Source organism: Pleurodeles waltl, chromosome 3_1 (genome assembly GCF_031143425.1).
Source record: "Pleurodeles waltl isolate 20211129_DDA chromosome 3_1, aPleWal1.hap1.20221129, whole genome shotgun sequence".
Lineage (NCBI taxonomy): Eukaryota > Metazoa > Chordata > Amphibia > Caudata > Salamandridae > Pleurodeles > Pleurodeles waltl.
Window position 1 is genome coordinate 377,266,968 of NC_090440.1, and position 576,716 is coordinate 377,843,683.

General features: G+C 46.9%; 1 protein-coding gene across 1 annotated transcript; it reads right to left on the reverse strand.

The window, feature by feature from the left end:
- Positions 1–5,804: 5,804 nt before the first annotated feature.
- On the reverse strand, positions 5,805–413,053 carry HDGFL3 (HDGF like 3). The gene is made up of 6 exons (XM_069222565.1): positions 412,593–413,053; positions 305,994–306,070; positions 165,291–165,429; positions 164,470–164,619; positions 72,063–72,206; positions 5,805–7,018 (listed from the first exon to the last, which is right to left on the reverse strand). The coding sequence occupies exons 1-6, from the start codon at positions 412,674–412,676 to the stop codon at positions 7,013–7,015; spliced, it is 600 nt and encodes a 199-aa protein (XP_069078666.1). The 5' UTR covers positions 412,677–413,053; the 3' UTR covers positions 5,805–7,012.
- Positions 413,054–576,716: the final 163,663 nt, after the last annotated feature.

Below are 576,716 nucleotides of genomic sequence, written 5' to 3' on the forward strand. Positions count from 1 at the left end.
CAGAGTGGAATAGTTGGAGTAGAGTTTTGCAGAGTGGAGTTGGGGGAGTAGAGTTTAATGGTAGAGAGTGAAGTACTGTAGATTGTATTGGTAGAGAGAGGAGTTTTATGAAGTGGTTTGGTGTGCAATAGGCTAGAGTGGACTGATGTAGTGGGGTGGATTGTATTGGATTAAATTGGGGTGATTTGTAGTGAGTGAGGTGGATTTGAGTGGGTGGACGGGATGGTGTGGATTATACTGGAGTGGGTGTATTGAAATGAGATGAGGTGGATTGGATTAGATGTGTTTGGAGTGGGTGGATTAGATTTGGTTGGCGTGAAGTGGATCGATTCAAGGTGTGTTGGAGTAGGGTAGGATGGGGTGGATGGTGGTTTAGTTTGGATTTGTTTGTATTGGAGTGTGGCAGATTGGTTTGTATTGGAGTGGCGTAATTTGGATTGGGGGATTGGAGTGATGTCATTTGTTTTGTACTAGAATGGAGTGGATTGGAGTGGTGCATACTGGAGTGTGGCATATTGCTTTTGATTTGGGGGGGGGGGGCAGATTGTAGTGGGATGTATTGAAGTGTGGCTGAGTCTTATTTTGGAGTGGGGTAGATTGTTGTGCTGCCTATTGGAGTTGGCTGATTTGGACTGTATTTGGGAAGACTGGAATTGGGCAAATTGTTTTGGATTGTTTTGGTGCTGATTGTAGTGTGGAAGATTGTTTTGGATTGGAGTGTTGCATATTCTTTTGGTTTGCAGTGGAGCAGATTGTTTTTTATTGGCGTGTGGTGATTGTTTTGGATTTTAATGGAGTAGATTGTTTTGAAATGTAGTAATTATTTTGGATTGGAGTGGGAATCACTGTTTTGAATTGGAGTGGGTTGAATTGGTGTGGGGCAGATTGGAATGAGGTGTTTTGGGAGGATTGGATTGTAGCGGACTGGATTGTGGTGAATGGGTTTGATTAGAGTGGGGTGCATTGGATTGTACTGTGTGGTGGATTGGATTGTGGTGAGTGGGTTTGATTAGAATGGGGTGTATTGGATTGTGCTGTTGTGGGGTGGACTGGATTGAGAGGGCTCGATTGGTGTGGGGTGTTGTTAAATGGAGTGGAGTGTGATATATTGTAGTAGTGTGGGTGAGATTTCAGTGGTCTATAATAGAATGGTGCTTGGTAGATTGTAGCGAAATTGGTAATTGTTTAAAGTGTGGAAGATAAGACTTGTTTTTGGTGGATTGTGATCTATTTGATGTTGGTAGTTTGGAGCGTGTTGGATTAGAGTGGGCTGAATTGGGATGTAGTGGTAGATTGGGATAAGGTGGTTTTGTTGTGATTGATTGTATGGCAGATGTAAGTGGTTTGTTTTGGAGTGGGGCTGATTGCTTTATATTGCAGTGGGGTAGATAGGGCTGGGGTATATTTGAATGGGGTATATTGGAGTTTGGCTGTTTTTTCCGTTTTGAGATAGGAACAAGACAGATTGATATAGATACTAAGCGTGTGTTCGTGGATTGGAAACCTATTTGTTTATTTTCCGAAAGCGCACACATGCTTCTTGAAACATTTTAAAAAGCATTTGTTTTCTTGTGATGATAAACAGTGTGTGTGCGTTTAGAATGTCTTTGTTTAATTATTGAGAAATGCATTCTGGTCGGGTTACTCACTTCCAAAAGACGGTACAGTAGTCACGGCATGGGAGAGATTTCCATCCAGCCAAGCATCTCTGATGAGCCGGCAGGGCCCGGGCAAGCAGTCACTTGTGAGGCTTTTTGATGGGAAGAATCTATCCAGTACTTGAAGCTGCGGAAAGTAGTGGTTAGTGGTGGCACCAGACACTGGAATTAAATGCATGTATTTGGGATGGCTGGGAGAATAAGGGGGTTGTGATATTGGGGGGGGGTTGATTACTGGGCATAGGTGGGGGTGATGCACACTTCCATAGGAAGGCACAGTAGTGTCACAGCACCAGAGGAATTTCTTGCTAGCCTAGCATATCTGACAAGTCAGTAGGGCTGGGGCGAGCAGCTGCTTGTGTGCGCTTGTTATTGAGGATAAGAGAAATACAGAAGAAAACATGCATTCTTGCCTCGCAATTCAGCAAGTTTCTAATGAAGTTAACAATGAGCAGCCTGATGTCATGAGGGCTAGCAGGGAGGGGGCCGAGAGAGAGAGACTCCAGATGAGAGGCTCTCCAAGTTTCACATCATTGCTTCTAGGTTTAGCTTCATTCTACCAGAAAGGGCATATTGTGTTTTTTGTGAGCAGTGACCTAAACGTTTCGGCACTGGGTGTTTCTTTCGTAAATAAGATTATTTTAGAAGCCAGAGGTAAACAAGGACAGCACAGGAAAAAAGCCAAAACAAATGTCACCGACATGGGAGAAGGTGGTAGGAACCCAATGCTGCAATAAAACACAGACAACTAGCTACCAGCCTAAAATACCCACACTGAAACAGGAGCAGCAAAGATGATAAAGTAGTCCGTCACAGCAACAGAAAAAGAAACCAAAGCAGAATAATACAATAGTTGGTCACTGCTCTGAAACAGAAAAAGAAGGGAGAAAGGCAGAACTGACCACTAGCGAGCAAGAGTTTGTAAAGGACACTGCAACCAACAAATGAAATAGTTTTGAGCCATAAGAGGTACACTAAAAATATACACAAGGTTGAACGCTAACGCTCGACCGAACAAAAGAGAGTGACAAGCAAGCCTAACAATGGTAAGTAATGGAAATTCTCCTAAACATCAGTTCAAGCCTTTCTGAAGGATGGCGCTGTTAGTTAACTACATCAATACAACAGAATAAGCAGCTGGAAATGGAAGATAAATACAGTCACTATCATAAAACAAAATGAAATAAATAAAATTAAACAACTGAAATGAACAACCTAAAATGTACTATTCTTTTAAGTGACACTGGCATCTTTCACTATATAAAATGCTCAGAAACAAATGCTGAGACTCATAAAGGTACTAACTTTTTAGTCTGCATAAAACTTGAAATAACGTGCTCCATATGTAGACATTTTTATTTATTTATTTTTATTGCAGCGCTATGAGTCACCCCTGTCGAAAGGCTACATCACATCATGGTCAGTGGCGGGCAATCTGGTCTTCAAGTAAACACTAAGCTGTATTATCAAAAAAAGAGTGTTAGCAGCAACAAGTGACATGAAAGTCTGACGCCAACATGCAGCACTTGAGCAAGCAACTCCAAGCAACTAAGGGCTCGATTTAGAGTTTGGCAGAGAAGTTAACCCTCTAGGGATGGCGCAAGACAAAACTCTGCCAATGGACATCCGCACACCAAATTGAGAGTCGTCCATCGGCCCTATGGACAACTCCCTACAGTGAAAGAAATTGCAATATTTGCGGTTCCTGTCAATATGGGAAAAGTTTGACGACTAGTACCGTAAACAATGACAGATGGCCAGTGATGATTTTAAAGATTTTTTATTTTTTCAAGAACGAACTCCCAAAGTGGGAATTTGGTTTTGAAAAATAATAAGCCTAATGGCCACCACCCTGGGAGTGCTCTCCCAGGGTGTGAAGGTCATTTTGTTTTTTTACCTTTGCAGGTGACGGACAGGGAGAAAGCCTTTACACCATCAACCCTAAATAGGGCAGAGGGTGTAAAGTCCTTCTTCCAATGGCTCCTACTCAGTCAGGCTGTTGGACAAGTATTTCATCAATGAAGTCAACGGGGGCTTCGTCACATTTGCCACTGAGTACTCCCAAACTCTAAATCAATCGCAAAATTCTATCAAAATTTTTAAGCTCCACGGTTGCAGAACCTTTAGAAAGGCAACTAAGGGTTGTGGAAAGGTAAGCCTAGACATGAATACTGTGCTGCTGGGTAGAGCTGGCTGCAGGGTCTTGCTCAGGACCAATGAGCCACAGGATGCCAGAAGCAGGCATTGTAGTAAGGCAGACAACATTTTACGGTCTGCAAATCGGAGGAGAGGGGCCCCAACACCCTCCTGCCACAGTCAAAAGTATTTCCTTTTGGGAGCAGTTCAGTAAATTGGTGGATACAGTCCCTACTGTTGTGACCCAAAGAAGATCTAGAGCTTTCCCACTTCAAAAGGGGTGTCCGAGGTTGCACCAGTCGTATCCATATTGTAATCATCTATTATTTTCAAGAGGCGGGCAGAACGATGACAAAATATGGTGGAGAGTTGCTATAAAAGATTCATAGCCCCTTGTGTCACTCTTGCTTAGGTCTGCAGGATTTTATAGAGGCAAGAGCTAAGCAATCTTTTTAACGAGCTCTAAAGGCCTTAAAACTAACAGCCACAAAGTTAAACATCGAGTGTGAGGTTGCAGGGTTTCAAAGATTAAAGGAGTTTGCATCTGACGCATCGTATTGAGCATTTTTACAGCTCTGTCATAAACCACACTATAGGTGGTGGTATCATCGACCGAGGAAATCAATAACATCTGGAGATGGGGTGGTTTTTGGACCCTTAGTAAAAGCTTTTTGTTGATGATCTCTGGTAGGAGCTGTACTCCCTCTTCTGCAGGATCTATTTCTGGGATAGTGGTCCTCTGCTTGATCAAGACGTCGTTCTAGGTTGGCTGGCCTTCAGCTTTCTGCTCTTTGCCACCTGTAGAACAGTGGCTCTCTGGTGTGAGAGAGGGTGCTTGATCGGACTGTTGTTAATGTTCCTTAGCATTTGACACCTGCCAGAAAGGACTATGCATCTTCCGAGGCACATCCGCAGGCTGCAATGTATCTTTGTCAAGTCTTGAAGCCAAAGAACTGCTTCCTCAGGCATGTGGCCTCAATACTGCCCAAGCCTTCCAATCAAAATTGCCATCTTTGAAAGCCCCTTAAGTGGACAGAGAAATCAATGAAGTAACATGTTCAGTAAGTCATTGATGAACCTCTTATGTCAAACAAACTAATGTAGAATATTAGTGCTGAAGACTGTGTGACTGGTGCCTATGTGCTCAGGCTGATCTGGAGGTATCAGTATGAGTCCCAACAAAATCAGAGCTGGAAGGATAGCCCCCATGGCCATATCCTTGCTTGAGACCAAAGATCAGTCAGCGTATTCAGCACTGTCTTCTGAATGGTTCCAAATAAACGCCAAGCTGTTCAGACAGGGAAGTCACCTTATGCCTTTAAGCCTCCTAAATGACATCTCCTTACTGTGTGACTGCCAGGAATGCAAATAAATATAAAGGATGTAATTGTTGTTCCATCATCTTTTCCCACCGCAGTAGGGACATTGGTCAAAGAGACAAAGAATGGCTTCAATGGACTATACAGGATTGGGAATGTCTCTGCTAACATAAAATAGAAAAAATGCACCTTATCTTTACAAAAATGGTTTCAACCCGTGAGATGAATACAGGCATTACGGCTGAAAGGGCTAGGCGATAGTCTAGGACTCTAATTACACACAGAGAAAAGATTAACTGAGCCTAACTGACACAATATAGCATTATGGATTTTGGTGCAGATTACTTGCCAAAGGACTGACCCACATTTCTGTTTAATGATCCTATTTCCCATCTAGCCTCATTTCCTATTTTCCCTCTTTAATTTTGAAAGGTTTCTGAAATGTCTGTGTGTTTATGTAAGTTAGATTTATATTCTACGTGCCACCATTAAAAATAAAGTGTTGTCTTTAGATGGGTGTCTGTTTACCAATGGCTTCTGGAAATGAAAATTAATGAAAATCTCAAAATGGAACACCATTACTAACAGTGAGTATGTTTCATTCTTTTCTATATTTGTAAATATGGAACTTGGACAGTATAGGTAGAATTGTAATCACGATTAAACCTCTACTTAAGTATTATGATTTAGCTTATTTGCTTTGCAATCTTAAACCTTTATTTTGTTGCAGATTCCAACATTATTCTTTGAAAACAATATTGCTCTTCATTGTAACTTTTTCAACAAGAAACCTTTACATTGCAAAATGTTTCAAAGACAAGCATACCAATATAACAAATGACGAACTACATATACAAATTCACCATAAAAGCTTGCATACATAAATAAAGTGCTCTAAGATCAACAACAATAACTAGGCCTCAAAAAATATTTGGAATGCTTACATAAAAGTCTACATTTATTCCTATAAGAAAACCATGAATAAAAGCAAAATTCTGAAAGTTATTAATGTTCAACATTATATTTTCAGAATCACGTTGAATGTTTTTTCTATAAAACCTACGATAAAGTCTGTTTAGATTTGAGTTACTCAACCGATATGGCCCATAATAAGGCAAAAATTAGAAAGACCTTCATATGCCAAAGCTAACATGCTTGTTGCATGTTTCAAACATGTTTTGTACAATTCTGAAATGCAAGTGTATTTTTTCTTATGCCTCTTACTCTTTGCCAGAACAATAGCCACTGGTTCAGGATAATAAACTTCTGGATAATGAAAAGCTACTTCATATTGAATGCAAAACCTGCACAACATATACTCAACTAAATTGAATACATTTTTGTAAAAGCGACATGACACCTGCTATTCTTATACAGTATACATTATGTAACTCTCAACATTATTCTCAATACCTTTAAACATGTGTTACTTCCATGTTATCATCCCAACAAATCATTGATGAGACTATTAATGGCGTACAATACACATGGGTAATAATGTACAATACATTAAGGATATGTCATAATTAGGTCCAGCTTACTGGAGTCCTTCATTCATAAGCATTAACATACTTAAACATGTAACTACATAAAGGAAGATAATTGTTTAAGGTGAACTGAATGTCAGAATAATCTTTTTGAAGTTTTAAAGGCCATTGTCTCGTTCACTGCAAATTAAGATGTACGCAACCAGACAATTTGAAATATAAGATGATCCAGCTGGCAGCGCCATTCGTCAGTTACATAAACACAACAGGCATTAATGTAAATAAAGTACACTGAGAGAGACTTTGTTGATGCCAACAATGAATATACATGGAGTTATTTCAAATCCAAATGTAACAGACATTGAAACGTAGAATCTTCATGTGGGATTCCATCATATGTTGTTGTGGCTGGTTAAGTCTAGGAAAAATCAAGAAAACCTGTTAGGATTGCCACTATTAATGCAAATGTTAATATTTATGGACATTTATATTTCAAAATAGTTTTTATTACTGTTTTGTGTCTTTCTTTAATATGTTGCTATATGCATATGTTGTACACGGAATTATTTAAATATAATAGATGTGTTACTTTATATGTTGCTCAAATAACAATGGCATATATAGTGTTAAATAAAAAAGGGTAAATAAAGAACAGTGCAAGTCTAGTGTGCTTACTATCCTATTATTCAAATTAATGAAAAATGAATGTTATGCATAGTAAAAGCCACAAATCTGTCTTGGCTATATTTAACTTGTACATTATTTAGCTCTACAAAATCTTATTTACATTTCTATGTCATTATTTCAGGCGTCTCAATAAGGGCATGAAGAAAAAAGGTATTAAGCAAAACTTTATAAATGTTTCCAGGCCAGTGGATGGCAATTGACTAGAATGATGAACCACTATTGACTGGAAAGACTGTATAAGGAATTCGCAATTGGAGTGGGAAATCTCACCCCTCCAAGAAACAACTCACCTGTAAGAACTACTGAACCTTTCACGTGCTTCATCTGTAGCACGTCCACCATCTCATAAATCGAGCTGGTCTAGTTTAGCTCACCTGCTACACCTTCCTATTATATCATGTCTCTAAACTCTCTACAGTGTCACTGCATTATAGTTATATTTACACATTATAACCTACATATAACTTGGCTGGGATCTCAAACTTTTGTAATGGATTGTCTGCCACTTGAATATTTTGGAAGGGAAAGGAAAGATTACTTACCTGTAAGAATACTAGTCCTCAAGTAAATTCTACATAGATTCATAATCCTGGCTACCAGGCTGAGCCCCAGAAACACTTCACATTTGTAAATATGCATATTTAATGCTTTTCTTGTGCCCTTCTCTAAAACAATTTGTAGAAATTACAAAATAGCTGTTCTAACATACAGTTCCAGGGAACAGAATGAACACCTCTTCAATGTTAGCTTTTAAAGTGATCAGAGCTTACTTCTACTCACAGAGCTCAGCCCTAGCAATACATATGCAGTCATCCTTCAAAAAGAGGAGGAAGGCAAGGATGAGTACTTATATGAGGAGAGTTCCTTGGCTTGAGAACTACTGTTACGTGTTCCTCATTTTAATTCTTCAATAAGGGATCTTCCAGATATCAATAATTTTAATGACAGTTTCTAAAACAGCACCTTGACATTAAATATAGTATGTCAGAATACGGACTACAAAAATGTCATTCTACAAGAATATTCTAGCAAAAATATTGACAATCAAAATATGACTGAGTTAAGCATGTACAGGACAGTATAGATTTAGTATTCTTAAGTCCACATCTATGTACCTTGACAATATGAATTCATTGTAAAAGTACATATGTATGGAGTTTCATAAAGTAAACCTATTTTTAACATCAAGCTAGAAAATTAATCTTGCATTTGTGTGTGGATTCATAAGTTAAACCATCAATTTTGATGGGAACAAGTTTTGTTCCAATCAGAGTGAAGAAGCTATAAAACATCATAGTTTCCTTTTTGATCCATTCATTATGAGCTATCTCATAAAACAAAGTTTTTGCTAAATTTAGCAGGTACAACCTTCTCCACTGGCAAACACACCAAACACAGAATTTAAATTTCCAAGACTAGCAGGATCAGGCAGAGGGGGCCCAGCTTCCTGTATAACATCCACACAACTGAATAGTCAGATGTCTGTACTGTAGGCCATCAAGAGCAAAGTGATTAAGTAGCAGAATCTCTCTCTGCTTTTGGAAAGCAGGTCTGGATTGTACTGAAGCTTGACTGGAGATGTTACAGACAGTTCTAATTGATCCATTAACTACTAGTTCAGTTGGGAGCTCAAAGACTCATTGTTGATCCCTAATTTCCTTTCCTACCACAATGTGAGTAGTTGCAGCAGCAGAACGGTAAAAAAGGAATATAAATATTTCACAACAGCTTATCAACAGCGCATTCATAAATGATGCTGGATCCAGATGCTTCGGTGCATAAAGGTTGTCTGTCGTGTTTCTTTTTGTGGTGAAACGGCCTCCTCAAGAATAGAACAGCTGATGCATGACTTCTGAATGCAGGTCACTATTTGTAATATAATTTTAAGAGTTCGATTGAGTCACCAACTTGTTCATTGGATAGCTCAGGAATGTAGGGCACGTTCAGGCACAGGTACATTCATACAACATAGAACAGCACAAGCAACCTCCTTCCACCTTTCTATTTTTTTAACATAGTTTGATATGATTGCACAGACATCTGAAACAATACAGATGTATAACCAAAGTTAACAGTACACCACCACACAGAGTCTAATATCATTAATTATGTATATTATAGGTTAGGTTAGTATCCTGGCCTCTAAACGGCATAATAAATGCTAAATAATTCTAGCTAGACTTACAAACATGAGGTATTCAATTTGTACAGGAAAAGTATTATATACATAACAAGAAAATATAATATATTGTAATAATACATTAAGAAAAACTAAAGGGATATAGACTAAACAAGATAAAACCAAGCGAGGTTTCAGAATGTTTCAGGATTTAGTGTTGTATTAAAAACAGAAGGCTCTCAATTTAGTTTAATTCTTATAAAAAATACACTGTGGAAAAAATGATCAAATCAGCAGGGTGATTAATGTGGAAGAGAAAAACTAATAGTCGTTATTAATGTTTATGCTCTACAACTATATTGTATCATGCTTAAGACCTCTACGCCAATTATTAAGGCAATGCAACCAACAAAGGGCAGCAAGTGGCTGACACAAGCGTCATTGGAACTCTTGATGAATGTGTGACTACAGGGCGACGCTCCTACTTCTACCCCAGTTTTGGAGAATATTGTGTAAAAACTCTGGACATACCGAGTTGGTACAGAAAAAGGGCAAATATGGCCAGAGTTAACAGGCCAACCTCAGAACAGGAGGTAAAAGGAGAGGATAGAAGCGGAGGGCAGGGCAATAATTTCCCAGAGTTCACCCCAAAAATACGAGCTTTTAGCCTGTCAAGGGAGTCCCAGAATAAAATTAGAGTGGATCAAGATAGGGTTGTTAGAAATGGGGTCTTTGGTTAGCAGTCAGGTTACCCTCTGTCCAAGTAAGGACCCTCACTCTAGTCAGGGTAAAAGAGAATCACCCTCAGCTAACCCCTGCTTACCCTCTTGGCACGAGCAGTAGGCTTAACTTCAGAATACTAGGTGTAAAGTATTTGTACCAACACACACAGTAACTTAATGAAGATACTACAAAATGACACAACACAGGTTTAGAAAAATAGAAACTAAACAAAACAAGACCAAAACGACAAACATCCACAACACACAAGTCAATTAAAAACCAACGAGAGTCTTCATGTAATTTTAAACACAACGCTAATGCTGTCAGAGTAAAAATGTACCTTGGGCACGTCAAAAATAGCCCTGCACAGGCGAGTGTGCGTCAAAAAGGGCTTGCATCGATTTCACTCATGAGCGAGACCTTTCGTCATTTCTCCTTCACTCGGGTCAGTGTGCGTCGTTTCTTCTCTCCGCAGGAGAGCGATGAGTTGATACGGTCAGCACTCTTGGGTCCGGGCAGGTCTTGCATCGTTTTTGCACGCCCAACAATGTTTGCGTCAGAACTCCTGCCGCACGATGATCCAAAAACCACGCAGCGCGGGTTGCCATCTCACCAGTCTCTGCCAGTGATGTTGCACATCGTTTCTCCAGCTGCGGGCATCTATCTTCCGGTCGCGTTGCAGGCTGTGAAGCCAGCAGTGCATTGATTTTTCAGCCGCAGATCGACGTGTTGTCGATCTTTCCCAGCACGGTGGTCGGTGCATGGATTTTTCACTCTTGGGCTGCCAGCTTCTCCCTTTAGGGTCCCAGGAACTGGATGGGCACCACTGGGCCGAGTAGGAGTCTCAGCAGAGGCTCCAGGTGCTGGCAGAGAGAAGTCTTTGCTGTCCCTGAGACTTCAAACAACAGAAGGCAAGCTCTAAATCAAGCCCTTGGAGAGTTCTTCACAAGAAAGAAGGCAACACAAAGTCCAGTTTTTGTCCTCTAGCGCAGGCAGAAGCAGCAACTGCAGGATAACTCCACAAAGCACAGTCACAGGCAGGGCAGCTCTTCTTCCTCAGCTCTTCTCCAGGCAGAGGTTCCTCTTGGTTTCCAGAAGTCTGTGGTTTTGGGTGCCCTTCTTATACCCATTTTGCCATTTGAAGTAGGCCTACTTCAAAGTAAAGTCTCTTTCGCTTGTGAAATCCTGCCTTCCCCAGGCCAGGCCCCAGAAAAACATCAGAGGGTGGAGACTACATTGTGTGAGGGCAGGCCCAGCCCTTTCAGGTGTGAGTGATCACTCCTCCCCTCCCTCCTAGCACAGATGGCTCATCAGGATATGCAGGCTATACCCCAGCTCCCTTTGTGTCACTGTCTAGAGAGAGATGCAAACAGCCAAACTGTCAAACTGACCCAGACAGGGAATCCTCAAACAGGCAGAGTCACAGAAATGGTTTAAACAAGAAAATGCCCACTTTCTAAAAATGGCATTTTCAAACACACAATCTTAAAAGCAACTTTAATAAAAGATGTATTTTTAAATTGTGAGCTCAGAGACCCCAAACTCCACATGTCTATCTGCTCCCAAAGGGAATCTACACTTTAATCATATTTAAATGTAGCCCCCATGTTAACCTATGAGAGGGAGAGGCCCTACAACAGTGAAAAATGAATTTAGCAATATTTCACTGTCAGGGCATATAAAACAGATTACTATATGTCCTACCTTAACCATACACTGCACCCTGCCCTTGAGACTACCTAGGGCCTACCTTAGGGGTGCCTTATATGTAAGAAAAGGGAAGGTTTAGGCCTGGCAAGTGGGTACACTTGCCAAGTCGAATTTACAGTTAAAAACTGCACACACAGACACTGGAGTGGCAGGTCAGACATGATTACAGAGCTACTTAGGTGGGTGGCACAACCAGTGCTGCAGCCCCACTAGTAGCATTTAGTTTATAGGCCCTGGGCACCTCTAGTGCAGTTTACTAGGAACTTACTAGTAAATCAAAAATGCCAATCATGAATACACCAATTACATACACATTTTGAATAGGAGCACTTGCACTTTAGCACTGGTTAGCAGTGGTAAAGTGCCCAGAGTAACAAAAACAGCAAAAACAGAGTCCAGCACATATTAACAACCTGGAAAACAGAGGCAAAAAGTTAAGGGAGACCACGCCAAGGATGAAATGTCTAACACAGGTAATAACCCTTACCAACATATCATTGCTCCACTCTGAGTGCTGGTCTGCACCAGAGTATTGAAGCACTCCCCATCATGAAGTATAGCATAATTTAGTGGGTGAGGGCAATTTTAACAAACCACTTGGGTCCCTGACAAAGGGATAGGAAGGATCACTTCTGACACTGCCTCTTTCCCTTTTTTTGCATGTGTGGTTTTGAAGTCGATAGGGAGGACAAGGGAAGTGGGATACCTCTCTGCCCTACTTTGGTGTGAGGGCAATGCAAGGGGAAAACCATGGGAAATGGTGTGGAATTTTTATTTGGAGTTAGGTGGTCACCTGGCTCTCTATAATGATCATCAGTACACATTTTACTCAGCTGTGCACAGAGCACCTTCATGGACCGACTATTTTTTTACATGCGGGACCAAATTTACTAAGGGTCTGTGTTGTCCTTAGCAGGCCCGTAGGTCAGATTTACTAAGTCACGCAAAGGCACTTTGCATGGCTCTATGTGGCTGAGAAAATCTAAAGTAACGCAAGGAAAGGTGAGTCACTGCCATGCATTACCCTGCATTGGAAAGGCAATCCATAGGTGAAGCGTAAACGTTCCCATGCATCCACTCATGGATTTTGGTACATTCACAGATTTAGTAATAGTAAACCTGGGAATGTGTTACAATGCTATGACTTCCTAACAGAGGCATACCTAGGAGAAATATATTTATTTCTCCTCTTTATAAGTGTGTGCAGCACACACAGAAAGATAAAAATGCCTCTGAGGAGTGTTTTTGTCCAGGAAGGTGTCCCTTCCTGCACAAAAACAATTCTGTCTCTAACACAGGCACCCTTGCACCATGGTGCAAAGGTGCCTGTCTTGTCACCAGACGGCGCATAGTGTGCCAGTGCAGGCAGAGAGCAGAAATGCATCATACCCTAGTAGATAAGGCGCATTCATGCTCTCTCCCTATCACGCAGCGCTGCAAGTTGCCCTACTGCGTTGCATGACTTTTAGTAAATCTGTGCCCTGATGTCTGCTTGGATGCTACCTTAAAAAGATATATTGTTGTGTTAGCGATCTCTGTCCACGAAAATGCTCTCTTAGTGCCTTTCAACACTACTCATATTAAACAGTTGGTCATTCTGTCTGTCTGGATCAGTAATGATTTACCAATCAGAATATGTTAGCTACAGGTAGGCATCTAATCCAAGGCATGTATGTGATACGAGTGTCTACTGATGCAATCCTTCAGTAGGGAGATCCTTCATGTGTGCTTCCTAACTCTCAAGTGAAGTGTCTGTTCTGCTGAGGATGAGGCAGCTCTGGAGGACATCCTTGTGCAAACCTCTCCATCTTTGTCCAACAAACCAGGAAAATGTATAGCTTGGTCAGATATACCTACCATGTTGTCCCAGCAATCTCAAGAACTGGGAACATTGAGGCTGGAGGCACTCCTGCAGTGGCAGCATAAGTAACTGAGTACGCATGATCAGGAATATGCATGATAGCTTCTAGCCTGAAGAGAAGTCACCAACCCAACAAAAAGCTTATATGTTGCAAGAAATTCTGGATCATTCAATGGGACGCCAAACACGTCAATGGTGACCAGTCACATTTGCAGACAGCTCTAGACCACTCTGATGTACACCAGACCCACAAGGTCAAACATAAACTAATCAGTTTATTTAACAATCTGTCAGTAATCCTGACTTTGTTTTACTTTTAAATTTCTGAATTTGGTTTGATATTGTTTGTCACATTTATTTGCAATAAATTGGATAAATCATGTCCTGATTAATTTTCTACATCCCTCCCCCTACACCCGAATGCAGTCTCTAAATATTCACATTTTACTGACTCTGTGAAGGAGGTGGTAACCCCCATTCGCAAAGGGAAACAGTCATTAGAAAGAAGGCTGAACCCTGCAGGTGTATATATATATATATATACATATATGGGATCTACCCGGAAACACGTGTCCAGAGATGACTTTATTATTAAAGGCCAGAAAAAATGAAAATGCTTCAAGGATTCACCGTGAGTTGCTGGCTTTGTTTGAAACCCCTTTATGTAACCAGTTGGGAGCGCGCTTTCATTGAGGACATTTTAGTTTTTGTTGTTAATAACCGGCTTGTCCAGCCGGGAAAGCGCCCAAAACAAACAAGGCAGAGTCACAGAATGGTTTAAGCAAGAAAATGCTCACTTTCTAAAAGTGGCATTTTCAAAGACACAATCTTAAAATCAACTTTACTAAAAGATGTATTTTTAAATTGTGAGTTCAGAGACCCCAAACTCCACATGTCCATCTACTCTCTAGGGGAATCTACACTTTAATCATATTTAAAGGTAGCCCCCATGTTATCCTATGAGAGAGACAGGCCTTGCAACAGTGAAAAACGAAGTTGGCAGTATTTCACTGTCAGGACATATAAACCACATTACTATATGTCCTACCTTATCCATACACTGCACCCTGCCCTTAGGGATACCTAGGGCCTACCTTAGGGGTGCCTTACATGTAAGAAAAGGGAAGGATTAGGCCTGGCAAGTGGGTACACTTGCCAAGTCGAATTTACAGTGGAAAAATACACACACAGACACTGCAGTGGCAGGTCTGAGACATGATTACAGGGTTACTTATGTGGGTGGCACAACCAGTGCAGCAGGCCCACTAGTAACATTTGATTTACAGGCCCTAGGCACCTCTAGTGCACTTTACTATGGACTTAACAGTAAAACAAATATGCCAATCATGGATAAACCAATTACATACAATTTACACAGAGAGCATATGCACTTTAGCACTGGTTAGCAGTGGTAAAGTGCTCAGAGTTCAAAAGCCAACAGCAACAGGTCAGACAAAATAGGAGGCAGGAGGCAAAAAGATTGAGGATGACCCTGCAAAAGCAAAAAAGTCCAACACCCACTTTCAGACCCACTCAGACACATACACACCCATTCACAGATCCACTGGCAAAGACAGGTCAACTTGCGCTGTGCACGGTCTAAGGCCATGAGTGGTGTGGGGTTACTTGGTTTTAAGGGCTTGACTGAAGCCAGGCCATGGCCCTGGAATAGCCTATAGTAATTAAAAGGACTTTACATGAAAAAAACATAGAAATTCACAGAAAAAACAAAGGTTATAGGGACGATGTAGCTAGGTTCTGAATTTACTCATACAAAACCATAGAAATTTAGCAGTTATAGTCCTTCAAGTAACTATAACTCGCTCCCTAAGGTAACTGTAACTTGCACCTTTGCCATGCACAGCTAATTACTCCACATATTATATCACTGATGAGATCATGTATGGCATCTTTGCTATTATCACTGCAACATTTGCAATAAAATTATTGATAAAAAACTGTGCATTGCAAGGGTGCGAGTTATAGTTACCTTAGAGTGCGTGTTATAGTTACTCGAAGGAAATCGAACTATAACTGCTGAATTTCTATGGTTTTGTATGAGTAAATTCAGAACCTGCTGGTGTATAGGAATTTATTAAACATACAAGTTGGTATTCAGAGTCCAAATCATAAAAAGTACGTTGTACAGTAAGTCCATGTATCCAGAACAGCCAGATGATAATGAATGGTCAGAATTACAATCTGTGTGGCAATCAATAATCGTTGGAGAGATCAATGAAGGCCATGATAAGCTCATGTGTTGTGAAGATAAACCTGTGCTGGTCGCGTCGGGATTGGGCAGTGTGTATTATTGATTGCACCTAGAGATCCAATACCACCATCAGTACATTTTATGCTTCAACCGTATTTTGGTATACACCACGAACATCCAAAGCCTTGACAAAGTCTTGAAGACTAAACATGTGTTGGCTGTTTTGCTGTACGGACTTTTTGTTACTTGTGGTCAACAGATTATAATTCTGACCATTCATAATCATCTAGCTGTTCTGGGTACATGGACTTACTGTACAAAGAACTTTTTATGATTTGGACTCTGACTACCAACTTGTATGTTTAATAAATTCCAATACACCATCTTTCCTGATCGGACATCTACTCAATTCCTGAACATTTTCTGGATCTACGATACGGGTGTGCCCTGGCCATTTTCCTCTCGATATATATATATATATATATATATATATATATATATTGCCTACTGGTGGTTGCCAGTAGGTATAGTTAGGACCTAGTTTCCATAGGAAAAGCGTTTATTGTTTTTCCAATAACTTGGGCGCCATTTGATAAATCCACAAATATTTTTAAAAACAGTTTGTCACTCTCTTTACCTGTGGTCTTGAAAGTTTCGGGTTGATCCATCAAGCTGGGGCCAAGAAAAAGGGAGGGTCCCAAAACGCATTTTCCCCATGCATTTTCTCATAGGGACTTTAGACATGACTACAGTCCGAACCGCTGAACTGAATGACACCACATTTGCCAGGAAATTAGATCATTGCGTGCAGATCGTGCTTTTTGTTATTTGGTGCAAATCCGTCCACACGTTTTTGAGCACGGTTGGTGTTCAGATATGCTCTAATTGGCCAATTCAAACTACATTAGTCAATCCTGATTGGTTGGTGACAACCTAAAAAATATGTTTTGGCAGCCACTACAAGACTCAGGGACTTGGTCCCAGTGTCCTGAAAAGGAATTAATTGAGCACACCCAGACCTCAAAGGGCATTTGTGGGGGTAGCAAGTGGACCGCCTTTGCTGTCAGGCCATAACATGGACAACATTCTGTGGCAGAACTTACAGGACTCTGAGGCCTGGTCCCCACTGAAACGCATTGTAGTGAGTGGCTGATTTTGAGGGGCAGAAAAAGGAAAACATATAAAGAGTGATCAAAGATTTTAGTTGAAATATAAATCATGTGTTGATGTACCATAGTAATTTTAGGATTTGTGGTGTGTTCTAAGGTGATTTTACCCTGTGAAAAACCCTTCTGCTGGGATTTTATAAATCATGTTTGAGAGAAAACTGTTTAACATGATTTTACCATAAAGGTTATGGAAGGTGCTCCAGAAGTTAAAATGAGAGCATATTTTAAGTTAATTCACACTATCTTTTTGTCAGCCATATGAGAATGAAATCCGACATTCTGAACGAAACATGTACTTCCAACAGGAGCAGCCTGTCTGTTGATTGCCTTGTTTTCTACTGCAGCCTTCCTGAGTGTTCTAAAGAACAACTAGAGCGCTAACAGTCTTACTTGTGACAAAAGTGTGGCACACATGAAGTCATCTGGAATCAAACTGGTAAAACTTAAAACGTTTAATTTAGAAAGCAACAAAATGAGGGGTTTCATTTTGTCATAGAAACTATGGTTAGTGCTGTAGAAAGAAAAATTAGCGCACGTTTTAAGTGTTACCAAATATCTTCCTCTTCTACTTCATTAAAACATTCTGACATGCAGACTGAAACGTGCGCTTTCAACACCAGCTGCAGACTGCCAGTTCACTCTTTGTTAATCAGCAGTTTTACTACAGTGTTCTAATGAGCACCTAGAGTGCTAACATTCTGAATTTATGCTAAAAGTGTGGCACATCTGAACGCTATTGTGATGGAATCGAAGTGGAAAACTGAAAGCATTTTCCACTGAGGGTACAATGGTAAATGAGGAAATTATGGAGCTTCATAACAAATAAATCTCCCAAGAAGGTGAGCATAGAAAATAGAGCCCAAATGTAGCGCACATATCACCCAAATGTAGCCCAAGTATAGCCCAATGACAGAGTTCTGCGAAACACTTAATAAAAAAAAAATTTTTTAACTGTTTTATATAGAGCAGACCTGACCCAGTGCTATTGGACTGCTTTACATGAGCACTCAGTTACATTGCACAAAGACACATTGATTTTGATTTTAGCATGGGGAGGTTAAGTGCTTTGTAACATATAATCAAGTGATCAACTGGAAAAAAAACAAAGATAGTAAATAATTAAGCGTTCTGTCGCTATTTGAGAATTCAGAAAATATGTCCTCATTTAGGTTTCCAGAACACTAACCATAATTTTATGAGAATATGACCCTCTCATTTTTATAATTTTGAAAGGAAATGCTTTAGGTATTACAGTTTTGAACAGATCAAGATGATGTCAGACGTGACACATTTTTGTAATAAATATAGAATGTTAGCAATCTAGTTGTCCATTTGAACACTGTGGGGAGGCAGATGTCTGAGGCATGGAATCGGATACTTTAGGGCAGGGAGGAGGGTGCAGAGGGGACAAGTTGACCACTCTGGACAGACAGGCGGGGCAATGGCAGCACAATGGACCAAAGAGGGGAGGGCAGGCGAAATAAAGCAATCATGCCGGACAGGCAAGAGAGGCTGTGGGAATATAACAGACCACTGAAGTCAGAAGGAAGAGGCCTTGGGCCCGGATATGGAATATTTTATATGGAAATATTCTATACCTAGGGGTGCCTAAAGCATTACTCAAACACCTTCAAATTGTACAAAATGCTGCTGCATGCCTGTTGCTTCATCCTCAAAAGTTGCACTTTGAGGTTTACACAGGACGTTCTGTGTAAACCATCTGTATATAATTCTTGAATCATCTGACCCCTTTACACCATAATAAATGTACATATCACTTCCAGGATGGAAAGGGGAAGGTCAAACTCACATTTGGTAGGGATGCGTTTCCTAAACCATGCTTATGTTGCAGATTCAAATAATAAACATAAATGTGCTTAAGCACAGCATGCTCCATTCCCACCAGGTAGGTTTTCACAGAGAGAACAGAAGCCCTGCTGGAGATGCCCCTTGACATCCCACTAGTATGCTTAGAAACTGATGTCTGCTGCAGCTTTTCATGTACTGGGAATATTTGCAAGTTGAAAAAAACAGAAGAATTCAGGTGCAGGTGTAAATTCTCCATCCATACTTTAAAGTCTACTTTTTGTCCCTGAATCGTACGCTGTGTCTCACCACCTCAGTGGCCAGAGCTGGGGGAATAAATGTGTTTAGACTACATAAATTCCAATGCAGTATTAATGTTAATTGGGTGAATATGTGTACTGATAAACACTGACTAGAGAGGATTCCCAGCATGACAAAGCAAAGTAATTTATGATTGTCAATCCATGAAATAACTAAAGGAAGATTGTGCAACTGGAGTCATTCTTTATAAGGTTGTTTTGGTGACTGTGACTCTAGCTCTACCCATATTTTTCCCCATTCCTCAGTCTCTTGTCAAAGTCAGCGGTGGAAAAAATGGACAGCCTTCAGTATGACCACAGAATTGAGGACTTCTTGCCAGAGCACCATGAAAATGTGTGGAAGGTAGGGGCTGTCAATGCCTACCGAGCACACCATGTCTGCATTATTTGTCATCCTCCGCATGTCTTCATCTGGATAAAATCCAAATAGAAAAGTTATGGAAAAGGGAAATTTATAATGCGTTGTAACAGCTATGGACAACTGTACAGTTATCCACTTTCAAAGTAGAGGGATCCTGTGGAAAAATGTTTACTACTGCTTCAAATATTTTACTTTCTAAGTTAGAAAAACAAAATGTCCTAGATCTGACAGCAAAACCATTTCTTTTAATAAGGAACACAATTACATGCTTATTGCGGACAACAACTAAAACATACAGTATCCAAATCCTGTGCTTAGAGACTGATACATTTACAATGATTTGGAAGGAAGGTCTTAAGTGAGGCAGTTGATAAGACCACCAACAATATCTGCTTGAAAATTTCCTCAACCTTAATCATAGCTGGAGACTAGAAGGTATCAAGTAGAAAGAAAAGTTCCTGGACATGCAGACTAACAAGGTATAATGAACCGAGTTGTAAACTGCATTCTGGGATCCAACAATAAATCTGGTGTTGAATACCACCCAGAGATAAGCAGAGCATTCTGAGGATGAATATGTCGTTTTTCTCCATTTGTGGTGACAAAAAAATATTTTGCATGAGGATCACTCACCTACACTTTCACAGCTCCAAAGGTTTCGCAAAAAAGGTTATTCTTTGAATAAGTATCTCCCATGGTGACAGCAGAAGTTGCTGGAGCCTTCCACCCAACCACACCTGTGCTAGAAAATCAGAGCAGCTCCGCATTTGAGAGAAATCATAATTCTGTGTCTCGACTTGTCCAAAGTTCAGATCATAATATACTACATGCAGTCCATGGCTGTTTCAATGCTGATTGCTTGTATATGTGCACTGGTATGTCAACACTGATTACGAAGGGTTTCAGTCTGCTATTAGGCTTTAATTCAAGAATGGGAATTTATGAAACATCCAATTCTGGAGATGAGTGATATCTGTAGGGGGGAAGATTATATTCAAAGCTGGTTTTACCATAACCACAATGGGCCATGTACAAACCATAAATTGTGACTCAGTAACAAGCTACCGAATAGCAATTTTGGTTTGCAACCCAATACTGATTCTGTATTTGGAAGGGGTTAGGGCGTCCCTTCCAAAAAACGAATCAGACTGATATGCAATAATTCCTTAGAAGGTATTTTTTATGAGGACTGTTTAGAGATTATCCTTCAATCAAGAAGTATCAGATTGTATGGCAGCTCAATACAGTACTGGCCCAGTTAATGAAAAGGCTTTTCAAACCAATTCATGAGTCAAATATGAATTTTCTCTCTTGGAAGATGGCCCTCTTTCTAGCACTGACGTCAGCGAAGAGAATTAAGGAAATAAGGGCCTTTACAATTCAGCAACTTTACATGCAATTTAAAAAGGACAAGGTTTTTTTATGAACTAACCCTTGATTTATTCCTAAGACTCCAACAGACTTGCGTCCAAACAATCTAGTTGAGATAAGGTTGCACTATAGGTCCCGGAGGAGGCCCGGGTTGTACTTTTCTAAACAGCTGCTGATGGGAGAGATGCAGCAAAGTTCACAATCCCATGTGGACTGGACACAACCGACTCACTGAGCAGAGCAGTTGCTTCAACAGTTGCTTTGAGGTGCCACGCCCAGTTGAGGACATCTGGCTTTTCGGGGGATGTCCAAGTTAATATTATAGACATGCCCTTTGATGGCACCCATCTCTTCGGAGAGAAAGCAGACTTCGCACTCAAGTGCTTCAAGGATTCTCGTGCTACGGCCAGGTCCTTGGGCTTTGCAGCGGCCCCTCAGCCCCCCTCAGTCTGATTCATGCCCCTTTGGTGGTTATGGAGGGGGCGCCTAGCCATGTCCATTTCCCTCCAGCCATTGTGCCGCACATGCTGCCCAGGGTCTGCGTGGCTGGGGACGTGGGATCTCCCGTCTTCATGGATGGAGCAGCCAGAGGTCTGGCCAGTCCGATGCCCCACAGCTTCCTCCAAACCTTCCTAGTCTGACAATTCCCCACCACAGACCAGTCAGAGGCAGGATTCACCATCACCTGCACCACTGGCAGACCATCACGTCAGACAGGTGAGTTTTGCAGATAGTCTGAAAGGACTTCTTCCTCCCCTTTGAGATTACCCCTCCATCCATGCCACCATCCTACGATCGGATGACAGAGGATCACTTGGCACTTCTCCAAGAGGAAGTTACGGCTCTCTTGGCCAAGGGAGCCATAGAGAGGGTCCCTGTGGCACAAGTAGGACATGGTTGTTATTCCCACTACTTTCTGGTGCCTTCGCGATATCCTGGACCTTCAGTCCCTCAATCTCGTTCTCAAGAAGAAGAAGTTCAAAATGCTCACTCTGGCTCAGGTTCTATTTGCCCCAGACCGAGGAGACTGGATGGTAGCGTTGGACTTGTAGGATGCATATTTCTATATCCTCGTCCTGCCTGTCCACAGACAGTACTGGCGTGTCAAGGTAGGCCACAAGCACTTTCAGTTCACTGTGCTTCCTTTTGGCCTTACCAAACCCCCTCGGGTGTTCACTAACATGATGGCAGTGGTTGCAGCTCATCTGCGCAGGTCAGGGGTTTCAGCCTTCCCCTATATCGAGTACTGGCTGTTGAAGGCAGGAACGTCCTAGGCTGTCATCTCCCACATCCAGACTAAGGTGGACCTCCTGCATTTGCTGGGGTTCATTATACACATGCTAAAGTCACACCTGACTCCCTCTCAGATGCTCCCTTTCATCTGAGCTTTTCTGGACACTGTGCAGTGTTTGGCTTATCCTCAGCAGAAGACGGCAAGCGGAGAGTCCAGGATATTCAGGCTATGATATTAATGTTTCAGCCTCTATTCTGGATTTTGGTGGGAATGACTCTGAGGCTGCTGGGCCTCATGGTTTCCTGCATCCTGCTGGTGACACATGCCAGATGGCATATGCAGGCTCTGCAATAGGACCGGACGTTCCAATGAGCACAGCATTAGGGAAATCATGGTTCAGATCTCTGAGGGAACAGCACAAGATCTGCAATATTGGCTAAGGAACCACAACTGAGTCAGAGGCAGATCACTCTCCTTTCCCCAACCAGATCTGACTGTAGTGACAGATGCATCACTCCTTAGATGGTGTGGCCACCAGGAAGAGGCAGAGATCAGAGGCATCTGGTCTCTGGTGGAGTCTCGAACCACATCAACCTATTGGAGCTCCGGGCGATCAGACTAGCATTGAAAGCACTTCTTCCCTCTCTCAAAGGGAAGGTAGTGCAGGTGTTCACCGACAACACCACCTCCATGTGGTAGAGCAACAAGGATGGCGGGGAGGGGTCATGGATCCTTTGTAAAGAAGCTCTGCACCTCTAGATGTGGCTGGAACAACAGGGTGGTTCAACATCTGGCAGGCTCTCTGAATGCCAGAATGAACAAACTCAGCTGACAATGCTTAATTGATCACGAATTGCGTCTCCAATCAGAGGTGGCACAACGTCTCTTTTAGCAGTGGGAAGAGCTTTGGTTAGATTGTTTTGCCTCCACAGAGAACGGCAATGTCAACAGTATTGCGTGTTGGAGTTTCCAAGGCAGCAATCACTTGCGATGCTTTTCATCTTGAGAAGAACTCAGGGGTCCTGTATTTCTTTCCACCCATATCACGTCTGCCTAGAGTTCTAAAAAAAGATCAAGAATGACCGAGCCCATGTAATCCTTATGGCTCCGGACTGGGCATCAGTCCTGAGCTATTGAGCATGGCCATTGATCCTCCAATCAGACTGACCCCTCAGGAGGAACTTTGTCGCTGTAGCAAGGAAGGGATCTCCACCCAAACCTGTCCAGTTTCCGCCTTCTTGCGTGGAGATTAAGCGGCAGCAGTTGACAGCTCTTGACCTTCCGCCCGAAGTCTGTACTATAATCTTGGTACTCAGGAGTCCCTCCAACAAAACACTATACACCTGTCATTGGAAGAAACTTGTGGCATGGTGCACACACAAGTCTGTTGCCCCTTCTTTGCCACTCTTTCTGAGGTTTTGTTTATCCTTTCTCTGGCCCAGCAGGTTTCTGTTCTGGGCACTCTCAAAGGTTATCTGTCTGCCATTTCTGCTTTTTTGCGGTTGCCTAATCAACATTCCTTGTCTGAGTCTCTAACTGTAAACAGGTTCCTTATGGGCCTTATTCATATGTATCCTCCATTTCCATTAATTATGCCCCAATGGGATTTGAATTTAGTCTTGACATTTCTGACGTGTGCTCCTTTTGAGCCTCTCAGCAACTGTCCTCTGGGGCTTCATATTTTTAGGTCAAGCATAGCAGTGCGTAAGTGCTGCTTTTCTGAGGTGTTGTTATGTATCGGGGCTTTTAACCATGTTTGTGGGCTTGCCCTTCAGAAATCCTTTCTTATCATTGGTAAATACTTTACGTTTGTCCCTCCTTGGGATGGTTTTGTTACCGCCTTGGCCATCGACTCTGTTACATGGCTAATTGCACTTTTGCCAATACGTTTGACTGCAAACAAACTTCTTTTTCCTTTTGTGTGTCTCCTTCACGCTTATGGCGAGGTGCTTTGAATCGGCTCACTTATGTGAAACTGTATTACTTTTCATTTTCAATTTATGTGGCAAGAAAAGTCTGGTTAGGAGTTTACAACACTAATAGCTCTAACTCGAGCAAATGAAAGAGCCATTGCATTGCATTACAAATGTTGTTAAATCAGCCTTCCTTGTGGCCCTTATATCTGCCCGCAGGGTAAGTGAGCTACAGGCATTGTCATGTAGGCCATTGTCATGTAGGCCATCCTACCTTTTTATCTATTCTGACAAAGTGGTGCTTTGTACTAGGGCCTCCTTTCCACCAAAAGTGGTTACACCCTTCCATGTAGGCCAATCCATCACCTTGCCTACTTTTTACACACCTCTGCATTCTTCTAAGGAAGGGGAGAGACTCCACCACCAGGACCCAAAAAGAGTGTTGGCTTTCAACCTTGGTCGCACCAAAGAGTTCCAGGTGGATTATCAACTCCTTGTTGGTTATGTGGGTGTGAAGAATGGTCAGGCAGTGCAGAAAAGAACCATTTCCAGATGGGTCGTACTCTGCATTAAAATGTGCTGTGCACTGGCTAACAAGCAATCCCCTAAGGCTTGCGTGCTCATTCTTTCAGAGCTAAAGCTGTGACCACTGTGTTAGTATGCAGAGTTCCAGTCAGGCGGCAACATGGGGCTATCTGCACACGTTTACCAAACACTGGTGCCTGGACAGGCAGATCCGTAGGGATAGGCACTATCCTGTTTGGTCCTGCAGGTCTTTCTAGTGTTACCTTACTTCGCAGACCCATCTCCTGGGATGGTGTTGCTTGGACAACTACTCTAACATAAGGAATCTGCAACTAGATGTCCCTATCAAATGGATAAGGTACTTAACTTCGGCAATCCCTTATCTGATAGAGACAATATCTAGTTGCAGATTCCTTACCGACCCACCCATCCTCTGCAAACTGATTTCTAGGGTCAGGGATTCCTTTAAGGGCCCTAGTTTTGATGCACCAGTGGTCAGCGTTCTTCACTGCTCTTAGCTTCTGACATGCAAAGTAGTGAAAAGCAACTGACATCAGAGTGCCGGGGAGGTGCCTATATAGGACCTGCAATCCAGCATGGACGTTGCCGACGACAGAGGCGGAGCCGATCAACGCCACCTAATGGCGTGCAGGGATTCTGCTTGAGAAAAATCTCTGGATCCAGTCTGATGCCTGTGGAATTTCTATGATAAGGAATATGCAACTAGATATTGTCTCTACCAGATAAGGTATTACAGAAGATAAGTAACTTGTCCTTCTCCCACCGCCACATTTTCTTTTATTTGTCAGGTTAATTACTGCTTACTATATGATTCAAGCATATCATATGAATCTATGAAAGATTCAATACTGGTGAAAAAAACAGTTACTTACCTGTACACAGTGGTTCTCCAGTATTGGTATCTTTCATAGATTAACATGCGATCCTTCTGTCTCCCCTTTGTGGAGCTCATCACATTGAATCCCTCATTCGCTCCTTTTGGACACTCATCCTTGAGAGGCAGAATGATTCAAGAAATGTTCTCTGATTGGCTGGAGTTTGGTTCCTCCTAAAACAATTTGAATTGTCTAACAATGTAATTCCCTTGGGCTTTACTGTGTACAGCCTGGCTTTCTACTGCTTGTTGTAATTACTGCAGGACTCCCACCCTGACGATGGGGAAGATGCAAGAATGTGAATCTATAAAATTAAAAAATTTAGAAACTGTTACCTTGTTTAGAATATCTAATCATGGAGAGCAGTGTTCAGCTCATGTCAAAGAGCTCAGTAACAGGGCAAGCAAAAAAAAACCCTTTCTTTTCTGTGTAAGCACAAAAAAATCATCTTTGTTCCCTCTGTTTAGAAATTACTGTTATTTGTCATTTGTCGCCGTGAGTTGTTTCTCTTTGTGCCTGTTAGACCTGCCAACCTTGTCCCATCCTGTTTTGCTGAATTAATTTTTTCTGGCTTTAGGGATTGCATTCTAATATTGTTAACTAGTTCTAAGGTGCTTGTGTTCATTCCCTAAACATGGCAAAATTGGCTTATAACTGACTGGCATATTTAATTTTCATAAGTCCTTAGTACAGTGGTATACAAGGGACGATAAATTAAATGATACTAATGGGCCTGCAGCACTTTTTGTGCCACCCACTTATATAGCCCCTTAAAACATGTCCCAGGCCTGCCACTGCAGCCTCTGAGCAGTTTAAACTGCCAATTCCACATGGCAAAATAAACCCCTTGCCAGGACTAAAGCTCCCTCTTTATTACAAATAAGTCACCCCTAAGGTAGTCCCTAAACAGTCCATAGGGCAGGGTGCATTTTATTTAAATCTTTGGACACGTACTTCTGAGTGTTACATGTACTGGTAGTGAAAAACTCACAAATTTATTTTCTTTTCACTATTGGGAAGCCTACCTCTCCCATAAGATAATATTGGGTTACCTTATTATATGATAACTTTTGTTTGGGAGCAGGTAGAAATTTCATATGTTGTGTCTAAAGAATTGTAATTTAAAATCACATTTAATAGTAAGGTCAGATTTTAAGTCACAGTTCTGAAAAAAGACACTTGTAGAAACTTGCCATTTTTTGGTCCTAACCATTCGGTACCTGAAACCTGTTTCCTGAATCACATGACTAGGTGTAGCTGGCAGTTAGCCTTTCTACATTCCTCCCAGACAGCCACATAATAGAGGGACTGGGCGCTGGCAGGATGGACTATCCAGGGAAAATGGGGAGGAGTGCGAAGCTGTGTACTGGCCCACTTGCACTTCAAAGACCCAGCCTTAGATCACACCCAAAAAACTTCACACTAGCCTAATATGACTGCAGACAGACTGGGACCAGGGCAGGGAGGCAGGAGATTGAAGATGAATCTGGAAGTTTCTTCCACTTCAAGGCTGGCACTAACTATAAAATCAGGACCTGCAGATCCACTTGAGTTCACTGCTGGACCTGTGGAAGGACTCTCAGAGGACTGCAAGGACCTACCTGCTTGCCAATCCACCCAAGGTCCATTTTTCACTCTAAACTTTAAAAATGTAAAACTATGGTTTAATTGGTTGGAGTTTTGCCATTTTGGTATCAAATTATTTATTAAAATGTATTTTATTTTTCTCAATTAGCATGGGATTTTCCTTGTGTTCTGTTTTCACTTTATTACTGTTTAAGTGCTGCATAAACATTCTTCACATTGCTTCTACGTTAAGCCTGACTGCCTTGTGCCAAGCTACCAGAGGTAAATCACAGGTTTATTCATTGACTTTGGTGGTTTACCCTGACAAGAATTGTGGTTATTGCTTGAGTAGGGTTTCATTCCCCTCAAACAATCATGTTACATTTGGCATCTGTACTGCAAGGTGAGTGGTGGACATCTCACATTCTACTGTCATGCTTATACCTTATTTTCTGCTTTTGAGTCCATAACAATCATTATTATAAATGCATGATTTTGTTTATGTTCATTATACAGTGTATTGTTTTATTATAGGTTGATAGAAACAGATGGCCAGGTTGAACGAGTGTCGTATAGCACAGGAGGAAGATTATCATAGTTTCTCCTGTAACGACACACAAGGCAGCTACTAAGGAAAGCATCCCTAATGTGCATGCCTTACACCTGTGCTGCGCGCAATGGCCCTCGAAGAAAAATACCAATGATAAAATAAGAGAATTATCCTACACTTAGAACACAGGAGTTCTACAATCTCAAATAACTATACCACAAATAACACATATATTATCTATATGTGAGTGTAAAAGTGTGTTCTATACAAATCGTTCTGCAAATTTTAGGGTTGTTACTAAACACAAATATTGTGGCGTGTGATAAACTACAGGGAGTTTTTTAAGATGGTGTTTTCAAAGTGCTACAAACTCACATTAAAACTTCAGGTGATTCAACTGTATAAACAGATGAGATTCATGGCATCCTCCTGGCCCTCCAGAAAACTGATCCATAAGTGTGCACACTAATAGTGTTCATTTCAGCATTGTGTACATAGTTACAATGTAGACCAGCCACAATCGTGCCTGAATGCATTCAGAGTGTCACAGCGAAAATTGGTAATGACTAAACAGCTTTGAAGAAATGCGGCTGTTGTACAGAATAAGCTGGCTTTGGTCCATAGACAGCACATAAAGGGGCTTAAAAGTGAAAGAATTCACACTAAAGGGACATGTGCAACTGACTCAGCTGTCAAAACAGTGGTGCAAACCTGTAAAGCTGCTACTGTGACTCGATCACAATTGAATATGGATCCATGTATAGTGGGGTGATAAGGCAACCTTAAAAGGGGCAAAGCTCCATTATGTATTCCCTTCTACAAAGTCATGTAGCCTAAACCCCCAATGTTTCCCTTTTAAATATTTATTTATTCTCACAAAAGACAAAGTTCCTATGGTTTGTATACCTGGAATTAGGGATAGGCAAATATGTAATGAGAAAATTAGGTTATAATTGATTAGGGCAGCTCATGAAGGATTAGTATTTTCTCATGCTGGCATCAGTGCAAAAGTACTAATGCTACACCAGTGGTATGGTGGTCATATATCCCAAAGAATGCTAAACAACATGTACCAGAGTGTAGAATTTGTCAATAAATGAAACATTCTACTGCCGTAAAACCAGCGCTTACTCCCCTTACATCTGATAAACCGTTTGGTGTTGTGAACCTCGATCATGTTGGCTTACTGTTAAGCAATATTGGTTGTGATTGAGTTTATGTCAAGATCCGGGGGCCAACATTAAACAGTAAATACTTTATTGCCACCACTCAGAAATCATTAAGAAGCCCTTAGAACTTTTAAACATACCAAAGCTTACAGAAACTTTTAGCAAGCAGTCCTCTTCCTTCTTGTATTGCTGCTGCTCAAAGAGATAAGTCTATGCACTTATTCTAGTGGCTGTTCTATGTGTTGATCTTAAAATTTGGAAATTCAACGTATAATTAGAGTTTGTATGGAGTCTGGTAAATGTGATTGTCTTTTTACTTTTCTAATGTTTACCTCATGAGTCTATAATGTCCCCTTAAGGATTTAATTTCACTTTTAATATGATGTTTAGTTTTCTTTTGCTAGAAATGTATTCTGTCACAAAAATTTGGTAAATGAATTATACTATTGATTTCTGCCGGGTGTGAGGAACTCTGCTGTCTGCTTTGTATTCGCAACCTGAAATTCAAAAGTGCTTATTCTAAATGTTGGGGATACACGCAATGTGGGGAGGATGAATTATTTTGAGTTTTTCAGTTGAAAGGTTTAAACAAGTATTACCTCATAGTACAGACAGTAGGAAGATTTACTACAAATTGTGATTTTTGCTTTCTGTTGAGGAATGCGTGTCAACGGCTTCGTCTCGAGCTGGCTTGGCTTGCAATAGGCTCTTTGCATAGAGCGCGTGCTAGCAGCTTCGATTGTGCCAGCAGCGCGTAAGTGTGACTATAATCGCATATTTTTTGAGTCACGCTCTCAAAGGTTGAATGCTCGTGTCACGCTGACGCGCATAAGCAATTTGGATGCCACTTACGCACTGGCAACAACTAGACTGTAAATTAGGTAGTCTAGTATCATCAGTGGAGTGTTTCGATCTATTAGGCTTATTGAGCACCTGTCCCCTGACTGGTGATGGTTATTTCACTTAGGAGAACTTTTGTACTATGCAAAGAGTTCACACTTGGGGCATTAGGATCTGAGAAGAATTCAGAGCTTTGATGTTTTAGTTATTTGACTAGTAAGGTATAGTTTTCTATAATGTTTTGGTGATCTTTATACTTGAATCTAAACAATGTGTCAAAATAAGAGCTCTCAGAATTTGAACCTGTAGTAAAAGCTTAGTAAGGCTATTGTGTGGATTATAGAGGACGTTTCAAACAGAATGGATAAGAAATTAGTTGTTGATTACCAAATCAAGGGCATTAGAGGAAGAGTGTTTTCGGTCAGCAAATGAAACCAAAGTAAAAGTAAATAAAGGGGGTAAAGCTGACAGGAAGAGAGAGCATTATAGATGTTGCCATGGAGGTGACAAGGAAAAAGAAGACATGCTGAGGCAGATCATGAAGTCTGTAATGACAGAGGGCATACATGAGGGGTGTGATAGAGACCTAGGGAAAGCATATGGGCCAGACATATAGTTCCATCTCTTGTGAAGAATCTTCATGAAGTGCGGATATTGAGATTAGTTGCTCTTCTGATTTTGACTCTGAGGATATGGACCTTTAAGGTGAAGGACACTGATGACCATTCTTAGGTAAAAGATGACAGTCATTCTAAGATGAAAGATTATGATACTTTGACTGATTCATTGGGCCAATATATGTTTGGCCCACTTTTGAATAAACACTAACTTTCCCCTGAGTGGGCGTCTACAGATCATGTGGCTGAGTTTGTGAAATTTTGGATTATATGGGAAATCCCGAAAGACGTACATGTCAGATAGAGGTCTGAACATCCAAGATCTTTTATTCCAGATAGAATCTTGGTTACTCCAGAATTGGATTAAAAAATGATTGCCTTTCTGGGGAAAGGTGGATGGTAATCAAAGAAAGGTTTGGACAAAAGTCTAAGATCCTGTCAGGACCGTCTTTTTGATGTAGTGGGTCCTTTAACACAATTTTTTTAAATGACAGAGGAAGCCTATGTATATAATAAAAGGACTGATGTGAAAGAATTGCTTCAACGGGCACAAAGGACAGTATGCCTTTTGGGAACACCAATGCAGCCCTTTTAATTGAAATGAGGAAAGACCTCCTACTCAAGATTGACCCAAAATTGGTAGAGCTAGCTAGTAAGAAGGAAGGTCTTTTAGCTAAAGAATTATATTTTTGAAATGCTTTTATTTAGGATCTGTCTACGTTTGTTGGGGGCTTCCTTTGTTTTGGAATGGCTGAGATAATGAGGGGTCAGTTCCCCGGCCAAGGACCAGGAATTATCAGAGCCTCCTTTGCTAGAGGTTTTCGAAAAACAAACTTCCAAAGTCAGGGTTCCTATCAATCGGGGTGGTCCTCCAAACAGACGCAAAGAGGACAGGGAAGAGGTGCATGAGGGGAGAAAAATATTGGAGGATCGAAACGGAAGTGTAGACCCTCTGTTATCCCCTTAAATGTGGGTGGCAGACTTGCTCAGTTTTATCAAAGATGGGTTCAAATAACAAAGAATCCTTGGGTTTTGGAAACAGTAAGAGGGTTTCGGATAGACTTTGTAGAAGAGCCAATTCAATCAAGATTGTCAAGGAGTATGGTTTTCACATCAGTTCAGGTGAAGTTAATAGATGTGGAGATACAGGAATTTATTTCAAAGGGTGCAGTGGTTCTGGAAGACAGCCATTCAGCAGGCTCTGTAAGCATCATTTTTCTTTTGGAAAAGGAGGACAAGGGAATGAGGCCGGTTATACACTTAAGAGTTAAACGTTTGAGTGGTCTACCATTGATCGAAAATGGAAGGGATCCATTTGTTGAACGATACAATACAGAAGGGACATGGAATGATCCAACTGGATCTAAAGGATGCATATCTGACGGTTCCAATTTTGAATGATCATCAGAGGTTTTTGAGATTTGTGTCGAAGGAGAACGTTTTGAATGTATGTGCCTACCTCTTGGCCTGTCATCGGCTCAATGGTGCTTTGCAAAAAATTTCCATCTCCAGTAGCAGCTTTTCTGAGAAAGAGGGGAAAACATATGATTACTTTTTAGACATTTTAATCCTGGATCAGGAAAAAGAGCTTTAAAAGTTTTGGAAGACTTGGGTTTTGTGGAAAATGGAAAGAAATCGGATTTAGTGCCAAAACAGCAAACTCATTTTCTGGGATTTGTGGTAGATATAGTAGAAGGTATGTTACGTTTACCAAAAGAGCAATTGAAGGGGATAAGCAAGGAGATAAGGAACTTTCTACGGTTAGCTATGGTTTAATTAAGGATGTTAGAATTGTCGGTCTTTTGTCTTCTGATATTCTTGCTAATTTCCCATATCCTTTACACTATCGAGCTTTACAGAAGTAGAAAGCGAAACACTTGAGAAGTGGGTTACACTACTCTCAGTTGCTCTAACTTTGGAGAGAGGTAAGAACTGTCATGGTTGTTAAGGAACACGGAGGCCTGGAACAGGAGTGCAAATTGTGCAGAGAATCTGGATTCAATTATGGAATCGGATGTAAGTTTGGAAGGATGGGGTGCAAGATGTGGATCAGCAAAGACTGGTGGGCGTTTAACAGGTCGGGAAAATAATTTGCATAAAAGTTGTTTAGAGCTATTAGCAGGTTCTTCTGCAATAAAGTGTTTAGCAGACAAAATGGTCATGTGTTCAGTATTACTTGCATTGACAATATGTTGGCAGTGAGATATGTCAACAAATTAGGAGGACCTCAGTGAAAGGGATTGGCATATTTAGCAAAAATGTTTTGGAAGTATTGTCGAAAGTTCAGGCGGAACACATTTCAGGTTTGAATAATTCAGTAGCAGATTGGTCCTCTTAGAATTTCCACGATTCAAGCGATTGGATGCTAGATCAGAATGTTTTCAAGGAAATAGTGAATTTATGGGGTCAATTTCGAGTGGATCTTTTTGAGAACAGATTGAATGCTCAGCAGAAAAGGTTCTTCAGTTGGCACAAGATCCAGTGGTGGAGGGAGTAGATGCTTTTGCGATGATCGACATAGAAACAGGAACAGGCATTGTATCCAATTATGTTGGGAAGGAGAGTAGACTTTGCTCTGTTGCTTCTGAGGTTTTGCTCTGTTGCTTCTGAGGTTTTTGGAAATCAGGGAGAGATTCAAAATCTGGTCCAAACAGATCACTTAACGTTAGTAGCTTAGAGACTTTCAGGAGAGCATGGAGAAAGCCAGGACTTTCATCAGAGGCTTCTAGACTTATCGAGGAATCTTGGGCACCAGGAACTAGGAAGGTGCATCAATTAGACTGGAATAAATGGGTTTGCTGGTGAATGGAGAGGGACATTGATCCTGTATTAGTTGATGTGGTTCAAGTGGTCAACATCTTTTATCTGAGTTATTTGCCAAAGATTTAGCTTACAGGACAGTGAACATGTATAGACTAGCATGGACAGCTGGTCGTGTTCTAGTTAATGACTTCTCTGTGGGAAAGAATATTATGTTGAAAAGATTTTTAAGGAGTATTGGGATAGCTAAACCTCTAAGGTCTAGGTATAATTTCCTTTGGGAAGGTATTGAGGTTTATTGAGAATTTGTACTGAAATAATAATCTCAGTTTGAGAGACTTATCTTTGAAATTGGCGATGTTGCTTTGTTTGGTCTCTTTTAGGACAGTGTCTGATGTGCGAGCTCTGGAAATATTGTGCAGGTCTTATACGCCTGAGGGTATATGTTTTAATTTAAGACAAATAACAAAGCCATATTCCACTTCAATTGTTTACCATTATTCAAAGAGAGAGAGAGTATTTGTGTGAGGTTACATGTGTGAGGGAGTATGAAAGGAGAACAAAGGTTTTAAGATCAGCTGGAGAGACTCTGCTCATAAGGGGATTTCATCTCCTACTCTCACCAGATAGGCGAAAGAGTTAATGAACAGATCTGGGGTGGATGTGAGCATTTTCAGTACTCATTCAGTGAGAGGAGAGGCAGCTTCAAAGGCTTAATTGATGGGTGGTAGTTTGCAAGATATGTATAGGCGCTTTTATTTCAAACCTGTAGAGTGCGCTACAAAGTATTTGATTGCAAAGCTTTGAACTAGCATAATGTTGGCCTCCCGGTCTTGACATAAAATGTAGATTTTCAACAATGATTAACAGAAAATCTGGATTTTATTGAAGACACAGAGGCTTATATTATCCCTCCCCAAATTTTTCCTTGCTAACATGTTAATTATTTTGCTTTTCAGCAGGTCAATCATAAAAATGCAAAATGATTAATCAGATTACGACAAAGGATGGGGAATCGTTAGAAACAAGTTGTGTTAAAGGATGATTCTATCACAGCAGCATTTTGCTACTTCAATAAAAGAAGGAAGAGGACTGGTTGCTAAGGGGCTTTATAAACTGGAATGTTTTAAGGTTATACATTCTAATCGCTTCATAATGGCTGCTGAGTGGTGGCAATAAAGGATTTACTGCATAATACTAGCTTCATTGTCTTTAATAAAATCCAGATATTCGGTTAACCAGGGCTGTTGAAAATCTACAATTCTGTTCTAGATTTCAGTGGATGTGGCCACAAAAGACTGCCTCTGTTCAATTGGTTGTTAAATATCTGCAGTAGCTATTAGCAATTGGAGCAGTTCAAACCTTTCAATCAGACAATGGTCCTGTTTTAACTTCTGTGACATTTATGGGTGGTGTCTCTGCTCTGGGGTATCAACTGTTAAATTTGTACCTCGTCCATTCAAAATCGAATGGAATTGTCATGCGAACCAACAGCCCTCTTGAACTGAAGCCTTGACGTCTATGGTACTGGGTTGTTGTGGTACCATCACCTATACTGATCTCGGGCAAGCACTCAATAACTGCCTGCATGAGCACTTAATCACTTGTACACCATACGAAATGCTCTCTGGGGTACTCATGTATGTGCCCAACTTTGATCTCCATGGGAAGGCGGAGTCAAAAACGGAGTCATCTTAGCAAGTCTCTCATATTAATCTCTTAAAGAATATCCAAGATGTAAGAGAAAAACATGCAAACAAGTGTTTGTGTGAATCTGCTGCTGAAGAGAGCCCCGCTGTTGATCAGTGACTCCCTAAAAGCACAGAACTAGCACAGGAACTGATTCATGGTAGACAACCTTTTAGAGCATCTTACAGACCACCTGGGTCAGTTATTAGGGTATAAGGCACTCTCACAGTAATCCTGCCACAACTGCCCAGTACAAAGGAAAACAGGAGGGTATTGATCGATCATATAAAAAGTATCATGAAGCCAATTCAACTCAGCGGCTTGCCAATGCCAAAGTGCCTCCAAATTAGACTAGACTGTCCTCATTCTATGCTGGAGATACCCAGAGAATAGATCACCAAATTAGACATCATTGGTTCCATTGCAGGGACATCCTAGTCTGCTGAGTCTCCAGCATTAAAACCAACCTCAAGTACTGATCCTAATGTGGTACAAGAAAATTCTTCTACAGTTGAGCCTGCAGCAACATTGATCCTGACTGCTAGAACTGCAGCCACCCCAGCACCACCACCAATAAATGAATCTATATCAACTACAGATGCTGTAGCTTTGCAAGTAATTGTGCTCTCAGGAGATGAATCCTGGAGAAATAGAGTTGTTTTAATTCCATCGGTCCCGTAAACACCAATGTCTGACATCACCTAGTGCTACAGATGGATCCTAACCGATTGCAGGGGCCCACCATGGTTCCACATTTAGATCTTCACTGCAACCTCAGCATTTCCTTTGTGGCTGATAATGTTGAATATTGTTTTAATGAAGTTTCATGTTCATTTTCTAATTATTGTCTTATACCATTGTTTGCAATACAGGAACTGCACACACATTTACTCTCACTCAGAGGTACAATATTCATTGCCTGATGATGTTATTTAAAAATGTTGGGTCCTATAGAAGTGATTCAAATACCATAGATATGCATTTTGTTGGGCGACACTGCTACACCAGGTCCTTTTGCACTTTGTGGTCATCAATGTAGTTAAACAACTTATGGAATTATTTTGCTTTCATCTTTTAGTTCATGAAGACATTACTCGCTCACCCAGCTAAGGTTCTCATCAAATTTATAATTGCACACAGCTGGAACACTGCCAGGTGCTGCCAACTGGAAGTACTAAAGCATCCCAAAAGTGTTTCACCTACTTTGATTTTGACAACTGACCTATCTGTATATTATTATCTACAGGAGTCTGAGAAACCGAAGAAAAGTTAAATCCCCTGATATATAAGCATTTATTCTCCAGAGGAAATTAAATAATTTCTAGAACTGGGCTATTCATATTGGTGAGATTCTATTCAATATGAAAGTGTTCGGGCCACAAAGTCCTGGCAAATCAGAGGGTCCAATACATTGTTAACTGCATGTTCATATCATAAAGTGCTCATATTTTTAATGCATCTGCTCAGCAGACAACATACGTAAGTTTGGCTTTCCATACATATTTGAAGACATCTTCTAAAGATAATACTACATGTTTTAAAATTGAACATGGAAAGTAAATTTGTCTGAGGATGTAAATGAAATGATTCAAAATGGCACCTGTACACCAACGTCCTCTTCCTTACTAAGACCTGGCTCAAACCCACTTTTGCGCCTGACATCACCACTGCAATACCCAGAGGATACAAAATCAACTACCACAACCGCAACAAGCCTGGTGGAGGGATTGCCATCATACACAACAAATCAATCCAATGCACCACCAAAAATCATAACATCACCCTAGCCATGAAATACCTCAACTTCCGATTCTAAACAGACAGCAAAACCACCATCAGTGGCACCCTCCCCTATCCCCCTCCAGGACCACGTCCAGCCTTCTACAACTTCATTGCCAACTTCATTGCCACCCTCGCCATAGACTCCAACAACTACATTTTCCTCAGTGACCTCAACTTCCATCTCGACGACCACATAGACATCAAGGATACCAACCTCCTCAACAGCATGAACAACATTGGACTGACTCAACTCATCCACGACCCACTTTTCAGATCACACGCTAGACCCCATTTTCACCTCCAGCAACTGCATCAGGTGCAGCCACACCATGGAACTTACCTGGACTGACCACTCCTTCGTCCACTTCAAAATCACCAGCTCACAGACCTCCGTCCCCAGTGTGCTCAATACACCCCAACTGCAGATGGAACAAAGTCTCAAAGGACACATGGTTCAACACCCTCAATACCACCAACAATGTAGATCCGAACGACAGAAACGTCAACTATTGGATCATCAACAATGTAACTCCCATCTGCAACAACACCCACAGAAGATCCATCAAGCAGGCTAACTGGTACACTGAAAACCTAAGAACCGCTAAATGACACTATAAACAACTGGAAATGAGATGGCGCACCAGCAAAGACACAACTGAGAAACCTGCCTCCAAAACAGCCCTCAATCTCTACCACAGACAGTTGAAAGAATCAAAAAGGCCTTAGCTTCACACACTGAATCAAGTTCCAATAACAGCAAAGACATCTTTCTCATCATCAAAGATATCTTCAACCCCCTCAGCTGCAACAAGTGACATTACGCCCTCACAGGAAATCTGTGACAACCTTGCAAACTTCTTTCATGACAAGATCACCAACATCTACAGAAACATCAAACCCCAGCCCAAGGCTACCGACATCTTCAAGCAACACAATGACCCCACTACCACTAAAGACACCTTACTAACTGAATAGAGCCAGCTTGCCCCACAGGACACTGCCTCTATCATGAACTTGGTCCACTCAGGGGCCCCAACGAACCCATGTGCTCATCATGTCTTCAACCAAGACAAAGCCAGAATAAGCCACGTACTCACCACCTTGTTTAACACTTAAATTGCCACGGTCACGTTCCACTAGGACCGGAAACATGCAGAAGTCAAAGCCCTACAAAAGAAACCATTGGCAGACCCCAGCGAAATCAACAACTACAGACTGATCTTCCAGCTCCAGTTCTCAGCCAAAGTATTAGAAAAAGCAAACAAACAACAACTCTCCTCACATTTGGAACAGAACCTCCTACTTCAATCTTCCCAATCTAGATTCTGCAGCAGCCACAGCATTGAGACAGCCCTGCTAATGATGACATTCGATCCCTACTTGATCAAGGAGAGACTGTGGCTTTGATCCTTCTAGACCTCTCAGCAGCCTTCGTAATGTCTCCCACCACATACTCATCACAAGGCTGCATCAAAATAGGCATCCATGGAGCCACTCTCGGATGGATTCCCTCTTTCCTAACTGGAAGAATGCAACACGTGTACGTTCCCCCATCACCTCTGAACCCAAGGAAATCATCTGTGGGGTACCCCAAGGATCCTCGCTTAGCCCCACCCTCTTCATCACTTATATGACACCACTGGCCAGCATCAAGACCCACATACTCAACATTCATATTCTATGCCGATGACACACAACTCAACCTCTCCCTCCCTGAAGACACCACCAACACCAAGATCAACTTCCAGAACTGCATGCCAGATGTCGCCAACTGGATGGAGGACAACTGCCTGAAGCTTAACATGGACAAGATAGAGATACTGATCTTCAGAACCAAAGGCTCCCATGGGAAGCTTCCTGGTAAACCTACTCCTACCCCCACTGATCACGCTAGGAACCTACGCCTCATTCTGGACAACAAGCTTACCATGACAACTCAGGTCAACTCCATCTCCTCCTCCTACTTGGTCATCCTACGCATGCTTTGTAAGATATACAAAATGGCTATTCCAAACCACAAAATGCACCCAACCCTCATCTCCAGCCAACTGGACTACTGCAATGCTCTCTACTCTGAGATTGTAGCTCACCTCCCCTGACAACTACAGACCATTCAGAATGTTGCAGCCAGGCTCATCCTGGATCACACCAGATGAACCCACATCACCCCCAACCTCAGGGAACTCCACTGGCTCCCTGTACATAAAAGATACCAGTAAAAGCTCTTGACCAATGCATACAAGGCTCTACACAATAGGGGACCCACCAGCACCTTGCCACCCTCACGGGTGACAAGAAGCACTCTACAAATCTACTGATTGTTTGAACTTGAATGGATAGATTAATGATCGATGGGAGATAATGTATGTATGCATGCAAAGGTTCATATCTGAAGCTAACTGGTGTTTAGAAAATAGACATGATCCTAGGTATTCTACTTATCTTCCTGACTACATACAAAGTAGGCAGATTATGTCAGCAGTGACTGTTACTGACAGGTCTCAGAGCTGTAGGGAGACATCGAAAAAAATAGTGAACATTTGGATTCAAACGATTTTCTGCTCCTTGAAGAAACAGTGCTTTATTTAAACATTAATATATGTGGCTACTGAAGAAAATAGTGGTTGTTTTTTTTAAAAAGAAGCCGCTGAAAGGATAAGGGAGGCTGACCAAGAAATAATTCAAATTACATTCAAAGTCAGTGACAATGTTTTCCAAGCTCTATCTAAATATGTCCACACCATCTCTATCTCTTCTATCAACTCTGCTGCTTTGAACATCCTTAAAGAATATCTTCAATCTTCACAACAGGAAGAAGCACAAATATGTGCTCTAAAACAACTAAATTGGGGCTCACAGATAACCATAGTTTATGAAGTCTGCTGGTCTTTGATTAACAGAAACGTTCAATTTCTGCCTTACAATCTCACTGCACAATATCTAATCGTCTCTAAGAAGGAAGTATCCTACAACCTTCTTTCAATTTAGCAGATTAGGAATATCCCTAGCTTCATTTCAGAGCAGACGATCTGTATCTAATATGGCTATTCCATCAAGTTATTTCCTTATCTTTGTCTGCCTTTCATTTCTATGGCTGTCAGAAACGGCACTGAAATAGTTGTTTTCCTTTAAAATTCCATGTTACTCTAGTGGACATCCTGGTGCAATTAGTACATCTAATGTACTAAGGTCCTTTAGGGAACTCACTTCTGCCTTTATCCATACATTCCAATCAGTGCTTAATTTGAGCCGGTGGTTTCCGGTGCTCAGCACTGGCACTTAATCATCGACACCAGGACTTATGACAGCCAGCCACATGGTGATGCCTGTCTAATTTTGCAATGAACAACAGTTGTTTAATAATACTATGTACATTAAAACTGAAATACTTGTCACCCAAAGCTGTAAGAATACCTTGGTTGGCTGGTATTAGTCATTTTTAATGTATAAAAATTCTGATTTGTCATTAGAAGCACTGACAGCGGATGTGGGTGGTCTCCTGACAAAGGCTTATTATTATTATTATTATTATTATTATTATTATTTGTTTTTACAAATTAAATACTGATTCCAATAATGACCCAGATATAGCACCTGATGAGACATCCAGTCTGGAACAAGTGCTCCCTCGTCATCTTCAGCACCCATGTTCAATATACCACATTTCCAAAACTATGTCAGAGATTTTCATGCTTGATAAAGTTTAGTATTTAGGGAACACCACTTGACCCCTTAGGTAGAGAGGTCCTTTGCCCCCGTATTATCGTGTAAGATATTGTCCAAAGACAATCTTGGTGACTGCAGGCACTCAGAGAAGATGATGCATCTTGCCTGACACTGATAAGAGCTGAGTGCCTGTGGGAGATTACTATTGCAGAGCATTTTTTAATTTCACAGGGAACGCTCCCTCCACTGCTCTCATGATAACAATAGCCTGCCTGTCAACAAGGTATGCAGTGTGGCGCTTCTCCTTGAGAAATTCAAGTGACTCTAATACACGCCCTCCTAAGGTAGCACACTGAAGATGTTTTAGGGTCTTAGGCTTTTGGATGACATCTTCACCATGTTAGAAATGCTTATTTTAGATGTTGGTTTTGGTACCTTTTAAGATTGTGGTACTGCGCTGAGCTGCAACCTACCCTCAAAATTGGGCCTCATGGAAAGGGTGTCAAAGACAAAACTCACTACATGTTTACTCCGAGGAGGCTGGTGAGTCACTAGGACTGCCTTTTTTTTTGGCCGCATCTACGTATTTCTTCAGCGGCCGACCCCGAGGTTCTACCACCTCATTGCTGGCGTTTTGGTCATGCTTTTTCACAAACTGACTTTCCCACAATGGGCTCAATTTAAATCTTTTTCCTCATTCATATTTCACCTTCCTGGACCCAGAGCTGACTCTGAGTAGACCTTGTTTTAAATAAGGCTCTGTAGAACACTTTGAAATAAATGAACTAATTCATAAAGCCGCCTCTATAAATTTTGATGTCGCTTGTCATATAGGACACATTTCCCTAAATACTGGTGACAAATTGTGACTTCTCTGAAATGATGTCTTTTTATACGGTTATGTTATTACAAACTAAACCTTTTCATACGTGCACTTTATTTTCTGTATGTGCATGTTCGTCAAAGGGTAAATGCCTTATTTTTCAATTCATTGTATCTTACTGGGGTCTAATTCTGTGGTTGTCGCTGCATAACAATTTTGGGTGATTTCTTAATGTGACTGTGTCTTATGGTATATGGGAAAAACAAGGAAACTTAAACTTATTGGTCTGCAAACAACCTACTTGCTCTGAGACTCAGATTGTATTCTACAACACACAGAGGAGAACATACGCAGAAATCAGACATTGTCCCTTAAGCAATTTCAAAGACCTTAACGTCCGGTAAAGCACTACGGGATCTAACAAATGACCTAAAAAGAATCAATTCCTATCTCAATGGAAGTGACACTTGATTAAATTTGTGCTTTAAAGTCCTTTGTGGAACAAACTAATAATACTCTACAACATTTAGATGATAAAAGGTTCTCCCTGGACACAGGAGTTTCCAAGGTACAGCAAAGGATTGATGATATAGCCCTTCACCTATTGTACATTTGGAGTCAGAATTCTCAACAGTCAAAAAAAATACTGACGACCTTGAAAATCTTAACTGAAGAACAATCTCTGCATTTATGGTCTTCCTGAGGGATCTGAAGGTTCTGATCCAATTGCTTATTTTTAATCCCTTCTCCCAAAGCTTCTAGAAATGCCTTTTTTTCCATTCATTTTTCAACATTCAAAGGGTACATAGACTTGGTCCGAGAATTTCAACAAAACTTGCAATATATTGACCTTCTTAAAATAATGACTGCAATTAAATCAAAAAGCAAATAATACAATCAGGTTGGAGGTTGGAGACTCTATTTCTCCCAGGATGTACCAAAGGTTACAGCAGATCACCAGAAGCAATTTTTGGATATGCGGCCCACTCTGAGAGCCATAAATGCCATATTTGATCTCCTTCACCCTAGCTTATTAAAAGTGAGTTACAAGGATACAACAACCATTTATGAAGATCTTGCTGTTCTTAGACAATTTCTTCAGCAACAGGAAGGAGAAACAATAGAGAACTCAAGTAATACACGAGTGCTCATTTGTTCTGTATATCTTGTCTCCTAATACCACCATATTTTATGATATATTTGTAGCATTTTATGAATTTTTAATCTTATCTGTTATATTCCTCTTGCATATTTCTTTTTTCCATAGACAGGTTTGTCTCTTTCGCTATGTTCCCCATGATCCTACTTCGCATGGTACTTGCTTCATACCCTTGCTGCTCTGCTTGTCTTTTGGAGTGAAGATGTTATCATCGTCATTTTCTGGTATTACCACCCAGTCTTCATTTTTTCTCATATTTGTAGGCATGTTTCACAGACATTTGTATGTTTTTTACTGTCTCTTTTTTGCGATCTTCCTCTTTAGGATCTATTCTTTCCTCATACCCTAGTTTCCTTCCTCTCCTCTATCGTCCTCATAATAGTTTAACTCTCTTTTACTCCCTTTTTCAACCCAATTTATATTTTTTCCAAAGCTCTAACCAGATATTAAGGGTTTAGGTAACCCTATTAAATGAGAAAGGGGTTTATATCACTTAGCTAAGGTTAAAACAGATATCGCATTACTTCAAGAATCACATGTGTGGATTGCAAGCTCATAAACTGAAAACATGCTGGGTTGGTAATGTATCGATTCACCTGCTATAGGGAGGAAAAATGGTGTGCTCCTGTGTCACAAAATCTACAAATCTTAGTCATAAGCCAGTAACATGATTAAGAAATCAGATGGATCATAGTTAAACTGTTGATTAATAATATTCTTGTTACAATTTTTTATGTTTACAGTCTAGTTTCTACTGACAACTTTTTTGGACTACTATTGCTAACAAAGTATACCAATATAGTGATGATTATATTATTATTGGAGGTGACTGTAATCAAGTTATGGATTCTATATTAGATAGAAGCTCTAAAGTTACATTTGTCTATACTAAAATGCAAACACAACTCAAATCTGCTATTGACAGTAAAGCCGTTGTAGAAGTTTAGAGATGATGGCCCTCATTAAGACCCTGGCGGTCGGTGATAAAGTGGCAGTAATACCACCAACAGGCTGTCTGTAACTACTGCCAAATTTTGACCATGGTGGTGATATCTCCGATAGACAGCCAATGTACCACACCAACCGCCAGGGCGGAAACAACAGGCACCACGGCGGTAGCGGCCTACATCCAGGTGGAAGACAAAGTACTGCCCACCATATCATGACCCTGCAAACCACCACCTTTTCTGGGGCGGTGCTAACGCCATCAAAAGCCTGGCAGAAACAGAGCCCAAAAGTCAAAGGACTCACCATTGGAGACACACGGAAGAACCACGCTGCCATGGAACCAGAACTGCAAGTGTTCCCGATGATCTTTTACGTTATGCTCCACCTGGAACACTAACGCCGGTGAAGACGACGACTGTGCGCACAGCCGCCAAGCACACAAGGAAGGGGGAGGAAAAAAGAGAGTGACACACACACACACACACACACCCATATGTATTACAAAAACTATTTTATCACGAAAATCTGCAGAATAATGCTAATGCAACAGGAATTTACGAAAATGATTTACTCAGTCCAGCAATAAATTCAACAATCCGACTTACACATTAAACAGATCTGTACATGTGTATAAAAAAGGGACACTGCCCAATTCATAGTTCACAGGGCTCACATGGCTACACAGCAAAGTCCAAGGCCCCACTCGAGTCCTGCCCCAATACGAAGAGAACACTGCAGGGGCATCATTTGGCAAACAGGCAGGCACCTCAGGAAGGGGGGTTTAGGGTGGGAAGCACCTCAGCCGGATGCGGAAACAAGCCCACTGGTTCTGGAGAGGGCAACATGCCCTGTGCTTGGTCCTGGGGAGTGCAAGGCCACAGTCTCTCGAGTGGGTGACTTGCCCACTGGTTCTGGAGAGGGCAGCATGCCCTGTGCTTGGTCCTGGGGAGTGCAAGGCCACAGTCTCTCGAGTGGGTGACTTGCCCGGTGGTTCTGGAGGGGGCAACATGCCCTGTGCTTGATCCTGGGGAGTGCAAGGCCACAGTCTCTCGAGCGGGTGACTTGCCCGCTGGTTCTGGAGGGGGCAACATGCCCTGTGCTTGGTCCTGGGGAGTACAAGGCCACAGTCTCTCGAGTGGGTGACTTGCCTGCTGGTTCTGGAGGGGGTAACATGCCCTGTGCTTGGTCCTGGGGAGTGCGAGGCCACAGTCTCTCAAGTGGGTAGCTTGCCCACTGGTTCTGGTGGGGGCAGGTCGCACAGCAGCTCTGGAGGCTGGACTACATGGTGTCCGCCGGCGGTGATGGCAGCACTGTGGTGGTGGTTGTGGGAGGCTCCTGCTCAGCCCCTGCACCCTCCGATGGCTGCACTGTGGTGGTGGTTGTGGGAGGCTCCTTCTCAGCCCCTGCACCCTCCAATGGATGCACTGTGGTGGTGGTTGGGGGAGGCTCCTGCTCAGCCCCTGTACACTCCGATGGCTGCACTGTGGTGGTGGGAGGGTCCTGCTCAGCCCCTGTACTGTCTGATGGCTGCACAACCACGGCTGGCGGTGGGGGCTCAGTGACAGCTGGGTGAAGTTGGAGGGGGGACGGTTGAAACAGGGACAATGGCTGCAATCAAAGAGGAGGCCAGAGCCTGGATCGATCTCTGTTGGGTCCCCAATCCACATGAATGCCCTCCAGGAATGCATTAGATTGCTGCATTTGGGCTGCCAGCCCCAGGATGGCATTCACAATGGTTGACTGCCCTACAGAGATGGATCTCAGGAGGTCAATAGCTTCCTCACTCACGGCAGCAGGGCTCACTGGGGCAGGGCCTGAGGTGCCTGGGGCGAAGGAGATGCCCACCCTCCTGGTTAAGCGGGCCGGGGCAACTTGCTGAGGGGTTACTGGGAGGGCGGTGCTGGTTCCCGGGTGGGGGCTGTACCTGTAGCTGGGGTGGTCATAGAGGTGTCTTCTACCACCAGGGAGCTCCCATCGGAAGAGGTATCAGAGTTTGTGTTGTCCCCTCCAGTCTCCACTGTGGTGCTCCCCTGGTGCCCTCAGCATCGGTGGACTCTGCCTCCAGGGTCCTGTGGGATGCAGCTCCCTCGGTCGCCAGTGCCTCTGCTCCTCCGCCAGATGATGCTAATGCACACAAGGACAGGATGACAAAACAAGAAAGGGGTAGAGAGAGACAAAGGATACACTGGGTCAATGTCTGCTCCAACACCACTGCTGGTGTACACAGCACCCTCACTCACAGGAGGGGTAGGGGTACACCTGGGACCCACACAGCCCTGACCAGTTGTGAATACTAACAAGCTAGGTAAGCTGTATTTCACATTCAAACCCTTAGCCACCAGAGGACCTACGCTGCTATGTCTGGCCTGGCCTAGGGGCACCCGAGGGCACACAACCACCACCCGGATACCACCCCACCAGCGGAAGGTTGTAATGATAGCCACTGTACTCACCCCCTTGTGGCTGCTGTGATGCACTCAAGTTCCCATCCAGGTCAGGATAGGCCACTGCCAGTATGCGGGACATCAGGGGGGTCAGGGTCCGATGGGCACCCCTTCCTCGTTCGGAGGCGATCCCCAGCTGGGCCTCTGAGGCCTTCAGTGCCCAGCGTCTCAGGTCCTCCCACTGTTTGCGATAGAGGGTGCTTGCCTGCCATAGACCGCCAGGGTCCGCACGTCCTTGGCGATGGCACGCCATATACCCTTCTTTTGATGGGTGCTGACCTGCAGAGGCAATACAGACAGGAGAACACCATTAGACAAACAGTCCAGACAGAAACACAAATGACCCACCATACCCGTTTCCATCACCAATGGCACACACATAGCCCAGCACACAACATGTACACCACCAAGAGGACATCCACCCACCCCAACTTACACAAGGCCTTCACACACACAACTCCATGCATTCATCCCACAGGCATCGTGCCCAGCATACTGACTTGTTGGGCCGTACTGGGTTAGGACCCTATCCACCAGTTGCTCCAACTCCTCACAAGTGAAGGCTGGGGCCCTTTCTCAGGTCACACAGGCCATGGTAGGTTCGACACAAGTCACAGCAGCACATGCAGTGTAGATCCTCTCCTATGGAAGATCAGAAACAAGTGAGGAATATGATAGTAAATGGCTGTCACGTCCGCAGCGGTGCATACCATCACTACTGGCGTAGATCACCATTGGCAACTGTACCCCATAGGGCCCAAATATAACCAATGAGGAATTGCACAGCGGTTCCCGACCACCTACAGCCATGACGCACAACGTCAGCGGCATTACCTCACTTCCACCTGTCCCTCCACACAGGACAGTTGAACACCATTTCGGGGAGAGGGGGGAGAACAGGCCTATTGATTAATGCTGTGTCACAGGATCAATAGGCACATACTTCACAAATTACACTGTCCCATAACATGTTTGCAGATTGCGGACTGCTGTGGTGGTCCCATTGTTCATTTGTCCCTTAGATATCTACCGCTGCGGATGAATAGGAGGTGGAGACATAGCCCCGTGTACAGACCCCTGGTGGACTTGGCTACACTGGAGGACAGGCACATTATCCTCGCCTGTAGACTGGACAGGGCCACAATCATAGAGCTGTGTGCCCAATTGGAGCCTGACCTGATATATGCTATCCGTCACCCCACTGGGATCCCCTCTCTTGTGCAAGTGCTATCAGTTCTCCATTTCCTGGCAACTGGTTCTTTCCAAGTGACAGTGGGCTTGACAGCAGAAATGTCACAGACAATGTGTTGTCTGCCCTGATAAAACACATGTGCAGCTACATTGCATTCCCCCAGGTTGAGGATCTGGCCACTGTGAAGGCGGAATTCTATGCAATGGGACATATCCCCCATATAATTGGTGCGATTGACGGAACACATATTGCATTTGCCCTCCCCCCGCCAGAATGAACAGGTGTTCAGGAATCATATCAATGCTAAGTATCCTGGGTCAGTGCATGATGCCTTTGTCCTAAGGAATAGCAACATCCCAAATGTGATGTCCCAACTACAGAGGCACAGGGTGTGGCTAATAGGTGAGCCCTGGTTCCCACCCAGTATATGTTGGTGTATACCTATGGTGTTGGCCATATAGGATAGTGTGTGGCTAAATGTTGCCCCTCAAAATTTTCAGGTGACTCTGGTTACCCAAACCTATCATGGCTGCTGATCCCTGTGAGGAATGCCAGGACAAGGGCAGAAGAATGTTATAATGAGGCACATGGGCAAACCAGAAGGATCATTGAAAGGACCTTTGGCCTTCTGAAGGCCAGCTTCTCACCCAAGAAGGTCTGCCAGATATTAGCGAAATGCTGCATGTTGCACAACCTGGCCTTCAGATGCCATGTACCATTTCTGCGGGAGGAGGAGAATGGAGATGCCCCTGTGGTAGCAGTGGTCCCTGTGGACAGTGAGGATGAGGAGGCAGAGGATGAGGGATGTGGACAACATCTATGATCCGTCAGTAATTCAAATGACACAGGTGAGACAGTGCAACTTTACATTTCTATGACTTTTGTTGTATTGTGTGTGGCATTGGCATGCTTGTATTTCCCACTTCTTTGCCCACTTACTGTTACCTCTGGATATTCATTTTGCAGATGTTGGTGATTTGACAAATACTCCTGGTGTGATCACAACAGCCAGCTACAGGTCATTCATTCTATGCTCATTCTATGTACAGTTCATTTGCAATGGTTGTAGATGTTTCAATCAATACATATTTGAAATACCCAACAAACTCGAAGTCGATTTTTATCCAAGGGTGTTTATTGTAGTACTAATATATAGAGGGGAAAGTGCAATGGGATGTGGTGATGATGGAGGAAAGTCCAGGGTATTGTTCCAGTCTTATTGTAGCACAGGTGCATTGTCCATGGGGACATAGGAAGGGGACAATGGCAGTTCAAGGTGGACAAGGTGACTGTGTGGGACACAAGAGGGACAATCAGGAGAGTCTCATTTCCTGGCAGTGGTCTTAGCAAGTGCCGCTAAATAGTGAATTTCGTAGCGAATGATAGGCCTAAGTGAGTGCTAATTTTGAAGCTGTTATTTTTTGAGGACTTACCATGGTCCTTTGTCTGATCCTTTGATGACTTTCTATTTCATGCACAGAAGATACATATTCACAGTTACCATTACCCTGAATTATCTGTGCACTTTACTCCTTCGCTCGCCTAAGTGGGAACAGTGTTTTCACACCATTATCTAGATGGACATGTTGTTATTTCGTCTACAATCTAGCCTTGAAAAAGCCAGTGAGACGAAACACTTGTTGGCTGTACATTAACACATATATATTCCAAGTATTTGGTGATCCAAATAAATTATTTTCTGGAATACCAAGAATACTACTGTACTATACGCCTCAGATTTCCTACATCAGATTTTACATTCATGTTTATAAATATTTGTGTTATGAGTGCTGTGGTCCTAGCTGTTTTTCTGTACATTGTGTATATTTCTATACATAAAAATTCCTTGCCTTTAGGCACTATGGCAATTGACTGCTGAGCACCATTCTGAGAAGAGTTACTCATAGACCAATTTTGAACATAACAAGGAGGTGCTTTTTTTCTGCCATTACTACCATTCACAATTATATACATAGGTCTTGGCAAGTGTCTCTGGCTTCTGTCTGGTTCGCAGGGAACGTTTGCGGGGTGGTTCACCTTCTGCAGGGGGAGGGGTGATGGTGGCCTGTTGGTCCTGTGGCGGGGCCTCCTGGCCACCAGCGGAAGTGGATGGCTGTTCAGATGATTGGCTAGGGGCAGGGGCCCGCTGGTGTGACACTGCCTCCCTCATAATGTTGGCCATGTCTGTCAGCACCCCTGCTATGGAGATCAAGGTGTTGTTGATGGCCTGCAAGTCCTCCCTGATCCCCTGATACTGTCCCTCCTGCAGCTGCCTGGTCTCCTGCACGTTGCCTAGGATCTGGCCCCACTGTGTCCTGGGAATGTTGATAGTCTCCCAGGATCTTGGAGAGTGCCTCCTGGAGAGTCGATTCTCTGGTCCTGGCCTCCCCTTGGCACACAGCAGTCCTCTCAGTGTCCCTGGTGGCCTGTGCCTCTGTCCCCTGAACCGAGTGCCCACTGCCACTGACCCCAGGTCCCTGATTGTCTTGTGTGTAAGGTAGTCAGTTAGGAAAGTATTCAGTGAGTACAAAGACTTTACAATACCTGATTCCAACTGGCTCAGAAGGTGCACTAGTCAGGGTGAATACTTCCAAAAGACCCCCTCTACCAGCAGTTCATACTGGTTATTCAAACATTTCCTAAATTTGCTAGGCACTCAACCCACCAGAGCAACAGTCAATTTACTTAAATTGAAAGTAAATATTGTTACAACAATAGTTCCACCTGTGTTAAAGTTATTTATTAGTCCATAAGCATGTTCAGATTGGCACCACCGTATCCACAATCAATTGGTATATAGTCCGATGAATCGTATTCCGTGATTCTATAAATAAATTTCCAAGATAGCGTCACATTGAATTTCCATCAATCGAAACTCCTGATATCTCTCAAGTTCAGCCCGGATGTTGTTCTGGTGGGTTGAGTGCCTAGCAAATTTAGGAATTGTGTGTAAGATGTAGCCTGGGGTCCCAGTACAGGTGAGCACACTGCTGACTGCCGTGTTCTGGGGACAGAGGTTTGGGGATGCTGGGTGGGTGCTGTGATGTTGGTTCCTGATGGGGGAGGCTCTGTGGTGGTCTGTGACTGGGCTTGGGGGACAGGCTGTCCAGTGGTCCCTGATGGGCCAGGTAGATCGTCCAGAACCTGAAGACCAGAGTTACTGTCATCACTGTGGGCCTCTTCTGTTGGGGGACTGGACAGTGATGGTACGTCCTCTCTAGTGACATTGGCAGGGGTACCTGTGGGGATGTAAATGATGTATTATGCTTCATGTGTATGACATATTGTACATCCTTGGCGTCCCCTCTATGGTTGGTGTTGCCCTGCCAGCTTTTACTTGTGTATGTTGGTGTATGGTGGGATTGTTGGTTTCCCTGTGCTGTGCATGCTTTAGTGATGAGTGTCCAGGTAGGGCTGTGAGGGGTGTCCATGCATTGGTATAGCATGCAGGGCTTGGCATTGGGATTAGTGCGATGTGATGGAGGAGTGTGTGGGATGGAGTGGAGTAGTGGGAGTAATGGTATGTGATGGCATGCAGGTATGGGGGGTAATAATTGTTGAAAGTTGACTTACCAGAGTCCAGTCCTCCTCCGACTCTGGCCAGGCACTCAGGATGCAGCATTGCCAAGACTTGCTCCTCCCATGCTGCGAGTTGTTGGGGAGGAGGAGGGGGTCCACCGCCAGTCCTCAGTATAGCGAGCTAGTGTCTTGCTGCTATGGAATGTACCTTCCCCCAATAGGTCGCTCCACCTCTTCCTTGTTGTCCCACGGCGTTGACCCTGTCCGCGATTCTCCGCCATAGCTCCATCTTCCTAGCTATTGATAGTTGCTGCACTTGTGTTCTAAATAGCTGTGGCTATACCCTGACAATTTCCTCCACCATGACACTAACTCCTCCTCAGTGAAACTGGGGTGCCTTTGTAGTGTCATGGGTGTTGTGTGATGTGTGTTGGTGAGGGTGTGTTGGGTTAATGTGAATGGGGAGTGTGATGTGAAGTACATGAGGGGTGTACGGGTGTGAATGGTGTGTGGCTCTAGTTGTCGGTGGTCTTGGTGTCAGTCTTGTGCCAATGATTTGTATTCGTAAGGGGTTGTGGGTAATGTAGGTGTGTGTTTTATAGTGGTGTGGATGTGGTGTGTGTATGGGTGTCAAGTGTGTGTTGTTTGAATTGTCCAATGTGGTATTGTTTTGTGTGAGGGTGTCTATTGTGAGTGCGGCGGTATGTACCGCCAATGGTTTACCGCAGCTGAATGTCTGCAATGGTGATTCTTGGGTCATAATGTGATGGGCGTTGTTCTGTTGGCGTAGCAGTGTGGGTTTTGGGACCGCCAGTTTATCACTGACCTTTGGTCTGGCAGATTTGTGTATGTGGCTGTATTCTGTCAGATTGGTGTGTGTGTGTCATAATCTGGTGAACGGATATCCGCCACCGCAGCGGTAAATTGGTGGCTGTCAGCATGGTGGTAAGTGGGATTGACCACCAGTGTCATAATGAGGGCCTATATCATCCAGACCTTAGGGAATGCACCTTTTTTTCTTGTACTCATCAATCTCAATCGACTATCTCTTCTTTAGTAAAAATTTGCTTCAACATACTTCCTAGTACAATGTGAGATCTATTTTGATTTCAGATCATGCCCCAAGTCACACAGATTTAGGGGGTCATTACGAGCTTGGCAGTCTAATGATCGTCAAATCTGTGGTGACGGTTAGACCGCTGCAATCCTGACAGTCCGACTGCCAGATTATGACCCTGGCAGTCAGACCGCGGCCACCACCAAGATTGTAGATCCTGATGGGTTGGCGGTGGGCAAAGTCATGGTCAGCCAAGGCAGCACTAAGTACACCACCACCACCACGCTGATCACAGCTTCCCTTTATGCAAGTGTTTTCACAGCGGGGACCCCGCCATGAATAGGCTGACGGAAAGCCAGTGCTGGGGTCCAGAGGAGGGGACTCTGCACTGTCCACGACCATGTTGTGGACATTCATGGCCCCCTACCTAGTACCCTCGTAATGCGCACTGTCTGCTACGGCAGACAGTACTCACTCCGAATGTGCTGGGGACACTCGGCTCCTGGGCTGCATAGCTAGTAATGAAGCCCTTAGATCTTTTACTATTTTAACCATATTCCAGTTGATGGTGCTTAATTAATTGCCTACTATTCAATACTTAGGGCTTGATTTAGACTTTGGTGGATGGGTTACTATGTCACAAACGTGACGGATATCCCGTCCCCCGTATTACGATTCCCATGGGATTGTAATCCAGTGGATGGGCGATACATCATGTTTGTGAAGGTGTAACCCCATCTGCCAAACTCTAAATCAGGCCCTACATATTTTTCCAATGATTTGGGACTCCTTTAAGGCAGCAGCCCTTGGTTTTATCATTACTTTTGTCTCACATAAAAAGAAAATTATGGACGCCAGGTCAAACTGCCTTCTTGACAAAATTAAAGCAATTGAGTACACATTTTATACCTCAAAGACTGATGTTTCTTTACAAGAATTAATAAATGCTAAATATACTTTCAGTCCACTAATTACCAATGCTGGGAAAATTAGTAGAAGATATTATGGCAACCAAAACAGGATGGGGAAATTGCTTGTCAACTATTTAAAAATTAAGAAAGACCATCCAAAATCTGAATCCTGATTAATAACAATAGTGGTATTCTTCTTAAAGGCAAAGACATCTTAGATGAATTTGTCAACTTTTATAGAAATGTGTATATATATATATATCTCAGAATCACAACTTTTCACTTTAAATATTTCCACCTTTTTTCAATCCATTGAACCTTTCCAGTCTCAACATATTGACTTTACTTTCTTGGAAAAAAGATATCTCGTTAGCTGAAATCAACAAAGCAGTCTACACCATAAAGAAAGGGAAAGCACTGGGCCCTGATGGTTTCACTATTGAATTTTACAGCCATTTGCAAACATTTTTCTTCCTAACCCGTTACTTTTATTTGATTTTTTTTTTTTAAATCAAAAATGAAGCATTAACGCACTTTTCAAGAGGCGATGATTTGTTTAATTCCAAAGGAAAAGAGAGATTTTAATTCCAAAGGAAAAGAGAAATCAATACTGTAAGAATTATCCCACATCTTTAGTTTAACGAATTACAACACTTTTGCGAAGATACCATCCCTTCGAATCAATCACATCCTCGCTCATCTCACTGGACCTGAAAAATCAGGCTTTGTCAAGGCTATGTTGATCTCGAATAACACCCATCTCCTTTCCAACATTTTAAGTAGTGCTTCCCCATTGGACCACCCTTTGGCTGCTATAGCTTTATACACTGTAAAAACATTTAACAGAATTAGCTGGGATTTCATGCAGCACTAAAATGGATTTATTTCCCTCCTAAAATATGTAATTTAATTTCTTTATTATATTCCGGTCCCTAATCTTCTGTTTTTGTTAATGCTATACTATCGAATTAATCTCCTTTGTTTAGGAGTGCGCCAAGGTTGCCCTCTATCTTCTCTCTTGTTTAGCACATTAGAACTCTTTTTATCCAAGATTCAATAAGACGCCGACATCTCTGGATTTGAAATTGCACGACTACATGTAAAAAAGTCTGTTTATGCTGATTACCTCCTTTTATTCTGCTCTCATCCTTGTAAAACCCTTCCAGCCTTCCTAGAAAATGTTTCTATATTTGCTCATATGTCAGGCTACCGATTAAACACGGACTAATCTGAACTATTACCCAACTTTTGTGTGCAGCTTTTACTTGGCAACCTGTTAAAATAAAATATCTTGGATTATGGTTCACAAAAACAATTAAAGACAAAATGTAATTACATTTTCATAATATTACCAAATTCTTAAATTATACCATTTCAAGATGGAACCCGTTATTTCCTTCCTGGTGGATTAGATTAGACTCCATTATCTATAGAAGTCTATATTATTTCTATGATCCCAACACAAGTACTAGATTCCTATTTTAAAAAAATAGATTCCCTACTCTTTAAATTTTTATGGAAGGGGAAACCCTCCTGCATAACCTTGTAAACCCTAAAGAAAAGTAAATCCAAGGGAGGCCTTAATTTTCCAAATTGAAAGCAGTACCATCATGCCTCTTCCTTAAAACAATCATTACACTAGCGTCATCTCAATCACTCCTCCCAATCTCCCTTAAGGACCCTGTAACAAAAATCTCTAGTTGCTTCTTTTGGTTTCTTGAAAATTATTGCTGTTTACAACAAAAATGTCCCAATTACGTATTCCTGTTATTGCATACTCTCATCCTATTTTGTCTCTTTGGTTTTCCTCTGCTCATATCTCTGCTATTAATTTTCAACAACAATCTGTCATAATCACATCATTCAAATTAATAATCAACTAATATATATCATACATCTCATCTCCTTCATAATGATCAGATTTTGTCCTTTTCTTAACTTCAAGATAAAGTCTCTTTACCTTCCTCATCTTGGAAGCAATATGAGCTTCTTTGTGGTTCTCTAACTACATTAATACCTGCGATATCTCAAACAACTAATTATACACCCATTTCCACTGGGTTACTTCTATTATTATTCACAAACCTAAGGCCTCTTCTGTTTATAAATTCCTTCTCTCCTCTAGCGACAGACCTAAATCTAAGACTGAGTTAGCATGGGAAACAGATTTAGCAAAATGTTGGCCTATTAGTTTGCGGAACAAAACTTGGTTCCCAGTTCATAAATCCACCAGGGATGGAAGTACTCTACAAACTATTTTATTTACTATTGTTTACTATCTGCTCCCATGAATGTGAAACATTTTTTTAAAAATGTAGATGTATCTTGTTGATCCTGTAATTGCTTTAACACAGATTTGAGAAACACATGCTATTTGAATGTCCTGCTATCTATTGATTTTGGACACAGGTATGGCATCAAATTACAATGATGAGCCGGGTGGAACGGGACAATTACCCCGGAAGGGAAAGCCTAAAAAAAAGTTGCTGGGCCAGGTGGGGCAACTGTGTCAGCCCACTGTGGGGAGCAGAAAGGTGCATGGCGTACGGTGGTGTGATCACTGTGCATGGGGAGGTTCGGGACGCGGTGCAGGCTGAGGTGCTGCATGGCCCATTGACCTGCAGACATAAAGGAGTAGGGAGAGATATTGCTGAAGCCAATCAGAGGATCTACAGGACCTGGGGCAAAAGGAGTCGGTGCAAGGAAGTTTGGTGGAGGTGGCGGTCGGCAGCTTCTTAGTGGAGCATCGGTTAATTTAAGCAGAGGTAAGTACCCTGGAGTGATTTTGGGATTAAGTTGCCCAAGGAAAGCTATTACTGGAAGCAACTGTGTAGACATAAGGGCACAGAGACCTCAGAGTAAGTGCCCAAGCTAGGTATCACGGGGAGATGGCGCCTGGGAGAGGAAAGCTACAGAAAAGGCCTATTAGCCGACAGCGCAAGGACTCTGTATTGTTATTAGAAGATAGGCCAATGGAGGACCAGGAAGCCTTGATAGAGAAGGTGAAGGAAAGCCTATAGGCAGGAACAGAAGGAGACAAACCCAATATGGCAGCCCTCCAAGGAACGACTCAGCGGTTCCGTCAGTGGATGGATCAATAAAAGATTTTGTGGGTAAACATTTCAAAAAGTAGATACCTCAATGTCTAGTTGAGTTGGGACTAATGGGAGAAGAACTACCAAGGGACTCTGGAAGCCGATACTTGGATCTAAGTTTACCAATATTAAGTATGGCAGTTGAGCCAGAACAAATTGAATATTAAACCAAGACTGTCCTTGTCACCAAGATTCGTTTTGCTTTTTTAAGAGGGGAGGAAGGCAATATGAAGAAAGGAATGGGCAGCAGGGTCCGGTCGGGATGATCATATTGGCTATGAGAGGGAGCGTGAGGAGGTAGAGGGGCAAAGCTCAGTCTCTGCAAAAGAAGCTTTGAATAATACAGGGCCAAATTCTACTCTGAATGTAAATTTTACAGTGTCATCCTCGGCATCAATGCTAGATATTATGTTGATGTTACAGAAGACTTTATAAGTGCTACTAGAGGTTTCAGTAGTGAGTCACGATGTTCTGAAAGCGCAGAAAGAGCAGTTCCAGGTAATTGTGGGGGAACTGAAGCAGACAAAGGCTTTCATGCTGACCATGGTTGGATCTGTGGAAGGGGGTAAGCAGGAAACCAAAGTACCGCACAAAGAGGAGGCAGGACTGCAGAGTGTGTATGTGTTAAGGCAACCTATGCTTGTGAACATGCTAGGGGAATTTACTTGTTATAGGCGGTACATACCAAGACCTAGAAGAATACAATCAGTGAAGGGATGGAGAATAAACACTAGCAGGGCTTGAAAAATCATAAAAATGTTGCTAGACCTGCAGATCAAGTAACTTAAATAATCTACTTGACCTAACTATAATGTACTTGACCTGCAAACGGGTCTCAAATTCTGTGATCCTAGGCAAATAGTTTACAGAGTCGCCTTTTTCTTAATTCTCACATATGATTGCACCTTTAAATAGGTGAGCTCAGCAATTCTGCAGTACAAAAAAATCCTCTTTTGTTTGATTGAGTAGACTAAAGTTTGCTGCATGCATCACAAGATTCTAGCCCACAATATCTAGGCCTTCTTTTAGTTTACTAACAACATTGCCATCAGGGCAGGAGTGTTTCTCAGTTTTTTTAAACACTCAATTTTAATAATTATATTACTGAACCATGATGTGGTAAAATATTGTCATCTACAAACAGTAACGTTACAAGAAATGTCCAAAAACCTCTTGACTAACTTGCAGCTTTACTGATAAAACTGTATAGAGTAGTAAAAGTCTGTGAATATTGGGTTTCATATCAACATGTAAAGTATTTTGATTTGTTTTCATCCTATTTTTTTCATCACACAGAAATATATAAAAAAAAGGGCTTTCACAACTAGTGAAATATATTTTGAAATGTTTGCACATTTGACAGTCATTTAAAGGTTGTGTGTTAGGACACACCCGACACCCTACATCCTTTTATTTTACATTCTAAGCAGCAGGTCACATAGTTCACCTTAGAAGGTGCTATAACTTGCAGTCACAAGGAAAATTAATTGTAAGAAAAACTGACTGTTAACCTTGGTCTGTGAACACAGAGCAAATGTGACATAAGAACAAGATTTAAAGGCATATTTTATTGCCACAAATGAAAATAGCTCTACCTGATCAAATAAGACTCGTCAATGCGAGTGGTCTAGTGGATTTTTCGAGCCCTGACGAGGAAATATAAGGTGCCTGTTCAAGGGGGCTGGAGAAACTCGTAACACAAGACCATGAAAGTAAACAATTCAAAGTGGCCATTAGAAAAAAGTGAATGATGAATGGTCAAAAAAGGGGATGGAAATAGAACTCAGGGAGATTGTGAAGGAAGGAACCCTAAGTAGAGAGAATACAGTGCATGGCAGCAAGATAAGTTTGAGGATATGCAAAGTCAGGGGGTACTGAAAGAGGGAAGAGTGGGAAAGTAAAGAAAGGGTAGTGTGAGTAGGGGCGGAGGTGGTTTGGTATCCACAGCTATAGGGAATGGAGTTGGTAATGACCTATGGCTATACCTTGAACCAGCCCAAAAGGAGAAAAAAGGGAAATGAACAAGCGATCAATCGATCTAAGTTATTGTTTGTCTTGTCCAAATGTCCTGGTCTAAAAGATATAGGAACCAAGGACCTTAGACAGGTAGGCTTTACAAAAAAAAGGGGAAGGAAGTGACTAAAGTCTTGGGTTAGTTAAGTTGCTAGTTGTAAATGCCAAAAATGAGGTATTGAAGGAAGGGATACGGTTTGTTCAGAGAACTGAAATGCTGGAGGACCACGGTCAGACCAAAGCATTCCTTAGACACCATGCAGGGCTTAGCTCTCGACAAGTTAGGTTAATTGGCAAAGGGTAGAGATAAGGATGTCTTGGAAATAACTGTGCATTCTCCCAGTTCGCCTTTGGCCTGGGAGGATATAAGTCACAAGAATGCAGCATTGTCATCCCCAGGTTATGAGGAAGAGGGTTGGTTGAGTGAGACTGGCTTGGACTCTCGGTCATTACACAGTCTTAGGTGTCTGACACGGAACATGAATGGTCTAGCAAGTATGTTAAAATCGGATAGATTTGAACATGTGATTAAGATGCATGCGATCGTATGTATGCAGGAAAACTGTCTGTGTGACGAAACCCAATTGTTTGATGGTTTTATTCAGTTAAGTAGGATTGCTAAGAGAAGCCATCACGGGCGACCCTCTGGGGGACTAAGACTTTTGGTCTCAACAAGAATTGCTAAGAATTAAACTGTAAATGGCTGATGGCATGTAGTGTGAGCCTGCAGGACCGGGTCGTGGGATATGACTCCATGATAATAGTTGATGTATATGTACAGGACACTCGTGGGGTAGAACATAGAGTTGAACTGGGAAGATTCAAGAATGAGATAGACTCATTGTGTGGTAAGTTCCATAAAGGTTTACTCATTATCGCAGGGGACTTTAACCATAAGTTAAAATCTGGTAGAATAGATCCAGAAAGAAATATGATCAACATATATCATCAATCCTGCCAGCTTACCAGTTACAAAATGTGAGGCACAGGAGGAAGAACTTAAATTCCTGTCCTCAAAGGCCCTATTCTGCCTTAAAGGCTGGATGGAGTTAGATCGGCCTGTAAATCGAACGTTTAAGTATTGGGCGCTGCCGTGCCCAATTCATTACAGTTTAATGTGCGTATGGAAGTTTGATAACATCAATTGGTTTTGTGTAGAGGAAGAAGGAGGAGGCGATCATTACCCCATAAAATTGGAACTAATCAGGGAGTAAGAAGATTGAGAGAAAGGGTTCTCCCACAACTATTGATTACCCAAAGCGCCTTACAACACGTATCTCGGAGGAGTCATTGGCAGCATTAGCCTCCTTCCAACAAGAGATTACGTTAAGGCCCGGGCTAACAATTTAAGGTGGTTTTAGAACATTCTCAAACAAGTAGTTGCTTAATTAAAGGTGGTCCTGAAATGTAAAAAGGGCCCAGAGGATCGGGTTCATGGGAAAAGAAGCACTTGGTTTATTGAGAAATGTAGGAAATTAAAAGCCCTAGTAAGAAAACCTGAGAAAAGCTTTAGAATCACGTTTGATTATGAGAGTTATAATAGCCTTCAGAAAGTGAAGAAAGTATATAAAAATATGGTCCATAATCAGAAGAGGTCATATAAGGAGAAGTGCTGGAAATATCTATTGGAGGCAATACATAGTAAAAACGTTAAAATGTTTTGGAAACTTGTGCAGGATGGCCGTGGAAAATCACAGGGGGATATAAACTGTGTGGTGGAAGAAGATGCCTGGGGCTAATTCTTAAAAGAAATTTATAGTGCCGGAGCAGATGGCAGAGCCAACCACCCCGTGGGTGGGGGTAGACGAGGTTACTAGATCCCTATTCTTGGGAGAAAATATTAAACGCACCATACGGAAATTGGTATTGACTCGAGCAGCCGGCCAGGATAATCTTCCAGCTCCTATAATAAAGACCAGATCCGATTGGTGGGTGGATTTTCTTCTGCCGAATGTTCAACAATATATTGGATTTAGGCCAGTTTCCTGTAAGCTGGAGAGGTGCAATTGTTAGGCTCATCCATAAAAGGGGGGATGTAAAGGACCCAAAAATTATAGGTTGATTAACCTGCTGGATGTTGGGGGGAAACTGTTTTTGAAAATTGAACTGGGAAGGCTTAAGGATTGGGCTGCTAAAACCAAATCATTCCTCCCGAGCAGGGCATATTCAAAGAGGGCAATTCAACTATTGATCATTGTTTTGCCTTATGGTCCATCGCTCAGAAGTCGAGCAAGGGGGTAGGTAATTTTGCTGCTTCGTGGACTTCCGTACGGCCTTTGATTTGGTGGATTTTAAGCACCTTTGGGAAACCTTGATTAAGAAGAATATACCAACGAGCCTGTTGTTAATTCAGGAATTGCATACGCTTAATTGGGCCCACGTAATTATAGAAGAGGAGGGGACCCTATTCCAGAAAACCCCAATTAAAAATGGGTTACTTCAGGGATGTGTGTTGGCCCCTCTATTGTTCTCCCTGTTCATCGCTGATCTGCCTGCTGCGTTGGTTGTGGAAAGGGGTGTAAGCCCCAAAATGGTTGGGCATCATGTGGCATGACCAGGCAGAGATAGGTCTGCAAAGAAAGCTGTATCCATTCTCAGATTATTGCCAAGGAAAAATTTTAGTGGTGAATCGGGAGAAGACAAAAATGCTGTGTATTGGAAGGAAAGTCACTGGATCTAGTTGGTACTTGGGGGCACAAAGCTGCATCAAATAAACAAATACAAGTATTTGGAAAATTGGTTCACGGCATCCTTGAGGTGGGATGTACATACTGAAGCAACAAAAGTAAAAGCTCCGACTTCAGTAAGCGGCCTGAAGAAATTTAACAAGGACTATGTTGAGATGTCCCATAGGCCGAAAATAAAAGCCTATGTGGCCATGATACCCTCGCAAAGTTTGTATGGAGCGGAGTTATCATGTGTGAGTGGGAAAAGTGATTGGGACAAGGAGGAGGAGAAATGTTTGAGAAACATTATGTCCCTACTAGCATCGGCAATGATTCAGGCTGTGAGCTAGGAAATGGGAATGGCGTCTTGGGGTGTATTAGCTCAAGTAGCTATAATCAGATTTTGGAGTCGGTAGAGGGCGGGAGAAGAACAAAAGGTTGCATTATGGAGCAAGTATGAGATTGTGAAAAGTGAAATGAAATGGGTTAAGAGCGCAAGAGAAAGGCTGGTGGACATTTTTAGTAGTATGAAGGTAAGGCCTGGCCTGGAGAATTTTTATTTGGATGTTTCAAAGAAGGATATCAAAACACATGGCAAGGAATTGTCTAGAGAATATGATCAGAAATATTTAGGGGGTAAAAGTACCATCTAGTTTATGCTAAATTCATGGGGAAATGAAGATTGGTTCCCTTATTTAGATTTCTTACCTAATAGCAGTATAAGACATGAATTATTAAGGGCAAGAATTGGAACCCCGGTTACTGTTCATCGGAGATAAAATCGACTTTGATGGATGCTGCTGGCAATAGCAATTGTCAACATAGAAAAGATTGTCAGGTTGAGACAAATTTCATCTTAAATTATAAGAACAGTCCTATATTCTGTTACTTCTGAGTTTATTTCTTTCTCGCATTTATTTCAACCAAATTATTCAAATAGCAAAAAAAAGGAATTATGGTAATATAACACTTATAACCATTATCACAATAACAATACATCAGATGACACTTGACAAAACATACATAATAGGCCACATCAAAGATTTACCACTATAAAAACATCTTAAAATAATGCCCTATATATTTGAATGGTGGTCACTGTTATCATTTCACATGTGATCCACTTTTATGTGCTAAGGTATTGGGCTTTTTTTACCATCATCAACATGTTATATATTTCTTTTCAACAAGCATGATATAATGCGTCTCAAATTTTTCCAATATAATCCATTATTTAATCAACCCAATACACTTGCAAAACAAAAAGGTCGACGCGTTTCGGCCTGCTGATTTAAGGCCTCATCAGGACTGAAAAAGGGCAATCGTAGTTCTTAATTAGAAACAGAGTAACAAGTACCCAAGATCTTGTATATCATCCTTAGTTAACATAAGCGCTGAGCCCAGCTGCTTATGTGCGTCCGTCTGGAATAAATACAATGCTGCTAATATCGGCACCCGTATGAAGCGCGTTAGTAAATGGAGCTGTCTTTCCGGCGTATAGCCTTGAAACTGCCGGTCTTCCGTGTTGTATTTGCTCCTAAGCAAATAGGCTCAGCGCTTATGTTAACTAAGGATGATATACAAGATCTTGGGTACTTGTTACTCGGTTTCTAATTAAGAACTACGATTGCCCTTTTTCAGTCCTGATGAGGCCTTAAATCAGCAGGCCGAAACGCGTCGACCTTTTTGTTTTGCAAGTGTATTGGGTTGATTAAATAATGGATTATATTGGAAAAATTTGAGACGCATTATATCATGCTTGTTGAAAAGAAATATATAACATGTTGATGATGGTAAAAAAAGCCCAATACCTTAGCACATAAAAGTGGATCACATGTGAAATGATAACAGTGACCACCATTCAAATATATAGGGCATTATTTTAAGATGTTTTTATAGTGGTAAATCTTTGATGTGGCCTATTATGTATGTTTTGTCAAGTGTCATCTGATGTATTGTTATTGTGATAATGGTTATAAGTGTTATATTACCATAATTCCTTTTTTTTGCTATTTGAATAATTTGGTTGAAATAAATGCGAGAAAGAAATAAACTCAGAAGTAACAGAATATAGGACTGTTCTTATAATTTAAGATGAAATTTGTCTCTACCTGCCACTCTTTTCTATGTTGATGTTATATTTACCCTAGGCAGAGTAGAGTTATAGGGTTCCCCCTGGTTTTTGCAGGCAATAGCACTTGTGGCCTGGGAACCTGCCAACTGTCTGTGGCCTGCACCCTCAGAGAACATTTTTCTGTCCAATATTTATATACTCTTGACGGAGATGCGCTTCTGGATGTTGCATGTGCCCCTGGCAGGTTTTTGATTGTTGTAAAATATTTTTAGGCGCGTACGAATAGTGATTATTACCATTCTGATGTGGTTATTTTAGGAGGATTTGTATTTTCTCTGTTGGGGGAAATTAGATGTAAGGGGTGTATGGATACGATTTGAAGATTTTACATGTGATTTTAAATGCTTTGGTTTTTTTGTAATTGTATTTTTGTGGAAGTTGTTTAGAAGTAGGGGGTTTTGTGTTCTTTAAAGACTTGTGGTCTGAATAAACATTTGTTGAATCTAACCTGAATCTAATACCTTTTTCATTCTCTAATATTTTCCAAGGTAGTACCTCCCCAGTTCGGTCTGTACTTGCTTAAGGTCACAAATTGGTTGACTTACTAATAGCTGATGCTCTCCACCTAACAACATCTAATTGGAAACATGCACATAATGTTACTTTCCAGTCTTGGTGAAATGCTATGTTTTAATCACAGACTAGACATTTATTTTCTTTCTCCAATACCCTTAGCTATAAACAGGGATCTATTATGACTTCTAGTTACTAATTGTATATCAAATTATTGTTTAATTGCTAGTAAGAAAGTCCTAACTCCTACTGAAGTGCCGAAACTGCCTTAAATTAATATGCTTAATGCTTCTCTGTCTTTATAGTTTATTATTACATTAAACATTGTTTTACTGTTTTATAACACCTACAAATCCCTCCCCCCTGATATAACGCAGTAAAAAAAAACTGTTGTTCAGAGATTTTTATTTTTGACTTGTGTTTTTGGATTATTAGAAAAGGTATGTAGCTTGGGTAGACATTGCTGATCTGGGCTGAATTTTTCCGGACAACATTTTTTAAAATTGTCAGATGTGTTACAGTGATGATGTAATATTTTAGGAACTATGAGACCCATAAACTTCATTTTGATGTCAAAACATAGCCTTTGAAGGTCAAGTAGTCTCACAGAGACAGAAAAAAACACTTTAGAGCAACCTTTCCAACATTTTCCGAAATGGCGGCTATAATAGAGGAAAAAGAGTTATATAGAAATGAAACAAAAAAATTATGTTTTTTAATCCTTTTACGTATACACCAAACAATGTTTATTATCTGAATATGAAAAAAAAATGTTTCTCACTCCTGTTTTAGACACATTTTCATAGCTCACTTCATTTATTTGTTTCGGCAATCACTGATGGTACATTTGCAAAATGTTGAACATTTGGGCAGAGCATATCGACAGGGACATCTTTTTGTAGCACTGGATTTGCAAGTACATGTAGGTGTAAGTTGTGTGGTTAGAGGCTTTAGAAATTTTGTAGGTTTTAGCACCCAGTCAATATCTTCCCACCTTCGCCACACATATATGATGCAAAACATTTACACATCTTCTGATCAAGTAGAACACTCTTTTAATGTGTCCACGCACAGAATATGACATCGGTGGAAGGTCACTTAGCAGGATTGATCTCAAACTCACTATACCAAAGATCATCAAATGTGTGACAATCAGAACTCGTTTACCACAACCGCACAAGGTATTTTTCTACATCTAAGTCTTTAAGGTCACATCTTCCTCTGTCTCAGCAAATCCTCTTAGAAACTGCACAGGTTCAACAGTTAAAGCTCCAAGCTTTGTTCCAGTTTTGCACATAGTGTCATCACCCATAAGAATATGTGCCTTGATAGGAACACTGGGCATCTCTGAATCAAGTTTCTTGTACAGAATATGAAATGGGATCAAGGGGGTCATTCTGACCCTGGCGGTAGACTACCGCAAGGGCCAACGACCGCGGATGCACCGCCAACAGGCTGGCGGTGCATCCCAGGGCATTCTGACCGCGGCGGTACAGCCGCGGTCAGAAACGGAAAACCGGCGGTGTCCCGCCGGTTTTCCGCTGCCCTGAGGAATCCTCCATGGCGGCGCTGCAGGCAGCGCCGCCATGGGGATTCCGACCCCCTTACCGCCAGCCTGGTTCTGGCGGTTTTGACCGCCAGAACCTGGCTGGCGGTAACGGGTGTCGTGGGGCCCCTGGGGGCCCCTGCAGTGCCCATGCCTATGGCATGGGCACTGCAGGGGCCCCCTAACAGGGCCCCACCAAGATTTTCAGTGTCTGCATAGCAGACACTGAAAATCGCGACGGGTGCAACTGCACCCGTCGCACCCTTCCCACTCCGCCGGCTCCATTCGGAGCCGGCATCCTCGTGGGAAGGGGTTTCCCGCTGGGCTGGCGGACGGCCTTCTGGCGGTCGCCCGCCAGCCCAGCGGGAAACTCAGAATTACCGCGGCGGTCTTCTGACCGCGTAGCGGTATTCTGCCGTCGGAACTTTGGCGGGCGGCCTCCGCCGCCCGCCAAAGTTAGAATCACCCTCTAAGTGTCTTTCCTCACCAGTTCCATAACGTATCCATAACTCTGACAATCCTTGACTTATGATCATTGCAACAAATGTAAGTAGAACAATAATAACGTCTCTGTCATTTGACAGTACAATGACTCAATTGGAACCATTTCGAACAGCCCACTCAAAATGTGGCACAACACAAAGGTCAGCTTCCTCCAATTTGCTGTTAGGTTCTTGAACAATATGGCCTGTACCTTTTGAATATATTTTCGCAGGCACCAACTCCTCAATGACAATCACTCCACTTGCAATAATTGGAAAGTGTTCACTGAAGCATAAGCAATGATTTGGTAAGTTAACATCTCCACGTTCATCTTGTTTGATGTTTATGACCAGAATTTATCAAGCTGCACAGGTATAGTTGTCAAATTTTTGATGCAGGCAAGGTCAATTGTTCCACTTGTAGACATTTGTCTGATTCTCTTGCATTCTTTGACAGATAGTTCAAGATAACTGTCAAAGGCAATGTACAATTCTTGTAAAGTGCACACTGACTTTGATATCTGTAGAACAGTCTAAACAACCTCTCCGAAGTTTTGCATGGAGGAAATCAGTGGACCCTACAGAGCTGAAAAACTAGACCTATCTCACTGCTATCTTTTTCAGTCAAGGTAACCGAAAAGCGATCAATGCATAGCTCATGACTTCATCGAAGGCAACCACATTCTCGACCCCTCCCAATCCAGATTCAGGAGCAACCACACCACCAAAACTGCACTCCTAGCAGCCACAGATGACATCTGCACCCTACTGGACCATGGTGAGACAGCTGCCCTCATCCTCCTTGACCTCTCTGCCACCTGCGACACTGTCTCCCACACCACCCTGTGCACCAGACTACACAACACCTGCATCCACGGCAAAGCCCTGGAATGGATCCGATCATTCATCACTGGCTGAAGCAAGAGATTCAGGCTCCCTCCTTTAATCTCAAAGCCAACAGAAACCAGAAGCCGAGTTCCCCAGGGCTCCTCCCTTAGCACCATCCTCCTCAACATCTACATGACCCTGATCGTCAGACACCTCGGGCTCAACATCGTCTCATAAGCGGACGACACACAGCTCATTCTCATCCTCACTGATGAACCATCTACAGACATTACGAGCTTTCATAACGGAATGAAGGTAGTCACCAACTGGATGAGGGACAGCTGCCTTATCTTAACATGGACAAGACAGAGATCTTCATCTTGGAGCCTGCCATTTCTGCTTGGGATGAGTCCCGGTGGCCCAGCAGCCTCGGAACTGCCCCAGCTTGGACCGACCATGACCCCAACCTCGGCATCATTCTTGACTCATCATTGTCCATGACCCACAAAGTCAACGCCGTCTCCTCATCATGCTTCCACACCGCTCGCCTTCTTCAGAAGATTTTCAAGTGGATTCCTTGCAACACAAGGAGAACAGTCACCCAGGCACTCATCAGCAGTAAACTTGACTACATCAACACACTCTAGGCCGGAATCAACAAAATACTCCAAGCTAGACTCCAGAGAATACAGAACCCTGCGGCCAGTACATCCCCGGGCACAGCCACGTCTCCACCCACCTGAGAGACCTACATTGGCTCCCCATCAACAAACGCATCACCTTCAAAGACTTGCCTACCTCAACCACTGCCTCTCCTTCTACAACCCCTCCAAGCAACTCTGCTCAGCACAAGTGGACCTCACTACCACCACCAGGATCCGAAAGAACACAGCTGAAGGAAGATCCTTCTCCTACCTCGCTGCAATGAGCTGGAACACAATGCTGCACCACCTCAGACAGTCCCCATAGCTGGCTTAGTTCAGGAAGGACCTCAAGAACTGGCACTTCAAATGACCTGGGTACCCCAGCTAGCGCCTTGAGACCCCATGGGTGATAAGCCGCTCTTTATAAATGTTGATTGATTGGGATGGTATTCTGGGAAAACAGAGCATGAAATCCAGCCCGCGGAGGAACTGGCTTTTCTTCATACTTCAGTTCACATCAAATAAGCATTATGATACATTCAGTTAAATCAGCTTTGCAGACCGTAGCATCAGGCAGAAAAATATCCTTGTCCTCAGCCACTTTGAAACTTTTTGGTAGACTGGGATGTGTTGATGGCTTTTAGTGATTTTGCACACGTTGGCAAGGCAGTTGGGTTATATGTTTCCAGCTTTTTCTATGCCACAGCTTGTTTTCCAGCAGCTGCTTCATTGGTACAGTCTTGAAAGAGCACCATTACAGTATCATGAGCGCTGGATGTTCCAGTCAAAGAAGAGCTGTCTTCAAAATCAAATTTATTAAGAGCAGCAATTGTAAATCCTTTCCTGGTAAAGCAACTTGGAAGTGGTGTGCTGTCAGATTCACAAGATTTTACAGCATGAGCTGCGAACAAGTTCCTGCTCTGTACTATGTCATTATTACTTGTGGATACACCAATCCTATTCATTAAAGTGATTAGCTCTCTCCTTTTGCACTTGATCATCAATGTTGTTGGCTTCTGTTCCGAACTCAAGAACTTTAGTTTGCAACAGTTTTGCTTTGCTGATATTAAACAATGATGTAATAAATGTTAAGACAACATCAGACATTCTTGTAGACTCCCATGATTTGTGGAGCTCTGGGGCATCACAAACATTGTCATTAAGTCTACAATCTAAACCTTTCAGGACATTTCTTAAAATGGTTCCTACTGATTTGACTGCATCCTGTAACTTTATTTTGGCAGCAATAACGTTAGGAGTCAAATCATCTGAGAACACAATTAGTGGCTCATTCTTTTTGTTAGGCTGACAAAAACAAATGATGCCAATTTTACATTCTGACCAGAAAAATCTTAATTTCATTATGATGGATCAATACAGTTTTATCAGTGTTGACCATCATTTCTCTGATCTCACGGAGTGTGAACTCGTAGCCCGCACTCAAGTTTGGCTTTAAAACTTAATTTGCTTTTTTAAAGAGTGAAAACTTAACTGAAGGCTGGCAGTTACGCTGCTGCTCGGGGCTCATTATGTTCATATCTTTGAATGTATGCACATGTTCAGTTCAGGTGGGCATACAAATCCGCTGTAAATACATTCACCTTGCTGTTTAGATAAGCTACTCGGCTGAAAACTTAATCTTGGAGGAAACTAGCTGCAAATAACTATGTTTGCCGTTTGAGAATCTCATACTCTTTACTTTGTTCTTTTATCAATCCCTTTGGCCCTTGTTCTGGCTAAACCACAGATAACACACTGAATATCCTCTGCTTTCTGATCAGTTGTTGGCGGTGGACGAGGTGAAGCCATTTATCTTCTAAGTAGATGGGCACTGGGTTTGGATGTTTTTGCTTTCTTAGAAGACTCAGAGTCTTGTTGTGATTCACTGATTTCTGCTTTTTTTGACAATTGTTTTCCAGAATTGTTTCCATTGTATACAGCTTGTAGCACTTATTGTTGAAATCATATTTGATCCTCTTCACTCATCAGTTGCAATCTTTTGTGAAATTCATCTTGCCGTATTTCTGGAGCATTTCAAACTCTCTTCTGTCCAGCCGCAATTGATATTAACTTTTCTTTCAGACTAGTTTGAGATATGACACGTTCTTTGTTGAAGGAGTCCTCAGATTTCGTAGTTAGCAACACTCCGTCAGGAGGTAAAGATCCTCTGCTTTCACCTGCTTCGCTCATGTTTACAAAACTGAATCAATGAAATACCTGAAACAAAAACAATATTAAAGTACATTATCAATATGATGACTAAAACACATCATGACAGAGCTGCCATTTTGGAAAACGGCTGAAGGGTTGCCCTTATGAGTTCTTTTGTCTCTATAAGACTACTTGACCCCCACAAAATATGTTTTGACACCAAAATGAAGTATATTGGTCTCAAGGTTCCTGAAATATTACATCATCACTGCAACAAATCCACCATTTTTAAAAATGTTACCCAGAAAAAAAAAAGGAAAAAAAAAAAAAAAATCGGCCTGTGTTGGCAATGTCTACTCAAGCTAAATCACTTCTCTAATGATACAAAAACACAAATCAAAAATGAAAATCTCTGGACACCAATATTTTTAAGGTGGTATGTTAAGGGACCAGGACTATACAGCTTATTATATATTTTTGTACAAATTTGCATGCTAGAATGTTTACATCATTTTCCTTCCCCTTTTTCCATTATCCCTTGCTGTTATATTTCATGATATTGTGCTCAACAGCAGGTTATATATGACTCTCAATATCATAACAATTTTAGGTTGTCTCTTTTTCATACAATGTACTGTATTTTCATATTGTCATACCTTATACTGTTCATTTTAACTCATTATTGTTACTTTTATCATTATGTAACTGCTATTAATTATTCCTAAAAAAAAAAAAAAGAAATGCTAGTTTTACAACGGTCCTGCTTGCTGTTTTTATGATATCCTTTGTAATTATTTCAGATGTACTTAAAAAACTTTTTCACCCCGTTGTAATAAATACTTTTAGGTAAAAGTGTCTGTTCTACTTAGTACTGTGTGTGTGTGATACTGTGATCACCTAAATAGTTAACTGTTACCACAGTGTGCTTGATCCCAAAAGCAATGGCTTCACTTATACTACGTACTGAAGGGGGTTCTGTGGGACTACAGTGACTTTCGTTTCACATTCAGCGCTGGTACACTGAACTAAGTTCACTTGGGTCGCCTGGGGGTGGGAAAACTATTCTTGTAGATCTACATCGGAACCATAGTTTAAGCAACACGTTTGCACTGTGCCCGCCTTTTGAGTTCACTGTTTTCAAATTTGTTTGATAGAATATCAATGGATTTTATTGTTATAACAATAGGTGGGCCAAACTCATCATTCTTCTAAGGTGATAACTATGAATAACAGTCTGCTATATCCTTTTGAAATGCACCATCGCCAAGCTACATCTTTCTATGTGAAAGCAGATCAGCTTCCCACCCTGAGGAAATACTGGCCCTGGGTTTTTGTGGGCCACAATCACCTTACAGGAGTGTTTTCTTTCAGTGCTGTATTGCTGTTATATTGTTGTTTTGGGTGTTCTCTTGCAGCAACAGACTGGCTTCCTATAGACTGTTAAGATCGGATTTGGCCAATAGTACTGAACAAACTTCAATGCTATGCAGCTTCTCATCCTTTAACACTGCCTGTTTCGAATCACAGTTGGTACTGAGGCATGTACCAGAGGCAACATATGTGGAACCACCACTGTCACCATCTCAGCTGCATCTCAAATGACCCATCAAAGCCACCACATCATTGGATTGGACATCAGTGCTGAATCTGATGCCTTATTCACCTGCACCATCTACACTTTCATTTTTCAGTTGTTTTGTTTGTATTGTTTTGTGGCAAACAGGTCTTTCTTTAAATGTTCTCATGACTGGCGTGGGACACATAACGAACGAATTCAGAAAAAGGAGTGTCGATCAAGTGACAGTGGTGCAACTAATGATTATTAGGATGCATAGCAGGACTTGGCTTGCCATTCAAGACTTGGCAGCAATACTCCAACCCTGCTTGAATTGACAACATCTCAGGTTAGGAAAGGCTGCTGGTCATTGCAGAATGGCGGTACTGTCTGGAGAGGGCTTCGCTTGCAGGATGAATGCACTGTGGAGCAGTGTCCCAATGACAAACTATCATTCCCAGCCGGCAAAGAACTCCCATGTAGTTTAAAGATGTGGTGGCCATTGTGGATTCCTGTGTATAACTTCCCCTGAGGCTAGACAATATTGATACTATGTTGATGCAGCCGGCCCCTGCTCCGCACATCTAGAACTTCTTTCGTAAGAACTGTGTTTTGAAGGACATTTGGAAAACAGAGAAATATTGTGAAAGCAGAACATTGTTGTGAAAATTAACTCTTTTAACAACATTTAACTTGAACTGTGCAAGACTGAATGTCATTTATACTTGTGCTTATCCTGTGATGGAACAGGAAAGATTCTGAAGTCAGAACTATTTTGGACTTGCTCTGCATTAATGATACTTGAGCTTATCATAGCTGTCTAGTTAGGAATAATAAGGAATTAATGTATGTTAATTATTTTGCAGTGGTCTTACACAGAAAGTTCATGTTGAAAAAGCTTGAGGTAGTTATAACTAAACAGACGTGTTGCAGAATACATTATTGAAGCTAGCCATCTCTTGCCTATTTAATTTTGTGAATAAGTTGGACATCAAAGAACATTAAGTTGGTTACACAGAGAAATCACTATGGTATTCCATTCACTGTTGCAAATGGCAGCAAATGAAAGCCAAGAGTGTCAAGCAGTGCAGTGAAGGAGGACTTACTATAAATGAAGAGAATGTAGACAAGGGAGAAGGAAGATGGGGAGGGTGCAAGGATGCTTGGAGACAAGGAAATATGAATGTGTCTTTGTGAAAGGGGACCATTTAAGAGACTAGTAATGGTGGGACATTGGTCTGCCTGACCCGAAATTGCCACCCAAAGACAGCTGTACTAGTAAGCGATACCTAAAAAGAATCCCCGGAGGTATGCAATGGAAGCATACAACACATCCAATCAAACTAGTGTGAGACTGGAATGCTCCTGGCTGGAAAAAGCAAAAGAACAGGGTGGATTAACATAGCAGTTAGGAAGGAGCAGGGAAATGAGGAAAAACAACAAAGTTCACTCAATGTATATTAGAAACAATAGGTCTGGCCAACAAACAGCTGAAGCTATCGACAGTCGAGAACTACAAAGAGACACCCTCTTTGCACTACCCTTTTTGCACTACTGGGTACCTCCAGTCACAAATCTGCAGTCGAGCAGAGGGAAAGCAGAATGCACTCACGAAAAAATGTTCACCTCACAAACATTGTGCACAATGCTTACCAACACTACCGTAGGCCATAAGCATTTAGTGAACATAAGTTCATTTGTGCTCCTAAATTAGTGGCAGGAATGAAATGGCAAATGTGTTCCTCCGAATAAGTGAGTGTGTTTCCAGGGGCCTGCTAAAGCCCGAAAGCTCCTATACCGGTTCCAATGCAGTTTGTGGGGGCCAATACACTGATCACGTAGGTAGGCCTAGCCGAGGCAGCATATGCCCTACCACCCTAACCCTTAACCCTTCCCAAAATACTTCCCAAATACTTCCCAAATGATTGAAATCCTTGTTTTTCAATCCAGACTTCTATTTAGAATGGAATCACTCATACATTACAATCAGCAATCTGTTCATAACAAATGTGTAAGCATATTTTAATGACTCTAAACTAAGGGCCTTATTTAAGAGTTTGAAAGGCGAGTTACTCCGTCACAAACAAGTCCCATAGAGTACAATGCACCTGTAGGACCGGATGCCAGTCACGTTTGTGACAGGATGACCTTTCGACAAACTCTAAATTAGACCCTCAGTGTCTTGGATAAACACTGCAATTGAGTGATCCAAATATATACATATATACGTATATACCGCTGCATTCGTTTTCTGTGACTCTTGCGTTTTTTTTGCATCACTGCTTGCATCACCAAAGTCTGAACCGCTCTTGTTTTCAACATCCTTGCTTTCTTTTTCACCCTCACCGCCTGCACTTTTCCGCAACTGTTTGGATGATTTCTAGAGAATAAAAACAGAAGAAATCAAATTATGAGCATAAAGACTCAACATTAATAACAGAGAATATTGTCACCATGAAAAGAGCATTTTAAGCTTGCCTCTCTGATAATGATACTTGCTGGTGCAGCATAAAGTAAAAGGTCACTGTCTCGTGTTTAAGACTTCCAGTTTTATGGATTTTTTTATATTTCCGTCAGCAAATATCAATATGTATGTACTGTAGAACTCCAGAAATATATTTCTACAAATGGTATCAGATAGCCTCGTAGGCATTTATAAATCTTTAAATAACAGAGCGCCACTAAAATGATTTGGAAACTACATCAAGAATGGAAACCTGACACGGAGAACGGCAGACACCAATATTATGCAATGTTTTAGTTCATAAGGACAGCAATATCTTTATATCAATGCAAAACATCTTTGTGCCACGGAAAAAGGACTGCCATATCAGACACTGAAAACCATCCAAGACATTATTTTGTTGCCTGGTTAAAAGATATGCCACCTTCAGATAACAACGAACAGGCCATGTATAAACTGTATTGAAATAACAAGAAATACCAGTGCTTTGAAACAACAAAACTCAAAAAGAAACAAACATTTCCTCTTTTAACTCCTTTAACACTTTTTCGATCTGACAGTTAAAGGTTCCGCAAACACACAAAAGGAAGAATGCTTTCAATGTGTCTAACTACTAGAAAACGCACAGGGTAGCAGCTATTTCAGTTTGGACCCGGCCCTATGTAAATCAGTCGTGACCCTGCTCCAATCTGGACAGTCCAGCCTGAACTGCCAGGTCAAGTCCTCTCTGAACAGGAACACAAGGAACCCAGGAACAGTTTCAACCTGATTGGGGATCTTCAGTTGGATGTAGCTTGGTTCTAGTGATACAGTGAGCACGGGGACCACGTCTGGGCATGCCCTTCCTGGTGGGGCAGAAAAAACCTCTGTATACTTATGGATGTGCACCCCTAACCTGAGTGCCCAACTGTACTGATCTCTGAATCCCTAGTGCTGATAAACATGGATCATGCATGTGCACCATGACTTAGGTTTGTTTCAAGTATTGCAATCTTGTTGGACCGGAAGAGGACCCAAAGAGCTACACTCACAATGGTGGAAGGCTACTGCCTTCAGCAGGAGTTGAGCAGCACAAGCACAGTATTGGCAACATAACATGTAGTGATCAGTAGGAGTGAACGGTTCCTTTTTAACCTGGAGAGAAGCCTCCTGTCTTGCTCATTTCTTTAGTTCTACTGCTGTGTGCTTAACTCATCCTTGGCCTACTCCAGTTGTTGCGCAGCTCAGAGGTGTATTGGTGCTGGGCATATGTGTGCCTGGGAAGGGCACACTAAAGGAAGAATGCAGTACTGGACAGCGCATGCATTTAAATACATACTCTGGATGTATGTGTGCCTATAAGTGGTACAATAACCGAAGGACTAGGAGCTGTGCAGTGAGTGCAGGAAAAATGCATGTGCTGGGCGTATGTGTACCTATGAGTGGTACAATACAGGAAGGGTGCAGTGCGTGCATGTTAAATGCATATGCTGGAGGTATGTGTACCTTTGAATGGTACAATACATGAAGGATACAGTGTTGAGCAAAGCTTGCATGTTGAATGCATATGATGGATGTATGTGTGCCTGAGTGGTGAGTGGCAGAATACATGACGGATACAGTACTGTTCAGTGTGATTGGCTGTATACAGGGAGTGCAGAATTATTAGGCAAATGAGTATTTTGACCACATCATCCTCTTTATGCATGTTGTCTTACTCCAAGCTGTATAGGCTCGAAAGCCTACTACCAATTAAGCATATTAGGTGATGTGCATCTCTGTAATGAGAAGGGGTGTGGTCTAATGACATCACCACCCTATATCAGGTGTGCATAATTATTAGGCAACTTCCTTTCCTTTGGCAAAATGGGTCAAAAGAAGGACTTGACAGGCTCAGAAAAGTCAAAAATAGTGAGATATCTTGCAGAGGGATGCAGCACTCTTAAAATTGCAAAGCTTCTGAAGCGTGATCATCGAACAATCAAGCGTTTCATTCAAAATAGTCAACAGGGTCGCAAGAAGCGTGTGGAAAAACCAAGGCGCAAAATAACTGGTGGCAAGTGGCATCGTGGCAGCTGCACGCTTGACTTTTCTCAGTTCATGGGCAGTTTGGCCATATTTCAGAGCTGCAACATCACTGGAGTGCCCAAAAGCACAAGGTGTGCAATACTCAGAGACATGGCCAAGGTAAGAAAGGCTGAAAGACGACCACCACTGAACAAGACACAAGCTGAAACGTCAAGACTGGGCCAAGAAATATCTCAAGACTGATTTTCTAAGGTTTTATGGACTGATGAAATGAGAGTGAGTCTTGATGGGCCAGATGGATGGGCCCGTGGCTGGATTGGTAAAGGGCAGAGAGCTCCAGTCCGACTCAGACGCCAGCAAGGTGGAGGTGGAGTACTGGTTTGGGCTGGTATCATCAAAGATGAGCTTGTGGGGCCTTTTCGGGTTGAGGATGGAGTCAAGCTCAACTCTCAGTCCTACTGCCAGTTCCTGGTAGACACCTTCTTCAAGCAGTGGTATAGGAAGAAGTCTGCATCCTTCAAGAAAAACATGATTTTCATGCAGGACAATGCTCCATCACACGCGTCCAAGTACTCCACAGCGTGGCTGGCAAGAAAGGGTATAAAAGAAGGAAATCTAATGACATGGCCTCCTTGTTCACCTGATCTGAACCCCATTGAGAACCTGTGGTCCATCATCAAATGTGAGATTTACAAGGAGGGAAAACAGTACACCTCTCTGAACAGTGTCTGGGAGGCTGTGGTTGCTGCTGCACGCAATGTTGATGGTGAACAGATCAAAACACTGACAGAATCCATGGATGGCAGGCTTTTGAGTGTCCTTGCAAAGAAAGGTGGCTATATTGGTCACTGATTTGTTTTTGTTTTGTTTTTGAATGTCAGACATGTATATTTGTGAATGTTGAGATGTTATATTGGTTTCACTGGTAATAATAAATAATTGAAATGGGTATATATTTGTTTTTTGTTAAGTTGCCTAATAATTATGCACAGTAATAGTCACCTGCACACACAGATATCCCCCTAACATAGCTAAAACTAAAAACAAACTAAAAACTACTTCCAAAAATATTCAGCTTTGATATTAATGAGTTTTTTGGGTTCATTGAGAACATGGTTGTTGTTCAATAATAAAATTAATCCTCAAAAATACAACTTGCCTAATAATTCTGCACTCCCTGTACATACACTGGGTGTATGTGTGCCTATGAATGTTACAATACATGGAGGACCCTTGGCTCCACTGTGGGAGTCCCACCTGCACAGTGAAACACTGAGAGGATCTAGAGAGATCCCCTCATCAGCTTTGAAGACACACTTGCTGTGACAGACCGCTACTCAAGAGGAAAAGAGAGCAGAGGATTGCACACTTCAAAAGAAGCAGAACCCCATTGTAAAACTTCAAAAGCTCAGACCAAAAATTGACATTTGGTGTATCAAAGTGGGCTATAAAAAGGGGAGTTTGAGATCCCAAAAAATGATCATCTGCCTTGCAGCCAGATGGGTTGTGTGAGCAAGAGAAGCTCTGCAAGACTTCTTTCTCTGACCAGGACTGGGGTCCAAGACCTGTGTTAGAAACTAGGGTACTGGTTGACTGGGATGTGAGCCCTGGTCAAGCAGCAACCACAATCCTATTCAGGATAAGGCACAAGAAAACCTCAAATTAACCTGTAAAAAAAAAAAACAGGTAGTTTGGTACAGAGCAGTTAGACTTACCTTGCAGGCAATGTGTAAACTTTTTGTGCACCAATTCAAATAGTAAAACAGTGAAAACACCACACAAAATGATCAAACACCAGGTCAGAAAAATAGAGAAGAATGTAATAAATAACCAGACCAAAATGACAAAAATCTAATCAGTAGAACCGCAGTTATGAGTCTTAAAAGAATAGGCTGCAACATAGGGCCAAAAAGCAGAAAGCGCTAAAAGAGGCTATCTGGTCACACTGGACTGAATCAAAGTCAAACGTTCAGGCCAAGCGTGATGCAGTGCAGTTGCATACAGTCCCAGATTAGTCCTGGGACAGTTTTGCCTTCACAAGTATTGCGCCAAAAGTCCCATTTGTGCTGCAGAGAGTCGTGAGGAGCAAGGAGAGCATCATGGGCAGCAGTCGGCGTGGAGCAAAAAGCAGACTGTGCATCGAGGACGGCCGGGCTGGAGCTTCATGTTGGCTGTGCTCTGTGGGCTGTGAATGCTGACATGAGATGAACTGGTGGCACCACGGATTTGTGGTGCTAGTGGCATGGTTCTGGTTCAAACTAGCCTGTTCACAGTCACTAAGAGCCCAAAAGCTTGATTTAAGAGCCCACTGAGCCATACCAAGGGTCCAAGAACTGAGAGGTCCCACTTGGGGTAAGGAACTCCCTGAAGACGGGCCCAGGAGCTGTTGGGGAGCCTTTTCTGCCCGAGGCGCAGATTAGGATGCCAGCAGACTACCCCTTTGAGTCACTCTGGGATCCTGGGTTCAAGATGAAGTTGCATGTTGCAAGATGGAGGTTCATCGAAGAGATAGGCCTTGCAGTAGTGAGAATTCAATTTAAGGCTCAGGCCTGAAATATGTTTAAAGAGTTACTCTAATGGGTGGTACAATCCGTGCTGCAGCCCCACTAGTAGCATTTAACTTACAGCCCCTTGGCACATGCAGTGCACGTAACTAGGGACTTAAATATACCAACTGAGTATAAGCCAGCACTACCATGTTTCAAGAAGAGCACACACACTTTAGCACCAAGTGCGCAGAGTCCTAAGGTCAACAAAATCTATTTCAGCAAAAAGGAGCGGAGTAAGGCAACAAATTTGAGGGTGACCCTGCAGAGAGGGTCACGTCTAACTGCTTACTAGTCATCCCACTGGGTGATGGAAGAACACCCAGGGAATCCTACACCACCTGCCCTAGAGCCTAAAGAACCACAGCTTGCCTGCTTAGCAAGACCAGTGTGCCATGTGAAGAAGAGGAGAGTTCTGAAGGGTGCACTGTCAAGAAGACTCCCTGTTTGAGGTGTGAGTAAACAGTTGCTGCACAGATCGGGTCACTGTCTATGTGCAGGACGGAGTCTGTGATCCCTGTATGCCAGGTAAGTTTCACAGTTGGATTAAGCTGTGTGCCATGCTGCAAGAAATGGGCCAGAGCACTGCATAGGGGCGAGTCAATGCCCCCGTATGCCAGGAGGGCCTGCTGTGAGGAAGTCTGCTGTGCAGTAAGGGCCAGAGTCTTGTGTGGTAGCAAGCAGTGACTTTGTATGTCAGGATAGTCTGCTGTGAAGGATTTCACTGTGCTTATCAGTCAGGAGTCAGTGTGCTGTGAGATACAGTGTCTACATATGCAAGTGGGCGTCACCGGAACATCGAGGATGTGAGAAGTGAGTGCACAGTGGGAGACCCTGCATGCCATTGCCCCAGGTGAGGGACCCGAGTCAGGATTGTCGCAACCAACCCCCCACTGGGAGAAGAACCAGACACTTACCCCACAGAAAGAGCAGCAGGCAGCCTCCGGTCGCTTGGGGAATGAGACCACGAGTGACAGACTCTGCACCTGATGAGTGTATTAGCCTGTTCTATGTGTGACTGACTCGTCTGAACTCCGCAGCAGCTGTTACAAGCACCCACAGATGCGAGTGCATTCAGGAACTCCAGACACTTTACTCCTGCCAGTGCAGGTACTGGTTCTGGGCCTGTAACCCCAGGGGAATTTGTTGCTAAGTCAGCACAGAACTGCTGGAACACTGTTGACTTTAAATTGGAGTCAAAGTGGACTTTTCAGACTCGGACTGCTAGTGGGGCATACCTGGATGTTACCAACAGTGAATGGGGAATAACCACTAGATTTAATGCAAGGAGGAAGTGGGACAGGGAATCACCCAAAAACCATTAGAGCTCTTGCCTCAAGGGAGGAGTGCATAACTGTTTATGAATGCTGTATTTTCCCTTTTGCTAGTAAGCAGTGAAAATTAAAAAGCTTTTCTTATTTTTCAAAGTGAGTATTTGGCTGGACACTAACGTATTGCTACTGCTGCACACATTTTGAGCTGTGAGCCTACGCTCACTATCCTGTAGCCACACCTCCCCTCCGAGGGAGCCTTGGGCTGCTCAACCACACATACTGTAAGAGTCAAGTGCAGAAGAGGTACTTGGTTCTTAGTAAGTCGTATCCTAGGACATCAGAAGTGAAAGGCCTCAATGCCTACAGTTGAGGCGGTAAACCCTTCTTGCCCCACAGCCCTCGAAAAGGGGTTCGGACACTTGCCACTTTGAGTGGGACATCAAACAATCAAATGGTGATGAGAGGAATTGTTGCAAATTGTCTAGGTATTGGCAAATTATCTAACCACGGGAAGCATTCCAACCCATTGTTCTTGTGCCTGCCATACCACCTCAGTTTGGACCCAGTCATATGCAAATCAATCTTCACCCTGCTTCAATAGGAACAGTCCAGCCCGAAATGTCAGAAAGTTAGCATTTTTCTGCCCTCAGACCTCTGCAACCCAGAACACAAGCAACCCAAGACAGTTTTGCACTGATTAAGCCTTATCAGTCAGGTACAGGTTGGTTCCAGTGACACAGGTCCTGGGTTGTTTGTTTTCTTATCAAGTTAACAATATACAAATTTTTGGTGTCTCCTTTCCAGCTAGACCATGACCCACATTGACCTCCCCACTGCTTTCTTTTCCAAGAATATCCACAGCTTCTCCAATTGTTTCACAGTGAACTCTGCTACCATTTCAGAAGTCTGGACAAACCATACTTGCCTTCCCTCTGGGCCCATAAGATTTTGCTGTTCACCCTCGGCCTGCCACCAGTCCAAATAGATTTGACCATTTTGCCCTGAAGGTTGAGTAGCTCATGCGTCGGAATGAGCAACAGACATGACTAGAAGAGGTACAGCAAGCGTGTACTCATCTTAAGCACATGTATTATATCCAACCATGAGATGTATAAAGCTGGCCAATGTCTCAGGGCTTCTTTATTTGACGGATCAAAGATGGCCAGTTTGTCAGATACCATCCCTCTACTATATTTGAGAAGTTAAGGCTGAGAGATTTACTTTTGGTTGGCACTATTTGTAATGGGAGTCAGTCTTCAAGACTTTGTACTGCTCCACTGGAAGGGTATAACAGTTTAAAGCCCACAAGGCAGTAGCACTGTAATTGAAGTTTCATACTTCACCATTATCAGTACATCCACAAAGAGACAGATCTTGTATTTCTCACCCTCTGTTAGACCTAGCGTCCTCGGCGAGGTTTCCCCTAACTTTTTGCCTTCTGACTCCCGCTTTTCTGACTTGATATTTGCTGGCTTCAGGATTCTGTGCACTCTACCACTGCTAGCCAGTGCTAAAGTGCAGTTGTTCTGTACCCTAAAGCATGGTGATACTGGCTTCTCCACAATTTCCATATTTAATTTACTCGTACGTCCCTAGTAAAGTGCACTACATGTGCCCAGGGCCTGTAAATTAAATGCTATTGGTGGGCCTGCAGCACTGCTTGTGCTACACACTTCATTAGCCCTTTGAACATGTCTCAGGCCTGTCCCTGCAGAGCCTGTATGTGCAGTTTTAAAATACTGTTTAGGCCTGGCAAGTGAATCCAAACCTTCCTTTTTATTATACGTCATCCTTAAGGTAGGCCCTAGTTAGCCCCAAGGGGAGGGTGCAGTGTATTTAAAATGGTGGGCATGTACTTTTACGTTTACAACTTATGGCTAAGTCAGATTGTAAATTGTATGTCTGAAAATGCCACTTTCAGATAGCCAACTTTTTCTTACTTTAACCATTCTGTGACTCTGCCTCTTCCTGAATACACATCTGGGGTGGGTGACAGCTGGGCTTTGTGCATTCCCTCTAGACAGTCACACACAAAGGGAGCTTGGACGTGACATTTGCACTCTGATGGCCCACCACCAGGCTGATGGGTCTTCCTAGGCTAGATTAGGTGAGGAGCTGACTTACACCTGAGTAGGGCTGAGCTGCACCCCACAGAAACGGCTGCATAAACCCCTGTAGAGTGTCTGGAGCAAGGGAAGGAAGGTCAGGGACCTTGTGCCCTTCAAAGGCCTCTTTTTGAGGCCTCCCCCACTTCAAAGGTTCAACTAGGTATAAGTATTGGACCCCAAACCCTACGAAATCAGTACACTTCTGGATCTGAAGGACATTCGCCAAGAAGAAGGACTGCTGTGCTACTAGAAGGGACTTCTACTCTGTTCAACTGCATTGCTGTGTAGGCCTGCAGCCTACTGCCACTTGCATGGGAGTAAGAAGGACTGAACTCTGCTCTCTACATTCTCTATGGAAGCAAGTTACTTCGAGGGCTTGCTGGCTTACCCCCTATTTCTGCAGTCTCAGGGACATCAAAGACTGCCTGCAACTCTGCTCCTGCTGATGGACTCTGTCATCTGTGAGTCCTACCCTTGCCTGAAGTGCCAATCCAGTCCTGGGCCTTAGAAGTGGGTTATGCAGTTAACAGTCTCCCACAGTGAGGAGAGAATTTTGCAGTTTTACTGCCCCTTCCTGCCATGGTTTTGCTGGTGGTGAAGGGTAGTGAAAACAGACCTCTAACTCTGCACATACAAATTAGGTGGTCTCAGATCTGTAAAGTAATGCTCCAGCAGTTTCGGGTCGGCAGTGAAACCTGTACTTCAGTATGCCAAAGGTCAGTTTGATGATAGACTGTGTTGTCTTACGTGCCCTGTTGTACTGCCTTTCACTTCTGGTTCTTTGAGTCAAGTATGATGTCAGTATCCAAGGATGCAAGGCATATGCAAAAGAGCATCAGAAGGATATACCATTAGGTCACATTACTAAAACAGTTCTGGCCATTCTATGCATTGAGTCAGGAATTCTCTTACCAAGTAATAAGTCATACCCTTAAACAGTTATGTATTCAACTGTGGCAGACATGAAGGAATCATACGTGCTGGCTGGGAATCTACATACAAGGTCAGTTATGATGAATGAAGCATCACACACTACCTATACCTTATGCGAAATGGTGCCTTTCATATTTCTTTATATAAATTCATTTGCACGGGGGGTATATGGCAACATGTGGGCCAATTACACTGGGAAACGGTGCTACTCTGTAAAACATTACTTTGGTCTGTTGCAAATATTGGGACATGTTTGGTAAACGTGTATTTGTTTACGTTGCTAACCATGATGTCCAGAAACCTGTGACAAGACCTAAAAAATGCACTTTGTGACACTCCTCCTGCCACTGCTATGAGTCCCTAGTGACTGCCTGACAACATTATACCTGCACATGTGGTGGGATTGCATTGCTTCTTATTGTAGGGGTCTGCAGCTGAGGTTGTGACTCAGCAATTAATTCCAAAATTACCTCACTACTGAGTCTGTACTTCCTATATATCTCCTCTGTCTGTTAAAAAAAAGGGTGACCCTCATGCTAAATATCTTTTCCTGTGTCCGCCTCCTCCTCTGCCTACTAGCCAAAATCCTGATCTCTTTGCCAAAACATACAGAGCCGCCATTCTGAATGTGCCAGAGGCATTTTGGGTATTTTTTGTTTTAGTTTGCACCTGGTTACCACCAGATCCACATTGATTGTAATTGCATTTCCTAACAGACCATTTTACAACTATTCGCGACTAGGAAATCCTTTGTACATAGCGTTAGCAATTTGCTATTTGGAAATTCCCATTTGGCATTTCCTATCTAGTTATTTTCAAAAAGCGATTTCTAGTTGATAAAAATCACATTTTGCACCACCGCAAATGCCTTTCGTACATACCCAAATGGCCTAACGGTCCAAAATAGTATTCATACCATTATAAAATGCAACATGCCTTCGTACATATGGCCCTTATGTCCTGAATAACAGTTTGGTGGGCGGCTTACTCCATCACAAATGTGGGGGATATCCCTGCCACCATAATACAAGTGCATGATATTCAATGGCATTTGTAATACTTCAAATGGGATATCCATTGCATTTGTGATGAAGTAAGCCATTAATCGAGTTCTATAACAGGCCCTTAGGCTTGGAGGGCATGTAGCTTAACTCCATCTTGAAAAAAAACATTATGCTTTCTATTCCCTTGGGCACACATGATGTTACGCAAAGGAGCCTGGATAATGCAGGAATACTGCAAGACAAGGACATTTTCAGAGAATTCATCCATACTTCATATATGAACAGTCCAGAAAATTTGGGGGAGAATAATGATTTTCTTTGAATGAGTACAGTGCAGGCTCTTTCGCAAGACATTTGTAAGGCACCATTATCATAGAAGAGATCAGGTTAGCAGTCAAGCAGATTTATCCACATTAACCTATGGGCCCAGGCTTCCTGTCAAGCTTTTACAAAATGTTCTTCCCACAACCGGGCAAAGAGATGACTTACCTATTGAACATATTTAACAGAGAGGACGGGGTTTCACCATCAATCGAGGAAACAAATACAATACTGATCTCAAAATTGGAAAAGCACCTTGCGAAAAGTACATTCTTTCGGCCTATAGCCCCACTTTCCACCAATGTCAAGGTAGTTACCAAAATATTGACTGACAGACCATCAACATAATTCTGTACTTCCCTGGAGGCAGATAGTATTTACCAAAATATTGACTGACAGACCGTCAACATAATTCTGTACTTCCCTGGAGGCAGATAAAGTGAGCTTCATTAAAAACAGACTAGGACAGGATAACCTCTGAAGGGCTGGACATCTAGTAGAGAAGGTGGAAGAAAGAAGATTCCAGTGATATTAATATATCTAGATGCTGGAAAACCTTTTGATTATGAGAGCCGGAACTTTTATTTAAAGTTTTATGAAAAGTATGTATAGGTCGAAATATTGAGGATGGGGTGGATTGTAGATATAAAGGTTTGAAAGCTTAGAAAGCTGGATCAATGGTAAATGGTTATAAGTCAGACAGCTTTATGCTCCAGCGGGAAAAAAAGTCAGTTTTGCCCACTATCACCCCTGCTCTTTGTGACCTCCGGCCATATCAGTACGTATGCATCCTAGTATAGCAGGGATTGCATTGGAGAGTGTTAGAAATTGGGTCTTTAGTTGACAGAGGTGTGCACCCTGTGCAAGTAGAGACCACAATCCTAGTCAGGGTAAGTCAGATACACAACCTCAATTAACCTGTGCTCACCCTCTGGTAGCTTGGCACAGAGCAGTTAGGCTTAACTTAAGAGACAATGTGTAAAGTATTTGTGCAATACTTAAATCAAAATATCACAGTGAAAAACACCAAAAAAAGACTCCACACCTGTTTCCAAAAATAGAGAATATTTATCTGAGTAAAAAAAAGACCAAAACAGCAAAAAATCCAATACGTAGAACTCAAGATTTGAATTTTTAGAGAATAGAGCGGTAAAAGGTTACTTAAGGTTGTGCTTAACTGGGGTAGGTATGACCGCAATGGAGGGCAGGATGGCTGCAGGACTCACACAGAGCACGCTAAAAAAGTACTTTAGATGGAGCAAGCGACGATGCAGAGGATCGGTGCGAAGGTGATGTGTTGGTGCCGATGCATGCAGTCGGGGAGATGCGTCTGTGTCGAGCCTTGCAGTTGGGTCCCACGTCGGCTTCGAACTCCGTTGAGGTATGTGCAGTGCGCAGTTGTCAAGCCATGCAGCAAGGTCCTCAGATTGGCACTGTGTTGCCATCGTACATCGCAACAAATTGTTGGTGAGCAGAGTAATCTCCGTTGAACTGGACGAGGGCTTAACGTCCCTCAGGTCTATACTATTCCACCCACCAAATTTGGAAATGACAACCAAGCCAGCAGTCATTTCTAAAACATTGTCAGAACTGCCATCACAGCGGTTCCTATCAGTACTGTTTACACTTTGGTGCACGGCTCCATCAACATGATGGGGCCCTGCACCAAACTGTTTTCTTTGTTATTTTCAAACAGAAAATCCAGAATCAGGATTGTCTGTGTGAAAATAAAAAATAAAATGCTCCCACCATCTCTAACTCCATCACCCCATCACAAGAACTCTGCAACCAACTATCTAACTTATTCCATGACAAGATATCTACATGAACTTCGACCCTCAACCTCTCACCTCTGACCTCGATCACTAAGGTCACGGAGTAGACCCCACTGACCAATGAAGACACAGCGGCCATAATGGCATCAATCTACTTGGGGACCCCCAAAGACCCATGTCCCCACTGCTTCTTCCACCTAAGGAGGCCCACAATATACACATCACTCAAAAACATCATCAACGCATCTATCGCTAAATACACCATCCAAGACACCTGGAAACATGCCAAAGTTATCCCGCTCCTCAAGAAAATATTCTCGGACCCCAAAATTCTCAGCAACTACTGACCCATCTCCCTGCTCCCCTTCCCAGCCAAAGTCACAGAAAAGGCAATCAACCGTTGGCTTTTCCACTACCTTGGACACTACAAATTCCTGGACAGCTCGCAATCAGGCTTCTGTAGCAACCACAGCACTGAAACAGCCCTCATCGCAGTGGGAGATGACATTCACACCATACTAGATCAAGGCCACAGAGCTGCACTCATCTTCCTGGACCTTTACACCCCCTTCGACACATTCTCCCACAACCCCCTGGTTAGAAATGGGATCTCTAGGTGGCATTCAGTTTACACCATGTCCAAGAAGTGACCCTCACTATAGTCAAGGTAAGGTAGATACACATGTAAGATAAACCCTTCTCACCTCCTTGGTATCTTGGCACAATCAGGCTTATCTAAGAGGCAATACGTAAATTAACAGTGAATACACCACAAAATGACTCCTCATCAGTGTAGAAAAATAGCCAATATTTATCTAAATCAAACAAGACCAAAACGATAAAAATCCAAAATACACAAATAAAGATACGAAATTTCAAAGTAAAAAGAGTCTTAATCCATAAGAATCAACGGATGCATTCTTTCAGCACAAACTATCTGGTATGCATCAAGAATAAAGCAGGAGGGGCAAGGATGCGTCAGAAAATCAAGCAATGCATCGATTCCTTACTCGCAAGTGAGGCTGTGAGTCGATTCTTTCTCTGCTGGGTAAGCAATGCGTCGATTCTTTCCTTGCAGGGAAAGGAAGAGAACCCAGGTGCTGTCAGATGAAGCCTTTGATGTCCCTGAGACTTCTTAACAGGAGGCAAGTTCAGTCCAAGCCCTTGGAGAAACTTCACAAGCAGGATAAACAGCAAAGTCCAGCCTTTGTCCTCTCTAAGGCAAAAGCAGCAACTGCAGGCCAACCCAGCAAAGCACATACAGCGAAGGGGCAGTACTCCTCCTCACAGCTCCTCTTCTTGGCAGAGGTTCCTCTTGATCCAGATGTATTCTAAAGTTGTGGGGTCAGCAGTGCAATACTTGTATTCATTTCTGTAATTGAAGTAGGAAAACATCAAAGGAAAGTATTTGTAGTGCACAAGACCCTACCTCTTCCTTGCCCTGCCCCAGCTACACTCTAGGGGGATGGAGACTGTAGTTTTTTTGTCCTCATTCACCACAAACTCCAGGTCTTCTCCGAGCCATGCCGTTTTGCTCACTCTCGCTTACACGGCAGACCTTGACCAGGGAGGCTGCGTCGCTCTCACCTTACCCCAATAGGGGATCCGCGGTACCATCACAGCGAAGAGAGCAGAAATAAGGTGTAATCATTCAACGGTATACAGACTCCTAGCCTTATTGCCTCAACTGCCGTATGTGCTATTTTGTCTCCCCATCCACTCCACCAAAGGCAACTAAAATGTTCTCCCATTATAAACACCACCAGCCATATCCATTTTCGAGGTGCAAAGAAGTGCGTCAAACCATTCTGCATGCAGAGGGGGTGTTTCTCCTACCCATTTTCTACATATTTCCCTTCTAGCCAAAAGTGTAGAATAGAAAAGCAGTTTCTTCATATCCCCGCTCAACTCTTCAGGCCCCTCCATTATCCCAAAAACAATTAAAGAGAGGCTTACTTTGACATCTACCCCCAACATACTCGAAACTGTCTTACCCACTTCTTCCCAAAATGGGTGCATTGCCAGACACTTCATAAACATGTGGATATCCATTGCATTCTCTAGACCACACTTTGTATATTTAGCCACTCCCCCTTTCCTCATTTTAGTGAGCTTGTATGGTGACAGGTAAGCTCTGTGAATGGAAAAAAGATGATTTCTTCTTAATGGAGAAGGTTTGACCGCAAATAAAGAGCGTATTGATTCTTGCCACAGATCTTGTATCTGCTCCCTCAGCAAGCATCCTCCCCAGAGACCTTCTGCGAACTTGAAGTCCCCCTCCAACATGTCTAAGATTTCCCAATACCAAATGGACACTTCCTTGGCACCTGGGGATCCCCTCAATAATTTCTCCTCCAGACAATTCATCGATCCCAGGTTCACTCAAATACTCTGTGACCAACCTTTCAACTGAATGTATTTTAGTCTAAGCAGTCCCCCTTCCACCGTTTCCTTGTTTAGCTCATCCCAGGGGAGTAGTCTACCGTCCCTGAAGAGATCTTCCCAGTGTTCCATACCTGCCCTCCTGATTGGCAAGCCAGCTTATCTTCAAGGCACTTCAGGGTACCTGGAGGGTCCCAAATGGGGGCCCAATGACTATAATATTCTGCCTTCATTGCTCGCCTTATGCTATACCACACCTTTGCCATATCTTGAAGTATTTTCAGTTTTACCTTTTTCAAACATTTTGGATCTCCAAATTTAAATAAGAAATATTTTCCAGTCCCTTGTACACCTCCTAACATGGCCTTAAACATACAACTGATCTCTGAGGAGTCTGGAGAGGAAAAGAACATCCTAACATTCTTAAGTTGAAAGGCCCAAACATAATACTGAAATTCCGGCAAGGCAAGGCCCCCTTTTCTCTCCTTCTGCGCAGCTTTTTCCATGAAATCCTAGGGCCCTTATATGCCCATATAGACGAGTTTATGGCTTGCTGGATCTTCTCTATATATGCTTTGTTCATTTGACAAGGGATTGTATTATAAATGAAATTGAACTTGGACCGGATCACCATTTTCACCAAGCTGATTCTTCTAAGTATCGACAAAAAGAGATGTCTCCACCCCTGCATCAACTTACTGCAGTCTTCCAGGACTTTCTGGAAATTCATCACCGGAATCTGCTCAATATCCTGCATGATCTCGAGACCCAAGCATCTAATTTCCCCTTTCGTTTGCACGTTATCCCTCCTCTGATTCCATCCCAAAATGTCAGTTTTCCCTGCATTAACAGGATATTCCAACACTTTGTCAAAGTTTGTTACTATACCCAACACTGCGGGAAACACTGTCAACAGATCGGATGAGTAAACTATGAGATTATCCGCATAGAGGGTGACTTTTTTCTCCCTCCCTCAACAACACAGAGGGGAGATTGAAGGATCATGTCTAATCCTCCTAGCAAGGGGTTCAATATAAAGATTAAACAATAAGGAGGACAAAGAATATCCTTGTCTAGTACCTCTAGCTATCTGAAAAGATAAAATAAGATTCCCATTCACCTATACCCTTACAGATGGGGCTTGATAGATCTGACCAACTGCTCTACAGAATTTTCCACCTAGGTTGTACTGCTTAAGGATTGAGCTCAAGTAAGCCCAATTAACTCTATCATAAGCCTTCATTGTGTCCAGCATAATAGCCGCAAGAGGGGCATCATAAGTAGTAGTCAAATCAATAGCCCCAATCAAATTAAAGGTTAATTCAAGAAGAAATCTACCTCTGGTAAACCCCTTCTGATCTGGATGTAGGAGTCCTGCCACCACCCCACTTAACCTCTCCGCTAACACCTTGGCAAATAATTTATAATCACTATTCAAAAGCGATATCGGTCTATATGAGTCACAACGTACCAAGCTCTTTCCTGGCTTCAAAATCAAAGTAATAATTGCATCATTCCAAGATGTTGGTAAGGGCACCATATCAGCTAAAATCTCCTCAAACAGATCTGTCATAACAGGTACTATGGGGTCTCCAAAACGTTAAACAGTTCCACCAGAATGCCATCCAGTCCTGCTGCTTTGCCTCCCTTACTTGCTTTTAATGCTGAGCTTATATCTCCCTGGGAGATATAATTGTTCAATTGGGCCTGTTCCTTGGGTGTAAAGCTAGGCAAGATATCCGTCCCCAGCCAGTCTCTCACCTCTTCCTCAGCAACTGACTTCTCTTCCGTGGAGAGCTCTGCAAAAAACATCTGGAAAGCCTTCTCTATATCTACACTACTCGTACACCTCACCTTAGTCTGCCCACACACAATCTCTCTGATGGTATTTCGAACTTGCTCCAACTTAGTTTTCCAAGATAACAATTTCCCTGCACTTTCTCCATACTCAAAATGTGCTAACCTACGTGCTTCCCATCTCTTTCTTATACTAGCTTGCAATACTTCATCAAGATGCATCCTCAGCTAGCTCAACCTTTTCCCAAAGCAAGCTTTCCTTCTAACTTTAACCTAGCCATTAGTTGTTTCTCACAGTTGACCATTTCTGCTTCTAAAAAACCTACTTTGTTCCTGTACTTATTTCTAAAACTTGTGAAACTCAAAATCTTTACCCTTATAACAGCTTTAAAGGTGTCCCAAACCACAGTCACGGGGGCTGATCTCAAGCTGACCTTAAAATTAAAAAATTCTTCTGTCTTAATACAGGGCTGGGATACAACATCACAATCCAACAGTAGTGTTTGATCCAAAGTCCAGCTTCTTACCTCATCTTTCGGAGGAGGGTTGAACATTAATATCAGTGCCGCGTGATCTGATAGATGGGCTGCTAAGTAAACTATATCATTGTCTGCCTCACCTAGCACCTGGTCAATCTAAAAATTAGTTGATCCGAGAGGCTTGGCCATAATTCTTGTATTAGTAAAAGAAAATCCCTATTGCACACCAACTCTGCCTCCACAAATCGCACAATCCAAATTCCTTCATCATCCTTTTAATATATGCCTATGTTTTGAAGTACCTACTAATCTGCATCTTGTTGATCTATCTAATTTATTATCCAAAATCACATTGAAATCCCCGCCCATTATAACTGGGTCAGAGAAATCAAGTAGATGAGAAAAGACCGTTTTAGGTGTCTCAATGTCATCACAATTCGGACCATAAAACCAGACTACCGTGAGTTTAGTTTCATATAGTTGGAGTTTAGTTATAATCCACCTCCCTGATTTATCAGATATCGCCTCCAACAACACTGCTTTAACCTGCTGTTTAACCAAGATAACAACTCCCTTAGTGTTAAAAATATGGTCTGTACAAACAAAAAATGTAGCACCTTTTTGGGACTTGAACAATTCCATATATTCAACTCTAGTCAAGCGAGTTTCCTGCAGTGTAAATATATGGGCTGGGGAGTCACTTAAATACTGCCGAATCTTCCCTCTCCTCCCTTTGGTGCGCAACCCGTTTACGTTCCATGACAATCTGAATCAATCTGCTGCTTCCCCCGGCCTATATCAGTTCTACCCACTTACTAAGGTGCTCCAAAAATTGCTGCAGCTCAGTGCAAAGTTAAGAATTGAATAAAAGAATGCAAGTGCTATACACAGAGCATATATACAAATGGCTGACTAGGATTCATTCGTTGTTACACACTATGTCAGTGGGTCATAGTCACAATCAAATTAAAAACAGTCCACTATTTTTTTTTTTTTTTGACGTTTTGACAGCATATAGATTATCTAAACTAGGGTTATCACCAGGACAGAAAAGATCTTTGGATGCTCCAAGAAACGTGGTATACTTTTGCACAAGCAAATGCAGCAATGTGGGGATAACTTCTACACAGCTTCACATCACTCAATTATTAAAAAGATTTTAAAAAGGGCATAATTTAATGCGCCAGCCCACTGAATGTCCAAAGGATCGAATGGGTGAGGATAAATAATATGAATCATCCTCAGTAAACACAGTATTTGTAAAGAAACTACCGTCCATAGATCAGTGCCATTTGTGCAGTGCAGCGGTCTGCTGTCTTAAATACTGGCAATCAAACTTTGGACGATTCATGGTATTTTGAGGATGTGTAGGAGTTAGCCCCACATTGCAGCATTTGACTGTGCAAAAGGTTAACACATTTCTTGGTGCTTCCAAGGATCTCGCTATACTGTGACATCTCATTAGGTTGCTGTACAAGCTGCAAACCATCCAAAATGCAACATCTAGACTTCTACTCAACCTTCCTTGCCACACGCACATCACACCTCACCTCTGCCAACTTCACTGGCTCTCCATTTAGAAACTCTGCCAGTTCAAGATACTCACTCATGACTACAAGGTACTACACAGCCGGGGCCCCACCTACCTCAACTAACGACTACACTTCTGCCAACCAACGAGGAAGCTCCGCTGGGCCTCATTCACACCCCCTGTATCCATAGAAGTAAGAGAGTGGGCAGAGAGGCCTCTTACTTGGCAATCAAATCCTGGAACAATCTCCCCCAGCAGATTAGGACAGCCACATCTCTTATGGAGTTCCACAGGAAATTGAAAACCTGGCTCTTCATCTGAACCCACTTTTATAGCCCGGACCTACTCAGCACCTGGATGCCCTCATGGGTGACAAGTTTGCACTCGACAAATCCATGTTACATTACATTACAATGAAACCAACCCCCAATATAATAATATGAGTTTCTAAGGTGTACCCCCTTCCTCATGTTATTATTAAGGCTAAAGTTCTAGTCCTTTTTTTCCCCACCCCTAACTCCTTCCCAGCCCTCTCACTGTGTGATCGTCCAAGCTCCAATCCTGTTACTGCGACTTTTGCTCAGTTTTCTCTTTCTTCATGAACTCCCCAGGGAGAAAGCACAATTGCATCAACAGTTCCTATAGAGGCCTACAGTTTTTACCTTGCTGTTTTGTCTCCGCTCCTCAATGGAGGCTCAATGAGGCTTTTCTCTTGCGTCAGTATCTGGTTTCTGCTGCCAGTCTCTAGCCATTCTCATTACTTGCAGCTTCAGAGCTTGTATTCAAGTCAGCAGATTGGCCCCTCTGGTCTTCCAAATGCATTATCACTCAGCATTCTTCCCACAACGTGAATGTAGTTTCTGTGCTATGTAATCCAAATAGTCATCTATAGGGCATCTTCATTTGGGCTACATCATGTGTCATTAGATTTTACATCTGTGCTGCATCATTGATGCTGACAGGTCACAATGCAGTGATTTGGCAGTTTTTTTGTAATGGTGCACCGAGTGCTGGAGCACTTCCTGAAGAAGTTTACTTTGATGCGAGGATCAGTCACTTTTGCCACTATATCACTATATCTATGGGTCCCATGACTGAATTGTGTTTCAACCCGATAGGCTCACATTTTCAGGAAGTCTTTAAACATCTTTGTTAAACAGAAATAAATGTATGTCCCATCGGCGTCCGTTTGAAAATCCCAGCTCTGACATTATCCCTTTGGAATCTATGCTCACTGTCAAGAATCAGCTTTTTTTGGTTCTTCAAATATGCCACCTTTTTATGCAGACCCTGGTCATTCACTGTGGCTCCTTCTATTTATTTTACGCTGACTCCATGTGCTGAATCATTGCTTGAATGTTAGTTTTCAGTTCAATGAGCTCCCTAATGATGTCTGCTCACAGGGTGTTTATTTTGTTGTGAAGGATTTTTCTAGTTCTTGCTTTATCTCTTACAGGCATGCTTTTAAATCACTCCTTGTCAGGGTCTCGTTTGGTGGCCATGCTGCTAGAGACTGGTGGCTGTTTACAGTGTAGAAAAATGTTTAACTTATGGGGTTGTGACATCAACTTAGCCTCCCTACGTGGAAGTCCTTAAAGTGCCTCTACACATGCCTCAGGATCACACAGTCTTACTACAATGCTTTTGTTGCCCATGTTATCTATGGTTCTCTACACTGCTTGTGTCCATTGGAACCTTATCTCTCCCTGAGGCTCCTTCAAAGCATCTTGACATTGCATGTGCACCATTTGCCTTACATGTTTGCTCATGGCCTTAGTGTATGGCACCAGTCTTATATCCCTCTTAATCTTCACTTACACCCATAACAGCCACCTACCACCTCATTTGTGCTCAAAGATTTTTAGTTTGCCCCACGGCATCCATCATAAATTATTCTTCCCATACCCCTTTCAAGGCTCTTCGTGTCTGGTATCTAGGTTGCTCACTACCTCACTCTGCAAAATCCTTCCAATGGGGTTGGCTCTGGCCAGTGAAGGGACCCAGCACCCCCTCCCTCTGTCTCTCTCGCTGTGCTTCAGTCCCTTTAGTGATCACCAGCAGTTGCACTCAAGCTCTGCCACTCTCTTGCCTTGCAGCCCAGCCAACAGTTTATCTCACAATCCAGCACTGTCGGGTCCTTTCTGAACTCTCTCAACCATACAAATGGAGTTATCAACGTCATCTGGTCCTGCACCAGCTCATCACTATGTGGATATCAGCTGATCTGTGCATGGGTGTCATTTTGTGCACACCTCACCTACTTCGGTAATCGGCCATCATTGGCAGTTTCCCAAAAAAACGATAACCCCTACACCATGGGAGAAAACTCCCAAGGTGCAAAGGCTACTATTTTTTCATTTTTCAAAAGCAAAATCCTACTTTGGGAAGTTAATTTTCAAAAAACAAATTCCCAAAGTAGGATCTGCTTAATGTTTTCTCCCATGGTGTAGGGGTTGTCATTTTTTTTATTTTACTGTCCCACCCCGCCAGATCAGACAAAAAAAGCCATTTGACTGCCCACTCTAAATTGAGCTTCCGGGAGATGACTAACCTCAGACACCTCGTACTTCACAGCACCTTCCAAGTATGTCAAGGATGGAGCTGGAGTTGGCTCCTTTATCAACATTCTTTCAGTCTACCCTCCCTAAATAAGGTTTGCAGGCCTTGAGCTTCGTGGAGAGGGCACTGTTGCGACAGACTCTATAGCATGAATTATTACAGCTACTATGTGCCAAAATCCTAGTCCACAAAGTAATTTCACGTAACGGTACAATTCACCCCAGAGGCCTATTGCCTGTAACATATGCATTTCATGCTAAATTAGACACACTGCCTATGTCAGAACTTCTCACAATAAACAATTTAACACATACGGCATCTGAAATAACTTTTCCCAATAAAGCAGTAAATAATGTAGTTTTCTTATTGACTTTTCATGATAACCCACTCACTCTTACTGGATTGAGCATACGTTTTCAACAAGGCAACTATCAGGAATACCATAATAAAATACCAAACTTGTACAAAATTATAGTTGCCAAAATAAACAAATCCTTTCTAAGAGGGTTTAACAATGACTATCACACAGCAACTCTTCTATCCAACAGTTTATTTGAGTGGGTCACCAAAAGCAAAACCTTGCCTTCTCTGCGAACCTGTTCGATCTCATGCAGTAAAATACCTCTGTACTGGCTTTTAAAAGGAAGAGATAACAATCCACCATTAAATGCATATTCACTTTGACATATATATTTTCACAATAAATGTGTAAGGCCTACTGCCTTTGTTGTAAAGTTTTACAATAGGCGGATCAGGCCTACAACCTTGATACGTGACTTGCCACCATGACCAACTCAGTTCAGTTTCATCGAGCATACACTTTTCCCAGAAGGCAAAAACGTCAGTACAAACACTGTTTCAGATGAAGCACATAACGTCTGCCCAATCAAATGCTTTACTCAAGGAAACCAACATTTGAGAAGCGTTCTCGACTCTCATACAAACCTGCCTGCGCCTCCCACTTCCTACAGTGAGACTGCTTCCTTGTCACACCTGCTTATTCAACAAAGCAAGCAAGCAAAACCCACCTCCAACTAGGGTCACAGACACAAGTCCTTTTAACTCCGAAGACAATCTGATATACATAAGTGAAAACATTATTTCACTTATATTTTTAATACTTTATTACAAAATCATAGAAAGATACATGATATAAATGATTCATATTGAAAAATACTTTCCCAAAGAACCCTTCCTCCCTAAAAGCAAAAAAAATATTTAAAAACATCCACATTCATACTCTCATTCAAACTTGTCCCGCACAGAAAGCATACCTCAAACAATCTTAAAACCTCATATTACAAACCCGCACCCAAAAAATATTCATAGTTTATAATTTTAACCACTGAATTACATTCGTAGTTTATCCAGAATATAGAACAATCAATTGGTTGAAATACTTTTTCATATTCAAAATCTGTTATTTCAAATCCAATGACGTGGGGCGTGGCCGGGCCACGAAACAAGATGGCCGCTTAGAACGAGAGCTCCGTGCCGAGGCGGTCCCGGAGGGGCGACGGAGGCAAGAAGACAGCCGGACAGCACACCGGGTTCGGTGCCCCTCCTCCCTTACAACAGCGGCGACACGGAATCATGTCCGGGGACCCCGTAGGAGCGGGACGCAAGGGAGGAAACTCGCGACTCGCCCCAGGCCGATAAGGCCTGACAAAAGGGGCGGAGTCGCGTCTTCGGAAGACCGGGGACGGCGTGCCCGCAGCGGCAAGGAGCAAGCTGAATAGGCCGCAGGGACTGCGGGAGCCGTGACGACCCGCATCCATCTCCCTACAACGCCAACAAACACCTGTGGACCTTCGACCCCTCACAGGGAGACGGGGAGATGCAGCAAAGGGGTGCGGCCCCTTCGACAGCCGGGAGAGAAACCCGGTCAGAGAGGTAGGATCGAATCTCTCCAAACTAAGAACGGCATCGCTGGAGGCAGAGGCGCGACTTCTCCCCTCTTTTCCATCATAGGGGGACAACAAAAACCCACCCGCTGGGATAATAAACTTTGGCCCCCCCTCCCTCCAGACAACTAATACTGAGGAGGGCAGAGGGGCACGACGGGAGGCACGTGGAGGCGAGGAGACGAGAGGGGTGTGCGATTGGAGGGGCATCGGAGATGAAGAGAGCCAGAGGGAGCCTAGAGAACAGAGATACAGGAGAAGGGAGAGGACTGGCACCAGCGTAAGTCACCGAACATCTATATCCTTATCAGAATCCACGGAGGGAATCTCGGGCCCCACGTGGCCAGACTCTGTGGACAATTGAGGCGATGCCCGGCAACAAACCGAACCATAAACCTGTCAGCAAGCCTGCACAACAACTATTATTCTCAGAAGCGCTACAACACAAACGCCTAACCCCCACGAAGATAAACTCTCAAACATCTCCACCTTTAAACGAGTCCACCACGATGTCTGATAAAGATCAATCCACAACTATGGACAGGATACTACAAGAGATCACCACCGTCAGCCGCCGCATAGAGGGGATGGACGCCTCTATAACTTCATTTACACTAGAAACCAAATCCATGCGATCTGACATTGCAGGCTTTCAATCTAGAGTGACAGGGCTAGAGCAATGCATGGGATCACTAGAGACGCAGATCAACACGTCTCAGGAGCGAGAACAAGACTTCATCTACCTCAGGAGCAAATTAACGGACATGGAGGACAGGAGCCGGAGAGACAATATCCGCGTACTTGGGATCCCGGAAAACGAAGAAGGCTCGGATATGCAGGCTTTTCTGACCTCCACTCTTCCAAAAATGATTTCATTGGACTTTGACCCGCCGTTAGAATTCCAACGTGCACACAGGATAGGCCCAAAACGCTCTGACAACTCCTCAAGACCCCGCCCAATCATCGCATGCTTGCTGCGGCATAATCAAACCCGACAAATACTCCAAATAGCACGCAACCACGGCCCTTTCCGAATAGACCAGCACGAGATCCGAATAACCGCCGATTACTCCAAGGAAACCAACGAATGTAGAAAGGCTTTCCTAGCCCTACGACCCCGGCTTCGCAAACTAGAGATGAAATACGGTCTCTTTGACCCTGCAAGAATGTGGGTTACCAAAAATGGAGTATCCAAGGACTTTTATAACCCCGACGAATTGAGACTCTTCCTTGACTCTTTCCAATCCCAGCCTATGGACTCTCTCAACACAGACAGTGAGCATGACATTGTAGGAGGCAGTGATAGGGCCGAAACCCCCCACTCGGGAATAGAAAAGGTGAAGACGGCTCTACACGACGCCGGAGCCAGTCATAGAGGTAGAGACATGGAGAGACTAACCAGATCATATGATGACAGGGGTCAGATTTTACACGCAGTAGTAACCCACACCCAACTATCGGAAAGAGACAAATCCCGCTCCCCTTTAAAGCCTACAACTGGGTCTTCTTGAGAAGGTAACGCGACAAGACGACTTGTGGGACTATCGCTAGAGAGTCGAAAATAACAACTATAGACTCTGCGGAAGGATGAGTACCTTTCCAGATCATATGTGTTTTACTATTGTAATTGTCTAAGACTGCTAGTATCATTGTTAAAACCAGATACATGAAAAACCTATGCTCTTTATGACTAGAGCCGAGGCCCTATAACGGAAAACTACCAGTAAATCATTATTTGCCCTCAGTACACAACAGATGATGATTATTAGAACAGGGATCAGACCCCACCAACTCCCTGTATGTTGAATAAGAGCCCGGTCCCGACCCTATAACAAGGTAACAGGGGCATTAAACAGATAACAAAAATAAACACTAATTAACTATCATGGAACTTCCCTTATATTCCACACACTACAAAATATCTCATGGTAGTAAATAACAAAGTATGTGAAACCTCCCTAGTACACACCACACTCGACCAGCGCTGACATTAGAACCGCTTAGCTCCCATTATCACCCCAAGGGATGGGACTAGACCACGTAAAGATAAATTAATTCCAATACAGGGACACACAATATGATATCACCTGAGACATATCAAAGCTCCCATTACTTGACTTTACTTTATTCTACAATAAGAACCTGGGAAAAAAAAAAATAAATAGAACACGAGGACATAATACAACATAATACCACATAACGAAGCGAAATAATGTGACATTCTACACTGCCACTCCACACCGCATTATAACATCACAATGTAAATTATAAACTATTAGCTATTCCTTTCCCCAGATGTTCTTACCTACCTCCATCCTAATCATTATTACTATCTTAACCTACCATCTACAATAGAACGACTATGATGGTGACACATACCAAGTAAGACCTTAGTAGGTCAGTATTATGATGTAATAATACACGGCAAGGAGTTAGTAATAGGACGAGATACGCATTATCCTCGCGTAATCCGGGGCTCAGCTACACTCATTACCTATCCTACGATTAATAGAGAGACGCTTGGCATAATGGCTCCTAACATGATAATGTGATAAGATACCAGGATATGCTATGTTGATCAACCTAATATGTCATTGAAAAGTTGTAAGGCGAGACGAGACGAGGCAGTGTTATAGTTGAATAGAAATGCTCAGGAAGTATTATATTATACTGTATATTGGTATCTTTATGTACCCCTGCATACGCGAGAACTGTAATACTCTGTTTGAGCTCTTTCCCCCCCTCCTTCGCCCTGCCCCCCCCCCCCCTCGCCAGCCGGTCTCGGTCTTTCTGTCTGCCCAGTCCCTACTTTAATTTACGACCCCATCTTATGAACTCTTAAACACCCTACGATACCATACAACATCAAGTACTAGGCACAACATCCTAAACACTATACCCCATCAACACCCGACACCCCCCCCCTCCTCTCCAGCGCCGCCCAGGTATTATAGTTATTAACCGACCATTACTTCTGCCAATGTCACTTTAGTTATATAACTAATACACTAGCCACTAACCACTGATGAACAGACCCACTTCCCGATACATAAACATAAGCACTGCTGTGTACAACCACCCCCATCCCTCATTATCACCGACATATCGATAACTGGCTGTCTGTTATTTCCCCCCTCGCCTCCCCCGATCGAGATCGCCCGACGGCACGAGAGCTCCGAGAGAAATCGGTCCCGCCGTTTACAGACCTAACGAACAAAGGAGGTTGGACTCCTAACCTCCCTCATCCCTATCCTTCTCCACTTCTTCCCCCAAATTGTACGCTCTCTTGCTATACTCTCAATCTCAACTTTAGCACACGCATCCATCCCTTCCCCCTCCTTCTCCCTCTTTTCTTCTCCCTCTCATTTCTCCTTGTCTTCTTTTCCCCTCATATTTCCCCTCCATCTGGCTCTCATCCTACTTATATTACCTCTCGTCCTTCACCCTCTCCTCTCTCTTCTCTTTCTTCTCCAGAGGACTCCCTTGGCCTCCACCAGCCGCTAACCCCCGTATAAAATAAAACACCGTATCATATCGAAACACAACTCCCACTCTACCAACTAAGTCAATATCTCCTACCCTCCCTCCCCCCCCCACCAACACCAACTCCGGAACGAGGGTGCTTACTCACAATTATCCAATATGTCGAAGTCCCACCCTCAAGCGACGCGACCATTACGTATACTCTCTTGGAATGTACACGGCATGACGAGCTATGTTAAGCGGAAAAAGATACTGTCCTATCTTCAATCCAAAAAAACAGATATAGCTCTGATTCAAGAGACTCACCTTGACACTCTGGAATCCAGTAAACTTAAACGGGATTGGGTAGGGAGGGTTGCCTTCAGCTGCCGTCCGACGAGTCAGGAATCTGGAAGTAACGGACCCCGCAAATGTGGAGTGGCGATACTAGTACGTAAGTCCCTCCCGGTCACTATCATTAAAACCTGGAATGATACGGAAGGAAGGTATATATTTGCTAAACTAAAACTAGGGGACACTGTTTTATGCGTGGGATCCATTTACGCACCAACCGGCCCAAAACGCCCATTCCTCCTACAGCTAAATCGCCTCCTGACAGAAATAAGACGGAACTACTCGATACATAATCGGGGGAGACTGGAATCTCGTCCAAGACGCCATAATGGATAGGACAGGCCCTGTTGATATATGTAACAATCACGACAGAGCGCTTCTGACAGACCTGACCACCGACGTCGGTCTGGTGGACTGCTGGAGAATACAACACCCGAAAGATAAGGAATATACTTTCCTATCCACCGTCCATGGCACCCAATCGCGTCTGGATTATTTCTTAGTATCACACACTGTAATCCCTTATATACAAGACACCTGCATCCTAGATAGCGGGCTCTCAGATCACTCCCCAATACTAATCCGGATCCAGGTGGGACTCTCCTTCTCTGGTCGTAAACCATGGCGATTGGCTGTACACAGATATCGCTCTCCCCAAGGGAAGGAACAATTAAAAGCTCATGTAGCTACATACATGGCCGAGAATACAGGCACTGTATCCTCAAAAAGGATCCTATGGGCGGCAGCAAAAGCAACCCTAAGAGGGAATATGATGCGAGATGCAGCACTGGCCAACAAAGACAGAATAGCTCGCCAAACCACCTTAGAGACCACGATACAGGACCTCACTAAACAATATACCGCCCAACCATCCCCTAGGCTGCGACACGCCTTAGAACAGGCCCGCATGGCACACAATGAACTCTATACATCTCAGGCGGAATATGCACTGCAAAAATTGCGAGGCCGCCATTACGAACAAGGGGAAAAAGCAGGTCGCCTCCTAGCGGCGCGGCTCCGACAAAGAGAGGCAGCCTCTGCCATTGCGGCCATAACATCTTCTTCAGGAGCAGTACTAACTCGCCCACAAGACATTGTAAACGAGTTCGCCAAGTACTACCGACATTTGTACACTCCTGAAACAACGACAGATCAAACACAAATGGAGACATTCCTTATCGCGGCCAATCTGCCCCGTCTGTTTGAGGCAGGCAGGGCCCTCTTGGACGGTAACATAAGCAAAGAAGAGATAACCCAAGTTATAACAAGCCTCCCCTACCATAAATCACCAGGAGAGGACGGATTCCCTGCGGAATTCTATAAATGGGCTGGGGAAGAGGCAATAACCGCAGTACATGAAGCACTGACGGAAGCATGTCAAGAAGGCTCCCTGGGCGCTCTATCCAATAAAGCCACGATTTTCATCTTGCCTAAGCCAGGGAGTGACCCCCTTCTTTGCGGCAGTTACCGTCCTATCTCCCTTTTGAATGGGGATGTCAAACTCCTAGCCAGTGTTCTAGCAGCGCGGCTACGCAAGGTGATACCATCATTGATTCACAATACCCAAGTAGGATTTGTACCAGGCCGTACCTCCAGAAATCATATGCGAACTCTTTGCCATACACTGTTAGAATCCATACAATTACCTGACAAAGCCCTAGCCCTGTCCCTAGACGCGGAGAAAGCATTCGACCGCATTGAGTGGTCCTACCTATTCACAACCATGAAGCATTTTGGCCTGGGGGAACAATTTATCTCTAAAGTGCGCTTATTATATGACCATCCCACAGCACAGGTTAACTGTGGGGGCATCATGTCAGACCCATTCCCTATCGGAAGGGGCACACGCCAGGGATGCCCCTTGTCGCCACTTCTATTTTTATTGGCCATGGAACCCCTAGCTGCCACCATACGAAATTCTCACCAAATAAAAGGGATCCATATCACCGGGGGCATATCCAAAATATATCTCTACGCAGACGACATTCTGTTAACAATGTCCGATCTAGAAACCTCGCTCCCAGCATTACTTTCCACTATAGAAGACTTCGCATCCCTATCCGGATATCGGGTAAACTGGGATAAAAGTGAGGCACTACCATTATCCCGCATAACGACGAGGGCAGCGATACATGGCCTCCAATTCAAATGGACCCCGACCCGCCTTAAATATTTAGGAACGTTCATTAACAGAGGTCTAGAACATATGGTCAGGGACAACATAGACCCCCTTATATCTAAAATTAAACAAGACTTTGCCAAATGGTCCCTACTAGGCCTGTCCATGTGGGGCAGGACACAGGCGGTCAGAATGGTCACCTTACCACGCTTCACATACGTGCTAGGCATGCTCCCCCTACAGATACCTCTTTCCTCACTCCGATTGATAGACGCATCCATAAGGACCTTCGTCTGGGGCTCCTCACGCCCAAGACTGAAACCTGCAATAATACTGGCACGACGGCCCTACGGAGGATTAGGACTACCCTCGGTAGAGCAATATTCTCTGGCCCTACAACTCTCACAGCTAATATATACACTTCCGGATATAGCCGATCCACCGCAATGGGTGATCACAGAGAAACTCCTATATGGACAGTATACGGAGATGGGAGGAACATACGCCGACCATGTTCCCTTAGCTAACCCCATCCTCAAGGCTACAAACACAGCGTGGTGCAGAGCCCATCGACTACTAGGAGTACACCCCTCTCTGCATACTCAGGCTCCCATAGCAGGGAATAAAAGCATTAAAATAGGAGGGAATATTCTCAGATGGCCCCAATGGTCCGAGGCAGGTATCCACAATATATCTCACATAATAGATGGAGATAGCTTCCGCACATTCGCCTCCCTCCAGGAAGAATTCGACATCCAAAGTAACCAGGAGTGGTGATATCTACAGCTCAAACACTGTATGCGGAGAACATTAGGAACCCACCCGTGGAAGCTCAAAACCTCACCCATCGTCACCTATCTTCAGAAATGGGGCCGACAAAAAGGCGTCTTGGCTGGCCTCTATGCCGAATTAACTAACCACCTTTACTCTCAGCCTTTACTTGAACGACTACGCTTAAAGTGGCAGGATATACTAGAGATAACCTACACGGACGAAGAATGGCCAGACATACTAGAAGCCCTAGACAGGGGCGTACGTGAAGCACGCCTGAAATTTTGCCTATTTAAAATCCTTCAGGGGTGGTACTGGACCCCCGTTAAACTCTTCAGGGCAGGGCTGATACCTCACGCGAACTGTTGGAGATGCACAGAGCCATATTGTGACCAACTTCATATTTTATGCCACTGTCCAACGGTACAGTCACTATGGGACGCGGTACGCCTCGCCTTATCGGACTTCATACAGATACCAAAACCGACCCCACCAGCATTTATCATTCTACATGACATTCGTCCGTATCCCTCCCTATCGTGGGCACATAAACGATTAATCCACACGGCGCTTGCCACGGCCAAAATATGCATACTCCGGCACTGGAGATCTAGCATTGCCCCCACACCCATAGAATGGATGACGGCCATGTATCAAACGGCTACCCATGGACGAGTGATTTATAACCTACAGGACCAAGCAGAACAATTTGAGGAGGTCTGGCGCCCATTCTTGAAGAGACCATGAAGCGGCTGGCGGATGACCAACGGATGACCAACGGATGATCAATGTTCAATGATCAATGATTAGGGAATATCAATTACCAATCACCCTCTGAGAATCCTAGACTCCGGAAACACATTTAATCTCCTACTGGCCCCTCTCTCTCTCCCTAGCTATGCTATCCTCTCCCCTTTCTCTCTTTTTTCTCTCTCTCTATCAATCCACAGGCCTCTAATTTTGTCATATGCAAGAGACCCTGAACTACCCAACATAGTAATACAAGTCACTTCCTAACACAAACAAGGACTGAGAAATCAACTCACATAAGACGTAGACACTCTCTAACCGACCTTACCATATCTAACATACATACTATCTACCCCTAGATAATAACTTGCTGCAGACGGAGAAGTACAGAACGATCTACTCTTAGGCATGAACAAGCTAGTCTCAGGATACAAAGACCCCCTGCCTACCTCGAGTCTCTTCATTCTACATTCCCCCGCGATTACCCTTCCTCTTTCTTCCCCTTCTCTCCCCCTCCCCATTTCATATGACTATTTCGTCTCTCCCCTATACCAAGATCAACCCCTCACACACAATCCTATCCTCGCTCCCCCTCCCTTTACCACTCCCCCCCCCACCTGTTCTCCACTTTTCTTCAAAATAAGGGTACAAAACTCAACTATGCAACTGGGAATTTTTACTTACCTGACAGTACATGCATATATGCTCACAATGGAAATAATTGTGGTAAAAGAACAAAAACAATGTTTTGAAAGCTAAACAGTTTGTTTATATGCTGTATGTATCGCCTTATATATTCTTAATAAAACTTTGGAAACTTAAAAAAAAAAAAAAAAAAAAAATCCAATGACGTCTTACTGTACAAACACTTAACAGAAAAAATAGTAACGGAATCAACAAATTGCAGTTTCCTTTCAGAGCGATAATGCTAGTCTGATCCAGAAGGGGCTAAGATGCAGGTGCCGATGCACATTTCAGTGCAAAACAGCACAGTAACCGCGGACCTTCGTCAGGGCACAAGCAAGATGAGCCAACTCAGAAATAAAATCCAACGCAAGAGAAGAAGGAGGACTCTCCATCTCGCCTATCCATACAGACATAACAAACACACTGGCCTTCTCTCCTTCATCACAGGAGTAGGCAAACTATCCTACAGCCTTCATTGTCTCCTCTATCCCCCTTCAGAAACCAGACCGCTACAAAGAACAGTCTAGCCATCCCAGCCCTCCAGAGAGGAGAAATATGTGTTAAATGAAAGAGAATATAAGAAAATCATGAAAGTCAGGTTAGAAAGCTGTCAACAATTGGCTGGATGTGAGAATGCTTTTATGGAAGAAAATATGGCAACAACAAGTGTTAGACGTTGCGGGTGCCTTTTCTTTAAAAATAAAGCAAGAGATGACAGAAACAAAACCAGAGTGAGAAAAAGAAAGATTCCAAGAAGAAAGAAGTGTTTCTGAGGGAGAGGATAAGTTGGCAGGCTCGAATGCTGACTGAAGCAAGTCCACTACCATATAATGAGGCTAAAGTAGAAGTGCATGTGCAAGAAACAGGAGCAAGCCAACAGAGAGATGAGACTTTATTTGGTTCATCTTCACAGAGTGAGACAATGGTGGTAGGGATTGATTCTTTCACACTAAAAGAAGATTTGAAATTATGACAGAAACAGGAACTTATAGTGTCAAAATTTCAACATATAATAAACTGTCATTTTTGGGTGCAGCACAACATGCTCATTGTGCATGCGAGAAACCTGTGGGATTGGTTTGAGAATTAAAGGTGGCTATGAAACAGAAGAAACACAGTGAGTGTTAGAAACAACCACCTTGTGCGCAGTATTTCCCCAGATTTTTGCCTTCTGTTGCTGAGCCCATTTTTGTTAGCCAGAGGACTCTATCACTGGTTAACAGGACTAAAGTGTGCAAAGTGCTTGTGCCCTCAAATTAAACATGGTGAAATTGGCATATTTCTAATTCAAACATTTATTTACATATACGTCCTTAGTATATGATAATACATGTACCCAGGGCCCGTAATTTAAACATCACTAGTGCAGTACAGCACATATAGTGCCACCACTGAAGTCACAATGCAAACAATGTCTTCAGGTCTGCACCTGCACACTTGGTGTGCAGTTTTAAAACTGCCAATTCGACCTGGCAAAATAAACCTTGCAAGATCTAAAAAGTAATTTTTAATGCCGATAGATCACCCTTAAAGTAGGCCTAAATGCTGGGAAAGCAGGATGCAATGTATGCAATTATAAAAGTAGGGCATGTATTTTTCATGTTTTACATTTCCTGGCAGTGAAAAGCCTTAAAAGTCCTTTTTCACTGTGGCAAGGCTGACTCTCCCATATGAAAACACTGGGTTGCACTTTATTAACCTTTAATGCTTAGCTTCAGTTGGGGAGCTGCTACAGAAATGATTCAAGTCCTCACTTTAATAGTAATTTAAAATCCAACTTAATGATCAAGTCGGATTTTGTATTCCTATTTTAGAAATGACGTTTTTAGAAATATGTCATTTTCTTGTCTAAGCCAAATGGTCTCAGTGGTCCAGTGTCACCTGACCGCTGATGGCTCCCCTGTGGTGAGATGAGGATTGCTCTCAGGCAGTAGACAAAGGGACTGGGGGTGGAGCAGTGCTTTTCTTTGTTGCGCTGGATGGACTGGTGAAGCTGTGGCCAGCCCCTTCTGGTGCTTCAAAGGATGCCAACCCTATCACTGGTAGATGCAGATAACACATTGGCCTGCCTCTCTTTTGTCTTCCTAGTCAGCTTGGCTTCAAACCTAGTGAGAAGTAAAGATTGGTCAGAACTAGTTTGGAGTGACCACAAGGAAGGGTTTGCCCATTTCCATAGCAACACCTCTGGGGGGTGGGGGGAGGGGGGGTACAGGGAGCTCTTACCAGAGGAACAAGGGGTTTGCCATGTTGATTTCAGGGAGAGTGGGATATTGTGGGACATCCTACAAGAAAATACACAAGAGGTGCTGCAAAATTAGGTAGGGTCACCTCTGGGAACTTTTACCCCATTGGTTAGAGAGTGAGTAGGAAATTCCCCCACTCACAGTTTGGCACTCAGCATAAATGTGGTTACCCCAGTACCCTTTTCAGAACATTGCTGGACCTGTGGATGGCTAGAAGACTGACTGTCGTGCTGTCTGAAGAACCTGAAGGACGACTGGACCTGCTTGCCTTGAACCCAGGACCCTAGAAGTCACTCCAGTGGTCAGTTGACTAACCTCCTGTTTGAGCTACGGGACACAACAAGCTTCCATAAGCATTTCCCTGCAAGTACCTAGCTGAGTAATTCCATCTGGACTTTCCCTAGACTCTGTGTTGGCCTCTGTTAGAGTGACCCTCCCAGGTCTTCGACCCTTGGCTGGTGTTAAGTGTACTCCTCCTGTTCCCAAACTGAGAGATCTGGAAACTTTTTGCCAACTTTCTGCCTGGAGGGCTAGTCAGAGACTAGGACCACTGGTCTTCCTCATCTTGTTGGTTTGCCCTGCTAAAAAAGATCTAACTTTAAGAAAAGTTCCTAAGTTCGGTCATAGAGCGGTCCATCAAGACAGGAGCTAAGCAGCTATCTGTCGATATAGAGGCATTCATGGGCACAGACTTCAGGCTTTGCCTGCTCTGAGCTTTCCCAGCTTCATCAGGTACCACAAGAGACTCTGCTCTTTAGCAAAATGCTGTTATCAAGCCCAGATGTTTATCCAGTTTGCAACTTGCACTGGCGACAGCTTGTTGATGCCATCTTCCCTCCATAAAAGTTTCTAAGTCAGAAGGTAAACTTTCCATTGGGACAAACCCGGTCGCTGTATCCAACTGGCAATTTATCGCAGTTGTCCTTAACTTTTAACATTGAACCAGTCTAGCACAACCAGATAACTGCGATTGACACTTTGTGCTTTTTGGTGCTTCTTTTATTTCAAACATTAAAAATTTATATTGATTGTTTGCGGTAATTTATTTTTTTTTTTTCTTGTGTTGTTTTCAATTTATTACTGTAAAAATAAATACTTTAAACATTGTCTCTAAGTTAAGCCTAACTGATTAGAGCCAAGCTACCAGAGAGGAGGAGGAGGAGTAGTAGTAGCAGTAGTAGAAATGACTTTATTTCAGTTAAACATTAAACAAAGACCATAAAGGTACACAAGAATAAGTTACAAATACATTAAAAAAGAGATCTAGGCATAAGTATGCATAGCACCATCAAAAATAAATAAATATATAATTTAGACAACAAATTGATTCTAAAGTGCATATGGGAAACCAATACAAACGTAAAAAGCAATAATACTCCGTTTGAGTCCACAAGCTGCCGGGGCGCAATCACCAACACAGGTCATGATTAAAAATAAGCAATAAAATCTTAAAGTGCACGTGCGGACGTATAAAAAAACAGGTATCAGCTTAAAAGGCAATAATGCTCAAAGACAAAAGAGTCCACAAGCTGGCCGGGCCGCATCACCAACCCAGGACAAATGCCTGGAGGTGGTTGGGTCAATTCCTACCCTTGTGACAAACTTAAGCAGCCCATAAACCTCCTGAGGGTATGAAACATCAGTTTATGATAAAAAAGCACGCATGCCCAGGACAATAAAATAAAATATTAAAAAGAGTACCCAGTATACTCCAATTAAAGTGGTAAAATACTATTTTTAAAATCAACATGCAAGGTGTCACATGGCCAATCCTAGCCCTGTCCATTCGAGCCACAAAGTCAAGGGAGCATTCATAAAGACGTGTTATACATAGCTAGGCTGCAACCTTGTAATCTGTAGGATTGCAACCTGAACAGCCAGCGTGATGTCTTAATTAAGCTTAACTTTGGGAAATACCCCTCTGTCTGATGCGCCATGCTTGCCTAAGGTATTTTGCTACTGCAAAAACTATCACTGCTTTCGAGTCAAATTTAAGGATTCTCAAAACCTCCCAGTAGTGTCTAACATCCAAAAGCTTACTAACAGCAATTATCCATTCCCTGCGTGGCTGTGAATACTGAGGACAAAAAAAGAAAATCCTCTTCAGTTTCTTTTGTTCGGGGCAAAAATAGCAAAAGGTTGAGAAGCCTAGCTTGTCCCATTTAGCCGTTAGGGATCTTAGTGAAAGGGACCCGTACCTAAATTGGAGGTACGTCCGCTTAGCAGTGGGCAGATAGATTTCATCCATAACATTTTCGTAGGATTTAGAACATTTAACACTGCACTCACAACATGTTCTTGCCCCCTCTCACTATACAAGACACTGAAATGTTCAACCCAACTACCAAGTTGCACAACCGTTTCCAGATGGTTATCTATTGTCTTTGAGCTAGTTGAAACCAATTTCCAGAAGGCCTTCGCGTTCTTACTCTCATATGTGTGAGAGAGCTCAGCCCATTGGTCCATCTCCCAGCCCTGTTTGGTCCTAGTTAGTACAGTCTTATAGTTTTTCCTAGCAGAAGTTATTTGCGATTTGACGCCAAGCTTCAGAGCGTTTAAAAAACTAATCTTGGCCATCAGACATTCCTTGGAAAACCATCCTGGGCAATTTTGGAATAGGACCCTCTTTTCCTAACCTTGGTAAACAAGGGTCCTAATTGCTCCATTAACTGGCAATGCACCAAGACTATGTCAGGCTTATATCCACTCAAATATATAACCTCAACTAGATTACCCACAAAAAGCTCCTAAATTTGGATTTGGACATCTATGTTATCAACAACTTCCGCCCATTTAACATTCCTCCTACTATTGATTGTTTTAGTGAACTCATGTTGTAAACTGGAGATAAGTTACAATTTGTGAACATGACAGGGACAAATGATGCAGCACTTAAGGCATCATGGTCATTATCTACTCTAGGGATTACAGCCATGTCAGCCAAGGAAGGCTAGATATCCTGATCCACACACAAAAGATAACCAATGTCAGTTTTCATAAGATCTCTTTTAAAGGTCAGCTTTGGGGGGTAGATCAGAGCTAGTGTTGCCATTAACAATACGTAAGCCGTTCTCTGTAATCAGATCTTCCAGTTGACCTGCAACTGGATTTATTTTTCCTATAGTTTGATCCGGCTCCCAGGGCCCAGCGAGGTACTAAAATTATGCATCCAGTGATCTAACACCTTCCAAGACTCGCATTACAGTTGCCTGCAATATGTTTTATGGTACCACCTTTTAAGCGCTGTAGAACATTAGCGAGTTGGGTCACTGTGGGGGAGTATACATTTAAGGGAGCAGATCTAATGTAACCATTAATTATGGCAATATATCTCACCCCTGTAGGTGTTTTACTTTTACTTCTGCCCCAATAAATCATTGCTCTCCATTGTGATTAATTTCACTAGGGGAAAGGGATCTAATTTCAGCCAAATGAGAAGTCCCCCAGGGCCTCTTCCTGAAGTGGAAGAAACCGCATTCGCACCACTTCTATACACTGGAGCCACTGCCCATGTCATCTCCAGAAGTATAATCTGATGATAATCTATAAACTCGCCCCACTCTGGATCGGAGAGCTTAGATCACACACCTGCCATGTTCCAGGATAGTACTCTAATGAGATTTTCACCATTTGGCCCTCTATCGGCACCTAACAGCACGATGATGCCACCGTAGTCTACCAAAATAGGATTTGTCTCAGTCTTTCAGGCAGAGCTCCTGATACCATCTCTAGCAGTGCTTACCACTAGGTCCTGACAGATAGCTACTTTACATCGCCCACTTGCTTCTAAAACCTGGGAGGCAGCTTCTCCAGGCCACCCAGTCAAGTTGCCCCATAGAAGAGTAATGGAGGCAAGGTGTGGCCTTGTACCTCCCTGCTGTCAATCGACCCCTGCTAGGTTTAGGCAACCACAGACGAGGTGTGGTGTGAGTAAGCTAAGGAGTTACAAACTGCTTTTGTCAGATGTTCCCCTGGGGGATTGAGGGCATTGAGTTTAAGCCTGATTTGTGAGCTTATCTTGGACCTAAATATAAGCTCAATGGCTACCAGCTCCACTGCCAATTTGCGGCTCTTAAGTTTTAACCCTAGATAATCCTGTTGAAATCCAGTTAGGCTACAGCGGGTGGCATGTATGATGTCGTCCCTGATTATAGATGTACATCCCTTAGTGTGGCGAAGCCAATGGATTGCTTTATTGGCACAGGAGTCTTGGGTTTCTCTAACGCCACATGGGAGTCTAGGAACATTTATCATGTAGATGTCACCAGTCAAGCGTGTAGCCTCACTTGATGTTGTTTGGGCCTTGATTCCTACAAGGATTCTGGCCTCTTTGACTAGAGGCTATCCGTTTGAGCTGTACACTGTGCTGCCTAAGAGTATATCTTCCCTCAACAAGTTCACCTCTTACAAAGCTAGTGGGGTTTGTGGGTACTTTAGTAGGGGAGTCTCGTTTACCAACTGCTAAACCTGTGCCCATTTCGCACTGGGGATTTATAAAAGAAGGTTGACCACTAAGCTGGGCCGTTGATTTAGCACCACCTACTTTGGTACATAAGTTCCTATCATTACAGAGAGTTTGGCCACCTTCCCGCCTAATTCGATTGCCAGCCTATTCATGCACTCGCAAACCCTGTATCTCTTCCCGTAGAAGCTGAAGCTGGGTCAAGGGTTCCCCAATACTAGGAGGGCTTGCATTTGTCAAAGCTACAGGCTTTGTCAGGTCGGTTGGAACTTGGCTAGCTACTGGCGTCGTCTCTTCAGAGGCAAGGGGACCAAAATGGTTGGAACATTCAATATTAATTACAGGTATGCTTCCCTCCTGTGTTTGCACCCCACAACGGTCCTGATTAACTACTGGTGCACTTTCTCTTGATTTCTCATCGCAAAAAGTGGGGCTAACATTGTGCCTACTGGACGTTGAAATCCTGGAAGTCAAGAAAGTGCAAGCAGTAGTGCGTCCGTGCCGTGGGGAAATCGGCACAGACCGCCTCCTGGGGCCCAGTACCTACTGATTATAAAGTCTTGGGAGTCAAGAAGGTGCAAGCAGTAGCCTATGCTTACAGAGAGTAAGCATAAGTTTATTTAGTGACTTCTGTGGTTCACATTGAGAAGGACTGTGATTATTTCCACCCCCTTTAACTAATACTTAAAATTCTTGAATTGGTGGCAGTGGTCGGATTCAGTAATTGTGTTTTTGTAGTGCGACTCAGTGATTTGTGAAAAAACAAAAATCTCTTGTGATAATTGGACGTCACAATTGATTTCTTGATTTTTAAATTCTTCTTTATTTTTTATTAATTGAGGAATGTTTCTTTTTTGCCTCTATCCTCATATTTTACACATGCGCTTTTAGCAAGACTGTAAGACAGGTGGATCTCAGGAACATTGGAAGGGTCACTGTGGCACATAAGTAGAGGGGGGTGAAGCTAGCAAAGGGCTCCAAGAAGTTGGAGTCAGTTTACTACAGCACAGAAGCAAGAGGAGGAGGGAAAAGAGGGTGAAGATGAGTGGCAGGAGGAGCGAGAGGATGACCCTGCAGTGGACCCAGAGCCAGCAGAAGAAAGAGAGCCCACAGGAGTGAGTTCCCATGCTTTGTCTACCCTACAGACAGAAGGGTGTTTTCTCACAATTTGACCACAGCAGAGGTAGAGGCAGGCAGACAGACAGATAGGGCCCTGTGACTAACTGGCCACTCTATCTTGAGGGCAGGAAAGCTGAAGCAGCTGCAAAAAGAGTCCTGGAAGAACAAAAGCTGGCTCTAGACAAGAGACAAATGCTGTTGGCTCATAAAGTGAGTCAGAAGGACTGGACCTGAAAGTCAGGAGAGTTGAAGTCCAGTGAAGATAGTGGCAGTGATACAGAGGTGCCTAGAGGAGGTAAAAGGGTCTACTTCCCAAGAGAAATAGGGAAGCACTAGCTTGTGATGGGGTGTGTCATTGGCAAGTGGTTTGAGGCCTAGGAGGTGGTCCTAGAGATGCAAGGAGTACCAGAGGAGGATTGGGAGGCTAGTCTGGAAGTAGATGCTCAGTTCAGGGAGGAATGCCCTATTGGTCCTGGACAGAGCCAACAGGATGAAGTACAGCCCCATAATGGAAGCCCTTGTTGAAAAGTATGCTCTAGCCCCAGATAAATACTCTTTGAGCTTTAGGAATAGTCAGAAGCTATCTAACCAGTCCTGGACAGATTTTTGGGGAATACTCCAGGAAGGCACTTGATTGAAGGGCAGCAAAATCAATGATGATGATGGGATGTACAGCCCATTTTTGAGAGAGTAGGTCTTCAGTAATTGCTCAACAGAATTGTGCCTAAACCTGATTGATTCAAAGTTCACTGTGCCCAGCGAGTTTGTGAAGGAAACTGACCTCTGGATTAGTACCACAGTGTAGGAAAATGGCTCCTTGTTGCAGTTACCCCCCCCACACACACACTTTTTGCCTGATAATTGATGCTGACGTGACTGAGAAGTGTGTTGGGATCCTGCTAACCAGGCCCCAGCACCAGTGTTCTTTCACTTAAAAATGTACCACTGGTTCCACAATTGGCACAGCCCTGGCACACAATTAAGTCCCTTGAAAATGGTACCCCTGATAGCAAGGACCCTGTGGCCTGGGAAGGTCTCTAAGGGCTGCAGCATGTATTATGCTACCCTGGGGACGCCTCACTCAGCACATGCACATTGTCTCACAGCTTGTGTGTGCTGGTGGGGAGAAAAAGACTAAGTTGACATGGCATTCCCCTCAGGGTGCCATGCCCACAAACCACTGCCGGTGGCATAGGTGAATTACCCCTCTAGCAGGCCTTACTGCCCTAAGGCAGGGTGCACTATACCACAGGTGAGGGCATAGCTGCATGAGCACTATGCCCCTACAGTGTCTAAGCCAATTCTTAGACACTGTAAGTGCAGGGTAGCCATAAAGATTATATGGTCTGGGAGTTTGTCAAACACAAACCCCACAGTTCCATAATAGCTACACTGAATACTGGGAAGTTTTGTATCAAACTTCTCAGCACAATAAATGCACACTGATGCCAGTGTGGGATTTATTGAGAAATGCACACAGTGGGCATCTTAGAGATGCCCCCTGTATACCAGTCCAACTACTAGTGCTAGGCTGCCCAGCTTCGCTAGCCTGCCACATCCAGATGGGTTTCTGGCCACATGGGGTGAGTGCCTTTGTGCACTCTGTGGTCAGGAACAAAGTCTGTAGGAACTGTAACGCCTGGCGGTGAGCCTCAAAGGCTCAAGCCTGGTGTTACCGTCCCCCAGGGCACTCCAGCTAGTGGAGATGCCCGCCCCCCGGACACAGTGAGAAATGAGAAAAACAAGGAGGAGTCACCCTCCAGCCAGGACAGCCCCTAAGGTGTCCTGAGATGAGGTGACCCTCTGCCTTAAGAAATACTCCTTCTTGCTTTGGAGGATTCCCCCCAATAGGATTAGGGATGTGCCCCCCTCCCTACGAGGAGGAGGCACAAAGAGGGTGTAGCCACCTTCAAGGACAGTAGCCATTGGCTACTGCCCCAGGGACCTAAACACAACCCTAAATTGAGTATTTAGGGGCAACCCTGAACCTAGGAAACTAGATTCCTGACGACCTACAACAAGAAGAAGGACTGCTGACCTGAAAGCCCCACAGAGAAGACGGAGACAACAACTAACTTGGCCCCAGCCCTACAAGCCTGTCTCCAGACTCAAAGAACCTGCACAGCGACGCATCCAGTGGGACCAGCCACCTCTGAGGACTCAGAGGACTGCCCTGCCTCAAAAGGACCAAGAAACTCCTGTGGACAGCGGCTCTGTCCAAACCGTAACAAAGAAACCATCTTTAAAGGGACTCCAGCCTCACTCTGGAAGCGTGAGTCCCCAACGCTCTGCACTTGACGCCCCGGCTCGTGTTGAGGAGAACCAACACTACAGAGAGGACCCCCAGTCGACTCCAACGACGTGGACACCCCCACAGTGTCGCGTGCAGAGAGAAACCAGAGGCTCCCCCTGACCGCGACTGCCCGGTAACTAAGAACCCGACACCTGGAAGAAACACTGCAACCGCAGCTCCCAGGCCCTAGAGAAACCAACTACCAGTGCAGGAGTGACCAGCAGACGGCCCTCATCCTTGCCCAGTCAATGGCTGGCCCGAGAAGCCCCCCTGTGCCCTGCCTGCATCGCCGGATTGATCCCCGGGTCTCTCCATTGATTTCAACATAAAACCCAACACCTACTTCACACACTGCACCCGGCCACCCCTGTGCCGCTGAGGGTGTATTTTGAGTGCCTGTTTGGGACCCCCTGGTCTGCCTAAAAGTGCTCTACAAAACCCCCTGGTCTGGTCTCCGAGGATGCAGGTACTTACCTTCTAGCAGAGTGGAACCGGTGCACCCCTAGTCTCCATAGGCGCATATGATATTTGGCCCTACTTTGACCTCTGCACCTGACCGGCCCTGTGTTGCTGGGTGTTTGGGGTTGACTTGAATCCCCAACTGTGGGCTGCCTATGCTTTACTTACCTGATAAACTAACTTCTACTTACCTCCCCCAGGAACTGTTGATTTTTGCAGTGTCCACTTTTAAAATAGCTTATTGCCATTTTTGCCAAAACTGTCTACATTACAGTTTTAATTCAAAGTTCCATACTTACCTATGTCAGGTACCTTACAATTTATTTATTTACTTGAATTCTGAATCTCGTGGTTCTAAAATAAATTAAGAAACTAATATTTTTCTATATAAAAACCTATTGGCCTGGAGTTAAGTCTTTGAGTGTGTGTTCTTATTTATTGCCTGTGTGTGGAGAACAAATGCTTAACACTTCACTCTGATAAGTCTACTGCTCGACCACACTACCACAAAATAGACCATTAGTATTATCTAATTTTGACTCTATCAGCCTCTAAGGGGAACCCTTGGACTGTGCACACTATCTCTCATTTTGAGATAGTATATACAGAGCAGCTTCCTACACACAGGCCCTCATTACAACCTTGGCGGTCTGATGGCCGCCAACATACCGTGACCGCAGTGGTATTCCGCTACGGGTATTAGCACCCACACTGAGAAATATGCCACTATACAGACACCGGAGAAGTGTGGCACAATGGTTAGAGTGGCAGACCCTGATGCAGAGATCTGGCCCAGGACCAGGGTTCAATTCCCACCTCGGCGGGTCTTGGGCTCAATTCCCTCGGACCAGATAATTCTCGCCTCAGTGCCTAATCTAATTAATGGGTCCCACTCTGCAACTCTGGGAAATAGCTTGCTTAATCTCCACAACGGCCCTCACAGCGCTTGGATGCCTGACTTCACCCTGGGGCTGTCCAGGAGTGGGTGCCTCACATGGAAAAGCCAGGAGGGGTTCCACAGCGGTATGCATACCGCACCTTGAGACCCTAACGGGTGAGTAGTGCACTATACAAGTGCGAAGTTTACAGTTTACGACCACCAGACCAAAGGTCAGTGATAAACTGGCAGTACCAAAACCCACACCATTACGCTAACAGGTATACGCCCACAGTATCAGGACCCACGAATCACCGCAACGGTCTTTCAACCGCGGTAAACCATTGGCAGTACACACCGCGCGCTCAAAATACACACATCCTAACAAAACTCCACCACATTGGACAATTCAAAATACACACACCTGTCACACACCACACCCAATCCAATATAAAACACACACCCACAACCCTTTACGACCCAAACAATTTGGCAAGTGAGAGAGAGACAAGCCAGGAGCACCCACACAATCAGAGCCACAAAACACCATCCACGCACTTCACATCACACACCCCAACACAGCACCCCACACACCCGCACACATCACTCACATCACATCCATGCACCCCCAAAGACACCCCAGGTATTCAGAGAGGGAGCGAAGGGTCATGGTGGAGGAAATCATTCGGGTAGAGCCACAGCTATTCGGATCACAGGTGCAGCAGACGTCCATTGCTAGGAAGATGGAGCTATGGCAGAGAATCGTGGACAGGGTCAACGCCGTGGGACAGCACCCCATAATAAAGGATGACATCAGGAAGAGGTGGAACGACCTACGGGGGAAGGTGTGTTCCGTAGTTGCAAGACACCAGGTAGCAGTATAGAGGACCGGCGGTGGACCCCCACCTCCTACCCCATAACTAACAACATGGGAGGAGCAAGTCTTGGCGATCATGCATCCTGAGGGCCTCGCAGGAGTACTAGGAGGACTGGACTCTGGTAAGTCAAAATCTTTTCTATTATATCTCCCACCCTACCCTCACCCCCATCACTCCACCACCTCACAAATACCCCACTATCACAACCCACCCATCCCAATACCAGGCGCTGCATGCAACAATGCATGAACACCCATCACAGACCTGCATGGGCACCCATCACCACAGCATGCACATTAGTGACAATCTCTTAGCCAAACCAAGCACAACTCACACAAGCCAAAGCTGCCTTGGGAATAACAACCATAGAGGAGAACATACCCATGCACAAGATGCACATGCAGAAAAAATAACACTGCATTTGCATCCCCACAGTACCCCTACTCAGCTCTGCATGCTGGATCAGGATGACCAACCTGGCCCATCAGGGACCTCTGGACAGTCGGTTACCCTGCCACAGTCCCAACCCACCACAGAGCCTCCCCCCTCAGGAAACAACAGCACAGCACCCACCCAGCGGGGCCATGCCACTGTCCCCAGGACACGTCAATCATCAGTGTGTCCACCACTACAGGGACCCCAGGCAACCCCACAAAAACAGGACGATCAGGGACCTGGGGGTCAGTGGCAGTGGGTACACAGTTCAGGGGACAAAGGCACAGGACAACAGGGAAGCTGGGAGGACTGATGTGCGACGGGGGAGGACAGGGCCAGGGAACCCACTCTCCAGGAGGCACTCACCAACATCCTTGGAACATACCACCATTCCCAGGAGACCATGGGCCAGATACTGTACAAGTTGCAGGAGACCCAGCAGCTGCAGGAGGGACAGTATCTGGGGATCAGCGATGACCTAAAAAACATCCACACCATCCTGGCCACCATTGTATGGGTGCTGGCTGACATGGGCAACACCATGAGGGAGGCAGTGGCACAATAACAGGCCCCTGACACTAGCCACACCGAAGAACAGCCTTCCACCTCTGCCGGCACTAGTGGACAGGAGGCCCCACCAAAGGACCACCACACCAGCACCCCACCCCCTGCAGATGGAGAACCACCCGCAACTGGTCCCTGCGATCCAGGCAGAAGCCAGATAACGTTGCCAAGACCCCCGCCAGGAAATAAGACTCTCCTGATTGTCACCCTTCTGTCCCACTCTGTCACCCTGTCCACCTTGAACTGACATTGCTCCATTTCCTATGCCCCCTTGGACAATACACATGTGATACCAAGAGACTGGACTCTACCCTGGACTTTCCTCCACCATCAACCCAGCCCATTGCATATCCCCCTCTACTTATGAGCACTTAAATAAACATCCTTGGAACAAATACAAATCTGAAGTCTGTCAAAAGATTGAAATATGTATTAGTACAACATTATCAAAGCATAGCAAATCATATGTACAGTTAAAGTTTCATTGGAATGACCTTTATTGGGCAGCAGTAAACACACCAGGAGCCAGAGTGGGCCACGGAGATCTGAAAATACAGATGCCAAAGGGTACAGTAAGTGGCCATAGACATAGGGAAATCAGGCTGTCATGTACAATGACCCACAGAAAACTGAAGTGTAAAGTTACAGTGTCTTTCCTGTGTGTCACTGGAAGTACTGCTGTATTATATTACTTCTGTTGTCCACATCTTCTTCCCCTGCCTCCTCTTCCTCACTGTCCAGAGGCTCCACCGCTGCCACAAAGCCATCTCCAGGCTCATCCCCCTGCAGAAAAGGCTGCTGGCTTCTCAAGGCTAGGTTGTGCAACATGGAGGCACCTGAACCTGGCCTTCAGGAGGCCAAAGGTTCTTTCAATTTTCTGCCTTGTTTGCCCATGTGCCTCATTGTAACGTTCCTCTGCCCTTGTCCTGGCATTCCTCACAGGGGTCAGTAGCCATGAGAGGTTGGGGTAAACAGAGTCACCTGCAAATATTGAGGGACAACTGTTAGACACACACTAACCCTTAGGGACAACCCCATTCCCAGACACCTACTTATACTGGGTGGGGCCCCTGGGCTCACCTATTAGCCACACCTGGTGCCTCTGGAGTTGGCCCATCACATATGGGATGCTGATATTCCTCAAGATAAAGGCATCATGCACAGAGCCAGGATACTTGGCATTCAAATGGGAGATGTACTGGTCCGCCAAACACACCATTTGTACATTCACAGAGTGATAGCTTTTTCTATTCCTGAAAACGTGTTCATTTCTCCGGGGGGGGGAGACAAATGCCACATGTGTACCATCAATGGCACCAATGATGTTGGGGATATGTCCCAGGACATAAAAGTAAGCTTTCACTGTGGCCAAATCCTCCACCTGGGGGAATACGATGTAGCTGCGCATGAGTTTCAGCAGGGCTGACAACACTCTGGTCAACACGGTGGAGAACATTGGCTGAGACATCCCTGATGCCATGGCCACTGTAGTTTGGAAGGTACCACTTGCCAGGAAATGGAGCACTGACAGGAACTGCACTAGAGGGGGGATACCTGTGGGCTGGCAGATAGCGGACATCAGGTCTGGCTCCAATTGGGCACATAGTTCTTGGATTGTTGCCCGATCAAGTCTGTATGTTATGATAATGTGTCTGTCCCTCCATTGTCGCAAGGTCCACCAGGGGTCTGTAAACCGGAGGATGTCACCATCTCATATTCAGCCTCAGCGGTTGAAACCTATGGAAGAAAACGATGATCAGTGGGTCATATTCACACATCTGTTGCACTAATGATGCATTTTTTCCTTTACAGAACCAGTATGTGAATCTGAAAATCAGTTGATGTGCCATGTCTGCTGTGACGCAGTTAGGTGCCATGCCTTGTGCCCCCCTGCAATGACGGCTGCCTGACCTGTGAGGAGGAACAAGTGGAAATGAGGTAATTCCGCTGGCGTTGTGCGCCGTTGTGGAAGGCGGTCAAAGACCGCTGCGCAACTTTGCACTGGGTTATCATTGGGCCCTATGGGTTCCAGAAGCCAATGGCGATGTACGCCGGCGGTGACGGTACGCACTGCCGCGACCGCCATTTTCTATTTGTTCACTCACTTGCTACCTGACCTTCAACAGGAGAGGACCTACACTGCAAGTGCTGCTGTGACCTGTGTCTGGAAGCGACAATGGCTCATGTGTCTGCGGAAAGGGCCCCTGCCTTCACTGCGGAGGAGTTGGAGAAACTGGTGGATGGGGTCCTACCCCCAGTACACGTTACTCTACGGTCCTCCAATCAAACAGGTGAGTACACTGTTTCATGATGCGTGGGCTATGAATGTATGGATTGCTGTGTGTGTAAGCCACATGTAGGGGGGGCAGAGGCGTCCTAGCCAGAGTGCTGCATGTATGGTGGTCAAAGTATGTGCATCAGGGGATGGGAGGGATCTGGTGGGCCATTAATGTGACGGTCCTGACGGCTGACTAATTCCCTTTTCTGCTGTCTTTTCCATGCAGGTCAGCGCCCACCAAAAAAAGGGTATTTGGTATGCCATCGCCTAGGAGGTGCGGACCCTGGGGGTCTGACAGGCGGAGAACCCACTGCCGCAAACGGTGGGAGGACCTGCACCGCTGGGCAAAGAAGACGGTGGAGGCCCAGCTGGGGCTGGCCTCCCAACGAGGAAGGGGTGCCCGTCGCACCATGAACCCCCTGATGTTCTGCATCCTGGCGGTGGCCTATCCGGAGTTGGATGGGCGGTTGAAGGTACAAGGGAGTTAGTACAGATTCAGAATCATGACTTTGCACGCGTTAAGGGTTACCTGGGTGGGGGATGTGGGCTGTGGGTGCCCCTAAGCCAGGGTGAAGAAGGCAGGGTAGGTCCCTTGATGGGCAGGCTCTGAAGCACTCCTACCCCAATGGTGTTACTGGGCATCTACTACTGGGCAGGGTCCTGTGGGTTTCAGGTGTGCAGCTGATTGGCGGTAGGCATTGTACCACATGGGCTGGTGACTATCTTAGTAACTGGTAGTGCATGGCCTAGAGCATAGGGATGCTCCCTGTGTGTTGTGTACATCAACAGTGGTGCTGTTGCTGGCATTGACCAAGTGTATCCTCTGTCTCCCCCCCCCCTTTTTTGTTTTGCCACCCTGTCCTTATGTGCATTAGAATCATCTGGCGGAGGAGCAGAGGCACCGGCGACGGAGGGAGCTGCATCCCACTTGGGCATGGAGGCCGAATCCACTGATGGTGAGGGCACTAGTGGGGCGGAGGGCGAGGGGAGCACCCCGACAGGGACAGGAGGGGACACCACAGACAGCGACTCCTCCTCCGATGGATGCTCCCTGGCGGTGGCAGACACCTCTGTACCCACCCCAACAACAGGTAGCCTCCCCCCCTCCAACTTCCTCTACCCAGTCCCAATCCCCTCAACCCCAGCCTATCTCAAGCACACCTTCAGACCAGCATTCACCCAAATCACCACACAAAAGTGGCTCAGGCAAACACAAGCACCACACTTCATCTCACAGGCACTCACACAAGCACCATCCCCATGCAGACACACCAACAGCCACTGCCTTCACTGTGTCCCCTCATCCTCGTCATCCACCTCCCTCCCAGTAGCGTCTCCACTCACACCTCCATGCACTACATCCTCATTCACTACCTCCATCATCAGCATGCCCATCACAACATCCCTCACTTGCAGTCACCACCCCCACATCCATGCACTCGTCCCCTGTGTCCTCTCCCAGTGTTTCTGTGACACCTCCTCCCTAAGTACACAAACGCAAGCACCCACCCACCCAACAGCCGTCCACCTCACAACAGCATCCAGCCCATGCACCTGCACCCAAACACAGCAGACAGACACCTCCTACAACCACTCCCTGTTCCTCCACTCCCAAATCCTCTTCTCGCCCTCGTGTCTCTAAGAAGCTCTTCCTGGCAAACACTGACCTCTTCCCTACCCCTCTCCCGGCCCCCGGCCTTCACCTCGGGCCAGGGTGTCCAGAACCCAGCCGAGCACCTCAGCCACCAAGTCGACATCCACTGTGGTTCCTGCAGCTAACAGAGGCGCAAAGGGGGCACCCGTCAGCCCAGCCAGTGTGGCACCAACACCTGGCACACCAACCACCCAGCAAGGCCACCTCAAAGACCCCAGCTGCCAGACCCAAGGTGACACCACCATCTGCCAAGGTGAAAAAGGGGCAGAAAACACTAGGCAAAGCACTTCAGCCGTCGGAGGCTGCAGGTGAAGGCCTGGTGGCTACCAGCACAACCGCCAGCACCGCCACCTGCACCTCGCCAGCACCGCCGCTAGGACTGCCGCAAGCACGCCACCTGCACCACCGCAAGCACCACTACTGTCAGCAGCAGCAGCCCCAGTGGTCAGCAGTCTGAGGCTGCAGGAGAAGGGCTGGGACCTCCACCCACCACTGGCAGCACCGGCACCTGCACCATGCCCAGCACTGCCACCTGCACAGCCGCTAGCACCGCCGCAGGCACCGCCACCTGCACCGCTGACAGTAGCACTGCTACCAGCAGCAGCCCCAGTGGGCAGCCATCTGAGGCTGCAGGAGAAGGGCTGGAGCCTCCCACCACCACTGGCAGCACCCCCACCAGCACCGGCACTACAACCAGTTTGCAGCCTTAGTCGCCGCAGTATGGAGTCTAGCTCTGCCTCCATGGACTATCATGCAACCTGTTCCCTGCAAATCTCATGCCTCAGACACCCAGGTGAGGGACTGTGAACTGCCACACCCCAAGTGTTCCATCACTGGGCACAGGTCCCCCTCCAGAACCAGTGGAGATATGCATCCACTCACCCAATCCTTGGCAGGATGAAGCGCACTGGGCACAAAGCCCCCTCTAGAACCAATGGAGAAAGGCATCCACTCACCCAGTCCCTGGCAGGATGAAGCACGCTGGGCACAAAGCCCCATCCAGAACCAGTGGAGAAAGGCATCCACTAGAGAGACTGTGGCCTTGCACTCCCCAGGATCAAGAAGTGGTTAAACCACCCACTTGAGAGACTGTGGCTTTGCACTCCCCAGGACCAAGCAGTGGGCATGGAGCCCCCTTGAGGAGCAGTGGCATTATTCCATCTTCTGACTGAGGTGCCCCCCTCCACCCCCGAGGTGCTTGTGTGTTTTCAACCTGATGCCCCTGCAGTATTCTCTCCATATTGAGGCAGGAGTCAAGTGTGGGCTTGGCCCATGATTTTTGGCCCAGTGGCCCACAGACATTTTGAATGGACAATGTACCGCCTTATGTACATATTGTATATTTCTGTAAATACTGTTTTTCTATTTATTATGTATATCTGAATATCACTGATTTGACTCCATTCCTTTTGTCCTTGCGTTCTTCTTCCAGGGGATTACAGGGTGTAAATTGTTGATGCATGTTTTTGTGTGTATGGTGTTGTCGGTGAGGGTGGGGGGTGTTTCGTGTGTGTGTCACTCTCTTACCCCCCCCTGTGTACTAGGTGCAGTACTCACCGTGGTCTCCGCCGCCGCCTTTCGTATTCCCGGTAGATGAGGAGGTAGCCCAGCATGGGCAGGACTTGCAGCTCGGGCTCCATGACGTCCTGGTTCTTCATTTGTGTCAAGCGGTGAGTGGTTTCCCTTCTGTGCACTGTTTCCGCTGTGCTTTTGATGGCGTTTGTCCCGCTCCGGAAAAGCTGGCAGACTGGCGGGTTGTGATGGGGTGGCCAGTACATTGTCTTTCGCCTGTCTGTTGGCGGTTGCCGCTGCAGTGTTTGTTGCTACCGCCGTGGCTGTCAGAGTGGCTGTCTGTGATGGCGGTTTCCGCCGTGGTCGTGATCCCATTTTTTTTTTTTTTTTTTTACCACCGCCTGTTGGCGGTATTACCGCCGCTTTAACACCGACCGCCAGGGTTGTAATGAGGGCCACAGTGTCAAAGAAGGTACATGGGGGTGACCACCAGAAAAGTCGAAGCGGTCTCCACCCCAAGAAGGATGGAGAGGGAGACACATAAAAAGCAAACAAGATCTCTGAAGGCCCCAAAAGTGTTTTCAGGGGAAGTACTCCCAGCCCAAACTCGAGTAGACATAGGGTGGTTTTAACCCTTTTGCTGCTAGCCCACTTCCCCCCAACCCTGCTAGTGTGAAGCATTTTTTGGCTATTTGGGGCAGTTAGGCTTCCATAACTGTTTGTCCACAGAAGCTATCCATGCTAAGTTTGCACCCATGTTTCCCAACATCCTGGGGATTCCAAAGATACCCAGGGTTTGTGGATTCCCCTGGAGAGGACTGAGAAATTAGCCACAATATAGCCACATTTTGTTTTCTGTGGGGAAAAACTGGAAAAAAAGTGCTGAAGAATAAAGTGTTTGTTCCTGCAAATGGCATAAACAAAAGGTTTGCGGTGCCAAAAATCACCTTCTTTCCAGGAACAGGCAGATTTGAGTCAGAAAACCAATTTTTTTTAACACAGTTTTGCCATTTTACTGGGAGGTAGTCCATTTTTCCTATTTTTGTGTGTTTTCAGCCTCCTTTCAATGGTGGATCCCAGAAAGCTATACATTTCTGAAATCTAAAAAACATTCTGAGTGTCGCAACAGGTAATTTGTGTAGATCCTTCAAGGTGTTTCCAAAGAAACTAAGGGCCTGAGTTAAAGGCTGGTGGAAGGGGTTAGTCAGTCACAAACATTACAGATATCCCAGTTACCGTATTACAATTCCATTATAGCCTATGGAACTTGTTATCTGGTGGACGGGATAGCCGTCACATTTGTGATAGAGTAACCACTACGCTAAACTCTAAATCAGGCCCTAAGTATTTAAAAGAAAGGAATTATTGAAGCACCATCTACAGGAATGTGGTTAAAATGGTATAATATCTAATTCTGTGTAAATTGGGGCATCAAAATAGATCCCTCATCGGAATAGGAAGTATGTTGAAGTACATTTTTACTACTAAAAGATAGTCGATATGTGATTGACAATGATGAGGGGAAGAAAAGAACAAGTTACTTACCTTTGGTACCGCTTTTTCTGGTAGATACAGTAGCTACCTGTGGATTCCTCACCTTATCAATTCACCCAATGCACCAGCATTCGACGGAAACTTTCTTCCCGGCTCTTCACATTGACGAGGACGTCACAATTGCACGGTTCCACACGTGAATCAATTTTTTACGTGCCTTTGAGGCAAACAGGTAAATACCGACTTCACAAGAACAAAATATATATACCAATCCAAATACAAATAATCACACCAAAAAACGTATATACATTTATAGCAAAAGAAGACTTGGTATGACCAGACAGGCAACAGGGAGGCGGGTGGGACTGTGAGGAATCCATAGGTAGCTATTGTATCCACCAGAAAAAGCGTTACCAAAGGTAAGTAGCTTGTTCTTCTGATAGATACAACTACCTGTGGATTCCTCACCTTATGAATAGAATCCCAAAGCAGTCCTGCACTCGGAGGTGGGTGCCTGACCGGTCACACCAAGAAATCCTGCAAAACAGAACGTGCAAAATGGCCATCCCTCCTAACTTCCGAGTCTAAGCAATAATGTTTCGTGAAAGTGTGGAGGGAAGCCCAAGTTGCTGCCTTACAAATATCAGCAACCGGCACACCTCTAGCCAAGGCCGAAGTGGCAGACTTAGCCCTGGTGGAATGGGCCCTAATATCTTCAGGAGGAACCTTCTTTGCCAGTAAATAACAAATATTTATGCAAAGAATGACCCCCCCTGAAAAGAGTTCTCTTCTGGAAGGCTTAGCCCTTCATCTTGCCCAGGTATCCAACGAAAAGTTGATGAAGTCTTTCCTCCTCCTTTGAAGGATGGGGAGGAGGGTAAAAGGATGATAGTGTTATCGATTGCCCATATGAAAGGGAGTATCAGCATGAAAGGATGTAAAAGGAGGTTTCAAACTAAGAGCCTGGAGCTCACTCACATGCCTAGCAGATGTGATACCTGTGAGGAAAACTGTTTTCAAAACTAAAAGTCTTAACGGACAAGAATGCATAGGCTCAAACGGTGAACACATTAAAAAAGTAAGAACCAAATTCAAATCCCACTGAGGCATGAGAAACAGAGTGGGGGGAAACTTGTTAGTCAGGTCTCTAAACAACCTAATAACTATAGGAGACTTAAATATGGAAGGCAGATCAGGAAGGCACAGAAAGGCCAACAGCGCCGATAAATAACCCTTCACAATTGCAACTGCACTTCCCTTCTGTGCCAAGGAAAGGGCAAAAAGCAAAACATCAGACAAATGGGCCTTTAAGGGATCAATTTGCTTCTCTCCACACCAAGCAACAAATTGTGCCCACCTGTTAGCATAGAGAGTCTTGGTGGAGTCTCACCTGGCCGATAAGATAACATCCACCACTTCTGGAGGAAGAGAAAAGGAAGTCAGATTGCCCACTTCAATCTCCAGGCATGTAGGTACAGGCTCTGGAAGTGGGGGTGTAGAACATGTCCCTGCGACTGCGAGAGGAGGTCTGCCCTGTGAGGGAGACGGAGCAGAGGACACGGTGAGAGTTGGAGAAGGTCTGTGTACCACACCCTTCTTGGCCAATCCGGGACTATTAAAATGAGTTATGCCCGATCCTGGCAAATCTTACTCAGAAGCCGAGGAATCAAGGGTATGGGGGGGAAATGCGTAAAGCAACTGGCTGCACTAAGACATCTGAAACACGTCCCCCAACCATCCCTGCACCGGATACTGGAGGCTGCAGAACGACAGGCAGTGTGTATTCTCCTGAGTGGCAAACAGGTCTATCTGTGGAAATCCCCACATCTGGAAGATGTGAAGAACCAGGTCTGGATGGAGACGCCACTTGTGATCGGAGACAGACTGTCTGCACGTATGTTGAGAACTTCAGCCAGATGGTTTGCAACTATGCAAAACCGATGGTCCTGCGCCCAGGACCAGAGCAGCAGAGCCTTTCTCCAGAGACGATACAACCCTACTCCCCCCTGCTTGTTGATGTACCACATTGCGGTAGTGTTGTCTGTCAGTACTGACTGACCGCTAATGGACGGGAGGAAGGCCTTGAGAGCCAGACGTATTGCCCGCAGTTCTAACAGATTGATGTGAACATCTGTTTTACTTGAGACCAAAGGCCTTTGATCTCCAGGTCCCCCAGATGAGCTCCCACCCTAGAGTGGAAGCATCCGTTATGACCGTGGCCACCGGAGATGGGAGGCAAAACGGACTTCCTTGGGAAAGGCTGCTGTCCACAGCCCACCATCGTAGATCTGCTGCAGCATCTCTGGAGATCGTTATCGACTCCTCCAGATCCCCTTTGTGTTAAAACCACTGATTTCGGAGGCACCACTGGAGAGCTCTCATGTGCAAACGTGCATGAGTGACCAACAGAATGCAAGAAGCGAACAGACCGAGCAGACGTAGGACCTTGAAGACTGGAACAGCCGCTCCCTTTTGAAACATTGGAATCAGCGTCTGAATGTCCTGAGTCCGCTGAGGCGGAGGAAAGGCCTGATTCAATGTTCTATCCAGATCTGCCCCTATGAACAGGAGGTGCTGAAAGAGCTCCAGGTGAGACTTGGGCACGTTTACCGTAAAAACCAGGTTGAAGGACAACCGTGTTGTCATTTGCAAGTGATGCAGCACAAGCTCTTGGGACTTGGCTTTTATCAGCCAATCGTCCAGGTAAGGGAATACAGATACTCCCTTCCTTCTGAGGTCCGCTGCTACCACCGCCATCACCTTCGTGAAGACTTGAGGTGCAGAAGTAAGACCAAAAGGAAGGACCACAAACTGGTAGTGTTGCGACCCTACCACGAACCGGAGATACTTTCAGTGCAACTTCAGAATGGGGATATGAAAATAAGCATCCTGCAAATCGACAGACACCATCCAGTCTTCCTTGTTCAATGCCAGAAGCACCTGTGCTAGAGTCAGCATTTTGAATATCTCCTGTTTGAGGAACCAATTCAAAATCCTCACGTCCAGGATAGGCCTCAATCTGCCATCCTTCTTGGGAATCAAAAAATATCTCAAATAGCATCCCTGACCCCTTTTCTGCTCTGGAACCAACTCTACTGCACCCTTTAACAAAAGGACTTGCACCTCCTGCTGAAGCAACAGGAGATGATCTTCCGAGCAACACGAATGACGGGAGGGGTAGGAGGGAGAAACTCCAGAAATGGAAGGGCATAACCTTTCCCCACAATATTTAGCACCCAAAAGTCCAATGTGATTAACTCCCACTCGTGGAGAAAATGAAATAGCCTGTCGCCTAAGGGAGAAGCATGATCCAAGATGGATAGAAAACTAGTGCTGCTTTCCTTGTTGGGTTACCCAAGAGGAAGAGGATGAGGCTTGAGGCTGCTGGGTGGCTCCTTGTGTTCCAACCCTCCCAACCCTCTAAAAGACCTAAAGAGAAGGTTGACAGGCGTATGCATGCTGGACTGTGGCCTTCCATGAAAAGAGGATCCACGGCCAAACCCCCTGAATCTCTGAAAGGATCAAAAGGGTGTGTATGCTAAAGCCTGTAGCCTCAAGGATCTTGCAGTAGCCCTGCTGTCTTTAAAACGTTCCAAAGCAGAGTCGGCCTTGGACCTAAACAACTTCTCATCATCAAACGGAAGGTCCAACAAAGTTGTTTGAGCGTCCGTGGAAAAGCCATAAGACTTGAGTCAGGCATGACTCCTGGTCGCTACCGAAGTGCCCAATGCCCTGGCCAGTGAATCAGCTGTATCCAGACCCGACTGGATAATCTGCTTGGCTGCCGGTTGAGTGTCCAAAAGTAGCTCATCAAACTGCCCCTGCACATCCTGAGGCAAGCTCGGCACCACAGCTCTTGCCGTGTCCATCAGGGCATGAACATACCTCCCCAGCACACAGGTAGCATTGACCGATTTCAAGGCCATGCCCTGCCCCTCAAAAAAAGGGTGGGGGGGCAAGAATGCCCACTGGACACCAGGGATTACTTTTTAAAAAATTTGTAGGTGTGGGGGCTGCTCAGCATGGACATGTCCATGTCCCCATCCCTTCAAAAATGTGGAAACAGGGCAGATGTGGTAATTTCCCCGATCTACCCTTCAGGGGGCAGAAAGCCTACTATATGGCAGCAATATACATTTTTTTTAAAATGGGGTAGGTCATATCCTCACCCCTGAGACTTCAACAGTCTTTCCACTCCCCTGTGGACTAAAGCTTCTCACGGCAGTGGCAAGCAAGAGGATTGGCCAGGAGAGTTTGGCTAAATCCCAGTATCACCCACTTGCAATGGTGAACAGATGCATTTTTTGGGCTACCACCTGAAAAGAACCTACCCAGATAGTTCTGAAAACTAGACATCTGGAGGAGTCTAGGGTGGTGTACTTCTCATGCATCCACTCCATTTTCTTGCCCCCCCACCTTTTTTTTTTTGAAGGGCCAGGCCGGGCATGGCCATGCCCATGTTGGGTAGTCCCACACATAACATTTTTAAAAAAAAGTAATTCCTGGTGTCTAGTGATTTTCTGCTTTCATTGGGAGCAGATCGGCCTAAAAAGTATGGCCGATATGCCACCAGAGGAGCAGAAACTGGCTATAATAATGCCCACATAATAGGCCACTCCCCAACATATAATGTAATAATCCCTGTTGTCTAGTGTTTTGGTAAAAAAATATGGCAGATCTTTCCCGGGGGCAGAGAATGGAAACCATGGGAGCGACCGATGCCCAAGGGGCTGCTCCCTGACATATATTTTTAAATATCGCTGATGTCTAGTAGTGTTCTAAAAATATGGAAGATCTGCCCAAAGCGAGAGGGGGGGTGGGGGTGAGGGAGGAAAAGGAGAGAAAATGGCCAAAATGTATCCCCAATAAAGGGGAGTGTTCCATGCCTAAGAGGCCACTCCCCACAACTAAAGGAAATCCCTGGTCTCTAGTGGAGTGGATCCCTGCTTGAGGATTGCCCTCCTTTGGCAATCCCCAAGAAGGGATCGACTTGGGAAAGGAGATACTCCTCTTTCACACAATGCCTCTCCAGTCTGCTATGGTGCTCGGGGCTGAGATATGCTCCTGAGCACTGAATCAGTGAAAGTGAAATGAGTATTTAGCTCATTTCACTTTCACTGTAATGAGGTCAGCATGCCATGCTCACTGACCAGCATTACACTGACAAAAAAAATGCATTGTTGCTGCTGGAGAAACTCTCCCCCAGCTCTTGAGGCTAAAAAAAAGAAAATCCCTCTGCTGTAAAGAGCACAAGGACTTCCTGCCTTGTGTGCCAGGATGGCTTGGAGCAGTCCTTGACACATTAGCAGCATGGGTAAGGACAGCTTCGAGACGTACTCAGCATGCAAGAGGTTAATGGGAAGAAATCCCCAGGCTACTTCAAGCCCAAGTGCCATGAATGTTACAAGTATAGGCACTTTAAGGGGGATACCACCTGCCCAGCAGGAAGAAGCCCCCCACTGGTGGGCCTACCCAAAGAATGGCCAGTGTAGTGCTGGGCATGAGGTTGCCCCAGTCAGTTTTGAGTGGAGTTCAGAGGTTACCCTAGTATCCCTGGTTGACAAGGAGATGTTGCCCAAACTTCTCATGTATGACAATACTAAAAGGAGTAGGTCTGTGGGTCACCATTAATGAGCAGAGGGTGGAGGCTCTGAGAGACACTGAAGCTAGTACGACTACTGGCAGGTGTTCCCTGATGTCCTCCCTTAGAGAACATATTCCCTGATGTAGTTCACAAGGCTGTGACAGCAGAACACCAGGTAACAGCTCTAGTTCCATTTAAATGGAGGGGGTGGGTCCCAGGTTCCTTAAGGGTAACTGTAAGTCTAGCTATGCCTGTTGACTGTATTTTAGGAATGACCTAGAGCACACCATCTGGAAAAAGGTAGGGCTTAGGTCTCCTTTGAAGCTGCTGGAATTGCCTAGGTGGGTGTACCTGATCACCCTGTCCATGGCAAACCATCGTGTGAGTCAGAAGGACCTGGAGCTGCAAAAAAGTGGCCCAGGGTCTGCCAATAAGTGGAACGCAAGAGACATTGGAAACAAATCCAGATTTTCCCATGGTCTGGGAGGACACTGATCCTGATGGTGGTGAAATAACAAACAGGGAAAGACCTACTTGAGTTAGCGAGTGGCAAGCTGAAGGGGGAGGTCCCAGGCAAGGTTCTGTATGGGGGGCAGGGGTATCCCAGGTATAGTTCTCCATAGCAGTGTGACTGCCCTACTCTTAAGAGCCTCTGGCACAGGCTGAGGCCCAGGCAGCTGGTGCCATCTCTGGTGACCACCTCATTTATTGAGGGAATGGTTTCTTTCACAGTGAGTCTAAGGGCCCTCAGCCTGGGTCATCTTGTATGTTCGTGGTCCTCGAGTGCAACCAGGCCTTGCTACTGGAGTTGGCTCTTGATATCCTTCTGGCAGGACATCAGGGGCAGGTAAAAATCTTTGACCGACTTGTGACCCACTTTTATAGTCCCCAGATGAGGATGCAGATGCATATCCTGTAAACTGCCAGGCCAGTGGGAAGTCAGGGTTAAAGCAGAAGGACCCCCATGCTTCCCTTCCCTGTAGTAGGAACATCCTTTGAGACGTTGAGCATCAACATTGGTTGGCCGCTGGAACCCAAGTCTGCCTTAGGCAACAGGTTCATCTGTGACTTGTGGACTACACCACCAGGTACCTTGAGGCCATCCCCCGGAGGTCGGTGACTGCAGCCACGGTGGGCAGGGAGTTGATATGGATATTCACCTTTAGTACCAACTTAGGGGGTCATTCCGACCCCGGGGACCGCGGATGCACCGCCAACAAGGTTGGCGGTGCATCCAGGCCAATTGGTCAGAAAAGGGAAACTGGCGGTTTCCCGCCGGTTTTCCCCTGGCCTGAAGAATCCTCCATGGCGGCGCTGCAGGCAGCGCCGCCATGGGGATTCCGACCCCCTTCCCGCCAGCCTGGTTCTGGCGGTTTTGACCGCCAGAACCTGGCTGGCGGGAACGGGTGTCGTCGGGCCCCTGCAGTGCCCATGCCAATGGCATGGGCACTGCAGGGGCCCCCCTAACAGGGCCCTACAAAGATTTTCAGTGTCTGCATAGCAGATACTGAAAATCGCGACGGGTGCATCTGCACCCGTCGCACCCTTTCCACTCCGCCGGCTCCATTTGGAGCCGGCATCCTCGTGGAAGGGGTTTTCCCGCTGGGCGGGCGGGCGGCCTTCTGGCGGTCGCCCGCCAGCCCAGCGGGAAACTCAGAATGACCGCCGCGGTCTTTTGACCGCGGTACGGTCTTCTGGCGGTTCCCGCTTGGCGAATGACCGCCTTAATGTCTACCTGCATTAAGCCCATGTGGGATGAGTGTGGGGTAACCTACAAGTTCTCCACACCATAGCACTTACAGACAAATGGGGTTGTTAAGAGATTCAAAGGGACCCTTAAAGGCATGATTATGGGCTTACCAGAGCCCTTGAGGTATAAGTGTGACATCATCTTGCCATGCCTGCTATCTGCACACAGGAAGTGCCTCAGAAAGGAGAATAGTTAAGTCCCTTTTGACCCCCCTATGGATTGACCTCTCGGGCTTGTGACGGAGAGGTGAAAACAGGCTCCCAAGAAACCCCCTCAAGATGTAGTGAGCTACATGTTGGCTCACCGGTCTCGGGTAAAGTGTTTTTGGGAAGAAGCCACTCGGAACGTGGATGCCAGCCAGGAAGTCACAAAACACTGTTATGACCAGAATGCCACTCTGATAGAGCAGCAGCCTAGCTACAATGTGTGAGTGATGTAGCCTGTGTAGCCCCGAGCCTTGAAACACTTGTGGACAGGGACCTATGAGATGAAGGAGCAGAGATGGGAGATCACCTAACTGCTGGGCCTCAAGACATCTAGAAACCCCTTAAGGGTTATACACAGGAACCACCTCAAGCCCAATTTTTAGATGGCTGAAGTCACTATGATCTTGGTGACAGGTGAGGAGGAGGGGGAGGAGGAGGAGGAGAGGGAACACCTCCCAGACCTCCACTCTTCCAAGGAGCAAGATGAGTTGGTGAAAGTTGTCCTCTTACCTACCCTGACCACATAGCAACAGAGGAACTTTCAACACTTGTTGGGACTATGCGCCTTTTTATTCTAGGTTACTCCAGGGCTCACAGATTGGTGTACTCACAACCTAGCTACAGTGGAAAGCATGCTTGTTAAACATAAAAACTACAGGCTGACTTGCAACGTAAGGGTCAGCATCAAGGATGAGTTATCTAAGATGTTGGACTTGGGGGTGACTTAGCCTGTCTGTAGTCCCTGATCCAGACCAGTGGTACTGGCACCCAAGGCACCACCCCAGAAGTTCAGTTCTATGTGGATTACACAGGCCTTAATTCAGCCATCAAGGCTGATGGTCACTGTATCCCCATATCAATGATCGGCTGGGTGCTGCCAAGTTCCTCCGTACCCTTGACTTGGGATCAGGGTATTGCTGAATTGCCCAGACTGAGGAAGGCAAGGAAAGGTCCTCATTCTCAACCCCAGATGATGACTTTCAGTTCAAAATGATGCCTTACTGACAAAAGAATGCCCCTGCCACCTTCCCGGTTGGTCAACTGGGTCTTGACTGGGCTAGAAAACATTGGTGCTGCCTACTTGGATGACACTGCTGTTTCCAATTCCTGCAGGGAGGAACACTTGCACCGCCTCATGGAAGAGCTTCAGGACATGCAACATGTAGGCTTATTAAGGCCATTAAGTGTCAGGAAGGACAGGGATCCATGGTGTACTTGGGCCACTAAGTCAGTGAAGGCAAGTTTCAGCCTCTTAAGCCCAAGACACAGACCATCATACCGTGGCAGCCTCCCAAGAGCTATACCGAGGTGAAACCCTTCTTAGGCCTCTTTAGATACTACAAGATAATTGTTAAGCACCATTATTGTCCCCTTTTCTGACCTGCTTTACAAGAAGCAGCTCAAGAAAGTGGTTTAGACGGAGGTGTGCCAGAAGACTTTTGCTACCTGAAGGAAGTCATGAGTGTAGCAGCAGTGCTCAAGGCACCCAACTTCACCAAGGAATTTCTAGTTCAGATGGATGCTTAACAGCAGGGTATTGGGACAGTCTTGTCATAGCTGAACAGTGAGGGTTTAAACTAACCTGTATCCTGGTGCAGAAGGCAAAGGATATTTTTCAGAGAAAAGGGTAGAAAGCAATTGAGAGGGAAGCATTTGCAGTGGTCTGGGTATTGAAGAAGTTGAGACCATTCCTGTGTGGGACTCACTGTCGGGTTCAGTCAGATCACAGACCCATCTGATGGCTGATGCAAATACAAGGTAAGAATCCAAAACTGCTCAGGTGGCCCATCTACCTACAGGGAATGGACTTTATGTGGGTCATCGCCTTGGGTCTAACCACGCCACTGGTAATGGTCTTTCTAGGTTTCTCCGCCTTAGCGAGGAGAACTTCAATGAGGGTGGATAGTTCTCCCTCTGTCTCACCACAAGGTTTAAACCCTCAGACGACAACTCTAGGCTGCTACATATCAAACCTACTGAACCTGATGAGTTCTCCCCTCTTATCGCGTCGGTCCTCCACTTGACCCAGTATCCCCCTCCATTTTGGAGGGGGGGGAGCTGTCTAGCCTGTGCTTCGTGAGCTACTTCATAGCTCATACTTCAAGCATCCAGTGATAATCGCACTGCGTAAAAAACCTCAGCTACACCCTACCAATCCCGAAAATGATCGGCCCATCTCATTGCTTACTTTCTCCTCTTGTCATGAGGCCTATTCAAGGACTCACTATAGTTATGCCTCATTTCGTAGCACTCTAGAAATCACAATGTTTTTGCTTTGCACTGTCATACACTGCACATTTTTTCTTTTGTGCTGTTGTTATGAAACACTATAATGTCACTTGTTGTGCTGCCACTTGCCTGGGATTCTGTTTGTACATTCGCTGACTGCTCAGTGGGCACAACAAGTGCCAGATGTTGTTTTCTGTCCATCCAGCAATCATCCAGCAATCATTCCCAGGCTCCTATAGAAATAACACAGTAGCTTTTTACTGTATCAAGCTAATAATATAAAATAGGTCCCGTAATGTTTATTTTTTAGAGAGGAGGATTCTATCAGACCTAACACATCTGTGGAACAAATGTCCTTCGGGACTTGCAGCATGTGTAAACTGGGTTAACACTTCCCTATGAGGACCACTTGACTACGCAAACGGAGGTATGAGGTTCTCCGCTCCCAGAGATCACAGATAATAAAAGTCTTCCTGCGCATACAATTATAGGGTAGCATCAGGCCACTTGATTTGTGTTATGGTGGCACTAATTGTTAAAAGGTTTTCTGACTGCTCTTATGATTTTTATAATTATTGCCAGTAATGTAATCATATCTAATTTGCTTCAAAATAGGCTATGTTAGTTGCAATAAATATATTGTGTACTTTCATTACTTTCATTGTGACTTTTTTTTTATTGTTGCTATGGATATGTATGACTGAGAATGTATGAAAAGGACTGACCTGTTTTTCCAATGTTCCCTAAGAGGAGGCTAGTGTCGTGCCTTTTGGGCTGCTACAATTACTTGTCACTCGGTAAGGTTAAAAGGGCAAGTAAGGTGAGAGCTAGTGAAGTATTTTGGTTTGACAGTACTGATTTGACAAAAGTGCGCAGCCCCTGCATTCTGATTTTCTGTTGTCCCAAGGAACAGTTCTGCAAAAGCAGACTCCCTGCAACATGGCTCAACCAACGATGTGTCTGGCAATTATATAATGGGCCACCTGAGTAGTACTCATCAGAATCCATACTACCCTCACACCTACAATGAGGACTTCCGTGGTGTGTGGGATTTATCCTCCCCAGTATTTTTTTTAAATAAAGGTGGTTGTTTGAGCTCAGACTTTTAATAGGATTTACCCATTCTTGGTGTTACTGCTTTGTTACCATTTCTTATTTAAATAATGGTGAATCTCCCACAATCGGTTCCAATTGCAGTAAACTACAGACTGGCTGCCCATGCACATTTAACATTTCACAGCCTCACTAATGCGGGCGGTGATTTAATTTTCGTGGTTGAGGCACAAAATGCGTACAGAAGGGAAGTTTTTATTTCTGGGTTAACTTCCCGGCTGTGGATGCAAATACAAATCATTTTTATGAATACACTGATATTGCACCATCTAATGCATACAGAGCATTTGCACTCTTGGAAAAAACACTTACACATTGGGAACTTACTAACTGGTTCTGAGGCACCCTAGAACATGTACTTGCCACAAACACATGGGACCCCTTAATAATGAAGAGGCCCCTTGGCCAGCCTTAGCTGGGTATACACCTTATCCTGATTTACGTCACTTGACTGTTGCTGAACTTCAATAATTATTCACTATCCTAGTTCGATTCTATCAAAGCCTAGCTCAGTTTGTTAAGAGCACTTTGATGGCTGCTCCTGCGCAAGTGGCAGCATTGGGTGTACCACAGTTGCCTGCTGCTCCAATAATTAGTCCTGTGATTATCAATGCAATTATGGGTACCAACAGCATGTGAGGAAATTCCCTTTTCCATTGCCACAAGATACACCAAATCAAGGTTGTGTTTTCCCTCACGGGACCGCAGGACAAGCATAGAATTTTAACTATGTGCTTATCACATGGGATGGCACCCCAGATAGAAGACTGCAACACATGGGGTACAGCTTTGCAGCTGTCTATACACCAACTCATGGCAAGCCGAATTTGGTGGTGTTACCGGGTGTCCTGAAGAAAGTGCAGGATGAGTATGGGGCCAGCCAGGCCATAGATTTGGGTATGAAATTAATGGGAAATGTTCCTATTTTTTCTGAGATGATTCTTTCCAACATGAAAGGCGAAGCTGCAACTCTCGCTATACATCAGAGACTCACTCTGGTTGCTGCTGCGGACCGGGAACATGAGATGCCGACCATTATATCTGAAGTTTATAATTCACTTGGTTGCAATAATTTGGGGACCAGACCACCTAAACCACAACTTGGCAAAACTGATGCAAGCAAGGAAACTGCCAAACAGAATCCTGCGTTTGTAAAAAAAAACAAAAAACAAAAAACAATGGGATAAATCTAAGTCTAAAGGAAAGGCTAAATCTCGAGGGGGTTCTCTTCCACCAGAGACCTCAGAGAAAAAATATGATTTGTGTGATCGCACACAACTTAAACCACCTGGGAGATATCAGCTGTCTGATACTTGTCCTCCTCGATCCTTCCAGAATTTGTCTGACAGACAGTATGAGACAGGAGTGCATTCTGACTGCAGACAAGAGGAGCATGTGTAACCGAGAAATGTCTCACAATGCTTGTCTGAGGTGAAGATCAAGGAGGAGGAAAGACCTCCTCAGTTCAAACCCCAATTTCAAAAGGAAAATGTTCCATCTATAACTGCAAAACATGCCACAAATCCTGGGAACCCTTCTGCTGAATGGGAACTGGGCAGTGACTCTCGACAGCGCGGCAGAGGACACCATTGTCCACCAGACTCTACAGGAGTTTCTGGCAACAACACTGACTGACAGTTGAGACAGTGGATAGGCATGTGGCCCCTCCAGATCAGCTCAATGATTTACATATCCAAATTCAGGGTGACATACCAAACACTATTCGTGTAATATTTTGGGACAATTTAACGTTGTCCGATGACATTCTCTTAGTGGGAGGTCATAGTCTCTCAGGTGGGTGTCACATCCACTGGCTTTGCAGGGGGCAGGCCGCACAGCAGCCCATTGAGGCAGGATTACATACCCTCCGCTGACAGTGGCAGCTGCTCAGTGGTGGTGCGGCTGCTGGTGGGGGGAGGCTCCTGCCCATTCCCTGAAATCTCAGACGGTTGCTCAGTGGTGGTGGTGCTTCTAGTGGGGGGAGGCTCCTGCCCATCCCCTGCAACCTCGAACGGCTGCTCAGTGGTGGTGCTGCTGCTGGTGGGGGGAGGCTCCTGCCCATCAACTGCAACCTCGGACGGCTGCTTAGTGGTGGTGCTGCTGCTGGGGGAGGAGGCTCCTGCCCATCCCCTGCAACCTCGGATGGCTGCTCAGTGGTGGTGCTGCTGCTGGTGGGGGGAGGCTCCTGCCCATCAACTGCAACCTCGGACGGCTGCTCAGTGGTGGTGCTGCTGCTGGGGGAGGAGGCTCCTGCCCATCCCCTGCAACCTCGGATGGCTGCAAAACCATGGTTGGTGGTGGGGGCTCTGTCATAGTTCCTGCGCCAGTCCCCTTGGTCTTCCTGTCTGTTGGTGCAGGCTCCTTGCTGTTCCTGGCAGCTGGTGCAGGCTCCTTTGCCGTCCTGGCAGGTGGGGCAGGCTGCGTTCCCTTCTTGCCTGCTGGTGCAGGCTCCTTGGTCTTTCTGGCAGCTGGGGCAGGCTCCTTTCCCTTGAGGCTGCCTGGTGCAGGCTCCTTCAACTTTAGGAAATGTGGTCTGGATCCTTTTCCATCACAAGTGGGTGTGGTGACGATTGGGCCCGTGGACTGTGTGGCTGAAGTGCTTGGCTGGGTTCTTCCTACCCTGCCTGTATGTGCAGGATGGTGGGGAGGGTAAGGGAAGAGGTTAATGGTGGATAGGAACAATTTTTTAGGGACATTGGGGCGGGAAGAGGGAGAAGGAATGGGAGTGGAGGAAGAGGGAGTGGTTGTTGGCGGTGTCTGTCTGCTGCTTTTGGGTGCACGTGCATGGCCTATATGCTGTTGTGAGGTGGATGGCTGTTGGGTGTCTGAGTGCTTGCGTTTGTGTACCTTGGGGGAAGGGGACAGACACAGTGGGAGAGGACACAGGGGACGTGTGCATGGCTGTTGTGGAGGTGTCTGCCCGTGAGGTGAGTGTTCTTCTTGGTGTGGTGATGCTGGTAGTGGATGATGTAGTGCATGCCGGTGTGAGTGTGGACGGAACTGGGTGGAAGGTGGTGGAGGAGGAGGAGGGGGAGACTTTGGAAATAGGCGATGTTGGTGTGTCTGCATCTGATGGTGTGTGTGTTTGAGTGCCTGTGGGATGAAGTATGGTGCTTGTGTTTGCCTGTACCACTCTTGTGTGTTGTCTTGTGTGCATGCTCGCCTGCCTGTGTGCTTGGGATGGGCTGGGGTTGAAGAGAATGGGACTGGGCAGTGGAAGTTGAAGGAGGGAGGGTAGAAACAGGGACAATGACTGCTATCAGAGAGGAGGCCAGAGCCTGGATCGATCTCTGTTGGGCCGCCAATCCAGTGTGACTGCCCTCCAGGAATGCATTAGTTTGTTGCATCTGGGCTGCAAAGCCCCTGGATGGCATTCAGAATGGTTGACTGCCCTACAGCGATGGATCCCAGGAGGTCAATAGCCTCCTCACTCAGGGCAGCAGGACTAACTGGGGCAGGGCCTGAGGTGCCTGGGACAAAGGAGATACCCACCCTCCTGAGTGAGCGGGTACTGGCAACTCGATGAGGGGCTGCTGGGAGGGCAGTGCTGGTACGGGGTGGCGGCTGTACCTGTAGCTAGGGTGGTCACGGAAGTGTCCGCCACCACCAGGGAGCTTCCATCGGAGGAGGTATCTGTGACAGAACTGTCCCCTCCAGTCTCCACCTTGGTACTCCCCTCGCCTTCTGTCCCACTTTTGCCCTCAGCGCCGGTGGACTCTGCCTCCTGGGTCCTGTGGGATACAGCGCCCTTGGTCGCCAGTGCCTCTGCTCCTCCCCCAGATGATGCTAATGCACATAAGGACAGGATGACAAAACAAAAATGGGGGGGTGGGGAGGGAGACAAAGGATAAACTTGTTCAATGGCTGCACCAACACCACAGCTGGTGTACACAGCAGACTCACAAAAAGGGAACAGGCCTACTCAATATGCCATAGCACTAGCAGAGAAATAGTTAGCAGCCACGGCATGGGGAGGAGCACACACTGCCAAATGCAGTACACCTGGGACACACGTAGCCCTGACCAGTTGTGGATGCCTACAAACTAGGTAGCAAGATTATCCCTTCTGAACCCTAGCCACCAGGGTACCTATGCTGCAAAGTCAGGCCCGGCTTAGGGGCACCCACTGACACACATCCCCCACCCTGATACCATCCTACCATGCGGAAGTTGTAATGATGGGCACTGTACTCACTCCCTTGTGGCTGCTGTGATGCCCTCAAGCGCCCATCCAGCTCAGGATAGGTCACTGCCAGTATGCGAGCCGTCAGGGGGGTCAGGGTTTGACAGGCACCCTTTCCTCGTTGGGAGGCCATCCCCAGCTAGGCATCCGCCGTCTTCCGTGCCCAGCGTCTCAGGTCCTCCCACTGTTTGCGACAGTTGGTGCTCCGCCTGCCATAGACTCCCAGGGTTCGCACCTCCTTGGCGATGGCACGCCACATACCCTTCCTTTGACCTGCAGAGGCAATAGACACAGGGAAATAGAGTTAGACAAACAGTCCAGCCTGTTACACATATGGCCCACATAACCAGTATCCATCACCATTTACACACGCATGGCACAGTACACAACCTATACGCCACCCAGAAGACATCTACCCACCCGCCTTACACAAGGAGTTCACACACACAACTCCATGCATTCATTCCACATGCATCATGCCCACAGTGTACTCACCTGTTGGTCTGGAGGCACATACAGCCATCCATGGTAGGTTCCAGACACATGTCACGGCAGCACGTGCAGTGTAGGTCCTCTCCTGTGGAAGAACAGGTAGCAAGTGAGGGATCTGTTATAAAATGGCGGTCACGTCCACGGCGGTGCATACCGTCACCCTCATCGTAGATACCCATTGGCCGCTGAAACCCATAGGGCCCAATGTTAACCGATGAGGAGTTGAACAGCAGTTCCCGACCACCTCCCGCAACGGCACCCAAAGTCAGTGGAATTACCTCACTTCCATTGACCCATTACAAGTTAACAACATGCAAAGTTCTGTTGTAGCTCCACTGTTCAGTTTGTGACTGGCTCCTCACTCTTTTGCCTCATAGATTCCTACCGCTGCTGATGAATAGGAGATGGAGACATACCCCCTTGTACAGACCCCCAGTGGACTTGGGAAAACTGGAGGACAGGCACATAATACTCACCTATAGACTTGACAGGGCCACAATCACTGAGCTGTGTGCCTAATTGGAGCCTGACCTGATATCTGCTATCAGTCACCACACTGGGATCCCCCCTCTTGTGCAAGTTCTATCAGTGCTCCATTTCCTGGCAACTGGTTCTTTCCAAGTGACGGCGGGCATGGCAGCAGGAATGTCACAGCCAATGTTCTCAATAGTGCAGACAAGAGTGTTGTCTGCCCTGATTAAACACATGTGCAGCTACATTGTTTTCCCCCAGGTCGAAGATTTAGCCACAGTGAAGGCCGAGTTCTATGCCATGGGACATATCCCCAACATAATTGGGGCGACTGATGGAAGACATATTGCATTTGTCCCCTCACGCCAGAATGAACAGGTGTTCAGAAATCGGAAGAGTTTCCACTCTATGAATGTACAGATGGTGTGCTTGGCGGACTAGTATATCTCCCACGTCAATGCTAAGTATCCTGGGTCGGTGCATGATGTCTTTGTCCTGAGGAGTAGCAGCATCCCAAATGTGATGGGCCACTACATAAGCACAGGGTGTGGCTAATAGGTGAGCCCTGGTTCCCACCCAGTACATGTTGGTGTATGGGTATGGTGTGGGCCATATGGGATAGTGTGTGGCTAAATGTTGTCCCTCAATATTTCAGGTGACTCTGGTTACCCCAACCTCTCTTGGCTGCTGACCCCTGTGAGGAATGCAAGTACAAGGGCTGAAGAACGTTATAATGAGGCTCATGGGCGAACCAGAAGGGTAATTGAAAGGACCCTTGGCCTCCTGAAGGCCAGGTTCCGGTGCCTTTATCTGACACATGGATCCCTGTGCTACTCACCTAAGAAGGTCTGCCAGATAGCGGTGGCATGCTGCATGTTGCATAACCTGACCCTCAGACGCCATGTCCCATTCCTGCAGGAGGAAGAGGCTGGAGATGCCCGTGTGCCAGCAGTGGACCCTGTGGACAGTGAGGATGAGGAGGACGAGGATGAGGACAACAGAACATCAGTAATCAGACAATACTTCCAATGACACACAGGTAGGACAGTGTTAATTCACATTTCAATGAAATTTGTTTGAATTTCTGTGGCACTGGCATGCTGTTATTTCTCACCCCTATGTCCACTTACTGTTCCCTCTGGCAATTCATTTTGCATATGTTGGGGACCGCACATTTACTTCTGGTGTGATCACTGCAGCCAGCTACAGGTCATTAATCTATGCTCATTTTCTTTACAGTTGAATTGCAATGTTTGTGCCTGTTTCAATGAATACATAATTGATATACATGACATACTCCAAAGTTCCCTTTTTTCCAAGGGTGTTTACTGAGGAGTCAAATTATAGAGGGGCAAGTGCAATGGGATGGGGTGATGATGGAGGAAAGTCCAGGGTATTGTTCCAGTCTGTTTGTAGCACAGGTGCATTGTCCAAGGCGACATAGGCAGGGGAGCAATGACAGTTCAAGGTGGACAGTGTGACTGAGCGGGACACAAGGGTGACAATCAGGAGAGTCTCATTTCCTGGTGGGGGTCTTGGCAAGTATCTCTTGCTTCTTTCTGGATCGCAGGGAATGTTTGCGGGGTGGTTCTCCTTCTGCAGGGGGAGGGGTGCTGGTGGCCTGTGAGTCCTGTGGTGGAGCCTCCTGTCCACAAGCGGTGGCGGAAGGCTGTTGAGATGTCTGGTTAGTGGCTGGGGCCCGCTGTTGTGTGATTGCCTCCCTCATAATATTGGCCATTGCTGCCAGCACCCCTGCTATGGAGATCAGGGTGTTGTTGATGCCCTGCAAGTCCTCCCTGATCCTCTGGTACTGTCCCTTCTGCAGCCACCTGTTCTCCTGAACACTGTCCAGGATCTGACCCATTGTGTCCTGGGAATGTTGATAAGCTCCCAGGATATCTGAGAGTGCCTCCTGGAGAGTCGGTTCCCTGGGCCTGTCCTCCTCTTGGCGCACAACAGTCCTCCCAGTTTCCCTGTTGGCCTGTTACTCTGTCCCCTGAACCGTGTGCCCACTGCCACTGACCCCAGATCCCTGATTGTCTTGGGTATGAGGTGTGGCCTGGGGTACCTGTAGAGGTGGACACACTGCTGATTAATGTGTCCTGGGGACAGGGGTGTGGGCCCGCTGGGTGGGTGCTGTGGTGGTGTTTCCTGATGGGGGATGCTCTGTGGTGGTCTGTGACTGGGTAACTGGCTGTCCAGAGGTCCCTGATGGGCCAGGTAGGTCATCCAGATCCTGAAGACCAGAGTTGCTGTCATCACTGTGGGCCTCTCCTGTTGGGGGACTGGATATTGCTGGCACCTGGGATGTAAATGATGTGTTATGGTTTCTGTGTCTGACATATTGTGCATCCGTGGCTTGCCATCTTTGGTTGTATTTGCCCTGGCAGCTTTCACTTGTGTACGTTGGTGTATGGTGGGATGATTAGTTCTCTATAGTGTGCATGCTTTAGTGATGAGTGTCCATGCAGGGCTGTGAGGGGGGTCCATGCATTGGTAGAGCATGCAGGGCTTGCATTGGGATGTGTGAGATGTGATAGTGGGGTGTGTGGGAAGTAGTGGAGTGATGGGAGTGAGGGTGAAGGTGAGGGTATGTGATGGCATGCAGGTAGGGGGTGACAGAAGCAGAGAGTTGACTTACCAGAGTCCAATCCTCCTCCTACTCCGGCCAGGCCCTCAGGATGCAGGATTGCCAAAACTTGCTCCTCCCATACTGTTAGTTGTGGGGGGAGGAGGCGGGGGTCCACTGCCAGTCCTCTGTACAGCGAGCTGGTGTCTTACTGCAATGGAACATACCTTCCCCCGTAGGTCGTTCCACCTCTTCCTGATGTCATCCCTAGTTCTTGGGTGCTGTCCCACAACATTGACCCTGTCCACGATTCTCCGCCATAGCTCCAACTTCCTAGCTATCGATATCTGCTGCACCTGTGCTCCAAACAGCTGTGGCTCTACCCTGATGATTTCCTCCACCATGACCCTTAGCTCCTCCTCTGTGAAACAGGGGCGTCTTTGTGGTGCCATGGGTGTTGTGTGAGGTGTGTAGTTGAGGGTGTGTTGGATAATGTGTTGGGCAATGTGATTGGGGGTGCGTGAGTGGTGTGTATAGTGTGTGGCTCTGGTTGTGTCTGTGGTCTTGATGTCTCTCTGCTGCCAATGGTTTGGAATGGTAAAGGGTTGTGGGTATTGTGGGTGGGGTGTTTTAAAGTGGTGTGGTGTGTGTATGGGTGTCAGGTGTGTGTTGTTTGAATTGTCCAATGTGGTGGTGTTTTGTTTGTGGGTGTTCATTTTGAGTGCGGTGGTATGTACCGCCAATGATTTACCGCCGTTGAATGTCCGCTGTGATGATTCGTGGGTCATTATGTGATGGGCGTAGTTCTTTTGGCGTAACGGTGTGGGTTTTGGGACCGCCAGTTTATCACTGACATTTGGTGTGGCGGATTTGTGTCTTTGGCTGAATACTGACAGATTGGTGCGTGTGTGTCAGAGTATGGTGAACGGATATCCACTGTGGCAGCGGCAAGTTGGCGGGAGTCAGCGTGGCGGTAAGTGGGATTTGTCTGTAAAAACAAATTCAAAACAACCCTGGATATTTCCAACATTTTTTTCAGTCAAAATCTAGCGTCCGAGAGTGGGGACTTAACTGCCTTCTCCACGCTTGCGTTCCAGGGTTGCTTTGCACGCCTCACCATGGGGAACAAGAACAGTCCAGGAATGTTTGTGGCCCGTGTAGTGTAAATTCTTCATGCTACTGACCCAGGCACACAGACTTATGTAGATGATATTTACCTAACGGATGATGAGTGGGATATACACTGCAGAGCATTGACTACAAATTTAATTTTAAGAAATCTCACATTGAATTTTTCAATATCATATTCTTAGGATATGAACTCACAAACAAAGGCAAAAGCCTTGCACCTCATTTCTCAGAGAAGTGTGCACTCCTACAACCACCTAATACTCTTCGGAAACTACAACTGGTCTTGTGTTTTCTTAATTTTGTCAGGGCTTAGAATTCCTGACTATGCTCAATGCACAAAACTATTGTATAAATACATCCTGATTTTTCCAGTTCACATTGGACATCTGAACACATTGACATACTCATATCACTACAATCTGACTTACTTGCTACGCATTGTTTACATACACGTATAAATACCACAAACCTTGTCATCGGTATAATTGCGAGGGCCATCATACTTACTTAAATTTCCTTCAACAAGGGTAAACAGTGCCGACTGCATATGAATTGCATTTATATTCCAATGCGGAAAAGCTTTTTGCTTCCACTGAGAATATTCTGACTGTGGCGCAGATGGCCATCCTTGCACAAGGAACACGCATAATTGTTGTTACACCAATTCCAGCCTTAGAGGCTACCACAAAAGCTACAGTTCCAAATGCTAACGCCTTGCATCTTAGAAGATTTAGTGGGCAACTTACTTAACGGACACAGATGTAGACTTTGTCTTTGACCAGTCTTTGCAGACAAAATAATTTTTGCAATATGAGCATGTTTACCCCATGCTCATCAACATTTTGCCTCTTGAACAGTATTAATTTATAGCTTACACTGATGGTTCAGCTCAATCTGCTATAGGGACTAAGCACAAGTATTCCGTGGCGTGCGCTTAAGTTCATGCTGTTATGTTGGCCTGTAAATTCCAACCCCAGAAAACTCACACACAGTCCCTAGGAGATTGTACTGCGCAGTTAGAGGATTTAAAAGCTTTGCTTTTGGCACTAGAACCTAAGGATCCTGAATTCTCCACACTTATCATGTGTGATTCATATTATTGGATCTGATTCTTTAATGGTAATCTGCGTTATTGGCATCAGAATGGTTTCAAAGACTCTAAAGGTAACACTATTAAGCATAAAACTCTTTGGGTAAAAGTGGTAGACCTGAAAGACAGGTTGCCAAAGGCTCATGTTGTACAGACATTGGGTCATCAAAGTGTGGGAACACACGCTGAAGTAAATTCATTGGCTGACGAAGCGGCCAAATCGGCAGTTGCGTCTGCTACTGTAGCTGTGATTACACATTCACAAACATATTGACAAAGAAATACTGGCAGCTGTATATTCTACAAGCAATGGCACTCCCTTGCCTAAGGGCTTTCCAGCTACATATACATACCATTTATGTGAACATAATACAGGGAGTGCAGAATTATTAGGCAAATGAGTATTTTGACCACATCATCCTCTTTATGCATGTTGTCTTACTCCAAGCTGTATAGGCTCGAAAGCCTACTACCAATTAAGCATATTAGGTGATGTGCATCTCTGTAATGAGAAGGGGTGTGGTCTAATGACATCAACACCCTATATCAGGTGTGCATAATTATTAGGCAACTTCCTTTCCTTTGGCAAAATGGGTCAAAAGAAGGACTTGACAGGCTCAGAAAAGTCAAAAATAGTGAGATATCTTGCAGAGGGATGCAGCACTCTTAAAATTGCAAAGCTTCTGAAGCGTGATCATCGAACAATCAAGCGTTTCATTCAAAATAGTCAACAGGGTCGCAAGAAGCTTGTGGAAAAACCAAGGCGCAAAATAACTGCCCATGAACTGAGAAAAGTCAAGCGTGCAGCTGCCACGATGCCACTTGCCACCAGTTTGGCCACATTTCAGAGCTGCAACATCACTGGAGTGCCCAAAAGCACAAGGTGTGCAATACTCAGAGACATGGCCAAGGTAAGAAAGGCTGAAAGACGACCACCACTGAACAAGACACACAAGCTGAAACGTCAAGACTGGGCCAATAAATATCTCAAGACTGATTTCTCTAAGGTTTTATGGACTGATGAAATGAGAGTGAGTCTTGATGGGCCAGATGGATGGGCCCGTGGCTGGATTGGTAAAGGGCAGAGAGCTCCAGTCCGACGCAGACGCCAGCGAGGTGGAGTACTGGTTTGGGCTGGTATCATCAAAGATGAGCTTGTGGGGCCTTTTCGGGTTGAGGATGGAGTCAAGCTCAACTCCCAGTCCTACTGCCAGTTCCTGGAAGACACCTTCTTCAAGCAGTGGTACAGGAAGAAGTCTGCATCCTTCAAGAAAAACATGATTTTCATGCAGGACAATGCTCCATCACACGCGTCCAAGTACTCCACAGCGTGGCTGGCAAGAAAGGGTATAAAAGAAGGAAATCTAATGACATGGCCTCCTTGTTCACCTGATCTGAACCCCATTGAGAACCTGTGGTCCATCATCAAATGTGAGATTTACAAGGAGGGAAAACAGTACACCTCTCTGAACAGTGTCTGGGAGGCTGTGGTTGCTGCTGCACGCAATGTTGATGGTGAACAGATCAAAACACTGACAGAATCCATGGATGGCAGGCTTTTGAGTGTCCTTGCAAAGAAAGGTGGCTATATTGGTCACTGATTTGTTTTTGTTTTGTTTTTGAATGTCAGAAATGTATATTTGTGAATGTTGAGATGTTATATTGGTTTCACTGGTAATAATAAATAATTGAAATGGGTATATATATTTTTTTTGTTAAGTTGCCTAATAATTATGCACAGTAATAGTCACCTGCACACACAGATATCCCCCTAACATAGCTAAAACTAAAAACAAACTAAAAACTACTTCCAAAAATATTCAGCTTTGATATTGATGAGTTTTTTGGGTTCATTGAGAACATGGTTGTTGTTCAATAATAAAATTAATCCTCAAAAATACAACTTGCCTAATAATTCTGCACTCCCTGTATACCCTATGCTACACTCCCTGGAGTTGGTGATCAGCTGATTCCCAACTTGGACAGCAGGCTAGGTTTAGTGAAAGCTGTGCATAAAGGTGTTGCTTCTGCTCCTGCGGGTGTGAAGCTACAATTTCACTGCTACAGCAGCATTATTGGTGGCATGGCTTATACATGCAGGCCAAGAAATATGTCCTTTGTTGTGACAGCTGTCAACAAATGAAGTGCTCCACAGTAGAACACCCACCGGAGACACGCCTGTTCATTTCAAACATACCTTTCGGCTGCATTTATTTGGACCATGCAGGTCCTCTTAATTCGGATGGTGCATTAAAATGTATCCTTCTTGCTGTTGATTCTTGCTCTAGATTCCTTTGTGTGTCCACAGCGTTCGGCTGATGCTCAAACTGTCATTAAAGATTTGCAAGCCTTTTTCAGGACTTATGCATGGTGTATTTTCCACTCTGACCAGGGCCCCGCTTTCGTTTCCAAAGCGTACAGGGACTGCATGGTTTTGTTAGTGGTGCATTATTCTTAACTGTAGGAGGCTGGATCATTATATGGTGTACATTTATAGGTGAGGCACCCTGCACTGAGTCCAGCAAACCCTTAGTGATAGTGTAAGTAGTTCCTAATAACCAAAATTCTCGAAGGGTAAGGCCTATCAGGGAGGGTGTAAAACAATACCACAAAGTCAGACAGTGATTAACAAACAAGAAAGAACCACATCAGTTTTGGAGAAAATAATGTATTATTAGTTCAAACACAGGCACTAAACTGACTTTGATATATCTCCTAACTGGAGATGTGAACATACAAAAATATACTTTGAAACAGGTAGGTAAACGCATGGGATGAGAAAGTCACAACCAAACAAGAATGACACCCAAAGATCCTAGGGGCTGGGGAAGTACTAAAACACCAGAGGTAAGTAGCAAGGATTCCCTAGGTACCCATGTGCAGAGATGTTACCCTAGGTCAGGTCTCCATAGGATTACATGGGGAAGACGCTGTTAGAGTTTTCATGTTATAGGACCCTTCCCAGAGGATCCTGAGGAAACTCGTTGGGACAAGGAAGGTTTGAGAATAACCTTACCCGTGAATACCCAGAGAAGTTGAGTACTAGGAGCATAGGTGCATAGGGGTGAAGTTGTGTCAGAACCTCTCGTTGGCTCTGACCTTGGCTGTCCAGCTGCTGTTGTGATCTTTGGACCAGGTCGATGGAACCCAGGTGTGGATTCCAGATAAAAGGGACCTGCGAAAAGAGGGAACAGAGTCCAGACCACCTGGCCATGCCCAGGGGGTGCAGGATGGCAATGCCCACCCCTCTTGGACATGTGTTCCTATTGGATAGTGGTCATGGAGATGCAGCAGTGGCATCCAGGTGATGCAGAAGGATCCCAGGAGCTATCCCACGCTGGTCGTTGAATTGCATAGTGGTCAGCAGGACCACCAACAAGCCTTGGCAAATGCAAACAAAGAGATGCAAGCAGAGCTGCAGAGGGAAGGACCAAGAGACATAACCTTCACAGGTTAAGTCAGGACCAGCCCTCAGCAAGAAGGAGAGCCAGAAGAAATCGATAGAGACCCCATGAGGACTTACTGGCAGCAGGTACAGGGAGTCACAGGGAGGCCTCAGCAGCACAACAAAGAGGGATGCACAAGTTGGAGGAGTTGCAGGGAGGTCGTCAATCTTGGAGCTGTGTGATGCTTGAGACTGGGGCTTCTTGGAGCTAGGAGGTCTTCGGACTGAAGATCCAACAAGCCTTGTCAGCGACAAACAGACACAGTGGTTCCGTTCAAGCACCTCCAACGAGGGACCACAATCTTCCCAGTTGCAAAGAAGATAGATCAAACCTCTGGAGAGCCACAGAACCACCACCTGTGTTGCAGAGCCTTGAAGAGTCTGTGGGACAGCAGGATCCACAAACCGGTTGTTGAGGTGCCTGCGGAACTGGGGATTGAACCTTCACTACAAGGGAGATTACTTCTGGATGTCCCTAGTGCAAGCAGAGTCCTTGCAATAGCTAGGGACAAAGTTGCAGTAGGAGCCTTCCTACCAGTTGAAGTTTCGGTCCCCCTTTGCAAATTAACTCCTATTATCATCTTACCAATCAATTTTAATAAACCAATTTTATTACACAAAACTAAACATTACACGTATGTAGTTTGCATCAAATTTTTTCACAAACTGACAGAAGATGAACTTTTAAGAGACAAACTGCTATGTGAAACTGATGTTATGGTTTATGTACATTTAGTTGTTAATTGGTATATTACATTAATACAGTATTTTTGTTTCTTTCAGTTGATTCATTTTTTTCTATCTTTTGGAAACAATTTCAGAAAGCTTGATTGTAATTTTCTTTCAAGATCAAATCAATATTATTTTGATCTGTTGTTGCAGGGTCCCTAAAAGGAGTGGGGCTGTCAGGAAAACTATTGCCAGTGTTGTTAAGTTCTTTCCTCAGCAAACACGATTTCCCTTTTCCTTGTACGTTGGCTGCAGCGGAGTCAACACTCCCGGTGGCTCTTGCGGAGGCTGTTTTTAGAACTAGCTTCTTCAGGTTTAACTGCCACTCAAGATGGTGGCCGCAAATCTTTGTGATGTCAGCGCTCTAGTGTTTCTACCTTAGTCTCATGCTGAAGCTTCTATCCAGCTGTTTCTCTCTGGGTGCCTTGCACTTCAACTGTCATCCTGAGGAGAATGAACAGTGTTCCTGAGGCACTTCGTTTCATAGAGAATTCTTCCAGTTTTTAATAATTAATTATTTTTCTTGTTACGGTGTGCACACCAGCTACTTTTTCCCTTCGGGAGAAGCTGAATTTCTTCCTTCTTCCAACAACTGGCTATCGGCTTTCTGAGGAGAATTTGTTTTGGAACTTCAAACAACTGCAGTAAGGAATCCTTTTGTATGATTTCAACTTGCCAATATATATATATGTACTTATATATTCAAAAGCTCTTCGCCTTGGAGATTTGCTGGTCAGAGACAAACCTCAGTGCTAATTCCTAGAGACTGTGATTGAGAAACCTGGACCTTGAAAAGGAGTTTTTTTTTTCCTGTTAAAGACATTTACAGATTGTATATTTGTGAACCTTTGAACGGTTCTCGAGAGACCCTTGGCTACCTCTGACTCCTAGAGAAAAGAAGATATTAAGTTAACATTGTTCTCTTAGAGAGAGGCTAGTCTCTCAAAAGATCCAGGTTAGGAGAATAATAGAATTGGGTAAATGTGAATGGCTAAACAGTTGAATGTGCAGTAGGAATGTACTTATCTATGCTCTTATTGCATGACTGCAGGTCCTTCCTTTAAAGAAATCCCAATAAGAAGAAAGGTGCAGGTTACAGAAGCACACACTGAATATCCTATCTTCAAGTGGGAAACACAGGCTGGAACTGGATCTGGAGACGGTCTCTCTTTTTCTATTCCCATTCCCCTTTCCCCCTAGTGGATGCAGGGTTCAGATAATCAGTAAAGTCTGAGCATGCATCTGTTGGAGGGAGTTGGGTAAAATGCATCTGCTCCTGTGGAAGTTTGATTTAATGGGTAATCTCCTGACAGGGGGCATAGTCCGGTGCCTACTTTATCCATTTGGTAATCCAGCACTGGAATCCAGTGTACGGGTCACAGAAGTGTCTTGAAGAACCTTGCAGACGAATCTTGCAATCAAATCTAGTAGACAAATCTGGCGTCCACCGTCAGGGGATCCCGTCAGAAAACCAGGAAGGGGGTTGGACGATTTCTGTAGTGACCCACATATCATGGGGGGGATCAGGAATGCTACTCTACTGGACTGACCAGTCAGATGCTCCCAGGGGCCTCTGCTCATCTTATTTACAAGATGGCAGAATCAAGTGGCCACCTGGCAGAGCTCTGGGAACCTCCCTAGGGGCAGAGCTGGACAGGGGGGGTGGTCACTCCCCTGTCCTTTGTGTGTATTCACGCAAGAGCTGGGGGATGCTGCACTGGTGAAAAACAGTTTTGCAAGGAGGGCACCAAATGTGCCCTTCAAAGCAGTTTGTTGGCGCTCATGAGCATCCCCAACCTAGCCCAGAGACACCTATTTCTAAAAGAGAGGTGGGAACTCATCTCCTCTACAGGAAATTCTTTGTTCTTCCTTCCCCTGCCCGAGTTAAGCTCAGCAGCAGGAAGGCAGAACAGAGCCTGGGCTATGCAGCAGCACTGGCTTGCACGCAGACCATCCAAGGCTGCACAGGCAGACATGGGGGATCCTCTGGAGGGGGGGGGAGGATAGGAGTGGTTGAGAACTCCATACCAGGCCCTCTTTGGCATAGACATGTATGTTCCAGACCTTGATGGTCCAGACACTGCGGTGACTGCCAGGCCTTTTGACGTCAATGATCATTGTACTGTCCTACAGGATTGGCAACACTTTCGTGACTCACATGCAAGCATCCAATTGAAGATGTCTGCCACTGCTGGAATCAAGGAGAAACCAGAGCCTTCCAGCTGGATCCCACAAATAGGGGAATTCGTCAGAGAGAAGGTCACAGTAAAGAAGGAGTTCGGCCCAGAATACTGTTCTCCTGTTCCAATCCTTGGCATACAAGGTACATGAACTGTAATTTTGCCACCGCTTGCTGGTTCCAAAGACAGTTCTTTTGTCTGCATTGGCCGCAAGAACTCCTCTCACCGCAGCTGATTCTCCATAGCTGGGGTAGGGGGTCCTGGAATCACATTGGTTGCTTCCAATTTCCTCTGCAAATACCAGCCACAATGCAGTCATGAGTACTGCACTTCCGCATTTATGTTGATAATTTGGTTTCTTCAGATCCACACCTCAGTGACTCTACCAGTTATCTAATACCACCTGGGGATCCCCATTTCTCATGAGACCGGTTCTGTTTATTTTGTGGGTACGGATGACTTTTCATAATACTCTTTTGACTCTGTATCTTTAACTCTACACTTGCAAGTCCAAACTAGTGGTTATTGTGGCCAAAGGACACAAATGGGTGTCATGCTCATTTTTTAAATTCCTCACAGGTGTTGAAGGCAAGCAGGCCAGACCCTCATTATTACCCATCTCAACACTCAGACATGGTCGACACATATTCAGTTGAGAAGGTATGTCAACAATGACTTGAACATTCCACACTGCCTGCAGTTAAACAACATCTTTCTCTTCTATCGGAAGACATGGACCTCTTTAATTTCTTGTTGGGTCCGAGGTGTGCACGTTCAAAGATATTTATTTATCCTAACTATAATGACATTTCGAAACTGTAGCAGATGGAAGCAGCTGCACGTTTAAGGCAACTTGATCAAGATAATTTGGATAAAGTACTTGCTGTTGTTGATAACTGCATTAACACATTGGCCCTCATTACGCCTTTGGCAGTCTTCCATGAAGACCGCGAAAGCCGTGGGCGCCAGCAGACCGCGAAAGCCATGGGCGTCAGAATACCACTAGTGGGATTCTAGTGCTTGTGGGGTGGGAGCGCCGTCTACCGGTGACAGGGAAGAAATTCCCTGTTACCGGTAGCCTTCCCGCCATGCTTTTCATGGCATTGCTACCACTGCGGAAACCGTGGTGGAAAGCCGGCTCCTAGTACCACCACCAGTCTTCTGTGGAACATCTCTGGCCTGGCAGTATGAGTGGAGATATGGCGGGTTGGCCACACTGATAATGTAGCGGTCTGCACCGCCAGCCTATTGGAGGTGGGACCGCCACCTTGACCGCTAGGATCAAAATGAGGGCCATTGTCTTCTCAAATATACAGTTTGAATAATGTTGTGTCATCAGTCATTGATATTATGCAAAATGATATGTCTGTATTGCACAATGGGCAAAGTCAGCTTTGCAATTAAGCTGGATACAACAGGTCCTTAAAAATGGCCACGTACCTTGGCGATGCCTTAATTCAAATCACCTATTTCTGTAATTTAATCTGACCTGTAAACAACAACTCATGGCTCAAAAAGATGCTACATATGCAATGTTACATATCTAGAAGTTAGACAAGATACCCTTTACCACTGCAGAAACACCATCCGCAGTTTGGCTAATACATGGAGTAATATTGCTTCTTATTTCAACATTCCAGTTCACTTCTTGCATTAAACATTTCCCCGTGGATAGATATGAGACCCGGGGATGGAGCTTTAGCCACAAGATACGGTAACTCTCCTTTGAATATTGTTGTGAACGGATGGGTCGGTAAGAGTTCCTTATTGTAAAAGAGTGCGACTCCTCTGTTGGACACTCATTTGCGTACAAACATGTTACCATTCACGGCTGCTGTAATGTGTTTGTTACAAATTTGGCCTGTTTTTTTTTTAAGTTATTCCAGTTCCTGCAATCCCACCCACTCTTCTTCTTTCTACAATGGCAGTTATATGGTTTTAAATGATCAGGACTGCTGTGGAATGAAAGCTGGGATCCCCTATATTCTTTCAGCTTCCCAACTTGTGAAATGTGGTAATAACATCCTTTTCCCTCCCAAACATGCATTTTTTGTTCGTTATGGCCTTCCATTCAAACTTTGAAGGCAGATTTCAATAAGTTATGCAGACTCAAAGCCTTATGGTTTCAAAATGAGGTAGTGTTACCTTCGGCTAGAGAAGCTTATGAAATTTAAGTCACTAGAACGTCTAGCGAAATACTGTCACTCTTATTTACAAACCTTCCGTTACATTGCGGCGAGTTAGTAAAACGCATTTTAATGCGGCCAATACTGCCAGCATAGCACTTTTTTTTTTTTTTTTTTTAAACCAGAGGCACTGGCTTGGTCAGTACCTTCCAGCACATTTTGGGAATTATACCGGCTTTTAGTCATTCATTATTTTCCAATATTTTTAGAGGCATTCCCTCAGTGTTAGTCCTCAGCTGCCACATTTTGGTCCTATTTTATTACTGCGCAATGGATGTGCCTCGTCAAAACCCTCTAATGCTGGACCTGCCAACAATCCAGCAGTGCCGTAAGCATATGATCCAGCGGCTTGGAGCACAGTTACCTTACGAACTAGACTTTGGCTGGTCACTGTCATTCTGACCGGTCTGGTTTACTTGCGTTCAGCCCCTGTTCCACTGCCTATGGTGGGCATCGGATATCTGCCCTGCTCTGCAACCTCCTGTTCCTATGGACATGAAGCAGTTGCTGAGCCCAATAAAGACCCATTTCCTGAGTCGTCCAATAAACTTGCGCTTGCTTGAAGATGCTTGGTATGAGTTTCATCCCACCGGGTAGATGGGTGCATCAGCACCAGGATTACTCTCCTCAGATGTACATAACACAGTTGCAGCACAATTGTGGCACATTCATTTTCACTAAGGTTACCAGCTTCCACTTCTAAGGGCCCAGGGTCTGGATTTGGCACCACTTAGCAAGTCAGTACTCTTAGCAGAAGAGCCCAGGCACTGACAGATGTAGGCCTTGATGTCCCTGGGACTTCACAACAGGAAGGAAGCACAGTTAAGGCCCTTGGAGAACCTTGGAAAGCAGGATGTAGAAAGCAAAGTCCAGTCCTTTCACTTGCAGGACAGAAGTAGCAGGCCAGCACAGTAAAGCAACAGGCAGTTCCTCCTGCAGCATCTGGTTTTCTTCCTGGCAGAATGTCCTCAGTCCAGAAGTGTTCTGAAGTTTGGGGTCAGCAGTCCTATACTTATATTAATTTCTGTCCTTGAAGTAGGCAAACTTCACAGAAAAGTCTTTGTAGTGCAAAAGACCCTGCCTCTCCCTGTCCTCGCCGCAGACACACTCTAGGGGGTTGGAGACTGCTTTGTGCAAGGACAAGTATAGCCCTATTCAGGTGCAAGTGTCAGCTCTACCCTCCACTCTAGCCCAGGAAGACTCATCAAGAAATTCAGGACACCCATCAGCTCATTTTGTGTTTCTGTCTAGAGTGAATTCACAAACAGCCCAACTGCCAGTCTGACCCAGATGTGTATTCCGCAGCCAGGCAGAGGCACAAAATGAATAAGAAAGAAAATGCCCATTTTCTGAAAGTGTCATTTCAAACTTACAATCTAAAAAACAAATTCACCAAAAGATGTACTTTTAAATTACGAGTTCAGAGACTCCAAACTGCACATCTCTATGTGCTCCCAAAGGGAAGCTGGACTTAAAAGATATTTTTAAAGCAATCCCCATGTCACCCTATGCGAGAGCTAGGCCTTGCAATAGAAAAAACGAATTTAGCAGTATTTCACTATCATGATATGTAAAGAGCACTAGTAAATGTCCTACCTTTTAAATACACTGCACCCTGACCATGGGGCTGCCTTGGGCCTACCTTATGGGTGACTTGCATGTAATGAAAGGGAAGGTTTGGGCCTGGCAAGTGGGTACACTTGTCAGGTCGAACTAGTAGTTCAAAACTGCACACAGACACTGCAGTGGCAGGTCTGAGACAAGTTTACATGGCTGCTCAGGTGGGTAGCACAATCACGCCCACTAGTAACATTTGATTTACAGGCCCTGGGCACATATTAGTACACTTTACTAGGGACTTACTGGTAAGTCAAATATGCCAATCATGGAGAAACCAATCCAATTTAGACAGAGAGCCCTTTCACTTTAGCTCTTTTCATCACAGGATCAAAACAGGAGGTCAGAAGCAAAAGGTATAGGGGAAACAACAGCAAGAGCTAACAGGTCTAATACATCTGTGTATATATTTCACAAGTCCAATAGCATTTATCATTTTATAAGATATACATTTCCTGATAAAGGAAAGCTCTGTAATGAGAGTAGCCGCATCAGATTCATAACCAGAAAACAATTGCCGTTTACCAACCTGTACCTCAGAAAAAACATCTTCAAATAAAAGAAAAACATTTTGGACCATCCACTTTTAAAAATGTACTTACAAAATTGGGAACTACAAAAAAAAAAAAAAAAAATTTAAACTGCAACATCCACCAAATAGGAAAATGCGCCTTTAAAATACTGATTCTCGGGTGAGTGGTGCTTGCTTTGGGACTGAGAAATTAACTCCCATCAGCCATTCCATTTCATTTAGTAATCAGATAAGTAATAAAATCTCTGATAAGAACAGGATGGATAAGTCAATTATGCAGTCGGAAATGGTATAATTGTTGGAGAAATATCGCTGGCTAATTCACTTTTCCTTCCCCAGCAAGGGATCTCCACGTTCTAAAGAGATGCCTGACCGACCTCTGCATCAACTCTCATGTGCAATTCAAACTACATTGTAATGGGGACAAAATGTATACACTGGCAACAAATAGCACCTTTTTAAATATCAGGTAAAAAGGTAGGGTGAAAGATAGACATATTAGTTGCCTCATCTCTCATAGAGCTTGTTCACTTTCAGATAACACAGCTTAATACATTCCGGTATCCACCTGCAGATCGAGTGCTTATTGACAGGTTTTTCAAAGATCTGAAAATAAGAAGAGACAAAAAGGTGTCTGGACTGCCTGAAATCAATAGTGTTTACCATATCCAGATTCATGAAAGCTGAATTAGAAAACCCACTGCTCACTGTACACCACTGGAAGATTCCGAGTCTAGGTTGTTCCTCAATCCATAAGGGAAACATTCATGCTCGCTGTCATCAGATGCTGAAAGTAATCTGACAACAACAAGGAAGCAATTAGTTTCAAACCCTTCTTCTGCCATGTGCACAGTTTCAAGATCAACTTCAGCGCCAGAAAAGTCTGAAAATGTACTTGTAAGATCTTGAAGCAACACCCTCTTAAGTGCACCACTTCTCTTTAGTGTCTTTGTCCCTGTCCACCTGTGCACGTTTGGATAAAGCAAGTACCCACTCAACCCCACCACTCCACCTCCCAATATCCACAAATTATGTACATACATGCGTACATACACATATTTGTGCTTATTGTATCATTCCACCAATTGAGGACTTGCAATGCACAGAGAAAGATCATAATCTTATAACTTCAAATTCCGTATGCCTGTGCCCGGATGTACACAGTGAGCATGTGTACAGGTAGCTATTTGCAAGTAGGTGTACACAAAAGGAAATAATGGCACTTAAAGGAACTACTTTGTGTGTGAATATGCTCCTTTTGAAAGGGCAGCATGCCATAATTCAAAGTGAAGTGAGCTGACACATTGCCCCTTGTGGCATGCTGGAGTGGGTGGAAGAAACGTAGGGGTGACACAATCACAGACTAGTGGATAAAGTCTACCTGAAAAACACAAATAAGGAACCATGTTATACATACTTTAAGTAAAATGAAAGGATTGTGGCGAACACAGACCTAAAAAAGCCAGTCAGTCTGGTATTGGCTGCCAACTTCCTGCCTTTGAGAAATAAGGCATGAAAGAAGGTTAAAAAAAAGAAGGAAAGGAAGGTTGGAAGAAAGTAAGGCAGGCAAAAAGGGAAGGATGAGGAGCAAAAAAAGGAAAGAAGGAATGAAGGAAAGCGAAAAAAGGAAAGAAGGCATACAAATAAGGAAGGAAGGCAAAAATGAAAGGAAGACAGGATGGAAGACAAGGATGAAGGTAAACAAGGAAGGAAGGGAAAAGGAGGAAAGAAGGAAAAAAGAAAAATAGAAAGTCAGAAAAAAGCCAAAGAAAGAAAGAAAGAAGAGAAAAGGAAAGGAAAGGAAAAAATGAAAGAAAAAAGGTAAAAAAAGGCAAAAAGAAAGAAGAAAAGAAAGAAGAAATGAAGGGAAGAAGGCAAAAAGAAAGGACAAAGGAACTAATAAAGAAATAAAGGAAAAAGGCAAAAAGAAAGAAAGAAGAAAAGAAAAGGAAAAAGGAAAGTAGGCATGAAAGAAAGAAAAGCAATTCAAAAAAGGAAAGAAAAAGGAAAGAAGGCAAAAAAGAAAAACAAGGAAATAAAAGAAAGAAAGCCGGCACAAAAGAATGAAGGGAAGAAAAAAAGAAAAGAAGGCAAAACAAAGGAAAGAAGAAAAGAAAGAAGGCATAAAAAGAAATGAAAGAAGGCAAATAAGGAAACAAGGAAAGAAGAAAAGTAGGAATGAAAGAAGGCAAAAAAGAAAGAAAAGAAAGGAGGACAGAAGAAAAGGAAAGGAAAAAGCAAAGAAGAAAATAGGAAGGGAAGAAGGGACTAAAGACAGAAAGAAGAAAGATAGAAAGAATGAAGGGAAAAATGGAAAGAAAGAAATGAAAGAAGATGGAAAGAACGAAGAAAAAAGGGTTCAAAATATCACATATTGAATACTAAAACACAGATTACACCCTACCTACGTTTACATAAAAACATTGCAAGAGTGTTACAAATTAAGCACAATGGAGTTTGTTTTTCTTCCTGGTCAAGGTCTATTGAAGAGTCATAAGTGAAACTGAGTCTAGGAACACACTACATGCCCCCACGATATTGCAAACTGGTTTGCCAAATTTTGTGGCCAAAAACTATACAATTGCGGCTAAAAATAGCCAAATTTGCAGTATTTTTGTGACAGGCACACAATGTGCCTGTCACAAAAATGCTGTAAGTAAATCAACACCACGCAGCAAACCCGAACTGAAAAAGGGGATGCGTGATGCCAGAGAGAGTGTAGAATACAATTTAAAACGTGCACTCTCACTGGCACCATCCTGACATCGCTTCCCAATGTAAAATACATTCTGCTGGAGGGAGCTGTTAAAATGGCTCCTCCACCCTCTGCCACTTTAATATTAGGTGGGAGGAGGCTGGAGAGAGATACTTAACACCTCTCTGAAGCTAATGCAGGAAGTAAACGGGGCAGGGGGGCAAGGAAAAAGTGACAAGAGACGGCAAGGAAGAGAAAACTGGGAAAACTGGAGGAGGCGTCTAAGGTGGGGGCCTGGAAAAAGATGACAGGGGAAGGGTGAGTGCAAGTTTGTTTTCTTTTCTCCTTCTTGGAGGCCGTCTCCTGCAGGAAGCTTGTAGTGCTGTTGCCTCGCACAGCAGCAGAGAGAATGAAAACACATCTCTTCTGCCCAGCTATCACAAAGGCAACACTAAAGTAATAAAAGTACAAATAAAAAAAACACTGGCACTGAAGGGCGGCTTTGCTCATTGTGAAATAGCAAAATACAGAGGGTCATTATGAACTTTGCGGGAAAACCCGCTGGGTTCAGTGCCGGCGGTCAACAAAAGACCGCCAGCGCGCAGAAGCCCCCGCCGGCCACATAATGTACATTCAGCTGGGCTGGTGGGCGGAAACAGTGTTCCCGCCAACCAGCCCAGCTGAATGCAGGGCCTGAACATTGACTTTGGCTACAAAAGGAGCGTCCAGCAGCACCAGTCGCGCCCGTGAATCGGGCAATGAAATGTGTGACGGGGCTGTGCAAGGGGGCCCCTGCACTGCCCATGCCAAGTGGGCAGTGCAGGGGTCTCCAAAGGGGCCCGGAGGCACCCATTCCGCCAGCCTTTACCTGGTAAACCGCCAAGGAAAGGCTGGTGGAAATTGCCTCATTATCCGGCGGCCAGCGCTGCTTGAATTGCTGCCCTGTCGGATATGTAACTCCGCAGACTTTCTGTGGTGGAGTTACAAAAGTGGCGGTCTGCCATGAACATTATATTGTGGTCTGGACCGCCATGCCAGTGGCAGTAATTACCGCCACCGCCCACATGGCGGCCCAGACCGCCATGTGCAAAATGACTGCCACAGTCACTCAAGTGGTTAACTATTGGCTTAAATAGGTGCACCAATTGCCCTAATCTGTATGCTGCATTGAGAGGAAACAAAATGTGAATGATACAACAACATACCAATGTAGAGAGCTTGCTGATCGCCGGTTTAAGTAGTAGATTATACATATTACTTTATTTAAATCAAAAAGGCTAATACCAGAACTAAAAAAAGAAAGATAGAAATATGTGCCATTGTTTGGAAAAAATGATGGTGTACAACCTTCATTCAGATAGCCAAGGAATAATGTAAGATCAGGAATTTGGCAGACTCTATTGCTAGAGAAAATACGGTTTATGACTAACTTGCTGTAGTTATGATAAGACGTTATTCAAATGCAGAAAAAAATAATAGAAAATAGGTATTAATTGATTATATTGAAATGCTGCTGCTTCCAGTTCTGTTGTTCATGCTTGTCATTACTAACTACAATTGCTCTATCTACAAGACATTTGGCAGAACTCAGTTAACATTTCAAAGCATACTCACGCTGACATCATATACCTGATTTCCCCTTCATGCATACCTAAGCTATTCAAGATATCACAACAGTTTCACATCTACTGATCATATATCACACCATATATTTTGCAGCTTTGTGGTGTAAGGAGCCACTCCCAAATAACAGGGTAAGGAGCACATTTTGAGTACCTCCTTTCAATGTACAGGTAATCAGGGTGCACTGATGCTGTCCCACATGTCCAATTAGCCCCAATAACAAGGGTCACAGTGTTTTTCTAACAATTTATGAGAACATGCTTCCCACATAGTGCCTAAAGAAATTTTTTCTCCAACTGGCACAACTGTCACTTTCCCTTATTTGATGGCTCAACCTGTGGAGTTGGCACAATGAAGATTACTAATTTGAGAACTGGAGAAAGAAGAATAACGCCATCATATTTAACGGATTAGAGCCAGTAATTTTAAGCGTGAGCAGAGAAACATGGTATGGGATTTTCAATTCCCTCAGGCTCTAACTTCCATATCTGTTACACTGACTGCCATTAAATAAATTGTGTACAGGAATCTAAATTTGGCCTTTGTGATGGATCTGCTGAAGCCTAAGGAAGAGAGACCATTGGACAATCTTAACGCAAAAAGAATACCATGCTGGCTTTAAGAAGATGAGTTATGGACATTTTTTAACTGCACACTTGGTATAACTTGAAACCAGTTACTAGCAATACAGAAAATAAAAGGAAAAGAGAACCAAAATAAAAAGAAACTTGGTATTTTGTCATTAAGAGTTGCATTACTGCTGAGCAGAGATGTCACAAAGTGAATACGGAAGAACACTTCAAAGCAAACAACCCACTGTCTAATATCCCATTACCAACATCATTATTACCACAAAACTCATGTGGTGGATTCTCAGCATATTTGCAGTGAAAAGGAGCATAAAAACATTCATGAGGAAGGAAAATGTGAAAGAATACACAAAGGGTCTACAACATGACCAGATAAGACACCAACTCAATGTGCAATTCAGGTTAAGACATCTTCAGAGCAGCACTCAAAAACTGTGGAACCTCACACTGAAAAGACTAATGCGTGTCATCAGGTCTGGGGCACACCATCTGAGGAATTAAGGCTGAACAGACCAGCCTACTGATGGCTAAATCGAGAAGGTAAATACAGGGACCAAGTACCCTGAAGCACTCTAAAGCTTACCGCATGCAACTAGAACTCCAGATCACTGGTAATAAGCACAGGCGGCACCAAGTTGGGCTAATGTGCTAGAAGTGAGAACCTCATCCTTAATGCATGAATTAATTCATTCACTTCTATAGCGCACAGCTACTGAAGAGTGTCACAGATCAGGTAGATAGAGGCCTTAATAGCTGGAAAAATTGGGTTTTTAATACTTTCATGAATGCAGTTCCATTAGTGGTATTTCTTAACTGCAGAGCGGCGCTGCTACGAAGAAAGAGCCCCCTTCACTCTTTTTCCTAAATCGGGGGACACCTCAAGAATGAGCTTTCATGGAGCACGGAGATCTCAGAGGATGATACTTGTGTATCGTTAAGTTCAAGTATTTCATGCCAGCATCATGTAGCAGGCGGTGGGCGATCATTATAGCTTTAAAGATGACACTTTTATTAACAGGGAGCCATTGAAGTTGGTTGCGAAAGGTTGTTACTGGCGACTGATTAGGGAGTTTAAATAGTAGTTTAATCGTGGTGTTCTGGACCACTTGAAGGCTATGTGTCAAGGAGTCAGGAAGGCCAAGATGAAGGGATTTGGTGTAGTCCCGCCAAGATAACATCAAGGCTTGAATTACAGTGTTTTGAGCATCCCAAAGTAGAAAAAAAAAAAAAAAAATCAGAGTTCTTAGCATCGAGAGGCAAGACCTGACTACAAAAGCAATCTCCCTCTTCATAGTCAGACCACTTTCAAATAAAACCCCCAAGGTTTTAGCTACATTCATCGGGGAGGAGGAGGTTGGCAATCTGTGGGCCAGCAGCCCAATCAACCAGACAGGGGGTTAGGGCCAAACAGCAACATTTCAGTTTTGTCTGGATTCTACAAATTGAGAGAGCAGAGTGTTGACCAGTTTCTCCAAGATTTATGCAGCTGCTGGGAGGAGATAGGGCGAAAAGTGGATACAAGTGCTGGACCTGCATTAGGTTTTTTCAACAGCGAAACCACGTCAGCTGTCTTCCAGGCGCTAGGCACACCTCCTGAGCGTAAGGCTAAAGTAAACAGTGTCAGATAAATAGGACAAATTATGTCAATAATCTGAAGCAAAATGGGGAGTCAGACTTGCAACTCAGGAAGTATTCTTTTAGGGTGTCCTCTGATGGAGGCAGAAAACACTTTTGTCTGTCCCCCAACACCAAGACTGAGGGGTTGTCAGAGAGTGTGAAAGACTCCCTATCACTTAGAGCATTAAGGTTCAATTAAATTATTATAATTTTGTTCCTCCTAAAAGGTATTCAGCCTGCTACGCAGGTTTCCATCTGCAGTACAAGGCGGAGCAAACATAGAAGAATATAAAAAGTGTGATACAATCTTAAAGATTTCCTTAGGCCTGTTCCTAGCCTCATTAACCAGTTTGGAATAATAATTGCCTCTGGCTAATTTAAGGTTGTTGCGAAGTACATTGAATGGTGCAGAGTAAAGAACATTATTTTCACTTTTGTACTGCTGTCCCCATCTGCATTCTAATCTCTTACAAGATTGCCTTTCAACCATTAGCTCTGTTGTAAACCAAGCGGCAGAGGTGAAACAAGACTGGGTTTTTTTGGGACCACGTTGCAGGGGCCACCTTGTCTGCTGTAGCGGAGAGCCAATTGTTTACTGGCGTCTTATCTACTACAATTTCACCCGAGAGGCAGGGAGCTGTGGAAGCAAGGTGATCCACTGGGATTGGGATTTTGTTCCACGCACAAGAAGGTAAACTTGTTAGCTTACTGGACACTGGCTTATGGATGAGGAGAGACCACGAAAAAGGTAAGATAAAGAGGTCGGACCATACCACTCATCTAGGAGCTTTCGGAGCAGTGGGTGTGATGGAAAATATTACATCAATTGTATGTCCAGCCTAATGTGTAGGGCCAGAAGGAGTCAAAGAGGGCTCAAATGACATTAATGTTTCTAGAAGACTCCTGGCTACTGCGTCTTCCCCCATGTCATGTTAATAATCTTGGGTGCCAATGCCTGCTCAAGAGATTTAATAAAATACCCTGCGCGCCCTGGGGTACGGTAAATTAACATCCCTAACAATGGGATCGGAACATAAATGGCATATCATTAGTCCAAACATGGTGGCAAGAAGGCATGGACACTTTGTTCTTGAGATTAAGGTAAAAGCCAGCAGGAGTGGATGTAAATCAATAAGTATTCTCAGATTTTTAAAAATCTATTCCCAACAAAAAGAGATTGTTAAGTTCATATGCGCAAGCTATACTTGAAAAGGACACAAATGTGTACCCAGACAAACAATTCATAAATGGCATCTCACTCACATCTGGCCTATTTTCAAACTGCTCTAACAGCCTAAAAGGCAGCAATTCAGTTCATTAAAGCAGACTCCCAGAAGACAGAAGTTTCAGTTTATGGTCTCTAAGTAGGTTCTGTGAACTACTATTCTACTTAAATTACACTGTGAGTTGCAAACTCTCTTGGAATGGCAGGTACATTCCAATCTGCATAGAATGTACCTGCATCATAGATTCAATTGAGTATGAAACATGGATAGCTGATTTTCGGTAACATCTTAACTAAACTGTAAATTCCATTTAAACAGGTTTTAAAAGCTAAGAGGACATGAGGCTTCTAGAATTAGTGTCTGGTTATATCTATACCAGATCATCAAGCTCCCCTTCCACCACATCTTGGACACAGAAACAATCCCAAGAGTGCAATACCATTACTTGTCTTTTCTCTAAACTCTCAACTTACACTGAGGGAGAAAATATATCAATGTTAAGAAATTAGCTTAGAAAACTTGACCAGCCACAACGTTTTGACTCTAGGTAAGCAATTTACAGATCTTGTAGAAATTATATTGAGCCTTACTTCACGTAAAGAGGACCTGTGGGTGAGACAGCTGTGAAGCAGGTAAAAAATACTGTCTTGTCATATTTGATCCATTTAACAAACTGGGTGCAGTTGCAGTTATTTATGTGCCAAGTCCAACCAACCATAATAATATATATGATGGTCAATGTACTTTGTCTATACCAGGGGAGGACAATGACATATTAGATTAATGAGCTGGTCACCTGTACTTGAACCTGTTGCTGGCTTTTTGACAACACTAACTCCCCTTCCACATCCAATTTAGAAAAATACAAAACTAAATGCAACTTTAATGCAAGACACATCACTATTCATGGTGTATCAAATAATATGTAGTTCTCTATCAATATGTTTTTGTTATGTATACATTTATGAAATCGTATTACTGGTCACTCTCTATTTGTAATCTGATTGCATTAAAAGGGGAGGCAGAGGAACAAGCAGTTTATGTGGGAGCGGGGCACTGGATGTGGGGTTGGAGAGACCTCGGCTGTTAAGAGTCTTCATCATGGTTGGCTCAGTGACCTTCTAACATGAGTGGGCTTTCATCACCTAGTCATTCAAGTACTGAAAAATAAAACTGTTGTAGCATTAGAAGAAAGCTGTATCCACCTAATTTTATTTGAAAAATGCATGTAGCACTGATTTTAGGCAAAAGCATAGGACTTTCAGCTATTAATGTTGTCTGAATACTTATAAGAACTGATGTTTGATATGTTTATTGATAAGCAGTATGTAAAAATGCTTGTCCTGTAAACTACAGCAAAAAGAACATTCATTGTTCTTTTGCCCCCCCCAAGCCACCCCACTTTGGACGCAGCCATATGGAAATCGGTCTTGACCCTGCTCCCCATGGGAACAGTACAGCCCGAACAACCAAGCGAGATAATCCTTGGACTGGAAACAAGCATTCTGGAACCGGTTTCAGGGTATAACCCCTCAACAGCAAGTCTAGCTTATATCCAGTGGTGCAGTGAGCATGGGACCCACGTCTAGGCATACCCTTCCCACTTAGGGTGACAAAAGCAAAAAAATTGATGATAGATGGAATGGTGAACAATGCAAACATTCAGCCCAGTCACAAAGATCTACTAAAGTTTCTCCTTCCATAGCGGATGAAGACACCCTCAGCTGCACTAGCTGGTAATTCTAGAAAGACAGACTTACAAACACTGCCTTTCTGCGCTGATGATGCTGTGAAAAGTACAGTTAAGTGCAGTTGATTTTAAGTTAAGTACAGCAATTATTTATTTTACAACATATTTGTTGCCTAAAAGAATCTGCAAAAAAGAACAACCTTTGAATTGTATGCTTTCTTTCTCTTAGTGCCTTTTTCATTTTTGTTCTTGCTTTCTCCATCTTCTACTTTGTTACCTTCTTCACTGCTTTCGTCTGCCACATGTCCTCCATCCCCTTCCATTTCAGAAGGGCTATGCTGGTGAATTGCCTACAAAATCATAAAAAATAAAATTTTCAAATGCCATTTAAAAAGAAGAAAATACAATTAGTCATGTAGGTTTTGAGCTAAATATGGTGATCGAATCTTTCGCTTGAATGTTCTTAAATATTGAAAGTGGACTCTAGATAACTGAAAGGAATATTTCTAAGGGTTTTGTATAAGATCAGTTGGAAACCTCTTCAGAACAAGTATTGGCAAAGCCAATAGGTCGTGGTTGCATTTAGTACAGACTAAAATATTTTTAAAAGCCTGCTGCAGTAAAGAAACACAAACCAGAAAATAGTTGTTTGTCTGTCTACGAGATAAAGAATTTAGCATGTAATGATTCAGTATACATTTGAAATGTAAAGTAGACTAACATGCATTACAGTGTTAGAACTAAACAGTGTATAGGCTGCAAAAGGATACGCCACACAGCCAATAGTATGAGGTGAGACGGTATTATGCCCATGGGTCAAGCTAAAGGCCACCTTACATAAACGATTTGTATTGCAGACAACTGTGCTGTGAAGCCAGACGTAAAAGAGTACTGCAGTGACAATCTCATTTGAGTACACATTACCATAACTTCTCAAAATACACACACTCCTTTATGTTTGGCTAAAACTTATCAACCGGACCACCCAGTTTGTCTCTGAACAAAGACATAAAGCGTTCACCTGATATCCAGTAAATTTGACTCCTGGGTTGTTCTCTATTTCCCATAAGCCTTCATTAAATCCTTTTCGCTTGTTTGACTTGGCAAATTTGTCCTTATATTCCTTATATGGGAACAAGTCTTTTGGGCCAAGAAATGCTCTGCATTGAAACAGATATGAAGCACATTAACAATTTAAAACAGGCATATATCCTTTTAAGTAAATACAAATATCTCCGCTTTCACTAAATCATTTTCCTTAATTGGTTCTGGCTTTGCAAACCTGAAATATAGGGACACATGTCTCTTTTGGTCTCACTCAAAAGCATTGTAGGGAAAGAGGATGTTTCTGACAAACAGGAGTCACTACAAAAATGTAGTATTTGTTTGAGGAGATGGGCAGGAAGGATGGGTTACTGTGTCTACCTATAATTTACTTTGGCGATTGAATCTGGTAGGCAATAATTCCAATGTGCAAAATGAGCAATTAGGCCACTAGTCCAGATGTTTGCAGAGAAATACAGATAAAAAGAAATAGTTAACTCCAGCACACAAGAATTCTAGCAGCTTTGTACAAAAGTCTTTCAACCATACTCCCCTTGCAAACTCTGTTAAAATAAGATAAATGTAAATACCTTTAAGAGCAACTTCAAATAAATAATTTAGGGTTACATCTGTAAAATATGGATCTAGAAAACAGGTGAACCCCGCATTCTATTTCCTTTGCAGGTACAAAACAATAGTCCAACAGTGAGCATAGACCCAACGTTTCATTCAACAAGTTATGAGTGAACAAAGGCAAGTAAGCTTAAAGTGACATAGTTGCACAATATAACAGCGTACATAGGGGGTCATTCAGACCTTGGCGGACGGCGGAGGCCGTCCGCCAAGGTACCGCCGACAAATGACCGCACCGCGGTCAAAAGACCGCGGCGGCCATTCAAACATTTCCGCTGGGCCGGCGGGCGCTCTCCAAAAGAGCGCCCGCCGGCCCAGCGGAAATGCCCCTGCAACGAGGACGCCGGCTCAGAATTGAGCCGGCGTAGTTGCAGGGGTGCAACGGGTGCAGTTGCACCCGTCGCGTATTTCAGTGTCTGCAAAGCAGACACTGAAATACTTTGTGGGGCCCTCTTACGGGGGCCCCTGCAGTGCCCATGCCATTGGCATGGGCACTGCAGGGGCCCCGCGGCACCCCCTACCGCCATCCTGTTCATGGCGGGTTTCCCGCCATGAACAGGATGGCGGTAGGGGGTGTCTGAATCCCCATGGCGGCGGAGCGCGCTCCGCCGCCATGGAGGATTCAATGGGGCAGCGGTAAACCGGCGGGAGACCGCTGGTTTACCCTTTCTGACCGCGGCTGAACCGCCGCGGTCAGAATGCCCTTGGGAGCACCGCCAGCCTGTTGGCGGTGCTCTCGTGGTCGGTGACCCTGGCGGTCACCGGCCACCAGGGTCAGAATGACCCCCTTAGTCTTCATTTGCAGATTACTAATATTTGCCCAGGTGCATGGATTTTCACCGCTAGAGCCAAAATGAGAACATTCTTTGGGACGCTTTTCCTAGCAGCAAGGCCATTTGCTGGATTCAATGTAGTGCTCTGTCTACAGTCTCTTGTTCCGGTGCTATAAGGCAGCTGCCTACAATAGCTTTAAATTGGTCCTGTTTCTCTTTATATTTCAGTATAATGCATATGATCTTCCTTGGTTAATGCTTTTACGATTTTGTCCGTCAAGGTGAAAAACCTAATCCCGTTCATAAGGTAAAATAGAAAGGTAACAATGTCATAAACCAACTCTGGTAGTTGGTACCAGTCTGCTGTAAATCCCTCCACCAATATACCTGCCAATTACAAATTTAAACACTAAGGGAAATCAAAGGACAGCACGCCAAAACATAAGTAGTCTATGAACCAAAAGAAGACATTAAACTTGAGATAAGGCATCACTATTCCCTTTATTAGAAAATAGTATGTCCTCACTTAAATTCACTGCTAGGCACCTTCCTTTCCCATATATATATGCAGCCTTTTGGGCCTTGATTAACCGGTAATATCTCCTGCACATTTGCATCCATGAGGCTGCTTTCGGGAACAGCAGCAGCCTTGTACTGAAAATTTTGTTTGGAAAATAAAAGTTTTGTACATGATGGAAAGTGTTTCCTGAGTCTAGCCCCCAGCTCTACCAGACTAAGGGGAGGATTACAAGTACAGAGGTCAATAGGCCAGCCGTAACTATGGTGGCGGTCTGATTGCCGCATCCTTGGGGGTCCGACCGCCAGATTAGGATGCTGGTGGGACGCAATAATACTGCAGCCACTGCTGCAGGAATGTGGATCCTGCTGTGCTAGTGGCGGTACAAGCCATGGTCAAGCACGGCAGTGCCTTTCCGCTGGACCTTCCATAGTGGGGACCCTGCCTAGAAAAGGCCAGCAGAAAGGCAAAGACGGGGCCACAGGGGATGAGGCCCTCGTCAGCACACTCGGAATGCTCAATGTCTGCCATGGTATACCCAGTGTGCTGGAGGCACCGACAGTGAAGTGGCATTGGCCTCAGCTCTCCCGGAGAGCTGAAGCCAATGCTGCTGCACTGATTTTGTCGGCCAGCCCAGCAGGAACTTCATAATACGGCGGTGGGGAGGCTGCAGGTTTGGCAGCATCCTCTTCACCTCCGTATTGGCAGTCCAGCAGTCAGACCGCCAAAATCAAAATCAGGCCCTAAAGCCCCTTGCTGTTGCTTTCTGGGAGTAGTGAATTTGAGCTCAGCATTCAGACTCTTTAGCCTTCCTCAACACACATCTTTTGAAGACCTTTTTCAAACACAAAGGTCTTTTATCCTGGAGGACTAGTGGGTTAAACAAAGTATCTTAAACTCTATCTGATCTGTGACTGGTAGCTGCTGATGTCTGACTGATGTCCAGCTAAGACCTTCACATTACCAGTATGGCTACTGTGGTTTGAATGTTCTGCAGTCTTTGGATGGAGTTGGCTGGTAAACCCTGATAAAGTTTACTTGAAAAATTCAAGACTAGGAAGAATTAGACCTCGCAAGAACGCTGCAACATAGCGGGCACTTTGAGCTGCACAGACTTTACACACAGCTACTTTCTTTACAAGGTAACGGTGGCATACGCATTTTTCCCCTTTTCTATTTACATTTGGTTTTGGACTGTTTTTGTTTGTAAATGTTATTGCCTTGTATTACAGATAGGGCGTATCACGGCCCGGAGTGTTCTCAGATATCTAGCCACTTATTTACAATTTGAGGTAACTTTCCTTATGTTTACTTTTAACTCGTGAGGCAGTAGGTCTCATGGGCGTTAGAATTACACTTTGGTGTTGCACATACTGTCTTTAGCTGCTCATATTCTTTTTCCTTGGTTTCTATTTTAGTAATTTTTGGGGCAACGCAGAATTTTGACATTTATTTAGTTAAACTCATATGCATGATGAAAAAAAGACCCCTTGAACAGCCAGATGCATGGCCGCTTTGGCCAGTTCCACTCCGCTTTTATGTTTCTGCCACAGTACCAATTGGTCACTAATTGTGCATGTATATTGTGGTTCAAAGTTTTTCACTGACCATGCATATTATAATCATGGACAGCCAGGCGTAATATGGCCTATGTTAATGTCATCTCCCTCTTGTTTCCTTCATTTTGCCTTCGCTTTCGCAGACTTTTTGCTACTTTCATTTTGCCCCCAGATACAGCGTGCTCAGGGATGTGCGTTCTTCTCTTCCTACTACTACCCATTTTTAGGGTTGAGCGCGCAAGCACTCTAGCCTGCTGTAATCGCTCTGTGGGCTTTCAACCAGGCTCACTGCACGCCCATCAATTCCGTTGGTTCGTGGACTTGCCTCTTAAAAATTGCTTGATTTTATTCATGAAGCCCTGCATATGTCATGCTTTTTCTGGTGTTTAGCTCCCCTCAAGCGCACTGGCCAACTACTGAAAACATACGAGGCTCCATGTTTTCAGCATGGTTTCTGGACTACTTTTTATTTGATATGCAGCGTGATCTCGCTGCACATTTGCCAATACGTTTGACTGCGAGAGAACTTCGGTTTCATTTTGTGTGCTCCTTCATGCTCATGGCTTGGTGCTTTAAATCGGGTCGCTTATGTAAAACTGTTTTACTTTTCATTTTATGTGGCAATAAAAGTCCGGTTAATACTTTAGAACGCTAATAGCTTTAAGTCGAGCAAATGCGAGACCCATTGCATAGCAAATGCTTGCTCTTACATAGCTGCTCTTAATGGCACCTAAGAAAGACAAGAGAACTGTTTCTTCATGTACATTTCTAACCAAACTATACAACTACATTTTTTGCTATGGGTGACAAAAGTGAGCCAAACTTAGACAATCAAAAGAAAGTGTAGAGGGGTACCCGCTCTTATTGCAAGAGTTGCATTTTTTTTAAGCAACTGAGTACCAATTTACTCTCCCACATCCAGGGCACAATATCTTCCTCCGGTCATGAATGTGAGTCATATATCTCCTACCTATTTAATCTATACCTTCATATACGTTCATAAATGTACATCTAGTAAACCAGCATGTCCCCTTTGCTCACCTCCACCAACTTATGCATATAGCAGAGGAGATGGAATTGAGACTTGTGGACCCAAATCTAACCGGATGTGTGTAGCCCATTTTTTACCTTCTTGCTTAAGCCAAAACCTTCATTTGATCTCATGCCTGCCAGCTTTTGGCTTATGCTTTTCATGGTTATGCTTTCGCTCCAATTCCATCAAATCTAAAGTGAGCAAAGAATTCAGTTGTCTGTTTAGGACACAAGCTTGTCCTGGTCTGGCTTCCTTGGCACTTGAACGTGAACTAGTTTGCTTTAAGAGCTTTATACACAACTGCTCTTTAAACTGCTAAGCAAAATTTTATGGTGCTCTGCTCTCATTTCCAAGTATGACTGTCCGCACAGCGTTTTTGCGAAGCATTATTCCTCGGCGATTATTGCACATTTATAATAAACTAATGAATTGAATGGTGATGGCTGCAACTACTGCAAGTGGATAAATTTAGAGGAATCTTAATGGCAAGACAGAGAACAGGCAAAAGCAACAAAAGCACATAGTGCGATCGGTGGGTGAGCGGAAGAGGAAGCGGTCTCTAAGATACAGAGCACTGTAGCAACCAGGACTTCAACTACTTCCAAATTTAAAAAGAAGCTAATTACCGACTTACACAGAATCAAGAAGTTAATCATGTTTATCAAGAAGGCCTTGTAGTCTCTTTGGATGATAACAGGAGCCTTGCTGAAAGCCCCCTGCCTGTCCTGCATACCAAAATTGATCTACTGGTGTGTAGCTGTTCCATTATGTTTCAGGTTTTTTACAAAGAAGAACTTACCATGCCTACACCTGAGCTCGTGCCTGTTCTGGTGGCAAGTGATGAGGAGGTAGCAGTTAGCAACCTTAACAAATGTGCATCTGAAGCCAATTCTATCAACTGGGGGTCTGGGACTACCCCTATGAAGCGGCTGAAGCATGCTGTTTGCCAACCAGCCTGCAACAGCTGTGAACTGCTGAATAAAGAGCAAAACTGCAGCAAACCAAATACTGATGTACTGCTGGAAGAGATCACACGTGAAAAGCCACGCCCTGAGAAAAAACAGATACTACCTGTTGCTGATACTTTGGAAGCAGGAATAATGTCTGTAACAGTGGTAATTTCAGATGCTATACCAAGTACCTCTCCTGTATCCAACAACGTGGCTCTCCTATTAGAATGGACTCTTTTCCACATAGGCTCACATCTACTACAGCTAATACTGCAAGCTCCGATCACTTACCAAACTCATCAGTGCTTGAATATACTTTAACAGATGAGCCCGTCCAACTATTGTGTGCTCTTCTGAATATGTATCACCATAAACCAGATGAATGTAAAATCATGGGTCAACCAAACTCCACTCAAGCTTATGAAAGTGACTTTCAATTAAAGCCTCTTATTTGTTCTCTGAAATAAGGGTTTTTCCTCTTGGTATTCTAGGTAATTTCCCCAATCTGACTAGGACACTGATCATGAGATTCTCGCATGCACTCAAAAGTATCCTGAGGTCTCTTTAGTGTTAATAGAAAATCTTATGTGGGATGGATCACAACTCTAATTTGCTCAGATAAGAGCTGATGTCTCAACTCAGGTAACTCTTGGTATTTACTGCTCCCCTTCTCTGGAAGTTGGCAAAACCCTGCAGAGGTTTCCCTGCCAAACCTCCAGCTTAACCACACCTTGAAAAATAGGCAAACAGTAGAGTCTAGGCAATCCTGGCAGAATGAATGATACAGGTGAAGACCTGGACCTTTGTCTTTAGTGGAAATTACAAGTCAAGTAACTGGTGGCTGTGGAAGCATGAACTTTACATCACACAACAATCTGAACGACAACAATGAAAATGTTGCTATAGGAGGACAGGAAAAAAACAATAATTCCAAAAGGTTTTGACCCTGAGGTGGAGAGCCAAATTGAGCAGCTCCATGGCAGAGTGAGGAATCAGAAAGCTCCACTAAAAGGGAGAAGAAGGGGTTAATCTCTAGTAGATGTCACAGTCAACAAGGAAGATCTACGTAAAGAACGAGTTACTTACCTTCGGTAACGACTTTTCTGGTGGATACATTAGCTACCTGTGGATTCCTCACCTAATGAATACTCCCATGGCGCCAGCATTCGACGGAAATCTTCTTACTAGTCTCTGCACGTCGACGAGGACGTCACTCTAGCCCACGCGACGCCGTCTGACGTCATACAGGCAATAAGAGGTCCTCGACGACGTGCGGACGTCAGTACCAATCATTTTTTACGTGCATGAGAACAACCAGGCAATGCAATGAAAGAGCAAGGCAACATCCCATTATATTGTAAAAATACACAACATTGCATGAATAACTGTAAATCTTTTATATATATATATATATATATAACTCTCTCTTTTTTAAAAATATATACACACATCAAGTATATACACAAAGATATATACATATATACATATATATAAATATATTATATACAACATCTATTGCACCCTCAAAGACCAAGAGGAGCGCACTCAAGGATTACTTGGAAAGACCAGAAAGGCAACAGGGAGGCGGGTGGGACCGTGAGGAATCCACAGGTAGCTAATGTATCCACCAGAAAAGTCGTTACCGAAGGTAAGTAACTCGTTCTTCTGATGGATACAACTACCTGTGGATTCCTCACCTAATGAATAGAGTCCCAAAGCAGTACCACGCCCGGCGGTGGGTGCCTAAATGGTCAAACCAAGAAATCCTGCAGCACTGACCGTGCAAAATGGCCGTCCCTTCTAACCTCAGAATCCAAACAGTAATGCTTTGCAAAAGTGTGAAGGGACGACTAAGTTGCGGCCTTGCAGATGTCAACCACAGGAACACCCCTGGCCAAGGCCGAAGTGGCCGACTTAGCTCTGGTGGAATGAGCTCTAATGCCCTCAGGAGGATCCTTCTTTGCCAAAGAGTAACAGATTTTAATGCAAAGAACAACCCACCTGGATAGTGTTCTCTTGTGGACTGCCTTTCCTCTCCTCTTGCCCACGTATCCAATAAACAGCTGATCCTCCAGCCTGAAATCCTTTGTTCTATCAATAAAGAAGCTCAACGCTCTCTTTGGGTCCAGACGGTGCAGTCTTTCTTCCTCTTTGGAAGGATGAGGCGGAGGATAGAACGTGGACAAAGTAATTGCCTGAGCCAAATGGAAGGGTGAAACAACCTTCGGGAGGAAAGCAGCCTTGGTCCTCAACACCACCTTATCCCCATAAAAAGTTGTATAAGGGGGCTTTACTGATAAGGCCTGCAACTCACTCACTCTCCTTGCTGATGTTATAGCTATCAGGAAAACCAAATACCTTAAGGGGCAAGAATGCATAGGTTCAAAAGGGGACCCCATAAGGAAAGTCAGGACCAAGGACAAATCCCATTGCGGCATAACGAATGGCTTTGGAGGATATTTATTTAGAAGACCTTTCAGGAATCCGATAACAATAGGGGACTTAAATAAAGATGGTTGGTCTGGAAGACATATGAAGGCTGACAAGGCCGATAAATAACCCTTAACCCCTTCTGTGCCGCGGACGTAGTGGTTACGTCCCGCGGCACAGTGCTGCTGTGCCGAGGACGTAACCACTACGTCCTCGGCACACAGCCCAGAGGGAGCGCTCTCGCTCCCTCTGTGTGCTTCCCCCCACCCCCCCAAAGTCAGGGATGGAAGGGGAAGCCCTTCCCCTTCCACCCCCGACCCCCCCACCCCCCCATAATGACGTCAGCGCGCGATCGCGCGCTGACTTCATTATGGGGATTTCGCCGCACAGGAAGCCATTTGCTTCCTGTGCGGCGAACGGAGAAGAGGTGAGTTCCTCTTCCCGGTGGGTGGGGGGTTTGGGCTAAAGAGGCACCGGGGGAAAGGAAAGGCTTTTCCTTTCCCCCGGTGTCTCTTTGAGCATTCCTGCTGCCCGATCGCATTGCGATCGGGCAGCAGGAATGCCCACTAGACACCAGGGATTTTTTTTTTTTGTTGTACTTTCTGTTTCTTGTTGGCGGGGAGCGGCCCCTTGGGCAAGGGTCGCTCCCCTTGTGGGGGCAATTTGTTACGGCCATTTCTGCCCCCCTTGGGGGCAGATTGGCCTACTTTTTAGGCGGATCTGCCCTCAAGGGGGGCAGAAACCACTGGATCACCAGGGAATTATATTTTCTGTGCAGGTATGTTGGGAGGGGGTGCCCCCTTGGGCAAGGGGCGCCCCCCCCAAGGGGGCAGAGAACTGTTGGCCATTTCTGCCCCCCTTGGGGGCAGATCGGCCTATTTTTTTTAGGTCCATCTGCCCCCAAGGGGGGCAGAAGCCACTTAGGCACCAGGGATTGTGGGTGTAGTGGATGGGGGGGCGCCCCCTTGGGCAAGGGTCGCTCCCCTTTGGGGGGCATGTCTTTTAGGGCCATTTCTGCCCCCCTTTAGGGCAGATCAGCCTATTATTTTTAGGTTGATCTGCCCCAAGGGGGCAGAAACCACTAGAACGCCAGGGATGTTTTTTTATGTGTTTATTTTTGTGGGGGGGCGTCCCCTTGGGCACGGGGCGCCCCCCCAAGGGGGGCATTGACCTGTTGGCCATTTCTGCCCCCCCTGGGGGCAGATGGGCCTATTTTTCTAGACCCACCTGCCCCCAAGGGGGGCAGAAGCCACGTAGACACCAGGGATAGTGTGTGTGTGTGTGTGTGTTAGTGGATGGGGGGGGGCTTGGGCAAGGGTCGCCCCCCACTTTGGGGGCACATGTACCCAGGCCATTTCTGCACCCCTTGGAGACAGATCAGCCTATTATTTTTAGGCTGATCTGCCCCCAAGGGGGGCAGAAACCACTAGAACGCCAGGGATTTTTTTTTATGTGTTTATTTTTGTGGGGGCGTGTCTCCTTGGGCACGGGGCGCCCCCCCAAGGGGGGCATTGACCTGTTGGCCATTTCTGCCCCCCCTGGGGGCAGATGGGCCTATTTTTCTAGACCCACCTGCCCCCAAGGGGCGCAGAAGCCACGTAGACACCAGGGATAGTGTGTGTGTGTGTGTGTGTTAGTGGATGGGGGGGGGCTTGGGCAAGGGTCGCCCCCCACTTTGGGGGCACATGTACCCAGGCCATTTCTGCACCCCTTGGAGACAGATCAGCCTATTATTTTTAGGCTGATCTGCCCCCAAGGGGGGCAGAAACCACTAGAACGCCAGGGTTTTTTTTTTATGTGTTTATTTTTGTGGGGGGGCGTCCCCTTGGGCACGGGGCGCCCCCCCAAGGGGGGCATTGACCTGTTGGCCATTTCTGCCCCCCCTGGGGGCAGATGGGCCTATTTTTCTAGACCCACCTGCCCCCAAGGGGGGCAGAAGCCACGTAGACACCAGGGATAGTGTGTGTGTGTGTGTGTGTTAGTGGATGGGGGGGGCTTGGGCAAGGGTCGCCCCCCACTTTGGGGGCACATGTACCCAGGCCATTTCTGCACCCCTTGGAGACAGATCAGCCTATTATTTTTAGGCTGATCTGCCCCCAAGGGGGGCAGAAACCACTAGAACGCCAGGGATTTTTTTTAATGTGTTTATTTTTGTGGGGGGGCGTCCCCTCGGGCACGGGGCGCCCCCCCAAGGGGGGCATTGACCTGTTGGCCATTTCTGCCCCCCCTGGGGGCAGATGGGCCTATTTTTCTAGACCCACCTGCCCCCAAGGGGGGCAGAAGCCACGTAGACACCAGGGATAGTGTGTGTGTGTGTGTGTGTTAGTGGATGGGGGGGGGGCTTGGGCAAGGGTCGCCCCCCACTTTGGGGGCACATGTACCCAGGCCATTTCTGCACCCCTTGGAGACAGATCAGCCTATTATTTTTAGGCTGATCTGCCCCCAAGGGGGGCAGAAACCACTAGAACGCCAGGGATTTTTTTTAATGTGTTTATTTTTGTGGGGGGGCGTCCCCTCGGGCACGGGGCGCCCCCCCAAGGGGGGCATTGACCTGTTGGCCATTTCTGCCCCCCCTGGGGGCAGATGGGCCTATTTTTCTAGACCCACCTGCCCCCAAGGGGGGCAGAAGCCACGTAGACACCAGGGATAGTGTGTGTGTGTGTGTGTGTTAGTGGATGGGGGGGGGCTTGGGCAAGGGTCGCCCCCCACTTTGGGGGCACATGTACCCAGGCCATTTCTGCACCCCTTGGAGACAGATCAGCCTATTATTTTTAGGCTGATCTGCCCCCAAGGGGGCAGAAACCACTAGAACGCCAGGGATTTTTTTTAATGTGTTTATTTTTGTGGGGGGGCGTCCCCTCGGGCACGGGGCGCCCCCCCAAGGGGGGCATTGACCTGTTGGCCATTTCTGCCCCCCCTGGGGGCAGATGGGCCTATTTTTCTAGACCCACCTGCCCCCAAGGGGGGCAGAAGCCACGTAGACACCAGGGATAGTGTGTGTGTGTGTGTGTGTTAGTGGATGGGGGGGGGCTTGGGCAAGGGTCGCCCCCCACTTTGGGGGCACATGTACCCAGGCCATTTCTGCACCCCTTGGAGACAGATCAGCCTATTATTTTTAGGCTGATCTGCCCCCAAGGGGGGCAGAAACCACTAGAACGCCAGGGATTTTTTTTTATTTGTTTATTTTTGTGGGGGGGCGTCCCCTTGGTCACGGGGCGCCCCCCCAAGGGGGGCATTGACCTGTTGGCCATTTCTACACCCCCTGGGGGCAGATGGGCCTATTTTCTTAGGCCCACCTGCCCCCAAGGGGGCAGAAGCCACTTAGGCACCAGGGATAGTGTTGTGTGTGTTTTTTTTGTTTTTTTTTGTTTGAGGGCTGTCCCCTTTGGCAAGGGTCGCTCTCCATGGGGACACAGTACTAAAGGTATTTTCTGGCTTCCTTGGGGCAGACAGGCCTATTTTTTTAGTAGGCCCATCTGCCCCTATGACAGAATCCACTTAGGCACCAATTTCTAAAATGTTTGATGGTGGGGTGTTTGTCAACTGAAGAAGTCTTTGCATTTGTGATAAAAAAACTTTTCCTCCTTTTTGTTCTAGTTCAAAGCTTTTGCTTTATTTGCTGTGGCTCCTTGCGGTTTTGGCGGTGGTTGACCTGCAGTTTGCACAGTTGCATGTTTTAGGTAAGTAAAAACAATTTACTCCAAAGGAGTATTGTTGCCATGCATGAATGACATGTTTGTAGGGGGTGTACTAAATGCAGGATTGTGTGTGAAATTGTCCTTAGGTTTGTGCACAATGATATTTGTTGTGTCTTATTTCTAATTTGCCTTTCTTTCTTTCTTTTTAGTGGGATATCATTGGTGATTGCTGTGTAGTTGCTGGTGAATCAAGCTTTTTCAGGCAAGTGAGCGGTATAGTTTTTGAGTTTGTAACTCTTACTAACAAAGCTACACTTTGTTACTTGTCTTACACAGTGCTGGTTGTTGGTGGTGAATTTGTCCAGTTAATTTTAGCAGGAGAGATCATGGCTAGCCGCAGGATGACCGCTCAGCAGGTGGTTGGTATGCTTTTTGAGTCACAGTCTGATCATGACTATGAGACGGACTCTGCATCTGAGGCAGAGGAGGAAGTCAGAGATTCTGGCAGTGATGTTTCTGTTGGAGGGGAATCTTCTGATGATGAAGCCACACTCAGTGCAGATGAAGGTTCTGTTTTAGAGGAGGACATTGATGTGCCAATAGTGCAGCAACCTGGGGCTGAAAGGTTTCCCGTTAGAAGACCTGATGTCTGGGTTGCCCCAAACATGGAGCAGCCAGAGTTGCCTGCCTTTACTGGTCTCCCGGGGTGTAACGCCAATACAGAGAACTTTATGCCTATCAATTTCTTTGAGTTATTCATGGATGATGTGTTTTTGGAAGAGATTGTTGAGCAGACTAATTTGTATGCGGAGCAGCATTTGAGGGACAACGCTGCTAGACTTAGGCCACACTCTAGAGCTGCCCAGTGGATTCACACAAATTTGGAGGAGCTAAAAAAGTTTTTGGGTTTGACTTTTTTGATGGGGTTGATAAGGAAGCCGTCACTGGCTTCTTATTGGTCTACTAGTCCCTTGATGGCAACAGCTATATTTCCAGCTACCATGAGTCGTAATCGGTATTTGCTTCTTCTTAGGATGCTGCATTTTGTTGACAATGCATTAGCCTTGCCACGAGATCACCCAGATTCTGACCGTCTTTTTAAGATTAGGCCTGTCCTTGATCATTTTGTAGATCGGTTTTCGGAGGTCTATGTTCCAGGCAAAGAGATAAGTGTGGACGAGTCTTTGGTCCTCTTCAAGGGTCGTTTGGTTTTTAGGCAGTACATTCCTAGCAAAAGGGCACGATATGGAATTAAATTGTATATGCTGTCTGAAAGTAGGACAGGATATGTGTATAGTTTCCGTGTGTACACTGGTAGGGATTCCAATATTGACCCCCCTGGTTGTCCTCCCACTTTTGGAGTTACTGAGAAAATAGTGTGGGATCTTGGTAGACGACTGTTCAACAAAGGTCACCATTTGTATGTAGATAACTTCTACACTGGTGTGCAGTTGTTCAAGGAATTGTTTAGAGTGGACACAGTTGCTTGTGGCACAATCCGTTCTAACCGGAAAGGCTATCCAAGGGAGCTTGTCTGTAAAAAACTTGAGAGGGGACAGTGCTGTGCCTTGCGGAACGAGGAGCTGCTAGCTTTGAAATTTTCAGACAAGAGGGATGTCTACATGCTAAGTACCATCCATGATGAGAGTACTTCCCCTGTGACTGTTTGGGGCCAGGTTGCTGAAGTGCGCAAACCTGTGTGCATTTTAGATTGTAATAAGCACATGGGAGGTGTAGATAGAGTTGACCAGAGGTTGGAACCTTATACTGCTATTCGTAAGTCTTATGTTTGGTATAAGAAGTTAGCACTTCACCTCTTCCACTTAGCAACCTTCAATGCTTTTATTGTGTTTAGGGATAGGTCTCCAGACTCAAAGATGACATTTGTGAAATTTCAGGAGTCAGTGATAGAGAGCCTTATTGTGGTGGAACAGGCCAGAGTTCCTAGAGAAGCAGTGGTGGAGGATGTGGCTAGATTGAAAGATCGCCACTTTGCTGAGCACATTCCTCCCACACCCAAAAAAGACTTTCCAGCTAAGAAATGTAGAGTGTGTTTTCGAAGAGGTATCCGGAGGGAGACTCGAATGTACTGCCCAGATTGTCCTTCAAAGCCTGGGCTGTGTGTCGGTGCTTGTTTTAAGAATTACCACACCCAGAAGAATTTCTGGGAACAACCATGAGTGTAAACTCATGTCTGTTTTGTATTTTCATGTGTTTAGTTTCATGGTTAGCATTTCTGTCATGTTGTTAGTTAGAGCTTTTGTGTTTGTTGTTTTGTAATTCTTTCTACTCAGTTAGGGGTTCCTCTGTTAAAAAAAAAATATATATGATGCCATTGTGTGTGGAGTGGGGCTTGGCTGAGACTGTACATATTGACTTGATGTTGGCTACTGCAACACACTGCAAGCCAAACACCAGTCCACACACTCCCATCAGCTGGTGTGATTGTTGTATCAGGCATGTAGGCGTATGTAAGTGATGGGCCCTTGAGTGGCGCTGTCTGTCGATGTGAGTGTTGTAATGTGCTGGGCCCGTGGCTGGCGGTGTGAATGGCCTTGTGTGTGTCATGTATGAAAGTTGTGTGAATGGACTGTAAAGCGGTTGGTGCCTTGTCGCGGCTTTACAGCTCACGAGCTGTGAGTCATTGGTTCAGTTTTTTGCCTTTCAGTTACTAACAGTGCTTTTCATTTTTGTGAAAGCTCTTGTTAGTAAAATTTGATCCACTGAACCATCACTCACCCTCGTGCCAAATCCAACCAGTATGTGTGGTACAAATGACCAAACCTGCTCCGCTGTAATCAGGCGTCGCAGCACACCTATGACACGCTAGGTGCCTCAGGTGGGACCCCGATGATGAAGCATGCCACCAACTTGGTTGGTGGGTGAGGGGTCTTTTTCACATAACCTAAGTGTGTTTCTTTTCAAAATTTTAGTGTTTGGCACATCACGGACGTATGTGGGCACATCAAAACGATATATTACAAAACTACCTGTGTTTGGGGGGGGAGAGGGCACCTATGTTTTTGGTCCTGTGTGCGGCCTTCATCTAGGGAAACCTACCAAACCCAGACATTTTTTAAAACTAGACACCCCAAGGAGTCTAGGGAGGAGTGGCTTGCGTGGATCCCCCAACATTTTATTACCCAGACTCCTCTGTAAACCTCAAAATGTGCTTAAAAAAAGCATATTTTCCTGACTTTTCTTCGTACGATCACCACTCCAGCACAAAATTCCTACTCCCCAGTGTTCCCCTCAGTCTCCCAAATAAAATGACACCTCACGTATGTGGGTCCCCAAAGCAGAGTCAGTCTAAAGATGTATAAAAGAATATGTCCTTATAAACTCGCAGTACTATCCCCTGTATCTCTACAAGTTTTGGGCCTTATTCTGTTGGAGGCACCTGGCCCACCCACACAACTGAGGTATCATTTTTATCGGGAGACTTGGGGGAACGCTGGGTGGAAGGAAATTTGTGGCTCCACTCAGATTCCAGAACTTTCTGTCACCGAAATGTGTGAAAAATGCGTTTTTTTAGCCACTATTTGAGGTTTGGAAAGGATTCTGGGTAACAGAACCTGGTCAGAGCCCCTCAAGTCACCCCATCTTGGATTCCCCTAGGTCTCTAGTTTTCAGAAATGCACAGGTTTGGTAGGTTTCCCTAGGTGCTGGCTGAGCTACAGGCCAAAAACTACAGGTAGGCACTGTTTTCAATGAAAAAATGTGATGTGTCCACGCTGCGCTTTGGGGCGTTTCCTGTCGCGGGCGCTAGGCCTACCCACACAAGTGAGGTATCATTTTTATCGGGAGACGTGGGGGAACGCTGGGTGGAAGGAAATTTGTGGCCCCTCTCAGATTCCAGAACTTTCTGCCACAGAAATGTGAGGAACATGTGTTTTTTTAGCCAAATTTTGAGCTTTGCAAAGGATTCTGGGTAACAGAACCTGGTCCGAGCCCCGCCAGTCACCCCTCCTTGGATTCCCCTAGGTCTCTAGTTTTCAGAAATGTACAGGTTTGGTAGGTTTCCCTAGGTGCCGGCTGAGCTAGAGGCCAAAATCTACAGGTAGTCACTTCGCAAAAAACACCTCTGTTTTCTTCCAAAATTTTGGTGGTGTCCACGTTGAGCTTTGGGGCGTTTCCTGTCGCGGGCGCTAGGCCTACTCACGCAAGTGAGGTATCATTTTTATCGGGAGACTTGGGGGAACGCTGGGTGGAAGGAAATTTGTGGCTCCTCCCAGATTCCAGAACTTTCTGCCACAGAAATGTGAGGAACATGTGTTTTTTTAGCCAATTTTTGAGCTTTGCAAAGGATTCTGGGTAACAGAACCTGGTCCGAGCCCCGCCAGTCACCCCTCCTTGGATTCCCCTAGGTCTCTAGTTTTCAGAAATGCACAGGTTTGGTAGGTTTCCCTAGGTGGCGGCTGAGCTACAGGCCAAAATCTACAGGTAGGCACTTTGCTATAAACAGGTCTGTTTTCTGTGATGTGTCCACGTTGCGCTTTGGGGCGTTTCCTGTCGCGGGCGCTAGGCCTACCCACACAAGTGAGGTATCATTTTTATCGGGAGACGTGGGGGAACGCTGGGTGGAAGGAAATTTGTGGCTCCTCTCAGATTCCAGAACTTTCTGCCACAGAAATGTGAGGAACATGTGTTTTTATAGCCAATTTTTGAGCTTTGCAAAGGATTCTGGGTAACAGAACCTGGTCCGAGCCCCGCCAGTCACCCCTCCTTGGATTCCCCTAGGTCTCTAGTTTTCAGAAATGCACAGGTTTGGTAGGTTTCCCTAGGTGGCGGCTGAGCTACAGGCCAAAATCTACAGGTAGGCACTTCGCTAAAAACAGGTCTGTTTTCTTCCAAAATTTTGGTGGTGTCCACGTTGCGCTTTGGGGCGTTTCCTGTCGCGGGCGCTAGGCCTACCCACGCAAGTGAGGTATCATTTTTATCGGGAGACTTGGGGGAACGCTGGGTGGAAGGAAATTTGTGGCTCCTCCCAGATTCCAGAACTTTCTGCCACAGAAATGTGAGGAACATGTGTTTTTTTAGCCAATTTTTGAGCTTTGCAAAGGATTCTGGGTAACAGAACCTGGTCCGAGCCCCGCCAGTCACCCCTCCTTGGATTCCCCTAGGTCTCTAGTTTTCAGAAATGCACAGGTTTGGTAGGTTTCCCTAGGTGGCGGCTGAGCTACAGGCCAAAATCTACAGGTAGGCACTTTGCTAAAAACAGGTCTGTTTTCTGTGATGTGTCCACGTTGCGCTTTGGGGCGTTTCCTGTCGCGGGCGCTAGGCCTACCCACACAAGTGAGGTATCATTTTTATCGGGAGACGTGGGGGAACGCTGGGTGGAAGGAAATTTGTGGCTCCTCTCAGATTCCAGAACTTTCGGCCACAGAAATGTGAGGAACATGTGTTTTTTTAGCCAATTTTTGAGCTTTGCAAAGGATTCTGGGTAACAGAACCTGGTCCGAGCCCCGCCAGTCACCCCTCCTTGGATTCCCCTAGGTCTCTAGTTTTCAGAAATGTACAGGTTTGGTAGGTTTCCCTAGGTGCTGGCTGAGCTAGAGGCCAAAATCTACAGGTAGTCACTTCGCAAAAAACACCTCTGTTTTCTTCCAAAATTTTGGTGGTGTCCACGTTGCGCTTTGGGGCGTTTCCTGTCGCGGGCGCTAGGCCTACCCACGCAAGTGAGGTATCATTTTTATCGGGAGACTTGGGGGAACGCTGGGTGGAAGGAAATTTGTGGCTCCTCCCAGATTCCAGAACTTTCTGCCACAGAAATGTGAGGAACATGTGTTTTTTTAGCCAATTTTTGAGCTTTGCAAAGGATTCTGGGTAACAGAACCTGGTCCGAGCCCCGCCAGTCACCCCTCCTTGGATTCCCCTAGGTCTCTAGTTTTCAGAAATGCACAGGTTTGGTAGGTTTCCCTAGGTGGCGGCTGAGCTACAGGCCAAAATCTACAGGTAGGCACTTTGCTAAAAACAGGTCTGTTTTCTGTGATGTGTCCACGTTGCGCTTTGGGGCGTTTCCTGTCGCGGGCGCTAGGCCTACCCACACAAGTGAGGTATCATTTTTATCGGGAGACGTGGGGGAACGCTGGGTGGAAGGAAATTTGTGGCTCCTCTCAGATTCCAGAACTTTCTGCCACAGAAATGTGAGGAACATGTGTTTTTTTAGCCAATTTTTGAGCTTTGCAAAGGATTCTGGGTAACAGAACCTGGTCCGAGCCCCGCCAGTCACCCCTCCTTGGATTCCCCTAGGTCTCTAGTTTTCAGAAATGCACAGGTTTGGTAGGTTTCCCTAGGTGGCGGCTGAGCTACAGGCCAAAATCTACAGGTAGGCACTTCGCTAAAAACAGGTCTGTTTTCTTCCAAAATTTTGGTGGTGTCCACGTTGCGCTTTGGGGCGTTTCCTGTCGCGGGCGCTAGGCCTACCCACGCAAGTGAGGTATCATTTTTATCGGGAGACTTGGGGGAACGCTGGGTGGAAGGAAATTTGTGGCTCCTCCCAGATTCCAGAACTTTCTGCCACAGAAATGTGAGGAACATGTGTTTTTTTAGCCAATTTTTGAGCTTTGCAAAGGATTCTGGGTAACAGAACCTGGTCCGAGCCCCGCCAGTCACCCCTCCTTGGATTCCCCTAGGTCTCTAGTTTTCAGAAATGCACAGGTTTGGTAGGTTTCCCTAGGTGGCGGCTGAGCTACAGGCCAAAATCTACAGGTAGGCACTTTGCTAAAAACAGGTCTGTTTTCTGTGATGTGTCCACGTTGCGCTTTGGGGCGTTTCCTGTCGCGGGCGCTAGGCCTACCCACACAAGTGAGGTATCATTTTTATCGGGAGACGTGGGGGAACGCTGGGTGGAAGGAAATTTGTGGCTCCTCTCAGATTCCAGAACTTTCTGCCACAGAAATGTGAGGAACATGTGTTTTTTTAGCCAATTTTTGAGCTTTGCAAAGGATTCTGGGTAACAGAACCTGGTCCGAGCCCCGCCAGTCACCCCTCCTTGGATTCCCCTAGGTCTCTAGTTTTCAGAAATGCACAGGTTTGGTAGGTTTCCCTAGGTGGCGGCTGAGCTACAGGCCAAAATCTACAGGTAGGCACTTCGCTAAAAACAGGTCTGTTTTCTTCCAAAATTTTGGTGGTGTCCACGTTGCGCTTTGGGGCGTTTCCTGTCGCGGGCGCTAGGCCTACCCACGCAAGTGAGGTATCATTTTTATCGGGAGACTTGGGGGAACGCTGGGTGGAAGGAAATTTGTGGCTCCTCCCAGATTCCAGAACTTTCTGCCACAGAAATGTGAGGAACATGTGTTTTTTTAGCCAATTTTTGAGCTTTGCAAAGGATTCTGGGTAACAGAACCTGGTCCGAGCCCCGCCAGTCACCCCTCCTTGGATTCCCCTAGGTCTCTAGTTTTCAGAAATGCACAGGTTTGGTAGGTTTCCCTAGGTGGCGGCTGAGCTACAGGCCAAAATCTACAGGTAGGCACTTTGCTAAAAACAGGTCTGTTTTCTGTGATGTGTCCACGTTGCGCTTTGGGGCGTTTCCTGTCGCGGGCGCTAGGCCTACCCACACAAGTGAGGTATCATTTTTATCGGGAGACGTGGGGGAACGCTGGGTGGAAGGAAATTTGTGGCTCCTCTCAGATTCCAGAACTTTCTGCCACAGAAATGTGAGGAACATGTGTTTTTTTTGCCAATTTTTGAGCTTTGCAAAGGATTCTGGGTAACAGAACCTGGTCCGAGCCCCGCCAGTCACCCCTCCTTGGATTCCCCTAGGTCTCTAGTTTTCAGAAATGCACAGGTTTGGTAGGTTTCCCTAGGTGGCGGCTGAGCTACAGGCCAAAATCTACAGGTAGGCACTTCGCTAAAAACAGGTCTGTTTTCTTCCAAAATTTTGGTGGTGTCCACGTTGCGCTTTGGGGCGTTTCCTGTCGCGGGCGCTAGGCCTACCCACGCAAGTGAGGTATCATTTTTATCGGGAGACTTGGGGGAACGCTGGGTGGAAGGAAATTTGTGGCTCCTCCCAGATTCCAGAACTTTCTGCCACAGAAATGTGAGGAACATGTGTTTTTTTAGCCAATTTTTGAGCTTTGCAAAGGATTCTGGGTAACAGAACCTGGTCCGAGCCCCGCCAGTCACCCCTCCTTGGATTCCCCTAGGTCTCTAGTTTTCAGAAATGCACAGGTTTGGTAGGTTTCCCTAAGTGGCGGCTGAGCTAGAGGCCAAAATCTACAGGTAGGCACTTTGCTAAAAACAGGTCTGTTTTCTGTGATGTGTCCACGTTGCGCTTTGGGGCGTTTCCTGTCGCGGGCGCTAGGCCTACCCACACAAGTGAGGTATCATTTTTATCGGGAGACGTGGGGGAACGCTGGGTGGAAGGAAATTTGTGGCTCCTCTCAGATTCCAGAACTTTCTGCCACAGAAATGTGAGGAACATGTGTTTTTTTAGCCAAATTTTGAGGTTTGCAAAGGATTCTGGGTAACAGAACCTGGTCCGAGCCACACAAATCACCCCATCTTGGATTCCCCTAGGTCTCTAGTTTTCAGAAATGCACAGGTTTGGTAGGTTTCCCTAGGTGGCGGCTGAGCTAGAGGCCAAAATCTACAGGTAGGCACTTTGCTAAAAACACGTCTGTTTTCTGTGATGTGTCCACGTTGCGCTTTGGTGCGTTTCCTGTCGCGGGCGCTAGGCCTACCCACACAAGTGAGGTATCATTTTTATCGGGAGACTTGGGGGAACATAGAATAGCAAAACAAGTGTTATTGCCCCTTGTCTTTCTCTACATTTTTCCCTTCCAAATGTAAGACAGTGTGTAAAAAAGACGTCTATTTGAGAAATGCCCTGTAATTCACATGCTAGTATGGGCACCCCGGAATTCAGAGATGTGCAAATAACCACTGCTTCTCAACACCTTATCTTGTGCCCATTTTGGAAATACAAAGGTTTTCTTGATAGCTATTTTTTACTCTTTATATTTCAGCAAATGAATTGCTGTATACCCGGCATAGAATGAAAACCTACTGCAGGGTGCAGGTCATTTATTGGCTCTGGGTACCTAGAGTTCTTGATGAACCTACAAGCCCTATATATCCCCGCAACCAGAAGAGTCCAGCAGACGTAACGGTATATTGCTTTCGAAAATCTGACATTGCAGGAAAAAGTTACAGAGTAAAACTTAGAGAAAAATGGATGTTTTTTTCACCTCAATTTCAATATTTTTCTTTTTCAGTTGCTATTTTCTGTAGGAAACCCTTGTAGGATCTACACAAATTACCCCTTGCTGAATTCAGAATTTTGTCTACTTTTCAGAAATGTTGCGGTTTATGGGATCCAGCGTTGGTTTCATGCCCATTTCTGTCACTGACTGGAAGGAGGCTGAAAGCACAAAAAATCGTAAAAATGGGGTATGTCCCAGTAAAATGCCAAAATTGGGTTGAAAAATTGGGTTTTCTGATTCAAGTCTGCCTGTTCCTGAAAGCTGGGAAGCTGGTGATTTTATCACCGCAAACCCTTTGTTGATGCCCTTTTCAGGGAAAAAACCACAAGCCTTCTTCTGCAGCCCATTTTTCCAATTTTTTTAAAAAAAATGAAATTTTCACTGTTTTTTGGCTAATTTCTTGGCCTCCTTCTGGGGAACCCACAAAGTCTGGGTACCTCTAGAATCCCTAGGATGTTGGAAAAAAAGGACGCAAATTTGGCATGGGTAGCTTATGTGAACAAAAAGTTATGAGGGCCTAAGCGCGAACTGCTCCAAATAGCCAAAAAAAGGCTCGGCACAGGAGGGGGAAAAGGCCTGGCAGCGAAGGGGTTAATGGTAGCCACTGCACAACCTTTCTGCGCTAGAGACAGAGCAAAAGACAAAACGTCCGATAGATGAGCATGCAAAGGATCAATCTGCCTCTCTCCACACCACGCAACAAATTTAGACCATCTATTAGCGTAGATAGATTTAGTGGAGTGTCGCCTGGCCGCTAATATAACATCCACTACCTCAGGCGGGAGAGAGAAGGAACTCAGGTTGCCCCGTTCAATCTCCAGGCATGTAGGTGCAGACTCTGGAGGTTGGGGTGTAGAACCTGCCCCTGCGACTGCGAGAGGAGGTCTGCCCTGAAAGGGAGATGGAGCGGAGGGCACATTGAGAGTTGGAGAAGGTCGGAGTACCATACCCTCCTTGGCCAATCCGGAGCTATTAGGATGACTAGAGCCCGGTCCTGGCGAATCTTCCTCAATACTCGAGGAATCAAGGGTATGGGAGGAAACGCGTAAAGCAACTGGCCGCACCAGGTTATTTGAAACGCGTCCCCCAACGTTCCCTGCATCGAATACTGGAGGCTGCAGAATAACGGACAATGCGCGTTCTCTCGAGTGGCAAACAGATCTACCCGAGGAAACCCCCACCTCTGGAAGATTAAACGGACTTGATCTGGATGGAGACGCCACTCGTGGTCTGCCGAGAATTGGCGACTGAGACTGTCCGCACGCACGTTCAAGACTCCGGCCAGATGGTTTGCTATAAAGCAAATCTGATGGTCCTTTGCCCAGGACCATAGTCGAAGAGCTTCTCTGCAGAGAAGGTACGACCCCACTCCTCCCTGCTTGTTTATGTACCACATCGTGGTAGTATTGTCCGTTAGGACCTGTACCGACTGACCACGAAGGGAAGGGAGGAAGGCCTTGAGAGCCAGACGTACAGCCCGTAACTCTAACAGATTGATGTGAAACATCTGTTCCTCTGGAGACCAAAGACCTTTGATCTCCAGATCCCCCAGATGAGCTCCCCACCCTAGAGTGGAAGCATCCGTTATGACTGTGGCCACAGGTGGCGACTGCTGGAACGGCTTTCCTTGTGAAAGATTGTTGCTTGCAATCCACCACTTCAAATCCACAGCAGCATCTCTGGAGATCTTGACAGTACTCTCTAGATCCCCTTTGTGTTGAGACCACTGCCTTCGGAGGCACCACTGAAGAGCCCTCATGTGCCAGCGAGCATGCGTGACCAACAGAATGCAGGAGGCAAACAGACCGAGCAGACGAAGGACCTTGAGGACTGGAACTACCGCTCCATTTCGAAACATTGGAACCAAATCCTGAATATCTTGAATCCGCTGAGGCGGAGGAAAGGCCCGACCCAATGTTGTATCCAGTACTGCCCCTATTAACAGGAGGCGCTGAGAGGGCTCTAGGTGAGATTTGGGCTCGTTCACCGAAAAACCCAGGTCGAACAACAACTGGGTTGTTGACTGCAGATGATGCGACACAAGCTCCGGGGACTTGGCTTTGATCAACCAGTCGTCCAAGTAAGGGAATACTGCTATCCCCTTCCTTCTGAGTTCTGCCGCAACCACCGACATCACCTTCGTGAAGACTCGAGGTGCTGAAGTAAGACCAAACGGAAGGACCGCAAACTGATAGTGTTGCGATCCCACCACAAACCGGAGATACTTCCTGTGTGACTTGAGTATCGGGATATGAAAGTAAGCATCCTGCAAGTCGACAGACACCATCCAGTCTTCCTTGTTCAACGCCAAAAGCACCTGTGCTAGGGTCAGCATCTTGAATTTTTCCTGCTTGAGGAACCAATTCAAGATCCTCAGGTCCAGAATTGGTCTCAAACGACCATCCTTCTTGGGAATCAGGAAATACCTTGAGTAACATCCTCGACCCCTTTCCAACTCCACCGCGCCCTTGGAAAGGAGGGCTTGTACCTCCTGTTCTAGCAACAGGAGGTGTTCTTCTGAACAATAAGAAGGGCGGGCGGGATGAGGGGCGGGAACTCCCGAAAGGGAAGGGTGTAGCCTTTTCCCACAATACTGAGAACCCAAGTGTCCGTTGTAACAGTCTTCCATTTGGTGAGAAAATGCTGTAATCTTCCCCCTACAGGAGAGGAGTGAGTGGGAAATGGTGGAAGCCTAAGGCTGCTTCCCCTGCTGCACCCCGCCAGAGGATGAGGAAGAGGCAGAGTGCTGCTGAGAGGCTCCTCTGGTGCGGACCCTACCTCTCCCCCTGAAAGATCTATAGGGATGGGAAGAGGCAGGTTGCTGATATCTTCCCCGAAAGGAAGAGAAGGAAGAGCCACGCCCAAATCCACGAAACCTCCTGAAAAATCTGGTAGAGGCCGTGGAAGAAGGAGCTTGGAGCCCTAACGACTTAGCCGTGGCCCTGCTTTCCTTAAAACGTTCCAAGGCCGAATCAGCCTTGGCTCCAAACAGTTTGTCCCCATCAAACGGGAGATCCAACAATGTGGACTGTACATCTGCAGAAAAGCCTGAGTTACGGAGCCAGGCCTGTCTCCTTGCCACCACAGTTGTGCCAATTGCTCTGGCTACCGAGTCGGTGGTATCCAGTCCCGTCTGGATAATCTGGGTCGCAGCAGCCTGGGCATTTGAGACAAGATCCAAAAGACCTGGGGAAGCTCTGTAAACGATGAGGAAATGTCATCCATCAGAGCATGAATATACCTCCCCAGGATACAGGTTGCATTGGTGGCTTTTAACGCCAGACTGCAGGACGAAAAAAATGTCTTAGACTGCGCCTCTAGCTTCTTTGAATCTCTGTCCCCAGGCACCGTCGGGAAAGAACCAGGCGCTGACTTGGCTGAACAGGAGGCCTGCACCACCAAGCTCTCCGGCGTAGGGTGCCTAGATAGAAACCCAGGGTCAGTCGGAGCCGCCCGATACCTCCTGGCCACGGCTCTGTGAACTGCTGGGGAAGATGCCGGCCTCTTCCACACCTCTATCACCGGATCCAGCAGAGCGTCATTAAATGGCAACAGAGGCTCCGCCGCAGCTGAGGCCGGATGTAGCACCTCTGTTAAAAGGTTTTGTTTAGCCTCCACCACCGGCAAAGGCAGGTCCAAAAAACTAGCTGCCTTCCGTACCACTGCATGAAAGGAAGCAGCCTCCTCAGTATACTCCCCCGGGGACGAAAGATCCCACTCAGGGGAAGTGTCCAGCCCACTGGCCGACTCCAGTCCACGCAGCCCATCACCCGAGTCCTCTAGCTCTCCTTCCTCCAGGGCTCGTTGGTACTCCTGCTCTTCTAATACACGGAGAGCATGTCTCCTGGAAAGAAGTCGCTGTTCAATACGCGGAGTCGACAATGCCTCCGCCGAAGTCGAAGATCGGCGCCGATCTTCAGAAGCCACCGACGCCGCGTCCGGCGCCACAGGTAACTTCGGCGCCGACAAAAGAGCAGCTGAAGCAGATGGACCCACCGGAGTCACAGGCCGAAATCCCGACTTCGACGTCGACGGGATGGAAATCCCCGGGGCCAATCCTTCTGAAGCCACCGGAGCGGCCACCGGCGCCGACACTGGCGCCGAGCCCACGTTCCCAAAAGGGAGAAAGGGCATAAAGGGTGCCGGCCGAAGAGGCGCAGGATCACCCAAAGAAAAGGCCAAAGGCCCAGCCGGAGCACCCCCTGGAGCCATCTGTTGGAAGATGGCATACATCGCATTCAAGAATGCGGAACTATCGGCTCCAGGTGTGGGAAAAGCCGGATACTGAGGTGCCTGTCTCGGAGGCGACCCCGACGCCGGCCTCGGCGTCTGCGCCGGAGAAAACACCTGAGGCTCCAATACCTCAATCACCGACGCCTGTCCAGGTGAAGTCGGAGACGCCGGAGAGGGCAACGGCGTCGAAGGATGCGGCGTAACCGTGGGACTGATCTCCCATGTCCTTCGGCGCCGATCCGAAGACCTGGAACGAGTCTCCTTCGAATGACGCCGAGATTCTCTACGGCACCGGGAGTCTCGATGACGCCGATGTCTTGGAGAAGAAGACTTCTTGTGATGCTTCTCCTTCGATTTAGCCATAAACAGCTTCGCCTCACGTTCCTTGAGGGCCTTTGGATTCATGTGCTGGCATGAATCACAAGTCGAGACGTCGTGGTCGGAGCTCAAACACCAAAGGCAATCGGAATGAGGATCCGTCACCGACATCTTGCCTCCACACTCACGACAAGGCTTAAATCCAGACTTTCTCTGCGACATTATTACCACAGCGAAAGACTACGCAGCAAAAATACACTGTAACCAAAAAAGTAACAGTTGCTCCCTCGAAGATAACCGTTTCGAATGCACGGAAAAAAGGGAACTGACGTCCGCACGTCGTCGAGGACCTCTTATTGCCTGTATGACGTCAGACGGCGTCGCGTGGGCTAGAGTGACGTCCTCGTCGACGTGCAGAGACTAGTAAGAAGATTTCCGTTGAATGCTGGCACCATGGGAGTATTCATTAGGTGAGGAATCCACAGGTAGTTGTATCCATCAGAAGCATATATTTTTAAGCGAAAGTGTAAAAAGGAAGTTGAGGCAAAGAGTGTGAAACAAACTATAATTCATCCTAAAGAAGGAGAGAACAACCAAGTATATTGCCTCAGAGACGTATTTAGTGACCCGCAAAGTACCCCAAGGGGTGTATCCTCTATTCCAATTAAGAGACAAAGCTGTGCTTTTGAATATTGAGTCTAGAGTAGATTGAAGTGAATTGAAACAGTGAATTGAAACAGTGAATTGAAGCCTAAGCTGTCAGCTAAAAAGAGAAGGAAAACAAAGTGGCCATTAAGAGGCGAAGGAGGTGCAAGACTATTGCTATGGAAATTAGAGGTACTCTCAATGAAGAAAATCAAATAACAGATTAACAAAATGTCCATTTACTGACAATCTCCAGAGAGCAAGAGACTGAAGGAGCTTGAACGGCCGGTGGGCAGTGTTTAGGCTTGAAACCAGTTGCTCCCATTGACACTACATCTAATAGCGAACATGTTACAATGCTCAATCCCTTGACAGAACCTTACAGTGCTAAGAATCGTGCTGCTCTGCAGGAAGGGTGTCCCTCTCATGTTGTGGCAATCAATCTTGCTCCCATCCAATCGGACATAACATTGTATTCCTTTAATGACATATTTTCTGATGTATCTCCCTTTGCATTCTTAAATAGGTATTGTCTATTAGATCATTTTTATGCAACTCACTCATTGAGACTAATCACCTCCTGTGATGTAAAGTATGTAAATCCTAAAACCTATCATAAAACCCGGAGCCAACATTGGGAGGCCAGGCGCGAGGCAGAAATTCATATTCCAGCAAATCCAAGGTTAATCATGGATAACATTGATAACTTGCATATTATTAAGGGTATAGATATGTTACCTATTGCTAATTCATGGAGTTATAAGCCCTGATAAATGGGCTGCAAAGGGTCTAGGTCTGCTGTTAGCGCAAGTCAGCATTCCAAGGACAGCACTGAGTGACCAAATGGTGGCTATACGCTGGCTAGACATATCATTTTGTAGGCCAAGCTAATGACTGTCACAAGAAGAGACAATGGCAGAGCAGGATAAATAAATTTACTGATCAGGATCATTCCAGGAATAATGTTGCAAAGAGAGAACACCAACTGGGCCTGGATCCCTATGGGCTTAAATAGTGCTCCTAATACCAAAAGTGTTCTTTGTTTTAGGAACACAGCTGCCCCATCCCCTCGGATCGCAAATCACTAAAACCTTGTATCAAACAGTCCAGACTATGCTGCTTGAATTACTATGACCTGGAACATTGCAGGCCTATAGGCAAAGCTGGAGGATGAGGATTGGTTAGCATTAATTAAATCTTGTGAAACTTGCTGCTTCCAGAAGATATGGGTAGTGGACAGCAATGTAACCAAGACAGCCCCAGTAGAATACCTCAAAATCTCATTACAAGCAACTAAAACTAACAAAGGTAGAGCAATGAGGAGCCTTAGTACTTGGATCTCCGTGAAGCTGGACTGTAAAATTACCCCGATGAATGTGACTGACAATGTTGAAAAATCTTCTCCATATAAGGCTAACAGAAACTAGAACAGTTGCAAATAACAGATATAATCAATGTTTAGCTTCTGCCTACTAGGTTTATAGATGCAGTTGGATGTCTTGAACTTCTTGACAAAATACCCCAAGAAATAAGGTCTAAAGTTAATGTCACTACAGAATATGCTATGGTCATATGTGGAGGCTTTATTGTTTCATAGCAGTGGGAACCTGGGATGATGTTCTCAGCAAAGAAGAGGCCTCTTGGGGCATTCCTGCACCTGATTCCCCCATCAGTATCAAGTTATGCAACTCGTGGTTGGGGGGTGGGGTGGTATTTCTCAACTTAATGTTTAACAGTGATCTCACTCTTAACGGTAGAACCACTTTGGACAGTCCCGAAGCCTCAACTTTCCGGAGCAGTAATAGATCGAGCCTGATAGACTAGATACTTCTCAATAATGAGGCCTGGTGCCAGATGGCAGACATGAAAATAGTTAGGCATTCAGAGAATGATCATGACCCATTATACTAAAGGACGGTAATCCAAGTATATATCCATTCCCTGGGATGTCAAATAGCCAGCATATGTGATGCTGGGATGCAGGATCCAAAAATGATATTGAAGCAATATAGAATCAATGCAGCAGAGTTGTCTGTGTTTTGGTCATCACCCGTCAGGCCCAAGGACATTGGCAAAAGGAAGTGTGTCATTGGCTGGTTTCATGGTGCCTGTAGATCCATGAAGGCTGACCTATCCAATGATCAATATGTGTGCCTTATGTCTCCAGCAAATAAAGAATCCTTTAGAAGGATGAGGAGGGATTATAAAACCCCATTTAGGAACAAGAAGACATCTTATGACCAAGCAATTTGGGAAGATTGGAAACTAGCATCTGCAGGAAAGAACGGCCATTTTGGAAAATGATTTCAAGAGCAACGGGCAGTGCGGCAAGTAATTGCAAACACTATATTGGTGCAAGCACTTGGGTGAGCACTATGAGATGATGTATTACAATAGTGGCTAGCAAGGACACACACATTAAGTCCAGTGTTAGACCTGACAGCCTTAGGGTGCTCTTCCCCCAAACTTTATTTCTGTTTTGCCTCATTTCTGCTGATCTGTTTTAGTTGGTCTAAGAATTCTGGGCACTTCACCACTGCTAACCAGTGAAAAAGTGCACGTGCTCACTCCCTTAAAACATGGTAACATTGGTATATACAAAACGGGCATAGTTAATTTACTTGTAAGTCCCTAATAAAGTGCACTATATAAGCCCAGGGCCTGTAACTTAAATGCTTCTAGTAGCCCTGCAGCACTGATTGTGCCACCCACTTAAGTAGCCCTTTAAATAGGTATCAAGCCTACCACTACAGAGCCTGTGTGTGCAGTTTCATTCCCATGGTGACCTAGCATTTAAAACCCCTGGCTCTGGCTTAAATTCCCCTTTTGTTACACATAATGCACTTGTAAGGTAAATCCTAGGTAGGCCATGGGGCAGGGTGCTGTGTAAGTAGAAGGAAGGACATGTGCCACTTAGGTTTACATGCCTGGTAGCGAAACACTTCCAAATTTGTTTTTCACTACTGTGAGGCCTACTCTCTCACAGGGCAGACTTGGGGAGTCTTTAATACATTAAGTGTAAATCCTGATTGAAAAGGGGTAAGACAGTCATGTCTGGTATCTACGGACTCGTAATAATAAATCCTCTTTAAAAGTAAAGTAGGATTTATGATTACAACTTTTAAAACATGTCACTTTTAGAAAGTTGGCATTTTTCGGCTCTTAAGCTCTGTGTGCCTGCTGTCTGCCTGTAATACACAACTGTGTTGGGTGACACAGGCTTGGTGCATTCCTTCTAGACAATCACACACAAAGGGAGCTGAGGTGTGCCATTTACACCCTGATGGCCCATCGCCAGGCTGATGGGCCTTCCTAAACTAAATGGGAAAGGGGAGCTGACACTTGCACTCGTGCCTGTCCCTACACAAAGAGCTGCATAACCCCCTGAAGTGTCGGGAACCAGGGCAGGCAAGGGAGGACCTGTGTGCACTTTAAACTCCTCTTTAAAGTCACCCCTACTTCAAAAGCAACCCTGGGTATAAAAACTGGACATCTGACCCTACCAAATCAGTACACTTCAGGACCTGAGGATACTCTGCCAGGAAGGACTGCTGTGCTGCTGAACGGACTGCCTCTCTGCTTAATTTTGCTGGACTCCTGCTTTGCTGTGCCTGCCCGATGCCTGCTACCCTCCTTTCCTGGGAGTAAGAAGGATTGGACCTACATCTCTTCATCCCCAAAACCAAGTGACTCCAAGGGCTTGCTGGCTTGCCTCCTGTTCTGGAGGTCTCAGGGCAATCAAAGACTTCCCTCAACTCCGTTTTAGCTGCTGGACTCTGCCAACTGTCATGCTCTGCTAAGAAGTGCCAATCAAGTCATGGTCCTTGAGAGTAGACTCGGCAGCTGCTTTTCTCAAAAAACATTTGATTCATTGAGGCCGTTGCACCACTCTGAACTGACGCAGTGCAATTTGATGCTGACACAGTGCCGAATAAGTACTACATGGTAGTTTATTCTTTAAAAATTCATATCTCGAGTTTTACTTATTGGATTTTTGTTGTTTTCATCCTGTTTTACGCAGATAAATATTCTCTATTTTTGCAAACTGGTGTGGGCCCTTTTTGTGGTGTCTTTTATTGTTTTTCAGTAATTTAAGTGTACTTTACACATTGCCTCTCAAGTTAAGCCTGACTGTTCTGTACCAAGCTACTAGAGGTTGAGCACAGGTTCATTTAGAGTACAACTGACTTAACCTGAATAGGACTGTGGTCCCTACTTGGACAGGGTGCGGATTTCTGCAACTAGAGACCTAATTTCTAACATACACCCCTGGAAAGAGGCAATAAAAGTGCTAAACTCCACAATAACTTGCCAGTAACTAGCCAACTTAACTTACTGTGATCTGAAATAAAAACAGCAACCATGGCACAGAAGCCTAACAAACAACCAGGCTGCATTTATGTTTCATGCCACCTCAAAACTGAGTTCTAATGTTCTGAAGGGAGCCTTCAATGCCGTCTTGAGCATACCTTCTATTTCATCTTATTTGAGTTCATAAGTAAAAATAACTTTGCACAAAATGGGATGCCAAATAACTATAGGCCAATCTCATTACTAGACAGTATGGGAAAAAGCATTTACTGTGCTCTGCTTAATAGACCACTGGCCTGGGTGGATCAGGATTTAATTCTTATTGATGAGTGGGCTTACGTAGAAGGATTAGTAATATCGATCAGACTGCATATGATTTGTGTAAAATACAGCAAGATTTTAAAGGCTCCACTTTATCTTTTATAGATCTCAAATATGTCTTTGACCTGGTGAACAGATCGAAGTTATGGCATTCACTCGATCTTATGGGAATGGGAAACTGCTGTTAGATGGCCTCAAAGCCTTGAATGCAAATACTAGTACCCATGTTTGTTATGGGGCTGCAGGGATAAAAGGAAAGTCTTTTTCCTTCCCTTCTGGTGTGTCAGGAATGTGCGCTTGCACCCATCTTGCTTTTGCTTTTTCTGAATGATGTCCAGGGTTATCTAGAGAATAATAATTCTGATGTACCAAAATTGTCCAACAACAAGATAGTCATTTTATCAAGAACACAAAATGAAATTCCCAAGTCATTATGAGGTTTTGAGAAATACTGTATGAAGAACGACCTCCAAATCTATCCATCAACATCAACCATGGCTATGCACCTGTCACTGTACATTACAAGATTCCCAATGGTCAGTGCTCAACGTGTAGAATCTGTCACATTTTATGATTGTTTGGGTATTCGCTTCAACCACAAACTGAATTTCAACTATCAATTAGATAAGGCTGCAGCTACTTTGAAACGTGATATCAACTGCCATTCTTTGGCTTAAACCACAAATTCAGAAGTAGCTCTTTGCGTATAATACTAGATGTTTACAAATAGAAAGCGGTGTTGTCTTCTATATATTGTGCTGAATGATGGAGATATAACTGTTGGAGATGACTTCAAGTAATAGAAATCAATGTCCTAAGATTCTTGCTGAAGCTTGGGCCTGGGACTCTGATAATCCCATGACATTTGGAGCTTGGAATTTGCCCCATATTGGACATTATCGCACTTGCTCCTGGGTTATATTGGCAGCACATGAACAGAAATCATCACGGAAAGCCTAATTTGCATGGGGTAAGTCGAAATGGCTGAGCACACAAAACTTTCTAGCAACGCATTGACACTTCATGTAAAGGGAACTTTGAGTAAATTGGTGGTTAGCTATGTTTGGACTAACCTGGCCACTGTAACCTCTGATGCTATTTTTAAGGTTAAGGACACCTTTTATGAGTATCAGATTAAAATACACATTTGCCCATGCTGATCATTCATTTAATAACGCCATCTATTTGTTGAATAAATACATAAGGGGCCTTGAGATAGAGCCTTACTCTAATAAGTTTTCGTCTGGGGGAGTCTTCCCTACTAGAGTATATGTAGCTAAATTCTCATGAAATGCACCTGTTGGTGAACTTTGTGACTGTGAGTTTGGGGGTGTGAATCTTTGCTGAGTTTTTTATTATTTTGTTCTAAAACTAGATGCCTGCGACTTAGGTGGCTGTTGACCCTTTTCAGACTATTCTCAATTTCAACACTTTGGGCCTGATTCTAACTTTGGAGGACGGTGTTAAACCGTCCCAAAAGTGGCGGATATACCACCTACCGTATTACGAGTCCATTATATCCTATGGAACTCGTAATACGGTAGGTGGTATATCCGCCACTTTTGGGACGGTTTAACACCGTCCTCCAAAGTTAGAATCAGGCCCTTTGTCTTAAAACAGATGTTCCATTAATCTATGAGACAATAGCCCACTATTTATGGGGTGCCTGGAGTCTGACAAGAATGTTAAAGTAGATCTCGGACTGTGATTAGCCCTGTCATATCAGGCATCTGTTAACAGTATTTTACTGTATCTTGCTGCTATGAACTATGATGTATGTAACTATATATGCATTATTACCTTTTATAGGCTCTCCTCCGCATTAAGTCCTCTTAACTTTGCACTTCTCATCTGTATTTTTACTATTGTAAATATTGTATTCTATTGTATGTGGGTATTTGTTATGGCTACTGCTGAAAACAGTACATTATTAACATGAAATAACTGGACTTTTATAATCTAGGTCTGCATTTGTGGCAAGGGAGTTACCACATCTGAAAATGATGTGCCTATCCTATTTGATTCTGCTGACCCTGACATCAGCACCAGGATCCTGACTACATTAGCCCAGGCTAAACTCTCCTTCACCCACAGCCTCCATTTTCTTGCAGGCTAGAGGCTTGTGGCATAGTCAGACTGATCTACATGCCCTCCCCTGTGGTTACTCAATGTAATATTCCACAAACACTTGGTCTAGCAATGAAAGTGGAGATCTTCTGAAACTTGAAGTAAAGCTGGAATCTATCATGTTTTCCCCTCTGGACATGCTGAATAAAATCAGCATCCTCAATGATTAAACATATTTGGTTAAACTTTATGGATCAATTCTGATTATTTATAGCCATAACAGAACATGCCTATGCACAGCTATCCGCCCAAAACCTAAAGTCTGGCAGCATTGTTTAAGGAACAATTAGAATCAAAACTTGACATTGCTGTTCACCCATAAACCTGGGGCCAGTAGCGTCATTAAGACATTTTCAAACTGGGCCAAAACAAACATCCCATGAAACAACCCGTCATCTCCCAAACTCCTTCAAAAGAAGTAGTTGCAGCGACCTATGACTTTAGTGTGGTGGTATGTGTATTGCATTGAATAAATGCGTGTCAGTCTGTGATGGTTAGGGCTGGGCCAGGCCTTCAGGTGACTCAGTCGATAGGAGCAGATGTAGTAATTTCAGATAACTCGAGCAGGTTAGAACATTGAATTTGGAAGACGGAATAGCAATGAATGGTGCCCAAAATGGCGAACAGCTAGGGAGAGTTTTTCCTTTCCCAGGATGAGCCAGTTTATGGAGCCACACTGTGTAGTCGGGAACCCTATTGGAAACTGATCCGCGCCCTCCTCAAGAAGCCCAAAGCAGACCCCAATGACCTCAAGAATTTCCGACCGATCTCCCTACTCCCTTTCCCAGCGAAGGTGATTGAAAAAATCGTCAACACACAACTAACCAGCCACCTTAAAGACAACGACATCCTGGACCCCTCCCAGTCCGGCTTCAGACTAAACCACAGCACTGAGACCGCCCTTCTCGCCGCCACAGACGACATCAGATGCCAAATGGACAACGGCGAAACATCAGCCCTCATTCTCCTGGACCTATCTGCCGCCTTCGACACAGCCTGCCACCGCACCCTGAAAACACGCCTCCACGAAACCGGAATTCAAGGGAAAGCCCTCGACTGAATCATCTCATTCCTCTCCGGCAGAACTCAGAGAGTCCGCCTCCCCCCCCTTCCGCTCCGAAGCCACCGACATCATCGCGGCATCCCCCAAGGCTCATCCCTCAGCCCGACACTGTTCAACATCTACATGGCCCCCCTCGCACAAGTGGCCCGACAACACAGCCTCAACATTCTCACCTACGCCGACGACACACAGCTCATCCTCTCACTCACCAAAGACCCACTCACCACCAAAACCAACCTCCACGAGGGAATGAAATCCATCGCCAAATGGATGAGAAGCAGCCGTCAAACTGAATTCAGACAAGACAGAGGTCCTCATCCTCGAACCCACCCCCTCCGCCTGGGACAACTCCTGGTGGCCTACCGCACTAGGAACCCCACCGACACCGACCGACCACGCTCGCAACCTGGGCTTCATCCTCGACTCCTCCCTCACTATGTCTAAACAGGTCAATGCAGTTTCCTCCTCCTGCTACAACACACTCCGCATGCTCCGTAGGATCTACAAGTGGATCCCGACAGAAACAAGAAGAATGGTGACACAGGCCCTCGTCAGCAGCAGGCTAGACTACGGCAACGCACTCTACACAGGCATCCCAGCAAAAGACCTACTACACCTCCAACGCATCCAAAATGCCTCAGCCCGGCTGATCCTCGACGTACCCCATCACAGCCACATCTCCCACCACCTGAGAAACCTTCACTGGCTCCCCGTGGACAAGAGGATCACTTTCAAGCTTCTTACCCACGGTCACAAAGCACTCCACGGCACCCGACCAGCCCACCTAAACAACAGACTCAGCTTCTACACCCCCACCCGTCAGCTCCGCTCCACAAACCTCGTCGTCGTTCCCCGCATCCAACGAAAGACCTCCGGCGGCAGATCCTTCTCATACCTCGCTGCCAAAACCTGGAACACCCTCCCTACCAACCTGCGACAGACCCAAGACCTACTCACCTTCAGAAGACTCCTCAAGGCCTGGCTCTTCGATCAGTAACAGCCCCCCCGCATCTTGAAACCCTCACGGGTACGTAGAGTGCTTTATAAATCCTATGATTGATTGATTGATTGATTGATTGATTGATATAGAAAGAATAGCTTGGTAGGCAGTCCCCAGGGCTAGGACCATTTGCCTCCCCTTCAAGAAACATAGTGGGTAGGTTAGAGGGTTAGGAAGCCCCAAGATAGTATAGGCAACGAACCACGGTATCTGTCCCATTGACCTCGGGATCATGCCTCGTTGACTTAGATGGGGAATAATTGAGTGCCCAAGTCTTAGCTGCAGATTGAGACAGCTTAATGGCGAGATAAAGCATAGGTTCTCCTGTCTAATCAAAAGGGAATAATGAGAGATGGTGGGTCTCCTGAGGAGGGGCTTTCGAGAGGTAAAAAATCTGGGATTTTTGCATAGTAACCTTAAACCCGGACATTTTGTTCTCTGTGGCGGAGCTGTGGAACATGGCGGCCGCATCTGAGTCAGCTTCCGGCGTTTACAATAATCCGACTTAACCCTTGGGTCACTGCCCCCTTACATGACCTAAAATACACCCATTGGAAAACCACTGGCCGGCCGGAGTGCAGAGGACAGTCTTAGTACTGAGGGGACTCCAGCATGCTGTAGCAAGCACGGACCAGAGACTGCAGTGGGGTGTTGCTGTGTGGCGTGGCAGGGCAGCCAAGAGAAACCGTGCCATATCCTACCTGGTTGCCTGTAGTGAACCTCTCGGAGCCGACTGGGGTCAGGAAGGCAGTGAAGACATTCTGAACTGTGGCACCCAGCAATAAGGTAAGTGCCACTTAAATGCGCCTCCCACCTGGGACTCGATCAGGCCGGAGGGCTGCTGAGCTGGTGTTGGGGAGGCGGGCCGGTGTGCCCATGAGGCTAAAGGGAGCGCAGGCTGGCCTGGGCCCTGAGGTTGTTGCTGGGCGTGCTGCCAGACTGGACTGCCGCAGTCACGACCAATGTGCTTCCTGGAAGCTTCCTTGCTGGAAGCTAAGATTGTTGTTTGTGCGCTAATAGACAAGATCTGGGCCGGGCCAGACACATTGGTGAGGCGACCCTGCGTCTCTGCTGGAGAGTCTCCCCCCCCCCACCCTAACTAACTGATGCACCCCAATGCTCCTGGCCCCTGCACCCACACTGGGCCCGCTGTGCCATAGAGGGGCTGAGCTCCATGCCCCAGAGCACTGCAGATGAATCCAACCACCTATGATATCTGCCCTTGCCGACAGGCTACCAAAAAGAAGTGACGGTGGTGTGCCAGTGGTGGGGCAGCAGACCAGGGAGTTGAGGCCGGACCTATGCCTTGTGCGAGTCACTGTATGGTGGAGCGGACTGTAGACTTGATTGCGGGCGTGTCTTAACATGGCAGTGCAGTGAGACACTTGGTGGCGGAACGTGTCCTACCCGGATGCTGAGCTCTGTTGCTGTGCTCCTGGAGAATTCATCAATGGCAGACTCTGGCCTGCGAGGTGAGTGCTGGCCCTGACTTGTGGCTTGAGGGTGACCATACTTACGACTTCAGTCACGTCCTGTGGGGCGGACAGCAGCTGGTAGGGGAAATGGGGGAGGGGGGTGGTGGCAGCTCGCATTCCCAACAGACTGATCATGGTTGCTGCCGATTCATTGGTTCTCCGGTTCACAGGCTGTGGCTCAGCCTGGAACTTTGGTGGGTTGCATCGAGCTGGACTTGCCTCTGGAGACAGCGCCACCACAGACAAAACCATGGTCAAGGACAAACCAAACTCTACCACCAAACAAAGCACCATGAATAAATTTGCGCAGCCTGGCAGCACCACTCGGAGGTCTAGGGTCAGCCGTCCTCCATCTGGGAAACCAGACAATGCAGGTCTACTGGAAGCCATAGTGCAGTCCCAGGAGGCCCTTAATGCAAAAATAGGAGCAGCCTAGACCTCAGACGTGAGGTGGAGAGGTTAACCGAGCCTGAGATGCGGGTCTCAGGAGTGGAGGACAAAGTAAATACCCTCCAGAAGAAAATAACCAATCTTGAGGTGGCCACTAGGGATCTGTCCCTGAGGGCTGAAGACAGGGCCTGCCAGAACAATCAGCAATTTGTGGGCTTCCCAGAGAGCTGCGAGGGCTAGTCCATGGACACCTTCTTGACCCAATGGCTCAGGTCAGTCATTCCTGCAGAATCCCTTTCATCATGCTTTGTTGCGGAGTGGGCACACAGGGCCTTAACACAGAAGCCTCCTCCGGGGGCCCGGCAGAGGCACGACATTGCTCAGATGCTGAACCATATGGATAGGACGCAATACTTCATCATGCATGCAAGCAAGATAAAATACTCTAACAATCTAGCCACATTATGATTTTCCCGGACTGCAGTAAACAATCCTTCACCGTTGCCAAGCAGCATCTCTGTGATTTGAAACTACAGTATATACTCCTGTATCCTGCGCACCCCAAGGTGATCTTTAATGGAAAAACGCTTTTTTTAACTCCAGAAAAAGTACTTCTCTGAATAGACCAAAAAATTACACCGAGACCTCATACGCCACCTCGCATAGACTGTCTCATTGCACAGCAAAACTGCTCACGATCCTCCTGGCGACCCACCAGTCAGAACGATGACCCTAAATGCCATACATACCGACAGTTCCAATACATAAAATGTTATGCTAGTCTATAGGGGGAGTGTAATCAAAGTAATATGCTATACTGATATTGCACTGAGGTCACCTATCTTGAACATTACCACCACCCTGAGATGTCTGTCGTAAGTCTTTCTAGGGTCAATAGACTATACAGGGATTGGGAATCCGTTGGAAGCGGAGCAGGGATGTAAGGAAATGCCTCCTTGACATGGTTGCCCCCTGACTTTTTGCCTTTGCTGATGCTATGTTTACAATTGAAAGTGTGCTGAGGCCTGCTAACCAGGCCCCAGCACCAGTGTTCTTTCCCTAACCTGTACTTTTGTATCCACAATTGGCAGACCCTGGCATCCAGATAAGTCCCTTGTAACTGGTACTTCTAGTACCAAGGGCCCTGATGCCAAGGAAGGTCTCTAAGGGCTGCAGCATGTCTTATGCCACCCTGGAGACCTCTCACTCAGCACAGACACACTGCTTGCCAGCTTGTGTGTGCTAGTGAAGACAAAACGAGTAAGTCGACATGGCACTCCCCTCAGGGTGCCATGCCAGCCTCTCACTGCCTATGCAGTATAGGTAAGACACCCCTCTAGCAGGCCTTACAGCCCTAAGGCAGGGTGCACTATACCATAGGTGAGGGTACCAGTGCATGAGCATGGTACCCCTACAGTGTCTAAGCAAAACCTTAGACATTGTAAGTGCAGGGTAGCCATAAGAGTATATGGTCTGGGAGTCTGTCAAACACGAACTCCACAGCACCATAATGGCTACACTGAAAACTGGGAAGTTTGGTATCAAACTTCTCAGCACAATAAATGCACACTGATGCCAGTGTACATTTTATTGCAAAATACACCCCAGAGGGCACCTTAGAGGTGCCCCCTGAAACTTAACCGACTGTCTGTGTAGGCTGACTAGTTCCAGCAGCCTGCCACACTAAAGACATGTTGCTGGCCCCATGGGGAGAGTGCCTTTGTCACTCTGAGGCCAGTAACAAAGCCTGCACTGGGTGGGGATGCTAACACCTCCCCCAGGCAGGAGCTGTAACACCTGGCGGTGAGCCTCAAAGGCTCACCCCTTTGTCACAGCCCAGCAGGACACTCCAGCTTAGTGGAGTTGCCCGCCCCCTCCGGCCACGGCCCCCACTTTTGGCGGCAAGGCTGGAGGGAACAAAGAAAGCAACAAGGAGGAGTCACTGGCCAGTCAGGACAGCCCCTAAGGTGTCCTGAGCTGAAGTGACTCTAACTTTTAGAAATCCTCCATCTTGCAGATGGAGGATTCCCCCAATAGGGTTAGGATTGTGACCCCCTCCCCTTGGGAGGAGGCACAAAGAGGGTGTACCCACCCTCAGGGCTAGTAGCCATTGGCTACTAACCCCCCAGACCTAAACACGCCCTTAAATTTAGTATTTAAGGGCTACCCTGAACCCTAGAAAATTAGATTCCTGCAACTACAAGAAGAAGGACTGCCTAGCTGAAAACCCCTGCAGAGGAAGACCAGAAGACAACAACTGCTTTGGCCCCAGAAACTCACCGGCCTGTCTCCTGCCTTCCAAAGATCCTGCTCCAGCGACGCCTTCCAAAGGGACCAGCGACCTCGACATCCTCTGAGGACTGCCCCTGCTTCGAAAAGACAAGAAACTCCCGAGGACAGCGGACCTGCTCCAAGAAAGGCTGCAACTTTGTTTCCAGCAGCCTTGAAAGAACCCTGCAAGCTCCCCGCAAGAAGCGTGAGACTTGCAACACTGCACCCGGCGACCCCGACTCGGCTGGTGGAGATCCAACACCTCAGGAGGGACCCCAGGACTACTCTAATACTGTGAGTACAAAAACCTGTCCCCCCTGAGCCCCCACAGCGCCGCCTGCAGAGGGAATCCCGAGGCTTCCCCTGACCGCGACTCCTTGAATCCAAAACCCGACGCCTGGGAGAGACCCTGCACCCGCAGTCCCCAGGACCTGAAGGACCGGACTTTCACTGGAGAAGTGACCCCCAGGAGTCCCTCTCCCTTGCCCAAGTGGAGGTTTCCCCGAGGAAGCCCCCCCTTGCCTGCCTGCAGCGCTGAAGAGATCCGTTGATCTCTCATAGACTAACATTGCAAACCCGACGCTTGTTTCTACACTGCACCCGGCCGCCCCCGCGCTGCTGAGGGTGAAATTTCTGTGTGGGCTTGTGTCCCCCTCGGTGCCCTACAAAACCCCCCTGGTCTGCCCTCCGAAGACGCGGGTACTTACCTGCAAGCAGACCGGAACCGGGGCACCCCCTTCTCTCCATTCTAGCCTATGCGTTTTGGGCACCACTTTGAACTCTGCACCTGACCGGCCCTGAGCTGCTGGTGTGGTGACTTTGGGGTTGCTCTGAACCCCCAACGGAGGGCTACCTTGGACCAAGAACTGAACCCTGTAAGTGTCTTACTTACCTGGTAAAACTAACAAAAACTTACCTCCCCCAGGAACTGTGAAAATTGCACTAAGTGTCCACTTTTAAAGTAGCTATTTGTCAATAACTTGAAAAGTATACATGCAATTGAAATGATTCAAAGTTCCTAATGTACTTACCTGCAATACCTTTCAAACAAGATATTACATGTTAAATTTGAACCTGTGGTTCTTAAAATAAACTAAGAAAATATATTTTTCTATAACAAAACCTATTGGCTGGATTTGTCTCTGAGTGTGTGTACCTCATTTATTGTCTATGTGTATGTACAACAAATGCTTAACACTACTCCTTGGATAAGCCTACTGCTCGACCACACTACCACAAAATAGAGCATTAGTATTATCTATTTTTACCACTATTTTACCTCTAAGGGGAACCCTTGGACTCTGTGCATGCTATTCCTTACTTTGAAATAGCACATACAGAGCCAACTTCCTACAAGGGACGTCACCGGTTGGGACCATCTACCACCACAGTCTTCAATAGGTACTTCAAATTTTATGTAGCATAGGGAGAGGGATAAAGTTTTAGGAATATTTACTGTTACTGGTTGTTTGTATAAACAGACCAATCACACACACACCTTTGCACAACCCCACTGCCAGAAACCAATCTTAACCCAAGGTATAAGAATGGCTGAACTGGCCGACCAAAGGGGTAATGTCTGTATCTTGTCGAGGAATGTCAGGGGATTACTGAACAAGATCAAGAGAGGCGTGATTCTGAAATATGCTAAGAGACAGGGAGCTAATGTGGTAATGCACAAAAAATACAAAGGAAGGGAGAGAGGCACACTCCTTTTCCGTCCTCCCTAAATACTTAATCCATCAGATACCAAATAGGACAAGGAATAAAGGCAGATGCTCTTAACATTATCAGAACTCTGTCTAAAAAGGCAGACCATGATAGGTTCTTAGAATTGCCCTCACCCAGTAGCCAAGGCATGCTTCATCATTGGGCTTTGCTTCAACATCCCTGCGATAACCAACGTCAGGGATGGAGCAAAAGGGGAGGGGTTATAGATAATACAACACAAAAACCTAGGGATCTACTCTGCAGAACACATATATCAGTTAAAACTATCCCATGGGTGTCCAAAACTAATTTTATTCATGGACCCGCTGTATAGGATTAAAAACTAGTGTCATGGTGGTGATACTAGGAAATTATCGCCCATTCACCCCTGTCATTTGCTAATCTGTCGACCTGTTTCAGCCTTTCAACATCGCCCTTTTGGGTCGGATGGCCTTCATCAGGAATTTAGATCCATTTATCAATATCCCATACTTGTATTAATTGATCATTTAAAAAAATGGGATATGCTGGATTCAATAATCTCTTGCCAGTGCACACACAAGGAATTACCTAAAAATAAAATTATACAAACAAAAAAAAGTAGAACAGCCAGTGTACTTCCACGCGTGTACATATTGTACACCCACTGGTAATCATGTATTCCCAATGGTCATGCAATTAGGAGAATCCCCTATCAGGAATCTCCTATCTACATCTATGTGTCACCTATATTGTGGTCAAACCACCATCACCCATGCATTCCACCCACACGCAAAATGCACAGTGGGAAATTTGTGCATCAAGCGGTCGCTTACTGAGTTTCTTTACCCCAGTTGCTTAAAATGGAGTCCCAGTGGGAGTGGCTCCCTGTAGTCACACACTAGCACAAAGATCATAAGACATATAATCACACAAGATATCAATGCAGTATAAGCTCTCTCATTAGTAAACTAATGTGGTATAATCTGGTGTACCCCACTGTTATCTTTCAGCTGCCATTGATAAAGTATCTGCCCCCATCAACCAAATTTCCGGTCTTATTTCTCAACCTATCAAAAGTACGTTTACAATCACCCAGTACCTTCCCCTTAAAATATTACCCCCATTGCCAAGGAACCATCAATTATAGCCAATTCCCCAGGTGGTTACTCGCCCCATAACTTACTTCATCAAGGGAATAGCGCCTCATGTCTCATTCTGTCAACAGTATGTTTACCGACACTGGTACCTTCCCCTTAAAATATTACCCCCATTTCCAAAGACTTTTCCCGGGGTTTACTCGCCCCGTAACTTACTTCGTCAGGCGACTGGCGCCTCCTCCCTCTGCCACTCGCGGCTCCGTGAAGACGCCGGAGCGAAGCCTGAGTCAATTCCTTAAGCTCATGTCTCCGCTCCTAAGTGACACTCACTTATAACACATGCTTCCTGGGCAGCTCGGGTCATGTGTCTCGTGACCCATTCAGGAACCGGGGCTGCCATCTTTTAATTGTTAACAACCTATTAATTAGATGGCAATTTTAGATGGCCAGAACACAATGTTGTGCCTTTATTGTGAACGATTGCTTAAGAACCTGATTCTGAGCACACACACCATTTTTTTTTTACTTTTCTTGAATATACACTATTTGAATGTTGATAATTGAGAAGATAATTTATAAGCCCCACAATACGAGTATCTCCAAATGAACATGGCAGATAATGGTTCTAAGTCGCGTACTATACACACATCTGTTATGGGCATAGAAATGAATAAAAGAAGGCATTGCCGGTTTCTCAATGGGTCACAAGACCCATTGAGAAACCAGCAAACTTCGCCTGACGACGTAAGTTACGGGGCGAGTAACCCCCAGGAGACGTCTTTGGCAATGGGGGTAATATTTTAAGGGGAAAGGTACCAGTGTCGGTAAACATACTTTTGACAGAATGAGACATGAGACCGAGAACTCATCGATGGGAGCAAATACACTATTAATGTCAGCTGAAAGATATCATTAGTGGGGTACACAAGATTATACCGAATTAGTTTACTAACAAGGGATCTTATACTGCATTGGTATGTTGTGTGATTATGGCCCTCATTATGACATTGGCGGTAAATCCCACTTAACGCCGCAGTGACGGCCGCCAACTTACAGCTGCGCTGGTGAATATCCGTTCACCATATTATGACACACACATCAATTCAACAGAATACAGCCACATACACAAATCTGCCAGACCAAAAAATCAGTGATAAAGTGGCCGTACCAAAACCTACACCGTTACGCCAACAGTACAATGGCCATCACATTACGACAAACGAATCACCACAGCGGACATTCAACGGCAGTACACCAGTGGCGGTACATACCGCCCCGCTCAGAATGGACACCCACATACAAAACAATACTACATTGGCCAATACCAAAAACACACACCTGACAACCATACACACACCACACCCACACCACTATAAAACACCCACCCACAATACCCACAACCCTTTAAGAACAACTATTGCCACCACGAGCCTAAGAAGAAGAGCACAGAGACAACTAGAGCCACACACCACTTACACCCATAGACCCACGCAATCCACATCACACCCCACCACATTACCCAACACACCCTCACCAACACACATCACACAACACCCATGGCACCATAAAGGCACCCCGTTTCACTGAGGAGGAGTTAAGGGTCATGGTGGAGGAAATCATCAGGGTAGAGCCACAGCTCTTTGGAGCACAGGTGCAGCAAATATCAATAGCAAGGAAGATGGATCTTTGGCGGAGAATCGTGGACAGGGTCAATGCTGTGGGACAGCACCCAAGAACAAGGGACATCAGGAAGAGGTAGAACGACCTACAGGGAAGGTACGTTCCACTGCAGCAAGACACCAACTCGCCATATAGAGGACTGGTGGTGGACCCCCACCTGCTCCCCCACAAGTCACAGCATGGGAGGAGCTGGTACTGGCAATACTGCATCATGAGGGACTCGCCGGAGTTGGCGGAGGACTGGACACTGGTAAGTCAACTTTTAACAATTATCACCCCCCATACCTGCATGCCATCACACACCCTCACCCTCACTCCCATCACTCCACCACATCCCACACACTCCACCAACAAATCTCACTCATCCCAATGCCAGGCCCTGCATGCTGTACCAATGCATGGACACCCCTCCCAGCCCTGCATGGACACTCATCACTAAAGCATGCACAGGAGAGGAATACTAACACTCCCACAATACACCAACATACACAAGCAAAATCTGGCAGAGGAACAACAACCATAGAGGGGAAGCTACAGAAGTACAAAAGTGAGACACATGAAGCATAATACATCATTTACATCCCCACAGGTACCCCAGCCAATGTCACTGAAGAGGAGGTGCCACCGCTATCCAGTCCCCCAACAGAAGAGGCCCCCATTGATGACAGTAACTCTGGACTTCAGGATCTGGACGACCTACCTAGCACTGGACAGTTGGTCACCCAAGCACAATCACAGACCACCACAGAGCCTCCCCCATCATGAACCAACACCACAGCACCCACCCAGTGTACCCTCATCTCTGTCCCCAGGACACGTCAAACAGCAGTGTGCCCACCTGTACAGGGACCCCAGGCCAAACCTCGCCCACAAGACAATCAGGGACCTGGGGTCAGTGGCACTTGGCACACTGTTCAGGGACAGAGGCACAGGCCAACAGGGACATTGGGAGGACTGCTGTGCGCCAGGGGGAGGACATGAGCAGGGAACCGACTCTCCAGGATGCACTGTCCGAGATCCTGGGAGTCTACCAACATTCCCAGGACACGATGGGCTAGATCCTAGACAACGTGCAGGAGAACAGGCGGCTGCAGGAGGGACAGTATTAGGGGATCAGGGAAGACTTGCAGTCCATTAACAACACCATAACAGGGGTGCTGGCAGACATGGCCAACATCATGAGGGAGGCAACAGCACACCAGCGGGCCCCTGCCACTAGCCAGAGATCTGAACAGCCCTCCACTTCTGCTGCCACTAGTAGCCAGGAGGCCCCGTCACAGGACCAACAGGTCACAAGCACCCCTCCCCCTGCAGAAGGAGAACCACCCACAAACATTCCCTGTGAACCAGACAGGAGCCAGAGACACTTGCCAAGACCACCGCCAGGAAATGAGACTCTCCTGATTGTCCCCCTTGTGCCCCACTGAGTCACCATGTCCACCTTGAACTGTCATTGCTCCCCTTCCTATGTCCCCATGGAAAATGTACCTGTGCTACAAACAGACTGGAACAATACCCTGGACTTTCCTCCATCATCACCCCACTCCATTGCACTTTTCCCTCTATATTTTAGCACAAAAATAAACCCCCTTGGATAAAACTCGGCTACTAGTATTTCATGTATTGCAAATTTGTATTGCTTGAAACAGCTACAACCATTGCAAATTAACTGTAAATACCATGAGCATAGAATTAATGAACTGTTGCTGGCTGTTGTGATCACATCAGGACAATGTTGTCATATCACCAACATCTGTAAAATGAATATCCATAGGTAAATGTAAGTAGGGGAAAGAAGTGGGTAATGCCGGCATGCCAATGCCACACAGAATGCACCAATAGTCATAGAAATGTGAAATAGCACTGTCTCACCTGTGTGTCATTGAAAGTACTGGTGTATCACCAATGTTCTGTTGTCCACATCCTCATCCTCTGCCACCTCATACTTACTGTCCTTAGGGTCCACTGCTGCCACAGGGGCATGTCCAGTCTTCTCCTCCTGCAGAAAAGGCACACATCGTCTGAGGGCCAGGCTGTGCAACATGCAGCATGCCACTACTATCTGGCAGATCTTCGTGGGTAAGTAGCACGGGGATCCACCTGTCAGATGGAGGCACCTGAACCTGGCCTTCAGGAGGCCAAAGGTCCTCTCAATGATCCTTCTGATTCACCCATGTGCCTTATTATAACGTTCTGGTGCCCTTGTCTTGGCATTCCTCACAGGGGTCAGCAGCCATGATAGGTTTGGGTAACCAGAGTCACCTGCAAATATTGAGGGGCAACATTTAGCCACACACTATCCTATATGGCCAACAGCATAGGCATACACCAACATATACTGGGTGGGAATCAAATCTCACCTATTAGCCACACCCTGTACCTCTGTAGTTGGGTCATTACATTTGGGATGCTGCTATTGCTTAGGACATAGGCATCATGCATCGGCCCAGGATACTTAGCATTGACGTGGAGGATGTACTGGTCTGCCAGGCACACCATCTGCACATTTATGGAGTGGAAACTCTTACGATTCTTGAACACCTGTTCATTTTTGCCAGGGGTGGGGGGGGGGGATTTATGGGACAAATGCAATATGTGTTCGGTCAATCGCCCCAATTATATTTGGGATATGCCCCATTGCATAACACTCGCCCTTCACAGTGACCAATTTGTTCCTGGGGGAATGCAATATAGCTGCACATGTGTTTAATCAGGGAAGACAAGACTCTTGTCAGCACGATTGAGAACATTGGCTGCGACATTCCTGCTGCCAAGCCCACTGTCACTTGAAAAGAACCAGTTGCCAGGAAATGGAGCACTGATAGAACTTGCACAAGAAGGGGGATCCCAGTGGGATGACGGATAGCTGAGATCAGGTCAGGTTCCAACTGAGCACACAGCTCTGTGATTGTGGCCCTGTCCAGTCTATAGGTGAGGATACTGTGCCTGTCCTCCAGGGGTCTGTACATGGGGGTGTGTCTCCACTTCCTATTCATCTGCAGCGGTAGGTATCTAAGGGACACAAGAGTGAGTAGGCTGTCACAATTTGAACAACTATACCACAACAGCAGTCCACATTGTGCAACCATGTTTTGGGATAGTGGAATTTAAGACTATGGGGGTTATTACAACTTTGGAGGAAGTGTTAATCCGTCCCAAAAGTGATGGTAAAGTGACGGATATACCACCAGCCGTATTACGAGTCCATTATATCCTATGGAACTCGTAATACGGCTGGTGGTATACCCGTCACATTTGGGACGGATTAACACCTCCTCCAAAGTTGTAATAACCCCCTATGTGCCTTATCCTGTGACGCAGCAATTATCAATAGGCCTGTTCACCCTCCCCCCCAAAATGGCAACCGCCTGTCCTGTGTGGAAGGAAAGGTGGAAGTGAGGTCATGCCGCTGATGTTGTGCGCCGTGGCAGTAGGCTGTCATGCACCGCTGTGCAATTCCTCATTGGTTGATATTGGGCCCTATGGGGTACAGTGGACAATGGGGATCTACGCCGGCGGTGACGGTATGCACCGCTGCAGACGTGACTGCCATTTCATTTCACATTCCTCACTTGTTTCCTCACCTTCCATAGCAGAGGACCTGCACAGCATGTGCTGCTGTGACCTGTGTCTGGAACCTACCATGGCTCGTGTGACCGGGGAAAGGGCCCCAGCCTTCACTTCTGAGGAGTTGGAGCGACTAGTGGATGGGGTCCTACCCCAGTACAGACTGCTGTATGGGTCTCCAGACCAACAGGTGGTACACTGTGTGCACGATGCATGTGGTATGAATGCATGGAGTTGTGTGTGAAGGTATCGTGTAAGGGGGGTGGGAGGATGTCCTCTTGGCAGTGTACATGTTGTGCGCTGGGCTATGTGTGTGCCAATGGTGATGCAAACGGGTATGGTGGCCATTTGTGTGACAGGCTGGAATGTTTGTGTAATGGTGTTCTCCTGTCTGTATTGCCTCTGCAGGCCAGTGCCCATCAAAAGAAGGGAATATGGTGTGCCATCGCCAAGGACGTACGGACCCTGGGGGTCTATGGCAGGTGGAGCACCCACTGTTGCAAACCGTGAGAGGACCTGAGACGCTGGGCACGAAAAACCGCAGAGGCCCAGCTGGGGATGGCCTCCCAAAGAGGAAGGGGTGCCCGTCGGACCTGACCCCACTGACGGCACGCATATCGGCGGTGGCCTACCCTGAGCTTCAGGGCATCACAGCAGCCACAAGGGGGTGAGTACAGTGGCTATCATTACAACTTATGGCTGGCGGGATGGTATCCGGGTGGTGGTTGTGTGTCAGTTTGGTGCCCCTAGGCAGGCCAGACAAAGCAGCGTAGGTCCTCTGGAGGCCAAGGGTTTGAATGGTAAATACTGCTTACATAGCTTGTTAGTATTCACTTCTGGGCAGGGCTGCGTGGGTCCCAGGTGTGCTGCGGTTGGTGGTGTGTGCCCCTCCTCATGTCTTGATGACTAGCCATTTCACTGGTAGTGCAATGCATAGTGCATAGGCCTGTTCCCTGTGTGTGAGGGTGCTGTGTACGCCAACGGTGGTGTTGGTGCAGTCACTGACCCAGTGTATCCTTTGTCTCTCTCCCCCCCTTTCTTGTTTTGTTACCCTGTCCTTATGTGCATTAGCATCACCTGGCGGAGGAGCAGAGGCACCAGCGACAGAGGGAGCTGCATTCCACAGTACCCTGGGGGCAAAGTCAACCGACTCTGAGGGAACCAGTGAGACGGATGGCAATAGCACCATGGCGGAGACTGGAGGGGGACAACACCGACTGTGATACCTCCTCCGATGGGAGCTTTGTGATCAACGCAGCTGCAGGTACAGCAGCCACCCCCGTACCAGCACCGCCCTCCCAGTAGCCCCTGAGTGAGTTGCCTGTGCCCGCTCACCCAGGAGGATGGGCATCTCCTTTACCCCAGGCACCTCAGGCCCTGCCCCAGTCAGCCCTGCTGCCCTGAGTGAGGAGGCTATTGACCACCTGAGATCCATCTCTGTAGGGCAATGAATCATTGTGAATGCCATTCTGGGACTGGCATCAGAGATGCAGCAATGCAATGTATTCCTGGAGGGCATTCACAGTGGATTGGTGGGCCAAAAGATTGATTCTGGATCTGGCCTCCTCTCTGATGGCAGCCATTGTCCCTGTTTTTACCGTCCCCCCGCCAACTTCCACTCCCCAGTTCCATTCTCCTCAACCCCAACCCATCCCAAGCACACAGCCAGACGAGCATGCACACAAGACAAAACACAAGAGTGGCACAGGCAAACACAAGCACCACACTTCATCCCACAGGCACTCACATAAACACCATTCAGTTGCACACACTACAACATCCACTGACTCCACTGTCTTCCCCCTCCTCCTCCACCTCCCACCCAGTTACGTCCACACTCACACCTGCATGCACTACATCAATATCCACTACCAGCATCATCACCAAACCAAGTAGAACACACGCTTCACAGGCAGACACCTACACAACATCCATGCATGCGTTCCCTGTGTCCTCTCCCACCATGTCTGTTCCCCCCTCCTAAAGGACACAAACGGAAGCACTCAGACACCAAACAGCCATCCAACTCACAACAGCATACAGCCCATGCACCTGTACCCAAATCCAGCAGACATACACCTCCGACGACCACTCCCTCATCCTCCACTCCCATAACTCCTCCCTCCTCCCTCCCCAACATCCCTAAAAAGCTTTTCCTTTCCCAGACTGACCGCTTCCCTACCTCTCTCCCCCCCCCGGGCCTGCACATATGGGCAGGGTAGCAAGGACACAGCTCAGCACCTCAGCCAAACAATCCCCGGGGACAGTATTAGCACCACCTACTTGTGGTGGTAGGGATACCAGAACAACAACACTGAAGGGGAAGGAGGCAGCACAACCTGGGATGAAAGGGAAGAGTCGGCCCAGGTGTGAGGAAGGGGAAGGTGCCTGCACCAGCTGTGAGGAGGGGGAAGGAGCCTGCACCAGCTGTGAGGAGAGGGTAGGAGCCTGCACTAGCTGTGAAGAAGGGGAAGGAGCCTGCACCAGCTGTGAGGAAGGGGAAAGGGCCTGCACAGGCTGTGAGGAAGGGGAAGGAGCCTGCACCACCAGGCAGAGAGGAGGAAGAGCCCATCCATCCCTGCCAGAGAGGGTAAGGGATCCCCAAACCATGACCAGGAGGAGAAGAGGCACTCTACGCCAGCGGAAGATGCCAGGCAAACACAGCCACCACCAGCAGCTGTCACAGGGCCTCCACCGCCAGCCGTGGATGTGCTGCCATCACAGAGTGCCGGGGCTGCCCAGGAGCCTCCCCCAACCACCACCAGCATACAGCCATCACTGAGTGCAGGGGCTGCCTAGAAGCCTTCCCCCAACCACCACCATCATGCAGCCATCACAGAGTTCAGGGGCTCCCAGGAGCCTCGCCCAACCGCCACCAGCATGCAGCCATCACAGAGTGCAGGAGGCTGCCCAGGAGCCTCCCCCAAACACAACCAGCTTGCAGCCATCACCGCCGGCGGACGTCATGTAGTGCACCCTCCAGGGGCTGTTGTGCGGGCTGCCCCCTCCAGAACCAGTGGGCAAGACGCCCACTTGAGAGACTGTGGCCTTGCACTCCCAGGACAAAGCAATGGGCATGTTGCCCCCTCCAGAACCAGTGGGCAAGACAACCACTCCAGAAACTGTGGCCTTGCACTCCCCGGGACAAAGCAATGGCATGTTGCCCCCTCCAGAACCAGTGGGCATGACAACCACTTGAGAGACTGTGGCCTTGCACTCCCCAGGACAAAGCAATGGGCATGCTGCCCCCTCCAGAACACGTGGGCAAGAAACCCACTCCAGAGACTATGGCCTTGCACTCCCCAGGACAAAGTAATGGGTATTTTGCCCCCTCCAGAACCAGTGGGCAAGACAGTGATTTGAGAGACTGTGGCCTTGCACTCCCCAGGACAAAACAATGGGCATGTTGCCCCCTCTAGAAACTGTGGGATTGTTCCCGCATCCAGTTGAGGTGCCCCCCTCCCCGAGGTGCCTGCCTATTTGCAAACTGATGCTCCTGTAGTGTTCTATCCGGATGTGCTCAAGATTCGAGTTGGGCACTGGACTGTGCCTGTGTCCAGGTGGGCCCTTTGAACTTTGGAATGGACATTGTCCTTTTTCTATAGAAGTGTACATATCTGTTTCATGGCCAAATCAGATTATTTATTTTAATGTTGAACTGATTACAATCACTTTCGTCAATTCCTGTTGTCCTTGCATTATTCTGCCGATGTTCGGGGTCAAATTGTTTTTCTTGTGCAGCTGGTTGTGTGTATGGTGTGTGTGTGTCAGGTGTGTGTTGTGAGTGTGTGTGTGTCACTCTCTTTTTGCTCCCACCCTCCCTTGTGTGCTAGGCGGCTGTACTCATCGTCGTTGTCGGCGTTGGTGTTCCAGGTGGAGCTTCACGTAGAAGATCATCGGAGGACTTGCAGTTCGGGTTCCATGGCGGCGTGGTTCTTCCCTGTGTCTCCAATGGTGAGTCCTTTCACTTCTGAGCTCTGTTTCCTTCAGGCTTTTGTTGGCGTTGGTACCGCCCCGGAAAAGGTGGCGGATTGCAGGGTCTTAATATGGTGGGCAGAACTTTGACTTCTGTCTGGCTGTTCACAGCTACCGCCATGGTGGCTATTTTTCCACCCTGGCAGTTGGTGTGGTACATTGGCTGTCTATCGGAGATATCACCACCATGGTCATAATTTGGAGGTACTTAACCGCCAGCCTGTTGGCGGCATTACCGCCACTTTATCACTCACCACCAGGGTCGTAATTAGGGCCAATATGTCTTATGATCTTCGTGCTAGTGAGTGACTACAGGGAGGCGCTCTTACCAGGACTCCATTTTAAGCAACTGGGAAAAAGAATGTCGGTAAGTGACCGCATGAAGCACAGATTCCTCCCTGGGTGTTTGCTTTTGGGTGGAGTCCATGGGGGATGGTGGTTTGACCACAAAAGAGGTGACACATAGATGTAAATAGTAGATTCCTGATTGGGGATTCTCCTAATTGCATGACCATTGGGAATAAGTGATTACCAAAGGGTGTACGATATGTAAACAATTAGAAATACGGTGGCTGTTCTACTTTTGTTGTTGTTTGTATACATTTATTTGTCTCTTGTTATTTTTAGGTAATTCTGTGTGCGTACTGGTAAAGGACCACTGAATCGAGCATATCCTGTATTTAAATCAAGAAATACAAGTACGGGTATTGATAAAGGGATCTAAAGTCCTCATGAAGGCCGTCCAACCCAAAAGGGCGATGTGAAAAGGCTGAAATATGTTGACAGAATAACAAATGACAGGGGTGAATGAGCAATAGTTTCCCAGTATCACCACCATGGCACTAATTTTTAATCCTATCTAGGGCGTCCAGGAATAAAATTAGTTTTGGAAACCCATGAGCTAGTTTTAACTGCTATATGTGTTCTGCAGAGTAGATCCCTGGGTTTTTGTGGTGTATGGTCTATAACCCCTCCTCTTTTGCTCCATCCATGATGCTGGTCATAGCGTGGATTGTGAAGCAAAGCCCAATCATGAAGCATGCCATGGCTAGTGGGTGAGGGTAATTTTAAGAACCCATCATTGTTTCCCTTTTTAGGGAGAGTTCTGATAATTTTAGGAGCATCCGCTTTCCTCCTTGTCCTATTTGGTGTGTGATGGTTTAAGTATTTAGTGAGGACGGATAAGGAGTGTACCTCTCTCCCCTCCGTTGTATTTTTTTATGCATTGCCACATTAGCCCTGTGTCTCTTAGCATATTTCATAATCTTCCCTCGCTTGATCTTGTCCAATAACCCCCTGACATTCCATGACAAGATTTTCATGGGATGTTGAAGCAAATCCAGATGAAGAATGCCACGACTAGTGAGTGAGGGCAATTTTAAGAACCCATAGTTGTTTCCCTTTTTAGGAGGAGTTCTGATAATTTCAGGAGCATTTACCTTTCACCCTTGTTCTATTTGGTGTCTGATGGTTAACATGGTAATGCACCAAGAAACTCATTTCCTTGGCAACAAAGCTCCCGCCTCACTAGATTTGACTATCGGCAGATAATTCATGCAGGCTTCACGAGGGGGTCTAGAGGTACCTGGATACCTATACATCAGGAAGCTTCCATTCCAGGTGACTAATACCTGGCTAGATCACCTGGGCAGATACGCAGCAGTCACTGGTACACTAGATAGTCAATTTATCACACTACGGGGGTCATTTTGACCTGGCGGATAGTGGTAATTTGGGGAAAGGTACTGCCAACAGGCTGGCGGTACCTTTTCCCAAATTATGACACTGGCAGTTTGGCTCAAGCCAAACCGCCAATTGTAGGAAAGTACCATCTTGCCTGGCATGTTACCCCCATATTTCACTGTATATATGTTGTTTTAGTTGTATGTGTCACTGGGACCCTGCCAGCCAGGGCACCAGTGCTCATAAGAGTGCCCTGTATGTGTTACCTGTGTTATGACTGTCTCACTGAGGCTCTGCTAATCAGAACCTCAGTGGTTATGCTCTCTCATTTCTTTCAAAATTGTCACTAACAGGCTAGTGACCAATATTACCAATTTACATTGGCATACTGGAACACCCTTATAATCCCCTAGTATATGGTACTGAGGTACCCAGGGTATTGGGGTTCCGGGAGATCCCTATGGGCTGCAGCATTTCTTTTGCCACCCATAGGGAGCTCTGACAATTCTTACACAGGCCTGCCACTGCAGCCTGAGTGAAATAACGTCCACGTTATTTCACAGCCATTTTACACTGCACTTAAGTAACTTATAAGTCACCTATATGTCTAACCTTTACCTGGTAAAGGTTGGGTGCTAAGTTACTTAGTGTGTGGGCACCCTGACACTAGCCAAGGTGCCCCCACATTGTTCAGGGCCAATTCCCCGGACTCTGTGAGTGCGGGGACACCATTACACGCGTGCACTACACATAGGTCACTACCTATGTGTAGCTTCACAATGGTAACTCCGAATATGGCCATGTAACATGTCTAAGATCATGGAATTGCCCCACCAATGCCATCCTGGTATTTGGGAGACAATCCCATGATTCCCCGGGTCTCTAGCACAGACCCGGGTACTGCCAAACTGCCATTTCAGGGGTTTCACTGCAGCTGCTGCCAACCCCTCAGACAGGTTTCTGCCCTCCTGGGGTCCAGCCAGGCTTGGCCCAGGAAGGCAGAACAAAGGACTTCCTCAGAGAGAGGGTGTTACACCCACTCTCTTTGGAAAAAGGTGTTAAGGCAGGGGAGGAGTAGCCTCCCCCAGCCTCTGGAAATGCTTTCATGGGCACAGATGGTGCCCATTTCTGCATAAGCCAGTCTACACCGGTTCAGGGACCCCTCAGCCCTGCTCTGGCACGAAACTGGACAAAGGAAAGGGGATTGACCACTCCCCTGACCTGCACCTCCCCTGAGTGGTGCCCAGAGCTCCTCCAGTGTGCTCCAGACCTCTGCCATCTTGGAAACATAGGTGCTGCTGGCACACTGGACTGCTCTGAGTGGCCAGGGCCAGCAGGTGACGTCAGAGACTCCTTCTGATAGGCTCCTTCAGGTGTTGCTAGCCTATCCTCTCTCCTAAGTAGCCAAACCCTCTTTTCTGGCTATTTAGGGTCTCTGCTTTGGGGAATTCCTTAGATAACGAATGCAAGAGTTCATCAGAGTTCCTCTGCATCTCTCTCTTCACCTTCTGCCAAGGAATTGACTGCTGACCGCGCTGGAAGCCTGCAAAACTGCAACAAAGTAGCAAAGACGACTACTGCGACATTGTAACGCTGATCCTGCCGCCTTCTCGACTGTTTTCCTGGTGGTGCATGCTGTGGGGGTAGTCTGCCTCCTCTCTGCACTAGAAGCTCCGAAGAAATCTCCCGTGGGTCAACGGAATCTTCCCCCTGCAACCGCAGGCACCAAAGAACTGCATCACCGGTCCTTTGGGTCTCCTCTCAGCACGACGAGCGAGGTCCCTTGAACTCAGCAACTCTGTCCAAGTGACTCCCACAGTCCAGTGACTCTTCAGTCCAAGTTTGGTGGAGGTAAGTCCTTGCCTCCCCACGCTAGACTCCATTGCTGGGAACCGCGTGTTTTGCAGCTACTCCGGCTCCTGTGCACTCACCGAGGATTTCCTTCGTGCACAGCCAAGCCTGGGTCCCCGGCACTCTAACCTGCATTGCACGACCTCCTGAGTTGTCCTCCGGCGGTGTGGGACTCTCTTGTGCAACTTCGGGTGAGCACCGATTCACTCCACTTCGTAGTGCCTGTTCCGGCACTTCTGCGGGTGCTGCTTGCTTCTGAGTGGGCTCTTTGTCTTGCTGGACGCCCCCTCGGTCCCCTCACGCAATTGGTGACATCCTGGTCCCTCCTGGGCCACAGCAGCACCCAAAAACCCTAACCGCGACCCTTGCAGCTAGCAAGGCTTGTTTGCGGTCTTTCTGCGGGAAAACACTTCTGCACGACTCTTCATGACGTGGGACATCCATCCTCCAAAGGGGACGTTTCTAGCCCTTGTCGTTCTTGCAGAATCCTCAGCTTCTACCATCCGGTGGCAGCTTCTTTGCACCCACAGCTGGCATTTCCTGGGCATCTGCCCACTCCCGACTTGATCGTGCCTTTTGGACTTGGTCCCCTTGTTCCACAGGTACTCTCGTCTGGAAATCCATTGTTGTTGCATTGCTGGTGTTGGTCTTTTATACAGAATTCCCCTATCACGACTTCTGTGCTCTTTGGGGAACTTAGGTGCACTTTGCACCCACTTTTCAGGGTCTTGGGGTGGGCTATTTTTCTAACCCTCACTGTTTTCTTACAGTCCCAGCGACCCTCTACAAGGTCACATAGGTTTGGGGTCCATTCGTGGTTCGCATTCCACTTCTAGAGTATATGGTTTGTGTTGCCCCTATCCCTATGTGCCCCCATTGCATCCTATTGTGACTATACATTGTTTGCACTGTTTTCTATTGCTATTACTGCATATTTTGGTATTGTCTACATATATCTTGTGTATATTTGCTATCCTCATACTGAGGGTACTCACTGAGATACTTTTGGCATATTGTCATAAAAATAAAGTACCTTTATTTTTGGTATATCTGTGTATTGTGTTTTCTTATGATATTGTGCATATGACACTTGTGGTACTGTAGGAGCTTCACTCGTCTCCTAGGTCAGCCTAAGCTGCTCTGCTAAGCTACCTTTTCTATCAGCCTAAGCTGCTAGAAACCCCTCTACACTAATAGGGGATACCTGGGCCTGGTGCAAGGTGTAAGTATGCCCCTTGGTACTCACTACAAGCCAGTCCAGCCTCCTACACCAATGTACAACTCCGTCTGCCAGGGTGGGAACAGCCACCGGGCTGGAAACTTCGGTCTCCAGCCATGTGGCCGTCACAGTCCTACCCTCGGGATTACAACCCAGCCTACCTCCATGGTTTTCGTGGCAAATCTACTGCCCCGAAAACCATGGCGGTAGGCACTATCAGTGCCAGAGAATTCCTTGCCTGGCACTGATAGGGGTCTCCCCGACCCCCTCCTACTCCCCAGAAGCCTCCCCTCCCCTCGCTGACCCTCCGAAATCCACACACCCACACATACATACCCACATCCATCTACGCACGCACACATACATAAATACCCACACCCGCAATACAAACTAACATACACTGTATCACACACGCATTCACAACACTCAACATATACGTACACTCACATTCATTCACGCACGCATTGCATGCGACTTGCACCTGTATGCACGCATACAAAAACAGACACATCCCCCACACGCACACAACACCCCCTCTCCTGTCTGAGAACCAGACTTACCTGCTTGCAGCGGGTCCTCTGGCAAGAGACGGGACACTGCGCTGCTGCCATCAGCAGCGTCCGCCAGCAAAACACCGCCAGGCCGCATCACAGCTCATGATATGGTAGGCGGTGTTTTGCTGACATGGCACTGCTGCTGGCAGTAGCATCACCTTACCGCCGTCCGTCGTCATGACCATCGACGGAATACCGCCAGCTTCCTGGCGGTATTCCGTCTACGGTCATAATGCGGTTGGCGGTTGGTAGCCACGACGATGGTATGTTGCTGGCCGTCACCGTGGCGGTAGGCGGCATTTACCGCCAATGTCATAATGAGGCCCTATGCCCCTCCACCCGGGACAATCATTTGTAGATCAATTTGTTTGGTTGTGGGGAGAATTCTCTAACAGCTTGACGGTGGTAGGGGGGACAAAAACGGTGTTATGAACCCCCGAGGTTGATAGATGGCACACACAAGGCACTGTCGCACATAGTGGTGTGACTAAGCTCGCTTCTCTGACGACTATATTGGGCTCTCAGATGCCTGGAGGGTGCACTGTGCATCAGATTTAGGATACATATATTTCTCAACAACACGTGGGTCCATCTCCCTGCTAGCTTACTTCCATGTGCCCACTTCTTATATACACAGAATCAGAACATCTGATACTAACATTCTGACACAGGCGCTGTCCGACCATTCCCCAGTAGCCGTCACCATACACCTCGGACCACAATGATCCACCTTTCACTGAAGGCTCTCGTCTTGGCATTTACAACTGCCCCATATAAAACTCAGATTATGAGATTCATAGAGGAATACTTCATCTGAAATGAGGGAACTGTGGAATTTGCAGCCACCCTGTGGGAGGTCTTTAAGCCAGCGCTCAAAGGGGAAGACGTGTTATTGCACTGGGGAAAGACATCATAGGAAACAGAGCCTGGCGGACGTTGCGTCCCAATTACGGGACCTGGAAGATGGCAGCTGGGACTAGCTCAGCAACAACTCCACCAACTGTTAATAGATGAAGCTAAATTGACATGGCGAGTGACACAGAGCTGCATATATCAATGGGGCAATAAGTCAAGTACCTCACTATATAGATTATGCCAGACAGCTTGCTGGCCCACTGTTCTCACCCTTCTATGGGGCCCCAAAGGGGTGACGATCTTGGACCCCCACACAATTGCGCACAGCTTTGCTGCATACTTCGCAGGGGCATATGCTCTATGGGAAACCTTGCCTCTGGAGCAGATACCTGAATTAGTACATGACATGCCACTCATGACTCTTATCTGACTCAGCTAGGGCCCAATTAGATGAGGTGATCTCGAAGGCTAAACTTTGAATGGCCCTCTCGGGGCTCCAACCCGGTAAAGCTCCGGGGCCTAATGGAGTACCATGTGAGTTTTTCAAATTGTACATGCCAAAACTTGGGAAACATCTACTGGTTATACATGCTGTCAGTATGGAGGAGTCACTCTCTTCTGACTGGTGTCATGCCGAAATTGTGATTTTTCCCAAGGGCAGCCATCCGCTGGACTCGCATTCCTTATATCTCCCTATATCCCTCCTCAATATGTAGGACAAACTCCCTGCAAAGACTCTAGCTAACAGACTGGCGCGTCATATCTCTGATTTAGTTCACCCAGACCAGGACGGTTTTATCAGAGCCACTTGCCACAAAATCCGCAATGTGTCAAATGCCCTTATCCTGGCAGATGGCCTTGGGTGACCGGTCGCGATATTGCTATCTGACATTGATAAGGCATTCAGTACTGTTAACTGGGACTACCTGTTCATAGTGCTAACTAGGGTGAACTTTGGCCACAAATTTTGCTGGTATGTACGCCTATTGTACACTGGTCTGACGGTTTCCAATCAACTTTTAAAGGCAGTATTGCTGCTGCTGACGTTACCTCCTACTATTTCGCCTCCCACCTGCTCATTATTAACAAATGGTTGGTGTGACCACCAAGGGGATCCGGCCTACACTTCGGACAAGTGGGCGATGGGCACCTCTTCCCTACTGGACTATCTCTACCGGGGAGGTCAGCTTGGTAGCCTCCTCCCATCAACACGTGTGGTGCTGACCATATGGAGAACTGCTCTGCAGCAAATGGGATGGTGGGGAAGCCTTACCGCACAGACATCGTTGTGGCATGGCACTACAGTAAAGCAGGAGGAAAATCTGTAAGGCTTTGTGAGGTGAGACATGATTGGTATATCTACACTGGGAGATGTGATGTCAAACAATCCTGAAACCCTTTAAGGAGCTTAAACAGGAATTCAGCCTCCACTGTAGTCAATTTCAGTTATTTGCAAATTTGCTATGTGCTTGCCCCATACATAAGCAGCCTTGACTCCTTCCAGGAATATAACCCACTAGAGGATAAGCATCTTGCAGAACATCTGGGAGACCGTAAGTCAGCAAAACTATATCGCAACCTAATATACAGCCCTCCAACAGTGTCAGCCCTCCGAGTAGCCTGGGAGACTGACCTTGACACCCTTGGCGATGACGACTGGGCTGATGCTCTGAGATCGCCCCTGGAGGCAGCCATTTCGGCACGCCTGTAGCTCAAACAGCTTTACTACATCCATCGGATCTACTACACCAGATTTCGTCTATGGTGCATGGGGGAAATAGACTATCCACTATGCCTACGCTGTCATACGGGGGAGGGTTCCTTCATTCATACGATATGGGGATGCTTCATTTTGCATAGATTTTGGGATGGAGTGATCTCCTGTCTAGGTAGGGTGCTCTCCTGGGTGATGCCCATGAATCCAAAGTTGGCCCTCCTGCACATTACAGATGATATTGAGGGCAATAAGTACAAAAGGGCACTTCTGTTCCTGGGGCTGACCTTGGCGAAAAGGGACATAGCCAGAGTCTGTGGTGGTGTGGAAGAGAGATCTAGACCACTGTATGGGCTTGGAAGTGGATGTTTATCAGGCCAGGGGTTGCCCTCAAAAGCATAATAAGGTTTGGCAGTGCTAGGCAGACTATCGGAGAATTACCCTGCAACGTGATCGCTCGGAGTGCTCTTTGTTGTATGATGAGATCAAAGAGTATGGACAGGTGGGTGGGAGGCAGGATGCACGTGTGCACAATGTTGTCTAACTTATATATCAACAATGACGTCTAACATATATGTACATGCATTATTGGGTGGTGGGTTGGGTGGGGACAATTTTCTATGCAGTTTTTGTGTTTATATGAATACAACTGAACTTTAATCCTTTCTGTACAACTGTCGGTCATCTAGGCCTATTTCTTACTATAAAACTCTATAAAATTTGTCATGAAAAAAAAACGAACATTTCTCGGAAGGCTGGAAGCTCTACTATGAGGACAGGGAGGGACGACACTGGGTTAATACTGGGCAAGAATCATGTCATCCGCTTATAACCTGGTAAGGTATTGGTCTCCACCAAAAGGGATTCGAGATAGCTGGATTGGCCCTACTTTTTTGTTCTAAAGTTCTCATGAATAAGGCAAATAGGAGGAGGAGAGGGCGCAACCCTGCGATGTACTACCCTGGATAAGGAAGGATTGGAACAATACGCCATTGATTGTCACTGAAGCCAGGGGGCACTTTAGACACCGTGGACCCATCTTCAGAATCTGTTTCTGAGGCTGAATTGCTTCACGGTCTGAAAGAGCTGGGGCCAGTATACTCCATTAAATGCTTTTTCGGTGGTGACGGTAAGAAGGAGGGCCTCTCTTCGGGATCTGCGAATCTGGTCCATTAGGTGGCGAACGCGTGTGATGTTGTCTTCACATTGGCAGTTAGGTATGAAGCCTGCTTGCTCGGGGGTCGATCAGGCCTGGCATGAGAGGGTTGAGGCAGTAGGCCAGAATGCTGGTAAAAAGTTTGGCATCAATATTCAGGAGTGAGATACACCTACAGAACCCTCAAAGGGCAGGGTCACTGTCGGGTTTTGGGATAGCTGAGATTGAGGCCTCTAGCCTTGTACCTGTGATGGACCTAGACTCGGTAATAGAGTCATAAAGGTGAGTTAGCAATGGGGCAAAAACCCTTATAGAAAAGCGTTCAGACCTGGGGGATATCATTGGCTTTATGCAGACAATGGCTGAGATGACCTCCTCAATCCAGATGGATCTTTCCAGACCCTCGGAGTCTTGGTGCGAGAGAGGGGTAATCAGAATCACCTCTAGGTATCCAGAGATATCACCACTGGGGCCGTCAGGTTCTTTGTATAGTGTACTACAAAATTCTTGGAAAGCTGCTGCAATCTGAGCATCTTTGTGGACTTCAGAGTCCGAGTTGGTATGTATAATTTGGATAGTCCCTTTATAGGTTTTGGCTTGGAGTCAGTGTGCAAGCATGCAGCCGCAGCAGTTGCTCCCTAGGTAAAATGTATGTTTTAGGCGTGCCATTGTGTATTCTGCCCTATTAAGGTCTAAGCGCTTAAGGAGATGGCACACCTTTTCCAGTTCTCTCCACACCCCTTGGGGTCCCAGTGTGCTTGTGTATAGCCTCAAGATCTAGGACCTTCTGATCCAGACTCAATAGTTTATCTTTCCAGTGGCAATTGTCAGCTTCTGCGATTGCATTCAATGCCCCCTGTGCCACTGGTTTCCAAGTCTCCCATACAGAGACCAGTGATTCCTCCCCAGTGTCGTTGTTCCGGAGAAAATCAGCAATCACCTTTCTCAATCTTTCTATTGTGAATTTGGGCTCGAGGAGACTATCTTGGACCACCATTAGGGAGCCTGGTTCTGACACTGGCCTACCCGCAATACTAGAGAGAGAGGAGTATGGCTGGATAAGGACCTGGGAGCAATGAAGACTTCTTGGATGAGAGCTAGTAACTCAGGGGTTGCTAGGAAGTGGTCAATACAGGTATAGGTACTGTGTGCAAAGGAGTACATGTAGTCACATGTGAGAGAATGGAAAAGATGCCAGCTGTCCCCCAGGGCACAGTCAGTTAGCCATCTGAGGCCTTGGGTCAAAAAAGCACCAGAATTGCTGAAGAGTTAGCTGCAGCGGTCCAGGTCGGTGTCCATAACTAGATTTAGATCTCTCCCCCACCAATATAGTGGCATCAGGAGTTTGTAACACTGATGTGAGTGCTTCCATGATAAATGGCTCTTGGGGTTCGTTCGGTTCATATATGGAGGTAAGTGTAAAGTGGAAGTGACCTAGCTGGAACTTGTAGGCAAGGAGTCGCCCCTTGAGTTTGGCTGCCGTAGTCAGGATCTCTCCTCTGAAGCCTCTAGAGAGAAGGACCGCCACTCCCCCTTCTTCGTAGGACCTGAGGACCAATACTGGCATGGAAACTATCAGGATTTCATCCTATGTACATTTTTGGAAAATAAGTGGGTCTTTTGTAGGAGGCATATACCACTACAGAGGATGCTTGTTTCTGTTCCAGGGAGGACCTGGCCTGGCAGTTCGGGTTGGACTGTTCCCATGTGGAACAGGGTCAAGACTGATTTGCATATGGCTGGGTCCAAACTGGGGTGGCATGGTGAGCAAAGGAACAATGGATTAAACCCAGATCTGTGACTGGGGTGAGTGTTTGCATTGTTCAGCACTCCGTCCATCATCCTTTTGTGTTGCTAAAGATGCCCTAGGTGGGAAGGGTATGCCCAGATGTGGGTCCCTTGCTCACTTTGCCACTGGATTCAAGCTAGCCTGGCTGATGAAGGGTGATACCCTGAAACCGGTCCCAGAATGCTTGTTTCCGGTCCAGGAGGGCCTGGCCTGGCAGTTCAAGCTGGACTGTTCCCATGTGGAACAGGGTCAAGACTGATTTGCATATGGCTGGGTCCAAACTGGGGTGGCATGGTGAGCAAAAGAACAATGGATTAAACCCAGATCTGTGACTGGGGGTGAGTGTTTGAATTGTTCAGCACTCCGTCCATCATCCTTTTGTGTTGCATTAGCAATAGTGGGCATGGTTCGGTCCGACAGGCATGGTGCGCTCCTCAGTAGGCGCACTTATTCAGCAAGCCCTCTGCCACCACAAGTGGTGGCGGGTGTGACCCTGGTATAGTATGGGCAGCATGGGCACAGGTTGTGGATAGGGCCAAGTGTCACGTAGTGGCCTTCAGGATCCTGATGCCAGACTGTCCAGAACCACTTGGCATTCCTGAGTATGTTCCTTTGGCCCGGGGCGTGGATGTTACTTGCATTTGCTGGGCTTTTGCCACTGTGGCGCTCGCACTTGGGAGCTGCGGGAGAGCCAGGTGTGGAGCGGGAAGAGGAACTGTCCAGCAGATAAAAAAATGCAGAAAGCCTCTCTGAGCATTTTAAGTTGTCTGAGTTGGCCTTCCCAGCAAAAGACCAGCCTGAGAGGTACCCCCAGCCATAGGACAGCTCCCTGGCATGCAGGAACTCGATGACCGGTTTGAATTCCCTGTGGACCCCAATTAGACATCCTCAGAAGTGGACAGGTTGCTTGGCTCTAGCTTTCTTCATGATGTCTTTCTTGGTTTGAAAGTCATGTTCACAAGCCAGGATGTCTGGTGCTTTAGTACTAGGGCTCCAAGGGCGGCCGACACAATGTACTCTATCCAGCTGCAGTCCTCCCCCCCCCATGATTGAGCGAAACAGTATCCCGTATGTAAGAGCCCGCAGAGCCCATGGGAACCCCTCATAGGTGGATATAATTGCAGCTGGAGTTATTCTTGAGGTCCTCTCCCTGGGCCCAGCTCATGAAGGTGGAAGATCACCTTTTGCAGCATTTCTACCTCTTCGTCTCTTGCAGTTTAGTTATCCTCCAGGGCAGAGACCTGCTCACCTACCAAGAACAGGTCCTGTCTCACCACCCACATGTCGTGAGAAGGAAGTAAGACAACAGTGGCCAATATAGTTAGTGCAAATCTCCTGCACCAACTGACAAGTCCATTCCCCCTTGTTACACCTAATTCTGATGCAGACTTTGCAACGCAGTGCTATTCTTTTTACGTTTAACTTATGGGGATAACTTTTGAAGTGTCTTCATAGTTTCACCTTGAGGATGTTCAAAGTTACACCTACCACAACTGGCAATCTATAATTGTCTAATTTTGTACTGCAATACACAAACAAAGTCTAGGGGCTATAGGGGATATAATGGCATTCTTCTTTCTGAGAGTCAACATTACAGCTTATCAAAGGAAGTTGAACTATTTCATCTCATTCAGTCTGCAACCACAGAGGTCCATCATTTATAGAAACTATGAAAACAGAAGTTTGATAGAAGAAACCTGGTGCTAAAGTAAGTTGGTGCCTTGATGTCAGTCCACCTAATAGGGTCCAAACGCCAACTGCTGGTCAAAAAACCCTAATTGACGCTTCTGAGGAAAAATCTTTATTCTATTTTCTCCCTCTATGCTCCCTATCCAGCGCTCACCATGTCTGTTCCCCTCACTCCCACCACCTGTAGAACCCTCCCATAAATCTTCGTGGCTAATAAGCCTTTTGAGTGCACACAGGGATTTCAAGGGATAATAACTAAGCAAAGAAAAGAAACAGAAAAAGTGAGATAACGAAGCAGAGAAAAAAGAAAAAACAAAAGTAGTCAGGATTAAGAGCACCAAGACAGAATCCAACCCAAAACCCCTTATCTTTCTATTTTAATTTAGATCTATATATTGAGAGGGGTGAACCAGATATGGGATGTATATGTCTGGCCAGACAGAGACCTTTTTAATAAAAAATGCAGTTAGATTTTCTGGTTTGCTCTGATCTGCCCTAACAGCGCATCCACCTCTTCGTGGTCCCTGAAACTGTGCATTTAATTCTCCAACATTACCCTAAGGATGCCTGGGAATCTCAAGTGGGCTGTGGCCCCTAATTTCCTGAGGTCTACAATTCTTTTCCCCAGCTCCTACTGCCTATTCAGGGAGTTCAGCATCAGTGCCTTATCCAAAATGGGTTCTTTGACAGCATACGTGATAAAGTTCACCAGGATTCTGCACAGTTTACTCTTGCTTGGAGATTATTTAAATGGGTCCTGATGTACTCTTTGAATGACCATAGACAGCTCTTCCCCCGTCTTGTCCCAAACTCCATCAGACTTTAACAAAGCCACTATGAAGGACTTGATGTCCTCTCACTCGCTCCCATCCGGCACATTTAGGATTCTTATACTGTTCCTTCTAGTGTCATTCTTCAATACATCCAATTTATCTTGGATTTCTTTGTATCTCTTTTTTAGCATAAATATTTCTTCCTTTTCTGAGGCTGCACAGGCTTTTAGTTCTAAAACTGTTTCCTCAAGAGCCTGAGTCCTTTGTGTCAGTGAGTCCAATTTGTTTTTGCTAGCCCTTCACATACACGCTGTATATCCCTGTGGTTTACTTGAGAAGTAGAGAAGCCATTTCTAACCTCTTTTGAGAGGGACTGTAGTGTGTGTTCCAAAGCATTTGTAGGGGATAAGAGGACATTTGAGGGCAACTGGGGAACGACTCACCATACATCTAGGGTAACTGGTGTCTTATCTGAGTATTCCATGTCCAGCGAGCTGAGCGTCAACCTTAACATTGAAATTTTGTTTATCTCAGCCTCCTCCTCCATTCGAAACAATGGTAAGTTATAAATGGGGAAGAGGTCAACAGGGTGTGGACTCTATCATGGAATGTAAATGGTCTTCGTGTAAAGAATAGACGAAAAAAATACTACAATATTTGAGGGATGCACCTGCTCAGATAACAGTATTACAGGAAACTCTCTTGTCTAAGGTAGAGTGTTTGGAGGTTTTTAGTACTCAGAAGTGGGTTCAGCAGGTAGTATGCTCAGATTAAACCTGCCATACTACAGGAGTGGCCATTCTGATAAAAAAAAGCAAGCAGAGATCTCAATTAAGGAGTGTAGGTCTGACAAACAGGGCAGATGGGTAAATGTATCCCTGCGGATTGGATTAAAAAGCATGGGGAGACCTCAATTAAGAAGTGTAAGTCTGACAAATAGGGCAGATGGGTAATTGTAACCCAGAGGATAGAAGTTACACCCTAGTGGGATACTATGGCCCAACTGTGGATGATATGGAACCCCTCAAAACCCTATCTTTGGAGCTCTCAGAGGCCTCTTATCCAATAATAATGACAGGAGGCCTTAATGCTGTTTTGGATAACACTCGACAAGTCTGGCCATAATAGGTTGAGTGTATCCTACAAAATGCAAACTTATATCAGATGTCTGGTGAGACAGATGGGTCTGTGCCATATTGTTGCATCAGTCTTGGACGTTAAGAGTAAGGCCCAGGTGGGAGGCGAGTAAGCTGGCCCACTTTGAGTACAGCAAAAATGCTGGGAAACTCCTAGTTTGGAAAACCAAGATGGACTTAGTTAGGAGTGAGGTAAGAGATACTAAATGTGGGGAGACTGGAAGATTCCTAGCAATAAGCCAGGAGGTTGAAAAGGCCTTTCTAAAGTTTTTTGGGGGCACTATATACCGAAGATTTGAACATCACAGAAGAGTGGGTTAACAAGTGGTTGGCGGGGCTCCCAAAAGTTAACCTCTCAGAAGATAAGAAAGAAAGTCTAGACCAACTGATAACACACAGAGATGTCTGGCAGGCAATAGATATGGTCAAGAGAGCGAAAGGGGCAGGCCCGAATGGTCTAGCCAATTAATGTTATAAGGTTTAAGGGATATAATTGAACCTTTTTTGACTCAACTTCTTGTGGGGGTCCTTGAAAAAGGGCCCCCTTCCAGAGTCATTGGATGAGGCTACAGTCACCCTGATCCTGAAATCCGATAAATATCTCACTTTTTGTGAGTTTTTTAGACCCATTTCTCTTATTAATTGTGATTATAAGATTTTTGCAAATATCTTAGCTAACAGACTGAGTAATGTGGCTGGGGGGCTAATACAAGATGACCAAAAAGGCTTTATCAAAGGGAGATAACTTGCATGAACTAACCCATAAACTGATTGGGAGCATCAACCTAGCCCTGGTGGGTAAAGTGCCACTTGCCATCATAATGCTGGACGCCACCAAAGCATTTGATTGAATTGGCGATACCTGAATTCAGTCCTAAAACATTACATCCGGGGGGATGAATTTCGAGGGCTATACATGACATTTATAAAACACCCTTAGCAAGAATCCTGCTAAATGCAAGTTAACCGTGGGTTTCACCATAACCAGTGGAACTAGACAGGGTTGCCCCCATCGCCTCTCCTATTTAATCTGTATATTGAACCCCTATGTCCCTGTAAATAAAAACGTGTTAGCGGACTGTATGTCTAGGTTGCCTGGTAGTGGAATTGTGGATGAAATTGAAGAAAATGATGGCGGCATGGTGGCCAGTGCAATGGTGGTCACTGAAGGAAAGATATCCCATGAAGAGTGGATTAGTGTAATGGAGAGTGATGTCAATTTCCAGATCTTCAGAAACCTTACCCTTGGCCAGCTAGCACCTCAACTAGATATTTAAGTACAAGAGGTAATGAAATATCTAGTTGAGGTGCTAGCTGGCCAAGAGTAAGGTTTTTGAAGATCTGGAAATTTTCTGCCATGTGTGTACTGAGTTGTCTGTGGTGGATAGTGTGTTATTGAGAGGAGAGTTATTGGTGGTGTCTTTAAAACTGAGAGAACGAATCATGAAACTCGCACATGAATGACATACTGCATGAGTGCCACCAACAGATGTATCTGAGCTGGGTATTAGCGGACAGGACTTGACTGGGTTGTTCCACATACCATTATCGAATGTGTACCTTGCGCTTGGAGCAATAAGTTGCAGACGTTGGTGAAATATTACCCGGCTGTCTCAGGTAGGTCTGATGGAGCGGGGAAGAAAATTTGATTTTAAAGGACAGTTTTCCGTTTTGTGAAAATGTTCCAAATTCGACGTTGTGGTGGTTAATTATTACACTCGTTGGCCTGAGGTTAATATACTGATTATAGTACCACAGATGTGCTGGTGGAGTTTCTGAGTGAGCTGTGTGACAGAGAGGAAGCATCAGAAGTCATTGTCAGGAACAATGAGTTTCAGTTTGAGACTTTTTGGGAAGGTATGGGGTTAAGTGTGTATGTTCTATAGTGTATTATCCCCAAAGTAATGGTTTGTTGGAGAGGTGGAGTAGAACACTAAATACATCTGGCTCTTGGTAGTGTTATGGATTAGAGAAAGGGGGTCGTAGGTTGTTGTAGTCATATTGCTCCATTCCTTATGGAGTGATGGGCAAATCTCTGTTTGAGATGATGAGAGGTCGCAAACCCAGGGCTTTGTTGTCTAAATGGGTGGAGAGGAAGGTCAATGTTCAAGAAGGTAGTGGTGTGGTGTGGACTACAAGGTGGGGGTTTGGATTCTGGTGTTGAACGGACGGAAAGTGAACAAGTGTGAGTCAAAGTGTTGTAAGCCTTTAGTTGTGAAAAAAGTCAACAAGTATACGATGTTGCTTAGTAATGGAAATATTTGTAATAGGAAGAAAATTGTAAGAGTTCCTGATTACCTTAAGGAAGGTGATGGATTGGAGAGAGAGTGTAGAATGATCATGTAGGTGTGGAGGAGCAACATAGAGTGGTTTGTGATCAAAGAGAGATGAAGTTGCCAGAAAACTTTGATGATTATAAGTGATAATAAACTACTGAAGGTATGTGCCGTATTGTTAATGACAAGTATATTTTGTTATGTGTTCACAAGCTTCTTTTCTTTGATATCACTGTGTGTGGCCATGTACCTTACACTTGAAATGGAAGTTAATTAAGTTATATTTTGTTTAAGGAAGTGAGGTGAGTTATGTCTTCAGGCTGCTTGGGATTCCATTCTAGAATTTCAAGTGAAGCATTGAGACAGTTCCTGGAGGTCTCCCCCCCGGGTGGGCTGTACACACCTGTTCTGGAAATAAAGCTCCCGTTTTCATCACTGCTATGAGCCTGATGTCTTTTCAGGCTGCCTGAAACATTTTTCTCATGTTGCTGGTAGACAATCAGAGCGCTCGCTCCCACTGGAGTAATTCTCACAGGAAAGAAATGGCCCAAGGGGAAAAAGATCCCTAGGCCAATCAGAATGCTCCATTTTTAAATTGCCGCCCTAGTGAGACTCTCAAAAGGCATATATACAAATATTTGTATACCTTAATTTCACATGAAATACTAGAAGGATTTACACCAAATAACAAAGCACAATCTGCGAGCGAGATGGACCAAAGGGAAAAAAGATCTCTAGGCCAATCAGAACGCTCTATTTTAAAATTGGCGTTCCTGTGACAAAAGCCAGATATAAAAATATTTGTGTATCTGAATTATTTTTTTTTAAATACTGAATGGATTTACACCAAATTATAAAAAAGCACAATATGTGGACCAAAATCTAGTTTCTGGTAGTTCCACTGTTTGATTTATATGAAATGGCGATACCATTTCTGATGATGTTGGATTTGTTCTTAGTACAATTTTATGTTTATGTACTTGGAAGAAAGGTTCCTCAATAGTAAAGGCCTGGATTTCACTTACTCTTCTTAAAGAAGTAATTGCCACTAGGAAGGCAACTTTCCATGTTAGAAATTTAATTTGACACGAGTGCATAGGCTCAAATGGTGGTCCCACAAGTCTTGTAAGCACTATATTTAGATTGCAAGAAGGAACTGGTGTTGTTCTGGGTGGAATGATGCGTTTTAAGCCTTCCATGAAAGCTTTAATGACAGGAACTCTAAATAAAGGGCTATGTTGTATATTTTGTAAATATGCTGAAATTGCAGTAAGATGTATTTTTATTGAAGAAAATGCTAAATTAGATTTTTGTAAATAAAGTAAATAACATACAATATGTTGTATTGACTCTGTAAGAGGGTCTATATTTTTAGATTGACAGTAATATATAGTAATGTTTTCATAGCACTGTCTAGCAGTGGGTTTTCTTGCTTGCTTAATAACTTCCATACATTCTGATGGGAGTTGTAAATATCCAAACTCTATGACCTCAGGAGCCAAATTGCTAGATTGAGTGTCTTGGGATTTGGATGCCTGATTTGACCTGTGTTTTGTGTCAACAGATCTGGTCTGCATGGGAGTTTGGAGTGTGGTACTACCGATAGATCTAATAATGTTGTGTACTACGGTTGACGTGCCCCTGTTGGTGCTATGAGTATCATGTTGAGTGAATTTTGATGCAACTTGTTGATTAGAAACGGAAGGAGTGGGAGAGGGGGAAAAGCATATGCAAATATCCCTAACCAATTGATCCATAGAGCATTGACCTTGGATAGGGGATGTGGGTGTCTGGAAGCGAAGTTTTGGCATTGTGAGTTTTCGCTTGTTGCGAACAGGTCTATGTTTGGTGTTCGCCACTTTTGAAAGTACTGTTGAAGTACTTGAGGATGAATCTCCCATTTGTGAGTTTGTTGGTGATTTCTGCTGAGAATATCTGCCAACTGATTGTCTATCCCTGGAATGTATTGTGCCAATAGATGAATTTGGTTGTGGATTGCTCATTTCCTAATTTTCTGGGCTAGACGGGACAGTTGGGATGAATGTGTTCCTCCCTGTTTGTTGAGATAATACATGGTTGTCATGTTGTCTGTTTTGATAAGAACAATCTTCTGTGTGAGAAGAGGTTGAAAAGCTTTGAGTGCTAGAAAGACAGCTTATAACTCCAAGTGGTTTATATGTAGCTGTTTGTGTTCGACATCCCATTGCCCTTGAGTGTTGTGATTGTTTAGGTGAGCTCCCCAACCCATCATTGATGCATCTGTTGTAATTTTGGTCTGAGGCACAGGGTCTTGAAATAATTGCCCCTTGTTTAGATTTGTGGAATTCCACCACTGAAGGGACATAAATGTTTGGCGGTCTATCAACACTAGATCTTGGAGTTGACTGTGTGCCTGTGACCATTGTTGTACAAAGCACTGTTGTAAGGGACGCGTGTTTAGTCTTGCGTGTGGAACAATTGCAATACAGGATGCCATCATTCCTAGAATTTTCATGACAAATCGGACAGTGTACTGTTGATTTGGATATATTTGTGGAATTAGATTTTGGAAAGCTTGTAGCCTTTGTGTATTTGGACATGCTAGAGCTTGTTGAGTATTTAGTATTGCACACAAATACGGTTGAATTTGTGCTGGCTGAAGGTGTGATTTTTGGTAGTTTATTTAGAAACCTAGTGAGTGTAAGGTTTACATTACATAATGCGTATGATTTTGGCATTGTGTATGACTGCTTGATTTTATTAGCCAATCGTCTAGATATGGAAAGACATGTATATGTTGTCTTCTTAGGTAGGCTGCCACTACTGCCAAGCACTTTGTGAATACCCTTGGCACTGTTGTTATTCCAAAGGGTAAAACTTTGAATTGGTAGTGTTTTCCCTGAATGACAAACCTAAGGTATTTGCTGTGTGCAGGATGGATGGGTATGTGAAAATACGCATCCTTGAGGTCTTAGGCTATCATGAAATCTTGTTTTTGTAGTAGTGGGATGACATCATGTAAAGTTACCATGTGAAAATGTTCTGACAGGATGTAAAGATTGAGGGGCTTGAGGTCTAATATTGGCTTGAGGGTGCCATCTTTTTTGGGAATTAGGAAGTATAGTGAATAAACTCCTGTTCCTATCTGGGACTGTGGAATCAATTCTATTGCTTGTTTGAGTAGTAGAGATTGGACCTCTTTTTGTAAAAGAATTGTGTGTTCTGTGGATAGCTTGTGTAACCTTGGTGGAATATTTGGTGGTTTATCAATTCTAAGCAATAGCCATTGCGGATAATTGATAGCACCCAGTTGTCTGTGGTAATATTCTGTCAATTTGTGTAGTGTTCCCCCCCAAAGGAGAGGTGTGGAGTGGAAGGGGAAGAGGGAAGTCACTGTTTTGGGTGTTGTGCAGGCTGCTTAGAGGCCTGGAATTTTCCTCTATTTCTGGAGTATTGTCTACAATATATGTGCCTCTAAAACTACCACGTTGGTATTGTGGTTGGTAGGCTGGCTTGGTCTGAGCGCTTGGTGCCTCTGAGGGCTGTGTTCTGAAACCACCTCGAAACTGAGGTTTACAAAATGACCCCCCCTATATGGTGCAGAGTAGAGTGCCCCCATTGCTTTTGCTGTGTCCTACGTATAGTGACTGCTGTGTTGACACTCCTAGCAGCGGTATCTGCTGCATCTAGGGCAGATCTTATCTGGTTGTTTGTAACAGCTTGCCCTTCCTCCACTACCTGTTGTGCCCTTTTCTGGTATTCTTTGGGGAGATGCTGTATTATATCCTGCATCTCGTCCCAATGGGCTCTGTCATATCGAAGAAAATCAACTTGTAACACTCCGAGCCCAACACTAGATGGTGGACTAATGCACAGCATGTGTATCTGCAGCTACACATGCCTTCGAACACACACACACATATATATAATTATATATATATATGGAAAATGTCACTTACCCAGTGTACATCTGTTTGTGGCATGTTCTGCTGCAGATTCACATGCTATGCATATTCTGCCATTTAGGGTTGGGCTTGGAGTGTTACAAGTTGTCTTTCTTCGAAGAAGTGTTTTCAAGTGACAGGATCAAGTGACTCCTCTTCGGCTCCATTGCGCATGGGCATCGACTCCATGTTAGATTGTTTTCCCGCAGAGGGTAAGGTAGGAGTGATAGAGTATAAGGAAAAGAGATGTCCATGCAAATGGAATATATATATATATATATATATATATATATATATATATATATATATATATACACACACACACACATATACATATGTACAAGTGAATGCTGAACTTAAACGGCTACAGGCTCCCGGGGAGGTAGAAGGGTGCATGTGAATCTGCAACGGAACATGCCACGAACAGATGTACACTGGGTAAGTGACATTTTCCATTCGGTGGCATGTGTACCTACAGATACACATGCTATGCATAGACTACAAAGCAGTTTTACCTCCCATAAAAGCGGTGGTCAGCCTGTAGGAGTTGAAGTTGTTTGAAATAGTGTTCTTAGTACGGCCTGTCCTACTGTAGCTTGCTGTGTTGCCAACACATCTACACAGTAATGCTTGGTAAATGTATGCGGTGTTGACCAAGTGGCTGATTTACAAATTTCAGCCATTGGTATGTTACCTAAGAAAGCCATTGTAGCCCCTTTTTTCTGTGTGTAATGTGCTTTAGGTGTAACTAATAGCTGCCTTTTAGCTTTCAGGTAACATGTTTGGATACATTTTACTATCCATCTAGCTAAGCCTTGTTTTGAAATAGGGTTACCAGTATATGTTTTTTGGAATGCTACAAATAACTGTTTGGTTTTCCTAAAGGGTTTTGTCCTGTCAATGTAATACATTAAGGCTCTTTTAATATCTAATGTATGCAGGGCTCTTTCTGCTACAGAGTCTGGCTGTGGGAAGAAGACCGGTAGCTCCACTGTTTGATTAATATGAAACGGTGATATAACTTTTGGGAGAAATTTTGGGTTTGTTCGAAGCACAATTTTATGTTTATGTACTTGTATGAACGATTCTTGAATTGTGAAAGCTTGGATTTCACTAACTCTTCTTAATGAAGTAATTGCACCTAGGAATGCAACTTTCCATGTTAGGTATTAAATCTGACATGAATGCATAGGTTCATATGGTGGACCCATGAGTCGTGTGAGTACAATATTTAGATTCCACGAAGGCAAATACACTGAAATAGTAGAGAGATGTATTTTGATGGACGAGAAGGCTAAATTTGCTTTTTGCAGATGAAGCAGGTAACCTACAATGTCTTGTATTGATGCTGAAAGCGGGGCAATCTGTTTAGATTGACAGTAAAACACAAACCTTTTCCATTTGTTCGCATAACACTGCCTGGTAGTGGGTTTTCTTGCTTGTTTAATTACTTCCATACACTCAGTTGGTAGTTGCAGATATCCAAACTCTATGACTTCAGGAGCCAAATTGCTAGATTGAGTATTTTGGGACTTGGATGCCTGATTAGTTGTTTGTTTCGTGTTAACAGATCTGGTCTGTTCGGGAGTTTGATATGTGGTACTACTGACAGGTCTAGTAGTGTTGTGTACCAGGGTTCACGTGCCCACGTTGGCGCTATAAGTATGAGTTTGTTTTGACACAGTTTGTTGACTATAAATGGAATGAGCGGGAGAGGGGGAAAAGCGTAAGCAAATATCCCTGACCAATTCATCCATAGAGCATTGCCTTTGGATAGGGGATGCGGGTACCTGGATGCGAAGCTTTGGCATTTTGCGTTTTCGCTGGTGGCAAATAGATCCATGTCTGGTGTTTCCCAGTAGTGAAAGAATGGCTGAAGCACTCTGGGATGAATCTCCCACTCGCATGTTTGTTGATGATCTCGGCTGAGAACATCTGCCAATTGGTTGTGTATCCCTGGAATGTATTGTGCTACCAGGTGAATGTTGTTGTGGATTGCCCATTGCCAAATATTTTGGGCTAGGAGGGAGAGTTGTGATGAATGAGTCCCTCCATGTTTGTGTAGGTAATACATTGTTGTCATGTTGTCCGTTTTGATAAGGATGTTCTTGTGAGTGAGAAGCGGCTGAAAAGCTTTGAGTGCTAGGAATACGGCTAGCAATTCTAGGTGATTTATATGAAACTGTGTTTGGCGTCCCATTGTCCTTGAATGTTGTGATTGTTGAGGGGTGCCCCCCAGCCAATCACTGATGTATCTGTTGTAAGTATGGTCTGAGGCACAGGGTCTTGAAAAGGCCGCCCTTTGTTTAGGTTTGTGGAATTCCACCACTGAAGTGATATGCGTGTTTGGCGGTCTATCAACACTAGATCGTGAAGTTGACCCTGTGCCTGTGACCATTGCTGTGCAAGGCACTGTTGTAAAGGCTGCATGTTTGGTCTTGCATGTGGGACAATGGCGATACAGGATGCCATCATGCCCAACAGTTTCATGAAGAATTTGACAGTGTGCAGTTGGGCTGGCTGTATTTGTGTCAATATATTGCGAAATGCTTGTATTCTTTGTGGACTTGGGCTTGCAAGTGCTGTTTGTGTATTTAGTGTGGCTCCTAAATACTGTTGAATTTGCACAGGTTGTAGGTACGATTTTAGGTAGTTTATGGGGAACCCTAGGATGTGTAGGGTTTGTATTACATAATGGGTATGTTTTTGACACTGTGTAGGACTGTTGGATTTTTTTAGCCAATCGTCGAGATATGGGAAGACATGAATGTGTTGCCTTCTTAGGTAGGCTGCTACTACTGCCAGGCATTTTGTGAATATTCTGGGAGCTGTTATTCCAAAGGGTAACACTTTGAACTGATAATGTTTTCCCTGAATTACAAACCTGAGGTATCTTCTGTGCGCTGGATGGATGGGTATGTGAAAATACGCATCCTTGAGGTCTAATATTGCCATGAAATCTTGCTGCTGTAGCAGTGGTACCACATCCTGTAGCGTTACCGTGTGAAAGTGTTCTGACAGAATGTAAAGACTGAGGGCTCTGAGATCTAATATTGGTCTTAAGGTTCCGTCTTTTTTGGGGATGAGGAAATACAGTGAGTAAATTCCTGTTCCTATTTGATCTTGTGGCACAAGCTCTATTGCTTGTTTGAGTAACAGAGATTTTACTTCCTCTTGCAACATGGTGATATGTTGTGTGGAGAGATTGTGTGGTTTTGGTGGAATTTGTGCCAATTCTATGCAATAGCCATTGCGGATAATAGATAATACCCAGTTGTCTGTTGTTATGGGTAGCCAATTGGTGTGGAACCTTGGCAGTCTTCCCCCCACAGGTGAGGTGTGAGTTGGGAATAGATGGAGTAAGTCACTGCTTTGGCTGCTGTGAGGCTTGTTTGGTTGATTGATATTTTCCCCTGCCTCCGGGGTATTGGCCTCTGTAAGTGCCTTTAAAACCACCTCTTTGATATTGAGGTTGGTAGGTTGACTTTGTTTGTGAGGTGGATGCTTCAGGTGTTTGGGTTCTAAATCCACCTCTCTATTGGGGTTTACGAAAGGACCCCCTGTATTGCATCGTATACAAAGCACCCATGGCTTTAGCGGTGTCCGAATCTTTTTTCATTTTCTCAATAGCCGTGTCTACCTCGGGGCCAAAAAGCTGTTTTTGGTTAAACGGCATATTAAGGACTGCCTGTTGAATTTCAGGCTTAAATCCTGAAGACCTAAGCCATGCATGTCTTTGTATAGTGACAGCAGTGTTGATTGTTCTAGCTGCTGTGTCTGCAGAATCTAGGGCTGACCTGATTTGGTTGGTTTTAATAGCCTGCCCTTCCTTGACTATTTGTTGCACCCTTTTTTGTTGGTCTTTTGGGAGGTGTTGTATTATATCCTTCATCTCATCCCAGTGGGCCCTATCATGTCTAGCCAACAGTGCTTCGGAGTTGGCTATCCTCCACTGATTGGCTGCCTGCGATGCCACTCTTTTGTCTGCAGCATCACATTTTCTGCTCTCCTTGTCTGGTGGGGGTGCATCCCCCGATGACTGCGAGTTTGCTCTTTTCCTGCACGCACTTACGACTAGAGTCAGGAGGCAATTGTTGTGTAATAAAGGCAGGATCTGAGGGAGGTGGCTTACAATTTTTCTCCACTCTAAGAGTAATTATCCTAGCCTTCACTGGCTCTTGGAATATTTGGTGTGCATGCTTTAACATGCCTGGAAGCATGGGAAGCGACTGATAGGTGGTGTGTGTAGAGGATAGTGTGTTAAAAAGGAAGTCATCCTTTAAGGGCTCAGTGTGCATGGCGACATTGTGGTAGGATGCCACCCTAGCTAAAACCTGAGTATATCCGGTACTATCTTCCGGTGGTGATGGCTTAGAGGGATAGCAGTCTGGGTTGTTATCTGGAATGGGATCTGGATCATACAGATCCCATGGATCCACATTGTCTTGCTGTGAATCAAATGAATGTACAGGAGATTGTACAGGTGTGGGATTAGTAGGAGGAGAGACAAGCAAGTGAGGAGGAGACTGAGGAGGAGATTTTTGTTTAGACTTTGGCACTTTAGCTGGTGGCTGAGCAGTGTCCAATTGTTCCTGAAAGGCCAATTTCCTCTTAGACTTCAGAGCAGGTGCAGTTACAGGGATGTGGAATTCCTATCGCCCGACGCCCAGGACATCTTGTTTGGGGTCAAGGGCAACAAGTTTTTATGTTTACTTTGTCCTTGGGACAAGTAGGCCCAACCCTCTGCAGCACAAACCCTTTGGCTGCCTGTTTACAGAGAGTGGAACTCTCTGCAGTTGAGGTAATGTGTTTCCAAAAGATAATGCTGTTCGAACTTGTATTTATGGTTCATTATTTGAAAGCCTTCATTATTAGGGTGCGTGCTGTAAATAAATGTTTTAAGGTCACACTTCACAACTGACGTTGGTTCCAGTACAAAAAAAAAAAAACGTGTATACACATGTTTGAAAAGTTTAGGCTATGAGGCTAAGTATAATGCTCCCAGAATGCTCTCTGATTAGATGCAAATGAAGTGTCATTTAGTAAAATGTGTTGATGCATGCTAGCATTTTCCAAAAATATTTCTAATGGAAAATCAGTGTAACCATTTTCTACATGAATATGGGAAGCATGAAAATAAACAAACACTGACAAAGCCAACTGGTCTGACATATTTTTATAAGTCTTTTAGTTTCATCAATGTGTGTCTTGTTTTGACATGGCTTTTGTAACACTTTATTGTTGTGGGAGCTACCAGGCCCTCAACATTGTAACAAACACTGGCAAAAAAAAACCAAAAAGTTTTTGAACTCTAAAAGCACACGTTGCCACCAGTGGCATAACAAAGGCCCCGCAGCAGCCCTCCAGGGGGCCCCTTCAGCACAGCACCTGCCCTGAGTGAGTCTCGAGAGGGGGCTCCTCCATGTTCTTTGCAAAGGGGCACCCTCCAGTTTCGTTACGTCACGGATTGCCACTGTAGTTCCTGACACTGAACAAAACTACTTTGTGTGCCAATATGCTCCTTGTGGAAGAGCAGAATGCGATCACTCACAGTAAAGCCAGCCGAAAGAGAGAGAAATAGAAGTTTAATAAAAACAAAATGTCTTTGTTAACACCAGACTTAATTAGGGACCAAGACCCACATGTAGGTAGCTTTTTTCATGTCGCAAACAGCGACTTTCGCCGCTTGCGACGTGCAAAAAGCACATTGTGATGCACAAACCCAGTTTTGCGATTCAGTAACCTTGTTACCGAATCGCAAAACGGGTTTGCGACTCGCAATTAGGAAGGGGTGTTCCATTCCTAATTGCGTCTCGCAGTGCAATGTATGATTGTTTTGTGACCGCGAAAGCAAACCAATCGCAGTTTGCACCCATTTCAAATGGGTGCTAACACTTTCGCGAAAGGGAAGGGGTCCCCATGGGACCCCTTCCCCATTGTGAATGTCACTTTAAACATTTTTTCAGAGCAGGCAGTGGTCCTGTGGACCACTGCCTGCTCTGAAAAAAATGAAACGAAAAACTTTCATTTTTGTAATGCATCTCGTTTTCCTTTAAGGAAGCAGTCACAGACATGGTGGTCTGCTGTCTCAAGCAGGCCACCATCCCTGTGAGGGCCGCTATTCGCAAGGGGGTTGCAAATTGCGACCCACCTCATGATTATTCACTAGTTGGGCATTTGCGAAGCCCTTGCGAATCACAGATGGTGTCAGGGACACCATCCTACATTCGGGTTTGTGACTCGCAAATCTCGCAAATCTGAACCTACCTACATGTGGCCCCAAATTCTTAAAGAAAGTCACAAAAGTGCACCCATGGTATATGTCGTACCCCTATAAAATATTTGTGAACTGTATTTTAGCATGGGTAAATACACATGTGTAGATTTGCTCATGTGAAAATCTATTGAGCTTTTGCAAGTTCATTTTCCCTCCGGCCACTTTCTTCCCAACCCTGGAAGAAGTTCTAATTCTGCCATTGTCAGGAGTAAATGTCCAACCTTTCTTATTATGGGAAAATATTAGAGAGAAGCTGGTGAAAATCTTTAAAACATGCAGGTTAGTAGGTTTGCAGACTCAAAGGCATTCCAGCCCTGGAACTATTGCTTACTGCTTCGTCCAGCCCCAGTATGCAGATCTGCAGAAAGGTGTCAAAATAAGGAAATTGCTACAGTAGGGATTGAAACTGCAAGTATTCAAGCCCTACTATGGTAGTAGCCCTGGCATAATCAGAGAGTCTATTATCAGAGCTCTTACATAATGAGATTGCTGCCATAATTTGTCGCCACACTACATGGCACCAAAGGAACAAGTAGATCTTTTTACAGGACAAGTAGATTTGAGAAGCAACCTGTCCCCTGGACAAGTAGATATTTTAATAAATTCCACACCCCTGAGTTATAATTTTGCCAGTGTCCTTGTGAATATGAATTCTGGCTTGCCTTTCATCTACATCCTCCATTTGTGAATGTTCCTCAGTGATTCTATGGCTTTCTTTGAGTACTTGCGAAAGTCCATGTTCCTCTGTATAAACTGCCCTTTTCGTCTCCGAAGCTGTTTTTTTCGGTATCGAAAGGCTGGAAGTGGATATTGGCCTCAGCTCCGAAAGTGATTTTCGAGGTTTCAACTCGAAGGATCGATGTCTGATAGTTCAGAGACAGAGCTTCGGCTCGAGTCCGAAGGCTTGGGTGGCGTGGCCTTTTTCGGTGCTTAAGTTATTGGATGGTCACCGAGGTCTTTTTACGGGTCGAGCCATGGCCTTCCGGCAGTGGCGTTCCCAAGGCCTTATGTTTGGGCTGGGCAGGGGCAGGCGTGCTCATGTGCTGTCCTGCCGTGACCGGTCTGTCCTCCTCAGACTCGTGTTCAGAGTCCAACCCTCGGACGGAGACTGCCGTGTGCATGATCTCCTCCTCCTCGACGACGAGACATTCGGTGCTCTTGGACGCCATCTCGAGTCTTCGTGCTCTCCTGTCTCGGAGAGTTTTCTTCGAACGGAAGGATCTGCAGGCCTCACAATTTTCTACCCGATGGTCTGGGGAGAGACAGAGATTACAGACGAGATGTTGGTCTGTGTAGGAAAATTTTGCATGGCACCGAGGACAAAAGCGGAATGGGATCCGGTCCATGAGGCTTCCACGCGGTCAGCCCGACTAGGCCCGAGTTGGGCACGGGAGGCCCGAAGGGCGAGTAAAGATGTTTGACCCGACGGTACCGAAGTATCGATAGAAGGTGGTACGCGAACGAAACAATACCAACAAGAATTAGTGAGTTTTAGAACTTTTTCGACTCAAACTATCAGATCGAAAAGAAACACGTCAGAACCCGATGGCAGAAAGAAAACAATCTAACATGGAGTCGATGCCCATGCGCAATGGAGCCGAAGAGGAGGAGTCACTCGATCCCGTGACTTGAAAACACTTCTTCGAAGAAAAACAACTTGTAACACTCCAAGCCCATCGAATATATATATATATATATATATATATATATATATATATATATATATATATATATATATATATGAAATCACTGGGGAAAAAAAAGGTTACAGGGACGTTAGAGTTAGGAAATAGAATTTTAAAAAACCATAGAAATTCACTGGAAGAAAACAAAGGTTCCAGGGACGTTATAGTTAGGCTCACATTTTAAAATCACAAAACCATAGAAATACACCTGTTAGAGTTATCTCAAGTAAATATAACTCGTGACCTAAGGTAGCTATAACTTGCACCCCCATCATGAACAGTTTTTTTGCAAAAACTTTTACTGCAAATATTACATTGATATTATCAGTGATGTTATCAAAGATGTCATGAGTGCTGTAATTTGTGGAGTAATTAGTAGTGCATGGCGAGGGTGCGAGTTATAGTTACCTTAGGGCACGAGTTATAGTTACACACAGACCAACCCCCTATTAGCACCCAACCTTGCACCGTGAACAGCCTTTGCCCGTTCACGACAGGGGTTGCCTGCAAGGCCTGTCCTGCTGCCAGACCCTGCGGCCAACTCCCCTAACCACCCAACCCTACACTGCGCATGGCCCTTTGGCTGAGCACAGTGGAAGTTGGCCGCAGCCTGTCTCTCTGGGTGTGAGAATAGGTGTGGTGCATCTGGGGATGAGTGGCTGTGAGAGTCTCTGTCTTGGTGTGAGAGTGTGTGCATCAGTGTCTTAGTGTGTGCGTCAGTGTCTATGCAGGTCTGTGAGTGGGTGCATGAGGGTGTCAGTGTATCTGTGAGCGGGTGTGTAAGAGTCTGAGTGGGTTTGTGAGTGGGTGCCTGAGGGTCTGAGTGGGTGCATGAGTGTCTGAGTGGGTCTGTGAGTGGGAGAAAGATTGAAAGAGAGAGAGAGCGAGAGAGGGAGAGAGATAGAAGGTTTTTTGGCTTTGATGGATGATGTACTTAGAGTGAGATATTTCTGGACAAATTGAAAAGAAAAATATATTTGTCAATATAAAAGAGTGATATCACCTTTCAGTGTGAAACTTAAACGTTTAAAGTTTAAAATAAATTAAAGAAGGGAAGTAGAAACCTCAACTGTCAGTGTGAGGGTCACCATTAAGCCACAGGTGATTCCTTGATGGACTGTTTCCAGACATACCTGGGCCATGCAACCCACACATAGGAGGAAATAAATGTGACTGTTCAGTTACAAGGAAGGTTTAACAGTCAAAACACTAGTAAATCAACAAACACTGCCAAGCGATACTCAGATCTGAACCTTCAGCCTACTGAATGACAGTACAAGAATTTGACTATTAGGCCAGCATTGACTCTGTCCTGCTCTGCATCCAAATATAACTATAACATTTGTACCAAACATCTTGCTAGTCTTACTATCTGAAGTCATTGCATGGTGAGAACATTAAAATGACAATCTCTCTCTTGTCGCGTAGGTTCTCATTAGGGTAATGAGGCTACTGGATGTGCGAGATAGGATTGCCTGGATTGTGGGTGCGGAGTACAATTCCACACCAGGTGACACCCTGTGGCAACCGGGCTCATGGTAAGATAGACTCCTCAGGAAATCGTGGTACATCAGATCGCATCCCTTGCTGTCAGTTACCAAGGTCTCACTCAGGCTAAGACAACGGAGGCAGAATATATTGAAATACGCATTTCATTAAAATATCTGCATTTTAGATAAAAGCAGGTGCATAGCAATAACGAGGACAATGAATAAACTAGGAGCAGGCATGTGACAAAGTGTAAAACACAAAAACAGTCCTGCCATGCTGTTGAAACAGGAGAGTTGATCTATAGCCCCTCACCTACGCTAAGTATGAGCACAGCATACTAAGCCTAATATGCCCTTAGGGTTTTCCCCTAGGAGATACCATCCCCATCTGGTTCAGGGCTCGGCCATCCAAGCAAGTAGCTCTACCGGAGCTTGCAGCAATCAGCATAAAGTCGTGGTCCTCTGGCTGGAATCGTCCTCTGACATGTCTGGGACTAAAGGGTGTTTTTATAATAAAACAGCTGACATTCTAAGAAACGGTCCCCACGTAGGAGAGTGTTTCTGTGAATGCTAGAGACACAGCATACCACGTTTGTCGGCAACCCTATCTGACTGTAGCCTTGGAGAAAGCACAAAGTGAACTACATATCTTACTAAGAACATGATGCTATCCTAGGCATAAAAACAATGAGCTAGAGAAAATAAAACAGCGCTGCAAATGTAGCTACTGCTAGACAAATAAAGCAATGCTGAATCGGGTTAAAGTGCACAGCTGCAGGCCTAATTAGCTAAAACAACGTGTTTAGAACATTGCTAAAAAAGCTACACAACACTCTCTCTCTCTTCCATTCCATTATGGGAAGAAAGAGAGAGTGACCCAGTGGTCCTAGCCGGCTCCCCACGTCCTGGGGGAGCCAACACTGTTCCCACAAGCAGGGACCTCCTTCTTATAGCAGCTCCCTGCTTGCGGAAACAATGTTTTCATCTGTCTTCCCTGCATGCATATTTGTGTGCATGGAAGACAGTTGAAAACTCCGCTTTCTGACAGCGGGGGCTGTTTGACAGCCCTCACAGTCAGAAACCGGACGACCAAGCAAAAGCAAACAGTTATATCCCGGGGATGGACACCCCGGGACATAGCAGGAGCTGCCCTTGAGGGGTGGCGGTCCCCAGGGCCATCATTGGCTCCTGGTGGTGGTGGTCTCCGAAGCTGTGGACAGTGGGGCTGCACAGTCTCCCGCACCATAGTTCTGAAAAGCCCCAGGGAGGTGGTGGTACCCAGGGCTGGAGGGGGGCACCTTGCAGCTCCCCGCATATTTCTGTAAAGCCCCGGGGAGGTGGTGGTCTTCTGGGCTGCAAGGGGCCGCATGTCCCCCTGTACTCAATATGATAAAAGCCCCAGGGAGGAGACGGTATCTGGAGCTGCAGGGGGGCCGGGCATCCCCCCTTCATTAAATTTGCAATGCTGCCAGGACTTGGCCAACGCGGGGATTCAGAAGCACAGGAGCGAGAAGTGCGTGAGCCGGCGCTTTGGTTTGTTAAAATTATTTTGACGGACCTGCCGCAATTTGCAGCGAAAATGAAAAAAAACTACTTTTTAGCTCTTGGGGGTGGGGACCCTCCAGGACCCCAGAACCAGAGCTAAGGGAAAAGTGTGACTCTTCCCTTTTTTTTTGTTCTTTTTTTTTTTCTGGGACTCAGCTGAAGCCGAGTCCCAAGACAGGTGGCAACACTTTCTAGTTTGAAGTGTTGGCAGCCAATCAGAGCTGTGCAAGTGCCGTGCACAAGCTCTTAATCTTCATAAAGTTCTGCGGCCAGAGATATACAAATGTGTTTTGCCCTTAATATCTCCTAAAATACTGGACAGATTTACACCAAATAAGCGAAAGCGTAATCTGCATACCGAAAGCTAGCTTTCTGCCATATTTGTTGTAATTTCGCCCAGTGGTTCAGGCTGTAACCTTGTTCAAAGGTCCTGTGGAAATTAACATGTGAAACACAACTTTTCTGGCTCTCCATTTTTCTCGGCCCCTGCTTGACGGATCAAGCCATAACATTACGTGTGCAACAAAAATCACGGGCACTTTTTTGGGAAAATGTTGTGACGATTCATCAAATGGTGCCAAAGATATAGGCAAGTCAAAAAACGCTTTTTCTATGGAATATTATTATATTCAATTTTCCTTCATTTATTTTGGCAATTTTGCCAAGAAAGCAAGAATAAAATACAACACATTAAGAGTAAAAGCAATACAAAATACAGTATAAATAGTACATATAAATAATTAAAATCCCATAGGCATTACTACATAAAAAACAAAGTTGCAGTAACAAAGCACAAGACCAACTTCAAGCATCTAAACAACTAGTGCTCTGCAGATGCGGTGCTCAAGGGACCTGGTGCAACAGAGGCATCCAATTAATCTGGGTGCAAACACACCTTTTGCCTGACTCTACACATGGATTTTAAATATCAGGATGCTGCATAGACTATACTTTGACTAACATCTTATTTTAAAATGCGCAGGATGTCAACATATCTCAACGTAACTCTTGGCTCATATATTCTGACAGACTGGTACTAGCCATTTGCCTCTACCCTTCTGGTAAGCTGGACAGAAAAACAGGACGTGATCTTCAGTTTCCTCTGGGGCCCCACACACAGAAAAGACACATCTAGCTAGATAGGTGCTTACCCGACTAGGTGGCCAATCCTCCTCTGAGGCCTATTTAGGGTCTCTCCTGTGGGCTTTTCCTCAGATAACGAATGCAAGAGCTCACCAGAGTTCCTCTGCATCTCCCTCTTCGACTTCTGCCAAGGATCAACCGCTGACTGCTCCAGGATGCCTGAAAAACTGCAACAAGGTAGCAAGAAGACTACCAGCGACATTGTAGCGCCTAATTTGCCGGCTTTCTCAACTGTTTCCTGGTGGTGCATGCTCTGGGGGCTGTCTGCCTTCACCCTGCACTGGAAGCCAAGAAGAATCTCACTTGGATCGACGGAATCTTCCCCCTGCTAACGCAGGCACCAAACTTCTGCTTCACCAGTCCCCTCTCATCGTGACGAGCGTGGTCCCTGGAAAACAGGTACTAGATCCAAGTGACCCCGACAGTCCAGTGGTCCATCTGTCCAAATTTGGCGGAGGTAAGTCCTTGCCTCCCCCCGCCAGACAGTAATCCTGTGTACTGCGTGAACTGCAGTTGCTAGGGCTTCTGTGCACTTTTGCAAGGAATCCTTCGTGCACAGCACAGCCCAGGTCCCCAGCACTCCGTCCTTCATTGCTCAACTCGCTGAGTTGACCACCGGCTTCGTGGGACCCTCTTTTGTAGTGTTGAGACGACGGCCGTGCTCAGTTTTCTTGAACCCGTGTTCAAGTACTTCTGCGGGTGCTGCCTTCTTCTGCGTGGGCTCTCTGTGTTGCTGGGGGCCCCCTCTGTCTCCTCTTCCAAGTGACGATCTCCTGGTCATTCCTGGGCCCAGGCAGCATTGATTTTCTTCAACCGCGACCTTTGACGCTAGCAAGGATTGTTTGCGGTCTTTCTCCAAAGAACCATTTCTGCATCCTCCAGCATTCCGTGGGACATCTTCAGTGCAAAGGAGAAGTTTCTGGCATCTTCCGTTGTTGCAGAATCTTTAGCTTCTTCCACCCAGAGGCAGCCATTTTGCACCTTCATCCAGGGTTTAGTGGGCTCCTGACCGCCCCCCCCCCTATGTCACCCCCCTTCCCAGGACACTTTCATGACTCTTGGACTTGGTCCCCTTCCTTTACAGGTCCTCAGGTCCAGGGATCCGTCTTCAGTGCTTTGCATTCAGTTGTGGTCTTTGCAGAATCTCCTATCACGACTTTAGTGTGTTTGTGGGGAAGTAGGGACACTTTACTCCTACTTTTCAGGGTCTTGGGGTGGGGCATCTTGGACACCCTCAGTGTTTTCTTACACTCCCAGTGACCCCCTACACACTACACTAGGCTAGGGGTCCCTAAGTGGTTCGCATTCCACTTTCTTAGTATATATTGCATCCTATTGTATTCTACAGTGTTTGCACTACTTTTCTAACTGTTTACTTACCTGATTTTGGTTTTTGTGTATATTTTGTGTATTTTACTTACCTCCTAAGGGAGTATATCCTCTGAGATATTTTTGGCAAATTGTCACTAAAATAAAGTACCTTTATTTTTAGTAACTCTGAGTATTGTGATTCTTATGATATAGCGCTATATGATATAAGTGGTATAATAGGAGCTTTGCATGTCTCCAAGTTCAGCCTAAGCTGCTCTGCTATAGCTACGTCTATCAGCCTAAGCTGCTAGAACACTACTAATCTACTAATAAGGGATAACTGGACCTGGCACAAAGTATAAGTACCATCAGGTACCCACTATAAGCCAGGCCAGCCTCCGACACGTATAGGTCTGATGGGGAGCCTTTCTTGTGGATAGGAATTATTTTAGCCCCCACCCATGCTGGTGGAATTGGTGCCCCTGACAAAGTACAATTAAATAACAATTCAAAATAAAGGCTTCACACCTCAATCTCTCCTGTAGAAAAGTGCCTCTTTTGACATGGTCACCCCCACACTTTTTACTTGGTTTCTGGTGTAATTTTGTCTGAAAGATCACAGGGTACCTGCCAATCAGGTATCCAGTGCCAGATCTGATCCCCCCAAACAGCACAGTTATTTTTCCCAATTGGCAAAACCTTTAGCACCCACTGTAAGTCCCCAGTAAATGGTACCCCTGGTACCTAGGGCCTGGGGTACTACGTTGGGTCCCTAAGGTCTGCAGCACAAATTGTGCCACGCTAAGGGCCCCCTCACCAAGTACATGACAGGCTGCTATTGCAGGCTGCATGTCTTGGTGCAGACAAAAGTGAAAAAACAACATGGCACAGAGCCTGGGTGCCACATCCCCTAAACACTGCATGCAATATATGTAGGTCACCCCTCTAGCAGGCCTTAGAACCCTAAGGAAGGATGCATTTTTATTACATGTAAGGGCATATCTGCACAAGCAGATATGCACCTACTAGGTCTTTGTCGATTCTCAGACATAGTAAGTGACCAGGGAAGGCCAGAGACAAAAGCCTGCACTGGGTGGGGCTGTAAGCACCTCACACAGGCAGGATTGCCATTCCAGGGCAAGGAGCTTCAAAGGCATAGCCACCTTTGTAATGCGACCCAGGTCTCTCCAGATAGCAGAGATAACCGACCCCCCCTGTCCTGACCCCCTTATGGTAGCAGAACAGGCAGGAAAATTATTCAGATTAGGAGGTGTGCCAACTTCATGCCAATCCCACCCCTGAAGTGGACAAGCTGAAGAGAACACTACTTTTTAAATTCCTACATCTTGTTTGGAAGGAATTAGGCCACTAGGGTTAAGGTCATGCCCACTTCCCAACGAAAGGTGGTCAGCCCATTGTCTATCACCTAGCACTTCCTGTAACTCCCCAAATTAAGTATTTAGGTGGCACCCTGTACCCTAGAACTCCAGACAACCTACGAAGAAAAGGACACAGAGGAGTTGCGCCTTCAAAAGAGGAAAAGAAGCAGCAGCTGACTTGGTATTAGCCCCACCGGCCTGCCTGCTGACCTAGAGAGACTCTGTCCAAAAAGATGACTCATCCTGCAGCTGAACCTCCAAGAAACCCAGGAGGACTGCCTGCTTTCCATAAACACTCAGACTCTTGAGCAGTGGATCTGCTCTGCAACAAAGTCTGAAGAAAGGACTCTGCAGCCTCCAGAACAACAAAGACCTGACACCCGATGTGACCACTGCACCCGACGTCCATGACCTGAGGTGAAGCAAACCAGTGGTGCCAGCAAGGTTCCCCAGTTGTCCAGAGTCCAAGTCCACTCGGGTTTCACCCCTCTTGGACTCACCCATGTTGCCTGCAGCCTCTGCATGCAGGCCCCCTCTCCCGCAGCCTGGTGGTGAGAGAAAACCTGACACCTCCAGCAGCCACTGCACCTGTCACCCACAATCCAATCTGAGGTGAGTCACAGGTGCCAGAACAACATTCCCCAGCTCCCCTGAGCTCGGGTCCACCTGGATGCAGCCCTGCTGGACTTCCCGATGACGTCTGCAGCCTCAACACACAGGACTTCTTGGCCACGAGTGCTCCCAGATGGAGAAACCAGACGTCTAAGGACACCTCTGCATCCGTCGCCTCTGGGCTATGGAGAAAAGGACCAAAGGTGCGCATAAATCCCCGAGCACCCCATGCCTACAACCTATCTGTTTGTTGTCCCTGACTGGCTTCCTAGCCAGAGCCTGCAGCCTGTATTTACGAGGACCAATTCAATGTTGAGGACTTGTTAAAGTCACTATTGTCCCTGGCTAATACTGCCATGTCGATTACAAAAGGCCAGGCCCTTATGTCCACCAATATATAGTCGATAAGACTAGGGCTCGGGATGTGGTTAAAAGTTTGCTTTCCTTCCTTATCGGACAAAGTCCTACCATTCCGAGCTCATAAGCCATAGTTCAATGTTAGTGCGTCAATTTGAAGTGCCAATGGGCACATTCGCTATTAGGAAACTGCAAACATTAAACTACATACATCTGGCCTATAGTCAGCATGAACGCCTCTAACAAGCATTCAGTGTGTCTACTGTCCAGCTCTAAAAAGGCAGTGGCTTTCTTCACCTGTCCCCCTCAATGCACCATCTGTATGAGTGCTTGCAGGATAGAGAGCAGTAGCCTGGGTACAGATGGGCTGTGATATCCTTCCCCAGGTGCTGCAGCGGTCTCCTCATAAAAACTGTAATCTGGCTGACATCGTGGGGAAAAAAGCAGTCTCTGTCCCCCATGTAACACTTTTGCTTGCAAAGCACCCCAGCTCAGAACCTGGTCTCATAAATTACACAAAATTTCCACTGTCTCTCGAAGATGAAGTTTCAATAGGTCGCCGTGCATCTACGTCCTTTCATTTCTCTCAACCCCAGAAGCCTTACATGTGTTGCTAACCTAGCATTTTCTAACCTATTCTCTACATTGCTAATCGAGGCATTAGAATAATAATTCAATTTGGGGACAGACCTGTAAATCTCTTGTTGTGCAACCAAACCAAACACACCAGTGTTTGTGCAGGATCTCAAAAACTGTTTCGGCCCCTGAAACTCTTGCAGGTGATGTTTCCAACCAAACTTCCACCACTGTGATTTTGGTTTGGCATTCATCCTCCTATTTGTGGATACTCTCCAATGGTACCACTTGTGTGTTCTCTTCATCAGGAAAATCACTGACAGGATCACCAGTTGGACATTCCTGACTAGGCAGCTCAGCTGGGAAATTGCTAGCACAGGTCCCCAGCCTCAAAATGAGCGCTTGGTTAGTATGCTCCCACCAATCCTGGAGCTGCTCTCATGCTGAAAAGTAAGTCTGGGGACCATCACAATCAGGTGGTGGTCTGTGAGTCAATACAAAAGAGAAAGTGGAAGAACAAAGCACCAGGGGAAGGGGTTGGTTTGGATGGGGGGGGGGGGGGGAAAGGGGGCAGGTAGGAAGAGAAATTGAGCAGGGGGAGCAGGTGTCAAGGACGCATATATATAAATATGAATCCCAACAATGATAACAAATGTGCAGGTCAAGTAGCCTAGAATAGTTCCTGTCTTGACCATCACAAAGACATAATATGGACAATAACATAATAAGCATAGCAGATAGCAGATAACAATCTGATTCCCCGCATTTACACGTCTCTCATCCATATCTGGTTACAATTACACTGATCGCCGCATATAGAGCCCCAGGCAGACCCACCCAGGACACACATCTACTCTCTCATTTATACCACTGTCCTTCATTTTAGTATAAAGGGAGTATAACCAACACCATCTTCATCCAGCACCAGGAATGGGTCCTAAACCCTGTCAAACATGTCGAACACATCATTCATTGTCTAAGTGGTCAGATCATGCGCGCACTCCAGGGCATTTAGAAACGTCACTTGTGTAACATGGGGGTTGCGGCTTGCCGCCAATGATGGAAAATACATGGCTTAGCTGCCGCTAGGGATGTGGCAAGCCATCTATGTGAGTGAATATCCAGATTGCTTACTTCCACAGTATCATGGAAAAGCACCAGAGTGGCTAACAGGGCTACAGAGGCATATGTAATCCCTAACCTCCTTCCAGTAGTGCTGTAGGGTCGGGCAGGACCATAGGGCACCAGTTATGTGGCAGTAGGTGGGCACATTTTAATTCCCATGGGATCCAGTACCAGTCGTGCGGGACCTTGAAGGAATACATATTTGGATAATGTACACTGACCAGGGTTATCTTTGGAACATATAAATTACCCATCTCCAAGAGGTAGTACACTGTGAAAGATAAAGGTTCACCAAATTAACTTCATGACCTCCGTGGAGGTATTAGTTATAAATATTTGAATTTGGTTTCTCAATGGTCTCTGTTTTGATAGTAAGGCAGGGCCGTGCAGTTTACTGGCATGTATTCCTTCCATATAAGCGCCTGCCACGTCAACCTAGTCACTGCTAGCAAAGGTTGGGAGTGTATGGCACAAATGAGGGTGCAGTAAAGTCACAAGACCATCCTTCCATATGGACTCTATGGGGGTCATTACAACCCTGGCGGTCGGTGTTAAACCGGCGGTAAGACCGCCAACAGGCTGGCGGTCTTACTTTGTGGAATCATGACCATGGCGGTTACCGCCATGGTCGTCCGCCGGTTCTCCGTTCCGCCCGCCCGCCAGGGTGGACACGAACGCTGGGCTGGAGACCTGGGTCTCCAGCCCGGCGGCCGTCATAATACCGCCGGCGGTATTTTGACACGGCTTACCGCCGTGGATTTCCAGCGGTAGGAACCGCAATGAAATCCATGGCGGTAAGCACTATCAGTGCCAGGGAATTCCTTCCCTGGCACTGATAGAGGTCTTCCCCACACCCCACCCTGACGGTCGGTGTTAAACCGGCAGTAACACGCCCAACAGGCTGGCGGTCTTACTTTATGGAATCATGACCATGGCGGTTACCGCCATGGTCGTCCGCCGGTTCTCCGTGCCGCCCGCCAGGGTGGACACGACCGCTGGGCTGGAGACCTGGGTCTCCAGCCCGGCGGCCGTCACAATACTGTCGGCGGTATTTTGACCCGGCTTACCGCTGTGGATTTCCAGCGGTAGGAACCGCAATGAAATCCATGGCGGTAAGCACTATCAGTGCCAGGGAATTCCTTCCCTGGCACTGATTGGGGTCTTCCCCACACCCCACCCTGACTCCCTCCCCTACACCCCCCACGACCCCGCCACCCCCCAAAGGTGGCAGGGCCCCCTCCCCACCCCGACACTACCTTATACATACACACCCGACACGCACGCACGCAGGCACCACCAACACACAAACACGCGCACCCACCGACATACATGCCAACATCCACACACACAGTCAGACACGTACACCCACATTCAAACATACACGCACACATCCATACAGACATACCCACAGACATACACGCACTCATTCCCAAAACACGCAACACCCCCGCAAGCATACACGCACTCACACACCCCCCTACATAAACAGACGCACACCCCCATACACTCACACAACACACAACACCCCCCCACCCCCTCCCCTAACGGACGATCGACTTACCTGTTCCGTCGATCCGCCGGGAGGGGACGGGAGCCATGGGGGCAGCTCCGCCGACACCACACCGCCAACAGAACACCGCCGCGCAGAATCACAGGACGTGATTAGCTGGGCAGTGTTCTGTTGGCGTGGCGGTGGAGCAACCTCCACTTCCCCGCCGCCCGCAAGTATGGCTGTTGGCAGCTCTCCGTCGGAAAAACGACGGATGGCAGCCAACGGTCATAATACGCCGAGCGGCAAACCGCCACTACTGGCGGTCTTCCGCACGGCGGTCCCTCAGCGGTCTTGTTAAAAGACCACAGATGTTGTAATGACCCCCTATGTCTGAATGTAATAGAGAATGAGGGAAGTAGGAAGGTCAATAGAGTAGGAGAAAAGTGTAGTTTTAAAGCAGTCAGTGAGCTATTGATATGTCTGACTGAAGGAGACCAACGTCTTCTCAGACAGGAAGGAAAGATTTTAGATAGCTACCCTGTAACATTTGATCAATTTACTTTATCCCGTTCCTAGACCACAACAAAATGGCTTATTCCCTATGCACAGGGCTGCATTACACCATAAAGGGGCTTTACAGTTGAGGAGTGATGCAACACCTAATAATTTGTGTGCTGTGCTCCATACAAGTGTTGTCACTGACAGAATCGGGTTCCTAGCAGAGGACCACCCTGAGTGCATGGGAGATAAACCTGAAGAGTGAGGACAGGACATCCAGGAAGTCGACGCTCTACGTCAATGGTGTATCAAAACTTGAGAAACCTGCGAAGTACTTGGAGGCGCCCCCTCCCCGACCCAGTTAGGAGCTTTCAGGCCTGAGGCCTTCCACCTGTGCACTGTGTATTGCGCTGAGGGGCCCCCTGAAGCTCGGAGGAGCCTCGCACAGCAGGGGCTGCAGGGTATTATTGTTACATCACTGCTCAGTCAGAACCCATAATGTGAGTCTCCTTCGGGTCTCGAAACTAGGCAGCAAAATGAAACAGGTGGAATGCTGGGCTATACAATGTCAAGTGAGGGACACAATGGCCCCCAGATGCTATCTCTGCCCAAAAACTGGAGGTTTGGAGCGTACAACCACACCGAACATAGGAACGTTATCAGCCTCCATCCCTAGCAACAATGTGAAGGGGATCCGCAAGGGTAAGATTGCCAGGAGATAGTTGAACCTGGGGGCCCCTGTCATTTTACCCATCTGCACCCTCCCCAAGAGAGAGAGATTCAAGTGCTGCCATTTAGGAAAGTCCTATCTAACGCAGTCTATCAGGGGGCAGACACTGTCTTTCACCATGTGGGTGAATCCTCCATTGATGTGAAAGCCCAAGCCCTTTGGGTACCCATTTCATATCATAGTTCCATATACGGGCAGGCATGAGAGATAACCCAGGATATCAGTAGTAGTTCACATTTGACCCAGTTGATCTTATAATCAGAGAAGGGGAAATGTTTCATTGATAGACATTACTGTTGCAAGAGGTGGAACAGCAGGCATAAAATATTGTCAGTATAGAGGAAGGAGTTTAGTACTAACCTTCCACTTGAATATTTTCAACCGCAGATGAGCCACGTATAGCCAGAACCAGGGTTCTAAAGAAGAGGAGAGGAGACATCAGGAATTCCAGCCTGGGTGCAGCAAATGATGTGGAACAAGACTGACAAAATGCATCTACAATTGATGTCAGGTGGGAGAACGCCATAGAGCAGGAGGACTCTTTCAATTAAGTCCCTCCGTTCCATCATCTGTAAAGTCATTCTACTCGATTAAGTTTCTTGGATCTTCCATTTTAAATGCCGTGTCCAATAATACAACGCCACAAAAGCACCAGGTGTGCCAATGAGGTGGCGAAAGGTAGCCTCTCAAGGCAAGCATACTTGGATAGTGATCTGACAATGTTCTGGGTAAAAAATTCTGCATCCTCCATCAAAGGTGCCAGCTACCAGTCAAAAATCTATGTGTAAACTGGAATTATGTACTGATGAATAGAAGTTTAAGTGTTTAGTCTTAGTGTTTCACTGTGTTTGCATAACTTGCTTGATGTTCCTAGTTGCCTGTGTCAGCAGTCTGTGTGGTTCTGTCATGGTTAGCATAAAAGGTTGTAATAAAGTCACTGCTCCAAACCATGTATGGTGTTCTGTGTGAGTATCATCTGATATGTGCGCCTGAAAAGAACACAAGGGAATACATACTCGATAATGTACATCGACCAGGGTTATTTTTAGAATGTATAAATTACCCACCTCTGCATAACTCTTGCCACATTTACAGTCTATTAAGGCACTACATGGCCAAGGTGAGGTAAGCTGAGGGCATCCAACAACACTGCAGCACCTACTGACCTAGGATACCTTGGGGTGCAGAGTGCACCAAGAAGCCCCCTCTGCCAAATCTGCACAGCCTCTCCTGACTTCAATGGGAAAACAGACAAGATACAGCCGCAGCTCAGATTTGAGGCACGAAGGACTAGGACGTGGACGCGCTAAGTCAAGGAGCTACCACGTTAGAGAATGCAAACTCTGCTGCATAGCAGTTAGTGCAATCAATTGATGGTAAAATTGACACCCTCAACCTGCGCATGATTATCTGGCCACTAATTTAGACAAGCAATCTGCTTAAATAACAGCAGCACAGGAGCGCATTTCCACAACAGAATATGATATGCAGACAATTAATACAAAACGTCTATAAAACAAAACATATATATACAAAATATACAAAACAGTCATACAGGCTGAAAATGGGGACTTAAAGGGACGCTCCTACAATAATAAGCTACGTATCATAGGTGTACCAGAGCCGACGAACACAAGCAAAATGGAATTATACGTAGAAACTATGCTCACTGACATTTTTGGCTCTGAAAATCTGCCACGCATGCTAATGGTATAAAGAGCACATATATCTCTGGCGGTGAGGCCACCCTGGGAGCCAAACTCCCGGGAATCGTAGCCAAACTACTAAACATGGGAAGGTAAATATGCCCCACACCTGATCTGGTGACAGTCTTCCCAACACATTTTGACTGACCTTATCCCAACCTTGCCCCCCGGCTGAAAGTCTTAAAACCTTCCCTAGTGCTACCCGATTTAATGCTCCACCTGCGATAGACCATAAGTGGCTGGTAACCAACATGGCTCTGGCCCACCCCCGTCCAACAGGAGGATCACTGGGACTCTGGCGCCCCCACGAGGGTATACCGCATATGACTTTCAAATGTAATACACCAGCAGACTGTGGCAACTTTTCCGATTTGTTTCAAGTTATGTGTTTTTTGTTTCTAGGTTATGGGGAGGTCTTTAGCATAACTGGGATGCTGAGGTGGCTGGGGGAGGGGTTCATATTTCTGGTTGTTATTGCCAATGAAATGCTATTATAGCTTATACCATGTACAATGCCTCATGTTATTTGACATGCCGTACAGACTACTCGCATTTACATTATGCTAATATGGCTCAGCGGACTGGAAGCATATCCCTCATAACCTGGAATGTACAGGGGCTCAATAATCCCCTTAAGACACGACAGATGCTCGCCTATTTAGATAGACACCACATACAAATCGCTCTACTTCAAGAGACGTACTTAAGACATCTTACAGAGGGCGCAGCGGGCGTCCGCTGGGTGGTGGCTCAACTGGCCTCATCTTATCCTTCATACTCTAGAAGAGTGTTGATAATAATTGAAAGAGGCGTAACCTTCACTGTAACTCACAGTGACTGATGATCAAGGCAGATATACCATAATGAAGGGCACTCTCTGTGTCACATTGGTCACCCTAGTGAACACTTACAGGCCCAATATTGACAACGCTGAATGCCATACCCAGCTTTGGAATAAACTACATTCCATGCCACCATCTGCTATCCTATGGGGCAGAGACCTAAATACATTTCTTGATCCGATAAGGGATTGGGTTGGCATGGGCGAAGTGGCATGGTCCTGTGAAAGGGCACGGAAGATTATAGTCTAATGGATCTATGGAGATTGCGAACCCCCCATGGGAGGGAGGATACCTTTGTCTTACCGTTGCATTGCTCATCGTCCCACCTCGACTACTGGCTGTTGAACTGGGAGGTGTGCACCTGGGCTACAGAGGTGCAGCATCTCGCTAGGATACTATCACACCACAAACCAGTCACATTGGTTGTGTCGATTCCCACACATATACCTACACAATTTACATGGAAATTTTGTGCAACTGCACTATTAGACCAGGCGTACTACGAGGGCCTGAGGTCAGCCATTATAGAGCACTTTGAGAAAAACGTGGGCTCTGTGAAAGGGAAAGACGTGCTTTGGGAAGAATTTAAAGTTACAATCAGAGGGATTTGCATAAGCACACAAGCTGGTGTCTTTGAGGGCCATACCCACACAATTGCACAAGATAGAGAACACATTGCAGTCACTAGAATGTGACTATGGAACTATGCCCCAGCATGACAAGCTTGCAAACATTAGAGAACAGATTACAAACTACAATGACACGACGGAGAAAGAGCTACACTATCTGTCTCAACGGCAGGTAGCAACGGCTTATGGGGAGGGAGGCCGACTGGCCGCAGCTTTTTATACATGTCTCTAAGGTACCTGTGGCTTGGCCAGCAAGGCAGAGATTGCTGAATACCTGGATGATGTGGTTGTCCCTGGGACAGCGTCGTCACGTAGATTTTCATTATCTTAATGAGGCTACTGGATTTGGGCGGCAGAATCACTTGCAATGTGGGGTACTAGGTACATGTCCACTCCATGTGACACCTGTCGGCCTAATCTGGGTTTTCTGGCTTACTAGCAGCGCCTCATCTCTGCCCAAGAGCAGGGATGATTGTGGTAACTGAGCGCATGACAAGGAAGACTCCTCAGTGGAAACGTGGTCGATCAATTCTCATCCCTTTCCCTCAGTTAAACTAGTCTCACACAGGCAAAGACAACAGAGGCAGAATATGGTTCAATAAGGATTTATTGAAGTAACTGCATCATAGATAAAATGGCATGTGTTGCAATAACTAGGATGATAAAAAAAAACTAAAAGCAAAAAGGTGACAAGGAGTGTGAAACACAAAATCAGTCCCGTCATATTGTCACTAAGGGCCAGATGTATCAAGTTTTCCAATAGTGATTACCAAATTGTGATTTTTTGGGAATCACAATTAAGTAATCGCTATTGGAATGTATGAAACACCAAGAGTTTCATATAGCGATTCGCAAGGGCTCCCAAATGGACCTACCTCATTAATATTCATGAGGTAGGTCGCAATTTGCGAGCCACTGCGAATGGCTACAATCACAGGGATGGTGGCCTGCTGGGCTCAGCAGACCACCATGTCTGTGATTGCTTTTCAAAAAAGCAATTTTTTTTTTTTTTTTTTAATGCAGCCCTTTTTCCTTAAAGAAAAAATGGGATTCATTTAAAAAAGAAAAATTAAAAGCTTTCTTTTCATTTTTTAAGAGTAGGCAGTGGTCCGTGGGACCACCGCCTGCTCTTAAAAAATGTTTTTGCATGCATTCACAAAAAGGGAGGGGTCCCTTGGGACCCCTTCCCCTTTGCGAATGGGTTACCACCAATTTGAAATTGGTGGTAACTGATTGTTTTGGGTCCGCATTCATGGTCACAAAACAATCATACATACCTCTACGATTCGGTATTAGGAAGGGTCGCCCTTGACAAGCCCCTTCCTAATACTGAATCGGTATGTAGTTGCAAATCCAATTTGCGATTCGGTAACAGAATTGGACTTGATACACACCAACATGCAGTTTTTGCGATTGCAAAACTGTTTGATACACCTGGCCTGAAGAGTGATATATATCCTTCCTACCGAAGCTATGTTAGAGCACAGCATAATAAGCCCTAATCTACCCTTCAGGTTTACCCCCTAGGTAGACATCATTCCCCATACCTGAGCAAGGAAGACTGTTGTCTAAGGAGACACCATCCCCATGTAGTTCAAAGATTCAGTAGTCTAAGCAAGCAGCTGTAGCAAAGGCAATCAGCAATCAGCATGCAGGCTGGAATCTCCCTCTAACATGTATGGGACAAAGAAGTGTTTTTATAATAAAACAGTTGCTATTCTAAGAAATGGTCCCCATCTAAGGATATAAATGTTTCTGTGAATGTTGGAGACACAGTGTACCAATTGTGCCAGCAACCCTATCTGACAGCAACCGTGAGGGAAGCACAAAGTGCAACGCTAAGAACATGATGCTTTCCCAGGCGAAGGGACAAAATATTTAGAGAAAATAAAACAACACCAGAAATGTTGCTAATGCTAGAAAATTAAAGCGATTCTGAATAAAATGTAACTGGGCTAAAGTGTAAAACGGCAGGCCACGTTTCTAAAACATGGCTAAAATAGCTATACAACACCCTCCCCTGGCCAGTTCAAAGGTGGTTCAAAGATTAAAATTAAATAAAAGCCTAATAAAAGCTATTTATAAAAGCATATAAACATAAATGTCAATAATGACAAGGTAAAAGACACTTGAGCATGAAGAAAAAGGAGGACAATTTAAACTTCAATAGTGGTGCCAATAAAGCAAAATTCAAAAGTCAGTGTCATTTTTAAATTCGCCAATTATTTCCAAGACAATTGAAGCCAGGAAATGTTCCACTTCGGCAGATGGGAAAATATCCAAATTGTTGCCAAGGAAAACCATAGAGCACTCATGTTCCAAAAGCCTGAGCCCCACCTGAGGCAGCAACATTCTGTGTTATGCCCAATGTTGAGTGAAAAGTCGCATTATCCACAAAGTGCAACTCATAGACAGTTTCCCATAGCAAACGTGCATGTCTGGTAATGAGTCCTCATCAAGAACATCAACAGATCAGCATCCAATGAAAGTAAGCGTTGCATACAAAGACAGACTTTCAGTGCATATTCGAAAAAGCACCAAAGGCATCCAAACATGGGCTGCACACAATCCAAAACTGGTTGGAATGATAGAGACCAGTCGCACTCCAGTTGTTCCAGGAGTGGTGCTCCGAAATACTGCATCATACGTTCACAACACAGTTGCGCTTGTGGGATCGCTTTCAGTCCTTGTTGTGAAGAGACAGCCTTTGCGCAGTAAAAGTAGCAACAGGAAGATGCCACCTATTATAGCCAAAGTAATCGGTAATCCCCCGAAAATACTCGACAATATTGAGTGTATGGCTGAAGGTATTAAGCCAAATATAGAGAAGGAGTGAATAAAACTAGAACCAACAGGCTTAAAGAAATACACGATTTCAGAAGTACTGGACATGTTAAATATTCATCCCATAAGTTCAACAAAGTGTCTTGGAACGTTTGTACTTAAAAAGGGACTGAATCTCTGCCGATGACCTCGCAACTTGAAGCGCATAGGTCTCAAGCGCAGATGTAAGCGCCATATGTTTTTGAAACAATAAAGCCTTGAGTCTGCTCAGCTTGCCAATATTCACATCTGAAATAGCAATGTGAGGTCAAATCTCTGCTACTTTTCGTTGTTATGTGGGAGGAAAAAGGACATTCCCACAGCATGTGACAATTTGGAAGATCGAAACGACCTAAGCTATTCCGGCTTGCATTACACAACTGCTCTCACTGATAAGAAGCACACAGCTGCCATTTGAGAGCATCTGTAATGCAGGTCTAATCAAGGGAACAGGAACTCCCTTCAGACAACAAGCCAAGTTCGCTGCAGAGGCATTACATGTCCTGTGCGAGGACAGCTGTTTACAAATCATCGAATGGCTCACAGAAGTCTCACATTCACTACCGTTAAGAAAGACCTCTTTCATGCCACTGAAACATCTCTCTTAGTTACATACATAAGTATCTTCTAGCCTTTCATATATGCCTACTGGAATGTGTTTCAAGCAGGATGTGAATCGAAGTGTTGCAACAGGCAGATTTATAACCCCGTGTATGGCACCCATTAGTGTCTACTGGCCACAATAACCACCCACCAGGACGTGAGAGTGATGTGTCAAATGTTCCATTCTGGACCCACTCATCAAGCTGATCTTCAGATGCACTTATATACTTTTGCCACTTATAAAATTTTGCAGGGGCAGGAATACTGGGTGCATTCAATTCCTTAATTTTTGTTAAGTATAAACAACTTGTTTGTTGGACTGTTTCATTTTAAAATATCATTTCAACAGGTATCCGGCATGCTCTAAATAAAGCTTCCTTTCCCCTTATTTGCCAATTTTTAGTTCCCCACACACTTTTCAAGTCTATTGACTTCAACCAATATTCATAGCCCTTAATAGCTAACCGGGAAACAAAGGAATCAGAATAAATTAATTTTGTATTGGTCAATAAAACATGTTGACTTTCCATTACTGGTAATTCAAAATATTATGACTCAGCATTTTTAACATTGTGCCCAGAGAAATATGCAAATGTTTCAGTATTCGTTTTGGAACTCCCCACTGATGGAGCCGGATAGTGTTCCCACTGTGTGATTAAAAATAGTCTTTTGGGTACTTGCTCTGTGAATGAAATGATGTCCATAATAAGTATAACAGAACATATCTCCATAATTTTCTTTGGATTGATAAACATCCTCATTTTCAAATACGGTATAATATTGCAAATCAGACATCACAGAATCAATTGTTTTCACATCCCAATGATCAGAAACTACTCTGGGTGTAATTACATCATTCATGGAAAGTCTAAATACATATGGAATTTGAATGACCTCCTTTGGGCCATAAATATCAAATAATAATACTTTACCCCAAACAGTCCCATCAGGAATTGGTATGGCATAAATGTTCACTAGGGACAAGTCTCTGCGGACTTTGTGTGAAGAATAATGTGGTTTTAAGACCTCACCAACCAGTTCAACTGTAGAGCATTCAGGAAGGTAATGACCATGTATCAATAAGAAGAAAATGCAATTCCCAAGACAAGGGCAAGTACAGTTAATATGAGCCATACATAACTCCATGGAAGCATGAAATAGTTAATTATGAGCCAAATTATCAGCTTACGTGCTCTTGACAGTTCTGTAGTAGTAGAGGCAGATGAATCAGTAAAAGTGTCTATGATATCGGCAAAGTATCCAGAAGCAGTTTGTGCAAAAACTGGAGCCGTGTTTGAAAGAGGAGAGCTTGCAGATGTCTTCCTCGGTGGTTAATAGTAGACTATGCCCTCTGTTTGTGTAGAATTTGAATAGAATCGATCAATATTATTGATGTTACTTGTAGCAGCAGAAGTTAGTGGAACCAATGGAAGATCATTTTCCACCCTCCCTAAGCTTGGAGAGGTGTAGCGTTGCTGCTTAAAACCTGTAGAGGAACATCCTGGTCTGTAGTGAGAAGGATTCGGGTACTACCCAGGAGTCCCCTAGGTCTCCTGTGCAGGATCGGTCATATGGCGTAGCTTGACATTGTTGATGGAGACAAAGCAATTTTCTTTAGAACCAGATAGTGTTAGTAGTATGACGGTTCTGGTATCGTGTATTCCCAGGACTGGAACCAGTGCACGATAAGGACCAAACTCCTTTTTCACAGCAATCTTTTCTCGTACTAGATCCCAAACTTTTGGAATCCAACCGGTAGATGTTATTGGTACATCCCTTATTCCCAAAGTTGTGGCACTAGCAGATGCGTTGTCGTCACAGAACTGTTGTAAGCCCTGTAAAACAGTGACATGTTCATTTATGTCAAAGGGTGTATCTGCCGCCTCCACACCAGGACGATCAAGATTTGGAACATACATTTGTGTTCCCAACAGACATTCATATGAAGTACACCCCCCCAGGGAACTTCTGGGCAGATTTTTAAGTGCTGTCTGGGCTCCATAGAGGTGTGCAAGCCAACTATGACCTGTGCCTAATACTCTGGCTGTTAAAGATTGCTTTAAATCTCAGTTTCGTCACTCTACTACCCTATTTGTCTCGGGATGAAATAGAGACGACTAATGTAGTTAGACCCCTAACAAAGCCATGGAGTTCCTGAAAGCACTTGAGGCAAAGCAGGGCCCTGGCCCAAGTGGAACACCACAACATATGTGCCAGTAAAGACTTAAAAATCTTTAAACTAATAACAGTTCGAACGTCAGCAGAGCCCCTGGTATTACTGCTAAGGCTGTATTGAGGCATGATATGCGGTAGGACTATTTAGCAGGATATTCTTTTGGTAAGGGCCTGCAGTCAGCCAAAGCTTTCACAGCTGCCAGTGTTTCATCATCCAATTTTGTTCGAAAACGAGTTACTGCAGCAACAGAAACCATAGCTACTTCTGATTTGGCTGCTTCATAAGCCAAGGTATTGCCTGCAACTAGTATTTCAACACTCGGATGTCCTAGTTTATGTACAACATGGACATTGGGTAGCATATGCTACTTTCCCCCACAGATCCGTTACTTTACCCCACAGAAGTCTGTGTTTAATGGTGTTCCTTTTGAATCTCTGAACCCATTCTGATGCCAGTAAAACAGATACTCATTGAAGGAATGGACACAATAATACAAATCAAAAGACAATCAGCGTCAGCTGTTCAGAATCTGAGTGTTCCAGTGCCACCACCAGAGCCTTGACCTCTGCTAATTGTGTGGTGCAGTCCCCTAAGGTCTGCATGTATGTGTGTTGTGGATGAAATTCACCATCCTTCATGTATCCACTCACGACAGCGCAAGCAGCGGAATATTGATGTTCAGTGCCTATTGCTGGTTGTGCTAAACCATCAGTATACATAATTGTTTGATATTGTTCAATAGGCAATGTGTTTGCTAGAACTGGGTATTCGAATTTGTAAAGCAAAAATTCTTCAGTTTGTAATTTTGAATCAAAAATATAGTCAACATCAGTGGCCGTCAGAGACGTTGCCCATTGGATCCAACGTGGATGTAATGCTTTAGCGTTAGGAACGCTAGCTTTGGTAACAGCCTCAACGGCTGGGATGGGGGATACGATAATGATGCGTGTCCCCCTGGGCCAGTGGTGTCTCTTTGATGACAGCCATCTGACCAGCAGTGAGAATTTTCTCAGTGGGAGCAAATTGTTGTTCTGCTGTAGAGTACAAATGTGATTTGTATGCTATTGGGATGGTCTCACACTCATTGAACGTTACATAGGTGGAACCAATGGCACCAGCAATAACTGATGACCAGGTGTTTTTTTTTTGTCCCTTGTATGTAGGTGTTCTACTGCTAGCATGTCTTGTTGTAATGCTCTGAGAAGGCATGTGTCTTCAACTGTCCAGTATTTGCTGGTAAAGTCAGGACGTATTAAGTCATATAAAGGTTTAATGCGTTGTGAATAGTCTGGAATATAAGTTCTGACAACATTTAAAAAGCCCAACAAGGACTGGAGCTTTTTGATGGTGTTTGGAGGTTCTAGTTGTGTGCATTTTCCCAACAATTAGGGTGCCAGGCACTTGCCCTCATCTGATAATTCGTATCCCAAGAACAGGACACTAAGGAAGGCTATTTTTGTTGTTTTTAATTGAATTTGTTAACAATGCGGGCTACCCATCTTATATGTTGCATGAGGTCATCGTCCGTAAGGTAGATATCATCCACATATTACACGGCCCCAGGGTCGATGTCATGTAAAATAGATGTAACACAAGCTGAAAACAGTCCTGGACTGTTCTTGTACCCCTGTGGGAGTCAACAGAATTTTTCGGAGAGCCTAAGGTGCTGAAACTTAAGTCCCTAATTTCAGGTGCTATATTCTTGAAAAAAAAAAACGTTTGCTATATCCAGGGCTGTTTTGTATTTTTTGCACACTATATTGTTCATAAGTGCTGTGTGCGTTTTGTATAGCAAATGTGCGTGCATGACTGTTTAAATATTTACAGTCTAAGGCTATTCTGTGTGAATGGTCTGGTTTAATTATGGGGAACAATGGGTTGTTCATTAGTGAGACACAGGTTTAAATTACGCCCTGGTATTCTAGCTGTGTGAGGATTTCCCTCACCGGTGCTTTTGCTTCATGCTTTATTGGATATTGGGGTTGAGGTCGGGATTTAATTGGTATTACATGATAAGGGAAATCTTTATCCCACCCTACGTGGTTGGGGTATAACGCAGGTGCTTGTGCCACTGCCCAATCAATGGCGTGAATTTCTATGAGCTTTCTGGGAACAAGGGGCGAGAAGGATTTTTCAATAATCTCTTCTCCATATGGGAGATCACGGACAGATTCTGGTGGCCAATCCTTTTTGGCCAGTAAAATATCATAAATGATGACGACGCAGTCCCAAAAGATAGAGTCTATTGTGCGTTCAATGTCTCCTTCCAACTGTATAGTTACCTTATACACCCTGTCGGGCGTGGAGACACACATATCCGCAGTCTCAACTTGTAAGAAGTCATCAGTTGCTTTTACCTCCTGATGCTCCTGAAGAACTCGGCGAATTAATGTGACCTCTGCTGCACTGTCTAGCAGTGCTAGTACCCACTTCCTGTTCTTCAGTAAAGCCCTCTTCTTGAGTGGCATGTCATATTTCAAATGCTACCACTTCTTTCTTTTTTAAGTTTTTTTTTTTTTTTTTTTGGAGAAGTTTCTCTTCTTTCTAAACAGAACCTTCAGACGCGCGCTGTGAGTCCTTTCTTGGTTTCACATACTCTGCTGGCTGCTCTGACTGCCCGCCTCTCTCGCTGCGTTCTTCCGGTAAGTCCTGAAAGGAACAAGATTGGCGTGTATCACTATATTGATATCTGTCAGGCGTTTTTAGAATTGTCTCTATTTCTAAGATTGTCTCTGTTTTGAGGGGTCTCCGAATGCGGAGTTTCTCCCCTTTCTTTTTTAGGTGTTTGTTGTTTTTTTTATCCCAGAGCTTTTTAGAACCCTCACGCGCCTGCTTGGCAGAGTCTTAATTGGATCTACCCTGTAATTGTGTTTTAATTGGTCTGGCCCCCAGACTATCTCGACCAATACTAGAGTAGGTCCCAGCGATAATCTGTGGCAGCTCACATTCTTGATTCTGTACCAGAACGTCCCAGAGCCGCGTGCGCACTGCTAGTGCAACTACTTTCCCTTTAAGGTTACTTAATATGATTGAAGACACAGTGGCAAAATTGCCCATTAATTGCATCCCCAAGTTTAGCGCCGGGGCAGCCCCATATTTGTCTTGAATTTGTTTTAACGCCGCCAGAAGATTGCCAAGTGTTGGTGTACTGTGTGTGGTAGTATAGAGCGTGGCAAATACTGTTCCCCATGTGTTGCAATTTTCTACTGTGGGAACTATCCTACATAGCAAGCACATAGAGAGGATTCTATTTTTGTCCTGAGGACCCTTATGGGGAAAGACTGCTTTCAGCACATTTATTTTTTGAGCTAACCAAAACGGAATTTCCTCCCGCTTGGTGGGTACTTTACCCATGATTGAATGTACAGTTGCAGGGTTAATGCCTGGCATCACTGCATGTGGTTGCACTGAGGCAGCACATGCTGGGTTACTATTTAATGTTTACATTACAAACTGTACTAACAGTCTGTATATTCCAGTGAGCTCTGTATATAAGCAGCGAACCTCAGCTACAGCTAAGGTTGCTTCTTCAGGATGCAGTGTATATGTGGCCAACAGGGGTCAGGTTGGGCCATCATTGCTCAGAGGACCTAACCTAACGTGCAATTTTGTATGTGGTAGGGTGCCATCAAGCCAATTATTATGGTCTTGATAAGATAAAGGTGTTTCTAAATATGCATATGCTCTGTGTTGTGCAGGTATGTTTGCAAGTGTGTAGTGATGAAATGTATTTGTGTTCCCATCAACTGCTGGAAAAGTGACCCAAGAATAAAATGTTTCTGTTCTGTAGGCTGGATGAGCCTCAACAACAAATTGACTGGACCCCCCGGCCTGTGAGGCCATTTGCCAATAAATGTGCAGTAAGAAGAGGTTGCATGTTTATTGCAATTACTACCCTTTGCGGGTTTGCCATGTTAATGATAAAGGTGTTGGTTCAGAGATAAGGACACCAAATGGGGATAAATCCTTTTAAGGTTCAAGCTTGAACAACCTACAGTGTTAGATAGGTACTATCTACTTCGCAAAATCTTGAATACCACGGACGTCTCCGTATTTAGTTTTGAGGTGTCTTTAGCCTTCAGTGGGACAGAGATACTTAGGAGGATCCGAGAATTAGTGCCTGACCAAACGTTGGCGGCGGACTAATGAGGCTACTGGATTTGGGCGGCAGAATCACCTGAAATGTGGGGTACTAGGTACATGTCCACACCATGTGATAACTGTTGGCCTAATCCGGGTTTCCTAGCTAACTAGCTGCGCCTCATCTCTGCCCAAGAGCAGGGATGATTGTGACAACGGGGGCATGACAAGGAAGACTCCTCAGGGGAACCGTGGTTGATCAATTCTCATCCCTTTCTCTCAGATACATTAGTCTCACACAGGCAAAGACAACAGAGGCAGAATATGGTTCAATAACGATTTATTGAAGAAACTGCATCAGATAAAATGGCATGTATTGCAATAACTAGGATGCTAGAACACACCAAAAGCAAAAAGGTGAAAAGGAGTGTGGAACATAAAAACAGTCCCACCATACTGTCACTAAGAGTGATATATATCCTTTCTACCTAAGCTACGTTAGAGCATAGCATAATAGGCCCTAATCCGCGCTTCAGGTTTCCCTCTGGGAAGACATTATCCCCCCTACCTGACCATGGAAGCCTGTTGTCTAAAGAGGCACTGTCCCCATTTATGCCAAGGATTCAGTAGTCTAAGCAAGCAGCTGTTGCAAAGGCAATCAGCAATCAGCATGCAACTGTGGTCATCTGGCTGAAATCTCCCTTTAACGTGTACGGGACAAAGAAGTGTTTTTATATTAAAAACAGTTGATATTCTAAGAAAGGGTCCCCACGTAAGGATATGTATGTTTCTGGGAATGTTGGAGACACAGTGTACCACTTTTGCAGACAACCCTATCTGACTGCAGCCTTGAGGAAAGCACAAAGTGCAATGCTAAGAATGTGATGCTTTCCTAGGCGAATGAACAAATAGATAGATAAAATAAAACACCGCAAATGTGGCTAATGCTAGAAAAGTAAAGGGATGCTGAATGTAGGAAAGTGCCGCTGTTAGCAAGGTTACCGCCCCACTTTTTGCCTAGTGTTGATGCCAACTTTGATTGATAGTGTGCTGGGACCCTGCTAACCAGGCCCCACCACCAGTGTTCTTTCCCAAAAACTGTACCTTTGTTTCCACAAGTGGCACAACCCTGGCACACAGTTAAGTCCCTTGTAAAGGTACCCATAGTACCAAGGGCCCTGTGGCCAGGGAAGGTCTCTAAGGACTGCAGCATGTATTATACCACTCTAGGGGACCCCTCACCCAGCACATGTGCACTGCCTTGCAGCCGCTCAGGGTACCATGCCCACAAACCACTGCCTGTGGCATTGGTAAGTCACCCCTCTAGCAGGCCTTCCAGCCCTAAGGAAGGGTGCACTATACCACAGGTGAGGGCATAGCTGCATAAGCAATATGCTTCTACCGTATCTAAGTCCATTCTCAGACATTGTAAATGCAGTGTAGCCATATTGAGTACAAGGTCTGGGAGTTTGTCATTAGGAACTCCACAGCTCCATAATGGCTTCACTGAATATTGGGAAGTTGGATATCAACCTTCTCAGCACAATAAACCCATACTGATGCCAGTGTGAGATTTATTGAAAAATGCACACAGAGGGTATCTTAGAGATGCCCCCTGTATGTTAGCCAAACTGCTAGTGTAGGACTGACTGGTCTGTGCCATCCAGCCACTTTCAGGCAAGTTTCTGACCACATGGGGTGAGTGCCTTTGTGTACACTGTGGTCAGAAACAATGCCTGTCCTGGGTGGAGGTGCTTCACACCTCCCCCCTACAGGAACTGTAACACCAGGCGGTGAGCCTCAAAGGCTCAAGCCTTGAATTAAAGTGCCCCAGGGCACTCCAGATAGTGGTATTGCCCTCCTCCCCAACAAAGTCCCACTTTTAGTGGCAATTCTGGTGGGAAAATAGGGAGGAGTGACCACCCTAGCAGTGTCCAGAGCTGAGGTGACCCCCTCCCGGCAGAATCCTCCATCTTGGTTTGGAGGACAGGGACCAATAGGATTAGGTTTGTGCCCCCCTCCCCAAAGGGATTGGGCACAAGGAGGGTGTAGCCACCCCCAGGGACAGTAGCCACTGGCTACTGCCATCTGACACCTAAAACGCCCCTAAATCTAGGATTTAAGGGCCTCCCTGAACCCAGCTCACTAGATTCCTGGTGACCTACAAGAAGAAGAAGGACTGCTTAACTGAAATCCCCAGCAGAGAAGAAGGAACACGACAACTACTTTGGCCCCAGCCCTACCGGCCTGTCTCCTGCTTCAAAGAACCTGCAAAAGAACAGTGACACGTCCAGCAGGACCAGTGACCTCTGCCAAGCTCCAGAGGACTGCCCTGCACCCAAAAGCACCATGAACTCCCACGGACAGTGCCCCTGTCTAAGAAAAACCAACAACTAAGGACTCCAACCTCACTTAGGATGCATGAGTCCTGATCACTCTGCACCCGACGGCCACGGCCTGTGTCCAGGTGGTCCACCCAGCTAGAGAGGGTCCCCAGGCGATTGGGAGCAAGTGTCCACCCTGGGTTGACCTCTCCACCCCTCCATGATGACAGAGGGAATTCCGAGGGCATGCCGAGGACCCCCCTGACCACAAAGCCCCGGACGAAGATATCTGATGCCTAAAGACACACTGCACTCGCAGCCCCCCGGCCTTGGAGAAACCAACACCCGGGGCAGCTACGTTCAGCAGGCGGCCCTCCTCCCTGTCCAACCGGTGGTGTTCCTGAGACACACCCCTGAAACCTTGCATGCAGCCTCTGAGTGATCCACGGGGTCCACTCATTGACCACCACTGGAAACCCGACATCAGGTTTGTACCGTGCACCCGGCCACCCCTGTGCCGCTGAGGGTGTGTGTTTGGTGCCTACATGTGGCCCCCCCTTGGTCTGCCCTCCAAGTCGTAGCTACTTACTTGCAGGCAGACCTGATTCCGAGTACCCCCTGTCTCCATAGGAGCCCATGTTAAATTTGCTCATCTTGGATCTCTGCACCCCGTTGGCCCCGTGTTACTGGTGATGGGTGTTTGCGGTTACCCTGAACCCCAACCGGTGGACATCCTAAAACCCAGAGACTGAAACTGTAAGTGTTGTACTCACCTGTAAAATGATCTAACATTTCTTCCCCTCAGGAACTGTTTCTGAAAGTTCCAGTGTCCATTTTTAAAACAGATTATTGCCAATATTTCAAAAATTGTATAACTTATAAATTTCAAATAAAGTACTGTTGATACATGTGTGAAATACACATCTATTGAAGCACTTACCTGCAACTTAAATCTTGTGGTTCTAAAAATAAATTAAGAAAATATATTTTTGCTACATAAAAAGCATTGGTCTGAAGTCATTGAGTGTGTGCTTCTTCTATTGTCTGTGTGTGTACAGCAAATGCTTTGCACTACCCTCTAATAAGCCTGACTACTCGACCACACTACCACAAAAGAGAGCATTAGTATTATTTACTTTAGCCTCTGTCAAGCCTCTGGGGAACCCCTGGACTCTGTGCACACTATATCTCATTTTGATATAGTAGATACAGAGCCAGCTTCCTACACTGAATAAAATGTAACTGGGCTGAAGTGCACAACGGCAGGCATAGTTCGCCAAAATAATGTGTCTAAAACAGGGCTAAAATAGCTATACAACAGCATGAATATTTGACACAGCCTATAATGGAGGGGGAGGTGAAGAAAGCTCTACACACACTCCACAGTGGTAAGGCCCCGGGCCACAGCAGCCTAACAAGCAAGTTTTATAAAGAGTTTGCAGATCTGATGACGCTGCACCTTCATGTGCTATATGCCCATCAGGAGTGGAGAATGCTGATTTTTCCTTTGCTCCAGGGGTCAGACCTATCTGCCAGTACCCTTATGTGAGTTCAAAAGAACTGAGATATTTGGCTGCCCCTAGCCTGTCAATCAGTTCATCAGACCTAGAAATTGGGAGAGCACCCGGTTTGGTCACAGCACTGAGGCCCCTATAGCCAACACAAAACTAAATTTCTTCCTTCCACTCTGGGAATGAGACATGGGTACTAAAACAATTGGGCTGGCCCAGGGGCTCTCAGAGTGCTTGATGGCTCCCAGTTCCAGCATATTGCTGAGCACGAATAGCGCCATCCTACGGGCCCCCACACCAAGCACGTAACAGGCTGCCATTGCAGGCTGCGTGTTTTGGTGCAAACAAGAGTGAAAACACGACATGGCACACAGCCTGTATGCCATGCCGCCTAGCACTGCATATAAAATATGCAAGTCACTGTTCTGGCAGGCCTTACAGCCCTAATGCAGGGTGTATTATATTGCATTTGAGGGAGTATCTGCACGAACAGATATGCCTCTGCTATGTCTTTGCCGATTCTCAGACATAGTAAGTGACAGGGGAAGCCATTTTAAACACATGTGCTGGACGTTGGTCAGTACGAGTTCCCCAGCTACATGATGGCTCCACCGAAGATAGGGATGTTTGGTATCAAACATCTCTTTTTGGTGAGCCCACACTGATGCCAGTGTTGGATTTACCCATACATACCTTAGAGGTGCCCTCTGAAAACCTACCTGCTACTAGTGTGTTAAATGACTGGTCCTGACCAGTTCAGTCACATTTCTGACCCACTAAGGTGAGAGCCTGTGCTCTCAGGGACCAGAGTCAAAAGACAGCACTGGAAGGGATGGGGGTGTTGCCACCGCCTCCAGGCATGGTGGACCATTCCAGGACCAGTGACCAGTTCAGCCACCTTAGCCTCGTTTCTGGCCCCCTGAGGTGAGAGCCAGCACCCTCTGGCCGTTTGCGACCAGAAATAACACATTTTCCAATGTACAAACCCAATTCTGTGATAAAGTAATCTGTTTACTGAATCCCAAAATGGGTTTCCAAGTCACTATTAGGAAGGGGCATCCCTTCCTAATAGCGAGTTGCAGTATTATGTATGATTGTTTTACGGCCATGAATGGGGTCGCAAAACAATCGCAGTTATCACCATTATCAAATTGGCGATAACCCATTTGAAATGGTAATGGGGCGCCATGAATGGGGTCGCAAAACAATCGCAGTTATCACCATTTTCAAACTGGCGATAACCCATTCAAAATGGTAATGGGGCGCCAACAGTTTTTCAGAGCAGACAGTAGTCCCACTGACACCAGCAGACCACCATCCCTGTGTGTAAGGCAATTCCAAATGGGTCGCAAATTGCGACCTGCCTCAAGAATATTGATGAGGCAGATCCTTTGCGATCCATTTGGGAATCGCTAACAGTTTTTGACACACTGCTGGACATCAAGTTTTGTGACTCACAAATTGTGACTCGCTAAATCTTGCATTTGGGAGTCTCAAAACCTGACCTTCATACATCTGGCCCCTGGATCCATAAAGACCCAGACCTGGTGGTTTGTCAGACTTATGGGAGAGAGATGTGTCGAAACTGGAGGAACAGCTAAGCCAGATGCTCCTGAATGCCACCGTCATCAGCAGACAGAATAGCAATTAGGAAGATTACAGTACTCTCTAGGTTTCTCTACCTCTTTACTAACATCCCCATAGTGTTACCACAACTTTTCTTTAAAACTGTGCACTCACATATGATAACACTAGCATGGGCGGGTAAGAAGCCTAGGATCAGCTGGGACAAATGACACCCCCATATGCACAGGAGGGATTTGGTGCGCTAAACCTACATTTATATTAATTGTGTGCCAAGGCACAATTTGCACTACTGGTACAACCCTCACGTACACACGCCACACTTATGGTTGAGGATGACAATGCGCACCCTATTCCACTTAACGTTATACATACTGATGTGGTTAGAATGGGAATCTACACCATCCACTGCACTACAACAGCCTGGAAGACACTAGAGGCACAAGTGCAAAAGCAACCTTTATATGCCCACGTGCTCCCACTGAGTTATCACCCAGCCATATTGGTCACATACAAGGTAGGCATGCTTTCTCTGTTCGAAAAAGCATGGTTAAATGATGGGGGATATATAACTCAAAGGACAGTTTCTTATATTAACGGACCTATCAAACACAATGCCAGACGTTGCTAATGATATTCACATACTATTGCCTCAAGGCTGCTATGTGGAAACTATATCCCTCTCTTCTAGTAGAACCCCCGCGCTGGGAGCACTCTAAGCTCGGCTCACTAATCCCATGTGCAGAAACCTAGTTACAAGGTTATACAATGCAGTTCAACAGGAAAAATGACTTGTCAAGAATCCAGCCCTAGATGGGTGGAACAAGTACCTTAACCCGTCGCGGACCTTGGAGAATTGAAGTTTCTGTTGCACGCTGATGAGGATGCTGACACCACACTGCGACCTACAAATAATTCACTTTAAATATCCACAACAAATGTATTATACTCCCGGCTAGGCTGTTTAGATATGTGTGTAAGGAGATGCACACTGCATGCCATGTGGGGTTATTGGACGCAGACTTTCTACACATTGGGCCTCATTACGAGTTTGGCGGTCTTTTGGCAAGACTGCCGCATTACGACTCACATTGTGAAGACCGCCAAGAAAACTGCCTAATTCCCCAAACCGCTAGGACACTGGAGGACGGAAAAGGGGCAGTCCCACTACCAGCCCAACAAAATCCACCCATCAGATTATGAGCAACAGATCACCATAACAGTGCTTCCATGGCGGAAAACCACTGGCGGTGCGAACCGCGGCGGTCCACAATCACTTCTGTCACAACACCACAGCAGATTGGATAGTCTGAATACCTCACATCTGACACACATCCACACACCTGACACACCTACTCACTGCACTATATAAAAACGCCCATACATAGCGCACAATCCTTTGCAAGCAGAACACCACTCACATTCACTGAGAAGCCAAATCTGCAACGAATTCTACTTGGACACAATAGGCACACATACCCATCTCACTCAGCACACACCCCACATCAGCACAACTATCAAAATACACACATCACTAGCACACACAATGTACAACTACCATCTCCAACTCATATTGCAGCACCCATACTTTACCATTTACCCAACACTGCACCCTTTCACTCACAACATCCCCACACACTGTCTACACAACCACTACCATGTCCCCACAAAACACCCATGTTTCACTGATGACGAGCTGAGGGTCATGGTAAAGGAAATTGTCAGGGTACAGCCGCAGCTGCTCAGAGCACAGGTCTAACAAACATCTTTTGCCAGGAAAATTGAGTTGTGGCAAAGGATAGTCGACAGGGTCAATTCTGTATGGAGTCATCCATGCACAAGGGAGGACATCAGGAAGAGGTGGAATGACCTGTGGGAAAGGTGGGTCTATGGCACCAGGCACCAAATAGCCATGCAGAAGACTGGGCCCCCACCTCCTCCTCCAATGTTCACATCTTGGGATGAGAAGGCCTTGAACATACTGCATCCTGCGGGCCTAACTGAAATACCTGGGGGACTGGAGTCTGGTAAGTATCCACAACATTCATGTCACACTATTGACTAGCCCTGCTGTAAAGATGAGTCTTCAAACGTAGTTCATTTCCATCCTTTCTTTATTTCACCAGTTGTATGTACAGCATCTCCAGCATAGCAAAGTACAGCACCACCAGACAACAGTTCCTTCTCCTCTCCTTCACCTTTCTCACTCCCAGCCTCCTCTCTTCATTCTAGAATTCCATCACACTCATGACATTCCAACATTGACCCATCAACACTGCATGACCATCTCTACACTTCTCCCCCCTATATGATATACAACGCATAACAAAACAAAGAGATAAATAAATAATAAGATACATATATAAAAATATAAGTCAAAACTACAAGCACTAGCTTATACTAAAGGTATTACCAATATTCAAAAACATTGCATTCTAACATATCAACGATGAATTTTGCACACACTTCCCATACTCCAGGAAGAACCATCCTCCAAGACTACCACATTTCGTTTGACTTCCTTCACCAGTTGAGGAGCAGAATACTTACTGTCCCCCTTCACCAGCACTCCACTTTTCCTTGTCACTACCCAATCACCTTTAACTATGTGAGTATATTTCACCTTCATCCTTTTGTTATATTGTTGGATATTTTTTCTTTACATCTCTTCTACATTTTTTCTTATTGCGCTCCTGTCCACTCTTACATTCCTTTCCATTTTCAACCACACCGGGCATTCTTTCACACCAGGCATTCTCCCCTTCAGTGACACAAACGGTGCCACTCCAGTGATTGAATGAGGAGTTGTGCGATAAGTGCACATCATTTTACATAACTCTTTTTTCCAAGAAAGATGATTAGCTAAGGACAACTGTATATTATCCATTATCACCCTGTTCACCCTTTCAACTAAACCATTGGCCTGTGGCCGAAAGAGAGCAACCCTCTCATGATTAATACCCATCCTCCGAAAATATTCCACCATATCATGTGACACAAACTGTACTCCATTATCAAACACTATAGTTTTTGGAATACCTTCTTCTAAGAAAACTTCCTCAAAGAATTCTATGACTTTTGCTGTGTGTACATGGTCAACTATTTTGACTACGAACCATTTTGAGTGATAATCAACTAGCACAATAATGAATTTACTCCTAGTACCCAACCTGGAGACGGGACCAATGAAATCCACAGCTAATTTTTCCCAAGGTCTTTCCGGAAAACTTATGGGGGCCAGAGGAGTTTGTCTTAAAATCTTTGTTTTGTCACTATTACCACAAGGTACACAATACTTCACTGTCTCTTCTACTTGTTTGTCTAATCCAGGTAACCAAAACAATTGTCTTATTTTTCTTTTCATCACTCCACGTCCTAAATGTCCCTGGTGTGTTATGTCAATAATGTGCTTTCTAACACCCTCTGGAGGAACAATTTGATTCTTCCTATATACCCTTCCCTCCAGTATACTCAGTTGGTCCTTAATCCTATAGTAAGAAGACACATCAATATCTTGTTCATCTTCATATGTCCACCCTTTGATTATTTTATTTTCCACCTTATTCATAACCAAATCATTCGCTTTAGCATTCGCCCACTCGTCCTTGCTTACAGCCAGTTCACCCAAGATGGTGCCCACAAAATCCCCAACTACTTCACTCTCAATTTCACCCACGTCCACAGGCATCCTAGATAAATAATCTGCCACCACATTTCTATTACCTTTTACGAATTCCACATCGAAATTATATTCCATTACAGACAATAACCATCTTGAAATTCGCGGTGTTATGTTTCCTTCCAAACCACGCCCCCCTTTAAAAATATAAATCAAGGGCTTATGGTCAGTCTTCAATTTAAAAGGCACTCCCCATAAGTAAAACTTGAAATGATTGATTCCCCAGCAACAAGCCAAGGCCTCCCTTTCAATTACCGAATATGATAATTCCGCACCCTGCAATCGTCTTGAAGCAAACCCAACAACATACTCATTACCATCCTTTCTTTGTGTCAAGACCGCTCCTACTCCAACATTACTCGCATCCGAAGTCACATACGTCTTTGCTGTTACATCAAAGACACCTAAGGTAGGAGCACTCAAAATATTTTTTTTTTACATTCTCAAAAGCATATTTGCAGTCCTCAGTCCACTCATATGCTACTCCTTTCTTCATCAATCTCCTTAAGGGTTCAACCATCTATGTAAAATTCCTTATGAATTTGGCACAGTATTCTGCAAGACCCAAAAAAGATCTCAATTCATCCTTGTTTTTTGGTTCTGGTGCTTTCTCAATAGCAGCCACAATGCTTTTCTTGGGTCTAATACCGTTTCCACTCACAGAATGTCCCAGATAAGTTACTTCAGATTTTGCAATTTGACACTTCTCCTCCTTAATAGTTAAACCCTTTACTTTTAATCTGGACATCACTTCTTCAAATAAGATGTTATGTTCCTTTTCGTTATTACCCACGATCAGAATGTCATCTTGAAAGCATAATACCTTTTCCAAATCCCCGAAAATCTCCTCCATTAATCTTTGGAAAACTGCTGAGGCAGAAGCTAATCCAAAAGGCATCCTCTTATAGCGGAATGCCCCCATAGGTGTTACAAAGGATGTCAAGTGCCTAGAATCTTCATGTAAATTAATTTGATGATATGCTGATGACATATCCAATACACTAAAGATGCATCCCTTCCCTTTTACAGACAACATCTGGGAAATATTAGGCAATGGTTGTCTGTCCACCCAAATGTTTTTGTTCAAATCCCTAAGATCGATGCATAGGCGAACTCTCCCTCCTTCCTTAGGTGCTACAACAATGGGAGGGAGCCATTCTGAAGACTCAATAGGTTCAATAATACCATCTCGCAACAATATATCCAATTCATTCCTCAACGGTTCTCTCATCAAGTTAGGTATGCCACGCACCTTGTGAACAACCGGTTTAGCATCTCTCTTCAAAACTATTTTATGAGAAAATCCTTTCAACACCCCTAGTCTTGCAGAAAAAACTAGTGGATGTTTACGAATTAAAGGATGGCGACAATTTTCATCAATTTCATTAACTTTTTCTTTCTCCATTACCATTACAGGTTCTTCAGCATTGGGATTTAGGACTATCCCTAAATCTTTCTGGTGGCGCCAACCCAATAGATTGGTACCAAAATCCGTGACATATATTCTTCCTTTAACTGCTCTTCCCTTGAAAGCAATTATCATCCAAATCATACCTATCATCACTATTCTTTTCCCTGCATACCCCACAGCTTTTATGTCAGGCTCCAACATTTTCTCTTCTCCAACCTTATTCCATACTTCCTCATAAGTATTTTTAGAAATGAGAGTAAATAGACTTCCAGAATCCACCAACAATGTAACTGGAATGCCATTCAACAACATCTGGGCATGAGGTTTGTCTAAAACATTTGTACTTTCCAGATCAATTTTGTGTATCAAATTGTGGACGTTTGTTTTAACATTAGATGTTGAATCAATGAAGTTTTCTTCCACAGTTAATATTATTTCTTCCAGGTTCCCACACACATCTTGGATTTCTTGGATTGCACGTCCGCTACCTTCGTTGTTTTTAAATTTGCAAACTTTGGCAAAATGCCCTCTCTTTCCGCGATTGCGACATATAGCACTTCTTGCAGCACACATTTTACTTGATGCTATGGGTCCAGGTGCACCACACCTATAAAACTTTATCTCCCTTGAATCAAATCTTCCCCGATCTGGATCTTCCCCGTTCTTTGTCGACTTTTTCTTCATTCCACCAGTTGTAAGTTTGCTATTATCCTTTATCACGTTGACAATATTTAGCTTTTCTTCTCTATTCGGACCTTCTATTTCTTGTAGCCATACAGCTGTGTGTTCCATTGCTTTAGCGATTTGTACAGCTTCATCCAGATTAGGATCTTTCATTAGTAATTTCTCTCTTATCTTTTTATTGTAAGCACACCTTACAATCTGGTCTCTTATCAGAGAATCAGATAACTGTTCGAAGCGGCAGGACAACGCAAGTCCACGTAAGGTTGCTACATATGATGCCATATCTTCCTCAGGATTCTGCATCCTCGAGAAGAATTTATGACACTCTAAAACCAAGTTAGTTTTTGGTGTAAATTGTAAATCCAGCATTTGTAAAGACATTTCAAACAGATTGGAGGGCTGGCCATCACCCATACCCAAGGAAACTTCCGGTAGATCCTCATAGATCCTTCTTCCCTCTATACCTAAATGATGAAGAAGAATCGCTTGTCTTCTAATTGGACTGTAACGATCTCCCCCAATTGCTAGCAAATAGGTAGAAAAATTTTTTTTCCACTGTTTCCATGGGATAGATGGTTCTCCAGGAGTTGGTAAAAAGGGTGGTGGTGAAGAGATACTTTGATCACCCATACTTTTTTTAAAAAAATTATTCAATATTATTAATTTAAATATTAATTAAATATACGTATAATGTCTCAATTTCAAAGTATTCAACTTCTATATACTCAATTTCTTAGAATTGTATTAGTCTTTCTTCACTTCCTATTATTTTATTTTTTTCCAGATTAAAAACGTCCAGACGAACGAGGTTGACGATTAGATTTCAATACACACGTAAGTCCTTCTGTTCAATTTATTTTTAGATCCTTCTTGTTATTTATTTATTCATGTAATTAAACGCTGCTCGCGGCACATTTGTTTTCTTTTAAAAGTGCTGGCCGCATGCTGGTCTACAAAACTGTGGGCGCACGCTGTTTGGTGCTTGCGGCATGTTTTCTTATGGACAGGGCTCGCCGCAAGTTTTACAGAGCTTCACTTGCGCGTTTATTTATTCATGTACTTAAACGCTGCTCGCAGCACGTTAGTTTCACACGTTTGTTTCCTTTTAAAAGTGCCGGTTACATAGCTGTGGGCGCACGCTGTTTGGTGCTCGCTGCAAGTTTTACAGAGATTCTCTCGCGCGTCGCGAGTACAACAGAGCTTCTTTCTCGTGACGCTGATAACGGTGGCAGCTCAGCTCGCGGCTGCCGCGCGTTGCACACGTCCGTTAGAGACGCGATAACACACCGTTAGCATTGAATTAATAGTTATTGTAAAATATAATTGTAAACTTCAGTTACACAGCGCCACTTTAACTTATAGTCGTCTAGTTTGGTTCATTAACTATTTCTCTCCCATAAAATATTTAAAGTTCATGAACAAGTTGGTAATGTTTTCTTTGCTCACCAGCTCCAACAGACGACGATGTTAGGAGGTTCTTTAGTAGTATTCACCTTGTTTTTTTGTTTTTTCTTCCTTCTTAATTGTTGAAATGTTGATTTTATCCAGGAGTGGAGATGCTCAAACCGTCTCCTGCACGGTATGGCTCCTCGTCGCCAATGTAAAGATGAGTCTTCAAACGTAGTTCATTTCCATCCTTTCTTTATTTCACCAGTTGTATGTACAGCATCTCCAGCATAGCAAAGTACAGCACCACAAGACAACAGTTCCTTCTCCTCTCCTTCACCTTTCTCACTCCCAGCCTCCTCTCTTCATTCTAGAATTCCATCACACTCATGACATTCCAACATTGACCCATCAACACTGCATGACCATCTCTACACCTGCATGCTTCCTCACCACCCAAATCCTCCCTAATTAACTAATTTAACCACTAAACCTCTCCCCTAATCACCTAATGCCCTTGTCTTGCATACCACCTCTCCACTCAGCCCACCTGCCCTCACAGCCCTTGTTTATGGCACGTTAACTACAGGCTGATCAGATCACTATGACTCCCAGAATGCACCAACCCATCACTTTGAAAACCTGAATAGTGAACATCACGTTATGCATGCATAACCAAAGTATTGGCTACACCATCTAGATTGTTCTAGTGAGGACCAGCACATGGCAATGACAACAATGCAAGGGCACAAAGATAACAGCAACCAAAGCAAAACACAGCTACAGCCCAGTGACTATTCCTAATGGCCACATCACAGATACCAATCCAGCAATAGCCAGATCTGACAATGTCATTGCAGGGATTCATGTCAAGCCACGGTCTGCATCTCACACAAAAGCAACCTAACACATTTTCTAACCTGAGCTCTGTGTCTCCCTCCCTTCACAGGTAACCTTGCCATTGCCGCCATGAGAGGATGCCCAGACAGTCAGTCCCCCTCAGGATGAAGGCCCCAGTGAGGACATAACCCTTGGATGTCTGGGCACTGAAGAACCTGGCCCATCTGCGACACCTGGTCAGTCAACGATTCTTAGCCTCACCCTGCCCACATCAACAGTGCTGCATCAACTTTACAGGCAACCATTCGCAGCCAAACCTGTGTTCCAAGGACTGTTCAATCTATTGTGTGCCCCCCAGTACAGGTACCCGAGTCTAACCTTGCCACCCCTGACAATGATGGATCTGCAACCACTGGTAGTGGGCACACTGTGCCGGGGCACAGGCACGTGGGGCTAGGGTGCGTGGGAGGGATGCTGTGAGCCAGAGGTTGGGGCCTCAAAAGGACACAACTGACCAGGAAACCATCTCCCAAGTCTTTTGAGCTTACCAAAGTTCTCAAAGCAGGATGGGTCAAATCATGACCATGTTGGGGAAAAAAATGAAAGGCTGCAGAGGGAACACCACCAGGAAGTCATGCAACGGTGGCAGACACAAAATGCACACATGGTTATCATTGCAGGGGTGCTGAAGGACATCAACACCACCCTGATTACCTTCTCCACACAATAACAGGCCCCTTCAACTAGCAACGTTGCATATGCCCCTTCAACATCTGCAGCAGCTAGTGGATTGGAGGCCCTGCCAGGGGAAGGCCTTGCCTCAGACACCCTTCCCTCTGTAGTTGAAGGACCCCCCGCAAATGTGGACGTCCATCCAGACATACAGCAAGAGCAATACTATTGATTAGTCAGTATTGCATTCAGGAAACAGAGCATGACAGAGAGTACCATCTGGATGTGAGCTATGGTGTAACAAAAAGCACATACACATGTTACAGAAGTCAGGCACATGGTAAACTATCTACAAAGCTGAAGCACACAGATATGTCCTTGTATCACCACGTATAGGCTCTTTGCATACCCATACAATAGCTACTAAATCACATATCCCATGGAACACATAAAGAGCATTACAGAGGAATCCAGTACTGAAAACATACACTAAAATTGGCCCCATAACTGTACGATTGTCACTCACCTATGTCAGTATACAGTTACATGCACCTTGGACTGCAAAGTTAGAACACAAACACAGCTAGGTCTCATGCCCATCACAGAGTACTTCACCCATTGTGAAGCGAGAGGCCATGAACCTACCTTCACCTGTGTGCCAGAAACTTCACCTAACACGTTATACACCATTTTACATCCTCCTCAATCCCACAGGTGAAAGAAAAGGACTAAGCATTTACCACCCCACCTTTATGAAGGATAAACTATGAAGGTACCACCCCACTGAAACTAATCTCATTTTACCAGGTATCTGTCAGGTATACCTCTCATGTCGGTCAGCACTTCACATCAGCTACTGACACAGAATACCTCAAGCTTAGGTTGCAGAGCCAAACAGGATCTAGCTAAATCAATAAGTAAAAGGAAAAGAGGATAGGAGATTTCACGAAACATACCTAACATCTGAGAACTCTTTACCAGAAGCGTATGTTAGCATCTGCTGTAACAATACATGTAAAAGCAGAACAATCTGTCCTGTACACATTACAATCTGTCAGTCTGCATCCACAACTCACACATAGGGATTGGAGCTCATTACACCCCCACAGATGAAACAAGAAAGGAGGTGTAATGGCAGCCATCAACTTCTGATTGTACACAGTCATCACAACAAAAGGTTCACTTCAAATACCTATATATCAGTTGAACTACTGATTGATGAGATCAGCCCTAGAGTCACCTGCTCCTTCTTCCTCTGGCTCTTCATCCCTTGCCATATCAACATTTCCAGCCACATGTCCAGCTGCCTCCCCCTCATCTGCTATCACTGGCATATGACGTCTCAGGGCTAGACTGAGGAGCATGCAGCAGGCAATGATTATTTGGCATACCTTGTGGGGTATTAGAGGAGGGCTCCTACAAATAGGCCCAAGCATCTGAATCTTGCCATCAGGAGCCCAAGTGTTTGCTCTATTACACAACTTGTCCTCCCATGGGCCTCACTGTAACAGCATTCCCCTAGCGTGGTTGAGTACCTCACTGGTGTTAACAGCCAAGGATGATTTGGATAGCCTGAGTCACCTGTGAACACAATGGTTGGACACCAAAAAACATTTATGTGGGACTTGCTACATTGTGATGACAGGAGACTTAAATCACAAATACACACTACAATGGAAACGTACCAACCAGCCAGGCCCTCTCTGTGTGGAGTTGTGTCATTAGCTGTGGGACACTGTTGTTCTGCATGATGTAGGAATCACGCACAGAACCTGGATACTTGGCTGTGACTTGTGCGATGTACTGGTGTGCCAGACACACCACCTGAACGTTGATTGAGTGGTAGTTTTTCCTGTTCCTATACACCTGTTCATTGGAACTGTGAGGGACCAAAGCGACATGGGTGCCCATCAATGACTCCTCACACATGAGGAATGTGTCCCATCTCATAAAAGTCTGCTTTCACAAAGGCCAAATCTGCTGTGGGGAAACCTGATATAGTTGTCGAGGTGTCTTAACAATGCACACTGTACATCCATCAAAACCAGACTGAACCATGGCCGAGACATCCTTGCTGTTAGCGCCAAAGCATTCTGAAAGGAGCCTGTGGCCAGGAAGTGTAGCACTGACAAGACTTGTACGATGGGAGGTATGCCATAAGGATTGCGAATGGCAGGTATCAGATCTGGCTCCAACTGAGTACAAAGATCCACAATGGTTTGACGGTTAAGATGATTTATTTCTGGATGACATGCCTTTTCTCCATGGTGTCCAGGTCTACCAGTGGAAGGTACACTGGTGGTTCTCTCACTCTCCTCGTGGCAGGATAACTATGTGAAGATAAGTGAAAATAGTATGAGTTATGCAGGATGCACACATCATGTACACTTTGTTTATTTCCTCACACCTAACATCAGCAGAGGACGCCTAGCACATGTGATATATACAGTACAGCCCATAGATATGCATCCAATTGCACCCCCCTTGGTGCACAGCTATGGCAAGGAGATTGTACATATGATACTACGGTAAGAGTATATGTACGTAAGACTTAGCTGTCCTGTCTTAATCAACATGTTTTTGGAATTTATCTATATTTTTCCTGTGGACTAAGAATCTCTGAGTAGCTGTACATAGTTATCACCATATGTTCTTATTCAACACAGCTTTTACTTCACATATGCACAATATGTGATCCAAACATGATGGCACTACATACAGACATACAGCACTTTAGGGGAGTAATGAATGACACAGATTAGTAAACACATTAAATGTGCCAAAAATGGCAAGCGCCTGACCTACTGTACTGGACAGGTGGAAGTGATTTAAGTCCGCCAGCGGTAATCGTTATGGCGCCGGCTGTCGCAACCACTGTGTAACTTGCCATTGGAAAATATTGCTGCCTTTGGTGGACATGGGCCAATGCTGATGTCCGCCAGCGGTGACGATCACGTACGTGGTAGCAGTGACCATCATCTTCTGCACTATTGCTCACCTGACTCCTGAAACTGTTGCCAGCAAGACCTCCACGACGTGAGCTGCTCTGTACTGCCTCTGGGAGCCATCATACCACATCCTGCAGGTGATGGGGCCCCTGCCTTCTCCCCAGAAGAGCTTGAAAGGCTAATGGAGGAGGTCCTACCCCTGTATGGACAGCTAAATGGGGCACCAGAGGAGAAGGTCAGTGTCCAAGCTATGTGTGATAGGTGTTCTGTGTGATGATGTACCGGGCATGTGAACTTGTGAAGCTGTACATGCATGCAGATGGCATTATGTAAAGGCGTGTGTGTAGAGACGATGGGTATGTGTGCCCTGATGTGTACTGACCACTTCTATTGGTATGGCACATTTGTACTTACATTCTCCTTTTGCCTGTGTCATCTATGCAGGTCAATGCCCAGAAGGGGATTTGACGTGCCATCACCAAGCAAGTGCGGACCCTGGGGGCCCACAGCCAGTGGAGCACCCATTGAAGAAAGCAGTAGGAAGACCTGAGATGTTGGGCCCGGAAGACCGCTGAGGCCCAGATGGGGATGTCCTCCAAACGAGGGAGGGATGCCCTTTGGAATCTGACCCCGACTAATGGCCCGCATTGTGGCAGTGACCTACCCTGAGGTGGATGGGCATTTGAGGGCAGCACAACAGCCACAAGGAGGTAAGTACTGACTGACTCCATGTTCTTTTCTCTGGTAGTTTGGTGTCACACTTTAGCAGCTGTGACAATGTTGTAGGTGCTACATATATGTTGACTACTGAGAATACATAGTACTCAAGTTGCCTGAATAAAAGATGGAGATCTGGCCTTAGGGTTGTGCATGTGGACCTGTGTCAAGGAATATCTATGACTGCAAGCGGAGATGCACATTTGGCAGTGCCCCATGTGTGACTCTAACCAGCCATATATATGTCTGTAAGCTGCTGTATCATCCTACCCATATAGTATTTCCAGGTCCATTAATCAGATTATATAATGAAGTAGCTCTAAGGTGTCAGACCACTCCCATTAGTAAAGATCAGCTATATGTGCTACATGGGGCCTGACATATTAGGTACAGGGCCTAGTTACCTTGTGTCCTGGTAGGGTATTGACTCCATGTGAGGCCCGCATCTCGTTCAGTCACTAGGTATGGCCAGTATTGGACTGTTCAAACCATTGTCCCTTCATATTTATACTATGAGGTATGTGAAGATTGTAACGGAAGGACATCCAACTATGAGGTTCTGATTTTATCTATTTGTCCTTACCATGCATTTCCATGCCATGGATATGTGGAAAAATCACTTATCCCAATGCCTTTGTTGTAGAAAAGGTAGGTGCTAGGCTGTCCTAACCTCTGACAATGTGCAATGCCCATGCTAGATGTGCTAATGCACCACCTATAAGAGTGCAGCATATGGCATTAGCTGCCTACATCATGTCTCAATGGTTACTTGGGGGCAGATCTTGTAGAGTGGGACAATCATGTCTACCCTTAGCCTAGCCGATGTGGGATGTTTGGACAGGAGTTGGTATTGGCTCACCTCATATTTCAAGATGTCATGGTTTAGCTTACTACTGTTTCTCATATAGGTGTTGTTGGGGGATATGTTGTCAGTACAATGGCAGTCGTGTAGGTGCATGTGTACATGTCTTTTCAGTGGGATACGTGTATTATCTGGACTTAGCTACTGCTAATCACTTCAGGAATGCTGTGAGTGATGTTGGTGTACTCATGTTGTAATGCCGTGGCTCTGAATCTGCATGTCTAGTGAAATGTATGTGCCCTCCTAGCAATTAGTAGGCTGTCCATTTTTTAGTAGTTGTAACTATGCTCTCTGTCATTGTCAGTGGATGTCTCATGTGTGCTAGGTAGGCCACAGTAGCAGTGCATGCATTTATGGTGTAATAGGGAATGTCTGTGAATAGTGACTGCAGCTAATCCACTCAGATTTGGTACATGTATTGACATAGCTGTTCTCCAGACAGGGCATGCAAAAATGTGATAGCCACTGTATGGGACTGCCACATGTTGTGTCTTCATCAGAGATTGCTGCCATTGTGTCATTTACGTACATAGGGATCAGCTACGCATGCGACTGGAAAGGCAGGTGCTGTGTAATTTATGAAGAGAGTTGACTTTACTTGCAGGAAACATGACATGTTCATGCACTGGGCAGGTGTGGATTCGGAATAGGCATATTATGGTGTAATCAGTCAACTGTGCTTCCTTAAAGTGATAAGAATATGGAAAGTTATGAACTGGATTAGGATGATAGATCAGCTTTAATCATGGCATGATGAGCATGCTGACTTTGAGTTACAGGTGATTTGATGGGATGCTCCATTTGTGCTCCCTTACATAGATTATGATGTTGGTGAGAGAGAGTAACATGTTTTGACATGCTGTAAGATCTGTGGGTTTTAATATGGGTTTTACTAGCCAGGAGATGTATACTTACAGTTGTGCATGTTGTAATGTGTGTATGTGAAGAATGTGATGACCCTCTCCCTCTCCATCTCTCCTTCCCTCTCTCTCAATTTGTGTGCATCAACATCTGCAAGCGAAAGAGATGGGGCACAGGTGAGTGGACATACTGCCGGCCACAGGGCCCGGAGTGCTGATGCCACCGACAGCAGGGGACCCAGTGCCCCGGAGGGCGAGGAGAGTGCCACGGAGAAGACTGGATCCAGCACATCATCTTTGGAATCTTCCTCCAGTGGACACTCCTTGGTGGTGGCGGACCCATCTGGGACCACTCCAGCACCATCTTTCTCCACTACCCCTCTTTCTACCACTGCCCTCCCTGTGGCTCCCCACCCAGTTGGCTGCGCTCGTCCACCCACTCACCCACCCAGAAGGATGGGCGTCTCCTTTGCCACAGGCACCTCTGCCCCTGTCAGCAATGCTGCCCTCAGTGAGGAGGCTATTGACCTCCTGAGGTCGATTTCTGTGGGTCAGTCGACCATCGTGAATGCCATCAAGGGACTGCCAACTCCGGTCAAACAGAGTAATGCGTTTCTGGAGCGCATTCACAGTGCACTGGCTGGCCTACAGAAATCCTTTTAGGCTCTGGCCTCCACCTGGTAGCAGCCAGTTACCCTTTGTCTTCTGTACCCCCTCCACCTTCCTCTTCCTGTTCCCAAACCCCTCTTCCCCAATCTAGCCACAGCACACAAACAGACAAGCATGCATCCACTTCAGCATCCAAGGGTAGCGCTGACAAACACAAGCACCTCAAGACCCACCACAGGCATGCACACAAGCAACATCCACCTGCAGACACATCAACAGTCACTACCTGCCCTGACACCCCCACCATCACAGACACAATACCCGACACACCTGCATTCATCACACCAACATTCACTGATCTAGACACAACACCTATCCTACCCACAATCAGCACAATAGCAGACTCTCATACATCCACAGACACCACAACCAGACTCGCCTACATGAAGCACATCCACCACGCCTGCAGCCACCACCCCAGTCAACCATCCACCACTGCATCTCCCAGCACCTCCATCCCCTCTCCTCCCAAGACACATAAATGACCACACTCACGAACCCAACAGACACCCAGCACCCACAAGCATACCTTGCACACACATGCACCCAAGAAATTCACTAAACACGTCAGACAACCACTCTCTCTCCCTCACCAAACCCTTTTGCCATGGCTGTCCCCATGTGTCAAAGAAAGCTTTCTTCTCAGAGTTATACCTTTTCCCTACTCCTCTCCCACCCAGTGAGACCCCAAAATGCTCTGTGTCCCTCCCCAAGTCCAACCCTTCCACCTCTACCACCTCCCCTGCCCCCCTGAAAGTACCCATGCCCCTTCCCCACCAAGACGTCTACCCCTCCCAAGAATTACCAACTCTTCCCCCAAGCCTCGACCTAAGCCCCCCCAGCCCTAAATCCAAGCCCCTCCTTCCACTCCCCCCCCCCCTTAATCCCTGAGGTGCCTGCTGCACCCTTGATGCCTCTACCTGTGGAGGTTACATGGCAGTCAGGAGTCAAGTGCATTATGTGTATGTTGCACTTGTTGATTTTTGGACTGGCCTATGGCCTTGATCTTTGTGTGTATATGTATATATATATATATATATATATATATATATATATATATATATATATATATATATATATATTAGATATATATATATATATATATATATATTAGATATATATATTTTTTTTTTAACATTTAATATACGTCAGAGCCAAACTGTTGTTGGTTCAAAGGTTACATCTTTGGCATGCGTTTATTTTCTTGGGGCAGTTTTGGTCTTGGCTGATTTTGTTTGTGTGCACGTTTTGTGTGAGTGGTGGTTGTGCTACCAGTTGTGTCTGGGCAGCATGTGTGGTTGTGTACATAGCATTTGTCCCCCAGTGATGGGTGTGTATTGTGTGATATGCATGTGTATTTTGGGGACATGTTGTTGAGTTGGTACTGTGTGGTGTTTGTGTTGACATGTGTTATTTGCATTGTTGTGTGCCTATGTGTGGTTGTACTGTGTGCGGAAGTGTGTGTAGAGATTGGAATGTTAGATCTGTTGTAATGTGTGTTTGCGGATTATGACATATACTGCGTTGTTTGGATGTCTGATTGCGTGTGTTCGTTCTCTGGTGTTGGTACGTTGTGTTGTATGTATGATTTGTTAAGCGGTGGTGTCTATTGTGGGTGCTTGTCGATGCTTTGGTGGTGTTGTAGGGTAGTTGTGTCTTTTGGTGGTGTTGTGTGTGACTGTGCCGGTGCTGTGTATCTGGGGGTTGTTGTGTGTTCAGCTGTGTGTGTGTGTGTGTGTGCTGGCCGTAGTGTGAGTACTATGTATGTGCATGTGGGTATGTGGCTGTGTATACTCGTTGTGTGGGGTTACATGTGTGTGTCACCCCCGCCACCCGTTCCCGATTGGTAGGTCATTTGTGCATAAGTACTTTAACATTTTACAACAGTGACAGGTAAGTGTATGTACTCATGTTTGCTGTCTTTGTCGCTAGCTCCAAAGTGGTTGGGCAAGCAGGAGCAGCAGGAAGACGTCTAGTTCTGGTTCCATGGTGGCTCCGGATGAGTAAGGCTTCCTGAAGGCAAATGTCTCATTTTATACTGTTGGTTTCAGCCAGGGTTTCCATGATGTTGCAACCACGGCGGAAACCTTGGTGATGTGCAGCCTCGTAATATGTCCAACAGGAACACAGTCTCCGCCGGCCTGGCAGGTGGCTACCGTTGACCATGGCGGCCTGACCGCACTGGCGGTGGTTTGGTTGTAATCTGTTGGGAATAACGCCATGGTCATAATTTGGCGGTCTTCTCCGCCAGCCTGTTGGCGGTACTACTGCCACCGCCAACATGGCAGTCATGAGACCGCCAAGCTCGCAATGACCCCCTTAGTGTGGGTTTGTGCCCTTGTTCAGCAGTACTGAGTGTGAGTGGTGAAAGACCTGTCGAACATGACACTGGAATCAATGGGTTGCACCCCCCAGATGTGCTTACTGGGCCTGATCAAGAGGTTCCAACCCACACATCGTAAATTTGTGGCAGTGGCTCTGCTGCGAGAAAAACAGAGAGCGGTCACACACTGGGGCAAACACTCTGCGTCTAAGCCCAAACAATGGCTACTTGACATGACATATTGTAAGGACCAGTTGGAGCTTTTTGCCGGGAACAGCCACTGCTTTTGCGCCCGAGTGACATTTGGGGCCCACTCACAGCTTTTCTACTATCAGATCCTCACATGGTTTAATGTATTATGTGATATGAGAAATAATTTTGAGGGGGCTGACATACATGTACCACAACTATGACACGTTTTCCTACATGAGATAATTGATGGCAAATTGTTGGCTTCCTGTTTTTTTGTATGCTAAAATCTCAATAAATAAATAAATAAATTACCTAACCCAAAGAGGCTGCACTTTGTGAAAGATAAGTGTTCAACAAATTAACGTCATAACTACGTGGAGGCATTGATATGGAAGAGAGAAATCTTTGATGACTTCATTTAAGAGCAAATGTTGCACGTTTCTTAGAATTTAAATGAATTTCCTGTAGCAGTGTGATATCTATTTGGTGACGGTCAAGAAAGGAAAGTATCTGTCACAATTTCATATGATTATTTGAGGGGTTCTGAGAGTCATTGTTTAGTAGGTCTGATTGTGTGGAGCCCCATTGATCATTTCTTATGAACCTTTGGGAAGTATACCAAGCCCATTAAATTGTGACCAATATCTATCCCCTGCAAACAATCTTTCAAGTAACATGTTGCACTACATTTTTTCAACCTGCCCAACTACACCCTCCATCTGCAATGGCCCCAATCACCAAGCTACAGCCCAAAACAAACTCCAAGGCACATAAATGGTGCCTCGGCCAATAAAACTGTGCAATCCACACATGGGGGGGGGGGGGCAGCCAGAGCTGTAGGCCTGGCATAGGGAGGAGAAAATTGCCACAATACGAAGAGGTTATGTTATCAGCTGTCCAAGAATATCAACCAATAATAATCTGTATAGAGTCATGTAATTCCACCTATATAGATAGCTACAGTGACACATCACCTAAGTTCATTGAAAGTAGTAGATAAATAGGGTATTGGCCTATTAGTGAGATGTCAGACCTACCTAGAGCCCTGTCATGATTAGCATGCAATTAGGATGATTAGCATGTAATATGAATGATCCCAACTATACAGAGATACTGTAAATAAGGTTTTGGCAAGGGAAGGGACAAATTCAAGCTGCATAACCTAAAACAAATAAAGCCAGAAAATTGAAAGCAACAAATTGTGAGTTACAAACCACAAGGCCAATGGCAAGCAACCGGCAGAATGCACTCACAAGGAAGCCCTATGAATTTACTTAAAGTGACAGCTGTGGGATACTTTGTGGGGAAAGTCCAGTACTTTAGTCCAGAGGTTTGGTCACATCAATCACCCAGTTAGTATGACGAGAAGACCGGGAGTGGTTTCCATGTTGCAGGAAAGGTCTGTACACCCATTCTATCAGTTTGCCACCATTTCCTATGGTATAGAGCTTCTGGCACACCTTTTATAGGGCTAGTGCTAGGTGGCAGACATGAAATAGGGCATTTAATGATTATTTAAGGTGGTTGTAAGTAAGGAGTTGACCGGGTGAAGATGGTAGTCTGCCACAAGGGTTTGGAAATTTAGTAGCTCGCTGTTCAGAAACAAATTCCCCAATTTTCAGATACCTGCAACATGCCACTGATGGAGTTGCTCTGAGCACAGTCATCCTGTGCGAGTGGGAAGGCTTAGCAAAGGCAGTGCAGGAGCATAGGGTTTCTTCGTGTCAGTGAGTTTACAGGTTCTGGCAAGGCAAGAGAAAGCCGTGCATGATAACCCCAGATGGTGATCCGTAGAATGGTCAGTAGGAAACAATGATCAGTGTATTAAGTCTTCCCTAAAAGTATTTACTGGTAAACCCCATCTCATGCAGGGAGGTGGGCAGAAAGCCAGGAAGCCACCCATTGGACCTGTGCAGCTGAATAATAGCATTCTAAGTCCAGAAGACCTAATCCACCCACAGTCACAGGTAACTTTAGAGTAGAAAGAGCTACCCGATGGCACTGCAGCAACCAAATCAGATGTGTGGCCTGTCTGAAGAAGGAACGAAGGACGAGCAGGGGGAAGGTTTGCAAAATAATACTATCATTGGGGTAGCACACCATCCTCACTAGTGCCACATGGCCCACTACAGAAAGCAGAAGAGAAGACCAAAAAGCAAACTGGGTTTGGAGGGACTGTTTGCTCTGCCGAGATTTTCATCCTGGAAATCATTGTAAGAATGGTAGATCTTAATCACAAGGTATCAAAAGGTAACTGGTTCCCAGTTCAATTTGAGATCTAATTGTATATAAAGGGGAAAACAGTTCCATATGTTAAAGAAACACTAATTATATTTTTTGATTTGTACATTTTGTGTGTAAAATTTACATCCCAAATATTTTGAAGATTCTATGTGTACTTGACACTTAGGGATAACCCAGATCTCTAGTTTGGCTTTTGCTCAATTTCAAAACCATTTAAAGACATGGACAAAGCAGGCAATTGCCTTGCACAACCTTGCAAGGTGTCTGGCCCCTGCTCACCCTTCACAAGCACTAACAAGCGGACCATTGCACCCGAAGAGTTTGCCAAGGTGGATGGGTGTTGCTTGTTCAACCACTTGACAGTGCCTCTTCTGTTTTGCTCCTGTGTGCAGATACAACTCCCCAGGTACCCAAAACCTTTGAATGGTCTTGGTGCACCCATCTTGTCTGATTTTAGGAATTGTCCCACCTTGTTCTTCTCTTCTTTATTTATCCAGTTTTAGCAACAACCCTTTGAATTACTTGCCGTGGATCTCCCTTTTGATCTCAATTTCATTCTCCTCTTTTATTATCTTTGATTGGTAGTCCGGGCTCCCATTTCTGAGATAAATGTAGAGTCTCAGACATACACTCTAGCGCAGTGAGACTATAGACAAGTTATGGGTGCCTCACATCCTGACATTAGGTGTGAGACTGTTCTCCACACCATCTGCCCTGCCTCTTAACAAAAAATGTAGGTTGAAAGTCAATGGGCGGTTGGGGTAAGCTAGATGTTTTTGTTCAATTTGTTTAAATTAGCATAAAGTTAATTACCTTAATGTTTCCCATACTGTTTGCCAGGGGTTTTAAAATGTTCAGAAACATAATCAAAATTTTGCTGTTACTTTCTATTCAAGAAAGATCGGGTAGATTTGGGTAGGGGTGATGGGCTTGCCGCAGTACTGAAGGGCATTCATTTACTACTGAACAAGGATGTAATGTGACACCTGAATGTAGCATACCAGGAGGCAATCACAAAAAGACCACAGTGAATAAATAGTGCTATGTTAAAAAAGTGTAAATAAATGCACTGACAACATAGCGAGGCATGGCCTCTCTTGCATGTGTCTGTAAAACTGACATTTGTTCTTGAATTTTTGTCCTGAATTTTGATCCTTTGTCCTGAATTTTTGTCCTGAATTTTGACCCTTTGTCCTGAATGTTTTACAGTCCTGTCCAGAATTTGCCTCAATGCCAGGTGGTCACCCTAGGCCCAATGCCCACTTTAGGGCCTCGTCCAAGAAAAAAAGGGCCGATCGCTCTGCTCGGGTCGCTCGTGAAGTGATTTGCCCAGCCTCCTGCCGAGATTGGAACTCTGTTCCCTAGTGCCAAAGTCGGGTGCTCTAGGCCTTACACTATGTACTCTGCACTATATTAAGATTCGAGCAGCTCATACCGAGCTGCTGGCCCTCCTTTGGAACAAGCAATTAAAATGCCTTCCAATTATGCGTTCTAAAGGAGCACCGGCCATCTTGTTTGATTCGTTGTTCTCTTGCATTTTCAACCATGCATGTTTATTTATGTTGTATGGTAGTGCAATAGTGGTGAGGGTGTACAATGCCCTCAACTACTGTTGTCAACGAACTGTATTTCTACAATTTGAATGTGCGTTGAAAACCCAGTCCCAGTTTTGAAATGCTGCATTTTGCAAACGAGCATCATTTTGGTGGCAAACTCTTTTCCCTGCAATGCTCTTCTGGCTCGATCACTCTTCTTTCCTCAAGACAACCAACAGGTGGCGCGCTTTCACAAAAGTCAGATAAACAGAGAAGTTAAAAACAAAACGTTTTCAGCGTTGACCGTTCAGATGTGGGCAGTGTATTTATCCGATTACTTACATTTGAACCTAGTTAAGACGTTGAAGCTTTCAATGCAGAACTGCTACATACATTGGCGATTTAGTTTTCTGTACACTGGACAACAAATTCAACTTGAGGAAGTGCCGCCAAAACTCTTGAAGCATACATCGGGATGCCTTTCCTTTAGCAAATCTTGACTGGAGGCATTGTCGCTCGCTTAAATAAACTTGAGGCACTCAAAACAGTTATGGTCAGGGCTCTGCTTCCCTACTTGACAGAATATTAGATATGATAGGATATTGTGTATGTATCATGCACCATGGGCCGTATTCATGATGTGTTGCTTCAGGACTGAAAAAAAAGATTTTCCGTTTGAGGTGAAAAATACGGGCGACTGACCATTAAACTATTTTTATTTGTTTTGTGAACCTGGCCTAAGGGCATTTGAGAACTCTACATGAGCACTGTGTTACATTACAGGAGTTCACATTTTGTTTACTAGGCAGGAAGAGATTCAGTGCTTTGCCCAGAATCACAGGATGTTTAGTTGATGCAAGGACTCAACCCTGGCTCTCCAGGTACAAAGTAAGCAGCTCTGGCTTCTGTTCCGATGTAATGTAGACTAAAGAAAAAAGGAGGCATTTAAAAGCATGCTTGTAGGAATGTACTACCTTTCCTTGCATGTTACCCCCAATTTCTGCCTGTTTGTCAGTGTGTTTTGCCTGTCTCACTGGAATCCTGCTAGCCAGGACCCCAGTGCTCATAGTTGTGGCCTAATGTGTGTGTTGTCAGTATGCTTAGCTGTGTCACTGAAGTTCTGCTAACCAGAACTCCAGTGCTTATGCTCTCTCTACTTACCAAATTATTCACTATAGTTTAGTGACTTCATATTTGTTCCAATTGGCACACTGGACCCCCCTTATAAGTCCCTAGTATGTGGTACCTAGGGACCCAGGGCATTGGGGTTCCAGGAGATCCTTATGGGCTGCAGCATTTCCTTTGCCACCCATAAGGATCTCAGACAAACCTTTCTTAAGGACTGCCACTGCAGCCTGAGTTAAATAGTGCACACACTATTTCACAGCCATTTTCACTGCACTTAATTAACTTATAAGCCATCTATAGGTCTAACCTTCAGTTACTGAAGGCTAGGTGCAAAGTTACTAAGTGTGAGGGCACCATTGCCATCCAGGGCCAATCCCCTGGACTTCGTGAGTGCGGGGATACCATTACACGTGTGCACTACATAGATGTAAATACATATATATAGCTTCACGATGGTAACTCCGAATATGGCCATGTGAGGTGTCTAAAATCATGGAATTGTCCCCTCATTCCAAATCTGGTATTGGGGGGTCAGTCCCATGCATCCTAGGGGTCCACCATGGACCCCCAGTACAGCCAAGCCAGCTCTCTGGGGTTTCCACTGCAGCCCCAGCTGCTGCCACCTCACAGACAAGTTTCTGCCCTCCTAAGGGGCTGAGCCGCTCAGTTCCAGGAAGGCAGAACAATGTATTTCCTTTGGGAGGAGGGCGTTACACCCTCTCGCTTTGGAAATGGGTGTTACAGGCTCGGGAGGGGTAGCCTCCCAGAGCCTCTGGAAATGCTTTGAATGGAACAGATGGTGCCCTCCTTGCATAAGCCAGTCTACACCGGTTCAGGGACCCCCAGTCCCTGCTCTGGCGCGAAACTGGACAATGGAAAGGGGAGTGTCCACTCCCCTGTCCATTACCACCCCAGGGGTGGTGCCCAGAGCTCCTACAGTGTGTCCCTGGCATTAGCCATCTTGGATTCCAAGGTGTGGGGACACTCTGGAGACCTCTGAGCGGCCAATGCCAGCAGGTGACATCAGAAACCCCTCCTGATAGGGGCATACCTGGGCAGGTGCCAGTGCCCCTCTCAGGGCTATTTAGGGTCTCTCCTCTGGGTGTTTCCTCAGATTCAGCTTGCAAGACTCCTCCAGGAATCCTCTGCATCCTCTGCTTCAGCTTCTGTCTTTCGGATCACCCGCAGACTGTTCCAGGAGCCACTGTAACTGCAACAAAATATCCATGATGACTTCTGTGACCTGCAACTTCAGCTCCAGCCAGCATTTGCAACAGTTTCTAAGGTGTGCATGCTCTCAGGACTGCCTGTCTTCACCCTGCACCAGAAGAACCAAAGAAATCTCCTGTGGAGTGACAGAGTCGCTTCCCTGCTCCTGCAGGCACCCTTCTGTGACGACGACCGGTACTTTGGGACTCCTCTCCTGACGATGAGCGTGCTCGCTGGGACACAGGTGGTGGACCGACATGACCCAAACTGTACTAAGGTCCAGCTGTCTAAATTTGGTGGAGGTAAGGGCTTGCCCCCGTGCTGCGACAGTACCCCTGTGCACCGCAACATCTCCAGCTCCTTTGGCTTCTGTGCACTTCTTCCAAGAATCCTTCATGCACAGTGTAGCCCAGATCCCCAGCACGCCATCCTGCGATGCACAACTCGCTGAGGTGTTCTCTGGCGGCGTGGGACTTTCCTTTGTTGTGCTGCAATGACCGCACTTTGCATCTTCTTTGTCCCCGTGTCGTGGACTCCCGTGGGTGGTGCCTGGTCTTCTGTGGGCTCTCTACAGTGCTGACAGCCCCCTCTGTCTCCTCAGTCCGAGTTGAGACCCCCAGGTCCCTCCTGGGTCCAGGCAGCTCCACTTTGACGCAAACTGCAAACTTGCGTGAACCAACGCTTGTTGGGGGAATCCATCGAAGTAAACAGCCTGCATCCAACAATTCGACGTGGGACATCTCCTGCACCACGCAGGAACCCGCAGCCATATTCTTTGGTGCTCTTTTGTACTCTTATTCTAACCACAGACTCTACTTTTGCACCATCTTCTAGGTTGGCAAGGGCTCCTGCCCTTCCTGGAATCTTCTGCGACTTCTGGACTTGGCCTCCTCTCTTCACAGGTCTTCAGGTCCAGGAATCCACTGGTTGTTGATTGCAGTCGTGCTTGGTTCTTAGAATATCTCTTATCACGACTTGTAGTTTGTCCTGAGGAAACTTGCAGTACTTTACTCCTACTTTCCTGGGCTCTGGGGTGGGGTACATTACTTACCTTTGGTGTTTTCTTACACTCCAGGCGCCCCGCTACACACTGCACTTGCCTAGGGGGGAATTTGTGATTCGCATTCCACTTTCTTAGTATATGGTTTGTGTTGCCCCTAGGCCTATTGCATTCATTGTATTTTCTACTATTTGCACTTTTCTATGACTGCTTACTTATCTGATTTTGGTTACTAGTGTATATATTGTGCATAATATTTACCTCCAGGAGTATTGTCTCTAAGATATTTTTGGCCTTGTGTCACTAAAACAAAGTACCTTTATTTTTGGTAAAACTGAACGTTGTATTTTATTGTGTATGAGTACTGTGTAACTATAGTGGTATTGTAGGAGCTTTGCATGTCTCCTAGTTCAGCCTAAGATGCTCTGCTACAGCTACCTCTAGACAGCCTATGTTGCTAGAACACTGCCTACATTTCACTAATAAGGGATAACTGGACCTGGTATAAGGTGTAAGTACCCTAGGTACCCACTACAAACCAGACCAGCCTCCTACAATACTCATTTGGAATATGGCGAAAAAAGCACCAAGAAGTCTGACCATACATACCTTACAGATCTGGTCCTTAGAAATTCAACTAACTTGAGTGTGTCTAGGTCAGCAACTACCATCTGTTCACACTTCTTCTGACCAATCTAAAACAGTCTTCCCCACTCCAATCTAAAACAATCTGCCCCACACCAAATCCAAAACAATCTTCCTCACTCTAATCAGCCCCAATCCAATCCAAAACAATCTGCCCCACCCCAAACAATCTGCCCCACTCCAATCTCCCTAAATCCATTCTGCCCCACTCCAATCCAAAACAATGTGCCCCACTTCAATCAGCGCCACTCCAATCCCAAAGAATCTGCCTCACTCCAATCTGCAATACTCCAACCTAAAACGGTCTGTCCACTCCAATCTGCCCCACTCCAATTCAAAACAATCTGCCTCCTTCCAATCCAAAACAATCCCCCCAACTCCAATCCACCCCACTCCAATCCAATTCAATCCACCTCACACCAGTAAAGTCTACTTTATCTCACACGCAATCCAATCCAACCCCCCGCAAACACATCAATCCAGCCAAATCCAATCTACCCCACTGATACCTTGTGAGTTTAGAAGAAATCACTTGTATAGGTCTAGATAGAGCCAGAGCTTTAAATGGGCTGGTAATCACTGCTTTTAGTACCACCAGTAACTGCACAATATATTGCCTTTTTCAATAAACAAGTCATAACACTTTAACGGGTTTTCAGTAACTTATTTATACTGCACAACTGCACACCAAGCTACAACTTACAACAAACAGATTAATATTAATAGACAGGTGAAACCTATTGCATTTAGCAATGCTTGTTTTAGAAACAACTCTTTCTTTCATGTAGCAAAATAGGGTTGAGTGAACAATTCCTAATATCATTACATGTTTGATAAGAATATGCAAGAATAAGAAACCTCATACAAATCTGTGAATTAACAGCACTATGCATTGTCAGTAACAGCATGTGTCCATCAATGCTCACCTTATCACACCTAAATGAAGATGACGAGGTATTAGTTTCTCAAGTACTGACTAGGTCAAGTTTTTACGCAGGTACAACAGGGCCAGCTTTAGTGCTGGTAGCGCCATGTTCATGTCTTTTTGGGTGCCCCCCCACCATATGACTACCTCCTCAGGTTCCCTCTCTACCACCCGGCAAATATGCCTCTCATCTCGCCATAGCCCCCCTTTCACATACATTCATGTGTTTTAAAGAGCTTGTAAAGGATGGCTTTACTAATCCAATCAGCTATCCACATAAAATATAGTTCTGTTTTTAGCAGAAGGCATATTAACCCTCCACGCTACTTTGTGACGAGTAAAGCTGCCACTAGATTAAAACTCCCATCTCTCTCCCTAGCAGGAACGTTAATCACAAGAGGTATCTTGACATTTTAATTGCTTCCGGAAGGCTGGACGCACAAGGAATGTTTCAGTACGTGCTTTTAAATCCACGTTTCATAAGTTATTGCTAAGCAGCCTAGATTGTGGTTAGCACCCCCCAATCCAGATCAGCACCCTAAAGCCGGCCCTGGGTACCAAACACCCCTTCATTCCCCCTTTACAGCTATGATGTCTTCCTTTATGCCACTGATACGGTTTGCAAATACAAATATCAATGTAACAGAAACACAAATGTGTAAGTACAAAGATAACATGTGCACAATATTAATGTTTCTTTATTTCAAGGGCACCTTAATGTATATGTTATGGTGCTTTTGCTCTAACTCCATACGCAGGGATATAAGATGCACAGTTATATGTTTTTGGGGAGATCAAAAATTGTATAGTTTGTATGGCTGATCTCCGCACTGTGGTATATATGTCAACCAGATATCTCAATGTGATGGGGGGGGGTATCAGATGAGGAGGGGGGTTTAAGGGGGTCAGAAGTACATGTGGGTGAGAATCTGTTTCAAAAGCCATGGAGTCTGGATATTACACAGTGAGTATGTAGGGTATGCTTTGGCTCTGCCATGGCTATGGTTTGTGCCTTGATAATTATTTGTTGTGCCCTGTATTTCAATCAAACATTTCACCCTTATTGAAGGAGCAAATAGTGGATCAGTGCATCTTATCACTGGGGGCGGCAATTAAAATAGAGATCCCATACATCCGTGAATTTATCTATTTTGTCTTGCACTTTGTACATTTCATATTCATAGCTAATTGCAACAGCTCTGTAAGCCATTCTGACAGTGTTATGGTAGTCCGTAATCTCCATGTGTAGGATACAGTTTTGCCGTAGACAGTGCCTTAAGAAGTCATCAGGTTTCCTGATGTGTGGTGAATCAGTAGTGTCATGCAGAAGGTCTAAGTGGCTACTGCTTGTATCAGGGTAGGTATGTTCTTATCAGGGTAGGTATGTTGTCTTTTAGGTCTTCCCAAATGTCAGTCCAGTGCCTGGTTAGGGATAGGCAGTGCCACAGAGTGTTGATTAAGTCACATCTAGGTGTTGCACATATCCAGAAAGTGGGGTGGGCTACTTAATGTTCAGTATAGTCTGTGTGAAGTCCAATACCAATAATGGATGATTTAAAAATATAAAAACTTAAAATTCACCTCCCTGAGGTGCCTATCACTATGAGTTAATAACTCTGCCCAGTCGTTATCCACATACTCTTTCAGCAACGCAGTATGCCAATATGATCTGGTACTTCCTCACGTTGGAGTAAAATGCATACCTTCTATTAGAGCACCATTTAGTTTTAAGAATAGTCCGCAATGTGTCACATGTCATTATGGATCAAAATAAGGGTGAGTTTAGTAATACAAGTGTCTGCAGCAGTTCAGGAAATGTTGCAATTGAATGTATTGCTAAAGGGATTTTGGTAGGTACAGGAACGTTTATCACTGAAAACAATGTATAATTCAGTGTGATGACCACTTGCCTTTTTTTCATCCAGTGTATACAAACTTTACCGATGCATATACTTGCACTATGGCACAGAGGAACATACGTGTGGATGAAGCGAATAGTCCTGAAATTGTTGTGGGCTCTCCTCAAGACATATCATGTAGCCTTCTGTCCTGGATTTAAGCACGCATGTTGTGGCAGATCACATTCATACAGAGGCATGAGGCCCTCAAATGAACTTGTTGGGAAAGCATGTATGCACATGTGTAACTCACACGACTTCAGATGTAGTATCAACACAAATCTTTATCAATCTGATTCAAGATCAGAGTTCTAATCTGGAGGTTGATTCTACTATATGTAAGGTATCTGGGTAGTGAGGGGTACCGTACCATATAATACCAGAGATGAGACATGACCCTTGCAAGCTGGCTTAGGTACAAGGATGTGGTGCTTAAAGAGAAATGTAGCGTGAAATATGGATGATCTGGGAGTGAAAGAGCTACAAATATAAAACTAGGGGCCACTAGGAAATGTCAGCATGGCGGGCGCAAACTATATTAATAGTAGCTAACTTACTCAAAAACCTATCTGTAGAACAGGACCCATTGAAACTGACCATATTTAGTGTGGTACTCCCCCAGAGTTTTGAATCCACTATCCTGTTTTTCTAAAGTACTTGTTTTTTTGTTGGCTTTAGTATTCTGCGAACTTTACTCCTGCTAACCAGTGGTAAAGTGTCTGTGCTCTCACTTTCAAAAATGTTACAATTGGTATATACCTAATTGGCATACTCTCCTGAATGGTACTACATGTACCCAGGGCCTGTAAATGAACTGCTACACGTGGGGTGCAGCACTCATTGTGCAACTCACTTAAGTAGCACTGTAAACATGTCTCGGGCCTGCCACTGCAGCCCGTAGAGCAGTCTCAAAACTGCCATTTTGACCTGGCAAAATAAACCTTTTTGTCAGGAATAACCCTTCCTTTGCAATTCTTATATGTCGCCCTTAAGGAAGTGCCTTAGGACTCTTAGGGCAGTGTGCATGGTATTTACAAAGTAGGACATGTGTACTTAAGTTTCACATGTCCTGGCAGTGAAAACGCCCCCAAAGTGACTTTTACTGCAGCAAAGCTAGCTCTTACATTAACTAACAATGAGTTACCTTGTTACATTTAATAAGTGTTTGGGAACAGCTAGAGGAATACGTCTTCCACTCATTTGAAATGTATCAAATTTAATGGTAAAGTTGCATTTCAAATTACTATACTGGAAATGCAATTTTTAGAAAGTTGCCATTTTCTCTGCCCAAACTAAATGTGCCTTTCTGCCAGTGTCCAGGGTCAGATCTCTCTTAATAACTCTCCTGTGGTGTGATGCGTATTCCATCCAGACAAGGGACAGCGTGTTCCTCTCCAGAGCAAGATGGCTTGGGGTGGTGGGGTTGTGGGGAGGGGGGAATTGTACCCAGCTCTCATGAGATTCATAGGGTAGTGAACACCCATCCACACTCAAGTCTAAAATTAAAGTTGGGTGCTTGACGTTCTGGGGCAGGTTCCTAAGTCACCTACTCCCCAGATACAGCTCTATGTACTTCCTTCTCAGCACCTACAAGCCGACATATGTGTGTGGAAGACTACTGAAGGAGCACCAGTCAAAACTGTCTAAGGAACTCTGTTCCCTTCTGTTGGGCTCACGATGAGAGGCACGTCACACCAGGGGTGAATCCACAAAGGATTACAGTGAGCACAAGGGGTAGCAGAGAGGCCACAGAATGAATCACACTAACCACCCAGGGCGAAGAGGTAATTCTGAAACAAGATGACCTGTTGGACAGTTGCATGTGAAGCAGGGGGGTATCTCTCACCTCACAGGACAGGCCGGCAACCTCTTTATTCGACCTACCGGCTCTCAATGCATGGCAGAAGTGCCATATATCTCAGAAAGCCAGGGAGCCCAGCAATTCACAATGTACAACTGGCTCCTGACTATCCGCGACCAAAAAAACTGGCCTCTCCACCCCGGCAGCATGCCACAGAATAAGGCTGTACCTTGGTCCCAGCTGGGCCCTGGGATTGACAGCAAGCACTCTTGCTGGGCCAAAATGTTTTCTCTGGGGTTGCAGCCCCTCTCCAGAACAGGGCCTTGCGGAATATAAAGTCCGAGTCCACCTATTAGGTTAGATTTTGAAGGATTATTTTCCTTGGCCCACAGAGATCTTGGCTACACCACCAGTTTAGGGCACGGCTCTGGCAATCCATCCACAAACAAGTATGCATCAAAGCCCAAGATCAATAACTTTGGTTGCCTTTGGGTGGCCCAACATCATTCCTGTTCATATCTGCTATGTCCAGTGCTGCCATTTAAACCATGGTGGCTGTGATCAGAAATGGTCCGAAATGTACCCATGTGCATGTGGAGGTATAGGTAGCTCATTTCTGAATAAAAGCACTAACTTTGGGGTCTGCTTTTGGAAATTACGTGACAGCAGATCAACTAAACTGTCAAATGAAGCAGGAACCATGACAGCCCCTTTCCCCCAAATGCAGTTCCAGCCATGAAGGAGGGACGAAAATGTTCACATACAGGAGTCAACTAAAAAACAGGCAGGCCAGTTGTCCCCCCATCAATATCAGCCTGTCAAACTTAAAACAAGGCCATTAGTCTACATACAAATTAAAGATTTAACCATGCAGCAAAAAGAGTAACGGTCTTTATTAAATTCAAGACTGATGCTTTTCCTCAAGGTTTTGGAAGTTTGTGTAGCACTGCACTGAGAAGTTCATGTTTAGTTTCTACTAAATCAAAATTCAACAAAATATTTAAAGACTTTGTTTTCTTGTAACCTACTTACGTTTCATGAGTGCCAAAAAAGAATATTGGATACTTGTTTGCTGGTGGCTTCACAGCCCCTTCTGGTAGTTCATCAATCTGGTAGGTATAAAAGTGTTTAATTTCAGTCATACAGAAAAACAGAAAGGTAAATCACATTGTTTTGGTACTAAAGTAGTTTCAATAGCAATAACACACATTTGTTGACGTTTTCTAAACATCCAGCAAATAACAACACAAAAAAACATTTTCATACAATTGCTCGGAAATCCAAATTAGCACACAAATACTTTAATAAAGGGTAAATTCTGATTGGGACGAGATGGGACCCCCAAGTTCGGTGTCTGTGGAATCTCAATTTAAAATCACAACTGATGGTGAATTTTAAATTGTAATTCTGAAAATGCCACTTTTGGAAAGTTGGCATTTTCTTACCTTAAATCACCTACTGCCTTCTACCTGTCTCTGAATACAGGTATAGTTGGGCGACAGCTGGGCTCTTGTGCTTTCCCTCCAGACAGTCACAAAAAAGGGAGCTTAGGGGTGACTGATGGATCATCAACATCCTGATGGCCTATCCTGGGTATGATGGAAGCGAGGAGCAGACACTTACACCTGAATGGGATGTTTCCTAATCCCGCACAAAGGGCTACATAACCTCCTGTAGTGAGTACGGAGTCAGGGCAGTAAGCACAGGGCCTCCGTGCTATTCAAAGGCCTCTCTTTGAAGTCTCCCCCACTTCAAAGGCACCACTGAGTATAAGAAACAGACTAGAGACCCCACCAATTCAGTACAGTTCTGGACCTGAGGACATTCTGCCAGGAAGAAGGACTGGTGTACTCCTGAAGGGACTGTCACTCTGCTGGTATCCTGCTCTGCTGTGCCTGCTGACCTCCTTGCCTGTGAGTGAGAAGGACCGGACCTGCATCTCTACATCCCCAGAACCAAAGTGACTTGAAGGGCTTACTGGCTTGCCTTCTGTTTTGAAGCCTCAGGGGCATCAAAGGCTGGACTTTGTTTGCTGCACGTCTTGTCCTGCCAAGTGGTGCCAATCCAGTCTTGGGCCCTGTGAAGTGGGCATACAGTGCTGAAACTGCAAAATCCATGCATCGATGTCGATGCGCAGGTTGGAACTGATGTATCCTCCCTTGATGTCGACACATCTCCGCTGCAGACAAACACATCGCATTTCTGGATGTGCAGCTCGATGACTGCACATCACCTACACCGCTAAAAAACCACTCTTTTCGGATTGCACAGCTCAGAACTGGCACATCACCTACAGTCAGCATTGGCCACGTCGACGCCGCAAGGTACTTTTTTAGTGGGACTCGGTTGGTCCTATATCTGAACCATGCTCCATCACGATCAGTCTGACTTTTCAGATTTCACCTGGTCTAGCGCAACCAGACAGAACTGGTTGGCAATTTATCCTTCTAAGCACTATATCTGCAGATACTCTAAAAAATATTCATATCTCGACTTCTACTTATTCCATTTTTGTTGTTTTTGTCTTGTTGTTCATTAAATTAAGCTCTATTTTTCTAACCCAGTGTGGATTATTTTTGTGTGGTGTTTTCACTGTTATATAAATACTTTACATAAGCTACCTGACGGTGACCACAGGTTAATTTACAGTGTGTAGCTGACTAACCCTGTGCTAGCATCGTGGTCCTTACTTGGACGGGATGCATACCTCTGTCAACTAGAGACCCAATTTCTAACACTGGTGATCAGCAGTGAGGATAGGACTTGTGTTTGTGCAGTGTCTAACAATAATTTGGTGTGCATTACCACTCCATACCCAAGACCAATTCGAGTCCATTCTTCTTGACTGACATTTTTTTCTTCATCCTTCCTAGTTGGCATTTTTATTTTTTTCTATTCTCCCTGATTGGCATTTTTGCTTTCCCTAAAATGATGACTATGACTGGAGGTTGAACATCCACACCTGCACCTGCAAAAATGGATTACGAGCTGGCCAAGCTTGAGAGTTACAATGTGGCCCAGCTCAAGGATTTATCAAGGGTTTTGAGTTTTCTCCTAAAGGCTTCACAAGAAAGGTGGAGCTACAAAAGGCGCTGAGGGTCTCAACAGAAGCTCTAGATGCAGCACCTGTAACACCAGAGGAGGATGATGATGATAAGGAACTGAATGATGACGAGTAGCTGGATAATTGTTCACCGGAGAATCTGGGACTGCCTGAGGGGCAGGGAGCCAATATCCTGCCAGGAGTAGGGATTCCCACCAGGGTAGGGAGCAGCATGTCATCCAGAGTCTTGTCCCCAGAGGAGTTGGATGACAGGAGGAAGGACAGAAAATTAAAATTGGAGCTGGCCAAGCTCAAATTGGAGAAGAAAACCTTGGAGGAGGAAAAGGCTGGCTATGAACGAGACAGAGCAAAATAAACTGGCCATGGACGTGAGGATTGCTCTGGAGCGGTTGGCTCATGAAAGGAGCCTAAAGCAACTGGACATAAAGGCTATGCAAGCAGAGTCCAGTGGTGACAGCAATTCTTGAGTGCCCTCTGAAAAGAGGGTCCACATACTCAAGAGTCTGCTGTCTGACTTTGTGGTGAGAGATGACATAGATAGATGGTTTGAGGCATATGAAATTGCCCTATGGATGCACAAGGTCCCTGAGGAGAATTGTGGTATAGTCTGTGGAGGCATATCCTAAGTGAGGAAAGGGTCACTCTACTGGCCCTACGGTGGGGCAAGAGGGGGGGCTGACAGGATGAGGTATCCTCCCATGAAGGAAGCCCTACTCAGGAAGTTTTGTTTGCCTTCTGAGAGGTACACACAGTGTTCAGGGACAGTCAGAAGCTATCCCAACAGACCTGGTTGGATTGTGTTGATTTCTTTTGCCAGTCACTGAATGGTTGGGTGAACGGCAGTGAGGTAAAGGATTACCAGGGGCTGTATAATTTGGTTGCAAAAGAGCACATGTTCAGACTTTATTTTCCAGATCTGCGCCAATGTCTTGTTAACAGTAAGCTTTCTGACCCGAGGGAGTTTGCTAAGGAGGTGGACCGCTGAGTCAGCACCAGAGTCCACAGAAAGGTATCTGGGAGGATCACCCCAGGGTGGGCAGGGTCCTCACCAGAAAAAGCAGGGGAGTTCTCAAAAGGGCCCCAACATAGTTTGTTAGGACAGGTCTCCCACTCCCCAACTGAGAAGTTGAAATGGTTCCCTGATAGTAGGTCTGCAGGGAAGGCACCACTGAAGTGTTCTGACTGTCAACAGGAAGGGCACTTCAAGGAAGGTGCCAAGTGTCCCAAGGGGGCACAGACCCCCACCAAATGCCAGTCACTGGGGTTAGTTAGTGTATCAGCTGGTGAGGAGATTGTCCCAGACAGTTTGGGGGACCGAGTAGAGGTTACCCTAGTGTCCCTGGGTGACATAGAGAGAGGGTGAAGAGAATCCACATGTCTGATAATACCAGGAAGTACAGACAGTGGGTCACACTCAATGGGCAAAGGGTGGAGGCTTTAAAAGACATTGAAGCCAGTATGACAACCATCAGGGTCACCTGGGGTCCTTGGAGTCGATAGTCCCTAATGTGTTAAAGCAAGCTGTTGCAGCTAACAACTGTGAGAGCCAATACCCAGTGGCTCGGGTTCCCTTTGAAGGGGGGTGGGATGTCTCAGGTCCCTTAAGGATAGCTGTGAGTCTGTCCATGCCTGTGGACTGTATGCTTGGCAAAGATCTAGAGCATACCGGCTGGAAGGAGGTAAAAACTTAGGTCGCACTTGGTGATGTCAGAGTTGCCTAACTCTCCAAGGCAGCCCAAGAAGGTGATCAGAAGGACCTGGAGCCTGGAAGAATGGCCAAGGGACCTGCCAAAAAGAGGAAGGGCAAGGGGTGCTGGAAACCCACTCCTAAAACTTCCACAGTCCAGAAGGAGGCTGACCCTTAGGGGGACACCCTGGAGACTACAGGGGAGGAAGTGGCTGAACTGGGAAAGCTGCCTGAGCTGTCCAACTGGCAGGAGGAAGGAGGTCCCACCAGGGAGGAGTTCTGCAAGGCACAGAGGGAATGCCCTACTCTTGTGGGTCTGCAGCAGCAGGATGAGACCCAGACAGCTAGTGACACCGCTGGCAAACACCTGCAAACCTCTGCCAACTAGAGACCAAATTTCAAACAAATTTCATATTGAAAAATGTATTTTTCCATGTAATTCCATGCTACTATTACTATTCCACTTCATCAAATACAAAAACTAGGTTATATTACTACCTTACATTGGGTTCTTTTGTGCACTGCTTAAAATTTCAATTCAACAGAACAAGTACCTTTTGTGTTTTATTTATATTTGTGTCTAAATACCACAGAGCCCTTGATACTTCTGGCTCCCCTTCCGCAATACAGATAGCACTGGTGCACAAATGGCTCTGAGGCCACATTAAAGAGCATTCTCTCTTTGGCCTAGAGATAATGAGGTAAACACTTTGCCTCTAAACCTGTGCCTTACTATTGATGCAGGCACAGAAACAAAGAGACAGTCAGGAGGCGCACTGATGCCGTAAAGAAGTGAATGAATGCAAGAGCAGTGAATAAAAATGACCCCACTTAGTAGTATACATTATTGCCCTCCTAATCCCTATAAATCCAGTGCCCATTATTTGATGTTCTTGACCTACCATGGAGCACTAGGTGGAAAACGGTTTTACTTTTAAATATTTTCTGGTCATTCTGTAAGCTACTGAGTGAAAACCAACACTTGCATTATTGCAATATACTTACAGCTGCTGTAGAGAGTTAGAACCTTCGAGTACAGTTATTGTTATTATATACCTAGGTCTTCATATATGAAATTTCATCTTGAGACTGGATTATGGTTGAGCGGCATTGATAAATACCTTAACCAATCACTATTTGGAAAGGATACTCTAAACACCCCACTTCCAACTAGCTATTTGCTATGGGTTCCTAAAACCCATTTTAGGCTTTATTAACTGGTTACCAAATCACAATATGGGCTTAGTACATGATAAAAAGCCACTGTGCAGTGGCTAACCCTGTGATGTTGCGAATCACCGGCTTTGCAAATGTAAAACAGCTTCGTAAATATCAAGCCTGTAAGAAATTGGAGTATTAGTTGAGCTGGCTGAGTATCCACAAGTAATAACAGCCACTAAATTAACCTAAGCTCAACCCCCTGGAAGCTACAGCACAAAGTAAACAAGCTTAATTTAGGGGAAAGTTTAAAGTATCCATGCAGCACCAGAAAAGTAAGAAAGTTGAAATAACACACAATAAAGATCCCAATCTGAATTCGAAAAATAGAGTAAATCTTAATAAATAAAATTACATCAAAATGACAAAAATCCAATCAGGAGCCCGGAGTTACGAATTTTAAAAGTCTAAATATAAAAATAATGTGACAAAACGTTAAGCCCCAGCTGCAGTCATCTGGTTGAACTTCACGAATACCTAGGCGCAAGTCAAGGCTAACCATAATAGAGAGTGGGTCTGACTCAGAAACCAGGTTCAACACAGTCAGAAGACTTACTTTTAAACTTAGGGTCTGATTCACAAAGGTAAATTTACACTTTTGTTTTGGAAGTCATAATCTCTGATTTAACAGTAAGCTTCTGACTGTGGATCCTCCGCAGTCGGGGTGGAAAACTCTGCATTTAAAATGACACAACTTGCTCATCTTTTTCTGTGCGGAGCTTCCAGTCATAAACTTATTATTAAACCAGAGTTTGTGAATTCCAAAACAAGAGTAAAGTTACATTTAAGTGTAAATTTACCTTGTGAATTGGGCAGTCTCTCTGAACTAGAAGTCAAAAATCCTCCGTGGGGCAAGGCAGCAGGCTTAGCTGAGAAGGGCTCCACAACGTCGGATAGCCACAGGACGAGTTGCTGAAGAAGTTCCTGAATTTTGGCAAAATAGTTCTGAGTGGGAGGAATTTGAATTTGTGCCCATGGAAGGCCCCTCGCCGACCAGATACTTTTGGTGCCCTCACCCAATGACAATTTCTGCCTTCATTCAGACTGAATCACTTTTTTGAAGTTCAGATTTCTCTAGTGGGGCATGGCTGTAGGCTTTAGCCAAAGAGCGTTCTACAAGGCTGATATCTTGTCCGCAAGGTCTTTCTGAATTAGATTTGCTGCTGCAGGAAGGCTCCAAGGTGGAGGGGAGGTGAGGGGGGGCAACTTCAATCTTTGCCCCAGTGGCAACACACCTTTGTCGAATTGGCTTAACAAATTGGACCTGGTCCTCCAAAGGCACATAGACCCAAAAAGATTTCCAGTCTCAGGTTTCTGGTAATGTTAGAAGTACACTTTGACACTGGCCAAGGGTCCAGGACCTTGGAGACAGCACTTGGGGGGGAGACTTCAGACTTCATCTCCCCGCACGCCCTAGCCTCGCCAGACTACATCCTCCTCGGAGACCTGAACTTTCACCTGGAGAAGAACAAAGACACCAACACCGCCACCTTGCTCGACAACCTCGCCAATCTCGGACTCAAGCAACTAGTGAACACCCCCACCCACACCGCTGGCCACATGCTCGACACCATCTTCTCCACCAGCAATCACGTATCCTTCAGCCACTCCTCCGAGATACACTGGACCGACCACAGATGTGTCCACTTCACCTTCAGACGCAAGACCCACCACCTTTGCACACAACTTATCACCCACAGACCCTGGAACAAAATCGCCACAGAACAGCTACTCTCCACTCTCAAACATAACCAACCTGTCATCACCTCCAAACTCAAGATCGCCACCCGCGAACACCACCAGCTGATCTGCTCCACCATAAGGGCATCTTTCAAAGAGACTGGACAAGAACACCCACAACAGCGAAGAACTCTTCAACATCGTCAAAGAGCTCTCCAATCCCAACGCCAGCTCCAACTCCATCACTCCCTCACAAGAACTCAGCAACTCCCTCGCTACTTTCTTCCATCGGAAGATTACAGACCTACACGACAGCTTCGGACCACAGATCCCGCCGACCACCACGGAACTCACAGCCCCAACCATCACCCTCAACGCCTGGACACCCATCAGCTCCGAAGAGACTAGAACCACCATGAACACCATCCACTCCAGCGCCCCCTCGGACCCGTGCCCCCATCACATCTTCAACAAAGCCGACGCCATCATCGCCCCCTATCTCCAGAGCATCATCAACAGCTCGTTTGCATCTGCCACCTTCCCGGAGAGCTGGAAACACGCGGAAGTCAACGCTCTCCTGAAAAAACCTACAGCGGACCCCAACGACCTGAAGAACTTCCGCCCCATCTCGCTCCTCCCCAAAGTCATCGAGAAGGCCGTCAACAAGCAGCTGACCAACTTCCTTGAAGACAACAACTTGCTCGACCCCTCCCAGTCTGGCTTTCGGGCCAACCACAGCACGGAAACCGCCCTCATCACAGTCACCGACGACATCAGAACCCTGTTGGACAATGGAGAAACAACCGCCCTCATCCTCTTTGACCTCTCGGCTGCCTTCGACACTGTCTTCCACCGCACCCTAATAACCCGCCTCCACTCCACCGGTATCCAAGGACAGGCACTGGACTGGATCATCTCGTTCCTCTCGGACCGATCCCAAAGAGTCTACCTCCCGCCCTTCCGCTCAGAACCCACCAAGATCATCTGCGGCATCCCACAAGGCTCCTCGCTCAGCCCTACTCTCTTCAATATCTACATGAGCCCCCTCACCAACATCGCTCGCAAACACAACATCAACATCATCTCCTACGCCGACGACACCCAGCTGATACTCTCCCTCACCAAAGACCCAGCCACCGCCAAAGCCAACCTGCAGGATGGAATGACAGACGTCGCACAATGGATGAAACTCAGCCGCCTGAAGCTGAACTCTGACAAGACGGAAGTCCTCATCCTCAGAAACTCCCCATCCGCCTGGGACGACTCTTGGTGGCCCACGGCCCTGGGCACCGCACCATCCCCTTCAGACCACGCACGCAACCTCGGATTCATCCTGGACCCCATTCTCACCATGACCAAGCAAGTCAACGCCGTCTCGTCCTCTTGCTTCCACACCCTTCGCATGCTCCGAAAGATCTTCCGCTGGATCCCTGCCGACACCAGAAAAACTGTGACCCACCCCCTCGTCACAAGTCGCCTGGACTACGGAAATACCCTATACGCAGAAACCACCGCAAAACTTCAGAAACGTCTTCAGCGCATACAAAACGCCTCTGCACGCCTCATCCTCGACGTACCACGCCACAGCCACATCTCCGCCCACCTGAAACACCTGCACTGGCTACCCGTCAACAAAAGGATCACCTTCAGGCTCCTCACCCACGCACACAAAGCCCTCCACAACAAGGGCCCAGAATACCTCAACAGTCGCCTCGCCTTATACACACCCACCCGTCAACTTCGCTCAACCAGCCTCGCCCTCGCCGCCGTCCCTCGCATCCGCAGAACCACCACTGGAGGTAAATCCTTCTCCTACCTGGCAGCCAAGACATGGAATTCCCTCCCTGTCCACCTCAGGATTACCCAGGATCACCTCGCCTTCAGGAAGCGCCTCAAGACCTGGCTCTTCGAGCAGCAGTGATCCCCCCCAACCTAGCGCCTTGAGACCCTCACGGGTGAGTAGCGCACTCTATAAATGCCTTGATTGATTGATTGATTGATTGAGGGGAGGTTTAAGACTCTTTCCAAGAGAGGCAAGCTGCAGGGTTCAGTCAGAACTCGTCAGCTGAGCAGTTGCAGAAAAAGGCTTCTTCTAGCTTGTTGTGTTTCCGTAGCTTGAACAGGAGTCAGACTCAGGACGCTTGGAGTCCACATCTTTGCCCTGGGTACAAGAGGGAGAGCAGGTCCAGTGTACTTGGCTCTTCGCAGGTTACAGACAGCAGGTCCATTCCTCTTAAGTTGTTCCACAGGTCCAGAAAGTGTTCTGAGGAGAGTACTGAGGGTGCCACATTTATAACTTGCACCAGACTATGGATTGTGGTGACTCTTGGCTCCCCTCTAACCATGAGGTAAAAGTTACCAGCAGTAAGCCTACCCACTGTTGCAGCATTTTTGTTTGTACTGCAAACAACCCCAGAGTGCCCCTCTCGCCTAAAACCAAGATGGCAAAGCCCTTCTTCCCCTGTGCAGAACTTGAGTGTTCACTCAATTCTGGTCAGTTCTGGGGCTGCTTCTTACTATTCCCCAGTGCAATGGCACTCACTTTATCTCCTGCAAAAGAATTGAATGGCCCTATTTGGACTAGAGCCCGTGAGTTCTGTTTGTATTTGGGTATCAGCACTTAGGGTGAGATGTAGCAAACTGTTTGCGACTCGCAAATGCGTGTTTGCTATGCAGAAATGCATTTTGCGAGCCGGAACCGACTCGCAAAATGCATCTCCGAGTCGCAAATAGGAAGGGGTGTTCCCTTCCTATTTGCGAGTCGCAGTGGTATGCAATTCCATTTGCGACCGCGTACGCAGTCGCAAATGGAGTCGCAGTTACCATCCACTTGAAGTGGATGGTAACCCACTCGCAAACGGGAAGGGGTCCCCATGGGACCCCTTCCCCTTTGTGACTGGACCCAAAATTATTTTTTCAGGGCAGGCAGTGGTCCAAGGGACCACTGCCTGCCCTGAAAAAATCAGAAACTAAAGGTTTCATTTTTTTTTTTCTAAGTGCAGCTCGTTTTCCTTTAAGGAAAACGGGCTACACTTGGAAAAAAAAAACTGCTTTATTTAAAAGCAGTCACGGACATGGAGGTCTGCTGTTCCCAGCAGGCCTCCATCCCCGTGAGTGCCCAGAGTCGCTATGGGGGCGCAAATTGCGACCCACCTCATTAATATTAATGAGGTGGGTCTTTGCGACCCCATAGCGACTCGCAGAAGGTGTCTGAGACACCTTTCTGCATAGCAAATTGCGACTTGCAATTTGCGAGTCGCACGGACTCGCAAGTCGCAATTTGCTAGTTTCCTACATCTGGCCCTAAATGCTTAGTTCACTAACCTATCATCAATAACGTCTGACAGCATTTGCTTATACTTCATGACTTCTATAAAATGTAGCTAAAACTCACAACCCATCATTGCATGCCTGGCATGGTAAATCTGTTTATGAAATAACTTGCACACTCTAATCCAAAAATGAAAGAACAAAGGACTCCTTCCACACCAAACTATATTATGTAAAGGCTTGAAAGGTACCAGCACTGACGCCAATAGGTAGAACCCACATTGTAGCCCTGGAAGTGGTAGTTGTCTTTATACTAATATATTAAAAAGGTCGGGTACTGGATTGCATCTCATTTATTTGTACACATTAAGTACTGGTTAGTACATAGTAGGAGAAGAGTGCAATTAGCACTTATTCCTGTTCTTGGAGGGTCACTTACCACTAGCTTCAAGCTGATAGTAAGGACCTGCATAAAAAGTAAAGAAGGGGGTAATAAAATAGGCACGAAAACATTTGCAGACACATGTAATTCATGTGCAAAAAGACACCTGATTACTAGAATATGTTATTTGTGTCAAGGTGTTTTTATTCTTGGTCTTTACAAATAAGTGGAAATGGCCGCCTATGTTACTTGGCCTCCAGTGTTCCAACTAGATCAGAGACCATTGCCCAACTGACCTTGTGGACTTTTACACGCTGCCTCTCTCGCTCTCGTTTTTGGACACTTAAAGGGCAGGGTGCTTAAAACAAGGTATGTGAAGGGGCCACCTGAGCAAGAGGCCTCAAGGAACACATGCAATGAGAGTCAGAGGACATGACTAAGAAGGGGCAGAGGGAAAGAGGTGTAGGTACAGGGACTGAGCAGGAAAACACAGGAGGTGACCAGACAGGTAGTTGCAGGGTGGTTCCGTAGAAGCCAACGCTGTCAAAGTACAAAGAGTGAGGTTGCATGGGAGCACAGGATCCTAAGTTAACAGTTATGTGCGGATGGAAGAGTGATGCATAAGGTGATGGTTGTAATACATAGCGGTACATGCCCATACGCGCTATGTTTATATGTGTTTGTCAGCCTAGGGCAAATAATGAAGGACAAGGATGCAGTAATAGCTTTTGCTCGACTCTTCCTCAGGTGGTCTCCCTGACCTCGAATGGACCCAGCCTACTTTTATAACTTGCAGCCCAGGTGACCGCACCAACACACCTGCACTGCGGGTGATCATGTGTAAAGCTCCCCTTCGACTGTTCACAATGCCTACAAGTTACATCACTGGTAGACATTACATTCCTTCCACCTTTTATCAACAAAAGACAAGAACAGTATAACCCATGGCAATGATAATCATTTTACAACAACACATTTTTTTCTTTCAAAACCTCCCATGTCATGCTATGGGATGCACCCGTAGGCTCCAGAAATGTCCCCCTTAGAATACCCACGGATATTAGGTAAAGGATCACATGATGTGGTCCCTCAGACAGGCGGACAGAGCTGGACTGCTCCTCAAACCATATCTGATGCGTGCCTCCCGACTCACCATAGGCTCCTGAACATTAGGGACTGCTCGTCGGTTCTTCATGCTGCTATGTCACCACTCACCTCATCAGCATAAGTAGTTCTCAAAATCGTGGGATGGAACCTTTTGAAATGAGAAATGTTTCTGGAGACCCCTTCATCTCCCTTACGGGCCTTGATTTTGTAACGTGTCTCTGAATAATCACCGACAGGTGTTGTTTAAATTGGAGCCTAAACTTGATCCCTGGGAAGTGATCCTTGACAAGTACTTGGTCACCCAGTTGTACATCGTACTCCTTCCCCTTCCTATGTCTCTGCTTGTGTGGTGGTTTTCGCCACGTCTTCTTGGGAGGACCTGGCAATCCTTGATCAAAGCTGGGGTCCACTCTGGGTAATGCAGGATAGTCTTGCACAACCCGCCCCATGAAGAGGTGCCCTGGGGCTTGCCCAGTGGTTATGCGACGAGTCTGGCGGTATTCTTGGAGGAACAAGGAGCTAGCCCACTAAATAGGCTGCTGGTTGGCATGGGCTATTCAAATGACTTTGAGTGGCCTCATAAATCTTTCCATCTCCCAATTGGCTTGAGGTCATTAGGGTGTGACTTTCCTATGTTTAATATAAAGCGACTGCAGATATGTTGATACTTCCTGCCTTTGAAAGGGTGAACTACTGCCCGTCAGAAGATCCTTGAGAAGACCATGAGTAGCCATCATTTTCTCCAACTTCGGTAGTACCTCACAAGCAACTTGGGTGTTGAGGATCTCCATTTTTGGGTATTTGGAAAAGTTGTCAAAAAGGACTAGTGTGTATCTCCCATCTGGAAGACTGCAAAATAGGACTTGCACACACCCATGGCTGCTGAGGTCCTCATTCTGTAGCAGCAGGAGCCGGCAGCGCTCGAGACCCAGCTGTTTGACACCAGGCAGGATTGTGGTGTAATCTTGACCAACTCATTCATGATGAGAAACCATACTTTAGTATGAAGCCTGCTCTTTGTCCTGGCCATCCCCTGATGGCCCACATGCGCCAACTGCGCCACTTGGTTAGTCAGGTTTGTGAAGATAACGAGTCGGTGGTCCCATAGGAGACACCCATTCGGGTCTGCCACCAAATCATGGTGCACAAACTGTCCAGAATGCGTTGGGCCTCAGTGTGCGTTCAGCCCAGTGGGCTTTAAACTGGTGCCACCAACCTGTTCTGGCAGCTTCGAGAGCACGCCCCAGACATTCATCTGTTGAAGGCGCATGGCAGATAGTGTCCACCAACATGGGTAGGAGACAAGGCAGTCATATTCCTGCAATTGTAGCATCCAATTTTCAATGCGTGGAGGCGGCTTTGATGCTGTCTCTCAAAATAGAGGACTCAGAGGTTTGTGGTCCATGTGGCCACAAGAAGATGTCCGTATACCTACAAGTGGGAATGGCAGCATCTCCAATGTATTGCAATGGATTCCTTCTCTGTTTTCCAGTACTGCTGTTCCTTCAGGGTCAGCGACCGGCTTGCAAATACCATGTGTGCCCATTCCCCACACTCCGGCCGTTGCATTAGAGTCCACAGCTATGACAGTCTCTCGCCTGGGGTTAAAATACATGTGTTGTGTCACCTGAGAGAGCATCATTGGTCGCTTAGAATGATCGTTCTAGTTCTTTGCCTCACACCCAAGTAGCAGAAAACTTGGTCAGGTCTCGGAGCTGCTGGGTCAGAGTGGTCAAGTCATGGCTGAATTGGCCACAGTAGTTTACCATACCTAGGAAACTCCGCACCTCAGAAATGTTGGATGGCAGGGACACTTCCTTGATGTCCCAAACCGTTTCTGGATCTGGAGCCACCCTTTCCTCAGAGAATTTGTACCCAAAGAAGCTGATTCACTGTTTTAGAAATTCAAACTTGCTCTGATGTAGTGCAAGTCCTGGCTCCTGCATTCTCTGGAGGGCCCCTTAGGTCTTGCATTGTGTTTCTGTACCGACTTAGCATATACAAGGATGTTGTCACTTACACTGATGATACCTGGACGTTCCACCAGAATTTCCTGTATGGCATTTTGAAACACTGGATGGAAAAAGTTGTGATGTACTGTGACTCTTCAGCCAGGGTCAGTTGATGGTACCCAGACCTCATTTCCAGTTTGGAGAACCAGCAGGCTCCACCTAGCTCTCCAAAGAGGTCACAGTGGTGGGGGTTCAGTGTCGTTCCCTCTTGATAGCCACACTGCAGAGTGTCATATCTACACAGATGTGGATTTCTCCTGTTGGCTTCGATTTTCAGGTGAAAATGATGGGTGACACCAACAGTAGGCCCTGAAACCTATTCAAAGATCACTGCTGCTTCAGGCTTCTCTAACTCTTTCTCCGCTTGCGGTTACAGGTGGAACGCAATTATGGCAATGTCGAAGTGCCACTGGTTTGACTGAGCGGTTGATGTTCATGCTAACAACTGTTTCCTTCTGACACCCTATGCCTTTGAACACATCACTGAACTGTGTTAGGATGTGCGATGGTCCTTCATGATGGATGCTGGATGCTGAATGCTGAATGTGATGAGTCTGAGGTCTTCAGCTGTGAAACCACTAAGGGGCATGCAATGGCCGCCCTCTGCCACATTTATGGGGGAATACATGGTTGTGGACCCATGTGTGATGGGTGATTTGAACATGTCTATCATGGGTAACCCCCTGTCCGGACCACTGCTTTTTTGAGGGTCTTGGCTGACTTCTTGATCTTGAACACTTCTACTGAGATGAAGTCAATGGATGCACCAGTGTCCACAATGGCAGTCAGAAGTGGTGGTATACCATTTAATATCTGGCATTGTGGTAGAACTTGCAGTGTGACTATTCTGTGTGGGGTGATTTGAAACTCTAAGGAGTGGGACACTATCCTGACTGCAGAATGTGTCTTTGTTGCAGTGATGTACGAATCCTCCCACATCCTTGGCTTTTCACACTGCACTAAACATGTACAACAACTGTAAAACACCTTTGATGGGGTGAAAAAGAAGCTATGCACCATGAAACGTAACTGTATGTTGCTATATCCTCAAAAGCTTAAAAAGAAGTAATCTTCAACAAGAATCCTTCTTCTTTCATACCACAGAGGCAGCCTAGGATTATGCTACTGAACAGTGCTAGAAATGGGGTCTCTAGTTGGCAGAGGTACACACCCTTGTCCAAGTAGGGATGACAATCCTAGTCAGGGTAAATCACACACAATCCAGATTATCGTGTGCCCACCCTCTAGTATCTTGGCACCCTGGCAGTCAGGCTTAACTTAGAAGGCAGTGTGTAAAGTATTAGTGCAATAAATCATGCAATAACACAGTGAAAACACCACACAAATACACCACACAGGTTTAGAAAAATATAAGATATTTTATCTGAGAAAATTTAGGTCAAAAACGATCGAGATTTGGTTAGCATCAATTGAAATATCACTTTTGCAATGATAAGAGTCTTAAGTCTTTGGAACTCCAAAAATATCTCTTGTGTGCACAAAGTACCTGGTATGCATCAAAATTACATGTACGAAGAACGCAGAGGAGATGCGTGGGAAAAGGAAGGTGTGCGTCGGATTTCCTGATGCACACAGACGAAGCGTTGATTCTTCCCACACTGCAAGAGCTTTGTTATGGCGTGCAGTCTTGGATCCTCACTGCAATGCATGGCCTTTGCCCAGGGACGATGCGTGGAAATTCTAGGCGTGCATGATGAAGTTCCAGGTGCTGCGTCGATCATGTGTGGTGATTCATCTGAGTTTTTGTCGCATGGCAGGCATTGCGTCGATTCCTCATGTAGGAAGCCAGGCTGTGTCATTCCTGCTCGGTGATGCATCAATCAAGTAGGGCTGTGCGTCGAAGTTCCGGTCACAACGCAGGTGCTGCGTCGATCTCCACTCGGGGAGCCAGGCTGCGTTGTTCCGGTTCGGCAATGCAGTGATTCCTTCACCGTTTGGCAGGCTCTGTGTTGATTTCAACAGTCTGTGCGTCATTTTTTGTCGCACAAGGAGTTTCCTTGAAGAATAGAAGTCTTTTTGGCCCTGAGACTAGAGGGACAGGAGGCAAGCTCAATCCAAGCCCTTGGAGTATTTCTCAGCAGAGCCAGAGGCCAGCAAGGCAGCAGGGCAACAGCAAGACAGCAGTTCTTCACAGCAAAGCAGTCCAGGTGAGCCTTTGGGCAGTCAGGCAGCTTCTCTCGGCAGGTTGCAGGATCTGGTTCAGAGTGTCTGTCTCAGGAATTGTCTCAGTTGGTGGAGTCAGGGACCCAGGTTATAGACCCAAAAGTGCCTCTGAAGTGGGGGAGACTTCAAAGAGTGGTCTGAAGTGCACAAGGTCCCCTTTCAGTACCGGTCTGTCACCTAGGGTCCCAGTAGGAGGTTTGGCAGTACACTGTGTGAAAGGGCAGGCCACTAGCCTTTGAAATGTAAGCTTCAGGCATCTCAACTCTTCCAGCCCAGGAAGAACCATTCCATATGCAGATGAGTGCAGGTGTGAACTGAGTACCCTGTGATTGTGGTTGTCTGGATGAAATGCACATGGGAGCTGTCAACCAGCCCATCCCAGATGTGGATTGGAGACAGGCTGTAAGGCACAGAAGGAGTTTAAGTGCAGAGAAATGCTCACTTTCTAGAAGTGACATTTCTAAAATAGTAATATAAAATTCACCCTCACCTGTCAGCAGGATTTTGTATTACCATTCTGGCCATACTAAATATGACCTACCTATTCTTTTCTAATCCGAATCTACCACTCAAACAGTATACGGGGGAGCCCTAATGTTATCCTATGGAATGAGCAGGCCTCACAGCAGTGGAAAACGAATTTAGGAGTACATATAAGACATACAGGTATATGTCCTACCTTTTAGCTACACAGCACTCTGTCCTATGGGTTACCTGGGGCCTACTTTAAGGGTGACGTATAGAAAAAGGGGTCTATTAAAGCTTGGCAAGTACTTTTAAATGTAAAGTCAAAGTGGCATTGAAACTGCACACACAAGGGGCTACTTATGTGGGTGGCACAACCAGGGCTGCAGGCCCACTAGTAGCATTTCATCTAAAGGCCCTGGGCACATGCAGTGCACGTTACTCTGCACTTACAAGTAGATCAAATATGCCAATTGGGTATGAACCAATATTACCAAGTTTTAAGGGAGAAAGCATATGCACTTTAGCACTGGTTAGCAGTGGTAAAGTGCGCAGATTCCTAAAACCAGCAAAACAAATGTCAGAAAAGTGGAGGGAGGCAGGCAAAAAGTTGGGGGGATGGCCACCCTAAGGCTGTCAGGTCTGACAAACCGAAAAAACACTCTTCCAACCAGCACTGCTTTCTGTCTTAACTTTGATATATCCTGTTGGTGTTGCAGCAGGCACTCTCCACTGAGTGCACATGTGGCTACTCTCCTCAAACTCTGAGTTGCTCCATTTTGGATTGCCCCTAGTTTGACATGGCACATGATGCAGATTGTGATACAGCTGCTCTGATCTGTAAGTATATTGCCTGCATTCCTGAGTTGGAGGGGGCAGCTCTACACACTGAAGTGCAGAGAGATGGAAAGAGGACTGCCGTTGGAAACTATATGGTAACCTTTTAGAATGGGATTGTTGATTAGTCATTCCTGAGCAGAGCCATTTGGCTGATGGTGCGGGAATGGGGGTGAGTCAGCAGACTGAATTGTTACAGTGTGACCCATTCAGGAATGCTATGTATACTTGGATGGGGAGCTTCACACTTATTGGGCTCTGTGATGGGTGCTCCTACCTGAAGTGAGCCTTATCACTACCCACATAGGCAGCCATCATCCTAGAGACATACTATGTTCTACAAAACTTAAATGTGATAAGGAACCTACCAAGCTGGTGCCTAGACGTTAAGCAGTGGAACCACATTTTCATTCTGGAGATTTATATAAGATGTGACCTAAACTTTCCCACTTTGTTCCAGTTCCAAGCCTCTTCACTGATCAAGGACAGGGCTACTCTGCAGAGTACTCAACTATATCATATATGACCAAGAGCTGGTATAGCTGATATAGTTTCCTGGATGTGAGGGAACATAACCTCAAGCCTACACATTGTACTGGAGAGCTGTGGGTCTCACAGGTTCCTCAGATGAGAGAAGGAGCAACGTGTCCCACAACAGCTGTCTGCAAGAGGAGAAGCCCTTCTGATGAGTCTGAGGAGAGGAGTTGACCAGGAGAATCAGATTACTGTGAGTAGCTGTCTGAGAATCTCACTACCCTCCCTATGTACCCAACATAAGCGACTCGCCACTTTGCCCACTCCAGTGACAAATACAGACAAAAACCAGAGGACCTGCGATGACTCTACAGCACCAAAGAGCGTCGCCCTGCACCCCAGACAGCAGAAGGAGTTCCCCAGTTGCGACAGCCACACCTGCCTGATCAGAGTGCCTTTGCCAGTGCTGCTACAGCTTCTATCCGTCTAAGGTGGGGAGAAGAGGAAGGGCAGCAGGCACAAGCATCTTGCAACTGCGACTGCTGCACAGTGTTGTTGAAGGCTGCACTCCCGCACTTGCAAATCCAAAGTATATGTCTATTTGGCTAAGGCTTACACCTGAACATAGAACTTGATTAAAATATTTTGATGGAACTTAGTTGAGAGTATTACAACTCACTTAACATGCCTGCCTAGTCAAAGCATACAGAATGACTGACGGATCATAGACTGCAGCTCCAGGAAAACAGCTTCATTTAACCAAAGGGATCTTATACCACTACCTAAATCTAAAGCTTCTTTTATCCTGCACATTCCTAATGTGCATTATTGCATTGTGGTGTGATTAAAGTACTTTCTTTCTTTGAAAGAAAAAAAAACACTGGTCTGAACATTCCTTTGTCTACTGTTTGACTGTGAGAGTTTTGAGTGTCTATGCCCATACTACGTCCTTGAGATGTCTTGGACTGCTCACCCTTGCTACTCTCGAGAGTCAAGTACAGCAGAGGTGTACTTGGCACAGTTTGCAGCTCCACAGTAAGATGGAGCCTACTGCACCCCAGGCAAAAAGACCCCAATGCGACCCCAATGGTTGTGGCCCAGAAGCTCCTACCTGACTCCAGATATAGGACTGACTAATGTCATCATAAGCAGAGTAAGATCTACAAATACCAGTTCCAACTGTCTGCAAGAGAACATTAACTCCTTTCCCACCACAGACGTAACGGTTACATCCTTGGCTGCAGCGCTGAGGCACCAATGACGTAACCATTACGTCCTGGGACTGGCTCATGGAGGAGGGGTAGCTCAGCTCAGCTTCCAGCATGATCGGAAGAGAAATGAAAGCATTTCTCTTCTGATCGGGGGTGAGGGTGGGCAGAAAGGCATGAAAGGAAAGGAAAGGCCTTTCCTTTCCTTTCATGTCTCTTTGAGAACTCTGCAGCCCAATCGTGAAGCGATCAGGTTGCAGAAATGCCCTCTAGACACCAGGGTTTTTGTGTTTTGTTTTATTTTGTGTGCATTTACAATAAAGAGGAGTGACCCCTTGAGCAAGGGTCGCTCCACTGGGGGTCATTTTTAAAGTAGGTCTTTTCTGCCCCCCTTGGGGGCATATCAGCCTATTGTTCTTAGGCTAATCAGCCCCCAAGGAGGAGCAGGGATTGTTTTGTGCCAATTTCATGCAAGGGGAGCGACCTCTTAGGCAAGGGTCGCTCCCCTGGGGGGCAAATTTATTTTAGGCCATTTTTGTCACCCCCACCCCCTCACCCCCCTTGGGTGCAGATTGGCCTATTACAATGAGGCCAGTCTGCCTCCAAGGGAGGCAGAAACCACTAGGTACCAGGGGATAAAAAATAAAAAAATGTTTTACAGATGGGGAGCAATCCCTTAGGCAAGGGTCGCTCCGCTGGGGGGAAATTTATTTTAGGCCATGGGGCAGATCGACCTATTTTAATTAGACCGATCTGCCCTTTGGGGGGGGGGAAGAAAGCACTTAGGCACCAGGGATTGGTGTGTGTGTGTGTGTATTTTGTTTGGTGGGGCAGCCCCTTGGGCAAGAGCCGCTCCCCACAGGGCACATTACTGCTGGCCATTTTTGCCCCCATTGGGAGCAGATCGCCCTATTTTTGAAAGGCCCATCTGCCCCCAAGGGGGCAAAAAGCCCACCAGACACAGGGAAGATTTTTTGTTAAAAAACAGGGTAGGGTATGACCATACCCCCACCCCAAATAAATGGGGACGTTTTTCTGCCCACCGGGTGGGCAGATAGGGCAATTACCCCTGATCCTCTCCCCGGGAGGGCAGAAAGTCTACTAGATGCCAGGGAATCTTAAAAAACTAAAATAGTGGGATGGTGGCTACCAACCAGTATGGGCATGGTTATGCCCCCACCCCAACTGAAGGGGGTAACAGTCTTTCAGCTCTCCCCCTGCACACTAAAACATCTTATCCCAACGGCAAACAGGAGGACATTTGATTATTTTGGGTTTTGGTTTTACGTTTGGGCCATGAGAGCTTGTCTAACTCTCAAACGTGAGGGCTCCACTTTTTGGACATAGGGACGCTGCCATGTAAAAAAATCTACTAGACCTAGACACATCTGAAAACTAAATATCTGGGCGAGTCCAGGGTGGTGTGCTTCACAAGCAACCCACACCATTTTCTTGCCCACAATGCCCTGCAAACCTCCAACTTTGCTTGAAATCACACATTTTCACACTTTTGTGTGATGGAACCTTCTGGAATCTGCAGGAATCCACAAAATTACTACCATCAAGCACTTTTGCATCTATATTGATAAAAATTCTGCCCCACTTGTCAGCCTCAGAACCTTTTTTTTTCAAACTGCCCTTTTGGACCACTTTTGGTTCCCCCTCAATTTTGACATGTTTTTGGTTCTTCCCTGGCAAAGGGACTTGGCTCACCTACACAAGTGAGATATAATTCTTATCTGGAGACTGAGGGGGGAACGTTGGGTGGTAGGAAACTTGGGCTGATGCAGTGATCCCACACACAAATGTGGGAAAAATTAGATTTTTGTAGTTAAATTTGAGGTTTGCTGAGGATTCAGGGTAAGAAAACACTGGGAGAAACATGCAAGTCACACCTCACTGGACTCCCTCAGGTGTCCAGTTTTCAGAAATGCCTGGGTTTGGTAGGTTTCCCTAGGTGGCTGCTGAGCCCAGGACAAAAACGCAGCCCCCCTGCAAAAACAGGTAGTTTTGTATTTGATAATTTTGATCAATCAATCAATCACTTTATTTATAGAGAGCACTACATACCCGTTAGGGTTTCAAGGCGCTGAGGGGGGGGGAAACTGCTACTGGTCGAAGAGCCAGGTCTTGAGGAGTCTTGTGAAGGTGAGTAGGTCCTGGGTCCGTCGTAGGTTGATTGGGAGAGTGTTCCATGTCTTGGCAGCGAGGTAGGAGAAGGATCTGCCGCCGGATGTCTTTCGTTGGATGCGGGGGACGGTGGCGAGGTCTGCGGAGTGGAGCTGGCGGGTGGGGGTGTAGAAGCGGAGTCTGTTGTTGAGGTAGGCAGGTCCGGTGTTGTGGAGTGTTTTGTGTGCGTGGGTGAGGAGCTTGAAAGTGATCCTCTTTTCAACGGGGAGCCAGTGGAGGTCTCTCAGGTGGGGTGTGATGTGGTTGCGGCGGGGTACGTTGAGGATAAGTCGGGCGGAGGCGTTTTGGATGCGTTGGAGGTGCCGTAGTTGTTTTGTCGGGATGCCTGTGTAGAGTGCGTTGCCGTAGTCTAGCCTGCTGCTGACGAGGGCCTGCATCACTGTTTTCCTAGTGTCTGTTGGGATCCACTTGTAGATCCTGCGGAGCATGCGGAGAGTGTTGTAGCAGGAGGAGGTGACTGTGTTGACCTGTTTTGACATGGAGAGGGAGGAGTCGAGAATGAAGCCCAGATTGGCGCGTGGTCGGTAGGTGTTGGTGGGGTTCCTAGGGATGTAGGCCACCAGGAGTCGTCCCAGGCGGAGGGGTTGGGTCCGAGGATGAGGACTTCCGTCTTGTCTGAGTTCAGTTTCAGGCGGCTGTTTCTCATACATTCGGCAACGGCCAGCATTCCCTCGTGGAGGTTGGACTTGGCAGTGTGTGGGTCTTTGGTGAGGGAGAGGATGAGCTGGGTGTCGTCGGCGTAGGAGATGATGTTGAGGTTGTGTTGGCGGGCTACTTGGGCGAGGGGTGCCATGTAGATGTTGAATAGTGTTGGGCTGAGGGATGAGCCCTGGGGTACGCCGCAGATGATTTTGGTGGCTTTGGTCGCGGAAGGGAGGGAGGCAGACTCTCTGGGTTCTGTCGGAGAGGAAGGATGTGGTCCACTCGAGGGCTTTCTCTTGTATTCCGGCTTCGGAGAGGCGGGTTATCAAAGTGGGATGCCATACCGTGTCGAAGGCGGCTGATAGGTCCAGGAGGATGAGGGCTGAAGTTTCGCCGTTGTCCATTTGGCGTTTGATGTCATCTGTGGTGGCGAGGAGCACGGTCTCAGTGCTGTGGTTTTGTCGGAAGCCGGACTGGGAGGGTTCCAGGATGTCGTTGTTTTCGAGGTGGCGAGTCAATTGTGCGTTGACGACTTTCTCAATGACCTTCGCAGGGAACGGGAGTAGGGAGATGGGTCGGAAGTTCTTAAGGTCCTGGGGGTCTGCTTTGGGCTTCTTGCGTAGGGCGTTGATTTCAGCGTGTTTCCAGCTTTCCGGGAATGTTGCTGTTTCGAAGGAGATGTTGATGACCTTCCGTAGTTGGGGAGCGATGGCTGCGTCCGCTTTGTTGTACACGTGGTGGGGGCATGGGTCTGACGGAGAACCGGAGTGGATGGAGTTCATGAATTTGCGTGTCTCGGTGTCGTTGACGTTGGCCCAGGAGGTTAGGCGATCGGAGCGGGTGGTATTAGCGGGGGTGGTGTCTGGCGTGGTGGGGCCGGTTGTGGTGTTGAAGCTGTTGTGTATGTCGGTGATCTATTGGTGGAAGAATGTGGTCAGAGAGTCGCAGAGCTCTTGTGAGGGTGGAATGTCGTTGATGTTGGTGCTGGGGTTGGAGAGTTCTTTCACAATGCTGAAGAGCTCTTTGCTGTCGTGTGCGTTGTTATCTAGGCGGTCTTTGAAGGATGATCTTTTGGCTAGTGTGATTAGTTGGTGGTGTCTGCGGGTGGCGTCTTTGTGGGCCGTGAGGCTGTCGGGTGTGTGTTCGGTGAGCCATTTATTCTTAAGTTTCCGGCAGATGCGCTTAGAGGTCTGGAGCTCTTCGGTGAACCAGGTGGCTTTCTTGGTGGCTTGGTTGTTGGAGGTCTTTTTGAGTGGGGCGAGTGAGTTGGCGCAGTTGTTGAGCCACTGTCTGAGGTTGTGGGCGGCGGTGTCTGGGTCGGTGGGGTCGTTGGGCGGGTTCTGGGCAAGGGCGCTGGTCAGCTGTTCTTGGGTGACTTTGCTGCAGTGGCGGCAGGGTTGTTGTAGGGTACGGTGGTGCTTGACCTGTATCTGGAAGGTGAAGTGGATGCAGTGGTGGTCGGTCCAGTGGAGTTCGGTGGTGTGGTTGAAGGTGATGTGGGCGCTTGTGGAGAAGATGGGGTCAAGTGTGTGGCCGGCTGCGTGGGTGGGTGTGATGACGAGTTGTCTGAGGCTGGCGAGGTTGTCGATCAGGGTGGTGGAGTTGACGCTGTTGTTGTTCTCGAGGTGGAAGTTGAGGTCCCAGAGGAGGATGTAGTCTGTAGAGGTGAGTGCGTGGGCGATGGCTAGGTCGGAGATGGAGTCACTGAAAGGTGCCCGTGGTCCTGGGGGTCTGTAGATGAGCGTTCCTCTGAGGGTGGTGTTGGGGTCGGTGTGTATTTGGAAGTGCAGGTGTTCGGCGGTCTTGAGGGTGTCGTCCGTGTGGGTGTGGACCTTGAGGGTGGTCTTGTGGGCGATGGCTATTCCTCCTCCGATTCCGTTTGTGCGATCCCTGCGGGTAATCTTGTAGCCCTCCGGGATGGCTATGGTGATGTCGGGCGCCGAGGAGTCATTCCACCAGGTTTCGGTAAGGAAGGCCACGTCCGGGGCGGAGGTGTCGAGCAGGTCCCAGAGCTTGATGGCGTGCTTGCGTGCGGAGCGGGTGTTGAGGAGTATGCAGCGGAGGTGGTTGGTTCTGGTCTTTGGAGGTTTGGTGGTTCTGTCACAGGTGAATCTGCAGTTGTGGCAGGAGAAGGGTCCGTGGGTGTTCTTTGGTGAGGACTGGAAGCATGCTGTGGAGCGGCCAGGGTTGAGTGCGTTGAGGTTGCTGGCAGTGTAGTGGTGTCTGGAGGTGCAGGGATTCCGTGGGCCAGGGGGGGTGGCGCTGGGCGCGGTCCAGGCGCGGACGGGCGCAGACGGGCTTGCCTCTGGCATGCCTCCGGCGCGCCAGCGCCGCAACCGCCATTAAGAAGGGGAGGAGGGAGGGAGGAGGGAGGAGTAGCTGGGAGGCGGGGCGTGAACAAATGGGGGCTCGAGGGGGGGCGGGGCCACAGGGACGCAGCAGCAGGAAAGGAGATGGCACGGGGAGCCGAGGCGCTGGGGGTGGAAAGGGGGGCACAGAGGGCGGCGAAAAAGAAAAGAAGAGGCGCAGTAGGAGCGGAAAAACTAGGTGAAAACAGATGGCAGAAGCAGACAAGATCAGGCAGACGCAGGAATTACGGAGGAGACAGGCACAACTTGCGAGTTGCAGAAAGACAAGACAAAACACGGAGATTTACAGAGGCGACAAGGCAAAACACAGAGAGACAAGGCAGAACACGGAGATTTACAGAGGAGACAAGGCAAAACACAGAGAGACAAGGCAAAACACGGAGATTACAGAGGAGACAAGGCAAAAAACGGCTATTGTGGTTAAGACAGGGTAGACACGGTAAATACAGTCAGGACAAGGTAACACACACAGTGACTCCAAGAAGGCGCTTACCGCTAGACACCAGGGATGGCCAGCAGGGAGCAGCGAGGGCGGGGAGGGGAGGACACGGGGACAGTTCGGTGTCGCTGTACGCGTGGGGAGTGATCCAGTAGCCACAAAGGTCACTCCTTGATGTGTCCACATAGGTGTTTTGGGGCATTTCCTCTAGCGGGCACTAGTCCTAACCTCACAAGTGAGGTACCATTTTTTTTTCAGGAGATGTGGGGGAATGCTGGGTAGAAGGATGTTTGTGGCTCCTCTCAGATTCCAGAACTTTGCAGCACCGAAATGTGAGGAAAAAGTGTTTTTTTTGTTTTTTTTTGCAAATTTTGAGGTTTGCTAACGGTTCTGGTTAACAGAACCGGTTGAGAGTGCCACAAGGTACGCCATCCTGGGATCCCCTAGGTGTCTAGTTTTCAGAAATATCCAGGTTTGCTAGGTTTTCCTAGGTGCCGGATGAGCTAGAGGCCAAAATCCACAGCGAGGCACTTTGCAAAAACCAAGCCTGTTTCCTCTGGGAAAATGTGATGTGTCCACGTTGTGGTTTGTGGCATTTCCTTTCGTAGGCACTAGGCCTACCTACACAAGTGAGGTACCATTTTTATCTGGAGACTTTGGGGGATGCTGAGTAGAAGGAAGTTTGTGGCTCCCCTAAGATTCCAGAACTTTCCATCACCGAAATGTGAGGAAAAGGTGTTTTTTTTCAAAATTCTGAGGTTTGCAAAGGATTCTAGGTAGTAGAACCTGATGAGAGCACCACAAGTCACCCCATCCTGGATTTCCGTAGGTGTCTAGTTTTACAAAATGCACAGGTTTGGTAGGTTTCCTTAGGTAAGGGCTGAACTAGAGGCCAAAATCCACAGCTAGGCACTTTCCCCCAAAAAAATTCTGTTTTCTTTGGGAAAATGTGATGTGTCCACGTTGTGTTTTGGTGCATTTCCTGTCACTGGAATTAGGCCTAACCACACAAGTGAGGTACTATTTTTAGCAGGAGACTTGGGGGAGCGCTGGGTAGAAGGAAATGTGTGGCTCCTCTGAGATTCCTGAACTTTATATCACTGAAATGTGATGAAGAGTGGGGTTTATTTTTTTCCAAATGTGGAGGTTTGCAAAGGATTCTGGGTAACAGAACCTGGTGAGAGCGTCACAAGTTATCCAATCCTGGGTTCCCCTAGGTGTCTAGTTTTAAACAATGCACAGGTTTGGTAGGTTTCCCTAGGTGCCAGTTGAGCTAGAGGCCAAAATCCATAGCTAGGCACTTGGAAAAAAACACGTCGGATTTCAATGCAAAGATGTGATGTGTCCATGTTGCGTTTCCTGTCGCGGCCACTAGGCCTACACACACAAATGAGGTACAATGTTTATCGAGAGACTTGGGGGAACACAGTAGAAGAACAAGTGTTATTGCTCCTTGTCTTTCTCTACATTTTTTCCTTCCAAATGTAAGACAATGTGTAAAAAAAGACGTCTGTTTGAGAAATGCCCTGTAATTCACATACTAGTAAGGGGACCCCGGAATTCAGAGATGTGCAAATAATCACTGCTTCTCAACACCTTATATTTTATTCTTTATATTTCACCAAATAAATTGCTGTATACCCAGTATACAATGAAAACCCATTGAAAGGTGCAGCTCATTTATTGGCTCTGGGTACCTAAAGTTCTTGATGAATCAAAAAGCCCTATATATATCCACAACCAGAAGAGTCCAGCAGACGTAACGGTATATTGTTTTTGAAAACCTGACATCGCAGGAAAAAGTTACAGAGTAAAACATGGAGAGAAATGGCTGTTTTGTTCACCTCAAATTTCAATATTTTTTTATTTCAGCTGTTATTTTCTGTAGGAAAACCTTGTAGGATCTACACAAATTACCCCTTGCTGAATTCAGAATTACGTCTACTTTTCAGAAATGTTTAGCTGTCGGGGTCCAGCATTTGTTCCACACCCATTTGTGCCACTAACTGGAAGGAGGATAAAAGCACACAAAAATAGTAAAAATGGGGTATGTCCCAGTAAAATGCCAAAATTGTGTTGAAAATATGGCTTTCTGATTCAAGTCTGCCTGTTCCTGAAAGCTGGGAACATGGTGATTGTAGCACAGCAAACCCTTTGTTGGTGCCATTTTCAGGGGGGAAAAAAACACATGCTTTCTTTTGGAGCACTTTTTTCCAGTTTTTTTTTTTCTCCTCCAAGAGAACCCACAAACTCAGGGTACCTCTAGAATCCCTAGGATATTGGGGGGAAAAGGACGCAAATTTGGTGTGGGTAGCTTATGTGGACAAAAAGGTATGGGGGCCTAAGAGCGAACTGCCCCAGACAGCCAAAAAAGGCTTGGCACCTGAGGGGGGGAAAAGGCCTGGCAGCGAAGGGGTTAAGGGCCTGATTTAGAACTTGGCACCCAAGTTACTCTGTCACAACAGTGACAGAAATCAGATCCGTCGAAACCTAAATTCCATTCTATCCTATGGGATTTAGATTTCGGCAGAGATGATATCCGTCACTGTTGTAATGGAGTAGCCCGTCTGCCAAATTCTAAATCAGGCTCCAAGTTTAGCTTCACCAAATACAAGGATAGTGGGACTATACCTTGACAAGGATCTGTGTTAGAAAGAAGGTGACGGGCTACCAAAAATAAAAGATCTTTGTAAGGTGCATTATAGACCAGTTAGAGAAAGTGGATGGTAGGGAAAATACTATAATGGACTCTAGGGACTGCACAATTTTAGGAACCCAGAATAGATATAATGTGGTGCCAGGCTTGCTCAGCCCCTTAGCATACACCATTTTCCCAACAAATTAGATTGCTGTGATTTCCGTGAGATAATCTCCACCCCTGATTTCCAGGATATGATATTGTCACCACACTTGCAGTTTGCACCTCATAAAGCTTAGAGTGAAGATGAGAAAGCCAGTGAGCTTGAAGGGGAGAGACTGCAGCTAGTTTGTCAGGGACAAAAGGAAAGGAGGTGGAAGAGACCCAGGAAGCGAAGAAAAAACAATGAGAGAGAGAAAAGAAAGAAAGACAGGAGAAAGAAAAGGATTGAGAATTGAAGAGAGGGCATAGCTTTTGAGAAGGAGAAACTGAAGATGAGATAGATAAAGATACTTTTGGGAAGGTGATTTCTCCTCCAACTCTGCAGAGCTACCTATAAAGGCTGCAAAAGAGTTTGTATACATATATGTCTAAAGCAAGGATATTTTATAATTGTTTTAAAACTTTGAGATAACATGCAGAATGAAAGTTTTGAATGACAGTACTACGGAAGCTGCTTTAATGAATCATTTGCGTTTGAAAGGTACAGCTGTAAACAAAGAGTAAATGAAGAAAGCTCCGACTAGACAGTTTGGGCTGAAGTCAGTTCTGTAACTTCAGAGGCTCAGAAGGAGCTAGAGAGCGAATGGAATCATGTGGTATAGCATGACTGGAATGAGTGCATGAAAGGGATGGAGGCACAGGATTTTCATTCTATTAACCAACTGATGAAAACAGAGAGACTCAAAGAGGAGCACCCTGCCCTAATTAAGCAATACCTGCTGGCAGGGAAGGATCCACGGAAATGTCAGTGTTGGATGAAGGAGCTAGCAAAAGGGTTAACAAAGGACCAGAGCAGCAAAAGGGATAGAAGAACTCTCAAAAGAATGGTCTCAAACTGCAGAGTAAGTACCAGGCTAGTTCCCAAAGATCTAAGGGTGGACACAGATAGAAATGGAATTGGGCTGAGAGAAGAACAAGTTACTTACCTTCGGTAACGCTTTTTCTGGTGGATACACTGACTACCTGTGGATTCCTCACCTTATGAATTCGATCCTTGCGCCAGCATCCGACGGAAAGTCTTCTTCCTAGCTGTCTACGTCGACGAGGACGTCATAATGGCACGGATCCGCGTGACTCCATCTGACGTCAGCGTGCCAATAAGAGGTCCCCGTCGGCGTACTAACGTCAGTTTCACCTCACTTTTTTCGTGCCTTTAAAGCAAATAGGAGTAAACCGACCATGAAAATTGATAAATAATATAGAAAGATATACACACACAAAAACCTTGATCATTTAAATAATCCATTCTTATTGAGAGCTGGGATACATAAATATACAAAATAAATAGAGAAATATCACTATATACATATAAATATACATATATATGCGCTTTCATATATATAAATCTAAATCTAAATCTAAATACTGCAAGATAAGAGTGTAACCAGGCAGGCAACAGGGAGGCGGGAGGGACCGTGAGGAATCCACAGGTAGTCAGTGTATCCACCAGAAAAAGCATTACCGAAGGTAAGTAACTTGTTCTTCTGATGGATACAACTACCTGTGGATTCCTCACCTTATGAATAGAGGCCCAAGCAGTACCGCACTCGGTGGTGGGTGCCCACCTGATTACACTAGGAAATCTTGCAATACCGAGCGAGCAAAGTGACCGTCCCTCCTCATCTCGGAGTCTAAACAGTAATGTTTCACGAAAGTATGGAGGGACGCCCAAGTTGCCGCTTTACATATGTCTATCAATGGAACTCCCCTCGCCAAAGCCGATGATGCGGATTTGCCCTAGTAGAGTGGACCCTGATACCTTCAGGAGGGACATTTTTTGCCAAAGAGTAACAGATCTTTATACCCAAGATGACCCACCTGGAGAGTGTCCTTTTCTGTACAGCTCTGCCTTTTTGTTGACCAGCATACCCAACAAACAGTTGCTCATCCAAACAAAAGTCTTTAGTTCTTTTGAGATAAAAACTCAGGGCCCTCTTAGGATCCAACCTATGGAGTCTCTCTTCTTCTTTAGACGGGTGGGGAGGAGGGTAAAAAGCAGGAAGAGTGATATTCTGCCCTAAATGAAAAGGGGTGACAACTTTCGGCAGAAAAGCAGCCCTGGTTTTTAGAACCACTTTATCAGGGAAAAACACAGTGAAAGGAGGCTTAACGGAGAGCGCCTGAAGCTCACCAATCCTCCTAGCAGAAGTAATCGTGATCAAGAAAACAGTCTTGAAGGCTAAATATCTCAATGGACATGAATGCATGGGCTCGAAAGGCGAACCCATTAAAAATGTTAAAACAAGATTTAAGTCCCACTGAGGCATGTGAAAAGGAGTAGGAGGAAAGCTATTCACCAAACCCTTAAGGAACCTATGTACAATGGGAGACTTGAATAAAGATGGCTGATCCGGAAGGCAAAGAAACGCCGACAGAGCTGCCAAATAACCCTTAACTGTAGCTATAGCACAGCCTTTCTTCACCAAACTGAGAACAAACAAAAGTACATCTGAAAGATGGGCCTTTAAAGGATCTTTTTGGTTCTCTCCACACCACAACACAAATTTTGCCCACCTTCCGGCATAAAAAGACTTAGTGGAGTGTCGCCTGGATGATAGTATAACATCCACTACATCCGGTGGGAGAGAAAAAGAACTCAGGTTGCCCTGTTCAATCTCCAGGCATGAAGGTGCAGGCTCTGGAGGGGGGGGTGTAGAACCTGCCCCTGCGATTGAGAGAGGAGATCTGCCCTGAGCGGGAGACGGAGCGGAGGGCACTGAGAGAGTTGAAGTAGGTCTGTATACCATACCCTTCTCGGCCAGTCCGGTGCTACCAATATGACTTGGGCCCGGTCTTGACGAACCTTCCTCAAAACCCAAGGAATCAAGGATATGGGGGGAAACGCGTAAAGCAACTGGCCGTTCCAGGACCTCTGAAACGCGTCCCCCAACGCCCCTTGCATCGGATACTAATGAGAAGTGACGACTGAGAACGTCCACATGTACATTCAACACTCCGGCCAAATGATTTGCCATCAAGCAAATCCGATGGTCCTGAGCCCAGGACCAGAGTCGTAGGGCTTCTCGGCAAAGAAGATAAGACCCCACTCCTCCCTGCTTGTTTATATACCACATCGCAGTAGTGTTGTCCGTCAGGATCTGAACTGACTGACCGCGAAGGTAAGGGAGGAAGGCCATGAGCGCCAAACGTACAGCCCGCAATTCCAACAGATTGATATGCAATATCTGTTCCGCTGGAGACCAACGACCCTTGATCTCCAGGTCCCCCAGATGAGCTCCCCACCCTAGAGTGGAAGCATCCGATATCACTGTGGCCACCAGAGGTGGTAGTGAAAACGGTATCCCTTGGGAAAGGTTGCCGTCCACTGTCCACCAATGAAGATCCGCTACAGCGTCCCTGGAGATCTTTATTGAATCCCTGAGATCCCCCTTGTGCTGGAACCACTGTCTGCGGAGACACCACTGAAGAGCCCTCATATGCCAGCGAGCATGAGTGACCAACAGAATGCAAGAAGCAAACAGACCTAGCAGGCGTAAGACTTTGAGGACTGGAACTGCCGCTCCTCTTTGAAACAAAGGAATCAGTGCCTGAATGTCCCGCACCCGCTGAGGCGGAGGGTAGGCCCAAAACCTTGTCGTGTCCAATACTGCCCCTATGAACAGGAGGCGTTAAGAGAGCTCCAGGTGAGACTTGGGTACGTTCACCGAAAAACCCAGATTGAACAACAACTGCGTTGTCATTCGCAGATGAGACAACACAATCTCTGGAGACTTGGCTTTGATCAACCAATCGTCCAGGTAGGGAAAAACCGCTACCTCCCTCTTTCTGAGATGTGCTGCAACAACTGCCATCACCTTTGTGAAGACCCGGGGTGCTGAAGTAAGACCAAACGGGAGGACCGCAAACTGGTAATGCTGCGATCCGACCACAAAACGGAGATACTTCCTGTGCGACTTGACTATGGGAAAATGAAAGTACGCGTCCTGCAAGTCGACAGACACCATCCAGTCTCCTTCGTTCAACGCCAACAGCACCTGCGCTAGGGTCAGCATTTTGAATTTTTCCTGCTTGAGGAACAAATTCAAAATCCTCAAGTCTAGGATCGGCCTTAGACGACCGTCCACTTTGGGAATCAGGAAATACCTTGAATAACACCCCTGACCCCTTTCCTGCAACGGTACCAACTCTATAGCGCCCTTTGCCAACATGACTACAACCTCCTGTTGCAACAACAGAAGATGTTCTTCTGAACAAAAGGAGGGATGGGGAGGGAAGGGAGGAGGAAACTCCTGAAAGGGGAGAGCATAGCCCTTTTCCACAATTCCTAGCACCCACAAGTCTGTTGTAATTGACCTCCATTGCTGCAGAAAAAGACTCAGGGGGTCATTCTGACCCCGGCCGGCGGCGGAAGCCGCCGGCCTGGCTGGAACCGCCAGAATACCGCTGCGCGGTCAAAAGACCACCGCGGGTATTCTGGGTTTCCCGCTGGGCTGGCGGGTGACCGCCAGAAGGCCGGCCGCCAGCCCAGCGGGAAACACCCTTCCATGAGGATGCCGGCTCCGAATGGAGCCGGCGGAGTGGAAGGGGTGCGACGGATTTTCAGTGTCTGCATGGCAGACACTGAAAATCTTTGTGGGGCCCTGTTACGGGGGCCCATGGGCACTGCAGGGGCCCCCAGGGGCCCCACGACACCCCATACCGCCATCCTCTGCCTGGCGGCCAAAACCGCCAGGAACAGGATGGCGGTATGGGGGTCGGAATCCCCATGGCGGCGCAGCAAGCTGCGCCGCCATGGAGGATTCCCCAGGGCAACAGAAAACCGGCGGTACACCGCCGGTTTTCCGTTTCTGACCGCGGCTGTACCGCCGCGGTCAGAATGCCCAAGGGAGCACCGCCAGCCTGTTGACGGTGCTCCCGCGGTCGTTGGCCCTGGCGGATTTTACCGCCAGGGTCAGAATGACCCCCTCAATCTTCCTCCTACAGGAGAAGTGTGACTGATAAAGTGGGGAAAACTAGGGCTGCTTCTGCTGCTGTCCACCCGAGGAGGATGAAGAAGAAGAGAGCTGCTGGGCTGGACCTCTACCCCTGCCCCTACCTCGCCCTCTGAAGGCACGATAGGGCGGGTTGGCAGGTTGTTGGGCATAAGATTGAGACCTACGAAAGGCAGAACCTCTAGCAAACCCTTGAAACCTACGAAAAGGCCTGTACAATGTAGCAGAAGGGGTCTGCAAACCCAGGGACTTAGCTGTAGCCCGACAGTCCTTAAACCGTTCAAGGGCAGAGTCTGCCTTGTCCCCAAACAGCTTTTCCCCATCAAATGGAAGGTCCATTAAAGTGGATTGTACATCCGACGAGAAACCCGAAGACCTTAGCCAGGCATGCCTTCTCGTAGCCACCGATGTTCCCATGGCCCTGGCTATAGAATCCGTAGTATCCAGGCCAGATTGAATAATCTGCTGTGCAGCAGCTTGCGCATCCAAGAAAAGGGCCCCAAAAGATTTTCGCACTTCCTGTGGCAGATCTTTTGCCATCTCCTTCGCAGAGTCCATTAGGGCATGAATGTATCTGCCTAGCACACAAGTGGAATTGGTAGCTTTCAGGGCCATGCTGCAAGAGGAGAAAATTTTCTTCGAGGATTGCTCCATCCTCTTGGATTCTCTGTCTGTTGGAACACCAGGGAATGTACCGGGGGCAGATTTTGCAGAACATGATGCCTGAACCACCAAACTCTCCGGAGTCGGGTGACGAGATAGAAAAACTGGATCTCCTGGGGCACTCCTATGCCTTCTCGCCACTGCCCTGTTCACCGCAGGAGATGTCACCGGCTTTTTCCACAGGTCCATAATAGGCTCAGTCAACGCCTCATTAAAAGGCAACAAGGGGTCAGCACTGGAGGAAGAAGGATGACGAACCTCTGTGAGCAGGTTAGTCTTGACTTCTGCCGAGGACAAAGGCAAATCCAGATAGTCAGCCGCCTTCCTCACCACAGCATGGAAAGTGGAGGCCTCCTCAGTAAACTCCTCCGGAGAAGCAATGTCCTACTCCGGGGAAGTATCCAAACCACTTGCAGTGGCAAGTCCTTGGAAATCATCAGAAGGCTCTATCTCACCTTCCTCCAGCCTTCTGTATTCCTCTTCCTCCAGAAGCCTCAACGCCTTCCTTCGAGATCTTAAATGCGTTTCCAGAGCCGGCGTCGACAAGGACTCCATCGACGCCGATGATCTCAGACCTTGAATTGGTTCCGGAAGGCTCCAGGATTCAACCGGCGCCTGCCCGAAGTCGGCAGATGACCTCCTCGACACCGAATGTGCAGAAGGAGATGGAGCTGGTCTGGATGAGGCCACCAATGACGCCGGATGGCGCGGAGAAGGAGTCGGACGAGAAGCCGACAGATCCACGGTCCCAGGTGAAGGACTCCTGCCAGGGGAAACCCCCGGCGCCGGACCACCAGGCTCTGAAGGGCAGAAGGGCATGAATGGAGCAGCCCTGTACGACGCCGGCGAGTCCAAATTGAATGACAATGGCCCCGTGGGACCCGCCGGTGCACCAGCAGGGGCCATGGATTGAACAACAGCATACATCGCATTCAAAAATGCGGCCGGATCCGTCCCTGGAGTCGGGAACGCCGGGTACTGCTGTGTAGACGTCTGGGGAACATCAGGATCCCTCGGCGCCGGTGAGAAGCGAGGACTACCTTGAGTGACCTCATAGACTGAAGGCGCCGGAAACAACCCCGGACTCTCCGGCTGAGGCGTAACCTTAGGACTCATCTCCCACGTCTTCTGGCGCTGTGACGAACAAGACCTCGAACGACTCCTCGATCGGCTCCGCTCCGAACGGCGCCGAGAGTCATGACGTCGCCGAGAGTCATGATGACGCCGCTTCTTATGTTTTTTGGGAGAAGCATGGAAGAAACCTTCTTGTGTTCCTTCTTCTTTGCCTTGGCCAAGAAGAGCTTCGCTTCTCGTTCCTTCAGAGCTTTCGGATTAATGCTCTGGCACGAAGAACAGCCTTCCACATCATGCTCAGAGCTCAAACACCAAATACAATCCGAATGGGGGTCGGTCACTGACATCCGACCCCCGCATTCCCTACACGGCTTAAACCCGGACTTCTTCGGAGGCGACATTGTAACTTCAAGAGATCGCTACAGTAACCAACGGGCCAGGAAGAAAAACCGTTGTAATTCGAATGCACGAAAAAGGAAAAACTGACGTTAGTACGCCGACGGGGACCTCTTATTGGCACGCTGACGTCAGACGGAGTCACGCAGAGCCGTGCCATTATGACGTCCTCGTCGACGTAGACAGCTAGGAAGAAGACTTTCCGTCGGATGCTGGCGCAAGGATCGAATTCATAAGGTGAGGAATCCACAGGTAGTTGTATCCATCAGAAAATGTCTCTTTTTTGCATGGTCACCCCTATTTATATTTAACTGATGCTGCTGTTTGTTTTTTAACTCTCTGCATTTGGTCACCACTGTCCAGTCCCCACTGTATGTGCACTGACCCCTAAAACATGACACAAAGTGGTTACCTCCTAATTGGCATGTTTAACGCTCCAGTGAGGGCATAGCAGATGGTGCAGGAAATGTATATCCATGATAAGGAAGTTAAATGTCATCTGTGTATCCTAACATGTATTACGTCATCCCCCAAGCTGACTAGTAATATGGCATCAGGCCTACGTGAATAGCCTGACTACGTCAACTGTTAAATCTGTAGGCAGACCTGTTAAAGGGACCCTTTTTGACAGGCGGGAAACCTACTTCAAAATATTAAGTATGTCAACCCTTGTAGCCCACAAGGCAGGGTGTGTCTGCTATTTAAAAGTGGAAAATGCACGAAATGAAGGTTTGCATGTTCCTACGGAGACTATCCCCTAAAGGCCATTTTCACTGCATAGGTACTGAGGCTTTTTCTATCAGAAAAGCAAAAGTGCTATTAAAAAACTATTTCGCAACTTAAAAAACAAAAGACTCAATTCAACCACTGTTTTAAATATTTCTAAAAAATCCAACTCATCTGTGAAGTTGATTTTTTTATAAATATAGATAAATATTTACAAAGCTATACATTTTCTACCTAAAGCTCCAGTGGCTAAATAGCATTATCCTGCCTGCAGCTGTCCTCCTCATTCACCCTAGAGTAGGAGTGAAAACTACTCCTAGAGCAGAAACAATGACTTGGGCCTTTTGGCAAGATGGCCTGGATGTGACAATGTATCTCAGGAAAGGCTGCCAAGGAGGGTCCAGGAACTTTATTAACTTGAAAGGGAGCAGACGGAACCCACGCCACTCATTCATCCTTCCGCGGGGCCTCCCGCCAGAGTCCCCTGACATTCAGACACTCTCTACCACCAGCTGGGCATGGAGGAAGCATCTTCTTGTGTTGGGGTGGGTCTCCCCTATTCCCCCGCACTGCCACTAGCAGATAACCAATGGATACCCCCCCCCCCATGCGGAAGAAGTTGGTTTAACAAATGTTGTCACACCATGTTTTACACACGTTCCGGGTTCTCTTCCCAGACAGCCATGTTCTTTCACAAACAGATGATGTTCTATTTGCCCATGCTACCCCCATGGACCATTTTGTCCTGCAGCGTGTTCATAGTGCCCTGTACATGCAAATTCTCTCATATCCGCTGGCTCCTGTGGAGTTTACTCCCCTGACGTTGTTCATAACTGACCCCAATGAACGACGCTAGGTTTCCAAATTCTACCATGCATGTGTGGCACTGTTGCTGACTAAAGAGGCTAGGCTCCGCAAGGTTTTGGAGGTCGAACTGGGCTGACCCCTAACCAACAAAATCTGGTACTATTGCTCCCAACAAACCAAGCTCATATCGCCTAATCACAGACACAAACTTATACATTAGAAATTCATAAGGAGCACATACACCACACCCAGCACCTTAGCAAAGATAGACCCTTCAAGGTCCTCCAATTGCCCAAAGAGCCATGCCATAGACACAGACTTCGCACATTTGACTTGGCCTTGCGGTCCCGTAGGCAGTTTTTGGAGCTCAATTTTCAATCAACTCTCCCTAATGATTAGGGCCAACCTACAGCCTGACCTGCCTACTAGCCTTATCGGGATTGTTGTGAGGTTATTTTAGCATTTATGTAGGCACATTTATTTTAGCTTGGGTCTGAGGCCTGTGACCTCTCACCTAGTCACTTGTGATTTTGCTCCTATTATTTTAGCAAGGCTTCATTTTAGTGACGATGTTTTATTATTGTATATCATTGCCGTTCCACTCAGAATTGTTATTCATTTCTATGCACATTTCATCCTGTGCTCACTCCGAGGCTAAACACAATGATTTATAGGGTATTGTTGGTCCAGAGAGCACAATGTCTACCCTAAACTGAATAATATGTGTTGTCATGTCATGTTGTCATGTCAGGAGATCTGAGAACAAGATTTTTTTTATAAAACAACAAGCTGCCCCCACCAACTTAGAGGGGACATTCTAGCCAGCTTGCCATTTCATGCTGCATGTCGTCGTAGTTTCTGCTGAAACCTCATGCTTCCTCTTTGTGTACGTGGTAGGACTCCCAATAGACCTCTTTGTTACCTCCAACACAGGTATGGGGACTGGGCTTCCTTCCCGGGACTAGAAGGGCAGATTGGGGCTACCACTACTATTTGCTTTCATGTAAAAACTTAGTATTGTAGGTAGGTGTCAATATGGGGGGGGACACTTCCTGTCTTTCCTGGTCACTGCTGTAATAGTGTTGTGTTTCATTATCCTCATAATCGCAATTCATGCCTTTTTATGTAGAACACAGTTGCTTCAATAAAACCTAATGCTGTATGTATGAGACTTGTACAACTCAGAGAAGGGGGTACAATCTGTTCTACCACAACTTCCCGGAGGAGTCGGAGTGTCTTGCGATAGGCGGCCACAAATCACCTTTACCTTTGGTACTGGCGAGGTGCTGCTAGCTAACCAGAAGGGTTAGGCTGGCAGCTGTCACACTGTGTGGGATCAGACTCAGTCTGCTATACTTGGTGGTACTGCCACCAAAAATCTAGCAGTCTCATAACGGGAGTCTACAACTTGGCACTGGCAATGCTGGTTAGGTATTGACTTTACTGAACTCCCAAGTATCTCTGTTTCACTACACACAAAAGGCACCCTTATTACCTTATATGGAGATGTCTGTGGTATTAGGGAACATCCTCCTCAGGAAGATAGGTACTTATTTGATGCTGTAGATTGTTCAAGCCTGGACTCTCAAACGGATTCCCCCATTGGTGTTTCTATCTTTGAACTATTCAATTCCATTTTAAGAAATGGGGGACCAAAACAGGGTTGTAATTGTAGCAAGCATGAGACTACCCCTTACAACACACTTAAGAAATATTGGCCTCACAGACAAGGGAGAAGTTAAATTTCTTGTTGAGACTCACGCAGCATACAGAACTGAACTTTTTTAACTACTCAGTCACCTTTCCAGCAGCAGATGGGAACACACATACGTTTCATCACTACACTCCAGCTAATGTACCTGCACAACACAAACCATACAAGTATTTAGAAATACCACTATCTTATCAAGAACACCAAAATTGTCTTGATGGCACCCTACCACACGATCCACAGAATGTTAGACTAGGTCCTTTAAGTAATGAGGGACCTGAAGGTCCAGAATTGGCTACCTTTACACCACATCCTAACATTGGTACAATGGCAGTAGCAAACGTACGCCACCTATATACTAATTTAGTAGAAATATAAAGAAGATTAATACAATTTGTAATGCACACTCAGAATACAGCCCTAGCAAGGGCTGCTCCAGCGCAACCACATGTGGCCACAGCTGGCTTTAATCCTGCAACTCTACATTCAGTTATGGGTAAGGTACATACCATACATGAAGAGATTCCATTTTGGTTAGCACAAAAAAAAAGTACTTTGGAAGCAGTGTTTCTCCATACAGGACCCTAAGATAAACACAAAATTCTCACAATGTGCTTACCATTCGGGATGGTTCCCTCACTGGGCAATTGCATCACTTGGGGTGCAGTGTTTGCGGCACTCTATACTACCGTACATGGTACACCGACCCTTGCAAATCTTTCAGAAGTGCTAAAACAAATTCAGGGTAAATGTGGGGCTGGCCCGGCCCTAGATCTGGGGATGCACTTAATGGGCAATTTTGCCACAGTGTTCTGGATAATATTAAGTAGCCCCCTACGACCCTGCCCCACCGCTGACAGCATGGGAGGAGCAAGTCTTGGCAATCCTGCATCCTGAGCGACTCACAGGAGTAGCCGGAGCACTGGACACTGATGTGTTAATATTTGCTATTTATCATCCCCCATACCTGCATGCCATCTCACCCCCTCACCCTGACACCCATCACTATACTCCGTCCCACACAGTGCAATTACACATTTGACTAACCCCAATACCAAGCCCTGCCATGCCATACCAATGCATGTACAGCCCTCCCAGCCATGCATGTACACCCAATACCAAAGCATGCACAGCATGGAGAACTAACAATCCCACAATACATTACCATACACAAACAAAGGTGGCAGGGCAACAGCAACAACACAGGGGAAGCTAGGGATGTATAATACGTCACAGACATGAAGCATAATACATCACTTACATCCCCCAGGTGCCCCAGCCAATCCCAGCAGCGAGGACGTGCCACGACTATCCAGTCCCCCAACAGAAGATGCCCCTAGTGATGACAGTAACTCTGGACTTCTGGAGCTGTATGAACTACCTAGGCCATCAGGGACCATTGGTCAGTGGGCTACCCCAGCCAACTCCCAGTCCACCACAGAGCCTCCACCCTCAGTATCCAAAGCCACAGCATCCACCTAACGTCCCCACACCTCTGTCCCCAGGACATGTCAATCAGCAGTGTGCCCACCTGTACAGGGACCCCATTCCATACCTCACAGCCAAGACAATCAGGGTCCTTGGGTCAGAGGCAGTGGGCACACCATTCAGGGGACACAGGCACAGGGACACACGGAGGACAGCTGTGCGCCAAGTGGAGGACATGCCCAGGGAACAGACTCTCCAGCCTGGGGGCTTAACAACAATCCCAGGACAAGATGGGCCAGATCCTTAACAACATGCAGGAGAACAAGCTGCTGCAGGAGGTATACCATCAGGAGATCAGGGAAGATTTGCAGGCTCTCAAAACCACCATGGTCTCCATAGCAGGGGTGCTGGCTGATATGGCCAACATCATCAGGGAATGGACAGCACACCAGCGGGCCCCTTCCACTAGCCAGTGAACTGAACAGCTCACCACATCTGCTGCAGCTAGTGTACAGGAGGCCCTGCCATAGGACCCACAGGACACCAGCACCCCTCCCCCTGCAGAAGGTGAACCACCCAGCAAACATTCCTTGCGACCCAGACAGAAGCCAGAGGCACTAGCCAAGACCATGACCATCACCAGGAAATAAGACCCGCCCCCTTGTGTCCAACCCTGTCACCTTGTTCACTTTGAACTGCCTATGCTCCCCTTTCTATGCCCCCCTTAGACACTGTATTTGCATAACAAACAGATTGGACCAACACCCTGGACTTACCTCTACCATCACCCCAGTCATTGCGCTCTTCCATCTATAAATTTCATTACAATAAACACCATTGAACACAACTTAAGTGATAGGGTTTATGTGATGAAAATGTGCAAATATGGAAACAGTCACATCTTCTGCAAATGACCTGAACACTGTGGCAGCATACAAACAATGACCTGTAGCTGTCTGTAGTCATCAGTACACAGTTGTTACAACACCAATATCTGCAAAATGAGAAGGCATAGGTGACAGTCAGTTGAGATGCAAAAGTAAGTGAATGCCATCCTGCTACAGCCACAGTGAAAACATAAATAATCAGAGTAATGGCAGTTCCACTATCTCACCTGTGTGTCATTGGAAGTATTGACGTATAACTGATGTTCTGTTGTCCACATCCTCATCCTCTGCCTCCTCATCCTCAGTGTCCTCAGGGTCCGCTGCTGCCACAGGGGCAAGTCCAATCTCCTCCTCCTGCAGATAAGGCATATGTCATCTGAGGGCCAGGTTGTGCAACATGCAGCATGCTACTACTATCTGGCATACCTTCTCAGGGGAGTAGCACAGGGATCCACCTGTCAGATGGAGGCATCTGAACCTGGCCTTCAGGAGGTAGGAGATACGCTCCATGATACACCTAGTTCACCCTTGTGCATCATTATACCGATTCTCAGCCCCCGTCCTGGCATTCCTCACAGGGGTCAGGAGCCACAATAGGTTTGGGTAGCCAGAGTCACCCGCAATTATTGAGGTACAAACATTAGCCATACACAATGGTATGGCGATAACTCCTGAAGGCATACACTGACATTCACTGGGTGAGGACTCTGGCACACCTATTAGCCACACCCTGTGCCTCTGTAGTTGTGCCATCACATTTGGAATGCTGTTATTCCTGAGGAAGAAGGCGTCATGCACCGACCCAGGATACTTGGTAGTGACATGGGAGATGTACTGGACCACCAGGCACACCATTTGCACATTGAGTGAGTGCAAACTCTTCAGATTCCTGAACACCTGTTCTTTGGCCCAGGGGGGAACAAACGCAATATGTGTTATGTCAAACGCCCCAATTATATGTGGTATATGTCCCATTGCATAGAATTCTGCCTTCACAGTGGCCAAATCTTCCACCTGGGGGAAAGCGATGTAGCTGCACGTGTTTGACCAAGGCAGACAAAACCCTCGCCAGCACAATTGAGAACACTGGCTGTGACATTGCAGGTGCCAAGCCCACTGTCACTTGGAAAGAACCACTTGCCAGGAAATGGGAGCACTGACAGAAATTGCACAAAAGGGGGGATCCCAGTGGGATGACAGATGGCTGATATCAGATCAGGCTCCAATTGTGCACACAGCTCTGTGATTGTGGCCCTGTCCAGTTATAGGTCAGTATCATGTGCCTGTCCTCCAGTGTAGCAAAGACAACAAGGGGTCTGTACACGGGGTCATATCTCCTCCTTCTAACCCTCTGCAGTGGTGGGTATCTAAGGGACACAAGAGTGAGTTAGCTGTCACAAATTGAACAATGGAACAACCAACTCAGTGTACATAGAGCATTTATGTGATGGGACAATGTTAATGGCAATGTGTGTGCAATTTACAGCAATGACGCAGTTCTCAATTTTCAGAATGTTGTCCACCACCATAAAATGACGACCGCCTGTCCTGTATGTAGGGACAGGTGGAAGGGAGGTAACTCTGCCGGCGCTGGGCATCATGGTGGAAGGCGGTCTTGCACCGCCATGCTATTCCTCATTGGCTAAAATGGGGCTCTATGGAGTACAGTGGCCAATGGGGATCACTGGCGGCAGTGACGGTGTACACCGCCGTGAACGTGACCGCCATTTTCTGTCTAAAACCTCACTTGATTCCCGACTTTCCACAAGACAACACCTCCACTGCGTGTGCTGCTGTGACCTTTGTCTGGATCCTGACATGGCCCGTGTGACTGGGGAAAGGGCCTGTTAGAAATGGGGTTTTTGGTTGGCAGTCAGGTTGCCCTCTGTCCAAGCAAGAACCCTCACTCTACTCAGGGTAAGTCCCACACAATCCAAAATCAGCCTGTGCCCACCCTCTGGTAGCTTGGCACGAGCAATCAGGTGAACTTAGAAGGCAATGTGTAAAGCATTTGTGCAATAAATCATACAACACCATAACATAACACCACAAAAATACACCACACAGTGTTTAGAAAAATATATAATATTTATCTGGGTATTTGCAGGTCAAACGATCAAAGATGCAATATGAATTTGTAGAGATATCACTAAAAAGTGATATAAAGGGGGTGATTCCGACCCTGGCGGTAAAAACCGCCAGGGCCGGGGTCCGCGGGAGCACCGCCAACAGGCTGGCAGTGCTCCTTTGGGCATTCTGACCGCGGCGGTACAGCCGCGGCCAGAAACGGAAAGTCGGCGGTGTACTCCAGGGATTCTGACCCCCATACCGCCATCCTGTTCCTGGCGGTTTCGGCCGCCAGGAACAGGATGGCGGTATGGGGTGTCGTGGGGCCCCTGGGGGCCCCTGCAGTGCCCATGCCAATGGCATGGGCACTGCAGGGGCCCCCGTAAGAGAGCCCCACTTTGAATTTCAGTGTCTGCTTAGCAGACACTGAAATTCGCGACGGGTGCTACTGCACCCATCGCACCCCTTCCACTCCGCCGGCTCCATTCGGAGCCGGCTTCCTCGTGGAAGGGTGTTTCCCGCTGGGCTGGCGGGCGGCCTTTTGGCGGTCGCCCGCCAGCCCAGCGGGAAACCCAGAATGACCGCCGCAGTCTTTTGACCACGGTACGGTCTTCTGGCGGTTCCCGCTTGGCGGGCGGCTCCCGCCGCCCGCCAAGCTTAGAATGACCCCCAAAGTGTCTTAAGTCTTTAAAAAGCACACAAAGTCTCTTTCAAGCACAAAGTACCTGGTTTCTGGTGGAAAATCTCCACAGAGGGCCGCAGAAGAGGAGATGCGTGGAAAAATGGTGTGTGCGTCGGTTACGCCCCTTCACACACGGACTTGCGTTGTTATTTTTCACGCGGGGAGACGTGCGTCGTTCTACGGGAGGAAAAATGGTGTGTGTGGCGGTTGCGCCCCTTCACACACGGACTTGCGCCGTTATTTTTCACTCGGGGTAGACGTGCGTCGTTTTCCGTCACGCGGACCGTCTCCTTCTATGGGTCGCAGGGATTACCAGATGTCACGGGTCTGTGCGTGGATTCTCTTGCTTGTTTTCCAGCTGCGCGTCGTTCCGCAGGGCTGTGCGTCAAAATTTCGCTCTCATGGCAGGCGTTGCGTCAATTTCTCCTTGGAAGTCGGGCGGCGTTGTCCTTGCGAGGCCGTGCGTCGAAGTTCCAGTCGTCCCGAATGCGTAGAGTCGATCAGCGTCGGTGTGCGGCATTTTTCTTGCCGCGGAACAAGCTGTGCGTCAAAAAGTTCAGCGCACGAAGTGTCCAAGTGAAAGAGAGAAGTCTTTTTGGTCCTGAGACTTCAGGGAACAGGAGGCAAGCTCTATCCAAGCCCTTGGAGAGCACTCTTACAGCCAGACAAGAGTTCAGCAAGGCAGCAGGCCAACAGCAAGGCAGCAGTCCTTTGTAGAAAAGCAGACGGGTGAGTCTTTTGAGCAGGCAGGCAGTTCTTCTTGGCAGGATGTAGTTTCTGGTTCAGGTTTCTTCTCCAGCAAGTGTCTGATGAGGTAGGGCAGAGGCCCTGTTTTATACTAAGTTGTGCCTTTGAAGTGGGGGTGACTTCAAAGAGTGTCTAAGAAATGCACCAAGCCCCATTTCAGTTCAATCCTGTCTGCCAGAGTCCCAGTAGGGGGTGTGGCAGTCCTTTGTGTGAAGGCAGGCCCTCCACCCTCCCAGCCCAGGAAGACCCATTCAAAATGCAGATGTATGCAAGTGAGGCTGAGTACCTTGTGTTTGGGGTGTGTCTGAGTGAATGCACAAGGAGCTGTCAACTAAACCTAGCCAGACGTGGATTGAAGGTCACAGAAAGATTTAAGTGCAAAGAAATGCTCACTTTCTAAAAGTGGCATTTCTAGAATAGTAATATTAAATCCGACTTCACCAGTCAGCAGGATTTTATATTACCATTCTGGCCATACTAAATATGACCTTCCTGCTCCTTTCAGATCAGCAGCTGCCACCTCAACAGTGTATGAGGGCAGCCCCAATGTTAGCCTATGAAGGGAGCAGGCCTCACAGTAGTGTAAAAATGAATTTAGGAGTTTTACACTACCAGGACATATAACTACACAGGTACATGTCCTGCCTTTTACCCACACAGCACCCTGCTCTAGGGGTTACCTAGGGCACACATTAGAGGTGACTTATATGTAGAAAAAGAGGAGTTCTAGGCTTGGCAAGTACTTTTAAATGCCAAGTCGAAGTGGCAGTGAAACTGCACACACAGGCCTTGCAATGGCAGGCCTGAGACAAGGTTAAGGGGCTACTGAAGTGGGTAGCACAACCAGTGCTGCAGGCCCACTAGTAGCATTTAATCTACAGGCCCTAGGCACATATAGTGCACTCTACTAGGGACTTATAAGTAAATTAAAGAGCCAATCGTGGATAAACCAATCAATAGTACAATTTACAGAGAGCATATGCACTTTAGCACTGGTTAGCAGTGGTAAAGTGCCCAGAGGTCAAAAGCCAACAACAACAGGTCAGAAAAAATAGAAGGAAGGAGGCAAAAAGTTTGGGGATGACCCTGTCAAAAAGCCAGGTACAACAGGGCTCCTACCTTCACTTCGGAGGAGTTAGAGTGCCTGGTGTATGGGGTCCTACCCCTGTACTGACAGCTGTATGGGCCTTCAGACCAACAGGTGAGTACACCATGGGCACGATGCATGTGACAAGGTTGCATGGAGATGTGTGTGCGAGCACCGTGTCATTTGGGGGCGGGGGTGAGGATATCTGGCGTAGTGTACATGGTGGGTGCCGGGTGATGTGTGTGCCAATGGGGATGGAAATGGTATTTGTTGTCCATGTGTGACAGGCTGGATTGTATATTTAATGGTGTCCTCCTGTCTGTATTACCTCTGCAGGTCAGCGCCCATCAGAAGAAGAGATTGTGGCGTGCTATCGCCAATGACGTGTGGACCCTGGGGGTCTACAGCGGATGGAGCACCCACTGTAGGAAAAGGTGGGAGGACCGGACACGCTGGGCCCGGAAGACCACGGAGGCCCAGCTGGGGATGGTCTCCCAATGAGGGCAGGGTGCCCGTCGGAAACTGACCCCCCTGATGGCCCGCATACTGGCAGTGGCCTACTCAGAGCTGGATGGGCGCTTGAGGGCAGCACAGCAGCCACAAGGTGGTGAGTAGCATGACAACCATGTTTGTTGGCTGGAATGGGATACTGGTGGTGGGTTTCAGTTAGTGGGTACCCCTTAATGTCGGCTCAGACATTGCTGTGTGGTCCAGCTCAAGGTAAATGGGTGTATAGCAAAATCTAGCTAGGTGGCAATCCCAGATCAGACAGGGCTTAGTGGGTCCCAGGAGGGATGCAGTTGGTGGTGGTTGGCTCTCATCTTGCTGTGGTACCTAGCCAATGGAATGCCAGTGCGATGCACAGTGCTCAATCCTGATCCCTGTGGATGATGGCAATGTGTATGTCATCTGTGGTGTTGGTGCTGTAACTGACCCAGTGCTGCCTTTCTCTCTCCCGCCCCTATTTTCTTTGGTCATCCTGTCCATGTGTGCATTAGCATCATCTGGTGTAGGAGCAGGGGCACCGGCGACTGAGGGAGCTGCATCCCACAGGACCCAGGAGGCAGAGTCCACCAACGCCGAGGGGACCAGTGAGATGGAGGCTGAGGGGAGCACCACGGCAGAGACAGGAAGTGACAACACTAACTCTGATTCCTCCTCCGATGGTAGCTCCCTGGTCGTAGCGGACACCTCTGGAAGCACCCCAGCTACAAGTACAGCCGTCATCCCCTGTAACAGCACCGCCCTCCCAGTAGCCCCCAAACGAGTTGCCCGTGCCCGCTCACCCAGGAGGGTGGACATCTCCTTCGCCCCAGGCACATCAGACCTTGCCCCAGTGAGCCCTGCTGTCCTCAGTGAAAAGACTATTGACCTCTTGAGATCCATCTCTGTAGGGCAGTCAACCATAGTGAATGCCATCCAGAGGCTGGCATCCCAGATGCAGCAATGCAATGCATACCTGGAGGGCATCCACAGTGGGGTGGTGGCCCTACAGAGATAGTTTCGGGCTCTGGCCTACTCCCTCCTGGCAGCCAGTGTCCCTGTTCCTACTGTCCCCCCTCCAACCACCACTTCCTAGTTCCAGTCTCTTCAACCCCAACCCACCCCATGCACACATACAGACAAGCGTACACACAAAACAGACAGGAGTAGCACAGTCAAAACACAGGCAGCACACTTCAGGCCACAAGCGCTCACACAAACAACAGACAGTTGCACACACAACATCCACTGCCTCCACTGTCTCCCTCTCCTCCTCCCTCACAGTCACATCCGCACTCACACCTGCATTCACAGCCACCACCATCATCATCACCACCACATCAAGCAGCACACACCTCACTTGCAGACAACTCTACAACATCCATCCACGCATCCCCTTTGTCCTCTCCCACCCTGTCTGCCCCTCTCCTAAGAGACACAAACGCATGCACTCAGACTCCCAACAGCCATCAACCTCACAAATGCACACTGCCCATGAACCCAAGTCCAGCAGACGTACACCTCTGACAACCACTCCCTCAACCTCCACTCCCATCCCTCCTCCCACATCCCTCCCCAACGTCCCTAAGAAGCTTTTCGTTGCCCAGCTTGACCTCTTCCCTGCCCCCGCATCCTGCCGTAAGAGCAGGGTCCCAACGACCCAGCGAGCACCTCAGCCAAAAGTCTGCCACTGCTCCCATCAAATCTTCAGCTACTGGCACATAGGGGCCCCAGAGTGTGACAGCTGCCACTCCTACTGTGAGCACTCCTTCACCTGAGAAAGGAAAGGACTAGGGTGGTGAAAACAAAGCGGACAGTGGAGGCACCGCCTAGTTGTGGAGGCAAGAAAGGGAAGGTTCACACTCCACCACCCAAGAAATGGAAGGATCCCACTCCACCACCAAAGAGAGGCAAGAGGACCCCTCCACCAGCAGTGGACAAGGAGCCACCACCTCCAGCAGAGGCAGCCAGGGTCACACCTCTACCAGCACTGGGCAAGGAGCCCTCACCTCCAGCAGGAACAGAAGCCCTCACCTCCAGCAGGGGCACAGCAGCCCTCACCTTAAGCAGAGGGCATGTAGGTCACCCACCAGAGACAATTGGGCAAGAAGCCCCCTCCAGAAACAGTGGGCATGTTCCCCACTTCAGAGACTGTAGCCTTACACTCCCCACCCAAGGCAACTGGGCAGGAGCCCCCTCCAGAAACAGTGAGCATGTTCCCCACTTCAGAGACTGTGGCCTTACATTTCCCACTAGAGACAATTGGGCAAGGAGCCCCCTCCAGAACCAGTGGGCATGTTCCCCACTTCAGTGACTGTGGCCTTACACTCCCCACCAGAGACAACTGGACAAGGAGCCCCCTCCAGAACTAGTGGGTATGTTCCCTACTTCAGAGACTGTGGCCTTACACTCCCCACCAGAGACAATTGGGCAAGGAGCCCCCCCCCAGAACCAGTGGGCATGTTACCCACTTCAGCCGAGGTGCCACCCACACCCACCACCTTTCCGCCTGAGGAGCCTGCCCATTTCCAACATGATGCCCCTGCACAGTGGAGTACAGATGTCAGGAATCAAGATGGGGCTTGGACTGTGCCCCGTGGCCTTGTGGGCCTTTTGTACTTTGGACTGGCCATTGGCCCCTTCTAGACATTGACGCCTGTTTTTGTTATCGCAGGGACAATATGGTGGCCATTGGCATCATATTACAGTATCAATTAGACGTGGGTCCTGTGACACTGGTTTTACTCTGCAGCTGGTTGTGTGTATGGTGTGTGTGTGTGTGAATGGTGTGTGTTGTGCGTGTGTGTGTCACTCTCCTTTTCCTTCCTCCCTCCCTCCCTTGAGTGTTAGGCGGCTGTACTCACCGTCATCTTCATCGGCGTTGGTGCTCCTGGTGGACCATGGCGTAGAAGAACATCAGGAAGACTTGAAGTTCCGGTTCCATGGCGGCAGAGGTCTTTGATGGTGAGTCTTTCATTGTCTGTGAAGTGTTTCCGCAAGGCTTTGATGGCGTTGGTATCGCCCCAGAAATTGTGGCAGTTTGCTATGTCATAATATGGTGGGCGGTACATTGTCTTCCTCTTGGCTGTTGATGGCTACCGCCGTGGTCAGTGGTGTTAACGCCCTGGCGGATGGTGTGGTACATTGGCTCTCTATGTGAGGAATTACCAACATGGTCATAATTTGGCAGTAATTACCGCCAGACTGTTGGCAGGATTACCGCCATTTAACAATCACCCCAATGTCATAATGACCACCTATGTCTTTTGATCAATACCAAATGATTATTTACACTAATTGTTCAGCACAACCAGCAGTAGGCATTAAACAACTATACCCCTGCGCTTGCGCAGCTGTGTGCAGATGCATGAGGAACAGAAAGTTCCACCCTCAGAACACATACTTGCAGTCCTTAGGGGAGTGCACAGCACAACTGGCCGAGCTTAAGGCTCTAATACTGACACTAGAACATCGATCCTGAACTTCTGACACTCACTGTGTGTAATTCGTATTACTGTGCCCAGTCCTTAAATGGATGCCTGCATTAGTAGCACCAGAATGGATTCAGAGATTTAAAAGAGAATACCATCAAACACAGACTTTTGTGGAGGAAGGTACATCTAAAGGAGATGCTACCAAATACCCAAGCAGTACATACAATGGGCCATCGACGTGTAGGAATACTCATTGCAGGAAACACTTTGGTTGATGATGCAGCTATCAGCAGTAGCCACGGCTTCTGTCGCTGCGATTACTCCTTCTAGGACAAAGTTGGATGAGGAAACACTGGCTTCTGTGAAAGCTTTGGTGGACAGCAAGCCCTTGTCAAAGGTGTATCCCACCAAATATTCCTACCATGTAAGTGCCCCAAAAGTTACATCTGTAACAATACCAGGGGTGGGTGTCAGTGTGATCCCCAACTAAGATCAAAGAATGGATCTAATAAAAGCAGCGGATGAAGGAGTTGCTTCTGCCCATGCAGTTGTGGCAGCTACAATTTCATTACTATAGAACCAATACTGGTGGCCAAGTCTATACAAACAGACCAAACACTATTTCCTTTGTTGTGACATCTGCCAACAAATAAGAGGGTCCACTGCAAATGGCACACCACAGACACCGCTCCTAATTTAAAACAAACCACTACAGTGTGTACCTCAACCATTGTGGTCTCTTAACACCTGCTGGTGCATACAAATACATCCTAGTCGCTGTTGATTCTTGCTCCAGATTTCTATGGGAATGGCCTCAACCATTAGCTGACACTAACTCTTATGAAAGATTTGCAAGTCTTCATCGGGATATTTGCAGCTGCGGCATTCCATTTGGACCAGGGCCTTGCCTTTGCCTCAAGGGCGTTGAGGGACACCATGGTGACGATGGGTGTCCCACTCCATTTCTCATCTCCCTATCATCCTGAGGGAAACACAGTGATGGAGCAGACAAACCACGACTTAAAGCAATCCTTAAGAACAAGAGTACTAGGTACGGGTTGTAGTAGGCTTAACCACCTATATGGAGCCCAGTGAGCACTAAATAATCTGCTCCGAAGGTCCTTGGGAGGACACACCCCATGAGGTTCTGTTCGGCATACCTATGTATGTCCCTGATCTTGGTGGCCCAGGTGCAGTGGCGGCAGACACACCTTTTGACATAAATAAACGTGCCACTGTCTTGCAGGAATAACAACAGTTTTGTGATGAAAATTCATCTGCATGTGGCACCACTTCGGGAATGAGGGATTCATCAACAAAATCTCCCGGCTGGATTCCAAAAGTTTGGGATCAAGTGCATGAAAAGATTGCTGTAAAGAAGGAATTTGGCCCTGCATATCCACCACCGGTTCCAATCCTGGAAAATACACTGTACCATAACTATCATTCTACCATTGCTGCCTGGTTCCAAAGAAAACCGCTTTGTATCCATTGGCAATGTCAAGTTACACTATGTGGCCAGTCCCACACAGTAGACCACGAGGACTCTTGAGCAATTCCAAAACCCCTCTATCTGCAAGCCAGGATGTACCTCCTCAAAATTTACCCCGCAGTGATCAGACTTCCCCAAGCTTGGGGAGGGTGGAAAATTAACTTTCATTAGTACCTGCACCTACATCATCAACAAGAAATGTCAAACGGTCTGAGCTATATTACTCAAATTCAACACAAACGAATGGGATGATTTATTACGAACCACCAAGGGATACATCTGCCAGTTCTTCTACTCCAAAACCGGCTCCAGTATTTGCACAAACAGCTTCTGGATATTTTGCTGAAATCAACAATTTCTTTTCAAATTCTTCATCATCTTTAACAGCACCTACATCAAAAGCATGTAAGCTATCTGCTGGTTTAAAATGAACTATCTGATACGTCCATGGAATTATCTATCGGTCTTGTTAACTGTGCTTGCCTTCCTTTGAATGTATTTTGTCATAGCTTTGGTTATGCTGATACATGGTCATTACCTTCCTGAACGTTCTGCTGCTGAATTGGGGGGATGAGGATTGAAGCCTCGCCTATCCTCAAATAAGTTCCGCAGACACTTGTCCCTAGTAAACATTTCAGCTATTCCGATTCCTGATGGGATTGTTTGGGATAAAATTCCTTTTGATATCTTTGGGCCGACAGAAACGATTCAAATTTGATGTATACTTAAAGTCTCACTGAATTATATAGTAACACCTGGGGTTGTGTCTGATGATTGGGATGTGAAAACAGTTGGTTCTAACCTTTCTGAGCCTGAATATTATTCTGTGTTTGAAAGTGATGATATTTACCAAACAACACCAATTATGGGGAAATGTTCTGTTTCCATCATTTTTGACACCACTTTATAAAGCCAGCACCCTGAGAACCATTTACAATTACAAACAATTGGAACATTGCCCAACTCCGCCAGTAGGGAGTTCTAAAACACATATAGAAAAGTTCACATATTTTACTGGGCATGATGTTAAAAATGAGGTGTCCTGTTATTTTAAACTGCCTCCTATGGAATTGTATGATGTCCTGTTAACAGGCACCAAATTAATTTATTGTGATTTCTTGGTTTGCCAGTATGCGATTCAAGGCTATGAATATTGGTTTAACCCCTTCTGTGCCCAGGACGTAATGGTTACGTCCCGAGGCACAGTGCTGCTGTGCCCAGGGCGTAACCATTACGTCCTGGGCACAGAGCTTCTGTGGGGTTCCCCCCACCCCCCAAGGCAGGGATGGAAGGGGAAGACCTTCCCCTTCCACCCCTGACCCTCCCCCACCCCCCTGTGACGTCAGCGCGCGATCGCGCGCTGATTGTCACAGGGCCTCCTCCCATAGCGCTGGAAGCTCAGCTTCCAGCACGATCGGAAGAGAAATGCAAAGCATTTCTCTTCCGATCACGTGGGGGAGGCCGAGAGAGGCTTCAAAGGGAAGGAAAGTTATTTCCTTCCCTTTGAAGTCTTTCTCTGCGTTTCAAAAGTCGGATTGCAGAGCAATCCGGCTTTTGAAACGCCCACTAGACACCAGGGATTTATTTTTAAAAATGAAACCGGCATGAGGGAGCGACCCCTTGGGCAAGGGTCGCTCTCAGGGGAGGGGCATTTTTTTAAGGCCTTTTCTGAAACCTCTAGGCACCAGGGATGATAATTTTTGTTTTGTTTTGTTTTTGTTTTCTTTTAGAGGTGGGGAGCGACCCCTTAGGCAAGGGTCGCTCCCATAGGGGGCAAATTATATTTAGGCCATTTCTGCCCCCTTGGCCTATTTTTATGAGGCCAAACTGCCCCCAAGGGGGACAGAAACCACTAGACACCAGGGAGTTTTCTTTTTTGTTTGTGAATTTCACGTAAGGGGGGCGGCCCCTTAGGCAAGGGTCGTTCCCCTGGGGGGCAAATTTATTTTAGGCCATGGGGCAGATCAGCCTCTTTTAATTAGGCCGATCTGCCCCCAAGGGGGGCAGAAACCACTATGCACCGGGGATTTTTGTTGTTGTTGCTATTTTACAAATGGGGAGCAACCCCTTAGGCAAGGGTCGCACCCCTGGAGGGGCAAATTGTATTTAGGCCATTTCTGCCTGCAAGGGGGGCAGAAACCACTAGGCACCAGGGATCTTTTTTTTTTGCGCCATCACGCAAGGGGAGCGACCCCGTAGGCAAGGGTCGCTCCCCGGGGGGGGGGTGGCAAATTTATTTTAGGCCATTTCTGCACCCCCCGGGGGCAGATCGGCCTATTGGTATTAAGCCGATCTGCCACCGGGGGGCAGAAACCTCTAGGCGCCAGGGCTAATTTATTTTTTTGTGTTTTTGTTTTTTGTTTGTTGGTTTTTTTAGAGATGAGGAGTGACCCATTAGGCAAGGGTCACTCCCCTGGGGGGTAAATTGTATTTAGACCATTTCTGCCCCCCTTGGGGGCAAATCGGCCGATTTTAGGTCAATCTGCCCCCAAGGGGGGTAGAAACAACTAGACACCGGGGATCTTTTTTTTTGCGCCAATGTCACGCAGGGGCGACCCCGTAGGCAAGGGTCGCTCCCCCGGGGGGTTAGGGGGGCAAATTTATTTTACGACATTTCTGCCCCCCCTGGGGCCGGCTGAGCAAGAGGCCAAAATCCACAAGTAGGCACTTTGCAAAAAACACCTCTGTGAAAAAATGTGATGTGTCCACGTTGTGTTTTGGGCCATTTCCTTTCGTGGGTGCTAGGCCTACCCACACAAGTGAGGTACCATTTTTATCGGGAGACTTTGGGGAACGCTTGTGGCTCCTCTCAAATTCCAGAACTTTCTGTCACCGAAATGAGAGGAAAAAGTGTTTTTTGGCCAAATGTTGAGGTTTGCAAAGGATTCTGGGTAACAGAACCTGGTCAGAGCCCCACAAGTCACCCCATGGTGGATTCCGCTAGGTGTCTAGTTTTCAAAAATGCACAGGTTTGGTAGGTTTCCCCAGGTGCCGGCTGAGCTAGAGGCCAACATCTACAGGTAGGCACTTTGCAAAAAACACCTCTGTTTTCTGTCAAAAAATGGGATGTGTCCACGTTGTGTTTTGGGCATTTCCTGTCGCAGGCGCTAGGCCTAACCACACAAGTGAGGTATCATTTTTATCAGGAGACTTGGGGGAACGCTGGGTGGAAGGAAATTTGTGGCTCCTCTCAGATTCCAGAACATTCTGTCACCAAAATGTGAGGCAAATGTGTTTTTTTAGCCACATTTTGAGGTTTGCAAAGGATTCGGGGTAACAGAACCTGGTCAGAGCCCCATAAGTCACCCCATCTTGGATTCCCCTAGGTCTCTAGTTTTAAAAAATGCACAGGTTTGGTAGGTTTCCCTACGTGCCAGCTGAGCTAGAGGCCAAAATCTACAGGTAGGCACTTTGCAAAAAACACCTCTGTTTTCTGTCAAAAAATTAGATGTGTCCACATTGTGTTTTGGGGCATTTCCTGTTGCGGACGCTAGGCCTACCCACATAAGTGAGGTACCATTTTTATCGGGAGACTTGGGGGAACATAGAATAGCAAAACAAGTGTTATTGATGAATAAAAACAAAAAACTGCAATTTTTCTCTACGTTTTACTCTGTAACTTTTTCCTGCAATGTCCGATTTTTTAAAGCAATATACCGTTACGTCTGCTGGACTCTTCTGGTTGCGGGGATATATAGGGCTTGTAGGTTCATCAAGAACTCTAGGTACCCAGAGCCAATAAATGACCTGCACCCTGCAGTGGTTTTTCATTCTATACCGGGTATACAGCAATTCATTTGGTGAAATATAAAGAGTGAAAAATAGGTATCAAGAAAACCTTTGTATTTCCAAAATGGGCACAAGATAAGGTGTTGAGAATCAGTGTTTTTTTGCACATGTCTGACTTCTGGGATACCCATACTAGCACATGAAATGCTGGGCATTTCTCAAATAGATGTCTTTTTTACACAGTCTTACATTTGGAAGAAAATAATGTAGAGAAAGACAAGGGGCAAAAACACCTGTTCTGCTATTCTGTGTTCCCCCAAGTCTCCCGATACAAATGGTGTCTCACTTGCATGGGTAGGCCTAACGCCCGCAACAGGTAATGCAACATGGACACATCATATTTTTACATTGAAAACTGGCGTGTTTTTTGGAAAGTTCCTAGCTGTGGATTTTAATCTCTAGCTCAGCCGACACCTAGGGAAACCTACCAAACCTGTGCATTTTTAAAAACTAGACACCTAGGGGAATCCAAGGTGGAGTGACTGGTGGAGCTCTCACCAGGTTCTGTTACCCAGAATCCTTTGCAAACCTCAAAATGTGGCCAACAAAACACTTTCCTCACATTTTGGTGACAGATGGTTCTGGTATCTGAGAGGAGCCACAAATTTCCACCCAGCTTTCCCGCAAGTCTCCCGATAAAAATGGTACTTCACTTGTGTGGGTAGGCCTAGCACCCGCGACAGAAATTGCCCTAAAACACAATGTGGACACATCACATTTTCCCCAAAAAAACAGAGCTGTTTTTTGCAAAGTGCCTAGCTGTGGATTTTGGCATCTAGCTCAGCCGTCACCTAGGGAAACCTACCAAACCTGCGCATTTGTGAAAACTAAACACTTAGGGGAATACAGGATGGGGTGACTTGTGGGGCTCTCACCAGGTTATGTTACCCAGAATCCTTTGCAAACCTCATAATTTGGCCCCAAAAACATTTTTTCCCTCACATTTCGGTGACAGAAAGTTCTGTAATCTGAGAGGAGCCACAAATTTCCTTCCATCCAGCGTTCCTCGAAGTCTCCTGATAAAAATGGTACCTCACTTGTGTGGGTAGGACAAGTACCCGCAAAAGGAAATGCCCCAAAACACTATCTGGACAATCAAAATGATCAAATACAAAACTTCCTGCGGGGGGGTTTACCTGTGTTTTTGGTCCTGGGCTCAGCAGCCATACAGGGAAACCTACCAAACCCAGACATTTCTGAAAACTAGATACCTGAGGGAGTCCAGGGAGGTGTGACTTGCATGGATCCCTCGGTGTTTTCTTACCCAGAGTTGTCAGCAAACTTCAAATTTAGCTAAAAAATAAAAATAAATAAAATAACATTTTTTTCCACATTTCTGTGTGGGATCACCGCACTGGGACAAATTTCCTACCACCCAACGTTCCCCTCAGTATCCCGGTAAAAATGACACTTCACTTGTGTAGATGGGCCAAGGGCCTGTGACAGAGAAGAGCAAAAACATGTCGAAATTGAGGGGAAACCAAAGCGGGTTCAAAAGGGCAGTTTGAAAAATAAAAAACATTTCTAGGCTGACAAGTGGGGCAGAATTTTTATCGGTATAGATGAGATGCTGAGTGGTCGGAATTTTGTGGATTCCGCCAGATTCCAGAAGGTTCCATCACAAAAATGAGGAAAAAATGTTTGATTTCAAGCAAAGTTGGAGGTTTGCAGGGCATTGTGGGTAAGCAAATGGTGCGGGTGCATGTGAAGCACACCACCCTGGACTCACCCAGATGTTTAGTTTTCAGATGTGTATAGGTCTTGAGGATTTTTTCTACATGGCAGCGTCCCAAAAGTCCAAAAAGTGCAGCCCTCACCATTCCAAGTGGGACGATTTTGAGAATTAGCCAAGATCTCCAGGCCCAAATGTAAAACCAAAACCCAAAATAAAAATGCTTGCCGTTGGATAAGATGTTTTACTGTGCAGGGGGAGAGCTGAAAGACTGTTACCCCCTTCAGTTGGGGCGGGGACATAACCATGCCCATACTGGTTGGTAGCCACCACCCCACTATTTATTTTTTTATTCCCTGGCATCTAGTAGACTTTCTGCCCCACCTCCCCTGGGGTGTGGATCGGGGATAATTTCTCCATCTGCCCACTGGTGGGGAGAACAACTTTAGACCTATTTCTTTGGGGTTGGGGTATGGCAATACCCCCACCCTCTTATTTTGAAAAACAAATCTTCCCTGGTCTCTGGTGGGCTTGGGCCTTCCACAAATAGGCCGATCTGCCCCTGGGGTCAGATATGGCCAACAGTAATGTGCCCCCATGGGGAGAGACCCTTGCCGACCCTGTCCCACAAACAATACACACACATACACACCAATTCCTAGTGCTTTTAAGCGGTTTCTGCCCCCGGGGGGCAGATCGGCCTAATACTAATAGGCCGGTCTGACCCCAAGGGAAGCAGAAATGGCCTTGAATAAATCCCCCCATGGGGAGCGGCCCTTGCCCAAGGGGCCGCTACCCTTATGTATAAACATAAATAGATTACAAATTCCCTGATGTCTAGTGGTTTCTGCACCACTTGGGGGCAGATTGGTCTAATAAAAATAGGCATGGCCTAAAATTACTTTTGCCCCCATGGGAGCGACCCTTGTCTAAGGGGTCGCTCCCCACATATAAAAAAACGAAAGTTAAAAAAAAATATATCCCTGGTGTCTAGCGGTTTTTGTCCCCCCCGGGGGGAAAAATGACCTAAAAATAAATTGCCTCCCTGGGGAGCGTCCTTTGCCCAAGGGGCCACTCCCCTTATTCAATAATATATATATTTTTTTTAACTATTTCTCTGGTGTCTAGTGGCATTTCTGCTGCCCGATCCCATCGCGATCAGGCAGCAGATATGCTGAGAAAGACATCAAAGGAAAGGAAATGCCTTTCCTTTCCTTTGATGCCTCTCTCGGCCCCTCCACGTGATCGGAGGAGAAATGCTTTTGCATTTCTCCTCCAATCAGCGGTGGAAACTGAGCTTCCAGCGCGGAGGGTAGGCCTCTGATGAGGTCAGCAGGTGATCGCGTGCTGACATCATCGGACGCCACAGAGGGGTTGGGGTGGAAGGGGAAGCGATTCCCCTTCCCAGGGGAGGTGGGTGTGAGGCCCCTGGGAGGAGCGCTAGCGCTTCCCCAGAGGGCCCCTACATGGATGTAACAGTTACGTCCTGGGCACCCGAGCGGAACTGCCCAGGACGTAACCGTTACGTCGAGGGCACCCGAGGGGTTAAATACAAACTTTCCAAACATTTTGGTGTGCTCTTAAGTTGCATTTTTAATACATCTAACACTGCTTGGATTGTACATTTCTTTAAAGCTGTTGGTTCAGCTTTTGTCAACATCTTCTCCTCTATATTTGCCATAATACCTTCAATCAAAGACTCCATATTTTCGAGTGTTTTGGGGGATTCCCTGTTACTTTGGCACTAATTGGCTGTATTTTGCTGTTGCTGATTTTCATTCCTAATTGCTGCCCTATCCTAACAAGGAGGACTGATGGTGCTCCCATCAGACCAACTGTGTCATGAACCCATGATGCAGTATTTAGGAGCTCCACTCCTGGAAGAGCTGGAAGTGATTTTTGTCATTCAGACCGGTTCTGAATTGCATGTTGCCCGTCTTTCAAGTGTGTCTTGCTATGCAACACGTGCCTTCTTTGGATTAAGATCTGCTGATGTTTTCGATGAGGGCTCATTACCAGACTTGCATAGTGGGAGTGTGGGAGTTATGAGAAGCTTCCTGTAACCGGGCCTTTGTGGATACAGAGGTTCCTGGTGTACCAACAACTGGCACTGCATTGGATGCTGCTGCCTCGGCCGGAGCTTTGGCAACTAAACATGAGGGATCTCTCGCTTTCCTTCTCAACGACCTGATTAGTTTGTCACCTACCAAAGTGCAGTCTTTCCTGAATTCAATTTTAATTGATATTGGCAATTTCTTAAAAGAGCATGATTATTGCGGACATTTGGCCTTTATCTGATAGAATGTTTTATTCAACTTCTAAATTAACTGTCTGAATTTGGCTTGCTCTTGGTCTGTCCTGCTTGTCAACATGGACATTTTATCTCCTTTTATGCACATTTAATTTAGCTTGCTTTAATAAGACTAGGTGCGGATATAGGGCCTGATTACGACCTTGGAGGAAGGGGTTACTCCGTCCCAAATGTGATGGATATCCTGACAACTGTGTTACAAGTTCCACAGGATATAATTCCCTCCGCCAAGATCGTAATTAGGCCCATAGTGATTTTAGCAGTATGTTATATTTTTATAGGCCCTGGCACTCTCGACTGGACAATGGGAGGGTGTTTCACTTTCCTGGTCACTGCTGTAATAGTGTTGTGTTCATTATCCTCATAATTGCAATTCATGACTTTTTACGTAGAACACAGTTTCTTCAATAAAACCTACAGAACCAAGATTCTGTTTCTGTTTGTCTCTGCAAGTATGAGACTTGTATAACTAAAAGAAAAGGGGAAGATCTGTTCTACCATGACTTCCCTGAGGTGTATGAATGTCATTCGATAGGCTGCCACAAATCACCTTCACCTTTGGTACTGGTGAGGTGCTGGTTGGTAGCCAGAAGGGTTAGGCCGACAGCTGTCACATGTTGTGGGATCAGACTCAGTCTCCCACACTCGGTGGTGCTGCCTCCCAAAATCCAGCAGTCTTGTGACTTTAACAGGAGTCTTCGACCTTCCACACCCAGCCCAAGCGACATAGGGCAACAACTCCGTGAATATCTTTTATTACACGAACACCAGGATTGGACTGACAGGGAATGTATTTCATGTGTTATCCCTACAGCCCTTCATTTTTCTTTGTTCCCCTTAATGATAAGCCACAGTTGTGATACCCAATGCTGAGCTCAACTAGCGCCCCTCTTCCACATAGATGCATCAAAAAACCTGCTGTCCTGTGTAAGCCAAAGTGTCTACCCTTAGCGAATTACCCTTCTGATAAACACATTCTTTAATGCTGTTCCTTTAAGTAGGTCCATATTGTAGGTTGTTAATTTTGTATGTTTTGCACCTATTCTAAAATTATAAAGATGCCAAAAAAAGGCTTGAAAGGAACCAGGGCAAGACGTACCTATTCATAATTAAGTGATAAGAGAGATGTGGGGAAGAGAGATGTTTTCATACCATTCTGACTCCATTCACAGGGGGAAGGACAATGGTTCCAGAAGACGTTTCGTGTGCATCACCGTAAACCTCAATTTACTCATAGGTACTGGTCAGCAGCTATCTTGTGTTTCCCTGATTGAATTGTAATTAACTTTAGTCATTTTTCTTATTGCATTTTTCGTAATTTTTAGAAATTGGTTGCAGGATTTTTATTGTTTAGCGTTGAATTTTTATTACCAGTTTTGGAACTGCTAACTACTATACACATGTTTTCTGTGCTTAGCCTACTGCTATCAGGGGGTTAAGCCCAGTTTTATTTAGTGACATTTGGGGTAGACCTGACAAGACTGTAGACTTGTTACTTATGCATGCCCTACATCTGCCCCAAAATAATAACCCACTTGCTTACATGCTTACAACAAGAGGAGGGAAGGTTGTTTCTCCATGCACAGTTTGGTAACCTGCTTTAGGTGCCACAAGGAGAGGCATTACAAGAAAGAGTGCACAGTAAAATATCCCATACCTCCTGCACTCACAAAGCCAGTACATCCACCATGGAAGAGGAGAGATGGCATGGGTTCTCAACCTTAACCTAACTGCTATGGACATTTAAGAAAGGGACTCAAGTGCCATGAATAACAGTCATCCAAATAACATGGGGCTGTGTGGGAAGCATGTATTAATAGGATGAAGGTTCCTGCCCTGAGAGATCATGTTGCTAATAGGACCCTGGATCAGAAGAGAATCTCAAACCTGAAGAGATTCTCCCTGTTGCCAAAGGCACAGGCCTTTTAGCCAGTGGGGATGACAGAGTACTGGCTTGCCAGAGCAGAGGGCCAGTCCATGACAAGATGACCACAGTTGACAAACGTGTAGGGGAGAAACATGGTGCTTGATATGTTTTAGACAATTACTTGATAGAACCTGATTGAGTTACAGAGCCAGAAGTCTACATGTCTTGGACCTTGTAAGCTGTGTTAACCACAGCACAGGTTGCACACTAGTGTCAAGAGGATACTGTCACTTTCCCGTATTTGAAGAGACCAGAGAAGAGTAGTGAGATAATCAGAGCAGATTCAGAAAAGGGACAGGTCATGCCGCCTATTACCCATGCTCCAGACAAGGTAATCGAGGTGGACCATGTGTTGGAGTCTGGGTTGTTGCTGGAGCTGCAATGTTTGCTACCTGCTGGAGGGCCTATTTGGGAGGAAATTCTTCAGGCAGAAGTTGCGAGCCCTGCAATCGTGGGACTTTGGAAAGCAGCTCAGAAACAGGACATCAAGTGAGTGGTTGGAAGGTATGGTGGCTGGGAGGACAGGCTGCTTTACAGTGAGCTTGTTAATCCTGCGACAGAAGTCAGCAAAGGGCTAGTGATTCCTCTAGCCCATTGTCACTGGCCCCTGAAGTGCATTTAGCACGGCACATGGACATTTAAAACCTTGGTTTCTGTTTTACTGGCTATGGATGCACCGAAACCAATAGCAGTTCTGCAGAACCTGTTCTGCTTACTGACTTATAGTAAGACAGGAGGTAAGTCCACTGTCTGTGGTAGAAATGCCATTTTAGTGTGTGGGCATTAACAGTGTCTGTCCATTTGACCCCACTACCCACACCAGTGTAAGGCAACAAGTACAACTGGATTGTGATGCGTTATGCCACCAATTATCCTGAGGTGGTACCTCTGAGGAGCAAAACCACAAATGTAGAGGGGATGACTCTCCTGGAAATTTTTTCACAAATTGGATTTACCAAGACAGTGATTTATGAAAGAGAAACACATGTTATATCTTTCCTAATCTGAAAGTCATGAGGGAGTAAATTGGTGTGACCTAATGTTCTCCGCCGCATACCAAACACAGACCAATAGGTTAGTAAAATATTTTGTTAATACACTTAGGACCATAATGGAAACCTTACCAGAGAACCTCGGGATGTAGTGGGACTGTCTCCTTCCATGGCTCTTGTTTGCTTACAGAGAAATTTCACAGAAGATACTTGGGTTCAATCCATCTTAACTTCTGTTTGGGCATCCAGTGCACTGCACACTCCCTTTAGTTAGAAAAGACTGGGAAAAATCTTCTGAGTCACCCCAGAACTATGCAGTGGACTATATGACTGGTGTCAGGAAGTTGATGCCACAAAATATGGCTGAAGCAAAGAAAAACCTCTGGCTAACCAAGAGCTAATGAGGTAATAGTATGATAAAAAGGGATTCTAATGTGAACTAATTTGTGGACACAGGTGCCACACGAAAACCCAAGGGAGCTGTCTATGTGAACTGACTAAACCCATATGCCATGAGCAATTTGGCAAAGAAGGTTGAGGGCAGTGAGACACTCTCCAACATGTTGTACAGTGATGAGAAAAATGGCTCTGCAGAGGCTGTACAGCTTGCTCCTGAACTGACACGTAGACAGCATGAAGAGTGTAGAGAGATATAGAGACTAATTTCCCCTTTCTTCTTGCTGACCCCAGGGCACACATCCGTCTGTGTACATGTCGTAGACATGGGGATGAGCTTGTCTGTGAAAGGCAAAATGTACAGGATGTCAGACCAGGACCAAGACTGCATCAAAGTAGAGGTTGCTCAGATGTTTTACACAGGAGTGACTGAATGCTTCTGTACTTCATAGACCAACCCAGTTTTGTTGGTTCTAAAGTGAGAGTTGGCACAATTATGTTTTTGCATGGCCTATGAGACTCTCAATGATGTGACCCAAGATTGGTGCTCACCCGTTCCCCCAAGCTAATGAGCTGCATGGAGAGGTAAGGTGCTGTCCCGATCCTGGAGCACCTCTTATCTGACCAGCCGTTATTGGCAGATTGCATTAGGGGCTAGTGCCAAGGAGAGGACTGTGTTCTCAACGCCATAAGGCAAGTATGAGTTTAAGATCATGTCTTTTGGGCTCAGAAATGCTGCTGCCACTTTTCAACACCTGGTGAACCATATTTTATCATATCAGGGCTTGAAGAATTCAGTGTGGATTATCTGGATGACAATGCTATCTTCAGACATTTGTGGGAGGACCACTTGTGGTACTGAGAACAGGAACTGGTCAGTATACAGGAGATAAAACTGACCATCAGGGAACCAAGTGCTATGTGGGGCAGTCCTATTTGATCTACATTTGGAATCTGTTAGGCACAAGGAAAAAGCACCCATTGGATGCTAAGATCTAATCTGTATTGGAGTGGGAGGTCCACATTACTCAGACCAAGTTAAGAGCCTTTTTAGGATACACATGTAATTACAGGAATTTTGTGACCTACTACAGGACCATGGTTGTGCTGCCAACAGCCCTGACATCCAAGAAGCAGCTTAAAAGATTATCTGGACTGTGGCGTGTCAGAAGGCTTTTGAGGACTTGCAAGCAGCACTACGTACTACGCAATACACCTGCGCTGAAGACACCTGACTATGGTCAGCACTTCATTGCACAGATAAGGGAGTTGGCGAAGACCTGGCTCAAGTCGATGACAAGGGCAGAAAGCATCATGTGCCTCCATTAGAGGCAGGTAGCTTCCAAACTAAAAGAACTGCGTTGCCACCAAGAAGAGGTACTAAGCATTAATTTGGGTCCTGAGGAGTTTCTGACTTACTTACCTGGTGTCATCTTCAGGACCCAGACAGAGTACAAGCCTTTCAAATGGTTGATGGCAATAAAAGGTAAGCATCTCAGGTTGCTGAGACAGTTTATGCCATTGCAAGGCATAGATTTTACAGTGCAACACAAAGTTGGACTGCAGCATGGGCATGCAGATGAACTTTAACATCACTTTTGTCGACAACTGGATTTCTCCGACAGCAAAATAAGGAACCAAGGGCCAGATGTATCAAAGTCCCGGTTTGCATTTCTTAAATAGCGAATTTGAAGAAATCGCTACTTGAGAAATACAAAATGGGATGTAAGAAAACAGCAAATCCCTAATAGCGATTTTTTAAAATTCTAAATCGATATTAGGGAATGGGACTCCATTCATCCATTTGGGCCTGAAGGCCCATTGGTGCGAATGGTTTTGCATTTCCCCAATTTGCAAATTCCTGTTAGGAATTTGCAATTTAGGTAATGCAAATCCAAGTGTGATGGGGGCCTAAGGCCCACTTTGAGGCACCCCACAAATAAATTGTGAACACGTAAAGCGCACATATACCCTAGGGGCATGTGTGCGCTACATGCCACTTTTAAAAATGCATTTTCTATGCATTTTTTAAATTGCACATGGTTACCCCCAAATTTGAATTTGTGGTAATTGCATTTTCTAAATGCCCAGTTCGCACTTAGGAAATGCACGATACATGTGCATAGGAAATCGCAAATATGAATTCCCTATTTGCAATTTCCTATTTAGGGAATCGCAATTTGTGATTCCCCATTCAAAGTCGCAATGTTAGAGAATTGCTAAAAATTGTGATTCCCTTAAATTGAACTGCCTTTCATACATCATTACAGGCGATACTGCATTCGCAAACAGTGGAATTTACCGATTCGCACAGTTTCCAAATGCAAAATCCTTTGATACATATGGCCCCAGGTGTCAAGGACTCACCAGGGGTTCCCGCAGGAACGAACTGAAGAGTATGCAGCAAGGTCACAACTCCCGCACTAGGCACCAGCCGCCAGACTATGTTACGTCTAGATGATCTCTGTCCGCAGGGAAAATAGGGAATGGATGAAAGAAAAAAAAATACATTGCTTTTGGTTTTGAACTTTTTAACAGACAATGGTAAGGGCTGCACTGCTGCCTCCTGTAGGGAAAATAAAAGATCAGGGGCCAGATGTAGCAAGGGCTTTTATCCATTCTGTGTCTATGGGAAAATGCGTTCGTACATATGGCCCTAGGTTAGCCCTAGGTGTGGTACGGTATTCCCTCTAACTACCCTCGTGGAAGATGTTACTACCTGTTGATTCCCTTTTCCCAACTAACACAGGCAGTTCTAGAGAATATTCCTCAAGAGAACGTCTGGAATTGACAAACCTGGAGTTGACAAGATTCAGCATAAATGAATGAGGTCATATATACAAGCAGATATAAATATTAGTGTACTCAACCACATACATACCATAGGCTTAGTGAAGTCTTTCGAAATCTGTAGATCAAATTCTTTACCATTATACAATGTTCAAGATATGGTCTCTGAGCAGATATAAAACAAATGTATACAAAAATAAATTTACAGCGGATACTTGAATGAGTTAAAGTCACTTACTAAACAAAAATTCAAGTACCCTCGAACTCTCTTCAGGTCATAACCATAAAAACATAATGACAGCATTATTAGTCATAATTTGTCAGGAGAGAATAAAGTCCCAAATTAACACTCTGTTTGATTGCAGTTATTTAGAGTGAAGACACAAAGATGCCAGAGACAGGCAGCTCGCCATAACCAACACAGAAGATGTAAGTAGCAAAAATATTAGGTGAGCACGCAGTTATTGCATAAAAAGCACAGATGTCTCCTTTTATTTCAGTTACAGGTAAACGTGAAAGAACTTGCCCACTGGGCTGCAGATGAGACATCCAAAAGACCGATTTTCGCCATTAACCCCTGGAATCGGAGGTTGCACCCAGCGGGGAACTGTGACACCACCGCAAAGGACGCAGAGAAACAGAGCTTAGGTAAGAGCACACGCGAGGGGGCTGGAACACTAGAATGCCAAGCGCATCCAAAATAGCTCACTGACTCAACATGGCCGCCATGCTCTTGCGCGACCAGGTCAGCTGGAGTGTTCTTCCTTTACCTCCATGGCCCCGAACACAGTTCACGAAACTCCACGACAACCCAGCTGGTACCCCCTGCATCCAAGATAAGGCAGGACCGACACCAGTGAGCTGATCTTGAGGGGCGTCATTTGGAATAGGAAGGCCCACTGAATTGATAAATTATATGAACCCCTGCATGTGAAACTAATATCCCGATTTTCTTTTGGCCCTAATGACAGCCAGGTGCACAGCTTCACATTTACTATGTACATGTTATAGGTACTCCTAGGAGACTGCCTCATCACTACTTGCCAGGATAACTATTACCTTACACAAAGACTATGGTGGTCATTACAACCCTGGCGGTCGGTGTTAAAGCGGCGGTAAGACCGCCAACAGGCCGGCGGTAAAAAGAATTGCAATTCCGACTGTGGCGGAAACCGCCAACAAAGACAGCCACTTTAACACTCCGACCGCCACGGCAGTACAAACAAACAGCGCGGCGGTCACCGCCAACAGACAGGCGGAGGACAAAGTAACGCCCACAGTATCACAACCTACCAATCCGCCACCTTTTCCGGGGCGGATTCACCGCGGATAAAAACACAGCGGAAACAGGAATCCAGAAGGAAAAAAGCTCACCTCTACACACCCCACGAGGAACGAGGACGCCATGGATCCGGAACTCCAAATTCTACCTGCAATAGTCTTCCTGCTCCTCTACCAGGAGCACTAACGCCGGTGGCGAAGACCACGTTGAGTACTGCACCTACGACACAGGGGAGTGGGGAGGGAAAAAACAGGGACACGCAACACCCCCACCCTCACCCACCAAAATACACACACACTAATGCATATCAATACATCACAGTTACACCCCCCAGAAGAATGCAAAGACAATAGAAAATGAGTGTAACCATTGTAATATATTAAAAGCAAGCAGGCAGAAACATATATATACACCATGTACAAAATATATACCAAGCATAGTAGTCCAGGTAGTGCTCAAATAAAGTCTGTGGAACACTGGGACCACACGGTATGGGCGAGGCCCACACAAGATTCCCGACCATGACGGAGAGAACACTGCAGGGGCATTAGAGAGAAACTAAACAGGCACCTCAGGGGGAGGGAAAGGGGGGGCACCTCAGCCGGTTGAGTGCACAACGCCAAATCCACGAGGGGGCCACATGCCCACTGTTCAATCCTGGGGAGTGCAAAGCCACAGTGTCACAAGTCTCTACAGTGGGTGGTTTACCCACTGTTCAATCCTGGAGAGTGCAAAGCCACAGTCTCACAAGTCTCTACAGTGGGTGGTTTGCCCACTGTTCAATCCTGGGGAGTGCAAAGCCAGTCTCACAAGTCTCTCCAGTGGGTGGTTTGCCCACTGTTCAATCCTGGGGAGTGCAAAGCCACAGTCTCATAAGTCTCTACAGTGGGTGGGTTGCCCACTGTTCAATCCTGGGGAGTGCAAAGCCACAGTCTCTCAAGTGGATGACAGTCTCCACTGGTTCTGGAGGGGGCTTTGTGCCCAGAGTACTTCATCCTGCCAAGGACAGAGGTAGTGGATGACAGTCTCCACTGGTTCTGGAGGGGGCTTTGTGCCCAGAGTGCTTCATCATGCCAAGGACTGAGGTAGTGGATGCCTTACTCCACTGATTCTGGAGGGGGCCTTGTGCCCAGAGTGCTTCATCCTGCCAAGGACAAAGGTAGTGAATGTGAATCTCCACTGGTTCTGGAGGGGGCTTCGTGCCCAGAGTGCTTCATCCTGCTAAGGACAGAGGTAGTGGATGCCTTACTCCACTGGTTCTGGAGGGGGCCTTGTGCCCAGAGTGCTTCATCCTGCCAAGGACTGAGGTAGTGGATGTGAATCTCCACTGGTTCTGGAGGGGGCTTTGTGCCCAGAGTGCTTCATCCTGCTAAGGACAGAGGTAGTAGATGACAGTCTCCACTGGTTCTGGAGGGGGCTTTGTGCCCAGAGTGCATCATTCACTCCGTGACGGACTCAGTTGCGTCAGTGCCCTTGCTGCTCATGGGCCAGCGGTGCTTGAGACGGCGGTGCCCTGTTCAGCGGTGCTCGAGACAGCTGTGCCCTGTTCAGCGGTGCTTGAGACGGCGGTGCCCTGTTCAGCGGTGCTTGAGACGGCGGTGCCCTGTTCAGCAGTGCTTGAGACGGCGGTGCCCTGTTCAGCGGTGCTTGAGACGGCGGTGCCCTGTTCAGCAGCGCTTGAGACGGCGGTGCCCTGTTCAGCAGCGCTTGAGACGGCGGTGCCCTGTTCAGCAGCGCTTGAGACGGCGGTGCCCTGTTCAGCAGTGCTTGAGGCGGCAGTCTCCATTGCAGGGACTCAGCTGCTGGCGGTCATTCATGGCCCAGCGGGGCTTTTGCTGGCGGTGGCCTCCTGGGCATGTGGGCTTCTGCTGGCGGGCCTGTCCTGGGCAGCTGGGCTTGTGCTGGCGGGCCTGTCCTGGGGAGCTGGGCTTGTGCTGGCGGGCCTGCCCTGGGCAGCTGGGCTTTTCCTGGCGGGCCTGCCCTGGGCAGCTGGGCTTGTGCTGGCGGGCCTGCCCTGGGCAGGTGGGCTTGTGCTGGCGGGCCTGCCCTGGGCAGCTGGGCTTGTGCTGGCGGGCCTGCCCTGGGCAGCTGGGCTTGTGCTGGCGGTCCTGTCCTGGGCAGCTGGGCTTGTGCTGGCGGTCCTGTCCTGGGCAGCTGGGCTGGTGCTGGAGGTGGCCTCCTGGGCAGCGGGGATGATGGCGGTCTTCTCCGCCGTGCTGCTCTTCCCAGACTTTCCTGGTTTCTTGTGGCCCTTCCCCACCTTGGAAGGTGTCACAGCTGACTCCACACTCCCACCGGGACACCCCTGGGAGCGGATTTGGTGGCTGGAGTCTTCCCCCTCTCCCGCCGGGCACTGGCCAACTTCTGATGCTTCACAGGTGGGGGACTGTCTGTGCTGTGGCTCCGTGCCACACTGACTGCCCTGGTGGCCGGTGCACTCCAGACACCACTGGTCCCGGAGATGTTGTGGCTGAGGTGCTAGTTCGGGACCTAGGAGACGGACGGGGTGGGGGAGGTGTGGAAAAGAGGTCAAGGTTGGACAGGAAAAGTTTTTTTGACACACTGGGACGGGTAGCTGGAGGGGGTTTGGGAGTGGAGGAAGAGATGGTGGTTGTAGGAGGTGTTCGTTTGCTGACTTTGGGTGAAGGTGCATGCGCTGGAGGCTGTCGTGAGGTGGGTGGCTGTTGGGTGGGTGTGTGCCTGTGTTTGTGTATCTTCGGAGGGGGCGTCACAGACACACTGTGAGAGGACACAGGGGACGTGTGAATGGTAGTGGGGGTGGTGACTGCACGTGAGCGGGGTGTGGTGGTGGGTGTGCTGGTGATGGAAGTAGAAGCTGTAGAGGTAGTGCATGCAGGTGTGAGTGTAGACGAGACTGGGAGGGAGGAGGGAGACGAGGAGGAGGGGGACACAGTGGAGGCAGTGGATGTTGGTGTGTCTGCATGTGTGTGATGCTTGCGTGAGTGCCTGTGGGATGCGTGGTGCTTATGTTTGCCTGAGCTTCCCTTGTGTGTTGATGTGTGTGCATGCTGGTCTGTAGGTGTGCTTGGGATAGGCTGAGGTACAGGGGATTGGGTTGGTGGAGGAAGTTGGAGGGGGGAGGCTAGACACAGGGACAATGGCTGCCATCAGTGCTGAGGCCAGAGTCTGAAAAGCTTGCTGAAGGGCCGCCCGAACAGAATGAATGCCCTCCAGGAATGCATTTGTTTGTTGCAAATGCCTTTCTACACCCTGGATGGCATTCAAAATGGTAGACTGCCCAACAGTGAGGGACCTAAGGAGGTCAATGGCCTCCTCACTTAGGGCAGCAGGGGTGACTGGGGCAGGGCCTGAGGTGCCTGGGGCAAAGGTGATGGCCACCCTCCCAGGTGAGCGGGCACAGGGCGAAGGCTGAGGGGCTGCTGGGAGGGCGGTGTTGGAAGGGGGGGTGGCGGCTGTACCTGTAGATGGGGGTGGCACAGATGTTGCCACCACCACAAGGGAGCTCCCATCAGAGGACGAGTCCGTGTCACTGGTCTCAGCTCCTGTCCCCGCCGTGGAGCTCCCCTCACCCTCCGTCCCACTGGTGAAGTCGGAGTCCGTAGTGTGGCCCTCCATGGCCATGTGGGATGCAGCCCCCTGGTGCTCCAGTGCCACTGCTCCTCCGCCTGATGATGCTAATGCACACAAGAACAGGGAGACCACAAAAGGGGGGGAGGGGACAGAAGAAAGACATGTTGAGTGCATGCATTACCGCTACCGTTGGCGGACACGAAAGACACAGAAGCCCCCTGCACTATGCCGCGCTCTTGGCCTCCACTGTTCAATTCCTGGGAAATGCCCTACAAGGCTATGGACAGCATCTGCACACATAGATGACATAGGGGCATGACTAGGTGTACTTGGCACTCTACAGAGGTGGGGTGGGGTGCCACATGGCCTGCCTTACGGAGGGACCTTGCCTACGGAACTCGCCCTGGCCTAGGGAAACCCACAGCCCACCTCCCCACCCAGACCCCTCCACTGCGCGCAAAGTCAGCAGAATGAGAGTGTACTCACCCACTTGTGGCTGCTGTGATGCCCTCAAGCGCCCATCCAACTCCGGGTAGGCCACCGACAGGGTCCTGAACATCAGGGGGGTCATGGTGCGACGGGCACCCCTCCCACATTGGGAGGCCATCCCCAGCTGAGCCTCTGCCGGCCTCTTGCTCCAGCGGCGAATGTCCTCCCATCTTTTCCGGCAGTGGGTGCTCCGTCTGTGGTAGACCCCCAGGGTCCGGACGTCCTTGGCGATGGGACGCCAAATATGTTTTTTCTGGTGGGCGCTGACCTACATGAAATGTACAGGGGGAAGAGTAAGTTATTACCAACTGCACCGTCAAAGTGATTGGCCCCCATCCCTACCCATGCCATGTGGCACATGCACTCACCGTTGTTTCATGCACACCGCACTCTCTCCCCTTCCTTCTTACATCCACCCTCTCCACACAGGCATAGCCCACAAAGCATGTTCCCAGTGTACTTAACTGTTTGTCTGGAGGACCGTAGAGTAGCGTGTACTGGGGAAGGACCCCATCCACGAGCTTCTCCAACTCCTCCGATGTGAAGGCAGGGGCCCTTTCCCCAGACACTCGAGCCATTGTCTCTTCCATACCGAGGTCACAGCAGCACTTGCAGTGTAGGTCCTCTCCTGTCGAAGATCAGGTATTGAGTGATTGAACAGATAGAAAATGGCGGTCACGTCCGCGGCAGTGCGTACCGTCACCGCCGGCGTACATCATTGGCTCATGGGACCCATAGGGTCAAATGATAACCAATGCAGCATTGCGCGCGGGCTTCAACTGCCTACAGCGACGGTGTACAACGCCAGCGCAGTTACCGCACATCCCATTGTCCCACTTTAGAGGTCCGGCAGCCGCCATTTCAGGGGCCCACATGGCTTCATTTTCAACTGCGTCACACATACCTAGGCCTAGACTCAACACACATAAAGGCCACCTTTTGTGTATGAATGGTGTTCTGTGTAAACTGTGGGTACGTACCTCTGAGTTGTTTGACTCTGTGCTCGCTTTTGTCCTTCATAGGCACCGTCTGCTGGGACATGTGAGGAGATGGCGGCATCCTCCGTTGTACCAACCGTTGGTGGACCTGTCGACAATGGAGGATAATGTGATAATCACACAAAGCTTGACCGTGCCACAATCCAGGAACTGTGTACCCAGTTGGAGCCAGACCTGATGTCAGCAATCCACCATCCCACAGGAATCCCCCCTCAAGTGCAGGTGCTGTCAGTACTCCATTTCCTTGCAAGTGGGTCATTTCAAACAACAGTGGCCATAGCATCAGGGATGTCCCAGCCTATGTTTTCCAACGTATTGTCCAGAGTGTTGTCTGCCCTTCTGAAACACATCCGGAGCTACATTGTTTTCCCTCAGGTGGAGGATTTGCCCACAGTGAAAGGTGACTTCTATGCCCTGGGACATATCCCCAACATCATAGGTGCCATTGATGGGACCCATGTGGCTTTGGTCCCCCCCAACAGGAGTGAACAGGTGTACAGAAAAAGGAAGAGTTATCATTCAGATGGTATGTTTGGCCGACCAGTACATCTCCCATGTGACTGCCATGTTCCCTGGCTCAGTGCATGACGCCTACATCCTGCGGAATAGCAGCATCCCTTATGTGATGGGGCAACTCCAGAGGCACCGTGTGTGGCTATTAGGTGAGCACCTGGGAGCAAGACAGTGGGAATGGTTGTCTGGGTCTGGGGATATCCCTACAGGTTAGTGCGTGTCTAACAGTTGTCCCTCGCCATTTGCAGGTGACTTTGGTTACCCCACCTGTCATGGCTACTGACCCCAGTGAGGAATCCCAGGAAAAGGGCAGAGGAACGCTACAATGAGGCCCATGGGCGAACTAGGAGGGTGATCGAGCGGACCTTCGGCCTCCTGAAGGCCAGGATCTGGTGCCTCCATATGACAGGTGGATCCCTATTCTACTCACCAAAGAAGGTGTGCCAGATCATCATGGCCTGCTGTATGCTTCACAACTTGGCTTTGCGACGACAGGTGCCTTTTCTGCAGGAGGATGGTCCAGATGGCAGTGTTGTGGCAGCTGTGGAGCTTGTGGACAGTGAAGACGAGGAAGCAGAGGAAGAAGACATGAACAACAGGGACTCAGTGATCCAGCAATATTTCCACTGAGACACAGGTAAGAGTACAGACCTGCCTACTACATGTACTTTAACACTACTACCTCTCTACTGTCTGTCATTTTCACCCAGTGTGTTGGCACCGAGTTGTCACTTTCCCTTACGATTTCACAGATGTGGGTCCCACTGTGCGACATCTGCTTAGATTCCTCATGGACTACAGCTGTGTGACATAGGTATGTTGACATTACAATTGTAAGAGCATTTTGTCACTGTAATTGCTAATACACTATTTCGAAATCACAGACAGACTCCAGATTGTTTTGTGCTTTAAGTGTGTTTATTTAAGTGCTCAATATTGGAGGGGGTAGTAAAATGGTGAGGGGTGATGGCGGAGGAATGTCCATGGCAGAGTCCAGTCGATTAGTCTCACAGGTGCATTGCCCATATGGGCATAGGAAGTGGAGCTGGGGCAGTTTAAGTATGGACAGGGTGACAAAGTGGGACAGTAGGATGACAATCAGGGTGGTCTCATTTCTTGGCGGGGGTCTTGGCATCGTGCTCTGTCTTTGTCCTGTATCTCAGGGACCGTTTGTGGGGTGGTTCTCCCTCTGCAGTGGGTGGGGTGCTGGTGTGGTGGTCCTGTGGCGGGGCGACCTGTCCACTTGCGCCGGCAGAGGTGGTGGGCAGTTCATCGTCCATGCTAGTGTCAGGGGCCCCTTGTAGTTCCACAGTGTCCCTCCTGGTGTTCACGAGTTCCTTCAGCACCCCTATGATGGTGCCCAGGGTGGAGCTGATGGTTCTGAGTTCCTCCCTGAAGCCCATATACTGTTCCTCCTGCAGGCGCTGGGTCTCCTGAAACTTGGCCAGTACCATTGACATCGTCTCCTGGGAGTGGTGCTAGGCTCCCATGATGGAGGAGAGGGCCTCGTGGAGAGTGGGTTCCCTTGGCCTGTCTGCCCCCTGTCGCAGAGCAGCCCTCCCAGTTCCCCTGTGTTCCTGGGCCTCCGTCCCCTGGACCGTGTGCCCACTGCCACTGCCCCCAGGTCCCTGTTGTTGTTGGGGTGCTGGGTTAGCCTGGGTTCCCTGTAGTGGTGGACACACAGCTGACTGATGTGTCCTGGGGACGGAGGTATGGGCCCACTGGGTGGGTGCTGCGCTGGTGTTTCCAGAGGGGGGAAGGTCTGTAGTGGCCTGTGACTGTGTGAGGGGAACCGACTGTCCAGAGGTCCCCGATGGGCCGGGCTGGTCATCTAGATCCAGTTGGACAGAGCTGCTGTCATCACTGTGGGCCTCTTCTGTTGGTGGTGTGGACATGTGTGGACCCTCCTGTCCGGTGACATTGGGTAGGGGTCCTGCAGGGGTATAAAAGGATGTTTATTACATCTGTGTATGTCATGGTATGCAATGGGTGGGTGACTGTGTACCCCAGTGCTTGCATTCCTGTGTGGGACCTTGTGTGATGATGGTTTAGGGGGTTGTATGGGTATGTGCAGTGGGCATGCTTTGGTGATGGGTGTCCATGCTTTGTTGTTGCATGCAGGGCTTGGTGTTGGGATCGGTGGTTTGTGATGTTGGGACATATGTGAGGAGTTGGAGTGATGGGGGTGAGGGCGAGGGTGGGGGTGGGGGGTATGTGCTGGCATGCAGGTAGGGTGGGGGATGTAATATTTAAGATTTGTCTTACCAGAGTCCATTCCTCCACCTACTCCTGCGAGGCTCTCAGGATGCAGAATCGCCAAGACCTGTTCCTCCCATGTTGTTAGTTGTGGGGGGGGGGGGGCAGAGGACCGCCGCCAGTCCGCTGAACCTCTAGGTGGTGTCTTGAGACCACGGAACGTACCTTTCCCCGTATGTCGTTCCCCCTCTTCCTGATGTCCTCACGATTTCTTGGGTGCTGTCCCACTGCGTTGACCCTGTCCTGTCTTCGCCATAGCTCCATCTTCCTTGCAATTGAGGTGTGCTGCACTTGTGATCTGAATAGCTGTGCCTCTACCCGGACAATTTCCTCCACCATGACCCTGAGCTCCTCCTCCAAGAACCTGGGGTGTCTTTGCCGTGCCATGGGGTGGTGTGGGCGATGTGTGGGGTGGTGTGTGTGGTGATAAGTGTGCTGATATGTAGTGGGGTGTTGTGTGAGGTGCGTGGAAGTTCTGTGGGTGATGGTGTTGTGTGCCTGTGGATGCTGCTGTTCTTGCTGGTGCAGTCTCTCTCTGGCCTTCTTTCGGATTTTTTGGTAGTAGGGGGTTGTGGGTGATGTGGGTGTGTGTTTTATATAGTATTGGGTGTGTGGGAGTGGTGTATGTATGTGTATCAGGTGTGTGTATTTCGAATTGTCCAATGTGGCTGTGTTTTGTAAATGTGTGTGTATTTTGAGCGCGGCAGTGTGTACTGCCAATGGAATACCGCAGTTGAAAGACTGCCGGGTGGATTCGTGGGTCGTGATACTGTGGGCGTATTTCTGTTGGCGTAACGGTGGAGGTTTTGTTTTCGCCAGTTTAGCACTGACCTTTGGTGTGGTGGACTTGTGTGGGTGTCTGAATATTGGCGGATTCCGAACTGTGGGTCATAATAGCTGTGGCGGAATTCTGCGGCGGTGTGTTAGCGGTCTTCTGCACGGCGGTAAGCGGCTTTTACCGCCAATGTTGTAATGAGGGCCTATGTCTGCAGTGCAGCCAGAAATTGAAATGTGAAAAGAAGTGCACCAAACTGGTTCCTAGCCTTTAGACAGCGGATCCACATCTCCTTGTCTAGAAATCGTAGAGAAAAGTGGAACCTAAACATTCCTACTTCTTTCTAGTTTCAAGCCTCTTCACTGATACAGAATAACAGTACTTTGCACAGTGCTCATAGAGCTCATGTGACAAGGGCCACGGCTGTAATCGGTGATTCAAGTCTTCCTGAGTTGAAGGCTCATCATCTCAAGTCTATCCAACATATTGAGGAGATGTGGGTCTAGCATAGACCTCTAAGGAATGACGTGTCCCTTACCAGAGCAGTCTGCTTGAGGGGGAGACACCCAGCCACCGAGTTAGGAAAGAGGAGCAGACCAGGAGAACTGGACTACTGTGGGAATGTTCTACAATTTGACGAGTGTACGCCTGATGAATTCCCAGTATCTCTGCACGCCCAAGACAAGCCAATGTGAACCTGCAACTTGCTAGTGTGGCCTCTCCTACAACTGTAACTGAGGAAGATCAGAGGACCTCTGTTGACCTTGCCTTTGCTGCACCCCAAGAACCATGACCCAGCATCCTGAAGCAGATAAAGGAATCTCCCAATTGCAAGTCAGAGACCTCCCTGATGAGAGTGCCTTCATCCAGCTTCCATCAGTTCGACACAGAAAAAAAAAAAAGAGGAGAGGCCATCCGAACGAGCACCCACGATAGCAATTACTCGTATGCTGTTAAATACTGCACAACTGCACTTGGAGATTCATCTCAGGTAATGCAAACACCTGAATAAAAAGCTGAATGAGATCTTGATAAACAGTTTTCGGTGTAACTTTGCTGAGAATATTGCAACCCATTTAAGAGAGCTGCCTAGTCATAGCATACAGAAAGAATTGTAGGCCACAGAACTCAGTAAAACTGACCCATTTCACCATAGTGAGCCTTCACTTGTGCTTAAATCTAAAAGCTTGTTTGCCTGTGTAGTAACCCTGTAGCATTCAAAGAATACCTTCCCTGTATATCTGCACATGCCTTATGTATAGTACAGAGTTGAGGGGTGAGTAAAGCAGTTCTGGTTACTGGCTTTTCTTATAGGGAAACCACTGTGCTGCGTATTTAGTTATTATGGGGGTCATTCTGACCCTGGCGGTAAAAGGCAGTTACCGCTGGTCAGAAGACCGCCATAACACCGCCGCGGCCGCGGTAAACCGCCAGGGTCATTCTGACCCACAACTGCCAAACCGCCAAAAACCCGACCTCCACTGAAGGCCGCCACATCAGCGGTCAGCGATAAACTGGAGATGACCAAACCTCCACCGTCACGCCAACAGAAATACGCCCATGCCATTCCGACCCACGAATCAACGCGGCGGTCTTTCAACCGCGGTATCCCATTGGCGGTACACACCGCTGCACTCAAAATACACACACATCTACAAAACACTGCCACATTGGACAATTACAAATACACACACCTGATACACATACAAACACCACTCCCACACAATCAATACGATATAAAACACACACCCACATCACCCACAAACCCCCACAAATCGAAATTCAGAGACAAGGCGCAATACACAGAGAGAGAGCACAGGGAACGCAAACCACAACACACACAGGAACCCAACATCATCCCCCACACTACATCTACGCACAAAACACCACACTCATCACCACAAACACCACCCCACACCTCATCCACACCACCCCATGGCACCCCAAAGACACCCCAGGTTCTCGGACCAAGAACTCAGGGTCATGGTGGAGGAAATAATTAGGGTAGAGCCCCAGCTCTTCGGCACACAGGTACAGCACACCACAATAGCCAGGAAGGCGGAGCTATGGCAAAGGATCGTCGACAGGGTCAACGCTGTGGGACAGCATCCCAGAAATCGGGAAGACATCCGAAAGCGCTGGAACGACCTACGGGGGAAGGTGCGGACGATGGTGTCAAGACACAACATCGCTGTGCAGAACACTGGCGGCGGACCCCCACCCACTCCACCCGAATTCACAGCATGGGAGCAAGATGTCTTGAACATCCTGCATCCTGAGGGCCTTGCTGGAGTAGGCGGAGGAATGGACTCTGGTAAGTCTAATCTCAACTACTTCATCCCCCCCAACCACCAGCATGCCAACCCACACCCCCACCCTCACCGCCAACCCCCCAGCACATATCCTCCCTGCTAATGTCTCACCAGCACAACCCACCCAAACCAACACCAACTCCTGAATGCCAACACAAACCATGGACACCCATCACCTAAGCATGACCACTGCACATACCCATCCCCCCCCCAAACCACCCTCACAACTCCTCCCACAAGGGAATGCCAGCACTGGGGGACAAGGGCACCCACAAATCGCATGCCATGGCACACACAGAAGCAATAACCATACTCTTTTACCCCTGCAGGGCCCGAACGCCAACACACCGGCCAGGAGGGTCCAGAAATGTCCATCCCACCCCCAGAACAGGCCCCCAGTGATGACAGCAGCTCTGTCGACCTAGAACCTGATGACCAGCCCGGACCATCGGGGACCTCTAGACAGTCGGTTCCCCTCAGGCAGCCACAGGCCACAGCAGACCTACCCCCCTCTGGAAACCCCAGCACAGCACCCACCCAGCGGGCCCATGCCTCTGTCTCCAGGACAGGTCAAGCAGCGGTGTGTCTACCACTACAGGGCACCCAGGGCAAACCACCACCCCAACAACAACAGGGACCTGGGGGCAGTGGTAGTGGGCACACCGTCCAGGGGACAGAGGCCCAGGAACAAAGGGGAACTGGGAGGGCTGCTGTGCGACAGAGGGAGGACAGGCCTAGGGAACCCACTGTCCAAGAGGCCCTCACCACCATCATGGGAGCGTACCACCACTCCCAAGAGACGATGGCGACGGTCCTGGCCAGGTTCCAGGAGATCCAGGCCATGCAGGAGGACCAGTACATGGGGTTCCGGGAAGAACTGCGCAGCATCAGTTCCGCAATGGGTACAATCGTGGTGGCACTCAACCAGATTGTCACCACATTGCGGGACCATGTGGCCCCCCAAAGGGCCCCTGCCACTAGCATGGAGGAAGAACAGCCCACCACCTCCGCCGGCGCTAGTGGTCAGGAGGCCCCGACACAACAGCAACGGGCCACCCGGACCCCACCCCCTGCAGAACAAGAACCACCCGCAAGAAAGGCCTGAGATCTAGGAAGAAGACAGAGTAGGATGTCAAGACCCCCGCCATGCACGGATCCCCCCGGATGTCATCCCACTGTCCCACTTGTTCACCCTGTCCAACCTTGAACTGCCCCTGCTCCACCTTCCACAGGCATATGGACAATGCACCTGTGCGAACGAGAGTCTGGACTCTGCCATGGACATGCCTCCACCATCACCCATCACCCTTTTTGAACTATACAGGGAGTGCAGAATTATTAGGCAAGTTGTATTTTTGAGGATTAATTTTATTATTGAACAACAACCATGTTCTCAATGAACCCAAAAAACTCATTAATATCAAAGCTGAATATTTTTGGAAGTAGTTTTTAGTTTGTTTTTAGTTTTAGCTATGTTAGGGGGATATCTGTGTGTGCAGGTGACTATTACTGTGCATAATTATTAGGCAACTCAACAAAAAACAAATATATACCCATTTCAATTATTTATTATTACCAGTGAAACCAATATAACATCTCAACATTCACAAATATACATTTCTGACATTCAAAAACAAAACAAAAACAAATCAGTGACCAATATAGCCACCTTTCTTTGCAAGGACACTCAAAAGCCTGCCATCCATGGATTCTGTCAGTGTTTTGATCTGTTCACCATCAACGTTGCGTGCAGCAGCAACCACAGCCTCCCAGACACTGTTCAGAGAGGTGTACTGTTTTCCCTCCTTGTAAATCTCACATTTGATGATGGACCACAGGTTCTCAATGGGGTTCAGATCAGGTGAACAAGGAGGCCATGTCATTAGATTTCCTTCTTTTATACCCTTTCTTGCCAGCCACGCTGTGGAGTACTTGGACGCGTGTGATGAAGCATTGTCCTGCATAAAAATCATGTTTTTCTTGAAGGATGCAGACTTCTTCCTGTACCACTGCTTGAAGAAGGTGTCTTCCAGGAACTGGCAGTAGGACTGGGAGTTGAGCTTGACTCCATCCTCAACCCGAAAAGGCCCCACAAGCTCATCTTTGATGATACCAGCCCAAACCAGTACTCCACCTCCACCTTGCTGGCGTCTGAGTCGGACTGGAGCTCTCTGCCCTTTACCAATCCAGCCACGGGCCCATCCATCTGGCCCATCAAGACTCACTCTCATTTCATCAGTCCATAAAACCTTAGAAAAATCAGTCTTGAGATATTTCTTGGCCCAGTCTTGACGTTTCAGCTTGTGTGTCTTGTTCAGTGGTGGTCGTCTTTCAGCCTTTCTTACCTTGGCCATGTCTCTGAGTATTGCACACCTTGTGCTTTTGGGCACTCCAGTGATGTTGCAGCTCTGAAATATGGCCAAACTGGTGGCAAGTGGCACCGTGGCAGCTGCACGCTTGAATTTTCTCAGGTCATGGGCAGTTATTTTGCGCCTTGGTTTTTCCACACGCTTCTTGCGACCCTGTTGACTATTTTGAATGAAACGCTTGATTGTTCGATGATCACGCTTCAGAAGCTTTGCAATTTTAAGAGTGCTGCATCCCTCTGCAAGATATCTCACTATTTTTGACTTTTCTGAGCCTGTCAAGTCCTTCTTTTGACCCATTTTGCCAAAGGAAAGGAAGTTGCCTAATAATTATGCACACCTGATATAGGGTGTTGATGTCATTAGACCACACCCCTTCTCATTACAGAGATGCACATCACCTAATATGCTTAATTGGTAGTAGGCTTTCGAGCCTATACAGCTTGGAGTAAGACAACATGCATAAAGAGGATGATGTGGTCAAAATACTCATTTGCCTAATAATTCTGCACTCCCTGTACACCAATTTTTGCACTTCAATAAACACAATTATTTCACAAAAACCATCTGGAGTCTGCTATTTATTTTTTTAAACCAAATGTATTCGATATAACCAACCAAAAATGTCCAATTACATTGTGATGACAACATACCAGTGTCACACACCGGTAGTCCATGTGGAAATAAACCAGAGGGCACTCCGTGGGGACCAGATCACTGAAATAGGAAGGCAAATTCACAACTAAGTTACCATACATTGGGGTGAAAGGTCAGACAGTAGAGAGCCAGTACTGTTACAGATGTAATAAAATGCAGGAGTAGATTCTTACCTGTGTGTTACTGGAAATACTGCAGTATCACTCTGTCCCTGTTGTCTGTGTCGTCCTCTTCGTCTTCCTCCTCTTCACTCTCCGCAGGCTCCACAGCGGCCACAACACCACCATCTTGGCCATCCTCCTGCAGGAAAGGCACCTGGCGTCGCAAAGCCAGGTTGTGAAGCATGCAGCAGGCCACGATGATATGACACACCTTCTTTGGTGAGTACATTAGGGATCCACCTGTCATATGCAGGCACCTAAACCTGGCCTTCAGGAGGCCGAAGGTCCGCTCGATCACCCTCCTAGTACGCCCATGGGCCTCATTGTACCGTTCCTCTGCCTTGTCCTGGGATTCCTCACTGGGGTCAATAGCCAAGGCAGGTTGGGGTAACCAGAGTCACCAATTAGCCACACACGCTGTCTCTGTAGCTGTTCCATCACATAAGGGATGCTGCTATTTCGCATGACGTACGCGTCATGCACTGACCCTGGGAACTTGGCATTTAAATGGGAGATGTACTGGTCAGCCAAACAGACCACCTGGACATTCATCGAATTATAACTTTTTCGGTTCCTGTACACCTGTTCATTGTTTTTTGGGGGGACCAAAGCCACATGGGTACCATCAATGGCACCAATGATATTGGGAATGTGTCCAAGGGCATAGAAATCACCCTTCACTGTAGGCAAGTCACCCACCTCAGGGAAAATGATGTAGCTCCGCATGTATTTCATCAGGGCAGACAACGCTCTGGACAATACCCTTGAAAACATAGGCTGAGACATCCCAGATGAAATGGCCACTGTAGTTTGAAATGATCCACTAGCCAAAAAATGGAGTACTGACAGCACCTGCACTAGAGGCGGAATCCCTGTGGGTTGGCGGATGGGTGACATCAGGTCTGGCTCCAGCTGGGCACACAGTTCCTGTATAGTGGCACTGTTGAGTCTGTAGGTGAGTATGACATGTCGTTCTTCCATTGTCGACAGGTCCACCAGCGGTCTGTACACGGGAACATTCCTCCGTCTCCTCGCAAGTCCCAGCGGACGGTGCCTAGGAAGGACAACATGGAGCACAGAGTCAATCAACCCACAGGTAAGTTCCCACAGCCTGCACAGTACACAAATCTCTCTGGATTGAATGGCTTGTATGAGTGTCGATGCAAGGCCTAGCCATGTGTGACGCAGTAGGAATTAAGCCATGTGGGCCCTTGAAATGGCGGCTGCATGACCTGTGAAGTGTGACAATGTGAAGTGAGGTCATTGCGCTGGCGTGGCACACCGTGGCAGTAGGCGGTCGAAGACCGCGGCGCAAAGCAGCATTGGTTAACATTGAACCCTATGGGTTTCAGGAGCCAATGACGATGTGCGCCGGCGGTCGCGGTACGCACCGCCGTGGTACGCACCGCCATTTTCTCTCTGCTTAATCACACGAGACCTGAGCATCCACAGGAGAGGACCTATACTGCAAGTGCTGCTGTGACCTCGGTCTGGAAGTGACAATGGCTGCTATGACTGGGGAAAGGGCCCCTGCCTTCAGTTCCGAAGAGTTGGAAAAGCTCGTGGACGGGGTCCTCCCCCAGTATGCGTTACTCTACGGTCCTCCAGACCAACAGGTGAGTACACGGGGGCCAATGCATAGTGGGCAATGCCTGTGATGAGTGGGGTGGATGTACGATGGAGGGGAGGGGAGCGAATTACGAATGCATGGCACGACAGATGAGAGCATGTGCCACATGGCAAGTTTGGGGAGGGGGGCCACTCACATCGAGCATGCAGAAAAGTGATGATGTTTCTTTTCCCCCCCTGTATATGTCACATAGGTCAGCGCCCATCAGAAGATCGATATTTGGCGTGCCATCGCTAAGGACGTCCGGGCCCTGGGGGTCCACAACAGACGGGGCACCCACTGCCGCAAGAGGTGGGAGGACATCTGCCGCGGGAGCAGGAAGACCGCCGAGGCTCTGCTGGGGATGGCCTCCCAACCTAGGAGGGGTGCCAGTCGTACCTTGACCCCCCTGATGTCCCGGATCCGGCGGTGGCCTACCCCGATTTAGATGGGCGCTTGAGGACATCACAGCAGACACAAGGGGGTGAGTACCAGCACATTCAGCTATATTTGCGCGCAGTGGAGGTGCCTGGGTGGGGGAGGAGGGCTGGGGGTATCCCTAGGCCAGGGCGATTTGTGTAGGCTAGGCCCCTCCGTGAGGTATGGTTCTGTGCCCCCGCCCCCCACCTCTGTAGGGTGCCTAGTAACGCTATTCATGGACCTGTGTATTCTGTGTGGGCAGTTGTCGCCCATAGGCTTGTAGGGCATGTCCCAGTGAATGAGTAGTGTACCCCAAGTGCGCAGCGTAGTGCAGGGGGCTTCTGTGTCTGTCCTCTCCGCCAACGGTGTCCCCAATGCATGCACTCAACTTGTCTTTATTTCTCCACCCCCCCCCCATTTTCTTTGTTTTTCTGTGAATGTGTGCATTAGCATCATCAGGCGGAGGAGAAGTGGCATCGGCGCAAGAAGGAGCTGCATCTCACATGGCCCCGGAGGGCCATGCAACGGACTCCGACATGACCAGTGAGACGGAGGGCGAGGGGGGCTCCACCACGGGGACCCGTGCAGACGTCAGTGACACCGACACGTCCTCGGATGGGAGCTCCCTTGCGGTGGCGGCAACATCCGTGCCCACCGATACTACAGGTACAGCCGCCACCCAGCGCACCAGCTCCGCCCTCCCAGCAGCCCCTCGGCCTTCGGCCCGTGCCCGCACGGCCAGGAAGGCGGCCATCTCCTTCGCCCCAGGCACCTCAGGCCCTGCCCCAGTCACCCCTGCTGCCCTCAGTGAGGAGGTCATTGACCTCCTGAGGACCATCATTGTTGGGCAGTCTACCCTTTTGAATGCCATCCAGGGTGTGGAGAGGGAGGTGCATCAAAGCAATGCATACCTGGAGGGCCTTCATTCGGGTCAGGCGGCCCAGCAGCGATCGTTCAACGCTCTGGCCTCAGCACTGACGGCAGCGATTGTCCCTGTCTCCAGCCTCCCTCTTCTAACTCCCTCCACCCAGTCCCACTCCCCTGTTCCTCTGCCTATCCCATCCACACCTACAGACCAGCCTTCACACACCTCAACACCCAAGGGAAGCTCATCCAGACATAAGCACCACAGAACACACAAGCATTCACCCAAGCAACATACAGATGCAGACATGCCAACAGCCACTACCTCCTCTGTGTCCCCCACCTCCTCGTCTCCCTCCTCCCTCCCTGTGACGTCTACACTCACACCTGCATGCACACCACCATCAGCCAGTACACCCATCACCAGCACACCCTCCAGACCAGTCCGCACACGTACAGTCACCACCCCCACTGCCATGTACACGTCCCCTGTGTCCTCTCCCAGTGTGTCTGTCACCCCCGCTTCGAAACCACACAAACGCAGACAGGCACCCAACCAACAGCCATCCACCTCACGACAGCCTCCAGCCCAAGCACCTGCACCCAAAGACACCAGACTTGACTCTCCTACAACCACATCCTCTTCCTCCACTCCCATACCCACTCCAGCTACCCTTCCCATTGCTCCTAAAAAACTATTCCTCTCTAAAGTGAAACTCTTTTCCTCACCTGACCCACCCCCTCCATCTCGTAAGAGTTCCAAAAACACCTCAGCCACCACCAGCCCAGCAACTCCCAAGAACGTCGTGCCTGGTTTTTGGAGTCCGCCCTTTCCTTGGGCAGGGACATCGGCCAGCAGCAAAGGCACAGCCAGCCCCCCCCCCCTGGGAAGAGGAGCACAAAACTGAAGGGCAGGCGCGACAGGCCTGATACGCCTGCCCCCAAGGAGGGTAGCCTTGCACCGTCACCTGCCACATCGGGTAAGGGAGCCAAGGGCCACAGAGAGTCTGCCAAGGAGGGCAAGGGCAGCAAAGCGCAAAAGGCAGGGAGCAGCCGACCTGGCCATGAGGGCCCCACCAGCCCCATTCCGGGGGTATCGGAGGAGACCCAGGGCCCCAGGACTCCATCACAGGAGGGCCCCGCAACAGAAAGGTCCGATGCTGACTGAGCGGGAAGTATTGGCTAGGTGTGGTTCACTCGAAACACAAGACAGGCACCGCTGACCAGGGGCCGCTGTGAGAAGCACCGCTGAACAGGGACCCGCCGTGAGGAGCACCGCTGAACAGGGCCCCGCCGTGAGGAGCACCGCTGACCAGGGGCCGCTGTGAGAAGCACCGCTGAACAGGGCCCCGCCGTGAGGAGCACCGCTGAACAGGGCCCCTCCTGTCAATCACCGCTCCGCTGGGCCCTCATCTCAAGCACCGCTCCGCTGGGCCCTCATCTCAAGCACCGCTGGCCCATTGGCAGGCCCGGATCTGTGTCGGGCAGGGCTTCACGAGGCACTCTGCCCACCATGCCTCCTCCATGACCAGTGGACTCTGTAATCCACCTGATGGACTGTGGCTTTGCACCCCCCAGGATGGCACAGTGGGCATGGAGGCCCTTCGTGGATCTGGCGTCGTGGACTCATGTGGCTGAGGTGCCCCCCCCTTCCCTTCCCCCTGAGGTGCCTGTATTTTATTTTTGTGATGACTCACCGTTGTCGTCTGCGGCGACGTTCGTGATCCTGGAAGAAGAGCAGGAAGGCAATGGCTGGGAGGATGTGGAGTTCCGGTTCCATGCTGTCCCGATTCCGCGTGGAGTGTGTCGAGGGGAGCGTTTTCCATTTGAAATGTCTGTTTCCGCCGTGTTTTTATCGGCGGGGTTCCCGCCCCGGAAAAGGTGGCGGATTGGTGAGTCGTGATAGGGTGGGCGGTACATTGTCTGCCGCCTGGCTGTTGGCGGTGACCGCCGCGCTGTTTGTTTGTGCCGCCGTGGCGGTCGGAGTGTTAAAGCGGCCTGTGTTGGCGGTTCACGCCAGGGTCAGAATTCCATTTTTTTTACCGCCAGCCTGTTGGCGGGTTGGTCGCCGCTTTAACACTGACCGCCAGGGTCGGAATGACCCCCTATGTCTATTGTTTGGCTGTTGAGTGCAGAGTCTCTACTCCCTTCCTCACACTACCATCCCGAGACACCTCGGACTGCTCACCTGTGTGGCCCAGAGAGTCAAGTGTGGTTTCCAGTTCATCTCTAGGATAGATCCACAGATCTCCAGAGGCACAAGACACCAAGAGTCACTGTGAGAGTCTGACTGCCCTATGGTCCACCGAACTGGATCTGATAACATCTGTAGGAAGCTGGCTCTGTATGCACTATTTCAAAGTAAGGAATAGTATGCACAGAGTCCAAGGGTTCCCCTTAGAGGTAAGATAGTGGCAAAAATAGATAATTCTAATGCTCTATTTTGTGGTAGTGTGGTCGAGCAGTAGGCTTATCAGAGGAGTAGTGTTAAGCATTTGTTGTACACACAGAGACAATAAATGAGGAACACACACTCAGAGAAAATTCCAGGCCAATAGGTTTTTGTATAGAAAAATATAGGCCAATGGATACTAGCCCTGAGGGTGGCTACACCCTCTTTGTGCCTCCTCCCTGAGGGGAGGGGGGCACATCCCTAATCCTATTGGGGGAATCCTCCATCTGCAAGATGGAGGATTTCTAAAAGTCAGAGTCACCTCAGCTCAGGACACCTTAGGGGCTGTCCTGACTGGCCAGTGACTCCTCATTATCTCCTCCGGCCTTGCCGCCAAAAGTGGGGGCCGTGGCCGGAGGGGGGCGGGCAACTCCACTAGCTGGAGTGCCCTGGGGTGCTGTAACAAAGGGGGTGAGCTTTTAAGGCTCACCGCCAGGTGTTACAGTTCCTGCAGGGGGAGGTGAGAAGCACCTCCATCCAGTACAGGCTTTGTTACTAGCCACAGAGTGACAAAGGCACTCTCCCCATGTGGCCAGCAACATGTCTGGTGTGTGGCAGGCTGCTAAAACTAGTCAGCCTACACGGATAGTCGGTTAAGGTTTCAGGGGGCACCTCTAAGGTGCCCTCTGGGGTGTATGTTACAATAAAATGTACACTGGCATCAGTGTGCATTTATTGTGCTGAGAAGTTTGATACCAAACTTCACAGTTTTCAGTGTAGCCATTATGGTGCTGTGGAGTTCGTGCATGACAGACTCCCAGATCATATACTCTTATGGCTACCCTGCACTTACAATGTCTAAGGTTTTGCTTAGACACTGTAGGGGCATAGTGCTCATGCACTTATGCCCTCACCTATGGTATAGTGCACCCTGCCTTAGGGCTGTAAGGCCTGCTAGAGGGGTGACTTATCTATACCTGTAGGCAGTGTGAGGTTGGCATGGCACCCTGAGGGGAGTGCCATGTCGACTTAGTCTTTTTATCCCCATCAGCACACACAACCTGGCAAGCAGTGTGGCTGTGCTGAGTGAGGGGTCCCCAGGGTGGCATAAGACATGCTGCAGCCCTTAGAGACCTTCCCTGGCATCAGGGCCCTTGGTACCAGAGGTACCAGTTACAAGGGACTTACCTGGATGCCAGGGTGTGCCAATTGTGGGAACAAAGGTACAGGTTAGGGAAAGAACACTGGTGCTGGGGCCTGGTTAGCAGGCCTGAGCACACTTTTAAATCATAACTTGGCATCAGCAAAGGCAAAAAGTCAGGGGGTAACCATGCCAAGGAGGCATGTCCTTACACAACCCCTCCCCCCCCCCAAACGAAAGAGGATGAGACTAACCTTTCCCAAGAGAATCTTCATTTTCTAAGTGGAAGAACATGAAAAGGTCATCTGCATTGGCATGGGCAGTCCCAGGTCTGTGTTCCACTATAAAGTCCATTCCCTGTAGAAAGATGGACCACCTCAACAGTTTTGGATTTTCACCTTTCATTTGCATCAGCCATCTGAGAGGTCTGTGGTCAGTCTGAACTACAAAGTGAGTACCAAAGAGGTATGGTCTCAGCTTCTTCAGGGGCCAAACCACAGCAAAGGCCTCCCTCTCAATGGCACTTCAACGCTGCTCCCTGGGGAGTAACATCCTGCTAATGAAAGCAACAGGCTGGTCAAGGCCATCATCAATTGTTTGGGACAAAACTGCCCCTATCCCATGTTCAGAGGCATCTGTCTGCACAATGAACTGCTTGGAGTAATCTGGAGCTTTGAGAACTGGTGCTGTGCACATTGCTTGTTTCAGGGTGTCAAAGGCCTGTTGGCATTCTACAGTCCAGTTTACCTTCTTGGGCGTTTTCTTGGAGGTAAGCTCTGTGAGGGCTGTCACTATAGATCCATATCCCTTCACAAACCTCCTATAGTATCTAGTCAAGCCAAGGAATGCCCTGACTTGAGTCTGGGTTTTTGGAGCTGCCCAGTCCAGAATAGTCTGGATCTTAGGCTGGAGTGGCTGAACTTGGCCTCCACCTACAGGGTGACCCGAGTAAACCACAGTTCCCTGCCCTATCAGGCATTTGGATGCCTTGATAGAGAGGCCTGCTGCTTGCAGAGCCTTCAAAACCTTCTTCAGGTGGACCAGATGATCCTGCCAGCTGGAGCTAACGACAGCAATATCGTCAAGATAAGCTGCACTAAAGGACTCCAAGCCAGCAAGGACTTGATTCACCAACCTTTGGAAGGTGGCAGGGGCATTCTTTAAACCAAAGGGCATAACAGTAAACTGATAATGCCCATCAGGTGTGGAGAATGCTGTCTTTTCTTTTGCTCCTGGTGCCATTTTGATTTGCCAGTACCCTGCTGTTAAGTCAAAGGTACTTAAGAATTTGGCAGCACCTAGTTTGTCAATCAGTTCATCTGCCCTTGGAATGGGATGGGCATCTGTCTTGGTGACACAATTAAGTCCTCTGTAGTCCACACAAAACCTCATCTCTCTCTTTCCATCTTTGGTGTGAGGTTTGGGGACTAAGACCACTGGGCTAGCCCAGGGGCTGTCAGAGTGCTCAATGACTCCCAATTCCAGCATCTTGTGGACTTCCACCTTGATGCTTTCCTTAACGTGGTCAGACTGTCTGAAAATTTTGTTTTTGACAGGCATGCTGTCTCCGGTGTCCACATCATGGGTGCACAGGTGTGTCTGACCAGAGGTTAGGGAAAAGAGCTCAGCAAACTGTTGCAGGACCTTCCTACAGTCAGATTGCTGTTGGCCAGAGAGGGTGTCTGAATAGATCACTCCATCTACTGAACCATCTTTAGGGTCCGTGGAGAGGAGATCAGGGAGCGGTTCACTCTCAGCTTCCTGGTCTTCATCTGTTACCATCAACAGATTCACATCTGCCCTGTCATGGAAGAGTTTGAGGCGGTTCACATGGAACACCCTTTTGGGGGTCCTGCTAGTGCCTAGGTCTACCAGGTAGGTGACCTGACTCTTCTTTTCTAGCACTGGGTAAGGGCCACTCCATCTGTCCTGAAGTGCCCTGGGAGCCACAGGTTCCAGAACCCAGACTTTCTGCCCTGGCTGAAATTCAACCATAGCAGCCTTTTGGTCATACCAAAACTTCTGGAGCTGTTGGCTGGCCTCAAGGTTTTTACTTGCCTTTTCCATATACTCTGCCATCCTTGAACGTAGGCCTAGTACATAGTCCACTATATCTTGCTTAGGCTCATGAAGAGGTCTCTCCCAGCCTTCTTTTACAAGAGCTAGTGGTCCCCTTACAGGATGGCCAAACAGAAGTTCAAAGGGGGAAAACCCTACTCCCTTCTGAGGCACCTCTCTGTAGGCGAAAAGCAGACATGGCAAGAGGACATCCCATCTCCTTTTGAGTTTTTCAGGGAGACCCATGATCATGCCTTTGAATGTCTTGTTAAACCTTTCAACAAGACCATTGATTTGTGGATGGTATGGTGTGGTGAATTTGTAAGACACCCCACACTCATTCCACATATATTTCAGGTATGCTGACATAAAGTTGGTACCTCTGTCAGACACCACCTCCTTAGGAAATCCCACTCTGGTAAAAATACCAATGAGTGCTTTGGCTACTGCAGGGGCAGTAGTCGACCTAAGGGGAATTGCTTCAGGGTATCTAGTAGCATGATCCACTACTACTAGTATGTATTGGTTCCCTGAGGCTGTGGGAGGTTCAAGTGGACCCACTATGTCCACACCCACTCTTTCAAAGGGGAACCCCACCACTGGAAGTGGAATGAGGGGGGCCTTTGGGTGTCCACCTGTCTTACCACTGGCTTGACAGGTGGCACAGGAGACACAAAACGCCTTGACCTTCTGGGACATGTTGGGCCAATAGAAAAGGTTGACTCGCCTCTCCCACATCTTGGTCTGTCCCAAATGCCCAGCAAGAGGAATATCATGAGCTAAGGTCAGAATGAACTCCCTAAACTCCTGAGGCACTACCACTCTCCTAGTGGCACCATGTTTGGGATCTCTTGCCTCAGTGTAAAGGAGTCCTTCTTCCCAATAGACTATGTGTTCCTGTTATTTTTCCATTGGACTCTTCAGCAGCTTGCTGCCTAAGGCCTTCAAAACAGGGACAGGTTTCTTGCCCCTTACACAACTGTTCCCTTGAGGATCTCCCTGGGCCTAGGAGCTCAACCTGATAAGGTTCTAACTCCAGAGGCTCAGTTCCCTCAGAGGGCAGAACTTCTTCCTGGGAAGAGAGGTTCTCTTTTTCTTGTTGTGTGGAAGCTGGTTCCCCAGTCTTCTTTCCTTTTCCCTTGGAGGGTTGGGCCCTTTTTCCAGGCTCCAACACCACTTTTTCACCCTGAGCCTTGCACTGTGCACTTGTCTTGACACACACCAGTTCAGAGATACCCAGCATGGCTGCATGGGTTTGGAGTTCTACCTCAGCCCATGCTGAGGACTCCAGGTCATTTCCAAGCAAACAGTCTACAGGGATATTTGAGGAGACCACCACCTGTTTCAGGCCATTGACCCCTCCCCACTCTAAAGTTACCATAGCCATGGGATGTACTTTCGTCTGATTGTCAGCGTTGGTGACTGGATAAGTTTGTCCAGCCAGGTATTGACAAGGGGAAACCAGTTTCTCTGTCACCATGGTGACACTGGCACCTGTATCCCTCAGGCCTTTTACACTTTGCCCATTAATTAAAAGTTGCTGCCTGTTATTTTGCATATTAGGGGGCCAGGTAGCCAGTGTGGCTAAATCCACCCCACCCTCAGAGACTAATGTAGCTTCAGTGTGAACCCTGATTTGCTCTGGGCACACTGTTGATCCCACTTGGATACCGGCCATTCCAGTGTTAGCTGGAGTAGAGTTAGAAGTGGAACCTTTCTTGGGACAGGCCTTGTCTCCAGTTTGGTGTCCAGGCTGATTACAGCTACGACACCAGGCCTTTTTGGGATCAAAGTTTTTACCCTTGTACCCAAAATTGGATTGTGAAGAGGCTCTGGGCCCACCCTCCTGAGCAGGTTTTGGGGCCCTGTAGAAGACTCCTTACTATTTTTCCCTTTGGATGTCTCAACACTCTTCCCCTAGGAAGGCTTTGTGACCCCTTTATTTTGGTCACCCCCTGTGGAAGTCTTGGTCACCCTAGTCTTGACCCAATGGTCCACCTTCTTTCCCAATTCTTGGGGAGAAATTGGTCCTAGGTCTACCAGATGCTGATGCAGTTTATCATTGAAACAATTACTTAACAGATGTTCTTTCACAAATAAATTGTACAGCCCATCATAATCATTTACACCACTGCCTTGAATCCAACCATCCAGTGTTTTCACTGAGTAGTCAACAAAATCAACTCAGATGTGGCTCGAGGAGTTTTGAGCCCCCCTGAACCTAATTCTATACTCCTCAGTGGAGAATCCAAAGCCCTCAATCAGGGTAGCCTTCATGAGGTCATAGGATTCTGCATCTTTTCCAGAGAGTGTGAGGAGTCTATCCCTACACTTTCCAGTGAACATTTCCCAAAGGAGAGCACCCCAGTGATATCTGTTTACTTTTCTGGTTGCACAAGCCCTCTCAAAAGCTGTGAACCATTTGGTGATGTCATCACCATCTTCATATTTAGTTACAATCCCTTTAGGTATTTTCAACATGTCAGGAGAATCTCTGACCATATTTATGTTGCTGCCACCATGGATGGGACCAAAACCCATCTCTTGTCTTTCCCTTTCTATGGCTAGGAGCTGTCTCTCTAAAGCCAATCTTTTCACCATCCTGGCTAACAGTAGGTCATCTTCACTGAGCCTGTCCTCAGTGATTCCAGAGTTGCTGGACCCTCCTGTGAGAGAACGAATATCTCTATCACATTTGGGACCAGGGCTTGAGAAGTCCTGGTCTCCCTAACTAGGACTGGAGGTGGGACTTCCTCCACATCACTAGTTTCCTCCTCTGTGAGGTCATCCTCAGAGGGGTTGTTCTTGGCAAACTCTGCTAAAAGCTCCTGGAGCTGTAATTTGGTAGGGTTTGAACCAGTTCTAATCTTTTTTAGTTTGCAGAGAGACCTTAACTCTTTCATCCTAAGATTCAGGTAAGGGGTGATGTCGAGTTCCATCACATTCTCTTCTGCATTAGACATTATGGGGGTTATTCTAACTTTGGAGGAGTGTTAATCCGTCCCAAAAGTGACGGTAAAGTGACGGATATACCACCAGCCGTATTACGAGTTCCATAGGATATAATAGACTCGTAAAACGGCTGGTGGTAAATCCGTCACTTTTGGGACGGATTAACACCTCCTCCAAAGTTAGAATAACCCCCTATGTTTCTAAAAGTTGGAATACTTTTTAAGAATCTAAAACTATTTCTAGAACTTAATTCAAACTTTTGCAAAACTTTTAAACTCTAAAAGAAATGCTAACAGGGACTAATACAAGGCCCTAGCAGGACTTTTAAAAATTTAGAAAAATAGCTCAAATTTCAAAAATCAGTTTCTAATGACAATTTTTGGAATTTAGTTGTGTGATCAGGTATTGGCTGAGTAGTCCAGCAAATGCAAAGTCTTGTACCCCACCGCTGATCCACCAATGTAGGAAGTTGGCTCTGTATGCACTATTTCAAAGTAAGGAATAGCATGCACAGAGTCCAAGGGTTCCCCTTAGAGGTAAGATAGTGGCAAAAAGAGATAATTCTAATGCTCTGTTTTGTGGGAGTGTGGTCGAGCAGTAAGGTATATCAGAGGAGTAGTGTTAAGCATTTGTTGAACACACACAGACAATAAATGAGGAACACACACTCAGAGACAATTCTAGGCCAACAGGTTTTTGTATAGAAAAATATATTTTCTTAGTTTATTTTAAGAACCACAGGTTCACGATTTACAAGTAATACTTCAAATGAAAGTTACTTCAGGTAGGAACTTTAGGAACTTTGAATTAGAAAAATAGCATATACAGTTTTCACATAAATGACATATAGCTATTTTAAAACTAGACACAGTGCAATTTTCAACAGTTCCTGGGGGAGGTAAGTGTTTGTTAGTTTTTGCAGGTAAGTAAACCACCTACGGGGTTCAAGTTTGGGTCCAAGGTAGCCCACCGTTGGGGGTTCAGAGCAACCCCAAAGTTACCACACCAGCAGCTCAGGGCCGGTCAGGTGCAGAGGTCAAAGTGGTGCCCAAAACACATAGGCTTCAATGGAGAAGGGGGTGCCCCGGTTCCAGTCTGCCAGCAGGTAAGTACCGGCGTCTTCGGAGGGCAGACCAGGGGGGTTTTGTAGGGCACCGGGGGGGACACAAGTCAGCACAGAAGGTACACCCTCAGCGGCACGGGGCGGCCGGGTGCAGTGTGCAAACAAGCGTCGGGTTCGCAATAGACATCAAAGGGAGAGCAAGGGGTCTTTTCAGCAATACAGGTAGGCAAGGGGGTGGCTCCTCAGGGTAGCCACCACCTGGGCAAGGGAGAGGGCCACCTGGGGGTCGCTCCTGCACTGGAGGTCGGATCCTTCAGGTCCTGGGGGCTGCGGGTGCAGAGTCTTTACCAGGCATCGGGTCTTTGAAGAAGGCAGTCGCGGTCAGGGGGAGCCTCGGGATTCCCTCTGCAGGCGTCGCTGTGGGGGCTCAGGGGGGGGGTCAACTCTGGCTACTCACGGTCTCGTAGTCGCCGGGGAGTCCTCCCTGTGGTGTTTGTTCTCCACAAGTCGAGCCGGGGGCGTCGGGTGCAGAGTACAAAGTCTAACGCATCCGGCGGGAAATGTGTGTTGTTTCAAAGTTGCTTCTTTATTGCAAAGTTGCAGTCTTTGTGGAACAGAGCCGCTGTCCTCTGGAGTTCTTGGTCCTTCTAGATGCAGGGTAGTCCTCTTAGGCTTCAGAGGTTGTTGGACCCTGGGAACGCGTCGCTGGAGCAGTGTCTTTAGAAGTGGGGAGACAGGCCGGTAGAGCTGGGGCCAAAGCAGTTGGTGTCTCCGTCTTCTCTGCAGGTTTTTCAATTCAGCAGTCCTCTTCTTCTTAGGTTGGAGGAATCTCTCTTGCTGTGTTCTGGGAGCCCCTAAATACTGAATTTAGGGGTGTGTTTAGGTCTGGGGGGTTAGTAGCCAATAGCTACTAGCCCTGAGGGTGGCTACACCCTCTTTGTGCCTCCTCCCTGAGGGGAGGGGGGCACATCCCTAATCCTATTGGGGGAATCCTCCATCTGCAAGATGGAGGATTTCTAAAAGTCAGAGTCACCTCAGCTCAGGACACCTTAGGGGCTGTCCTGACTGGCCAGTGACTCCTCCTTGTTTTTCTCATTATCTCCTCCGGCCTTGCCGCCAAAAGTGGGGGCCGTGGCCGGAGGGGGAGGGCAACTCCACTAGCTGGAGTGCCCTGGGGTGCTGTAACAAAGGGGGTGAGCTTTTAAGGCTCACCGCCAGGTGTTACAGTTCCTGCAGGGGGAGGTGAGAAGCACCTCCACCCAGTGCAGGCTTTGTTACTAGCCACAGAGTGACAAAGGCACTCTCCCCATGTGGCCAGCAACGAAAACTCTGATGTGTGGCAGGCTGCTAAAACTAGTCAGCCTACACAGATAGTCGGTTAAGGTTTCAGGGGGCACCTCTAAGGTGCCCTCTGGGGTGTATGTTACAATAAAATGTACACTGGCATCAGTGTGCATTTATTGTGCTGAGAAGTTTGATACCAAACTTCACAGTTTTCAGTGTAGCCATTATGGTGCTGTGGAGTTCGTGCATGACAGACTCCCAGATCATATACTCTTATGGCTACCCTGCACTTACAATGTCTAAGGTTTTGTTTAGACACTGTAGGGGCATAGTGCTCATGCACTTATGCCCTCACCTATGGTATAGTGCACTCTGCCTTAGGGCTGTAAGGCCTGCTAGAGGGGTGACTTATCTATACCTGTAGGCAGTGTGATCTTGGCATGGCACCCTGAGGGGAGTGCCATGTCGACTTAGTCTTTTTATCCCCACCAGCACACACAAGCTGGCAAGCAGTGTGGCTGTGCTGAGTGAGGGGTCCCCAGGGTGGCATAAGACATGCTGCAGCCCTTAGAGACCTTCCCTGGCATCAGGGCCCTTGGTACCAGAGGTACCAGTTACAAGGGACTTACCTGGATGCCAGGGTGCGCCAATTGTGGGAACAAAGGTACAGGTAGGGAAAGAACACTGGTGCTGGGGCCTGGTTAGCAGGCCTCAGCACACTTTCAAATCATAATTTGGCATCAACAAAGACAAAAAGTCAGGGGGTAACCATGCCAAGGAGGCATTTCCTTACAACATCTTACTGCTAAAGTCTGGGTTAATTGAGTAATGACCAGGCCCTTTCCTTTTGAAAGTTAAGAATTCCAAATCAGTAATATAGGCATTCGGTGAAGACAAGTAAGTGACAGAGAGCTTTACATAGCTGAGAATGAATGTATCGAGGGACACGACCAGAAGTTAGCAGAGAATATAGCTACCTTCTTGGATGACTTATGAGGTGATTTCACATAATGGTCGTTGATCCCTTCATTCTTGACATAGTGAGTTGCCATAATTAAGATGGTCTTCCCTCTTAGGCTCTTATAAGGGCTCCAGATTACCCCTTCGACATCTACCAATATTTCTTTATACGTCTCAATTCCGGGATAAACAACTTTTTATGGGACATTAGTATCCGCAGAGTGGCAATGAACAAGCACATCGAGTACTAGTTTGATAGATGATTGGGAATGGCTCACATGTTATCATTTCACCAAGCCTCACAGTTTATAGTTGGTATTGACTGGGTGCACAGACCACAATCAGACCCCCATATACACTGTTGAGTGCTGGTCCATGAGTGACACCCACCCACTCCCCTTTCCTTGTGGTGGGCCTTTTCTGTCCAGCATTCCTCCTACTACAGTAGCTATGGTGATGCAACTGCATGGGGGTCTTACTTAAGTGATCCAGTTACAGATGGGTGTGATGCTGAAGTTGGTCCAGTCACTCCAACAATTCAAAAACAGGATACAATTGGTATCTTCAAGTGAGGAGATGCAGTGACACAAAATACTACCTGCCCATTCGAAGACCTTCAATGAGACTACAGTTTCCATATACAATTATTTATATACCTTGTCATGCTCTGACCTCATACTTGAGAAAGTATGGACGCAACCATTTTTAAATGGTTAGGCTTTGCCAGAGCTTGTTATGGAATACATGAAGTACTGTCAAAACATAAGTATGACTGTGCCAACCCATACAGCAGGTAGCAGGGGACAGCAGGGCAGGGTGACAGCAAGAGTATAGGCTTAACAGTGGAGTGGTTACAAACGGGACTACTTAACCCCTTCGCTGCCAGGCCTTTTCCCCCTCCTGTGCCGAGCCTTTTTTTGGCTATTTGGAGCAGTTCGCGCTTAGGCCCTCATAACTTTTTGTTCACATAACCTACCCACGCCAAATTTGCGTCCTTTTTTTCCAACATCCTAAGGATTCTAGAGGTACCCAGTCTTTTGGGTTCCCCAGAAGGAGGCCAAGAAATTAGCCAAAAAACAGTGAAAATTTCGTTTTTTTCAAAACAATTTGGAAAAATGGGCTGCAGAAGAAGGCGTGTGGTTTTTCCCCTGAAAAGGGCATCAACAAAGGGTTTGCGGTGCTAAAATCACCAGCTTCCCAACTTTCAGGAACAGGCAGACTTGAATCAGAAAACCCAATTTTTCAACACAATTTTGGCATTTTACTGGGACATACCCCATTTTTACGATTTTTTGTGCTTTCAGCCTCCTTCCAGCCAGTGACAGAAATGGGCATGAAACCAACGTTGAATCCCAGAAACCGCAACATTTCTGAAAAGTAGACAAAATTCTGAATTCAGCAAGGGGTAATTTGTGTAGATCCTACAAGGGTTTCCTACAGAAAATAACAACTGAAAAAGAAAAATATTGAAATTGAGGTGAAAAAAACATCAATTTTTCTGTACGTTTTACTCTGTAACTTTTTCCTGCAATGTCAGATTTTCGAAAGCAATATACTGTTACGTCTGCTGGACTCTTCTGGTTGCGGGGATATATAGGGCTTGTGGGTTCATCAAGAACTCTAGGTACCCAGAGCCAATAAATGACCTGCACCCTGCAGTGGGTTTTCATTCTATGCCGGTATACAGCAATTCATTTGCTGAAATATATAGAGTAAAAAATAGCTATCAAGAAAACCTTTGTATTTCCAAAATGGGCACAAGATAAGGTGTTGAGAAGCAGTGGTTATTTGCACATCTCTGAATTCCGGGGTGCCCATACTAGCATGTGAATTACAGGGCATTTCTCAAATAGACGTCTTTTTTACACACTGTCTTACATTTGGAAGGGAAAAATGTACAGAAAAACAAGGGGCAATAACACTTGTTTTGCTATTCTATGTTCCCCCAAGTCTCCCGATAAAAATGATACCTCACTTGTGTGGGTAGGCCTAGCGCCCGCGACAGGATATGCCCCAAAACACAACGTGGACACATCACAGAAAACAGAGCTGTTTTTAGCAAAGTGCCTACCTGTAGATTTTGGCCTCTAGCTCAGCCGCCACCTATGGAAACCTACCAAACCTGTGCATTTCTGAAAACTAGAGACCTAGGGGAATCCAAGATGGGGTGACTTGTGTGGCTCGGACCAGGTTCTGTTACCCAGAATCCTTTGCAAACCTCAATATTTGGCTAAAAAAACGCATGTTCCTCACATTTCTGTGGCATAAAGTTCTGGAATCTGAGAGGAGCCACAAATTTCCTTCCACCCAGCGTTCCCCCACGTCTCCCGATAAAAATGATACCTCACTTGTGTGGGTAGGCCTAGCGCCCGCGACAGGAAACGCCCCAAAGCGCAACGTGGACACATTCAAATTTTTGAAGGAAAACAGAGGTGTTTTTTGCAGAGTGCCTACCTGTAGATTTTGGCCTGTAGCTCAGCCGCCACCTAGGGAAACCTACCAAACCTGTGCATTTCTGAAAACTAGAGACCTAGGGGAATCCAAGATGGGGTGACTTGTGTGGCTCGGACCAGGTTCTGTTACCCAGAATCCTTTGCAAACCTCAAAATTTGGCTAAAAAAACACATATTCCTCACATTTCTGTGGCAGAAAGTTCTGGAATCTGAGAGGAGCCACAAATTTCCTTCCACCCAGCGTTCCCCCACGTCTCCCGATAAAAATGATACCTCACTTGTGTGGGTAGGCCTAGCGCCCACGACAGGAAACGCCCCAAAGCGCAACGTGGACACAGCCAAATTTTTGAAGGAAAACAGAGGTGTTTTTTGCAAAGTGCCTACCTGTAGATTTTGGCCTGTAGCTCAGCCCCCACCTAGGGAAACCTACCAAACCTGTGCATTTCTGAAAACTAGAGACCTAGGGGAATCCAAGATGGGGTGACTTGTGTGGCTCGGACCAGGTTCTGTTACCCAGAATCCTTTGCAAACCTAAAAATTTGGCTAAAAAAAACACATATTCCTCACATTTCTGTGGCAGAAAGTTCTGGAATCTGAGAGGAGCCACAAATTTCCTTCCACCCAGCGTTCCCCCACGTCTCCCGATAAAAATGATACCTCACTTGTGTGGGTAGGCCTAGCGCCCACGACAGGAAACGCCCCAAAGCGCAACGTGGACACAGCCAAATTTTTTAAGGAAAACAGAGGTGTTTTTTGCAAAGTGCATACCTGTAGATTTTGGCCTGTAGCTCAGCCGCCACCTAGGGAAACCTACCAAACCTGTGCATTTCTGAAAACTAGAGACCTAGGGGAATCCAAGATGGGGTGACTTGTGTGGCTCGGACCAGGTTCTGTTACCCAGAATCCTTTGCAAACCTCAAAATTTGGCTAAAAAAAACACATGTTCCTCACATTTCTGTGGCAGAAAGTTCTGGAATCTGAGAGGAGCCACAAATTTCCTTCCACCCAGCGTTCCCCCACGTCTCCCGATAAAAATGATACCTCACTTGTGTGGGTAGGCCTAGCGCCCGCGACAGGAGACGCCCCAAAGCGCAACGTGGACAAAGCCAAATTTTTTAAGGAAAACAGGTGTTTTTTGCTAAGTGCCTACCTGTAGATTTTGGCCTGTAGCTCAGCCGCCACCTAGGGAAACCTACCAAACCTGTGCATTTCTGAAAACTAGAGACCTAGGGGAATCCAAGATGGGGTGACTTGTGTGGCTCGGACCAGGTTCTATTACCCAGAATCTTTTACAAACCTCAAAATTTGGCTAAAAAAAACACGTTCTCACATTTCAGTGGCAGAAAGTTCTGGAATCTGAGAGGAGCCACAAATTTCCTTCCACCCAGCGTTCCCCCACGTCTCCCGATAAAAATGATACCTCACTTGTGTGGGTAGGCCTAGCGCCCGCGACAGGAAACGCCCCAAAGCGCAACGTGGACACAGCCAAATTTTTGAAGGAAAACAGAGGTGTTTTTTGCAAAGTGCCTACCTGCAGATTTTGGCCTGTAGCTCAGCCGCCACCTAGGGAAACCTACCAAACCTGTGCATTTCTGAAAACTAGAGACCTAGGGGAATACAAGATGGGGTGACTTGTGTGGCTCGGACCAGGTTCTGTTACCCAGAATCCTTTGCAAACCTCAAAATTTGGCTAAAAAAACACATGTTCCTCACATTTCTGTGGCAGAAAGTTCTGGAATCTGAGAGGAGCCACAAATTTCCTTCCACCCAGCGTTCCCCCACGTCTCCCGATAAAAATGATACCTCACTTGTGTGGGTAGGCCTAGCGCCCGCGACAGGAAACGCCCCAAAGCGCAACGTGGACACAGCCAAATTTTTGAAGGAAAACAGAGGTGTTTTTTGCAAAGTGCCTACCTGTAGATTTTGGCCTGTAGCTCAGCCGCCACCTAGGGAAACCTACCAAATCTGTGCATTTCTGAAAACTAGAGACCTAGGGGAATCCAAGATGGGGTGACTTGTGTGGCTCGGACCAGGTTCTGTTACCCAGAATCCTTTGCAAACCTCAAAATTTGGCTAAAAAAACACATGTTCCTCACATTTCTGTGGCAGAAAGTTCTGGAATCTGAGAGGAGCCACAAATTTCCTTCCACCCAGCGTTCCCCCATGTCTCCTGATAAAAATGATACCTCACTTGTGTGGGTAGGCCTAGCGCCCGCGACAGGAAACGCCCCAAAGCGCAACGTGGACACAGCCAAATTTTTTAAGGAAAACAGAGGTGTTTTTTGCAAAGTGCCTACCAGTAGATTTTGGCCTCTAGCTCAGCCGCCACCTAGGGAAACCTACCAAACCTGTGCATTTCTGAAAACTAGAGACCTAGGGGAATCCAAGATGGAGTGACTTGTGTGGCTCGGACCAGGTTCTGTTACCCAGAATCCTTTGCAAACCTCAAAATTTGGCTAAAAAAACACATGTTCCTCACATTTCTGTGGCAGAAAGTTCTGGAATCTGAGAGGAGCCACAAATTTCCTTCCACCCAGCGTTCCCCCACGTCTCCCGATAAAAATGATACTTCACTTGTGTGGGTAGGCCTAGTGCTCGCAACAGGAAATGGCCCAAAACACAACGTGGACACATCACATTTTTTCATAGAAAACAGTGCCTACGTGTGGATTTTGGCCTCTATCTCAGCCGGCACCTGGGGAAACCTAGCAAACCAGCGCATTTTTGAAAACTAGAGACGTAGGGGAATCCAAGATGGGGTGATTTGCGGGGCTCTGACCAGGTTCTGTTACCCAGAATCCTTTGCAAACATCAAAATCTGGCCAAAAAACACTTTTTCCTCTCATTTCGGTGACAGAAAGTTCTGGAATCTGAGAGGAGCCACAAATTTCATTCCACCCAGCGTTCCCCTAAGTCTCTCCACAAAAATGGTACCTCACTTGTGTGGGTAGGCCTAGCGCCGACGAAAGGAAATGGCCCAAAACACAACATGGACACAACATATTTTTTCACAGAAAACAGAGGTGTTTTTTGCAAAGTGCCTACCTGTGGATTTTGGCCTCTAGCTCAGACGGCCCAAGGGGGGGGAAAAATGCCCTAAAATAAATTTGACCCCCCCTGCCCAGGAGCGACCCTTGCCTACGGGGTCGCTCCCCCTGCGTGACATTGGCGCCAAAAAACAAATCCCCGGTGCCTTGTGGTTTCTGCCCCCTTGGGGGCAGATTGACCTAAAATCGACCAATCTGCCCCCAAGGGGGGCAGAAATGGTCTAAACACAGTTTTCTCCCCAGGGGAGCGACCCTTGTCTGATGGGTCGCTCCCCATCTCTAAAAAAACAAACAAAAAAAAAAAAAACACCCCAAAAAAATGTGCCCTGTCGCCTACAGGTTTCTGCCCCCCCTGGGGGCAGATCGGCCTAATAATAGGCCGATCTGCCCCTGGGGGGGCAGAAACCTGTAGGCGCCAGGGCAAATTATTTTTTTGTGTTTTTTTTTTTTTCTCCCCAATAGGTCGATCTGCCCCCAGGGGGGGCAGAGATGGCCTAAAATAATTTTGTCCCCCCCAACACCCCCCCTCCGGGGAGCGACCCTTGACTACAAGGTCGCTCCCCTTGCGTGACGGCGCAAAAAAAAGATCCCTGGTGCCTAGTGGTTTCTGCCCCCCTTGGGGGCAGATTGACCTAAAATCGGCCGATCTGCCCACAAAGCAGGCAGAAATGGCCTAAATACATTTTGCCCCTCCAGGGGAGCGACCCTTGTCCAAGGGGTCGCTCCCCATCTGTAAAACAGAAAAACAAAAAAATCCCTGGTGCCTAGTGGTTTCTGCCCCCCTTGGGGGCAGATCAGCCGAATCAAAATAGGCTGATCTACCCCCCCAGGGGGGCAGAAATGGCCTAAAATAATCCCCCCCCCCCCAGGGAGCGACCCTTGCCTAAGGGGTCGCTCCCCTTGCGTGAAATTCACGCCAAAAAAAAACCTCCCTGGTGTCTAATGGTTTCTGCCCCCCTTGGGGGCAGATTGGCCTCATCAAAATGGCCTAAATATATTTTGCCCCCAAGGGGAGCGACCCTTGCCTAAGGGGTCGCTCCCCACCTAAAAAAAAAAGAAAACATAACAAAAAGAAAAGAAAAAAAGAAATGATCCCTGGTGCCTAGAGGTTTCTGCCCCCCCTGGGGGCATATTCTGCCCCCGGGGGGGGCAGAAAAGGCCTTCCCAAAAAAAAGCCCCCCCTGGGAGCGACCCTTGCCCAAGGGGTCGCTCCCGTTGCGTGAAATTCACGCAAAAAAAAAAACTCCCTGGTGTCTAATGGTTTCTGCCCCCCTTGGGGGCAGATTGGCCTCATCAAAATAGGCCAATCTGCCCCCAAGGGGGGCAGAAATGGCCTAAATATATATTGCCCAGTAGGGGAGCGACCCTTGCCTAAGGGATCGCTCCCCACCTAAAAAAAAAGAAAACATCACAAAAACAAAAAAAGGTCCCTGGTGCCTAGAGGTTTCTGCCCCCCCTGGGGGCAGATCGGCCTAATAATAGGCCAATCTGCCCCCAGGGGGGGCAAAAAAGGCCTTCCTAAAAAAATGCCCCCCCTGGGAGCGACCCTTGCCCAAGGGGTCGCTCCCTTTTGACAATATCATTGAGAAAAAAAAAATCCCTGGTGTCTAGTGGGGTTTCAAAAGCCGGATTGCAAGCAATCCGGCTTTTGAAACCTGTGAGAGACTTCAAAGGGAAGGAAATACATTTCCTTCCCTTTGAAGCCTCTCGGGGCCTCCCCCATGGGATTGAAAGAGAAATGCAAAAGCATTTCTCTTTCAATCGAGCTGGAAGCTTTGCTTCCAGCGCGATGGGGGAGACCCTGTGACTAATCAGCGCACGCTCGCATGCTGACGTCACAGGGGGGGGGTTGGGGGGGAACCCCACAGAGGGAGCGCTAGCGCTCCCTCTGGGCTCTGTGCACAGGACATAATGGTTACGTCCTGGGCACAGCAGCACTGTGCCTCAGGACGTAACCATTACGTCCTGGGCACAGAAGGGGTTAAAGTCCCATGTAACCTTCTACAAAATGCCTTGAATTTAGCCTACCCAGTCAATGCCAACCTATAAAAAAAATTGTCAACAGCAAATGGCTTTAAGGGCTGACCAAAAGCGCACTCTTCTTGTAGTGTATGGAGGTATGTATGTAGGTATGTATGTATGCTTGCATATGTGTGTGGCATAAGGTTTCCGACAGACAGCTACAGATTAAAGATAATGGGTAAACAAATTAGGCAGCACTATACTAATGGTTGTTGGCAAATTCCTCTTGCTTTCTACAACTACATACAGCTATTTAAAAGGAAACATACTGATCTAATTAAATGTTTACCTGAATCAATGATCACACAAAATATACCATCACAGCAAAGGCTTTTGCTCTGCTAGTGCCAGAAAGCAAAGCACTAATCTTGCAGTCTGAATCCAACAGGGGCCCAAACCCACTATCAAGCAAACATGTAATCCCATGTTGGCTAGAAAAACGCCCATGGAAAGGGGAATAGGACAAGACACCCAAAATACCACTTAGACTGTAAATCTCTTCTTAACCTTGCTGCAGCGTCTCATATTTTTTGTCACACATTCTATATCTTCTCTGTTTCAGACTCTGAGTTTGCAACCACCTTCTTTCTCATAACAATCCGTTCTTGAAAAACTTTGAAAGTTATTATTTAATAAACTGTAATAATATACATTCTATGTGTTTTTATATTATTGTCCTTTGATCAGATGAGAGAGGCCTATGACTTAGTTGAGGCGGACAGGCTAATGTATTACCAGGTTCGGCATTGGGCTCTCTTGCCGGCGAACCGAGCGTTGATAGATAGGCCTCTCACGTTATTTGAGAAATGGTTGTTCTTAAAGAAGAATAAGAGAATTATCTCGGAGATATATCACCTTCTACAAGGAGCGAGCCGTCCGCCGAAGTCAAAGGGCCAGCTGAGGTGGGAGAAGGAGCTGGAGAGGGATCTCTCGGACGAGGAATGGGACAGCATATTTTATAGAACACACCATACAGCCTACAGCGCGGCAGGGACAGAGATATCATATAAGATCGCCTCTTACTGGTACTATAGCCCGGCGCGAGTGCATGCATGGGATCAGGCTAGGACGGACCTTTGCTGGAGAGGCTGTGGAGCTACGGGCACACTGGTACACTTGCTTTGGCACTGCCCCAAGTTACATCGTTATTGGGGAAATATTATAGATGAGATAGATGAGGCATTCCAGGTCACGCTTCCGAGATTCCCATCATATATCCTACTGGGGCTGCCTAATCACCCTTACTTTCCCGTTAAGATCTCTAAAGGTGAGGCAGATAGCGCTGGCGCTCAATGCAGCGCTGCAATTGATTCTAGCGCTCTGGGGAACAGATAGAGTTCCAACTCGGGTTGCATGGCTTCAGAAGCTCTGGTTTCTCCTCGCAATGGAGAAACTTACGTTGGCCGCCCAGCAGCGGGCAGAAGACTTGGGTGCACTGTGGAAGCCTTTTGTTTCGGCTTCTCTCTGTAGAATTTACCGAGTTGACATGCCCGACCTATCTAAGAGTTTTGAGGTTGATCTGAATTATAAGAGGGGGCGCGAGAGGGGGTGACGGTGGGGAAAGGCGATTGATATTATGGGGTCAGAGTGGGGAGAGACAGATGGACGACACGATCTCTTTGGGAGGTACTGTTGTAATGTTTTTTTGTTGTTTTATTTATGTTTGTGTGGTTCCTAATAGCAGGCTGAATTGTTTAGGTCTTTTGATTATTGTCATCAGCATATGACTCAGTAAAGAGGGGGCCCTTCGGAGGTCCATATCAGCATGATTTGGGGATTTAGGAGAGGACCCTCTGTATGAAACTATGATGTGTCATTGTGCTGATGTATACCATTTCGGCCCTGTGCTGTGCGATGTTTTGTATGTTTTGCTTTTCTATAAAACAATAATAAAAAATATTTGATCCTAAAAAAACAATGCAAATGAACTTGATTGGCACTTTTTGGTATACAGGTTTTAGTGGGGGTTTTGTTTACATTCTGGTGTGACACATCTGAAGCACACTCTCAGGGTGCTCATGCACGACATGAAAACTCTGCACTTTAGAAGACACCTCAGCCAACCCCAAACCACAAGTGTGCACTGTAGGACAGGGTCCTACATAGTAGCCCACTAGGAGAGGTGCAGAAAGTGTTAGACCTGACAACCTTAGAGTGGTCTTCCTCCAACTTTTTGCCTTTCTCCCTCCATTTTTCTGATCTCCTTTTTGCTGGTTTTAGGACTCTGCAAACTTTACCACTGCTGACCAGTGCTAAAGTGCTTGCGCTCTCTCCCCTAAACATGGTAAAATTGGCTCATACCCAATTGGCATATTTCATTTACTAATCAGTCCCTAGCGCACTAGATGTGCCAGGGCCTGTAAATTAAATGCTACTAGTGGGCCGTCAGCACTGATTGTGCCACCCACATAAGTAGCCCCTTAACCATGTCTCAGGTCTGCCACTGCTAGCCCTGTATGTGCAGTGTTGCTGCCACTTCGACTTGGCATTTAAAACTACTTGCCAAGTCTTAAACTCCCCTTTTCTTCCATTTAAGTCACTCCCTAAGGTAGGCCCTAAGAAACCCATAGGGCAGGGTGCTATGTAAGTAAAAGGCAGGAAATGTAATTATAAGTTTAACATGTCCTGGTAGTGAAAAACTCCCAAAAGTCATTTTCACTACTGTGAAGACTGCTCCTCTCATAGGCCAGCATTAGAGATACCCTTATATGCTTTTCAGTAGTAATTTCTGATCGGAGAGGAATAGACTTGTCACATTTGGAATGGTTGTGAGAAATCCTACTTACTGGTGAAGTTGGCTTCTACATTACAATTTCAGAAATGCCATTTTCAGAAAATACTATAAATTACAGAGCAATCCAATTTTCCCCAAGGAATTGGGCAATACAGATGAGTAAACAGAAGGTGTTCCTGGAGGAATTATTTCATGACCAAAACTAAACAAGTTATGACAACCATCAATCTACCAATGGTCCATGAGCCAATTCCATACATGAATAAATAAAAGACAAGTATTTAGATTACATCAAAGAATGAATTGTTTTATATTTGCATCAGCCAATATTTATGGTTATCAAAACAATACATATCAAAGCATCAATTAAAGGTATAGTTATCAAAGCAACAAAAATCAAAACATCAATCAATGGGTTTCACACATATGTAGACGCACTGGCGACCCCTCTTGTCCCCCTTACAATTTACCTGGGGAATAGCAGGAGAACACAACCCTCCTGACTTTCAAATATGACAGGACTGTCACAATCCAGTCAAATATCATTCCAAGAGTTAAAGGTGGACCTCTGCACTTCATGAGATCAGTTCAGTAATGGAGGGTATACTGTCAACATTTCGATCTCCAATCCTCCAATAGGCAACAATAGTCCACAAGACCATCCTCAGGACACAGTGTCAAATTTGAATATCCTACAAATGTTGCTTCCAGAAGTAAAAACGACTCAAATATTTATACCTGGCCAACAGAAATCACAACACTTCAATGATTAATGAATAGTGGAGTGGTGAGACAGACGAACTTCAATACCAGAAGATTTAATTAATCACTATTCTGGCCCGAAAGAGTCTGCATCTTCACTACGGGGGGGGGATGAGCACAGGATAACTTAAGATGTGTTGTGACTTACCTGACTAGGATTGTGGTCCTCTCTTGGACAGGGTGCACACCTCTGCCAAGTAGAGACGCAATTTTTAATCAATTGATGATTAAGGATAATTCATTACCAATGGGGTTTGTGAACGGCTGATGGGGCACATCCTACAGCTAAAGACAGAGAAAACAAGGTAGTTTAAAGTCAGAGAGCAAAATGGGTCCCATGCGTGGCCACAAGTCGACCCACTAGATTCACCATTACTAAATCTGCTTTTTTTTTTTTTCGCCTCTTAGATCCATATTGGACAGATTTGTCAGTGTAAATAGCAGATCTTCGCAAATGTTGGTGATTTTTGCCTGCTTCTGGAGTTTGCTCATGTATCTTCATGGCCCACCCAAGTTTCTTCATAGCTCTCTCAGATGCAGAATCCTGCAGCTGGGCCTGCCTGGTTATCTGGCTTCAGGTGTGTGTTCCTTGAAAAAAAGGGAATGTTTTACCCAAACCTCCATGCGGAATTCATTTGTGTCTAGGAATAATAGCAGGTTCCCTATCTGGAGAAACACAGGTGACAGTGTCTGGTGGGATGGAAAACTGGTTAACCTGGTACATCTGCTTCTCTGCCTGGTTTCAAGGAGGGGAAGGTTGTCCTTTCCCACCTACAAAAAGTAATTTCCCCGACAGCGGTGAGGGGGTTGTCGAATTACAAGGGGCAGGTTATGCAGTGGTCCTCAAACTTTTTAATGTTGTGTTCCCCCTTCAAATTCCCCCACCCCGTGGGAAAAAAAATAATTGGGCCTTCCCCATAATGAAAATATTCTTTCACAATGATGCTATAACATTTACAACGTTTAACTATGTCTAAACATATTTAAACATTGCACTTAAGTTCTGTTATCTCATTTAAAAATGCAATCAAATACATGATTGCCAAAGATCCTATCCTGGGCAGCCAAGTCTTACTAAAGTTTAAACGTATAGACAGTGTGATTCTTTGTCAGAAATTTGGTGGGGGGAGGTCTGAGGATTATTTAGAGTCATCCCGTTTGACACCTACTCCAAGCCAGCGTGTGAATGACAAAAAATTTAAGTGCTGGCCCATTACGTAATGGCTAACTTCTGCTCATTTGTTTTCACTTAAAGCAAAGCACTGTTATCAGCATGATGGTTCTCTCGGTCAGATCCTGGCGCCCCTCCTTGGATCAAGTAAGGTTCCCCAGGCGGGCGCGCCACCCAGTTTCAAGACCTCTAGGTTACAGTGTTCTGGCTGTAGAGTGGTGTTATCTTCTAATCATGGTCCACTTTCCGGGAGAGGGTTGGCTGAGTCGCCTAGGTGGGATGAGGGGGTGGGGTGAACTGGGTCCCAACATGAGAGGAGTGTCTGTTTCCCTGCATGGCAGAAGCATCAGTGGTTCGTGGTTGAGAACGAAGTTTTTTGATCGGGGAGGCATAAGGGTGTCTGTCTTTAGAAGATGCAGACTGGAAGGGTGGGTTTGGCCTCCCTGCCTGTAGAAGGAGATCTGCTGCCCATCCTTGCAGGCCTTCCCCAATTGTGGATGGGTGTGGCCCTCTTCCTGAAGTAGCACTGCAGTTACTTGACTGGGACAAAAACAGTGCGCATAGAGGCGTTCTGGTGAAGATGACGGATAGAAAACTGTGAACTGGGGGAATGCTGTGCTCCGTAGGCGAGAACAGAAAAAGCTGCGTCTCATCTTAGAGCCTGCCACTGGACCGCTGCGTCGCCCCCTTCCATCCCTCCTGCCTGCACCACAAGCACCACCAGCCTCTGTACTCACCCTGGCAGGCCAGTGGGGGTAGCCCTTCATCTTGGCGAACACCAGGTCTCCAGACTTGTAGTCTCGGGGCCGCGGGCGCGCCATGTCTCCCTGTAAACACCGGAACCCTACCTCACCGCAGCAATAGCCAATCACAGGAAGGCTAGCGACGGAGAAGCAGTCCGCTCGCTCTCCCGGTCTGACAGTCTTCCGTTGGGCCAGAGTGAGCGATGACGGAATAACCAGCCCCGGGCTGGCAAACAAACAGCGGCTGACGCTGCCACCGAGGGCTGCGCCTGTCACACTGTGAAAAAATAAATCCACCTGCGCGTCCTTCCCTCAGCCCGGATGCTCCGTCGACAATGGTGCGTGAAAAAATAAAACCGTCACCTGCACACGTATGTGTGCGTTAAAGATACGTGTCGTTGTGGTCTTCTGGCCGCCTAATAGGCAGCGACCGAGGCATGGCTAACAGTAGGAATGCCGCTTGCTATTCAAATCTTCTTCAGGCAGCGACAGAAAACATGTTTTTTTCCGGCGTGATCATTTCAGTGGTACATAGATTGCCATTCTTATAGGATGACGCTCTGTTGTGAGTAAAACGAAGCTATGGAGGCCACTATAAGATGGAAGTATCAGAAATACGCCTTTTGGGGCAATGAGAAGTTCTAAAATATCTTGAAACTGCTGCAAAACTCCGGAAATGGAAGGTCTAACTTGCAGCCTATGGAGGAGGCAGTTCTAACCCCCTCCCCCACACATAAAAACCTACAATATGCTTATATATGGCCCCAAATAGCACATTTTATAGCACAGTTTTCACACAAATAGGTATAAAACCGAAAAATTCGGAAGGGACCCTAAGGAAAAATTACTATAATGGTGTGACAAAATAGTCACACCTTAGGACTGCTTGTGGTTCATTATCCCTAAGAACACTTTCCAAAAACGGTGGCAAGTATTGCTGCAAATATGGCTGAATGAGAGCGCTGACTTCTCCGTACTATGAAGAAGAGATGGGTAAGTCAACAAACTAAAAGGATGAGCCAAGGCAGAGAAAATCAAATGCTTTGGCTTTACTCCAAGGGCCTCTGCACAGCTAGAAAACTGTTTGGCAAGTAAATCCTGCAACAAACGTCATATAAAAATATGTTACAGTCTCTTGAAAGTTCAAGCAAGTGTATTTCTTTAACAAAAGGGAAGCATTTCACCTTAGTATTTTAGATTATATCAGTACATTGAGAGGCATTTATTAGAAGTGATAGTTTAAAAAAATATATTCATGCCCCTTCCTCCCCACCAATGACAACACCAGTAGTGAACCAACAGGCAAGTCAGCTGTCATGCGCAGCCAAAATGTGGCATATGTTTTTAATATACATGGAGCAACACTGTAGTAAAGACGAGGTTTTTGTACAGCACAATGAAGAAGAAAGGAGGGATGACAAAATACAATAATTGTCTAAGAGCACACAATTCGGTCATGCGGGTAAGACGGTATTGGGGACAGGGTTTCTGGTTTCGTGATGTGCAGTTCAGTCACTCGATGAGCAGCTCTTTCTCTCACCTATTTTACATCATTAGTTAATGCTCTATTCTTAATTTTGGGGGATTAGTGAGAACATGGGTGGGAATCAAAAGCCAGGGACTGTTTTCAACCCCTGTCTTTAGAGGTTTTTCAATTTGTCTTTACTCATGTAGTTACATGACAATTGTAGGGGTTAACATGCAGAGTGGAAAATTTCACTGTAAGTTAAGTCAAATTAAAATTAACCTTTAATTATTTCTTCTCTGAAAGGTTTCTTTACAAATAGAAAAATAACTCTTTGCCTTCTCATTTCCCTCTGACAGCAGCCTTGAAACTTACCACATCAACTGTTTTCTATGACCACCTTCCATAACGACACCAGGAAGGGGAGTCAATAGGCTTTTTTATGCTGATGGAAATGTCTGATGTTATCAGGAAGACGCTGAGCTGTTACGGCCTGCACCCATGACTCTACTATTGTGCTGGACTGTTTCCCTTCCCTATTTCTTCATGGAGTTTAACTACATGTCCCTGGGTCATTTAGGGATGTTGAAGAGAGCACCCTGACATGCCCAGGTAAAACCTTTTGCTGGTGGAAGCTGCACCTTTAAGCAAAGAGTGTAACACTCGTAAGAAAAAACAGTAATGTTACATTCTTTGCTTAAGGAACAGAAGGCTGATTTTTTTGTTTAATGTCTTGCAGAGGCGGCACCTTAATAAAGGGAAAAAGAGCTGCAGGCCCAGTCACCCCTTAATGAAAGAGCAGCTGAGAGTTTTTAAAGCTGCACGTTTAACCAAAGAGTGTAACCACTCTTAAGAAAATACAGTAATGTTACGCTTTTTGCTTAAGGAATAGAAGGATGATTTTTTTGCTTTAAAGAAGCATCCTGCAGTTCTTTCAGCAAAAAGCGTAACGTTACTCTCTTTTCTTCAAGAGGTTACACTCTTTGCTTAAACTTGCAGCTTTAAACACTCAGCTGCTCTTTCATTGAGGTAGGGTGCAGCCCTTTTGCCCGTTGTACGAAAGTGCCCTTGTTGGCACGGTTACACCCCACTTTGTGCATGATATTGATGCCAACTTTGATAGTGTGCTGGGATCCTGCTAACCAGGCCCCAGCACCAGTGTTCTTTCCTAAAATCTGTACCTTTGTTTACATAGTTGGCACATCCCTGGCACCCAGATAAGTCTCTTGTAAAAGGTACCTATGGTACCAAGGGCTCAGTGGCCGGGGAAGGTCCCCAAGGGCTGCAGCATGTAATATGCCACCCTAGGGGACCCCTCACCAAGCACATACACACTGCTTTTGCAGCTTGTGTGTGCTGGTGGGGAGAAAAAGGCAAAGTCGACATGGAACCCCTCTCAGGGTGCCATGCCCACAAACCACTGCCTGTGGATAGGTAATTCACCCCTCTAGTAGGCCTTACAGTTCTAAGGCAGGGTACACTATACACAAGTGAGGGCATAGCTGCATGAGCAATATGGCCCTACAGTGTCTAAGTCCATTCTTAGACATTGTAAATGCAGTGTAGCCATATTGAGTATAAGGTCTGGGAGTTTGTCATTACGAACACCACAGCTCCATAATGGTCTCACTGAATGGGTATCAAACATCTCAGCACAATAAACTCACACTGATGCCAGTGTTGGATTTATTGAACAATGCACCCAGAGGGCATCTTAGAGATGCCCCCTGTATTTTACCCAATCCTTTAGTGCTGGAGTGACTGCTCTGTGCTAGCCTGCCACTAAGAGGTGAGTTTCTGGCCACATGGGGTGAGAGCCTTTGTGCTCTCGGTGACCAGAAACAAAGCCTGCACTGGGTGCAGGTGCTTTTCACCTCCCCCCAGCAGGAACTGTAACACCTGGCGGTGAGGCTCAAAGGCTCAGGCCTCTTGTTACATTGCCCCAGGGCTCCTCAACTAGTGGAGTTGCCCACCCCCGGATAAAGCCTTACTTTTGGTGGCAAGTCTGGCGGGAAAATTAGGGAAAGCATTAAGGAGTGACCACCCCAGCTAGGACCACCCCTAAGGTGTCCAGAGCTGAGGTGACCCCTCCCTGCAGAATCCTCCATCTTAGTTTGGAGGACAGGGACCAATAGGGTTAGATTTGTGTCCTCCTTCCCAAAGGGAGTAGGCACAAGAAGGGTGTAGCCTTCCTCAGGATCAGTAGCCATTGGCTACTGCCCTCTGACCCCTGTAATGCCCCTAAATCCAGGATTTAAGGGCTCCCCTGAACCCAAGTCGTCAGATTCCTGGTGACCTTACAAGAAGAAAGAATAAGGACTGCTTAGCTGGAGCCCAGCAGAGAAGAGGGAAGATGAAAACTGACTTGGCCCCAGCCCTACCGGCCTGTCTCCTGCTTAAAAAAACCCGCAAAAGAAAGGGAGGCATCCTGCAGGGCCAGCGACCTCTGCCAAGCTCCAGAGGTCTGCCTTGCATCACAGAGGACCAAGAACTCCTGTGGACAGCGGCTCTGTCCAAGAAGAAACTATGGGCCTGATTCTAACTTTGGAGGATGGTGTTAAACCGTCCCAAAAGTGGCGGATATACCACCTACCGTATTACGAGTCCATTATATCCTATGGAACTCGTAATAGGGTAGGTGGTATATCCGCCACTTTTGGGACGGTTTAACACCGTCCTCCAGAGTTAGAATCAGGCCCTATATCTAAGGACTTCAGAGCCTCCCCAGATCCACGAGTCCTAACCACTCTGCACCTGACGCCCACGCAGGTACGGCTCCTCCGCTAGGGCGGAGGAGCGTTGCCCCCCCCACCAGCAGCAACAGCTGCAAACCCATTTATCAAGAAATAATAATAAACTATTCTTTTTATTGTTTTTTTTGTAAAAGAGGCTGGGCCACAGGCTTGACAAGCACTGAGGGGGAGTGCATAGCACAGGCTGGCCAAACACACATGCGCAGTAGGCTCTCTTCAGCCCAGCAACACAGTTGCAGGGCTGGAGAAAGCATGCACAGGCACCCAGTCCGCCTTAGAGTGCCCTTGCTGGGTGCTCTGAGCAGCACCAGGATTAGCCGCAGAACAGGCAGGGAGCCTGTGCCTGCAGCCTACATTAGAGGAGTGTCTCAGTGGTGACGGCGGGGACGATGAAGGTAAGTTTATTTATAAAAAAAAAAAATAATTTCAATCCACCCCCAGCACCGCCCCACACACCGTTAGCACCATGAGCCGCTCTTGCACCCACAGCCCGTGTCCAGGTGGCCCAACCGGCTAGAGAGGATCCTAAAGCGATTCAGAGCAAGTGCCCACCCTTTTGTTGACCTCTCCTGCCCCCTACGACGACGCCTGCAGTGTGAATCCAGAGGACCCCCCTGACCGCAAAAGCTCAGGATGAAGATATCCGTCACCAAAAGGTACATTGCACCCGCAGCCCCCAGGCCTTGGAGAACCCGACCTCCGGTGCAGCAACACTCAGCAGGTGGCCCTCCTCCTTGTCCAGCCTGTGGTTTTCCGGAACTGACCCCTGGACCCAGCCTGCAGCATCTAAGTGACCCCGGGGTCCTCTCAATGGAGAGCATTGGGAGCCCAAAACTCTGTTTGCACCCTCTAAAACCCCCAGGTCTGCTCTCCGAAGGCACTTGCACTTACCTGCAGACAGATCTGAAACCGAGTGCCCCCATTCTCCACAGGAGTCCATGTTAAACTTGCCTCAACATTGACCTCTGCACCTGGCTGGCCCCTTGTTGCTGGTGGTTGTTGTTTGGGGTTAACTTGAACCCCAACCAGTAGACTTCCTAGCCCCCGGAGACTGGAACGGTATGTGTTGTACTTACCTGCAAAACATACTAACATTTCTTCCCCTCAGAAACTGTTCTGAAAATTGCAGTGTCAACTTTTAAAACAGATTATTGCCATTTATTCAAAAACTGTACAACTTACCAATTCTAATCAGAGTGGTATTGATACATATGTGAAATAGTTATTAATTTATGTACTTACCTGCAACTTGAATCTTATGGTTCTAGAAATAAATTAACAAAATATATTTTTGCTATATCAAAACCATTGGTCTGGAGTTAAGTCATTGAGTGTGTGCTTCTTCTAATGTCTGTATGTGTACAACAAATGCTTTGCACTAGCCTCTGATAAGCCTAACTACTCGACCACACTACCAGAAAAGAGAGCATTAGTATTATCTACTTTGGCCTCTGTTAAGCCTCTGGGGAACCCCTAGACTCTGTGCACACTATGTGGGTCATTACAACATTGGCAGTAAAAGTCGATTACCGCCGTGCAGAAGACCGCCAACACACCGCCGCAGCTGCGGAATTCCGCCACGGTCCCTATGACCCACAGCTCGGAATCCGCCAAAATTTAGACACCCACACAAGTCCGCCACACCAAAGGTCAGTGATAAACTGACGAAAACAAAACCTCCACCGTCACAACAGAAATACGCCCACATTAGCACAACCCACGAATCCATGGGGCGGTCTTTCATCCGCGGTATTCCATTGGCGGTACACACCACCGCGCTCAAAATACACACACATCTCCAAAACACAGCCACATTGGACAATTCGAAATACACACACCTGATACACATACACACACCACTCCCACACACCCAATACAATATAAAACACACACCCACACACACCCACATTACCCACAAACCCTTACGACCACAATTGTGACTGAAGGCCACAGAGAGACACTACAATCTACAACCAAGCATCCACAGGCACACAATACCATCACCCACATAACATCCACGTACCTCACACAACACACCACTAAATATCACCCCACATATCACAACACACACTAACCCACACATCACCCACACCACCGCATGGCACCGCAAAGACACCCCAGGTTCTCTGAGGAGGAGCTCAGGGTCATGGTGGAGGAAATCATCCGCGTAGAGCCACAGCTATTCGGATCACAGGTGCAGCACACCTCCATAGCTAGGAAGATGGAGCTATGGCAAATAATAGTGGACAGGGTCAACGCAGTGGGACAGCACCCAAGGAATAGGGATGACATCAGGAAGAGGTGGAACGACCTACTGGGGAAGGTGCGTTCGGTGGTCTCCAGACACCACCTTGAGGTACAGAGGACTGGTGGCGGACCCCCACCTCCTCCCCCACAGCTAACAACATGGGAGGAGCAAGTCTTGGCTATTCTGCATCCTGAGGGCCTCGAAGGAGTAGCTGGAGGAATGGACTCTGATCAGTCAAATCTTTACCATTACATCCCCCACCCTACCTGCATGCCCTCCCATACCCCCCAACCTCGCCCTCACCCCCATCACTCCTACTCTTCACAAATGTCCCAATATCACAAACCATACATCCCAACACCAAGCCCTGCATGCAACAACAAAGCATGGACACCCATCACCAATGCATGGCCACTGCACATACCCATACACCCCCCTAAACCATCATCACACAAGGTCCCACACAGGAATTCAAGCACTGGGGTACACGGTCACCCACCCATTACACACCATGGTACACACAGATGCAATAATCATGCTTTTACACCCCTGCAGGACCCCTACCCAACATCACCGCACAGGAGGGTCCACACATGTTCACACCACCAACAGAAGAGGCCCACAGTGATGACAGCAGCTCTGTCCAACTGGATCTAGACGACCAGCCCAGCCCATCTGGGACCTCAGGACAGTCGGTTCCCCTCACACTGGCACAGGCCACTACTAAGCTTGCCCCCTCTGGAAACACCAGCACAGCACCCACCCAGCGGGCCCATACCTCTGTCCCCAGGACACGTCAATCAGCAGTGTGTCCACCACTACAGGGAACCCAGGCTAACCCACCACCCCAACAACAACAGGGACCTGGGGGCAGTGGCAGTGGGCACACCGTTCAGGGGACAGAGGCTCAGGGAAACAGGGGAACTGGGAGGGCTGCTGTGTGACATGGGGAGGACAGTCCCAGTGAACCCACTCTCCACGAGGCCCTCTCCAATATCATGGGAGCCTACCATCATTCCCATGAGACGATGGCAATGGTACTGGCCAAGCTGCTGCAGTAGGAACAGCATTTGGGCTTCAGGGAGGAACTCAGATCCATCAGTTCCACCCTGGACACCATCGTAGGGGTGCTGAAGGAAGTCCTCAACACCAGGAGGGACACTGTGGCACAACAAGGGGCCCCTGACACTAGCCTGGACGATGAACTGCCCACCACCTCTGCCGGCGCTAGTGGACAGGAGGCACCGCCACAGGACCACCACACCAGCACCCCACCCCCTGCAGATGGAGAACCACCCCGCAAACGGTCCCTGAGATCCAAGACAAAGACAGGGAATGATGCCAAGACCCCCGCCAAGAAATGAGACCGCCCTGAATGTCATCCTTTTGTCCCACCTTGTCACCCTGTCCATCCTCAAACTGCCCCAGCTCCACTTCCTATGCCCCTTTGGACAATGCACCTGTGAGACTAATAGACTGGATTCTGCTATGGACATTCCTCCACCATCACCCCTCACCATTTTACAACCCCCTCCAAGATTGAGCATTTAAATAAACACCCTTAAAGCACAAAACAATCTGGAGTCAGTCTGTGATTTCGAAATAGTGTATTAGCAATTACAGTGACAAAATTCTCTTTCAATTGTAATGTCAACATACCTATGTCACACAGCTCTAGTCCATGAGGAAACAAAGCAGATGTCACACAGTGGGACCCACATCTGTGAAATCGTAAGGGAAAGTGACAACTCAGTGACCATACACTGGGTGAAAAGGACAGACAGTAGGGAGGTAGTAGTATTAAAGTACATTTAGTAGGCAATTGTGTCTTCTTACCTGTGTCTCACTGGAAGCATTGCAGGATCACAGAGTTCCTGTTGTCGATGTCCTCTTCTTCTGCTTCCTCGTCTTTGCTGTCCACAGGCTGCACAGCTGCCACAACACCTCCATCTGGACCATCCTCCTGCAGAAAAGGCACCTGTCGTCGCAAAGCTAAGTTGTGAAGCATACAGCAGGCCACGATGATCTGGCACACCTTCTTTGGTGAGTAGAATAGGGAACCACCAGTCATATGGAGGCACCGGAACCTGGCCTTCAGGAGGTCGAAGGTCTGCTCTATAATCCTCCTAGTTCGCCCATGTGCCTCATTGTAGCGTTCCTCTGCCCTTGTCCTGGGATTCCTCACTGGGGTCAGTAGCCATGACAGGTTGGGGTAGCCAGTGTCACCTGCAAATGGCAAGGGACAACTGTTAGACACACACAAACCCTTAGGGACAACCCCAGACAACTATCCACACTGTATAGGTTCCATGTCCTCACCTAATAGCCACACACAGTGCCTCTGGAGTTGCCCCATCACATAAGGGATGCTGCTATTCCTCAGGATGTAAGCGTCATGCTCTGAGCCAGGGAATTTGGCATTAACATGGGAGATGTACTGGTCTGCCAAACACACCATCTGCACATTCATCGAATGGTAACACTTCCTGTTTCTGTACACCTGTTCACTCCTGCTGGGGGGACCAAGGCCACATGTGTCCCATCAATAGCACCTATGATGTTGGGGATATGTCCCAGGGCATAGAAGTCACCTTTCACTGTAGGCAAATCCTCCACCTGAGGGAAAACGATGTAGCTCCGCATGTGTTTCAGCAGGGCAGACAATACTCTGGACAACACGTTGGAAAACATAGGCTGGGACATCCCTGATGCTATGGCCACTGTTGTTTGAAAAGACCCACTTTCTAGGAAATGGAGTACTTACAGCACCTGCACTTGAGGGGGGATTCCTGTGAGATGGTGGATTGCTGACATCATGTCTGGCTCCAACTGGGCACACAGTTCCTGGATTGCTGCTCGATCCAGCCTGTATGTGATGATTACATGTCTTTCCTCCAGTGTCGACAGGTCCACCAGCGGTCTGTACACCGGAGGATGCCGCCATCTCCTCACATGCCCCAGCGGACGGTGCCTATGGAGGAGTACAGCGAGCACAGAGTCAACCAACTCAGAGGTACGTAAACACAGCTTACTCTGAAAACCATTCATAACCCCAATTTTGCCTGAATGAGTGTTGAGGCAAGGCCTAGGTATGTGTGACGCAGTTAAAAATAAAGCCATGTGGGCCCCTGAAATGGCGGCTGCCTGACCTGTATGGGATGTGAGGTAACTGCGCTGGCGTTGTACACCGTCGCGGTAAGTGGTTGGAGACCGCGGCGCAATGCTGCATTGGTTAACATTGGACCCTATGGGTCCCAGGAGCCAATGACGATGAACACCGGCGGTGACAGTACGCACCGACGCGGACGGGACTGCAATTTTCTATCAGTTAAATCACTCGATACCTGATCTTCAACAGGAGAGGACCTACACTGCAAGTGCTGCTGTGACCTCAGTCTGGAAGAGACAATGGATTTGTACGTCTGGGGAAAGGGCCCCTGCCTTCAGCACAGAGGAGTTGGAGAAACTCGTGGATGGGGTCCTCCCCCAATACACGCTACTCTACGGTCCTCCAGACAAACAGGTAAGTAAGTACACTGGGAGCATGCTGTATGGGCAATGCCTGTGTGGAGTGGCGTGCATGAAACGACGGTCAGTACATGTGCCACATGGCAAGGATAGGGAAGCGGGCCAATGACTGTGACGGTTCAGTTGGTAATAACTTCTCTTTTTCCCCTGTACAATTCATGTAGGTCAGCGCCCACCAGAAGAAGGATATTTGGTGTGCCATCGCCAAGGACGTCCGGACCCTGGGGGTCTATCACAGACAGAGCACCCACTGCCGGAAGAGATGGGAGGACATTCGCGCTGGAGCAAGAAGACGGCGGAGGCCCAGCTAGGGATGGCCTCCCAACGTTGGAGAGGTGCCCGTCGCACCATGACCCCCCTGATGTTCAGGATCCTGGCGGTGGCGTACCCGGAGTTGGATGGGCGCTTGAGGGCATCACAGCAGCAACAAGGGGGTGAGTACACACTCATTCTGCTGATTCAGCGTGCAGTGGACGTGTCTGGGTGGGGGAGGTGGGCTGTGGGTTTCCCTAGGCCAGGGCGAGTGTGCTAGTTCAGTCCCCTTTTTCAGGCAGACACTGTGGCACCCCACCTCACATGGGTACAGTGCCAACTACACCTAGTCAGGCTCCTGTGACATCCATGTGTGCAGGTATCGGCCATAGCCTTGTAGGCCATGACCCAGGGATTGAATAGTGGACCCCAAGTGCGCGGCGTAGTGCAGGGGGCTTCTGTGTCTGTCGTGTCTGCCAACGGTAGCGGTAATGCATGCACTGAACATGTCTTTCTTCTGTCTACCCCCCCCCTTTTTGTGGTCTCCCTGTACATGTGTGCTTTAGCATCATCAGGCGGAGGAGCAGTGGCACCGGAGCAGGAGGGAGCTGCATCCAACATGGCCCTGGAGGGCAACACTACGGAGTCTGATTTCACCAGTGGGAAGGAGGGCGAGGGGAGCTCCACGGCGGGGACAGGAGCTGACACCAGTGATACGGACTCATCCTCTGATGGGAGCTCCCTTGTGGTGGCCGCCCCATCTGTGCCCCTCATCTACAGGTACAGCCGCCACCCCCCCATCCAGCACCGCCCTCCCAGCAGCCCCTCAGCCTTTGCCCCGTACCCGCTCACCCAGGAGGGTGGGCATCTCCTTCGCCCCAGGCACCTCAGGCCCTGCCCCAGTCACCCCTGCTGCCCTCAGTGAGGAGGCCATTGACTTCCTCAGGTCCCTCACTGTTGGGCAGTCTACCTTTTTGAATGCCATCCAGGTGTAGAGAGGCAGTTGCAACAAACCAATGCATTCCTGGAGGGCATTCATTCTTGTCAGGCAGCCCTTCAGCGAGCTTTTCAGACTCTGGCCTCAGCACTGATGACAGCCATTGTCCCTGTCTCTAGCCTCCCCCCTCCAACTTCCTCCACCCAGACCCAATCCCCTGTACCTCAGCCTACCCCAAGCACACGATCACACTACCATGCACACACCTCAACATACAAAGGAAGCTCAGGCAAACATAAGCACCACACATCCCTCAGGCACTCAGGCACTCACGCAAGCATCACACACATGCAGACATAGCCACATCCACTGCCTCCACTGTATCGTCTCCCTCCTCCCTCCCAGTCTCGTCTCCACTCACACCTGCATGCACTACATCTACAGCCACTACTTCCATCACCAGCACACCCACCACCACACCCCGCTCACGTGCAGTCACCACCCCCACTACCATTCACACATCCCCTGTGTTCTCTCCCATTGTGTCTGTGACGCCACCTCCCAAGGTACACAAACGCAGGCACACACCCACCCAACAGCCATCCACCTCACAACAGCCTCCAGCCCATGCACCTTCACCCAAAGTCACCAAACGTACACCTCCTACAACCACAAACTCTTCCTCCACTCCCAAACCCCCTCCAGCTACCTGTCCCAGTGTTCCTAAGAAACTTTTCCTGTCCACCCTTGACCTCTTTCCCTCACCTCCCCCACCCCGTCAGTCTCCTAGGGCCCGACTCTCCAGGTCCCAATCTAGCACCTCAGCCACAACATCCGCGGGACCAGTGGTGCCAGTAGTCACCAGATTCTGGAGTGCACCAGGCAGCAGGGCAGCCAGTGTGGCAAGGAGCCACAGCACGGACAGTCCCCCACCTGTCAAGCATCAAAAGTTGGCCAGTACACGGCGGGAGAGGGGGAAGGCAACAGCCAGCAAAGCCGCTCTCAGGGGTACAGGTGGGAGTGTGGAGTCAGCAGCGACACCTTCCAAGGTGGGGAAGTGGCACAAGAAACCCGGTAAGTCTGGGAAGATCAGCACGGAGGAGAAGACCGCCATCGGCCCCGCTGCCCAGGAGGCGACCGCCAGCATCAGCCACGCTGGCCCAGACAGGCCCGCCAGCAGCAGCTACGCTGCCCAAGAGGCGACTGCCAGCAGCCCAGCTTGCCCAGACAGAACCGCCAGCAGCAGCCCTGCTGCCGAGGAGGCGACTGCCAGCAGCCCCGCTGGCCCAGTCAGGACAGCCAGCATCAGCCCCGCTTCCCAGGAGGCGACCGCCAGCAGCACTGCTGGCCCAGACAGGACCGCCAGCAGCAGCCCCGCTGCCCAAGACAGGACCGCCACAAGCACCGCTGCCAAAGACAGGACCGCCACAAGCACTGCTGCCAAAGACTGGCCCGCCAGCAGCTGAAGCGCTGCCCAAGACAGGACCGTCACAAGCACCGCTACCAAAGACAGGACCGCCAGCAGCTGAAGCGCTGCCCAAGACAGGACCGCCACATGCACCGCTGCCAAAGACAGGACCGCCACCAGCTGAAGCGCTGCCAAAGACAGGACCGCCACCAGCACCGCTGCCAAGGACACCGCCGCCACAAGCACCGCTGCCAAAGACACCACTGCCACAAGCACCGCAGGCCCATGAGGGCCAAAAGTACTGACGCTACTGAGGCCGCCACGTGCAGGATGAAGCACTCTGGGCACAAGGCCCCCTCCAGAACCAGTGGTGATTTACATCCAGTACCTCTGTCCTTGGCAGGATGAAGCTCTCTGGGCACAAAGCCCCCTCCAGAACCAGTGGAGTATCACATCTACTACCTCAGTCCTTGGTAGGATGAAGCACTCTGGGCACAAAGCCCCCTCCAGAACCATTGTAGATTTACATCCACTACCATGTCCTTGGCAGGATGAAGCACTCTGGGCACCAAGCCCCCTCCAGAACCAGTGGAGACTGTTATCCACTTGTGAGACTGTGGCTTTGCACTCCCCAGGATTGAACAGTGGGCAAACCACACTCTGGAAAGACTTGTGAGACTGTGGCTTTGCACTCCCCAGGATTGAACAGTGGGCAAACCACCCACTGTAGAGACTTGTGAGACTGTGGCTTTGCACTCCCCAGGATTGAACAGTGGGCATGGGGCCCCCTCGTGGATTTGGCGTTGTGCACTCAACCGGCTGAGGTGCCCCCCTTTCCCTTTCCCCTGAGGTGCCTGTTTTATTTCTATCTGATGCCCCTGCCGTGTTCTCTCTGTCATGTTCGGGTATCTTGTGTGGTCCTCGCCCATGCAGTGTGGGCCCAGTGGTCCACGGACTTTAAGGGTGGAATACCCTAGACTAATATTCTTGGTGTATATATTTGTAAATAGTGTGTGTGTATATTATTTGACTCCTGAATTTTAATATATTACAATCGTTCACCTCATTTCCTTTTGTCTTTGCATTCTTCCGGGGGGGGGTTTGGGGGGTGTAACTGTAATGTATCAATATGTATTAGTGTGTGTGTTGTAGTGGGTGGCGGTGGGGGTGTTGCGTGTGTGTGTCACTGTGTCGTAGGTGCAGTACTCACCGTGGTCTTCACTGCCGGCGTTCGTGCTCCTGGTAGAGGAGCAAGAATATAATGGCTGGTAAAATGTGGAGCTCTGGTTCCATGGCGCCCTGGTTCCTCGTGGGGTGTGCAGAGGTGAGCGTTTTACCTTCGAAGTCCTGTTTCCGCCGTGTTTTTGTTTGCGGTGAATCTGCCCCGCAAAAGGTTGTGGATTGGTAGGTTGTGATACTGTGGGCGGTACATTGTCTCCCGCCTGTCTGTTGGCGGTGACCGCCGCGCTGTTTGTTTGTACCGCCGTGGCAGTCGGAGTGTTAAAGTGGCTTTGTTGGCGGTTTCCGCCATGTTTGTAATTCAATTTTTTTTCCGCCGGCCTGTTGGCGGTCTTACCGTCGCTTTAACACCGACTGCCAGGGTTGTAATGACCACCTATATCTCTTTTTGATATAGTATATACAGGGGGTCATTCAAGAAGATCGCCCGCCGGCCCAGCGGGAAAGCCCCTGCAAAGAGGAAGCCGGCGGATTTGCAGGGGTGCGACGGGTGCAGTTGCACCCGTCGCGATTTTCAGTGTCTGCCCGTGGCATGGGCAGTGCAGGGGCCCCCAGGGGCCCCACGACACCCGTTCCCGCCAGCCTCTTACACCGCCAGGAACAGGCTGGCGGGAAGGGGGTCGGAATCCCCATGGCGGCGCTGCAAGCAGCGCCGCCATGGAGGATTCCCTGGGCCAGGGGTAAACCGGCGGGAAACCGCCGGTTGCCCTTTTCTGACCGTGGCTTTACCGCGCGGTCAGAATTGCCCATGAAGCACCGCCAGCCTGTTGGCGGTGCTTCCGCGGCCCTCTGCCCTGGCGGTTTCAAACCGCCAGGGTCAGAATGAGGGCCACAGAGCCAGCTTCCTACACCCATTATTAACGAGCCACCTCTGCTAGACATCAAGTGTGGCTCCCTGCTATGCAAGTGGCCCTCTATGCAGTATGCAGAACTAGGCACACTATGCAGGGGGTCCAGGCAACCACACTTTGGGTTCCAGAGGTACAAATTAGACCACCTAATGCTCCAATTTTTAAAGTAGCTGGTCGAGCAGTTAGTCTAATCCAGGAGATGTGCTACGTATTTGCTGTACTCACAAATCCAATCATGCATTACACACACTCAATGAATAACTCAAGACCAGAATTTATAAAAATACTTCTGACTTTTTTATAAATTTTAAGACCAAACTCTTTAGAATATGTTAAGTACTTTTTAAGTTATGACTTAGTTAGTCTTTCTGTGCGTAATTATGCACCATAGGAATCAATATGCAGTCACTTTTAAAAATGCATTAAAAATCTTACAGTTGGGTTACCAGTCTAATCTCTTGCATGGTAGCCCGAGTGGTTGGTGGGCACACTGTGCCAGCTGGAGAGCCTCGGGCGACTCCTGGTTCCGGCAGGAGCAGCGTTGGAAATCCTCTTGGCACAGACAAAGGGCCACCTGAAGGGGCCACTTGGAAAAGGAGCTGGTTTGCAGATTTGAAGTTGGTGTCTGGGGTCTCCTTTTGCTGTTGAGGTCACAAGGGATTGGGGACCCGGGACACTCAGCAGATCCTGGGATGCAAGGCTCAGGGAGGCCAGGTGCAGGGCATTTTGGAGGTCTTGGATGCTGTGCGCAAAGGGACCCTTTGGAGCTGGAAGTAAGTCTTCATCTTGGGGTCCTGCAGGACGTCTAGGGTGCTCTGGTGGGAGGTCCAGGGTGTCACTGAAGTCCCTTGACTGGGGCTTCCTCCTGGTCCAGTTCCAGCTCTGGGGGAGCTGTTGTTGGTGCTGTCCGATGTTCACTGGTCAGTACCTGGGGTATTGCCACAACTCAGCCACGGGACGGCACTTTGCCACCCACGTGACGGCACTTTGCCACCAAACTGGGCACACTTGTAGGTCTCATCAGGGCTGTCATTGGTGTGTCTTCGGGTCCAGCTGTGACTTCCTGTTGCGGAGATATCGTCCGGTTGATGAAGTGTCCCTCACCGGTTTGCAGCTTCCTGTGGTTTCTTGAATGGTGCCTCCACTCAGGAGGGAGTTCTCGGGCTATTTGTAAAACCTGGAGGTCCATGGGGTCTTCTGAGGTCGGTCCAGTGGTCAGCTCGTCCGCATCAGCGATTGTCAGGACACTGGTGCAGCAAGCAGGCATTTTGGAGCCTCTTCTGGTGCAGCAGTTCCTCTGTTCTTGTCTTGGCGGGTTCTTTGGTGCTCTCTTCTTTTCTTCCAAATGAATCTAAAATCTTGGACTTGGGGAGCCCACTAAATACTGAGTTTAGCGGGCGTTTTAGGGGGAACCTGGTTGTGTCCAATTGGACAGTTACCTTTGGGTGGCTACGCCCACTACAGGGACACTTCCTGTGAGAAGGGTCACTTCCCTAAACCCTATTGGATACTTTCTTGCCATCCAACATAGAGGAAAATGAGATGGAGGGTCCACTTCACCTGCAAGCCCCTAAGGGTGGTGCATGCTCCGTGAGGCCACTCTTCCTACCCTTTGTCTAATTTCCCGCGTTTGGTCCTGCCAAAAGTGGGGGACTTCAAGGGGGAATTCTTCTGCTGCTAGCAGCAGGCCTGGAGGCTCGAGTTTCAGGGGCAGTAGCCCTTTGAAGCTCATGGCCAGGGTGTTGCACATCCTTGATGGAGGGGGCGTTAGCTCCTCCACCCAGGAAGGGCATTGTCTTACAAACCAGAGAGCTGTGTCTCTCCCCCAGGTTTGCATATTGGCCATCTGGAGTGGCAGGCTGGATGGAACCAGTCAGAAACTATGCAAGTTAGGTTAGCTTTTGCAGGGGGCACCTCTAAGGTGGCCCCTAGGTACAGTTAGGGTTAAACCCAACACTGGTACCAGTTTGGGTTTAATATTCTGAGTTGTTTGATACCAAACAACACAGGGTACAAAGTGGCCATCATGTAGCTGGGGAACCCGTGTTTGACCAGTGTCCAGTATATGTACTTAAAATGGCTGCTCTGTTCACTCGGTGCGTCCCAGGTCATGCAATTATGCCCTCACATATAGTATGGTGCACCCTGCCTAGGGCTCTAAGGCCTACTAGAGGGGTGACTTATCCATAACATATGTAGTGTAGGGTGGACAGGGCACTCAGAGAGTGTGCCATGTTGAATTGGCCCTTTTTAGGCTTGCCCCAGTATACTCAGCCTGCACTGGCAGTGCTGGGGGTATCTGGGTGCAGGGCCCTGGAGGGTGGCACAATCAGTGCTGCTGCCCTCAGGAGCCTACTCCTACTATCTCATGCCCTGGGTACTGGGGTACCCATTTACTAGGGTCTTACAGGGATATGTAGAGTGTATCCAATTGTGCCAAGCATCACAAGAGATTTAGGGAAAGAGCCCTGGCCCAGGGAACCTGGTTAGCAGGGGCCCTGGGCACTACCAACTTCTAGAACACATTAACATCAGGAAAGAAGTAGGGGCTAACCATGCAAAAAAAGGCCTCCTCTCACACTAGGCACTGAATAAGTTTTAGAGACCGGTGCACCTGAGAATATAAACAAGTTGTATTACACCAGAACCAGGTTATTCCGCATGGGGAAGATCGATAATGACAAATGCATGCAGGGACTATCCCTTCCTTTTTTCCTTCAATGCAGCAACTTTTTTCCCATGCTGAATTATTGTTCTGTCTTCATGATGACCTGTTGAAGAATGGAAGGTCGAAACATCGTTGACCAGACTCCAAAGAAAAACATGTTGATTATTAACTACATATTGTGCAATGTAATAATTATAAATTGTGATCCTGTTATTACCCGTTCGCAATGTTACATTAATACAATCTTTTTACCGTTTTTGTTTTTGTCCACCACCTTGCACTGTTTACACATTTGCTGAGCACTGTGTGTTCACTTTACACATTGAGCACTCACCCTCTGTTCTTTTTGGTGCGATTTGATTTTATGATAAATACAAAGATTTGCTCTGGATACTTTCTGGTCATATCTCTTTTTATTGATCTCTTCCATACAACAGTACATTTTGTAACTATTGTACGATTGATTGATATTCTGTTTCCAAATGATACCCTTTAGGACATTGTTGTACATATAACTTTCCAAAAGTGTCTTTTGAAGAATTGTGACTTAAAATCCAATTTTACCATTAAAGATGTTTTAAAATTACAACTCATTTAAGTCTAAACATGACATTCCTACCTGGTACCAATCAAAAGTTAGCCCTTATTAAATGTAATAAGGTAATCCAATGTCATCCAAAGAGAGAGGTGGGCCTTATAGTAGTGAAAAATGAGTTTAGGAGTTTTTTACTACCAGTATATGTAAAAGTGAAGAACACATGTCCTGCGTTTTAAATACTATGCAGGTTGTCCTTTGGGCATTTTGGGCCCACCAAATGGGTGATGTATATGTATTAAAAAGAAAGGTTTAGGCCTGGCAAAAGGTTTATTTTGCCAGGTCTAAATGCCAGTTTAAAATTGGACTACAGGCTCCAGTGGCAGGCCTGAGACATCTTTTCAGGCTCTACTTAAGTGGGTGACACAATGAGTGCTTTAGGCCCACTAGTAGCATTTAATTTACAGGTCCTAGGTCACATAGTACCACTTTACCACAGAGCTACAAGTAAATTAAATATGGCAATCAGGTGTAGGCCAATTTTGCTATGTTTTAGGGAGAGAACACAGGCACTTAAGCACTAGTTAGCAGTGGTACAGTTGGAGGAATCCTAAAGCCAACAAAACAAAGTCAGCAAACAGGAGGAATGGAGGCAAAATGTTGGGATGATACCACACCAAGGATGTCAGGTGTAACAGTATCATGCTCTATTTTATGTAATATTGTGAGGCTTGCAGTGGATGATCTGAGTTTTTACAACCAACCCAAAAAGTCATGTGTTACACGCTGGTTTTATATTAATTGGTACAGAGCATTCTCACTTTATCACTTTGCCGGTCTCCATGTATGGCATAGCAGACAGGATTCAATGTGCTGCCTGGCCTCAGTACTTTTGATGAAATGCCTGACTTCATGATGCTGGCACACTTCATTTGGCTTCATATGAAAAACATCAAAGTGTGAGCAAGCACCAGAGATAAAATGGCAGCATGTACTTTCTCGACAAGGAGTACAGTACAACAGATGGTCAGGCTGCCAAACCTGTGAGCAAACTTGGATGACACACCACCCTCAAACCATTCACCCTTCACTAGTGCACACAACAGAACAGCATCTCTGTGTCTCTTCGGCAGCAGCAGAGGACGTAGGTAGAATGGTAGCCCAAGTGATAGGATCGGTGGTGGACAAAATTACACTAGGGAACACCATCACGGATATCAGGTGGTTGGCAGGCCCAACTATTTTCAAGAAGCATTAGCATGGATGCATGCAGGTTGTAGTAGTGGAAGAGTAGGCAGGTTTCAGCCAGCACATCTACAGCAATGAAAAGCATAGTGTGCCCAATATTCTCAGCAGGATAAACTATGACACAGATACAGCAAAAGCACAGCAGAGCCTCCGAACTACCTTGTCAGGACTAGAAGATATGGGAATACAGTATAGTTCATTGCTCCTGCTCGTACTTTACACCTGTTCCTGCTGGTTGTGGGTCCCATAGCATGTCTGCACTACTAGGTCCTCCTTGAGGCGTTTGTTCCCTTCTGTCCTGTCCTCTTCCTTTCTTCTCCACTGCCTGGTGATAAGCTAGCAGAGCCTGACCCTCACAAAAGTCCTTGTCCCTCACCATAGAGCACCCCCCCTCCAGAGAGCCAAGCTTATTTTCTCAGTAGTGGGAGAAATTATCAAAGTGACCCAGATACTGAATGGGAGGTCAATTGTGAGATAGTGGATTATTAGTTGGAGTGGATAGTGGTCCACCATATGTAATGACATCATTATTCTTGTTAGGTTAGGTTAAGTGACAGTTTTAGTCATTTAAACCGGAGTTCAACAGTGGTAGCTATGGCACAGAGCTTACAGGCATAATGCAAGAAAATGTGTAAAGCCGTAGAAGTACAAATGAGTCAAAAAGTTGATAATATAATACAGCAAAATCCCACTCCAAGTTATCACAAATTTTAATCAACAAAGTGGCTACAAAATGTTAAAAATCCAAAAAGGGGAACTGTAGACATGAATTATAATTTTTTTAAAGAAAAACAGCGCCAAAAACACAAGATGACAACCTTGGGTAACTCACCACACTAGATCGGGACAAAGGGATGTTTTGTGGCCAACTACGATGGAACGCAGGTCGGATACAAGGACCAGATTGGTCCAAGTCAAAGAGTTACTTTCTGACTTTGAAAAGTTTTGAGAAGGTAGAGTCCTCAGCAGGGGAAGGTTGAAGGCTGAATCAGAAGACAAAGGGGTCATTACAAGCCTGGCAGTCGGTGTTAAAACAGCAGTAAAACCGCCAACAGGCCGGCGGTAAAAAAAATGGAATCACGACCATGGCAGAAACCGCCAACATAGACAGCCACTTTAACACTCAGACCGCCACGGCAGTACAGACAAACACCGCCGCGGTAACCGCCAACAGACAGGCAGAAGACATGGTTTTGCCCACTGTATTACAACAGGCCAATCCGCCACCTTTTCCAGGGCGGATTCACCGCAAACAAAAACACGGCGGAAACAGGACTTGGAATGGAGAACGCTCACCTCTACACACCCCACGAGGAACCAGGATGCCATGGAACCCGAGCTCCAGATACCCCCAGCCTTTATCTTCCTGCTCCTCAACCAGGAACAACAAAGACGGCAGCGAAGACCACAGTAAACAGGGGAGGAGGTGGGAAAAAAGAGTGACACACACGCAACACTCCCACCCCCACCCTCACCCACTACAACACACACACAAGTACATGTAGATACATTACATTTACAAAACACCCAACCCCCCTGGAAGAATGCAAGGGCAAGAGGAAATGAGTCGAACGTTTGTAATCTATTCAAATACAGTAATCAAAAATATATATATATATAAATATTTACACTATAAACAAATATATACACCAAGAAGACAAGTCCAAGGTATTCCACCATCATAGTCCGTGGACCACTGGGCCCAAAATGCATGGGAGAGGCCCGCACTCAATACCCGATCAAAACGGAGAGAACACTGCTGGGGCATTACATAGAAATACAACAGGCACCTCAGGGGGAAGGGAAGGGGGGGCACCTCAGCCGATGAGTGCACAACGCCAGATCCACGAAGGGGCTCCATGCCCACTGCTGTATCCTGGGGACTGCAAAGCCACAGTCTCACAAGTCTTTCCAGTGGGTGGGTTGCCCACTGCTTTATTCTGGGGAGTGCAAAGCCACAGTCTCTCAAGTCTTTCCAGTGGGTGGGTTGCCCACTGCTGTATCCTGGGGAGTGCAAAGCCACAGTCTCACAAGTCTTTCCAGTGGGTGGGTTGCCCATTGCTTTATCCTGGGGAGTGCAAAGCCACAGTCTCTCAAGTCTTTCCAGTGGGTGGGTTGCCCATTGCTGCATCCTGGGAAGTGCAAAGCCACAGTCTCACAAGTCTTTCCAGTGGGTGGGTTGCCCACTGCTGCATCCTGCGGAGTGCAAAGCCACAGTCTCACAAGTCTTTCCAGTGGGTGGGTTGCCCATTGCTGTATCCTGGGGAGTGCAAAGCCACAGTCTCACAAGTCTTTCCAGTGGGTGGGTTGCCCATTGCTGCATACTGGGAAGTGCAAAGCCACAGTCTCACAAGTCTTTCCAGTGGGTGGGTTGCCCACTGCTGCATCCTGCGGAGTGCAAAGCCACAGTCTCACAAGTCTTTCCAGTGGGTGGGTTGCCCACTGCCTTATCCTGGGGAGTGCCAAGCCACAGTCTCTCAAGTGGATGCCTTACTCCACTGGTTCTGGAGGGGGCTTTGTGCCCAGAGTGCTTCATCCTACCAAGGACTGAGGTAGTAGATGTGATACTCCACTGGTTCTGGAGGGGGCTTTGTGCCCAGAGAGCTTCATCCTGCCAAGGACAGAGGTAGTGGATGTAAATCTCCACTGGTTCTGGAGGGGGCTTTGTGCCCAGAGTGCTTCATCCTGCCAAGGACTGAGGTAGTGGATGCCTTACTCCACTGGTTCTGGAGGGGGATTTGTGCCCAGAATGCTCCAACCTGCCAAGGACTGAGGTAGTGGATATGATACTCCACTGGTTCTGGAGGGGGCTTTGTGCCCAGAGTGCTTCATCCTGCCAAGGACAGAGGTAGTGGATGTAAATCTCCACTGGTTCTGGAGGGGCCTTTGTGCCCAGAGTGCTTCGTCCTGCCAAGACAGAGGTACTGGATGTAAATCTCCACTGGTTCTGGAGGGGGCTTTGTGCCGAGAGTGCTTCATTCTGCCAAGGACTGAGGTAGTGGATGTGATACTCCACTGCTTCTGGAGGGGGCTTTGTGCCCAGAGTGCTTCATCCTGCCAAGGACAGAGGTAGTGGATGTAAATCTCCACTGGTTCTGGAGGGGGCTTTGTGCCCAGAGTGCTTCATCCTGCCAAGGACAGAGGTAGTGGATGTAAATCTCCACTGGTTCTGGAGGGGGCCCTGTGCCCATAGTGATTCATCCTGCTCATGACGGCCTCAGTAGCGTCAGAAGCTTTGGCGCTCATTGGCCTGCGGTGCTGGTGACGGCGGTGTCCTTGTCAGCAGGGCTGGTGGCGGTGGTGTCTTGTTCAGCGGTGCTGGTGGCGGCGGTGTCCTTGGCAGCGGTGCTGGTGGCGGCGGTGTCCTGTTAAGCGGTGCTTGTGGTGGCAGTGTCCTTGGCAGCGGTGCTTGTGGCGGCGGTGTCCTTGGCAGCGGTGCTGGTGGCGGTGTCCTTGGCAGTGGTGCTTGTGGCGGCAGTGTCCTTGGCAGCGTTGCTTGTGGTGGCGGTGTCCTTGGCAGCGGTGCTGTTGGCGGCGGTGTCCTTGGCAGCGGTGCTGGTGGCGGTGGTGTCCTTGGCAGCGATGCTTGTGGCGGCGGTGTCCTTGGCAGCGGTGTTGGTGGCGGTCTTGTCCACCGTGCAGGCTTTCGCCAACTTGCCTGTTTTTCTGTGCCCCTTCCCCACCTTGGATGGTGGCGCAGCTGTCTTCCCACTCCCAACTGCACCCCTGGGAGAGGCTTTGGTGGTAGATGTTTTGCCTCTCTCCCGCCGGGCACTGGGCAACTTTTTGTGCTTTTGAGGTGGGGGACTGTCCGTGGTCTGGCTCCTTGGCACATTGGGGGCCCTGCTGTTTGGCGCACTCTAAGAAGCCAGTTACTACTGGCACCACTGTTCCCGCAGATGTTGTGGTTGAGGTGCTGGGTTGGGACCTGGAAAGGCGGGCCCTAGGAGACTGAAGGGGTGGGGGAGGTGAGGGAAAGAGGTCAAGGTTGGACAGGAAAAGTTTTTGGGACACACTGGGACGGGTAGATGGAGTGTGTTTGGGAGTGGAAGAAGAGGTAGTGGTTGTAGGAGGTGTACGTTTGCTGACTTTGGGTGAAGGTGCATGGGCTGGAGGCTGTCGTGAGGTGGATGGCTGTTGGGTGGGTGTACTCCAACCTGCCAAGGACTGAGGTAGTGGATATGATACTCCACTGGTTTTGGAGGGGGCTTTGTGCCCAGAGTGCTTCATCCTGCCTAGGACAGAGGTAGTGGATGTAAATCTCCACTGGTTCTGGAGGGGGCTTTGTGCCCAGAGTGCTTCGTCCTGCCAAGACAGAGGTACTGGATGTAAATCTCCACTGGTTCTGGAGGGGGCTTTGTGCCAAGAGTGCTTCATTCTGCCAAGGACTGAGGTAGTGGATGCCTTACTCCACTGGTTCTGGAGGGGGATTTGTGCCCTGAGTGCTTCATCCTGCCAAGGACTGAGGTAGTGGATGTGATACTCCACTGCTTCTGTAGGGGGCTTTGTGCCCAGATTGCTTCATCCTGCCAAGGACAGTGGTAGTGGATGTAAATCTCCACTGGTTCTGGAGGGGGCTTTGTGCCCAGAGAGTGCTTCATCCTGCCAAGGACAGAGGTAGTGGATGTAAATCTCCACTGGTTCTGGAGGGGGCCCTGTGCCCATAGTGATTCATCCTGCTCATGACGGCCTCAGTAGCGTCAGAAGCTTTGGCGCTCATTGACCTGCGGTGCTGGTGACGGCGATGTCCTTGTCAGCGGTGCTGGTGGCGGTGATGTCCTGTTCAGCGGTGCTGGTGGCGGCGGTGTCCTTGGCAGCGGTGCTGGTGGCGGCGGTGTCCTGTTCAGCGGTGCTTGTGGTGGCAGTGTCCTTGGCAGCAGTGCTTGTGGCGGCGGTGTCCTTGGCAGTGGTGCTGGTGGCGGTGTCCTTGGCAGTGGTGCTTGTGGCGGCAGTGTCCTTGGCAGCGTTGCTTGTGGCGGTGGTGTCCTTGGCAGCGGTGCTTGTGGCGGTGGTGTCCTTGGCAGCGGTGCTTGTGGCGGCGGTGTCCTTGGCTGCGGTGTTGGTGGGGGTCTTGTCCACCGTGCAGGTTTTCGCCAACTTGCCTGTTTTTCTGTGCCCCTTCCCCACCTTGGATGTTGGCGCAGCTGTCTTCCCACTCCCAACTGTACCCCTGGGAGAGGCTTTGGTGGTAGATGTTTTGCCTCTCTCCCGCCGGGCACTGGCCAACTTTTTGTGCTTTTGAGGTGGGGGACTGTCCGTGGTCTGGCTCCTTGGCACATTGGGTGCCCTGCTGTTTGGCGCACTCTAAGAAGCCAGTTACTACTGGCACCACTGTTCCCGCAGATGTTGTGGCTGAGGTGCTGGGTTGGGACCTGGAAAGGCGGTCCCTAGGAGACTGAAGGGGTGGGGAGGTGAGGGAAAGAGGTCAAGGTTGGACAGGAAAAGTTTTTTGGACACACTGGGATGGGTAGATGGAGGGTGTTTGGGAGTGGAGGAAGAGGTAGTGGTTGTAGGAGGTGTGCGTTTGCTGACTTTGGGTGAAGATGCATGGGCTGGAGGCTGTCGGGAGGTGGATGGCTGTTGGGTGGGTGTGTGGCTGCGTTTGTGTACCTTGGGAGGTGGGCTCACAGACACACTGGGAGAGGACACAGGGGATGTGTGAATGGTAGTGGGGGTGGTGATTGCACGTGAGCGGGGTGTGGTGGTGTGTGTGCTGGTGATGGAGGTAGTGGCTGAAGATGTAGTGCATGCAGGTGTGAGTGGAAACTGTGTATGATGTGTATGATGCTTGCGTGAGTGCCTCTGGGATGTGTGGTGCTTATGTTTGCCTGAGCTTCCCATGTGTGTTGACGTGTGTGCATGCTGGTCTGATGGTGTGCTTGGGATAGGCTGAGGTACAGGGGTTTGGGTCTGGGTGGAGGAAGTTGGAGAGGGGAAGCTAGAGACAGGGACAATGGCTGCCATCAGTGCTGAGGCCAGAGTCTGAAAAGCTCGCTGTTGGGCTGCCTGACCAGAATGAATGCCCTCCAGGTATGCATTGGTCTGTTGCAACTGCCTCTCTACACCCTGGATGGCATTCAAAATGGTAGACTGCCCAACAGTGAGGGACCTGAGGAGGTCAACGGCCTCCTCACTGAGGGCAGCAGGGGTGACTAGGGCAGGGCCTGAGGTGCCTCGGGCAAAGGAGATGCCCACCCTCCTGGGTGAGCGGCCACGGGGCACACGCTGAGGGGCTGCTGGGAGGGCGGTGATGGTAGGGGCGGTGGCCGCTGTACCTGTAGATGCGGTGGGCACAGAGGGGCCCGCCACCGCAAGGGAGTTCCCATCAGAGGAGGAGTCCGTGTCGCTGGTCTCAGCTCCTGTCCCCGCCGTGGAGCTCCCCTCGCCCTCCGTCCCACTGGTGGCTTCTGACTTTGTTGTGTCGCCCTCCAGGGCCATGTGGGATGCAGCTCCCTCCTGCTCCAGTGGCACTGCTCCTCTGCCTGATGACGCTAATGAACACAAGAACAGGGAGACCACAAAAAGGGGGGGAAGACAGAAGAAAGACATGTTGAGTGCATCCAATACCGCTACAGTTGGCGGACACTACAGACACAGAAGCCCCCTACACTACTCCGTGGACTTAGAGTTCCCTAATTAATCACAGGGACATGGGTTACAAGGCCTATGCCCGATTGCTGCACACATGGAAGTCACAGGAGCCTGACTAGGTGTAGTTGGCTCTGAACACAGGTGGGGTGGGGTGCCACAGGGCCTGCCTTAAGAAGGGACTTTGCCTACTAAACTCGCGCTGGCCTAGGGGAACCCACAGCCCACCTCCCCCACCCAGACACCTACAATGCGTGCTGAATCAGCAGAATGAGAGTGTACTCACCCCCTTGTGGCTGCTGTGATGCCCTCAAGCGCCCATCCAACTCCGGATACGCTACCACCAGGATCCGGAACATCAGGGGAGTCATGGTGCGATGGGCACCCCTCCCACGTTGGGAGGCCATCCCCAGCTGGGCCTCCGCCATCTTCTTGCTCCAGCGGCGAATGTCCTCCCATCTTTTACGGCAGTGGGTGCTCTGTCTCTGGTGGACCCCCAGGGTCCGGACTTCCTTGGCGATGGCACGCCAAATATCCTTCTTCTGGTGGGCGCTGACCTACACAAATTGTACAGGGGAAAGGAGAAGATATAACCGTCCGCACCGTCACAGTCATTGGCCCGCATCCCTACCCTTGCCATGACGCACATGCACTCACCGTCGTATCATGCACGCCTCATTCTCCCCCTCCATCTTTCCTCAACACCACTCCGCACAGGCATTGCCCATTCGGCATGCTCACAGTGTACTTACCTGTTTGTCTGGAGGACCGTAGAGTAGTGTGTACTGGGGGAGGACCCCATCCACCAGTTTCTCCAACTCCTCCGTGCTGAAGGCAGGGGCCCTTTCCCCAGACACATGAGCCATTGTCTCTTCCAGACTGAGGTCACAGCAGCACTTGCAGTGTAGGTTCTCTCCTGTCGAAGATCGGGTATCAAGTGATTGAACAGAGAGAATATGGCGGTGACGCCCGCAGCCGCCGGCGTACATTGTCATTGGCTCCTGGGACCCATAGAGTCCAATGTTAACCAATGCAGGATTGCGCCACAGTGTTTGACCGCCTACCGCGACGGTGTACAACGCCAGCGCAGTTACCTTATATCCCATGTAATTGTCACATACAGACTTGATCGTACCACAATCCAGGAACTGTGGGCCAGATGTATCAAGCGATTTTGCATTCGCAAACGGTGCGAATCGCAAAATTCGTCCGTTTGCGAATGCAAAAAGGCCTTTCAGAATGTATGAAAGGCATTCACAGTGCAATTTTAGGGAATCTCTAAAATAGCGATTCCTTAAAATTGCGACCCCATTTAGAGAATCGCAAATTGCGATTCTCTAAATAGGAAATCCTTATTTGCGATTTCTTAAGCACATGTATCAAGCATTTCATATATGCGAATTGGGCATTTAGGAAATGCAATTACCACCAACAAAAGTTTGGTGGTAACCATGTGCAAATTTTAAAAATGCATTTTAAATGCATTTTTAAAATTGACATGTAGCGCACAGAAGCCCCTAAGGCATGTGTGTGCTTCACATGTCCGTAAAAACATTTTTGGGGTGCAGCAGAGGGGGCCTTAGGCCCCCAGCACCCTGGGATTTGCATTTCCTAAATTGCGAATTCCTAACAGGAATTCGCAATTTAGGAAATGCAAAACCATTTGCAGCAGGCCCATAGGTGCAAATGGAGTTGGATTCTCTATTTGCGATTCGGTAATAGCATTTGCGAATTTTAAGAAATCGCTATTACCGAATCGCAAAAATCATACATACCATTTTGCATTTCTTAAATAGCGATTTCTTAAAATTCGCTATTTAAGAAATGGAATTAGTTTTTTTGATACATCTGGCCCTGTGTGCCCAGTTGGAGCCAGACCTGATGTCAGCTATCCGCCATCCCACAGGAATCCCCCCTCTAGTGCAGGTCCTGTCAGTACTGTCCCATTTCCTAGCAAGTGGGTCTTTTCAAATAACAGTGGCCATTGCATTAGGGATGTCCCAGCCTATGTTCTCCAACGTGTTGTCCAGAGTGTTGTCTGCCCTGCTGAAACACATGCGCAGCTACATCGTTTTCCCTCAGGTGGAGCATTTGCCAACAGTGAAAGGTGACTTCTATGCCCTGGGACATATCCTCAACATCATAGGTGCCATTGATGGGACACATGTGGCCTTGGTCCCCCCCGCAGGAGTGAACAGGTGTACAGAAACCGGAAGAGTTACCATTCTATGAATGTGCAGATGGTGTGTTTGGCCTACCAGTACATCTCCCATGTAAATGCCAAGTTTCCTGGCTCAGTGCATGACGCTTACATTCTGTGGAATAGCAGCATCCCTTATGTGAAGGGGCAACTCCAGAGGCACCATGTGTGGCTATTAGGTGAGGACATGGTTCCAATACAGTGTGACTAGGTGTCTGGGTCTGGGGATGTCCCTAAGAGTTAGTGTGTGTCTAACAGTTGTCCCTCGCCATTTGCAGGTGACTCTGGTTACCCCAACCTGTCATGGCTACTGACCCCAGTGAGGAATCCCAGGACAAGGGCAGAGGAACACTACAATGAGGCCCATGGGCGAACTAGGAGTATTATAGAGCGGACCTTCGGCCTCCTGAAAGCCAGGTTCCGGTGCCTCCATATGACAAGTGGTTCCCTATTCTACTCACCAAAGAAGGTGTGCCAGATCATCGTGGCCTGCTGTATGCTTCACAACTTGGCTTTGCGATGACAGGTGCCTTTTCTGCAGAAGGATGGTCCAGATGGAGGTGTTGTGGCATCTGTGGAGCCTGTGCACAGTGAAGATGAGGAAGCAGAAGAAGAGGACTGTGATCGGGTCGTCCCGATCACGTCCCCGACAGCGGCAGTCACTTCCGTGTCGTGTCACTTCCGCGTTCCCATGTTTCCATGGGAACGCTCTTGGAACCGGGACGGCGTTTCCCTGTTTCCAGGGTAACACCTAAGGACTTCCGGGCCGGGGAGCTCAAGAAGGAGGTGGTGCGCGGAGACGGGGAGAGAGGAGCGACAGGAGAAAGCACAACGGAGCCAACAACAACGGAGGAGCGTGTCGGAACAGAGGAGACGCAAGCAGAAGACGGGCGCGAGGAGAAGAAGAGCGCTCACGGAGGAGCGCCGGAGGCAGAAAGCCCAGGAGCCAGCCACGACCCAGGAGGGTTGTGGCTTACAAAGGTACGGTCCCTGTGGGGAACGAGAGAGAGTGTACAATTTAAAAGGGCACTGGGGAAGGGAACTGGGGAGGAGTGAAGGGGGGGTGGAAAAGGAAGCGGACTAGTGCGTAACTGGGACACAGGGGGTCACATATCACGTCCACTTTATTGTGTGTACAGTACACGGGTGTCCCACCACGCTACCATCACACCCCCTTACCTTCCCCTTTTTTCCCTTTTTGTTTTAAAAACAACCCCAGACGTAATTCATTACTTACCTTGGCGTTCTCCTTCTTTTCCCGGTAATCCACTGGAGCCATACGGGATACCTAGGACCCATCGACCTAAGAGGCAAAGAAGAAGGAGAAAGACACAATTAGAAGACTAGAAGAACCCAACCTGAAACCTTACTAAAACTGTAACTTGGTGAACTAAAAGACAAGGAAAAGGGAAAACTCACAAATAAATCTCTTAATTTACCACTAAAACCGCTCTCAGTCTTGTTTATACCGTTCAGCCTGCCACAGTGGTGTCAGAAGTGGGATTTTTAGAGAGCCCTAAGGCTAACGAACGGTATAGACAACGAGCGAAAGTCCTACATTAGAGGACATGATTAAACAGCTGGCGGAAGGCCAGCGCCACTTACAGTTGGTTTGGGAAGCTCACCAGCGAGAGGCTAAGGAGGACAGGGAGGCCTTACAGTCCGACCTAAAAAGTCAAGCCACTATACTGGCAAACAACCAACTGGTACATGAAACGGCGATGAAAAAATTAACGGAGACAATAGCTGCCAGTAAAGTCCACCCTAATGTCCCCAGTTCGGTGTTACAAAAATATCAGGAGGGGGAAGACCCGGACTCTTTCTTTACCAACTTTGAACGAGTGGCTTCCTCCGCCCTTATGGCCTGAGGAAAGATGGGGACAATACATCGCACCTTTACTCACAGGACTCCTGCAGGCCGCTTACCAAGCAGCTAACCCAGGGGGAACAACACCTTACAAAGACATAAAGAATAGCATTTTGGAACGGGTGGGGCACGATACCGAGTACTGTAGAGTAAAGTTCCGTAAAGTAAAATGGGGACAGAATGAGGACCCCCGAACCTTTTATTTTCGTGTTAAAGACTTAGCACTGAAATGGTTGGGACCAATAGGAACTAGCAGAGAGGAGGTCATAAAGACAATCATCCTCGAGCAATACTTGGACTCCTTACCTACCACTACAAAAAATTGGATAATGCAACAGCCAAAGGTAGATACAGACATGGCCATAGACTTGGCCTGTGCATACCACAGGTCCACCGATGTGAGAGTTATACAGCCCAGGTCCAACATAAAAGCCATCACACCACCCACCAAACACTCACCGAGGTTTCCTTTAGAAGACCCGTTTCCCCGGAAACATGGAGAAGGTCAACCCATGCAGGGACCACAATGTTTTAACCGTGGAGAATGGGGTCATATAGCTCGCATGTGCCCCAGAAAATTAGAAGGAGTAGAGCCTATGGAGATAGGAGTGACCCGACGTAGAGTCCTATGTACAGGAGGGGGAGACATTAAGTTCAAGCAAACCATAAAAGTTAATGGACGGCCCCTATGTGCTCTCATAGACTCGGGTTGCAGCCAATCCGTCGTTCGTGAAGATTTAATAGGCCCTATAGAGAAGGAAGTTAGTCAATGGGTCAACATCTGCTGTATCCACGGCGACAAGGAACAATACCCCGTTATGGTAGTGGAACTAGAGTGGGGTAAATACAGGGACTTTCTTCCTATGGGAGTTATGGACCAACTCATTGAGGAGTGTATCGTTGGTACCGACTATATACATTTCCAACAACTTCTAAATTGTACCCAAAGTTCGAGAGAGAACCTGGAGTGGTGGGCCGAGGCTCCTTTTTCCAGTAGTCCCATTGAGTGTCCCCCACACCGCAGGAAACTTTCTCGCCGAGAGAAACGGGACAAGAGAGTGAAGTTTCGGGCTCACAAAGAGAATGAGCATCCCATAAGACTTATAGCTGAGAAGTACAAAGCACCCCTAAGCTTCCGTCAACAACAGAGAGAGGACCCTACCCTCACTCAGGCTTTGAGAGCCACGAAAACCGAAGAAACAGATGAGGTGGGTCCCTATTTCTTGGTAGAAAGAAACCTCCTTTATAGGGTTACCACTACGCGAGCAGGGGATCGCAAACGTCAATTAATAGTCCCAGAAACCTATATGAACCAAGTCCTTGTCATAGCACACAACCAACCAGGAGGGGGTCATTTTGGGAGAGAAAAAAACGAGGAATATCTCCTCAGGAGGTTCTACTGGCCAGGAGTTTTTGCACATATTAGGAAATATTGCTCTCAGTGTCCTAGGTGTCAGCTTACAGAACCAGGTAGGCCCAGGAAAGCACCTCTCCTACCGCTTCCCATCATCGACATTCCGTTTAGCAGGGTAGGGATGGATTTAATTGGACCTCTATTACCCTCCTCTAAAGGCCACACCTATATATTGATTATCGTAGACTATGCTACTAGATACCCCGAAGCCCTCCCACTAGCGAGCATGACAACAAAAACAGTAGCACAGGCAATGATAACCGTATTCACTCGAATAGGGTTTCCCCGAGAAATACTCACTGACCAAGGTACCCCATTCATGTCGAACCTCATGAAACAGGTATGTAGGTTGCTAGGAATTTCCCAAATAAAAACCTCAGTTTATCATCCCCAGACGGACAGACTGGTTGAGCGCTACAACCGGACCATCAAAACACTATTAAAGAAGGTAGTCGAGGACTCTGGGAGGGATTGGGACCAAAAATTACCCTTAGTTCTTTATGCCATTAGAACCCACGAACAGGCTTCAACAGGACATAGCCCGTTCGAACTGGTGTTCGGAAGGCAACCCCGTTCCCTTTTAGATATGGCTGTAGAAACCTGGGAGGAAGAAGGGGAAGAAGAAGGAAGGCCGTTGTTAGAATATGTCCAAAACTTGAAATCACACTTACGGGAACTATGGGAAGATGTACGGCAACACATGGAAAAGGCCCAAGAGACACAAAAACACTATTATGATTTAGGAAGTAAATTGCGTACCTTTCACCCAAATGACCAAGTCTTAATAATGCGTCCCACGTCCGAGCAAAAACTACTAGCGAGATGGCATGGACCCTATAGGGTTATCAGAGCAATCTCCCCTGTCACTTATCTCATAGAACTAAGTGTCAACCCCCCAAAAAAACAGATTTACCATGTGAATCTCCTAAAAAAATGGGAAGTAGCCAATGAAACTGACAACCCAGTAGAGATGGGCCGATTTTTATATCCCACTAAGGAATTAGACGTTGAACTGTTCCCTTGTGACAAACAAACCAAAGAAAATACGCCCACTGTCAATGCTTCTCTGACAAGGTCTGAGAAGGGGCAGTTGTTTTCCCTGTTAAATCCGTACCAACATGTTTTTTCGGAGACACCCGGAAGAACCTCCCTGATCTGTCATAAAATAAGAACCACCCCAGGTCAAACGGTCAGACTACGTCCCTATCGCATTCCCGAGGCGAGGAAACATATCATAGAAGACGAGATAAAGAAGATAATAGCCTTAGGAGTGATCGAGCCCTCTAATAGCCCCTGGTGCTCTCCAGTAGTCCTGGTTCCAAAACCTGACGGATCAGTCAGATTTTGTATTGACTTCCGTAAACTCAATGTGATATCCATGTTCGACACCTATCCTATTCCCCGAGTGGACGATGTCCTCGAGAAACTGGGAAGAGCTAAATATTTGTCCACGTTGGACCTCACTAAAGGTTATTGGCAGATTCCCCTTTCCCCAGAAGACAAAGAAAAAACAGCCTTCTCTACACAATCCGGTCTATATCAATTTACAGTGTTACCCTTTGGTCTTCATGGAGCCCCGGCTACTTTTCAGAGACTAATGGATAGATTACTAAAACCCTTCCACACATTCTCTGCAGCCTACCTAGACGATGTCGTCATTTTTAGTGAGACATGGGGGGGATCATCTTCACCACCTCCGTCAAATATTTACTACCCTGGCAGAGGCAAAGTTAACGGCCAACCCCAAGAACTGCATATTAGGAAAAACAGACATATCATATCTAGGATACAAAATTAGCCATGGTACACTACAACCACAACCCACGAAGGTAGAAGCCATAAAGCAAGCCCCTACCCCTAAAACAAAGAAAGATCTGCGTTCTTTCCTTGGTTTAGTGGGCTACTATCGTAGGTTCATACCGGGTTATTCCACTATTGCGGCCCCCCTTACGGACCTCTTATCAAAACAGCACCCTAATAAATTGGTACCCTTTACGGAATGTCAGACAAATAGTTTCGAGCGATTAAAATCCTCTCTCACGGCGGAGCCTATATTACAATGTCCTGATTTCTCTAAACCATTTCATCTGTACACGGACGCCTCTAATGTGGGGCTTGGGGCGGTACTGGCTCAACCTGACGAGGAAGACAGGGATCACCCTATTGTGTTCATCAGCAGGAAACTTCTTCCCCGAGAATGTCATTATCCCATCATCGAGAGGGAGTGTTTGGCCATTAAATGGGCAGTGGAAAACTTACAATATTATCTTTTGGGCAGGCCTTTTATACTGTATACTGATCACGCTCCCCTTACCTGGCTGGCCTCTCATAAGGATTCCAACTCTAGGATTTTAAGATGGTTCTTTGAACTACAGCCTTTTTCCTTCCAGGTCCGCCATATACCTGGGTCGCAACAGGGCCCTGCGGATTATTTGTCCCGATTTCCCTGCTCTTCTTCGGTCCTCAATCAGGACCGCTCTTGGGATGGGGTGTGTGATCGGGTCGTCCCGATCACGTCCCCAACAGCGGCAGTCACTTCCGTGTCAGGCAAACCCGACACGTCACTTCCGCGTTCCCATGTTTCCATGGGAACGCTCTTGGAACCGGGACGGCGTTTCCCTGTTTCCAGGGTAACACCTAAGGACTTCCGGGCCGGGGAGCTCAAGAAGGAGGTGGTGCGCGGAGACGGGGAGAGAGGAGCGACAGGAGAAAGCACAACGGAGCCAACAACAACGGAGGAGCGTGTCGGAACAGAGGAGACCCAAGCAGAAGACGGGCGCGAGGAGAAGAAGAGCGCTCACGGAGGAGCGCCGGAGGCAGAAAGCCCAGGAGCCAGCCACGACCCAGGAGGGCCGTGGCTTACAAAGGTACGGTCCCTGTGGGGAACGAGAGAGAGTGTACAATTTAAAAGGGCACTGGGGAAGGGAACTGGGGAGGAGTGAAGGGGGGGTGGAAAAGGAAGCGGACTAGTGCGTAACTGGGACACAGGGGGTCACATATCACGTCCACTTTATTGTGTGTACAGTACACTGGTGTCCCACCACGCTACCATCACACCCCCTTACCTTCCCCTTTTTTCCCTTTTTGTTTTAAAAACAACCCCAGACATAATTCATTACTTACCTTGGCGTTCTCCTTCTTTTCCCGGTAATCCACTGGAGCCATACGGGATACCTAGGACCCATCGACCTAAGAGGCAAAGAAGAAGGAGAAAGACACAATTAGAAGACTAGAAGAACCCAACCTGAAACCTTAATAAAACTGTAACTTGGTGAACTAAAAGACAAGGAAAAGGGAAAACTCACAAATAAATCTCTTAATTTACCACTAAAACCGCTCTCAGTTGTGTTTATACCGTTCAGCCTGCCACAAGGACATAGACAACAGGAACACGGTGATCCAGCAATACTTCTAGTGAGACACAGGTAAGAAGACAACACTGCCTGCTACATCTGATTTAATTCTTCTACCTCTCATCTGTCTGTCATTTTCACCCAGTGTATGGATACTGAGTTGTTACTTTCCCTTTCGATTTCACAGATGTGGGTCCCACTGTGTGACCTCTGCTTTGTTTCCGCGTGGAGTAGAGCTGTGTGACATAGGTATGTTGACATTACATTGGATTTAGCATTTTTCCACAGTGATTGCAAATACACATTTTCGAAAGCACAGATTGACTCCAGATTGTTTTATGATTTAAGGGTGTTTATTTAAGTGCTAAATAGTGGAGGGGGTTGTAAAATGGTCAGGGGTGATGGTGGAGGAATGTCCATGGCATAGTCCAGCCTATTAGTCTCACAGGTGCACTGTCCAAAGGGGCATAGGAAGTGGAGCTAGGGCAGTTTATGTATGGACAGGGTGACAAAGTGGGACAGAAGGATGACAATCAGGATGGTCTAATTTCTTGGTGAGGGTTTTGGCATTGTTCTCTGTCTTTGTCCTGGATCTCAGGGACCACTTGCGGGGTGGTTCTCCACCTGCAGGGGGTGGGGTGCTGGTGTCATGGTCCTGTGGCGGTGCCTCCTGTCCACTAGCGCCGGGCGGAGGTGGTGGGCAGTTCATCGTCCACGCTAGTGTCAGGGGCCCCTTGTTGTGCCACAGTGTCCCTCCTGGTGTTGACGAGTTCCTTCAGCACCCCTACACTGGTGCCCAAGGTGGAATTGATGGATTTGAGTTCCTCCCTAAACCCCAATTACTGTTCCTCCTGCAGCCGCTGGGTCTCCTGAAACTTGGCCAGTACCGTTGCCATCGTCTCCTGGGAATGGTGGTAGGCTCCCATGATGTTGGAGAGGGCCTCGTGGAGAGTGAGTTCCCTGGGCCTGTCCTCCTCCTGTCGCACAGCAGCCCTCCCAGTTCCCCTGTGCTACTGGGTCTCTGTCCCCTTACCCGTGTGCCCACTACCACTGTCCCCAGGTCCCTGGTGTTGTTGGGGTGGTGGGTTAGCCTGGGTTCCCTGTAGTGGTGGACACACTGCTGCTTGACGTGTCCTGGGGACAGAGGGATGGAACCGCTGGGTGGGTGCTGTGCTGGTGTTTCCAGAGGGGGGAAGCTCTGTAGTGGCCTGTGCCAGTGTGAGGGGAACCGACTGTCCCGAGGTCCCAGTTGGACAGAGCTGCTGTCATCACTGTGGGCCTCTTCTGTAGGTGGACGCTGGCATGTTGGACACTGGCATGATTATTGCATCTGTGTGTGCCATGGTGTGCAATGGGTGGGTCACCCTGTACCCCAGTGCTTCCATTCTTGTTCAGGACCTTCTGTGATAATGGTTTAGGGGGGTGTATGGGTATGTCCAGTGGACATGCTTTGGTGATGGGTGTCCATGCTTTGGTGTTGCATGCAGGGCTTGGGTTTGGGATGTGTGGTTTGTGATAGTGGAACATGTGTGAGGAGTTGGAGTGATGGGGGTGAGGGCGAGGGTGGGGGTATGTGATAGCATGCAGGTAGGGTGGGGGATATGGTAGTTAAAGGTTTGACTTACCAGAGTCCATTCCTCCAGCTACTTCTGCGAGGCCCTCAGGATGCAGTATAGCCAAGACCTGCTCCTCCCGTGTTGTTAGTTCTGGGGGAGGAGGTGGGAGTCCGCCGTCAGTCCTCTGAACCACAAACTGGTGTCTTGAGACCACGGAACGCACCTTCCCCTGTAGGTCGTTCCACGTCTTCCTGATGTCATCCCTAGTTCTTGGGTGCTGTCCCACTGCGTTGACCCTGTCCATGATTCTGCGCCACAGCTCCATCTTCCTAGCTTTGGTGGTGTGCTGCACCTGTGATCCGAATAGCTGTGGCTCTACCCGGATGATTTCCTCCACCATGACCCTGAGCTCCTCCTCAGAAAACCTGGGGTGTCTTTGCGGTGCCATGAGGTGGTGTGGGTAATGTGTGGGGTGGTGTGTGTTGTGATGTGTGGGGTGATATTTAGAGGTGTGTTGTGTGAGGTGCGTGGATGTTGTGTGAGTGATGGTGTTGAGTGCCTGTGGATGCTAGTGTTGTTTCTGGTGGTGTCTCTCTCTGGCCTTCTGTCGCAATTGTTGTCGTAGGGGTTTGTGGGTGATGTGGGTGTGTGTTTTATATTGTATTGGGTGTGTGGGAGTGGTGTGTGTATGTGTATCAGGTGTGTGTATTTCGATCTGTCCAATGTGGTAGTGTTTTGTAAATGTGTGTGTATTTTGAGCGCGGTGGTGTGTACCATCAATGGAATACCGTTGTTGAAAGACCGCCGCGTGGATTCGTGGGTCGTGATAGTGTGGGCGTACTCCTGTTGGCGTGACAGTGGAGGTTTTGTTATCGCCAGTTTATCACTGACCTTTGGTGTGGCAGACTTGTGTGGGTGTCTAGATTTTGCCGGATTCCGAGCTGTGGGTCATAATAGCTGTGGCGGAATTCTGCGGCCGTGGCGGTGTGTTGGCGGTCTTCTGCACGGCGGTAAGCGGCTTTTACCAACAATGTTGTAATGACCCCCAAAGTCCTCTTAGACAGGTTGGCAAAGGACCGGGTCTCAGTGAAATAGTCAATGAAGGTGGGATAAGCTCCAAGTGAGAAAAATCCACACTTTGCACCCAGGAAACTGTTGACGCCAACTGGATGCTGCTTGGTGTCGGACTCTGTGAAGATTTCTATCTTTGGTCTCTTTTCTGGAAGTCGGATTCTTTCAGTGGAGCAAAACTGCGGGCTTTAGTCGGAGAGGGTTTAATGTCATTTGAAGCCACTCGGCATCAGGCCTGATGAATATGATTTGGTACTGTAGAGAAGAACGTGGCGGGAGCTGTCGAAATGTCAGGCCTACCAGCGATGTACTTTCAGAGAATCAGCTTGGTAGGCTGGTCCCGGTCTTCTTTTGGTCAGCCAGGCAAAATTCCTTGAAAAAGCTTTTAAATACAAGGTTTTAGGTTAAACAATAGAAGTATACTCCTACACTAATCTGAGGGCCCCAGAATCTTAAAAACAACGTTTTGAGGCCAGAACTCACTGCAGTGGCAGCCAGCAGCAGGGTCCAGGGCGGTGCCAGTTGGAACTGGTCAGCTAGGATCTTCTGGAAAGTGGGCTTCTTGCAGTTTTGGTGTCCCTGTAGCTTAACAGAAGATCAGACAAATTACACTTGGAGTACACTTCTCAGTCCTGGGTACAAATGGGAGCAGGTTCAGTCATCAAGATTCTCCTCATAGGTCGGAACAGCAGATGCAGTTCTTCTTCTGTCTTCCACAAGTTCAGTGGTGTTTTGTGGAGGGTACTGGGGGTGCCACACTCATGACCAGTGCCGGCTTGTGGGTGAGGGAAATTCCTGGTAATTCCCTAACCAATGGGGTGCAAGTTCCCATGGTTGACCCTACCCACTTTTTGCAGCACATCCTGTGTGTTTTACTGTAAACTATCCAACAATGCCCCTCTTTATCTCAATCTAACATGGCAGAACCTTTTTTTCAGAGCTCCCTATACCCACCCAGAAGTGGTGCCATAATAATGGGCAAACACTCCTTTATGATCAGTCAAAACCAGTTCAGCTCCTCTCCCACTGAGAGTGGTGACTGTCTGGCTATCAGGACAATAGAGGGGTAGGCCCAGGAGTGAGTTACATCTGCCAGTGACAGGGCAGGCATCCTTTGATGTTAATTACGTTCCTGAGCACATCACAGATGGCCATCTTTTCAGGGGAATGTCAATGCCTTTCCCTTTGTCTCAGCTCTGAAGCCACTTCACATTTAATCAAGGATTCAGTCAGCTCATGGGTGACAGTGAACACTGGGAAAAAGGCACATTTGTCTAAGAAAGAAAAATGACAACTTTCTAGAAATGTATTTATCAATATAGTAGTACACAATCTGATCTGACCATTAAGTTGTATGTTAGTTACTATTAAAACAAGTCCTTGAATCATTTTTCTAGCTATTCCCAAAGTGAAGTTAAGCATTATAAGGTGTTAACATTTCCTATGGGAGAGCCAGCTCTGCCTTACCACTGTGTAAAATCGCTATGAGAGTTTTGCAGGGCATGTAATAGGTGACTTAAAAGTTTTAAAAAGGAAGGGTTAGGCCTGGCTAAACGTTTATTTTGTCATGTTAAATTCTAAGTTTTAAAACTGCACACCCCGTCTGCAGAAGCAGACGTGGAGGCATGCTTCACATTGTCATTTTAGTTGTGGCACGATGTGTGCTGCAGTCAATTAGTGATATTTAATTTACAGGCCCAGGATATACTTTATTCCATATACTAGGATCTTAGATTTAAATTAAATATGCCAATTAGGGGTATACTAATTTGACATGTTCTTAGGGGGTCAGGGCACATACACTGGGCACTGGACAGCAGTAAAACCTAGCAAAAAAGAGAGGTTGACCATGCAAAAAGGACATATTCCTGCATTGATGATTTATGGATCCCACCTTCAGCTGCTAAATTGATATTGCACTGCTGTGGAACATCCCGTGTTTTCCTACTTTGTCCCAAGAAACATTTGACATACACAGTAAACACTGGTTTCTTCTCCGTGTGAAAAGTTGATTCTACTAGAGGGAGTAAGTCAGGTTTTAGGCAAAACAAATCATGTCCAGGAAAATAATAAGATGCATAGAACTGCACTGCAAAGCACCCAACTGGCTTAGCCCTCTCGCAGATATGGTATGACTAGAAAAAGGCCTGCAGCGTTAGAAATATGAAGGGGTCTTCAAGCCGGGCTCAGATGATATTAAAGATAAACCAACAATAGAATGAGATACCCAACAGCTGTTATAGCCCTAGATACTATCTGAAAACTATAAATACCTTTTGGGATGCAATTAGCCAAACCTACCACAGAGTTCTTAAGTTTTTGATATCATGCATGAGTAGCTCAGCCATTCAGGTTTTTTTCTTGCTGTCTTCTTGATTCTTTTATAATTTCAGATTTACAAAGAACAATGCAAAGAAAAACCTGGATTAAATGAGCAACTAGTGGCTATTCCTGGTGTACCTGAGAGTGATGTAACTGGTCCTAGGCCACCTAAGCTTTCTAAAGACGCCCCCAACAGCCACCCAAAGGACCGTTGATATGTGTATGAAGAGGCCCAATCTAATCCATCCTGTAAAAACTGCAGAACAAAATGAGCCTACTAATCCTACATTCTAATTTCTATACTCTTACCACATGAAATGATGCACAATGGTGGTCATATAAGCCCCATGTGAAAGACCTAACCTTTGGAGCCCAGCTTGTTCAGTATCCATGTGCATAACCTCTATTAATGGTATAAGAGGTAGAGGGACTAGACTCCACAGATGTCTTAGGGACCAAGGGAGACCTAATCCAGAAGCACGTATTGTTGTTGTAACAAGGGAACCAGGCCAGGTGATTGCAAAAATACACTATCACTTAGATCCCTGTCCCTAACTGTGAATCCTCTTTAATAAACTGACTTTCTCTTCACACGACTTCAGGTGATACAAAATGCCAACTAATCTGTAACAAAGACAAATACAGCTCAGCATCAGTTTGCCTAAAAAAATCCTCCACTACCTGCCAATACGCAAAAGATCCAAATTCACACTCCTGTGTCACACCCACAAAGCACTCTATTACACTGGCCCTACATTTCTATGATCAAAGGTTGAATGTTATAAACCTGCGCAAATTCTCAGATCATTAAACTTAGCACTAGCCAAAGCTAAACGCATTAAACAAGTCAGAACAGGGGGTTGCTCACTTACACACCTGGCTGCGGTCCATTGGAACCTACTGCCCATAGATCGCCATCTCACCTCCAACCACGTCACATTTAGAAAGAACTTAAAAACCTGTTTTTTCCCAGATTAACCTCAGTGTACCAGCTTGTAGGGCCCGCATTAATTTAACACCTTGATATCTCTTTGGGGATGAGCGTTTGCACTTTAAAAATACCGTAAATAAATAATAAAATAAATAAATAGCTGGGGAATTAGTAGTAATAGATGGAAGGCATACCACAACTGATGTGGCCAAGGGCAAAATATCGCTTCCATCCGCAAAGACTATTTTCTTTGTACCAGATAAAGCACAATCAATCAAGTGGATTTATATAGCTCACCTCATCACCCAAGAGGGTATCCAGGTGCTTGAGGGTCATGGTGGTTCAGGTTAATCAGTTGAACAGTGAAGCCTTGAGTGCTCTCTGGAATTCCAGTAGAGAGGTGGCGGTCCATAACTGCAGAGGGAAGTTGTTCCACAATTCTGCCGCAAGTTAGGAGGATCATCCTCCTCTGTTGCTTCAGTGAATGTGGGGAGCTAGAGTGTAGCTGTCTGGTAGGGTGGTGGAAGTTCAGGTGGCGGTTTATGGAAACTGCTTCATGGTTGTGCAGTGCTTTGTAGGCCTGGATCATCAGCTTGAACTGGCATCTCTTCTGTATGGGGAGCCAGTGGAGTTTTCTGAGGTGGGGTGTGATAGGGGTCTGTCTGAGGAGGTTGAGGATAAGTCTGTCAGCAGAGTTCTGTATGCTCCAGAGTCTCTGCAGAAGGTGTGTGGTGATCTCAGCATAGAATGTGCTGCCATAGTCTAATCAGCTGGTGATTAGAGCCTGAGTGACAGTACATCTGACTGTCATAGGGAGCCATGTCATGTGCAAAAGCAGGCAAAGGAGCAGGCAGAGGCGACTGCACTGATCTGGGACTTCATGGTCAGCTTGCTGTCCAGGATAATGCCGGGGATTCTGGCGTGGTCAATCGGTTTCGTTCCAAGGGGTGATGTTGCTGCTGAAGATCAGCACTTCCTTTTTGTCTCTGTTGAGCTTCGGGCAGTTGTCCTTCATCCAGTAGGTGACGCTCGTGATGGGATCTTCTGAGAGCAAGAGGATGAGCTGGGTATTGTCTGTGTAGAATATGTTGTCTGGTCTGTGGAATCTGACAATGTTTGCCAAGTGGGTCATGTAGATGTTGAAGAGGGTGGGACTGAAGCAGGATCCTTGAGGGACAGGGCAGAAGATGTTTGGAGGTGAATGGAGGTAGGCAGATGTTCTGCGTTCTTCCGGTGAAGAAGGAGGCAGTCCAACTGAGGCATTTCCTTGGATACCGATGTGATGCAGTCTTCTGATCAGGGTGTGATGATATATGGTGTCAAAGGCTTCTGAGGGGTCGAGGTGGATCAGAGCCGCTGTTTCTCTCTGGTCAGGGAGGGCACTGATGTCATTGGGTTCTGAGATCAAGGCAGTTTCAGTGCTGTTGGAGCGGAATCCAGATTGAGAGGTGTCTAGGAGAAGGTTCATGCTCCATATATTTTGTGAGTTGTTGCTGGTGGCTTTTTCCAGGACTTTGGCAGGGAAAGGGAGAAGGGAGATGAGGCTGTAGTTTTTGAGTTCGCTCGAGTAAGCAGGTGTTTCTTGAGGAGTGGTTTGACTTCTGCATCCTTCCAGTCTACAGGAAAGGTGTCCGTGCCAAGTGAGGGTGGTGGTGAACCCACTGCTGATCATGCAGCTTCCGAGGTTGAAAATGTGGTGCAGGCAGAGGTCCGTGGGGGCTCCTTAGTGAATGGAGTTCAGGAGGGTGGTGGTGTCCTGGGGGTCATCTGGTCCCATGAGGTAACTCAGTGGTCCGTGTTTATTTTTGTAAGTGCGAGAAGGTGAAGGAAGCCAGAGGGCTTGGGTTCGAATTTCTTATAGATGGTGGTGATCTTGTTGTGGAAGAAGTTGATGAGTCTATCACATAGTTCTTAGGAGGGATGATGCTATTTTCTGTGACTGTGAGTTGGTGAACTCTCTGACGATGTTGAAGAGCGGTTTACGGTGGTTCAAACTAGAGCTATATGGTCAGCTAGGGATTTCCTCTTTGTTTCTCTCAGTAGCCGGTGGTAGGGTTGAAGAAAGTCTTGAAGTTATTCCTGTCTGAGGAGCCCTTGCTTCTGCACCATCTTCATTCCAGTTGCCTGCAGTGCCGCTTTGCTGTTCTCAGTTCCTTGGTGTACGATCTTGCCAGCTTGATGGATCTCCTGTTTCTGATGGTCTTGATGGGAGCGATGATGTTGGCACAGTTGGTGAACCAGGAGTTGACGTTTTTGACAACTTGGTCCAGGTTTGATGTAGGCATAATGTTTTGAGGTCATCGGGCCATTGGTTCTCTGATACTTTGCTCCAGCTGCGGTGGGTAGGGGGTACTGGGTGGCTCAGTGGTGGCGGTACAGGGGCTGAAGATGTTGAAGTGTATGATGGAGTGATCAGTCTAGGTGAGTTTGCTGACGTGACTGTAATTTAATCTATTGCTGGAGGTCAAGATTGGGTCCAACTGTGTCCTGCATTGCGGGTGGGGTCGGAGATGAGTTGGGTGAGGCTGATGCTATTCATGCTGTCGAGGAGGCTGGCATTGTTGGTAATGCTGAGGTTGTCAAGGTGGAAATTTAGATCTCCGAGGAAGGTGTAGTCTATGGAGTCAATAGTGTGAGGAGCGATGAAGTAACGGAAGAGAGTGCAGAAGTTGGAGCGTGGTTCAGGTGGTCTGTAGGCGAGGGTGCCTCTGATGGTGGTTTTTCCATATATTTGGAGTTTAAAGTTGAGGTGCTCATGCTCTGGATGGTGTCTTTTGTTGTGGTGGTTCAGTGGATTTTTTCTTTGTGAATGATGGCAATTCCTCCTATGGGTTTGTTGGTGCGGTGTTCATGTGTGATCTTGTATCAGTTGGGTGTTGCTGTGGCGTTGTCGGGAGCAGGCATGGGTGTGAGCCAGACCTCAGTGAGGAAGATGACATCTGGGGTGAGGGTGGTGATGAGGTCCCAGATCTCAGTGGCATGTTTGCAAAGCAAGTGTGTGTTGAGGAGGCAGGAACGTTGTTGTGAAGTGGGTGAGTTGTGCTGGTTGCGTCACTTGGTTGTGGATGCTGTGTTGGTGGGTGATTTGATGATGCAGGAGAAGGAGCAGTGGATGCAGGAGAAAAGTCCTACTGTGGATTAAGGGGGAGTGCGGCACCAACTGTTGTCCTGGCGTCCGTGGTTCAAGGCTTGGAGTTCAGTGGCGCTGTGGCTGCAGGTGTAGGAGAACTAGGGTTCCTGCCACTGGACACGGTCTAGATGCAGACAGGCACAGACGGTTGCTATGGCATCCATTATTGAGGTCCTGGGAGGAAGGATGGGTGCTAGATGGCAGTGGGTGGAGGTAGTGGAAAATGGAAAGTGGCAAAACAAGCAGGAGAAAAAGGAGGGAGAAAAAGGAAGGGAAAAACAAGGCACAGGTGGGCACAAAGTATCTGGCTGATCCGGGGCCCACAGCAAGAGAGAGAGCTGGGCCTGAGACCAGGTCAGAAAACATGGAGATGGTTATGCCCTGGTTCTCAAATAGATCTACCTCAGGGCAACCAGATCTCTTGCTGATTGCTAGAAACTCTTGTGATGATGAAAATATTCTACTGAGATTACACACTCTGATATTGTACATCCCTGATGTGAAGTGGTGAGAATGTTAACATGATGCCATACCGTGGATCCAGCCTGATGTCCAGGAAGGCCAGGGCAATGAACCCCATCACACATGGTTCAGATTTGCTATTGTCAATGTATTTTGCTGATTCATCTCAGGGTTCAATTGATTGCTGGAGTGAGCTGCTTTATTGTCATTTGATGACCTACCAGCACCTTCTAGTTAGATGAGCAAAGTTTTTCCTCTGGAGTCCATTGATTCTACGTGTGTAGAGCTCCTAAAGTCATTTCCTAGCCCACCCAATAACTTTAATGATACCTTTATGGCAGAGAGTAACACCTTTCATTAGCTGTTTAAATTGCAGTCACCATAGTTCTGTGTTGCATACCCCTCTTGAGACAAGGATCATTTCCTCAATGTCCTGGAGCATGTATGCTCATAAACTTGCAGGAGATGGTAAACCAAGGGGACAAAATGTATTCTTCAATGAAGGTGCCTCCTGTGGGACAAAATCAAACAACAACACTTTGAAGCATTGCTTGGCCCAGCACCACTGTAATAAAGTCAGGGTTGCAGGAAACTATTTGCACACAGTGTTTTAAAAAATATATTATTCTATTAGAATACAAAACAATATGCATAAACAATATATATGAACGCAAAAAAAAAAAATACAAACAGCCAATATATTAAGATAGCAAGAACATATCCAAAATCTGTGACCTAGGGCCATATGTACGAACACATTTTCCCATTGACACAGAATGGGAAAAACCCTTTGCTACATCTGGCCCCTAATCCCTTATCTGATTGGCAGGCTACAGTGGGATTTGAGGATCTCCTCCAGGGTTTGAGGATATGCCGCAGGTTTCGAGGATCTACTGCAGGATTCAAGGATCCTGCAGTCTAGAAAAGCCATACAAAGGGCATGACCAAGTGCTTGGCTTTAGTGCCTGTTAATGAGAGGAAACATATGCTTGGGCTCTGCTCTTCACCTGTGTTTCTCTGCTTGGGCGCTTGGAGAGCTCTTCACCTACGTTCTGGCTCTCCATTAGAGATTATCTTCAAACCAGACATTGAGAGCATTGTCCCAGAATTTTTTTATTTGCAGTGTGTGACGGGTCGGACCGGGCCAACCCGCACACCAGGAGGACTTGTGCTGCCGCTGCCATGAACGACACAGAAGCATCCCAGAGGACGGTGCTCTCGATTGGCTCCCTGCCAAAACCGCGCGGCTCGGAGCCGGTTAAAGGAGAGGGGCCGCCCACTCAGGGAGAGAGAGGAAGAATTACGTGGTGGAGACCGAAGGAGATGGAGAGGGAATCGAGAGAAGAACAGTGCAGGACGAGGAACGAAGACGATCCGGAAAACGCCAGGACCTGTCTCCGACAACCTGGAGAGCAGCGGGAGTCCGGAGCTGTGTGGATTCGACAACGTGAAGAGGATCACTGGCCCCGGGGAGCATACGAATGAGCTTGCCACGCTTCAGGAGAGGCGTGGCCAAGCCAGGTACGGCAACTCGGGACGGGGAGAACGGAGCAGGAAGAGGGAGGAGGACGGGGAAGGAAATCACGGGCACTGCACAAAAGGGGGTGAGGGAAGGAAACCACGGGTACTGCCAAAAAGGGGGGAGGGCGTGAGGAATAAAATAAACAGGAGTACGGGAACGAGACGCATGGGGAGCCACGGAGCTGAACCTAGGTAATAATAGGGAGGAGGCGAGACAAGGAATCAACCTACAAGGAAGGAAGGGAAGAACAGTAGCGAGACATATACCACGAATAGAGCAGACAAAGAAAAGGAAAGGAAAGAAGACGTATAGGAGGGAAAAGACATAGAGAACGAAAAGAAAGAAGCCCACCAGCCCCGGACAGAGAGATAATAAAGGGAAAACTAAGGGAACACGGGCATCACCATAAGGCTGAAGGGACAGAGAGAGGAAGAGCCCACAAATAGAGAAGTCCATGTGTTAAAGACAGAAGAGTGGAGAGAAGTAGAGAGAGGAAAGGAATAAAAGAAGGGCAACAAATACTTAGCACACCTATTTCTTCTTCTATTCCCATACGCTTCCCGCGAGGCCCCTGAAAGAGGAAGAGAGAAGAAGACGAGATCATTGGGAAGAAGAGTGAAGAGAATCACAAATACTCACCTACAAGACAATCACCCACAACCCCATTTGAACTTGTATAAAGAATAATAAAAACACTTTATGTATCAACCAAAACGGGCAGTCTGGTGTATCCGTTCGGCCAACCTGTTACACAGTGCTTTTTGAAATTTGTTTTGCAGTTTCACTTTAGAAACTCTCCTTACAACCTTGCAAATGTACCTCCCCCAGTGCTGTCTTCAGAGGCCTCTGATTAATTACACCTAGTGAGAGTTAGAAATTACTTGGTGTTAGAAATGGGGTCATGGGATGGCATTCAGGTTACCCCCCGTCCAAACAAGGACCCTCACTCTAATCAGGGTAAGGGAGAATCACCCTCAGTTAACCCCCCACTCACCCGCTTGGTAGGTCGGCACGAGCAGTCAGGCTTAACTTCATAAGGAATGTGTAAAGTATTTGTACCAAAACACACAGTAATACAATGAAAACACTACAAAATGACACAACACAAGTTTAGGAAAATAGGTAATATTTATCTAAACAAAGCAAGACCAAGATGACAAAAATCCAACATACACAAGTCAAGATATGAATTTAAAAAATAATAAGAGTCTAAGACCCTCATTCCTACTCTGGCGGGCGGCGGTCGCCGCCAAACAGCCGCCACGCGGTCAAAAGACCGCTGGCGGCATTCCGACCTTCCCGCTGGGCCAGCGGGCGCTACCTATGTTAGCGCCCGCTGGCCCAGCGGGAAGGTGGCCTGCAACACAGAAGCCGGCTCCGAATGGAGCCGACGGTGTTGCAGGTGTGCGACGGGTGCAGTTGCACCCGTCGCGCTTTTCACTGTCTGCTAAGCAGACAGTGAAAAGCATGCTGGGGCCCTGTTAGGGGGCCCCTGCACTGCCCCTGCCAGTGGCATTGGCAGTGCAGGGGCCCCCAGGGGCCCCAGGACACCCGTTCCCACCAGCCTGTTCCTGGCAGTGAAAACCGCCAGAAACAGGCTGGCGGGAAGGGAGTCAGAATAGCACTGCCCTGGCGGATTCGCCCAGCCGGGGGAAATCCGGCGGGAAACCGCTGGACCCGGTTTTCTGACTGCGGCTTTACCGCTGCGGTCAGAATGGGCCAGGAAGCACTGCCAGCCTGTTGGTGCTTCCGTCATTCGCGGCAATGACCCCCTTAATCCTTAGAAAACAGTGAGAATGCTGTTATTGCACAAAAGTACTGGGGTAGCGTCAAAATAAAGACGTACGGGTAAGCGTGTGTTGAAAAAGGCCAGCAATGCGTTGATTTCTCACTCGCAAGCAAGACCGTGCATGGTCCCACCTCCAGTTGGGTAGGCGTGCGTCGTTTCTTCTGTCCCCCAGGAGAGTGATGCATTAATCCCGGATTAGCACCTCGGGTCTGGGCAGGCTTTGCGTTGATTTTTCACGCCCATCGATGTTGCATTGAAATCTGGTCGCACGGTGTCAAGAAACCGCACTGTCTGGGGGCTTGTGTTGTTAACAGCAGCCGCTGCAGATGTTGCACATCATTTTTCCAGTCATGTTTCGTTGATCTCCCAGCCGTGATGTAGGTGCAGTGTCAATTTTAGCTGTGAAGCTGGCGGTGCATGATTTATCAGCCAAAGGGGCAGGTTGTGTGTCGAAAGTTTCCCCGCACGGCGATCTTTGCGTGATTTCTGTCCTTTTCCACCAGCTTTACCTTTCAAGGACCCAGCATCAGGTTAGGGCACCATTTGGCAGGGCAGGACTCTCAGCAGAAAGTCCAGGTTCTGGCAGAGAGAAGTCTTTGATGTCCCTGAGACTTCAACAACAAGAGGCAAGCTCAGTTCAAGCCCTTGGAGATTCTTTACAGGGCTCTACTCCACCACTAGCATTGGTGATTCTTATCTGATCAGGTCAAGCTATTATTAGGAATTACTAACCCCTTCTGGCGAGTTGACACTGAACAGGTGCTCTTTTCAGTTGAAAAGTGGAGGCGCAATAAAAGAAGCCCTTAAATCTTGATCTTATGTCACATTTGCTCTGTGTTCACAGACAGAGGTCAAAAGTCAATTTTTCTTACAATTAATTTTCCTTCTGACTGCAGAGTTCCAGGACTTTGTAAGGTGAACTGTGTGACCTGCTGCTTATAATGTAAAATAAAAGGACATATGGTGTCAGGTTTTTCCTAACACACAACATTTAAATGACTAAGGCCCTCATTACAACCCTGGGGGTCGGTGATAAAGCAGCAGTAATACCGTCAACAGGCTGGCGATAAATACCGCCAAATTATGACCATGTCGGAAAGAGCTCAGACAGACAGCTACTTTACCACACCGTCCGCCAGGGTGGAATCAACAGGCACCACGGCGGTAGCCGCCAACAGCCAGGCAGAAGCCAATGTTCCTCCCACTGTATTATGACAGGCCAATCCGCCACCTTTTCCGGGGTGGTACCAATGACATCAAAACCTTGGTGGAACCCTACACAGAAGGGAAATGACTCACCATTGGAAACTCATGAAAGAACCACGCCGCCATGGAGCCTGAACTGCAGATCTTCCCCATGATTTTCTACGTCCTGCTCCACCACGAACAGCAATGACTACGAAGACGACCATGGTGAGTACAGCCACCTAGCACACAGGGAAGGGGCAGGAAAAAGAGAGTGACATACACACCAACACGCAAAACCCCTACCCCCTACACCATACACATAAGCAGATGCAGCAGCATAATATATTTAGCCTGTAGACTTCAGGAATAATGCAAGGACCACAGGAATAGATGAAAGTAAGTATAATAATATAAATAAAGTAGAAATGCATACATTTAATCTAAAAGTATATACATATGTACAAATCAAGGTACACTGCCCAGTCCTTAATCTGCGTGGGCCACATGGCCACATCACAAAGTCCAAGGCCCCACTTGACTCCTGCACCAACACGGAGAGAACACTGCAGGGGCATCATTTGGAAAATGGGCAGGCATCTCAGGGGGACGGGGAATGGGGGGCACCTCAGCCGATAGATGTAACAAGACCAGTGGTTCTGGAGGGGGCAACATGCCCATTGCTGTTTGTCCTGGGGAGTGCAAGTCCACAGTCTCTCAAGTGGGTGACTTGCCCACTGGCTCTTGGGGGGGGGGCAACATGTCCATTGCTTAGTCCTGGGGAGTGCAAGGCCACAGTCTCTCAAGTGGGTGACTTGCCCACTGGTCCTGGAGGGGCAACATGCTCATTGCTTGGTCCTGGGGAGTGTAAGGCTACAGTCTGTCAAGTGGGTGACTTGCCCACTGCTTGGTCCTGGGGAGTGCAAGGCCACAGTCTCTCAAGTGGGTGACTGTCCCACTGGTTCTGGAGGGGGCATTGTGCCCTGTGATCTTCATCCTGGAGAGGATGGTCGTGAGTGGGTGCCATACCCACTGGTTCTTTAGGGGGCATCGAGCCCCGTGATGCAGATTCTGGGGAGTGCAAGGTCACAGTCTCTCAGGTGGGTGTCATACCCACAGGATTTGCAGGGGGCACGCCGCACAACAGCCCATGGACGCAGGGCTACAGACTGTCCGCCGGTGGTGACGCCTGCTCAGTGGTGGTGGTGCTGCTGCTGGTGGTGGTGGGGGGAGGCTCCAGCCCATCCCCTGCAGCCCCAGATGGCTGCCCACTGGTGCTGCTGGTGGTGGGGGAAGGCTCTTGCCCATCCCCTACAGCCTCGGATGGCTGCCCACTGCTGGTGGTGGTGCTGCTGGTGGTGGTGTGGGGAAGCTCCTGCCCATCCCTTGCAGCCTCGGACGGTTGCACCACCATGCAACTCCGACTGAGTCCCAGCAACAGGCCCCTTGTCCTTTCTGCCTGCTGTGCAGGCCCCTTGCCCTTCCTGGCAGCAACTGGGGATTGCTCCTTGCCCTTCCTGGTAGCAGCTGGTGGTGCCACCTTGACCTTCCTGGCAGCAGCTGGGGGTGGCACCTTGACCTTCATGGCAGCAGCTGGGGAGGGCTTCTTGCCCTTCCTGGCAGCACTTGGGGCAGGCACCCTTTCCGTGTGGCTGCCTGGTAACCGGGATCCGTTCCCACTACGAGTTGCTGTGGACACTACTGGGCCTGTGGACTGGGTGGCTGAGGTACTTGCCTGGGTTTTAGCCACCCTCGACAGATGTGAAGGACGGGGGTAGGGGTAGGGAAGAGGTCAATGGTGGAGAGGAAAAGCTTCTTAGGGAGATTGGGGCGGGAAGAGGGAGAAGGTCTGGGAGTGGAGGAAGAGGGAGCGGTTGTAGGAGTTATCTGTCTGCTGTGTTTTGGTGCAGGTGCATGGGCTGGATGCTGTTGTGACGTGGATGGCTGTTGGGCACAGACATAGTGGGAGCGGACACAGGGGACGTATGCATGGATGTTGGGGTGGTGACTGCCAGTGAGGTGTGTGTTCTGATAGGTGTGCTGGTGATGGAGGTAGTGGATGAGGATGTAGTGCATGCAGCTGTGATTGTAGACGCAACTGGGAAGAAGGTGGAGGACGAGGAGGAGGGGGCCACAGTGGAGGCAGTGGATGTTGATATGTCTGCATCTGGATGGTGTTTGTGTGAGTGCCTGTGGGATGAAGTGTGGTGCCTGTGTTTGCCTGTGCCACTTCTGTGTGTTGTCCTGTGTGCATGCTTGTCTGCCTGTGTGGTTGGGATAGGTTATTAAACCCCATGTTTGCCTTTGAAGTAGGCCTCCTTAAAAGAGAAGTCTATGGCCCTCATTCTGACCCTGGCGGTCGGCGGAGAGACGGCGGTCGGACCGCGAACAGACCGGCGGTATTAAAAATGGCATTCTGACCGCGGCGGTCCCCGCCGCGACCGACCGCTACTTCTCCACTCCGACCGCCGCGGCGGTCATGACCGCGGGGCTGGAGTTTGCGCACTCCGGCCCGGCGGTCGTCCCAAGACCGCCAAGGGTATTATGACCCTGCCTACCGCCGCGGTTTCTTGCGGGCGGGAACCGCCGTGCGAACCATGGCGGTAAGCACTATCGGGGCCAGGGAATTCCTTCCCTGGCACTGATAGGGGTCTCCCCCACCCCCCACTACCCACCCGAGTCCTCCCCCCACACCCTCCACCCCCCTGCCACCCCCCAGAGGTGGTACGAACCCCCTCCCCACCCCCACCCCGACATGCACATACATGTACCCCGACATGCACACACCCCCAACATGCACATATACACGCCCCCTACACACACATACACAACGGGGACACATACCCGCACACATACATGCCGACATGCGCACCTGCCGAACAGCACACATTACCCATAGACACAGCAGCACCCCCCGCCCGCATACACGCACTCACACACCCACTCTACACACTCACACGCACACCCCCATGCACGCCCACATCACACAACACCCCCCCACCCCCTCCCCTCACGGACGATCAACTTACCTTGTGCGTTGGTCCTCCGGGAGGCGACGGGAGCCATAGGGACGTGACCGCCAACAGAAGACCGCCAACAGAAGACCGCCACACAGAAATGTGGGTCGTAATTCTGTGGGCGGTGTTCTGCTGGCGTGGCGGTGGAGGTTGACCAGTCTCCACTTTCCCGCCGACCGCCAGTGTGGCTGCTGGCGGTTTTCCGGCGGAACGCTCCCAGCGGTCAGAATGCGCACAGCGGCACACCGCCGCGGTCGGCGGTCTTCACCGCGGCGGTAACTCAGCGGTCTTGCGAAAAGACCGCCAAGGTCAGAATGAGGGCCTATGTGTTTTCAAGATCCTGCCTTGCCCAGGTCAGGCCCCAGACACACACTAGGGGGTTGGAGACTGAATTGTGTGAGGGCAGGCACAGCCCTTTCAGGTGTAAGTGACCACTCCTCGCTCCCCTCCAGCCCAGATGGCCCATCAGGGTTTGCAGGCTACACCCAAGCTCCCTTTGTGTCATTGTCTAGAGGAGCGGTGCAAACAGCCCAACTGTCAAACTGACCGCAGAGCCACAGAATGGTTTAAGCAAGAAAATGCGGACTTTCTAAAAGTGGCATTTCCAAACACACAATCTAAAACAACCTTTAACAAAAGATGTATTTTTAAAATGTGAGTTCAGAGACCATAAACTCCACATTTATAAACACATCTGTACATGTCCCACCTTTAACATACACTGCACCCCGCCCATGGGGCTACCTAGGGCCTACCTTAGGGGTGCCTTACATGTATAGAAAGGGAACGTTTAGGCCTGGCAAGTGGGTACAATTACCAAGTCGAAATGGCAATTTAAACTGCACACATAGATGCAGGCGGCACAACCAGTGCTGCAGGCCCACTAATAGCATTTGATTTACAGGCCCTGGGCACCCCGAGTGCACTTTACTAGGGACTTACAAGTAAATCAAATATGCCAATCAGGGATAAGCCAACTTACACATAGAATTTATACAGGGAACATTCACACTTTAGCACAGGTCAGCAGTGGTAAAGTGTCCAGAGCAAACAAAACAGCAAAAACAGAGTCCAGCAACCAGAAACAACCTGGGAAGCAAAGGCAAAAGGTTTGGGGAGACCACGCCAAGGATGCCAAGTCTAACACTTGGTTCAACTGTGGGACTCCTGTTGGGCTTCTTTTCTGTACTCTGCACATATGTACTGGGATTCTGTTAAGCCCTAATGTTGCACTGTAACAATTGTCTCTTGGGCCTTCACAGTAATATATGAAGATCAGTGTGAAACCTTTGTTTCTGAGCGGTTTCTCAAGTTATGGAGCAATAACAACTGCTATATGACACTGGAACATGACCAGTCTCACAACAATTTTATTTGCTCTAACATGATAAATGTGCTTTGCCATTGATATGTTGAATATTTTCCCTAGTGCACCAGTTACAGGAGTAGATCTTGTATATGTCTCATTTCCTGTAGAATGTTACTATTCATACAAAATCATTTTATAAATGAAAAAAACTGTGTGTATTGTTAGTTGACATGAGAGCACAAAGTAACAGCATTCTGTTTAATATAAAAAGCTGTCTCTCATAAGAGACAGCTGAAAATCTGAGGTAACCTCCATCTGACAAGATCAGCTGGGTGACTACAAACGGACAACTCCTCCTGTGTGCTTTCCTGAACATCCCTTTCTACTTCCCCTCCTCCTTACTGTCACCACCACGCACAATCTTGGACATATTCAGCACTATTGATGAGGAAGGAGACTGTTAGGTTCCACTTTTTTCACTATTTTCATGCCAAGAGCTTCCCATCTTTGCTTACTCAAACCCAAGGAAAGAAATTGCCTGGAAACTGAAAGTCTGCTTTGAACAGGCAGGTTTTTTGTAGCAGGCAGATATCCCTTTCCATTCTACAAACACTTAGGTGGTCATTCTGACCTCGGCGGTAAAAGGCGCCTACCGCCGGTCAGAAATCCTCCATAATCCCGCCGCGGTCGCGGAAACCCGCCACGGTCATTCTGACCCGCAAAAGGCAAACCTCCGAAAATCCGACCGCCACAACAGACCGCCAGACCAGCGGTCGGCGGAAAGGTGGAGGTGACCAAACCTCCACCGCCACGCCAACAGAAATACGCCCATCCCATTACGACCCACGAATCCACGCGGCGGTCATTCAAACGCGGTATTCCATTGGCGGGACACACCGCCGCGGTCAGAATACACACAAACGAACAAAACTCAGCCACATTGGACGATTTGAATCCCACACACCTGATACACATACACACACCACTCCCACACACACAATACAATATAAAACACACACCCACATCACCCACAAACCCCTACGCTAAAAAATTCGGAAAGAAGGCAAGAGCGAGACACCAGCATCCAAAAAATAACAGCCACAGCCACTCAACACCATCACCCACACACTATCCACACACAAAACAACACACACCACCACACTCAACTCACTTAAATACACATACTCCACCCCACACATCATACACACCACCCCATGGCACCCCAAAGACAACCCCGCTTCACAGACGAAGAACTCAGGGTCATGGTGGAGGAAATCGTTCGGGTAGAGCCCCAGCTGTTCGGCACACAGATACAATACACCAGCATTGCCCGGAGGACGGAGCTATGGCAGAGGATTGTCGACAGGGTGAACGCAGTGGGACAGCACCCCAGAAATCGGGAAGACATCAGGAAGCGATGGAACGACCTACGGGGGAAGGTGCGTTCCATGGTATCCAGGCACAACATCGCCGTGCAGAAGACTGGCGGAGGACCCCCACCTCAACCCCCACAATTCACATCATGGGAGGAGGAAGTCTTGAACATCCTGCATCCTGACGGCCTCGCAGGAGTCGGCGGAGGAATGGATACTGGTAAGTTGAAGCTTCAATACTGCTTCCCCCCCACCTGCATGCCAAATCAGACCCCAACCCTCACCCCCATCCTCGAACCCCATCCTCACCCCCACCCTCACCCCCACCACCATCCTCACCCCCACCACCATCCTCACCCCCACCACCATCCTCACCCCCACCCCCAGCACACCTATTCCCCGCCAATGTCTCACCATCACAACCCACACATCCCAAAACCTAGGCCTGCATGCATCCACTAAGCATGGACACCCATCACCAAAGCATGCCCAATGCATATACACATCCCCCCCACAAGCCACCCTCACCAAAGCCCCCACACACGAATGCCAGCACTTGGGGACACGAGAACCCACAGATACACCCATATGCGACACATTTAAACTATAACCATACCTCTATACCCCTGCAGGACCCGACCGTCAACACACCGCGGCGGAGGGGCCAGAATTCTCCACACCCCCCACCCAAGAGGCCGTCAGCGATGACAGCAGCTCTGTCGACCTGGACACCGATGACCAGCCCGGACCATCGGGGACCTCTGGACAGTCGGTTCCCCTCACACAGGCCCAGGCCACTACAGACCCAAACCTCTCTGGGAACACCAGCACAGCTCCCACCCAGCGGGCCCATGCCTCTGTCTCCAGGGCGCGTCAATCTGCGGTGTGTCTACCACTACAGGGCACCCAGGATAACCCACCACCCCAACAACAACAGGGACCTGGGGGCAGTGGTAGTGGGCACACCGGCCAGGGGGCAGAGGCCCAGGGAAACAGGGGAACTCGGCGGGCAGCTGTGCGACAGGGGGGGGAGGAGAGGCCCAGGGAACCCACTCTCCACGAGGTCCTCACCACCATCATAGGAGCATACAACCGCTCCCAGGAGACGATGGCGACGGTACTGGCCCGGTTCCAGGAGATCCAGGTGCTGCAGGAGGAACACTATCGGGGGTACAGGGAGGACATCAGAGCCATCAACACCACCCTGGTTACCATGGTAGGGCTGCTGCAGGACCTCGTAAACAGCAGGGCGGACACTGAACAACACCCAAGGGCCCCTGCCACTAGCCTGGACCAAGAACAGCCATCCACCTCCGCCGGCGCTAGTGGACAGGAGGCCCCCGCACAGCAGCAGCCCACCAGACCCCCACCTCCTGCAGGAGAAGAACCACCCCGCAAGAGGGCCCTGAGATCTCGCAAGAAGACAGAGTAGGATGTCAAGACCCCCGCCAGCAAAGGATACCACCTGATGTCATCCCACTGTCCCACATTGTCACCCTGTCCATCCTTGAACTGCCCATGCTCCATCTCTCCACAGGCCTCTGGACAATGCACCTGTGTGACTGTTACTCTGGACTCTGCCATGGACATTCCTTCACCATAGCCCCCACCCACTTGAAACCACCCATCCCATTTTGAGCACTTCAATAAACACCTATTTTGCACCAAAATATCAGGAGTCTGGCTGTGATTTCAATAGATTGTAATTGACATGACAGTGCAAATATGTCCTTGTACATGGTGAAGTCAACAAACAGCTGCCACAAAGCTGTAGTCCATGGGGAAACGAAGCACAGGACTCGTAGTGGGGACCCCAGATCTGAAATAGGGAGGGAAAAGCCAAAACTCAGTCATCATACACTGGGGCAAATAGACAGGCAGCAGAGATGCTGGAGAGTAGTTAACATTTACTAAATTATCTTTGAAATGTTACCTGTGTCCTATTGGAAGTACTGTTCAATGATTCTGTCCCTGTTGTCTGTTTCAGCCCCGTCGTCTTCCTCCTCGTCACTCTCCTCAGGTTCCACCGCTGCCACAACACCACCGTCTCGACCATCCTCCTGCAGGAAAGGCACCTGGCAGCGCAAAGCCAGGTTGTGAAGCATGCAGCAGGCCACGATGATGTGACACACCTTCTTAGGTGAGTACATTAGGGATCCACCTGTCATATGCAGGCAGCGAAACCTGGCCTTTAGGAGGCCAAAGGTGCGTTCGATCACCCTCCTAGTACGCCCATGGGCCTCATTGTACCGTTCCTCTGCCCTGGTCCGGGGATTCCTTACTGGGGTCAGTAGCCACGACAGGTTGGGGTACCCAGAGTCCCCCACTAGCCATACACGGTGTCTCTGTAGCTGTTCCATCACGTAAGGGATGCTGCTATTCCTGAGGATGTAGGCGTCATGCACTGACCCTGGGAATTTGGCATTTACATGCGAGATGTACTGGTCAGCCAAACACACCACCTGGATGTTCATTGAATGGTAATTTTTTCTGTTCCTGTACACCTGCTCCCTGTCTCTTGGGGGAACCAAAGCCACATGGGTCCCATCAATGGCACCAATTACGTTGGGAATATGTCCAAGGGCGTAGAAATCACCCTTCACTGTAGCCAATTCGCCCACCTCAGGGAAAATGATGTAGTTCCTCACGGATTTCATCAGGGCAGACAACACTCTGGATAACACCTTCGAAAACATGGGCTGAGACATCCCGGAAGCAATTCCCACGGTTGTCTGAAATGACCCACTTGCCAAGAAATGTAGTACTGACATGACCTGCACCAGAGGGGGAATCCCTGTGGGTTGGCGGATGGGGGACATCAGGTCGGGCTCCAGCTGGGCACAAAGTTCATGGATAGTGGCACGGTTAAGACGGTAGGTCAGGATAATGTGGCGTTCTTCCATTGTCGACAGGTCCACCAGCGGTCGGTACACGGGAGGATTCATCCGTCTCCTCGCCCAACCCAGCGGACGGTGCCTAGGAAGGACAACATGGAGCACACAGTCAAGCAACCCACAGGTACGTACTCACAGCTAGCACAGTATACGATTCTCTATGCAGTGAATGGCGTGTCTGAGTGGCTATGCAAGGCCTAGGCCTGTGTGACGCAGTTGAAATTGAGCCATGTGGGCCCTGGAAATGGCGGCTGCCTGACCTGTGAAGTGTGACAATGGGATGTGAGGTCAATGCGCTGGCGTGCCACACCGCGGCGGGCGGCGGGCGAAGACCGCGGCGCGAAGCCGCATTGGTTAACATTGAAGCCTATGGGTTTCAGGAGCCAATGGCGAAGGGCGCCGGCGGTGGCGGGACGCACCGCCGCGGTACGCACCGCCGCGGACGTGACCGCCATTTTCTATCTACTTATCCACTTGCGACTTGAACTTTCACAGGAGAGGACCTATACTGCAAGTGTTGCTGTGACCTCGGTCTGGAAGGGACAATGGCTGCTGCGACTGGGGAAAGGGCCCCTGCCTTCACTGGAAGGAAGTTGGAGAAACTTGTGGATGGGGTCCTCCCCCAGTATGCGCTACTCTACGGTCCTCCAGACCAACAAGTGAGTTTAATTCAATATGGATTTGGGGCCACTGGCTGGCTTGGGGGCCTGGCGGGGATGGGGGGCATGTTGGGGCTGGCGGGGGGCCTGGCGGGGGGCCTGGCGGGGATGGGGGGCATGTTGGGCATGGTGGGGGGGCATGGCGGGGGGCCTGGCGGGGATGGGGGGCATGTTGGGCATGGCGGGGGGCATGGCGGGGGGCCTGGCGGGGATGGGGGGCATGTTGGGCATGGCGGGGGCCATGGCGGGGATGGGGGGCATGTTGGGGCTGGCGGGGGGCCTGGCGGGGGGCCTGGCGGGGATGGGGGGCGTTGGGCCACTGGAAAGGAAAATGCTGAGAAACTTGAACGTGGTATTTCTCCCTCCCTGTACGTGTCACATAGGTCCGCGCCCATGAGAAGATCGGGATTTGGCGTGCCATCGCCAAGGAAGTCCGGGCCCTGGGGGTCCACCATCGACGGGGCACCCACTGCCGCAAGAGGTGGGAGGACATCCGCCGCGGGACCAAGAAGACCGCCGAGTCTCTGCTGGGGATGGCCTCCCAACGTAGGCGGGGTGCCTGCCGTCAACTGAGCCCCCTGATGTTCCGGATCCTGGCGGTGGCCTACCCTGAATTGGATGGGCGCGTGAGGGCAGCACAGCAGACACAAGGGGGTGAGTACAAGCATTATCTACTCTGTTGTCGCGCAGTGGAGGTGTCTGGGTGGGGGAGGAGGGCTGGGGGTCCCCCTAGGCCAGGGCGATATCTGTAGGCTGGGCACCCCCGTAAGCCCCTGTGTCCCCAGCCACCACCCTCAGTAGTTTGTCAGTACAGCCATCCCTGGGCCGTGTCATCCATGGGTGCAGTTGTCAACTCTAGGCGTGTAGGGCATGTTCCACGGAATGCGTAGCATACCCCAAGTGCGCAAGTTAGTGCAGGGGGCATCTGTGTCTGTCATGTCCGCTAACTGTACCGGAGATCCATGTACTCAATATCCCTTTATTTCTCTCTCCCCCCCCTTTTTGTTTGTCTTTCTGTGCTTGTGTGCATCAGCATCATCAGGCGGAGGAGAAGTGGCATCGGGGCAGGAGGGAGCTGCATCTCACATGGCCCAGGAGGGCCACAGAGTCAGACTGGACCAGTGAGACGGAGGGCGAGGGGAGCTCCACGACGGGGACGACTGGAGCCTGCAGCGACACGGACACGTCCTCGGAAGGGGGCTCCCTTGCGGGGGTGGCACCATCCGTGCCCCCCGCCATTACAGGTACAGCCGCCACCCAGCGCACCATCTCCGCCCTCCCAGCAGCCCCTCAGCGTTCGCCCCGTGCCCGCTCTGCCAGGAAGCCGGGCATCTCCTTCGCCCCAGGCACCTCAGGCCCTGCCCCTGTTACCCCCGCTGCCCTCGGTGAGGAGGTCATTGACCTCCTCCGAACGCTCATTGTTGGGCAGACTACCCTTTTGAATGCCATCCAGGGGGTGGAGAGGGAGGTTCATCGCAGCAATGCGTACCTGGAGGGCATTCATTCGGGTCAGGCTGCCCATCAGCGATCGTTCCAGGCTCTGGCCTCAGCACTGACGGCAGCCATTGTCCCTGTCTCCTGCCTGCCTCTACTAACTCCCTCCTCCCAGTCTCCTGTTCCTCTGCCTGTCCCACCCACACCATCAGACCAGCCTGCACACACCTCAACACCCAAGAGAAGCTCATCCAAACATAAGCACCACAGATCACGCAGACATTCACACACGCAACATTCCGATGCAGACATGCCAACAGTCACTACCACCTCTGTGACCCCCACCTCCTTGTCTCCCTCCTCCCTCCCTGTGACGTCTACACTCACACCTCCATTCACCTCACCATCAGCCAATGTTTCCATCACCAGCACACCCTCCACTCCAGTCCGCGCACGTGCAGTCACCACCCCCACTGCCATTTACACGTCCCCTGTGTCCTCTCCCACTGTGTCTGACACCCCCTCTTCCACACCACACAAACGCAGCCACCCACCCACCCAACAGCCATCCACCTCACGACAGCCTATCCCTCCTGCACCTGCACCCAAAGACAGCAAACGTGACTCACCTACAACCACATCCTCTCCCTCCACTCCCATTCCCACTGTACCTACCACTCTCCATTGTCCCAAGAAGCTCTTCCTCGCCACTACTAACTTCTTTCCTGACCCTGAGCCCCCCCCTCCTTCTCGTCGGGGTAAGAAGAGCACCTCAGCCACCACCAGCCACAGCTCCAAAGGGAGGAAAGGGCCACAGGCCGACGACTAAGGAGGGCAAGGGCAGCAAGTCGGAGAGGTCAGGCAGCAGGCCTGCTGCCCAGGAGGAGCCCACAACCCCCATAGCCGCTGCCCCGGGAGGAACCGGCACAGCTGCCCCGGGAGAGCCCACCACCCCCATAGCCGCTGCCCAGGGAGGACCCAGCCCAGGTGGGCATTGAAGGAGCACCATCCCCGCTGCCCAGGAGGGCACCACCAGGCAATTAGCAGTTGGCCATAGACCGGCCGCCGTCTCAAGAACCGCTGAACTGGGCCCCGCCGTCTCAAGAACCGCTGAACTGGGCCCCGCCGTCTCAAGAACCGCTGAACTGGGCCCTTCAAGGCAAGTAGCGCTGACCTGGGCCCCACCGTCTCAAGAACCGCTGAACTGGGCCCCGCCGTCTCAAGAACCGCTGAACTGGGCCCCGCCGTCTCAAGAACCGCTGAACTGGGCCCCGCCGTCTCAAGAACCGCTGAACTGGGCCCTTCAAGGCAAGTAGCGCTGACCTGGGCCCCACCGTCTCAAGAACCGCTGAACTGGGCCCCGCCGTCTCAAGAACCGCTGAACTGGGCCCCGCCGTCTCAAGAACCGCTGAACTGGGCCCCGCCGTCTCAAGAACCGCTGAACTGGGCCCCGCCTTCTCAAGAACCGCTGAACTGGGCCCTTCAAGGCAAGGAGCGCTGAACTGGGCCCCGCCGTCTCAAGAACCGCTGAACTGGGCCCCGCCGTCTCAAGAACCGCTGAACTGGGCCCTTCAGGGCAAGGAGCGCGGAACTGGGCCCCGCCGTCTCAGGAACCGCTGAACTGGGCCCCGCCTTCTCAAGAACCGCTGAACTGGGCCCTTCAAGGCAAGGAGCGCTGAACTGGGCCCCGCCGTCTCAAGAACCGCTGAACTGGGCCCCGCCGTCTCAAGAACCGCTGAACTGGGCCCTTCAGGGCAAGAACCGCTGGCCCTTTGGCAGACGTGGCAGGGCAGGATCTATCTCGGGCAGGGCTGCAGGATGTCCTCTGGCCAACTTGCCTCCTCCAGTGGCAGTGGGGTCTGTTATGGACTGTATGGACTGTGGCTTTGCTCTCCCCAGGATGGCCCAGTGGGCAGGCCACCCACTGTATGGACTGTATGGACTGTGGCTTTGCTCTCCCCAGGATGGCCCAGTGGGCAGGCCACCCACTGTATGGACTGTATGGACTGTGGCTTTGCTCTCCCCAGGATGGCCCAGTGGGCAGGCCACCCACTGTATGGACTGTATGGACTGTGGCTTTGCTCTCCCCAGGATGGCCCAGTGGGCATGGAGTCCCCTCGTGGATCTGGCGTCGTGTACTCAAGTGGCTGAGGTGCCCCCCCTTCCCTTCCCCCTGAGGTGCCTGTCCTATTTTCTTTCTGATGCCCCTGCAGTGTTCTCTCCGTGGAGTTCTTGTCGTGGGACTGGGCCTTGCCCCTTTGCACAGGACCCCTGTGATCCACGGACAGTGGTTGGACTACATTTAGTAGCTGTATATATTTTGTACATAGTTTATTTATTTATTGGGATTACTGGTGTCCATATTTCAATATATCTGCCCGTTTATGATCTCTTCTTTTGGTCTTTGCATTATTTCAGAGGGGGGTGGTTTGTGGGTTGTGACAGTGATCTGTGGGAATGCATTGATGTGTGTGTTGTAGTGGGTGTGGGTGGGTGGGTGTGTGCCGGTAATCTTTTCCCTCCCCTGTGTCGTAGGTGCAGTACTCACCGATGTCTTCCGCGCCGCCGGGCGTGCTCCTGGTATATGAGCAGGAATAGGAGTGCGGGGATGACCTGCAACTCTGGCTCCATACTGCCGGAATCTCGTGTGGAGTGCGTAGAGGTGAGCGTTTTCCCGTTCGTAGTCTGTTTCCGCCGTGTTCTTATAGGCGGTGCTCCCGCCCCGGAAAAGGTGGCAGATTGGTGGGTCGTAATAGGGTGGGCGGTACTTTGTCTGCCGCCGGGCTGTTGGCGGGAACCGCCGCGCTGTTTGTTTGTACCGCTGTGGCGGTCGGAGTGTTAAGTTGGCGGGCTGTGTTGGCGGTTCCCGCCAGGGTCAGAATTGCATATTTTAGACCGCCGGCCTGTTGGCGGCTTGGCCGCCGCTTTATCACCGACCGCCAGGGTCAGAATGAGGGCCTTAGTATTGCTATTCTCTGTACTAGAAAGTAGAGAATTATAACTCTGAAACAAATATATTCCATTCCCAATCCCCAGCATAGTGTTAGGGCAACTATGCCTTTCTCTCACCATATCTGTTTCAGATGGCTTCATGCTCCATTATTTGCCGGTTGCCTCCTTTGCCAATTGCCATTTTCCAGTTGCTCTCTCTTGGCCTCAAGGATCAATCTGGTATTTCTCCCTCTCCTACTTCCATTATGATATTTAGGTTCTCCTTCATGTCCATCAGTCATCAAAACTGAGAATTTTGGCCTTGCCATGTGAGGATCATTTGGAGAGGATTACCCTACCAGTACATTACACTGTGTGATTTGAGAAAGTCACTGATCTGAAAGACCTTCACCTCTGTAGCATCGCTGCACAAAGCTCTTGTAACAGAATAATTATGTTGCCTTTAATAGTCACATCACTTTTCTGTTGCATCACTGTTATAACCCTTTCATTAATCTGGAAGAGGTGGACCCCTGCCAATGGGGTACATTTTCTTGGTGCTGGGCCATTGACTCCATGTGTCCTGTCAATTTATATTGTTATCTGCAGCAATGCTCCCAAGAATCCTCCCCAATAGACCTAAAATACTTGGTGAGGTATTACCCGAAATGTTTTTGCCTTCACTACTCCTGTTTTGCTGAATTAGTTTTTGTTAGGACTTTGTGCACTTTACCACTGCTCACCATTGCTAAAGCATGTGTGCTCTCTCCTTCAAACATGGTAATATTGGCATAAATCTAATTAACACATTTTTTTAATTTAAAGTCCCTATTAAATTATACCTTTGACCCTGTCACAAGGCAGGTCGCTCCCCCCATCTGCCACGCAGCCCCCTGTGGGTTAAACCTCCGTTGCCGCTTTTGCCGCCTGACTACTCGCTCCCTTTTTTATTCTGTACCCCTGCGCTTGGCTTCTGTGCCACTTTGTTTTTCTTTCATTCTGTGCCCCTGTGTTTTGCTTTCTGTACCCCTGTGCTCTGTTGTCCCTCTCCCGCCGTCTTTTCCAGCTGTTTTTTCCCCAGGTTTTCCCCGGGTTTTTCCCTCGCCGCTGAGCCCCTGCTGCCCCGCCCACTTCACTCCCATTGGCCGCCCGCTCCCAGCTGCTCCTCCCTCCCTCTGCCCTCATATGGAGGCCGCAAAGCAGTGGTAGAGAGCAACCTTTGACCCAGGCACCAGGCAGGTTGCTCCCCCCCATCTGCCACGCAGCCCCCTGTGGGTTGAACCTCCGTTGCCGCTTTTGCCGCCTGACTACTCGCGCCCTTTTGTATTCTGTACCCCTGCGCTTGGCTTCTGTGCCACTTTGTTTTTCTTTCATTCTGTGCCCCTGTGTTTTGCTTTCTGTATCCCTGTGCTCTGTTGTCCCTCTCCCGCCGGCTTTTCACGCTGTTTTTTCCCCGGTTTTTTCCCTCGCCACTGAGCCCCTGCTGCCCCGCCCCCTTCACTCCATTTGGCCACCCCGCTCCCACCTCCCAGCTGCTCCTCCCTCCCTCTGCCCTCATATGGAGGACGCGAAGTGGCTGCGCAGCGGGCGCACCGCTGGCACGCCAAAGGCGCGCCTAAGGCAAGCCCTTCTGCGCCCGTACGCGCCTGGACCGCACCCAGCACCAGAACCCCTGGAACCCGCACCCCCGCAACGCCAGACTGCACTACGACGCAAGCACCCTCCACGCACTCGACACCAGACGAGACCACCCCTGCTACCGGGCCACCCCGAAACGCACCCAGGGGCCTTTCACCTGCCGGAACTGCAGATTCACCAGCATCCAACCCTCCACACCACCAGCCAGGGAACCCAACCACCTCCGCTGCATCCTCCTCAACACCTGCTCCGCTCGCAAGCACGCCATTGAACTCTGGGACCTCCTAGACTCCACCGCCCCGACGTCGCCTTCCTGACGGAGACCTGGCTGAACGCCACCTCAGCACCAGACATCGCCATAGCCATCCCACAGGGCTACAAGACCTCCCGCAGAGACCGCACCAACTGAGTGGGAGGAGGAATCGCCATCATCCACAAAGACTCCATCAAAATCTCAACGAACACCGATGACACCCTCACCACCGCCGAGCACATGCACTTACAGATCCACACCGACCCCAACACCACCCTCAGAGGAACTCTCATCTACAGACCTCCCGGACCCCGCCCACAGTTCAGTGACACCATCGCCGACCTCATCAGCACCCACGCCCTTGCTTCCACAGACTACATCCTCCTCGGGACCTGAACTTCCACCTCAAGAACAACAAGGACGCCAGCTCCACCGCCCTGATCGATAACCTCGCCAACCTCGGACTCAAACAGCTCGTAATGACACCTACTCACGCCGCTGGACACACGCTCGACCCCATCTTCTCCACAAGCCCCCACGTCTCCTTCAACCACACCACCGAACCACACTGGACCGACCATAGGTGCGTCCACTTCACCTTCAGAAAACCCACCGCACCCAACAGCTACCACGCCGGAACTTGGGCAAGGTCACCGAGGACCAACTGACTACCGCCCTTGCCCTGAGACCACCCACCGACCCCACCGACCCAGACACCACCGCAACCAACCTCACACAGTGGATCAACGACTGGGCCAACACCCTCACCCCTCACAAGACCTCTACAACCAACCACACCAACAAGAAAGCCGTCTGGTTCACCGAGGACCTCCGGATCTCCAAGCACACCTGTCGGAAGCTGGAGAAGAAATGGCTCCACGACCGAACACCAGACAACCACACAGCCCTCAAGAGCGCCACCCGCAGACACCACCAACTCAACAGGACCCCCAAGAAGACCGCCTTCAAGGACCGCCTAGACAACCACGCACACAACACCAAAGAGCTCTTCAGCATCGTGAAAGAACTCTCCAACCCCAGCTCTAACACCAACAAAGCCAGCGCAACCATCACGCCCCACCTCTGGAAAACAATCAACTGTTCCTTCGAGACAGCAACCTTCCCAGAAAGCTGGAAGCACGCCGAGATCAACGCCCTTCTGAAGAAGCCCAAGGCGGACCTCAAGAACTTCCGGCCCATCTCCCTGCTCTCTTTCCCGGCAAAAGTGACCGAGAAGATTGTCAACAAACAGCTGACCCACTACCTCGAAGTTAACAACATCCTGGATCCTTCCCAATCCGGTTTTTGCAGTAACCACAGCACCGAGACCGCCCTCATTGCCGCCACTGACGACATCCGGACCCTGATGGACAAAGGAGAAACAGCCGCCCTCATCCTCCTGGACCTATCAGCAGCCTTTCACACGGTCTGCCACCGTACCCTATTAGCACGCCTCCATGACGCCGGAATCCAAGAGAAGGCCCTGGCCTGGACCACATAATTCCTCTCCGGCAGAACCCAGAGCGTCCGCCTCCCACCCTTCCGCTCCAAAACCACTGAGATCATCTGCAGCGTCCCACAGGGATCCTCCCTCAGCCCGACACTGTTCAATATCTACATGGCCCCCCTCGCCCACATCGCACGACAACACAACCTCAACATCATCTCCTACGCCGACGACACCCAGCTGATCATATCCCTCACCGAAGATCCCCACACCGCCAAAGCTAACCTCCACCGAGGAATGAAGGCGGTAGCCGACTGGATGAAGGACAGCAGACTGAAGCTGAACTCAGACAAGACGGAGGTCCTCATTCTCGGACCCACCCCATCAGCCTGGGACGACTGCTGGTGGCCCACGTCACTAGGCACAGCCCCGGAACCCACAGACCACACACGCAACCTGGGGGTCATCCTCGACTCCACTCTCTCCATGACCAGGCAAGTCAACGCCGTCTACGCGTTCTGCTTCAACAACCTCCGTATGTTCTGCAGGATCTTCAAATGGATCCCCCTCGACACGAGAAAAACCGTTACCCAGGCCCTCATCACCAACAGACTCGACTACGGGAACGCCCTCTACTCAGGAACTACAGACAAGCTCCTGAGACGACTCCAACGCATCCAGAACGCCTCGGCCCGACTCATCCTCGATGTCCCCCGCCGCAGCCACATCACACTACACCTGAGAGGCCTGCACTGGCTCCCCGTCAACAAAAGGATCACCTTCAAGCTCCTGATCCACGCACACAAAGCACTGCACAACACCGGACCCACCTACCTCAACAACCGACTCAGCTTCCACACCCCCACCTGAAGCCTCCGCTCAGCCAACCTCGCCACAGTCCCCTGCATCCGAAAAACCACCGGCGGCGGCAGATCCTTCTCCTACCTCGCCGCCAAGACCTGGAACACTCTCCCCACCATCCTACGACAGACCCAGGACCTGCTGACCTTCAGAAGACTCATCAAGACCTGGCTCTTCGACCAGTAGCACCCCCCCTCCCCATCGCCTTGAGACCCTCGCAGGTATGTAGCGCGCTTTACAAATGCAGTGATTGATTGATTGATTGATACCACATGAACCCAAGGCTTGAAAAATAAGTGCTCCTATTGGGCCTGCAGCATCCATTGTGCTACCCACTAAAGAAGCCTTTTAAAACATGTCTCAGACCTGCCACTGCGGCCTGTAGTGTAGTTTTAAACTGTCATTTTGACATGGTAAAATAAACCTTTTGCCAAGCCTAAACCTCACTTTTTAATACTTATAAGTCACCCTCAAGGTAGGCCCTAAAGTCTCATAGGGCAGGATGCACTGTATTTAGAAAGTAGGGCATGCATGCTTAAGTTTTACATGTCCTGGCAGTGAAAAACTTGTAAACTTGTTTTTGAGTGCTGTAAGGCCTATTTCTCCCATTGACTAATGCTGGGCTACCTTATTACATTTAATAAGTGATAACATTGTATATGGAGCAGGCACCTCAGGGGGATGGGGAGTGGGGGGCACCTCAGCTGAATCCGGGAACAAGCCCACTGGTACTGGAGGGGGCTCTATGCCCATTACTCTGTGCTGGGGAGTGCAAGGCCACAGTCTCTGGAGTGGGTGTCTCCCCACTGGTTCTAGAGGGAGTTCCATGCCCATTTGTCAGTGCTGGGGAGCGCAAGGCCACAGTCTCTGGAGTGGGTGTCTTTCCCACTGGTTCTGGAGGGGGCTCCATGCCCATTTGTCAGTGCTGGGGAGTGCAAGGCCACAGTCTCTCATGTGGGGAACATGCCCGCTGCTCCTGGAGGGGACCCCTCCTACAGAAGCCCCTGGAGGGTGGCCTACATGCCCTCCGCTGGTGGTGATGGCTGCACTGTGTCGTCTGGAGGTGAAGGGTGAAGTGTGGTAGCAGGTGAAGGTGCCTCCTAGGCAGCCTCTGCTGGTGGTGAGGGCTGAACTGCTGGTGGTGAGGGCTGAACTGTGGTGGCAGGTGGAGGTTGTGAGAAAGTAGCCTCTTTCTAGCCTTGTTACCCCCACTTTTGGCCTGTTTGTGAGTGTATGTCAGGGTGTTTTCACTGTCTCACTGGGATCCTGCTAGCCAGGGCCCAGTGCTCATAGTGAAAACCCTATGTTTTCAGTATGTTTGTTATGTGTCACTGGGACCTTGCTAGTCAGGACCCCAGTGCTCATAAGTTTGTGGCCTATATGTATGTGTTCCCTGTGTGGTGCCTAACTGTCTCACTGAGGCTCTGCTAACCAGAACCTCAGTGGTTATGCTCTCTCATTTATTTCAAATTGTCACTAACAGGCTAGTGACCAATTTTACCAATTTACATTGGCTTACTGGAACACCCTTATAATTCCCTAGTATATGGTACTGAGGTACCCAGGGTATTGGGGTTCCAGGAGATCCCTATGGGCTGAAGCATTTCTTTTGCCACCCATAGGGAGCTCTGACAATTCTTACACAGGCCTGCCACTGCAGCCTGAGTGAAATAACGTCCACGTTATTTCACAGCCATTTTACACTGCACTTAAGTAACTTATAAGTCACCTATATGTCTAACCTTTACCTGGTAAAGGTTAGGTGCAAAGTTACTTAGTGTGAGGGCACCCTGGCACTAGCCAAGGTGCCCCCACATTGTTCAGGGCCAATTCCCCGGACATTGTGAGTGCGGGGACACCATTTCACGCGTGCACTACATATAGGTCACTACCTATATGTAGCTTCACAATGGTAACTCCGAATAGGGCCATGTAACATGTCTATGATCATGGAATTGCCCCCTCTATGCCATCCTAGCATAGTTGGCACAATCCCATGATCCCAGTGGTCTGTAGCACAGACCCTGGTACTGCCAAACTGCCCTTCCTGGGGTTTCACTGCAGCTGCTGCTGCTGCCAACCCCTCAGACAGGCATCTGCCCTCCTGGGGTCCAGCCAGGCCTGGCCCAGGATGGCAGAACAAAGAACTTCCTCTGAGAGAGGGTGTGACACCCTCTCCCTTTGGAAAATGGTGTGAAGACAGGGGAGGAGTAGCCTCCCCCAGCCTCTGGAAATGCTTTCTTGGGCACAGATGTGCCCAATTCTGCATAAGCCAGTCTACACCGGTTCAGGGGACCCCTTAGCTCTGCTCTGGCGTGAAACTGGACAAAGGAAAGGGGAGTGACCACCCCCCTGACCTGCACCTCCCATGGGAGGTGTCCAGAGCTCCTCCAGTGTGCTCCAGACCTCTGCCATCTTGGAAACAGAGGTGCTGCTGGCACACTGGACTGCTCTGAGTGGCCAGTGCCACCAGGTGACGTCAGAGACTCCTTGTGATAGGCTTCTTCAGGTGTTGCTAGCCTATCCTCTCTCCTAAGTAGCCAAACCCTCTTTTCTGGCTATTTAGGGTCTCTGTCTCTGGGGAAACTTTAGATAACGAATGCAAGAGCTCATCCGAGTTCCTCTGCATCTCTCTCTTCACCTTCTGCCAAGGAATCGACTGCTGACCGCGCTGGAAGCCTGCAAAACTGCAACATAGTAGCAAAGACGACTACTGCAACTCTGTAACGCTGATCCTGCCGCCTTCTCGACTGTTTTCCTGGTGGTGCATGCTGTGGGGGTAGTCTGCCTCCTCTCTGCACTAGAAGCTCTGAAGAAATCTCCCGTGGGTCGACGGAATCTTCCCCCTGCAACCGCAGGCACCAAAAAGCTGCATTACCGGTCCCTTGGGTCTCCTCTCAGCACGACGAGCGAGGTCCCTCGAATCCAGCAACTCTGTCCAAGTGGCCCCCACAGTCCAGTGACTCTTCAGTCCAAGTTTGGTGGAGGTAAGTCCTTGCCTCACCTCGCTAGACTGCATTGCTGGGAACCGCGACTTTTGCAGCTACTCCGGCCTCCGTACACTTCCGGCGGAAATCCTTTGTGCACAGTCCAGCCTGGGTCCACGGCACTCTAACCTGCATTGCACGACCTCCTAAGTTGTTCTCCGGCGACGTGGGACTTCTTTGTGCGACTTCGGGTGAGCACCGTTTCACACATCCTCGTAGTGCCTGTTTCTGGCACTTCTCTGGGTGCTACCTGCTGCTAAGAGGGCTCCTTGTCTTGCTTGACGTCCCCTCTCTCTCCTGGTCCAATTTGCGACTTCCTGGTCCCTCCTGAGCCACAGCAGCATCCAAAAACGCTAACCACACGATTTGCAGCTAGCAAGGCTTGTTGGCGTTTTTTCGGCGGGAAAACACTTCTGCACGACTCTACAAGGCGAGAGGGACCCGTCCTCCAAAGGAGAAGTCTCTAGCCCTTTGCGTTCCTGCAGAAACTGCAGCTTCTTCTGTCCAGTAGAAGCTTCTTTGCACCCGCAGCTGGCATTTCCTGGGCATCTGCCCATCTCCGACTTGCTTGTGACTTTTGGACTTGGTCCCCTTGTTCCACAGGTACCCTAGATTGGAAATCCACAGTTGTTGCATTGTTGGTTTGTGTCTTTCCTGCATTATTCCTCTAACACGACTTCTTTGTCCTTAGGGGAACTTCAGTGCACTTTGCACTCACTTTTCAGGGTCTTGGGGAGGGTTATTTTTCTAACTCTCACTATTTTCTAATAGTCCCAGCGACCCTCTACAAGGTCATATAGGTTTGGGGTCCATTCGTGGTTCGCATTCCACTTTTGGAGTATATGGTTTGTGTTGCCCCTATCCCTATGTTTCCCCATTGCATCCTATTGTAACTATACATTGTTTGCACTGTTTTCTAAGACTATACTGCATATTTTTGCTATTGTGTATATATATCTTGTGTATATTTCCTATCCTCTCACTGAGGGTACACTCTAAGATACTTTGGCATATTGTCATAAAAATAAAGTACCTTTATTTTTAGTATAACTGTGTATTGTGTTTTCTTATGATATTGTGCATATGACACTAAGTGGTACTGTAGTAGCTTCACACGTCTCCTAGTTCAGCCTAAGCTGCTCTGCTAAGCTACCATTATCTATCAGCCTAAGCTGCTAGACACCCTATACACTAATAAGGGATAACTGGGCCTGGTGCAAGGTGCAAGTACCCCTTGGTACCCACTACAAGCCAGTCCAGCCTCCTACATTGGTTGTGCAGCGGTGGGATAAGTGCTTTGAGACTACTTACCACTCTTGTCATTGTACTTTTCATAAGAGAAAAATATACAAAACAAGGTCAGTGTATATACACATAGCCGAAAAGATTTGCATTTCCTCTTTTCACTCTTTTCTAAGTGCTGAAAAGTACTTCTAACTTTCTAAAAAGTTCTAAAAAGTTTTAAAAGTTTTTTTTCTCTGTCTTTCTAAAAGCTCTGACAAACTTTTTTCTCTTTTTCTATCACTTTAACTCTCTCTAAAAATGTCTGGCACAGGCCAAAATGTTGACCTGTCTAAGATCGCATATGATCACCTTAGCTGGAAAGGAGCAAGGAGTCTCTGCATAGAGAGAGGTTTGAGTGTAGGGAAGAATCCTTCCTTGGAACTGTTACTTAATATGCTTAGAGAACAGGATAAGGCTAAAAGTGCCCCATCTGTTGAAAAAGTAGCTAATGGTTCTCAATCTGATCCAGGGACTCCCCCAGGTAAAGGTTCAGGAAAGAAACTTCTTAGCCTTCCCATTACAAGACAGTCTAGCATAGTTGGTACAGAGGTTGAATCACACCATACTGATGGTGTGCTCTCACATTATACTGTTAGCCAAGCTGTTAGGGTGCCCTCTGTAAGGGACAGGTCTCCTTCTGTCCATTCTCACCATACTTCTGTTTCAAGGAATGTCCCTCCCACCCACCCTGATGACAGATTGTTAGAAAGGGAGCTCAATAGATTGAGAGTGGAACAAACCAGACTGAAGCTCAAGAAGCAACAGCTGGATTTGGATAGACAGACTTTAGAAGTAGAGAAGGAGAGACAAAAACTGGGTTTAGAAACCCATGATGGCAGCAGCAGTATTCCCCATAGTCATCCTGCAAAAGAGCATGATTCCAGGAATCTGCACAAGATAGTTCCCCCTTATAAGGAGGGGGATGACATTAACAAGTGGTTTGCTGCACTTGAGAGGGCCTGTGTTGTACAGGATGTCCCTCAAAGGCAGTGGGCTGCTATCCTATGGCTATCATTTAGTGGAAAAGGTAGGGATAGGCTCCTTACTGTGAAAGAAAGTGATGCCAATAATTTTACAGTTCTTAAGAATGCACTCCTGGATGGTTATGGCTTAACCACTGAACAGTACAGGATAAAGTTCAGAGAGACCAAAAAGGAGTCTTCACAAGACTGGGTTGATTTCATTGACCATTCAGTGAAGGCCTTGGAGGGGTGGTTACATGGCAGTAAAGTTACTGATTATGACAGCCTGTATAACTTGATCCTGAGAGAGCATATTCTTAATAATTGTGTGTCTGATTTGTTGCACCAGTACTTGGTGGACTCTGATCTGACCTCTCCCCAAGAATTGGGAAAGAAGGCAGACAAATGGGTCAGAACAAGGGTGAACAGAAAAGTGCATACAGGGGGTGACAAAGAGAACACTAAGAAGAAAGATGGTGAAAAATCTCAAGATAAGCATGGGGACAAGGGTAAAACCAAAGATCCCACTTCAAATCTTAAACACTCTTCAGGGGGTGGGGATAAAACAAATTCTTCCTCTTCTTCTCAACCTACACAATTTAAAAAGCCTTGGTGCTTTGTGTGTAAAAACAGAGGCCATAGGCCAGGGGATAAGTCCTGTCCAGGTAAACCCCCTGAGCCTACCACCACTAATACATCAAGCTCTAGTGCCCCTAGCAGTAGTGGTACTAGTGGTGGGACTGCTGGCAACAGTCAAGTTAAGGGTGTAGTTGGGTTCACTTATGGGTCCGTAGTAGAAACTGGGGTAGTCAGTCCCAAGACAGTTTCTGTCACACCTAGTGGCATTGGCCTTGCCACACTGGCTGCTTGTCCCCTTACAATGGATAAGTACAGGCAGACAGTTTCAATAAATGGTGTTGAGGCCTTGGCCTACAGGGACACAGGTGCCAGTATCACTTTGGTGACTGAAAACCTAGTGGCTCCTGAACAACACATCATTGGACAACAGTATAAAATTATTGATGTCCATAACTCCACTAAGTTTCTTCCCTTAGCTATAATTCAGTTTAGTTGGGGTGGAGTTACTGGCCCTAAGCAGGTGGTGGTATCACCTAGCTTACCTGTAGACTGTCTCTTAGGTAATGACCTAGAGGCCTCAGGTTGGGCTGATGTAGAGTTTTATGCCCATGCAGCCATGCTGGGCATCCCAGAGGAATTGTTCCCTCTCATTTCTACTGGAATGAAAAAGCAAAGGAGAGAAGGCCTGAAAACTCAGGATCCCTCTCCATCAACAGGTAAAAAGGGTATCACAGTATCCCCTAACAACCCTGCCATTCAGGATACCATTCCTGTGGTGGGAGAAACCTCTCCTGGGGTGGCACCTGTTCCAAGGGAAGCATCAGCTGGCAAAGCTGTACTCCCTGAGGTAGAAGTACCTCTCTGTGGGATAACTAACATTGGTGAGAAAAAGAGCACCATTTTAGTTAACATGGAGCATCCCTCCAACCCTCCCAGAGAAACTTTAGTGCAGAAACCCTGCACTGCCTCACAACACTTAGGACAGCATCCCTGCCCTAGTGTGGAGCTCATAGGACAGCATCCCTGCCCTGCTCCAACTCAAGAGAAACAGCATCCCTGTTCTCTCTTCCAGCCATATGGACAAAGTTTTTGCCCAGCTATGGCTTTACTGAGACAGCATCCCTGTCTGGCATTTCCATCATTACAAATAGGTTCAGTGGACAATTCCCACTGCTCTAAACTAAAACTTACTGATAGAAAATCTGAAAATACATCTTCACATTGTTGCTTAGCTAAAAAACTTCAAACAGGGTGGTTTACATCCCCACAGGGAAGTAACCATATAGTGGATGATAAAGGGAGTAATCAGTCTATTGCAGAGCTACTCTCTACTTATCACCACTTAGACAATAAAGTCTCAACTGGCCAAGGTTAGCCTTATTGTCCTTCGTTTGGGGGGGGGGGGGGGTTGTGTGAGAAAGTAGCCTCTTTCTAGCCTTGTTACCCCCACTTTTGGCCTGTTTGTGAGTGTATGTCAGGGTGTTTTCACTGTCTCACTGAGATCCTGCTAGCCAGGGCCCAGTGCTCATAGTGAAAAGCCTATGTTTTCAGTATGTTTGTTATGTGTCACTGGGACCTTGCTAGCCAGGACCCCAGTGCTCATAAGTTTGTGGCCTACATGTATGTGTTCCCTGTGTGGTGCCTAACTGTCTCACTGAGGCTCTGCTAACCAGAACCTCAGTGGTTATGCTCTCTCATTTATTTCAAATTGTCACTAACAGGCTAGTGACCAATTTTACCAATTTACATTGGCTTACTGGAACACCCTTATAATTCCCTAGTATATGGTACTGAGGTACCCAGGGTATTGGGGTTCCAGGAGATCCCTATGGGCTGCAGCATTTCTTTTGCCACCCATAGGGATCTCTGACAATTGTTACACAGGCCTGCCACTGCAGCCTGAGTGAAATAACGTCCACGTTATTTCACAGCCATTTTACACTGCACTTAAGTAACTTATAAGTCACCTATATGTCTAACCTTTACCTGGTAAAGGTTAGGTGCAAAGTTACTTAGTGTGAGGGCACCCTGGCACTAGCCAAGGTGCCCCCACATTGTTCAGGGCCAATTCCCCGGACTTTGTGAGTGCGGGGACACCATTTCACGCGTGCACTACATATAGGTCACTACCTATATGTAGCTTCACAATGGTAACTCCGAATATGGCCATGTACCATGTCTATGATCATGGAATTGCCCCCTCTATGCCATCCTAGCATAGTTGGCACAATCCCATGATCCCAGTGGTCTGTAGCACAGACCCTGGTACTGCCAAACTGCCCTTCCTGGGGTTTCACTGCAGCTGCTGCTGCTGCCAACCCCTCAGACAGGCATCTGCCCTCCTGGGGTCCAGCCAGGCCTGGCCCAGGATGGCAGAACAAAGAACTTCCTCTGAGAGAGGGTGTGACACCCTCTCCCTTTGGAAAATGGTGTGAAGGCAGGGGAGGAGTAGCCTCCCCCAGCCTCTGGAAATGCTTTCTTGGGCACAGATGTGCCCAATTCTGCATAAGCCAGTCTACACCGGTTCAGGGGACCCCTTAGCCCTGCTCTGGCGCGAAACTGGACAAAGGAAAGGGGAGTGACCACCCCCCTGACCTGCACCTCCCCTGGGAGGTGTCCAGAGCTCCTCCAGTGTGCTCCAGACCTCTGCCATCTTGGAAACAGAGGTGCTGCTGGCACACTGGACTGCTCTGAGTGGCCAGTGCCACCAGGTGACGTCAGAGACTCCTTGTGATAGGCTCCTTCAGGTGTTGCTAGCCTATCCTCTCTCCTAAGTAGCCAAACCCTCTTTTCTGGCTATTTAGGGTCTCTGTCTCTGGGGAAACTTTAGATAACGAATGCAAGAGCTCATCCGAGTTCCTCTGCATCTCTCTCTTCACCTTCTGCCAAGGAATCGACTGCTGACCGCGCTGGAAGCCTGCAAAACTGCAACATAGTAGCAAAGACGACTACTGCAACTCTGTAACGCTGATCCTGCCGCCTTCTCGACTGTTTTCCTGGTGGTGCATGCTGTGGGGGTAGTCTGCCTCCTCTCTGCACTAGAAGCTCCGAAGAAATCTCCTGTGGGTCGACGGAATCTTCCCCCTGCAACCGCAGGCACCAAAAAGCTGCATTACCGGTCCCTTGGGTCTCCTCTCAGCACGACGAGCGAGGTCCCTCGAATCCAGCAACTCTGTCCAAGTGGCCCCCACAGTCCAGTGACTCTTCAGTCCAAGTTTGGTGGAGGTAAGTCCTTGCCTCACCTCGCTAGACTGCATTGCTGGGAACCGCGACTTTTGCAGCTACTCCGGCCTCCGTACACTTCCGGCGGAAATCCTTTGTGCACAGTCCAGCCTGGGTCCACGGCACTCTAACCTGCATTGCACGACCTCCTAAGTTGTTCTCCGGCGACGTGAGACTTCTTTGTGCGACTTCGGGTGAGCACCGTTTCACACATCCTCGTAGTGCCTGTTTCTGGCACTTCTCTGGGTGCTACCTGCTGCTAAGAGGGCTCCTTGTCTTGCTTGACGTCCCCTCTCTCTCCTGGTCCAATTTGCGACTTCCTGGTCCCTCCTGGGCTACAGCAGCATCCAAAAACGCTAACCACACGATTTGCAGCTAGCAAGGCTTGTTGGCGTTTTTTCGGCGGGAAAACACTTCTGCACGACTCTACAAGGCGAGAGGGACCCGTCCTCCAAAGGAGAAGTCTCTAGCCCTTTGCGTTCCTGCAGAAACTGCAGCTTCTTCTGTCCAGTAGAAGCTTCTTTGCACCCGCAGCTGGCATTTCCTGGGCATCTGCCCATCTCCGACTTGCTTGTGACTTTTGGACTTGGTCCCCTTGTTCCACAGGTACCCTAGATTGGAAATCCACAGTTGTTGCATTGTTGGTTTGTGTCTTTCCTGCATTATTCCTCTAACACGACTTCTTTGTCCTTAGGGGAACTTCAGTGCACTTTGCACTCACTTTTCAGGGTCTTGGGGAGGGTTATTTTTCTAACTCTCACTATTTTCTAATAGTCCCAGTGACCCTCTACAAGGTCACATAGGTTTGGGGTCCATTCGTGGTTCGCATTCCACTTTTGGAGTATATGGTTTGTGTTGCCCCTATCCCTATGTTTCCCCATTGCATCCTATTGTAACTATACATTGTTTGCACTGTTTTCTAAGACTATACTGCATATTTTTGCTATTGTGTATATATATATCTTGTGTATATTTCCTATCCTCTCACTGAGGGTACACTCTAAGATACTTTGGCATATTGTCATAAAAATAAAGTACCTTTATTTTTAGTATAACTGTGTATTGTGTTTTCTTATGATATTGTGCATATGACACTAAGTGGTACTGTAGTAGCTTCACACGTCTCCTAGTTCAGCCTAAGCTGCTCTGCTAAGCTACCATTATCTATCAGCCTAAGCTGCTAGACACCCTATACACTAATAAGGGATAACTGGGCCTGGTGCAAGGTGCAAGTACCCCTTGGTACCCACTACAAGCCAGTCCAGCCTCCTACAGAGGTGCCTCCTGGGCAGCCTCTGCTGGTGGTGAGGGATGCACTTCCTCAGCTGGCGGTGGGGGCCCTGTGACCACTGTTGGTGGTGGAGGTGTCACTCTGACAGCCTCCGCTGGAGTCAAGGGCTTCTTCCCCTTCATGGCATGAGGTGTGGGATCCTAACCCTTCCTGGCAGGGGTTGAGGGCTTCTTCCCCTTCAAGGCAGGAGGTGCAGGCTCCTTCCCCTTCATGGCAGGAGGTGTGGGATCCTTAACCTTCTTGGCTGGTGGAGTGGGATCCTTCACTGACTTACCACCACAACTAGGTGGTGCCACCACTGTCCGTGTGGACTGTTTGGCTGAGGTGCTGGGCTGGGTCGTTGGGACCCTGCTCTTACGGGCAGGATGGGGGGAGGGAAGAGTTCAAGTTGGGCATGGAAAAGCTTCTTAGGGACGGTGGGGTGGGAGGAGGAAGGAGGGATGGGAGTGGAGGTTGAGGGAGCAGTTGTAGGAGGTGTATGCCTGCTGGATTTGGGTGCACGTGCATGTGCAGTGTGCTGATGTGATGTGGGTGGCTGTTGGGTGTGTGAGTGCTTGCGTATGTGTCCTTTGGGGGGGATAGACAGGGTGGGATAGGATACAGGGGACACGTGCATCGATGTTGTGGTGGTGTCTGCTAGTGAGGTGTGTGCGCTGCTTGGTGTGGTGATGCTGCTGGTGGATGTTGATGCAGTGCATGCAGGTGTGAGTGTGTACCTGACTGTGAGGGAGGTGGAGGAGGGGGGACAGTGGAGGCAGTGGATGTGGTTGTGTCTGCAACTGTCTGGTGTTTGAGTGAGTGCTTGTGGAATGAAGTGTGGTGCCTGTGTTTGACTGTGCCACTCTTGGGTGTTGTCTCATCTGTATGTGTGCATGGGATGAGTTGGGGTTGAGGAGACTGAGATTGGTAAGTGGTAGTTGGAGAGGGGACAGTAGAAACAGGGACAATGGCTGCCATCAGAGAGGAGGGCAGAGCCTGAGTCGATCTCTGTTGGGCTACCAATCCAATGTGCATGCCCTCCAGGAATGCATTGCATTGCTGCATCTGGGATGCCAGCCCCTGGATGGCATTCACAATGGTTGACTGCCCTACAGAGATGCATCTCAGGAGGTCAATAGCCTCCTCACTCAGGGCAGCAGGGCTCACTGGGGCAGGGCCTGAGGTTCCTGGGGTGAAGGAGATGCCTACCCTCATGGGTGAGCGGGCACGGGCAACTCACTGAGAGGGTGGTGCTGGTTCGGGGGTGGCGGCTGTACCTGCAGCTGGGGTGGTCACAGAGGTGTCTGCCACCACCACAGAGCTTCCATCGGAGGAGGTATCTGAGTCTGTGTTGTCATCTCCTGTCCCCGCCGTGGTGCTCCCCTTGCCCTCTGTCCCACTGGTTCCCTCGGCGTCAGTGGACTCTGACTCCTGGGTCTTGTGGGATGCAGCTCCCTCTGTCACCAGTGCCCCTGCTCCTCCGCCAGATGATGCTAATGCACACATGGACAGGATGACAGAAGACAAAAGGGGGGTAAAGAGAAAAAGGAAACACTGGGTCAAAACTGCACCAACACCACAGTTGGCATACACAGCACCATCACACACAGGGATCAGGCTTCAGCACTTTGCATTGCACTGCCAGTGATTTGGCTAGATGCCACTGCAAGATGAGGGCTACACATTGCCAACTGCACCCATCCTGGGTCCCACACAGCCCTGACTGACATGGAATGTTAACAAGCTAGGTTACCTGCATTTGCCATACACCCATTACCCTAGAGTTGACTCATGCTTCAATGCCTTGCTTGGCCTCAGGGGCACCCACTAACTCACATCCAGCACCCGGATCCTATGCCACCTGCCAAAGTGTTTAATAATGCCCACTGTACTCACCCCCTTGTGGCTGCTGTGATTCCCTCAAGGGTAGGCCACCACCAGTATGAGGGCCATCAGGGGGGTCAGGTTCCGACGGGCACCCCTTACTCGTTGGGAGGCCATCCCCATCTGGGCCTCTGCGGTCTTCCGTGCCCAACTTCTCAGGTCTTCCCACCGTTTCCAACAGTGGGTGCTCCGCATGCCATAGACCCCCAGGGTCCACACGTCCTTGGCGATGGCACACAATAATCCCTTCTTTTGATGGGCGCTGACCTCCAGAAGTAATACAGACAGGATAACACCATTAACCATACAATCCAGCCTGTCACACATATGGCCCACCAATCCCGTTTCCATCACCATTGGCACACACATCGGCCGGCACGCACCATATACACCACCACAAGACATTCCCCCCCGATGACACAATGCTTTCACACACATCTCCATGCATCCTTCCCACATGCATTGTGCCCAAAGTGTACTCACCTGTTGGTCTGGAGGCCCATTCACCAATCGCCCCAGCTCTTCCGAAGTGAAGGTAGGGGCCCTTTCCCCTGTCACACGGGCCATGGTAGGATCCAGACACAGGTCACAGCAGCACACGCAGTGTAGGTGTTCTCCTATTGAAGGTCAGGAAACAAGTGAGGAATCAGATAGAAAATGGCAGTCACGTCCTCGGCGGTGTACACCGTCACAGCTGACACAGATCCCCATTGGCCACTGTACTCCATAAAGCCCCATATTATCCAATGAGGAATTGCACGGCAGTGCAAGACTGCCTTTCGCCACAACGCCCAACGTCGGCAGAATTACCTCACTTCTACCTGTCTCTACATACAGGACAGGTGGTCGCCAGTTCATGGTGGTGGACATCGGTCATATCAACCTTAACTGCGTCACAGCCTAGATTAGCACATACCTCGCCATTCCCACTGTCCCATCACATAAATGCACTATGTACACTGAAGTTGTGGTTCCATTGTTCAAATTGTGACAGCCTACTCACTCTTGTGTCCCTTAGATACCTACCGCTGCATATGAATAGGAGGAGGAGACATACCCCCGTGTACAGACCCCTTGTGGACTTGTCTACACTGGAGGACAAGCACATTATACTCATCTATAGACTGGACCGGGCCACAATAACTGAGCTGTGTGCCCAGTTGGAGCCAGACCTGATATCTGCCTTCAGTCATCCAACTGGGATCCCACTCTTGTGCAAGTGCTATCAGTGCTCCATTTCCTGGCAACGGGTTCTTTCCAAGTGACAGTGGGCTTGGCAGCAGGAATGTCACAGCCACAGCCAATGTTCTCAATTGTGCTGGGAAGAGTTTTGTTTGCCCTGGTAAAACACATTTGCAGCTACATTTTTTACCCCCAGGTGGAAGATTTGGCCAGATTCTATGCAATAGGATCTATCCCCAATATTATTGGGGCGATTGATGGAACACATATTGCGTTTGTCCCCCCCAGAATTAACAGGTGTTTAGGAATTGTAATAATTTCCACTTACTTAATGTGCAAATCGTGTGCCTGGCGGACCAGTAAATCACCCACATCAATGCTAAGTATCCTGGGCTGGTGCATGATGCCTTTGTTCTGAGGAATAGCAGCATCCCAAATGTGATGGCCCGACTACAGAGGCACACGATGTAGCTAATAGGTGAGCCATGGTTCCCACCCACTGTATGTTAGTGTATGCCTTCAGGTGTCATCCCTAAAGCATTGTGTGAGGCTAAATGTTTTCCCTTAATACTTGCAGGTGACTCTGGCTACCCAAACCTATTGTGTCTGCTAACCCCTGTGAGGAATGCCAGGACAGGGGCAGACGAGCATTATAATGAAGCACATGGGCGAACCATGCATTGGTTTGGCATGCAGGGCTTGGCATTGGGGTTAGTCATATGTGTAGGTGCAGTGTGTGGGATGGAGTGGAGTGATGGGAGTGAGGGTGAGGGTGTGAGATGGCATTCAGGTATGGGGGGGTGATAAGTGGTACATGTTGACTTACAAGTGTCCAGTCCTCCAGCTACTCTAGCGAGTCCTTCAGGATGCAGTAGTCCCAATACTTGCTCCTCCTATGCTGTGAGCTGTGGGGGAGGAGGTTGGGGTCCACCGCCAGTCCTCTGTATGGCGAGCTGGTGCCTTGCTGCTATGGAACATACCTTCCCCTGTAGGTCGTTCCACCTCTTCCAGATGTTGTCCCTTGTTCTTGGGTGCAGTCCCATGGCATTCACCCTGTCCACGATTCTCCGTCATAGCTCCATCTTCCTTGCAATGGATATCTGCTGTACCTGTGCTCCAAACAGCTGTGGCTCCATCCTGACAATTTCCTCCAACAAATGTTCCTAGTCTCAGTTGTGCCCCTTAGGTGCTATGCAGTATATAGATGTCATCAGTACTAGCGGAGGTGCTCTCTCCAGCACCAGCAGGCTCCTTACCACTCAATGTCCGAGAGCTTCATAGCTTAGTGGGTACTCCTATGCCCTTGGCAGGAGCTGTTGCAAGTTGTGCTGTTCACTTTTGTGAACTTCTCACCCCTTAGCACTAGCACAGCTCTGCACTTGCTCACTTTCATCATCTCTGTCACTTGCTATGACTTTTCTCTCTGAAGTGCTCCTTCACCTTTTTTCTCTATAGTCTCCGGTCTATCGTCGCTTCTAGTTGCAGTGGTTACCTTTTCCTTGTGCCTCTGGTTTGGCCTCTGTGCCTCCAGTGTACCAGGTGTGTTTAGACTTGGTCACTGTTACATTTCCCGTTGGTGACCGCCATGTTGCTCCTAACACTGGCTCTGTGGCCCTGATGTAATCCTCCACTGTCTACTGTTCACTAGTGGCATTGATGGGTCTACTGGAGATAGTTCACTTCTAGGACCCGATGGGTGCAGATGGTGTGACTTCCAGGTAGAAATAGCCAGAGAGTGGCTCTGGTTTCTGAGCCAGGTGGAAGGCCAGGCAAAATCATCTCCTACTCTGATCCCATCTTGGCCAAACCCCTCAATCAAAATGCTAATTTTCTAAAAAGGACACCCTATCTTGTGTCTTTATCTTCAGAATCCATTTCGGTTTCCACCAGATGGTCCTAGATTGGGAAATACATGTTAAGAGAACTATGCTTCTCTTTCCTCATACTAGAGATCCTCAACCATAGAGTTTACATCTCTTGGCACATTGGGCACTGCTTTTAAGATCACATAAGGGATACCTATAATTGAGTCATTTATAGTGCACCAAAGCTCTGAGATCAGTTGTGTTGCTTGGTGATCACACCACACTCTCATTGGTGCTCAGCTGACTGCATATCTCACAATCTTTCATGGATCATCTCATATTTCACCCTCCCTGATTACCTCCTAGGTTGTCTTATACATCTGATCCAATCACAACTAAACTGAAGCATTCATTTGTATGTGGTCCATTCACAAACAGATCCACTTCATAGTTATAATGGAGAGTTGAGTTAGTCACCTTCTCTCACACTTTAGTCAACTGACTGTGAAACCACCTAAGCACCTTTAAACATCACTTTTATTATGCTTGTGTGTGATATGATTCCCTCTTTATTCAGTCTGTTCCCCAGGGTCTTGGTTGCTCTCCTGTCCCTATGTCCAGTAGGTGGTACCCAAATGCCTCAGTGTTGGACTTGGCACTTATTGCAGGGTCATCCCCAATCTTTTTGTCTCCTTCCTCCTATTATTTCTGACCTGTTTCTGTTGGCCTTCAGGATTCTGGGCACCTTACCACTGCTAACCAGTGCTAAAGTGCATATGCTCTCTGCGTACATTGTATTGTTGATTGGTTTATCCATAATTGGCATATTTGTTTTAATAGTAAGTCCCTAGTACTGTGCACTAGATGTGCGCAGGGCCTGTAAATCAAATGCTACTAGTGGGCCTGCAGGACTGGGTGTGCCACCCACATTAGTGGACCTGTAAACATGGCTCAGACCTGCCACTGCAGTGTCTGTGTGTACGGTTTTAAACTGCCAATTTGACTTGGCAAGTGTACCCACTTGCCAAGCCTACACCTTCCCTTTTTATACATCTAAGGCACCCACAAGGTAGGACATAGGTAGCACCCTTGGCAGGGTGCAGTGGATGTAAAATGTGGCACATGTACTTATGTGTTTTACATGTTCTAACAGTGAAATACTGCCAAATTTGGTTTTCATTGTTGCAAGGCCTATCTCTCCCATAGGTTAAAATTGGGGGCTGTTCTATTGTAAAATATATCAATCTTTCTGCACCTGGATTAAAGACGAACCTCATGTTGCACCTGAAAAAATATGTTAAGGTGGGAAGAAAACTACAAGGTCTAATTGTGACTTTCAACATTTTAGAGAAAGCAGAAATGTGATTTTTTTGTTACATTTTCACTTAAGCAGTTGTATGTTAGGGTTGTTTCTCAGTTGGACTGTAATTCAAGTAATCTGTAACGTTAACTGATTACCTGACGAGAGCGAGAGAGATCAATTATGTAGTCTTGAGTGAGGTATTACTTAACAGGAAATCCAGCCTACAACCTTTTTCTCATACTATGACACCAGCTCCATAGTAGAGCTTCCATATTACCTTGACTAGAGTGCAGTTCTCTCTGTATGCACATGACACCCATCTGGTTTTCAGGAGGCCCCATAATACCCTTGTACACAAAACAATCCCATGATCAACTACCAGGTCGAGCTGTATTTCTACTGCCCACTAGTGGACGTTATCTAACTTCCTCAAACTTAATCCCTCTAAGTCCTCCCCAGCTGGGATCATGAGTCATGGGTCACTGTGATCTGCCTCCTGCACATCATTGCCATTCAGTCCACAGTCTACATTGATTCCAATTTGTTCCAAGAAACCCAAATTGGCACAGAAACTGTTTTCCACAGATATAAAGAAAATAATACCATCTATTCACCCCAACGTCCAATTTTTCTGGTGTGCCATTGTACATTCTAGATTGAAGTTCCATTTACCTGGAGTTTCCGGCAAAAGATCTTAAATGTCTGAAAAAGGTGCAAAATGCAGCAACATCATGGATTACCACAGGGCTACAACAAGGAGCCCATTGTAGACTTAGGGCCTGATTTAGAGTTTGGACGGATATCACATCTGCGTATTACGATCCCCAGAGGTTAGAAAAATGTAAATTAGCACTTGTATAGCGCACTACTCACCCGTTAGGGTCTCAAGGCGCTGTACTCATACCGCTATGGAACCCCTCCTGGCTTTTCCCTGTGAGGTGCCCACTCCTGAGCACCCCCAGGGTGAAGCCAGGAATCCAAGCGCTGTTGGGGCCGTTGTGGAGATTAAGCAAGCTATTGCCCAGAGTTGCAGAGTGGGACCCATGAATTAGATTAGGCACTGAGGCGAGAATTATCTGGTCAAGAGGAATTGAGCCCAAGACCTGCCGAAGCAGGACTTGAACCCTGGTCTTGAGCCAGATCTCTGCTGCAGGGTCTGCCGCTCTAACCATTGAGCCACACTTCTCCCCTTAGAAAGGGATCAAAATACGGCAAAGGGATATCACTCACATTTGTGATGGAGTAACCCAGTCCCCCACACTCTAAATCAGGCCCTTATTCTTCAGTGCCTCTGCTGGCCTTCCATGCACAGCAGGATAATCTTCAAATCCATGGTCATCCCTCACACAGCAGTCTGTCAGTCCACTGTGGACTTCATGGCATAAAATTCAATTAGCACAATTCTCACCACTCTCAACAATCCTCCAACCTAACCCTACTGGATGCTCCAAAAACTAAGATGGTAACAACTGGAATGTTAAATCTTTAGGTATGTGATAGCTTTTGTTCTTGAGCTGACGTGAATTTTAGGATAGTGAAAATTCTGTTGTGTAGAACTGTTTACTTACATTTGTTCCATGTGAAGGCATAACATGTTAGAGTTTGAAATATATGAGGAGTCTGCTGGTGTTAGCTGGGTATAAGTTAAGTCAGTACATCGCTGATTGGCTGTGGCACAAGGTGCACTGGCTGTGTGCTTTGTTTACTTGGATACAATAAATCATCATTTTAAACTTACCTCGTTCCTGAGTGTTTTGTGTAGAACCACATGGTTGCCTAGTTACTGCTACAACCAAGTGTCAGCATGTTATGGCGGCCATCTTAGTGCTGAAATTCTTAAAAGAAGAGCTTCTTCGCTGCAGGCAATTGCAGATGTATTTTCAGCACTGTTTTTGCTACTCCCATTTTCGCTGCTGCTGATTCATCAGTATCAAGCACACCTTTCATTTTTCTTCTTCAAAGTGATGAAGCAGAAAAAGAAAGACTAACAAATATTCATATATCATGTAACAAAACTATATAAGACAATGTAATGTTAGCAAAGAAAATAATGTATGTAGAAAAATGTGCCCACGAAGTAGTTCGCCATTAGTATAACCAAGCTTAATTAATCATGAAAATTTACAAATGTATCAATCTGCCATAATTGCAGCTATATTCTATGATTTTCTCGTTAAACTGTTATATGCTTTGCTTAAATTTAGCAGAGGCTTTGGCCTAGTCGCCTGGTCTCAATTTTAACTGCGTAGTTTTCACTTGTATAACAAAGACATGTTTTAAACCTTTAAAGCTGTATTTTTCCAGTAGAATGACTAATATGTTTATCTCAAAGTTGCGTGCTAGGCAAGTTTCATCCCCTTTGAAGCAAGGTCAGTTTCTGCAGGTGCAGACAATAAAGACAATGATACAGAATTAATTGGCAACTTTGTTACTACTTGTGTTCCAAAACTCCAAGGACACCTTATGCGTAGGTGAACATTAAGAGAAGGACACTATTCATTGGTTAAAGAGAAACCACCCCATGGACCCTCCAATGGAAGAACTTGGCTAAGAAATGGTGATAGGCTGTCTTTTGGAAGAATTTTGGTTGAACATCTATGTGTCAAAGAAGAATTTGCCTCTTTATACAATAAACAATACGTTGAACTTGATTGACGATACTTTCCTAGTGGGTTTTTCACCATTTCTTAGCCAAGTACTTCTATATGAGGAGGGTTAGGGCCCAGGCCCTTCGGTGATCAACTCCCACAATTTCATAACGGCATTCTTCACAGGAAGTTTCTCGTTTGGACCCTTGTATCCTCCAATGGAAGACCCTGAAGAATTTGGAACTTTTCTTATTTAATCCCACCGGACAAAGAGAAGCCAGCCATTTTCTTTGATGCCATTTTGAAGCCAGACTCGAGAAGCCATTTTGATGACACTTTGATGCTTTTTCTCTATCCCAGAGAAAGAGACTTTAAAGAATTCTCACCCTAGAGACTTTAACTTTAACTTTACTTTGCCTTGCCCATTGAATAGCCTTTGTTCCCCCATTTTCCTTGCCGCTGCAAGGAAAACCTGCCTTAAACTTTGCCCCCTTGATGTCTGCCCCATGCTGATCAAACCGGTACCTGAAGGACGAAGACTTACCTTGAATGCTGATTGTATTTGGTAATTATAAAGGATAAAATGCACTGTTCATTGTATTTTCCTTCTTAGGTACCAACTGCTTATTTTGACAGAGCCTAAGCTAGAAGTTTTCTAAATTTGGGTTGATTAAATTAATTTTGCATGAAGCCCCACATGCCAATGCTAATCAGAGGTTAGTTGAGGTATTCACTTGATGCACCGTGCTGAACTGAAATCTTGTTATGCTGACCGATGTATGCAATTAGTCAAATTCAGTTACTCTTATTAGTGATTTGCATTGCTATAACTGAGTGCATTATAATCCAAATTTTGCGTAGATTGCGTTTCTTCCATCGCTATGGACAGCTAGTAATGTTCGTATATGTGTATCATTTGATTTTGAGACTTACATTGTGTTAGCTTTGTTAATATAGGGAAATAAACTCATTAACTTTTAATAAACAGGTGTGGTTATTCATGACTGAAAGGTCATGGTGTGTCTAATTACTGATTTTCTGTTTAACTGATTTGTTGATTGATTACTAATCGAGTATAGGTTATTGATTAGAAATGATTACTGATTATTGATTTGAGGGATTCAAAAGTTCTTTGGATGAGGAGAACTCAACCCGGTCAAAAGGTTCACTGACCTACGGCGTGTCCAAAATAAGTAAATTATAAGGACTGGACACGCTACCAGTACATGGTAGCAGAGCTTGATGGTTTGGCCCTTTGGGACCCCATCCGAACAATAGACGGATTCAAGTTAGAATTTTCTTTAATAAAACAAGTTGGAGAGATGATGATGCCCTAAATCCCCAATGACTTTCCTGGAATCTCGGAGCTTGCGAATGGTGGAAATGGAGGTGTGAGGCTGTTTTCGGCGTTTCTAGTGATGGTATGAGTGAAGTTAGGGTTTCGTGCTTGCACAGCTTATGCCGCAGATGAATTGTGAAGTTTGTGAGGATTTTAGGGGGTTACGAACTACAATCAAACTTTTAGAGGAGTAGGTACTCCAAAGTGTGAAAGTAGGGAAGTCGTCGAACCTCGTATGGGTGTGGCGCTTTTGTGCAGGAAAAATTGTCCACGTGGTTGTTGATGTTGAGTCGGGCCCTGCGAGGTCAAGAGGCTCCGGAGTATGTTGAAAAGTGTATGAGACACTTGATTGATGTTGTAATTTGTTCGGTTTAATAGGTTGATCGGGCGTGGTCAACAAGTCAGCACGAATGTTGAGGAATAAAAGAACATTTTCGACTTTGAGATTTGACGGATTCTAAGGTGCACGAGAATAGTTCATTGATCAGTTGAGAGTAGAGTTTGCAGGTCAAATTTTGCTTGCGAAAGTGGGAAACCGAGAAAGATGGAATAACTGCTGAGGCTAGTGAAAAATCCCTAAGGTTTCTGAAGCGATTGTATTACCTTTCCTGTAGTAAACCGACAGATTTGTTTTCTTCTTTTTGATTAGTGCTCGCGATATATTGCAGAAATTAGTTTTGAGTGAAGCTGAATGAAGGAGGACAAGCCGCAAGACTTTGCCAGCCGCAGTGTGTGAGTGTGACATCACTAGGAGCCGCGCTGGGATAGGTTGGTTGGTGAGAAGGGTCGTGCACGGATTGGACACAGTCCGTGAAGCGCAATTGGTGAGGAAAGGCAAACAAAGAGTATTCCAGGAACTAAAGTCACTTATTGATTACATTTTTGAGAAAATAAAAGACAGAAAGATGAAATTTTTCAAATCACTTAAGAGTGCCTTGAGGGGAGATGTATATATTAAAGCAAATGTAGGAGAAGAAACACCGCCTGAGGGTACACCAGCTTACATCGTAATTGAAGAAAAAGGTGTTGCACCATGTCTTTGGTTGAAACAATGGTGTAAATTAACGGAAAAGCATGGATGTGTAGTGTTTCCTATCCATGGGACGTTTAATCTAAGAATCTTGGAGAATTTAAGATTTGCGCTATATGACATGAAAATACCTCCAAGACCAGCACAGTTTGAAGCATTAGCAATTTGGGAGCAAATGGCTAGAAGGCAAATACAAAAGAAATTTGAGTCAAGAGTGAGAAAAGTAGAAAAGACTTTAGCGGATGCGAGATGGGATAGTACTCAAAAAGTTTGGAGATCAGATATATTGCGGGGAATTAAATTGTTTCCAGCAATTACTGACGAAGCAGAGATGGAAGGGAAGAAAGCTACCCATAAAACAAACAGGAGTCAGTCCAGAGATAGAGAAAACAAGAGAAACTCAAAAAGGTCAGACGAATCAGACGATGAGGAGTTCATTCTGCAATTGCTAAATGACCGTCCACCACCATATGTGTAAAACGAAAATGGCCCAAGCACTAGTACTGCCCCTCCAGAACCAATACAGGATACTGTAACTCCGAATTTGAGAATATTGCAGAGGCAAAGTAGTCCCGATATGCCTTTTACACCAGAAATACCACAAGTTCAGAGAATATATCCTGACATGACTAAACTGAAACCTGTTAATGATTATCAGCCACAGGTCCAAAGACGCTATTATGATAAGCATAATTTGGAAATGACTTCTAATTTAATGGTGCAGTGAGGACAGAATTACCAAAGACCGACATTGATTCAAACCGAACCAACACAAATTTTGATGCCTCAAAAGCAGATGCAAGAAGTGCGAAAGTACATTCAAACAACAAAAACACAGTTAGACATGCCAGCAATGATGAACCATAATGTGGGGATTAACATGCCACAGAATTTGGGTAACAGACAGAATCCGGATGCAATATCTTTGCCTATTACTGTAGGTCCACCAGTACCATTATATATACAAGCAAAGCCAAGTGTATGCGATCAAGGTGTAATGACACAGAGTGAGACAGGAAGAAGATACATAGAAAATATTCAGGAAACGACTCCCGTAGGAACACTGCCAAATAGATCTGGGTCTTTGTTGGAATTTAGTCCAATTCCAATTTGTGTTCCGTCAACTGTGGTAAGGTCAAGTCCACCACTAATAATACCGCACACTTCAAAAACAGAAATATTACAGAAACCATCAGTAGCAGTAGACGTAGATGCCACATTAATGGGACTAAACGCACAACAGTTAACACAATGGTTGAACAGCCTAAATTCCTCACAGAGTACACCCAAGAGGAAAGGAGAAGAATATTTGAATCAAATAAGATTGGGCATGGAAGCAGGTGAACTCATAGATAGAACGATGGGCCTGAACAGGTTAGAATCATACACAGAAGAAGAGCTGAGATACATTTGCCCTAGAATTACAAGAGAAGTAAGCAGCATACATAAGAGGTTACAAGAAATTGCAGACAGGCACAAAATAGACATAAATAAAACCAAGCATTTGAGCAGAAGTTACAGGTTAGACTTTGAGACAAAAGATTTTGAACACATGAGGTCTGCAGGAATGAAAACACACCTTAAAGAAATATTGCAAAGCGCGCAGGTTTGGAGATGTTTAGACAAGTGAGAGAGTAGGTGGGTTAAGAAAAAGGATAAGAAGAAAGAAAGTACCCCAGATCGGAATGATAAAGTACAGCAGAATGATGATCTTATAACTATGTTACCAATGAGAGAAACAGGAGGGGGAAAACATGTACCATGGCCCAGGTGTGACATTCAATCTTTTAAGGGTGATTACCCTAAGTTAAGAGAGAAACCGATCGAATGGTATCAACAAACAGATAGATTTGTGAAACTCTCAAAGTGTCTTTGGGAAGACCTGAATACTTTATCTGAAGTTGTAGTCCCAGCAGATTTGTGGGAAGATTGTAAAAGGGATGTAGATTGGCCAACAAGTGAACCAGAAAGAGATAGGGACACAGGTGCACCATCGCCTAGGGTAATGAGCATATACCATAAGGTGACTGAGTATCTGAAAACAAAAGTTGCGTCGAAAAATGTAGATTGGCAGAAAACTGACAGAACAGCACAGGAGGTTAAGGAGTCGATACATGCATACTATGAGAGATTGTTGAAAGCATTTAAAAATTACAGTGGCACGGAAACGATTGAGGCAAAGGACATGCTCCATTTTGTATTCAGATTTGTGGAAGGATTGAGACCTGAAATTAGCCAAATGATTAAAATGCTTTTGATTTGTTGGCAGTCAAAATCGATCGATGAAGTGTTGACCTATGCAAAATACTGCAGTGATGAGATTGAGACAAAGCAGAAAAGATTGAAAGAAAAAGAGATGGTGATGCAGATCAGAGCAGCTCAGTTGCCGCAGCAGCAACAGTAGGGATATGCTATGTTTCAGCCACAGATGAGAGGCAGAGGCCAAGGAGGTTTTGTGAATAATGGTCCTGATTTAAATACTGTTGTGATTCCAAATGGTATACAGGCAATGAAGAAAGTGATGCCATGTCACACGTGCGGAATCGTTGGGCATTGGAAACGGGAGTGCCCGATGTTGGGGTAGGAAGGTGTAGGTCAGCAAAACAATGATGTCAATACATTTCAGAATATGAGAGGACCAAAATTGAGAGGTCCAAATCCAAATTTCCCAAATAATGTAAATCAGATGCAAGGTCTACAACCGATGCAACAACAGCAGGTGCAAATACCCTGTGTACAAATAGTACAATCACAGCCAATGCAACAGCAGTTTCCTATGGTACCTAATCAGCAAATGCAAGTACCCTTAGCACCAATGAATCAGCAACAAGTAATGCTTCCTCAACAGGTTACAGGTCAAGGAATGAATCAAAGTAACACAGTACACCAATTCCTGTTACACAGTGAGAATGGAATAAACAATGAATGGGAGAGTGAAAGTTCAGAAGAGGAGGGAAATATGTATGCTTGCAGCATCTTTGGAAGTTGATCAAAAGGGACCATATGTGGAAGGAAGAGTTATGGGTCACAGCGTTTCATTTTTGGTTAACACAGGAGCTACACGCTCTACAATTAGAAGCATTGAAGTACCAAATTTGCCACTTTCAGGGAGAACAGTTCAAGTAGTGGGAGTAGCAAATAGGTATCTGACAAACCCAATTACAGATCCAGTGCAAGTCAAAATTGGTAACTTTCAAGGGTTACATAAATTTGTGGTGTATGACTCAAGTCTAATACCCTTATTAGGAAGAGATTTATTATGCAAACTAGGATGCTCGATTATGTGCTCACATAATGGAATTAAAATTCAGACAAACAGTGATGAGGAAGAAGAGGACAGTTTAGAAGACAAAGAAATAGAAACTATTGATGAAGAGTATCCCCTGATTACTCTTTACCCTATGCTCACTGAAGCAGGTATTCCAGCTGATTTACAAGAAACTGTAGAGAAGGAAGTGTGGGATATGACAGGGAAAGAAATAGGATTGATCAAAGGAGCAGAACCAGTGAAAGTGACTGTAAAACCTAATGCGAATTTTCCACAGACTCCACAATACCACATGTCACAAGATACTCTCATGAAAGTCGCCCAACTCATTGACGAATTTTTGAAACAGGGAGTACCGAAAGAAATACTGATTGGTCCATGTAATTCACCAATCATAGGACTAATAAAACCAAGTGGAAACGTCCGAATTGTTCAGGATTTGAGAAAAATAACTGACATAATAGTCAAATGTTGTCCCGTAGTACCAAATCCAGCTGTGATAATGTTTCAAATTCCCTGTGATGCAGAGTGGTTCTCAGTCATCGATTTATCACAAGCATTCTTTTCTGTGCCTCTTCATGAGGACAGCCAATTTCTCTTTTGTTTCAAATTCCTGGACAGAGTATATAGTTGGTGTCAAATTCCTCAAGGGTTTTCTGAGTCACCATCAATTTTCAATCAGATTCTAAAGAAAAATCTGGAATCATTGGAATTACCTTTTGAATCAACCTTAGTACAGTATATTGACGATTTATTGATTGCATCCAAAACAGAAAATTATTGTACAGTTGACACTATTGCCCTACTGAACCATTTGGGAAGGAATGGACACAAAGTGTCTCCTTCAAAATTGCAATTCTGCCAAAAGAAAGTGCAATATTTGGGTCACCAAATAGAAAAAGGGTCGAGAAAAATAATGAAAGAAAGAATAACGAGTGTACTTCAAATGATTCCACCTAAAACAAGAAAAGAGGTGAGAAAGTTTTTGGGAATGGTGGGCTACTGTCGCCAATGGATTCCCAATTTCTCAACTCTAACCAAACCTTTACTGAAACTGACCCAGAAAGATGCGCAGGATGAAATAATGTTGAAAAGAGATGAAATGGATGCCTTTATTGAATTAAAGGAATGCATGTGCGGAGCTCCAGCTTTAGGTATGCCTGATTACACAAAGCCTTTCACATTGTTTTGTCATGAACGTGATGCATGTTCCTTGTCTGTCTTGACTCAAGCCCATGGTGGTGTAAACAGACCAGTAGCATATTTTTCAGCTACTTTGGATCCAGTCGCAGCAGCCTTACCAGGATGCTTGCGTGCTGTAGCAGCAGTTGGTATGAGCCTAAATCAATGTGAAGGAATAGTGATGGGACATCCTTTAACAGTTATGGTCCCTCACTCAGTCGAAATACTTTTGACACGTTCCCGAACACAGCACATGACTGGTGCTAGGCTTACAAGGTACGAGACAATAATTTTGGGATCACCTAATGTACAGTAAAAAAGATGCACTACATTGAACCCAGCAACTTTGTTTCCTAGTGAAAATGTTGAAATTGAAAACGCAGATGATATCGAGCATGACTGTCTTCAAGTGACTGAATTTTGTACTAAACCAAGACCTGATATCAAAGATACTCGATTGGAAGAAAATTATCAGATTATTTTTGTTGATGGTTCATGTTTAAGAGATGCACTAGGAATATTGAAAGCAGGATATGCTGTATGTACAATAACTGGTGTTCTAGAAGCATCTTGGTTCCAAGAAGTTTACTCTGCGCAAGTAGCTGAACTAGTAGCCCTTACCAGAGCTTGCCAACTTTCCGCATTAGTGAAAGTCACCATTTACACTGACAGTTAGTATGGATTCGGAATAGTGCATGATTTTGGACAATTGTGGTCACAAAGAGGCTTTATGATCTCTTCAGGATCACCAGTGAAAAATGGCGAAAGAATAAGAGAATTGTTACATGCTATTCAGTTGCCAGGAGAAGTAGCAGTGGTAAAATGCAGTGCACACTCGAAATCACAAGACTACGTTTCTTTGGGAAATGGATATGCAGATCAAGTCGCAAGGTTTTGCGCATTGAACTGTATATTGCTCAGAGACTATTGGAATATGATAAGAGAGCCAGAACTTGAACCAAATGAAGTCTTTGCTCTAAAATTTGTAGACACAATAGAAGAATTAAAATTCCTACAAAATAGTGTTAGTAAGGATGAAAAACTCTCATGGAGTAAATTACAATGCGTAAAGAAACCAGATGATTTGTGGGTTTCAAGTGAAGGGAGATTAGTTTTGCTAGACAGTCTTTTGACACAAATAGCTAGGTTATACCATGGGCGAGCACACATTGGAAGAGATGCCATGATTAGATTATTCAAAATTGATTGGTTTAATCGCAAATTTTGCCAAGTTGCTGAAGCAGTTTGCCATCGTTGTGTCATTTGCCAACAAATGAACGCAGGGAAGGGAACCGTAGTAAATTTGAGCCACATTGGAAGAGCAGGTGGGCCATTCAGCAGCATGCAAATGGATTTTATTGAAATGCCTATGCATGCAGGCTTGAAATACGTGTTGGTGATTGTGTGTATTTTTAGTCACTGGATTGAGGCATACCCTACACGCAGAAATGACAGTCTCACAGTTGCAAAACTGCTCTTGAGAGAACTAATACCACGTTTCGGATTTCCAATCTCTTTAGAATCAGATTGGGGAAGTCACTTCAATAACAAAGTAATCAAATTACTATGTGCAGCATTGAACATTGAACAAAAATTGCATTGTAGCTACCGCCCTGAAGCATCAGGACTAGTGGAGCAAATGAATGGCACGCTGAAATCAAGAATGGCGAAAATATGCGCATCCACAAATTTGAAATGGCCTGACGCGTTGCCTTTGGTGTTAATGTCAATGAGAAACACACCAGATAGAAAAACTGGACTATCGCCCCATGAAATTCTCATGGGCAGAGCCATGAGACTTCCAGCAGTTCCTGTGAATGCTCTTGTAAATATTACAGATGATATGGTATTGGACTACTGCAAAGGTCTGGCTGATGTGGTCCGCTCTTTTTCTCACCAGGTGGAGGCAACCACCTTGCCACCGATCCAAGGTCCAGGACACACCCTGAAGGCAGGTGACTGGGGTGTGGTAAAGAAGCACGTGAGAAAGTCGTGATTGGAACCCCATTGGAAAGGACCTTTTCAAGTGATTCTGACAACTACCACCGCTGTGAAGAGTGCGGGAGTTCCCAACTGGATCCATGCCAGTCACACGAAAAGGGTGACGTGTCCTAAAGAAAGAGGAAATTGAAGCACTGAAATTACCAACAAATAACAGGAAAGTACCAGGCACTGAGACATAACAAAGAGAGCCTGAAAGCGAACAAGAAGAAATTGAGACAGAAGAAATATTCTCTGAGGAAGATGAGATCACTCCTTTTGAGGACGACAGAGAAGAAGCGTCAGGAGGTGACAAAGATCCTGTCTCAGGTGAAGAAGCAGGAGAGCCTAATTAGAGGAGGGCTTTCCCAGAAGCAGACGATACAAGAAAACAAGGAGAAGAACTGACCGACCACCCAGGTGAAGGAAACGGGACGCAACAAAGTCAAATTGTTCCAATTCTTCCAGAACCGGTTGCAGGTCCATCAGGTGAAAACAACGCGAAACAAAAACAAAGCATATCATCAGTGAAATCAAAGACTAAAGAAACACTAAACGAGAACATATGGCCAGAATTGAAAGAGAAAAGAAAAGAAGTGTCTATCATAACCACCTTGGATGAAGAAAAAGACACAGCCAAAGGGCAAGACATAAGCGAAAGGGAATCGAAAGGAGAGGCAAAGTTGAAAAGGAAAAGAATAGCAAACAGAAGATATTCTGGTCCAGAATGGGCATACACAGCCACTAACAATTGGTCAGACGAATTTCTATCTCTGAGTCTTGAAAATAAAGAAGCAGAACGACACTTTGGTACTTGAAAAGTGAAATTTCATGAACATTACTGAATAAGACATTGATAACCTGATTGACTTTTGAAACCAATTTTGAGACAAAGCTGCTAAACCGATAAGAGACTAAGCTGCTAAAGAAAACCGTGTGAACTTTGACCTCGTTGATCCTACATATACATATATCTGCAAATTTGATTTGGTAAACTATCTTCAACTTTCTGATTCTCTATAGATCATGACAGACAATACTACACAAGGACATAAAATGAAATATTGTAAATACATGTGTATAGGTCTAGTAATTGCATGTGTACTAATAATTTTGGCAATAATTCTTGGAAGGCATGGAGAGAATGAAAGAGACGCGAATGATGCTTCTACTTTTAAAACTACTACTGAATTAACTCCTTTGAAGAAACTCAAACAAGACGAAAAATATTTACATGACAAGAAAGAACTCTCATCTAATGTCTTCTATCGCTTGCTGAATGAGTATGTTGACACAATGGACGCGAAAGATTGTTATGTATGTACACAAATACCTACCTCAGTAATAGAAGGAGTGACATTTCATAGCATGCCTCTTACGTATGGAATAACATGTAGTTTGTTACTGACCAGATTTTACGGCCAGGAGTATATTCAATACTTCTATTCCAATCATGATGTCGTATTTTCATATGTCCCCATAATTGAGTACCTGAGTAAAGTAGCAAGGGATTGTTATATAAAATTAGTTAGAGGTTTCTTTGAACCATTATCATCTTTTACCACAGTTCACGCTCATAAAGAAAATCTTACATGCTTGCTTCCACCAGTAGAGAAAAGCTTTTTAGATCACACTGAAGATAGAAGGAAAATGGTAAAGGAAAAATTAGAAAAAGAATTACACAAAAGGACATCTGTAGACAACTATGCTTTTGCTGCAATAAAGACACAAGGGAAACTAGCTTTAGATGCAATACACAAAGGGAAACTTTGTATATATATAGACCTAAATAATATTATGACACAATCTTTGTAGGAACGAGTGAATGTAAACATGTGTTTTTATTCCAGAATAAATGGACGTTCATGTTAAATGGCCTAGATCCAGCTACTCCAGGAGTATACTATATTTGTGGACTCAATGCCTATTATCATCTTCCAAAAGGATGGTATGGGAGATGTTATTTGGGAATAGTATTTCCAAAGATTTATCAACTAGACGTCTTAAAGAAATTTCCAAACCTGTCTGAATTACATCGTATTCAGAAAAGGGAAACAGCTTCTGGTGTGGTAGGAGACATATTTGGAGCAATAATTCCTTCAGTAGGAGTTATATTGAATTCAATGAAAATACGAAAGTTGTCTACTATTGTGGACAACATGCTGAAAACATTCTCAGGAGCAATGAACCTGATGGATACTGAACTTACTGCAGAAAGAGCTATGACTCTTCAAAACCAGCTTGCTTTAGACATTCTTTTAGCAAAGAATGGCGGCGTTTGCAAAATGCTTAGTGCACGTCACTGTTGCTCTTATATACCAGACAACAGTAAACAAATTAGAAATATGCTTGCAAATTTAAGTAACGATAGTACAGATTTGAAAGAATTGAAAGAACCAGGATTATGGGAAAAGGTTGGAAAGGGATTTGCTTCTGTGGGAAATTGGCTCAGCAACATCTGGAACGGAATATTACTGAAATTAGTAAAAGGGATATTAATAATATTAATTTGCTTAATAGGTATTTGGGGAATATGGAAAGCTATCAAAATACTGAAATCGAGAAATAAGAGAAGAATTGAAAAGAAAGAACAAAAGGAAATGGTAAAATTATACAGGGAAAAATAAAAGGGAGTGAAGAGGAAAAGGGAGATGACTGAAATGCCAAATTACTAAAACAGAATTTTAATGAAATAACATTTGTGGTGGAAGATTTAATGGGATGACATAATTAGTCATCAGAGGAGGGATTGATGAAGCAGAAAAAGAAAGACTAACAAATATTCATATATCATGTAACAAAACCATATAAGACAGTGTGATGTTAGCAAAGAAAATAATGTATGTAGAAAAATGTGCCCACAAAGTAGTTCGCCATTAGTATAAACAAGCTTAATTAATCATGAAAATCGACAAATGTATCAATCTGCCATAATTGCAGCTATATTCTAAGATTTTCTCGTTAAACTGTTATATGCTTAGCTTAAATTTGGCAGAGGCTTTGGCCTAGTCGCCTGGTCTCAATTTTAACTGCGTAGTTTTCACTTGTATAACAAAGACGTGTTTTAAACCTTTAAAGCTGTATTTTTCCAGTAGAATGACTAATACGTTTATCTAAAAGTTGCGTGCTAGGCAAGTTTCATCCCCTTTGAAGCAAGGTCAGTTTCTGCAGGTGCAGACAATAAAGACACTGATTCAGAATTAATTGGCAACTTTGTTGCTACTTGTGTTCCAAAACTCCAAGGACACCTTATGCGTAGGTGAACATTAAGAGAAGGACACTATTCATTGGTTAAAGAGAAGCCACCCCATGGACCCTCCAATGGAAGACCCTGAAGAATTTGGAACTTTTCTTATTTAATCCCACCGGACAAAGAGAAGCCAGCCATTTTCTTTGATGCCATTTTGAAGCCAGAGTCGAGAAGCCATTTTGATGACACTTTGATGCTTTTTCTCTATCCCAGAGAGAGAGACTTTAAAGAATTCTCACCCTAGAGACTTTAACTTTACTTTGCCTTGCCCATTGAATAGCCTTTGTTCCCCCATTTTCCTTGCCGCTGCAAGGAAAACCTGCCTTAAACTTGGCCCCCTTGAAGTCTGCCCCATGCTGATCGAACCGGTACCTGAAGGACAAAGACTTACCTTGAATGCTGATTGTATTTGGTAATTATAAAGGATAAAATGTACTGTTCATTGTATTTTCCTTCTTAGGTACCAACTGCTTATTTTGACAGAGCCTAAGCTAGAAGTTTTCTAAATTTGGGTTGATTAAATTAATTTTGCATGAAGCTCCACATGCCAATGCTAATCAGAGGTTAGTTGAGGTATTCACTTGATGCACCGTGCTGAATTTAAATCTTGTTATGCTGAACGATATATGCAATTAGTCAAATTCAGTTACTCTTATTAGTGATTTGCATTGCCATAACTGAGTGCATTATAATCAAAATTTTGCGTACATTGCGTTTCTTCTGTCGCTATGGACAGCTAGTAATGTTCGTATATGTGTATCATTTGATTTTGAGACTTAATTACATTGTGTTAGCTTTGTTAATATAGGGAAATAAACTCATTAACTTTTAATAAACAAGTGTGGTTATTCATGACTGAAAGGTCATGGTGTGTCTAATTACTGATTTTCTGTTTAACTGATTTGTTGATTGATTACTAATCGAGTATAGGTCATTGATTAGAAATGATTATTGATTATTGATATGAGGGATCCGAAAATTCTTTGGATGAGGAGAACTCAACCCGGTCAAAAGGTTCACCAACCTCCGGCGTGTCCAAGATAAGTAAATTATAAAGACTGGACGCGCTATTAAAAGCTGTCTGCACATCGGTGACAGGCAAACCAATCTACTTTATATGACATTTAAAGTACCAAGCTGCATCATATTAATACTACATTTTGACACTTGAAGCATTATTAGCTGCTTTGTGGGAAACCTGCTCAATAATATGTTTACCACTGTTACTGCATATTTACTGCTTATTTTTATCAAACATAAGTTTCACTCTTAAAACTTGTATTATGGCATCTGTGTCTTCTACAGATTTAGCAAATATTGCCCCATTCCTTCAACTTCCGGGAAAACTACCAGCTAAATGGCCCATGTGGTTGAGATCTTTTGAGACTTTGCTTGCTGTGGTGGGTGCTGATGAGATTGTCTCAAATCCCAAAGCCACTACTCTCTTCAGCCGTCTTGGCCAGGAAGGGCAACAAATATTTGATAACGTACCTAAAGTACCAATGCCAGCAGGTGAAAGTATAGATTGGAATGAGGCAGTAACTCATGTCCAATGCAAATTTTCTGAGGAACTTAGGAAAGGTTTTTCACGTCGCAAACAGCTAATTTCGCTATAGTTGTTTTTCTGGAAAAACTCAAGAAAGTCTGTTAAGCTGTAGGGTTCCGTCACTGATGAAGTTCATGATTTGGTAAAAAGTATAGAACGCTGGAATATATCTTCTCATATGATGTCTCAGGAGAGCTTTAATTCTCCCTCAATATCTGTGAATGCTTTAGGATATTCAGAACATACAGATTTTATTCAAGGGGAAAATAAAAACGTAAAGTCGTTTGCTTAAAAAGCTGTTTCAGGTGTGGTTCCAGATCACAAGTGGGAAATTTTGCTCATTGTCTTTCTGTGGGTAAACGTTGCACAAAATGTAAAAAAAACAGGGACATTTTCATAGTGTATGCGGGATGCGTAGGAATACTATGAAGTACATAGCGTTGAACTGATGGATAGTGAGAGTCCATTAGATTGATCAAATATGGTACTTAATCTAGAAGTGACCTCTGTAATGAAGGGTAATGGTAAAGGTCATGGGCCTCATTATGACTTAGGTGGTACCCGGACCGGCATGTTGGTGGTGGCGATCATACTGCCGACGGCTCGGCGGTGAAAACCGCCAAATTATGACCATGGTGGTCTTGCCAGCAGTTTACAGCCAATACACTGCCAGTAGCTCCAGTGTGGTCAGGCCATTAGGACTGCGGTAGGCACCTTCAAACTGGCAGGGACCATGTTTCTGCCAGACAGATTACGAGGCTGGACACCGCCAGGGTTTCCGCCAGGGTAGCACTTCCACCAAAACCCTGGCAGAAACCAACACTATAAAAGGAAACACCCACCTTCTGGAACACAGAGCTGTAACCACACACCCATATGAACACACACACACCTACATACACACAAGCACACACATACTAAACACACGCACACACAAACTATACACACCACGGCCAATACACACGTGTCATACACACACCAACCCGCACACACACAGCACCGCCACTGTCGAACACAATCATACAGAAAACCACCAAATCATCACAACTGCAACTACACATACGCTACACCAACCACTCTCATTGCACACCTCCGCATGACAACTCATACATACACCAACACTTAATAAAACCACACAACCAATCAACACTATCACACAGCCATACAACGATCCATTTGTCACACCACACTCACACCAAACAAAAAGCATGGGACATAGCCAACACCACACACACAACAACCACATAAAGACACAGAACACCAATGTAGAAAGAAAGGCATGACAAGCATGTCACCAGTGAAGCCAACAGCAGGTTGGGACAGATGTATTAAAATGCAATCAAATAAATAAGGAACTATGTACAAGTATATACAAGGCCATTGGCCAGTCCAAACTACAGGTGCCCAAGGCACAAATGGCACCTACGAGTGCCCCTGCTTGACTCCTGACTGCAAAATGACCTTCACAGGGTAGGGTCATCAAGGAGGCAGTCAGGCACCTCAGGGGTTGGTGGGGGCGTTTGGGCTTAGGCTTGGGAGGGAGGTCCTTAGGCTTGGGCTTGGAAGGGGTAGACTTCTTGGCAGGGGGTGGGGCATGGGCACTACCAGGAGGGGGCAGAGGAGGACTTGGAGGTGGTAGGGGCTGACCTGGGGAGGGAGACAGAGCGCTTGGGGGTCTCACGGGGTGGGAGAGGGGTAGGGAACATGGAAACTGTGAGAGGAAATGCTTCTTAGATATGCGGGGTGGTCATGGCAAAAGGGTTTGGGAGTGGAGAGAGAGGGAGTGGTTGTCAAATGTGTAGGTGTGGATGTCTTGGGTGCAGGTGCATGGGTGGAATGCTTGTGGGTGCAGGGTGTATGTTGGGTGGGTGAGTGCGGGTGTTGAGGTGTTTTAGGAGAAAGGGGAGGAGGTGCTGGGAGATGCCGTGGCGAATGGGTGACTGCCTGTTGGGGTGGTGTCTGCAGGTATGGTACATGTGCTGCATGTGGGGTTGTCGGTGGTTGCGGTGGCTGCATATGTGGTGACTAGGGTGGATGTCTGCAGGCCTGATATTGTGCTCACTGTGGGTAAGATGGAACTGGTGGCTGGATCCGTCAATGATGGTGTGGTGGCTGCAGGTGTGTCTGGTCTAGTGTCTGTGAGGGAGAGGTAGGGGGATGTTGGTATGTGTGCAGCTGGCTGCTGCTTGTGTGCATGCCGGTGTTGGTTCTTGTGGTGCTTATGTTTGTCTGTGGAACCCTTGTCTGTTGAGGCAGATAAATGCTTGTGTGTACGTATGCTTTGGATGGGGAGAGGGGTTTTGATTTGGAAAGAGGAAGTTGGAGGGGGGACGGTAGACAAAGGGACACTGGCTGCTGTCAGAGAGGAGGCCAGAGCCTGAAAGGATCTCTGTAGGCCAGCCATGGCACCATCAATGCCCTCCAGAAACTCATTGCTCTGTTGTACTTGAGCTGCCAGTCCCTGGATGGCATTCACAATGGATGACTGACTCACAGAGATGGACCTCAGGAGGTCAATAGCCTCCTCACTGAGGGCAGCAGGGCTGACTGGGGCAGCAGCAGAGCTGCCTGCAGTGAAGGAGAAGCCCACCCTCCTGGGTGAGTGGGCACAGGCAACTGGGTGGGGAGCTACAGGGAGGGCGGTGCTAGTAAGTGGGGTGACGGACAAAGATGGTGCTGGGGTGGTTCCAGATAGGTCCAACATGGCCAGGGAGTGTCCACTGGAGGAGGATTCCGAAGATGAGGTGTTGGATCCGGTCTCCCCGGTGGCAGTCCCCTCGCCCTGCATCCCACTGGGTCCATCGTCGGTGGTGCCACCTTCCTGGGTCCCATAGGCTGCTGCTTCCCTACTTGCCTGTGCCCCTGTTCCTTCGCCAGATGATGCTGATTCACACAATGAGAGAGAGAGTGGGAGAGAGAGAGAGAGAGATAAGGGGCAAAATGGTTAACATACACCACCCATTGACAGAGCTAAACATGTACATCTGTCACAATACATATCATGGCTGGGCAATCTCATTGCAAAGACACATTACCTACATCATGTCATGACATGTTACTACTTCCCACACCTGTGTGCCAATCCTCACACCTAAAACAAAACCGATGTTGGACTGCACTACTAGACTCATCCCCATGATGCCAACTAATGCCCTCCTAAGCTGCCACAGCATGCCCTGGATGCACTATCAATACTATGCCTGATTACACATCTTATTTTTCCATTCACCTATCACCCATTGGATGTGCACAACAGAACACTGCAGGCCTCTACGCTGACAACACCTGATTAGTCCATATCCTTTGGAATATGTCCATGCCAGTGAAGACAACGCCACTCACTGAGTGCACACCACCTACCTGTCCTTACACATGGCTGGCCACTCAGTATGGTGCTTCGATTATGAAGGACAACTCAGATTTAGCAAATGCCAGTCAGACACCCAAACACTTCACATCAGAGGTGTATTATGTGAATGTGAGGTTTCACCATGTGAGTAGTCAGAATCCATCACAGAGCCAGAGATGCTGACACAAAACACATATATCACCACTGATAAGTGCATCTACAATGGACCATGTACCACATGTTAAACAAACAACACATCAACTGAGTGCGTCACAACAGATGTACCTCTGGAACACACATACTACATCATGGACCACTTCCCATGCCACCACACATGCAGTTACACCAGTTGGACTACGCACCATGACAACTCCACCCTCACACATCATACAACAACTGGCAAAACCGGTCGCTGAGGCCAGACGACACACATCTCAGGTGGAAATTGTTTTGCATGCATGAGGTACACATGGACAAACACCACTGCCAGTACACCTAAGACAAATCCCACTACCACATAAGCAGCCTGAGTAGACTGATTGCAACATTTCCGTCACATCAACACCCCTGTGTCATACATTACCCAATCCACTCCTAATATGTCACAACTTATTAGCCAAGCCAAGGTGTAAGAGTCACAGGCCATCTGAAGTGCCCCCAACTATACATCTCAACATGATGTAGGCAGTCAGTCAGCAATGCAGCAGAGGACAAGCTAGGGTGTTGTCATACATGCCATATACACACCATGGTGATACATCAGGGATCTCCCAGGGCACTTACCACTGCCAGTACCAAACCATAGTTAGGAAGGCCACATCCCCACAAGTATTGCTCCTAGGAATGCAACATCTGTGCAATCAGACCTCATCAAATCTACAAGTCTCAGTTTTCCAGGTTGCATACCTATACATACCCTACAGTCAGCAGATCACCTATATATGCCTAGTCAGTTCCCAGGCCAGTACTCCTGTCCCATGAAGGCCAGTTCTGTGGTGAAACTGTAATGCCAGCCCCACAATCTGTCTCTACCAGAAACACTTCATGATTTACATAGCCACTGTGATAAAAGCAGAGTCACACAGTTGCATGCACAGGTAGCCTACACAGATGGTAGTGGTCTGGCACCTCAGTTCCACTAATTCAGATGGATGGAGCTGCTCATACATAATGCTTAGGGTGCTACTGACACTCACATCCATTGTATGGCCAAGATGGAGTCACACATGTGCCTATGTCATTCGTGCATCTCCACATTACAGATTTGGAGAGGTATGGAACAGGGAGATGTAAATCCACTGACAGTAAGCATGGGGACACATCTACAAAATATACTCTGCCAGGGTGCCTATTGCCAATTTCCAAATGTTGATGTACACATAGCATTTAGTACAATGGCACTTTGCCAGCATTGGGCACCCAATCCCAATTAAGGCCAGGCAAGTCCCAGGATACAGTCAGTACTCATCCCCTTGTGGCTGCTGTGCTGCCCTCTGACGCTCATCCACCTAAGGGTAGGCCACTGCCAAAATGCGGGCCAATAGGGGGGCGAGGGTCTGACGAGCACCCCTTCCTCATTGGGAGGACATCCCCAGCTGGGCCTCTGCGGTCTTTCGGGCCCAGCACCTCAGGTCCTTCCAACGCTTGTGTCAAGAGGTGCTCCGCCGAGTATGGACCCGCATAGTCCACACTTGCTTGTCAATGGCATGCCAGATCCCATTCTTCTGATGGGCATTGACCTGCATGGGTGACACAGACAGAAGAAGAAAGTCATGTACACTGGTGCCATACCAACAGCAGTGCACTCTTACAGCAGACCGATCACATGCCAACACATACCCACCTCACGGTTCACACGCCTAAACTCCATGCCCCTGCATGCATTTACTCCCTGACCAGTACACATACGCCATTCACCCTCACACACACCCGTATCACACGTGACTATGTAATTGGGCTCACTTGCTCCTCTGGTGCCCCATGCAGCTGTTCATACAGGGGTAGGACCCCTTCTACCAGCTTCTCCAGCTCTTCTTGGGTGAAGGCAGGGGCCCTATCACCTGCAGGACGTGGCATGATGGCTCCCAGAGACAGTACACAGCAGCTCAGCTTGTGGAGGTCTTGCTTGCTAGAGTTTCAGGAGTCAAGTGAGCAAGGCAGCAGAAAATGGTGGTCACTGCCGCCGCATACAGCACCGTCACCGCCACTGATGAACAGCATTGGCCCCAGTCCCCCAAAGGCAGCAAGGTTACCCAATGAGAAGTTGCATGGCGGTTGCGACCGCCTACCCCCATGACGACATACGCCGGTGGACTTAGGTCACTTCCACCTGTCCTGTGCAGCAGGACTGATGGCTGCCATTTTACGCACTTATCATGCTTTGATGCGGCAAAATAAGTGCACCGTACACCTTTTTCGGCAGTATGTGGAGTGGGCCTCAGTTATGTCATCACGGTTTGGCACATTCACTTCACATGCATGACACAGTGACCTTATGTGGCTGGCTGTCTAATGACCAGCATGTCCAGTTACTAGTCAGTTGATTGGCCCTGTCACCGTATTGTTATATGGCATGACTACATATATGCTCAGTTGAGGACAGGTCAGTGTACCACATATGGAACATGACACATGTTATGTATGTCAGAAATGATAGATGTGCATCAAGGGTGGAGGCCATGCAGCTTCAGCATGGCCAATATAGTGGCCCTCATTCCAACATTGGTGGTAAATGTAGCCTACCGCCGTGCTGACGACCGCCAACATACCGTGACCACAGTGGTATACCGCTACGGGTATTATGACCCATACTGAGAAATCCGCCACTATACAGACACCCACACAAGTCCGCCAGTCGAAAGGTCAATGATAAACTGGCGGTACCAAAACCCACACCGTTACGCCAACAGAAATATGCCCACAGTATCAGGACCCACGAATCACCGTGGTGGTCATTCAACCGCGGTAAACCATTGGCGGTACACAACGCCGTGCTCAAAATACACACACACTTACAAAACTACACCACATTGGACAGTTCAAACTACACACACCTGACACACATACACACACCCACACACCCAATCCAATATAAAACACACACCCACATTACCCACAACCCTTTCAACAAAAAAAAGATTGCTAACAGAGAGAGAGAGAGAGAGAGAGAGAAAGAGAGTGAGAGAGAGAGAGAGAGAGAGAGACAAGCCAAGAGCACCCACTCAATCTGAGCCACAAAACACCATCACCCATACACCATCCTCCCACCTCACAGCACACACCCCAACACATCACCCCACACATCCTCACACATACCACTCACACCACATCCATGGCACCCCAAAGACACCCCAGGTTTTCAGAGGAGGAGCTAAGGGTCATGGTGGCGGAAATCATCCGGGTAGAACCACAGCTATTCGGATCACAGGTGCAGCAGACATCCATTGCAAGGAAGATGGAGCTATGGCGGAGAGTCATGGACAGGGTCAACGCCGTGGGACAGCACCCCAGAACAAGGGATGACATCAGGAAGAGGTGGGTGACCTACGGGGGAAGGTGCGTTCCGTGGTTGCAAGACACCAGATAGCCGTACAGAGGACGGGCGGTGGACCCCCACCTCCTCCCCGACAACTAACAAAATGGGTAGGAGCAAGTCTTGGCAATCATGCATCCTGAGGGCCTCGCAGGAGTAGCAGAAGGACTGGACTCTGGTAAGTCAAATCTTTAATACTATATCCCCCACCCTACCTGCATGCTATCACAAACTCATACCCCTACCATCACCCCATCACTCCTCCACCTCACATATACCCCACTATCACAACCCACCCATCCCAATACCAAGCCCTGCATGCAACACCAATGCATGGACACCCATCACAGACCTGCATGGACACCCATCACTAAAGCATGCCCATTAGAAAGAATCACCTAGCCCACAAAATCACCACACACACAAGGCAAAGCTGACAGGGCAATCACAACCATACAGGGAAACACACCCATGCACAAGATGGCACACGCAGATACATTAACACTGCATTTACATCCCCAGAGGACCCCCACTCAACGTCACCGGAGAGGAGGTGCCACCAACATCCAGTCCCCCCACAGAAGAGGCCCACAGAGATGACAACAGCTCTCCACGCCTGGATCACGATGGCCAACCTGGCCCATCAGGGACCTCTGGACAGTCGGTTACCCTGCCACAGTCCCATACCACCACAGAGCCTCCCCCCTCAGGAAACACCAGCACAGCACCCACTCAGCGGGCCCATACCACTGTCCCCAGGACATGTCAATCAGCAGTGTGTCCACCACTACAGGGACCCCAGGCAACCCCACAAACCCAAGACAATCAGGGACCTGGGGTCAGTGGCAGTGGGCACACGGTTCAGGGGTCAGAGGCACAGGACAACAGGGAAGCTGGGAGGACTGCTGTGTGACAGGGGGAGGACTGGCCCAGGGAACCCACTCTCTACGAAGCACTTGCAGGGATCCTGGGAACATACCACCATTCCCAGGAGCTCTTGGGCCAGACACTGGCCAAGTTGCAGGAGCCCCAGTGGCTGCAGGAGGGACAGTACCTGGGGATCAGGGAGGACCTCAAACACATCCACACCATCCTGGTCACCATTGCAGGGGTGCTGGCTGACATGGCCAACACCATGAGGGAGGCAGTGGCACACCAACGGGCCCCTGACACTAGCCACACCGAAGAACAGCCCTCTACCTCCGCCGGCCCCAGTGGACAGGAGGCCCCACCACAGGACCAACAGGCCACCAGAACCCCACCCCCTGCAGAAGGAGAACCACCCACACACGGTCCCTGCGATCTAGGCAGAAGCCAGAGAACATTGCAAAGACCCCTGCCAGGAAATAAGACTCTCCTGATTGTCACCCTCCTGTCCCACTCTGTTACCCTGTCCACCTTAAACTGCCACTGCTCCCCTTCCTATGCCCCATTGGACAATGCACCTGCGATACAAAGAGACTGGACTCTAACTGGACATTCCTCCACCATCACCCCAGCCCATTGCACCTCCCCCTCTTAGCACTTAAATAAACACCCTTGGAACAAATACAAGTCTGGAGTCTGTCAGTTGATTGAAATATGTATTAGTACAACAATCTGTAAACATTGCAATTCATATGTACAGTTATATATACATTGGTATGACCTGTAGTGGGAAGCAGTAAACACACCAGGAGCCAGAGTGGGTCACAGAGATCCGAAAATAGAGATGCCAAAGGGTACAGTAAGTGGCCATAGACATAGGGAAATCATGCTGCCATGTCCAATGTCCACAAGAAAACTGCAATGTAAAGTGAAGTTACAGTGTCCTACCTGTGTGTCACTGGAAGTACTGCTGTATGAGAGAACTTCTGTTGTCCACATCTTCATCCTCTGCCTCCTCTTCCTCACTGTCCACAGGCTCCACCGCTGCCACAAGACCATCTCCAGGCTCATCCTACTGCAGAAAAGGCACCTGGCATCTCAAGGCCAGGTTGTGTAACATGCAACATGCAACGATGATCTGGCACACCTTCTTGGGTGAGTAGTACAAGGATCCACCTGTCAAATGGAGGCACATGAACCTGGCCTTCAGGAGGCTGAAGGTTCTCTCAATTATCCTTCTTGTTCGCCCATGTGCCTAATTGTAACATTCCTCTGCCCTTGTCCTGGGATTCCTCACTGGGGTCAGTAGCCATGAGAGGTTGGGGTAACCAGAGTCACCTGCAAATATCAAGGAACAACTGTTAAACACACACTAACCCTTAGGGACAACCCCATACCCATACACCAACAGATACTGAGGGGGGCCTTGGGCTCACCTATTAGCCACACCCGGTGCCTCTGGAGTTGAGCCATCACATATGGGATGCTGCTATTCCTCAAGATAAAGGCATCATGCACAGAGCCAGGATACTTGGCATTCACATGGGAGGTGTACTGGTCCGCCAAACACACCATCTGCACATTCAGAGAGTGATAGCTTTTTCTATTCCTGAACACTTGTTCATTTCTCCGGGGGAGGGGGGGAACAAATGCTTCATGTGTACGATCAATGGCACCAATGATGTTGGGGATATATCCCAGGGAATAAAAGTCAGCTTTCACTGTGGCCAAATCCTCCACCTGGGGGAATACGATGTAGCTGCAAATGTGTTTCAGCAGGGCAGACAACACTCTGCTGAGACATCCCTGATGCCATGGCCACTTTTGTTTGGAAGGAACAACTTGCCAGGAAATGGAGCACTGACAGGACCTGCACTAGGGGGGGGGGATACCTGTGGGGTGGCGGATAGCTGAAATCAGGTCTGGCTCCAATTGAGCACACAGTTCTTGGATTGTGGCCCGATCAAGTCTGTAGGTAAGGATTATGTGCATGCCCTCCAAAGTCACCAGGTCCACAAGGGGTCTGTACACAGGGATGTCTCCATCTCCTATTCATCCTCAGCAGTGGAACTCTAGGGTGGAAAACAGTGAGCAGAGGGTCATATTCACACATATGTTGCAATAAAAATGCATTTCTTCCTTAACAGAAACAGTATGTGAATTCAAAAATCAGTTGATGTGCCAATGTCTGCTATGACGCAGTTAGGTGCCATGTCCTGTGCCCCCCTGAAATGGCGGCTGCCTGACCTCTGAGGAGAGAAAAGTGGAAATCAGGTAATTCTGCTGGCGTTGTGCACCGTTGCGGTCGGTGGTCAATGACCGCCACGCAACTTCGCATTGGTTATCATTGAGCCCTATGGGTTCCAGGAGCCAATGGAGATGTATGCCAGCAGTGACGGTACGCACCGATGCAGACATAACCACCATTTTCTAACTGTTCAATCACTTGCTACCTGACCTTCAATAGGAGAGGACCTATACTGCAAGTGCTGCTGTGACCTGTGTCTGGAAGCAACAATGGATAGAATATCTGGGGAAAAGGCCCTCGCCTTCACTTCGGAGGAGTTGGAGAGACTGGTGGATGGGGTGCTACCCCAGTATACTTCACTCTATGGTCCTCCAGACAAACAGGTGAGTACACTGTGAGCATGATGCGTGGGCCATGAATGTATGGAGTGCTGTGTGTGTATGCCTCATGTAGGGGGGGCTGAGGGGTCCTGGGTAGAGTGCTGCATGTCTGGTGGTCAATGTCTGTGTGTAAGGGGATGGGAGGGATATTGTGGGACTTGAGTGTAACAGTCCGGACGGTATTACTAATCCCTTTTTTCTATGCATATTTCCCTGAAGGTCAGCGCCCATCAGAAAAAGGGTATTTGGCGTGCCATCACCAAGGAGGTGCGGACCCTGGGGGTCTTTGACAGGCGGAACACCCACTGCCGCAAACAGTGGGAGGACCTGCGCCGCTGGGCAAGGAAGACGGCGGAGGCCCAGCTGGGGCTGGCTTCCCAATGAGGAAGGGGTGCCCGTTGTACCCTGACCCGCCTGATGTTACGCATCCTGGCGGTGGCCTATCCGGAGTTGGATGTGCGCTTGAAGGCATCACAGCAGCCCCAGGGGGGTGAGTACAGATTCTGAATCATGACTTTGCACGCGTTAAGGTTTTACCTGGGTGGGGGATGTGGGCTGTGGGTTCCCCTAGGCCAGGGCGAAATGGCAGGGTAGGTCCCTTGTTGGGCAGGCTCTGAAGCACTCCAACCCCAAATAGTGTTAGTGGGCATATAGGCCTGGGCAGGCTCATGGCATTGGGCATTGTACCCCATGAGCTGGTGACTAGCTGTGTAACTGGTAGTGCATGGCCTAGTGCACAGGGCAGCTCCCTGTGTGTTGTGTACGACAGCGGTAGTGGTGTGGCTGGCATAGACCAAGTGTATTCTCTGTCTCTCCTCCCCTTTTTGTTTTGTCACCCTCTCCTTGTGTGCATTAGCATCATCTGGCGGAGGAGCAGAGGCACCGGCGACAGAGGGAGCTGCATCCCACATGGGCCTGGAGGCCGAATCCACAGACGGTGAGGTCACCAGGGGGACAGAGGGCGAGGGGAGCACCACGACGGAGACAGGAGGGGACACTACAGATAGCGACTCCTCCTCCAATGGAAGCTCCCTGGCGGTGGCGGAAACCTCTGTGCCCACCCCACCCAGCCCACCCTACCAGCACCGCCCTCCAAGCAGCCCCTCAGCATGTTTCCCGTGCCTGCTTACCCAGGAGGGTGAGCATCTCCTTCACCCCAGACACCTCAGGCCCTGCCCCAGTCAGCCCTGCTGCCCTGAGTGAGGAGGCTATTGACCTCCTGAGATCCCTCACTGTTGGGCAGTCAACCATTCTGAATGCCATCCAGGGATGCGAGAGGCATTTGCAGCAAACAAATGCATACCTGGAGGGCATTCACTCTGGCGTGGCGGCCCAACAGAGAGCATTTCAGGCTCTGGGCTCCGCACTGATGGCAGCCGTTGTCCCTGTCGCCAGCCTCCCCCCTCCAACTTCCTCTACCAAGTCCCAATCCTCTCAGCCCCAACCGATCCCAAGCACAACTTCAGACCAGCATTCAACACACAGAAGCGGCTCAGGCAAACACAAGCACCACACATCATCCCACAGGCACTCACACAAGCACCATCCAGAAGCAGACACTCCAACATCCACTGCCTTCACTGTGTCCCCCTCCTCCTCCTCGTCCACCTCCCTCCCAGTAGTGTCTCCACTCACAATTGCATGCACTACATCCTCATCCACTACCTCCATCACCAGCATGCCTATCACTACACGCCCCTCACTGGCAGTCACCAACCCCACATCCATGCACACCTCCCCTGTGTCCTTTCCCCCTGTGTCTGTGACCCCTCCTCCCAAAGTACACAAACGCAAACACACACCCACCCAACAGCCATCCACCTCACAACAGCATCCAGCTCATGCACCTGCACCCAAACACAGCAGACTGACACCTCCTACAACCAGTCCCTCTTCCTCCACTCCCAAACCTTCACCCTCTTACTGCCCCAGTGTCCCGAAGAAGCTTTTCCTCACCACCCTTGACCTATCCCCTACCCCTCCCCCCCACATCCTTCACCTCGGGCTAGGGTGGCCAGAACCCAGCCCAGCACCTCAGCCACCAAGTCCACGTCCTCTGTGGTTTCTGGAGCTCTGAGAGGCTCTAAGGAGGCACCCGTCAGGCCAGCCAGTGTGCCACCACCACCTGCCAAGGACAAGAAGGTCCCACCACCAGGAAAGGGCAAAAAGGGGAGAGCATCCAGCAAGGAGAAGGAGGCACAACCAGCCAGCAAGGCCAAGGCAAATACTCCAGCTGGAAGAAGCAAGGAGGCACCTCCATCTGCCAAAGGCAGGATGGGGCACAAAACACCAGCCAGGGCACTTCAGCAATCCGAGGCAGCAGGGTAAGGGCTGGAGCCTCCCCCCACCACTGGCAGCACTGCCACCTGTGCCACGGGCAGCACCACCACCTGCACCGCGGCCGCCAGCTGCAGTGCGGCCAGCACTACCACCTGCACCGCAGCCAGCACCGCCACCTGCCCCGCGGCCAGCACAGCCACATGCACCGCGGCCACCACCACCAGCTGCCCCGCGGCCAGCACTGCCACCTGCACTACCACAAGCAGCACCGCCACCAATAGCAGCAGCCCTAGTGGGCAACTGTCCAAGGCTGCGGGGGAAGGGTTGGAGCCTCCCCCACTCCACTGGCAGCACCGCCAGCTGCACCGTGGCCACCACCGCCAGCTGCCCCGTGGCCAGCACTGCCACCTGCACCGTAGCAAGCAGCACCGCCACCAGCAGCAGCAACCCCAGTGGGCAGCCATCCGAGGCTGCAGGGGAAGGGCTGAAGCCTCCCCCCACCACTGGCAGCACCGCCACCTGCACCGGCACTGCAACCACTGTACAACTGTCCCCATCGGCAGATGGACTGTAGTCATGCATCCATGGTGTGTCATGCATCCTGCCCACAGACAATCGTGTGGATCTGACACCGAGGTGAGTGACTGCGACCTTGCACACCCCATGTGCTGCATCACTGGGCACCAAGCCCCCTCCAGAACCAGTGGAAGAAGGCATCCACTCACCCTATCCTTGGCAGGATGAAGCACACTGGACACCAAGCCCCCTCCAGAACCAGTGGAAAACCGGCATCCACTTGAGAGACTGTGGTGTTGCACTCCCCAGGACCAAGCAGTGGGCACACCACCCACTTGAGAGACTGTGGCATTGAACTCCCCAGGACCAAGCAGTGGGCAAACCACCCACTTGAGAGACTGAGGCCTTGCACTCCCCAGGACCAAGCAGTGGGCAAACCACACACTGGAGAGACTGTGGCTTTGCACTCCCCAGGACATCGCTGTGGGCATGTAGCCCCCTCCAGGAGCAGTGACGTTGTACCATCCTCCAGCTGAGGTGCCCCCCCACTTCCCCGTCCCCCTGAGGTGCCTGTATGTTTTCGACCTGATGCCCCTGCAGTGTTGTCTCCGTATTGAGGCAGGAGTCAAGTGTGGGCTTGGCCTATGTGTTTTAGCCCAGTGAGCCACGAACATTTTGAGTGGACATTGTCCCGCCTTTTGTACATATTGTATGTTCTGTAAACACTATTTTTGAATTATTAACATATTTCTGACTATTTCTAATATAACACTCATTTGACTCAATTACTTTTGTCCTTGCGTTATTCCAGAGGGTTACAGGGTATATATGTAATGTTGTTGCATGTGTTTGTGTGTATGGTGTTGGGGGTGAGGGTGGGGTTATTGAGTGTTGTGTGTGTGTGTCACTCTCTTTTTCCTCCCCCCTTCCCTATGTGCAAGGTGCAGTACTCACCGTGGTCGTCACTGCCGCCGTTGGTACTCCTGGTATATGAGCAGAAACACCAGCATGGGGAAGACCTGCAGCTCATGCTCCATGGCGTCCGGGTTCTTCCTTGAGTGTCGAGAGGTGAGTGGTTTCCCTTCAAAGTACTATTTCCGTCGTGCTTTTGATGGCGTTGGTACCGTGTAATGGGGTGGGCGGTGCATTGTCTTCCGCCTGGCTGTTGGCAGTTACCGCCACGGTATTTGATCCTACCGTCCTGGCGGTCGGAGTGTTAAAGTGGCTGTATGTGTTGGTGGTTTCCGCAGTGGTCATAATTCCATTTTTCTTACCGTCAGCCTGTTGGCAGTATTACCACTGCTTTAACACCAACCGCCAAGATTGTAATGAGGGCCAGTATGTGTTAGACCTGCCTCCCTCCATCTTTTTTACTCTGTTTTAGCTGGCTTTAGGACTGCTAAAAAGTGCACTACATGTGCCCAGGGTGTTTAGATTGAATGCTATTAGTGGGCCTGCAGCACTGGTTGTGCCACCCACATAAGTAGCCCCTGAACCATGTCTCAAACCTGCCATTGTAAGGCTTGTGTGTGTAGTGTCACTGCCACTTCGACTTGCCATTTAAAAGTACTTGTTAAGCCTTAAACTCCCCCTTTCCTACATATAAGTCACCCCTAGGGTAGGCCCTAGGTAACTCATAGGGCAGGTGCTGTGTAGCTAAAAGTCAGGACATATACATGTGAGTTTTATAATTCATTTTCCACTGCTGTGAGGCCTGCTCCTTGCATAGGCTAACATTAGGGCTACCCCATATACTGTTTGAGTGGTAGATTCTGATTAGAAAAGAATAGACAGGTCATATTTAGTATGGCCAGAGTGGTAATACAAAATTCTGCTGAATTGTGAGGTTGGAATTTATATTACTATTTTAGAAATGCCTAGAAAGTGAGTATTTCTCTGCACTTAAAATTCTTCTGTGCCTTACAGCCTGTCTCCAATCCACGTGTGGGCTGGGCTGGTTGACAGCTCCCTAGTGCATTTCACCCAGACAACCACAAAAACAGGGTGCTCAGTCACACCTGCACACATCTGCATATTGAATGGGTCTTCCTGGGCTGGAGGGAGGAGCTCCTGATGCTTACATTTCAAAGGACAGTGGCCTGTCCTCACACAAAGGACTGCCAAAACCCCTACTGGGACCCTGGCATACAGGGTTGTACTGAAAGGGGACCATGTGTACTTCAGAACCACTCTTTGAAGTCTCCCCCACTTCAAAGGCACTTTTGGGTATATAAACTGGGTCCCTGACCCTACCAACTCAGTCACTTCCTGGGAAAGAAACTCTGAACCAGAACCTGCAACCTGCCAAGAGGAGCTGCCTGGGTGCCCACAGGACTCACCTGGACTGCTTTGCTGTGAAGGACTGCAGCCTTGCTGTTGCTCTGCTGCCTTGCTGACCTCTAGCTCTGCTGAGAAGTGCTCTCCAAGGGCTTGGCGTGAGCTTACCTCCTGTTTCCTGAAGTCTCAGGGCCCAAAAGACATCTCTGCAAAGAAATCCTTGTGCGGTGAAAATCGAGGCACAGCCTGCCAAAATAGACGCACAGCCTGCCCAGCAGTGAGAAAATCATGCATCGCTGAACCGCAATGACACAGCATGTCTCCCCAAGTGGAGATTGACGGACCGCCTGCGTTGCAACCGTAACTTTGATGCACAGCCCACTGGATCGACGCATCACTGAGCCGGAACGACGCAACCCGACTTCCTAGGTGAGGAATCCTTGCAGCACCTGCCGCATGGTAGAAACTCCAACACAACACCCACCGGATCAACACAGCACCTGGGACTTCGTCCTGCACGACCAGGATTTCCACGCATCATCCCTGGGCGTCAAAAGACCCTGCATCAATCAATCAATCAATCAATCAATCATAGTATTTATAAAGCGCGCTATGTACCCGTCAGGGTTTCGAGGCGCTGAGGGGGGAGGGGGGGGAGCGCTGCTGGTTTAGCGGTCAAAGAGCCAGGTCTTGAGGAGCCTTCTAAATGCGAGGAGGTCCTGGGTCTGGCGAAGGGATGTGGGGAGAGAGTTCCAGGTCTTGGCGGCGAGGAAGGAGAAGGATCTGCCGCCGGATGTCTTGCGCTGGATTCGGGGTACGATGGCGAGGGCGAGGTTGGCGGATCGGAGTTGACGTGTTGGGGTGTAGAAGTGGAGTCTGGATTGAGGTAGGAGGGTCCGGTGTTGTGAAGTGCCTTGTGAGCGTGGGTCAGGAGTTTGAAGGTGATCCTCTTGTCTACCAGGAGCCAGTGGAGTTCCTTTAGGTGAGGGGAGATGTGACTTCGGCGGGGTATGTTGAGGATCAGTCGGGCGGAGGCATTTTGGATACGTTGGAGGCGTTTGATGTCTTTGGTTGGGATGCCTGTGTAGAGTGCGTTGCCGTAGTCAAGTCTGCTGCTGACGAGGGCCTGGGTCACCGTCTTTCTGGTTTCTGTTGGAATCCACTTGAAGATTCTGCGGAGCATTCGGAGGGTGTTGAAACAGGAGGAGGAGACGGCGCTGACATGTTTGGACATGGTGAGGGCGGAGTCCAGGATGAAGCCGAGGTTTCTTGCGTGGCTGGCAGGGGTGGGTGGGGGTCCGAGGACGGAGGGCCACCATGAGTCGTTCCAGGCCGAGGGAGTGCGTCCGAGGATGAGGACGCAAAGAGGATTCAAGCCTGTGTGCCAGAATTCAATGCAAAGCCCTTACCACGTGGAAAAGAATAAACGCATCATACGTGTGCACCCGGAAATCTGAAGCACACCTACTTTTTTCCACGCATCTCTCCTTCTTGCATGTAATTTTGGCGCAAACCAGTTACTTTGTGCTTGCAAGAGACCATTGTTGCTTTATAGAACTTAAAACTCATTTTATCATTCCAAATGTGACATTTAACTTGTACTTATCAGATCTTGATCGTTTTGACATTAATTCACTCAGATGAATATTCTATATTTGTGTAATCCTGTGTGGTGTATTTTTGTGGTGTTTTTACAGTGTTATTGCATGATTTATTGCACTGATACTTTACATATTGCCTTGAAAGTTAAGCCTGACTGCTCAGTGCCAAGCTACCAGAGGGTGGGCACAGGAACATTTGGATTGTGTGTGATTTACCCTGACTTGAGTGAGGGTCTTTGCTTGGACAGTCGGTAACCTGGCTGCCAACCAAAGACCCCATTTCTAACAGTATGTGTCAGTAGTGTAAGGCATGTCTATAGTGTTAGGTGTATGCTATGTTGATATATACTGCTAACAAGTGTGGAGTCCATATCACATTGTACATTCTTTCTTCTCTATCCTTGATACTCTGTCATGAGGATATTGAGACATGCACCAGTGTACCTTACGCTAGCGGACCTTTGCCACCCTGGATGAGAGGCATATAATTCAGACCTATTGTCTGAATCTTCAGACCATCATGGAACTATGTACCCAGTTGGAGCTACATCTAGTGCATGCCATTCCTAATTCCTATGCCATCCCTCTCACAGTTCAAGTCCTGTCAGTGCTACACTTTCTTGCCACAGGATCCTTTCAGATTACAGTGGGCTTGGCAGCAGGGATGTCACAGCCCATGTTCATTCTTGTGTTGAAAGATGTACTGTGTGCTTTTGTGAAATACTTGTACAGGTACGTCAGGTTCCCCCAATGAGGCCTATGTGAAGGCAGACTTCTATGATGTGGGACACATCCCTCATGTGATAGGGGCCATAGATGGCACCCATATAGCCTTGGTCCCTCTCAGTGCCAATGAACAGGTGTATAGGACCATAAAAACTACCACTCCATCAGTGTTTAGGTGGTGTGTGTGGCAGAACAATACATCCAAGTTTCCTGGATCAGTACATGACTCCAACATTCTGAGGAACAGCAACGTCTCCCACATGATGGCACGACTACAGATAGAAATGGCTTGACTCATTGGTATGTATGTATTTGGATGTGTGTCTCTGTTATGCCATCTGTCATCACATTATTCCCTGCATCTGTACCTGTATTGTAACAGGTCCTATCTTTGTGCACACAGGTGACTCTGGCTATCCTAACTTTCCCTGGCTGTTAACACCTGTGAGGTACCCTGCCATTGAAGGGGAACTCTGTTTCAATGAGGCCCACTGCAGGATGAGGCGTGTAATAGAAAGGACATTTGTCCTCCTGAAGGCCAGATTCAGGTGTCTGCACGTCTCTGGAGATGCCCTCCTCTACAGCCCCTAAAAGGTATGATAGATCATGGTTGTCTGCTGCATGCTGAACCATCTGGCCCTGAGTCATCAGATACCCCTACTAGGTGATGAGGAGGAGGCAGCTGGACCAGTGGTTGGTGATGCAGAAGTGGAAAGTGATGAGGAGGCAGATAAGAAAGGTGCAGCTGACTCCAGGGCAGAGCTCATCAATCAGTACTTCCAGTAACATACAGGTATGCTATGTATGTATTTGCATGTCTACTATTTCAACATAGTTTGCTGTGAATGGTCCTCCTGATTTGGTTTATTAGTAGTGGTGTAATGTGTACCTATCCCTATGTGTGTGTTGTTGAGTGTGACTGAATGCATGTAAGGTTCTCTCTGTAAATGTACCATCTCTACCATGTGTACTCTCTGCAGGTTGCAAGATTCACATCTCCTATGGATAGGCCTGTATTTTGGTATGTGTCCTGCATTCTCGTGTTCTCATGTCAGATCTGTTGTGGCCTGTTTAGATGGCTATCTACACTGGACAGGACATCTATGAACTGCATATGTGCTTTGTGTGGTGCCATGCCTACAATCCTGATGTAATGTGGTGTGTGGTTGTACTAGTGACTTCCTTACATCTACCCTGGGAAATATCTGTTGTACTGTGTCTCCTGCAGAGGATGCCCCCTCCTGCAGTCCATTACACTGCCTGTTGGATTAGGGCACCATACCTACATCACACTTTGCAGACACATAAGTATTAGCTGTGACCTATAGTGGTTATTGTGAACACAGTGGCAAACAGGAGATGAGTGGGCTCATGGTAGATGGAATCCTCAGAGTAGGTGGCACAGCTGTAGGTAGCACAGGTCAAGTGTCCATGGGCCTTTGGAAAATAGAGTAATGTATTTGAATAGTCAGCAGGGTGTCTCAGGGGCACACAAGGTAAAGTAATCAGGAGAGGGTCACTTCCTGACAGTAGGTTTGGTCTTGCCATCTGCTTCAGCCGCATGTCTGGATAGATGTCCATGTTAGCTGGGGTGAGGGTGGTTCCTCAGCTGCAGATGGAGTGGTGTCTGAGGCCTGTGGTTCCCCCACTCAACTAGCAGCCGCAGATGTAGAAGGCTCAGGTGTGACGTGGCTAGTGGAAGGGGCCTGCTGTTTGATGGAGGAAGCACTCATGATAGTGGTGAGGTCCCTGAGCACCCCTGCAATGGAGGCCATGGTGGCACTGTGGGCCTGCCACTGCTGCATGCCCTCTTGGTGGTATTCCCACTGGTTTTCCCCCAACATGTTAAATGATCTGACTCATCCTGTCCTGGGATAGCTGATATGCTCCCAGAACTTGGGAGAAGGCTTCCTGGTCAGAGGCTACCCCGTCCTCTGGCCCACAGGCTTTCTCCCATGCCCCCTACCCCCATGTGCCTGTGCCCCTGGCATGGTGTGCCCTCTTCTAGTATCAACAGGACTTTCGTTGTTTTGGGTATGAGGGATCGACTCAGGTCCCTGTACTGTGGGGCACACAATTGATTGAACAGTTCTTGGAGCACAGGTTTGGGGGCGAAGGGTTGACTGAGATGTTGTTGCCAGAGGGGGGAGTTGATGTAGGCAGGGTGAGACAGGTAGTGGTAGCCTGACCAGGTTTCCCAGGTGGGCCAGGTAGGTTGTCATTGTCAAGCTTCCAGTGGCAGTTGTCCTCACTGGGGCCTTCATCCTGAGGAAGGCTGGCAGTCTCTGTTAACCTCTCCATTGTGGCTGTGGCAGGGGTACCTGTGGATGGAGTGAGAGAGAGTTAAATTTTGGAAGTTTGTATGGCTGTCTGTTAGTCGGATGCATACAGTGGTTTTACTTGATTTCCAGCAATGGCATTGACAGGTGCAGCACAGCGAACACTGCTGTGGATAGTGGATAGTGACGTGTACCATGCTCCTTGGGGTAGTTGTGAATCAGCCTTGGTCACTTTAGCTGGGTAGGTGGGTTCTGTACCTGTGTGAGGGTTCACATGACAGGTTTGGCTGGTGGGACTTCTGGCTTGGTATATGTGAGTGGAAATGGCTGTAAATTGCTGCATGGTATCCAAATAGGAGGGGGGTATGTGTGTGCATAGTTGTTTGGCCTTTCTGTGCCTGTTGTGCCTGGAGTATACCTTCTTACTTTCAAGGCCAGGTTTAGTCCATTTCAGGGTAGTAGACCTGGATTAGTGCCCATGGGATTGGTGACAGTGCTGTGTCTGTGTTTGGGCCACTTTGGCACTGTGTAGTACCATTACATTGCTGTGGTTGCCACGTAGTGGTTCTCAGTCGAAGGATCCAGTTGTAGCTAGTGCAATACTCATACATGCAAGAGGTGGGATGGGACGTGCACATTGCAGGTTTTGATGTGGATGGGCTAGGGCATTGTGGGAGTCGTAGTGATTGTAATTGGCAGTGCTATCCGTGCACTTGGCAGGGAGTGTGTGGGCACTGGGGGTGGATGGTGGTGTGGCATGCAGGAGAGAAGCATTAGGTGACTGAGAGGGAAGTGTCATGGGAGATGGGCTTATTTGGGGAGTGTTTGGGTGGTGAGGGAGCATGCTGGACAGGATGAATTAGTGGCACGGGAGTGTGAGTTACTCACTAGAGTGCAGTCCTCCGGGTATTCCAGTCAGTCCCCCAGGATGCAGGATGTCCAAGTCCTCCTCATCCCACGATGTGAACGCTGGGGGAGGAGGTGGGGGCCCACCTCCAGTCTTCAGTACTGCCAGCTGGTGCCCCGACACCATGTAATGCACCTTCCCCATGAGGTTGTTCCGCCCTCTTCCTGATTTCCTCCCTTGTGTGTGGATGGTTGCCCAGTGAGTTGACCCTGTCGACTAGTCTCTGCCATAACTTTTCCTGGCTATGGAGGTTTTCTCTGCCTGTGCTCCTAAGAGTTGTGGCTCTAACCTGATGATTTCATTGACCATGACCCTCAACTCATCGTCACTGAAGCGTGGGTGCTTTTGATGTGACATGGTGGTTGTGCTGTGGGTGGGGGTGGGTGTTGTGTGTGTAGGGTGCAGTGTAGAGTGCATGGTGGGGTGGGGTGTTTGCATTTGCTTGTGAGTGCTGGTAGGTTGTGGTGTTTGTGTGTAGTTGTAATGTGTGTATGATGTTGGTGGTACAGTTGTGTGGTGAGTGTGAAGTGTATATGTGCCTCTAGTGTGTAGGTGCTAGCTTAGTGATTGTGGATGCTCTCGTCTCTCGATCAGTGTTTTTAGTTGCAAAGGCTTGTGGGTTGTGTTTGGGTGTGTTTTATAGTGCTGTGAGTGGGTGTGTGTATGTGTGTCAGGTGTGGGGTCTTCGAACTGTCCAATGTGGTGTTTTGTTCTGACAGGAGTGTGTTCCATCCGCTGCTGTTCGGCCGCCGATGGTTTTCTGCCATGGAAGGACCGCTGTGCTGATTTGTGGATTGTAAAATGGTGGGTGGAACGTTGTCGGTGTGGTGCCGCTTGTGGTGGAACCACATCTTTCCCGCCTACCAATGTCCTGGCGGTGTTGGATTTGTGGCTTTTTTTGGCGGTCTTCATTGTGGACTCTTAATACAGGGGTGGAATACTGCCAATACAGGTGGTCTTTTGGCAGCCACCAAGTCGGCGGTTGTGCCAAAAGATCACCAAACTCATATTGAGGGCTCACGTGTGTAAAGTCATTTTAGGTGAAGCACTTGAGATAGATATGAAGTTTGATTCTGGTGCACCCATTACAATTATTTCTGACACATTATTTAATGCACATTTGAAGGCATGTGTGAATTTAAGGAAATCGGATGTTCATCCCAAGGCATATGGTGAACAGGACATAGATATGCTGGGCTATTTTGAAGAGTTTGTTACATGTTTGTGCAGGAAAGTGTTCACTTAAATATTGTGGGATGTAGGCATATTGTGGGATGGTGGCAAGATTTATCCAAATTGAGTATCATGCTGGTTCCAGGTGCTGATCCACCAGTAAGAATTGCGGTGGTACCACTTTTGTTCAGGAATACAAAGTTAGTGGAAGATAGTTGCAAAATAGTTCCGCAGATATTTTATGGGACACCATTGAGTGCATAAGGAACTATATGCAATTCAATCACATTTTTTAAAAAAGATGCTGTGCCAGTCACACATAAGGTTTGTCCGGTACCACTAAGTGTAAGGGCAGAATTGAAAAATCTCATTGATCAGATGGTCAAGGATGGCATCATTAAGTCTGCAGGTTCCTCTGAGTGCGTAAGTCTCATAGTTATTGTGCGGAACAAGAATGGTGATATCAGACTCTGTGCTGTTTAAGCAGTCCAAACAAAAACATTGTTGTGGAATGTCATCCTCTCCCTAAGATTCAAGAGTTATTAGAGAGCTCTAGTGATGCAATTTTTCTTCTCCTTTGGATCTGAAATATGCGTATCACCAGATTCCCTTGGATGATGCATTGCAGGAACTCACAACTTTTGTTACACTGTTTGGTGCATTTAAACTTGCAAGACTACCATTTGGGTTGAAGTCTGTGGACAGCATTTTCCAGAGATTAATAGACACTTTTTTAGAGGGCATTGTAGGTGTCCAGGCTTTCCAGGACAATGTTTCTGTGTTTGCAAGAACATTGGTTGAGCACAACCAAATATTATCAAGGGTTTTTATGAGGTGTTAGAGACTTCTTAATGACAAATGCAAATTATTAGCATAGATGTTTGATTGTTTGGCACATACAATTACTCCTAAAGGTATTTTACCAATGTTCTCGCTCATCAAAGACATTTAAGAGGCTCAGTCACCCCGGGACAAAGACACACTTACATCCTTTCTTGGATTAGGCGAGTATTATGCTCATTTTGCTAAAGGTTATGCATATGTTGTGCAACCTTTATGAAATCTATTGAAATATTGATCCAAATACATTGGGTCAGATGAAGTTCATGAAGCCTTTTAAACTATAAAGAAACTAATCATGTCAGATTCTGCTCTTTCTCCATTCTAGCTGGCAGAATGTGTGTAATTACGGTAGGTGCAAGTCAAATTGGTTTAGGGGCTGTCCTTTCAACAATTTGCTTGGACAAGGAAAACACAATTTATTCTGCTTCACTTACACTCAGTTCAGCTGAGTCACATTACAGCACGATTGAGCGTGAGGCTTTAGCCTGAACAAAGTCTATTGAAAGGTTTAAAAATTTCATTTGGGGCACAGATTTTAAAATGTATACTGATCACAACGTTATTGCATTTACTCAATGGTAACGGTTCAGTTCAGGCTTTAGAATGTCTGGTCAGTTAATTATCAAAAGTGCAAGAGTTCAATCTAACCATCAAGTGCATGTTGAAGCGGATTGTCTTTCATAAATACCTGTAATGGATTAATCGTTGAATGAGATGTGTGAGGAAGAATGTGTAGTAGCATTAGTTGATGACATTCTTAAATGTTCTGGCACTGTTTCACACAGTGTTTGGTTAGGTGCTGCAAATCAAGACCAATTTTAACAGCTATTCCTCATTTATAAAAAATGGGGGGGCCTAAGGAGAGCAGGGTGGAGGCCTCTTTATGGCCTTATGTTCAAGTGTCTTAGGAACTATCCATGGTAAATGGTGTTTTACTTCATACTGATTTATGTGTGCCACCAGCATCATTAAGAAGTTTGCTAATAGAGGGAGCACATAAAGGGCATTTAGGAGTGAACAGCACGTGTAAAATGTTGAACCAATTTTACTGTTGGCTAGCCATGGAATCCCAGATTGAACATTTTTTTGGAGATTGTTTCACTTGCTTGGTGTCTGACCAACACTGGAAATTGCATGAATTTCCACTTCACACTGTGCCATATTCTGAGGAAGCATGGCACAAAGTTGCATTAGATTTTGCTGGGCCCATTTGAATTATTACCTGTGTCACAAAAAAACAGGACGGTACTAGTATTCGATTTTTCTAAATGGGTTTATTTTTATTTCACACCTAACTCAGCTACAGATTTTGTCAGTCAGTTTTTACAAAGTGTTTTTACAAGTGAAGGAGCACCTAAGAAATTTGTAACCAACAATGGTACTCATTTTACTTTTTGGCTGAACATCAGATAGCACATAAAAAAGTAGCACTTTACTCACAATCATGTAATGATCTTGTACAGCGCATGAACATGTTTTTGAAAGAGAGTGTGCAGACTGCAATGGGATATGATGTAAAAACATTTTTTTTAAATGATGGTCTTATTTCGTAACACCTCATAGCACCACAGTCGTATGTACATTTAGGGGTTCATTCTGCCGGGGTCGGCGGGAGCACCGCCAACAGGCTGGCGGTGCTCCTGAGGGCATTCTGACCGCGGCGGTATGGCCGCGGTCAGAACCGGAAAACCGGCGGTGTCCCGCCGGTTTTCCGCTGCCCTGAGGAATCCCCCATGGCAGCACAGCTTGCTGCGCCGCCATGGGGGATTCCGACCCCCTCACCGCCATCCTGTTGGAACAGGATGGCGGTGAGGGGTGTCGTGGGGCCACTGGGGACCCTGCAGTGGCATGGGCACTGCAGGGGCTCCCGTAAGAGGGCCCCACTTTGAATTTCAGTGTCTGCTCAGCAGACACTGAAATTCGCGACGGGTGCTACTGCACCCGTCGCACACCTTCCACTCCGCCAGCTCCATTCGGAGCCGGCTTCATCGTGGAAGGGTGTTTCCCACTGGGCTGGCGGGCGGCCTTTTGGCGGTCGCCCGCCAGCCCAGTAGGAAACCCAGAATGACCGCCGCGGTCTTTTGACCGCGGTACGGTCTTCTGGCGGTCCCAGCCAGGCCGGCGGCTACCGCCGCCGGCCGGGGTCATAATGACCCCCTTAAACTTTTACGCAAGAGGTTACCCAGATGTCCTATTTGACCTAACTGGAATAGGGATTTAAACAAAGGCAAAATTATGGACTTAAGCTCAGTACTGGCCAAGGTTGCTGCCAGTCGAATTTGCACTAAAAACTTTTTGATGGGGGCGTGGCCAAGCAAGATGGCTGACAGGACACGCTCTCGGTGAGCTGTCGCTCCCTGGCCTAATCCTGCATAATATCCTGGCGTACCCGGGATCACAAGTTTCCCCCCACGGCAAGGGAAGGTGCCCGGACCTTGCTGACGCCCTCGGTGCCTGGATTGAGGGCTCGGGTGTGCAGCTATTGGACTGAGCAGATCGGCCGGAGATCTCCAGGCCGCGTGACAAGGAGGTGTGTGTGGGGAGGCCCTGTCGGGCGTGCTTAGCTTGGAGCGACGTAGGCGGGGGTGATCGTCCCCCCCAGTGGAGGGCTTCCGGATCAGCTGGCCTGGTGAGATTGCGGTGCCGCGGCGTGGGCAGAGCCAGTTGCCGGGGTGCTGCGGCCCGGCATTGGAGCAGGCCTATGGGCTCAAGCGCCTGCGGAGGGCCCTGCCTGGCCCTACCCATTTCATCCTTGTGCACGGTGAGGAGCGGGGACCTGGTGACAAACTCTGGATTGGCTATCCAGGAGCAGCTTGTAGCTCCTGGACAAACGATGGTGCTGCCTGCATGGTTAAGCTGCAGACTCTAGAGTGGTGACTTGGCTGGCCAGTGAAGCACTCGTAACCCAGTTGTGGGCCTGCCTGGTACAGTTGTATGAAATTTGCTACTTGGGACTTCTGGGGAAGAAGAACAAACATACTGACCCTGGGGTGGCTTGTCTACGATAACAACGCCATGTGGCTGGCGTAGTGCACAGCCTGGCGACTGCTCCTGCTGCTTTGAGTGGGGCTGTATTTGTCGGGCACCTCTGCTCCTCATCAGAGTTACTCATTGTGCGGACGCTGCGTGGTCCCTTGCCGGTTGCGGTATGGGACGGCACCGACGGTCAAAGACATCGCAGGGGAATACCGTTGAACAATATTCCACGCCTGTGCCGCTGCCGCTGCACCAGACACAATCTGGGGGGCCCGAGGATGATCTGGGTGTGCCCGGGACCACCGGTGAGCCTTAACGAGCAGAACTTCTTGCAGTTATACAGGGCACCAGGGTTACCCTTGAGGGGAAAATAGAAACTGTGGCAGTGGAGATCAATCTCCTGCGAGCAGATCTCGGGACGTTCTCTGAGAAGGTCAAGGTAGCAGAGGGTTTCATAGTGGAGCTGCAGACCGAGGTGGGCTCTCTGCAGAAACAGATGATGCAGGTCAATTCCACGGTCGGAAGGTTGGAAGCCAGATTGGAGGATGTAGAGGGCAGGTCACGTCGGAATAATATCTGTTTGCTGGGTTTCCCGAAACGTGCGGAGGGAGCCAAGGTGGAAGGCTTTGTGGAAAGTTGGATGAAGAATGTGTTGCAACCGGTTGGATTGTCCAGGGTGCTTGTGGTGGAGCGAGCTCACAGAGCCCTGGTGGCACCGCCTCATCCCGGGGTGCCCCGAGAGCTATTATTGGCCGACTACTGAATTATAAGGAATGGGATTGTATCCTGAGGGCAGCCCGTGAGTCAGAGAGCGCGTTTTTTGAGAATTGTAAAATCTCCATTTATCCTGACTATACGAACAAGGTTCAGACCTCTAGGAAGGGGTTTATGGAGGTGAAAGCCAAAATTCGTGCCATTACCATCACATACCTGTTGCTATACCTGAAGGTGGTATCCGGGGGAAATCCCACTTTTTCGATTGACCGGAGGAGATTTGGAGGTGGCTGGAGATGTGGGACAAAGCTGCTCCTAGTAGGATAGAGGGGACTGGCTTGACTGTCCATTGCCCTTCGGGCCCGGCTAGCCCGGACTGTAGGTCTCGCGGGGAGAGACAGCTTTGGGGACTGCAGACCAGATAGTGAACATTGTTGCTCCCACCAGAGTCAAGATTCAACAAGATGGGACAATGGCTGTGGTAACTCCTGGTTCGACTTATGGATCGATGGGAAGGATGGGTCTGGGTGCGGAGTTGCTCCCGGTAGACACTCGACCTGCTATCTGACTTTGGAATGCTGATGTCGTGCTCTCCTAATGGAAGGTCTGGATCTCCGTGGACAGCACCTGGAATGTTGCTGGGGGGTCTGCTACGGGGGGGGGCACTGTTAAACTTTGAATTTGCACATAAATTGTATGATGGGGAGCAAGTATTTTTCTGCGTTCTACGAGTAGGTACTCAACTACAAAACTGTTGTGGTTGGGATGGGGGGTGGTCACTTTTCTCCATTTAACCATCATAATGACCACCTATGTGTCTTATCTTTACCTAGTGATACATATATGTATAGATATTTATTTGTTTAAAAAGGGGAAAGTGTTGTATCATTAAGTATGTGTTAGCTTTTGTTCTCGAGCTGGCAAGTGAATGTTAGGTTAGTGCCAAGCTTGAGAACGCCTCAGGTTCTGTAAATTCTGTTATGTAGAATCGTTTACTTATATTTGTTCCATGTGATGGCATAACATGTTTTGGTTTGAAATATTAGGAGTCTGCTGGTGTTACCTGGGCATCAGTTAAGTTGGTACATCACTGACTGGCTGATGCACTGGATGCACTGGCTGTGGGCTTTGTTTACTTTGACACAATAAATCATAATTTTAAACGTACCTCCATTACTGAGTATGTTTCGTGAAGAACCACTTGCATCATGGAGATAGGGCTTTTCTGTAGTGGCTGGCAAGATGTGGAATTTGCTACTTTGCTATATGAGTTCAGATCTAGATCTACTAAGGTTCATTAAAGGTCTGGGAGCTGGATTTTTAACCAGCAACTCTGTTATCCTTTGGCCTTGACTAGCCCGCACTTGTTCTCTCTTTTCGTCCCACCCTTTTTCTGCTCTTTCCTCTTCCCAGAATGTGATTTTATAGTTTTTTTTGTTTTAAAAAGCTGATGCACTAGAGCATCCTAGAAATAAATATAACACAACATTTAAAATAACATAAAATAAGAAGGTGAGAAATGCAATTTTCTTCCCTCAGGCATGTGGAGGGAGCCCAGGGGACTGCAACCCCATTAAAATTTTGTTTTCAGAAACCCATTTTCTCTGAGTCAGAAGTGCATACAACTATACCATAAGTCTTTGGCACCCATGCCGTAGGTACCAGGGGTACCATGGGTACTATTTACTGCCCACAGGTGCCAATATTGACAATTGAGGAGGAATTGTACAGTTTTAGGGAAGAAGATCTGGCTATAGGGACCTGGTTAGCAGACCCTCAGTGCACTTTCAGTCGAAACTGCATCATGTCCAGGCAAAAAGTAGGGGTGACCATGTCAAAAAGGGGCACTTTCCTACAGATACTAAAAAGGCATCTAGCAAAGGGCAGGATGGCCAATGATGGGCACCTGCACCAGTCACTGCACCAGAATGCTGTAACTAGTCGTTGTCCTGAATCAATTACAGTTTGAAGTGAACAATAGATTAGTTTGAAGGGAAAAGCTGATGAGCAAACCACATCAATCAGCATGGCGGAGTGAAGTATGTTAAATCTCAAAAATGTGCCCACCACTCACAGCAACAAAATTACCCACCTGAAAAGATCCTTGAGACTAGTAGCTAACAATGATGGCTTAGAAGCCAGGTCAAGATGCAGTAAAATGCATTTCTGATGGATACACCTACCTGTGAATTCCTCACCAAAAGAATTCTCCCCTTGCGCCAGCCTCAATGGAAATTTCTTCTAGCTCTGCACGTCGACGATGACGTCACAATTGCCCGACTCCATGCAACGCCACATGACGTCATCCAAGCAATAAGAAGCTCTCGTCGACGTGCAGACGTCAGTTCCCTTTTTTCCATGCCCGAATAACGGTTGTTTCTTCGAGGCTCACAGGGAGCTACTGTTACCAACTGACGGTTACGATGTCGCAGCCTAGAAAATCCGGCTTTAAACCTTGTAACCAATGCGGAGGTCGGATGTCGGTTACCGACCCCCACGATAACTCCCTCTGGTGCCTTAGTTCAGATCATGAGGTCGAGGCGTGCGGTTCGTGCCAGCGCATGAACCCTAAGGCGCTCAACGAAAGAGAGGTGAAGTTATTCTTGGCTCAGTCCAAGAAGAAGAAAGAGAGGCGTCGTAGGAGGGAGTCTTCGTCGAGATCCTCGAGGTCTCGCCACCATCATAGTGGCTCTCGGCGCCGTCATGGATCTCGGAGCCGATCGAGCAAGGGTCGGTCCAGGTCTAGATCGGCTTCTACGTCGGCTCGGCGTCGTCCGACGTGGGAGATAAGCCTGACCGTCACCCCTCCTCCGACGACGACCCCGACGTCTTTGAGGTCGAGCCTCTCCAGAGGCCGGAAGGTTCTCCTGGCCAGGAGTTACCCGGACCCTCTTCGGCAGCTTTGCCGGCACCGGTGCAGCAACAACAGTACCCAGCTTTCCCAACTCCGGGATCGGATCCTGCAGCGTTTTTGAACGCTATGTTTAACATCTTTGCTTCCATGGCGCCGGGTGGAAGTCACGCAGGTCCGTCTGGTCCTTTGGCCTACGATTTGGGAGTTCCGGCGTCTTTCAAGTCGGCGCCGTTCACCCCGTTTATGTCTACTGCGTCTGAAACGGCGCCGATGCCTACGACGTCGGCCAGGATGGCTACACCTGTTACGGCGCCGGTGGATTCGCCTTGGACCCCATCGACGTCTAGGATCGCTATGGAGCCGGAGCCTCTGGCTTCAGACGGATCCGAGGCTCGGCACCGACGGAGGTCTTCGGCGTCGGCTGACGCCTTGTCGACTCCAGGCTTGGAGTCCAGACTTAGATCAAGGCGTCTGGCCCTCCGTCTCTTGGAAGAAGAAGAGTATGCAAGGCAACACCTGGAGGAAGGAGAAGTTGTTGAGCCCTCAGGTGACTTCCAGGGTCTAGACTCAGCTAGCAGCCTGGACACTACCCTGGAGTGGGATCTAGCTTCTCCTGGAGGGATCACAGAGGAGGCAGCTACGTTCCATAAGGTCATTCGTAAAGCTGCAGACTTTTTGGATATTACTCTGCCCACTGTGGAGGTTAAGAGAAATTTGTTGACTGAGGTCCTCCATCCAACATCTGCTTCTGCTGAGCCTCTTCTTCCATTCAATGAGGCTCTGCTGGACCCTATAAAGGATATTTGGATGAAGTCTGTATCCACCGCTGCAGTCAACAGGGCGGTGGCTCGGCGTTACAGGACGGCGCCTGGGGATCCGGTGTTTCTCTCCAGGCAACCAACTCCGGAGAGCCTTGTGGTCCAAGCATCATGTTCCTCCAGATCCTCTCCTGGCTCGTTCCCTGGGGTTCCTGCTGATAGAGAGTCGAAAAAGATGGACCATACTGCTAAAAATACTTTTTCATCGTGCAGTATGGCCCTGAAATCTTCTAACGCCACATGTATACTGGGACGTTACATACATACCCTTATGGAAGAGGCAAAGGGCCATCCTAATGTATCACAGGAGATGCTGCAACTCTTTTCGGATGCTCAAGCGGCTGCGACGCAAGTCATCCAGTCTGGTTTGGACACTTCGGACTCGGTTGCTAGGGCTATGGGCACGACCATAGTCTCTAGAAGGCAGTCTTGGCTCAGATCATCTGGCTTCTCGACGGACGTGCAGGCTACGCTCCTTCATCTCCCGTTTGATGGGGAAAGGCTCTTCGGTTCTAAGGCTGACTCGGCCTTAGAACGCTTTAAAGAGAGCAGAGCAACAGCTAGATCCTTGGGACTCCAGACTTCGGCCTCATCCACCTTTAGAGGCTTTCGCAGATTTAAAGGTTTTGGTCATGGTTCCTTTCGAGGAAGACTGCAAGGACCACAGCAAACTGCTTCTACCCTGCCTTACAGATCTTTCAGGGGCAGGGTCCGTACGAGAGGAGCCACCTTGCAGCACTCTGCCTCTTCCTCTTCCTCGGGAGGGGTGCAGCAAGGAAAACAGCCGTAGGCCTCTGCCATTCCCTGTCCATTCGTCTCCAGTAGGGGGGAGACTTTCCCTTTTTCTTCCAATGTGGGAGGTCATAACATCAGACTCCTGGGTCATCGACATTGTGAAGAAGGGGTAAGCTCTTCCCTTTCGAGAATTTCCTCCCACCCTCCCTCCCCGCCCATCCTTCTGTTCGGAAGATCATCTTCTCCTGTTACAGCAGGAGGTATTATCCCTATTACAAAAAGGTGCAATAGAGTTGGTTCCCGAGCAAGAGAGGGGTCAGGGGTGCTATTCAAGATACTTTCTGATTCCCAAAAAGGATGGTCGGCTAAGGCCGATTTTAGACTTGAGGATTTTGAATTGGTTCCTCAAACAGGAAAAGTTCAAAATGCTGACCCTCTCACAGGTTCTTTTGGCGTTGAACGAAGGAGACTGGATGGTGTCGGTCGATTTGCAGGACGCGTATTTTCATATTCCGATCCTCAGATCGCACAGGAAGTATCTCCGTTTTGTGGTGGGATCACAACATTATCAGTTTGCGGTCCTCCCATTTGGTCTTACTTCAGCACCTTGAGTCTTCACGAAGGTGATGGCGGTGGTAGCGGCAGAGCTCAGAAGAAAGGGGATTGCTGTGTTTCCCTATCTGGACGATTGGTTGATCAAAGCCAATACTCCAGAGCTCGTGCGGTGCCATCTCCAGTCGACGACTCAATTGTTGTACGACCTGGGGTTTTCAGTCAATGTACCCAAGTCTCACCTGGAGCCCTCTCAACGCCTCCTGTTCATAGGGGCAGTATTGGACACGATATTGAATCGGGCCTTTCCTCCGCCACAGCGGGTTCAGGATATACATGCTTTGATTCCAATGTTTCGAAATGGAGCGGTAGTTCCAGTCCTCAAAGTCCTTCGTCTGCTCGGTCTGTTTGCTTCTTGCATACTGTTGGTCACTCATGCACGCTGGCACATGAGGGCTCTCCAGTGGTGCGTCCGCAGGCAGTGGTTTCAGCACAAAGGGGATCTCGCGGACTGGATAAAGATCTCCAGAGACACTGCAGTGGATCTTCAGTGGTGGGCAGCGGTCGACAACCTGTCTGAAGGAAGGCCGTTCTCGCTTCCCCCACCAGTGGCCTCAGTGGTAACGGATGCTTCCACTCTAGGGTGGGGAGCTCATCTGGGGGACCTGGAGATCAAAGGCCTTTGGTCTCCAGTAGAACAGAAATTACACATCAATCTGTTAGAATTGCGGGCAGTAAGGCTGGCACTCAAGGCCTTCCTCCCTTCCATTCGCGGTCAGTCAGTCCAGGTTCTAACGGACAACACGACTGCTATGTGGTATATAAACAAACAGGGAGGAGTGGGGTCGTATCTTCTCTGCAGAGAAGCTCTTCGACTCTGGTCCTGGCTTCAGGACCACAAGATCTGCTTGATTGCTCATCATTTGGCCGGAGTCCTGAATGTGCGTGCAGACATTCTCAGTCGACGCATCTCGGTCGACCACGAGTGGCGTCTTCATCCAGATCTAGTTCTGTATATCTTCCAGATGTGGGGATATCCACAAATAGATCTGTTTGCAACTCGAGAGAATGCGCAGTGCCCACTGTTTTGCAACCTCCAGTATCCGGTGCAAGGAGCTCTGGGGGACGCGTTTCAGATGTCCTGGAAGGGTCAGTTGCTTTACGCGTTTCCCCCCATACCCTTGATTCCTCGAGTTCTCAGGAAAATCCGCCAAGACCGAGCTCAAGTCATCTTAATAGCTCCGGATTGGCCGAGAAGGGTGTGGTATTCGGACCTATTCCAACTCTCTCAGTGCCCTCCGCTCCGTCTCCCTTGCAGGGTGGACCTCCTCTCGCAGTCGCAGGGGCAGATTCTACACCTCCACCTCCAGAGCCTGCATCTTCATGCCTGGAGATTGAACGGGGCAATCTGAGTTCCTTTTCTCTCCATCCAGATGTGGTGGAAGTTATTCTATCGGCCAGGCGACACTCCACCAAGTCAATCTATGCGAATCGTTGGGCTAAGTTTACAAGCTGGTGTGGAGAGAATAGTTTAGATCCTTTAAAAGCTGGTTTATCTGACATTTTGTCATTTGCACTCTATTTAGCACAGAAAGGTTTTTCAGTTGCCACTGTTAAGGGTTATCTGTCTGCACTATCTGCTTTTCTGTGCCTTCCTGATCAACCAACCTTCTTTAAGTCACCAATTGTTTAAAAGTTTCTAAAGGGGCTTACTAATAAGTATCCGCCCACGCCATTTGTTATGCCTCAGTGGGACCTTAATTTGGTGTTAACTTTTCTTATGGGGGCCCCTTTTGAACCCATGCACTCTTGTTCTTTACGGTTCCTAGTATTCAAAACTGTTTTCCTAGTGGCAATAACATCTGCCAGAAGGGTTAGTGAGCTTCAGGCTCTAACTGTAGGAACCCCATTCCTTTCCTTCTTCAAGGACAAAGTGGTGTTGAGGACCAAGGCGGCTTTCCTACCGAAGGTTGTTACACCCTTTCACCTGGGGCAGTCAATTACTCTCTCTTCCTTTTACCCTCCACCTCACCCATCCAAGGAGGAGGAGAGGCTCCATCGGCTGGATCCGCGAAGAGCACTGAGCTTCTACGTCGCCAGGACCAAGGAGTTCAGACAGGATGAACAGCTCTTCGTTGGATACGTAGGGAAGAGGAAAGGTAGAGCGGTCCACAAGAGAACGCTATCCAGGTGGGTCATTCTATGTATTAAGATCTGCTATTCTTTGGCAAAGAGAGACCCACCTGTGGGGCTTCGTGCCCATTCCACCAGGGCCAAGGCAGCTTCATCAGCTTTGGCTAGAGGTGTTCCTGTGGCTGACATCTGCAGGGCAGCTACCTGGGCATCCCTCCATACTTTTGCCAAGCATTACTGTTTGGACTCTGAGGTCAGGAGGGATGGCCATTTTGCTCGCTCGGTGCTGCAAGATTTCTTGGTTTGACCATTCGGGCACCCACCACCGGAGGTTATACCGCTTGGGGACTCAATTCTTTTGGTGAGGAATCCACAGGTAGGTGTATCCATCAGAAGAATAAGTTACTTACCTTCGGTAACGCTTTTTCTGGTGGATACAGTTACTACCTGTGGATTCCTCACGGCAGCAGGCAGTTACATGAAGTACTCAATACTGTATCTTATAGAGAACAACCAATCCCTTGGTGATCTCAAGTTGCCAGCTAGGGAGAAATTAAGCTAAATATAATCTCATTGAAAATTGTTGGGGGATAATAAGAAAATCAGGAACACTTTGGCATATCTCTGTAGACACAACATATCATTAGCTTTTTTTTCCAAGAAACACACCTGACCCCTGATAGGGAGGGTGGGAGTTTTGGGAATTACCTCCGTAGATTGCATCCTATTGGTCTCATGCCATGGCAGTAGCTATAGTACTACATAAAGACATCCCCTTTCAGGACTTGGCCAAAATCTAAGACTATCAAGGTATATTGCTCATAGTCCATGGGAAATTGCTGCATTTGTCATTGTATATATAATAATATCTTAACTATTTATCTACAAGCATTTCACTTTTGAAATTTTGAGGACAAGATAAAAAATAAAGGGGGTCATTCCGACCCCGGCGGTCCTTGACCGCCGGGGCCGGGGTCGGCGGGAGCACCGCCAACAGGCTGGCGGTGCTCCTGAGGGCATTCTGACCGCGGCGGTATGGCCGCGGTCAGAACCGGAAAACCGGCGGCGTCCCATGGGGGATTCCGACCCCCTCACTGCCATCCTGTTCCTGGCGGTTTCGACCGCCAGGAACAGGATGGCGGTGAGGGGTGTCGTGGGGCCCCTGGGGGCCCCTGCAGTGCCCATGCATGGCATGGGCACTGCAGGGGCCCCCGTAAGAGGGCCCCACTTTGAATTTCAGTGTCTGCTTAGCAGACACTGAAATTTGCGACGGGTGCTACTGCACCCGTCGCACACCTTCCACTCCGCCGGCTCCATTCGGAGCCGGCTTCCTCGTGGAAGGGTGTTTCCCACTGGGCTGGCGGGCGGCCTTTTGGCGGTCGCCCGCCAGCCCAGTGGGAAACCCAGAATGACCGCCGCGGTCTTTTGACCGCGGGACGGTCTTCTGGCAGTCCCAGCCAGGCCGGCGGCTACTGCCGCCGGCCGGGGTCAGAATGACCCCCAAAGTTACAAAAATACACAAATAAATTACCTTCAAATACCGCAACACTTGAAAGTCAGTGTTTTGTACAATACAAATTTACATCTCAATATATCATCTCCCTTATACATGTATTCTCTTTCTGTGTAATGATGTATCTATATATTTATTACTTTAGCCCCACTGTACAAGAAAAAGACAATAAATGACTTTCTCCAATCCACTATTTTGTCTCACCCTAAACCTCTCTCAAGCTATCCTCTATCTCCACTCTCTGACTCATCCTAAACCTCATTCAACTACTATGATCTTCAAAACAACCCTTCCCAGACCTTTCCCTCCTCTATCCCTCCAGGCTCACCCCAACCCCCTGTTTACTACTATGAGATACCAAACAACCCTACTAAATATTCCCTCATGTATCTCTTCTTTGACTCATCCCAAACCTCACCTGACTGCTATGATCTCCCAATTAACACTTTCTGGATTCTCCCCTCTGTCCCTCAATTATTCTATTCAATTCAACTAACAAACTCAATGCACACCGCTCAAATTAACTCATATTTCCCTATGTTAAAGCTAATACTATAAATATATTTCCCTATACTAATCCACCACTAATGCTTTTGCGTTCCAGAGTCACGTGCACCTTGCTGAAAAGCACTTTGATGGCTCGTCTGGGGGTAGTAAGCACTATATAAATACAATTACAATTACAATAAGGACATGGGATTCCTTTATATTGAGTTAAAAGAGCCCTCTTTTCCCACCACACAATTATTTTGGTCCACTTTAGGCATAACTAATATTGGCTACTTCTGAGGTTTAAAGTGAATTATTATTCTGTGAAGCTACAGATCCACTTCATGAGATACATCTTTTGGCCACCAAAGAGCAATTAAAAGGGCTGATATGAGATTTCCTGTTGGGGCTGCCTACTCACTTATCATGTACGCAGAACAGGGTGGCCTACTATCTCAATGGTGTGGCAGATCTGTTTGTTGTACATTCTTTGCCTAGAAGCCTTGACATGCAGCGTCTTGTAGAAGAGGTGTTTCAGCAGTGCTGGTCAAGATGATATGCACATTTATATTAGGCAAATGCCACCTTTGGATGGATAGTGTACACTTAAGACAAAAGGCCATGAGTTGTGGGGAAAAAAGGAATGCCTAGGGGACATAGCACAATATTAGTGTGGCCAAATAGATAATCAAACTAAGTTAAAAGTCTCTCTTGATTGGGTAAATGCTGGTGTGTGGTTAATGGTGTGTTGCTCAGGCCATATGTAATGTGGAGAACCGATATTTGCAAAAAATCACCATTTGGTAAAACCACAAAGTGCTCATATTGTTGGGGGTAATCCAAGGTTGGAAAGGACTTAGATGCACATTTGTCTAAATTGGATGAGAGTCTTTTCGGGCAATATCTCAGTTAGATATATGTACTCTGTTCTCATTGTATGTACCTGTCGTAATTAAGGGTTATCATCACTGGAGAATACAGATGGAAATCTCCAGAGACACTTCACCACCTAGGAGGTTGTGATTGATTTTTTATGGGGTGAGTGTGTACCAGATGCAAATTTGTCCTCATTTACCTTTGTAACTTAGGAGTTCATAGTCAATCAGACCTTCTCTTTCCTAGTACCCTCAAGAAGTATCATTTGAGCCTGATAATTGTGTTGCAGTCCATTGACCTTGGTTGAAAGCCTCTCCCACAGAATCCTCCAAACATCACAAGAGACTTTATTTAATTATTTTAGGTGACTCCCACACCACACTGTGTTATTACCACGTTTGTAGCCGCAATTGGGTCCTGTCAGTAATGTATTTTATTTCAAATTTAGATTTCAAGACTTGTGATTTGTGGATACATTTCAGAATGTACTGTTTGTCATTTGCAGCATAAGTACTACCTAGTGGGTAGGTTTTCCTCCTCTTGTTTTTAATTAACTTACAATACATGTGATTTATCCCAAACCCACTAACGTGTTTTCCTCTTTTTAGGTGTTTCCCATTCTTTACCCTGATGATAACCCTGTACAACTAACCTTAAGGGGTCAACATGTTGGCACTATAATAGTGTACTGTACTGTTTATGAAATTCAGGAGCCTGCAACTCTATGTTAAAGTTTAGATAAGACAACTGTGCATACTTCACTGTCACTATTTATGTATTTATTTTTTAGCACACTTCTTACTCACTTACTTCACTTTCACTGCACCGTTGCGTTGTTTCGGAACACCTCTGGAATTTCGAATGCATATGTTAATAGACTTAAATGACTCCACCTTCATAAGATTCCAAATGGTCAAATAGCCAAATACAATGTATTCTTTCTAGTACAACCAATCTATTGATGATTATGATCAGGTTCCCATGGAGATCACAAATTCCCCTTCAGGTATAAACAGTTGGCAGATTAAGTATAGAGGTCACTAGGCACCCCTGATTAATTGATTCAAGGTGCTGTGCTAGAAATAGGGCATACCAAGGTAGCATCAACTAGTGTTGGTGCTAAGACAAGTGGTGTGTAGTATTTTGTTATCTATCAGCAGTGATCAAACAAGATGTAAGGTGTTCCCTGTGACACTGGATCTTCAGAAGTGGTCTTTGCCCTGCTCATGTGTGATAGAGAACTTTACTGAGGAAACTGCTTAGTTCAGAGTACTTCACCATGATAATTTATTGAGTCATCTTCAAAGATTGACCCTTCAATTTTGGTCTTGGGTTTACTTGATAGAACTTTGCTTTTAATTAGTGCCATCCCAGGAGAGACCGGTGCTTTGGTGCAAGGACCTCACATGCTGTTCCAGCATAGAGGAGCTCTTTCTCCTTTTCAAAAATATTTCTTCCCTTCAAAACCTCAATTTATTAACATAATTTCTTCAAACTTTCATTATCATAAAATGCAGTACAAATTGAGCATCACAAGGACTGGATTCTTTTTCAGACAGAGGAAATGTTAAGGAGTGTTACAGGATCACATACATTAGCAACCTCCATTTGTAACAATCTACTCTATTACTAAGGTAGGCACCCTTAGGGAGTGTGTTTTTGACATGATTATGCATTCCCAAATTCAGTTTAATAGCAGGTGGATAACATGGCTGACGTAATTCGTCAACCAGTCTGTTCTGATTTTCTATATATCTGAGAGATGCGGACAGCTGTCCTACAGTGATCTGCCCATTCCCACTAAAATAGGCCTACGTCCTCTTACCTTCCAATCTGACCTGCTAAGCAGAGTGCTTCTGCTTTCTCCCAATCTTATATCATTTACTGCTGGTCTTTAAACACCATCAGTCCTCTTTTAAGGTCTGGCGGCAGCCGAACATCTATCAAGAAGAGATGGATTTTCCTTCCACACCTCTCTTGGTTCCCTCTTTATATTGAGGGGCAGGGCAAGGGATATTTTTGCGACAGTCGGTGGGGGGCATAGTCGAATCTGCTGCTGGAAACACTCTGCCCGCCACCGAATTGGCAGCTGACATGTCATAGAAAGGCCTGCTCTATTTAGGGATCATCTTTCAGCACCATTAAAGACATTTTTTTCCATTCATGACTCGGTCCAATCTCAGGTAAACAAAAAAACATTGACCTTCCCGTAGTGCTACCATGGTGTGACTGGTATTGTTTTTTTTTTTTTTTCCAGAATTCCTTGCACCATGTCAACGGGAACGATTTCGGCAAAAAAGGTCAAGTTTGAGCATTAACTTCTTCTAAGGCAAGGATCTCTGGGACCAATATGAATTCAACCATGCTTCGCTTACTAGTGAACACTGCCAAAGGTCGGCTCCTGGATAGCACATGTGAATAAGTGAAAGATGTTAGAGGAGAAAGAATGCTGAAGACCTCCTCTGATTCCGTCAAGGTCTGTCAGTGTCAGGGTTCCATAAAACTTAGCAAGAGGAAATTGAGGGCTTAATTTGATCTTAAATGAGTTACACAAAACGTCACTATGTAATGACAGTAATAGTCAAATAATATAGTTGAGTATGTTGCACGCTCGTATATACCCTAACAAAGAAATGCTGGCGACGCACTAGTTAGTTCCTGCAAATGACAGGCAACAAATTCTGATATAGTGTATATACTCAGTAATTTTTCAAAACATGGTAAGTTTGGTGGTCCACTTCAACTGGGGCTTTACCAGTACCTGGAATGGATCGGCATCAACAAATCTCCTCTCAGCACTCCCACCTGCAGGAGGAGCTTGTCCCCATTCTGGGGATAAAAAAAGTAAAAATGAAAAGAAAAAATGGGGCTGGGTGAAGGGGCAGAGACACCCAAGAAGACCACCATCATTCTTGCAGGACTTGGTGATATCTTCATGATTCATGGAACGTAGTTGAATGCCTGCAAGATACCATAGAAGGTAGTGAATTGCAGTTGGATTTTGCAGGAACCACTCTGAGACTTTGTAACCTCTGTAGAGATTACACATATAGGTAAAGATAAAGAAGAGAAGAGATAAATTACCTAGAACAAGCACAAGAAGAAAAGAACAATGACTAGAAAAGGGAAGGAAAAGAAAGATTAGAAAGTAATACAGATCTCAATGTAATTTAAACCCATACATTTTATAAGGACTAGGGGATACAGCAGAGAAAATATGACGGTTTCTCCAGGCAAATAGTAAGAAACACTTTGCAGTTTCAAATGCATACACTTTAAGATTATGGGATGGTATGCCTTAGAACAGTGGTTCCCAACCTGTGGTCCGGGGACCACTGGGGGTCCGTGAAGCCTTCTCAGGGGGTCTGTGACTGCTCAGAAAATTAAACAATATTAACAGATTAGGTCCACACCTTTCAGTAATGACTCAGTGGTGGGTCCCCAGCTTCCAATAATGATTCAGTGGGGGTCCCCGGGTTCCAGTAATGATAAAGTGGGGGTCCACAGAAGTCAAAAGGTTGGGAACCACTGCCTTAGAATATTCCCAGTGTCTTTATTTGTCAAACGTATCCTAAGTCTTGAATGATTACCTCTTACAGAACAAAATACAAATTACATCAATAACAAGATACTGAAATACATAGGCCAAAAATCAAGGTTTATCCAATTTAGCATTTTTATTGAAACTTGGAAAAACATAGGAACGATATACAAGTGCTTAAACTCACTCAGGCAAAATGTGTTTTTAGAGCTAACCCTGTATAAAAATCATTTGGATTCACTTTCAATTTGGATTAACATAAGTTTACAGTCACTTAAATGTGGCCACCTTCTGATTGTGCTTTAGATGACAAAATTCAAGTTTGAAGCTAAATTAGAATACACTGCCCTCAACCATCTTCTATACATTTTTTCGCTTGCCTGACAGAAACCCATCATCAGAAATGTATGTGTGCACCAAACTGCACTTTAAGGAATGCCCGGTTTTCTGATAGAAAATACAAATCTAATTACACCACTGTACATTAAGAAACTTTGCAGAGATGGGAATGCCTGTGGGAAACAAATAAGGGGCTACCGGGGATTTTGACGGTCCAGCATGTCCCTCAGTTGCTGAAATAATCAAACAGGGTGCGCTGTTCCGATGAGAGACTAATACTTCATTGGTATTTCAAGTGGATAGAAAGGTTAGGCACAAAAGGCATCCCTCATCGGATACACAACCCTTCACCCACTGAAGTGGAATGCTTCATCATCGGGCTGTTTTCCTCACTGGGTGAGCGCTGCAATGTCCAGTGGGCCCCAACAAGGGGGCTCTTTGCCAGAGATCCTACCGAAGACTGTCTAAGAGATGTAGTTGAGTAATGCCCTACATCTAGCTTGGGAGAGGATGAAAATTAGGGTGGTAGATTAGGAATAAGTGAAATTAAAATTGGCTATGGGCTATCAATAGATTATTCTTTATTCATACCGAGGACACATGCCAAAACTAAAAATCAGGTTCAAGAAAGGTCAACATCTGTCTTGCCTCAATCTGCTCAAAAAGGGTCAATGGCAATTCATCAGGACCAGTTAGAGGTCCTGTAATTCACCTAGTTGGCAGTGCTACGCTTGTGAGCTGCGATTCCTATATTAGGTAAAGGTAGAATTTGGAGAAAATTGAAAAAGAGTCTCACAGTGGACATGAGGAAAAAATGAGCAGTACACACTGCAACCAAAACGTGGTCACGCAGCAGTGGTGCTCATATTTCTCTTATCCATTAGCAAAAGTAAATGGGCCTCCTAGCATGCTGTAGATCTGCTTCCGGAACTCCCAACTAGTTTGGAGAAAAGATAATAATTCGAAAACCAAGGCACATTGTCTCAGCATAGCCAGTTTAGTCCTACTTCACTGGACTGTGTTATAGAGAACCTACCCACTTGCCGGCATCCTGCAACGTTGCTGCCCCCACGTGCGTATAGGATGCATTGTGGCAGGGTGATTTTGGCCATCATTTTGGATGCCAGCAGACTCAGCACGTAAAAATGTCATTACAACATTACCGCCCCGACATCCGTAAGGAACACCTTGCGGTGGGTGATTTTGGCTGCCATATTAAAGGGGGAAGAGCCTTCATAATCGTAAGGCAGAACAGAAATCATTAAGGGTGTTCAGAAATGGATACCTCTAAAAAATATTTTACACAAGGGTAGTTTGGAGGTTATAGAGATTATTCTGTGGAGCGAAAAACTTGTGAAAATATTTTGTGAAAATACACTAAAAACTTTTTGTGAAGACACATTTAAAAAGTTCCCTTTACGCAAAATAATTATTTTTGAAAACTCAAGCTAAAATAGGCACCCAATCTGACTGTATAAACAATGGAAAAAGTGTCTCTCTACTGTTTAGCACTGATTGGAGTCGCCTTACTTAGTTAAAAAGAGCATATTAAGACATACCCAGGGTATGTAGATAAGGGAAGGTTGTCAATTGTAAATAGCCAAATAAGACCAGTCATGTTAGGTTCTAATGGTATAGAATGAACAATGTAAATTCCGGCAAATTACTCAATCAGGTGATTGTTTAGGGCACTTATATAGGGCCAGTGACATATAGCATGAGAGCATTTGCAAGAGTTAACAGATGCTGTTGTCTGAACTTAAAGGCCTGTTAAAAAACACACTGGCCATGCTGTGGGTTTTTACACTTCTTGTAGGGTTGGTTTACAGGATTATTTTCTAGGAAAGTGTCATCCATGGTATTTAATCATTAAGCCGATGAATATCCGTGCAGAGTTTATAAATTCAACTCTGTTCTTTGTTTAGTGCTACGGTGTTTATTAAACCTTATCTTCACTGGTCTGGTAGTCATGCCTACATAGAGCAAGTTGCATTGGCACTGAATCAAATAAAAGAAGTTGTTGGTGTTGCAATTTTTATGTTCCTGTAATTCCCATTTGTGTGGTAGGCCTATATCAATTTCTTTTCTAATTTCTGTGAGATGACCGATGTTAAAATACCCACAGGGGTAGTGGCCCTTAATCTTTGCGAGAACCTTAGCAAACGTATGCTGTGAGATCATGGATCTGTGGGGTCTTGTATATACTAGTTGATCTCTGAAATTTTGTGATCTGGTAAAGGAAAACAAAGTTTAGGTAACTCTAATTTACCCATATTGAAGATGTTTTATTGTTGTAAATGATGTTTTTGATATCCTTAAACCTTGGAGTAAAGATGATTACACATGTAATCCGATTGTTGTTTGGCTCGGGGAACGTGTCTAGTAATGTTTCTCTGTTGTTATTTCCTGCTGTTTTTCTTGTATTGCAGATTATTCTCTCTGGGTATACCCTATCTCCAAGTTTCCTTGCCAGGTTAGCAGCTTGATTGTAATAGTCTTCCAAATGGTTACAATTCCTGCGTATTCACAGGAATTCCCCGAATGGTAGGTTCTATCGTAAGGCCCTTGGATAATGACAGTCGTATCTCAAGAAACTGTTGTGATCAGTGGCTTTGTGTTGTGGTTGTCAATCTTCTGTTGAGATCCAAAAAGGCTGGGTAAATCTTAAATATGGGTGAAGAGTAATGATAGAAGTGAAGAAAGTATTTGCCCTTGAAACATCTTTCCAAATTATCAGAATTTCATTGATAAATCTGTGCCATGAGGTTATTTTTTGTTTGAATAGATTGTAGGTGTTTATGATAAAGTTACTTACAAAATGATGCATGTAGAGGCATACCAAACTTGGCACTAAAGTTCTTCCTGTGGAAGTTCCCAGGATTTGTAAGAAGAAGGAGTTTTCAAAATGAAAGAAGTTCTCTTATAGCGCTATGGTAGCACAATCTATGATGAAGCCTATTGGTGTTATTGATGACCATGTGGAGGCCCATAGCATTTCTTCTATCACTGTTAGTGTGGAATCCTGGGGGATTCTGATGTAAAGTGATTTAACATCTAAGGTAATTAAAAGATTATTTGTGTCCTCCATTTGTATCATTTGAAGAAGGTTAAGCACATCTTTTGTGTTATGTCACTGCGGTGGGTGAGTGCTTGTGCATCTGATAACTGATGCTTCTTTCTGTTTGACGTTGCTATCCACTTGAAATACCAATGAAGTATTCATCACTCATTTGAACAGCACACTTTGTGATTATTTCAGGGATGGGAATGTCCCATACATGATGATGTGACTATGCAACCCCTTCCCTGAATGACCAATCTGCATGATATCTGTTTTCCTCACATTCTACGCTTGGCCTAGGGCACATGTCAATCATGCTTGCACATTATGTCCTATGCAATACTGTAACTTGGGAGATCCAGAGTCTAGCTTTGTAGACTGGAGGGGTACACTAAGTGTAACCGCAAACCAACATAAGACTACCGCCTGTGACCTGGGACTTACCCACTAAGCAGTGGTTGCGAGTACCATACATTTTTGAATTGATAGTCATCAGAATGCTTTTTTTCCTGTTTAGAAAGAGTGTGTTGCCTCACTCAAGTAAGGTTGTACTTGAAAGAACTGCCCATACCTTGTGCTGACATCCAGAGTGAATGTGCATGTGTACTGTGTATATGTGGCATTTATGCTCCACCACACCAGTGAGATTCACTTTGGATGGACCCTGGTTCAACCCTGCACAAATGGAGTTCATGGTTTAGCCTCCCCAGGCAATGAATTGTATTGCTGCCATTCCTGGATTGGAGGGAACATCCCCAGCCACTGAAATATGGTAGGATGTGAACAGGGCTGCTTTACAAATACAGCAGTGGCCACATGGGGAGAGCCTGCTGATTATGTCTGTCAAAGCACTGCCATCAGTGCTGATAGTCAGAAGTGGGAGGTGAGTCAGCAGATTCTTTTCAGGTGTAAAGGCAACCTTTCAGGCAGGGCCTGACCTTTTGTCTTCCCCCAAGAGCTACTCCCAAAAAGACTGTTGACAGTCAGGTGTAAAGCTTTACATTGATTGTGCAGATCCTGTAGGTGGTCATGGAGGCACCACTTGTCACTACCTGATGAGAGGAGCCTTACCAAATGAAAGCCTATGAGCCTCAGTTTGGCGAACAAAGTTACCTCAGTTGGGATAGCGGAGGACCATACCTCCACCATCCCGGGGTGCCAAATATAGAGTTGTCCACTGGCCTTGTGGGCAACTCTTTACATTATATATCAAGTAACATTCCTGCCTAACCTGTCTGCTTAGTATGGGAAATTAATCCACAGTAACCACTGACCCAACAATGTCATTAATACATGTATTTAATTATTCATAAATTGCATCAGTTTCATTCATTTATTTTTTATAAATACAAAAATGGACACATACTTGATTATTTTAATTAAAAAAACTACTGTAATCAATACACAATTAATTACAAACTACCCCACCCACTTCTCACTGTCTCTCATTCATACCTGACCACCACACTCATACAAACATATCCCATAGCTATATGATTTTCTTAACATCCCAACATGAAGACCACTTGTTTTATTCTTCCATTGTTGTGTCACAGCCTGGGAACTCCAAACAACACCAGTCAATGCACATTTCAGTGGACTCAATATGTTCTTGACCGCCTTCTTCAGGAACAATGTCTGTATATTTTCTTACCAAGCAAACAAATAGGGTACATGAACATATAGACTTTCCTTGTGTCTGTACTTCAAAACTGACTTATGTACTCTGCTACAATGGAATCTTCTTGTACATAGTGATAAATCAATCCTTTTCTATTAGGTATACAGCACTGAAAGATGTGGCCACTGAATCTTCCAAAGATGTGGTCCCCAGTTCAAATCTGTATTAGTTTGTATCACTTGATAGTAGGCAACGTTCTTTTCTTCCTTATCCCAGTCAATACCTTAGAATACGTATAAGCACACCGCAAGTCTCCCAGTGTTCATCTTAATGTTTCCAGACTCCCCATGAATGTGAAGTTTTGACAACTCTCTACATTGACAGAAACCACATTCATGGTGGTTCCTTTCATGAAAACAAAAGTGTGATGGATGCTACAGTCAACAATAATAGCCGTCTGTCATACTTTTCTAAAATTTTTTGGTTTTCGAGTTGGCACACTTTTTGACTTTATAATTAGAATCAGAGGACTAGATATTATTTACATCACTCTCTACCCCGTCTCTTCTCTCTTCCATAAATGAGTCCAACTACTAACCTAGTCTTGATTATCACCTTACTATTCTAGATGAGGTTGAAACGCCATGGAGACTAGATAAAACAGGCATAGTTCATTCTTTAATGAATGCCAAAATGTTGTGACAACAGATTTGTGGGATATCCAGCATAATGTTGATTTCTATTGTTTTTTTCGTCTTTCTATACAGTCTTTACTTGCTTGTATTTTTTCAAGTTGTGGGAATACGGAGGATTCTAACCACCTGTCTGTTATTTGTACATGTATTTGCTTTGGATGTATGACCCTACAAAAATGGTGCTATCGGGTACTAACATTAATTAAATTTGTTGGTTTTGTAGTCATATTTTGACCTCACAGGGTAACTTGTGATGCCTGAAAAAGTATACTAAGTATTTAAAAGAGCCCACAGTGGCCCTCTGGTTTATACCCAGGCTCATATTTGGTGTTTTGGATAGCTTTTGTATGTATAAATTAACCTTGCATACACTAACAGGGGGTTGTTGCAGAAAAGTCTGGATTCTCAACGAGGGTCAACTTGATTCATTGCTGCTCTTTGTGATGCATTGCAATGCTTTACATTGAAATACTGCAAGCACAAACCATTAGTTCATTTTGGCTATGTTATTTTTATTTATTGTGAAGCAAGCCCCGCAAACTCACTGACTTATGGCATTTCCAATAGCAGACTTACCTTTGTTTACAGAGGTGCACTATTGCATATAATAATTTACAGTTTGTCAATGTGCATCGAGGATGCATGATTACATAAAGTCTGCATAGAAGATCATACAGTGAGTATTGAACAGAATGTCAGCTGTAGAGTCCAGTAGTACTGGTATCAAATTCCAACTTTAGGTGTGTAAGTCCAGACAGCATACTCAGAAGAGATGTGAATTTATTGGTGGAAGATCTTTGCTGGAGCAATAGGTAATATTAAACATTGTGGGCCATGCTAAACGTAGAGCAAATCCTGGAATTTCTTCTAGCTTCCAAGTTTTTTCTCATGTGGTTAGTCCAGACCTAATACTGTGTCTATGACTGGTATACTGGTGCCACATGCTAAGCTGAACCGGTTGTTGTGGGACTCAAAACAAAAGTATACAAAAAAGTGATAGTAATCCCAGTTCCCACTGAAGCAGGGTTCAAGGCTGATTTGCATATGGCTGAGTCCAAACTGGGGTGGCATGGTGGGTGAAAAAAGATGGATTGAGATGCAGCCCCCAGCGATCGCCAGTGGCTGAGATTATGTCAAGCATTCCAACCACCACTCTGTTTTTTGACTGGACTCAAAGCAAGGAAATCATGTAGAAACAGTCCCTACACTGTCCTTAGACAGAAAGGATGAGAATGAGGCTGTAAAACTAAAGCTTATCACCCTAATGGCTTCTATGGCCCAAAGAAATCCATTTAGGTGGGCACCTACAGTGCGCAAACACATGGGTCTTAAATTTAGTACAAAACCAAAGCCAAAACTAATTCCAAGAGTTTTGGTAAATTAAAACATGCAAAAACAACTTGCTATGTATATTAATATGACCTGTCTGCTGACAGCCTTCTGAATGGCATAGAATCCGTGTGATAGTAGACGTTCAATAATTAGCAGCGAGGAAAGTAATACTTAGATATCTTTATACATATAAAAGTACCCACATGCAGTGTTACTATAAATTATATTAGTATTGCTGTTTGACTGAAAAATCGTTCACCTTGTGATAAAAAGCTGAAAGCTAGTGCAGATATTCATCTTTGTAATAGTAATCATATAAGAGCAAGTGGTTCTTGCCTATTACATCATATTGTCTGATCAAAATCCAAGATGACTGACAAGTATCAAAAAACAATTTAAAATCTTCTGATTTGCATCAAATTGGGCACAAAGGTTCATGTATACATGCCAGTGCATGCCCTGTGCATGCCCACTTTGGATCGAGATTGTAAAATCATAAATATAAATCCAAAATGACCGCTAAACTTAGTAGAAAACTTTAAAATTTGAATCTTTAAAATTTGAATCTGTTATAAATCTGGTGTAAATATTCATACTTATTGACATGTATCAACAATTATTAATATATATTTATATGTACCTTTATTTTGTTTTCAGCTTCAACATGTGTTCTGTAATTCGTGAAAATGAAAGGGTAACTTTGATTTGTATGTACAACTATTTGATAAAATGGTTCTATGGATGTTTGCTACAAATCATGGTCATTATTCTTGATGGCTGTCTGCCCACTTTCCTGATATGGCAACACTAGCAGAACGCCACCCACACATTCACTCAGAGTTTTGTAAAGGAAAGTTTGTTGTCAATAAAAGCAACTGTGTATTCTCGTCAAATGCTCTAGATCAAAATCATGAGCAGGAAAATGCTATCATCAAGGGAGATGGATGTGCTGTAGGTTTGACAGGAAATCCAGGAGCAATCAGAAGATGGATGATATCTGGGCCAGAGATTTCCAGAGTTGTAAACGAATTTGAACAAACATTTGTGAATGCCAAACAAAAAAACCTTTGCCACCATGTACAAATACCTAGTGTACAAAAATATTTTCTAAAGGATGTCAGATCTCTACTGTACACAATTGAGGAAGCTGGAAAGCAGTTTATGGAGGACAGTGGTGATCTATTCAATGTGGACAGCAACAAAGTCACGCCTGCTACAGTTATCACGTCGGTGAAAATAGCACATGAAATAGGTAGATCACAATGTAACTTCTATTTTCATGAAGTATTGCAAACTGAAGCTCATAGCAGATACAATACCAAGGAACACATTTCAATTACTTATCACCATCATGCGTAAAACTTCTGAGTACAGAGACAAACTATCCTCGTTAAAAAGAATTACAATCTGTTTGCTAGATTATATATCGGGTGTCAGGCAAGAAATGTTAATTTGGATACATTTTTCAAGCACGAAAATCAGTATTCTCGGCCATCTATATCTGTGAAAGGAAAACTCAGACAAGGACAGAAGTTGCAGCTATTGGACTGCGCTTCTGTAAGTACCACCATACACAACAACGCTCCAGAGGTGGATGTAAATATATTAGATGATGCAGCTTTAGTAAATATGCTACCTCTCAAGTCTTGTAAAACATTTGATTGTTACACTTCAGCAGTTTTTATACTTTACATAGAAACTCAAGCAAGGAACATGAAACAATTGGATCTTGTGTGGTATATATATTACTGGAAGCATCAAACAAAGGGGGTCATTCCGACCCTGGCGGTAAAATCCGCCAGGGCTGGGGACCGCGGATGCACCGCCAACAGGCTGGCGGTGCATCCCTGGGCATTCTGACCGCGGCGGTACAGCCGCGGTCAGAAACGGGAAACCGGCGGTGTACCGCCGGTTTCCCGCTGCCCTCGGGAATCCTTGCTGCGCCGCCATGGGGATTCCGACCCCCTTACCGCCATCCTGTTCCTGGCGGTTTTGGCCGCCAGGAATAGGATGGCGGTAAGGGGTGTCGTGGGGCCCCCGTAACAGGGCCCCACCAAGATTTTCAGTGTCTGCCATGCAGACACTGAAAATCGCGACGGGTGCAACTGCACCCGTCGCACCCTTTCCACTCCGTCGGCTCCATTTGGAGCCGGCATCCTCGTGGAAGGGGGTTTCCCGCTGGGCGGGCGGGCGGCCTTCTGGCGGTCGCCCGCCCGCCCAGCGGGAAACTCAGAATACCCGCGGCAGTCTTCTGACCGCGCAGCGGTATTCTGGCGGCTCCCGCCGGCCCTGCGGTTACCGCGGCCGGCGGGAGTCAGAATGACCCCCAAAGTGTTAGAGAGAAAAGAGGTGAGGGTATTTGTCTTCTGTAGCAAAAGATTGGCATAGTTTTCTTAGTCAAGACAAAAACAAGACAGAGTTGTTTGGTTTACTGAGCAGGCATGTGCAACTTCTTAACATTGGAGGGAAGCAAGTAGTCACCTGCCAGGACACAAATGCAAGTTTCACACCAAGTACACATTTTGAAATGATAATGCCTTGCAATGAGGAGGAAGCGGACACATGAGTCATGCTTCATTCTTTCCATGCAGCAACTGAAGTTCACTCCATAATAATGGTTTGTACGGAGGGTACTGATGTAGTCGTCGTTCCGATTGCTAATTTTAAATACATTGAATGTCAAGAATTGTGGCTAACATTTGGTACAGGTTCCGAAACATATCAGCTCACACTATTGCAGAAGCTTATGCATTGATAAATGTTGATCTGTGCTCTTTTTCCATGTGATTACCCGTTGCTACACCTCATTGGCTTTTCATGGGAGAGGGAAGAAAGCAGCTTATGGCACCTGGATGGCAATATCTTCTGTTATTCCCACATTTACATTTTTGTTTGATCCACCAAGTTCTGTTGATCTTGTTCACTTCGGAAATGTTGAGAGATTTATTGTACTAATGTACAGCCACAATTGTTCATTGCATGAAATAAACAGTGCTCGCCGATTCATGTTTGCAAGTGGCAACAGAACTACTGAAATCATCCCACCTACATAAGACACTCTTCTTCAACATGTTAAACAATGTGCGTACCAAGGGGCCATGTTTGGGGTCAGACTTTAGTTCCCATGCAAGAACTGACAAATTTAAATGATTGGGGCTAGAGGCAGATTGATAGAGTAATGGTACAACATTTGACATCCAGTACGGAGGTATTTTAGGCATGAAAAGAACTTATTTGTTGTGGGTGCGAAAAGTTGTGGTGAACACAATGCAAATGCTCAAAGGAGAGCCTTCTGTGCACCGACCTTTGATTTTTGCAGTGGAAACTGTTGTAAAGGTTAAGACTGTATACAAGCTTGAATCATTATTGTTTCATACTATGGAAATGTTATCAGGGTTTAATATAGTCTTGTATTGTTTAATTACAGTGGAAACTGTTCCTGGTATGTGTTGTAAGGATACAAATGATGCAAATTATACGTTTACTTTTGCTCCAGTGTGTGTTACTTATTCCTGGTGTCTTTATTGGTGGTCATGTTGGATTTATGTTTATTATGTCACAGTCTAGATCAAACGTGGACATGCACATGACATGCACTGATGTGCATGGATGAACGTTTGTGCCAAATGTGACGCAATTCTAAAGATTTAAAATATTTGGTTTTTTTATATTTGTTGGCCATCTTGGATTTCGATTAGGCTATATGACATCATACGCAAGATCTACTTGGTGTCTTGCACTTATATGATTACTATAACAAAGAATGTATGTACCAACTTTCAGCTTTTTATCACAACGTGAACGATTTTCATTAGAAAACAGGCTTACTAGCTTCACAGCAGTAATATGTGCTTAAAAGTGATAAAGTAAGCAAAAGTAAAGATAGTACGCAATTCAGGATCTAACTGGCTACATTAATGTGAGAAGAAATGATGTGCAATGATATAGGAAGCCTAACAACCCATTAATAAAAGGTACATTTATGTCCAAAAACTAGAGGTACTGTTGCAGTTTATTTATTCCAGCAGAGGTCACTCTTTCCTAGGAATCATTTCATGTGCATTCTTTACTAAAAATACCTTTTGCATGATGTTTCATTTAAGCGATTCCTACCAACCCTGCAGGATCTTTCATAATTTGCATCCCATTAGGTTGAAAGAAGAAGGAGAAATGGCAAGAGGGCAGAGACGTTTTAAGGCATGGGCAAGGTGGGTAATTGCCCAAGGTCCGCCACCTTCCAAGGTGCACCCTGGGAAAGTGAACTTTCCCTTTATCTCACCTCTCTCTGACTTTCTCTCTTAGCCCAGTTGTCATGTTAAGAATTCTGGGAAAAGTTTGTTTTGTATCATGCCAGATTGAACTAGACGAAAATGGCTAAAATAATCAAATAAAAGTTCTTAGGCACAGGGGCTCCCAAAATATGTGTTTCCCAGGTCCCCAAAAATCCTTAATTTGACATTGAGAAAGGTGAGAGAGTGTGTGCGTGTTTTTAGCTATAAACAAGCATTTTTCAAATTCGTAGGTTTGTTTCTTTTCTGCATGGCACCCTACAATTCCACACATAGCATTCTGATTTCAAAACAATTAGGTTCCTGTGTAGCAGAAATACTCAAAATACGCCAGGGGGCGCCTTCTGCCCTCTTGACATTCTCATGCGGCCGCATGGCCATCAGCAGCACTGGCATGCTGTTTACTAGAGTGAGCACTAATATTCAGAAAAAATGTTCAATAAACATGTAAGCATTTATTTACAGGTAAACTGAAGTTAAAAAACAGGAAGTAACTTAAGTGTCCTGCATCACTTAACTTTAGGAACACATTCATTTTTCAAGACCTCCTGCAACAAATGTGTAAAAATATGATAACGTTTCTTAAAAATTAAAAGAAGTTTCATTTTAGTATATAAGATTGTATCAAAGCATTGAGAAATAGTTTTTATCAATGATAACTTTCAAACATTAATCTATTAACAGTCATGCTTCCAGAAACCCCTCTGCGCCCCTACAGCGACAACAAATGCTAATAGTGAGCTAAGAGGCAAGTCAGTTGTCATGTGCCTGGGTTGCATAGGCAACATAATAGTCTATTACAATAAATCAAAGAGAAGGTTTGGAACAGTGCACATCCGGGAGTCCTATATTTTGAGGTCCTCTTATATGTCACAATGAAGAAAAAGGAGGCCAGTGAAATAAAACAATGGATTAAGATCACATAATTTGGTCAAGTGGGGAAGTTGGGATAGATCCCAAGTTTTCTGGTTTCACATTATGCCAGTTAGCCACCAGATGTACTTGCTTTGCTTCTCCTACACCCACCTTACAACCACCTTCACCCCAACCCCCACCCCTGACTTCAACTGTGCTGGCATTAATGCTGCCCTTGGTTGCACCACAGACCAAACTTTTTGACCCCTGGGAGAATGTTTGCAAGTACCCGTGTTGGGTGACCAAATTACGCTATGTCACCAGGAAACCACTTCTACAGTTCCAGGTTTTGAGTTAACATAACAGTGCAACCGTTTGTGATTTTTGGTCCATTTCAATTGACCCAATTGTAGCAGCACAGGGACAACAATGATATGTAAAAACAAAGTCAAAGAATGCTAATGTTAGAGAAACCTTAGCGAGCCTTGGTATGGTTGACCTGTTCACAATGCCAGAGAAAATAATTAAATCCGATCGTAGGGGGATGAAACACCTCTTCATGCAACATAGGTCAATGGCCAGGGAGCAGATAGCCCATTTTGAGCTTTTTTTATACTTACTTCATTTTTCTGAAGATGGATTCTATTTTGGGTTTTCAATTTCTTGAAGAACTCAGGTTCTTTCTCAACCCTTCGTCATAGTGGCACTTTGCTTATTGGCTTCAATGTCTCCTATTTTCTACGATCAAGAATTTCTAATATAGCCAAGGAGGCTTTTGTTGCTTGTGATTTACCTCCAATCTGAGACACTCTTAAGGACACACTTGACACCTTTCAAGTGTATAATAAGTGCAGGGTGGCACCATGGCTACTGACAGGAGTTGCCTTTTCCTCCGACAATGAATTAGAAAACTTGAAAGATCTTCACAGTGGCCAGTCCTTCATAATAGTTGAGTAAATGTATAGCAACACTGAGAAACAACAATGCAGTCACAACGTACATTTACAATTACATTCAAGTCTCAAACCCCACAATGTTGTAAGTAGATCGTTCAAACATTCACTCATTCACCAACATCTTCCTGAGTACACTTACGTTTTATTTGCAACATTCACACGCCAAGGAAAAGCTAGGAGTTTTGTATTGTAGCATCTATTGACACCCAATCAACCATTGCATGCCCTTAACTTTAGGTGTTTGAGGTTCATACATGAACAAATATGTACAAACACTCATTTAAACAATTTAAGCAAACACAGATCAATGATAGTGTAAATTCATGTGCATGGTTTTAAAATTGTATTTTTTCATTACAATGATATTACATATGAAAAGTTACACAAATTAAGACGTTTTGTTACAGTTATTTTGAGATTAGGTATGCACAAACCATAACTTGGCTTCTCCCTCAACCTAATGTTTTTTTCTCATAAGGCCACTGTAAAGTGTGTTCCTTTAGGAGGGATTCAGTAAAAAACATTAGCACTGGAGAGAATAATAATTTCACTAGACATTTTAAGAATTACCTTAGTACCTTTGTGGCATCCATAACTGAGAGTGCATGTGGGAAGAAATATAATGGTTGGACTATGCAGCCTTAAAATTACACAGTGTAGAACATATTTGTGCAATTGAGAAAAATGATCTATCTTACACCACAGCAGAGCATTTCCATTTGGGGCTACTGAATATAATAACAACAAGATGATAGGGGAAGGCAGTTACGGCAGAAAGCAGCTAAATGCATTTGTTGGTTGAGATTACTCTTAAAACATATTATAAATAAAAAGTGTGGGTTGTAGGTTTTTTTTTTAAATGTGTATCGATATGGTGCTGTGTAATTTGTTGTAATTTGAATGAAATTTTCGACTCCTATTCATTCAAGCAGACAAGAAAAGAAAATTATGGATACAAAGGTTTAGTATCTGATTGATATCAGCTTGTATATCTCGTAGTACAATGTATCCAAACAGAGAGAGAAATGTGAACCTACAGTAATCTGAAACAAGCATTGGCAATGCCATTAGGTCTGGCTTATGAATGAAAGCTTTAATGATGGGTTTGAGCACTCAATAAGTCATCATACATGCATTCTTTCCCTCATCTTTGCACTAATGGATTCATCCATCCACTGACTCATTCTTGTATCGACCCTCTGACACAACCACAATAAAACATACAAAAACCAAACAACATATCCAAGATAAATTAAAAGAATACAATTAGAAAAAAGAAACCATGCTCTATCTAAACACATACATGCCAATATACCTGATTCAGGTGGGAAACTCCTGATTTGTGAATGCAAAAATGGCTTTATTTTGGCTGTCTCCCCTCTGAAATTACCTCTGCTTCAATAGAGGTCAATGGGAGGAATACATTTCCCAATTATATTTTTAGACCTTCCACTTTCCTCTTCTAAAATGCTGACATGTATGTAAATTTGACAGGCATTTGTTTCCGGTAACAAAACCAAACATAGCAGTGAGCAGGTATATTGTAAATAGTCTATTGTTGTTTAAAATCCAAACATGGCAGCTACATTTATAACAAAAGGGTTGGCCATATTGGAATGATATAACAATGATACACTATGGGCAACAGCATTCCATAATTGTCTCGTGGTTTCCTGCCACTTTCCCACTGACCTCCAGCCCAGTGGGAAAGTCATAATGAGCTCGGCAGGGAGGGAGCCAGGAGACGGCAACCTCCCCATCGGAAGTTCGGCGGACAAGTATTCCTGGCCGCCGAACTCCTAATGAGGCCCACAGTATACAAAAGTACAGATGGCAAAGCAAAATACTATCTCTCCTAAAAGGGTATTAGACCTGTCAGCCTTGATGGTCTTTCCTCCACTTTTTGCTGAAATTTGTTTTGTTGGCTCTAGGATACTGTGCACTTTGCCATGGCTCTTTTACAAATGCTAAAATTGGTTTACATATGATTGACATATTTAATTTACTTCTAAGTCCCTATTGTGTCACCTACTTAAGTAGCCCTTTAAAACATGCCACAGGTCTGACATTTTAGTCTAAATATAGGTTTAAACTGCCAATTTGACTTGCCAATATAACCCCCTTGCCAAGCCTCGAAACCCCTTTTTATTGCACATAAGTCACACCTTTAGTAGGCCCTATGTAGCCCATAGGGCAGGGTGCATTGTAATTAAAAGGTTGGACATGTGCTTTTACTTTTTACATGTCCTGGTTGTGAAAAGCTCATTAATTTGTTTTTCTCTATTGTGAGGCCAATATGTCTGTAGAATAATATTGGGATGCCTTATTACATTTATTAAATGCTAATGTTTGATTAGGAACAGGTAAACATTTCATGTTTGGTGTCTGAGAAATTGTAACTAAAAATCCTCTTTAATGGTAAAGTCAGATTTTAAGTTGCAAGTTTGAAAATGGCACTTCTAGAAAGTTGGCATTTTCTAGGCCAAACTATTAGTTGCCTGCAGCCTGTTACTAGGTCACGTGACTGGGTGTAGTGGGCAGTTGTATTTTGTTTATTCCTCCCAGTCAGCCACATAATTAAGGGAGAAGGTGCGCTTGGATGGGCCATCAACTGGTGGGGGAGTGGATCTCGGGACAGCCGCAGTTGCAACCAAATACCATGTGCCCTGCCTTCACACAAAGGGCTTTTCACCCCTGCATTGTACATGCAGCCAGCCATAAGCTAAGGCAGGGGAAGTAAAACTTCAAGCACTTCAAAAGGAATTCTCTGGAAACTTCTACTTCAAAGAATACACCAGGTATATAAATAGGACCCCCAGACCCACTGTTCATTTCATTTTATGTACCTGTAGAAGCAGTCTTAGAAGACGGCCTGATGCTGTGGCCTGTTGTTTACTCTATAAGACTGCTTTGCTGCATCTTGTAAGGATTGCTTTGCTGCCTGGAGCCTGCTTTGAACTCTCAGAGGTTTTCCCTGCTGTTTGAGCCCTGTTCCACTATTTGAACCCAGAACTACCGGAGTGACTCCAAGGGCTAGTTGGTTGGTCTCCTGATCAGAGCCTCATGGACAAAAAAGGCTCCATCGATCTTGAATCCTCACCAGGACCCTGCCTGAGTGAGTCCTAATCCACATGTGTTGTTGCACCACACCTGGGCCCTTGGTGGTTGTGTTAAAGGTGCCCAGATGCTAAAATCCAAAACATAGGACTTAACATTTGTTTAGCTAAAAACTGCTCTGAGAACCAAGGGAAGACCAGGACCAACTTGTTCTTCATCCACCCAAGGTAGCTCACCAGTAGGCCTGACTTCGCAACAGCTCCTGCTACATTCTTCTCTGCAGCAGGAAATCCTGTTCAGTGGTCCTTCACCCAAAGGTTATCCGACTTCATGGAACTCTCATCGGATACAGCCTCTAGCCTCATGCCATGGAGATTTTCAACTTCCAAAAAAGAGACGAAATCGGAACTTAGGAATCTTCACAGTGACTTCGGCCAGCCACTCCTTGATGACAACACCTCGTCCGCGAACACTGCCTGCAGCCTTGCCCTGCGTAACTTTACCTTCTTAGAACATTTTTGATAAAATGTCTTCTAAGTCCAAACGTAAGCACAGATTAGGCCCAATCCACTCTTTGTATCTGACCCACACCCCATCCCGGTCAGCCACATTTTTTTACTTTGACTCAGTCTTGTGTGACTAGTCAACAGTTGGTAATTCGATCTTTTAGGCACTGGTTTTTACCTTGGACTTTAAATTAAGAAATCATAACCGCTGTACTTCTGATTGGAGTTTTGTTGTTTTAGTGTCAAATAATTTATTAATATTTACTCTATTTTTCCAAATTGGTGTGGAATTTTTATTGTGTTGTGTTTTCACTTTATTACTGTTTGTGTACTACATAAATAGTTTACACATTGCTTCTCAGTTAAGCCTGACTGCTTTTGTGCCAAGGTACTAGAGGGTTAAGAACAGATTAACTTAGTGACGTAGGTGGTTTACCCTGGCAGGATTGTGGCTGTTGCTTGAGTAGGGTTAACACCCCACTTACCCAACAACCCAATTTCTCACAAAGGGCCTAACAAGGATTCTGACAGTACACATTTTCTATACCCACAATTTGTCAGAGGGAATAACCAGCACCAAAAGCTTGCCTACTATCTGTGAGATTTTATGTAACATAAATTCCCATCTGTAGTCTTTAATACACAGTAAAAGCAATCCACCATTAAATGCCTATTGACTATAACATGTGCGTTTCACAAACTAATATGTCAGGTCTACTGCCTTTATTGTAACTTTTCTTTATAAACAATCATGTCTATAAATGTTATCATTGCCATGCCACCATAACCAACTCAGACCTGCTGCGTCGGTTCATACACTTTCCCATGAGGAAACCATCATGTAAACCATAGTAAAATTCAATTTCTATCCTACATTGTTTGCTCAGGTGGGCCACCAACACCAAAATCCTTGCCTACTATGTAAATCCGTGAGATTACATGTAACCAAAAACCTTTCTATGGCCTGTAACATAATGTGATAACAATTTACTGTTGGAGGCTTATTAGCTTTAGAATGTGTTTATTACAGTAAATAAGTCAGGCCTACTGCCTTTGTAATAACATTGGCCAAAGCCAAACTGCCAGTTTAACACACCACTGCACTGATAGGGGTCTCCACTGCCCCCTCCCAATGGCCTTCCCCTGCCCTCCCCCTCCCGACGCCCCGACATACACACACCTACACACACATACATACACACACGCATACCCACATTCATCCACACATGCATACATTCATACACACACACAGCAACACTCACAAACATACATACTAGCACACAAGCAATCACATGACACAACATACACGTACACTCACACCCATTCATGCACACATGCATTACACGCGCCTCACACCCGCATGCATATACACAAACACAGTCACACCCCCCCCATACACACAAACAACCCCCACCCCGCTTCCCTGTTGGAGAACCCGACTTACCTGCTTGCAGGGGGTCCTCCAGCAGGACGCAGGACTCATGATACCGTCGGCGGCGTTCTGCTGGCGTGGCGCTTCTGCTAGCAGCAGCGCCACCTTACAGCCGCCCGCCGCCATGACTGTAGCCGGAATTCCACCAGCCTTCTGGTGGAATTCCGGCTACGGTCATATTTTGGTGAACGGTTGGTAGCCACGGCGATGGTATGTTGGCGGCCATTGCTGTGGCATTTGCCACCATTGTTAAAATAAGGGCCTATATCTCGTTTGTCAGAACACGTAACCAACACCAAAACTATTGCCTACTATGGTAATCTGTGAGATTCCATGTAACAAAAAACCTATCTGTAGGCCTTAACATAGAATAGCAACAATACACACTTTAATGCCTATTGACTTTAACACATAATTTTCACAATACATATTTCAACCTAAAGCCTCTATCATAACATTTCATCATAAACAGGTTAGGCCTATAGCCATGATAACTGACTTGCCACATGAACCAACTAAGGCCCATATTCATACTTTTTTAGCACCACATTTGCGTCATCTTTTGATGTAAAAGCGGTGCAAACTTACAAAATACAATTGTATTTTGTAAGTTTGCTCCGCTTTTGCGTCAAAAAGTGACGCACATGCGGTGCTAAATAAGTATAAATATGGGCCTAAGTTCTTCTGTATCAAGCATTCTATACTCAGTGGAACTAACATATAGGTGATCATAAGCCCCTCTCTCAGTAGGACTCTGAAAGCTGTCTTTTGTTAATAAGGTCAGATGACAGCTGCACTGTCAAGCCAGATCTAAAACTCTGTGTAAATTAGTATAGCCTGGGGCTCCAAAGCACAAAGCTACACTCTAAAGTCTAAAGTTAATGACTGCCCTCCTCCCATACGTGCTGCTGTCAGAGAAAAACAAACACATTACTTTATCTAGCATTACAGTGTTTTATACACTCAAAGATTTGGTAAATACATTTGCTGTGAGAGGAGAGGAAAACAACACATGCATACACATACACACATGTTCTTTGACCCCATACTCACTGTCAGAGAGCAGCACAACAATGGGTAGTCTTTTGGTTCCGCTCCTGACAGGCCCTTGAGCAGCACCAGCAGGGACAGGCGATAGTTGTCACCAATGACAATTTCAACTTGCCCAGTCCCATTTCATGATTCCATTACTCATGGATGAGACTGGCTAGATTTAGGGTGGGTATTTGTCTATGCAAGAAATGACCATGCACTTTCAGCATTACTTGAGGAAGGGGGTGATGGCTCAGCCACCCAACAGCCACATGTAGTGCTTGTGTAAGAGGAAGTCTGTAGCTAAGCTTGTGGCTTGGGTTCAGATAGCTATTGACAGCTGAAGCAGTAGCTGGAAAGGGGTTAGTCTTGTTCACATGTTCTGAGTGTCAGTTGCCACTCCAATGGAGGGATTGAACAATAGACTTCACACTGTCTGTGCGTGTATCTATTGTCATTCAAGAAGCATGTATTCACCCAGGAAGCCCTTGTGTTTTCAGTCTAACCTAGCACTCATTGCAAATGTCCAGTTTGAGCCCTCAGCCCATAGGTTAGGTCAGTGTTTTATGTCTGTGCCCCTGGAAGTTCAAGCTGAGATAGCCATACTGCTACTGGCTTAGGCATGTGGATTAATAAACAGAATAATCACAGATACATGGAGAGCAAGCATTTTTTGTGGAAGCACACAACATCTGCCCAGTCAAAATGGCTACTCCTGGCTACCATCATGTGGGTGGAGGCAAAACCGATCTCCTGGTAGTGCTTCTTAAAGCCATTTTTAGGTCAAGCACCTCCGCTGTTGCTTAGCAACATCTTGTATATGGTTTGTGGAGTTCCACTTTGCCCATTGTAAGCCACTGCTTTTCTTTGGCTTTGTCAGTGTCCTTTAAAAATCCTTCTTTGCTAGGGGTCAGTCCTGCCTCTTTGTTTCTGTTTTTTCTCTTCCACGGAACAGGGACTAAGTACTATATCATTACGCTATGTTTGTGGATCTGTTCTTTGGGGAGACTCATTTTTCTTGGTTTCCTGCTCCATAACTATTTGCCTGTGTTCAGCTTCAACACAATTTTTTCACTTTTCAATGTTGACTTTTTTGGGCTTCTTTTGGTAAGATATGTGCAAAGGAAATTAATACGGTTCTTCCTTTTAGTTCCAGCTCTGCATTCACCCTTGCATGCATACTATGTTATCAGCATGTGAAAGTAGGATCGGGCATCGTAAAGAAGCTCTGCATCACCAGACATGTGCAGGCCGGTTGTCGTGATGTCTTTAATCAGCCTTTAACTTTGCCATAAGTGCTCCCATTGAAGGCACCCAGACGAAAAGCAAAAGACCACATTCGTCAGTTCCGGCAGCGTGTTGTGGTGCCAACTCATCAGTTCAGGGGAGGGCTCAGGTCTGGGAGGAGGGGTGGCGTGCGTTTGTTTCCTGTCGGACTGTGTTGGCGGAACGCTAGTTTAGTCACACACAGGGCTGGCTTGATGACAGCAGCGTCAGTATTGTTAACATCTTCAGGAGCAACGAAGAGAGCCTGGGAGCCTTGATGGCGTGCATTACTTCTCGACTAAGCAGGTCTGTACCATACTTTTCAGTCCTTGGAGTGCATGTGTTTATGGGCTGCCAACCACATTTACAATACCATGCTGTGCTTCTTCCTCAGGCAGCCCGGTCTTTTACAGCCCCATTCACTTGCCTCTACATCCATTCCATTTTAAGTCGCCAGTCATTTGCTGCAATTTGGTCTTTATTCTTGCTGTGCCATTTTACGTGCCATGGAAACTTTCTTTGTTATTTTGAATGAGCACTTCTTATAAGTGAACATTTTTTGTTTGCCGGGCCTGTTTCACTTATGCCCCTCTATTTTTGTTTATAGATTGATGGAGCATTGTGTAGACCAATTGGGCGGATGACTATTATGTTGATTATAGCATTTGCTTTTTTTTACTTAGTGTGAGCACGCTTCAATATAAATTCTCTCCACCATTTCCTGTGCATGCTTGTGTCCGTTTGCCATCTTGGGAGTGCATGATTGGATAGCTAGTTGTAGTTACCCAGGATCACACTGTTTGTTCGGAGCAGGATTGGTAATACATGTGTCTCATAGGTGAGGTGGGTGGGGCTGAGCCAGTTTCTGCAGAAAGGTGTATAGGGTGTATATGTTATGTGGAGTTGCTTGCCATTGCTTTTCATTTGTCTATGTCAGTGTTTTTTAAAAGTCCTTGCTTGCTAGTGGTCAGTCCTGCCTCTTTGTCCCTCCTTTTTCTCTTCTGTTCCAGTTACCACTTCGTGTACAAACTACCTATCCCTTTCTATCTTCCTTTCTATCTATTCTGTGCAGCTCTTACCCCTATCTTTTCACCATGTCACATAATTCCACTACATAAATACACTACACACCACACAATTCCATCCCACACAGTTACACAACAATTCCAATTCAACCCACATAATTTCAGTCCAAACCACTTACAACCACTCCACTCCAAACCTAAACAAATAGATAAAAGACATTGGCCCTCATTATGATATCAGAGGTTTACTCAGAAAACCGCCGATGCCAAGGACGCCAGAAGACCGTCAGTGCTGGCGATCTTCCTCCCACCATAATATGGCTACTGCAGGATTCTCACCACAATAAGGGTAGAAATCCACAGCAGTAGCTATGCTGGCGGTCGAGGCGCCTGGGCGGTGCTACCACCTGCACCACCCCACCAGTAGGATGCCACCAGCCGTATTTTGACCAAAAAGAAGGCCTGGCGGTATCCTGCTGGCGGTAGCAGTGCCCCTTCCCGTTCCCTGCCAGATGACCACCTTGCCGGACAAGTTAGGTCGGGCGTCTGTCTGGGCAGGGGGGGTGCAGGGTGGGGGGTGTTGTGTGTGAGTGAGTGTGTGGTGTCTGCATGTGTGTATGAATGTGTGTGTGCATGTGTATCTGCGTCTGAGTGTTGTGGTGTATGCGTGGTTGTATGTATGTGAGTGAATGCGTGTATGACTGTCACTGTGAGTGCATGTCTGCATGTCAGTGTGTATGAGTGTGAGCATGTGTGAGTGAATGCGTGTATGGATGTGGTGGTGCATGGGTGCATGCGTCGTGTGTGTGCATGATTGCGGGAGTGTGTGATTCTAGGGGGGTGAGTGTTGGCGGCGGTATTATTCTAGGTGGGATGGGGTGGGGGTGTTATGTGATTGCTGGGGGGGAGCCTTCTACTGCTGACAGGGAAGGAATTCCCTGTCACCTGTAGCCCTACCACTATGGTTTTCGTGGCGGTGGTACTGCTGCGAAAACCATTGCAGTAGGTCAGCTCATTATACTGCTGGCAGTCATGTGTGGACCACCAGTTCAGAGATGCACATCTCTGGCCCAGCGGTTCATACCACCATGGCGGTATGAGTGGTGATGTGGCGGGTTGGCTGCGCCATATCGTGGCGGTATTTACCGCCAGCCTGTTGGTGGTCATACCACCACATTCACCCTGGGGGTCAAAAGAACGCCAGAGTTAAAATGAGGGCCATTGTCATTTACAATGCCAATAGCTCTAATGCTCGCAAATTTGAGACCTATTGCATTGCAAAATATTGTTTATAGTCTGGCTTGGCAGTGGGCTGTTGCGAAGCTAATTATTTGAGAAACATCAAGAGAGGAGCCTTGGCTTTGTCCACATGTTAGGGGGTCAGGCGTACATTTTTTAATTGGGCAGATGGTGTGTGCTTCCACAAAAGAAAGTGCCTTCCATATAGTTGTGATCATTTTGTTTATTTATCTAGGTGTCTGAGCTTGAACTTTCATGGCACAGCATGACATTTTAATGCTATTAAAATGTTTTAGAAACTAGATAATTTGTGGAGGTTTTCTCTGGCACCCTAACTGATGGAAGGAGGGCAGTCATTAATCACATCATGTCCAGATCTAAAAAAAATTGAAGAAAGGTTATTCACGGAGATGAACGCATGCTGTATTCATCACTTTGAATATATCACATATTTGATCAAAAGATGGCGCTGTGGGTTTTAAATTGACCCCCTAATGCACGTATGCAAATCTGAAATCTAAACAGACGTGTTTATTTTGAGAGTGAAAGGCTTTTCCATTTTTTTTTGCTTATAAGTTTGTATAAATGGAGTAAACAAATTGACTCAATTTACATGTGCACACAATTATTTAGAAATTTGAAAACTTGCCGTCTGTACGGTAAAGAGCAAACTGAGACTATTATGCTTTAATTAATCATGTGACTTTTTAACTGGTGTTTTAATGTTGTTTAAGAGATCCGGGGCACATTTTCACTGTTTGGTTCTGCTTTTGCATAAGAAGCAATGCCATAAACTCCCGAGGAAGGGATAGTTAATAAGCCTGAAACACTTGATGGCAGGGAAAACTATGCCATGTGAAATTGCTCTTCTTAAGAAAAGGATATATTTTTCATTTATCATTTTTTAAATGGTCTCCAGAGTATCATTGACAAATTATCCTTAGATGGGTTGTTCCTGTGAGGCGTGAAAATGTTGCCTGCTACTTTTTCAGCCCAATTTTGAATACATTACTGAAAGGTTTTAGCAAGATTGGAAACTGTCTTCATTGAGTGTGTAAGATAAGTATAATCTCTTCAATATGGTATATGAACGGCATAGTTCTTATAGTGAAATCAGGGCTCATGACTCCTATCCTGCAACCCTGTTGCCCAAATTAAGCAATGTACAACAACGAGTAGACACGTTAGAGATCTAGTTCGGTTCTTGGTAGAGATCTGCTTCATTTATTGGGCTAGTGATAAAATAATTTGTTGCATATTTGTATATAATTCTGATATTTGAAAAAGAAATAATCAGCTGCATTATTCCACTTCGCAGCATGATGCAAAATATGGAAGTGAGAAGATGGATTTTCTTGCCATCACAGAGTCTTAATAAACTTAAAGATACAGTAAATGAATGTGCTGTGTGAACAGAGAAAAATCATAAATGTATACACATGCAGACAGGCTCTTTAACATCTTTGAATCCGTACCTACCGCCAGAAGGCAGCACCACTATGGGTAGGTTTTCAGTTCCGCTCTGGCTTAGGGCCTTGAGCCATACCAGCAGGGACAGGTGAAGGTGGTCACCAATGACAATTTCAGATTGTCTTCCCAGTTTCATGGCTCCATTACTAATGGCAAAGACTGGCTGGACTTAGGGTAGGTATTTTCCAAAATGAGGGCTGTCCATAGACCTTTAACATTATACAAGGAAGGAAGGAGGATGAAGGCTCAAACACCCAACAAACAGTACTCATGTCAGAGGAAGTCAGTAATTAAGCTTGTGGTTTGTCATTCAACCAGCATGTATTCGCTGAAGAAGCTATTATGTTTGCAGTCCACCCTAGCGCACATTGCAAATGCCCAGTTTGAACCCTCCCACTGTAGGTCAGGTCAGTGTTTTCCAACTTTTAGCAACGTGAATGATTTTAAAAACAAACAGCAAAGGAATGAAAAACAACATTGTTAATGTATTGCATTTATTTACAAACAGTAATACTTTAATTCTTCACAGGTGAAAAATCCTCTTTATCAAAAGTGTCATAATTACAAAAGTACTCTTTCCGCACTTTCCAAGGCATAGTCGGCTCACCTCTCGCAGGTATAAATGGTTGAGGATTGTTTACATTCAATGTGTTTAATGCACATGTTTCACAGCTTGCAATGTAGATGGAAAGCAGAGAAGAGGTTAAACAAGAAATACTCTACAATTAGTCAGTTACTAAAAACAGTCACAGCAGACTTGTGTTA

Bases quoted from the DNA above. Each gene is read 5' to 3' on its own strand.
- HDGFL3 (XM_069222565.1), bottom strand. From the start codon at position 412,676: ATGGCGCGCCCGCGGCCCCGAGACTACAAGTCTGGAGACCTGGTGTTC. The intron at 306,071-412,592 runs GTGAGTACAGAG...TATACCTACCAG, and splicing joins ACCCCCACTGGCCTGCCAGG to ATTGATGAACTACCAGAAGG. The intron at 164,620-165,290 runs GTGAACGCTTTA...ATGATTTTGTAG, and splicing joins TCAAATTTACTGGATATCAG to GCAATTCACCAGCATAGCCC.